The following is a 523,652-nucleotide window of genomic DNA, read 5'->3' as shown; positions in this document are numbered from 1 at the left end:
AATTTTCAATTTCACTCTTAGAGTAATTTTATCAAACAATTTGCATTCTTTGAACAAGAAATTTTCCTTGATTTTAGATAATGTATTTTGGACTAGCATGTCCCTTTCGGTGTATGTATGCATGGTGACAATGTGCAAATTTAGTATACACGTTGATATTGGTAATATAATAAAGAAAATATAACAAATCAGTATTGATAAAGAAATGACCATGATATCTTGAAACCATTTTTTTTGTTCCATGGTAGCCTATATAGGTTTATGTTGAGGTTTTGAGATGGAAACATTAGAATAGTTCATTTTTTTATATAGATGTTATTGGATTGAAGGTTGATTTAACCATTAACAATATCATAAGAGAAATCAAGACACATAATGATATTTTGAATATCATAATTCAATGTTTCTTTATTATTCTCCAAACTAATATGTTATTATAAAAAGGGAAATGCTAATTTGAGTACCTTATGGAAAATTGCCATTTTGGCAAATTTTCACAAAATCTATTTTTACCATTTTGGGTGATATTTTAAAACTATCCCAAAAATAATGAAATCTTTTGATTATTTAGAGTTCACTCGAGTGACATTGTTTGTCAACTAGCTAAGAAACTACATGGATAAAAAGAAAGATAACGAAAAAACAAAAACTTGAAAATTCCAAAAAAATTGATTTATTTTTTTAAGGCCTCATATGATGGAATTTGACCCCATAAATGTGTCAATATTTGGTACACTAGAATTATTTTTCAATTGACATATTTGTGAATTCTTGAAGACACATCCACCTTTAAAATTTTAGCCTAAACAAATACCTAAGTCAAAAGTCGTGATTGTCCAAAGTCCCTACATCATTCTCCTATGGGTGAAAACAATATAACTCGTACAAGTTTTTATCCTCAAATCATTTATGTTTGTATTGATCAAGCTTCTACAATCCCCACTTTACAATCCATGTCATATTTGTTGGTGCCAAAGTTTCCCATTATACCAAATATCTATTGTATTTTCCTTCGTGAATATTGACGATCTTCTTATCTAAACCTATGCAATCTTTTCCTTATTCTTTCTTGGAATTGCCTACTACCAATTCAATTCATCTTTATAATTAGTAACATGATCTTCAACAAGGAAAGTATACAATTTAGATATATTAAACACAACATAAATAACAAGACCAATGGGGAGATCAACCTCATAATCATTATCATTATTTTTCTTGAGAATTTTGGATGGACCAAGCTCTTTATATTTCAATTTTTGATATGTACCTATAAGAAACCTCTTCTTTCATAGGTGGACCATAACTAGATCACCTACACTACATAATTGATGTCTTTGACTAACATATGTTGAAGCTTTTTCTACCTCTCATAAGTAATAAGTAAATAAGTAAATATCATCAATAAGTAAATATCATGGAAATCAACTTACAACATAACAACATTTACACAATGGACACCAAGATTTTTAACATGGAAACCCTATAAAGGGAAAAACCACTTGGGACCGAAAACCCAAAAACTTTACATTTTTGAAGTGAGCTCTGGTAGGAGCCAACCTTGTTAAAGGTTTACTTACACATTGTTAATGTGACTTGGTTAGAGGATTTACACCAAAAGATCATCTAAACCTTATCACTCCCTAATTTTTTCTAAAGAGTGTCCTGTTATAAAGAACTTATAAACACTACTAATTGATGTTACCATATAGAATTTCACAGACTTGTTAGTTCCACTTGATTAAGATATTTTTCTACTAAAGTTATTAGAAAGTAATAGTTCAAATGATCTGTTAGGTTTAGTACTACTGTTCAAATCTCTATTCTACTCAGTCTCTTTTTGATCTCTTTCTTCTAGCCAATTCACTCCTTTTCTCTTTCATATTGCACTTAACTCTCCTTGGTTTTCCTTCTACTCTTCTTGGTTCACCTTGCTTCTTTCAGCTTCTACAACTTCACACTTTGATATTTTTTCTCCAATAATTTCACCAATGATCAACAACTTAATCAAAAACCAAAAACTTTCTCAATCACCTCCTTAAATAGTAATCTCTTTGCTTCTAGATTCTTCCATATTTTGTTTCTTAGCCACAATCGTCGATCTCAAATTCATTTCATATAGTCATTAATAAAATAGAACTTGGTACTGATCGTTATCCTTCTTCAATCTCCATCATTAGATCTCATTATATCATTTCAGCTATACATCTTTTTGTTGGAAACGTAATCTAGTCTAGGTGACTGAGAGGGGGAGGGGGTAAATCAAGAACCAATAAAAATTGTACTTTAAACCTTCACAATATAATCTAATATAATTGCATGCATGAAAGACTAAAAGCAATAAAACATTCATAACACTTAACACAATATTTGGTAACCCAAAAACCTTCCAAATATAAAGTAAAATTGTGTTGGGGATGATACCCACAAGCTTTATTACTACAATATAAAGTAAGCCTATTAAAGCTTACAATTGATCACTTCTGGTGATCTTTCATGTTAGGAGCAATAAGGATTATTAGGTCCACCTTGTGAAAAATTATGTCTCATTGTGAACCACACAAGGAAACTGTGCAATTGGAAAGATGGAATTGAACCACCTAGTGAATGTGGCTAGTCACTAGTCAACCCATCAAGGATTAACTCTTAAGAATATTCTATTCTATAAGAGTAAACCAAAAAAGCAAAAGAGATCCAATCTTAAGGACACCTTCGACCTTAAGGGATCAAAATTTTTGAAACTTGAGGGATCAAGAGATCCCAAAATATAAATACATGCTTTAAGGATTAGTTACTAATCCAAATAGGGAGAAAAGGTATCTTGAAAAATAATATATATGTATTGAAAAGTGTGTGTGTGCAATAAGTGAGCAGAATGTATGCCCCCACATTAAAGTCATTGCTAACACTTTAACATGAGCAATGACTTTAATTGAAACATAAACAACTCCACTGATTACATTTCCACTACGAGATGGCCCCAGAAAAAGACAAATCAAGGGAAATAGCACATACACATACATAGAACACATAAGAGATTTACCTATTGTGGGGTCAATATGATAATAAGATTATGTGTGTGTGTGTGTGTGTGTGTGTGAATAATAACACAGGTACGACATAACATGAAACGACATATGGAAGAATAGAGATACATATAAAGGAAGAGTACAACAGGTTCAATTCCTTTATCACCGTGTACTAACAAAGTAACAAGGATCATATAAAATAATCTAACAACTTTTAGCAAACACATTACAAGAGAAACACAATACAATAGACAAACAAAAAAAGGCTACATTGAAGGACTAGCCAATCAAGCACGCCACATACTCTCCCTATCTTGTTGTATATCATTTAGGAAAGGTGGATAACTCACAAGAGGGACAATATCCAACATAGTACAAATGATAGCCAGTTCCAAGAAAGGATCCTCTTGAGAATCACAATGTTTGATACTAGGTGTAAGTGTCAATTGTGAGGAAATCATATTAGGTAAATCAATGTCAATGTCAATAGTTTCATATTCATCATTAACATCATCAATATCATCAAGAGTATCTTCTTGATCCAGATTAATCAAAATAATATCTTAGATACAAATGGAATCCTCAGAATCATGCATCTTAACATCATTATTAGTAACAACTGCTTCTAATACATCACACATATTTGTATCCAAAGAAGGTAATTTTTTGGAAGAATAGAATTACGAGCTTTACCTTGGGCACACGTTTCTTACGACGTTCATTAGCAAATCGATTACGTTTTGTCTTGCTTGAAATGTGTTGAGAACTAGGAGGAATAATTACTGAATCCTTCATAGGTTCTATAGGAGAATTAATAGGATTATCAACAAACTAACAAGAAATAGGAGGAGCTTGATTAACATATGTAGAAGCCATAGATAAAGGAGGTATGGAAGGTGTAGGCAAAAGACCATGATTAAGATCCATAGGAAGTAAACTTAACTCAAGAATCTTATGACTTATAGGATTTATATAAATGGAAAAGATGATCAGGTAGAGAAGTGCATGAATTATGTAATGAAGGCCAAAAGAAGTCAATGGTAGCACAATCCATGGACCTAGAAGTGTGATATAAACTATGACTAACCATCTTCACTTCTTCATCATGAAAAAATTTAAGACATTTATGAATAGGTGAAGCAATAGCATGCATGCCATTTAACCATGGAAAACCAAGCTTAACTTGAAATTGATCAGAAGTAGGAACAACAACAAAGGTAGTGTTCACAATTTTTTGACAAAGTTGACAGGTGACTCAAGTGAACTCTAAGTAATAGGATTTTTAAAATTTTTTTCAGAGAGTTTAGAAATTATCAAAATGGAAAAAATAGATTTTGTGAAAAATATACCAAAATGGTAATTTTTGGATAGTAGTTAAATTGGTATTTTCTCTCTTTGTAGTAGCAAATCAATTTAGAGAAATGAAGAAGTGTTGAATTCTAATATTCAAAATTTTGTAGTGTATCCTATTTTCTCTTATGGTACTATTAATGGTTAAAATATAGTTGCCTCATTTATAAGAGCGGGAAGATCACTACAATAGGATGAGCAAGAGACATTACATATATGAATAGAGATATGCAAATACTCCAGAGGCAAGTATAAACTATTACAAAAATATTGGCAAATTAAGGAATAAGACAAAGAAAAGATAATTCAAATGATGAAGCAAGATAAGGAAAATGAGTTGAACAACATGCGAAAGTTGGAGAAGAGGAAGAACAATTAAACTAACTACCATTTGAGGAAAGAATTCTTAGGGTATTAGAAGGAAAAAATGATGACATCAAAGTTGAAGTATCAAATTATGTAATTAGTCTAAAATGAAAAGAGCTAATAAATGGGATTAAAAACATGGGGAAGTTCTTTGAATATAAGCACATGATAGAGGAAAAGAAAGTAAAATTTTCATACACAATGTTAAAAGAGCATGCAATGATCTAGTGGGATTTCTTAAATAAATAAAGAACACTAAAGAGGGAGGAGAAGACAAGAACTTGGGAAAAGATGGAGAAGAAGTTGAAAGAGGAATTTCTACCCATAGATTTTACACAAACCCTTTTTTTGGAAGGTTTCAAATTCTAAATAAAAATTTATCTATTGTTGAAGATTATATGATTGAGTTCTAAAAATATTACATTTATGTGCCCCCTAAAGAAACTAGTGAAAAGATGGCTGCAAGGTATGTTAATGCACTAAAGTTTTCTATCTAAGTTGAATTGATCATACATAGAGTTAATGGTATACTAGATTTCCTTAAAGGAAAAAAAAAATGCAAAATATATAGTATTGAAATAGAGGATATTAAAGGGTCACAATATCCTCATGATCACATTGTATTCTAATTATAGTCAGGGATGATCATCCTAGGGAATAGAGAAACAAGAAGATAACCCCCAAATTTTTAATCAAATTGACAAAGATGAAGGGGTTTTTGGTAATGTAGAGGTTTTGGTAGAGATAAAGGATAGTAGGATTGAATAAGACTTTTCACTTTCTTTAAGTGTGGTGAAGAAGGCCACAAAGAATTTGAGTGTTCAAATTTTAACATGCAAGATTGGAATAAAGAAGGACCATATAGGTTGAACCTAGCTCAAGATGAGAATGAAAGAGCATCACACAAGGTATCTCCAAATGTAAGAGAAAATATTAGGATGAGAATGATAATGGTAATTCTAATAAAGGATAAAATACAGAAAAAGAATCATGATGATTCATGACTCAGAACCAATATATTTTGTACAAGTAAGTGTCAACTCAGAACCAATATATTTTGTACAAGTAAGTGTCAACAAGTAAGTGTCAACTCAGAACCACCCACTCAGAACCAATATATTATAAACTATTTTTTAGTGTGAAAAGTATCCTTGTCCTTATCATATTGTATGGTTCATAAAGGGGAAAAAAGTTATAGTAGATAAGTTGTGTCTTATCAAAATTTCTAGAGAAAACATCTATATGAATGAGGCATGATGTGGTGTCATTCTCATGGACAAATGACATGTCTTATATCAAAAATTTATTCATGGTGGAGAGAAAAAAACATATACCTTTTGGAAGGATGGACCTAAAGTAATTATGTAACCTCTTAAGGATGATAAAAATGGTGAGAATAATAGAACTTGTTAAAAAAATCAAGATAACAAGGTATTTTTATACATCGATAGTGCAAAAAGGAGAAGAGGAAGACTTATAATACCATAAAAAGTAATTGAGGGATTGGAAGAGTTTTTTGATGTTATTCCAAAAAAAAATTTTGATGTTCTTCCTTTAAAGGGAGATGTTTAACATCATATTGATCTTATCCCAAGAGAAATTCTTCCCAATCAAGAAGACTATAGAATGAGTCCAACACAATATGTACAATTAAATTAAAAAGTGATGAAACTTATAAGGAAAGGTGTGGTGAGATAAAGAACGGGCCCTTATGGTGTATTGAAAATATTTACCCCAAAGAAGATGGTGCACAAAGAATGTGTATAGACAATAGAGTAATAAGTATAATTTCCATCATGTATCACTTTCTTATACCTCATTTTGATGACATGATGGATGTGATTTTAGAAGAAACATATTTAATCAAAAAAAAAAAAAAAATTGGCCATCACTGGATCTATACACAAGAAGGGGGTGAATGGAAAACAACTTTCAATACTAGAGATAACTTGTACGAGTGGGTGGTTAATCCATTTGGTTTATCAAATGCTCCTCATACCTATACAAGGCTAATAAATTCTATGATGCAAGCATACAATAATAATTTTTTAGTAGTGTGTTTTGATGATATATTGTTTTTTTAGTAAAGGAAAAAAGGAACATAGTGTTGTTAAGGACAAAGAAACTCTACACAAATTTGAAGAAGTTTAGGTTCATGCAAAAGAGTTTGTTTTTTTTGGGTTTTGTCATTTTTATAGATAGTATCAAAATTTATGTAGATAAAGTTAGATTTATTCTTAAATGGCATAGTCTACATAGCACAATAAAGGTGATAAGTTTCCATGGGTTGGCTACTTTCTATAGAAATTTACTCACAATTTTGGTAGCCTTGTAGCACCTACAATAGATTTCTTTGTGGACTAATGAAGATAATAAGGGTTTCCAATATTTGGATAAGAAGGTCAATAAAGATAGTAAATTGGCCATATCAAATTTGTATAAGTTGTTTGAGGTGGAGTGTGATGTTTTACATGTGGGTATTGAAATTGTACTTAGTTAAGAAGGTAAGCCCATTGCCTTCTTATATGTAAAGTTCAATGATGTGCAAAATAATTATTCAAATTACGATATAAAAAATAAAATGCTATAGTAAAAGAGTTAGACAATGGAAACATTACCTAGTTCCCAATGATTTTGTGTTGTTTTCATATCATATTGAGTTAAAATACCTAAAAAATAAAAATAAATTGAATAATAGACACGCACAGTGCTCTTTTATACTAGAATATACTTTTATTTTGAAGCATAATTAAGGAAATAGAACCAAGTTACAGATGCCTTAACCAAGCATATAGTATTTTTAACCACCATAGAAATTAAGGTAATTGTCTTTGATGCAATCTAAGATTTTAATAGATCTTGTAGTTATTTTTGGGAAATTGTGGATCAACTAAAAAATACAGGTTCTAAGAAAATAGAGAACATTCAACATGGATGCATTATGCATGCTAGTTATATATTCAAATAAAAATAATTATGCATTCTTATTGGCTCTATGGGAGATATTATTAGCAAAGAGTTTCAGAACACTAGATGGCTAGACATATTGGAAAGGATAAGACAATTGCTTTAGTAACAATTAAATACTATTGACAAAAGATGAAATGGAACATAATTAGGTATCTAGAGAGGTGTATGATTTGTCAAGTAACTAAGAAAACTCATAGAATATAGGATTGCACATACCATTATTAGCCCCAACTGATGGTGTAACTGAGAATTCTATTAATGTATGTGAAAGAGTCATATCAATTGTTATGTTTTCATTTATGTCAAGTCCTAGTTGATTAGAAATTATGCTAATTTAGTAGAGTACCATATCATTTTATTGATGAAGAGTATTTGAAGAAAGTATATTGATAAGAAAGTTGATAAGTATGGTATTCAATGAGAACTTGAATGAGGTGGAAAATGATAATGTAATATTGATTTGATTATTTTATAACCATATAATCTTGTAATGCACTAAGATATGCAAGCTACACTAAGTAACATGGTAAAAGAAGGAAGACGATGTTCACCAAGTGACTATAATTATCACTGAGCAGTTTACCAAGCAAGTTTAGTATTAATAGAGTGATGTATTACCCGAGTGAAAAGTTATGTTCACTAAGTAGCAACTAGAAAAGCATGTTTATAAAGATGGAATCTAAGCTGACTTTTGGTGAAAATAAAGAATGTTTGAGAAGTTCAAAGGTGCAAGTCAAATTTTTTTACACGATCTATGACTGGAAAGATACAATGAAGATTTGATGATGGAGATTGAGGAAGGATAAGAATGAGAACAAAGTTCTATGAACTTTCTATTTTATAAGTGACTAAATGCAATGAATATGAGATCGACGATTGTGGTTAAGCAAAAAAAAATGGAAGAATCTGGAAGCAAATATATTACTATTTAAGGAGCTGATTGAGAAAGTTTTTGGTTGCTGATTTAGTTGCTTATCATTGGTGGAATTTTTGGAGAAAGAAAATCAAAGTGAAAATTTATTGAAGCTGAAAGAAGTAAGGTGAACTCAGAAAAGTCGAAGGAAGATCAAGCAGAGTTAAGTGAAAAGTGAAAGAGAAAAGGAGTGAATCAGCCAGAAGAAAGAGATCAGAAATATGTTGGAAATAACAATGGGAAAGTAAAATTTGAGAGCGGGGGGTGGGGTGAATCAACACTTATAAAATTTAACCATAAAACATTCACCACACATCCATCTCATAATTTAGCATATAAACTGAATTAGCTAACTACACATGTTTATCCATAACATGAAACAAATTACACATGACACAATAAATTTGTTACCCAAAAACCCTCCAATGAGAAGGTAAAACTGGGGTGGGGATGACACCCACAAATCTTCACTATTGTAGTAGTAAAGTGTAGCCAATTATGGTTACGATGAGTTTGACTATAAACTATGATCTACCCTGTGAGGGGTTTGCCCTGTTAAAGTCTTACAAAGACTATTAGGTCTCACCCTATTAAAGGATTTCAACACCTTGTTAAAAGTGTGCCTTGTCAGAGGACTTAAAATTACAATAAAGCAAGCACTTGGTTAAGAGATTTACACAAGTCTATTAAGACTACTCTTTTACGAGATTTTCTCTACATCACCTGTTAAAATGATTAAGCAACATGATCCTTTGGTTAGCACTCTATTGCTAGATGTCAAATCTTCTCTTTACTGATAAATCCTTGATCCTTTTGATCAGATATGTCTCCTCTATCCTCTCTCTCCTTTCTTATGTTCTCTCTAACTGATTCTACAATTCAGAACATTGTCATAACCTCCATAGCCACCATGAATGCTCTCTCTACACTTAGCATTTGTCAGCTTTCACACATACAAACTCTTTAGGGTTTGTCTTGTTAAATAAACATAGGTGGAATAGGATATGTAAGAATCAAAAGTTGAGGTTGATCCATATTGCTAGTTAAAGCATCCCTTAATTTGATTGGTTGCATGTACTGCATTGGGATTCATAATATACCTTCATACTTATGTACTACATAGGAATTTTATGCTATAGTCTAGGCATTGAAGAAGTGGAGACACTATCTTCTTCCTAAGGAGTTTGTTTTGTTCACTAATCATCAAGCTTTGCAATATTTAAATTGTCAAGGAAAGTTGAACAAAAGGCATTTAAAATGGGTTGAGTTTTTGGAGAGTTATACCTTTTTTTGAAACACAGGAGTGGGAAGTCTAACAAAGTTGTAGATGCTCTTAGTAGAAGATAAGTTTTGCTAACATAAATGCAAATTAAGGTGGTTGGGTTCAAGGAACTCAAGAATTTATATCCAGATGATCCTAGTTGTGGTGAGGCTTGGAAAGCTTGTACATAACCTATTACACTTGATAGAAAAAAGTGGTTAGATTTCATAATCCAAGACCAAATGTAGTTCAAGGGAAGTTGGGTGTGTATTCCTAGAAGTTCTATGAGAGAGAATCTCATCAAGGAGAAGCATGGTGAAGGATTGGCTAGCCAGTTTAGTACAGATAAAATCATTTCTTTGATTGCTGAGAATTATTATTGGCCACATTCTTTTGATTCCATTAGCTTCACAAAAGATGTTAAACTCATTTGAAGTAAACTCTCCTCCTCTATCTAATCTTAAACATTTAAGCGTCATGCCTAATTCATTCTCAACTCTATTCTTGAATATCTTGAACTTATCAAATGCCTTAGATTTTTCTTTAAGAAATGCAATCCACATCATTCTAGAAAAGTCATCAACTAAAATCATGAAATACCTTTCACCACAGAATCCTTTAGTCTTCATAGGACCACTAGGATCTGTGTGTACAATCTCCAATTTCATTGTAGTAGCAAACTTCTTGCAGAGAAAAGAAGTTGTGTTATGCTTTGCTAAAACACACTCCTTGAAAATTGTGTTAGTAGGTTTTATAATCTTAGGCAAATCTCTAATTGCAAACATACTACTAGTCTTCACAGTCCTATCAAAGTTTATATGACAAAATCTCTTATGCCATAACCAACTGTCATCTACCTTTGCAACCAAACATGTCATTTTAGTAGGATTCAACTGAAATACATTACCTTTAGATCTAGTTCATGTTCCAATTATCTTTCCATCTTTGTCTCTGATAATGCATTTCTTTTCTATGAACTGCAATTGATAACCTTTATCCAGTAGTTTTCCAACACTTAGAAGATTATGCTTCAAACCATCAACAAAATATGCATCCTTAGTGTTAGTTTACCATCAAGAGTTATAGATCCAGTACCTTTAACATGGCATGCTACATTGTTTCCAACTTTGACAATGCCTCAATCCCAACTTTTGAAGTCAAAAAACTTGTTCACATCACCAGTCATATGATGTGAACAACCACTGTCAATCATCCAATCAAATTTCTTTTCAACTTGTGATACCAAAGCTACTTTCTCTGGACTTTCTTCTTTGATTGCTACAAATCCTATTTTATCATTACTAGCACTTACTGCTTGTTCATCATATTCATCTTCTTCATTTGCATACAAACACTCTCTATCTCTTCTAGGTTTGAAATTTCCTTTATATTTTCTCTCTCTTTTAGGGCACTTAGATGCATAATGACCAAATTCATTGCAAGTCCAACATTTGAAGATTTTCTTACCATCCTTTTCTCTTCTTACCAAAAGGGCTACTCCTTCTTCAATCTTTCTATTATCATCAAATCTGCTATTGCTAGCAAAGTCTCCTCAAGCACTTGTGCTCCTTGATAAACTAGGTGAAATATTCAAGGCACTAAAAGCTATTTTTGTTTTCGTCAATTCTTTGGACTGTCTAAGCTCATTCTCAACTGCTTCAAGTTTTCCAAGCAATGTCTCCTTTGTGAAATCTTTGGTACAAGATATCAACAGCTGTATCATTTGAACTACTGACTTAAATGGTGGTGTTAAGGTTTTTAATATCTTCCATATAACCTCATCATCTTCTTTGGTTCCTCCTTGAGATTTAATAACTACAGTGATTTCTGATATTCTGCCTACATATGTTCTAATAGATTCATCTTCCATCATTTTAGCATCTTGAAATGCACAAATCCAATTTTGTAGCCTCAATTTCTTAGAATGTTCATCACCTTCAAAATTGGTTTCTATAGCTTTCCAAATCAAATGTGAAGTAACAAGTGACTTTACCTAATTGTATTCAATTTCAGGAAGTGCAGTCAATAGTGCTTCTCTAGCTCTCACGTTGCACATAAAATGATCTCTTTCTTCCTTGGTACAAGTTTCCAAATTTTTTTCAGCAATGATTGTCTTTGATGTTTTTGTCAAGATCCAATATCCTAGACCCATGCATAGCAGATGTGTCTTCATCTTTTCCTTCCAGATGTTATATTTTGTTCCATCGAACTTTAGACTATCTTTCTTGAACATGTTTGCCATGGATCTCCCAAAGTTGTTAAACTTTATCTTCAAGGACTTGATGCTCCGATACCAATTGTTAGAAACAATAGTCCACCAAGATAAATGAGAGGTGGGGGGGAATTAGTTATCCAATAATTAAAACATTTATCAACCTTAAACAATCTTATCCATTCAACCAAAGTAAATAATAACCATAACAAGATGCACATAGACAATTACACCAGATATGTTAACTAGGAAAACCCTTGATCAAATGGAAAACCCTAGTGGGAATGATGCCCACAAGATGATGTACTAATATAAATATTCCTTATTAGAGGATGAACCCTGCCAGTAGTCTATTACAACATTTAGTACATATGAGTCCCTGTTAGGAGACTTTGAATCCTTGTTAGAAGATTCCAACCCTATTAGGAGTTGTGCCAACCCTGTTAGGAGTTGTAGAAGACAGAAGAACCCACTATCCAAACAACTTCTGGGGCAAGACCACTGAACTCACTGCCCAACTAATCTCTCAACTATTCCTTGCAGAATAATTCTGTGTACTATACTATAATTTCTTCCTCTTTCCTATCAACCAGACCAATCACTATCAGACCTTGTAGATGAGGTCACAAACCTTGGATCCAAGTATTCAACTTCGGATCACACAATAAAACCTCGGCAATGAAGTTTTCTTCACTTCTTCTCTACTTTGCTTATCTTCACACTCCACTCTTCAATCATTCACATTCATCCATACATACTTCATTCATGATAAAGAAAAATGTCCTTCCTTTATACCGAGTCCATGAAAAAATTCCTTGAATCAATTGTTGCGCCTTCTTAATTAATTATTATAGGACCACATTAAGAACACATTACACTTAGCAATAACATTAATCTTTCACCTTGCAACTTGAATAACTTTTCGTACACATAACATTATGATGAGCGAGCTTAGCTATGTCATCACCAACATGTCTTCTTCACATCTTTAACTTTGGCTTCTCATAATAATAACTCTGCTAAGAGATATAACAATTTTACCAAAACATGCCTTTGTAAAACTCTATCTCAGAACAGTCTTCACCGAAACTTGCATAACTTCTTCCAGACTTAATATCTTATGCTTTCGAGGTTAGCTATGTATACTAGACACATAGTATAATCTCCCTTTAACCTCACTACTGAAAGTACTCAACAATTTTTTCGTACCAACTTGATCTTTTCGCTTTTCTTCTGTCAGATACCATAGAAACCTACTATGTTGACATCAATGACAAACATAGTCATGAATGTAACATATCATCATGATAATGATCTAATCATGTTTCTACAATACTCCCCCATAGGAATACCATCAACATTCATGCTTCCAACAAGTTTTTTATCGAGATACCAAGTTTGTTGGGTATTTCTAGGGTACATTATGGAAGTAATTGAAGACATATTTGAAGTTCAATTCATACCATCATCCATAGACTAATGGACAAATAGAGATTATGACCCAGAGTTTATAGAAAATTTACTGAGATGCTTGGTTGGAGATAAGACAAAAGGTTAGGATTTGATTTTACCATAGGTAGAATTTGCATAAATAATTTTGTCAACAAGAGTATAGGTAAATTACCATTCTAGATTGTATATGGGAGAAGTACTAGAAATGTTTCTCAATTGAGGTAGTTGGATAAAGGAGAAATAAGTAGTTCTGAAGTAGAAGATTTTGATGAACATTTGAAGAACATCCATAAGGAGGTGAGGAAGCACATTATAAAGATGAATACACACTATAAGGCCAAGGATGATGTAAAAAGGAGGTGTAAGGAATTTTATATTGGTGATGAAGCCATGGTTCATTTGAGGGAGGAGAGATTTTGGGGTACATATAATAAACTAAAAATGAAGAAGTTTGGACCATGCAAGATAGTGAAAAAGAACGATTATGGAAACAATTATGAAGTAGAGTTTCCTGCTGAACTGAATATTTCACCACTGTTTAACATTTCAAATTTGATAGAATATTATAAGGGAGGAGATAGAGATGAAGTTACAGAAGCACACAAGAGTATTCTAGCATCTACTTCAACCACACATGAGATTGAGGAGATATTGGATAGTCATGAGGGAAGAAGCACAAGGAACATAATATATGAGGAGTATCTGGTCAAATGGAAAGGGATGCCAATGGAGGATTCATCATGGCTAGCATGGGAGGAGGTTGACCATCTTAGTTTTTCTCGAACTATCTGAGACGTGACAGGGTCACTTCTCAATTTACCTTGGGTGCCTAATGTAGTACATTGTGGAACACACAAGGAAACTGCACAACTAGAAAGATGGAATTGAACCACCTAGTGAATGTGGCTACTCACTAGTCAACCCATCAAGGATTCACTCTTAAGAATATTCTATTCTATAAGAGTAAAACCAAAAAGCAAAAGAGATCCAATCTTAAGGACACCCTTTGAACTTAAGGGATCAAAAATTTTAAAACTTGAGGGATCAAGAGATCCTAAAATAAAAATCCATGCTTTAAGGATTAGTCACTAATCCAAAAAGGGAGAAAAGGTATCTTGAAAAATAATATATATGTATTAAAAAGTGTGTGTGCACAGTAGGTGAGCAGAGCGTATGCCCCCACATTAAAGTCATTGCTAACACATTAACATGAGTAATGGCTTTAATAGAAACATAAACAACTCCACTGATTACGTTTCCACTATGAGATGGCCCCAAACAAAGACAAATCAAGGGAAATACCACATAAACATACATAGAACATAGAAGGGATTTACCTACTGTGGGGTCAATATGATCATAAGATTATATATATATATATATATATATATATATATATATATATATATATATATATATGATATTATTGCAAATGAATTGACATCATTTCCCAAAGAAAGTAGAGCTACAATCACAAAGGAGGAAAGATCACATAAGAAAGAAGAATCTTTTTGGACCATGACCTAGAGACCAAAAAGAATCAGTGCTACCAATTCACAGATCCAAGAAAATTACACAAGGAAACATGTGCAAACAATAACACAGGTACAACATAACATGAAACAACATATGGAACAATAGAGATACATATAGAGGAAGAGTACAATAGGTTTGATTTCTTTATCACCTTGTACTAACAAAGCAACAAGGATCGTATAAAAGAATCTAGCAACATTTAGCAAACACATTACGAGAGAAACACAATACAACAGACAAACACACAAAAGGCTACCATGAAGGACTAGCCAATCAAGCACGCCACCTACTCTCTCCATCTCATTGTATATCATTTAGGGAAGGTGGGTAACTCATAAGAGGGACTATATTCAACATAGTAGGAATGATAGCCAGTTCCAAGTAAGGATCCCCTTGAGAATCACAATGTTTGATACTAGGTGTAAGTGTCAATTGTGAGGAAAGCATATTAGGTAAATCAATGTCAATGTCAATAGTTTCATATTCATCATTAACATCATCAATATCATAAAGAGTATAATAAGATACGAATGGAGCCCACGATTAAGATCCATAGGAGGTAAACTTAACTCGAGAATCTTACGATGCTTATACGCTTTATATGAATGGAAACGATGATCAGGTAGAGAAGGACATGAATCATGTAATGAAGGCCAAAGAAGTTAATGGTAGCACAATTCCTGGGCCTAGAACTGTGATATAAACTATAATTAACCTTCTTCACTTCTTCGTCATGAACAAATTTAAGACATTTATGAATAGGTGAAGCAACAACATGCATGACATTTAACCATGACAAACCAAGCTTAACTTGAAACTGATCAGAAGTAGGAACAACAACAAAGGTAGTGTTTACAAATTTTCCTCAAAGTTCAACCTGTAATGGTTAGAGAAAAATTGCATCTAGAATTGAACTTTTCTTGACATTGAAAAAAAATTGCTTATAGAAATTGATTTTCCCCCTAAAACTAATGTTGGATTGGCCACAAATTTATATTATTTTCAAGGAGGGGTTTTCTTAAAGTTATCCCTGATTTACACCTAGCGAGATGGAGAATAAGACTTGACTACCTTATGCTAGTTGGTTGAGATTTTGATGTAGATTATTCTTTGTACAATTTTTGATATTGTTAAGGAAATGGCAGTCTTGAACCATGTTATAACTAATTGTGGAGTTCATTAGGATGTTCTTTCAAGGGACTTCAAATATTTGTGAGGTACCCTTACATGTTCTATTTGTTATCATAGTGATTCTACAAGGGATCAATACTTGGATATTTGTAGATTTAAATTTTGCAAGTAACATCAATGGTAAATGATCCACAGGGATCAATACTTGGATATTTGAAGATTTAAATTGTGCAAGTAACATCAGTGGTAAATGATCCACCACTAGCTATACTTTCAATATAGAATTCATTAGAACGTGGTTTAGGGGGACTTCAAATCTTTGTGAGGTACCCTTACATGTTCTATTTGTTATCATAGTGATTCTACAAGGGATCAATACTTAGTGGATATTTGTAGATTTAGATTGGACAAGTGATATCAATGGTAAACAATCCACGATTAGCTATATTTCCAATTTATTTTATGGTATTATTAGTTTAATGAACAATGATTAAGTTATGGTTGCTTTATTTACTTATAGATTGAGTACATGCAAACTACTCCTACCTATAAGGAAGTTATCTAGCTCAAAATACTTTGTTTAGATATAGGTTTAAGCTACAGAGGTTGTCATTGTTAGAGTGCCATATGTTTGACAAAGAAATTGACCTTTTATGCAAGAACATAGCACGTTGATGCATGATACCATTTTGTTATTGACATGGGAGAGGATGAAAGAATGAAGTTGGAAAAGGTTGATAATATGACACATATTGTAGATGCATTGATGGAACCCATGGTCACATAGGAGTTGAGGTGATGTAGTAAGCTACTAGGGCTGACAACCCTTAGCAATTAGTTGGTGATATTGATGTCACCTTTTTCTCTTGCAAGGTATAATATGACAAATGAGAGAATGTTTGCATAGGCATGTCATTCATCTTGTAATTTCAATGATCAAAACTAGTTATTTGATATTACATCTATTTGTTATGTGCAAGTCCACATAGAAAATGGCATCTTAGACTTAGTCATTGTGCCATATATTTGTCATGAATAATGGTAGAAAAGGACATCTCACTTATGACTTCGTCATGGTGCCATATATATGTCATTTATATTTGAGATGTTTGGATATCTTGGCAAAAAGCATGGTAATGTGGCATTGTAATTGATGATGTGGACTTGAAACCTTAGTTATAAGCACAAACTTGTTAAATAAGCTATAAAAAAATGGTAAAAATTTGAAATTTCTATGTAGAAGTTTGATAAGCGCAAAGTTAGGGTGCTAAAGTATGAATCCTCTCCCCTAGAATTAAACTATAAAAAAATATTTACCACAGCATCTTTGATAGTGTGGTAAGAAATACTTCAAAACATAAGATCACAAGGATAGGGGAGTTATATTGTTAACTAAAAATATTATGGTGTACTTTATTATCATAGAATATGTTTTGAAAAATCATAGAGTCAATATGTAACTTTATTGTATTTTTTTTTAATATAAAAAAAGGACTATTCATCAAAAAATCATGGAGTCAAAATTGAACACCCAATTTAATTATTAAAAAATTTATTGAACTAAACACTTATGCTCATTTATAGATAGTGTTTGGATTAGAGACAAAGGTGTTTGTATTAGTACAAAGCATGGGTTACATCATGATTTGAAGATACTATTATGGGATTTGAATTGCTCCAATATATAATTGTTTATGATTATTACTAGTGTACAAAATAAGAGTAGAAATTTTCAACTGAAATCTTGAAAGCAGTTCTACTGACGTTCATGAAACCAAACGAACTAAACGACCAAAATTCATAATTGTCTGGAATGGAACGAACTTCCTGTCATATATAATGTATTCCACGTTTGGAAGTTTTCGTTCACCATACAAAACCAGTGATAACTGTGAAAGGGGGGCTTAGAAATAATGGCGGTTTGTTAGACGTTGATTGCTGAAGTCGATTTCTTTACAGAGCATCATTATTGATCGAATATGAAGGGAGGGAAAACATTCCGTTATGATAGAAGCAAGAAAACGAGGTACAAATTAATTACGGCAGAAGCAAATGATTACAGCGGAACGAAGCTGTCTGGAGAGATGGAAAAGTTTGAAAAGTTTATGTCTCCGCTAGAAGGAGGGCTTGAACCTCCGACCTTGTGGTTAACAGCCACACGCTCTAACCAACTGAGCTATTCCAGCTGCACCGTTTCATTCCAACTAAAAGAATTTCAAACTATGATTTTTTAATATATTTTTGAATGCCCTTTTTGGTGTATTTCAATTAAGTAATCCAATTGTATAAATATCATTTTATATTTTAGTATATTACACTTCAAAGATTTAAAAACACTTTGACAAAACTGAAAATCATAATAATTTCTTCTCGTCAAAATCTTATTTCCGAAGCTTTCTATTTATCTATTTATAACTATTTCTTAAGAAGCTTAACGCACGTCAATATAATTTTCTCTAGTCTAAAATTTTGTTTAATTAGGTAAAAAATAAAAGAAATACAAAGTATATTTTACATGATTTCTTCAATAATGATATTTCAAATATGATATCTTTTATAAATATTTGTTGGAAAAAAATCATTCACAGTGTACTTGTATGTTCTAAATTTAATAATAACTATGAGCTTCTCTCCCTTAAATTGCATTGAAGGAGGACTTTGTTTTGCAATAGTGCTTATGAAATTAATCTCTATTTCTCATTATACTCTATCCTCAAATTATGTGTTGGGTTGCCTTGATTAATCATTATGAGACATTTTCATCTTTCATTATTCTATCAAATAATGGCTCTTGAGATAACCTTGTTTTTTAAAAAATGTTAATCCTCATCTTTCATATGACTCTATCTCCAAATTACAACTCTCTAGACAACTTCTTAGATCTACGACTACTCATTATTTATAAATATGATTTTGATGAAATTTTTGTTTCTTCGAGTCACCTTGTGGAAAACACCTTTACTATTTATCTCTTGTTAAACTACCTTTATTCTTATGACATGTCCTTATTTAATGAAACATTTTCCCTCCACAAAATAAAATAAGATAGAATGGGGATGACATTAATATAAAAACTATACAATTAAGGATAGTACATATCCTTCTTTAAGTATCATGACTACAAAAAGAAGATTTGTGGGTCCAAGAATGAAACCTCACAAAATGACTTCAAATAAGTTCCTTTAATTAGATTATTATACATAGAAAATTAATTCTTCAAGACAATCCATTAAAAATGAAGTTTGCATTATCCAAGTCATTTTTTGTATACACTTCTCATTAAATAAGTGGATGACCACTTACTACACACATTAACTTTCATTCAACAAATTTGGCCTCGTTCATTTTTTTAACAGCTTGTCATCCTTACCATTTTATCCAAATCTTATGATATAACCAATGACTAATATTAGAAATTTTAAGAATACATTTATGATATATGCATTAAAGAAATATTAAGATTAAATTAGGCATGAAAAATAATAAAGGAAAGACACATGGAGTGATTATAATTTTGAATGAAAGAATGTTTGATGTCCATTCTTGATGCACGAGCAAAAGAATCCAACAATTTTACAATAAATTTTCCTATCTTCTAGTTTTAATTGGTATTTGTAGAATAGGAAAAAGGTTGATGAATGGGGAATGGATAGTGCAACTCTTTTTTAATTGTACAATTAGAAGGAAGATGACTCAATAGGCTTAAGTACGATCTTGTTGGAAGAATAAGTCTAAACCTTGCAGTCATAGGTGACAACTATTTTTAGGTGGTATAAGACTTTGAACTCATTTTTGAAGGGGTCAAAACTCACTCAAGATAGCATTTTGTCATCTCTCTTATAGAATGCTTCAAGAAGATTTTTGAAAAGCGGTTATAATAGAAAATCAAGTACATGGTTCAAAAGTTACGGCCTTTGGAAGTTGGGCCACTTGAAATAGGAAATGTAGAAATGTGTCAAACATGTAAATAAGCTATAAAGGGGAGTTACATGATGCATGTATTGACACATCATCAATCATCTTATTTTGAGGATAAGATGAGAATTACCTTACTGGGTGGTTGTAACAACTGATTTTCTACTAACTAATTTCATCATTAAACTAATTGATTTATAAATCATATTCACATGACATAGAATTCTAAAATGATTTAAAAATTGTATTTAAGTCTACATTGTTTTTCTATTCATACAAGTTTTTCATTAACTATAAATTGATATATTCAGTTGAAAATAAATCTAAACTATTTATAGATTACTGAAATGAAAATGCAATTTAATATGCTCATGACCAACTAAGTAATTTTGAAAATAATATCTAACTTTTTAGTAAATGTAATTTAAAGCTTAAAAAGAAAAATACTAAGCTTACTGGTTAAATAGAACATACTGTTTCTAGTTGAGAGACTTTCTAATTGGTTGTCCAAGCTCTGACTTTGGTGAGAGGAGAAGCATTATCATAGGCTTAACCTCCCAACCGCGGTCCTTTTACTTATCCCCATAGGTTCTAAATTAATAGAACGACCCTCCCTACCCCGAGGTTGAGCATGGGACATTCATTGATCTAGCCATCAGAGTAATTAGGTGGGTTGAGGTCCCAACAACTATTCAGAAGAATAACTAAAGCATTAGGACAACAACACGATCAATTTGTTGTGGCAAGTCTATCTTTTACCACCTTGGCCAAGGATTTCAAAATGTGGGTTTATAACCTGATCTCCACCACTTCGCTTGACAACTAATTTCGAAAGTGGAATTTGCATGAGCTAATTTCATTAGATTTTATTTATATAAAAATGGTTACTGATTTCATTCACGTGTTTCTTTTTTAACAGGTTCATCTACACCTCCTCACCATAACAGGCCAACAGACCGGTGACTCTTTGGTGCCTGAACATTTATCTTTGTTAGAATAACTTGCACCTTCATCACCTCATCCAGGCATTAGCCGGGTGATATCCTTGGTGCTCTCAATATTGTTTATCAGATATTGTATCACATTTTTTAGAGATTATAAGTAAAGTTTTTGAATGAAGACTCTTCAGGCATTATTCATAAAGATTGGCTTACTTAATTATATTCTGTCTTTTCAAGACACTCGACTGAATAGTATTGCTTTGGACAAATGATTATACTTAACTAAGGTATTTTCTTGCTACAGTTCATGTGACTGAAAATTCAGACTTTTAATGAAAGTTACGAATGTTCTATATCATATTCAGGATGACATATTAAAACATAGTTTGGAAAACATGGAAATGATTCAATAAAAAGCCAACTCAGCTAAGCAAGGTAAAAGAAATGAAAAGAAATTATGAGATGCCATCTTACGTGACACAATCGTTCTATAGCTGTATTTTCTTTGATTGGTCTCAATGCTTCCTTCTCAGTTTTTCACAAGAGTGCAACAGATTTTGCAATGCAAAAATGATAATAAAATTTGGGTGTTGCTAGCACCAAATAGAGCAAGGAAAAATCAATGAAAGTTTGCAATGAAAAAGGAAGTCGACTGTCAGGGTGTGGTGTCGATACACGACAAGGCTAAAATATATATAAATTTGGAGTCGACCTCACGACTTCTTGCTGTTACTTGATTCATATTCGAATTCTTTAATTTAATTGATTTGAAAAGAAACGTAAAATAAAGAGGGAAAATAAAATGAAAAGGGAAAGAAAAGATGAAGAGTTTATGTATTAATATTATTTTATATTATCCTATTATAATGGTTAAGTTTATAGGTAAGTATTTGCAAGGTGACATTATTGAATTAATGATTCTAATGTAATGGTGCCACTTTGTATTTATTTATCTATGATCTTAATCAAGATAGTAAAATAATATTAAATGATATTTTTATTTGATAAATTTAATAAAGGTAAGATCTTTGTTTATTTTTAATTTTTATATTGTTTTAATTTTAGTTCATGTGGTTCCACAAATAAATTTATTGTCAAATTCTAACAACCTTGCCAGGGCGATTTTTAGGTCAAACTTGTCATTCCTGATGATTGAATCTTATGACCATCCCATTTCGATGACCTCATTTCGTAATGCTTCCCCTCTCTCTCCAGTCTTCATCCTATAAACATTTATAAACAACATTCTTGCCAAAACAATAATTCAAGATTCATAATTTGTTAAAGAAAATCATAAAGTGATCGTTAGGAAATTTCATTGTACAACAACTAAAATTAACTAATTCCATTTCACATGAACACAACGACTAGATTTAACTGACTAGTTTCATTTGATAATCAAATCGATGCAATGACTATAATTAACTGACTCAACATCACATGAACATGAAGAAATAAATAACAACTATAACTAACATGATATAACAACGACTATAATGAACTAACTCGATTTCACATGAACATGAAAAATTAATTTGGTTCAACGATTATAAACAGTTTAAAAATTTTAGGGCAAAAATTGGGATATAACATACCCACCCCCTTAGGTTTTTCATCGTCCATGATGAAATAATATCAAATTCTATTTAAGGTTTAAAAGAAAAAAAAATGAAATATTCAGTTTCTGGTTTCTGTAAATAGGTAGGGATATTTCTAAAAAAATCATGATAATCTTCCCATGCAGCATTATCTTCTGTATACTGGTCCCACTGGACCTTGCACTGAGTTACCTCTCAATTTCGTAAGCGCAGCTTACGTACCTCAAGTATTCTGAGCGGTTTTACCTTTAACACGCCTGGCTCTCGCACTTGCAACAATTTCCAATCAATCACGTGCTCATGATGACTAACAAACTTCTTAAGGTAAGACACATGGAAGACATTATGCATCCTGGGAAGGGCTGGAGGTAAAGCAATCCTGTAGGTCACTGGGTTAACAACCTCCAAAACTTCGAAAGGTCCTACATATTTGGGGGCCAATTTAGCATTCTTGCCAAACTTAATAGTACTCTTCTAAGGCTTAACTCTTAGTAACACCTTGTCCCCTATTGTAAATTCTCTGAGTACTCTTTTCGCATCAGCATAAATTTTTTGCCTATCATTTGCTTCCTTCAACCTCTAGCAGATCTAAACTACTTGTTCTTCCATCTCTTGAAGCATTTCCGGCCTAACAATGACCCTGTCCTCTAATCGATTCCAGCTTACTAGGGTTCTGCATTTACGACCATACAAGGCTTCAAAAGGAGCCATTTTAGTTGAAGATTGATATGAGTTATTATATGCAAATTCAACCAAAGGTAAGTATGTTTCCCATTAATAATGCCGATCCATGCAATACAACCTTAGGAGATCCTCTAATACTTGATTCACTTGCTTTGTCTAACCATCGGTTTTAGGATGATGAGTTGAACTTATATTTAGTTTAGTGCCCAAGGCTGAAAGCAGTGTTTGCCAAAATCTAGAAGTTATCCTTGTATCCTGATCTGAAATAATTTTCTCTAGAACCCCGTGTAATCTAAAAATTTATTTTATGAACTTATGGGCTATCTCAGGTGCCCCATCAGATAAATTCCCTGGAATAAAATGTGCAACCTTGGTCAATCTATCAACTATGACCAAAATAGTGTTATGTCAATTTCGGGTCATAGGCAACCCTTATATAAAGTCCATGGATATTACTTGCCATTTCCATTTTGGTACCTCATTTGGGTGCAACAGTCTTGCTGGGTATCAATGTCCTGCTTTCATTCTCTGACACTCTAAACAACTTGCTACAAACTCAATTATCTCTCTTTTCATTCCCTTCCAAAAGTACAAGGGTTTTATGTTGGATAACATTTTTGTTGCTCTCGAGTGTCCTGAATATGGGGCTGAATGATATTCACCTAGAATTAATCTTCGTAGCTCAGGATGATTGGGTACATAAATTTTGTGGCGATATCTCAACAATCCATCATCATCTTCTAGATTAAAATTTGAATACTTGGGATCTTGCAGATCTCTAATAAGTGCCATGCTGATTTTTGCATAAAATTCGTCATGCTCTAAATACTGTAAAATTTGATCCCTCAACTGAATTTTGACCTTAGTCATAGCTGAAATATGTCTTCTTCGACTTAGGGCATCAACCAACTTATTTTCTTTTCCCTTAATATAGTTGATGTCAAATTCATAATCTGCTAAAAATTCTAACCATCTTCTTTGTCTTGCATTTAGATTTTGCTGAGTGAAAATATATTTTAGGCTTTGATGATCGAATTGAAGCTCAAAAGGTTTTCCAATTAGATAATGCCTCCACATTTGTAAAGCATGAACTATGGCTGCTAATTCTAGGTCACGTGGTGCATAATTTTGCTCGTAATTCTTCAACTTCCTAGACTCATAGGCAATGACTTGTTCTTCTTGCATTAACACACCCCCTAATCCTTCACCTGAAGCATTAGTGACTACCACAAATGGTCTCTGTAGATTAGGTACCCTTAAAATAGGTGCAGTAGTCAGTTTTTCTTTCAGAAACTCAAAAGCTGATTGACATTTTTCTATCCAAACAAATTTCTTCCCCTTTCTCTGAAGTGATGTGATTGGATAAACTATTCTTGAGAAGTTCCTGACAAATTTCCTATAAAATCTAGCTAACCCCATGAAACTCCTGACTTCAGATACGTTTCTAGGTATGGGCCATTCCTTGATTGCTTTAATCTTAGATGGATCTACTGCTATGCCTTGTGCTGAAATTATATGCCCTAGGTACTGAATTTCTTTCTGATAAAAAGCACACTTTAATACTTTTCCATATAATTTATGTTCTCTAAGTTTTTGTAATACTATCTCTAAATGTCTTTGTATTCTTCTTCATTTTTAGAATATATAAGAATATCATCTATAAATGCCAACACAAATTTGTCTAAACAATTGTGAAATATACTGTTCATTAGGTTCATGAAGGCTGCAGGGGCATTAGTTAATCCAAACGGTAGCACCGTGAACTCATAATGTCCATACCTAGTTTTAAAAGCAGTTTTGTGTATGTCCTCTTCCTTAATTTGCAGTTGATGGTAACTTGATCTTGAGTCAATTTTTGAAAACACAGTCGCACCCTTCATTTGATTGAAGAGATCATCTATCCTGGGTAATGGGTATCGATTTTTGATGGTGAATTTATTAAGCATTATGTAGTTTATACATAGCCTCATGGTTCTATCCTTCTTTCTTACAAATAACACTGGGGCTCCCCATGGTGAGACACTTGATCGAATCATCTTCTTATCCAACATATCTTGCAATTGAATCTGCAGTTCCATTAGCTTTGTGGTGGTCATCCTGTATGGGGCTTTGGATACATGTTCTGCTCCTGGTATTAAGTCTATAGTAAAATCAAATTTCCAAGAAGGAGGTAAACTAGGGAGTTCCTCAGGAAACACATTTTGATAGTTCTTCAAATAAGGATATTTTTCTTCGAATGATTCTTTTAGTTTTTGCTTAATTTCTCCATCTTCATAGATATAATTATCCCCATAAGTGGTTTCTCTTGTATCTTCAACCTTTATTGCGAATATTTCATAGCCTTTCCTTCCGTATCTCTTAAGTTGCATTGGTGAAATTTGTTGGGCTCTAATTTCATGTTTGATCCTTGAAATACTTGTGGGTCTACCTCTATCATCCACACAATTGATAGTTTTGGCAAGGCAATCTACCTTAGCCTTATGTTCACTAAGCCAACTTATTCCAATAATAATGTCATGAGATCCCAATGGAGCTACATATAAATCCAGTTCTGTAGAGAAGTTCAAAAAATCAACTTGAGCTTCAAACAGACATTGCTCTACCTTGGCCCTTGACTGGTTTGCATATTCGACTATCCATGGTTTTGCCATTAAACTAGTTCTTTTTGGAAATCTACTTAACAGTCTAGGTGAAATAAAACATTCAGTTGCTCCAGTATCAATGAGTATAGTCATGAGGTTTCCATAAATCTTACCCGGTGTTTCGATGGGACCCATTTGTTGCTTTGCTTGTCTGTTATCCAAGGCTGTGTGAATTCTCTATTGAAAAACCTGTTGTTGTTGTGGCAAAGGTGTGCATTGTGGCTGATTGAAGTTAGGGCAATGTCTCTTATAGTGGTTCCCTTTGCAAATATAACAACCCCCCCGGTGGTCCTCTTCCTTCATTTTTCCTGTCACCTTTGTTCACATGAAAATTTCCTTGGATATTTCTGGTTCCATTGCTTTTGTTTTTAGGTTTGTTATTCTTAAAGTCCCTAAACTGTTTCCTTGGTGGTCTAGATTCAACACTTTTGAAATTCAAATTGGTCTTTCTCTTATTGTCCTGAATAGAATCATCCTTTTTAACCTTATGTTCTTGTCGAACAACTTTTTCCAAGGCTTCTTCCATGGTTCGTGGTGCAAGGACATCTACAGCTCCCCCTATCTAGTTATTTAGTCCCATGATAAACTTTCTTACTTTTAGGTTGCTATCTTGTTGGTAAGGTGGTACGTACTTGAGCAACCTAGTAAATTTCTCCTAGTATCTATGAACTGACAAATCCCCTTGTTTCAAGTTTTGAAATTCCATGAGTTTTTGATTGTAAAAAGTTTGAGGCAACCACTGTGTCTTAAATATGTCTACAAACTTTTCCCATGTAATGTCAGTTGATCTAATGTTCAGTTCCACCTTGGTGTTTCCCAACCAAGTTGCTGCTTCCCTGGTGAATTGGTATATGCCCCAAACTGCCTTTGACATCTCTGAAAAGTTTCGAATCTTGAAGTATTGTTCCATCTCTGTCAGCCATGCTTCGGCTTCTTCTTCGGACTCAGTACTAGAGAACTTAGGGGGTTTAATTTTCTTAATATCCACTAATAAGTTAGCCACGATTTCCTTTTTCTTTTGTTTATCAACTTGTTTTGGGGAGGGGGGTTTATTATGGCTTGAGACCTCTGTCTCGGCTTTGGGTATGTCTTGCATTTCCTCATGATGTTGCCCCATCTGGGTTGCCATCTTGCTCATTCTCCTCTCCATTATTTCTAGTTTTAGTTGTGTTTCTTGTAAAAGTTGAAGTAGAAGTTCATTAGAGGATTGATGGTTCTCACGAACTATCTCTCGATTTTTCGCATTCTCATTGTTATTCATGTTGTATTTTAGGTCTTTCACCTGCTAGTTTACACAGCTAAATTTAAAGTTTTAGTTTTTTCATTGCTCAAAAAGAAAATTTTCATTTCTATTGTTCAAAATTTCTCATTGTTTGCCAAAAAAAATAATTCCAATAACAAGTTTTATTTTCATTGCTCAACTAAGCAAAATTTCATTTCCATTGCTCGACAAAGCAATCTTTATTCAAAAAGTTAGATCCATTGCTTAACAAAGAAAAATTTCATTTCCATTGCTCAACAAAGCAAAATTTCATTTCCATTGCTCAACAAAGCAATCTTTATTTACAAAATTCCTCTATTGAGGTAGTTTTACATCTGTAGAATATCTTTATTCTTGTTTTACAACTTCTAGTTTTGCCTGGTACATGTCTTGTATCATCCATGATCTATGAAAATGGAGGAGAGGGTTGCTCTGTCGAGCGTTCCAGTCCTGAATTAGTTTATTCTTGTATGCTACCTTCTTGGCAGGAGTCCATCAGATTCTCTCCTTCTTCATTTGTTGAATAGCTTGGTTCGGTGTTTCATCATCTTGAGGCTCGAAATAACAAGAATAATCGCACTTAGTCATATTCTTGATGAGGTAAGGAAAAATAAGATGTCTTGTTTTCTTGTGAGGTGTTCAATGTACTAGCATTTTGTATCGATTTTTCAATTTTATTAGATTTTAGGAAGGTGATGTGCCCTAGGTTCAGTGTTGAACCTAGTGCTCTGATACCATATGTAACAGCTGATTTTCTATTAACTAATTTCATCATTAAACTAACTGATTTATAAATCATATTCACATGACATAGAATTCTAAAACGATTTAAAAACTATATTTAAGTCTACGTTGCTTTTCTATTCGTACAAGTTTTTCATTAACTATAAATTGATATATTTAGCTGAAAATAAATCTAAACTATTTCTAGATTATTGAAATGAAAATGCACTTTAATATGCTTATGAACAACTAAGTAATTCTGAAAATAATATATAACTTTTCAGTAAATGTAATTTAAAGCTTAAAAAGAAAAATACTAAGCTTACAGGTTAGATAGAACATACTATTTTTAGTTGAGAGACTTTCTAATTGGTTGTCCAAGCTCTCACTTTGGTGAGAAGAGAAGCATTATCATAGGCTTAACCTTCCAACCGCAGACCTTTTACTTATTTCCACAGGTTCTAAATTAATAGAACGACCCTCCCTACCTCGAGGTCAGGCATGAGACATTCATTGATCCAACCATCAGAGTAATCAGGTGAGTTGAGGTCCCAACAACTATTCGGAAGAATAACTAAAGCATCAGGACAACAACATGATCAATTTGTTGTGGCAAGTTTACCTTTTACCACCTTGGCCAAAGATTTCGAAATGTGGGTTTATAACTCGATCTCCACAACTCAACTTGACAACTAATTTCGAAAGTGGAATTTGCATGAGCTAATTTCATTAGATTTTATTTATATAAGAATGGTTACTGATTTCATTCATGTGTTTCTTTTTTAACAGGTTCATCTATACCTCCTCACCATAACAGGCCATCAAGCCGGTGACTCTTTGGTGCCTGAACATTTATCTTTGTTAGAATAGCTTGCACCTTCATCACCTCATCTAGGCATTAGTCGGGTGATATCCTTGGTGCTCTCAATATTGTTTATCAGATATTGTATCACATTTTTCAGAGATTATAAGTAAAGTTTTTGAATGAAGACTTTTCAAGCATTATTCATAAAGATTGGCTTACTTAATTGTATTCTATCTTTTCAAGACACTCGATTGAATAGTATTGCTTTGGACAAATGATTATACTTAACTAAGGTATTTGCTTGCTACAGTTCACGTGATTGAAAATTTAGACTTTTAATGAAAGTTACAGATGTTCTATATCATATTCAGGATGACATATAAAACATAGTTTGGAAAACATGGAAACGATTCAATAAAAGCCGACTCAGCTAAGCAAGGTAAAAGAAAAGGAAAGAAATTATGAGACACCATCTCACGTGACACAATCATTTTGTAGCTGTATTTTCTTTTACTGGTCTCAACGTCTCCTCAGATTTCCACGAGAGTGCAACAGATTTTGCAATGCAAAAACGATAATACAATTTGGGTGTTGTTGGCGACAAACAGAGCAAGGAAAACTCAACGAAATTTTGCAATGAAAAAGAAAGCCGACTGTTAGGGTGTGGTGCCGATACACGACAAGGCTATCATATATATAAATTTGGAGTCGACCTTATGGCTTCTTGCTGTTACTTGATTCATATTCAAATTCTTTAATTCGATTGGTTTGAAAAGAAACGTAAAAGAAAGAGGGAAAATAAAATGAAAAGGGCAAGAAAAGATGAAGAGTTCATGTATTAATATTATTTTATATTATCCTATTATCATGGTTAAGTTTATAGGTAAGTATTTGCAAGGTGGCATTATTGGATTAATGATTCTAATGTAATGGTGCCACTTTGTATTTATTTATCTATGATCTTAATCGAGATAGTAAAATAATATTAAATGATATTTTTATTTGATAAATTTAATAAAGGTAAGATCTTTGTTTAGTTTTAATTTTTATATTGTTTTAATTTTAACTCATGCGGTTCCACCAAAAAATTTATTGTCAAGTTCTAATAACCTTGCTAGGGTGATTTTTAAGTCAAACCTGTCATTCTTGATGACTGAATCTTATGACCATCCCATTTCGATGACCTTGTTTCGTAATGCTGCCCCTCTCTCTTTGATCTTCATTCTGTAAACATTTTTAATCAACATTCTTGCCAAAACATCAATTCAAGATTCATAATTTGTTAAACAAAATCATCAAGTGATCGTTAGGAAATTTCATTGTACAATGACAAAAATTAACTAATTCCATTTCACATGAACACAATGACTAGTTTAACTGACTAGTTTCATTTGATAATCAAATCGATGCAACAACTATAATTAATTGACTCAATATCACATGAACATGAAGAAATAAATAATGACTATAACTAACATGATATAACAACAACTATAATGAACTAACTTGATTTCACATGAACATGAAAAATTAATTTGGTTCAATGACTATAAACAATTAAAAAATTTTAGGGCAAAAATTGGGATGTAACAGTGGTTTTAACCCATGGTTTTATAATATTGTTTGATGATTTCTTAAGAGCATTGTATCTCTTATATAGTAGGTCTTTGATATGGAGGTTGTGTGTAAGAGTATTATAGCTTCCTAGATAGCTTTGGATCTCTGGTTGGTGATACTCTTGAGAAGCTTTCTCTAAAGGTATATTGTAATAAGTTATTGATTGCTAAATAATATTGGACTACTTTTGAAATGTGGGGTTTTTCTCCTGAAAGGGGTTTTTCCCACATAAATATTTGTGGTGTAGTATGAATTTCTTTATTGTTATGATTATTTTTGTTAAGCTTCTATAATTGTGAAAAATATTTGAGATTTTGTTTACATTATTCTCCCCATAGGGTTGTTGTAGGAAGTTGTTCAACTACTTGACTTCCTTACAAACCTAAGAGTTGAATGAGTTAAATATCCATCATTGATAATGAATTGAGAAAAGTTAGATATGAGGCAATGTGATTGACCAATGCATAATAGAAGGGTAAATAAGTGAAATTGAGAAATTCTAACATCTACAAAATAACAAAACTTAGGCAGACACTTGTAGTGACTTGATTTAGTAACCAAAAGGTAGATTTGACTTGTAGTTTAGTTTGAAGTAGATTTTAGAGGTATAGAATTACCAAATCATTATATACCTTGCAAATTGGCTTGAAACTTGCCTTTGCAATTTTTTATATTCAATACTTTTTGAATTCTAGACGACACATTTTCCTCTCATTCTTACACTAGAAAAATGAGAAATTATTGGGTTGTGTACTGTCTTAAAATGGAAGCACTTCATTTTGAGACCTTTTAGCCCTCCTTAGTGTGGTTTTACTCTCTCTCTCTCTCTCTCTCTCTCTCTCTCTCTCTCTCTCTCTCTCTCTCTCTCTCTCTCTCTCTCTCTCTCTCTCTCTCTCCCTGCGCCCCCCCACCCCCCAATGTTTCATAAATTTCTAAATCATCTCTCATCTTTTGACATGCCCCTTTACGTGCTATTTTACCCCTGTTTTGTTCACATCTTTTGATAGTTTTAGAATTACATGGATTTTTCTACACCTCTAAGGTCTCTGAGACCTCTTTTTTGGGACCCCTTGGGAAAAGGTCAACTTAGGTTGACCTATTCTAGAAGAGGATGACCCATGCCAACCTCTTCCCCAAGGGATTTGAACTGAGGGTTCAAAGTGTCTCAAGTTTCTAATTTGTTTATTTTTTCTCCCTTGTCGGCCTGCTTTGTTTTTGATCTCGAAAACTAGTAAATAAGGAGGCTCCAGCTTTTCATTTTCATCTATCAAGCTACACATGATCATCGTAAGAGAAACCAAGAATAATAATACATGCATACATGAGACTTCAAGAAAGCATCTTCAAGCATTCATCAAGATCAAACATTTCCTTCTTGCATCAAGCTTCTTCCTTCAAGGTGGTAGTGGAGTTTGGCTTCTAAGAAGGACACCTATCATCCAAATCATTCATGTTCTTCCATTCTTCATCAAAGCACAACACATACATTCCCATACATGAGGTTTTAAATTCTACGTTTTTCTTTTGGTTTCTTTGAGTCAAGGCTATTATATTTGCATATTCAATCATATCTCAAAATCAATTGCATCTACAAAGGTGATTGTATCTTTCTTTGATATATTCAGTTCTACTACATCTTAACTTTTTCTTTATGAGTGTTTTTCCATCTCAATCTCAAGGTTGTTTCCTCAATCTAGGGCTTGATCAAGGAAAACCCTCATCAAACAAAAATAAAAAGAAAGTTTTACTATGTGTAGGAGCAGGTTATTGATATTACAACCACAAATCTGAAAAGTACTTGTTGAGACCTTTTTGAAGAAGTAAGGTCAACTTTTCTCTAGTGTCATGAGAACATGGCCCATCTTCCTCTAAAGTGTCCAGACACTTTACCATCAAGTCATCCTATTCCTGGAGGTCTGAGAAAAATAACATTTTCTAGGTTTTCTATCATGATCGTAGATCTACAGTCAAAAGTTCAACCACGATTTTAGATCCATGATTTTCAAAACAAAAAGGTATAGTCCCTTCCAGATTTTCTAATCTAACTTGGGTTATATTTGGAAGCTTGTGTTTTTCTTGTATTGAATGTTAGTATGAAGTGGACGTCTTATATTTACACATCTTATTTAAGTGCTTTCATTCCCCCACCCCGCCCCCCACCCCAAACATTTTGGTGAGCCTAATGCATCTCCACTTTTTGACTCTAGAGTTAGATTGCATATGGATATTCTTTGTATGCTATTGTTTGCATTAGTGGTATTTAGATCTCCTTTTGCATTTACGTTGTATGCGTATAGATTTCATTTCATATATTTGCATTATGAAAATACAAAACAATTGCACCCTACATTCTTAGATTACCTTGAATTTAGTTTAAAATACAATAAAAACACAAAAAGATTTATTTCATAGTCATTGAATTTAATTTCAATGGAGTTTTTATCTTCATTTGCTATTTCAGTTTTAAGTTTTCTTCATGATCTTCAAGATGTTCCATTTCATGCATATGATAAGAACTTAGTTTTTCCTTTAAATTATTCTCATGGAAATATTTCTTCTCCAAAGGTAATATTTTCAAAGATGATGCTAATCAAGCTTTAGTGAGTCATGACGTTCCTAACATTGATGAACCCTTGGGTAAGGCCACAGATTACTCCCTTCAATTGGATGATAATGTGATTATTTCTCTTAAGGATCAATCACTTTCTATGCATTTCATTAACATTCCTTCTATAGATCAAGCCTTGATGAGTTATGTTTTCCCTTCTCCTAAGAATACCTTAGAAGTAGAGGATCACATCTTTGATACTTCTTCTTGTTTCTTTCAAGGCACATCTCAAACCAATCTAGGTTTTGTTGAAAACGATGATCATTATGACCTTATTTAGAAAAATTCAATCTTTGATCATGAGATCCTAATCACCTTGACCCTATGGGTGGCCTATCAAATCCTCAACATTGTGCAACCTTCCATTTTACACTAACATTCTACATAAAAACACACATCCTTGACTCTGAAACTCAAACACCTTTATTTAATGAGTGTATGCATATTGAATGTTTCTATTTACATTTCAATCTAACTTTTTCTATGCTTCCTCAAATTTCATAAGATTGGTCAATATCATTATTTGCTTCATAATAAATCCATTTCTTATAGTATGTTTCACATGAATTTAAATGATAAATGGTATCTTTTTCATGTTCATTCTACTTGATACATATACATCCACATTATGTTGTTCCTCACTATGTGATATTGCTAGCCTATCCTTTATGGGCTCATTGTCTGTCTTCTTGGGCAACATAATAGTCCTTTCCCTTGCCTCCTCACTTGGGGGGCAAGGGCCCTATTTCATTTTCCTATCTATATAGAAGGATCTATTTTCTCCATTTATTGACTTGTTTTCCTTTTATATTATGACATATTTTCTTACATTCATTTATTGTGTTATGAACGAATTATCCTAAGTCCAATCTTATGTTTGTTTGAAATCACATGTCTAGCATAAATTGAAACCACATAGGGTGACATGACATGCCCATCTTTTGTTTGATTCATCCAAATGAACTTGTATTCTTTTATCGTTTAACTTTCTCTCTTGCATGCATTTATTGTGTTACATAAGAGATTACCATCCTGAGTGCAATCTTATGCATGTAAGTGCATATTTGTTATGAACGAATCTCTCATTTAGGGCATATACTGGACATTCTTTTTCATTTTTCTTAAGGATCCATTATCTCTTTGTTGTTCCTCCTATGTTCACTAAAGTAGGCATAACATGATATCCTATTATCCCCCTCTCATCCCTCTTTGATTTCTCTTTTGATTTGCATTATTTATGGTACATTCTTATAAATGGGTATGCAATTCTTTCTTTCATGCAGGACATGATTGTTGTTGCGTAACAATGTCATTCCATGCCTTAAAATTTAATGTTTTTCATTTAACAATTATCTAAGTTTACTTCATATGTGATATCTTTTCTAGCATATTATTGTTTGAAATTGTCTATCCTATGATGTATCTTGCCTTTTTTTTCTTTATGGGGTTGCATTATTCTATAATACATTTTGTTAGTATAGGGTGTTTCGTTTATTATATGACATTCTTTTCCTATAAGGAATTATGTCTTGATCACAATTCTCTCTTATATACAAGAGGTGCACGTCTTTGATAATCATCTTTTCTTTATTGCCAAAACTATGTCCATTATAAACATTTTCCCTTTGCATCTTAAAGTTTGTCATCCTTCAACCAAGGATCCTTATTTTCTCCTACACACAGTGGGTTGAATAAGTGCATTCTTGTTCTTCTTCCCCTCTTTTGTCTTGAAGATGTTATCTTTATTCAGACACTCCTCTTCAAGGTAGATGCCTTACCAACAAGATATCTTCCTTTCAAGGGCCTCTTCTCGTAAGTGACATATCATTTCATAGTTATCTATTTTCTTAGCTTACAACAGTCAATGCTCATCGCTAAGTTTGTGGCATAAATTATCGTTTAAAAGATATCTCATGTCCTTACGATGTCTATGGCTACAGAGTCATCATAATGAGGGGTGCATGCATACTCCCTCCTTAAAGTATAGTTTACTTTTTATGCACTTTTACATTTACATTGCAACATGCCACTCCCTAATGGGTATTAGTGATACTTCTCCATCCCAAAGAAACACACACACACACACACGCACCAAACCCTTGCCCATCCACAAAGAGAGCATACATATTTACACACCATGGTGATACTGAAGAATTGATCCATGCGTGCATACACATGCATGTAAAAGTTGTCGACGAGCATGCATGATTAATTGCCAGGAACACAATCTTGCTAAACCATTTGATCATTTTTTATTTTGTTTTTGTTTTTTGTGATTCACAGTAAGGCACACAACCGCCCCCCTACTCTCCCTCCCCCCCTCCCCCCTCTCTCTCTCACTAGATAATGATAAGGGATATCGTCCTTTACAATTCTCTTGTCCTTGTTCTTTTGTTTAAGGTCACAAATCACCTTTAAAGACTAAATATTACTCATCAATATGGCTCATTTTGTTGCCTACGTGCATCGTGTTTCACCTCCTAATAATGCCTATGGATCTAGAGCTATTACTATTGTCACCCTCTTGGATGATGCATCTTCTATCATCTATTCTTGTTTGTGTTGAGGGCTCTAAAGATTATTTTTCACGTTAAGGACATTGACTCTACTACTATTAGCCTTTCCCTTCCTCTTGTGCTCTCCATTTTTGTGGGGATTTATAGCTCCTTTAGTGGCATGGTATACTCTTCTATGCACCAAACCATCCCCAATACTAGTTCGTGGTGTGATGATGGTTGACACTGAGAATTTCTACCAATATAGAGGTTTGGTTTACATATTCTCCACACTTTATTCTTGAGTCCTTATTGGCACAACCAGTGTTAGACTCTTGGAGGTCCATTCTAGGGAAGATTAACCTCTATCCTTGTGTTAAAGGTTTTTTCAATGCTTTGTTTATCTATTCTAAGGACATCAACTTGGTATTTGATCAACAATGGGCAACCTCATTAACCCCCATATCAAACCACTTAATGTGCATCTGGGATGGGTTAGATTCCTAATTGTTCCCCAAATTGTATTGGATCCTAATCTTTCATCAAATGAACTCCTCTCAAGCTAAGACAAGTCCTTGAGTTTACGTGGCCTTATTAGACCATACAAACCCTATTGTGGAACCTTTCTCTTCAACCTTATTTTCCAATAAGTTCCACTTAACTCTAGGTGCCTCTTATGGGGGATGGTCACCTCTTACCTTTTTCTATATGTGTTAATGGATCCTTTGTGTGGATTTTTCCTCTTGTCCCCCCTTTAATGTAGTTATCGATGATAGTATCACTTGGACTATTATGAGTAGATGGAGGAATAATATTTGCCTATCCTCTTCACAAACTCATTATAAGGTTATGGATGAAAGGTCAACTTGTTCTTAAAATGGGTATATCTATGTACATTAATGCCTTTCATATTTCAGCTACCTTTGTTTTGGGTAGGAACCTTGTTTTCTCCTACTTTCTTAAGAGTTAAGGTTCTTCTAAAATCCATGCTTAGCTTAATGGAAAACAACTAAACTAAACAAACAAAATTAACAAAAGAAACTATAAGATATAGATACATGGGCCTAAATTTCTCCCTACTTGATCATTTGTAATAATTATTTAATTCATTTTGTATAAATTAAAGGATTCTTATATTATTAAATAATAAAGGCATTACTATAATTGTCGTTGGGTTGACTCATTGCACCCAAGTTGTCTATAGCTCATTCAAGGGGGAGCATAGAAGAAACCAATGGAAGGAGTTCAAAATAAGATTCTCCAAAGAGTATAAAGATTCAAATTGATTCAATTCAAAATAAGAGTGGAACAAATGAACACATTAATTAAATGTTTCAATTGTATTTATACGAATTCATCAATGGAATAAGAATGGAATAAATGTACATATTAATTCAATGTTCCGATCGTACTTAAAAATTCATCAATGGCGCTAAAAAGCGATAAGAGTAAAACATCACAAATCTCACATGATTGTAAAATGGTCAAATATAAATATTGGACAACTCAAACCTTGATTTAAAACATATTATAATTTTCAAGACAATTATGAAACTACAATAGAACAGTGTTATAATAGTGTTGACAAATTTGATCTTAATAAACAATAAAATTTGATGCTATTAATGAATGTTAGTAAATTTAAACACAACTCCAAAATTTCTAGTGATTCTCCATTACAAACATTCTGACAAAGGCAAAAGCATTACTCATAACTAAATTGGTGGTCATTTAACATGCACTTGACTGATAAGGAGGAAAAACATAATGCAATTTGGGCTCCCTGTGGTTGCCATTATGCAATTTTATGCACTTAAAGAACAGAAAATTTCCTGCCAAGATGCAGAGATATGAGAGCAGAAATGCAGTGACTCGACTTAATCAACAAACTATAAAACCTTCCTAAATTGCTTATATAACACATGAGAACTGAAAATTATGTATGAAGAGATGATTGGAATAATTTGTGACAATTCTTAATAATATTTCATTTTCTTAGGAAAAAAGTTATGTTTTCTTCCTGTCCTATTGGTCCTCTAATAATTTCTTAAACTTATCCTTAGTTTACATTGAAAAATCTCTTTAAGTTTAAAGTTCTCCGAGTGATGTATTGTGCTCATTTCACCCGAAGCCAGCTATAAGTTCAAACTGATAGTAGAAGCAATCGAAGCGTAGATGATTGAAAATGCATCACGCAATGATTGTAGCCGTTACTAAGAGCTGATAAAAAAACTACAATTATCTGATTCTTAGAACATCTTTCCTACTCCATCTACTTGCAAGACAGAATCATCCACCTTAAATCTTTTCCATTTTCCAATAAGAGGCTGCAGCTGCTGCATCTTATCAAACATCCCAAGAAGACCTCCAGAGTGAATAAACAGGACTTTTCTTCCTTCCCACTTAGACGGATTCTCAACCATGTCCCTGAGCATTTGAAATGCTGCCTTCCCACTGTAAAGAAATTAAATCTTTAGTAAATGAGGTAAAAATAGGCCCTACGAGATGTAGAAGAAAGACAAGAGGATGGTAATTGATGCTCTGATTATAAGGCTGGGATATGCATCTCATATGAATCCTAAATAATTGCAGTTTATGCAAAAGACGTTGCAATCCAAATATTTTATATTCAAAAGCAAAATATACTAATTACAATATCTCTTGAATTTTAAATTAAAAAAAAATAGCTGGAAGAGACATATTTTATTTAATAGAGTCGCTGAATAGAATCCTGTGAAATCTGAAACCAAATAATTCCTAATCTGACAAGCACTAATGAATGGTTATAGATCAGGTTACTATATAGTATAATTCAGGAGGATTTCAGAGACAATGAGTCATTCATGAGAATGCATATAAAGTTAGCAACGGAAGTTTTACACACTTCTCTTTTTAGCCTTTCAGGATGAAGTTTGGAAGATACTTGACAGAAACAATAACATTGCAATGTACATGAAAGGCTATTTGCTGTTACATGGTCTGTTATAGTTTTTTGTTAAAATATATAAAGATTCGGATTGAAACAATATTTTGTTTGAATGATTTAATCACCGTTATAAAACAAACAATAGAGAACATGAACACATGTTTGGGAGATTAATTAATGGCAGTGATACCCAATTAATTCTGCATTGTTGATTATCTGCAAATAAAATGATCGAATTCTTCGTGACATACTTAGCCTCTTTGTGAAGAGAGAATTTTCTTGTATACAATCTGCATATGGATTGATATTTCTTAGTTACCAATTTGGGATATGAATCTAATTCGGGTACGTGAATTGGATTCATGGATTCGTGATTTTTTATTTTTCCCATTAGGATTTGTGAGTACACACACACATAGACATATATGCATTATATATAAATATATATATTTATTCCAAGTCTGGCCTATGGGTCCTTGGGGATTCACGAAGGATTTGTGACAGATTCGTGCAGTATCCTTGTTTTGGACTATGGATTCATCCGGATTCGCAGTCCATGGATCCAAATGGATCCACAGTCTACAACAAGGATCTTGCTTGAATTTGGACAAATCCTGGCATGAATCCGGATCCGGATTGGATCTGAATCTGGATCACAAATCCGGTAACTAAGATATTTTTGAATAAATCACATAATATCATTGTCGCATGGTTTGCTTTTTATTGGTAAACAGATTTTTCATTGTGAATGCTTTCCTCCAAATGACCCTCTTCACCCTATGCATAGTGACATCCGAGCCAACATTTGGATACTGTAATCTAATCAATATCAAATACAATCTTCCTATGCATTTGAGAGGGGCAGCTCCCTCGTATGATAGGGGTTTTTGATATTTTTGTGTACTTTTCACCTGAAAGTACCAAAAATATCCATAGCAAAACTAAAGGAAATAGATGAAAGAAATCCTAGCACTAGACATACAAATAGAATATGAGATTCCTAAAGGACAACAATTTACAAGGGGGGTTTTAGCACATAAGACGTTTGAATATACAACAATGAAATAAAGATAACAAATCTTGACATACAAGGGGACAAGCTCCTATCACATGTACCAGGGCATGAGTTGTACTTCATCAATGTAATGTCCCCATTTTTGAGTTGTGGCAGATTTGATGGATTCAGTCTATTATTGGGTCCTTGTAGGCTGATACTGGTGTTTAGCGGACCTATTTGTGGAGTTATTAGGCTCTCTAGTGGCTTATGGTGAGTTTTGGCTACGTTTTGAGGGATTTACTCTTTATAGTAAGTCAATGGTTGGTATTGATGAGCTCAAATGAGTTAGAGAAATTGAGAGATACTCTCAATTTTTATTTTTGGCTTTTGGTTTGGGCTCCAAGAATCTTAGAGGGAGCGTCTATTTTTAGTAAGTCACCTTGTCAAGTTCATTCACCATCTTTATTCATCAGGATCACTCCTATGTTGTCAGATTTTGATTCTGATGCTTCTTCAATCATTTTCGCGAGACAGGTGAATTATTATTATTATTCAACTAAATATGTTGAGGTTGCTATTTTTGTTGGGATTGTATATTGGGCCACCGGGTTGAAAAGTTTTAAATCTTGGGCACAAGAAACTACAGTTCCAAGAATCGCAGCAATTCACGCGATTCAATTAAAGCCAAATGATTTTTTGTGAATTGATGAATTGAATTGGTGATAAAGGGTTTATGAAATAAGTTACTCACTAAATTTCAAGGGTTTTTTAAATTTGCCGATTCGTGGCCGATTCTGGTCCGATTCCAATTCTTGTTACTTTGCAAGAAACAATGACCTTGTGTGTCACAATATCATGATATGGTTGGAAAGGTCGTTTTTGGAAGCCAAAGGAAATTAATAAATTATATTATGTGACTAAGTATAAAGCAAAAATACTTTTAAGTGAAAGGTGTGTAGTTGAAGCCAAGTTGCGTAATTGAGATTACAAATATGACTCCCATAATGAGAATTGATCATCCAATTGTCTATTTTGCTCTTATTGCCCGTGTGAGGGTTTTTGAGTTTGGTGATTTCAATTCCCTTGCTGAGGTATAAGGGTTTGAAGCTGAGGTATTGTGGATTGAATTTTGAGAATTCTTAATGCTTTCCTAAAGCTATGACTACTGAGGCTATAAGCATCTCTTTATTTGTTGATAGTGTCAAATTTGAAGAGCAATTTGAGTTGGCTACTGTAGATTGAAAAGTTAATTTGTGCAAAAAAGACTAGCTTCAACTCTGAGCTTCAATTGTGAAGAATTATTGGTTGTGGTAATACCATATACCGTGCAATTCCATATTGGGGTTAGAGATGAATGCAAGAAGGCTGCTGTACACAAGATTTGGGCAGTGTTTGGTGTTTATTGGAGGTCTATGTTTAAGGTTGCAGACCTGCAATCAAATTCAGGGCATGCGTTTGTTCTTATGAACCTGTGCTGAAGATATTAAGGCCCATGTTGCTGAATCTGGGCGTGTGAACTAGTTAGGACATACAACGTTTGATTGTGGCAGCCCCTGTTGACGATGGAGGGAATAATCAAGGCTAGAAAAAGCACTGTCAATTCAATAATTATATCTTGCCGTGGCAAGTCAGCATTGGCTGAAAAACTTCAAGTTTCTCTTTACATTAAAAATTCAATATTGTTCACCTAATGATGTGTTTTTTTTTCAGAATTGCAAATTGGTTATTATCTCAAGGTTATGGCATTATAGTAGCAATTATTGATTTACTCTCCAATGTTGTCTCATTTATGTACACATCAATTTCAAAAAATTCATTTACAATCTTTTCAAGAAATCATTATCAAACTGAAAATAAAGGACAACAGATGCATGCCAAGTGTTTGACGAAATGTCAAACAACTGAATTGTAAACAAATTTGGTGTTTATGGAATTGGACTAGGTGAGAGTCTTTATAGTGGTATGAGAGCAGTTCTTGCCACCCTTTGGGGTAGGGAATTCATTGTTATTTCAGATCCGCCGTTGTATCTTGAGTGACCAACACTCTAGCATTTTCCAACCATGGACAGACACAATGGAAGTAGTAGTTTTGGGAGCCGGCATAGTACTGTAGAAAACAGAGAGAAAATAAATTCTTTGAGGGAGAGTACAGAAAGGCTTAAACTATATCAGAAAAGGTTGAAGGCAAGACTATCTGATTTGGTGATAGTTGATAGGGCAACGAGGTACATGGTTTCCGCTTCTAGTAGACTGACAACAAGGATGCAAGGAAGAAGGCTTGAGTTCTCCCAAATAGGTGTTCAGAATTCCGTGGAGCCTATGCTTAGTATGACAACCACTGTCCTATCCAAAGTCATGACGAGGGATTTACTACACAAGGACATGTGGATGTATCAGCGTCGCCGATGGTATGAAATAATGAGCTTCAACAAGTTGAGGATTCTAGAGTTGTTGCGTACAGTGTAGAGGCTATTGAGGTAGTTGTTACCACTAATCGTTTAGACTCTCTTGAGAAGGGGATTGTTATTGGATTGTGCAAAGAGTGTGAGCATTGATGTCTATGATAGTTGTCACAGTGATGGTTTAGTGTAGGAGGCAGTGACTTCCTCAGGAGGGACCGATGCATGTATAGAGTCACCAAGCTGTGATGTTGGTGATCTGGGTGTTACAGCGGAGTTAGTGGATGTTGGTTCATGCTCTAATATTATTGATTCATAGCCCAACATTGAGCCATGTGTGTAGAGTCAAGTGACAATAGTTGAGACTGTTAGGAGATGTGGATGCGAATAGTATGGACACCTCTGATGATCTGTTTGAGGATGCTATGAACTGCAATAGGTGTGGTGCTCCTTGCCAGCTGTTTGGTGATGACTCCAAGGAGGTTTTGGATGAGTCCTAGGATCAATATTTTTAGGGACTTATTGTGGAGGGGGAAGTAGAGTCATGCGAGGAGTCCAATACAGTGGGGACTTCCACTTCTTTAGATGAGGTGTTGGTAGAGGTATTGAGTAGTTGTGCTATGGTTGCAGTTATGTGCGAGGATGGTAGCATGCATATAGTTAGTGATCTTGTGGTGAGCAGTTTGGATTTAGTTTCCTATCACAATGTACTTAGTGAGACAAAGAGCTTGCATAAGACTCAGGGGTTACAAAGGCATCATGTGACTAGTTAGTTAAAGGTGAGTGATAGTGACATCTCTTTAGCTCTTGAGCATTATGATGCTATTTGTCAAATGTTAGTCGCAAATGGTTGGGGTACTCCTATGTCAGATGAGTACAGTGATAGTAGTCTTTCCCTAGCAGAGGTCCATGCACTTCGAGAGGTCACTGGGATCTTCAAGCATAATTATTCACAGTTAGTTGTTGACAAGGATTACCTTCTAGAGTGGGTAGCACTTGTTATGAGACATTGTTAGTGAAAGAGGAGGTGGTTGAGCTCACCCACGAGCTTAAGGTGACTGTCGACTCAATACAATGTACCTAGTTGGCTTTCCAAAAGTCACAGTCATGGTTGGATGAGGTGACCGTGGAGTTGGAGCATGTTCGACCCACACCAGCCACATCCATTTCAGTTTAAGAGAGTGGTGGTTGGTGGTGAGTTTACTTTCAAAAGTAGGGAGGATGGATGTGGTGATGAGGCAATTACACATGTCTAGGATATGTGTGCAGTGGATACAGAGGAGATGAGAGCACTGGTGATGGGGAGCATGTTCGACCCACGCCAGCCACATCCATTTCAATTTAAGACAGTGGTGGTTGGCGGCGAGTTTACTTTCAAAAGTAGGGAGGATGGATGTGGTGAGGAGGCAATTACACATGTCTAGGATATGTGTGTAGTGGATACAAAGGAGATGAGAGCACTAGTGATGGACTACGGAGTGATTCCTGCTATGCCAGGTTCTCCTGTAGTTAGCATCGCATTGGTGGACTCTTCAGAAGGATGCGTGCTAGTTTTTGATACCACTTCCTCTTGTCCTCGGGACTTGGGTAGGGTATCTCTTGAGGTGGAGATGGGCTCTCATGGTGATTTGTTTCCTTCTGCCAGAAGCAAGTCTGTTATTTCATCTCCTACAACAAACAACAGTGAATAGCTGGCAGTGCCACAATTTTAGAGGGATCAGCTATGGATTGCAAGGGGAGCAAGTTGACGCTTCCACATTTAATTTCTACTATATTGAGTCGTTCATGGAGTATCTACTTGAGAGTTTAGATTTGCGAGAAGGTTTATATAGTGTCTGAGGGTACTCTCATCCGAGACTCTTGTGTTATACAACAATTGGTGGGAAAGACTACAGAGACCTTGGCTACAATGCTTCCCCATAGGGATTTCGTTGTTGGGTTTGTTGAGAGGGTTGCCCAAGATTCTGCTTGACCAGTAGTCTAGAGTCAGAGATTGGAGCCATCTCTTGATTCCTGGTTTGATGCTGATGAGCCCTTGAAGGAGATTGGAGCTTTTTACTTGCATTACACACTGTAGAGTGGTCATCATTTCACTTTTGACCCACAGGTTGAGGATTTGGTTTCACGCAGGTGTGGGTTAGCTCCAATTTCATACAATCCATTATGGGATAGGTTAGTACCATCTTTTGTAGATGGGTTCGACAGTTGCAAATTAGATCACTTGCAGTATCCACACACCCAAGACAACTTAACAAGGGCTGCAGTTGGTGGTAGCGTTTCAAGTACCTATGGTTGTTACCATCTCCACAATGCAGTTGGGTATGAGCGTCCGTTTGATGGGGACTCAGAATTGATACTATTGGTGTTTCAGTTAGGTTGAATTTTGATGAGTTGTTTTCTCCATTAGTGCCTATAGTTAGTTTTTAGATGATTTTGTCATTGATATCAGTTATTTGGGTGTTGGTGTTGCAAGAGTTGGTTGTGCACAATAGGGATATTACGCAGTTTTATCCTTGGGATCCAATGGATTGTGATGTTTGTTTTTGCTCCAGGATTGTTTGGAGACGAGCAATCTTAGGGAGGGTGATAGGTGTGACCCAGACACCTTATGCTCTATACCCTTATTTGATAACTTAAGGTTCCTCAAGATCTTGCTATATCTCTAGGACATCTCTAAATGCTCTTAAGAACTCACTTTCTCATCTACTCTAAGCCACCTACTAGTAGTGTTTTGCATTCTTCCTCCACAAGACTTACAAGAACATTAGAGGGGTGCGAAGGTCTTCAAATACACCTAATAAGCTTCCTTGAGGTTCAATTTGACCTTATCAAGAGGTCCTTTTCCTACCGATTTCACAAAACCCCTAATTAGGCCTAGTAGCCTTTTTGACCTTAATCGGGCCTCCAATTTAGGTTTCAGGGTTCCATTCCACAAGTCCTCAAAAGACCCTCCAAACAAAGTTAACTTTTGGATACCCTTTTGGATCCTTCACAAGATTTTTCTGGTCCCACTTTCCGACACTGTCCATACATTCTCTAACTGGAATGTGAGGGATCTTTAAGGGTTTCAAGGGTTTTACTGATAAACTAGTTTCATTTCATCCAAAAACTTAGCAAATGGATTTAAAGGCACTTAATTCTCAACATGTATCATCCTTAGACATTATCCTAACTTTGTCAATCAAGAAATCACACTTTTGATTCCACCCCTACAAGTATAGACCAATTCTCAATGATCAACACCTAAACGAGAAACTTGTCATCTTGCCTAGGGCATCACATCAAAAATAGAAAACTGCTTAGTTTGGCTTCCAATAAAAAATATGGTATAACATACTCCCCCTGCTTTCATTCCTCCAAGCGTCTTACAATTTCAATAGTGCGAAATGAAATGGGAGACCATTCTGCACAGATCACTTAGTTCAGGCTAGTAACTTAAAAACTTGAGAAATTTATTTGACACACCAAAACTTAAAAACTAAATACAACACTTTGTACAGAGATGGAAGATGATCTAATCAACTTATTTACAATAAGAAAAGATGCATTTCAATCCAATAGAACACAGATGCTTGAGTTGTAATTGGAAACTATTAAAACAATATGCTTGTTCATCCATTCAACTTTTGCATTCAATACATCGAACTGTACACAATGAACTCGGAGGGCTTAAAAACACCTATGCTCCCCACCCCAATGAATTATTGGGTGTTGGTAATTACTTGGGCAAGTTTTGCCATAACTTGCAAAAAGTTGTCAACCAATTGCCAAAAGTTGCGAACTTTTCAATTTTCAAGCTTCCTTGCAATTTGACGGTGCACAATGGTGTCTTAACCTACTCTAAGGTTATCTAGACCAAAAAAACTTGCCTACCACTTGGACACTCACTTTGACTATTAGGCCCAATTTGGGCACATTGACAAGATTTTGCCCTTACAAGCAACTTTTGACCAAACTTGGCATTGCCACAACTTTATTATCCTAAACACATCATAAACAACCTAACATGCACTTGGACCCCTCTATGAGCCCTTATTACATATTTGACTCAACCATGAGTCATCAAGCCAAAATTTGACTGGGGTTTCCTATTTAACATAAGGTGCTCCTACACCATTTTCCCCAGGAGAAAAAGTCAAGTGACTGCTGGAAGGTATAACTTGGGTCTATGCCCATCTTCTTGAACTTTGATTTAGGAACCCATGTAGCCTCTACTTCATCCATACCCTGCCACTTGACCAAGTAAACCATATAAGTCTTGTGCCTAGTCTTCTTTCCCACTTTGGAATTTAAGATCTTCTTAGCTTGTAGTGTTGGATTTTCTGGTTTGGGTAAACTTTTTGCTATCTCCCTGGGGTTTGGTTCTTCCTGATTGTTCGCTAGAACTGGAATAAGTCTGCTATGCTGAAGACAAGTGAAAGTCCTATGTCATTTGACAAATCCACCTTATAAGCATAGTTACCATACTTTGCTAATATTTGACAAGGTCCAATTCTTTTCATTTAGAGTCTAGTAAGAACCCCCTTCTGCAATCTAGCTTTATCCAGATGAACCATAACAAGGTCTCCTATTTGAAATTGCACATATTTCTCTCTTATCCACTTTGTAAGGAAACTTGCAGCCAATAATATTACCATTTCCACATAAGCTATAATAGATCTGAAATAAATGAACACTTAAAATTCACATGTAAGAAAATAGACGACATACAAAAATGTGACAGAAGATATACCCTGGGAAACTTTCATTAATAGAAAGAACCCAACCTCTAAAAGCATCCATCACCATGTATTATTCAGCAAAACACCATTGCAATACAACCATGGAAGTCTTCAAAGTCATAACCACAACCAAGCAATCTATGTGAGCAAACATGAATCCACATATCCCATGCCATGCTTCCAACCTTCACAAATACTCCCTTGGCCAACCTGTCAAGCCTTGTCATGTTTGATTTTCCTTTTTTTGCCTTTTGCCTTGCATCTACAACTACCTTTGTGGTTGCTTTTATGGTAGCAACCTCCCACAAACCACCAAGTGATATTACATAAATTGTGTGCTAAAACCATGTGCTACCAAACCCATCAACTCCACATTTAATTATTTTCTCCAATATTAAATAATTACATCAAATATTTTCACAATGTCAATACAACTCATCAAGGATATTCTATGGGGATCTCTACATGTTGCATGTCGATCTAGGCGCTCCTAGGTGCAACATTACATAATAAAATAAAATAATGCAATATAAACAATAATATGCAATGTGTGCAACACATAATCTCAACAATCTCCCACTTTTTGTATACATTGCTTAGGGTCAATCCGTAGCCACATAAGTGAATAAGGAAACAATCCCTCCTAGCTCATCCACCACATGGATCAAAGTACACCATGTGCTCCACCTTGGCACCCGCAACAAAATCAAAGTATCCAACTTAAACATGAATGATCCCACCTCCTATTATGTCACTGACATTGGACATACATAGAAGACAACCAAAGAGAAAGCCACCTAGCTTGTAACATAAGAATCATAAAATCCTGTACCAATTGAAATGCCAAATACAAACACCTGATCCAAAGGTAATCACATGTATCCGTAGCTGTCAAAATCGATAGCTGAAATAACACCCACAAGTGCCACCCCATCCAACTATCCATACCTTCAAAGGCGTACTAAGTAAATCTTAAATCATCAATATATCCAATTTGTAACCTGCAATTACAAGTCTCAAGAGCAATACTTGCCACATATAAACCAACTAGCTCCCACTGCAAAAGATGACGTCAAATCTATAACAAATCCACTAACAAAATCTCATATAAGTGAATCCATGTAGTATCAAGGACATCCACAACACATAAACCAACAACCTATAAGAACAATTCCCATAACAAGTCTCTCAACACTCTTCCAAGTTCTCCACAACCAACAAAGGAAAGAGATAAATGAACAACCATGTCATCTCTCATATGCTATACATGCAAACAACTCAGTGATCACAAGCTCCAACCAATCTCAAATCCAATATAAGTGAAACTGAACATCTAGGAAGATAACCAAGACCAAAGAGAAACCATGCAAATCATGACCTGTATCATCTCTTTCTACACACATCTCTAGATATAAACTATGCCAAGTAAGATCTCCTCCATAAAACCCCAACCAAAAAGCCACAACACCCAAACCATACCATATAACTAATCATAGATGTAAGCCTCACACAAGAAGATTAAACTCAAACCATTCCTGATCCATAGAATATGCTCAATATAAACCATCTCCAAAACTCAACCAACATAACAATATATGCACAAGGAGAAAACCAATGCTAAACCATCTCTCAAATGAACCCTCCAGAACTAACTCATGTATCGAGTTCACGATCCATATCAATGAAAGACAAACATAAACATAATGCACCTGAGAGAAATAATGTGCTATACCTCTTAAGTAGTAAACTGTAAAGTAGACCAAGAGTGGGGAATGAGAATGGTCATCAAGATATCCAAGTCTCCAACCAAGACTCATCTAAGAACAATCTCCTCTCAAGTTCATATTAGGTAAATGCCCCTCAGACTTCTTGCTGAAACCATCAAACATTCCAACAAATATATCTCTAATCCAAGAGAAATCAGCATCACCACCATCTCTAAGTATCAATGAGAACTTGTAACCGATCAACACATGCCAACTCCAAATGCAACATAGTAATATCATGAAGTATCTAACAAATGATCAATGTACACAATACAGAGAAACTAAACCAAGATCAATGTCAAAGTTCCAACCATAGCCTAAGGAGCATAAACATGATAGCATATCTAAATCATCTCAACCAAAGAGAGATATCATGCTTCAAGTGAACATGTCATTACATGTTAAAACTCTAAATGCATATCAAGATTATACCATGACATAATAATGAAACCATCCTAAATCAAGGATAACATGTCAAATGAAAGCATAAACCAAACCTTTACCAAGAACCCCATAAGTCCTTAAGATGCAACCATCTCTATGCATCACGAAGATAACCACCACTAACAAGTGCACTGCACAAATGTCAAAGATGCTTTTGTAGTAACAAGATCTAAGACATCCTCCAACATTTGCAAACAATCAATAAATATATCAATGTCAACAACTCCCACTTACCTGTGGTACTGAGTCACCCATGGCATGATAAAATTCATCTCCTGCATTAAGATCCTCTAAGTCTACACACACAACCAAAGTGTCAGTATCAAGTGAAAGCAAGATTTCCAAACCAAGCCAAGAACCAATCCTACACTGCCACCTCATCACTGTCACAAACTCCCACTAAACTGTGTATCCAAGCTATCCATGACATCATGATGAAAAACTATCCTCTAACCATGAGAATCAACCAAATAATTAAACCATCAAAGAACTCAAAGTGCAAATCATTAGCTCCTCACATGAAACCAAATAACCATGATCCTCAAACCAAGAAGATATACTGCCATGACCAAATTAGGAATCCAAACGAATGAACATTAAGGAAGTACTTGTATATCCAATCATTTTAGACCCAAATCTATGTCATCACAAACACATCCATGAACAAGCATCTAACTTTCAACGTGTCGACCCTGTTGATGTCAGTTTTGTACTACATAACATATAGCAATTGAACACTTGATATGGAATATCAAATCCTCAATTCCTCTCTCGAAAAGTTCATACTCATGAAGACATAAGCAAAACTCCAATGTTCCTTACACCTGTGGATACTAACTCAGTATATCGATGTGATTTGCTGGTAATCACATAGGTGGGCTTACGTTATTCATTCGCAGATAACTTGGCGGTACTTCGCTTGCTTGACTTGTTCTTTTCTCCTTGATCACTTTCACTTTCAACTACTCTTACCACTAAATGCTTATTGCTCTACTACTAATCCTATGGATGGAGAAATTAGGAAATGGACGGGGATCTAACCAAATGAAAGCTTGCCAGTGGCGCTACCTCCATTGGTGCAATGATTCTAAGGGATACTCTTAGGATTTTCACATTGACACCTATCATCCAACCCAACTTGAAGTACTAGCAGAAAGATGATATGCAAGTAGAACTTAGAAGTGATTGGACTAGATTACCACACAAGGCTTCCTAACAAGCCGCTAGGATGCTAGTGGCCTAGTATATAGGTCATTATCAAACATTCACTAACATCACCATACAATTAGCCATCTACTTCTACTCTAACAACATGAAATGAAGTCCTACTTTAATTTGAGAGATGAGAAGAACCATGCAATACACCAAAATGATCATGTATATCCACCATGCAAGCCACAACAATGAACAAAGAACAATTTTGATAGTATTTCGGCAAGAATAAACCAACATAACTCTCTCACAAATGAGAGTAAAATGGCCTTATATAGAGGCTCCAAATTACAATGAATGACCAAGATTAAGAGGCAAAATCAAGGGCCAAGATTATATCTTACAAGCCTTAATTAGGGTTACCATTATTCAACCAATTACATGAGAGCACCAACTTTGTGGGCCAATGAGAAAATTACAATAATTTGTCAACCAATGAGAACATAGGACACTTGGCATGATTTGATTGCATGCACATGAAAGTGCCACCTCATCAACCTTATCTTATAAATTTATTCAACCCTTGAGATAAGGTGAAGCCTTGGATGCTTGAGCTTGTTCTTAGAAACTTTCTCATCACCACTCAAACTTGCTCGTACTTGATGTCCTGACCTTGAAAGGATGAGGTTTTCATGCACTTGGGGTAATCTTGCCTCGACCTCGATGGCTTCCTTGGATGTGAACTTCTTTGGAACTTGAGAGCCTTGCTCTTGGCCATTACCTTGAAATCGAACTTAACCTCCCCCATTATCCTTGCCTTCCTTAACCTTCTTGGTCTTCCAACCAGGCTAGCTTGTAGGAATAGCCAAGCCTTGCCCAGCCTCAAATATTTTCTAATCTCTTCTACTAATCCGCTCTTTCTTGAAATTGCGGGGCTTCTTGAATCTCAATCTTCAATCAAATTCACCCTTCACCCGATTTCATTCTTCACCAAAGCTCGCACTTCAACCTTTGCTGACTTGGAATCAAATAGAAGGGCTAGGATCCCATGTAGAATTGCTTCTAGTTTTGCACTGCCCTAAGTTGTAATTCTAGATTTTCACTTATAATTCTAGCCCAATCAAATTTGCCCTTTATATTTGCAATTTCATCAATAAAGTAATACATCCAATTCTCGAATTGCATACCTTGTGAGATGCCCATGACTCAGTTGAGCAGCACAATGAGGTCGCCATACTCTGATTTGAAGTTTGATCGGGTGAACCTTGATGCCTTGGTGACTCCCTTCTTGCCTTCATGTACCCAGTTCTATTTTAGGAGAGTGAAGTAGGCATCTTGATTATCCTAGTGGAACTCGATAGCCTGATCCATCATTTGTCTCTCAACTATATTATGTTTATAGTGCCATTGTTGGTGTCACAGACTTGCTTCAATTTCGAGAAGAAGATGGTCTTTGACATCATGTCTTCCTTGTCTTTTTTTTGGTATACGTTTCTCTTGGGTTCTTGCTTGCACTAACGTTTACCATCCTAAACACTTATTTCTGCCCCTTCGTTCTAAGTGATATGGACCACTCTTATCGATCTCCTCCTTTCTATCAATGGATTCTAACTTATTTCTGCCTCGCCAAGTCCTATCACTACACTTATCATTCTCCAATCTTCAACCTAGGAGTGGGACTACTACTTATTTCTGCCTCTTCGTGCTTAGGATGGATTACACTTATGACTCTCTCTCCAATACCTAGAGTGGTCTAGCTTATTTCTGCCTCTTGAACTGACCTATCATCAAAACTACACTTATATCTCCCAACTCCAACCTATCAATGGGATGATGAAGTGGTGGATGAAAAGTACAAGCAAGAGAAGAACGAAACCAAGCAAGAACAAGAGAGAGACAACCTTGCCCTTAGAGCAGCCTCCAAATACAGAATGAAGTTCGTCCTTCTACCAACAAAGAACACCTTTGGAAATTTGTCCGGCATGTGAAAATTTAGTCCTCCAAGCAAGAATGTGAAGTCATGGCAAGTGAAATAAGACCTTGGAATTCTGTCCACCTTATGCAAATACTGAAAATGCTTATTAAAACTCCTTGTCTAGGGCACCAAAATGTGTGAAAATCTGTAATCAGACTTGATCAAATTCTGGAAATTGTCATTGAAATACTTGATCTAGGGCACAAAACAATGTCCTCAAATCTGCCTTTGATATCCTTCCAAAATGTTGTCAATAGTAGAAGATGTCAATGAAAATTGCTAGAGTTTGGTTATGACCTAGCTAGGGCATGGAGTGCTGCAATAAAACTTGTCAAATCAGGCCCTCAAATTTGTCATAAATGATATAAATCAGACCTCCAAAACACTATCCAAATTCTGTCCAAAAATTAGGCCTCCACAAAATTCGCCCAAGCAAGAAAAATATGAATTTGCCTCAAAATCGCCTAGGGCAGAAACTCGCCCAAGATGGAAGAAAAAAAAATGCCTCTAAGCAAAAAAAGTCTACTCCAAGAAGAAAATCGCCTAGGCTAGAGATTGCCTCTCCACAATTTTCGCCCAACACATGAGGAGGAGGAAGATGGAATGAGAAATGAAAGAGGGGGGAGACTCTCTTATACCAACATTTCACTAATCCTCCAAGCTGGCCGACTTGCCCTGGGAGAGACTAAAAATTAAATTAGGCCACCATTCATGGTCCAAATTTAAATGCATCATTAAAATTACCTCTTCCATAGTGAAATTAGCATATTTTAATTGCTGGTTAGGACCAAAATTACAAAATAAAATTAAGAAAGCCTTGGAAATGTTAAAATTTTTCATTTAATAACGTTTTGGTAGTTAAAATATCATTTAAAATTGAATTTAGCAAGCTAAAATCGATTTTCAACTTTAATTTACCAATTTTTTTATATTTTTAAAATCTTCAAGGCAATTTTAACCAATTCAATGCAAAATTTTGCAATTTAATCCATTTTCGACTTTGCAATGCAATTAATTTTTAAATTTTTTTTTACCAAAATAAATCATTTCTCTAGCATCCAAAATCGATTTTTTTCAATTCAATTTCACTATCACAAAATTTTCTTTTCACAAAAAAAATTAAAAATTTTCTGAAACAATTAAATCTAAAAAGATTTTTTATTTTGAAAAAATGCTCAAGATTATACAATTACATCCAATTTTCAAAATAAATCATCTAAGTCCAAAAATTTGTAAATTTATCTTGCCGAATATTGTTCTAACCATCAAAAAAATGCCGTCTTTGAAATTTGTTCGACCTAAGGATAAAATTGCCAGTTTCGAAAAATCGAGCTAAGACCAGGTGAAAAATAATTTTAACCTCCTCCCTCTTTGCCCGAAGGTGTCCAAAGTGTAAAATTTTCTAAAATCGGAAATTTTTGGACAAATTTAGAAAATTATTGCCAAAGCGATAAAAAAAGGGGGTCCTCAAAATTTTTGGGGTGATGATGTGAAAACTTCACAACAGAACCTATCTACATAAAATAGTCAACTGCAATCCTCCACCATGATTGTTCCTAGTAATAACATCTCATCCCCTCTACATGAAGACAAATCAAAAAATCATGTGACAAAGAACATAGATAACTCAAATCCAAGCCATAAATATGAATATGTATCAATAATGAAAGATCAATGGGCAAATACAATCCATATCCAAGTACTAAATGCAAATTGTAAGTATAGACCACTTAAAACACTGCACAATTTATAGACTCAACAAGTCATCATACATATCCAAACCAAACACTGATAATTATATCATCATGAGACCAATTTGAAATATAAGTTGAGTATACAATGACATCAAATCTTCAAAACATACAATGTCATTAACTCACAATGCTACCATAGACAATATAATTCATAAACAATTCAAATCAATATATCACCAAATAAACCATGTCAAACCTGCACCAAATCTGAACCAATGTATAGAGCTCTCCATGAGCTTTTTGTTAACTATTTTAAGTCCAAAATCCAACTCTGTATGCCCAAGTTGTACCCAAACCTGTGTTAAAAATAAACATCTAACTTTCGAGGTGATAAGACCTGACAAAATGTCAAAATCATAGAATCAAACTTACATCGAGTTGTGCTCTAAATTAACTTTCCAATGTCTATATGAATTCTGAAATCTAATATCCTGGGTTAAAGTTATGGTTGTTTACCAAGATAGTCTTTTTACCATTTTCAAAAGCGATTTTTTTTGTTTGAAGACGAAAATTCCGACAACATTAAATTTGATGGCTTTCACAGGCTGAAACTAAAAAAATTTTGCATTTTCTCGCACCATAGCCAAACTAGGGCATATTATTTATTAAAATTTATGGAAATGACAATTTGGATCCAGTGGTGAGGCCCATTTTTGTCAAGGAGGTCATTTCTGCAAGCTCCCCCTAAAATCCTCATTTAAATGAAACATCTAAAAAATCCTTTTAACCAAAATTTCACATGCCCAAAATTTGCCAATAACCCATCATAACAACAGATCTAAAACTCTCAGATCTACAATGAAAAACCTACAAAACCCATATATCTTGTCATTTGATTTATTCTTTCATGTATTCCCATAGATTTGATCTAGGGTTACAACAACAAAACTATAGCTTTGATACCATTTGTAAGGAAACTTGTGGCCAATACTATTACCATTTTCACATAACCCATAATAGATCTGAAATAAATAAATATTTAAAATCCACATGCAAGAGAATAGACAACATATCCACAAAAATATGATACAAGATATATTGTGGGAAACCCTTATTGAGGGAAAAAAACTCAGCCTCCTAAAGCATCTATTACTATGTATTATTCAACAAAATATCACTGCAATACAACCATGGAAGCCTTCAAAACCATAGCCACAACCAAACAATCTATGTGAGCAAGCATAAATCAACACATCCCGTGCCATGCTTCCAACCTTCACAAGTTCCCTCTTGGCTAATCTGTCAAGCCTTGTCTTATTCGACTTTCCTTTTTTTTGCCTTTTGCCTTGCATCTACAATTACCCTTGTGGTTGCTTTTATAGTAGCAAGCTCTCATGAAACCACCAAGTGGTATTACATAAGTCGTGTGATAAAACCATGTGCTACCAAACCCATTGACCCTACATTTAATATTGGACATTTAATTATTTTTTTCAATATTAAATAATTGCATCAAATATTATCACAATGTTACAATACAACTCATCAAGGATATTCCATGAGAATCTCTACATGTTGCACGTCCATCTAGGTGCCCGTAGGTGCAATATTACATGATAAAATAAAATCATACAATATAAACAATATTATGCGATATGTGCAACACGCATAATCTCAACACACTTTTTGCTTGAGCTTATTGTTATTGTCCATCAGAGCTTGCCTTACAAAGTCATGAATCTCCTTCATGGACTGAGCAAATTCCTCTCCATATCCACTCTTATTGGCTACTGTTCCAAGGTCCCTGAGTTCGCAAATGCCTCTTGGATGCATACCATTAACCACTTCAAAGGGGCTTTTTCCTATTGACTTATTCAAGGTGTCATTATAAGAATACTCAGCCCGTGGTATGACTTGATCCCATGTTTGACCATATTCTTTAGTGAGACACCTACGAAGATTGCCTAAGCTTCTATTGACAACCTCAGTCTGCCTATCTGTTTGGGGTTGATAAGTAGACCCACATGAGAGGTTAGTGCCAAATGTCTGCCATAAATTTTTCCAAATATGACTCATAAACTTCGAGTTCTTGTCTAAAACAATGCTCATGGGTAAAGCCATTAATCCTCACAAGTTCCTTGAAAAACAAATTAGCAATATTACAAGCATCAAGGGTAATTTTGCAAGGCAAAAAATGAGTCATCTTACTGAACCTATCCACAATCACATATATGCTATTAAATCACTTTTTGTTCTTTGGCAATCCAACCACAAAATCTATATTGATGCATTCCCAAGGCTATCTGGAATGGGAAGAGGTTGATACAAACTTGCATTTGTGGATGTTTCGTTAGCTTTTTGACAAGCAATACAAATTTCCACATAATTCTTGATGTCCTTATTCATTTTTGGCAAATAGTAGTATCTTTGAAAGAGTTCTATGGTCTTATTAACACCAAAGTGTCCACTAAGGGATCCATTATGCTTTTCTTGGATTAGGTTCTCTCTCATGGAACCTCTAGGCACACAAAGCTGCCCCACTTTGAACAACAAACCTTCTTGAAGAGTAAAATCAGATTACTCACTATGAAAATGATTTTGGAATTCTTTGAACACCTTGTATGCGGCTGAGAAATCTTCATCATCAAGGTAGAGGTCCTTGAAATTATCTATTCCAATGCTCCTTAATTGGATCTCCTTATCTGTCAAAAGCCTCTTGCTTAATACATCTACCACTTTGTTGACTTATCCCTTCGTGCTTGATGGTAAATCTATATACTTGAATACACTCCACCCACTTCATGTGTTTATGGCTAAGCTTGTCTTGGGAGTTGAGAAAACTTAGGGTTTGATTATCTGTGTATACCACAAATTCTTTTGGGAGGTAATAATGCCTACATTTCTTTAACCAGAGCATACAATTCCAAGTCATAGGAAGGGTACTTCTTCTTTGCATCACTAAGCTTCTCACTATGAAAGGCAAGTCGTTTGTCTTCCTGGGTAAGGACTGCACCTATTGCAACATTACTAGCATCACACTCAACAATGCATAAATTTTCAGAACTAGGTAGTATTAGGATAGATTGTGAGGCTATTTTTTGTTGCAAGGTCTCAAATCCCCTATTGGCTTGCTCATTCCATTTAAATTTTGCCTTCATCCTGTTGTCTTGGGTTCTGTCACCGCAAAATGGAGGTAACAGTACGAAACTTTTTCAAACTATTTTTGTATTTCTCTAAGTTGAATTTGTTATTCAATTGGTTAATGTCGATCGATCAATCAACTTCAATTCACGTAACAAATTCTTTTACTGAAAGCTTTCGTCAAGCCTTTTTCATTTTTCTGTTTGTCAAGCCTATACTTGATTTTTGAAGCCTTCAATGTCCTATTTTCCATTTTTGAGTGTGTTGGTTTTTAGTGCTTTAGTTTTACTTAAGTCATTGCTTTTGGTTTTCCCTTCGATTCGGTATATCTTAAGACTTAAACGGGATTAGCAATCAATAAATATGACCATTTTAGTGCCCAAAAAGTGGACTATCTAGGTGCAACTGCACAAATTAAAAATATCATGTTATATTTTTAAATTGACATATATAATGTAAATTCACTTTATGTTATGTTTTTAAGTTACTTTATCATTTTGATTTTTCACTTAAAGTAACTATAATGCAATTCATGTTATATTTTTAAGTTGAGCTATTTTTAAATTTTTCATGTAAGTGACTATATTAACTATGTAGTTTGATTTTATTTTTTATTTTTAAACCAAATGCTCTAGCAAATATTACTTTTAAAATGATATTTGCACATCATATTTTTTATATGATAGTGTAAATATTATTTATAGCCCATTTAAGTAATATTTCATCAAAAATTAAATTGCCATGTGCTTATTTAAGTCACGTAAGTTATGCATCTCATTCTCTAGACCCAATTGCATATTTTTAAAATATGCAAATGCATCTAGAGAGCGAGCTTTTGAATTAAAGGCATGTAAACGCCTTTTCTTCAAAATACGCAATGATCTCCCAAGAATAAGCTACACATAAAGCATATTTAAAAAAATATGCATATGCACTCCAAGAGAGCGTCCAATATGGGAAAGCACATATTGCATGTTTTAAAATATGCATATGCATCTTGAGAACCCGTTTTTGCTCAAGACGCATATTTTTAAAATGTGTATATGCACTTCAAGAGTGTGGTTACTTCTAATGCATGTAATGCTCTCTTGAGAACCCGTATTTGGCTCTTAGGGCAAAAACGTCCATGTCTTTGGCCTCCAAGAACACTTTTTATGTGATTTCTCTTGGATTCTTCTATGGAATGACTTGAAAATTTTCCCTGAAGAGGTGTTTTTGCATCCTCATGCATTTCCATGCATTTGGCATCCTCATTCATGTGAAATACGTTTCATTTTAACCTCATTTGGAGCCACGTATTGGACAAAAACACCAAGATTTGGGCCATTAAAATCCACGTTTTTGCTAAAGGAAGGGTCATTTTGGAATTTTGGTCATTATAGATGATATTGAGGGGCACATTTTTGCATTTTAAGATGAAAATCGTTCCATGCAATGCTCTCATGAAATCATGCATTTTGCCAAAAACGATTTGTGCTTTGGTTTTTGTTGACCCGGTTTTTGGGCATATACATGGAAAACGCCTCATCTCTTTCTCATTAATCATTGATCATTAAAAAGTTGAAGAAATCCAAGTTTGTTTGAAGATTTTCAACATTGGAGTTTCTTTCTCCTCCATTTTTGGCATACAATCATCAAGTAAGTGGACATTTTCCTTCTTGCTAATTAATTGATGCTTATTTTGCTGATTTTATGCATGTTTTAACTTGACGCTTCACAATTGTTGATATAGATGCCATGAAAAGTGCATTTTCCTTTTAAAAATGATGAAAAATTTCATTTTCATGTTTTTGGTTTTTTCCCAAATTCCAAAATGGCGTTTGCATATTGAAGTAGCTTGCTTGTTGACATGTTTGAGTCTTATGCCAAAGGTACGTTTTTCTTTTGTATTTGTTTTTGTATTTTGTTTTGTTGGCATTTCAGTTTTTCTTCATTTTGAAGAAGTTGTAAGTTCTTTCCCAAGAACTTGAGTATGTTTCATTTCACTTCACCTTACACTTCATGAGCAAAATACATGTCATTCCACTTCCCTTGTCATTACGCATTTCATATGCAGTTATATATAAGCTCATTCTCCATCCGCATTCGCATGCCATCTCACTTTCCATTCTTCATTACATGTTGCATATACATGTAATCCAATTTCTGTGCAATGACATCTTGAAAGCCCAAGTCACTTTTTAAAATCAAGAGTCTTCATTCACACGCATTCCCATGCATTCCACTTTCATGTTTCAAAGTATATCCATCTTTCCAAGTCTGACTTTGGCCCTTTCCATTCAAATATGTATGCTTTCCAGTTCATTTCCAGCCATCACATGTGTTCCATAAGTGTCTGTAATGTCCCCATCCTTTTAGCATCTCAGTGGAGTTCTTAGCCTTTACATTCTCCAAAGGCTAAGTGGAGAAATAAGGAGAAATTGATTAAATCAATTTCTTATAAAGTCATTAAATAAATTAAAATTAAAATGTGACTATATTTAATTACTTTAATTTTCTAAAAGCACAATTAATTATTGTATTGCAAGGGAGAAGCTTCTAGAGAGTGCATTTTCTAGAAATACAATTAATTATTGTATTGGAAAGGGGGAAGCTTCTAGAGAATGCAATTAAATAATATTTTATTTCCTTCTAAAAGGGTGAAGGAAAAGAATAAATAGAGGTGAGAGCTTCATTGTTAATCATCTGATCATTGTGAATTGCATTTGATATAAAATTGGGAGAAGAAATTAAGGTTTCTAATTTCAGTCAGCCATTGGAGAACGTCAACTCTTCAGTATTGCAACCATTTGAGGTGGTGAAATATCCACTGAATTTGGTATTCAAGGGAGCTTCAATTCAGGAGTTCTATTTGTGCTTAAATTGGAGCATACATTTATTGTTGGCTACTACAGTACGCAAGAATGATGCCGCGATACAGTACTTATGCTTGATTCATCTCCATCCTTGGACATCACTATTATCAAGTTCCTCTTGCAGCTATTAGTAGTTAACATTGTAATTTTTTTTAGGGCATACGATTTTGCCGTGATAATTTAGAATCAGATTTTGGCATTACTGTAGTCATTATTGTAAGCCATTTGTCTTGGCAAATTCATAGCAACATTGTACATGAGAATAAATTCAATAAAAGAGATACATGTTACATACCATTTGTTTGACGAAATATCCATCTAATAGCACATATGATCAGCATAATAGTTGTATGTCAATTGTTTGTCAAAATGTCAGTCGGTTGTAGGTATGCATTCCATATCTAATTTTCATGTATATGCATTGAAAATATCAAAAGAATTGCACTTGCATATTAGTTCATTGTAAGAGGCATTGTAATATCATTTGCGAACATTATAAATTTCTTAGCATTGAAAGGCAACAATACAAGCATTTGACAATATTCCTTGAGCTAAAATTAGTCAGTTTGGGCAATGGATATTACATTGGTATCAGAGCCTAGTTCCTGCCATGCTGAGGGTTTAGCAATCACATGCAGCCACCTAGGGTTGGCTCTCATAGATTTTCCGCTCGCAGGCAAGCTTTGTTTGACAGGGAACAAAATTTTGACAGGCAACCAGACACCATGGGTGACAGGCAAGAGCATAGCCCACCAAGAGACAATGGGAATGAGGATCACGAAATAAGGGAATTTTTCAGAGCAATGGTTATAGAACAAGAGCGGATGGCTCAGGTATTACAAGCACTCACTACTATGGTAGAAAGGTTGAACCCACCTGTTAGACAAAATGGGGAACATGGGGAATAGGGAGATAACAGGAGTGCTACAGGTAATCAGAGACCACAACAGACTCATTCTAGAACCGTTGATAGGCCTACACACCCTACATTTGTTCCGGAGGAGACAGAAGAAGCCCTAACAGAGGAGGCAGTAGGAGACCCCGTAATTGCAGATGCACTGATGGCTGCAGATGATGAATGAGAATTATAAGTTCCTCAAGTTCAGGAGAGTATGACCTTTGACCACTTTGTAAATCAGAGGAGAGAACATTGCAGATCACTCAGACAGGATAGGAGGCCTAGGGGTCAAAATAGTGAGCTGAAGAGGGCTACAAGCAAGCTACCATGCCTACATTTGACGGGAGTGGTAAGATGACAGCTTAAGCTTGGATTCATAAGCTTGACACATTCTTGGCATTGAGGCCAATGACAGAGATTGAAGCTATCAAACATGCCACTTTGCATTTGGAGGGAGTAGCACATGATTGGTGGTACTATGGTATGGTAACACTTCAACATAATCAGGTGATAGAGTTCTAGGACTTCATGGATAGGTTGGTTGAAAGATTTGACAAGAAAGATCCAGAGGTTTACTTCCAGGACCTAGCATAGCTGAAACAAACGGGCAACTTGGAGTATTTCATTGATGAATTTCAGCAGTTGGCAGTCATGGTGCCAAACATTTCAGAGTGTAGATTGATAGTTCTTTTCATTGAGGGCCTATCCAAACCACTAAGAGGTCAGATAAAGACATTTGATCCCATTTCCTTAAAGGAAGCTATGAAAAAGGCAAGTATGGAACATGCAGTCCCAACAAACAAATTTCAATCTAGAGGAGCATCTTCTAGTAGGGATAACAAACCATTTTATAAAAAATCAAAGAGGATTGATTTTATAAATGATTTTAAAGATAAAACTCTAGTACCTTTTGACAAGGAAACATTAAATGATTTGAGGAAGAAAAAATTATGTTTCTATGTTTCTAATAGAATTATGTGGGCATACTATGAGGAATCAGAATCAGATAGTTTAGACCAGCAGTTTGATATAGAGGAAATAAATGGTGAAAAAAAGGAAGACAAGCCTGAAAACTTGTCTAAAATGGAGTCCATGGATGGGGAAGGAGATGAGCAACTTAGGGAAGCTCGTCTCACTAGTATTAAGCAGGAAGGATCATTTCAAATGAGAGGAGTATTTGCTAGAGAAGTTATAACTTTGGTTGATACCAGTGCCACTCATAATTTCATTGATGCTAAGTTGGTGGAGAAGCGTGGCATACAAACAGAGGAGTTTGGGGGAAATTAGAGTGAGGATAGCTGATGGCTATGTCCTCAATTGTGATCGTAAGATCACTGGACTCCCTTTGGAAGTTAATAATTATGCCTTTAAGGCAGATTTCTATGTTGTGCCTATGAGAGATACATATATAGTCCTTGGGATGAGTTGGTTGCATGATATTGGTGAGTTCACTCTTAATTTCAAGAAGATGGAGATGAGGTTTAAAATGACTGGGAAGACATAGATTCTTAAGGCAATCAAGGACAATGATTTTAGAATGGTTTCTTTTCGAAGGATGGCTAGATTGATTTGACATGATAGGTAGAGTAGGAGGCAGAGTGCATGTTAATGCCATCACAGGAGGGACAACAGAAGACTGAATATCCTCCTGATACTCAAGAGCTTAGAGTTAAACACTCTATGGTGTTTAGTGACATTTCACCAAGTAGACCACCAGATATGGGCATTGAGCACATCATTGAGTTAGAGGAGGGGGCTAAGCCATCATGATTACACCTTACGGGCATCTGAAGAGGTTGAAGGATGAAATTGAAAAAACCATAAAGGAGTTACTCGCTATGGGCCACATTAGACCAAGTCTTCTTTCACCTCTTCAATGGTGTTGGTGAAGAAGGATGGGACATTGAGGATGTGCATTGATTACAGGGTGCTTAATAGGAAGACAATTTAAAAACAGGTACCCCATTCCCAGGATTGAGGAGTTGATAGATGAGCTCCATCGAGCTTGCTTCTTCTCAAAAATAGATTTGAGATCAGGTTATCACCAGATCAGAGTTAGAGAGCAGGACATCGAGAGGACAACCTTTAGATGTCATTGTGGGCATTTTGAGTTTGTAGTTATGCCATTTGGGATAACTAATGCACCTGCTACTTTTCAGGCAACAATGAATAGGGTTTTCCATCCTTAGTTGAAGAAATTTGCACCTGTCCTCTTCGATGATATCTTGGTATACAGTAGATCTTGGGAGGAGCACTTGGTTCACCTTGACATGGTGTTGGATATATTGGGCAGAGAGTCCTTGTATGCAAAGCAGTCGAAATGTGATTTGGGTATGACAGAGTTATTGTATTTGGGTCACATCATCAGTGCAAAAGGTGTATGCATGGATCCTGAAAAGATTCATGCCATTGTGGAGCGGCCTTCATCAGTAAACCTTACACAGTTAAGGGGCTTTCTGGGATTATGTGGTTTCTACAAGAGGTTTGTGGATGGATATTCCAGGCATGCAACACTCTTGACAGATTTGATGAGAAAGGGAGTTTTCTTGTGGACTCTTGAGGTAGAGGAGTGTTTTGAGAAATTTAAGGAGTTGATGACTACTTGTCCAGTGTTAGCGTTACCAAATTTCAGCAAACCTTTTGAGCTACATTATGATGCTTCCGGAGAGGGCATTGGAGCAATGCTTATGCAAGAGAAGCACCCTATTGCTTATGAGAGTAGGAAATTAAGAGGGCCGAGGCGGAGCTTCAGCATATATGATAAGGAGATGTTAGCCATTATGCATGCTTTGGCTAAATTTAGGCAATATTTGGTAGGTAGCAAAATTTGTATCAAAATTGACCATAATAACCTAATATACTTTTTGCGACAGTGAGATCTCAGTGATAGGCAACAAAAGTGGGTGAGCAAGTTACAGTCATATGATTTTGATATTACATATTTTAAGGGGACACAAAATATAGTTGTTGATGCTTTATCACATAGGCCCCATTTGAGCTTATTGACGGACATATCGGAGGATTGGAGACACTTGATTCTTGCAGAATATGCAAAGGATGTGCGGACGGCCGGATTTATAGATGGAACTATTCAGGATAGCAGATACACCTTTGTGAATGAGCTCATCATTTACAAAGGGCAAATATTTTTTGTCCCAGGCTCAACAGTGACGAGGATGATTCTAAAATCTTTTCATGATTCACCTATGGCAGGACATCCTGGTTTCTACAAGACATACTGACAGATTAGAGAGCGCTTTACATGGAAAGGGCTCAAAGCAGAAGTACTTCAATATGTTAGGGAGTGTCCCACCTACCAGAAGAATAAGTAGGAACACTCCTATCTAGCCGGTTTACTTCAGCCACTTCCGATTCCTAATAAGAAGTGGGAGTGTTTATCTATGGACTTCATCATAGGACCGCCTAGAGCCCAAGGCAGGGATTGCATATATGTGGTTGTGGATCGCCTTACGAAGTTCGTACACTTCTTTCCGATCACTGCTGCATACATTGCTACATAGTTGGCGGAGTTGTTCTTCAAGGAGATATTCAGATTACATGGCTTACCTCGGAGCATTGTGAGTGACAAAGAAAACAAGTTTATGAGTCACTTTTGGCAGGAGCTATTCAGGTTGTGTGCGACAGAGCTCACTTCGATAACTAGCTACCACCCTCAGAAAGATGGTCAGAAGGAGATAGTGAATAAATGGGTGGAGGGATATCTCGGAAATTATATAGTAGGGCAACAAAAGGCATGGGTAAAGTGGATTTATCTCTGTAAGTATTGCCATAATACCACTTATCACATGTCTATTCAGATGTCACCCTTTATGGCCCTATATGGGTATGAGGCACCCAATTTTATGGATCTACTTTTGAGTGATAGTAGAGTGCCTAGTGCAGGTGATTTGTTATAGGAGAGTCAAGACATTGTTAAAACTCTCAAGAATAATATAACCAAGGCATAGAATCAGTAGAAGTAGTATGCAGACTAGAAGATCACTGAGCGGACTTTTGAGGTTGGAGATACGGTGTATCTTATGTTGCAGCCTTACCGTCAATTCACTCTCAAGAAGAGTGGTACCAAGAAACTTAGGCCACGATACTATGGTCCATTCAGGATTATCAGGAAAGTGGGAGATGTGGCTTATGAGTTAGATTTGCCAGCAGAGAGCAAGGTGCACAACATTTTTCATGTGTTACGCCTCAAGAAGGAGCTAGGACATATTGTTCCTTCTACAGTGCTTCCAACCTTGGATGATGAGGAAAAATTGGTATTGGTGCCAGAGGCGATCATTGATTTCAGGGAAAGGAACTTGAGGCAGCATACTATAAGGGAGTATTTGGTGAAATGGAAAGACCTGCCAGTAGAGGATGCGATATGGGAGAATGAGGAGATTTTGCAGCATCCGGACTTGACGTTGCTTGAGGACAAGCAATTTCAGGAAGGGTGGACTGTAATGTCCCCATATTTTTAGCATCTCAATGGAGTTCTTAGCCTTTACATTCTCCGAAGGCTAAGTGGAGAAATAAGAAGAAATTGATTAAATCAATTTCTTATAAAGTCATTAAATAAATTAAAATTAAAAGGTGACTTTATATTTAATTAATTTAATTTTCTAAAAGCACAATTAATTATTGTATTGCAAGGAAGAAGCTTCTAGAGAGTGTATTTTCTAAAAATACAACTAATTATTGTATTGGAAAGGGGGAAGCTTCTAGAGAATGCAATTAAATAATATTTTATTTCCTTCTAGAAGGGTGAAGGAAAATAATAAATAGAGGTGAGAGCTTCATTGTTAATCATCTGATTATTGTGAATTGCATTTGATATAAAATTGGGATGAGAAACTAAGGTTTCTGATTTTAGTCAACCATTGGAGAATGTCAACTCTTCAATGTTGCAACCATTTGAGGTGGTGAAATATCCACTGAATTTGGTATTCAGGAGAGCTTCAATTTAGGAGTTCTATTTGTGCTTAAATTGGAGCATACATTTATTGTTGGCTGCTATAGTATGCAGGAATGATGCCGCGCTACAGTGCTTATGCTTGATTCATCTCCATCCTTGGACATCACTATTATCAGGTTCCTCTTGCAGCTATTAGTAGTTAACATTGTAATTTTTTTTAGGGCATATGATTTTGGTGTGATAATTCAGAATCAGATTTTGGCATTACTATAGTCATTATTGTAAGCCATTTGTCTTGGCAAACTCATAGCAACATTGTACATGAGAATGAATTCAATAAAGGAGATACATATTGCATACCATTTGTTTGACGAAATGTCCATCTAATAGCATATATGATCAACATAATAGTTGTATGTCAATTGTTTGTCAAAATGTCAGTTGGCTGTAGGTATACATTCCATATCTAGTTTTCATGTATATGCATTGAAAATATCAAAAGAACTACACTTGCATATTAGTTCGTTGTAAGAGGCATTGTAATATCATTTGTGAACATTCTAAATTTCTTAGCATTGAAGGGCAACAATACAAGTGTTTGACAATATTCCTTGAGCTAAAATCAGTCAGTTTGGGAAAGGGATATTACAGTGTCTAATCTGTCCTTTGAATACACACCCCTCATGGATTCGTCATTGTACCTCAAATTCCAAAGTTCTCAAGGATTCAATCTCATTGGAAGATGTTATAATCTTCATGTTGCGCTACACTCTTCAAGATATGTCAAAACTTTTTCAAAGAACAAAGATATCTTGTCAAGAAGGCATGTTTTGATTCTCAAGAAGTAGTAATTCATTTGATCTTCATTTTCCCAATGGTTGTCCGAGAACCTAAGTTTGTGTCGGAATGCACCAAGCACTTTACTTCAAAAAAAAAGAAATTAAAGGTGCTGATGGAAAGTTATTCCGAGTTTACATCTGCACACCGTCAAGAAGGTTTTTGAAGTATCAGAGATTCCAAAATTTGTCAATCTACAAAGAAGAATTCATGACAACTTGAACGAGAAAAAAACTTGATCACATCAAAATTTCAAATGACAACAGACAATTCATCAAAGAGAGTTAGAGGTTATCAAAAGACGTAACACTGTGATTATCAAGGTGAATGCAGTGACACGAAATACAAGAACTCCTGATCAAGTTATCATCTGGGATTGCATCGCCAAGTACAAGCCCCTTCAGAATAATCCCTATGATTGTTTCATTTCTCTTCCGTCTTTTTTCTTCTTATTTCATATTTGTAATTGAAGAGGATGTATTACATGAAAAGATGTAATTACATGTAATGCAAGTTGCATGTGTAGTTGCATGTAACCCAATAATCTCTCTTTTAGTTAGTCTAGGTCAAAGTTGGTTGAGTTGCTCCCTCTTTTTCTTCCATCTTTTTCTCAACTCCTTTGCTTATATAAAGGAGTGCTCTCTCATTGTAAAATCATCTTTTATTGTATGCAAGAGCTTTGGAGAAATTGTGTCAACAAAACTTTGATTGTGTAGCACTATTTTAAAAGAAAAGTGAATACAAAGGAGTAATTGAAACTAAACTTTGATTGAGTGCAATTGTTACTTATGTGAATTGCAAGCTTTGTCTATGATTTGCATATGTTATCTTTGGTTCATGTAATCTCGTGTTCTTGATAATTGAGTGTAAAACGAGTTAAGAAGCAATTAGATTCGAAGCTTTGACTAGAAGCAATTGTGATAGAGCAAATCAGAAGCTTTGACTATAATTTGTGCCTATTGTCATTGATTCATGCTATTATTGTGTGTTGAATAATAAAGCATAGTGATTTAAGAAGCAATCGGAGCCAAAGCTTTGACTATGAGTGGTTGTGGCAATACATAGACTAGGAGCTTTGACCGTAGCTTGTATTACCATCTCAAGTTCACGAAAAATAGTTAGAATTCCCTACCCCTAGAAGTCTTTGTGCCCCAATGGTAGAGGTTATTCTTATAGAATAGGTTAAAATAGGACTTAGAGCCAAAATGGTACGCTTTTAGCTAGCCTTTGAGTTAGTGTTGGTTTATCAGTATCACTGTTTACAACTTTAGATAGAAGTGTAGTTTGAGGTTTCATCTTGCCTATTACTCGCTCCATAGGTAAGTGGATTCTTTCTTGAAAGCTAAGAGGAAAGAATATTGGCAACACCCCTTACGAAATCTCTAAACTTCTTGCTTACCTTGAGTTGATCCAAGGAACGGTGAGAAGGGTGAGCCTTTCCTTTAAGGTAGGAGAGACTATCTCACACGCTATGGCTGGTCATCCTATTTTGCAACTGGATTTTTACCCAAAACTGTCGGTCGCAAAATATCTACCCAACACATCCCACCTTTTATGGCATCTAACATCGGTGCACATACTTCACTGAACTGTCTAATGAACTTCATATAGAACTGTGCTAAACCATGGAAACTCCTTACCTCTGTAGCAGACTATTGGTGAACAATTTTTCCCTCTCTAAATATTGGCTTGACTCTATATGCCAAAAGTTGTGAGGACACAAGTTATCACCAGCAGATTGGATTAGTGCAATCTGATGTCACTAATCCTTGAATTGAAGGGTACAACTCCCCTATGCGCAAGATATGAAATGAATTATGTCTTTAATAGATCAAAGGGTGGGGGTATGCTCTTAACTTGAGAGTAGAAGAAGAAATAACCAAGTAACCCATAACTATAGGATACTTAGTAGAATTTAGAACTAACTTTAAAGCTACTACTTACTCCTACATGCATCTAAATCTACCTAAATGCAAACACAGAGAGAATGCGGGTGCTTCCTAACCAGATAGCTCAAAGTCTATGTGAAAGTCACTGCAAAATGACTTCCTTGCCTGGTCACATCCACATTCCCAGATACAAGGTTAGCTTTAGCAAACAAGAGATCTTGGAGAGCATCACTATGACTATCAGTCATGAGACTTGTCCCTTGAACAACACCCAATCCCCTACATAATCTATCCCTCCATGCAAACTTTCGATTCTCACTCAGTACTCAAAGCTAAAGGGGCAAAACTTGCACAGTAAATAGCCGATGCTTTATTCAACTTTGAGAATTATATTTATAGGCCCTTAGTTCTTGGCTGTTACTTATTATCATTATTACATTTCAGAGCAAAAGAAGAAAATATAACTAAAAATAGTAGAAGAGCAGACTGAAGCCATTTCTTACACAATTATGTACTGGCAAGGTACAGAGGCATTTGAGATTCTTCTTTGATTGTTCGTGATGATACCATACCTCTGAAGTAATGGCTTGCCAACTCGGATTCTCTATCAATTTTCCATGCATTCATCTTCTTCTGCAACTCTTACATTTGGCCCTTTGCCATCATTAATGACTTCCTCTGGCTCAAAAACAACTTCTTAAGTTCTCCATCAAATTCATCCATTGAGTGGATTTGTCACTTATAGTACCGGCAGAAGGGAAATTATATTTTTCGATAGTTGTTGTTTCCTTATGGAGCGTCACACTTTTCACAAGATTTCAAAACCTTTTATCATACTTTTTTTTCAAGAAGGCCTTTCAATGCATTTCCAGCTTCTACTTTATGTTTCGTATTTACTTTTATATTTCGAGAGGCCGCGACTTAAAATTTCCATGCAAAGCCTTTGCTCTTTATTTCGGACATGTTTCCTTTGAGGTGCGACTGTGCCTTAACAGAAATCCTTATAATTGCCTCTATTTCGAAAGAGAGACTCTTTTTCAACTCTTCCAGGCCTTAAGTTTCGGGGTGGAGCACTTTAGATGACTCTTAGGGAGAATATATGCTATGAGTATGTGAAATGTGACCAAGTCCATAAGGGTTATCTTCGAAACACTTAAGTCCTTTGTAAGGTTAGGGGACTCAGACATTTTTTTTTGTTACTTGTTTTTCTCTGGGCTTCAAAAAGAATCGCCCACCATTGGATTAAATTAGTATCTCTTTTTCGGAAAAGAAAATAAAGATATGTGTTTGCGGAGCCAGGAGAAGCCGCGGAGTGTGTTTTCAAGATCCATATTTCTGCTAAGTATTTGGTCAATTCATCCCATTCCTTTCACTAGTCTTACTCAAAATCAATTGTCCTTCGTCTCTCTAGTTCAAATGGATGACTTGTTTCACTTAATTTTCCCAAAATGTGTGGATCTTTCCTCTGTCAGAAACTATAGTTCCAACCTACTTAAAGTAGTTGCAGAGGTGTTCTCCCGGCTTAGAAAAACTCTAAGTCGAGAATTCACTTTAGGTAAATCAAATTGCTTTAAATAGATAGCTAAATGTCACCCTTGGCTTGAAATGCTTCGAAGTTCTAATATTAGTGCATTATGATCTGATGAAGCTCTGTCTCCTGCAAGCTTGAGTGAAAATGAAACCCTAATGGAAAGCAAGGCTTTCTTCTCGTCAAGATAAACACTCAAGAACATCCCACCCATTCCTAGAATCACCTATTGATAGATATTGCATTCATCTCCCACATGGGTAGGCATAGCGAAGATGAGGAGAAAAGCCATACTAAAGGCAATCTAGACTGACTCAACTCCAAATTAGAAGCTTAAAAGGGGAAGACCTGAAATGTGCCAACACAAACTGAGGAGTAGGCTAGTTCACTATTGCCTCCACCTTGCTTGGATCCATTCTTAAGTTCCCTTGTGATATGACAAAGCCTAAGTAGATCAGCTCCTGCTTCATGAATTCACATTTCTCCAAGTTTATTGTTAGCTTCTCATCATGCAATCTTTATAAAACAATTTGCAAATGCTTAAGATGTTCAACCTAGGTTTTACTGAAAATTAAAATGTCATCAACGTAAACGACCACCAACTTACCTATAAAATCCTGCAATACCTCATTCATAAGTCTCATGAAAGTAGAGGGGGCATTGGTTAGACCAAATGGCATGACAAGCCACTGATACAAACCCTCAGTGGTTTTTGTCTTCCACTCATCTCCCTCCTTGATTATGATTTGGTGGTATTCACTTTTGAGGTCAATCTTTGTGAAATACCTTCCCCCTCTTAAGCAATCAATCAAGTCTTTTATCCTTGGTATGAGGAATCTATACCTTATAGTGATCTTATTAATGGCTCTAGAGTCAATACATGACCTCCATGTACCTCCCTTCTTTGGGGCTAAAATACTAGGAACTTCACAAGGGCTAAGACTTTTCCTAATCAACCATGGTCAAGAAGTTCTTGTACTCGCTTGGCAATCTCTTCATGTTGTTGTGGGGTCATCTTCTAAGCAGCTATGTTTGGTAGTGAAGCTCTTGGAATGAAGTCTATTTGATGAGTGATGGCTCTCTTAGGTGGCAATGTAGCAAGTTGTCCATCATTGATTATGTCTTTAAACTGGTCCAATAGTTCTTGCACCTCCATGGGTATGTTAGGATTCTTATATGCCTTCTCCTCTTTTAGTTTCACCATTATAGCATATCCTATTCCTTCTCCCTCTCTTAATGTGTCTATGAACTCCTTTTCACTCACCATTAGTACAATAGGTCCCATTGGTTGACCTTCCCCTTCATCTAACAAGGATTGAATCTTGAAGGTAACCCCATCTTTTAGGAAAGTATACGCATTCTTCTTTCCATCATGGATGGTTTCCCTATCAAACTACCATGGCCTTCCTAACAAAAGGTGATAGGCATCCATGGGTAGTACATCACGTAATACCCTATCCTTATACCTCCCCATGTTAAAATTCACCCAAGCTTGTTTATTAACCAGGACACGTTGACCTTTCTTAATCCATGTTACTTTGTAAGGATTATTGTGAGGCATCCTATGCAAATTCAACTTAGTAACTACTTCATCAGACACAATGTTATCAGTAGATACATAGTCTATGATAACTTTAGATACTGAGGATCTTGTATTTGATCCTGAACAGGGTCCCTTGGCTTGGTTCCTCCTTTATGGGTTCCTTAATCAATGATCTTCTAATCATCAAGTTATCTCCTACCTCAGAATCCAAAGGTACCTCACTTGGTTTGCTACTAGATGCTTCATCATGGGCATAGCTAACTCTTTTCTCGCCACCTTGTGATGATGAACCCTTCTATGGACACCTATATGCTGGATGCCCAAGTTGGTTACAAGTATAACACTTGATGGTAGAAAAATAGAAAGATCCCCTTCCTTGTCCACCATATTTGCTTCTAAAACTGTTGTTGGAACCCCTACCTCTATTAAAACCACCCCTCTGACTAGTTTCTCCACTTTTCTCAGTGAGTTTGGACTCTCCTTGTCTCCTTTTTATTCTACCTCCAAAAATCCCTCTATGACTCCTGTTGGGTGGATATTTTGTAATCGACAATTTTGGGTAAAATCCAGTCGCAAAATAGGATGACTAACCACAGCATGTGAAACAGAGTCTCTCCTACCTTAAAGGGAAGGCTCCCCCTTCTCACCGTTCCATGGATCAACTAAAGGTAAGCAAGAAGTTAAGAGATTTTGTAAAGGGGTGTTAACAATATTCTTCCCTCTTAACTTTCAGAAAAGAATCCATTTACTCATGGAGCAAGTAATGGGCAAGAATAAATCTCTTAACTACACTTCTATCTAGTAGCTAGAAAAGGTGATACTGATAAACCAACACCAACTCAAAGGCTAGTTGAAAGTGTACCGATTTGGCTCTAAGTTTGGTCGTAATTCTATACGAATAAGCTTTACTATTGGGGCACAAAGACTTTGAGAAGTAAAGATATCCTAATTATTTTGTGAATCAAGAAAGAGATATAAGCTACAGACAAAGCTTCTAGTCTATATATCTCTACAACCACTCCCAGTCAAAGCTTTGGCTCTGATTGCTTCCTAATTCTTTTATACTCAATTATCAAGAACGCAAAACATGTGAATCAAAGATAACAAATGCAAATCACAGTCAAAGCTTCTAACTTGCACAAGTAACAATCTCACTCAATCAAAGTTAAGTCTCAATTGATTCTTTGTATTTACTTTTCTTTCAAAATGGTGTTACACAATCAAAGTTATGCTTGCACAATTTCTTCAGAGCTCTCTTGCATACAGTAAAAGATGATTTTTATAATGAGGGGTGCACTCCTTATATAGGCAAAGGAGCTGACAAAAAGATGGAGGAAAAAAGGGAGCAACTCAACCAACTTTGACTTAGTCAAACTAACAAGAGCAATTACTAGATTACATGTCATTATGCATGTAAGTTGTATTACATGCAATTACACATTTTAATGTAATACAACCTCTTCAATTACAAACATGAAAGAAGAAGAAGAAAGACGGAAGAGAATTAAAACAATCCTAGGGATAATTCTAAGGGGCCTTGTACTTGGCGATGCAATCCCAGATTATAACATGATTGGGAGTTCCTGTATTTCATGCCACTGCATTCACCTTGATAATCATCATGTTACGTCTTTTGAATAGCCTCTGACTCTCTTTGATGAATTGTCTGATGTCATTTGAAATCTTCATGTGATCAAGTATTTTCTCGTTCAAGTTGTCGTGAATTCTCCATTGTAGATTGGCACATTCTGGAGTTTGCGACACTTTAAGAAAAATCTTGACAGTATCCGGATGTAAACTTGGAACAACTTTCCAACAAACATTTGCAACTTTTTTTTTTTTTTTTGAAACAAAGTGGTTGGTGCATTCCACACAAACTTAGGTTCATAGACAACCATTGGGAAAATGAAGATCAAATGAATTACTGCTTCTTGAGAATTAAAACATGCCTTCTTGATGGGATATCTCTGTTTTTTTGAAAAAGTTTTGACATATCTTGAAAAGTGTGCAGCAACATGAAGATGATAACATCTTCCAATGAGATTGAATCTTTGAGAACTTTAGGATTTGAGTTACAATGACGAATCCATGAGGGGTGTGTATTCGAAGTACGGATTAGACACTTATGGAACACATGATGGTTGGAAATGAACCGGAAAGCATATGTGTTTGGATGGAAAGGACGTAAGTCGGACTTGGAAATATGGATTGCATGTGGGCAATGATGGGCTTTCGTGGGTATGGCCAAGAATGCAAGTTGGGATGCATATGAATACGTGCAAATGATAACTTTTGACTTTATAAGTGTGACCTTTAGTAAAAAATGGGTTCTTTGGATGTCATTACACATAAAGTGGATTACATGTAAAATGAACATGCATTTGGGTTCGGAAGATGGAAATGTGTGTAAATGGGAACGAAGGATGAGATTGCATGTAAATGTGGATGGAGGGTGAGATTACATGTAATCGCATGTAGAGAATGAGATGTAGTGTGTCATGACATGGAAAGTGGAATTACATGTAATTGCTCTTGAAGTGTATTTGCATATGAACGAAATGAATGCAATGTGCCTTGACATGTAATGATGGTGGAAAGAAAATATGTACTTGCATTTGTTGATGGAAGATGAAGTGAAGAGAAATGCGATCAAGCTCTTGGGGAAGAACTTGCAACTTCTTCCAAATGAAGAAAAACGACAAAACAAGCAAGCAAACAAAAAAAACACACAAAAAAAACACGTACCTTCAAACATGTCAACAAGCAAGATATCTCAACATGCAAACTCGAATTTGGAATCTGAGAAAAAAACTAAAAGTACGAAAATGAGACTTTTTATCATTTTTAAAGAGAAAAGGCATTTTTCATGGCATCTATATCAATAAATGTGAAACATCAAGATAAAACATGCATCAAATCAACAAGATAAGCATGAATTAATTAGCAAAAAAGAAAATGTCCGCTTACTTGAAGATTAAAATGTCAAAAATGAAGGGAATGAAGTTCCAACTTTGACAAATTCTCAAACAAACTTGGACCTCTTCAATCTTTCAATGAGGAATTCGAAATGAGCATCCAATGAGGCATTTTTGGATGAGAAAGCCCAAATCGTGCCCTAGAATCTCTCCCAACTCCAAGGTTTTCAATGAATGCAACTTATTGGGACATTTTTGGTCAAAAAAGTGTTTCAAATCTGCCCCAAATGAATCGTTTTGGCAAATGGAGGGTGAAAATGTGTTTGCCAATAGCAAGATTATGCATAGAAATATCAAAACGCCTCTTCTTTGGACCAAATTATGATCTAAAAACCTCCAAATCTGGACATTTTTACAAAAACTGTTACAAACGTAAATGGCAGAATACTTACTTGATTAATCAAAGATCGAAACGATCAATATATACAAAAGGACGATAGAATAGAATAGAAACATTCTATCCTACACTACAACTAAATATTAGAAACATTCTAATATTTACAGTAAACTACAATAGTGAGCATTAAAGATTATTCTAATACCCCCCCATAATGCTCAATCTATTTACTACACCAATAGATCCCCTGAATTTAACAAACTTGTCAGGACCAAGGGGTTTTGTGAAAATATCTGCTGGTTGCTCTGAGGTAGGGACATAGAGTAACTGAATAGTTCCATCTTCTACTAATTGTCGAATATAATGGCAATGAAGCTCTATGTGCTTGGTTCGTTCATGAAACACTGGGTTTTTGGCGAGTTTGAGTACTGCCTGATTGTTTGAAAACAAAGAAGTTCGACCCGCTTGAGAAATATGCATATCTGCAAGCATCTGACGGAGCCAAACTGCTTCACAAGCTGCCTTGACAGCTCCTCTATATTCTGCTTCTGTAGAGGAGAGGGCATGTGCCTGTTGCTTCTTACTGGTCCAGGTAACTGCTGCAGATCCGATACTGAACACATAACCAGAAGTAGATTTCCTGTCATCAACTGAGCCGGCCCAATCAGAATCGGCGAATCCACGAAGCTAAGGAGTAGTACTCCTTGTATAACAAAGACCATAATCTGAAGTACCCTGTACATAGCGTAATACACGTTTTGCTGCAATCCAATGATCAGTCTTGGGGTTTGTCATGAACCGGGAGATGTAGCTGACTGCAAAACTGAGATCAGGTCTAGTAGTAGTAAGATAGATGAGACTACCTACTAGTTGCCTGAAGAGTGTTTCATCTACAGGAGGAGAATCAGATTGTGCGGACAATTTCAGACCAGTCTCCATAGGAGTGGAGGCAGGTTTGCAATCCTGCATTCAAAACCTGTCAAGCAAACTTCCGGCATACTTGGACTGAGACAAAAAAATACTGTTGTCAGTCTGCCAAACCTCAATACCTAAACAATAATGAAGCAATCCAAGATCGGTCATGTCAAAAGTTCTGCATAGATCCTGTTTGATATCTGAAATCAAATGTTCTGAACTCCCAGTAATGATCAGATCATCCACGTAGACAACAAGAAAAATAATTTCATTACCAGGGTGTTTAATATACAAATTACTATCTGACGGGCTGCGCTGAAATCCCTGAGTAACCAAGTACAGATCAATCTTTATGTACCAAGCCCTAGGAGCCTGTTTAAGACCATAGATGGCCTTCTTGAGTCTACATACTTTTGGTTCTGAACCGGCAACCTTAAAACCTGGGGGCTATGTCATGTAGACTTCTTCCCGTAATTCACCATTGAGAAAAGCACTCTTCACATCCATCTGATGAACTTTCCAACCATACTGAGCTACAATGGCAAAAAGAATACGAATAGTACTCATCTTAGCTGTTGGAGCAAATGTCTCCTCATAGTCAATGCCTTCACGTTGGGTGAATCCTCGAGCAACAAGTCTGGCTTTGTATTTGTCCAAGGTACCATCTGCATGGTACTTGACCTTATAGACCCATTTATAGCTAATGGGTTTCTTCCCAAGAGGAAGATCTGAAAGAACCCAGGTGTGGTTCTTCTGAAGACTTTGAAGCTCAGCATCCATTGCATGTTCCCATTCTGGAATTCCTTTGGCCTCTGCATATGTCTGGGGCTCAGGGATACTATGGATGTTTGCCATAAGAGCTATATTAACTGTGTTGTGCTGAATGCTCTTATTTCTGGAGGTTCTACCCTCAATGAGTTCATCAGGACGAAGATCACTAATCGTTTTAGCCCACCATTTTGGCCGAAGAGTCGAGGAGCCAATATCAAATGCTATCGGGATAGCTGTATTATCAAGAGGTGGCTGAAGTGGTGTATCAGTAGTAGCATCAGATGACTCATGTAAAATAAAAGAACCCAAGTCAGAGATTGCTGAAGACTGAATCTCAGAATGCAGTGGAGAGTCAGAGAGCGGAAATGGTCCAAGTTCCTCATCAAACACAACATCACGACTGAAGATTAAACGATCAGTATTTACATCAATCAACCGATAGGCCTTATGTGTGTAACTATATCCTGTAAACATAAGTTTTTGGCTTTTGGAATCCAACTTAGTGCGTTTGACATTAGGAATCCATACATATGCCAGAGAGCCAAAAACTTTCAAATGGTTGATCTTAGGTTTGCGACCAGACCAGGCTTCCTCAGGGGTTTTATGATTAACAGCAAGAGTGGGTGACCGGTTAAGAAGATAGACCGCTGTGGATACTGCTTCTGCCCAATATTTTCTGGGAACATTTCTATGTTCTAACATAGCCCTAGCCATTTCTGTGATGGTACGGTTACGACGCTCTACAACACCGTTTTGTTGAGGAGTGTGAGGTGTGGTGAGCTGACGTCTAATGCTGTGAGTAGTACAGAAGACAGAGAAAGCAGATGAACAAAATTCTCCCCCATTATCGGTCCTAAGAGTACGGATGGAGGAACCAGACTCTTTTTCTACTAGAGCTTTAAATTGCTGAAATACATGAAAAACATCTGATTTTTGCTTAAGAAAATATACCCACATTTTGCGACTAAAATCATCCACAAAGAGTAAGAAGTACCTGTTCCGGAAATAGGAGTATTCATAGGACCACATACATCAGCGTGGACCAACTGTAGCACTCTAGATGCCCGCCATGATTCGCCATTCGTAAATGGTGTCCTATGTTGCTTCCCTGCTTGGCAAGCTCCGCAAACGCGATGGTTCTGGGTCTGGATGTTAGGTAGGCCATGGACTAAATTATCCCAAGCAAGTTGTGCTAGATATTGCATGTTCAGATGACCATATCGCTGATGCCAGAGGCTACTGAGAGTGGATGATTCGGCGATGAAGGCATGCTCAAGAGAATCTCCTGAATCTATAAGTCTATAAATACCATGATCCTCAAGACCGATAGCAAGGATAGTGCGAGAAGCACGATCAATAATTGAACACTTATTTCCACTGAAGACGACATCCAACTGAGTAGAGTGCTTCATAATCTGACTAACAGACAAAAGATTATGTTTCATGCCAGGAACATAACATACATTGAGAAACATGAGTTTTCTTCCTCCAAACTGAATCTGAACATTGCCTTTTCCGACAATATTGTATTCTTCGCCGCCTCCAAAGATGACTGAATCAGAATAGGGAGTGAATTCGACAAACCAATCACGCCTGAGTGAAATGTCGAGAGGCACCAGAATCGATGTACCAGGCAGAAGATTTCGCATGATTTGTAGGTATGCTGGCCATAAAGGCATGATAGAGAGATTCTTTCTACTCTGAGTGCTGGGCAGCATTGGCTTGCTGTTGAATTGAGTTTGACTTCTGATGTTGTTGATACAGATGGTCATAATATGCAAATGTCTCAAATGGCACAAATTTCGAGGTGAGAAAATGAATGACCCAAAAAAAATGGAGAAGTATACGGACGAGAGCTTGAAAAACCCAGAAATAATACGCTGTCGGAATTCGGATCCGCTGGCTCAAAAATCGAGGCACAAAAATCGAGACACCCACAAAAATCTGATGAAGACCCATTAAAGATCTCGAAAAACCCACAAAGAATCTGCAAACAGAAAAATTTGTCTAGACCCACAAAGTAAGGTTTCGGGCAAAACCCTAGTCGTTGGCTTTGAAGGTCGATTTAGCAAAAAAAATGGTGGTTTTACAGTCGACCAGTGCTGGAAGGAGGTCACGACAGGATGGAGGAGGTCATACGAACACCGAAAATCAGAACACCGACGCTTGGAGGTCACACGAATGGGCAAAAATCACGACCATAAACCTGCGAACGTCGGACCTCCAATAAATCGCGAACTTGCAGAAATAAATGGTGGATTGACGTCTTTGCAACCAGAAGATACTTGTCTTGATTGATGTCAGTCGCAAGCATAGACCAAAGATCCGCCGTTTGTAACTGAGACGTAGATCACCAAGGAACAAGAAACGTGATTTTTAAAAAACCAGCGATTTTCAAATTTTCCAGAGCCGCGATTTTACCATAGAAAAATGTGATTTACAGTCATCCAAACCCTAGCTTGAACTAGGTATAACGAAGCAAAATTATTTCGGAAGAAATAATTTCGAAAGCCAGGTTCAGATAATTTCAATAAGAAATTATTATTTTCAAAGAAAATTTAACCTCGCTCTGATACCATGTTACAAACGTAAATGGCAGAATACTTACTTGATTAATCAGAGATCGAAACGATCAATATATACAAAAGGACGATAGAATAGAATAGAAACATTCTATCCTACACTACAACTAAATATTAGAAACATTCTAATATTTACAGTAAACTACAATAGTGAGCATTAAAGATTATTCTAATAAAAACATGGATCCAAAATGCTATGAAAATCAACGTTTTTTTCAAGGAGACCCAACGGTTTAACCATGGAAAGATATGGAAATGCCAAAACGCCTCTTCTTGAAGTGATTTCATGCCATGGAAGGATCAAATCTGAATAATTTTGGCAAAAATGTGTTCTTCAAGGGCATGTGCATGAAATTTTGTTTTCAATCTTCAAAAACGGGGTTTTGGGAGGCAAATGCATGCTTTTGCAAGAAAATCACACCTTTTAGATGCAATGACATATTTTAAAACTTGTAAAATTGACCTCCAAGGCAAAACGACACACCTTTTTGGTGTGATTACATGTTTTAAAATATGCATGCAAGGCAAAACACACCTTTTAGATGCAATTGCATGTTAGCAATGAGAGCAGAAGCAAAAATGAACCTTTTAGGTGCAACTACATATTTTGAAAAACACATGTAATATACATGTCTCACCTTTTGGGAATCATTGCACATTTTAAAACACATGTAATAACATGTTTTTTGTGTTTTTACATGGCATTTTCATTCAAAATTGCACCTTTTAGGTGCAATTGTATATTCTTTATGAAAATGTGCTTGTAGACATGTTATGCACAACAAGTGATGAATTAAGCACATGCCAATTTAATTTTTTAAGAAATATTACTCAAATGGGTCAAAAATAATATTCACACTATATAGATAAATATATAATGTGCAAATAACATTTAAAAAGTAATATTTACTAAGATATTTTGATTTAAAACTCAAAAATTAAATTAAACTATATAGTTAATATAGTCACTTATGTGAAAAATTAAAAAGCAACTCAACTTAAAAATATAACATAAAGTGCACTATAGTTACTTTAAGTGAAAATTAAAAGGAGAAAGTAGCTTAAAAACATAACATATAGTGAATTTATGTTATATTTTTCAAAAAGTGAATGTCAACTTAAAAATATAACATGGTATCTTTAATTCGTGTAGTTGCACCTAAAAGGTCCACTTTATGGGCACTAAAATGGTCATATCTTTTGATTGCCAACTCTGATTAAGTCCTAAGATATAACGAATCGAAGGGTAAATTGAAAGCAATAACTTGAGCAAAACCAAAGGACAAAAAGCCAACAAACTCACACTCAAAAACAAGGAAAAAGACGCTGAAGGTTTCAAAAATCAAGCATAGGCTCAACAAACAAAAAAACCAAAAAAGCCTTGATGAAAACCTTCAGTAAAAAGATTCATTATATCAATCATAACTGATTAGTTGATCAATAATAACCATTTAAATAATGAACTAAACTCAGAGAAATGTGAAACTAAGTTGAAAAAGTTTCGTATTGTTACCTACATTTTGTGGTGACAAAATGCAGGACATCTTCTACCGTCTTCTCCCGTCCCACTTCCTCTATTATTAATCTCAAGCTTCTCCTTGAGCTTTTCTTCTATCTTCAAAGCCAACTGGTAGCAATTTTGCACTGTGTTGGGGCTCCAAAGATTCACTTCTTGTATATTTCACCTTACGGCATTGATATACCTGGCTACTTTGGTACTCTCCTCTTTTGTTACATTTGACCTTAAGCAAAGTATTTGGAATTCCTCTGTGTATGAAGTCACATCTAGTTCTTTTTGTCCCCAATTCTGTCTTCTTCTATGTAGCCGCATTTCATAGTCTTCAGGAAGGTAGGTCTCCTTAATTTTAGCCACCATTCCTTTCCAAATGGCTATAAGGTTTTTCCCTTCTTTCTCTCTTTCAGTCTGCACAAACTTCCACCAATTTAATGCAGCTCCTCTCATCCTTTCTTTGTTAACTTTGGCTTTTTGGGCTTCACTCACATTCTCACACTCAAAGTGATTCTCTATTCCTTCAATCCATTCCTTGACATGTTCTGCTTCCATTGTGCCACTAAATAAGTGCACACCTTCAAGAGCTTTCACTCCCAAAGACATGATAGCCTTGAGGAAAGGCTCCTCATGCAATATTGGATGAGGTTTAGGTATCTCATCCTCTAAAGACATCTCCTTGAGCTTTTCTTGCTCCTCCTTAGTGACTTTGCTTGTGACTTACTCTGTCTTACTGGCCACCTCTCCAAGCTTTAACTCCAACTCTACAAGATTGTCCATCAACTACTAGTTCTCATCTTCCTGATCCCATACCATCTTAGCTACCTCTACATTTGTCACCATCATGGTTTCACTAGCAGATTAAAGATCACATACTCACCCTTTTGCCCAAATCTTTCTTGCTTCAATACCGAATTGATAGGTGTGATCTAGATACCCTTTATTTGATGATTTAAGGTTCCTCAAGATTTTTCTATATCTCTAGGACATCTCTAAATACTCTTAAAAAATGACTTTCTCATCTATTCTAGGCCACCTATCAATAGTGATTTGCATTCTTCCTCCACTATGCACAAAATTACTCAAAACCTTGTATAACATCCATGAGACTTAAATGAACATTGCAAGGGTGTGGAGGTCTTCAAAGACACCTCATAAGCTTCCTTGAGGTAAATCCCACAATGATTGAAATGAATCCCACAAGGATTTGTGTGAATCCTTGAGGATCCAACATGAATCCGCGAGGATCCATGGGAAGAGAATGTTTTAAGTAGGTCCAACATCATTTTGAATGATTTTTTGAATGTTTTTTTTCCCTCCTAACACTAAAACACCGCTTTTATTCAACCTCCAAATAAATTTACCTCACATTTGCTTGGATTTGTAGGAGATCGATTGTGGAACTGCAAATGCCTTGGAAGAAGTGATTATGTTATGCATTTCAACCATTTTTTTAATTCTTCCATAGATTGTTAACTTATTTCAATTTTTTCAAAACTCATAAATTCTTTTAAATTTTTTGTATGTGTTGAAGCATGATTTTCTTTCAGTGGGTGGCGAGGGATCACAAAAATTCAAAATTGATAAGGGGTCTCCTTTATGGAGACACAACAAGAATTGCACAATCTCCTGGGGGTGGGTCATACATATGGAAGTGTAATGATTTCCATGTACAATATAGAAGCTCCTATACCCAAGTGAAAGTACATTTTTTGGGTTTAGGGGATTAAGGAATTAACACGTGCGAGGGCGGCTAGATAAGAAGGGATTGCCAGTTGCACAAATAGCAGCTTTAGCAAAAAAGAAAGATGTAGATAGAGCACTTGGAAAAGGAAAGCATGGTGCTTATAGCAAACAAAAAAGTAAATCAACAACACAATCCAATAAAGAAAGCACTAAAGCACATTCTTTCTTACCTTCAGCTTTAGCAAAAAAGAAAGAAGATGTAGATAGAGCACTTGGAAAAGGAAATCATGGTGCTTATAGCAAACAAAAATGTAAATCAACAACACCATCCAATAAAGAAAGCACTAAAGCATATTCTTTCTTACCTCTACCATCTTCGGATGATGAAGTTGTAGAAGAAAGTGCACTCACCCGCAAGAGAGGCCCAATAGATAGGTTATTTCAAAATGAATTGATATATTTTGCTGATCATAAAGTTGGACGTTGTCTATTTACAAATAGTGTTCCATTCAATTTAGTTAGATCACCTTATTGGAGGGAGATGGTGTACACAATAAATACAACACCTTCTAGTTACCAAGGCCTTGGTTATGAAAAATTGTGCACCATCTTATTACATGTTGAGAGAAAAAATGTAAAAGCCCAACTTAAACCAATAAGAGATTCTTGGGCTCAAAATGGTGTGTCTAATATTTTAGATGGATGGAAAGATTGTAGAAATTGTCCATTAATCAGAGTTATTGTTGTATGCTCCAAGGGCGCAATGTTCTTGAAGGCGGTTAATTGTGAAGGGCAAGTCAAAGATGAAGAATTTATTTCCCGCATTCTCATTGATGCCATAGTCTCAGTAGGTGTTGATAATGTTGTCCAAGTGGTCACGACCAATGCAAGAGTATGCCGAGTTGCAGGGTTATTAATAGAGTCTAGATATGATCATATCTTTTGGTCATTATGCATTGTCCACTCTCTCAATTTGGTGATGAACACAATTGGCATCCAAATAGACAGGGTGAAACAAATATATGAGGAGGCTGAAGAGATTCAAATGTTTGTGACAAATCACCACATGTCACAAGCAATTTTTCAAGATTTTCGTGGGCTTCAAATTATTAAAGGCGATCTAATTTAAAATTTAATTTATCTATTATTTGGATTACATAATATTATTTTTTGTCTTGTTTACATTAACATATTTTAAATGTGTTACTAACTTATAAGTTTAACATGTTCTTAGGTGGCTGAAACTCGCTTTGCCTCTCACACAATCGTCTTGAGAGAACTTGTGAGGGTAAAGGATGCATTCGCATAGATGGTCATTAGCCTCCAATGGGGCATTTCGAAGACTTCCTCTACTATTGGGTGGATATTTTGTAACCGATAGTTTCATGAAAATCCAGTTGCAAAATAGGATGATCAGCAACAATGTATGAGACAGTCTCTCCTACCTTAAAGGGAAGGCTCCCCCTTCTCACCATTCCTTGAATCAACTCAAGGTAAACAAGAAGTTGAGAGATTCGTAAGGGGTGTTACCAATATTCTTTCCTCATAACTTTTAGGAAAGAATCCACCTACTTGTGGGGCGAGTAATGGGCAAGAGGAAATCTCTAACTACACTTCTATCTAGTAGCTAGAAATGATGATACCAATAAACCAACACCGACTCAAAGGCTGATTGAAAGCGTACCGGTTTGGCTCTAAGTTCTGTTTGTCTAATTTATAAGACCATTGAGGCGCAAAGACTTCCAGAAGCAGATGATCTCTGTTCTATAACTTATTTGCAATTTTAATCTATTCTATAAGAAAAACCTCTACCATTGGGGCATAAAGACTTCTAGAAGTAGGAAACTTCTAGCTACTTTCTGTGAATTTGAGATGGTAAAACAAGCTATAGTCAAAGCTTATAGTCTATATATTACCACAACTGCTCCTAACCAAAGCTTCGGCTCTGATTTCTTCTTAACTCACTACGCTCTATTATTGAACACACAATAATAACATGAATCAAAGGCAATAGGCACAAACTACAGTCAAAGATTCTAATTTGCTCTATCACAATTGCTTCCAGTCAAAGCTTCAAATTCAATTGCTTATTTTCTTCACTCTTCTCCCAAATTCATACTACACAATCAAAGTTATGCTTGCACAAGTTTGGCAGAGCTTTCTTGCGTACAACAAAAGATGATTTTTACAATGAGGGGACGCTTGTATATAGGCAAAGGAGTTCACAAAAAAGTGGGAGCAACTCAACCAACATTGACTCAGTCAAAGGTGAGAGAAATTATTGGATTACATGTCATAAGGATATGCAATCGAATTATATGTAATTACATATTTTCCTGCAATTCATTCTTTCCAACTACAAACATGAAAACTAAAGAAGGAAGAATACAAAAGAGAGTTGAAACAATCCTAGGGATTGTTTTCAAGGGCCTTGTACTTGGCGATGCTTGCGAGATCAAGGATTCTTGTATTCTCCACCACTGCATCCTGTTTGATGAGTTTTTAGTTGTCATTTGAAAACTTGATGCAATCAAGCTTTTTCTCGTTCGAGTTGTTATGAACTCTCTTTTGTAGATTGACACATTCTAGAGTCTCTGCCACTTTCAAAACCTTCTCGATGGCGTCTGAATGTAAACTCAGAACAACTTTCCACTAGCACCTTTAACTCTTTTTTTTCAAGCAAAGTTCTTAGGGCATTCCCACATGAACTCAGGTTCTCGGACAACCATTGGGAAAATGGAGACTAAATGAACTATTGCTTCTTGAGGATCAAATCATATGTCTTTGTTCTTTGAAGACGTTTTGACATATCTAGAAGAGTTGGCCACAACATGAAGATGAAAACATCTTCCAATGGGATTGCATCCATGGAAACTTTGGGATTTGAGTTAGAATGACAAATCTGAGGGATGAGTGTTCAAAGTATGGATTAGATACTTATGGAACACATATGATGGCTGAAAATGAAGTGGAAAGCATATGTATTTGGATAGGAAAGGCAAAAGTCAGATTCTTAAGGGTGGATTGCATGTGGGCAAAGATGGGTTTTTGTGGGTATGGCCAAGAATGCAAGTTGGTATGCATATGGATGTGTACAAATGGCGACTTTGGTATTTAAAAGTGTGACCTTTAACCAAAATCAAGTTCTCTGGAGGTAATTGCATGTAAGGTGATTTACATGTAATCATGTAATTAGGTTTGAAAGATGAGATTACATGTAAATGCATATGAAGGATGGAACTATATGTAATGGATGACGGAGAATGAGATTACATGTAATTGTTCTCAATATGTAATTGCATATGAAGGAAATGGATGCAATATGCACTTGACATGAATTGGTGGGATACAAAAAAATGTGATGCATTTGCATGGAAAGGTGGAAAGTGAAATGGATGCAATATGCACTTGAATTCTTGGGAAAATTCTTCAACTTTCTTCCAAAACAAGCAAGCAAACAAACAAGAAAAACATAAACATACCCCTTGCTTCGACTCAAACTCGACAAAATATAAAGTTGCTCTCCTACATGCAATTTCAAAATAGGAATTTGGGAAAATTCCAACCATTCAAAAATTGAAATTTTCATCTTATTTAAAGGAATTTTGCACAATACATGGCATGTCTTTGAACAAGTGAGCAATGATAAGCCAAAATATGCAACAAAATAGCGGAGGTTTGAAAACTTTTACTTGGTGATCAAAGAGCCAAAAGTGGAAGATTAATAAGGTTTGAAAGAAAGTTTCTCCTCCAATTTCAAATTTCCAAAAAACTCTTTGACCTATTCAATGCTTGCAAATGATGGCTTTGTGTGAGGTGTTTTTGTATGAAAATGCCCAAAAACGTGATCTCAAACCTTCAACATGTAAATGTTTTTGAAGAACACATGCATTTGGATGTCTTTTGAGCGGAAAATGTGGTCTCTAGTGTAGTCGGTAATTATTATGTAGCCGACATGTAGCCGATGAGTAGAATTAATTATATCCAAATGGGTGCGATGGTTGAGTCACCCCTTTGGGAAGGTATATGTACACCGTCCAAAATGGACTTTAATCATCATTGGAAGCACTATGTAATCTCTTCGGCATATATGCGAATAATAAAAGGAGTACTGTTGTGTTACACGTTCTTGTCTATTGTCTGTATGCATTATACTATTTACCCCATACGGTAAACATTTGGCGCCGTTGCCCTATGGACCTGGAATAAAGGTAGAGGAATGAAAGACTAATACCGAATTAGCTTAACAAAAATAAGAATAAGCTAAAGGAAAAAGATGAAATATGCACCGCACAAGGGAATTTAATTTTGGCACAACAGGCTGAGCGCAGATGGAGGTTTCAGCAGAATTCCAATAGACACCGAAGCACCGAGGAATTGTTGGAAGAGACTTGACAATGGTTGAATTTGGCGGAAGAAAAAAGAGAGGAATTTCTTAAACTGTATACACCGAGGGAAGAGAATCTAGATGGAAGGGAATTAACTCACACGGCTCGGAGTGTCAAGGTAGCACGAGCGTGGAGTGAACTCTTCATCCGCGATACACTTCCGGAACGGACAACTTTGCTTAACGAAGACCCTTTTTCACCAAATAACATGGTTGTGGGAAATAGGACGACTGTCCAAAACAGTGCGGGTGTGCAAAACAATGCGGGTGTGCAGAACAACGCGGGTGTGCAAAACAGCACGGGAGTGCAAAACAATGCGAGTATACAAGTACCTCAAACCCAAATAGTAATGGCTAGACCAAAGAAAAAAATTGCAAAAGTTTGATGGTGATGGAACAGTTGATCCAGTCAGACATTGTAAGACATGCGAAACAATTTGGACGGCAAATGGTGTAACTGACACAGATGAATGGGTCCGACAATTTCCAGCAACCCTAAGGGGTGTAGCAATTGATTGGTTTGCCGATGCGGATCCCCAAAAATTAACTTCTTGGGCAACAGTTAAAAAGGACTTTATCACCGAGTTTCAATTGCTGCAAGATGACAATGAGATCATAGCAAAAATCTACACCACAAAGCAAGGGAAAAATGAAACAGTTCGTGTATATGCTAGAAAACTAAAAAAATAAATAAATAAAATGGAAAGTAAGCCGGCAGATGGGCTGAAAAAGCGATGGTTCATTGAAGGACTACACCCGGAGTTAAGGAAGAAAATGAAGATTGTGCTGCCATCATCATACACCGAAGCGTACAATTGGGTGATGGACTTAGAGAGTGAACAAAAAACGAAAAAGAAGAAAAGTAGCTCATCTGACTCAGATGACTCGTCTTCGGAAGGAGATAGCAGTGGTGATGAAAAATATAGTAAGGTCTGAGCTCTCCAGAAGGATATGATCAGAATGATGAAAGAATTTAAGAATATGCAGAAAGAGACAAAGGGAAATAAGCTATAGTGTACAAAATGCAAGACAAAAGGTCACATGAAGGGATCCTACTCGAAAAACTAGTTCTGTGACATCTGCCAAATTATGAGACATTCCACAAAAGAATGCTCCTTCAATATGAAAACAAGAGGGCATCAACAAGTGCTCTTGACATAGGAGTCTTCCGCATCAGGAGGGAGTGGAAAGTTGGAAACACAAACAATAATAATAGAAGAGGGCAAAACAACAATACCAACAGCAATACCAACAGCAATATCAACAAAAATACCAACAATAATAATGGGGGCCGCAGCCGAATTTAGAACGATGCAAATGGCCGCCCGATGGTTCAATGCCGAGCATGCAATTTGTGGGGCCACTTTGCACGGTATTGTACATCAGCAAACACACCAAAGTTGTTATGTAGATGGTGCGGTCCTGGAGATCATGAAGATGCCCAGTGCCCGAAATCAAAATCCGGAATAAATTTGATCAGCATTGGGACGGATGAAGAGGAAGTTCTGGCAATCACACAGAAACAGGCAAAATTGTACCCAAACTTGACGGAGGAAAAGAAGAGACTGGAAGAAGCACACACAGAAATTGAGAGAGGGATGCAGGTAGAAAAAGCACAAATAAAGGATACTACGGGTACCTCTATGAGGAATTGCACAGAATAGAATATTATAAGACAGATATTACAAATTGAAATACCAATCAAGTTAAATGATTTGATCCTCACAATGCCTCAACTATGGACAACACTCACGAACATAGCCCCAACCGCTAAACTACTAGGAGAACATGGAAGGGAAAAGGAAAGCGGAGCAAGTGCAGCGGACCCAATGCTGCTAGCCCTCACATCCGGACGGCATTCGGTGGTTGTAGAGATGGGTATATTAGGAACAATCCTTTCAGACACAATTGTGGACGAGGGTTCTAGGATAAATGTCCTACTAGAAGATACTTGGAAGAAATTGGGACAGCCGATGTTGTGGCCACCTATGTTCCAATTACTAACGGCGGACCAACATGGCATTAAACCTCTCGGGATCCTAATGGCACAACTAGTGACTATTGGAACACAACCGTTCCTACTTGACTTCGTCGTCATCCTGCTAAAGAGGAGAGGATATGACGCTTTGGGCCGAGGATGGCTTGTATAAGCAAGGGTTAAGCATGACTAGAAGAAGAATACCCTATCAATGGAGCGCAAAGACAAAAGATTCATAATTTACCTGCACACACAAATGGTAGGTGAGGAGGCAGTTTTGTCGGATTTTAAAGGCGAAGGTGGAGGGGATGACGAGGGGAAGAAGAGAATGGAACTTGATGAAGAGGGAGTATTGAGATTGGAAGAAGGGTTGAATGAGGATGATCTAGATTTGGTGAACAAACTATTTCACTAGCAGATGGAGGATTACGAACTCTTCCCGAGCTGCAACATGTTGGGCGTCGAAGAAGAAAAAGGAAGAAACGAGTTCCCGGAGGAATATAATGAACTAAAAGAAGGAGAAGCGCAAGTGGATGAAACACCAGCCCATACGTTCAGTGAAGATAAGCCAATAAAATATGAAGAGGCCATAGTACAAACCATGAACCTTGGAGATGATATTGAACCAAAAAAATATTGGTGGGAGAAGAGAGAGCTTTGACCCATGCGGAGAAGAGAAGAATACATTGTACGGCTGAAAATTTGCAGGAAGAGACTTGAAGGTGCACCATATAGCAAGCATAGGGCAAGGGAAAAATACCATACAGAATGGAGGCTCTGTACGGACACTACCACTGTATGACCTTTTGGAAGTAGGCAAGGAAGTATTGTATGGCCTAAAAAAAGCAACCGTACGGATTCAGGAAAGGACCGTATAGACCAGCTAGGGTACCATATGGATAGGAGTACAACATCACCATATGGTACATGAACAAAACCGTACGATCACAGAGGGGGATATGCATTGCCAAACACTGTACAGTCAAACAAGGTAACCGTACAAACGACCAAAAGAGGCTACGATACAGACACACGTGCACTGTCTATGAAGGAGAGAGCATTGTACGGCATAAGATAAACATAGAGCAGTACAAACATATAAGAGCATTATTGGGAGGAAGAAAGTACCTTACGTCGTACGGAGGAGCAAATAAAACAATAGAAAGACATGGAAGCAGACATATGAAGATATTCCATATGACCGTACGACTCAAGGAAAGAAAACATCAAGCACCATACATTATCAACATACATGAAAGTGAAAAGTGAAAAAGCCGTACAACCAAGAAAGAGAAGTTTGGATCGTACGCCCAGGAGTTGAAAGAAGAAATGGCTGTATGGCCCTTGCAGGATTAGTGGGAGAATGAAGGAGGCATTGCCATACGATCAATTAGAGGGTTGCAAAAGACAAAACGGTCATTATTATAACGAGGGTAGAGGTGACTGATAAAAGGGGATAGGGAGTGTTCCGGAAAAAAAAAAAACGACAAATCAAAAATGTTTAGAATGAATAATGCATGATGCCCAAGGGAAGGGAAAGACATAAACAAGTAAAACATAAGCAGTTGCTAGAAAAAGTGTGGGATTGGAAGAAAATCACAAAAATGGTGTATTCCATGAAATTTTGTGTCTCTTTGAGAGTGCTAATTTGGTCGACCCCACCCTGGGGCGCTGCCCCTCGACCCCGCTGGGGGCGCTGCCCCCTAGACCCCCAGTCACTTCAATTATTAGTCGTGAGAAGTATGACCAGTTGATGAGACCTAGAGCTGCTGCTGCAGGCATGGAGTGTCTGTGTACCAGAGGTGGAGGGAACAACAAAGCAAGCCTTTCGAGAGGGGTGATACACTTTGAGGCACTCAGAGTAGGTGTTGGACATGAGGCTGTCTTGGTGGATGCATAGAGAGCTCGGGAGGAGCTGATCATCTGTTGAAGGTAGTACCGCAACACTTGGCTCAGTGTACTCAGGAGTTGAAAGTAGAGAAAGCAGCATGTGTGGCTATCAAGGTCAACTTGACTAAGGAAACAGTATTGTGTTAACAAAGGCTACAGATGCAATGTATTTTGGAGACCAATTTGATGCAGGCATGGAACGAGTGCGAAAGTGGTGTGACGGAAACATATCTATCTTGTTATAGTTAGTCAGTTAATGTATCCAATTTTGTTAATCTGTCTCAGATATTTTGTAAGTGTCGTCCGGAGACGATTTTACTTTTTTGGGGGGATGGTGTAGTTTGTAATTATTATGTAGCTGACATGTAGCCGACAAGTAGAATTAATTATATCCTAATGTGCGCGACGGTTGAGTCACCCCTTCGGGAAGGTATATGTACACCGTTCGAAATGGACTTTAAGCATCATTGGAAACACTATGTAATCTCTTCGGCATATATGCGAATAATAAAAGGAGTACTGCTATGTTACATGTTCTTGTCTATTGTCTGTATGCATTAAACTATTTATCCCATACGGTAAACATCTCGTAGTAGTAACATGAATTATTCTTTGCTAGGAAACATAAAAACGTGATTCACAAAGGCACTAGCAAGCATTAAATCTCGAAAATGCCCCCTATTGATCCAAACATATGGGCGTTTGGATACACCATTTTTTGGGTGTTTTTTACAAAAATGTGAACTTTTCATGCAAAAATATGGGTTATTTTTGCAAAAACATGGCTCACAAATGCACATATTTGGTTTTTGACTTGTGAATGCAAAAATGTCTTCCCTAAATGCAAATACATGGATCCAAATGCAAAAACATGAATAAAAAGCCAATTTTTTGGGTGTTTTTAGCAAAAATGTGCCCTAATAATGCATGTATTTGAGCCATTTTTGGCTTGGGAATGCAAAATTGTGGTCTCCAATAGTATTTGCATGTGTTGAAATGCCAAATCAGGATCTATGGATGCATTTACATGTTTAAAATGTATTCATATGATGATTGGAAGTACAAATTGCATTCTCAAGACCTCATTACATATTTAAAATATGTAATACATGCCATTTATTTGGACAGTTTTGGCTTTGGAGTGCAAAAATGGAGTCTTGGAGGGTGATTACATGACTTTTGAATGCAAAATTGGATTCTGCAAGACACATTACATATAAAATCCATTGGTTGGAAGTGCAACTTTTACAAAGTTGATCAAATGTAAAAGCAACTTGTGGATGGGGCTTGCTACCTATCTGAAATAGTTAGTGTTGGGCTTGGGATGAGTATTTAAGTCCATTCTCGACCTGATGAAGAGGTTGGAATTTTTTAGTTGATTTGAGTGTATGGACTGGACAACAAGAATATAGAAACAGTCACAGTTCATGTTTTTTGAGTATTTTGGCATTTTTATGTATTGAAATTGGATTTGCAGTGTTTGGAAAAGTTAGAGGAATTCATTTAAAGGTTCTGTATAGCATTAGTTTGTGATATTGTATGTTTCTAGTTGGTTGATAAAACTGTTTTGTTTCCTGCTTGCCTATTGTTTTGAATCAAACAATTGAGCAAAATGGGGTCATAGATCCTCTTCACACCGTGGAACTTGCATGGGTCTTTGGGATTAGGGAGATGACTCTATGTACATATTGTACAGTGAAGGAGGGGCCCTGGAAAGCAAGGATGGTGTTTTTAGGGTAATGTCCTAGGGGAGCCACAGTTGCATGGCTAGGGATCACAATGGATTGAAAAGGTGTTAGGAGGGATTGAAAGCATAGATAGCTTCAATCAAGCTTGGAGGAAGGTAGTAGCAGGAGAGGAGTAGTCCCAAACTCAATAGGAAGGAGTGGTGGAAGGTTTTAGGAGGTGGAAGTTAAGTTCTTGCTAGACAAGCTTAACAAGCCTTAAAACCTTGTTTCTAGGCACATTTATAGGCCATACTGTATGGACAAATTGGGGACCAAAGACCTTAGAAATCTTTTAGGTATCTGAAAAGGGTCTCTGGATCAAGACTTAGTTCCCCTTCTTGTTTAGGAAGTTTTCAAGTTATTTCAGGTTTTCATCAATAGTAGGGCTAATTGCTTGTAGCCCTGTTTTGCTGTTTGGGAAGCAAATAATGTATTTTTGTGAACTCGATTAGGGTTCCAATCTCCAAAGTGGTTTTAGATCTTGGAAGGGATTCAAATGACCTTCAAAAAGACCTATGCCTGTTATTGAGTGTCTATTGATCAAAAGGAGGCATGATGTGGAATTGATGTCGAGGAAGCATTGGCTAGAGCAAGCCTAGGAAGCAATGGTTGGAGTGGTAGTTCTTTCTAATTGATGTTCACTAATTGAAGGAGGTAGGATTTCATAGTAAAGATCCTAAGGAAGAAGAGGGTAGTGAGTAACCCTGTTAGGTTAGAAGAAAGACCTAGGGAGGCCCTAGTGTGGATTGGGGTAGAAGCAAGATTAGTATTACATCAATTACCTTAAGTGAGCAAGGGAAGACCGTGGCTCATTGAGCCGTAGGGATATTATATATATACATCGTGGCATGTGTAATGTTCATAATTTTGTCGGCATCTAAGTTTTACGGATAAGCCTATTATTGTGACCCTCGTAGGCTAATTATTGTGGATAGAGGGTCTTCTGTGGAAGAGGCTTGGCTTGGGAGAGTCTTATCTTCTCCACATTTCAGTAAGCTACAAGTTGGCCTTCATTTGGCTCAGATCGGACTTCGTTTGGGCTTAGTTTTGTGTCCTTATTATTTGTGGTAAGTTGGTGTTGATGAAGATGGACCCTTTTTATTTTTGGAAAGTGCATTTGGTCACATGGAGAAATAATAGGTATGACTGTTATTTCAGATGACATTTAAATGATGAGTATTTTGGGAGTTATTATATTTTTAGTGGCCAAATTATTATTAATTATTGAATGGCTTATTATAAAGTTATAATTTAACTTTATAATTTCACTTAAGTTGGGAGTTGAGTTATCATTGGAAAGTGTCATTTATTAACTAATTAAGCCAAGTGAGAGACTTAAGAGGAAGCTTCTAATTAATTCTGTGTGGTGAAGCTTCTTGAGTGAAGTTATATTTTGGCAACAAAAGGGAATTTGGAGGTTATATATACAAGCCCATTTGTTGAGAAAAGCATGCTTGAATATTTATTTGCTTTTGTTGCCTTTGTGGCTTTTTCAAAGGTACTAAATTTTGTTGCCCTTGTTGAGGTGTAAGGGAAGCTAAGAAGTGTTTTCGAATCACTGCTGAGGTAAAGTGATTCCATTTAATCTCCCTTACTGTTATTATCTGTGGCTGGGAGTATTGCATTTTTGGAGTTTGATTGGCATCTTCCATTACTGTACTTACTATGGCTTGGAAGATCTATGTTGACTGGAGGTTATCTATATTCTGCCATTGATTGAGAAGAGGGCTGATAAACTAAAGAAAATCTCATGCTTTGGTACACCTAGGGTTTGGAGTTTGGCATCATTTCTCAAAGTTTTTCTGTAAGTTCTCATTGGCTCTTCACAGGCCTAGATTTCTGGTTGCAGGCATTGGATTTCAGTGGTCTAAAAGTCCTGTCAAAGGCCACATTAATGTTTGCTGTTTGACATATTTATCTTTGCTATTTGGGTTGTTCAAATTGCATTCTAGAGCAGTATTATTTTTGAATCTGAATACCATAAAATCTCTATTCTGGGCATGTAACTCTCTGGATTTTAAATGACAATATTGTACAGCCGTGCATTATTTATTTCTGCACATCTGGGCTGTTGCAGATACATTTTCAGGGCTTGCAATTAATTAAAGGAAGCTATTTCCAGGTTCCTCACACTAGTCTCATTTTATATATTGTGCCAACATTAGCTTGAATTAATAAGATTTTGCTATTGCTTTCAGTATTGGCTATTGTTAAGAATTGTCAATTCGATATTCAGTATTTGGGAAATTGGTAAATCTTTAAGAATCCCAATCTCATTTCCAGTTGTGAAGCCATAATTTGAGAATTCTATACTTGCAAAATCTGATTACAATATTAGTAGAGGTTCTTGGAATTAGAGGAAATCGGCTCTAATTCTGTAATAATTAAGGGTGAAATTTCTTGGAAACAAAAGTTGTAGTTGTGAAGCATCTAGTTACGAACTTCCTTAGTTCTATTTGTGTAAGCTTGATTGGGGTTATTACAGCACGACTGATAGAAAAAGACCCCCTTCTTAATATATTTTTCTACATTCAGGCGTTGGCTTTTTTTTTTCTCATTTCGCACCCTTGTCATATCACAGCAAGAGTCTTTCCAAGCTGTGAGATTGGAGCATCAACTGAACTATCAAATAAACATCAACCAGGTAATGAATACTGAGTCCTTGCACCCGATAGTGCACTCTCTATCAATACATTGGATTTATATGATTATGTATTATGCACCAGTTATAGTGCTATATCAATGCTCTGTGGCAATTTGATTTTAATGCTATGAATTACGTCTATGCACCCGAAGATATGCTCTGTAACAATGTATCGGGTTTTATGATAACATATAAACATCACTATGTGTCTAAGTCAGTACACTTGTCTTTTCTAATTCTTGAGTTCTTTGAATGACTATTGTTTCAAATAAAGGCAGAGTTTTTAGATGTGTAAATGCTTGAGGTCTATGTTCTTCTCCGTCTTACATTTGTTGTGAATTCTGTTCTATAGTTCTGATATTGTAAGAACTGAATTTATCATTGCTCAAGATAGTACTCACATGGCTAGAAATCCAGGTGATCTAATCACAAACGGGAGTTATTTTCTTCAAGGACTCACCCCGGCTGGAGTAGCCAATGAAAGGGGGTGAAGAGTAAGAAAACCATGCAAGGGAAAGAAACAAAATCAGAACCTTAATATCTGAAATCAACATAAGTTTGATAACACATCTAAGTAAGCTCATGTTTGTCCATTTTGTACTCTGTTGTCAAGTCGAGGTGGTGGTGGTCGGGTGCTAGAAAGTAGTAGAAACCCATCTAAATCCTTGGCCAAGGTCATTTTAGAGGCATACTTGCCTATTGTTGATCACACGATGTTGGTGGTGCCAGTTAATCAGGCATGTCCGCCTATTAGTGAGCGGACATTCTAAACACCGGTATGCTCAAATGGCTTGACTAACGTGCCCCAAGCCCAACCCCGGGGAAGGGAGGGCCTTTCTTGATAAAAGAATGTGTGGGAATTAATAAGGTCCGTGGTTGGGAGGTTAAGCCTAAGTTAATGCTTTTCCTCTTACTAGAAAGCCGAGACTTGCACAACATCATCAGATGCCTCAACCAAATTTTGTATGTTTCCTTTTCCAATCTTTATCATGCAATTTCTTTCTCGTAATTAATAAATAATTCATGGTTTGAATGGAAATGATTTAGTATCTCTTGTATTGTTATAGAAATTAGTTAGTTAGTTATTTCAGTTTTTTAGTTATTTTCACATGAAATAGAATGTAAGGTGTAAAAGATGTTTACTTCGGTAATATGGTTGTGTATTACTTTCCTAACTACTTTTAATTTTAGAATTTAGTATTTGATTTCAGTCTAGAAATTTTTTATGTTACACCAACCCTCATTACATATTTTAAAAATATGCAACATGTAACATGCATTTGACAATTTTGACCTTGGAAGGCAAAAATGTGGACTCTAGATGCAATTACATGTAAAGTGGATTACATGTAAAGGAGGTTTTTTATGCAAAATGGACTCTAGGAAGTCCATTACATGCATTTTTAGTGCAAAATGCACTCTTGGAGGTACATGCATGTAAACATGTAAATGGGTTGAAAAACACATATATGCACAACTTAAGTGATAAATTAAGTACATGCCTAATTGATTTTTGAGAAAATATCACTTAATTGGGTCAAAAATATCATTTACACTATATAATTAATATATTATGTGCAAATATCATTTCAAAAAGTAATATATAACTTAGATGTTTTGAATAAAACATAAAGTAACACAAAAATAAATCAAACTATATAGTTAATAAAGTCACTTAAGTGAAAATTTTAAAAAGTAACTCAACATGAAAATATAACATAAAGTGCTCTATAGTCACTTAAGTGATAAATTTAAATGATATAGTAACTTAAAAATATAACATAAAGTCAATTTATGTTATATTTTTCAAAAAGTGAATGTCAACATTAAAATATAACATGAGATTTTAAAATATGCAATTGCATCTCGAGGTAACACTTCTTGGGCACCTAAATTGTCATATTTTTTGACTGCCAAATCCGATTAAGCCCTAAGATATACCAAATCGAAGGGAAAACCGAGAGAAACGGTTTGAACAAAGCTAAAAGACCAAAAGCATTAAAACATACACTCAAAAATGCGAAAAAGGACATTGAAGGCTTCATAAATCAAGCAAAAGCTTAATAAAATGAAAAACCAAAGAGACTTGACAAAAGCCTTCAGTAAAAGGGATCATTATATGAATTGGAGTTGATTGATTGATCAAGATTAGCCAATTAAATAATCAACTATCTCAGAGAAATGAGAAACTAAGTTGAAAAGTTTCGTACTGCTACCTACATTTTGTCACCACAAAATGTAGGATAACATAAACAACAAGGGCCACAAAAGTGAAAGCAATGGTACTAGATGATGATTGGTAGGGTCGTGTGGATTACGTGTTGGAATTCATCGATCCAATAATGGCAATGCTTCGCTTTGCAGACACTGATGAGCCATGCATCGGGGGTATTTATGATTCTGTGGACACCATGTTGGAAACGATTAAAATGGTAAGTGTAATAACCCTCAACACGTGATAGCTTAATTAAACATCAATTTTTCTTCACAAGATTAATGGTTTGACATTTCGTCAAACACTTTGCATGAAATCTCTACCTCGCTGTCTTTTATCTTTAGGTTACTTCCGCTTGCTTGTAATGGTTCAAATTTAGTTTAGACGCATGCAAATGGTTATTAGATGTCCAAACAAAGAAGCTGAAGTACAAATGTGATCTTTTTTTACCATTCAAATACATACATATGATTTCAGCCTATGAAATGTGCATCTATAGCCAATAGACATTTTTACAAACACTTTGCATGCAATCTAATGATTGAAACACATAACTACGACTCTCATGAAATTTGCAATTAAAGGAAGAATCTATAGGTGATTGATGTAGCTATCAGATTGCAGTAGATTTGTATAAGGAAAAATGTACAATAGTATGCTCCCTCCAACTTAAGGCAGATCGTAGTTAGCATGTAATAGACGCTTCCCCAATAAAGAAAACATCAAATTCCAAAAGAAACATAGGTCTGCAATTTATAATTTCTATCTTCAAACCCTTTCGAATCAAATAAATTCACTCACAAACATCAACTTCTCTTGCACAGTTAATATAGTTGAGAAGACAAATCAAAGTTCTATACTTCAGCAGCAATTTGCACTACCAATTTCAACTTCTTCCACCATACTTCAGCAGTGGATAACAAATCCTCAGAATAGACTCTTATACTTCAAACAAGGGCACAAACTTCAGAACCTCAAAAAAAGCCACAAAGGCATTAAAAGAAAAGAAAATATCCAAGCATGCTTTTCCCAATGAAATGAGCTCATATTTATAATGCCTTTGTTGACAAAAGTTTCCAAAAGAACTCAACTTCTGAAATTGTGAAAGTTTTCCAAAAAAACTCAATTCTTGAAACTTTCCAACTTAACTCTTTTGGCAACATTTAATACTTGACTTGGGTATAGTATTAATGAAATAAATGGCCCCTTCAAATGATGACTCACCCTCAACTTAAGTGATATTATAAAGTTAAATCATAACTTTATAATAATCAATTAATGATTTAATAATTATCTGGCTACTAAAAATATTATAACTCCCAAAATACTCATCATTAAAAAATGCCGTCTGAAATAGCAGTCACTCCTAATTTTTCTCCATGTGACCAAATGCACTTTCCAAAGATAGAAAGGGTCCATCTCAATCAACACCCAACTCACCACAAATAGTAAGTACACAAAACTAAGCCCAAATGAAGTCCGATCTAAGCCAAACAAAGACCAACTTGTAACTTACTGAGTTGTGGAGAAGATAAGACCATCCCAAGCCAAGCCACTGCCTCAAAAGACCCTCTATCCACAATAATAGGCTAATCTCTCAAACTCTAATAATGACAAAAATAGGGACATTACAGTAAGTTCTACATTCCTCTAACATTGTTTATTTGAGAGATATCTAGATTCTAAAATTTAAATTGACATAATCATTAATGATATTTATTCTTTATATCTCATATCTCAGGCCATATAGAAGATGGAGAATGATCCTCAAGACACCTTTTACAAAATGGTGGAAGAAACTATTCATTATCGATGGAACAAGATGACCATACCTTTGCACCTTCTCACATATGCTTTATCTCCCAGGTGTTGTAGTTCTTATCAAATGTTTGTGTTCTTGATATTTGAAAATGTTCAATTGTATTACATTGTCCCCTAGGTACTATAGTGCAAAAGTACTTTGCCTCTAGGTAGAGTGGTCACCATTTAGAGATGCAAAGGTTGCAAATGGGTATAAAAAGGCACTACCTAAAATCTTCTAAGATCCAGAAATTGGGGTGAATGTGAGGACTAAACTCGTTGCCTTCATCTCAGGAAAGTGATCACTTCCCTATTGCTATAGTAGGCCAAAGTAGGATGGATGTCATTAGATGGTGGTACCTTCATGGGCAAGACTATATGTACCTCCAATCACTTGCTATAAAGATCCTGTCACAATTAAGTTTGTAAAATTTAACATTAAAAGTTAATTTCTTAAAGTTAACACTTTTGATTCCTTGAGTTTATTTTGATTCTTGATTATTTTAATTTCTCTCTAGGTTGTGAGCTCTTTTGCAACCAAGAGGAATCAGAGTGCTTACTCCTTTTTCCACTCAATCAAATGTAATTGGTAAGCTGCAAAAAAAAAAAAAAAGACCTTGTGATCATTTACAACAACTTGCGCCTCGTGTCATGGAAAGATCCCAAGTACAAGAAGGGGCCTGAGAAGTTTTGGGATGTACAACCTAAGATTGTTGATCTAGATATGACCATCCAGGATCTTGCTAGAGCCACTTTGGCAGATGTGAATGATGAGGAGGATGATTATAAGTTCACAATCCCTTCTAGTATCAATTAAACCAATTTTGGTTCCTCTAATGATATAGATATGGCACTTGCAGCTCATTAGAACCCCTCTAATGCTGAGGTTTTCTTAAAAATCCATTAGATGATTGAGATTGAAAACTTTTGTCTTGACTCTTTTATGAGTGAATCATGTCACAAACTTTAAAGTCTAATGATCTATATTTTGAATTTTCATAATTTCATTTTGTAATTCAGTAATTCAATATGAATGAGTTGATTTTCTTTATAATCATGAAAATAGATCAATGATCAAGTATACTAGAATCATAGACCCGTACTATTAAATGGTTTAGTTTTAGAATTATGTATATTTATCTTTCTTTTGTATATATATATTTTAATAGATATGTGTGTGTGTGTGTATACACACAAATCCTTACAAATCATAATGGAAATTGTTTTTTTCACGAATGTAATAACCCCAACCAATTATAACTTTGTCAAACACCAAATTCTTTTATAATTCAGTTGTTTGACATTTCGTCAAACACTTTGCAAGCAAGCTTTGATACCATTGAAATAAACCATGTTGGCTCTCAAACAATCTGTGATGAAGAATTTATTTCTTTTTTTTGTTCTTGAAGTTTTGCAATTTTGATACAAGAATATAGCAACAAACTAGAAGATTTTGCAATAATAATTTCAACTCGAATATTTAGATATTACATAGGGAATATACAGCTGAAAAATTCCAGATTTCAATATCAACTTAGATATTGAGTATTTTCACAAAATACCAACAACCAAGTTGATAAAATATACTCTATTATCTAAATCAACAATACCCAAAAAAAGTTAGAAGTTACAATCGATGAACTTAACTTGCAGGTAAGACATGCCTTGGAAGCCTCTGAAATGAAGAGTAGCAACAACAAAGAATTCTTCGACAAACAAATGCAACTGCAGATTTGGAAAATGTTGCTCCCAAAGTGCAGATAGAAAATAACACCCAACAACAGATATAAATTGGCGCTCAACCATCTCCAAATTAACCAGCACACAATTTGATATAACAATTCCAGTGAATCCCTTCACAAATTCCAGAACAACCTCCAGCAACAAGAAAAATTAAACTTCTCCTTAGCAACAGTTAGATTGTAGGAGAAATGAGAAATTGTCTACCTCAGCACAATTTGCCAAGCAATCTCAGAATTGAATCTACAATACTTTAGTTGTAGATGCCAAACCCTTATACTTCAACAAGGGCACAAAAATCAGAACTTCAGAAGTGTCACAAAGACAACAAAGAAATATAACATAATCAAATAATTGGATGCTTTTCTCAACAAATGTCCTCATATTTATAATCTCCAAATGACACCGGTTTCCCAAAAGAAATCCATTTAAGAAGCTTACTCTACACAATATTAAAATATAATAAAGTGTCATTAATATAATTTATTAATTGCTTTTGGCTCCAAAAAAAATCTTTTTCACCATAATTTAAATTTTGACATGCAAGGCCACTGTTTCTTGTTCTCACGATTTAAAACTTTTCGTCCCGGTTCCAACAAGCTATGATACTGAGGTCCCAAGTAAGATTTGCAAACTAATCATGATTTAGAGTCACGTAATAACCTAGTATCATATGAAGTGGTTGAAAATTTGCATTTTTAGAAGATTCCTCATAGCAAACCTTACAGGGCAACATGGGTCAGCAATAAGCAAAATCTTTTAATCCAAGAACAAGCGTATGTTGAATTTACTATTGGGGGTTATCATGATAGGATTTTGTGTGACATAGTACCTATGACATGTAATATCATTTGGCAGTACCTAAGGAGAACTCTACATGATGCATATTCTAATTTTTATATTGTTCATAAACATGGTAAACAGTTTATGTTGACCCCTCTGCATGATGACAAGATGTATGATTCTAGCATTATTTGCTTTGGAGGGAAGGAAAATGTGTGTTTGCAACTTTGCAGGTTATTCAAGAAAAGGAGACACAAAGGTTGATCAGTGGCGTATAAAGAATAAACAATTTGATGAGGAAAACGGCAGGGGTAGCACTACAATACAAGATGGTATAGTATAGTGTGAAAGTTGGGACAATATACTGTCCTATTGGTATGCACGCAAAAGACAGAGATAGTCCTTCAAGGATGAATGACCTACAAGGTCAGTTGGGTCACAAAAATGCCAAGGAAATGCTGCAGCAGCAAAAAAGGAGTGACTGTCCAAAACAGGGCATTAAGACTAGGTTTTTGCATGATAATGTTGATTGTGAGTTTGATGCAGGTACGAGGTACAAATCGAACTCTTTGAATGAGTTTTTATTGCAACAGGTGTGTTATGGGAAGCCAAGAGATAGAGGACAATCTAGGAGGATAGGTGGCTTGAGGAGCAAAACCCTTTTACTCTTGGGAAAAGAGTCCTTCATAGGGCAAGAGTATGGTTTCGAAGCACCTGGTGATCCTTGGAGACCTAAGAAGGCAAAATGGGAAGGAATGTGTGTTCCAAGGTCCAGGGGACCTAAAATGATGTAAACAAGCCTTAAATGGCCTAAGGATGTAATAATTTTTATAGTTGAGTTAGAGAACTTGATGTCCAAAAGGTGTTAATCAACAAGTGTGACCAAATGATAAAATGTATACATGTTGGGTCTAGGGGTCCTTGATAGGGTGTCTTTAGTCATTTTGGTCAATGACAAGGCTTTTTGTTGCCTTGGAAGTCATTAAATTAGTTAAAATTGTGTTTGGTGGGAAATTATCAAAGTTGAATTTGAATATCAACAACTAGTTGGCCTAATTGAAGTTTTAATCATTTGTTAATGTGATGGGCAATTACACTTGGTTTAGATAGGTTAGAATAGGTATATAAGGTTCCATAAAAGAAGGAAAATGCAGAGGACTGGGAGGAAGTAAACATACTAGATTGTATGGACTGTATTCAGATTTCAATAAAACCAAGGTTTCTTTACTACTTATTCATGGTGTATTGTTGATCTATATAATATGCTACCTCATTGCTAATTAGTTCCTCATCCTTCCAGTGACAAACCTTCTTCCACAATCCTAAGATTTGGTATCAATAACAGTCTAGAATACTTTCTAGAATTTATTAAAGCACAAATATTCATGAGTTTACTGATTAATCAGATTCATGTAAAAATCCAAGCAACGTGCACATACATATTTAGTTTGTTTCCAAATACAATAAGTAGGGAATTAAAATGGAAAAGACAAATTGGTATAGTATGCGTTGTAGCAATGTGATTGACAAGAGTCTACAAAATGCCAAAATCACAAGGAAAACTGACCTTTTATAGTGGCCCAAAAAGTTTCTCGTTACACAAATACTGCAAGTGGACTACCAACAGGTATCAACTATAAATCTTGAGAAGGCTTACACTTCACTCAAGTGCATTTATCTCCTCCAAGACTCACACAAACTCCTCCCGAACCACTAGGAAGTCAATGTTGATGAACAAATACCCAGGCTTAGGATGACGCTCAAATGCCTGGTGACTGCTCGAGGCCCTACAAATTTCTCATAATCCTGTTGTTTACACAACACCGACTGGGTTGTTTTGATAGTCATTGAACTTTTCCTAAGACCACTCTATTCCAAACTAGACTAACATTTTTTCTATCATTAAGCTTGTCTACACTCATACTTGCCTACAAAGACTCACAACTTTCCTTAGCATTAGCTATGCCCTCTATAAGTCACGTTACCACATTTGGAAAACTCCTCCGATTAGTCTTTTCTTCCAACTCACTCACCCTCTTTCTGATATCAAAAAATGACCCAGCTCCACATCGCAGATCCTCAACATCTCTTTCCCGTTAAATACTTGCCAGTAGACTGGGGACTAACACCTACTTAGTGTTGGAGGTGTTCATTCTCATTACTAGCAGCATGTCAAGAATTCAATCTTTTTGGAACCCAATAGATGAGCACTCCTACACTTTAGGCAACGTCTGATTTAGATTGGTCAATATTTCATGCAAATAAAACTGACGCGATAGTTAATTTAGCTCCACCTTGAGCATATCTTTCAATGCTGAAGATGATTGATTCTTGACAGGTCCCTTTAATCACAGAGGACGAGCTTGCAACTCCTAGCAAACGCAGTCTGCAAAATTCTTGTTCTTTTCTCCCTCGTAACTAGTGTTTCTAGTTTCCTTAATGCTCAACCTTGGTAATACTTCAATCCCTTGGAATCCCCAAGACACGTGGCATCTGATGGACATCTTTTTTTAACTCCATACATGTGCTTATTAGGCTATTTTGCATCATTTTTGTAGTGACACATATATGCAAATATTTTGATTTATTAAATGCCAAAAAGAGTCAAAAAAAGCATTTAATAAATTTCCTTTTAGGTGTGCAATCAAGGGGGGGCATTACAATCTATTGCCTAAATTCTTAAGGATTCTACTATTTGCAAGTAAACAATGTTATTAGATGCCTTCTCATTAATTTAAGTTCTTTTTTCAATCTTTCAATCTATGGTGCTGACTAATTTAAGGAGCCGTAGGAAGAGCAACTTCATTTTGTGGATTTGAATGGAATAATGGCCATCCCACATTATGTCACCATTGTTTGTTGTGGGATGGGCTTGAATCAATGTAATATGACTATACTAACATGGTACAGAAAGAATAGGGGTTGAGTGGTGATCACCAAGTAAGCAGAGAAAATACTCAAGAAGGGTACATGGAAAGTGTGAGAAGTTATTACATTGGTCAATTTGTCCACAGTGCAAATAGAAGTACTGATTTAAGCTTGATCATGTTTTGTTATGTCGAGGACAAGGTGAGGGGTCCTTTGGTTGGGTTTGAAGGTGAGTGGAGGCTTAGTTTTGATGATGCCCTAGTTTCAGAAGCTTAATAGTGAGGGTTTGGAGTTAACTCATAAAAGGAGTTTGGTTGAGTATATCGATGGAAAAATTCGTGGTCTTGCAACAAATTGGGACATTGTGCAAAGTTTGAGAATTTTGTTGCAAGTTTAAAGGATACTTGCTTTGTAAAAGTACCTTGATTGGGGCTCTTGAAAGGGGTAGCAGGGTTTGGTTTGAGATGTTGCTCAAAAACAAGTGTAGGTGAATTTGACATATGAAGTATAACTTGTTAAAGGGTATTTGGAACCATAACTTGTTTGGAAGAATTTGAAACTACTTTGATGAAATATGTTTTGAAAGGCTACAAGGGAAAGGCCTAATATTTTTGTTTGGGTGTTTTATGTTTGAGACCCATTTGAGTACTTCTTGGAACCTTTTCAATAGGTTGGATATGATGTTTGAAGTCTTCTAAAAGTGTTCGTGAGGTTGGGGTGTTGAGAAATCAAATTGGGTGTGTTGCAATATGCCTAGTGAAGCAAGGCAAAGATGAGTTAGGACCTTAATTTGAAAGGTTGTTCTTTTGAGAATTGTTTGCATAAGTTAGAAGACTAAACTATCAGTATCAGTGTATTCTCCCACTCGATCTAAGTAGAGAGCATGAACACAATGATTCCTATCCTTCTCCACAAAACTCTTTACGGCGGGGAAAACCTTCTTCTTTATTTTGCAATCACTTTACCCACATTTTTTGGGCTTGATTATAAGCAAAAAGATGACAATACTTGAAACTATTGTGACTAGGTGCCATGGGTCTACACAGGTCGGTATGCAATAGATGCAAAGGTTGGCTTGTCTGATGCTCACTTGGATAAAAGGATGCTTGATGTTTTCCAGCAATACAATTGGAACATATAGTACTCAACTTCTCAAGTGAAAGAAGTACCTGTCCCTGTGTACCTATCCCTAAGACGTCCCTAGACTGGGTACTTGGAGTACCCAAGTACCCCTACCTCCACCATTCTGCCACCATGCCGCTGTTAGGATGGGTATTCGAATTTCTATTTGAATTTTGGTTTTTGAATGTTACTATTGGGTACTATGTTACTATGTCAAATGTTCCACGATTCAAGAATAATTCCACCTCGAAATCTTCTTCTTCATCGGGTACATTCGATCCACTAGTTCAAAAGTTGGCAAATGAACTTCTTGCTCTCAAGAAACAAATATATCAAGGTTCATATGCAGCACCATTTAAGGATATTCCAAGGCGACCTTATCCTAATGCTGCAAACAATTATGCGGCTAAGAATCAGAATAAGCTTCCTCCTCCACCGGAGAGGCTTGCGCTCGAAGCACCACCAAGTAACACAGCTACTGGTTACTTCGAAGCTGATCCATTGAATGAAAATCAAGATGAATATCCTTTCGAGGATATTGCTGCTCTGTATCATGAGGATCCTCAGGCAGTTGGCGACTCTACTATTGGTTATATGCAATACAGTGCTGAAGAAGATCATGAAATTGATTTTGCACAAGCTTATGCGGTGATGACACGTTCACAAACTAAGTTGGCTCAACAACAAGAAGAGGCTGAAAAGAAGCTGGATGCTCCTCAGATGCCTATTACCATTGAAAAAAGGGGAACACCATTGCGCAGTCTGCCTAATGATCCAGCTAAAAATCAAGTAAGTGCTGATCAAACTATTCCTGAATCTTCTGTTTTGAAGCCCAGTATGCCTAAATCTCAGGCTGAAAATTTTAATTCTTCTTTAGCAAATTCCTTTCAAGCTTTTGATATTATAGATCATGCTAAGAAGACCAAGATTCAAATGTCTGAGGTAGAATACCTACAAGCTTATCTAGACTAGATGGAAAGACTTGCCAAATTTGTGAAAGAATCCCACCCTACTCAAACCCACCTAGTTACTCTTGAAGTCAAGAATATGCCAAATAACTTAGTAACCATTCCATCCTCCATTCCAGGGAAAATTGAGCCTTTCTATCTTTCCCTTTTGATCAATGGTTTCAAGTTAAGTAACTGCAACATAGATTTAGATGCCTCTGATAATGTCATGCCTGCCAAGGTTGCAGATGCCTTAGGTTTGACCCTAACCAAATCTTTTGGTAGCTGTTATTCTATGGAGAAAAAACAAGTGCCTCTGAAAGGGAAAATCAAAGATGCTCAGTTTTCTTTTGCGTCTTTTCCAGACAAAAAGATCAAAATGACGGTATTAGTTGTTGATGTACCAGCCTCCTATGGTATGTTACTTGGTCACAATTTCTGTAAGGATGTAGGAGGAGAACTTAACATGGATATGACTGAAGCTAGAATACCTGTTAAGGGTGTGATACAAAAATTGTATCCTGAACAAGAAACTAAGTATGTGGTAGTCAAATCCAATGATCCACATGCCCAAATTCTTTTTGAATTAGCAGGAATGAGAAATTATTATCTACATATTGATGAAATATCTGAGTTTGCTAAAGATTGGACAGAGTCTGAAAGCTCTTTACTATTATCAGATACTGAGAAATTTGCTGATGCCATAGATGAAGATGTCATTCCTGATGACAAAAATATCCCTAAAGATGATCCTATGGATTATTTAAAGGATGAAGAGATGCATTATGAAAGTGATTCTACTGATTCCCTTGAAGGAAGAATTATTCTAAATAATTCTGGTGTAAGTACAAGCAGCTCTAATATTATTTGGGTTATGGAATTTGATGGAAGTTGTGCTTCTATGGGATCCGGTGCTGGAGTTGTTTTTATTTCACCTGATGGTGAATTCTTCCCATTTTCGTACAAGTTGCAGTTTCCTAACACCAATAACACGGCTGAATATGAAGCCTTGATATTGGGATCGAACATGCGCAGGCTAGAGGAATTTAGAACTTGCATGTTAAAGGTGATGCTGAATTGGTAGTGTATCAAATTAAGGGTCAATATCAAGCTAGAAATGACCGACTTAGACACTATCGTGATTTAGCTTGGGATTACATCCAGCTTTTTGATGCTTTCAACATTTCAGTCATTCCTAGCGAGTTGAATGATAGAGCTGATATGCTTGCAGTTTCAGCTACTCTTCTACTTCCACATCAGGATTTTGAAGATAACATCTATGAAATACAGTTGGTCTACCGACCAAGTATTCCTGATAATTGTGAACATTGGCAAGTGTTCAATGATGAGAATCAGATTATCAACTTTCTTGAGACAAAAGAAGGATTTGATGAAATGTATTTTGAAGGAGGTGAATGTGGTCCCAATGAAGTGCTCTCTGAAGTAGATCCAGAAACCGGTCATGAAGTCATTCAACTAAAAGGGAACAAGATTCTTAAAGGTTTGGTTTCTTTGGAAAAATTGTTTGATAAACATGATAGATATATCAAAGAACAACAAAAGGAAAGAACCAGGTCTATGGAACATTATGAGAAACACAACATTGGTACAAATGAAGACCCAAAGCTAGTGAACATTGGAAATTGGTGCACAGATGAAGAAAAGGAAAAGTTCATTGTTCTTCTTCGTAAATATAGAGATGTCCTAGCTTATTCATATGGAGATTTGAAATCTTTCCATCCTAAATAAGTTCAGCATGATATTCCTCTAAAGTTTGGTGCCACTCCTTTCCATCAAAAGTAGAGGCAATACAATCCTAAGATCTCAGGTACTATCCTAGCTGAAATTCATAAGATGCTTGAAGCAGGTATCATTTTTCCTATTCATCATTCATCTTGGGTAGCCAATATTGTTCCTGTCAGAAAAAAGAATGGTGAAATTCACATATGTGTGGATTTCCGTAATCTTAATCGACCATCACTCAAGGACAATTATCCATTGCCAGTCATGGATCAAGTTTTGCAAGCTATCACTAGTTCTGAGATGTTATCTATGCTTGATGGCTTTTTTGGGTATAATCAAATTGAGGTCTGTGAAGATGATCAATACAAGACAGCATTTACTACCCCATGGGGTACTTTTGCATATACACGGATGCCTTTTGGTTTGATTAATGCCGGAGTGACTTTTCAAAGAGCAATGGATCTTGCTTTTGATGGTTAAATCAATGAAAGTATCGTTGTATACTTAGATGACTTGACTGTTTATTCCAAAAATCGTCAAGATCATTTCTTTCATCTACGACAAGTTTTAGAAAGGTGTAGGCAACATGGTGTATCTTTAAATACCAAGAAGTCAGTTTTTGGTTTGATGGAAGGAAAGCTCTTGGGACATATTATGTCAAAAGAAGGTATCAAAATTGATCCTGAGAGGGTGATAGCGATTCAAAATTTATCTTTACCATCATGTAAGACAATAGTTCATTCTTTCTTCGGAAAGGTGAATTTTCTTAGAAGATTTGTGCCAGACTTTGCTGAACTTACTTGTCATATTGTTGAGATGATGAAAGGAAAGAATGCATTTCATTGGAATCAGGAAGGAAAGAAAGCATTTGCGGAAATCAAAGAGGCTATAGCACATGCTCCTGTGCTGGTATGTCCCGATTACACTAAAAGCTTTATTATGTATAGTTATGCTTCAGAGCATACCCTTTCTGCTATTCTGATGCAGAAAAATAATGAAGGTGTTGAATCACCTATTTTATTTATGAGTTGTCCTCTGAAAGCTCATGAATTGAAATACAGCCAAATGGAGAAACATGCTTATGCTGTTGTCAAGGCAGTAAAGCATTTTAGATTCTATATTTTAAATTCTCATATCATTGCTCTAGTTCCGGATACTATAGTCAAGACTATCCTGACTCAGCAGGATTTTGGTACAAAAAGAGGGAATTGGATTGCCAAGATTCAAGAGTATGATATGGAGTTACGCCCTGCCAAGTTAGTTCGTGGTAAGGGACTTTGTCAGCTTATGGCTGAAAATGAACCATTACAAGTAGAAGATGCAAACTCCTCTTGACTTCCTACTGTATTGTTTGTTAGTACAACAGATGATTGGTTCTCTGACATGGCTTATTATCTAAATTATGGCGAATGTCCTCCTCACTTGACACACAAAGAAAGAAGGACTCTCACGTTGAAAGCTTCTAGTTTTATTCTTTGGGAGAATGGTCTTTTCAAGTGAGCTTTGGATGAAACATTTTTAAGGTGTGTTGATAAAAGACAGCAAGTCCGACTTTTGGATTCTTTTCACAATCAAGCATGTGGTGGACATTTCTTGGCACCTATCACTACTCACAAGATTTTGAGAGCACAGTACTATTGGCCCACACTTTTTCAAGATGCACATCAATGGGTAAGGAAGTGTGAGTTATGTCAGCAATTTGTTGGTAGGCAGAAACTTGCTGCTCTTCCATTAAAACCAGTAGTAATTGATGAGCCATTTCAACAATGGGGAATTGATTTCATTGGTACAATTAATCCACCTTCCAGCAAAGGTCATACTTACATACTAGCAGCAACGAATTACTTCACCAAATGGGTTGAAGCAATTCCATTGAAAGGCTCTACCTCAGAGATTATTTGTGACTTCCTGAAACAGAACATCATCTCACGTTTTGGTGTTCCGAATAAGATTATCGCAGATAATGCAGCTGCTTTTTCTTCAAAGGAGGTTACTGAATTTTATTTCAATCATGGAGTTACCTTGGCACATGCGTCTAATTATTACCCTCAAGGTAATGGTCAAGCGGAATCAAGCAACAAAAATTTGGTGAATATCATGAAGAAGTTGACTGATTCAAATCAGCGAACTTGCCACAAGGCTTTGTTTGATGCTTTGTGGGTAGATCAGATCACTCCAAAGTGAGCAATTGGAATGTCTCATTTTCAATTGTTATATGGGGTTAATGCTGAAATTCCAGTAACTTTAGAGCTTCCTGCTCTCAAGTTGGTGCGTGCCATTGAAGATGAAACTTATTCAAATGCACTGGATAAGAGAATTATGTTTCTTTAGCAGTTGGAAGAACAAAGAAAAGAAGTGGTTGATACGTTTACTGCTCATCAGCAACAAGTCAAAGTTCTCTTTGATAAGAAGGCCAAATATCAAGAATTTAAAATTGGTGATCTTGTCGTACTCTGGGACACAAGGCGAGAACACAAAGGAATGCATGGAAAATTTGATTCTCTTTGGCGAGGTCCTTTCACAATTCATCAGATTGCGGGTGAAAACAGTTTTTGGCTTGCATACCGTGATGGAACATCAATGCCACTACCTTACAATGGACAACATCTGAAACATTACTTCCAGTAATTATCAGATAAGAACTCCTTGTACATAGTTTTGGTTTTTGAGTCTTTAGCTTAATTTTTGTTTTTCTTTTGTTGCCTGACTCTATTGCCCAATGGAGTGGATAAAGGCACTTAGAGAACTGGATACTATGTCACTCTTTGTTTCCAAGAACAAACGAGTAACATTCCCCAGACAGAGCCAGCTATTGTCCTGCATTTTGTCACCACAAAATGTTGGTAACAGCACGAAACTTTTTCAAGCTAGTTTCGTGTTTCTCTAAGTTTGAATTTGATATTCAATTGCTTAATGTTGATCGATTGATCCATTTCAATTCGAATATCAAGTTGTTTTACTGAAGGCCTTTGTCAAGTCGTTTTGTTTCGCTTTCTGTCGAGCCTTTGCTTGATTTTTGAAGCCTTCACAGTCCTTTCTTTGCTTTTGAGTTTGTGTTTGCTTGTTTTTGGTTCTTTGAATTTGCTCATGTTATGCCTTTTGATCTCTCCTTCGATTCGGTCTAACCTAGAGGTCAATCGGAGTTGTTAGTCAAGAGATATGGTCATTTTAGTGCCTCAAAAGTGGACATTTTAGGTGCAACAGCACGAATTTAAAAAAATGATGTTATATTTTCATTTTGACATTCACTTTTTGAAAATATAACATTTTATTCACATTTTATTATGTTTTAAAGTTACTTTTTATTTAAATTTATAACTTAAAGTGACTATAGTGCACTTTATGTTATAATTTTAAGTTGAGTTACTTTTTAATTTTTCACTTAAAGTGACTATAGAACTATATAGTTACTTTTTAAATTTTTTATTTTTAAATCAAATACTTATATAAATGTCACTTGAACTTAATAATGTTTATGACTCATATTGATTAATATAATGCATAAATATTATTTTTGACCCATATTGTTGACATTTTTATAAAAATAAGTGAAATGCATAACTTAAAAGCCTAAAAGTGGACATTTTATCTGCATATGCATGTAAAAAACCATGAAAAGTGCAAACTTTTCATGCTAATGCATATGAAAACTCATTTTGAGGACCTTTTTCAAGTCATTACATCAAAAGCTTGTAAATGTAGACCTTTTTGATGCAATGACATAAAAAGTTGAGTTTTCATGCTTGTGCATGAAAAAAGTGAGATATGTTTATAAAATATGTGACTCCAAAAAGTGAAATTTTGGAGACTTGCACATTTTAAAATATGTAATGAGTTTCAAAAAGTGAGATTATATCTCAAGACATATTTTAAAACATGCATTGGACTCAAAAAGGTCCTATTTTGCTTTCCTACATGTTTTAAAATATGTAATGAACATAAAAATGTCCTATTATGTGAAGAAAACATGTTTTTGTTCCAAAAACCTCCTATTTTGATCATAACTTTTGATTTTCTCCATGGATTTGAATGAAATCAGTTGCATTCATCATGTTTTGGAGAGGTGATCATTTTGCCCTCATCAAAAATCAAGTTATTGCACCCAAAAACGTGTTTGAAACTCTTAATCTAGGGCACATTTTTTGCATAAAACTCCATAAATCTGCCAAGTTTGATCACGTTTTTGCATGAGATCAAGTCGTTTTTACCTCATTAGGTGATTAGATTGGTTGAGGATCATTATTTTGGTGTTAAATCATCAAAACATTTTACTTTGAAGATCATGTTTTTTGCTTGTTTTGGCAAAAACGGCTCAAGAACATGCAATCTTTAAAACGTTGCAAGAAGGAGCTAATCTAGGGCACGTTTTGGCATTTTGCTAAATAATCTCCTTGTTTGCTGCCCTTCATCTTTCGGATTTTGGAGATTTGAAAAGTTCTCATCATTTTTTGAAGAAAAATTCAAACAAAGAGTATCTTTTCCTTCATTTTGGCACATATTCATCATGTAAGTGGACCTCTTCTTTCTTACATTTTAATTCATGCTTATCCTTGCTAATTTTATGCATGAAATCGTTGAATGGATGCCATTTGTGAAAATCTTTGCCTTAGAATATGCATTTTTCCTTTAAATATGAATTTCTTTTTCATTTTGATGTCTTTGGTTCTTCCCCAAGTTCCAAATTCGAATTTCATCTTTGGGAGTGCATTGCATCTTGACATGTTTTGAGTTGTTTTCAAAGATATGTTTTTCTTTTGTTTTGGTTTTGTGTGCTTGTTGCTAGTTTTTGTCCATTTTGGAGAAGTTGCAAGTTTTTTTCCAAAAACTTGTTTTTCCTTCACTACATGCGAAAGCATTATCATTTCATTTCACATTCCGTTTCCATGTCATTACATCTCACATTTCATCTGACAAATGCAATTATATGTTTTTCACTTCATTCGCCATCTGCACATGCATGTAATCCTATTTTCTGTTTCCATTTTCATCCCTCTCATTTTTCGCTTCCATTCACATGACACGATTACATGAAATGTCTTACGTGTAATTGCATCCAAAAGGTCCAATTTTGATCAAAAGTCATATTTTGAAAAGACAAAAAAGATGTTATTTTCACTTTTTGTGAATTTTGACTTCTTTCTTCCTCCAAAAGTGACTATATAATTCATTATCTCACCTCCATTGTTTCATTTTCATCTTCATATATGCATTCGCACTTATATGAATAAATACATGTTTCCACCTCATAACATATTTTACATGTTACCCTCCATTCGCATCCGCATATACATGTAAAGTATACACATTCGCACTTACACCTCATTTCATTTTTTTCACCTTCTATTACATATTGCATTTACATATATACATGCTTCATTCAATAAAGCTTTGAAAACATTTAAGTCACTTTTGAAATCAATAACTTTCACTTTGCATGCATTCCCATGCATTTCACCTTCGCGCATTTTCATTCCATTCCATTTTCCATATTCATACTTTTATTTCATTTCATTTCACATTCCGTTGCATATGCATACGCTTTCTCTTCGAAAGTCACTCATTTTCGAATCTTCACTGTTGCTCTGGAATCCACTTACATGGACATTCCTTCTGACGATGTATTTGTGTTTTGGAATTTTTGTGTTACAGTACGAGCACAAGAAATGTCCTCGCCTTCCAAATCCAAGGGCAAGATGAAATACCGATATGACAAAGAATTGGCTCATGCAGTTCCTTCTTCAGTTACGTCTGTTCTGGATAACATACTAGACACCAAGATTGGTCACGTAGATGTAGCCGATTTTCTACAAAGGATTGAAGCTCCAGCTATGCATGAGATGAAATGTATTAAAAGAAGCAACATCCATTTGGTTTCTACATTTCCCATGGCGGCCATAGAACCTGATTTTGTCTACGGATGTGCTTGGCGCTGCACTCCTAAGACAAGGAATATCAAAGATGCTGATGGCAAGGTTATTATTAGCCTTGACCTTGAAGTGATTGAACAAGTCTTCAAAGTTCCTCATAAATCAAAATATGTTGATTTGACCAAAGATTCCTCATTGGCTTGTTGGAATGTACAAAAAAGTAACTATTAGAAGTATGTCAACCTTTACTGGTTAGACAACAAAAGAAGTAATTTTTCCAGGTGGCCAAAGACTCTTCATCGGTCCAATTTTAAACAGGAATACAAGGATCTCATCATCCTTCTCAGCAGAATTTGTGGTCTTAAGGATTCTTCCGACTTTGAGCCATGGATGTACAAATTTATGTTTCAAATCATAGAGAATAAAGAACACATCTTTTGTAATAACCCCAATAGGTTATAACTTCTTCAAACACCAAACAATCTTTATACTTCAGTTGTTTGACATTTCGTCAAACACTTTGCAAGCAAGCTCTGATACCACTGTAATAACCCTCCTCAAATCTGCCCTCAAAAATGCTGATGAAAGCTCAAGGAATTTCATCAAACAATTCACATGCAAGGGACGTATGACTGATATAGTATTTCAGCTAGTTTCAAATGACTTTTTCTTCAATTTGCATCAATGAGAATCTTGTGCTAGAAGACTACAATGGACTACACAATGACCTAACATGAGTGTGCTACTAATTTTGACAATATTCAGTGTATACATATGAGCTAAGCATGAGAAATGAACACCTACAGCCAACTGACATTTTTACAAACAGTTGGTATGCGAACTAACTAGCTGATAAATAATGATATTAAATTTCTTAAATGACACCAACAACTATTATTTTCTTAATTGCAATGAAAAAATACAATGCTCATGAAATATGGCCAAGACTTTGGCATTTACATGGATTACAAAATGATAATGCTGGTATAATGCACACTTACAGCTGAAAGTTTATAACACCCTAAAAAACAATACTAACAAAAGAACCTGGTTGTAGATGGCTGTAATAATTTTCTTCAATGCTTCCCCTTCTGCTTTGCTTTTTATGAACTGCTTTTTCGGCCTGCTTTTTCAGCTTGCTTTTTCAGCCTGCTTTTTCGGACTGCTTTCTCGTACCCGCTTTTTCAGCCTGCTTTTTTGGTTCCGCTTTTTTCGGACTGCTTTTTCGGATCTGTTTTTTCGGTTCTGCTTTTTCGTATCCACTTTTTCAGCCTGCTTTTTCGGTTCTGCTTTTTCGGACTGCTACTATGTTGAATTTCAAGACCATATCTTTCAATGGCGTCAAGATTTCCAGCTTGAAGGGATTTCGTCCTCCAAACTATTGAGACATAACCTCCAGAAAATTTTCCAATTTTTTTGATATTTCCAAGCATACTAAAAAGAAGCTCTTCCCTTTCTTTTATAGTGTTCTCACAAGAGCTCAATCCTTCGTTTTCTCAATGTGGGATAAAACATAACTCCCTTTATGTAACTTATGTCTCCAATGTGTTATAAAATAAAGGGGATTCTTTTAATTTAAATATTTCCCACAAACTATAGTCTATGCATGAATAAAGTTAAATATTTAAACTTAACTTTATAAAATAGCTTTATCAATGCATAACAAATCTTATCAATGATAAACAAGTCTTCTTGTCAATTTTAAACAATTACCATCGACATACCGTTGCCACTGGATGTCAGACCATATCCAAGATGACTTACTATAAATAGTAAGTATGCCCAAAGTTGCCTTAAAACCCCTCAGAAAGACCTACAACTGAAACTGTTTAGGCCAAATGGCCTCTAACTCCCTTTAATGTCTTGGTTAACCTACGGGACCGTGGGGAAATAGGCTAACGACAACATCATGCTATGAATGCTAGGAAGGGGACATTACATCTTTTGGGGAGAGCTTATCAGTACTGCACTCTGTCAGCAGATATGCAATGTAGGAACATCAGTACCTTTTTACATGAATTCATATTTAGTTTACATTGCTGCTGCTATGGGGTCTTTTTCGGGTCTTTCCAACAAAGGTGATCATCTTCAAGTACCTGTTTGGGAATACTATGACCAAATTACTTTGGCTAACAGTAAATGTCATTACAGAAGAGTCCAAGATGCTTTCTTTGGACATTACAGGTGTCTGTTCAACAAACAATTGTGTATCAAAAGAGTATCTGATGCAACATGGGAAAAGGTAAACCAGTACGGCTGCATTTTTCTTCAATTTTCCACTTTCACATACTTGAGAGTTGGATATTTCAAAGGAGAGCCGCATACCTTACCTAGGTATGCTACAGATCGAATTATTCTAATGGAGTTAGCAAGACAACTCATGGACGTGCAGAATGATCAACATGCGTCACATAGGCCCGGATTTGGCATCACCTCAGCTAGGCCTTTATCTATTGGCAATTATTCAATTGTTTCTGTGCCTAAAGCAAAGAATATGGAAGCAGAGTTGCAATTGATTACATTGAAGAGGTTCAAGGCTAGATTTGACTTTGATTATCGAGAGATGAACTCTCAGATAAAGAGGGCTTATACTCATGTTCATCGCATTGAAGACATTTGGATTGACATGAGAACAGAGCTTGATATTATGAAGATGGATTATTGCAGGTTAACCTTGCAACAAATAATCGATCTTAATATGTTGGAAATCCCTCCAGATTTCCAAGTTGAAGATGATCGCGACATCCTTGATCCGGAATTTCATCAAGCCGGTTTTGATAAAATGTGTCCTTTTCCTATTCAATGGCAACAAAAAGAAGGTAAATCTATTATGGATAGGTTTCAATCCATCTTAGCAAACACTAACAAGTGGTTAAAAAGTAAAGGCCTAAAAAGAGTAAATCCTAAAATGGGTCTAGATTGTGGAAGCTTTGGTCCTCCTGGCAGGAAGTCACAACTGGAAATTACTAGGAAAGATGGTGCTTCATCTTCAAATGTCAAGAATACTCTCAAAATCAAACTAAAGGGCAGAAAAGGGACTAAATCATCCCAAGTTCCTGAACCAATTCAAGAATCAGTGACAGAATCAGAAGAAGAATTGGAAACAGAATTCGAGAAAGAAGATTCAGAGGAAGGAGAAATAAGAATCATATCTCCCCCCAAGCCTGCACAAGCTTGCACATCTTCTCTACATGAAGAGCCCTTTTTGCATGAGGTTGATGATGATGTAGATTCATTTTATACTGTTTTCACTCACTCTATTTCCGTCTCAGAAGTTAATACCATGGCTCTTCCGATTTCATCTGTTGCTCCTCGTGTTCCTGCACATGATCAATTTGAACACTTAGCAAATGTGTTTGAAGATTTTTTGACTCTTACTAGTGGTCAAGTTTCCCAACTTGATACATCTTTGACAGGATTTGAACTTTTCATGACAAAATCTTCACAACATGTTCCTATGCCTACAGCAGTGCAAACCGAATCTTGTTTAGTCACTACAGATATATGGTCTGGATCAATGCCAATGGTCTCCACTGTGCTTGCTTCTATAGATGAAAGTTTCAGCCTGTTTGCATGGTTGAGTAGAATAACAATGAAGAGAAGGAAGGTGGTTGTTCCTCCTAACAATCTTCCTGTGAAGAAGACTAAATCCAAATCTCTAAAGGACAAGATTGTTTCTAGAATTTTGGTTGATTCTGACAAAACCAAGTATGTTGAGGTTGCTGAGCCCTTAGTAGATAAACCTGTTGAAGAACTCACTAGCTCTGATTAAAAATTTACTAAGGTTGAAGTTGGAAAGCAATCTCGTTTGAGTTCTTTACAAGATGCTCATGATGCATTGGCAAATGTATCAAAAAGCAGTCATGAGCTTTGGGAAAAGAAGAATCAATTGAAACAGGAAATAGCTCGTTTCAATGAGGTCATCCAGAAGCAATCTTCTCAGAATGTTGTTGCATCACAAACATCTAAGGAAAGAAGGTTGATTGAAGAAGCTACTAAGTCTTGGATACAGGAAATCATTGTTGAAGGAGTTCAAGCTATCACAGAGACACTTGCAGTTCTAAAGCGTATCAAAGAGATGAACAAAATGGAACTAAGCTTAATTTCTTCTTTGACTCAGGAAGCAGATAACCTTAAGGAAATCCTTGAGGATTGGGATGAAATGATAAAATTTGATCTAAATGCTATGGTCTCATGTGACTTTCTTCCGTCATGTGAAATGTTCTTCAGATTTCAAGGACTCATTGGTTACAAGGAAGAGACCTTAATAAAGTTGATCACAAAATTGCAAGTGGCTCTTGAAGATTGTCAAGCAGTTGAAACAAGCCTTACTTGTGATTTGGAGCAATTGCGATGCCGTGCTACTGATAATCTTGGTAATCTTTTGGCAGCAGAGAGAGTGAATTCAGAATATACAATCAGAATCAATGCTGATGTAGATTCTGAAGAATTTGGTTCGCACACAATGAACAAGTTCGTTTTGTACAAATCCTTGACAAAACACTTGTTGGATAATACAACAGCAAATTCTAAAGTTGTTCAATCAGCATATGAGAATGCAATGAGGATCGAAGCCATATCAAAGACAATGGAGATTGCTGATCTTCGTACAGTGCGTGACATCATTGTGAAATTCAAAGCATTAAGAAGCAATCTTTAAGATTGTTATGTAATTTCTACTTCATAGTTGTTTAAGATGCATTACATGATAAAGTGTAATTGCATGTATGTAAAAGATGTAATGCGAGTTGCATGTGCAGTTGGATGTAATCCATTAGTTTCTGTAGTTAGACTTAGTCAAAGTTGGTTGAGTTGCTCCCACTTTTCCCTCCCCCTTTTTCTCAACTTCTTTGCCTATATAAAGGAGTGCCCCCCTCATTGTAAAATCATCATTATCTTTATGCAAGAGAGCTCTGGAGAAATTGTGCCAGCAGAACTTTGTTTGTGTAGCACTATTTTGAGAGGAAGTGAATACAAAGGAGCATTTGAGACTTAACTTTGATTAAGTGAGATTGTTATTTGTGTGAATTGTAAGCTTTGTCTATAATTCATTCAAGTTACCTTTGATTCGTACTATCTTTTGTCATTGATATTGTATCTTGTGATTGATAGAAAAGAGTTAAGAAACAATTGAATCCTGAGCTTTGACCAGGAACAATTGTGAAAATCCATAGCTAGAAGCTTTGTCTGTAGCTTGTATTTTCATCTTGATTCGCAAAATAGTTAGATTGTTGTTACTTTTAGGAGTCTTTGTGCCCTAATTGTAAACATTTTACCACATAGAAGTACAACAGGACTTAGAGCCAAACTGGTACGTTTTGGCTAGCCTTTGAGTTAGTTAAAATTTATCGGTATCACTATTTTCAGCTCGTGATAGAAGTGTAATTAGAGATTCACCTTGCCCATTATTCGCCTTACGAATAAGTGGATCCTTTCTTGAAAGTTAAGAAGAAAGGATAATAGTAACACCCAGTTTATAAATCTCTCAATTTCTTGCTTACCTTGAGTTGATCCAAGGAACAGTGAGAAGGGGGAGCCTTCCCCTTAAGGTAGGAGAGACTCTGTCTCACACGCTGTGGCTGGTCATCCTATTTTGCGACTGAATTTTTACCCAAAACTGTCGCTTGCAAAATATCCACCCAATACATTACAAATACAAAAAAGTAAGAGAAATATACAAAAGGGTTAAATCATTTCATAACATGATGCTTGATAATTCATCAAGCCAAATGCCAAAGATAAACATTAAAACACGATTCTGTCATTCTAATGAAAATCATTGCATTAAATTACTGGATTTAAATATAATTCAAGAAAATTTGAAAGTTGAAACATGATTCAAAGTTTAATGTTCATCAATATCAAAGTTTTGACCAATCATTAAATGGACTATCGAAAAATCATCTATAGAATTTTCATTTTCCACAGCTGCTAGTAGATCCTCATTATCACCCAAATGGGTTCCTCTGCCAGTAGATCTATCAAGTGTCATGTCATCATCGTCCACATCAAGCAGAGTGGCTCTAGGGAGAATCCTAAATGCTCATATCCAAGTCAGCGCCCACAACTTCTCCGCCCCTTTTTGTATTTCAAATCCTTGTATGCCACAAGATGCAAATTAGTGTGAGCAAACACCAAGTCTTCAATTTTTTGGCAGCCAACCAGTTACACTAGACTGAATGGATAAATAAGTAAGTACTCCAATTCCGCTCAACAGTAGAAGAGCTAGCAACCTGGAGAGAAAACTAACAAAATTCAAAATAAAAGATAAAAGATAAATTCAAGAATGTTAAGTGTTAAGTTTTGAAAAGCAAGTGACTAAAAAAAGAAAAAAAGTTAAAATTAAAAACTTACTTGCAAGAGAATCTTAATGGCAAGAGGTTGGAGGTACACATTACCCTGACCATGAAGGTACTACCATGCAATTGCATCTAACCTACTTTGGTCATTTATAGCAAGAGGGAGAAGATCTTTTCCTGAGATGAATAATTAAAATTCTCTCCCAATAGCTGCCCCCACCTCTGGATTACTAAAGAGCTTGCTAAGTGCCCTCTTGTACCCACTACCAACCTCAACATCTCTATATGGTGGTACTCTACCAAGAATAGTGAGTACCTTTCCACTACAACATTTAGGAGAGAGTATAGGCGAGGAGGTCCAGAAGTGTGGTCATTTGTTCCAGCGATGGAGAACAATCACTTTGACCTTTTTATAAAAGGTGTACTCAAGATCATTCTCTCTCCTCTATATCACTTGAGAAATCAAATGTTCATTTAAGTTATCTTGATGTAAGTTATGTCAATTAAAAATTTGGATATCTCTAAATAAAAAATGATGGAGGAATGTATTATAAATTAAAATAACTTACCACTTTTATCTTCTCCAACATGTTGTCCATTGCATTATAGACATCCCCGAGGCATGGTTCATCACTGTCAGCAAAGCGAAGCATAGACACGATTGGCTCGGTGAATTCCAATACATACTCCATAAGAACCCACCAATCATCATCCAATATCATTGCTTTTGATTTTTGGCCCTTACTATATTGGACTGCTTCGAAATTCCCCATTGGTTGCTAATGATGATTTGTGACAATGCCTCTTTTACCTTTAGATGTTGGCGCAAGACGATTGTGAGATGCAAAGAAGGTTTCAGCCACCTAAGAACATGTTAGTAGTTAGTAACACATTTAATAAATTTAAAGTTGTAAACAACACATTATTTCATTCAATTATGCAAAACATGTCATAAAATTATAAATAAAACTAGATAAATTAAATTTTAATAATTTACCTTCAATAGTTCCAATTTGGATAAAGTTCTGAAAATTGCTTTGACATATGATGATTTATCATAAACATTTGAATCTCCTCACCCTCGTAAATTTGTTTCACCCAATCTACTTGGGTGCCAATTGTTTGCATCATCAAATTAAGCGAATGTACGGTGCATAGTGTCCAAAAGATGTGATCATATCTAGTGTTTACGAAGCACATTGCGCCCCTGCAAACTTTTGCATTATACGTAATTACTTGGACAATGTTATCATGGCCCACCCTCTCTATGGAGTCGCAAAGAATTCTGGAAATGAACTTTGCATCTTTCACTACCCTCCATAGTCATTAGCCATCAAAAATATTGCCCCCTTTGAGAAAACTACAATAACATTGATCAAGGGGCGATTTTTGCAATCTTTCCATCCATCGGAGCCAATAGATATGCCTATTTGAACCCAAGAATCTCTAATTTGGTTTAATTGGGCCTCTACATTTTTCCTCTCTTTATGCAATAAGGTCGTGTACACCTTGGTAATCAGAAGGTACATTATTTATTGTTGTCACCATCTCCCTCCAATAGGGTGACCCTACTAAGTTGAATGGAAGACCATTTACATAGATTTTCATCAGCAATATATCTTGCCTCATTTTGAAATGCTTGATCTAGTGGGCCTCTCTTGGTGGTGGTGACTTGTGGTTCATCTACATCTTCATCCTCCCTAGAAGACATAGGCGAAAAGGGATGTCTAGAGGTTAGTTGAGTGGGGGATGGTGGTGTTTTTTTCCCTTGAACTATAACCAGTTTCTTTTCTTTTTGCAACTAATTTATCTGTATCTTCTTGCTCTTTAATGAATATTGTTATTTGTCCAATTGGCAGCCCTTCTTATCTCCCCTTGGTGGAACTTCACAAATATTAATCCCTTTACCCCCAAGACCCAAAAAATAAAGTTTTACTTGCTAGTAGGAGCTTCTATATTATGAGTTGCAAAAATTACATTTCCATAACTACCCCCCACCTCCAGACATTGAGAAATTCTTGTAATGTATTTCCATGAGGGAGGCCCTTTATCAATTTTAAATTCTTGAGACCCACCCATTGAGCTTTGACTACTAATTGTTGCAATCTATAACAAAAATGAAAAAAAAAAAAACAAGCTTCAAAACTTCTACAAATGCTTAAATGTTTTTTTAAACTTTTCAAAAACTTGAAACAATCTATCAAAAAACTATAGAATATGGTTGAAACGCATACCATTAACAATCTCCTTCAAATACAATCACCTCAATTCAAACTTGCAAGATGGAGAGAGAAAAATCAAAGAGCCAAATGAGAGAGTAAATGTGAAATGAAATGTGTTTGGAGTCTCCTTAATTGGGTTGTTTTAGGTTTTGGAGGGTAAAATAATAATAATAAATGTTACTTTAATACTTTTTGGGCCCATGTTTTCACTTTATAGCCATGAATCCCAAGTGATTTTTGTGGGATTGTGTGGTGTCTTCTTGAGTCCGCACTAGGTACCTTTGGTTTGCAGAGGGTCCGTGTTTGGAGTTGTGGGTTCACGGTGGTTCGGACTTTGACGAACCCATAGATTCAAAGGTGGACCCTACGAGGACCCAACATGAACTCAAATCTGGTTTGCATTTGGACCCGGTTTGAGGGCCCTGGGTGCAAACCCAATGATGTAGTTGATAAGACATACGTTTTTGTCCTTATTTGTATCAAATTTAGTCCTAAGGTTATGATCAAGAAAGTGATTAATAGTAAGAAGATTTTTGGTAAAACTTGGTAGACATATTTAATATTAGTAAGCCTACAAAGATGTGTAACAAATTATAATGAGATGTCATCAATACCTTGGATGTCGAAGGTAATATCATCACCAAGAGAGATTGTACCATGATGAGGTTTCAATGTGAGAAACCACTCCTATACAATCATGTGCTTTGTAGCACTTGAGCCCACATACCATATTGAGGTTGATGGTGAAACATCTTCTGAAGTGTGGGTGATCATGCATATTTCCCATCCGAAGAATCCTTTGCTTCAACAACATTGCTTTGTTGTTTTTATTTGTTCTCTTGCTCCAATCATGGATTGCTACTTTAAAATGACTTCTTTTGATGTGACTTGTTGGATGATCCTGTGGCCAAGGAGTTGCACCAACAATTCTTCACATTGTATCCAAATCTTTCACATATTGGACACTTCTTCTGAGGTCTAGTTGTTTTACTAGGTTTGGAAGGTCCATTGAATTGCTTCACAGGCTTCTTGCCTTTATTATGTGTGACCATTGCATGATCATCTTCACCATGATCTTAGCTGAAGGAGATTTACTAGCTTCTCAAAACTAGGAGATTGGTCTGCATTCAGTTTAATCACATACCTTGCATCTTGATGAAAGTGCTTCTAAAACGATAGTTTCCAGGATAACATCATCAATCGTTTCACCCAAGGCTTCTAAGGAATCTCTAAACTCAACAATTCTTTTGAGAAAGGATTCTAACTATTCTCTATTCTTCATCTTTAGGTTGTGTAGCCTACTCTGCAAGTTTAGGATCTAATTTTGGTTCTTTGCCTCATATACCATTTGTAGTTGTTGTCCTAGGCATCTTTGGTTGTAGATGAGTCTTGGACAAAAAGTTGAACTTCACCAGACACACAAAACATAATGATCAATTTTGCCTATCTATAAATGTATTTTGTTCATCAGCATCTATATTGTGGTGTGTTGTAGTACTAGTCACCACATCCCAAGCTTCTTAAAACTTAAGTCGAGTTTTAAGTTTGGTCCTCCATGTGCGATAATTATTTGTGCAGTTGCTAAGAATTTGGGAGAACAAATTTTGGAGAGAACTCCCTACCATTTTGGGAACCTAAGTCACAAGGTTCGAATTCGAATTCGAGTTCGATGACTATAAAATTCGAATGAAGTTCGACAAGAGAAAAAATTCGGAAAAAAATTCGAATTAAATTCGTCTTATATAATTTTAATTATTTCTTAAATATATTTAATATATCCCATATATTATCAAAATAATTAAAATTGCCTAATAGATTTAAAAACTTTATAAACACGATGACACATTTATAGAGTATAAAACATAGTATATATTAAGTATAAAATAAAAATTTCATTTCACATTAATTTAATAGATTGATTAAATACATTTCTAATGACCTATTTACTCAAACATTTTAAAATTTAAAGAATCAACTGTATTACTTCAAAAATAATATATTTTTAAAACATTTCATTTATACTTAACAAATTTAATAAAACAAAAATTAATTTGAAATGAATAAATATAATATATGCATTATTACATTATAACGAAATAAACCTAAGATTAGTGAATATTATTTCATTTGTACTTAATAAATTTAATAAAACAAACAATACATTTATACATTACAATGAAATCAACCTAATAAATACTTTATTACATAACATTGTTAAATAAATTTAACCAAGACTTTTACATTAAAATAAATTTAACAAAGACTTACTTTATATTATTACATGAAATAAACTTGACTATATAATTACATGAAATAAATTTAAGAAGACATTCGAGGAATTTGCAGACGTGGGAGCCGGAAAATTGCAGGCAAAAAGAAAATTGTTGTCGTCTGCAGGAGCCTATGCACAATCGTCTACAAGAGCTGGAAATTTCGCATGTGCACACTCCATCCCTACATGACTGTACAAACCATTGTTAAAACCTTTGTTGAATCCTTTGTTTTCAGAATTCTGTGCGTTTTAGGGCTTAAAAAAATGGTTCCAAAACCCTAAAATATGTTGCCAAATGCCTAGAATAGTAGTTTTTAAATGTTTATAACAATTAAAAAAAAATCCCAATTTTTGTCCGCGAACACTGACGATTTTCATCGAATATTTTGGGAAAAATTAATATTCGGCAAAATCCGAATCTCATGCTTGGGATTCACCGAATCCTGTGACTTAGTTGGGAACTAGATGCTATTTTTCCTATTTCTTCTCACAAAACGCCTTTAGAAAATGACTTCCAAAGAAAATTTACAACTTCACATGATCTAACTCTCCTGGCCTAGGTTTGAATCTACTTGGTAATATTAAAATATTACCTCATGGCATTAATTAATGACAAAAATAAGAGAGAAATTTACCAAAATGACTATTGTTTGATTCACATCACAACTGCTAATTGACAGACGAGTATGCAAAAAATCAAATGCAATGTTCACTTGACAAAACCTAAATACATGCTTCAGTGGAAAACAACCTCACTGTAAATTACTAGATCTTTGAGGACGCAGCGTTCTTCTTAGACTATCCTAATATGAACTTCCACATTTGAATAAACATCTTTGGTGGCACTTCTTTAGAGTGCCTGAATGCCCTTACCTTTTGTATCTTGATTACCTCATTGAAAGGGAGTTTTATGCCATCATTGATCACTACTTTGTACCTCACTACCAGATTCTTGTGGTTCCTAGTGATGGATTCAGGCTTTCAGCAATAGTATGTGCCATTTTGAGAAGCTGCACAAGTGGAACAACACAACTCAGTACACCCAATTTCTCTGCAAGTTGGGCATCTAAAGGCATAGCAGTGAGGAAAACTTTCCTGGCATAATCAACATTGATGGGACAAGGGAGCTTCTGAGAAAGGCCCCAAAATGTCAATAAACTTAGCATCTGTATTGGCAATCAAAACATCACAAGCAAGAGTGAGTTCAAACATTGCAGTGATAACATATCCATAGCAACACCTATGATTTGCTAGAATTGGTCGCTAGTTGACAACAGATATTTCTATGTCACTCTTTTGATATTGTGGAATTGCCTTCTATTCCAATGCTTTCTCATAGCATTCTCGAATGACCTTCTCATGCAGAAGGTAGCAATTTAGGCAGTAAATTAGCTTTTGCCACAATCTTCTGTAAATCTGTCTTTCTTTGACCTTTTAGAAGCTATACACCTATCAAATGATGCATCAAAATGCCACATAGGCACAAGAATGATTCATTTTTTAGGTGCAGGAATATTCTTGCTCACTATGGAGATTCCTGCCTCATCAAACTTTGCTTCTATTTCAAAGAGTAATCAATGAACTTCACCAAAATTGTCGCTACTTCAATGTTTCTACACCCCATTGTGCTTGATCTATCTTTACGTCTATGCTTTGTTACCATATCAAATTTGTGGAGTAATTGAGTACATTGCTTTGCATTATGAGATATATTTATAAATGAAAGAAATGAGTAACCGTGTATTCATGTTTTCAACCAGGAGCTTAAAAAAGCTAGCAAACAATAACAAACCAGAACCAAATAATAACTAGCACAAACTAACAAACACAGAGATAATGTCAGAATATGCCAACATTAGTGAGTTTGGGCTTTCTATTGAAATCCTTCAATTTCTTTAGCAATTATTCTCGAATGCCTTCATCGCTCTCCTTGTTCTCCTAGTTGGCAGGATCTTCTTTTGTTGCTTCATGACTGCTTGGACTATTGTGTCTTATCCTTGTTAAGCTGCAAGAGAATTAATTATTGAAGGTATATCTCCTTCTGATGTCATGTTCCTCGTCTTCCTGCCTATTCCTCTCCTTGTACCATTGCAGTATTTGTTGTATTAACTTGTCTTGATCCATTTTGACTCAAAGGTCTTGCAAGATGATGTAATGGTGTGCAATAAGCCTTGGTAGTCTGTGCAACTGATGACCAGCCTTTTCATTGACAGTTAGAGATTCTCCCACTCTTGAGAGCTTCCCTCGTGATCCCTTAACGAGATATTGCAGTACAACTTCATGAAGATTGTAACATTACATTGCCATGGTTCCCATCTATGAGTTACGCTTTGCCAAAGTTCATTACAACACGAAATGTTTGCTCAACATTTCTACTTGACTAATTACAAAGAGTAAACAATGTGACAGAGCAACATAATATTTCAATTTCTTGCAACAATGTTCCAGAAAGATGTATTTATATTCAATCATTTATAGGATGTGCACTAGACACAAGAAAATTCATTTTATGCTATCCCCCTCTATTTGTATGATAACAGAAATGCCAATGTTCATTGAGAATGCCCATTGTTGGTACCTATCAATTGACAATTGTCTGGAACTAATTCCTTAATTACAAAAGAACTCATTTTATTTTGACAAACTGCAAATTCCACCAACAATAGATAAAATTTTTAAATGACTAAGAATGGTGAAAGTACAGTAGTTAAAACCTCTAAAATACTAGAACAAACTGCTGGAATACTTGGTGGCTGGGTGGTAGGGTTTCAATAGGACTTAAGACCTGACAAGGCTGGAAAAGGTCTAAGCAGTAGTAAATCGTATCTGTCCTTCTAATGCTGGTAAACCTGCAAGGATGGCTGGCTACAAATATGCTGATTGCCACAAACAAAATGCAAAGAAAGTTGTACACTGTGCCAACATTTGCTCCAAATTTGTAATGGACCTTCAGTATGATGGTGTCTCAATAATATGCAATAGATGATAGGTAAAAAAACAACAAAAGAAGTATGAAATCTTGCAAAAAAATGATGGATGATGTTGGCAACTCCTCTGCAATGTGGACTTGAGTTTTAGCCATCAATGGTGTGAACAACAAAACCTGAACTCTGGAAACCAGTGATGTCAAGGATTTGCTTGCAAATACCAATCGCCTCAAACCTGAAACTCGAATACAAATACCAATTTCTAGCTCAAAAGCAATTCACAGATGGAATTGTTCAAGTTGGAGATGAGACAGTCATTCTAAAATTTGATAGTAGAAATACAAGGGAGTTTTTATCTTCCAAGATCTATGAACAAACAAGGACTTTTGAAGATAGAACACAAAGTTCAATTCCGGAAAGTTTTACAAAATGTCACTGATAAATGAGGATTTGAAATAATCCTTGACTTTTAATTTATAAGTGATTTAGATCAGATCCTCTATATTTTATTTTATTTTTATTTCTTTTGTTTTTACATCTAATTGTTTAAAAATACATTTAAATTACATGCATATGCCCCCTTTCTAATTATGGTTTGAATAATGTAAAAACTAAAATGCATTTTTTTAATATTACACAGAAACAAAAATAATATAGAAGTTGCTAGTTTGGAAATAACATGATCAGGCCCACTTTGATCGTTATTGTTTTATTTCCCTTTCTCTATCCTTCACCCTACAGGAAATGGGTATAAGCCAAAGGTTGTCTCCATGGATCTCATCAATAAAAGGAAACAGGTAGGAGAGAAAAAATATATTATGTTTTATATGACAAAGTAGTCAAGCAACAAAATGTAGGGAATATGTTGAACATATGGTCAAGTGGCAAAATAACAGCACAAGGAACATTTTTGGATGATCAACATAAGTGCAATATCAAAGGTTTCAATCAAAGTGCTCATGGTTTTAAATTTTAATTACCCTAACTGTTTGTTATAGAAGCTTGTGTTATGTATTACCCAGTGTATTTTGACATGAACAGCCTTAGGTGAAACACCAAACTTGCATCACCCAAAAAGAATGGTGAGTTTCAAGCACAAGCATCGGAAAAGGTTGTAGAACCAACTGTAAGAAATATAGTTTTGTGAAAATGATTATTGTTGTAGAAATTCATTATGTGGAAGCCTTTCACTTGCCATGGAGAATGCCTACAAAAGTCCTATAGCTGCTACACCAGACATAACTACAATTGCACAACTCCAACAAAAAGACACCTGCAATTGCTACACTGCTGCTACAAAAAGATGTCAATGGCCATCACCTGGGACTGGAAACAGGCACAGAAATTTGGCGGTGATATCACCAAAGAACTATTCAAAGATAAATAACCCTGTTTTATTAGTTTCCATTAGCTGATTGAGCAGAACTTGAACTCTTTAGAGAAGGGAGCATCCTGAGGATATTGTGGACATGGTAATGCTTATATAAAAAAAAGTCAAAGAAGCTGAAACATGTAGTCAGACTGCTACATTCCAGAACTGATGGAGGAAGATGAGAGTTATATATCCAACAGTAGATTGGTTTCTGGGATCATTTTGTAGAGGGCAGAGGAAATAGTTCATAAAAAAAAAGGATAAAAAATGAAAGGGAGACTAATCAAGATGGCTGAAGAGCTAATAAGAGAGACATTTACATGCATTTCACTGGCTACTGGTTGTATTCTGTAGCTGTGATAGGGTCTGTGATAGTTGCAACAGCTAGCTGATGAAGGATGTGTGTTATATAATTCTTTTCAGCAGCAATCATTATGTGCCTATAACCATTTCAGTTGACTGCAGCAATCAATATGTACCTATAAAAAATTCCATTAACAGCAATACTAAAAGCAGTGCACGGTGTTGTTTCCCAACAATTTTTGGTTTAAATAACACGTGACTGACAGGTTTTGAGACGTAGCTACAAGGATGGGCTGTCATTAGATTGATTTCTATTCTTGTCTGCATCAGATAAGTATATGTTTTGTGGCTAGAATACAAGAAAATAACACTGCAACCTCAGAAGATACCATACACAGCTAATATTAGAAAGTGCAACTCCAGGAATACTTGGCACAGCTCACCAAAGTCAGAAAGCATGATTGTAGTAGTACTTTAGGTAAAAATCCACAAAAATGAAGATTAGCTACATACAAATTTATCTACAAAAATACACTGAATGCCTACTTTTCAAACAGATTAAACAGTAATCATTGCAAATTATAATTGATGAATTTGTAAAAACCTGTAAACAGGGTCAAGGACCACGCCTGTTGCTTCAGCAATTTGGCATACACATTTCAGCTCCTCAACTTTGCTCATTGCATAACCAATTCCCTTAGCCTGATTTTTAACAATGAATCAAATTAATTAACTGTCAAACAAACAGTTTCGATGAAATAGATATATCTTCCAGAGATAGATAGATAGATACAAGACCTAGTAATATTAAGAATACATGAACACATGTAGAACAGTAGAACAGTACAACATCTTAAATCTTTGACTACAAAATTGCAGATCCAGTTCAAGAAACCCACCCCCTGTGTGATGGATCAATTGATCTCGATCTTTGATGTAGATGAAATGTAACCTTTTGAGAATAGTTACAAGACTTGCCCAGACTCTGCAAGTCCCTAGGCAAACCATGACAAACAAGTCCTAGAGACTCAAGACTAGGGTCCTAAGAAAATCCTTCAGACTTGCCAAGTCTTCTAGATTCCCAAGCCCGGGCCAAAATATAAATGCTTATAATAACTGATCTGATTTGTTTAATTCATTAGATTATTAATAGCAAATAGCCAAATACCAAATACATAACTATGAATTTTTTTTTTTTTACTTCACCCCAAACTGAAATAAATATGCCATTCACAAAATTAGGATATTATGGCATTCAGATAGTACATTATAATCAAGCAAAGAACCAAAACTCGGAATCAGCTATGAGCACCCATGAATTGGCTATGAATCGGCAAAGTGAAAAATCATTGAAATTTAGCAATTTTAACGATTTGAAACTTATTTCATGCACCTGTTGATGCGAGTTTTGTATCACTTACATAACATATTAGGATTTGAATATTTGATATGGGATATCAAACATGCAACTCCTCTCTTGAAAAGTTAATGCTCATGAGACATGAGTATAACTCCAATGTTCCTTACACCGTTGGATACTCGCTCAGTTTTATCGATGTGATTTGCTGGTAATCACGTAGGCAGCCTTAAGAAAATTGTTGAGGATGACTTGGACTTTGGTGGGATGAAGGTGATGGTGGCTTGGTTTGTGAAACATGCGGAGGCAGATAATGTTGATGGTGGCAATGGTGGAGGATGTGTCTGCCAATGTTGATGTTGATGGAAAGCGGTGGTGGTGGAAGGTGAATGGATGTGTTCTGATATTTGACCTACTCTAACTTCCTTCTCTCTAAACTTCGACTATCCAACTACTCACTATTCTACTCCTACGAATGGAAGGTTAGCAAATGGACAGGGATCAAACCTAATGAGAGCTGACCAGCGGCCTCACTTCCACAGGTGCAATGATTCGAAGGAATAATAAACTAGTTTACCACACAAAGCTTCCCAACCAGCCGCTAGGATGCTAGTGGCCTAGTATTGATCCCTATCAAACATTTACCAATGCTACCATAAAACTATCCATCTACTTTAACTTCACTTAAACAATTTCAAATGCAACCAACTTTGACAACTTGAAAGGAAATCTAACTAAGTGGAAGTAGAAAACATGCAATAACACCCAATGTTCTTAATCAACATGCCAATCGCAACAATGAAAAAGAGAGCAATTTTGGTATTATCTTCGCAACAATTTCTCCAACACTTTACAAATGAGAGCAAATGGCCTTTTATAAGGGCCAAAAATACAACGGACGATGGAGATCAAAACAAGATCAACGATCTAGATTGGATCCTCAAAACCCTAATTAGGGTTGCCACCCCATCGGCCAATGAGAAGACGCCACCTCATCAATGGACCAATGAGAAAAGTGCAAAAAGTGGCAACCAATGAGAAGGCACCAAAATGGTGGCTAATTAGAAATAGACACTTGTCCTATTCTAGAAGAAAGGGGAAATTTGCCACTTGGGCTTACATCAAATGATCTAATATAAATCTTCCCTTTTCTTTCATCTTCTTAGCTAAGGCAATGAACTTAGCTAGCCTTTCGTTAACTTCTTCCATAGGAGGACAAGGTGTGTGCTTCGCCCTGAGTTCCACTGACTTCGCCACGCTGTTTGCTACTTGTAGTATCTTTTCGTGATCTTTCTCATATTCCTTTGCAAATCCAATAAAAGCGCTGAGAGAGGAAAGGGTACCCAAATGTTTTTTCTTAATAGCAACCTTTCCTAACTCATCCAGTCTTGATCCAAAATTTGTCTCATTGATATCTTCTTCTCCAATATCCTGAAAATCAAGTGCCACCCAACGTCGCTCATCATGGTTGAAATAGAAGTGTCGATGCTTGGACTGTGTCGTGCAATCTCATTATGTATCTCCTCAAGTGTTCTAAATCTGGTAGTCAATGCAACAAACCAAGATTCAACTATACTCAATCCTCTCTCATCAACCAATCTGGCCCTTTGCAAATATGCCTCTGGTAGCCCAATGAATGCTTGTAGCCTAGGAATAGCCAAATCTCTGATGGGAAGGAAAGCTTTCCACTCCTCTTCGAATAACTTGAACTTGTCTCTAATGGCCACTAATGACTGGAATGTCGAGATGAAGGCAAGAAATTTCGCCCATCTTGGATTGTATCATGGATCCAATCCCTGACTTCATGTAGCTGAGCTGATATCTCTCCTGAATTGCTCCCGCTGTCTTGAGGAAGGGCTGCCTTGTGCAACTGTTGGATGGGTTGGCTATCTCTCCAATATTCGTTCTCGGCCTCCAACTTTACTATCCTTTCATTTGCCTTCCTTAACCTTTCTCTGATTGATGCTATACCTTCCTGGACCTCCTCACACTCCATATCATCTGTATTCCTTCCCAAGTTATGTTCTACTATCTCATATTCTTGGGCCACAATCTCATTCACTGCCTTGTTGACTATTGGAATAACAATCTAAACCTTTCGGTGATCATCACTGTCGCTCCTGATTACCCTTGCCACCGTTCTTGCCATTTGTTTTTGGTTCTCGCTATCACCCTTTTCCATTAACCCTTGGATGTCCTCAGCTGTATGGGCCGTTACCACCACGCCTCTTGGCATAAGCATTTGTCTTAACCATAGTGGTGCAGTGCATCTCCCCAAATCTGGATTTGGTTCGACTAACAAAGCATCACCAATGGCCTTGGGTTCCTGACTTATTGCCTCGATGTTGATTGGTCCATCTTCTTCTCTACTAGTTTCTTCCATATCATTTCCTTGCTGGTTCTCCGAGAGAAGGGAGTACTCGGTGCTTTCACTATAGCCACTTGATTCCGAATCAGAGCTCACCTCCACCGCGGCCCCTTTATCATTTGAATTGACCTCTTGGCTTCTAGCCTCAATTATACTCTCTTGATGGTGCTGCATGCTGTCTCTTGGCTGGAGGCGCTAGATGTTCTTTGCCCTTCTCTACCTCCAAAACTTTCTTCTTGTTATTTCTAATCATTTCCTGTTGCCAGCTATTTCCTTCATTCCTTTGTCCAACTGATTCTGCTTGTCTCGCTTTTGGTTTCATCATCTCATAGGTAAGGGGAATCCTTTGTCTTTGTAGCTTCCTTAGTCCTTCATTATACCACGACTCGGTATGTAAATCCACTACCCTTGTGACTGCTTCCAAGGAAGGATCCTGATGGTCATCCCAATCCATTGGATTCAATTATGTTCCTTCTACTGTATCATAGTCTTCTCTCAACGCATTTCCATCATCCTCCAGTTGATCCGGAATATCGAGGCCTCTCCATCTAATAGCCCTCATCATGTTCACTGTCAGCCTTGAGAAAGCTAGCTTTCTCACGTGAAAGTCATCCTTGGCGTTGGCCCAAAAGTCTTCTATGGTGGGAACATGCTCAAATTCGTTTCCATGAGATGCCTTGATAAGACCATTAGGGTCAAACCCTTGCCTTGCTCTGTACCATCCTAGATGATACCATTCCAATTCCTTCTCTGTGGCTTCAAAGGAGGCCCGATTTGGGCAACTATCATTGCCAATTATGATTGAGAATGAAATGCCTGTTTTCTCTTTGTTTCTCATTATTCTATCATAGTGCTCAAGTTGCCTAGCCAATTCTAACAAAACTACCTTGTTGGGTGGGTACCTTGGAAGCCTCTTGGGACAAACTGTACTTCCTGCCACTCTAATGTATGTAAACTGCGGAAATTGGATGAACCAACTTCCAAACTTCTTAATTCTTGCTTCTGCTTCCGATGAAAGTCTCTTAGCAGGTGTCTCTTGTAATACCCTTACTGTCTTCATGGCGAAGGCATCGTAAAATATCTTGTAATCCTTGTTATTGTGCAAATGGAGCTGCAGATAGCATTCATGTACCAAATATTGTCCCGGTCCGCTACCAACTTCTCCTAAGGCCTAAGTCTCGGACTCTTGTACAATCTAGCAATTAGGTAGAATCGATAGGAGACCATGTAGAATTGCCTTTGGTTTTGCACGGTTCAAAGTTGCAATTCTAAGTTCTCGCTTATGATCTTGGCCCAATCAAACCTTCTTTTCCCTTTCTCAATCTCATCAATGAAGAAGTACATCCAGTTTTCAAATTTCATCCCTTGAGCTAGGCCCATGATCCGACTGAGCAGAACAACAAGATCACCATATTCTGGTTTGATATCTGCCATTGTGAGCCTCGATGATCTGTGAGCCTCGATGATCTGTTAACTCCTTTCCTTCCCTCGCGTATCCAATTCTGCTTTAGATGCGTGTAATAGGCCTCTTGGTTATCTTGAAATGATTTAGTTGCTTGGTCCATCATCACAATCGTCATGCCCTTGTACTGGAGAATGTTGAATGTTTCTTCGATTGCTTGTTCGCCAATGCTGGCCAACACTCTCTTCCCTTCATCAAAAATGATGGAATTACTATTTAGATCAAATTTGGATGCACGTTCCATAAACAATTCTGGACAGGGCAATCTGAGAGGAAAAGCCATTGTGTGTACAATTCCGCTCTTGTATATCCTTTTTGCCAAGGGGGGATTGTCCTTCCTTTAGTTTGTCCCTCATCCATATCATGTCCACTGTACCGATATTGGTGTCGATTATTCTCTTCATTTTCGAGAAGAAGAAAGTTTTGGGCATCACATCCTCTTTGTCTTTCTTAGTGTTCACCCGCTTGGGATTCTTACTTGCACTACCATTCTCCATGCTCGTCGCCCTATTACGAGATGGTAGAGTGGTGGACCAGAAGGCAAGAAGAACCAAGCGGAGCAATCCTTAGACTATAACGAAAGATGGATGTCAGCTCAAGCACCCCTTGCAACTCTAGATGATGAGAATTCACCTTAACCAATAATCTTATAGCAACTTTTCGGAACCTAGGATATGACTTTCAAGAATTTCAAATCCCTTTGCAAATTAGAAATTTAAACTTCTAAAACTATCCAACACTTGCTCAACAAACAAAATTCAAACTTCCATATGCATCCCTTGTCTCAACAAAATCACCAAGTCTGATATAAAAAAAAATACAGTCCTAAATAGGGAAAAAAATCAGACCTTCACCATTTATTGCCCATGTCACCAAATCAGATCTACCTCAAGAAAATGTCAAGAGTGAAAGTTTTGCCCTTGCCTTAATTCGCCCAAGCATGGAAGTCTTCAATTTGCCCAAAAAATATTACATAGGGCACAAATCGCAGCACTTAGAAGGAGAACAAATCACCAAAAATCTGCAAGAATCTACCCATAAGAAAAATTGCCAAGGCCTGAAATCTGCTCCCCAAGAGAAATTCGCTCAACAATGGAGAGAAATCTGCCTTCCACAAACTCGCCAAGTCTAGAAAAAATCTGCTCCTCAATGAAATTCGCCCATGCATGGAGAGGAAGAAGTGAATTATGGAAAAGAAATGGGAGAGAGGTCTCCTTTATACCCAATCTCCTTCTCCTCAAAGCTGGCCAACCTGGTCTTGGAGGAGAACAAAAAAAAACCAAAATTAACTCCAAGTCAAGGCCCACAATTAAATACTTAGCTCAAAAAAATTAATTTTGCCAAAAGAAAATTGCACTTTTAAATTTGCCAATTAGCTCCAAATTGCAAAACGAAATTAAATGGCCTTGAGGGTGTTAAATATTTCCATTTAATGAGGGTTTAGTAATTAATACGTCATTAAATTTGGATTTTGGCTAACCAAAAGCCATTTTTTCAATATTAAATTACCAAATTCATTAAAAACTAAAAGCTTTCAATTAATCCAATTAAAGCCAATTTTTTGCAATTTTCTACCAAATTGATTTTGCCAAGCTAAAAATAAAATAAAATAAAATTGCATCTAGAACCAAAAATCGATTTTTTGCAATTTAGCCTTATTTCAACAAAATTAAAATTTTCACCAAAGAAAAATTTGAGATTTTTTAAAAAACTTAAGTCTAATTAAAATTTCCCTTTTGAAAATCATCCAAATTTACACAATTAAAACCAAATTTTCAAAAGAAAACGTCTAAGTACAAAATTCACAATTTGATCCTACCAAGTTGGAATTAACTTAGAAAATTATTTGGCAAAGGGATAAAATTGATAGCTCTGGAAAATCAAGTTGAAACCGGGTGAAAATAAGCTAAGCCTCCCCATAATTGTTCTAAAGGTGCCAAGGCATGAAATTTTCAAAACTAAAAAATTTTGGGCAATCAAAAAATTTGCCGAGGCAATAAAAAAAAAGGGGGGGTCCCCAAGATTTGGGGCGATGTGTGAAAACCTCACAACAACACCCTTTATTGAATATAACTTAGACACACTATAACATCATCAAATAGAAGCTAACATACATAGACAAGGAACTTTAATGATAAATCCATCACATACGTAAAATGTAAATTGTGGTTACAGGAAATAGAAAACATAATCATTTGACATAGATATATAGAATATAGATGTTGTCAAATCATAACTGTATGTAAAATCCTAGAAAGTTTGAAACCAATGACATTAAATGTTCCATGAAACATGTATATGTAACAGTAAAGTGTAAAATTGTAAATAGTAGCACTATAACTTTGAATCAGAGTAGGTTGATACCTTTACTTCTAATCTTTGGAAATTTTTAATTCTTTGGATTTTGTTAATGCATTGAATTATCTTTCCATTGGTTTTGATCTCACGTTAAGTGGCTTTGTATTTGAGGAGAGATGACGAGTCATAGTGCAAGAATTCATTGAAAATTAATGACTGTATTTTTTATTGCTTTGATAATATGATATATGATATATCTAATCTAATCTAATGAAAGGTTTTAAATGTTGCATATGATTGAAAGAGGTTTAGGATCTAATTAATCTTCTAAGAATGTTGGAGTTCATGAAATGTTCAGTCAAGGAAGGTATTCTTGAAGTTATTTGTAACTATATATCTTAAGTGTTTCAAAAACACCAATATTAGCTGGTCGAACAATAAAAAATTTAAATAATCATAAATCATTATTGAGATGCAACCAAAAAAAACCAACAAAAAAAAAATTGAAAAAAAGGAAAAAACTTTTTTTTTTTGTCGTGTCATGAGGCACATAACTCGGCAATTTGGGCAAAAATCGCCTAACTTGGCAATTCATGGCAATTTCTGGAAAACAATCGCTGAGTTGATTTAGCAAGTCAGAAAAAATTAGACAGCTCAAGCCAAATTGCCGAATTGCTGAATCGCCTGAATCGGACGAATTGAGGCAATTCTGGTTTCTTTGTAATCAAGTATGATCTTGACAATAAAATCAAAACACGAGTACCTTCAAAATTGTGAGTCTTATTACTACTACAAGTCTGAAACGCCACCCAAATTGCCATCAACTGCTAATCCAAAGGTTACCATAGGTCTTCCATAACATTTGAGTCATATACTGATTGTCATTCAACCAAGAAAAGCTTCTCCCTCACTCAGAAATCCACTCAAGCAAACTGGCATAAGGCAAGCATAGGGCCAATTCACACAAATTATGTTAGTCACCTTTTTATGACTTAAGTTGTTGGTTCAAGTTCGGGTTCGAAATTTGTCCAATTTTTTTTCGGATTGGGTTTGGATTTAGTTTGCATTCGTCTATACAAGAATACACACACACACACAAATATATATATATATATATCTGTGTGTGTGTGTGTGTGTATGTATGTATGTATGTACACACACACACATATATATATACACACATACATACATACATTGTAATGCCTACCCCTAGTTTACCTTTCATGTCTTATTGCCAAATTCTTTTAAGCCAGCTTATGGTTATGTTTTATGATTAGTGGTACTTGGTTATCGGGTTTGATTGGATATTATTTCATACTCAGTTTATTTATTTGATGAGCTACTTGATACTCAGTTATTTCTTGTGTTCTTGATTATACTTCCAATGATGATACATGTATGTTCATTTAGTGATTTTAGTTATTTCATGATGATAGTTAGAGGAATCATTTATATGTAATTTCTATGGTTACTTACCCCATACTTGCATGTGTATGGTGTACTTGTATGTTTTACTTTATGTCTGATGTTTCTGATGTGATAGAGGGAGGGAGTCGTAGTCACCTGCTAGTCAGGATCTACATGATGCACCACTCCCTGCCATTGCCTATTTAGTTTAGATTCATATGTATATGCACATGCTTGGCTTTTATGTAGATTGTAGGTACTGGGCATTGACTTCCCTGAATTGCCAGGATGAGAGTGCCCTATCACAGTATCTCAATGGTAAAAGAGGGGAGATAATTCTTGAGTCCAAATCTAAACCTAAGCCAATTGTCCTAGAAAGTAGGACAAGTATCTGAGTTATTTACCCTTCCGAATTCTCAAGCGACGTGAATTCGAGATTTTGACCCCTAAGTTTGATTTAGTACTTTGTCTTTCAGATTGGGTTTTCTTATTTGGATTTGTGAGTCTGTTGTGATTTTCAGTTATAATTAAATCAAATAAAAGATTATTAAATAATTTAATTTAACGAAATTTTTATAAAGAAAAATCAATTTTTAATTATATTTAATTAATTGAGAAATTAATTAAATAAAAGAATTAAATTTAAAAGATTTAATTGAAGTTCTAATTTTGGCGTAATTATATTTATTTAATTTAATAATAATTTACTTAGGAGTTTCATTTTAATGAATAACTCTAAATAATATTATTAGTTAAATTAATAAATATATTATTAAAGATATCTTGTGATTTAATAAAAGAGACAATAAATTTAATAAAGTTTATTTTAATTAAAATACAAAAAGTTTGGACATGAAATTAAAATAAAATAATAAAGAAAAGGGGTTCGCGTGATTGTAAAACGGAAAACCTAAAGGGAGAAAGCTCTTTATTAAGAAATTAGAGCTCATTTCTCCACACACAAGTTTGGAGGAGCAAATTTCGAGAAAGAGGGTTTTCGAGAAGACGAGAATTTCTTACGAGCTCCAAGCACTCATCTGGTTAGCATCAGATCGAGATAGGATCTTGTTGAGATTTACACAGTAATTTTTTAAAAAAAATTCTCTGTTTCTTCGTGTTTGTATGGATTTGTTTTCAGAATTTATTCGGGTTGAAAACCTTGTGTTAAAATTTATTGTTCTTCAAAAAAGTCTATGGACGAGATTAACTTGGAAACCCTTGTTTGAGAAATTCGGTGATTCATAATGGGATTGATTAAAACCGGGATCGGGGTTTAGAAAAGAAAATTAAATTTAAATTATTAAATTTTATTGTTTCTATTTCGTTGCCCTATTAGATCTATATTGGAAAATTATCAAATATATATATATATACAATTACCACAGTAATTGGTAATTACTCTAATAATTATAAAATATATATAATAAAAAAATTGAATTTGTTTATTGGTGGGGGGGGCAATAAATTTGGTTTGGATTTTTTTTTAAATATATATTTTAATAATTTTGGAAGGCGAGCCACCACCCCCCACCTCCCCCTCCTTTCCTACGCCGGCGGCCCTTTGCAAAGGCTGCGCACAACAGACTTGCTACAACAGTAGTAGGTATTGCCAACGCAGTACCCTGCTACTACGTCAATAAGGCTGCCGTGGCAGCAGGGATGACCCACGAGCTTTAAAAAGAATGGTAGGTATGTTTTAATTTAAGTTTTTTCTTATTAGTATTCTTTTTTAATATATAAAATTTTAAATATGTTTTCTTTTAATAATATTTAAATATTAATTATTATTGTTATTTATCTAAGTTGTCGGTTCGGATTCTGGTTCAAATGTGGGTTCGACATTCGATCAAAACAAATTTGGGCTGGGTTCGGGTTCGTTTTGGGTTCGTCCGTACAAGAATTTAAAAAAATAAAAAAATAAAAATAAAATGTAAAAGTATGTTGCAGCAGACCAATTCATACACCACTATGCTAATCTAAAGCAATTTAGCAAATTCAACCACCACATATATTAATGATTTGTTCGATTGGCATGACAAAATGTCAAAATATACCACCATAATACCATATGAATGTTTCAGTTCAAAACTTTAGTCTTTAAAACAACAACGTCAACATTACTAATCACTGAATCAGTAATCAGTAATAAGTCATAGACTCATATGTGATCAAATGACAAATATCAATGTATCATCAAAAATCATCAAAGAATTCATCATCATTAGGCAGTTGCTGATTAGAAGCACAATTAGTGCCACTAGCATCAGCAGTCTTAACTGTAGTCTCAGCGGTAGCCTCAAGATCGGCTCCATCACTATTATGTATCTTAGGAGCACCATCTTCAATCGCAAGTGCATCAAAGTGGACTTCCAACTCCGCGGCCTCTAGTTCGACATCCCATTGTTTTGCCTCCCCCTTTTGGTACATATTCTCTTTGTGAGTTGTGAGCCTCAAGTTTGAATGCACAAACACCAAGTTATTTGGTTTCTTGGAGTTTAGTCGGTTGCGTTTTATCAAGTGGATGAAGGAGTACGTGCTCCAATTCCTCTCAGATGATGATGAACTAGCAACCTATCGAGATTTCCAAATTTACCAACAAAAAACTAGAAATTAGAGTTTTGAATATTTACCAACAAGAAACTAGTAATTAGAATGTTTAATATTAAAAAATTAACCTGTGATAAAATTTTGATGGCAATGGGGTGCAAGTGTTGGTATTTTTGACCATGGAAGTACCACCATTTATAAGCATCAGCATTGTTCTTGTCTTCAAGAGCCTCAATACCGCAATCATTGGTGCTCGCAAAACTCATAAATTCAAACTTCACTGCAAGTCATAGGTGCTCAGGAAAGAGTCTTCGAAGGGCTGCCTTGTACCCTCGAGCAACTTTAGGATCTTTGTATGGGGGAACTCTAGTGGTACTCCTCTTGAGGACCAATTGTCTATAGAACCTGGGGCTCAATGCAAAGGCAAGTAGATGCAAAGGGGTAGTCATTTTGTTCCATCTCTCTATCATGATTAACTGTAGCTCCTTGAAGAACTTTTCATCAGAATCTTGCTCTTTCTCATTTAGGATATTTCTAATGTCCTCAATCATGGAATCAATACCATCATATACCTCACCCAAGCAAGGCCTATCCATGTCAGTGTATCGGATCATGCTCAATATAGGCTCGGTGATCTTTAGCAGGTTCTTAGCATGATCCCACCAAGATTCATTTAGTATCAATCCCCTTATGGCAGTTGCTTTATCACTATTAGATTGCTTCCATACAGTCCAATTAGCACAAGTTACCATTCTAGTCAATGCATCTTTAACCTTGATAAGGCGCATCAAAACAATGGTGTTGGAGGCAAAGCAGGTCTCAACAACCTATTTTAAAATCAAAACAGTAATAGATTAAAAATTTGAAAACATAGAAAACTTACTAAAGTGGCTAGATTTCTAAAACATGTTTAAATTTTAAACAATTCAACTTACCTTCAAGAGCTCCAATTTCGAGAATTGTCTGAATATGGCTTGCGTCATATGGTGGTTCATGACAAACATTTGGATCTCTTGTGCCTCTTCATACATTTTTTTATCTACTCAACCTTAGTGCCAATTTTTTCAGCATTAGGTTGAGTGAGTGTGCCGCACAAGGTGTCCAAAAAATGTGCTCATACCGCTCCTCAACCAATAAGCCGATAGCCCTACAATTCTTTGCATTATTGGTTATTACTTGAACAACATTCTGAGGGCCAACTTGCTTGATAGCTTGGATGAGAATGTTTGCAATGAAAGGACCATCCTTTACCTCTCCTTCACAATCCACTGCTTTTAGAAACATTGCACCTCTTGTAGACACTGCAAGAACATTCACCAAAGGGCGGTTCCTTGCATCTTTTTATCCATCTAATACTATTGTCAATCCTATTTCGACCCATGCATCCTTGATGGGCAACATGGCATTCTCTACATGGGCCACCTCATCATCTAATAAAGTGGTGCGTACCTTCTCATAACGAGGGCTCTTGAACCCGCTTGGAGCCACATTAATTGCCCTCACCATGTATTGCCAATACGGTGAGCGAACAACATTAAATGACAATCCATTTGCATAAACACATCTGGCTATGGCTTGATCAGCAATGTCTCTAGCTTCATTTTGGAAGGATGATTCCAAGGGTCCCACCACTCTATTACTTACAATCTGTTGTTGAGGAGGACGCAAGAATGGATGGCCCTCTATAGGTGGCTCATTAGGAGTGGTAGTTGAAGACATACATGATGTTTTCCCTTTATTTAGAGGCCTACAACTTTCCAAGGGATGTGAAGCATTTGCCCTCCCAACAGCTTCCTCTACTTGCTTCTGCTCTTGAATATATTTGTTTACGATGTGATTTGAAAGAAAGGTTTTAGGTAGCAGTTCGTTTACTCTTGGCATCCCGGTGCAAAATTTGATGCCTTTTTGAGTAATAAAGCACAAATGTGCTTTTACTCTATTGTAAGAGCTGCTAAATTCCTTTTCACAGTGGCTACAAATCCACACATAACCTCCTCCACTCGTCGATGGTCGAATCATTTGAACACGTTTCCAAAGTGGGGAACATTTGTCGACTTTGAACTCGGGGTTATTGGCTACAGTCTGCTGGAAATGAAACAACAATCAAATATCAAGTTGGTGGAATTTCATCAAACACTTATAGTGTACCCAAAGTCTTCAAACAAACACAATGCAATAACAAGATCTTTTACTGAATCTTAATCTAATACCAAGAATGTTTACTATAGCATTAACAGTGATGATTCCACAATTTGGAATTAGAAGAAATAATATCACACTTCAATTAGGGCCCGTTTAGTTGCAGGCATAGGAATAGAGAATTAGAATGGAAATTTTGAATAGGAATAGAAATGAAGAATGGGAATGGAAAAGACCAATCCCATTCTTGTTTGGAAAAGACCTAGCAAGTCCATCTGAACCCAATTTCAGCACTAATTCCATTTCGTCCATGTCATCTGAGAGATTCAAGAGATCCAGTTGCGGTGCTTTACCTGTTCAAAGTGTCTTGCTGAAATGCTTTCTTGGCTGCAAGGCATTTACATCCTCTCTGCGTCAATTTCATTGAAGCCGTTGTAGCCGAACTCAGCGTTGTCTTTGATCTATGCAAATAATCTTACAACCGGAAATCATTAACAAAAAAACAAAAGCTATTGACCAGTAGTAGCGGGAAATCATTACTGAGTAGCAGAGAAATGGCGGACTGAGACCCTGGACCCGACAGAATCATAAAATTTGATTAAGTGAGAATGAGAATATGAAGGGGCATTCCAATTACAAGTATTTTTGGAATTTGATAAAAGCTCATTTTGGGCTATAATGGGAATACGTAATCCTATTCTCCATTCCAATTCTACCAACCAAACAAAGAATTAAAAACGTATTCTAATTTTCAAAATCTATTCCTGTGATATTCTAGCAACCAAACGGGCCCTTAATGGACTATAACCAGATTCAGAATTAATAGCTCTTCAACTACAGTTCGGAAGAATGCAATACGATTTAACATAACATCAGATATATGCAAATATGCTGAGATAAGAATGCAGATAGATATAGACCGCACCCCTGTTGTATGCCAAAAAGTTTACTGTTGCTGCAAGAACTCGTGTCACCTATTCTTCAGCGTCTTCCAGTTAGTCGACTTCCCTTCTATTCATTTATACTTCCTATGAACTGGGGAATATTTGCCTGATGATGGAGAACGACATCTCATTGCATTACGGCCCACTACTGAAGACGTGAGACCACTATACGACCCATTATATGGGAATAGCTATGCGTGAAACACAAACTGTCGTGTCTACAAAATGCTATGCGTGAACCACAAACTGCCGCCGTCTACCACACTGAAAAGAAAAACCATAAATGTGAAAGCAAAACATTGTCTTATACGTGATTTTAGGTTTTATATTTCAATGTTTCATAATGTCAAAGGTCAAAATGATGACGTGGCTCATAAATTCGTCCACATTCGCTACGCATTCGTCCCAGGCTCCGTCAATGTCAGAGACATTCGCTCCAAATTCCAACGCATTCGCCTAGGGTTTGAAAAAGTGAATTCACAGGGAATTTCAACAACATCAGACAAATTCGCATCGAATTTGAACTGACTTCGAATCTAAGCGAATTGAATGTCGAATTCCTAGGTTTCTGAGCAAATTTGGTAACTTATTTATAAAAAAGTAATAATTGTTATTATAAATAAATAAATGAATATTGTTTACTAGTAATTTAACAATTATTATTAATAATAATTTAATAAATAGTATTAGATTTTAATAAATGTTTAATTAAAGATTTGTATAAAGGGATTTACTTTTAAAATATATATGTATATATGTATATATGTTATACTGATAATTATAATTCAATTGGGAAATTGATGGCTTTTAATTAAACTTGGATTTTGCTTAGACGGGTCAATTTTAAATGAAAATGATTTCTAATACTAGGAAAATTTTATTACTTTTGACAATTCAAAAACCTTAGTAATTTTGACACTCTGGAAATGGAAAACTAGAACCCTGTTTGTGAACCGGACATGTATGTTTTCAAAATAAATGATTTATGAAATTACTTTTTGATGTAATGTATGTTTTACCTTGTGTTGGGTTTGGGTTTGACTTAGTATGTAGACCAGTCAGAATGTTTACCAGAGGCTTGGGTAGTTTTGTTCTATGATGATGCTATGTATATTTTGGTCACGATCTTTTATCTCCGACCATTGTGATGTATCCATGTATTGTTATGTTGAGTTTCGATCAATTGCTTGTAAATGTTTTCCAGTTGCTTGTGTAGAACTGAGGTGAAGGGTGTGATTTTCTTGCTGTAACCTATGAGTTTTTGATCAGTTACCTTTTGATGCTTTCGAGTTGCTTGTATAGAATTGAGATGATTATTGTGTCTTTTTTGTTGTAACCTATGAGTTTTCAATCAGTTATCTTTTGGTGCTTTCTAGTTGCTTGTATAGGATTGAGGTGAATATTGTGACTTGTCTTTAGGTGCTTTCCAATAGCTTGTATAGGATTGAGGTGAAAATTGTGATTTTATGAGTTGTGCTTTTCATGAGCTTAGGGTAGGTAATCTATGTGTATGTTGGGAAGTGGCTTGAAATGGAGGCCGGAGCCCTAAAGAGGCTGCCTAGGTAACCCATTGTAAGTTGTTTTTTATAAGTGATGACATTTCATTAAATGGGTTTAAAATGAATTAATAAGAGTCAATATTTTTCCTCGCCCATGCCTTGAGTGTTAGTACAAGCTAGGATGGGAGTAGAGAGGATACTTGGTTGCGACCTTGTTTCATTAGTATGCCTTGTCTATACAAAAGGATACTGATGGTGCATAGAGACACTAAGGGGCCGAAGTCTAGAGGGGCTACCAGGGTAACCTTTGAGTTGGCTCATGCGATGACACTTGCTCGCTTACATAATAAATTTCCTACATGTCTTTGTTGCCTCTGGATTTAGATGTTACTTGTGTCTTAGTACCTTTGAGATAGATTGCTATAAGGATTTCCTTGACCTAGATGTTGGTTATAACTTGTGGATTGTTATCTATTTGGGACTTGAGAGTATCTCCTCAGTATAATGGGAGTGGGCCATTTAGGTTGCATGAGGTCGGGTGGTAGTGTTTCTTATACCATTGAGCTCTGACAGCTGGATGTTATTGCTGGATGTACTTGTGTAGTTGTTCCTTTCGTTTTGATCTTGTGTTCTGATGGATAGTTATATTCTGTTGTATCGTACATGATTATCAGATATCTTGTGAGATGATGTATTTTATTCATAATGTATATTCTTTGAGCTTTTCATACCCTATGACTTATACAACAGATGATTATGCATTTTGGTTATGCCAAATGGTATCTTATGTAATTGTATATTATTGGATTCGTACTTGTGATTATTCTATGATGTGGATTTGATTATGTTTCAAATTTAGTATTAATAAAACTTATATATGTGATTCAACGTCATGGAACCCTTGACAGAAGTAATCTATTTATGGATTATTTTTATGTATGTGAGTTATTGCTTCTACTATGTTATGTCTTGTATTTTTAATCTTTCAAAAAAAATGTTTGGAAAGCTTAGTGAAACTTTAGGTTAATTTTTGGGTTCCCTGGTGGGGCGTTAGATACATGTATGTAGTTATATGTTCATATTTGCTACCACATATATAAACCGAACTTCTTTGTGAAATACACAAACCCAATCTATGTAATATTTACTACTTGCAATATATTCATATTTTAGATTATTGTAATCACAATCAAAATATATTATAAAATTATTCTATACACATCTATATATTTCTTAAGTTAATATTTCTATTAAATTTAAAGAATCATGCACAAAAATTTGTTGCTATAATTTTATTTTTCCAAGAACATATTAACTTCATTTGCCCTTTCGAAAGCACCAATTTTTATAAATTCATGCAACTTTCAAAAATTATCACTCATTAAAAAATACATAAAATTAAACAAAATAGAATTTTAAATAATGGTACTCTTAATATAGAGATTTACAAATACCTTCTCCCAAGATGGCGGGAAGCCTCTAATATGCTCCCCTCTTCACAAATCACTAACCATGATGCTTCCACTTCTACTCTCTTCCATTTGATATCATATACGAAAATACTATCGAAAGGTGATAGAGGCCGATGGGAAGCTTCTGTGAAGATCCCCATCCATACCCATTTTGCTTCACTCAATTTAGAAACCTTGTTTATGGTAATATGTAGCAGGGTCGAGTTTTTGAATACGTATATGTCAAGATAACTATTACTTATAATTAAACATAGAAGAATGGCATTACAATTAGCATTGGCGGAACTCTCTGGACTCCTCAAATCTAAGTTGCTATCTGACTCACTTTCATAGTCAAGAATAGAGACATCTAGAAATTGTCCAGCAAGCCTACATCACACATTGCCCTCATGGATATCATCACTTCTCTGAGAGTTGTTCCAAATTCCTGCATTGTGTAACAACCACTTTTCCCAGGTCTTAATTAACAACTAACATACTCATAGAAATATAGTTATTACTTCAATTTCATAGGAAGACAGTTATATCAATCATGTTCATGTAAATGAGACTTACCGTTAAAATTAGTTATACAAAATTTCTTAACTAAGAACTTAAAACACCATCAATGAACTTACTATAGAAATTAAAATCCACATACCATGAAATTTGAACCGATAAATCATTGTAAGAATGCTTTTGCAATCACCCAGATTAGTCCACAAATGCCACTATAACAAAATCATATAACGACTACCATTCAATACCGCTATATCAAAATCAAATGACGATTACTATTAAATACCACTATATAAAATTAGGGCATCACAAACCACTGTATCAATTAGAGCATCAATTACCATTGGATCATTTAGGGCTTCAGATACCACTGTATCACTTAGGGCTTCAGTTTCACTGGATCATTTAGGGCATCAGATACCATTGTATCAATCCGGGCTTCAAATACCACTATATCATTTTGGGCTTCAGATACTACTGAATCAATTAGGGCTCCAGATACCACTGTATCATTCATTTCCTTCCGATTTCTTAATTGTGGCAATAACTTAAGATTAGAGGATATGCTCATATTCAATATTCATATAAATGAAAGATTGAAATAACAATCCATCAAATAAATCTATCTCTCGCAACTAAGTGTAAAATAATTGTAATGATGATAAAACTCAATTAATCTTACCTTAGTCTCGCATATTCATCATAAAAGTAAAATTCTTGTTTTCTGGTAACCAATTGAATGTATAGCTTATCTTTGTTTGTTGTACATTTGACATCTTGGGGAGAGCTGAAACATTCTTAGGGGCTTAACCACCCAACCTCGGACCATAACTTATTGCCCACACAAATTCTAATGAGAAAGACCCTCCCTACCTTGAATTGGACTTGGAACATCTGTCATCTACTGAGCATCCTGGTATTTTAAACACACCATTCAACTTGACAACAGGAGGATACAATTAACAAGATCATGCATGAGCTAATAAGTATTTCTTTATTTAAGTTATTCATGTCTGATTTCTTTTATGTATCCTTGCAGGTTCATTCCACCTCTTCATTATATGTGGCTTCATAGCCAGTGACTTCCCATGAGCTTTCTGCCCTTTTATTTACACCTCTTCACCATTTCATGGCTACATTTCCGGTGAATCCCAAGTGTTAGAAAATTTATGAGCATTCTACTCTTTATATTTTTATCATCGATTAAGACTGCATAATTATTGCTATTGATATCCATAATTTTTATGATGGTTCATACAACATTATAAGACTCCTACAGTTACCACTCAACTTCTTAATGGTGGTTCAAGATACAATGATATTATATAAAGAACAAAAAAAGAAAACTCTGAGAAATTCACAGGAGGCCATCAACAAAGCTACATGTGATAATCTCAGTCTCAATATTGGATTTCTATGCCTAGCCGGCTACAGGGGAAATTGAAAATAAAACATTGAAAAACAAAATCTGCAATGATAACTCATCTAATAAGAATTCAAAGCTTATCTGAGAACTTTGCAAATTGATTTAAAATCAATTTCTCTCCAATTGCTTGATGACATCTCCACAACAAAATTACTTGTACGACAGAGTATATGAAAAGGGCTGCTTGGTCAAAGCTTAAAGCAAAAGATATTGCAGGAAATCATCACAAGAATAGATAAGAAAACGGGTGTATGTAAGAGTGGAAGAAAAGATATTGGAAGATATATATGTTGTAGTAGACAGGAAGTCGGTTGTGAATATATAATTTGCCTACTACACGGCATAAATAAGAAGAATGGTCATGACTTCTTGGCTCCCTCCATTTTTCAAAGATTATAAGCCATTCGAATTCCCAAGTGTTTAATTCGATTAAAACAAAAAGAGGGAAAAATAAATACAAGGTTGGAAGATAAAGTTGGAAAGATTATTGTCAATTCGAATTTCCAAGTATTAAATCGATTTATTATGCCAAGTGCTAATTGGTTAAAAGCAAGAATATTAAAATGGAAAGAATAGAGTTGGAAGATTATTATTCAAATATTATAAGAATTTGAATGTTATTATTATAATCTTATATTTATATATGTACATGTAAATATTAATGGGGTGACATCACTTTATTAAATGATTATAATATAATGGTGCCATCTCATTTTTATATCTATATGTACATATATAGATATATCTATTATAATAATAAGGTGAAAGATCATATTAAATCCTTGGAGGTACGTTTTATATTTTAACCCAATTATTTATGTTTCTCAAATTATTTATTTAAATAGCTCATGCGGGTCCCACAGATGTATCCTATTTCAAGTCACTAGGTCCTCAACCCATCTGTCAAGTGATAGTGATGTTCCTGTGCCTAATTCTTTTCTGACAATGCTTCCACCCCTTCGACGTGTTTCCTGCAAAGAAATTCTCCGTAATTAAATTATATTATCATAATAAATTATTTAATCATAAATAATCATAACGGTTAACTATCTTCTCAATTCCATGAATTCGTGATAAATGATCAACTAACTTGTTATCCTCACTTGAAATTATAACGACTAACCATCTTACCATTTCGCAAGATTATAACAAATTAAACTACCAACTGACTTCATGTGAACCTCAATGGCTATATTTTAAATTAGGTCAAAAATTGGAATGTAACACATTGAAATTGGATGTCTTCATAATTTGCCCAAAATTCCACTTGGATCCTCCTACAAGACTATCAAACGAATTTTAGGCTTTGAGGTAGAAATTTAGGCAAATGTGAATTAGACAAGACTTTTGGGCAAATAGACTCCTGAATTCCACATGCCAAGAGTGAATGTGGTAACTTAGCCTTCATCCACATATCTGATTTTGACTTTTTCCACGTATGTATAAAAGCCTTAGACATCTCAAAAGAGGATGAATATACAAACCAAAGAGGGAAACACACCTCTTCTAGCTCCCACATGCCAAAGACCCAAAATGGACGCAACCATCTTTGGGTGAATTTACTTATAAGCTAAACATCAGAGAAGGCAAGTGACCTATGAAATGATGTTGCCCAATTGCTAGAAGTTCAAGGAACCAATATTCAAAGCAAAAACCTAAGTTACCGAATTCGTTCAAAACCCTAGGAATTTGACATTCGATTCGCTTAGATTCAAAGTCAATTCGAATTCGATGCAAATTCGTTTGCTGGCGTTGAAATTCCCTATGAATTCGCTTTTTCGAACCCTGAGCGAATGCATTGGAATTTGAGGCAAATGTCTTTGACATCAACGGAACTCGAGACGAATGCGTAGCGAATGTGGACAAATTTTATTAGCCACGTCATCTTTTTTGACTTTTACATTATGAAACATTGAAACATAAAACCTAAAATCATGGGTTTTTCTTTTCGGTGTGGTAGATGGCGACAATTTGTGGTTCACGGCACATGCATACCATTTTGTAGATGCAACAGTTTGTTTCACAATTTCTACGCATAGCAGTTCTGAGTTTGTGTTTCACGCGGCAGTCTGTGTCTCACGTCTTCAGCAGTGGTCTCACATCTTTAGCACACGTCTTCAGCAATGGTCTCACGTCTTTAGGAGTGGTTTCAAACTTTCACACGACAGTAATATAGTGGAGTGGTCTCACGTCTTCAGCAGTGAGATATCGTTCTAACTTCTCCATCATCAAGCAAGTGTTCCCCAGTTCGTAGGAAGTATAAATGAATAGAAGGGAAGTCGATTGACTAGAAGACGCTGAAGAATAGGTGACACGAGTTCCTGCAGCAACAGTGAACTTTTTGGCATACACTAGGGGTACAGTCTCTATCTATCCGCATTCTTATCTCAGCATATTTGCATATATGAAATATCTAATGTTATGTTAAACCGTATTGCATTCCTCCAGACTGTAGTTCAAGAGCTATTAATTCTAAATCTGGTTATAGTCCATTAATTGAAGTCTGATATTATTTCTTCTAATTCCGAATTGTGGAATCATCACTGTTAATGCTATAGTAAACATTCTTGGTATTAGATTAAGATTCAGTAAAAGATCTTGTTATTGCATTGTGTTTGTTTGAAGACTTTGGTTACACTGTAAGTGTTTGACGAAATTCCACTACCCTGATATTCGATTATTGTTTCATTTCTAGCAAAGATTATTACATCTTCTCATTGTTGTAACTTGTTTTAATTATTTGTAGATTCTATTATGGTTGCAAGTGCACCTATAGCCAATAACCCCGAGTTCAAAGTTGATAGATGTTCTGCACTTTGGAAACGTGTTCAAATGATTCAACCATTGGCAGGTGGAGGAGGATATGTGTGGATTTGTAGCCACTGCAAAGAGGAATTTAGCAGCTCTTACAGTAGAGTAAAAACACATTTGTGCTTTATTCCTCAAAAAGGCATCAAATTTTGCACCGAGAAGCCAAGAGTAAACGGACTGCTACCTAAAACCTTTCTTCCAAATCACATCGTAAACATATATATTCAAGAGCAGAAGCAAGCAGAGGAAGCTGCTGGGAGAGCAAATGCTCACATCCGTTGGAAAGTGGTAGGCCTCTAAAGAAAGGAAAAACATTATCTATGTCTTCAACTACCACTCCTAATGAGCCACCTACAGAGGGCCATCCATTCTTGCGTCCTCCTCAACAGCAGATTGTAAGTAATAGAGTGGTGGGACCCTTGGAATCATCCTTCCAAAATGAAGCTAGAGACATTGTTGATCAAGCCATAGCCAGATGTGTTTATGCAAATGGATTGTCATTTAATGTTGTTCACTCACCGTATTGGCAATACATGGTGAGGGCAATTAATGTGGCTCCAAGTGGGTTCAAGGGCCCTAGGTATGAGAAGGTACGCACCACTTTATTGGATGATGAGGTGGCCCATGTAGAGAATGCCATGCTGCCCATCAAGGATGCATGGGTCAAACAAGATTGACAATAGTATCAGATGGATGGAAAGATGCAAGGAACCGTCCTTTGGTGAATGTTCTTGCAGTGTCTACAAGAGGTGCAATGTTTCTAAAAGTAGTGGATTGTGAAGGAGAGGTAAAGGATGGTCCTTTCATTGCAAACATTCTCATCCAAGGTATCGAGCAAGTTGGTCCTCAGAATGTTGTTCATGTAATAACCAACAATGCAAAGAATTGTAGGGCTGCCGGCTTATTGGTTGAGGAGCGGTATGAACACATTTTTTGGACACCTTGTGCAGTGCACTCACTCAACCTAATGCTGAAAAAAATTGGCAATAAGGTTGAGTGGATAAAAAAAATGTATGAAGAGGCACAAGAGATCCAAATGTTTGTCACGAACCACCATATGATGCAAGCCATATTCAGACAATTCTCGAAATTGGAGCTCTTGAAGGTAAGTTGAATTGTTTAAAATTTAAACATGTTTTAGAAATCTAGCCACTCTAGTAAGTTTTCTATGTTTTCAAATTTTTAATCTATTACTGTTTTGATTTTAAAATAGGTTGCTAAGACCCACTTTGCCTCCAACACTATTTTTTTGATGCGCCTTATCAAGGTTAAAGACGCATTGACTAGAATGGTAACTAGTGCTAATTGGACCGTATGGAGGCAATCTAATAGTGAAAAAGCAACTGCCATAAGGGGATTGATACTAAATGAATCTTGGTGGGATCGTGCTGAGTACCTTCTGAAGATGGCCGAGCCCATATTGAGCATGATCCGATACATTGACATGGATAGGCCTTGCTTGGGTGAGGTATATGATGGTATTGATTCCATGATTGAGGACATCAGAAATATCATAAATGAGAAAGAGCAAGATCCTGATGAAAAGTTCTTCAAGGAGCTACAGTTAATCATGATAGAGAGATGCAACAAAATGACTAACCTTTTGCATCTACTTGCCTTTGCATTGAGCCCCAGGTTCTATAGCCAATCGGTCCTCAAGGGGAGTACCACTAGAGTTCACCCATACAAAGATCCTGAAGTTGCTCAAGTGTACAAGGCAGCCCTTTGAAGACTCTTTCCTGAGCACCTACGACCTGCAATGAGGTCTGAATTTATGAGTTTTGCGAGCACCGATGATTGTGGTATTGAGGCTCTTGAAGACAAGAACAATGCTGATGCTCATAAATAGTGGTACTTCCATGGTAAAAAATATCAACACTTGCAGCCCATTGCCATCAAAATTTTATTAGAGGATAGTTTTCTAATATTAAACATTCTAATTACTAATTTCTTGTTGGTAAATATTCAAAACTCTAATTTCTAGTTTCTTGTTGGTAAATTTGCAAATCTTGATAGGTTGCTAGTTCATCATCATTTGAGAGGAATTGGAGCACATACTCCATCCACTCGATAAAACGCAACCGACTAAACTCTAAGAAAGCAGATAACTTGGTGTTTGTGCATTCAAACTTGAGGCTCACAACTCACAAACAGAATACGTACAAAAAAGGGGAGGCAAAACAATGGGATGTCGAACTAGAGGCCGCGGATTTGGAAGTCCACTTTGATGCACTTGCGATTGAAGATGGTGCTCCTAAGATACATAGTAGTGATGGAGCCGATTTTGAGGCTACAGCTAAGACTACAGCTGAGACTGCTGATGCTGGTGGCACTAATTGTGCTTCTAATCAACAACTACCTAATGATGATGAATTCTTTGATGATTTTTGATGATGCATTGATATTTGTCATTGGATCATATATGAGTCTATGACTGAATACTGATTACTGATTCAGTGATTAGTAATGTTGACATTGTTGTTTTAAAGACTAAAGTTTTGAATTGAAGCATTCATATGGTATTATGGTGGTATATCTTGACATTTTGTCATGCCAATCGAACAAATCATTAATATATGTGGTGGTTGAATTTGCTAAATTGCTTTGGATTAGCATAGTGGTGTATGAACTGGTCTGCTGCAGCATATTTTTACATATATATATATATATATATATTTTAAATTTTTTTTTAAATTCTTGTACGGACGAACCCAAACCCAACCCAAATTTTTTTTGACCGAATGTTGAACCCGAATGTCGAACCCACATCCGAACCAGAATCCGAACCAGCAACTTAGGCAAAAACTGATTTTTTCTTGAGATGTGTTCCAAAAGATGATTTTGTAAGTAGCTAACAGTACAACCAGCACTGGAAAATAAGCGAAAGCGTAGAAAATCTCAAAAATTAAAAATGAAAAGGATTAAACACACCAAAGTATTGAAAACACAATCAGAAAACTTCATATATCTTCATTTTGCAACACACCCTTCTTGCCACAATCAACCAAATAACTAAAAACAACCAGCTAGGGTTGGTATTGCACCATTGTATCTAGATCAGCCGTAGAATGGTTTTGACATTTTTCCTTAACAATCTCCAGAAGATCTCTCTAGGTTCATTTGAACAACATCTGTATATGTGTGCCGAATCAGAATGGAAGAATGAGAGCCAAAACTCTAATTACTAGAGTTGGACAGAAAATAAGGGCTATTCAAATTTTAAGTTTTTTATACCCTCAAAAGACCCTCAAAACATCTTCTAAAAACACCTTGCCTAGTGTTGGAGACACACATTATTAAATATTTATCACGTAACTTATAAAATAAAGTTTCTTTTCAAACACTAAAGTGAGAAATATAAACCACTGTTGCCATCACCTTTATATCTTCACCAAAGCACTGAATCTTAAAGCACCACACTTAAACAAATAGGAAACTGAAAACAAGACCAAGAGTCCAAAATAGAACGTACTAAAATTGAATATGACAAAAATATAAATGTTGTCAATATATTGAAACTGCAAGCTTGAACTATCTACAAAATTGTGAAACCCAAGAGTAGGTTAGCGACATGCACCACTTACTAGACATGAGGAGGGGACATTACAATTCTCTCTCCCCAATATCGCTTGTCATTGATCAATTTCAGGTATAGAAGATGTAAATTCTGCTCACTCTCCCATGTTACATCTAGTAAGTTTTTCTACTTCATCAAATACTCTATGGTAGTCGTCTTCTGAATGTATGCTCCGTGAAATCAATCACTACCCTTGGAATGAATATCGATTTGCCTTCCTAATCCAAAGGAAGTAGCTCTGGAAATCACACTATGCCTAGGCCCTAGGCACCTTTTTGAGGTTTGATCCATGGAAAACACTATACACCCTCCTACTATCAAGCAGCTCAAGTTCATAAGCCACCTCCCTAATCCTCCTAGTGACTTGAAAAAGCTCGTAGAAATGAGACTCCAATTTATGTGACAACGATTCATGAAAGTGGACTATCTATGAGGCAGCAATCTCAATTGGACCATGTCTCCTACCTCAAATGCACGCTCGATACGTCGCTGATCAGCATACAGATGCTGATTTAAGCATGTTGGATCATATCTCTCAGAGATGTCATGATAACCTTGTTAGCATGAATGCTGATGATATTCCTATGGGGGAGTATCCTAGCATTGCTGGAGTATTTGAGAGATGGTTAGTATGATTGTGTATTGCATTCATGATTGTGTTTGTCATTGATGTCAACATATCAAAGATTCTTCGAAGACTGATAGAGCAATAGATAGAGATTGACATCGTGAGGATTGAGTATTAAAAATGAGGATAAGCGTTGTTGAGGAAATATTCTACACAGTGTCATGATGACATGGCCAAGAGCACATGAGAAAATATGAAGACAGTTGATAGTTATTCGCGATTTATTGAAGACACAGTTTTAGCAGAGTTCCTAAGAAGCGGTTTCTACTAATTGGATTATATCTCTTAACATAGATAAAATTTGATTAAGCGCAATTAGAGAGAGGAAGAAGACATGACAATGATGGCGTGGTTGATAGCACTATGTCCGAGGTTGGACATGTGAAGAATTATGAAGACTGTGAGCCGACAGTGTGATTAATTATGACAAGATGTAATGTAATGTGTATTGTATTATCTTAGTGTGGTCCTATTGTAATTGTAATTGTATTATCAAGGGTTTTCCTAGTTAACAAATCTGATGTTATTGTGTATGGTTATCTTCTTGTGGTTATTGCACTCGCTGATTACATATTTTAGAATTAGTAAGGTTGATAAGAGTTGTTTTAATTCAATAACTGATTCACCCCCACCCCTCTTAGTTATCTTGGTGGACTTTACTTCCCAACAACTCTGACTCTCCTATAATAGATCTTTGGCTTTAGGTACTTTGCTATCTCCAAAGAGTAAAGCAATGAAGCTAAGATTATACCCAAACAATGCTATGAAAGTAGACATCCTAATGGTCATATGGTAGGTGAAGTTATAGCAATACTCTGCTAAGAACAACCTTTTAACCCATGCCTCCTATTGTCCTGAAACATAGTTGGGTAGGTATCCTTCCACCCATTTTTTGACAATCTCAATTTGTCTATCTCTATGGGGATGGTAGGTAGTGCTAGGAGTCAATCTTGTTCTCTATAACTTAAACAAATCCTCTAGAACAAGCTCATAAATTTGTCGCCTTCACAAATAATGTTATTTCATGTCCCACAAAGCCTAAAAACCTCTCTACAAAACAAATTTACAACCTAGTATTGTAAATCTGTTTAAATGAGTTCACTAACAAATAAATAAAATCCTTTCCTTGCACCTTGCAAACTCTTCTAATAAAATCCATTGAATTTCTTTTCCAATTTTTAGTAGGAATAGGTACAGGCTGCAATAAACTAGGAGGTTGAATATGTTCATTTTTGTTTTTAAGGTTATACTTGGTACTCATGAACATAATTGAATGTTTTATTTCAGCCCTTTCCATGAGAACCTCTCACAGATTTGTGTGTCTGTCTTATAAAACCCAAGGTGGCCAGCCATGTAGGTGTCATAAAATGGTATTTAGAACCTTGAATTTAAGCTTCCTTGTAAAATATGAGATCATTTATTACCTTGTACCTATCATCATGCAAGGAACCATCCAAAAGATATTGGCAATGGTGATCTTGGCACATTCAACATGAATTTTCTCTTTCCAATCTGCTGATATATTTTTAAGTGAGTACAAATGTAGCATTCTTGAAAAAGCATTAACAACTACAATCTTTTCCCTATGACATATTCAATGTCAAAATATAGGCTTGGAGATTATTATCCCATTTTTGTTACCATTCATTAAGATCCTTCTAATTAAGAAAGTACTTAGACTATTATGATCAATTTTTGCTATGAATTTCCCTCCAACAAGTTAGTGCTTGAATTTAGCCAATGCATGCATAATGGTTAATATCTCCTCATCATAAATGGAGGAGCTCCTCTCACCTCCTCTTAGTTCCATGCTCTCATATGCAATACAGTGTTTATTTTGCACAAGGGCAGCACAATACCATCCCTTGAAGCATCACATTCCAGCTCAAAGGGCTTAGAAGAATCCAAAATATCCAAAACAAGGCATGTGCTCATCAAGTGCTTGAATTGATCAATGATTTCTGTGTTGAATCAGACCAAGTAAAGGCTCCTTTTCGTCAAATCTATGAATTGAGCAGCCAACAGTAAAAACCCATTGACAAACCTCCTGTGTAAACCACACAAACCGAAAAATGCCAATCAAATATTAGTTTGATAATTTTAGAGTCCACACCAACTCCCTTAGAACCGATCATGTGCCCAAGATACACCAACTCTATCATCCCAAACTCACATTTTTACTCCTAAGCAGATCATGATTCACCTTCAAGGTGCCTAAAAGCTCATCCGAGTGCCTCAAATAGTCTTCCAATAAGCTGCTGAAATTAGTATGTAACCAAAGAATATCAACACAAACTTGAATAACAGCTGACTGAATATCTTATTCATACATGACTGAAAGGTGGCAAGTGCATTTGTCATACCAAAAGGCATGACAAGAAACTTAAAGTATCCAAAGTCTCATCTATGTCCTCATCTCTAACCTGAATTTGATTATACCTATACCTCAATTCTACTTTAAAAACAAACAGCTCCATCGATACTTGTTCTTAATAGTTTTCTTGTTCAAGGCCCTCCAATTGATCTGCATATGCGTGGTTCCATCCTTTACAAAAACAATTGAAGAAGCAAATGGACTCAATCTACTCTTACTCTATCTAACGTTTGTATGGTGTAGTAATAACAGACTTTGCCCCCTCCTCCAGCTCAATCACATGCTTGATGCCCATAGCTAGAGGAACGCCATTGAAGACCTTGCATTTCTTAGATAGAAACACAATCTCTTATCCTCTGTTGTAACTTTAGGCATGCCTATGCAATCTGCTGCTAACTTTACCTGATAATGCCTAAGAGTCTCTCCATGCACGTAAATAACTTGTGGCTCTCCATATGACATCTTTCTTGAAACAAAATTCTTCCCCTCTAATTTGAATGCCAGCTCCATGGTCTCAAAATTATGTGCAATATCTCCAAAGCAACATAACCAATGATATCGATATGGGTGCCTTGGGAGATTAGTATTAATGGATGTGTTTTTTCATTCCACCTACTCAAAGATGCAGAGACAACAATGGTTTATTCAACAGTCTTAGCACTTGATCAATATTGAACCAATGAGATGAGTGTTTCCCATGAAATGCTAGACACCCGATAGCCTTAAGCAAGGAATCACTCTTTCTCTCCCAAATATTGTTTCTTTGACTCGCCAGATATCAATGAATATGATCTCTATAACTGACTAGAAGATTTGATCCCAATCTGAATTTGAGAACGGGCTTGGTAAAATATCTCAGATATCAACCACATATAGCATTGTAAACTGAATTGATATTATGATTGACACATATTCTTCCCCAGTCGAGCAGTACTTCCATTTTTATGCTCAATACATTAAAGTTCGACGACAATTAAAAATTAATAGATTTGTATATCGCATAACAATATAGGTAATTCCCGAGTTATGTTCCAACGCTCTACGTCCACCACTTTTTTTATTCTGCTCCCAAACTTCTTCCTTTTATACAAATAACAGGGTTGCAAAACTTTTAGAAGATGGACATGCCTTTTCAGCCCTAATTGTTGCCATCTGTTAATAGCACATATCTTAAATGGCGCATCCACTGATTACTATGATTGAACTAGAAACTATGATTGAACTAGAAGACTCAATACTTTATTATGTTTCCTGATAATGTGCTCGACTCCATCATTAGCTTATCTCTAGTATTCATTGTTTGACGTCTGGGTAGTGCTATTCGTAAGATATTGATCACTTTATTATACTGGTTTGTATTTGTGGAGACTCTAATCATACCAATCATCGATATTATCTGTTCTCTGGATGTATTGTCCATCCATTCGGTTATTTATAGCAACCCCAATTAAACATTTAGTTTGTGTGCTTTATATCAATATATATGTAGCTTCTTCATACGGTGGTTGACTTCCTCTTTCACAATGCATATACTTTAATTATTTGATATCAATCATCTTATCCATTTGTATTGTAATTGATTAATTTATTATTTATTTATTTATTGTTTGTTTATTTATTTTTCTATTTAATAGTAGATTCTCTCAAGTTATGATATTTTCTTCTTTATTGAAACAAATAGAGTTTCCATATCTTATATATAATTTGTAAATATACTATATATTATTAATTTATTTAATTATATATTTTAATATTATCAGCTCTCAGCCATCCACTCCTCCATCCTGCGTGTATCCAACTTCATGGACATCCTTTCACCCTCAATAAATTCAGTAGCCCATTAGTTTGGTTGATTTGCCTTCCAATTTTTTTTGTCATTTGTCTAGAAGATGACTCCTAATTTTTTTATTATTGGAGGATAGGGGAGCATTATAGCACACAAATAATCATATTAGTTCTATTGTAAGCAGCAAAAATTAGTTTTTGACAGTTGACAATTGTCAATGGTTGGTAGTTCTAATTTCTACACTACTGTTTTCCATCCTATATATACTTTTGTGGGACTGCAGTTATGGAATTCCTAAAATATTATAATATCTCCTAAATGAAAAAAAGAATTGAATGATCTCTCTAAAATTAGTGTTGTTAGTCAGTATTGGTTTCTGCTTTATCATGCTGTTACTCTTTCATAATCATTCCAGTGGCATGGGGTAGTAAGCATTGGTCAAGAACTTTATAACCCGTTTCTTTCTCTTTCAAAGAAACAAAAAAGGTCAACTTGGTCTTTTGCTCTTTGTGATTTGACACAAGAACCATGAGACTTCATCTTGAACTCCTTTGAACTTTTGATTGCTATAGCTCATTTTTACAATGCAAGAACTTAAAAGAATTCCATCATAAAAGTGTTATTTGTTCTTCACTTTTCCACTGGTCTAAGCAGAAAAAGTGCTAATCTGAAAAGTTGCATATAAAGATGCCGTGGTCCAAAATATTGCAATGCCATAAGACACGTAATTTATAGAAATCAAATGGTCTCTTCTGTACTCACATTTACAATACTGATTAAGTCATGAGAGTTGAGGCCAGCATTAAGGCCATCCAAAAGGCCTTGTACGTAATCATAGAAGTAGTCGGGATCATCGCAAACAGAAAATGCATGTACCTGTTGCATCAACATCTTTGAGCTTTGCCTAAATAATTAAGTTTCATCAAGATGTGAAAAATATATACAAATTCCAAAATAAGAGATCTTACTTTAGCCTTCAAGCTACTTAAATGTGATGCAAGTGACAAGCCTGCTGTAGTTCCTCCACTGAAAATTGCACATTAGAACAATTAATTAGTTTTATGATCAAGAAATGAAAAAAGCATAACATTACTAAATAGTCAGCTGAGTGCATGAATCCTAGGTTAAAAATAGAAGTAGATAATTTTATAACTATGTTCCACGGAGACGTGTCCCTTGGCATATTTTCCCTGCATCCATCCCAAAGACAAATACAAGTAGGCGGGAATCCATTCCATTTTTAGAAATCAAGGAAAAGAGAAACGCTTCCGAAACATTTTTTCAAGCATAATAAGGGAGTCAGGGACAGAATTCCACCCCGAGGATGGCCTAACTGTCCCCTGATTGTCCCCGGGAAGGAATGTCATTCCTTGATTCTTGGAAAGTAAAAATGCCCGCCGATTATAAAAGATGAGTTTTTTGTTGTTTTCTAATTTGCTGTGGGGGGAGGGGTAAGTGGGTAAAAAGGGCAATTAAAAACTATGAAACCCTATTTGGAGACTAAAAAGGTAAAGTCTTCTTCATTTCTTCATTTCAACCATTCTTGGTAAAAAGAAAAACAAAGAGCAGCAGCAAGAAGTTTTCATTTTTCAGTTGCAAGAGGAGGGCTTGGCATAAAATCTTCTTCATTCCGAACATGTGTTTCATCTTCCATTTGCTTATGGCAATTTTTTTTTCATTTTACATTTGTTTTTCATTGTGTAACATATAAAAGGGCATTTTGGTTTTATATTTGATAATCATGAGCAGCAGCAGTAATGGTGAGAGGAATGGTAGTAGTGGTAGCTTGATGTCAATTTTTAAGAAATTGTAATGCCCCTTGTTGGGACTTTACTTCATTTATCAACTTGCAGCAGTGGTTTATATTTGATAATCATGAGCAGCAGATGTAAGAGTGAGAGGAGTGATAGTGGTGATAGCATTGATGTCAAAATTTAAGAAACTGTAATGTCTCTTGCTGGACTTTACTGAATTTATCTAAATTTCTCAATTAGGTTTTGGTTGCAATATTCCTCGATAGGATTAGTTATTTATCTTATTAGATTTAAGCTATTTTAAACAATCATATCCAAATTATTAACATTTCAACTCAAGTATGAAAAGTGTAAGTGTTATCTAAGTTGCGTAGAAACCAACAATGGATTCCATCTGTTTACCGCATAAGTTAATTAAGAAACGCACACAATGAATACGAACATGAACAGCAACCAGCAGAACCACATAATGAATACGAACATGAACAGCAACCAGCAGAACTCTTATTATTATTCGCATATGCCCACAGTACATTATGCTTCCATGGTAAGATCTATGATGATTACAATGCTTCCCGAAGGGGTTATAAATACTTTCCGAAGAACTTTCCCGAAGGAGTCCATCGGCCAGATACATTATGCCCGCTACAAACTATTTACCCGTCGGCTACATAACAAGACTTTTTCCGAAGGGACCCGTCGGCCGATGCAGAATTTCTTTTCCGAAGGGACCCATCGGTCGATACACAATTTCTACCGACGACATCATCCCCCCCAAAAAGAAAAGTCGTCTCCTGACGACTAGCAAAATTAGAAGACAACCCACAATCAAGAAAAAGAAATACTAGAGAGAAGAAGGAGGTGTTCCAGAAGAGTGCTGTTGACGACGTAACTCATACACCTGGTCAGTCCGGATGCGCAGATCTGTCTGAATTTGTGAATTAACCTCTACGGCCTCCTTCAGTAGAAGCGCAGCATCCATAGCCTATCTCTTGGCCAACTGCAACTCATGCTCTGCCGCATCTTTATCTTGGATAGCCGCATCCTTCTCCTGTACCACTGCTGCCATGTCCTTCAATAGTTTTGCCTGCTTTGCTACCCATGCTTCCTGCTTGTCGACCAAATTAGTGGCTAACTTTTCTCTTGCCTCTCTTTCAACTGCTAGAGATCTCTGAGCTGCAACACTGTCTGCTGCCCTATCCACCTCCGCGCGCTGCCGCGCATAGTAAACCTCTTTGTATAGTCCCACGATCTCATGTGCCAACTTCATCATCGGAGTGTCACTCAGTCTCAACTCTAGCTCAGTGGCCCAATCTGCCAACATCTTTGGTGTCTCAACTGCCGGCCAACCTCTATCCACAAAACAAGTTTGAAATTGCTTAGGACAAATCCCACGAATATACGCTCAGATCAAATGCCACTCCCTTCACCAAGTGAGAGCCTGAATCGCCACATCATGCCCCTTCTTCAATGCAGACTTCATAGTCCTGAGGTAGTCCCTGCACCTGTCCTCATCCGACCTGTAATCCTCCTTGGCGAAGTCCTCGAATGACCATTCGGCATCACTATTGTCCTCCTCATCAGCGGGAGCCATGCCCACATCCGGTGCCGCCTCCTCTGCTGTCGGCACAATCACGGCATGTGGCATTCCCTCCTCCTCAGACTGAGGCTCTGGTACAGGTGCTACTTCGGAATAGCTGGGGGACCGAATGGATGAGCCATGCCGGTCAGGGACGAGTCGGAACTGCTGCCTCAGAAAAACACTGGCTCTATCCATGACCTCTGGTTGTTCAAGCTGCGCTGGGTCCGTACGCTCCTGTACTCCTCCGTCTGGTATGTTCTCTACTGGAAGTGCCTGAGCTTCTGCTGACTGTGCTACGGTAACAACTGCTGTTGGATGACTTAAGGTAGGCGCTACGGGTGCTGCTACTGGAAGTGCTTCAGGGGCTGAAGAAGTCTCTCGGTTGACGGGTGCTATCAAGTGGGCAAAGCCGACCGCAAATCCTGCCCCCGACCGGATAGTAGAAGGCCGTACCCCGTGTTGCCATGGTGTGGCTAGTGTGACTGCATGGTGGGATTCTCCAGTCATCAATATCGGTCGCCGAGTTTGTCCAAACCTTGGAATGTGAGCCATGTGTAGACCTCGGGGTAACAACTCGGAAGTCATAGGAACTATAGTACGCAGAAATAGCAAGGGGGTTGCCATGAAAATCTAAACCTCTTCATCGTCCTCACCCTCCCCTTCTTCTTCCTCCACACTGTCCTGCTCAGAAGATGTCTCTTGTCGGCCGCTGTCAGTATCATCTGCCATGTCCATCCGGGGCCTCTTTTGACCTGCTGAACCCTTCTGCCCAGAGATTATGTCCAAGTGTTTCCATTGCATGATAGGAGGTTCTCCTGGAGCCAGTGGTCCAGGCTTTGCCTCTAACTCCTTCGTTGGAATCATCCGTGCTACGGCATCAAGGAATAGACCAATGGCGTAATGGGGCATATAGAAGGTCTTGTGCTGAAGAGTCATGAATTCATGCATCCGTTCAGCCAGCACAGACGCCCAATCATACACTTTCCCAGTCATTATGCCGTTCATCATGGACACTTGCGGAAATGTGATATCCGATGCCCTAGAGGATCCCGTGAGCTTGCTTTTGACCAAGTCAATCAGACACCGCCATGGCCCTTCCAGAATGTCGATTTTCTTTAAACCCCTTCCCTTCGATGTCTCGGCTAATGCCGCCTGTTCTGCTTCAGTCAAATCTCCACATACTAATTTGATTAGAAATAGCTTTCCATCCTTTGGAATTTTCTTCGGCTGAATCTTTCTGCCCTGCTGCCCTGGAATGCCAAAAACCCGTGTGAAATCTGCTGCTTTGAATGATACCACCAAGTTCCGTCCCAACTACTAAAATGTGCTCCTGCGAGAAGCTTTGCCATATGTCTCAATCATGGTACGCAGATACCTTTCATAATCTCGAATGCAAAAAATCGGCATCTGAATGGCCCATTCAACCTGCGCTCTTTTGATGCTTGCTTTAATTGGATGGTCATCAGGGGTTTCATGCCACCATTTCCGGCAATCCGTTCCATTTAATCCCTCAAATTGGATAGTCTGTGGTGTGACTTCAGCTGCTGCAGGTGCTGTAGTCTTACGCTTCTCCTTGCTACTGCTCGAGCCTTCATTCCGGTTACCTGTACCTGCCATGCTCCTTCCCACAACTTTAGACTGTGCTAATTGTTTTTTCCATTGCTGTTTACCTGCAAACTCCATTAATTATATCTTTGTCTTTCCCTAACGGTCTCCCCAATCCGTACAGTGAAGAATTCTTTCAAATACGTACGGTGAATTGCAACCTTTGGAATGAGAAATCCGTACACAGGAAAAGTTGGAAGGAAAATCAAATTTCACAAAAAAAACTGTACCATCAGAAGATCACAATACCGTACCACAGTGTGCTTCCCCAAATTCGTACGGTAGTATTTTCAATGCATCATGGTATACCGCCTTGCTTACTGGTGAACTCCGTACCTTAACCTGGAAGACCTTGCATTCAATAATCCGTACCCTACTCTTCAGAAGGAAACCGTACGCTTGAAATGCTAGAAGCCTTCTGTTGATGTTTTAACAAGCCGTACAGTGCCCTGCAATATCCCACCTAGTCTTGAAAATCCGTACAATGGAAATTACAACTTTTGGCTCCAGAAACCGTACGTTAATCTTCTGAGGCTATAAAAATCCGTACGGTGGTCTCAGTGTTAGAAAATGCAATTTTAAAAAAAAAACCGTACAGTGCAAGGACAAGCTGTACCACAGGAGAACCGTACGGAAACTTTCAAGGTGGAAACCGTACAGTACCTTAAAACCGTACTTCAAATTTTAAACCCATACCTTCTCTTAAAAAACCGTACTACAAAAAACCATACACCCTACGTCAAATATGGGAACCCGTACGGTGCTTCTCCTGCAATTATGGGACCGTACGGTACTTTCCAAAAACCGTACGGTACTTTACTTCTTTTTTTTTTATAAAAATTTTTAATTTTTTTTTTTTTTTGAACACAGAAAAGCAAAGTCAGTTTACCCTTTGACCGTCGTCACTGACGGTCTGCAATGACGAAGGGGTCTCCCGAAGGCCACTTTCTGACGCAGAAGTCTTCTGCTCGTGATATATCTTCAACTTCGACCCATTCACCGCCTAAGGCACTTCGTGTCCATCCAAAGTCCATAATTTGATTGCTCCATTGTCCCCTACTTCCCGAATTTGATACGGCCCGACCCACTTAACCTTGAACTTGCCCGGTTTGATCTCATTCCGGCTGTCGTACTTCAATACCCACTGTCCGGGCTGAAACCTGTTTAGCTTCAGGTGCTTATTGTGCCATGCCTTCCGCCTATTCTGTGTTACTTCAGTTGCCCACTGTGCTAATAATCGCTTTTCCTCCAACCTGTTCAGTTTATACAGCTGCTCCCTTAAGCTTTCCATGTCGCCCAATTTGCTTTCTAGTGCTATCCGCAAGCTTGGTATCATAAATTTCGCTGGTACTACGGCCTCCTGTCCAAACATCAGTTGAAACGGCGTGTGTCCTGTTGTGACTTTGTATGCCGTGCGGTAAGCCCACAGAGCAGAAGGTAATTTCTCCTTCCAATCCTCCCCTTCGACTGCGCAAGATTTGTATATAATTGATACGAGGATTTTGTTGGTAGCTTCGGCCTGTCCGTTTGCCCTTGGGTAGTACGGACTTGATAGCGAATGATAAATTTTGAACTCCATGGTAAGCAGTCGGATCACATGATTTACAAAATGTCCGCCTCTATCACTTGTTAATTGTAACGAAATGCCATATCTAGTAATTATTTGTTCATAAATAAACTTTGTTGTACTTACCGCTGAATTGTCCGGTAGTGCACGCGCCTCCACCCATTTAGTCAAATATTCTGTTGCAACAACAATGTAACGGCACCTTCTGATTCTGCTTGTCTTCAGCGGTCCTATGAAGTCCAAACCCCACCGTTCAAAGAGCTCCTGAGCATGAGAAGGATTCAGAGGCATGAAATCTCTTTTCAAAGGTTTTCCAGCTCGTTGACATGTATCGCAAGCAACAACCCATTCCCTGGCATCATTGTATACTGTTGGCCACCATAATCCTGCTAGAAGTATTTTTCGTGCAGTTGTGTCCGGCCCCATGTGTCCTCCTGCCGGTCCTTCGTGCGTTTCCTTCCGTACCCGTGGAATTTCTTCCTTCAGGACACAACGCCTCAGGATCTGATCGGGTCCTATTTTATACAACAATCCATTAATCAGCTGGAATGTTCCACTCCATATCACCAACTTCCGTTTTTCATTCGGTGGCATTGTATTTGGAAACTGTCCTATTGACAAGTATTCGCCGATGCTTGTATACCATTCTGGTAGTGCAGCAATCTGAAACAACTGTGCGTCAGGAAAGTCATCATTTACACCGTCTGCCGGTTCTCCTGTTCTGATACTTGATAAATGATCCACGCTTACATGTTTCTTTCCTAGCCGTACAATAATCTTGAAAGTAAACTCCTACAATAGAAGTAACCATCGGCTGATTCTTCCTTGAATGACTGGTTTGTTGATCATATACAACAGGGCCTGATGATCAACGTAGAATACAAATGGAGTGGCCAACAAGTAATGTCGGAATTTCTGTACAGCATAGACCATCCCCAATGCCTCCTATTCGGTGGTACTATAATTTTGTTCAGCTTTTGATAGCAACCGGCTGGCGAAATAGATCGGATGATCCAACCCATGACTTCCCGTCTGCGCTAGAGTTGCTCCGATTGCATAGTTTGATGCATCCACATGCACATGAAACTCCTTCCAATCCGAGTATGCCAAAATAGGTGCTGTAGCCAGTCATACCTTGAGTCCTTCAAATGCTTCATCCTGTTCCTTATCCCATCGGAACGATTCTGTCTTGGAAGTTAACCTATCCAACGGATATGCTATCTTGGCAAAATTTTTGATGAAACGCCTATAATACCCTATATGCCCAAGGAAAGATTTTACCTCCGTTACATTGGTGGACGGCTGCATCTCTAATATGACCCGTACTTTGTCCGGATCTGTCTTTAGTCCCTCCTTATAGAATATGTGTTCGAGCAACCTTCCGTGTGGGACCATAAATCTGCACTTCTTCGGGTTCAGGGCCAACCGCGCACGGCGACACCTTTCCATACACTCGCCTAAGGCTGCCAGATGTTTGTCCTCCACACTGAACACTGACCAATCATCCAAAAATGCCTTGAAGTTTCCAACGGACATCTTGTCAAAAATGTGTAGTATGATCCGTTGAAATGTCGCAGGTGCATTGCACAGACCGAACGGCATCCGATTATAGGCATAGACCCCATCTTCTACGACAAATGTTGTCTTCAGTTTATCCTCCTCTGCGATTGAGATCTGATTGTAGCCGAAAAAACCATCCATAAATGAGTAGATCTTGTGTCCCGCTACCTCCTCCAGGATGCTGTCCGTGAATGGGATCAGGAACGGATCTTTGATGGTGACGGCATTCAGGCATCGGAAATCAACACATATTCGGATCTGAATGGAGTCCTTCAGGGATATTACCATTGGGGATACCCATTCACTAGTCTGCACCTTGAAAATAATTCCGGCTTCTAGCATCCGATTGATTTCCTCCGTAACCCGGGCCGCATAATTTTTGTTCATTCTGTAGGCCCTCTTCCGTACGGGTATTGCTCCTTTGATCAATGGAATGCGATGCACACACAATTCAGGTGGTATGCCCTTCAGGTCCTTGTATGTCCATGCAAAGACATCCTTATACTCTAAAAATATCCTGAATGCTGTTGTCTTCAGTACTGGGTCCCAATTGTCTCCTACCAGTATGTTCCGTGGTTCTGCTTTGTCTCCCAAATTCATGGTCTGCAACGCAACTTCATTGTATTTGATGGGTTTTCCTTTAGTGAACTGATGTGCCGAGGTCACATCGAGTGACGCATCCCCTTCCTTTATTTCAGTGAATTCCTTTGGAAAGGCATCAGTATTGTTTTCTTCTATTGTCAGTACGTTGCAGGTTGGAAACAATTCATAATCCTCTATCTGCCAATGGTAAAGACCATTTACTGAATCCAAATCGTCATCTCCTTCCAGTCGTAAAACTCCCTCCTGATCCGGTTCCATAGTTTGCCCCTTTTCATCCTCTTCTCCCTCAGAATCTGACGATAGGGCTTCTTCCTCGACCATCTGAGTGTGTAGATCGATGACATACTTCCGGCCTTTGCTTTCGAGTGATAAAGTATTTTTCTTCCAATCGTGCTTTGGTTTTGCTTGTATCAGCCACCCCCTACCCAAAATAGCATCATACCCCTTCCGCCTGAGAGGAATCACAACGAAGTCCAACAGGAATGGTTGTGTTCCGATTGTTACTGGTTGCGCTGTGAGTATTCCTAATGGCTTGATTCCATGTTGATCGGCCGTTAGTAGCTGGAAGGTAGGTGGCCATACTGTCGGTCGTCCCAACTTTTTCCAAGTATCCTCTAGTAGCACATTGACACCGGATCCTCCGTCGACGATCGTGTCCGTTAGCACAGTCCCGAGAATGCCCATTTCAACAACCATCGGATAGCGTCCAAAGGAAAGAGCTAACAACATCGAATCTTCTGCACTTGTACCCCCCTGTTTCTTGTTGTCTTGTTGTACGGGTTGCTTAGCACTTGGGACTATATTTGTGAGGGCCGTACGGAGTTGAGGCATAATGAGCAACAGATCATTTATCCTGACGGGTAGCTCAGCTTGCAATATTTGCCGTACAATGTTCTGTTCTGCACAGTTCCGGACTGAGGTACTTGGCGGGTCCTTCAGGTGTGCCGTTTCTGCCTGTGTTGCTTTCTGGATCTCTGCCCTTGCTTCCTCCAGTCTCTTTTTTTCTTCCGGTGGGTCAGGGTATAGGTTCGCCTGCTTCCGAGTGATTGCCAGAACTTCTTCTTCGTCTGTCCCTACGGTAATCAAGTTTACTCCGGACTTCGGGCACTTAGTATCATCATGATCTCCAAGTCCACAACATCGGCATAGCAACTTCGGTGTGTTCGTCGTTGTGCACTCACGGGCGAAGTGACCCCACAGATTGCATGAGCGGCATTGAACAATTGGCCGACCATTCGCATCGTACTGAATTCGACTCCTTCCTCCATTGTTGTTATTGCTGTTGTTGTTTGGACCGCGTCGGTTGTTTTTGTATCCGCCTAATGTGGCACCTTCCGTACTGGTGTTCCCGTTCCCTCCTGACGGGGATGCCTCCTGTGACAGGAACACTTGCTGCGGTGTCCTTGTTTTTAAATTGAAAGGACAATCTTTTAACGAGTGTCCGAGGATCTAGCAGATTTCACAAAATTGATCTTTCGGGCAAGATCCCTTCGTATGGCCTTCTTTCTTACACTCCGTGCACCATAGGTCATTACCCTTAGTCTCCTTGTTCATGTTTTTGGATTCCTTCATCATCCGCATCATGTCCTTCTGGAGGGCACAGACCTTCTTGTTGCTTCCCTCATCATCATCGCTGCTACCTTCCCCTGAAGGGTCATCGTCATCTGAATCAGACGAGTTGTTCTTCTTCTTCTTCTTTGTCTTCTGATCACTTTCAAGGTTCATTGCCCGATTGTACGCTTCAATGTATGTCAATGGTGGCACGATCTTCATCTTTTTCCGCAGCTTTGGGTGAAGGCCTTCAATGAACCATCTTTTCTGGAGCCCATTTGTCGGCTTATTCTCCATTTTACTGATTAAGTCCTTCAACCTCCTGGTGAAGACCCGTACTGTTTCATTCTTCTTTTGCTTGGTATTGAATACCTCGGCTACAATTTCATTATCATCACACAAAAGTTGAAATTCTGTGATGAACTCCTTAATGTTATCCCAACTATTTAATTTTTGTGGATTAGCATCAGTAAACCATCAATCGCAACACCCCGTAGGGTAGCGGGAAATTGTCGGATCCATTCGTTTGTATTCGTTATGCCATTAGCTCTCCAAATTGTTTCACAGGTTTTACAATGTCGAATGGGATCAGCTGCTTCATCACCATCAAATTTAGGCAATTTTTCTTTCGGACCTGCTATTACCACTATATGTCGGGGGTTTTGTTGTGTACCTGCACTATTTTGCACTCCTGCGCTATTTTGAGCACCCGCGCTGTTCTGAGCTCCCGTGCTATTTTGAAACCCGCGCTGTTCTGCACGCCCGCGGTGTTCTGCACCCGCACTGTTTTCAATACCCGCGTTGTTTTCTGCTTCCGCGCTGTTTTCAACACCCGTGCTGTTTGGTGAAGAAGAGGGTTCGTCAACCGAAGCTGTTCGTTCCGGAAGTATATCTCGAACGAAGAGGTCACTCCACGCTCATGCTCCGTCGACACTCCGAGCAGTGCGAGTCGATCTCCTTCTGTCAGGATTCTCTTCCCGTGGCATATGCAGGTTCAAAAACTCCTCCCTCGCTTCTTCCACCAAATCAAGCCGTTGTCGAGTCTCCTTCAACAATCTTTCTACGCTCTTGTTTCCGTCGGCAATTTTTTGAAATCTCCTTCGACGCTGTCTGCTGAGCCAGAATTAAATTTTCCTGTGCAACACGTATGTCATCTTTTTCTTTCAGCTTATTCTTATCTTTGTTCAACTGATTCGGCATTTAATTCATATCCGCCTGCCTGCGTACCAGGTCCATCGGGCAACGACGCCAAATGTTTACCGCATAAGTTAATTAAGAAACGCACACAATGAATACGAACATGAATAGCAACCAGCAGAACCACATAATGAATACGAACATGAACAGCAACCAACAGAACTCTTATTATTATTCGCATATGCCCACAGTACATTATGCTTCCATGGTAAGATCTATGATGATTACAATGCTTCTCGAAGGGGTTATAAATACTTTCCGAAGAACTTTCCCGAAGGAGTCCGTCGGCTAGATACATTATGCCCACTACAAACTATTTACCCGTCGGCTACATAACAAGACTTTTTCCGAAGGGACCCATCGGCCGATGCAGAATTTCTTTTCCAAAGGGACCCATCAATCGATACACAATTTCTACCGACGACACCATCAAAGTTTGCAGGTCCAAGTCTGTATCACAAAGACTTATGGAATGTTGACCCCTACCCTCTCTTGGGATAAGATCCATTTGCTTGAATTTATACGAGCCCATCCTTGGTAACATCACATACTTCCCTTCTATTAATCAAATAGTAATAGGATTGAAATATAATTTTTGTATACAAAAATTTATGTTTGATTTACATATCTTGAATATATATATTCTTGTTAATGGATATATATATATATATATATGTGGATAAATAAGGATTTCTTATCCTAATAGGATGCAGATATAATATTCTACAATTCATCATTGATTTATAGATAAATTACAACATATTATTATGCTGTCATTTGATACTTGCCAGCCAAATAATATAATGTCAATTCTCTTTGAAGTCATCGTTGGTATTCCTGCCTTGTAGGAATGTTTGTCATTTTCCTATCATTGTCATGGGCATTATTGTTCCTTATTAGTGCACCTTAATGTTGGCTGAGTTTCGCCTCCCCAACTTACTTTCTCCTACTGCTGACTGTATATTTTTATTCATTGCACATAGATATCTTATTTGTTTTTAATATCCATCCATCGTATATTATTGCATATCTCCCTTCATGATCTATTCTTATTCTTCCCTGTTGTAATGCCTTTTGCCCACTCCATATATATAAACCAAGAACATGACATATCCCATCATCTCAATTAACATCGTTTCTTAACATGGATCCTTTTATTGTAGTATTATGTCTTAATAATATAGTTGTATGCAGCAGACGACTATTGTCTTAATTGGCATTGATGATTTGTCATAATTCTTTTGGACTTCTTACTCAACAAATGGAATTGCCAATATAATAATTATTTTCTATTCCTTACATCTACTGGCTCTATCATGTAAATCAAATCAAATCTTTGAGGCAGAATTGATGACAGATATATATGTAACAATTAATAACATTATTATTAATATTATTGACTAATAGAATATTCATTATATATCTAATTGATATTTAGTAATCTTGATTAATTTTACTAATAACATTCATCACTTATTTATTTATATTTCAATAAAGGGGGATATTACAAAAACTCAAACTAAAAGAAAAGAACGTAGTACTATGGCAGCCACAGGAGGTTTTCAACTTCCAACTATTGTGAATGTAGGAGGGCTAGCATCCTCTAACCCACTTGACTACCCTTCTGAAGCCCTAAAAAAGCATGCAAAAGGTCCATTCAATCCTAAGAAACCTCTGCTTCAATTTTCCAAAAGAGTAGACAAAAATAAGAAAAACGTTATGGGGCTAGTAGTGAATGGGAGTGTCATTTGTGCATATTTTTAAATTATGGTAGCTATACTAGAGTTTATTGCCATCCTTTGTGGATAGGTGGTCAAGGGGTCAAAGGTTGCAAAGCTACACAAGTAGAAAAACTTGAAGCAGGTAGATTGCACATAGAGGGGGAGGCATTAAGATTAGGGGCTTCAATAGAGGATGTGCAAGCTTTGAGTCAACCTTCTAATAGGGAAGAAAGTGCCACACCTACTCCCACTTCTATTGGGAAAGGGAAGAAGCTTCTAATAGGAAAGAAGAGTAAAATAGAAAGCAATGTTGCTGATTTATTTAACTTACAAGCAAAAGAGGTGACTGAAGCAACTATTGGTAGGTTTCTTTATGCTAATTGTAAAAAAAATGCAAAGATGTCTATGTTGTTGGTCCCTCATTTGTAACACCTAGAGAGACAAATATGCACCAAGGTTCTTAATAAAGAGTAGTCAAAAGTGAGCATTTTGATGGAGGATATGAGACAAACACGATTGAGTGAAGGATGCTCCATCATCATGGATGGGTGAACCACTATCAAACATCGCCCACTCAACAATCTTATTGGCACTAGCATAATAGGCTCTTATTTTCTTAAAACTATAGATTGTTTAGGGAAAAGGAAGGCTGCAACCTTCCAATTTCAGATTTTGAAAGATGTTGTAGAAGAGGTTGAACCTGCACATGTTGTACAAGTAGTCACCGATTCAGCCTAGGTGTGTAGGTTGGTTAAATTGATGGTAGAAGATGCTTATAAGCACATTTTTTGGACCCCATGTTGTGTACATGCATTGAACAACACCTTGAAGGTCACTAGGAAAATTGATTGGATAAAGGCTATAGTTTTTCAAGCTAGAGAAGCCCAAATGTCTATTTGCAATCATTACACATCTCTTGCATTATTTAGGACATTTTTCAAGAAATAGTTCCTCAATCACGTGGAGACTAGATATGTTGGCTACTTTATTTTGTTGGAGAGGATTCTTAAGATCCAAGAGGCCCTACAATTCATGGTGGTCAATGCAAAGTGGAGTAGATGACATGAATCAAGAACATCGGATGAAAGAATCCTTGATAATTGGTGTTCCACAATGAGGTAAGAAACTTAGAAAAATGTTATTGCTAATTTAATAAAATTATTTATGATTCTAGCACTTGTAAATTTTATTGTTTAAGAATCAAGAATTTTAAAATTTAAGAGGTTTCTAACTTGTAACTTGCATTTGCTCCTTCATTGAGCCTATTGTATAGGTCATTAGATATGTTGATATCGACTCTTCTCGCCTTGGAGAAATTTATGAGACCTTTGATAGCATGCTTGTGTAGATCAAGCATGTTATTTGCAGCAGGGACCCTACTTTATGATTTTATGAGGAGCATCTTAGGCCCGTTGTAACGCAACAGTGAAACATTATGAACACCTCTCTCCATATGGCAGCCTATATTGTCAATATTACATGGTATGTACCAAGACTTGCACGAGTGGCTCCATCTATGGATGAGGAGGCGAGTGTCAAATCTGAAATCTCAAGTTTTCAATTTGAATGTTTAAAGGCAAGATAAAAAGTAGATCTCTTATGAAGTTATGATTGTCTCTTCAATCTTCAATGTTCATTAGTCATTATTTATTAATTTAATATATTTTTGATTTGTTCAACGAATGTGAAGGAGCGCTTCTTCAAGGCCCTTGCAAAAATAAACAATGAAGATGGTGCTGGTAAACTTTGGGAACAGTGGTTTGACTTTGTCAATCTTTATGGTCCAACCTTTAGCAGACAAGGGGTGAAGAGGAATAGAGCTACATTAGCTCAGAGGGACCCTATTGGATAGTGGAGATGGAATTTTAGAGATACACTTGAGCTTATAACTCTTTCCACTCATATTCTTTCATAGGTTGTGAGTTCCTCAATTGCAGAGAGGAATCAATCCACATATAGCTTCATCCAAGCGGTCAAGAGGAACAAACTTACCTCTAGACGATAGAAAAAGTTAGTGGTTGTTCATAGTGCATTGTAGCTATAGGATTGGCCTAGTGTTTAATATTGTCAAACTCTAGCATAACATTGGGATGTTAATCCCAAGGATGCTATGCAGGTTGAGGAGGATGACACACCTCTAGGATTGCTTGGGATTCCATTCGATGAGGACCCTCATCCTACCAGTACCCATGACTCAAAGGATGACTCTAAATTTTATGTTGATTTGTAGAGGACAGACATATATTATTTGCAGATACATTATTGATTTTCACTATTATGGACATCTGATTAAGAAGTTCAACTTCTTTGTTACTATTTACTATTTAGTATTTTAGTTGGACTTTTCTTTGTCATTTCATGCATGAAAATTGGAGCCTTTGGGCATTTTTGCTATAGAATGCCATATTTTTACTAGGATGTTAGTTAGGGTTCGGGTTGGAGTCCAAGTCTGGGTTCGAAGAACTAGTTCGTTGGTATGACAAATTTTTTAACACAGATTTGGGCTAATTTGGGTTTGTTATTACAATAACATGTAAAAATTATATGTATATATATGAAGCCTAGAACCATGAGTTAAGATTAGAATGTCACATAGTATCATAAAAACATTTAAACAACAAAAACACCATGAACTTGTAATCATAGCATCATGAATCATGATCATACCATCTTAGCATCATATACTTTAAGTTCAACATCAAAGATTCAAAACGTTAAAAAAAGTGATAAATAATAACATCAAGTTCAAGTATCATTGTTTCAAGTTCAACTAATGGGTAATTTTTTTTATTAATATTCTTCTTCTTCTTCATCATCTACTTCTTCTTCATCACCTTCTTCTTTATCATCCTTCTTGTACATTGGCATTAGTTGACTCACAAGTAGAGCTAAGGCCAATGGGATCAGCTGCAGTAGTAACATTATTGGTGTCAAAATCTTCAAATTCATCAATTGCAAGTTGAGAAGTGGAAGCATCCAAGTCTCCAAGCTCTTCATTTATATCCCACCTCTTTGTCTCTCCTTCTTTGTAATCTTTAATCTTGTGTGAGACGAGACACAAGTTGTAATGCATAAATACCAAGTTATTTGCTCTTTTTGATTGCAAACTATTGCACTTTACTAATTGGATGAAAAAAATTGTGCAAAAATTCCATTCTGATGCAAATGAACTAGCAACCTATGAAGAGAAGACAAAGAAAACAATTAAAATAAAATTATTAATCTTATAAAACAAAAATTGCTAGCAATTTATGAAGACAAAGTAAACTAAAAAATTTAAATAACATTTACTTGTGATATAATTTTGATTGCAATGGGCTGCAACATTTGAAATCTTTGGTCATGGAGGTACCACCAACTATGAACATCCTTCCTAAACCGATGATAAAGAGCATCATTACTTTAATCTCTTGCATTCACAAACTCTATAAACTCATCCCTAATCAAATCTTACATATCATCATCAGGAAAGAGTCATTCAAATGATTCCTTGTACCCATCTAACACTTCTAAATCTCTACGTCGTGGAATCCTTCCTAGTAGATCTGTATATTGCATGCTATAACATTAGGGCACCAATGAATACATAACACTATGTAGAGGAGTAGTCATTGTATTCCATCATTCTACAACAATTTCTCGCAATTGTTTGAATGTCTCCTCAAGATCTTGCTCTTTTTTCATTTACAAATTGTCATTGTACTATAGCATGCTCATAATGGGCTTGATGAACTTAACGAGATACTCCACACATTCCCAATCTTTTGTAGCATAAGATTGCATGAATGGACTGCATAAGGTGTCCAAAAGATATGCTGATACCACTCTTTAACAAAGTTACCGGAAACGCCAACCCCCCAAACCCCAAACATGTGTATTGTCGTATTTGATATGGATACGGCTACGAAATGACACAACTACAGAGGGCAAATCGTTTCCACCCATTTTTGGAGAGTTGCCTTTTTTAGATCCATGCCAGAAACAGTGACTGCAGATTACTTAAAAATTGGAGCCAAATTTAGAAAAATATCTCCAGTCTTTGGAAAAACACCAGTTAACTATAGTTTTAAATGGAAATAACTTTACCTAGCCTATCTATTTCAAAGAGAATTAAAAAAGACTGCCATTTTTGCAATGAGATGAAACGGTGAATACAGAGTCTGAAATAGCAAAATCTTTAGTTAACTTTATATTTAATGGGAAAAATCAAAAAATAAATTGTTATAAATAAATCCTTCAAGCGATTGAATAATACAATTTTTGATTGGCATTCCTGTTTTGCATCAATTTGGCAATCTGTGGGGATTTCTTTTGGGGTTTTTGGTTAGAGCTAGACATTTTAAACAATTCTACAATTGTTGCAATGAGTTCTCTCATGTGATCTACATCCAATTTCTCTGGTGTTTGCTTGTTCGTCCATTGTTTTTTGTCGCAGCGCACTAGTAAAGTAAATTTATTTGCTTTGATTTTTCATTTTAATTTTCAGCATTGTTTGTCTAAGCTTTATCTTTCACTTTTTAAAAAAAATATGATTCCATTTTCATATAGTTTAAATTTAAATTTAATTTTTAATCTTATGAATATTGATAAATAAATCTAGTTTAATTTTTAATCTTATACAGTTTAGAAAAGTAAATAAATATAAATATAATAGTTCAATTTTAAGATTATTTAGTTTTTTAAATAAGTTCTATTTAAAATTAAAATTAAAATTTTATAATTACTAAAATTTAAATTATGTTTTTATCCTGCAGTCCCATAGACCTTTCCTTAGTCTTTTGTTGGACATTAATATCATTATCTTATCTAACTTATCTTATCTTTATATTTTTATTTAGTTTTTTTTAAAATTTAAACTTTATTAAAATTATTAAAAAGCATAATTAAATATAAAGCCTGATAATTGTTTTAGTTACCATTAGAATATTAAATATATATTTTGACAAAATTAATTAATATTATAAGTATATTTAATTTATTATAAAATTAATATATTATTTAGATTTAAGTTTTAAAGTTATATTCTTGTAAAATTAAATTTAAAATAAGAATTATTTAACATATATTTAACTTTATAATTTTATAATTTTCAAATTTGTGCTTTATAAACTCAATGTAAATTTCTTTTTATATCATATTTTTACCAAAAAAAATAAAAATTCAGGAACCTAATTATGGCGTCATCGTCAGCAAATGTTAGAGCATTAGAAAATGACAAGTGGATCAAACCAAATGTTAAAAATCCATTATGGAAACATGTAACCATCATCGAAAAATTTCAAGGTGGTGGAGGTATTAAATGGAGGTGTCATGAGTGTCTAATTGATTATAATGGTTCTTATACTAGGGTTTGTGGACACCTTTGTCACATAAAAGGTACAGGATGTAAAGTGTGCCCTACTCCAAAGGTTGATGGTCAACTAGGGAAGGAATTGTCACGTGAGAAGATTGCAAAGTATCAAAAAGAAGTGGACGAAGCTAATAGTCAAGTTCAAAAGTCAACACAAAGGTCAAGTCTTAATAGACCACCTTTGCATCCAACTTTAGGAACATCTACTAGTGACAAGAGGCGCAATTTAGGACCTCCTAAAAAGGCATTTAATTTGCAAAGTCATAAAGGTACGGATCAGAGTATTGCATGTTGTCTATATGCGAATGGAATTTCATTTAATGTGGTTCGTTCCCCATATTGGCAAGTGATGGTTAGGTCTATTTGAAGCTCCAAAAGGATACAAAACCCCGGGGTACGAGAAGGTTCGTACTACTTTTTGATTAAAGAAAAAGACATTATTGATAGATAGTTGCGAGTGATTCGAGATTCATGGAAAATTTCATGGGTTTCCATCATTTTTGATGGATGGAAGGATGCTAGAAATAGACCACTAATCAATGTGGTTGCAATGAACCCAAAGGGGGCAACGTTTTTGAGAGAAGTGGAATGAAAGGCAGAAGAGAAAGATACACAGTTTATCGCCAACATTCTAATTAAAGAAATTGAATCTGTGGGGCCAGAAAGCATTGTTCAAGTGATCACAGACAATGCAAAAGTTTGTAGAGCAGTTGGGTTGGTTGTGGAAGCAAGATATCCAAAAATTTGGTGGACTTCTTGTGTAGTTCATTCTTTGAATTTGATACTACAAAAAATTGAAAAAAAAAGAGTTATGAAGAAGCCAAAGGAATTCAAATGTTTATTTGTAATCATCACATGTCACAGGCCATACATAGACAATTCGCCAAGTTGGAGTTATTAAAGGTAAATTTTGTGTTTTGAAAATATTCAAATGTTTTTTAATTGAAATGTATTTAAGATTTATATGTTTTTAAAAATTATTATAATTTGATTGAAGGCGGTTGAGACATGCTTTGCCACGCACTACATTGTTCTCAAAAGGCTTGTTGATGTCAAACAAGCTTTGACAAGTATGGTGATTAGTGACAGTTGGGTAGTATGGAGACAATCACAAACAGATAGAGCAAATAATGTAAGGACATTAATTCTTCATGAGGATTGGTGGGCTCAAATAGATTATTTACTATCTTTCAGTGAGCCAATATACACCCTCATTCATCAGTGTGATACTGATAAGCCAATATTAGGTGACATCTATGATTGCATAGATACAATGGTGGAGCAAGTTAGAGATATTATTATAGCAAAAGAGCAAGATCCCTCTAAAAAAATTTATACGCAAATATATGAGGTAATAAAAAAAGAGATGGCATAAAATGACAACTTTGCAACTTTTGGCATATGCTTTAAACCCTAAGTGCTACCATGCTCATATGTTAGCATTGCCAAATAGGACAGCACCAAATAGGGATGTTAAGATTGTTGAAGGATATAAAAAAGCTTTCAAGAAAATATTTACAGATCCTAGAGTTGCTGCAGATATTCAAGATGAGTTTGGGGCATTTGCTTCTTCTAAGGGAACTTATGCAGATGTTGATGCAATGGCAGATAAAAAAGAAATGGATCCTATAAAGTGGTGGAACTCCCATGGTGCCATGAATACACATTTGCAAAAGCTAGCCATCAAACTTCTATCACAGGTCTGATTTTATATTAATTATTCTAACAAGAATTATTTCTTATTTCAATTTTATTTGATTGTTTGTGTCTTCATAACTTTAAACACTTTTATTGCAGGTTTCTAGTTCTTCTACATCTAAGAGGAATTCGAGTACATATGGCTTTATCCATTCTGTGAGCAAAATAGGTTGGCAGCCAGCAAAGCAGAGGACCATGTCTACGTGCATTCCAATCTTCGTCTATTATCCTATTCCTCCACAGACTACATCAAAGGACCTAATAGACTTTGGGATGTACAACCAAAGATAAGTGACATTGATGTATCCATTAATGCATCGACACGTCTCAACCTCAATGTTGAGAATTCTAACACGGTCGAAGGCTCCTTAGGTGAATCGTCAATGGGTTCTAAGAGTCTAGGTGGTGGTTGCACTCAATCCAACTATCCTAATTCTTTAGAGAATCTTGATGATCTAGATCTCAAGTTTCAAGAGAACAGTGATGATATTTTTTATAGCATGTGATTCTGCCAAACTATTTATCTATTTGAATTTCGTTTTAATAATAAAACTATATCTAACTATAGTATTTTGGAATATGTCACAATTATGTATTCATATTGCTTTCATTATAATGAAAATCTTCTTTAATGACTCAAAAAAATTGTTTATATATATAAAAGTGTTTAGCGAATGCTGTATCCTGCCTTTCCCAAATGAGAGATCCCAAACAATGGTCATACCCATACCCAAGACCACACTCATATCCAATATCGTACTCGTGTCCATGCAACCTTGCTCTTCAACTAACAAACCAGCAGTTTTTAAATTTTTCGTTGTTCGTTATGACTTGGACCACATTTCTAGCTCCCATTTGTTCAACAGAAGAGATGAGAATATCAATAATAAATGGCCTATCTTTTACTTGCCCTACACAATCCACGAATTTCAAAAAATTGCCCCTTTAGGGGACATCGCTATTACATTGACCAAGGGACGATTTCTTGCATCTTTCCACCCATCTAAAACAATTGATACCCCTATCTCAACCCATGAATCCCTTGATGGGCTTCAATGAATCATCAATCTGCTTGACCTCTCTATCCAACAAAGCGGCATAGACTCTCATAACTAAGGCCCATATATCCTCTTCGAGCTTTATTGGCACTTTTCAACATCTTCTTCCAAAATGGAGAGCGAACAACACTAAAAGGCAGCCCATTTGCATGTAAGCATCTTGCTAAATCAATTTTGACTTCCCAACTCCCATTTTGAACTGCAATTTCTAATGCTCTATTTCCTTTTGTAAATGGTGCTTTGGTTTCAGTACCAAGGCCAGCTGAAGTAGAACAAAAGGGGTGATGTTTTATCACATTATTTCTAGATGGAGGTTACTGTCAAAGAATGTATTTTGTCTACATGCATCTTGTTTTCCCTATAGGGTGTAGTTTAATGCATATGACAACATAAAGAAAATGTAACAAAGCATAGCAATGCCAGAGTACTCACATATGCTTCTTCATTAAATCCATCAAATGCTTACAATGTATGACACTACTCAACATCAACTCGACAGTGCCAACATAATCACGATCTCTCAGATGTAAGTACATGACATATGTAAAGGTCTAAGGGGTGTGACCGCCAAGCATCTCAAGTGTTCCCAACTATCTACCCTTCGACAAAACTAACAAGTATTAACAACATTTAATTTACAAGACAACATCATCACCCCCTTAAAGAATGTCGTCTCTAAACGACACACAACAAAATGGGGATAAACATAACTGTAGATAATAAAATCAAGACGTAGATGGAGGATGAGAGAGTGTCCTTATAAGGAGGGTGTCAACACTAGTGTAGATGTTGCGAGTCATGCTAGCAACTCATATACCTACTCTATCCTTAGTTTTAGGTTGCATTTAGCCAACATCTATCGCTCCATAGCAGTTTTCACCATTAAAGTTGCCTCCAAAACCTCCTTATTGATCTTGTCGATCACCTCCATAGCACTAGCCAGACGAATCTCTACCATGGCTCTCTCTATCCATTCCTCCTCCAACTCTGCTACCATACTGCCTTCTCTATTTCCCATGCAACTTTCTCCTGAGCCAACTCACCTTTGTGGTGTGCCTCAACCTCTTAGAGTCAAGTGGACAACTCCTCTCGTGCTATCACTACTTCCAACCGTTGGGCCTCAACCCCCGATGCCACATGTTGAGTCCTCCTCAACTCATAGTATCCTTGACATAAAGCTCTCTCCATCCTCCACAATAAGAACTAGACCCAACTTTCCCCTTACACTTTGGGAGACCCCAATCCTCCAACATCTACAAGGTCTCCATGGTAGGCTACCCATATGACTCAAAGCAGCAACTATACTCCTCAGTACAAATTATGCTTACAAATGCCAACAATCGGTCTGCCTACTAATTCACCATATCATCTACCTACAATTGTGTTGAGGCTAGTATCCTTCCACCTCTTGCAGCCATATTTGCGATATATTGCTTTTGGTCAACCAACTCCATTTGAGGCTTTAGTATGTTGATATCATGTTGAGGAGTCATCGCCAACTCTTTGGCTAGTGAACTCTCTCTCTCCATCTCTTTGATGATGGGTGAACTCTCACCCTCCAAATCCACTATCCTAGATGGTATATGTTGCCATAGTGAAATGATGGAAGTTGCTACACAGGTCATAGGTGTAAACGAGAAGTGGTTGAGCCAAGCACACATGTCTACTTGTGATGGAGTACTACCCACCAACATTTGTACCTCTGTCCCTAGTAGCTGCTCTACCAACTCTATCCCTATCGCCTCTGTCTCCACCACCTCGATCACCTCATTGGTAAAACCTGTTGTACCAATTCTGTTGTGACCCCAACTATCTCGATTCTTAGCTATTATTAGTTGCTCAACTGCACTTATGGTGGAGTTAGCCACTATGGGCCCTAGATTTGGCACTGGGAATGGGGTTACCACTACCATATCCACACTCAGAGGTGTTGTTGGGACTCGAAAATCTGCATGGATTTTGAATGCCATATTTGAAAACTTTGCAAAAGCAAAAACTATAAATGCTTTTCATGGTTATGTATCAGGTTATCATTTTGAGGCCTATGATGTGTTTCAGGCGTTCCACGCATTTCATTTAACATATGCATGTATCTCAGGTTGTTAGATTGCAGCTCCGAATCATTTCATGATATGTTGTGAACATTTGTCAAAACTGCACATTTGCCTATGGCAAACAGTGTTCGGAAGCCTACTTTGCATTTGAATATCTTGCACCCGGTAAAGTTTATTATGGATGTCAAAGAGCCTATGTTTCAGATTTCGAGTCATTTCAATAAGTCTCGATAGGATTTTGAGTTCCCCAAAGTTGGTTGTTTACTACTATTATATAATTTCCACTTTCACATTAATCAGAAAAGTCCTATTTGACAATGATTATTTTATGACCCATTGAGTGTTTTGAAGAAATGGTCATGTCATTGCATTGTAGTCATAAATGACATCCACCATGTACAATTTGAAGTCCCAATGAATCCATTTGATCAATTTCCCAAGCCAATTCCATTTGTGAAAACTTGAAATTGCCTAGTTGTCATTTGTGATGGTTAATCAGTAACCCTGTTTGACCAATTATAACTTTGACCCAATTTACCATACTGAAGAAATTCTTCATCATTGTATTCTAGGTGTCAAAGGCATTGTTGTCAATCAGGATAGCGCCTATAGCAAGATGCAAAATCTAGCCATCCTATTGAAACATGGAAACTCTCTCAGATGGTGGGTTGTCTTAAAGCGAGAGATGAATCTTCGGAAGCTAGGGCAGTTCCTAAATAGTGATCACCTAAAACCTAAATTATATGCGAGATAAGGGATGAGAAATGAATGACAAATAATGAATACTAAACTAAATGAGGTGATACATCGATGATTTTGTAACTTTAATCTAATCAACACGAATTATGTAAGATATAAATGATTCACAATACTCAGAGAAACACACAACTACAAAAGTGATTCTATGCAATGACCCAAAATCTTCTGCTTCGAAAGGAGAACCTAGGTTTTATCAATTTTTTGCAAAAAAAACAATGGGCACAAACAAAGACTTGTAATCACACGTATCAAGATTCAAATCTACAATAAGGAATGTAACTTAAATGAAGAACGAACACAACATAAAAGTAAAAGAAATCCACAATATTGCACGAGAATCAATGAGAAGGAACCGCTGAATCTATATAACCAATGCTTAAAAACCTTTGCTACAAATTGCTCTTACAATCAACTCAAAATTTGCAATGTGCAAAAATTTGAATCCGAAAGAAGATCCTCTCATGATGAGATGAATGTACAATAAATAGAGCTCATAACCCTAATTCGGATTTCAAGAACATGCATAGAAAAAATAAGTCCAAATTGTTCCAAATAATGAAGAAGCCCCTGAAAACTACTCTCAACCACCTGTCCAACTGGTAGATAACTGGAAAACTAACTCTAACTCCTCAAAATCATGCATAAAACCCTAACTCGGATTTCAAAATCAACCCAAAAATATAGCATGTAATACTCTTCAAAAATATGAAAAATATGCATAAAATAGGTTCCCATAGCAAACTGCATGCAAAATTGGCCTTAACTGCTCCATAAATTGCCAAAAATAGCACTAGAGTGCTCCATCACTGCATGGAAAACTCAAACTGCCCCTAGCCGCCAAAAATAGCTCCATGTTTGACTCCACGATCTAGAGTTCGACTTGTGAGTTTGAAAATAGCCACTGAACTTCATACCCTTGTATTTAGGCATTTAAAAAAATTTAAACTCACCTTAACTCCCTTTTTAAATTATTATTATTGCATTTAACTTAACATTAACAAACTGATTTATAAATATCAACTTATTAACATTAATTACATGATTGATGCAAATAATAATAATTATTTTATTTTTGTTCAAAGTATAAACTATTATTAACTAATTGATAAATCAATTAATATAATAATATTTCCTATTTCTATTTTTTGAACAAAAATAAAACTAAAAACTATTTACTAACATAAATATTACATCCTCTTCTAAGGGCGGACCCGAAAATACATTAAATGAGGCTTAATTCGACCAAAGGCAAAACAGCACAAAACTTGTTTGGTTTTATTCATTTGGTGATTCACGCAAATGAGGAGAAAGAAGGGTTTTAAACCCTAGCTGCCATGAGAGCGGAATGATTGTATTTTTCTTGCTTCATGTATTGGAACGCCATGATCCTGCTATTTAAGTTTTTGTTGGATGGATGCCAATTTCTTCCTTGAGGATTTCTATTGTTTTCTTCTTGTTGTATGGACGTCTAGCATTCATTCACAGGTTCAAACGTTTTTTAATGGCTCTATTGTTGATTTCTTGTTTGGACACCATGAATCCTTCTTGCTTTGGTTGCGGATTTATTGAGGTTTGGATGTCATGACTCAATTTCTGATATTCACAAGTTTTATTTGCAAAATAAAACTTGGCATGAATTCCATTCTTGATATGGTTTCGTGGGTTTTCTTGCTGATTTATGGGTCTACCTGTTGTTGATGGACGTGAACCTCCTTTATGGCTGGATGTCATGATTTTGTCTCCTCATGCTTCTGGACGCCATATCTGTTGGATTTCACGTTTCTCTCTTCGTCTCATGATTCTACTGACTTACGGGTTTATGGCTTGCTTTCTCCTCTTGATGGCACGAGTTCCATATTGCATAAAATTCTGCAATTTTCTTGGTGCTGGAGTTACAATTTGGGTTCTATAATGTTGTAGCTGTGACTTCATTTCTTCATAAGGTTTCCTGGTTTATGCATTCAAACTGTAGTAATATCATTGCTGGTGTGAATTTTCTAGGTAGCTGTAAGTTGTTTATTTGATAAACATGAAGCTCTCTTTTGCAGTTTATTGGTTTTTTTTAACTTTGAATCATGGATTTGATCTCTATTTTTTAGAAATTTGGAGATATTTTACAACATTTTGGCATTTAAATTGTCTTTCGTCCTTGTTTTACTCATTTGTATTATCTGAATTTGCATTTTTAACCCATAAAACCTTTGTAGCTGCGAATTTCTTTTATTCAGGTATTTGATTTCTGCTAGCAAATTTCATAGATCTTTGAATTTGTACTCTTCTAGTCATGCACACACATGTTCCCCTAAAAAATATATAAATGAACTGTTCCTTCTTTGTTGATTTCGTGGGTCTCCAAAACCCGTGAATGGTAGATGCTTCTTTGTTGTAGCTTAAGCCTTTTCATAGCATGAATATTTACATCTTGCCTGTTATATTGGATGTGGTTGCTCTATGATGGAAATCTCTATTTTCTGTAGCATCTTCTCCATTTTTTTTGCTGTTATATATGCCATGAGAGTTGTATTTTGTCTTCAATCAACATGATAGCAGCGTCCCTGTCCTTGAGTAATTGCAAGTAATTTAATTTAATCTTTTATCAGATTTGTCATTAGTATATGGGATGGTACTATAGTAAGAATCCTCTTTTCTCCCTTTGAAGTGCCTTTGATATGTTTTGCTTCTGAATATTGTATTGAAAATATTCTTGTTTCTACCATGAAAGCTGCAATTTATTTCCTTGAATTCTGTCTCATTCACATGTATGCTCATGCACTGAATATCCGATTTTGAATGACCGCAAACATCTTTCTGTTTACGCTGTAGCTTGCTTGAAAACTTTATCCTTGGCTATATACTTGTAAAGATCCAATTCCTTCAACTCGTAGACTAAGAATTTCATGTCTTCCATGATTTGACTGAAAGGTTTCATACCTATAACATATGTATGTCCCTTTGACAATCTCCTCGTGTCTTCAACCTTCTGCTATGGTTCAACTAGAAGGTCCCATACTTGTAATTTACGTATGCCCCCTCAAAAGTTTCCCCATGTCATTAGTCTTCGCCCCTACATGATTTGACCATAAGGTTTTACGCTTGTAATTTATGAGTGTCCCTTCGATATCTCCTCAGTCCTTCAGTCTTGGCCTCTACATGATTTAGTTGAAAGGCTTCATGCATGTAATTTATGTAAGATCCTTCAACAACCTCAAACTTCATACATGTATCTGCACATGAAACAAACTTGTTAGCATAAAACCTATTTTGCTTTCAGATATCTCTCTTGCCTTCACATCTTTTAATGTAATTATCTGAATAACCATGTTGGAACACTAAGTAGTGTAGAGATAATTCAAATAGTTTCCATTGCTGAGTTCGTACGAACTGACCCTCCTCTTTTTTTTCATTTTCTTACAGGTATATTCCAAGATGGAGATGTGGGCTCAAACCTTCAACATTCAGAACAACGATCTTTCCATTCAGGCAATGGAGGCCTTTCCCTTTATCTTATCAGTACTTTTTTGTTTATACAGTGTGTTTATTCAGATATTATGTTAGGAGCTGAGAATGCTTGTGTGGTATTTGAATGCATTTTATTAAGTACTATTTAAAATTTGAACACTTTGTACCTTATCAAAACTGTTTTGAATATTTCAATAAAATGTACTATTTTGGTACTTGTATCTCGAATAAAAATGATCAATTTTTTCTTGTCTACTGATTTTTGTACTTTACTTTCTGCATCCATTTCATTTTGTAATATGTATGCTCAACAACTTAAAACAAGTAGCTTAGTATAAAGGCAAGCATAACATAGCAATTTAAGAGGTATGTTAAATTGGTAACAAGCATGTCATGTTTCAAATTTGAGCTTATGACGAATCCGTTTGATCAGTTTTCAAACGTGATTCTATTTTCTATTTCTAACATTTTGAAGTAGATCAGTTGTGCAAAATGATTGGTAACCCTGTCCGTGCTGTTATAACTTGGAATTGGTGATAGATGAGCCCAAACTGATTTCACCCATAGATTCTACACTGAAATTACTTCTAGTATGTTCACCAATCTGTTTCGGTATAGTTTTTCTTGTTGAGCAATAGATGGATCTATTGTTATCTTTGTGAGTTTTCAATCCTTGAGTTTTCTTGTCATTGTAATGAGAAATAACAATATCTTCAATGAAAATATATTCTGATTTGGATCTATCCAATGTGTAAATCATTTGGGAATGAAATGAAGCAAAGTTTTCTTTCTCTCATTGTCTTGTTGTGAGATACCCATTTATCTTTCATGCTTCAATCTAATGGATTGATTAATCTGCTTGTTGGGAATTGGGGATTTGCTGGTACTACATAGGGATTTTGATAAGTAGGCTGAATTAGATTGATTGTTGTGATGTGTTGCAAGGCTTCATCTCACAGATTTGAAGTTATTTCATAAGTGCATAATGCAATGTTTTGGTTTCTCATGACTCCATGCTCTCATGGATAAAACACTGATCATAGCTGCAGGGTCTACATTTTCTTGTTGTTTGGTTCATGATTCTTGTTGAGATCTTTTATCAAAATGACTATTTCCCTTTCTATTAAGGAGCTGAAAGGAAGACCCCCACTTAACTTGTAAGTTAGTAGATTGTGTGATTAGTTGTTGCACATCTATGTTGCATAAGTGTAGAAGATTCAAGGGTCATATCTTCTTTGTTTGATTCTAGAACATGTTTTAGCACTGGTTTCGTTTATGAGAATCCAAGGTCTACCAACCTAGATTTTGCAGAGCCTAAAGTGTAGGAGGAATTGTTGCCTTGTTAGTTGGAGCCAATAGGTGTCATGGTAATTGAGGCCTTAAGCTGCCCAAAGCCTGACATAGGAACTTCTGCCACCACCACACTATATGAATTAGGTGGAATCGAGGCAACTCTAGATAGAAGTGGTGGGTTAAACAAGACTCAAGATGGTCCACCACCTGAAAGTGTGAGTGTATCCCTAGGTGTGGCTCCAACTCCCATCTCTGAGTCCAAGTCATATCCCTCGATTGTGTGCTCCCCTCCTATGCTCACCATCTAGAAGCTACCTCTGTTGGCCCATGATGTGTCACTTGATTCCTCCCAACCATTGTCCTTGTCCTCCTCCTCAAACTCAAACTCTAATTCCACCACCCAATGCTTCCTCTGACTGCGCACTACCCGTGTCCAAGTGTTTGCGGTATTGAAATGGTGGTTGTGTAGGCTCCATACGACCTTGAGGCTTCAACTCCAGTTTGTTCACAAGTATCTGTGTGCAGGTGGCCTCAAGAAAGAAACAGAGGGCACAATTCAGCATGTAAAATGTCTTGTGCTGTAGTGTCATGAATTTGTCAATTTTGTTAGCAAGTACAGATGCCCAATCGTACACAATGCCACTTTTTATGCCATTCATCATACCAATCTCTAGTAATACAATGTCCAAGGCCCAACTAGAGCGTGTGAGTCAACTTTTGACAATGCCCATCAAACATCTCCACTTGCTAGCTACAACAAAGGACTTCTTTATCCTTTGGCTTTTGGAGGTGTTAGCTATCAAGTCTATTTCTACTTGTGTCAAGTTTATGGAGACCAATTTCGATAGTCTTTATTTCTCTTCCTTAGTCATCTTTTTTGTCATTTTGTCAGTTTTTTCCATGTGTTCCCTGGAATGCCAAATACCCTAGTAAACTCATCCATTGTGAGAGTAATGGTGATGTAATGCCCGAGATACTAAAAAATGCACTTGCGGTTGTGTATGTCATAAGTCTATCATCGTCCACAATATGCCTTCAAAATATCTGATACAAAACACTCGCATCTTTAATATCCAATGCACATGTGAATGCCTTAGACTATCCTAAATAAGATCATTCTTTGGAGTTTTTTGTCATCATGTCCTACTCTTGATGCCATCTAAACCTTCAATGTAACATTTTGTCATGTTACTTCATTTTTTTGAGTTAGCATTTGCACCATTGGCTTACCTTCTTTTTACATGTATCTATATCTATCTTTCATGCAACCTTTACTCCTAATGGCAACACTTTTTTGTCTTTATCCATCGTAAAACTATTGTGTGATGGTAATGGCGATGGCAATACCTACAACTATTTTCTGTAACTTTGTGTTTTTGTTCCCATTCTTGTATCCATCAATAACAACTTTATCATTGGTGCAATTCAAAATGATAAGAATTTTGTTAGGGCAATTTGTAGTTTAGTCCTCCCTGTATACAATTTTACTTCACCCTTCAATGTGTATGTGTGACATAGATAATGTGCATGTGTACAGTTGCATATACTAGTGTCATCGGCAACTGTTCTCGCTGGTTTTATGGCCTCCAGTCCCATTTTTTCCCTTGACACCTACGGTCTTCTTTCCACCAACCCAATTTTCCTTTGCGTCCTATAACACTGTTGACCTTTTTGTTTATCACCTCTCCATTTGCCTATCCCCTATTCAATAGGAAGAGATTTCCTACTATGTTTCGGAATTAATTTGACATCACTAAAGATATGCATCCACAATTACACATGAGAATTCAAGCACAAAAGCCAAGAATCTATGTAGCCAACGATCACACGGGAAGCATTTTTCAAACTTTAAAGCATCTAATTCCAACTCGAACCATAGGCTCTTATTGTTTGTCTCTTGATCCATTCACTTTTTCCTCGTATGGTGATTTCCTCATGTCATACTGTGAATGACACTCTTCCTCTTTGAAATGTTGAAAACTTGTCTCATAAGGTGCTCTTTCGAACCTGGGCCTTTTGTTTCCCTATAGGCTCTCGTCTTGTTCCTCTTGTCATGTGGCTAAATATATTTTTCTCCTTCGCACTCTTTGATGGAATATAAATGCAACTTTATTTGCCCTTGTGTTGTGCAAGCCTTTAAATTCTCATCGAAGGCACCTTGTATGCACTCCTTATCTTTGTCATAATCACTATGTTTTGGCTTCTAATGTCATCCTACAGTCTTCATTAGCACCATCAGACTTTTTCTTTATGGTCACCAACATTGGGTCCACCGAAGGGACAACTAGAACCTACATTTTCCCTATTGTACGATTAGGTATTGGTATAGTGCTTAGTATGACTGCTCTCAATTGCGGTATTATTTCCAAAAGATCTAATTGAACTGGCACTTTTGTTTGCAACACTTGCCTCATAATGTTGTGTTCAACTTTTGTACATGTACAAGATGAAGTACCCACCATGTCACGAATCTCTCTTCTTTCTACCATCATCTCTCGTTCAAAGTATGCCTTTGTTTCCCATACCCTCTCTTTCTTCATTCGAGGGCCTGGGTACGTAGAGTTTAGTTTAATGAATATATAGAAAATATAATAAAACACAACAATTTCAAAGAACTCACAGGTGCTTCTTCATTAATTCCAACAAATGATTACAATGTATAACCCCAACTCCACAATGCCAACATAATCACAATATCTCTTAGATGTGAGTACATGACATATATAAAAGTCGAATGGGTGTGAGCACCAACCCTTGCGACCATTCCCAACTGCATATCCTTCGACCAAAGTAAAAAGTGTTATCAACACTTACTTTACCCGACAACACTTCTCTCTCTTTTGATGTTTCATGCTCTTCAATATAAATTAATATTTCATTTGGTATAGATGCATTTCTTCCCCAAGGAGTTTCATGACTCCTCTTTGAAGGATGCTACACAAATGACCTACATTCCCTTTCTATGTCACAACCCTGATATTTCTAATGAAATGCAATACCTCCTAGAAGGGCTCTTACAATATCAACATACTTCCACAAAGGAGATTAGTATAGGGTACTTCTGCCTATGAAAGAAGAGGCAAATGCCATTGTAGTTCATTTTCCTTGGAAATAATTTTTTTATATATTCAATATAAAAACAAGAGAATGAAAAATTCTTTAGAAAAAGGTAGATCTTATGGACAATGTAAGAGATAAAGATAAAAAAAACAATTCAAACAAAATCAAAAGAAAATGGAAATGGAAAAAGAACTGACCTTTTTGACTTGTTATTAGCTTGCAAAGGTGTAGGAATGAGGCACAATGTAATGTCCCCGTCATAAAATAAATATATTTAATTAAACTTTGTTAATGGGCCAATTGATTTAATATATCTCAAACCCATTTTTAATTTAATTATTTCCGTTGGTAAGTATGGTCGTCGGCTATCTTTGTACACCCTCGGAAGTTTTCCCGATGGGTATTTAAGCATGACATATAGGTAGTCGTAGGTATGCGCTTTGGATTATTTCTTATGTACTACAAATTTCTGTTGGAGTTCTCTGTTGTTCGCCATTTTTGAAGTGAAAGATTTTCCCTACTTGGCTCTCGTGGTTTCAGTGGGATTCAACCCTCACCTTATTCTGTCTCTGTAACATTCACTCGGATCTAGCAAATCAGAGCATTATTTCTATTTTAAAGTAGTATTCTGGAATATCGTTGTGTTTGGATTTCATCTAGATCTATCTTTGTTTGTGTATTAATAAGATTGCATTCACAATTGGTGGTTGATCGTTTCCAGCTCCAGCACCCATCCATGTGGCTCGCAAAACATTCCTGCGCTGCTTGCCCCCTTACCGTACAACCTGCTATACATATCGTACGACCAAGCTGGTGACACATCTTCATCACCATATGAACTGTCTTCTTGTCCACCGTACACCACTACCTCCACTACCGTACTCACCGTACATACATCCTTTCCATCCAGCCTCATACCGTACGGCTATCTCTCCTCAGCATACATTCTCCTCTTCAACCGTACAACACTTTACCCAGGTCGTACTACTTCTCTAGATCACCATACACCATTGTTTCATCAGTTGTTTCACACAGAGGGGGAAAACGAAAAATTACAGTGGTATCAGAGCTTTTGATTCTACCCGCCTGTGGAAGTGAATGCAAGTTTATACTCAAAGGAGAAGGTGAAATAACCTTATTGGTAGAATGGCAAATCATCACAATCCTATGACAAAACTTATGAATCTTTTAAGAGAGCTGAACATAAATTAATGCCAAATCTGCTTAATAAAGATCGAAATAAGGTCAAGTGAAAAGATGGAATCCGTGCTGCGTAGGAAAATTTAATTCTGGCACAGCAAGCCGAACGCCGAAGGTGATTCCAACAGATTACCGACGAAAACCAGAGCACGGAAGAATTGTTGGAGGAAACTCGACAGCGGGTGGAATTGGTAGAAGAAGCACAAGAGGAGTTTTTGAATTTCTATTTGTCGAGGGAAGAGAATCCAGACGGAAGAGCATTGACTCGCACGGCTCAAAGTGCCGAGGGAGCACGAGCATGGAGTGAACTCTTCGTCCGGGATACGCTTCCTCAGGGGCCAACTTCAAAAGATCCTTCTTCTTCACCAAGCTTCGCAGTTGTTGAGTCCGTTGATGTGGGATTGCAGACTGCCGGTGTAGGAGTACAGACTGCCGCTATCGGAGAACAGTCTGCTGGTGTGGGAGTACAGACCGCCGGTGTGGGAGAACAGTCCGCCGGTGTGGGAGACCAGTCTGTCGGTGCGGGAGTGCAGACCGCCAGTGTGGGAGTGCAAAGCCACAGTGTGGGAGTGAACAGTGCTAGTGTTCCAAGATTGAGCAACGCCTGTTTACAAAAACCAATTGTGATGGTGGGACCAAAAGAGAAACTGCTGAAGTTCGATGGCGATGGTACCGCCGATCCCATTCGACACAGCAAAACATGTGAAATGATCTGGAGGGCAAATGGGATAACTGATGAAGACGACTGGATGAGGCAATTTCTGGCCACCCTACGGGGCGTGGCAATTGACTGGTTTACTAGTACGAATCCGCAGAAGCTAAACAGTTGGAATAACATTAAAAAGGAGTTTATGGCCGAATTTCAACTGTTGCGTGATGATAATGAAATTGTAGCAGAGATCTTCAATACTAAGCAAGGGAAGAACGAAACTGTGTGCGTCTACGCTAGGAAATTAAAAGATTTGATAAACAAAATGGAAAATAAGCCAACGGACGGACTTTAGAAAAGGTGGTTCATGGAAGGCCTACGCCCAAAGCTGCAGAAGAAAATGAAAATTGTGCTACCGTCATCATACACAGAAGCCTATAATAGAACATTGAACCTCGAAAGTGAGCAGAAGACAAAGAAGAAGAAGAAGACTAGCTCATCTAATTTTGATGATGATGAGCCTTCCGGAGAAGATAGCAGTGACGATGAAGGCAGTAGCAAGAAGGTCCGCGCCCTACAAAAAGACATGATCCACATGATAAAGGAGTTTAAAAATATGCAGAAGGAGACGAAGGGAACTCAGCTGTGGTGCACGGAGTGTAAGACCGATGGTCATACTAAAGGATCCTGTCCAAAGAACCAATTTTGCGACATTTGTCAGATCATGGGCCATTCGACCAAGGAATGTCCCTTTAACATGAAGACCAGAGGATCTCCACAGGTACTTCTTACACAGGAGGCGTCCCTGTCAGGCAGTAGTGGAAATACCAATAATGCCAGTGCTACGTTGGGAGGACACAGAAATAATAGATGCGGGCAGAATAATAATAACAATGCAAACAATAACACTAACAATACCAGTAGAAGCTGAATCTAGTATGATGCGAACGGACGATCGATCGTACAATGCCACGCATGTAACTTGTGGGGGCACTTTGCCTGGGAATGTCCAATTGCAAATACACCCCAACTATTATGCAGATGGTGTGGACCTGGCGACCATGACGATGCCAAATGTCCAAAATCTGGAGTCAACTTGATCACTGTCAGGATGGCTAAAGAAGAGGTGTTGGCAATCACACGAAGACAAGCAAAAGAGTACCCGGATCCTGGCAGAGGAAAAGAGGAAATTTGGAGAAGCATGGGTGGAGATTGCAAAGGCATCCCAGGCGGAAACATCTCAGTTGAAGGACACCATCGACACTTTGGCAAGAAACTTCGTGGAGCAAAACATCGTACAGCAGATTTTACAAACAGAGGTACGGGTCAAGATAAATGATTTGCTTCTTACAATGCCCCAGCTCCGATCCGCTCTCACTAATATTGCATCAGCTCCAAGGATACCAGGAGAACAGGTAGAGGGAAGGAAACTGATGCAGGCGGAGAAGACCAAATGTTGCTAGCCCTCACATCTAGCCGACATCCCGCGGTTGTCGAGATGGGGATCCTTGAACATGTTCTCACAGACACAATAGTCGACGGAGGGTCCGGCATAAATGTCTTACCCAAGGAGACTTGGAAGAAGTTGGGGTAGCCGACATTATGGCCCCCTACATTTTAGTTCCTCACAGCGGACCAGCACGACATTAAACCTCTGGGCATCCTCATGGCATAGCCAGTAACAATTGGCACTCAGCCATTCCTGTTGGATTTTGTGGTGATTCCGTTGAAGAGAAAAGAATACGATGCTATCCTGGGCCGCAGATGGCTTATTGAAGCCAAAGTCCGACACGATTGGAAGAACACCTTATCACTGGAAAGTAAAGGCCGGCGATTTGTCATTGATCTGCACACCCAAATGGTCGGGGAAGAGGCCCTGTCATCAAATTCCGAAGAAGAGGAGGATGAAGGCAGACAACGTATGGAACCGGATCAGGAGGGAGTCCTGCGGTTCGAGGGAGGATCAACAGATGACAATTTGGATTCAGTCAATGGTCTCTACCACTGGCAAATAGAGGACTACGAACTATTCCAGAACTACAATGTACTGACAATTGAGGAAGGTACGAGCAGGAATGAATTTCCAAAGGAGTTTACCGAGGTAAAAGAGGGGGAGGCACCATTGGATGTTACACCTACTCATACATTCAGTGAGGGGGAGACAATTAAGTATAATGAAGCCACACTACAAACAATAAATTTGGGAGATGAGACCGATGAGTCAACTTTGAAAAAAGTGGAGCTCTAGCAGAATGAATCAAAAAAGGAGATCGAGGTTACTGTGACAACAGTGACAAAGCAAGAGCTCTTGGAGAAAATGGAGATCAATGAAATGGTGGAGAAAAAAATTGAGAATGAAGAAATCAAGGGCAAGCGTAAGAAGAGTAAGAAAAGAAAGTGAGCGAACAAATTAAAAGGAGAAGTGAAGAAAATCACAGAGGAAGATAGAGAAGGGAAGAAAATACCAGTGGAAGTAAAGAAGAAAACCACAGTAGAAGGACATACGAAGAAAATCATAGAGGAAGAGGGAGAAGTAAAGAAAATCACACAAGGAGGACAGCTGAAGACAACGAAGGTTGATGGAAAAGTAGGGAAGAAACTAGATGATGATCGAAGAGTGAGCAGAGTCTGCCTGGATAGGGATCCCACGGACTGTTCTGTGGACACCTTTTTTGTGGGTTGTGTCTCGGCGAGAAGTCTTTTGTTCCCCGCGGCCTGCCTTTATCTCCCGCGGACTTTTGTTGTGCGAATGGCTTTCTATTCTCCGTGGATTGCATCTTGGTGTTCGCGGGCTCATCTTGTTCATTTGGCGGCTTCACTTTTTCAACCACGACGTAGTGCGGCTTTTTCCTGTCTTCCGCGGATTCTTCTGCAGGGTGCATTGTGATTGCGGGTTGTCTTCATTCTTCCTCAGTGGCATCTTCTTCCACCCCTGGTGGTGTTCTTTCTTCCGCAGTTTCCTTTATTTCTTGCACACTTCTCTATTCGCGGATGGCTCCCTAGTTCATCGAGTGGCATTGATATGTATCTTTCGACTCCCTCATCGTCGTGTAATGGCCAAGTGTGGAGGGAAAATTGAGTTGTATTTTTTAAATTTTGAAAAAAAAAGAAGATATTTAAATTTTAAATAAAAAAAAACTAAAAAAAAAGGGTGACGAAGTCTTGTCCGCGGACTCACCCCGTGGGCTGGGTGTCCCGCAGGCAGTGTTGTTGTGGGCCCGCAGACTTCGGTGATCTTGCGCATGAAAAAAAAACCTCCCACGGAGCTCCATCTTCATTCTCACGGATTTCTTGCTTCCACATTCGAGTAATAAGGCCAAAGGAACACTATTCTGGTCATCGGAGGTTGTGAGCCTGGTAGGGATACATCGACGGCTTTGAAGTGAGTTGTGTCTATTCGTGGACCATTTAACTCCAGTAGCATTTTATTAGCTTCCGTGGACATCAAAAGAAGTTTTTTTTTCCGCGCAGCATACTCTTCTCTTCCACAGAGTCGTTGGTATTGTTTTCTGCGGGCGTGCAGTTTCAGTTGGCAATCTATGACAGTGTATTGTTTCTTTTACTGTTGTGAATGGGGACTTCCATTTTTGAGCAGGCGTAGGGGAATTCATAAATAAGTTGCAGACAATCAAGACACCGAAGAAGGGTGACAGGTGGTTTGCTAAAATAAAAAAAAAAAACGACAACAGATTCAAGCAATTTGGAATGAGTAATGCACAATGTCAAAGGGAAGGGGAAGTATCAGTGGTTGTCAGAAAGAGTGGAATCGGAAGAAAATCACAAAAATGGTGTCCCAGGACCCCACCGAGGGCGTTGCCCCCTGGACCCCCAATCGTTGCGGATATCAATCATGGGAAGTGTGACTAGTTGATGAGACCTAGAGCTGTTGCAGGCCTGGAGTGTCTAGGTACTAGAGGCACTTGGAGTAGGTGTTGGACGTAAGGTTGTCGTGGTGGATGCATAGTGAGCTCGGGAGGAGCTGATCATCCAGTTGGAGGCAGTTTAGTGACACTTGGCTCAAGGTACCCACAGTCGTTGCAAATATCAATCGTGGGAAGTGTGACCAGTTGATGAGACCTGGAGCTGCTGCAGGCATGGAGTGTCTGGGTACCAAAGGCACTTGGAGTAGGTGTTGGACGTGAGGCTGTCGTGGTGGATGCATAGAGAGCTCGGGAGGAGCTAATCATCCAGTTGGAGTCAGTTCAATGACACTTGGCTCAGGGTACCTAGGAGTTGAAAACAGAGAAAGCAGTACGGGTGGCTATCAAGGTCAACTTGATTAACAAGATAGTATTGTGTTAGCAAAGGCTACAGAGGCAACGTGGGTTGGAGACTAGTTTGGTGCAGGCACGGAATGAATGAGAAAGTGATATGATAGATCTATTTTGTTGTAGTTAGTCACTTAATGTATTTTGGTTGTTAATTTGTCTTAGATATTTTGTTAGTCATCAGGAGACAACTTTTCTTTTTGGGGGGGATGATGTCAGCCGACTTGGTTGTCGTCGGTGATTTTGTACTTTGTAGCCGACGTCATCGGTAACCAATTTGTAGCGGACAAATTTTGTAGCCGACGAGTAGATTGGTATTGTTTTGTAGCTGACGGACTCCTTCGGAAAGGTTCGGCAGAAAATATTTATACCCCGTTTGGGATCATTGTAATTCATCAATCATCATAAGCATAATGTAACGTTCTGGCATATGCGAATAATAAAAGGAGTTCTGCTGTTCATGTTTCCATTTCCTGTATGCATTGATTTACTTTACTCGTACGATAAACAAACCAAATGCAAATCAACAAAACCCAAAGGCTTATGCAGGAAACTTTACAAAAAATTGGCTGAGGGAAAGACAACAAGAGAACAAAATGGGCATAGTGACGATTCTATTTCGGGAAGGACAAACTTTCAAACCTCTTGCTCTTGACGCTCAATACCCATCTTCCTTCCAAGGATAGAAGCACCATGCAAAGAAATAAAGCCCACTTTTGAGGAAATGCAAGAAAAACTTCGCGAAGATTGGAGGAATGCGAATATGGAAGATGATATATCTTACAAAGACTGTTGATTTAAGAATAAGATATTCTAGCAGAGAAAATCATGGTTATTTTAATGATGATCTTAGGAGAAAGATCGGAACGGTAAACTTATCATCATTTGATGGATCTGGAACCATCACTGCACAGGCATGGGTTCTAAATGCAGACACCTATTTCCAACTCAAACGCTGCCCGAAGCAGAAGCAATCAAGTTCGTAGCACTCCATCTAGAAGGAGTGGCGCAAGAATGGTGGCACCGTGGATTGGTTACTCTTGGCCACGACCAAGTAACATCTTATGTTGAGTTCACAGAGAGATTCATTGATTGTTTCAATGGGAAGGATCTTGAACTAAACTTCAAAGATCTAGCTCACCTAGAGAAAATAGGTACGGTAGACAATTACATAAGTGATTTCCAAAGGTTGTCAATATTAGTCACAGACATCTCTGAAAGACGTCGAATCATGTTATTCATGGATGGGCTGAGAGAGTCTTTGAGAGGTTAGATCAAATGGTTCGACCCGTGCGCACTCAATGAAGCTATTAAGAAGGTGTGTGACATTGTCGCATCCTACTCCAAGGCTCGCGCAACTACACCAACACCATCCCCACAAGAAGAGGAGTCAATTTAGAAAAAACCTCAGTTTGACGAAGATTCTCGGTAAGAGCTCCGGAGGGAAAAGTTTTGTTTCACGTGCAAAGAACCATGGGTGCCTGGTCATCACTGCCTTGGGAAGGGAAAGATTCATTACATTGAGGTGATTCGTGATGACGACTAAGGACAAATACCTGCAAGGATTGATGAAGAAATTACCCAGCAAGAGAGAATAAATGACTTGGTACAAAAAGCAGGTTCCATTGCTACCCTCGCAACAACAATTGAAAGTGGCATCTTCAGGGTTTGTGGCACACTTCATAGGAAACAAGTCCCAATCATGATTAAAAGTGGCACCACACTCAATTTCATCAATTCATCTTTGGTCACTAGTAAAGGCTTGCACGCAATTGAGCATGAAGGATTTGAGGTTAAGGTTGCAGGAGGAACCTTGTTACCTTGCACTCATGTGATCCCCCGGCTACAAATTTCTATGGGAAACTATACCATGGTAGACGATTTCTTTGTCATAGATTTGGTTGATACTAATATCATTTTGGACATCCAGTGCTTGGAAACTCTTGACCATTACACCCAAAGTTTCAAAAGGATGGACTTTTCATTCGAAACGGATGGCAAGAAGGTGTTGCTAAGAGAAATGTCAAATAAAGGATTGAGGGAAGTCACCATCAAGACGATGGAGGCCATTTTAAAACATGATTTGATTCTAGACACTGCAAGTAAAAACAGGACAGTCAACACCTTACCCCATTCCTTGGATAATTGGCGAGCCCATCTATTGGTTGAGTACTCCAAGAACACTTTTGAATGTGAGTTGATGGATGGCCATGTAGGCGATGAAAGATACAAAGTTATTGATGACATCATTTACTTCTGCGGGAAGATCTACTTAGTACCTGACACGGAACTGAAGAAGTTGATTATGGAAGTTTTGCTAGACCCGGATTTGCATTTTCTTGAGAAGCAAATTTTGGGATAGGAGGACTGTAATGTCCTTGTCATAAAATAAATATATTTATTTCTCCTTCTCTTCTCTTGCATGCATCGTGATGATGGATCATGAAGTGTGATCCAAAATGTTGATGTAAAAAAAAATTCGCACAATCAAAGCCAAAAAACATAACACAACACTGATGGATTGTAGAAATCTAATAGCTCTTATAAATATATTTAATTAAACTTTGTTAATGAGTCGATTGATTTAATATATATCAGACCCATTTTTAATTTAATTGTTTCCGTAGGTAAGTATGGTCATTGGCTATCTTTGTACACCCTCGAAAGTTTTCTCGACGAGTATTTAAGCACAGCATGTAGGTAGTCGTAGGTATGCAATTTGGATTATTTCTTATGTACTGCGAATTCCTGTTAGAGTTCTCTATTGTTCGCCATTTTGGAAGTGAAAGATCTTCCTTACTTGGCTCTCACGGTTTTGGTGGGATTCAACCCTCACCCTATTTTGTCTCTGTAACATTCACTCAAATCTGGCAAATCAGAGCAATATTTCTATTTTTAAGTATTATTTTGGAATATCATTGTGCTTGGATTTCATCTAGATCTATCTTTGTTTGTGTATTAACAAGATTGCATTCACAGTCGGTGGTTGATCGTTTCTAGCTCCAGCACCTATCCGTGGCTCGCAAAACATTCTCGCGCTACCTCCCCCTTACCATATGACCTACTATCTATACCGTACAGCCAAGCTAGTGACACATCTTCATCACCGTACGGACTATCTTCCTATCCACTGTATGGCTACAGGCCTCTCCATATGGCCAAGTCCTGTCCATTGTACACCACTGCCTCCACTATTGTATGGCCCTCTATGGCTCACCATACGGACATTGTTTCCATCTAGCTTCATACTGTACGGTCTGCACCGTACAGCCATCTCTCCTCAGCATACATTCTCCTCTTCAACCATACAACACTTTAACCAAGCCGTACTGCTTCTCCAAATCATCATACACCATTGTTTCATCAGTTGTTTCACACGAAGGGGGAAACGGGAACATTACACACAAACACTTATAGAAGATCCACAAATCAATCTTCCAACTACTTGGACAACCAAACTGTTGCTCAACTACCTATTTACTCTAGCTCAAGAGAAAATAACCCATTTACACATCGCAAATGAAAGTTAGAAGCTAAAAATAGCCTTTATAATCCTCTTTTTTAGGGTTGTAGATGTAAAAAAATAATTGAATTTGCAACACAAATCAAATTGGACGCTAACTTTGATAGTCTATGGGACCAAGTTCGTCGGTGGTTTGTTGTTTTGCAGATATATCCGCTTGTGTCCGAATTGGGCATGGTCTATTTCAAACCACCTGCCTATGGGCCAAACCCTATCGAGACCCACAAGAAAACCAAACCAGAACCATAGACCAGTTTGAATTGTTAAGGATCTAGGGCCCTTACGGGCGAACTAGATATCCTAGTATTTTTACAATGAAAATACTTGAGTTTTGTTAATTTGCTAAATTGTTATGTATTGAGCTTTTAAATGTTTATGGTGAATGGTTTATCAATGTTATGATATGCATATTGGAATTCTCTCTGTAATATGTATATATATAAATTCTCCTTTTTATATTAGCTGTCCCCTATCGTCCCCTCCAAATTGTCTCTGAACCATACTTGTACCGGAAACATGTCCCCGTCCCTAAAACTTTGTGGAGCATAGTTTAATAGTCAAATCCAAACTGAAATAGGCAACTAAATTGATTGTATATTACTAAGTTTATCTATAAGCAACTAAATCACCTGTTGGCACCTACAATCACTATTCCATATGTTGCAGATTTGATTCAAATGAATATACTGATGGCTGCACCATACACACTGCCTAACCTTCAAAATATCGCTGCTGGAAAATAGAAATGTTTTCATAAACATGAATGAATTTTTTATTTAGTTATCCATCAATTCATAAATAGACTAAAAAATTGAAACATAGCCCATAAAACAGCAACTGATACGGATTTACAGGCATAGAACTCTCACTACAATAAAATTGCACTTTTGAAAATATAACTCTTTCTATAACAATGAAAAAAACTCCCAATGCCCCAAGAATGACTCTTCAATGGTTCTTCACATTTCTTGCGCTCTCAAAATAGCTTGACAGACCAGCACAAATAGGTAGAAAAAGTGTTGTCCCTGCAATAGCCAAATTAACCTTTTGGACTACCCCCTCTAACATTTTGACCCAAGCCCATGAGAACAGGACTCACATTCTAGACCCTCACACTCAATGTGGCTGGGAACTAGTCCTATCCAAATAAGCATTATTTTTCACAATCTTTGCAATAATGGTTGAAAAATCTTACAAGTAATCGTGAGCCTATCAGGTGCCTGAGCAACTCATGGTATTACTTGCTGCTATGTAACAAAAAAAAATCACTTACAAGCTTTTCTCAGAAATTGTCAAAATCGCAGGAAAACCCTCCAAAAACAAGTGAATTTATTGAACTGTAGTCTTCTACTTTATTCAATTTCCTTGCTATAGACAGCTATATCTTTACCCAAGCTTAATATATTTTAATTAAGGTATTCACAGCCCACATTCTAGTGTAGAATCTATGGATATTTCAGACTCCAACACTCCTACAAATTAGTTGTGTCAATAACAATTTTATCAAGAAACAATTTGAATCAGCATCGGTTAACTAAAAATAACATATGCAGAGTTAACCAAGTTGCTATGATATGCCTTTTCAAGAGATTTAGAAAACTGTAAGAGTAAAACTAATTATGTATTATTCCTTCCTATGGAATAACTAAACTTTTCATGTGAAAGAACAATCACCTTCCACAAGCAACCACAATATCATCAAACTTGTCAATACCATCAACCTTTCCTTCTTGCAGTTGTTGCTCCATCTCTCTTACTGCTTCTATGTAGCCCCTAAAAAGCATTAAAAAGAAAAATTAGACAAACTAGAAAATCATAAAACATAGGATTGTGCCTAATAGAAACAACCAAGAAAACAAAAGGTTGTTAACCCTCCCAAAAAATGAATAGCTTCAACTTGGATTAACATCAAAACAATTCCGAACCAGATATGAAATAAAAACACCATAACAAATAGAAGCATTCCAAAGAATCATCTAGAGAATCAATTGAGGTTCAGTGCTAGAATATAAATAGCTGTAGACTGTATATTTCAAGGTTTTTATAACATCAAAACCTTCCAAACGTGCTTGAATTATGATCTACTAGACTACTGGTATAAAAATGATTAAATACAAACTTTGATGTTTAGTTTACTTTATTAAATGAGCCAGTGCATTTATATGCATTATACAGTAGATTTAACTAAGTTTATGAAATAAATAAAAATTTAAGAGCACTTAATCTTTAATATAGTCTTAGCCTTTAGGTTCATTTAAATTTAATAAAATAACCTTTGTTTTGCAGATTTCAACAAAATCCAACAATTTTTCAAGCACCTATTTCAAATTATATACTTTTTAAGTAAAAAATTCTTCTAAAATGCACAATCATATACTGATGGATATTGACAAAGCGATTGTGGTAATGATTGGCCCACTTCATTCTCATGCTGGAGACCAAGGTGCGAATCTCCCCAAGTGACATACCAACATCGGTAGTTGCATTTAAGTGGTACTCTCACTTCCATTAATTGGTAGATAGAAATAGACCCACATGTGGCAAGCATTCAAACCAGAGAAGCATACTAGAGGTGATGACTTAAAGCTCAAGGAGAATGAATTGAGGTGTACTGCTCAAATAAGGATGATGGAACGTACAGCATTTAAGTTGGGTGACCACGAACTGAGGTACTCAAGTGCAAGTTAATCACTAGTTGTCGCCACTCACAGAAGAAAGCCAGGGCATTAAATAATTGTTGAAGACCCTCCGGGAAGGATGCCAAATGAACCAGACCATTTGCGAAAAGCAAAATGGAGATCAAGGTTTGATGCAAGAGGCAACCATCATCCTGGAGCAAGGGCTCTCAAGCGAAAGCCTCTAACTCCTCAATATACATGCCAAATAAGGTAGGGGAGAGGGAACAACCCTGCTTCACCCCAATGGTGCTTTGTATGGGATCAAATAAGCCTTGTTGAGTCCTGAATCTGCCTACCACGCTCTCATACGCCCTCATGATGGTTATCAAAAGAATCTCTAGAACCCCTATATCCCAAATCTCTGAAACAAGGTTACTTGAGAAACAATATCAAACGTTTTTTGGACATCCACAAAGCAGTAGTAGACTTTCATAGAACAGTGCCTAGCCTCCTCAATGATAGCCCATAGAGTTAAAATGTGGTCCATAGTCTAAAAGTCTTACTTGAAACCACCTCACACCCTCGTCCTAAGATGGAGCTAATCCAACTCCCTGGAAAGAATAGTGTGCAACACTTTGGCATATAGCTTGGAGAATGTAAGTCCAACCATAATGGTCCTATAGTTGGGGTCTAAGGCTGGCCCTGCCTTGTGAATCGGATGACTGATATGTCGCGACCAAGAAGGAGGCATACCAGAACACACCACCCTATTGAAGAATGTAGAGAGGAAGGGGTGCAAAAATTGTAATACCAAGCTCAAAAAGCTCTTCCTCCTCGTCTATAGCTCTGTTGTTGTTCATAAATATGACAACCTCACTGATGTTGGAAATGGTGGAAAGATGGCAATGTGGTGGGAGGGTGAGGAGGAAGACAAGTTGTTCGGGAAGGTCGTAAAGGGTGGATGTGTTCGCAACCAAGGACCTAGGGTCCAGTGTGGAAGGGGGGATGACAGAGAAAAGGGTGCACCAAAAGGACTAGGGGGACTACAAAAGCAAGGTGCAAAGGAATCTATAGTGCAAGGCAATGAACAACCTCTTTTCACAATGAAAGAAGCAACGGTAGGAGGGATTCAACAAGGTGAACTTGACAGCACCTGTGGAAGAGGTAGCACAACTGAGTGGTGGAAGGACTTGCAATCCTAGTCACACCACTAGTTTATGGGGCAAAAACTCTGAGAGGTTGAGCGATGCAAGAAGGAGAGGAGGGTGGACCCCCAAAGCATTGTACCAAGGTGATCAAACAAAATGGAGGTGCACCCAATGGCAAAGGAGAGATTGAGGAGGACGAGTCATCTGAGGTAGAGGGTGAAGAGGTCTTGGCCCCTGTCATCAAAGGAAATGGAAGTGCGGGTGGAAGGCACCTTTGAGAAGCAGGGGGGCAAGGGAAACCATAAGGGTAAGGCTAAGGAGGGTATGGTTAGCCAAAGGAATGTGGGAGATGGCAAAATGGTTGATGGAGGGAATGAGAGAGACACAGGAGAGGACATAATCCACGACATTTGCACCACCGCACTGAGACCAACAAGTGAAATGCCAAAGCCAGGAAGAGGGAAGAGACCATTAAGGATCGCAAAGCCTAATGACTTGCATAGCTGGAGTAGATCACGATCGTATCTCATAAGGGGTCCGTCACTATCCTCTGAAGAATGGTGCTTGCCCAAGGTGGACAAGCTTGACTCAGAGATACAAACCGAATCTGTTGCCCAATCACGGATGGGGGGTCTGGTGGTCTTTGGTATGTGCATTAAAGTCCCCCACAATGATGATGTCTCCCATGGACAAAGAACAAGTGATGCAATGACACAAATCCCCAAAAGGATCCCCATCCTGATGACCCTACATAGCATAAGATGAGGACGGTAGGAAACAGCTAAAAAGAATGAAAATGTCCCTAATATCTATAGTCGAGTACCTAATCTAGATCCACATAAATCTAGCTAAGTTGTCATAATACACCACAAAGTCATACTCAACAAGCAACCATTAACCAAAGAGGTGACCCCACCAAAGCCTCTATCCCAAACCACCCACCTAACCTCATCCCTAAAAGTCGATACCCACTAAAAGTTGGTAACCGCCAAGAGAGGATGAGCAGGGCCCTCATGCCTCTCTGTAACCAAGAGAATGTCAACAAAATCCATAGCATCATGGAGAAGACTTGAGATGGGCCATAAATAACCATTGTTGTTCCAAAAGTTGACATGGAGGGAGCAACCCAAAGACTTCCTCATGCCCAAGTGCCTCTCCAATCATCATTTGGCCTTGGTGTCCAACCTCAATTTCCATCCCAAACGTAAAGAATCTCAAATAACTGTCCTCAAGTTCCTAATGATGGCCCACTTCCCACTGTGCTTAGCTTCAACCACAAGGCCCCGGCAATGTTTCAATTCCCCAACCTATGGTTTTGTGAGATCCTCATCAAGGTCAATCTTAGTGGGAAGAGGGAAGAGCTTCCTCCTCTCCCTAAGGACCCGAAGGCAATTAGCCAATGAAAGGAGTCGGAGAAAGAGGGTGTTGTCATGTCCAATCCAAGCCATGTCAAGTATGGTGTCTGTGATGTCGAGTTGATTGCTAAGAAAGGAGTAACCGGCAATAAGTGGTTCGAAGGGAGGGAAGGCCTCAGACCCTCAATTTGACCTCCCAAGCCAAACTGACCAGTTCATCCCCTATCTTGGCTTGAACTAGCTCTTCCACCCCGGAGAGGCGAGTTGGGTTGGTCTTGCTACAAATTAAAGCCCAAGACTTCAATTATTGCTCAGTTTCCAATTTAAGAGAGCATTGCTTATTATCAAGCTTGGGATGTTTCTCCTTCAGTTCATGAATTTCTTGCAGATGTGTTTTGTTATAGTTAGCTTGGGTTCTGAGATCAACAATATTATTGAGGGCAGTATTCAATTTAGTAGAAGTCTCCAAGCCATGCTAGGCATTAGAGTCCAATTATTTTCTCAACCCTATCATCATCTCGGAAAGGGAATGCATTGCCTTGTAGGTAGAGATTTTCAAACTCCAGTTTTGTGATCCTTGTTGGGACTCAAATTTGCGCCCCCAATTTGAGTACCATTTAAAGCTTTTGAGCCCTTATAAGCACATTAAATGAACGTATACACGACTATCCTTTTGAAGATATATTCAGTATATTCATGTGTCTTGTGAAGATAAATTGTCATTCTAAGTCATTCTGTGAAGTTCCGTTTTGAGCAATGTTCAAATCTGCATTTTTGCTCGAGTGTCAAACAGCGACAGGTAACTTAATTTGCATTTAAATATCTCGCACCCAGTAATGTTTCATGACTCGCTGCTTTAAGAGTGTTTAGTATGCATATCAAAGAACCTATGTTTCAATTTTCAAGTCGTTTCAACATGTTTTGACTAGATTTTGAATCCCTCAAAGTCGGTTGTTTACTGTTGTCATGCTGATGCAAATTGTTCAGAATTCTGGAAGGCCTTGCTTGACCTGTTATAACTTTGAGCCTGTTGACCAAAATGAGAAAATTCCTTTTGCATTACATTTTAGAGGTCAGAGACTTATTATGTTTCAGATTTGAACTTATGAAAAATCCGTTAGATCAATTTTTGAACATGATTCCAAATGCAATTTCTAAAATTTTACTGGTGTCAAGAAGTGTTGATTGATTAGCACCCCTATTCGGGATATCATAACTTCGAATCCGTGATAGGTGAAATCAAATGGATTGTACCATTGTGTTTGTTATGAGGTTTTCACACCATCGCCCCAAAATTTTGGGGACCCCCCTTTTTTTGATTGCCTTGGAAAATTTTTGTATTGTCCAACAATTTTTCGATTTTTCATGAGTTTTTGAGCCTTGGACACCTTCAGGCCAGTGGGAAAGACTCAGCTTATTTCCACCCGGTTTCGCTTGATTTTCCAAAGCAACCAATTTCATCTTTAGGCCGGACAAAATTTCAACATGCAATACTTGGCAGGATAAAATTGTAGATTTGTACTTGGATGATTTCTTTTGAAAATCCAGATATAACTGTGTAAATTTGAATAATCTTTCAAAAGGGAAATTTTGTCAGACTTGAGTTTTGGAAAATCTTAAATTTTTCTTTGGTGAAAATTTTAATTTTGTAGAAATGAGGCTAAATTGCAAAATCGATTTTTGACTCTAGAGGCAATTTTATTTTTGTCATAAAAATCTAAATGGCATAGCAAAATCGATTTGGACAGAAATTGCAAAAAATTGTTTAAATAGATTAAAATTGCCTTGAAAACTTTTTTGCCTTCAATGAAATTGGTAATTTAATATTGAAAAATGGCTTTTGGAAATATTTAACACCCCAAGGCACCATTTAATTTCTTTTTGCAATTTAGAACAAATTGGCAATTTTAAAGGGCAATTTTCAGTTGGCAAAGTTAATTCTTAGCGAAGTATTTAATTGTGGGCCATAATTTTGAATTAATTTTTGTTTTTTCTCCCCTCCAGGTCCAAGTCGGTCAGCTGGCAAGACATGTGGAGTTGGGTATAAGAGGCGATCATTCCCCCTTTCTCCCTCATTCCTCATTCATTCTTTTCCATGCTTGAGCGAGTTTTCTTGTGAAGAGCAGATTTGGTGTGTGGCAAATTTGCTTCGAGGCAGATTTTCTCCTTATTGGGCCACTTTGCAAGGGCAGTTCAGATTTCTCCATTGGGCAATTTTCCTTCCAAGGCAGTTTTCCTCCATTTTTTGGCGATTTTGGTCTTGAGGGCAGATTTCCCTTCAATTGGCAATTTTTCTTAAGGGCAGATTTGGCCTTTGTCTTTAGCAATTTTTGGTGAGAAGACAGCTTAGTTGCCGGATTCGTCCCCTGCTGCCCAGATTCGGGTTCAGGTCCGTACTGGTCCGGATTCGTCCCTGGGTTCAATTCGGGTCTGGGCAGGGTCCTTAGTTTTGACTGTGGATTCGTCCGGGTCCTTGCTGAAGCGAACCCAGATGAACCCACAGCGAACCCAAGGCTAAAACAACATTAAAGAGTGTGTTTTTTTAATTGTTTTCTTATGCAACTCTCAAAGGAACTTAATAAAAAACATTTCACTCATCTAATCCCTTATGTCAAGGAGGAGGACGATGATATAGCAGCATATGGGACTAGTGGAACCAGTTTGGGTTCCAATGATGAAGATCTAGATATAGTTGCAGTTGGGGATGAAGCCATTGATCCCTCATTTTGTGATGATCCATTTGACCCTTGAAGGGCATTTGATACTATGATTATTGATAAACTACTAAAAACTTGTCATCTATCATCATGTTTCAATCTTTATTACTTGATGAACTAGTCTTTCTTTTGCAGTTTAGTAATTCAATGTATTATTTGATGAACTAGTCTATGTTTTGCAATTTAGTAATTCAATGTATAATTTTCTTTACAATCATGAAGATAGATTAATGAGCGAGCATTTAATGCTTTTAGATTCAGGTAAAAACAAGTTTTGAAGGGACCCGAAACCCTTTGGCATTTGGCATTGATCAATGATCAAGCAACAATTGTTCATATTGTGAAATGACTTTGTTTTGCAACTATGCATGTTTCTCTTGTGTGTGTGTGTATGTATATATATATATATATATACACACACACTCACGAACCCAAATGGGGAAATAAAAAATTGCCCGAATCTACGAACTGAACTCCGAACCCGAACCCGTCCCCAAACCCGAATCGGCAACTTAGGAAGACAGATTTTTCATGGTGTTGGCAATTTTTTGCAAATTCTGATTTTTGCAAGGAGCTGCAATTTTTATTTTTATTTTGCCCTAGGTTGGGCAATTTTATTTGGAGGTGAATTACATGGTAAAATTTTGATTTGGAAGGGATTTGAAGTTCTTGAGGTCTGATCCTAAATTCTGAAAAGTCACTGTTTGGCTGTTGGTTAAAATAAATTTTCCTCATTTAGAGTTGAAAGGGGTCCTTAAGTTGACATCCTTCTTTCGTTCTAGTCTAAGGATTGCTTCCCTTGGTTCTACTAGCCTTCTAGTCCACCACTCTACCATCCCGTAATAGGGCGATGAGCTAAAGGATATTAGTGCAAGTAAGAATCCCATGCAGACAAACACTAAGAAAGACAGAGGATATGATGCCCAAAACACCTTTCTTCTCGAAAATGAAGCGAATAACTGACACCAATATCAGTATAGTGGACATGATACCGATGAAGGACAGACTAAAGGAAGGACAATCCCCCTTGGCAAAGAAGATATACAAAAGCAGAATTGTACAGCAGCAACTTTTCCTCCTACATTGCCGTGTCTTGAATTGATTATGGAATGTGCATCCAGATTTGATCTAAACAGTAAATCGATCATTTTTGATGAAGGGAAGAGAGTGTTGGCCAAGATTGGTGAACAAGCAATCGAAGAAACATTCAACATTCCTCGGTACAAAAGCATGACAGTTGTGATGATGGATCAGGCAACCAAATCATTTCAAGATAGGCCTATTTCATGCATCTAAAGTAGAATTGGATTCACGAGGGAAAGAAAGGAGTTAACAGATCATCGAGGTTCACAATGGCAGATTTCAAACCAGAATATGGCGATCTTGTTGTTCTTCTCAACCGAATCATGGGCCTAGCTCAAGGTATGCAATTCGAAAACCGGATGTACGTCTTCATTGATGAAATTGAAAAGGGAAAAGGAAGATTTGATTGGGCTAGGATCATAAGCGAGAAATTAGAATTGCAACTTAGAACCGTACAAAACCAAAGGCAATTCTACATGGGATCCTATCTGTTTTACTTAATTGCTAGATTGTACAAGAGTCTGGGACTTAGGGCCTTAGGAGAAATTGGTAGTGGGCTGGGGCAATATTTGGGGCATGAATGCTATCCTTAGCTCCATCTACACAACAACAAGGATTACAAGATATTTTGTGATGCCTTTGCCATGAAGATGGTAAGGGTATTACAAGGGACACTTGTTAAGAGACTTTCACCAGAAGCAGAAGCAAGAATTAGGAAGTATGGGAGTTGGTTCATCCAATTTCGCAATTTACATACATCAGAGTGGTAGGAAGCACAATTTGTCCCAACAGACTTCCAAGGTACCCACCCGACAAGGTAGTTTTAATGGAATTGGCTAGGCAGCTTGAGCACTATGATAGAATAATGAGAAATGAAGGAAAAACAGGCGTTACCTTCTCAATCATAATTGGCAATGATAGTTGCCCAAATTGGGCCTCCTTTGCAATTGCGGAGAAGGAATTGGAATGGTATCATCTAGGATGGTACAGAGCAAGGCAAGGATTTGATCCTAATGGTCTTATCAAGGCATCTCATGGAAACGAATTTAAACATGTTCCCACCATAGAGGACTTTTGGGCCAATGCTAAGGATGATTTTCATGTGAGAAAGCTAGTTTTCTCAAGATTGTCGGTGAACATGATGAGAGATATCAGATGGAGAGGCCTTGATATTCCCGATCAACTAGAGGATGACGGAAATGTGCTGAGAGAAGATTATGATACAGTAGAAGGAACAAAATTGAATTCATTGGATTGGTATGACCATCAGGATCCTTCCTTGGAGGTAGTCACAAGGGTAGTAGATTTACATACTGAGTCGTGGTATAATGAAAGACTAAGGAAGCTACAAAGACAAAGGATTCCCCTTACCTATGAGATGATGAAGCCAAAAGAGAGACAAACAGAATCAGTCGGACAGAGGAATGAAGGAAGTAGCCGACAACGAGAAACGGTTAGAAACGGCAAGAAGAAAGCTTTGGAGGTTGAAAAAAGTAAAGAACATCAGGAACCTCCAACCAAGAGACAACACGCAACGCCGTCAAGAGAAAGTATAATTGAGGCGAGAAGCCAAGAGGTCATTTGAAGTGATAAAGGGACCGCAGTAGAGGTGAGCTCTAATTCAGAATCAAGTGGTTACAGTGAAAGTACCGAGTACTCCCCTCTCTCGGAGAACCAACAAGGAGATGGTATGGCAGTTACTAGTGGAGAAGAGGATGGATCGATTGATATTGAAGAGATAAGTCAAGCGCCCGAGGCCATTGGTGATGCTTTGTTAGTCCAACCGAATCTAGATTTGGGGAGATGCACTGCACCACTATGGTTAAGGCAAATGCTAATGCCAACAGGCGAGGTGGTAGTTGCCCATACAGTTGAAGACATCCAAGGATTAATAGAAAAGGGTGATAGTGAGAACCAAAAGCAAATGACAAAGACAGTGGCAAAGGTAATTAGAAGCGACAATGATGGTCACCGAAAGGTTCAGATTGCTATACCAACAGTCGATAAGGCAGTGGGTGAAATTGCGGCCTAGGAATATGAGATAGTAGAACACAACTTGGGAATAAATACGGATGATATGGAATGTGAGGAGATCCAGGAAGGTATAGCATCAATCAGAGAAAGGTTGAGGAAGGCAAATGAAAGAATAGTAAAGTTGGAGGCCGAGAACAAATATTGGAGAGATTGCCAGCCCATCCAATAGTTGCACCAGACAGCCCTTCCTCAAGACAGTGGGAGCAATTCAGAAGAGATATCAGCTTAGCTACATTAAGTCAGGGATTGGATCCACGATACAATCCAAGATGGGCGAAATTTCTTGCCTTCTTTCATCTTGACATTCCAGTCATTAGTGACTGTTAGAGACAAGTTCAGATTATTCGAAGAGGAGTGGAAAGGTTTCCTTCCTATCAAAGATTTGGCTATTCCTAGGCTACAGGCGTTCATTGGGCTACCAGAAGCATATTTGGAGAGGGCCAAGTTGGTTGATGAGAGAGGATTGAGTACAGTAGAATCTTGGTTTGTTGCATTGACTACCAGATTTAGAACACTTGAAAAAATACATGACGAGATTGCACGGCACAGCCCAAGCGTCAACACTTCCATTTCAACCATGATGAGCGATGTTGGGATGACACTTGATTTTGAGGATATCAGAGAAGAGGATATCAATGAGACAGATTTTGGATCGAGGTTGGATGAGTTAGGAAAGGTTGCTATCAAGAAAAAGCATTTGGGCACCCTTTCCTCTCTCAATGTTTTTATTGGATTTGTGAAAGAATAAGATCATGAAAAGATACTACAAGTAGCAAGCGACACGGTGAAGTCAACGGAACTTAGAGCGAAGCAGACACCTTGTCCTCCTATGGAAGAAGTTAACAAAAGGCTAGCTAAGTTCATTGCCTTAGCTAAGAAAATGAAAGAAAAGGGAAGAGTTATATTAGAAGATCATTTGATGTAAGCCCAAGTGGCAATTTTTCTTTCTTCTAGAATAGGACAACTGTCTATTTCTGATTGGCCGGCATTTTGGTGCCTTCTCATTGGTTGCCACTTTTAGACTTTTTTCATTGGTCCATTGAAGAGGTGGCGACTTCTCATTCGCCGATGGGGTGGCAACCCTAATTAGGGTTTTTAGGTCCAATCTGGATCGTTGATCTTGTTTTGATCTCCACCGTCCATTGTATTTTTGGCCCCTATATAAGGCCATTTGCTCTCATTTGTAAAGTGTTGCTAAGATAATGCCAAAATTCGCTATTTCTTTCTCATTGTTGTGACTTGCATGGTGATTAAGAGCCGTTGGTGTTATTGCATGTTTTCTACTTCCAAATAGTTAGAGTTAAATTTCTTTTCAAGTTGTTAAAGTTGGTTGCATTTCAAGTTATTTAAGCAAGAGTAAAGTAGATGGATAGCTGTATGGTAGCATTAGTAGATGTTTGACAAGGATCAATACTAGACTACTAGCATCCTAGTGGCTGGTTGGGAAACCTTGTGTGGTAAACTAGTTCATTTTCCTTTGAATCATTGCATCTGTGGAGGTGGGGCCGCTGGTTAGCCTTCATTAGATTCAATCCCCATCCATTTGCCAACCTTCCATTCATAGGAGTAGGAGTAGAATAGTGAGTAGCTAGGTAGTTTAAGTTTAGAGAAGGAAGTTAGAGAAGTAAGTCAAGTATCAGAACACACCCATTCACCCCCACCACCATCACTTTCCCATCAACATCATCATTGGCAGACACATTCTCCATCATCATCACCATCAACATTATCTGCCACCCGCATATTTCACAAACCAAACCACCATCTCCATCATCCCACCAAAGTCCAAGTCATCCTCAACAATTTGCATAAGGCCGCCTACGTGATTACTAGCAAATCACATTGATAAAACTGAGCGAGTATCCACAAGTGTGAGGAACATTGGAGTTACTCTCATATCCCATAAGCAATAACTTTTCAAGAGAGGAATTGTATGTTTGATACTCCATATCGAATATTCAATTACTAATATGTTATGTAAGTAATACAAGACTCGCATCAATAGTGTTCTACTTTGAAAATTCTTTAAGTGTGTCAATTTGCAAGTCTTGACGAATCTGTCTACACACTTTTCCAAGACCATTCAGTATGCCAAAATCAATATTCTGTGAGTGTTTCCAGTTCTATAAATCCAAGTAGCCCACTTTGATCATTCGCCAAATGCACCAGTTATTCATCATGAGCCCTAATCACAGATTTATACTCTCCTCGTGACAGTGAACCAATGCCCTAGTTTTAGCGCCCCCAAGTTTCAGTTTGACCCGTTTTCGAAGCCAAAACCAAACGCGATTTATTGTTTTCTAACATATTTGTTTGCAAGCAGTTCTAAGAAGGCAACTTTCACAGTCAATATCTTTTGACTAAGTGATCGTCATGACACAAAATCTAACAAGGCAAGAGAATGCGGAACAAAGAATCAATATGCCCGATTTCAAAGTTTAGTCAGGTGTTTCAGTCAATTTTAAAGCCAGTCAGAGGACACCTTGGCACAAAATTAGCCATTTGCAAAAGGTGATAAATTAAGTTCTAAATGATCAATTGATGGCAAATCTTGATCCAGTTTGAATTCAATCATTTCAGAGGATTAATTGACCAATTCGAAATGTTAGGTGTTTTAGTTCGAAATTTTTTTAGCCAAAACTGCTTTGGGGCCCCACTAATTTCAGACTATTGTGATTCTGATTGGGAAATAGAAGATGCTCAAGTAATGTTGTAATATTCTTAAACACCACTTCATTTTAAGATGTGTGCAAAGCAATGCAAATCAAATAGGTATATGACAAATATACATAGTGAATGATAAAGAGGATGAATATATGAGGGAGGATCCACTATGTAAAATTATTTTGGACCCATGTAGGTGTCAGGTTGTTATAACTCACACCCTATGGGAGGATTTTATAACGCATTACACTTGAGAACTTGTTGCATAACCAATGGGTAATTTTTATTTTTTAAAAATTCATATCCCCTTTGAGGTGTGGCTTTGTGCATACTTGAGTAAAATGAAATTGTGATCTTGACAATCACCATGTGTATTTCTGACACCAAATCAAAAGGGGGATATTGGTGTTTTATAACTATTGATGATAAAAGAGGTTGTGCTGGAATGATTAAGAATAGGTACCAAGAGCTAGGGATAGTAGCCAAGTGAGGGATGCGTGGTGGCACCCACCCACCGAAAATCAGGAAAGTTGTGCATAAAGAGGAAGACAGAGTGCCTCTTACATCATAAGTGTTTATGATGTGAAACATGAGTTTTGCTTAAGTAGAAACAGGTTTAAAAGGACCCGAAACCTTTTACAAAAAGTCTAGAGAAGAACAAAGAAGAAATCTACAGAGAAAGCTAACTGAAGCAAACATGAAATAGACCTCCAAAAAATCCATCCAAGAGGTCACTCAAAGGACTGCTGAAAAGGACAGCAAAAGAAACAACAAAAGGCCAGCTAAGAAGACTTGATCAGGTCAAGTGACTGGTCTGCAAGGATGTGCATATTTTCAGCCATGGCCTTGACCTCATCAGTTTTGCTCGTGTCCTCAATCTTCTTAGAGTGAGCCCTGGTACGCTTGCTGGGACCCTGAATCTCAACAACCTTAGGGGAGTCCTGACCTTTCTCATTCTCCACTTTCTTCAGCAAAGTGCTCACATTCTCAGCAATTTGTTTAAACAGCTTTTCCAAGTTGCTCAACTTGACTTCCAGTTTTGAAATCTTCCACTGGTTGGCATTAAACTCTTTGTTCATCACCCTATTCTTTGCCTCTAGCTGCAGGATCTTCTACATGAGGTTTTTGACTTGTTCTGCTTTCCCGATCACCTCCGATAGTCAATATGTTGTCCAAGTGTGCGTTCACCATGAGCCGCTTTGCTAGTTTGCTCTACCTCTTTCGAAAGTGTTTGCATATCCCTTCCAAACACTTGCATTTTTTTTTTCATAGCCCCAATCTCCTTCAGTATTATAACAGGGTTACGTACAACCCTTTAGTAGACCCTGTCAAACCTTCAGACCTATCAACCAAATCAGGATGTAGCCCCTGTTCATCAGACTCCTCATTATCCACCTCCCCATTATGCCTAAATTTCTTCTCCTGACGTCTTGAGGGATATCTCTTCCTCTCCATCCTACAGGCCAAGGGTTCATCATCCTGCATGTGAAACATGAGTTACAGTTGACAGTGGAAGTCTTTTTCCCTCTCCCTTTCTACACCAACATCAAGATGCATTATGGAGGGAGAGTGGTTTTATGAAATGGAGAGAGCAGTTTTATGGTTAGGAGAATCGCGTGTAAAGGAAGCAGGAGGACTTGGAATGCAACAGATGAGGGTGCTATGGGATCCATCTACAGCAGTCATCTTGGGGGCTGCAAGAAGGAGACAGTAATTGCTAGTAATGCTTGATCTCCAGTAATTCGGGAGGCACAAGGGTGAAGTGGCGAGGTTGTCATCCGCACACTATAGTCAAGGAGGCGTTATGGCATTTAAGGAAGGAACAAGGATGAACTCACTACACCAAAGTTTGAGGTGAAGTCGTGAGACTCAGCTCAAGCTCTGGTGTTTTGGACTCCAAATGAAGGGGGAACACGTGTGGTCTTGTTGTTTTGAGCGTCTGTGGAAAGATGCAAAGGCTCCATCCACCTTGTATGAAGTAGATCCGCCTTTTCAATGTATTTCAAAAACTTTGCAGATCACCTTTACACTCATAAATAATGGCAGCGGGGAGACGGTTGACAAAACAGGAGCCACCGAAGAATCACGCAAGAAGAGGACCAGGCAGAGGAAGTTGAGTTGAAGAGAGTTCAAAGAGGATCAAAGGAAATATAGGAACAACTTGCTAATGCAGGGGGGCTCGTAGTTTTTCTCTAGGAACTACATTTTATTCTTGTTAATAAAATAGTAACAAGACTGACCGCCAAACATAAAATTCAGAATTTTAAGCCACCATATGAGTTGAGATTTTCATTTGTGAGAAAAGGGAAGCAGTCCACAGCATTGAGAAGGAGAGAGCAGATTGGAGGCATTCGAACCAGGGGTGGAGGCTCACATTTATGCCACTCTGGAGGACATGATGGTTGTAGATTGCAACATCTTTGTAGAGGTTTTAGTGAGAACATCTGTGTTTCTAAGCCAACCGGGGGAGCAAAACAGGGTTATGAAGCGCCTTTGTTGTATTCCCGTCTAGCGGTTTCCATGTATTTTGAAAGGAAAGGATAAGAATGATTATGAACCAAGACCAAGCGCAGAGAAGCAAAAGATCTGAGGAGGCACAATGACAACAGAAGCCCAAGAGTTGCCAAAGGAAAGCGTAGGAAACATAAAAGAAGCTTTTAGTCCCACATTGGGTGGGCTAAGGTAATTTCTAATGTTTTAATGCCCAAGTGCACACTTAGGAAGTGTCTTTCAGACACAGACTTTTATAAGCCACAAGGCAAGCTCATGAGGGGCCCACTTCGCCGGTTGGAGGATGTAATGAAATCTTGAACCAACATACAACTAGCTGGATAATGACGTGGCATACACATGGCACCAAACAACTGATCAATCGCAAGGCGACATTGGCACGAAGTTCGACATCAAAGATGATGGGGTAGCTTTTAGTTCGACTCTTAGGATGCCGCCATGTGGCAAGATCCGACGGTAGGCACTTTCCCGCATTGTGAAGATGTGCAGGAGTTAGAGAAAGCGAGGAAGTGCCTTGTCGCCATGTGGCAGTAGGCCCGGGTCGACGATGACATGGCAAGGCCAATTTCCCAATGAATCAGGAGGTGCCATGTGGTGGTGACATGGCGAGGGGCCAGTAAGTGATGACATGGCACAATGACTGTGTAAGGGGGTCCAGTAGGAGATTATCATGTAGCAGACCAATGGACCAATCAGAGAGTGCCACGTGGCACCCAGTGGCAGGTGACGGAGCAGATGATTGACCAATCACAGGCTGAAATGTGTCAGGCTCGATCAAACTTGAGTTGACCCAAATGGAAAATAAGAGGGAAAATTCAAAAGGTGCAAAAATATTTTTAAAAAAGCTTTTTTCTCAAAAGTACGTACAGGCATTTTAAATCAAAAAGGATTATATTCTAAAGTTTTGACTTTAGAAAATATTTAAATTTTTGCAAAAAGGAATTGCAGACCTGAAATCTAGTCCAGGGACTTGTTTTTCAAATTGATCTTCTAAGCATCTCCGATGCGCCAACATAGCATTATCATATACCGTTGGAATTGGGAGAGAATGAACTTTCCCGTTTTGAAGTTTGTTCTCGCACAGGAAGCCATATGTTCAAGTTATTCACGATTTTGTACCAGATGCTCATTTTTCAACCACATTTAGTTATGGTAGTTTAGATTTGATGTCTGATGAAATGGTGAACTGGGTGAATGCTAGAGGCAGTAGGGATGCAGTTAGGAACGGATTTTCCCATCTCCAAGTCAATTTAATGAAGGTTTAATCAGCATTTCAAATGCATATCTGATGTTTTTGTGAGGATAAGGGTTTTTCATTATTAAGAAGAGATATTTCAAAGTTTGTTACAAATAATGATGAGATTCCTTTCAGATTTTGGTTGTAGAGAGAAGAGAGATGCTTTGCAACAGCAAGGAATGAAGATTCAAGTGGACACATGTCACTTTCAGATCAGATACGGGATTTCATTCCTTTCCTATATCTTTCGCTTTCCCCTCTCATTGTAAGGGTTCCAGTCTTGAAGAAATTATCTCATTGTTGTGATACCATGTCAATTGCAGTCTGTCTGTGATACCACAAGGTTGGATCCAGAGCTGTATTTCCACAATTTTCTTCAGCATTCTCTCTTGTATGAACAGCAGTAAATGAAGCTAACATAGTTCTGGTCTATTTAATTGTTCTATGGGTCATTTACATGCAGCTTGAATGTATAGTTTCAAAAAAATGAATACAATGAACAACAAACTTCTTAGTTTCATTCTGATTCTCGTCTCCTATCTCTATAATTTGCAATATTTTGTGGTTTAGGGACAAAGAACTTAGACCTGTTTGCATCCCCTTAAGGTTGTATATCATGTATGTTTTGCTGCTGGAACAAAAAGTCAAGTAAGTGCTTGATATATTTGACAGGGTTGTTGGTTATTTAAGAAGGATATTTCATGAGAATGAGGTCTTTATGAACACCGATGCCTGATTCACAAAGTGATAGGATAGATCGGATATCTTAGTGGATGGAATATGTCATTGGTATCGTAGATGTATGTGTGTGATTTATGGAACTGCCCAATAGATAAGGCATTGATTAGCTGCAGGATCAATTTGTTCTTACTATTGCATATTTGGGGATTAGCTGAAATCAAATTTATAATCATCCATCTCCCTTTCCGTTCAAGAGCTGAAAGGACGTCTTCACTTAGCTTGTGGATTTCATAGGATTTGCAATTTGCTACTGTTTTATCTATGTCATTGCATGAGTATAGGAGAAATAAGGGTTTTATCTGCTTTGTTAGATTCAAGTGTATGCTTTTGAACAACCGGTACCATATAAATGAATCTAAGGTACACCCGCCTAGGTTTTGCAGAGCCTGAAGTAGAAGAAGGGTCTAGCCTTATAGTTGACCCAGTGTCTAAAAGGATATGTTGTAGATGGGAAGTAGCTGCCCCTAGATGTATTCTATTCTCATTGGGATAATTTGATGCATTACGTTTTAAAACACCAACAATCCTACCCACCATTCGTTGATAGTTCATTAAAGCAAATGGTAGTCGTGATGCATTGGGGCCAAAGTCCAACCCAAAACATTCATCCAGCAATTTGGCCATTACAACAGTTGTTTGTATCATGTAAACTGAAGGCCAACCAACAAGCCAACACCCAAGCATGTAATATCCCTGTAAGCTTCTAAGAATATCTTTTAGTTATTAATAGTTAAGATGGGCTATCACTTATTAATGAAAATTATCAATTTTGATAAATGTGCCAAAGTCTTGTTTCTATTAAAGTCTAAGTCTAATTCTATGAGTAATTCTTCTTAAATGTAGCAAGTATTCCCTAATTTATTCAGCTATAGAAAAGGCAGCTCAGGAGTCAAAGAGAGCAGCCTGGGAATCTAAGAGGACAGCATTTTTGGCTCAGCAAAGTCAGCTACAGCAGGTGGCAGCGGAGAAGGAGACGAAACTTGGAAAGATTGTTGGGATGATGCAAACAGCTTTGGAGATTCAAATGGAGGCTGAAGCAGATTTGAAGGTACGGACTGGACAAGTGCATAAGGTACAAGCAGAGTTGGACGAGCTTAGAGCACGAACGTCTACCACACCAGGGATGCATCCCTTTTCCAAGTTGTCTAAATCTTGATGTAATTAGTGTTTTGAGTTATGTTGAATTTTGATTTTGTCGTCCGGAGATGACTTTACTTTTTGGGGGGGAAGTTGTCGGTAAAAAGTATTATAGCCAACAGGTAGAGTTGTACCCGAAAGGGCATGTGATGATTGAGTCACCTATTCGGGAAAGTATATGTACATCTCTGAATGGACTATTGGAGCATCATTACAATTTAATCGTTGTAATTGGAAATGCATACTGCTTATATGAATAAAGTATCTTGTTTTGCATTACATTCTAATACCTTAATGCGATAAGTATCTGTTTACCCTATACGGTAAACACATGCTCTAATACCACTATAATGTCCCTGTAAGCTTATAAGAATACTTTTTTTTATTAATAGTTAGGATGGGCTATCATTTATTAATGAAAATGGTCAATTCTGATAAATGTGCCAAAGTCTTGTTGCTATCAAAAACTAAGTCTGATTCTATGAGTAATTCTTCTTAAATGTAGCAAGTATTTCCTAATTTGTATATGAGTAGCATCTGATATCTCCGAACTGAATAAGGATTATTAAATCCCTGTATTATTACAATTGCATTCAAGTATTATATCAAACTAATTGAGTTTCTATGCTGAAAAACGTATTAACTTAAGAGGTTTAAATCTTCACTTTATCCTTGCACAGATCTGACTGCTTATTCCAAATACTATCCTTATAATCTGAATAGTCACGTGCCTGAATTATTATCTCTTGAATTAACATGACCAAACATTACCCTTAATACAGTTCCATGTATAACAATGGCAGTAATACATATAGTTTATGTCTCCTTATCATGAGTCCTGATTGTTCAGTCCACTAGCAATTCCAATATGTAAAGTCTGAACTGAATCGATTCAAGAAATGGCCAATGAAATCTCTGATTGATAGATTATGTTCTTGTTGTAGATCTACTAAGAAGATATAAAATAGATAAATGAAGAATTCTACACGGTGTTGCTGATTGTGCTTGTTGACTGCTCACCATTACTCCCGTTTTGTGCAGATCGTATATCTCTATTTCCCTAATTTGAATATATATCTTTTTTGGAACAATATGGGTGTCATCTCTGGTAGATAATTAGATATCTGCCACTGGCTTGGACAATATGGCCTGTACTCAATCAGAAATGATCCTTTATATCATACACTGTTGTTTGAATGTGGTCAAAGGACTGACTCTGTATTTCAGATGATTCGATGCCCTCTTGCCATTTTCGCTGACCCAATTATGGTGCTGCTAGTGAATGCTAGAGATTCCTCACGCTGTGTTCGGTTGTGACTGCTATTCTTCTCTGCTCCTATAAAATCTTCTGATTTTTTACCTTACCATTCTCGATAATCATCTATCACTTCTATACACTTGAATCTATCCTAAGATGAATCATCCCCGATACCAACATGGCAACGGTGACAAGGATATTATGTATCGATGGCTCTCAATATGCAAATAGACTCGTTGACCATCTGACTCAACAAAGAAGTATTATTTATAATCTTGCAAAGTATTAGATGACCAATCTTCAAATCCTTTTATGTTGTTTTTATTCAGATACGTTTCGATATGTTCCTCTATATATGCTGACTGCAACATATAAAGCATTGAATCTTATTAGTTTTTTCCAGTAGATAATTTTCCAATCTATTTCTCCATTGTCTCTGTCCATTCACTATCCCCCTTTCTATGTTATCTGATGCCTGATCAATATCTAGATAGATGAAGATTTCTCCAGGATTGTGACTATTCTCTATGGTAACTTTATTATAATTCTTTAATATATTATTATATGTAATGATTATATAATATTATATGATAAAATAATTAACATTATGTTAATATTTCATATATAAATATTATCTATTCTATATAATATTTAAGTATTTATTAATATTATGTGTAAAATGCAATCATTTGTCTTTGTATTTTAATATTATTGTAATATAATAATATTAAATTAATATTATTATTCTTATATATTTATATATTAGTACAATTATACTTTTCCATTTTATAATTAATAAACAATATTATACTTCATTAATATTTTAATTTACTAAATGATTATTTATTATTATTAGATTCTCTTTGATTATTAGTCTCTTTTGTTTAATTGTAAAATAACTCTATTATTATTAAAATTAATTTTGGAAATGGGGACATTACAGTAATAATATTAAATTAATATTATTATTCTTATATATTTATATATTAGTACAATTATACTTTTCCATTATATAATTAATAAACAATATTATACTTCATTAATATTTTAATTTACTAAATGATTATTTTTTATTATTAGATTCTCTTTTATTATTAGTCTCTTTTGTTTAGTCGTAAAATAAGTCTATTATTATTAAAATTAATTTTCGAAATGGGGACATTACAAAGCAATAGAAAGGAGACCATCGCGAAGTGAAAGGAGCCCAAGACCAAGCATAGGAAGAAGCGAAAGGCAAAAATGATTGGGTAGACGACAAAGGAGCCCAGGATCAAACGGTAGCAGCAAAAACAAAGGTTGACAGGGGGGCGAGAACCAACAAGCGCAGAGGGAGCAGGGCCCAGAAAGGAAGCACACGTTTGTCGACTACTAAGAGCAAGGCCACACGACAAGGGGAAAACGACCACAACAAAGAAGATAAATCAAAAACAATTCATGTCCTTGGGCAAAGTCATTGGATCACAAAGATTGTCTACTGATAAAAGGTGGAGTTGGGTCTTGAAAAAAGTCAATGTTCTAAGTCTACAAAATAAGCACAGCAGAAGACCAACGTTGACAGCACTAAGGATTCACCATAAAAATCAGTAAAGATGGTAAACATATTGCTACTGATTTCAGATTGCTATCTCCTAAGTCACAAGGTTTGAATCAAATTGAGTTCGGATAATATAAAATTTGAATGATGTTTGGGAAGAGTAAAAATTCAGAAAAAAAAAATTTGAATTAAATCTGCCTTATATAATTTTAATTATTTTTAAATGTATGCAATATATCCCATAAATTCTCAAAATAGTTAAAATTGCTAAATAGATTTGACAACTTTATAAACATGATGACACATTTATAAAGTATAAAACATTAGAAACATGTGAAATCACAATTGCAAAGATGTGTTTTTATTGCTAAGGTACAATCAAAAGCCAAGACTTCATAACTTCAAAAAAGCTCTAAGTCATTAAGAGAACTTGCCTCAAATGGTGTAGCATCATCAGCAGTATCACTACCCAATTCCTCATCAAAAAAGTTAGGCTCATATGCGTCTGGTATTGTTATGTCTTCTAAAGTTCGTTGTTGTGAAGAAGATGACTCGTTTGCTGATTTTCTCGAGAACAATTTTAAATTGTTGTGAACATAGACAAGATCTCTCAACTTTCCAGACAACAATTTGTTCCTCTTTTTGGAATGTATGTGGTCAAAGCAACTAAAATTTCTCTCAGAAGTTAATGAACTTGCTCCTTGGCTCAAAATTTGAATGACAAATCGCTGAAGTTCAGGAGTTTCTACCCCATAGCTCATCCACCATCTATATCCAGGTACCTCATCTCGTGCCATATCATATTTGGCTGCTCCTATTCCAAACATCCATTCTGCCTTCCTATATTTCCAACATTGTTCTTTAATTAGAAATGCAATTGTTGGATCTGGTTCAAATCTACTAACGGCTTCATAAAACCCTACCATAATTTCAGCATCACCTTGTCTATCAATTTGAAATAGTTTAGGCTCTAAATAGCAAGTTGTAGCATGTAAATGGGGTGCATTATTTTCCATCTTGAATCAACAGTCTCCCATATCTAGATGTACTCTACTTCCAAATTATTTAGTTCTAAATAGCTTCCTTGCAATAGTCCATGCTCTCATAAAGCATTCAAAAGGCAAGGAATGTCACCATTGAACATACGGAGCACATCAACAATTGGCTTGCATATATTCAAGACCTTTGCCCTACTTTCCCAAAAGTTACTATTTAAAACAATTTGCTCTATGATCTTCCCCTTACACTTTTAGAGAGTGTTGAATTTTCCCACTCACTAGAACAAATTACAAATCTCAAAGCTACTTTCTCTTCAACCATTCTTTTCAAAGTGATATAAAATGAAGCAAATTGTGTATCACAAGGCCTCAACAACTCCCTAGATGCATGTTGCCTATAAAGGTTCAATGTGAAATGATGATTTCATATGAAAATCACAATTGTTCTTCCTCTATGAATTGCTTCGTGTATCTAGGGGAATTTAGCCAAATCATGAAGCAAAAAATCCAAACAATGAGCTGCACATGGACTCCAACAAATTAGTGGGTACTTCTCTACAATCATATTCCTAGCTCCCACACAATTCGCTGCACTATCTATAACCACTTGAACCATGTTTGCCACCCTTACATCAAGAATAGCTTCCTCTAACATCTAAAATATATTTTGGAATTATTTTTTATTCATAGTGTCAATACCTTCAAGAACATAACACCTTCAGGACAAGCCACTAAAACATTGATCAATGGCCTTTGACATATATTTGGCCATCCATCACTAAATATAGTGCAATTTGTTGCCTTCCAAGAGGCTTTGACCTTAGTTAATTGCCCAGTCACTCTATCTTTTTCCCTCTCTAAGAGAGTTGTTCTAAAATCGTCAAAAGAGGGAGGTATGTACCTTTTACCAAACTCTGTAACCTTTTGAATACAATACAAAAAAGTGGATTTCTAGATACATTGAATGGAATAGCACTTGTATAGAATAAATCAGCTAGTAAATCCTCCAATTGTTGTCTCTCACCTGGTTTCCAAAAGTTTTTCAATGTTCCACTTCCTTTTGCTGCCTTTATGGCCTAAGGTAGACAAGGAGAGGAAGATCTAGTAGATGGAATCTAGAGGCATCATCTTCAATTCTCTGTTTGATTTGTGTTTTCTTCATTTTTTCAGCAATAGACAATGAATTTTCTTTCTCTAAAACAACTCTGATCTCTTGGGTCACACCTGGACATGCAGTAACACCTCCACCTTTACCCCCCGTAATACCAAGCAAGTGATCCATGACCCTTGTTAAACTTCCAGTAATAACTTTTGGACACAAGTTACAATGAGCTTTATTAACACCATGAGAAGTCACATGTTTCCATGCCTTCAAAGTTGATTTGTTGGGAGCCATGTGACAATCTATACAACTAAACAAAATAATATTTAGTATCTAAAATATTAACTATATTCTTTTGTAAAAACTAATAAAATATTTTTTTTTTTTAACTTTAAAACAAAATAAGTTTAAAACTTCATCTAAATATTTGACCATGTTAATTTTAATTTTAAAATAAAATAATGTAATGTATTTCAATATTATTATAATTAACCTAGACATGTTAAAGTTTAGCAAATAGCATTTTTATAATTGAATTATATATTTATAGAATATAATATAATATAATGTATTTTTATTTATTAACTTTTAGTAAGAATTTATAAAAAGTAAGAGAAAATAATATTTAGATAATGATAACAACGATTTAATTTTTTAACAATTAAATATAATCAAAACTAAAATTTAAATTAGTACTTTTAAAATTATATTATTTAACATTTTAAAAAAAATTTATTTTAATAGAATTTAATTTTAAACTATTTAATAAAATAGTTTTTAAAAAAATCTAATTAACTATTAGTCTATTACTCTAAAATTTTGAAATGTAAATAGCCATATTATTAAAACATTAATATATCAACATTTTTAAAATGGTATTACTCAAATTTCAAAATGTAAATAATCATATTATTAAAACATTAATATACCAATATCTTAAATTTCTACACTATTTCATTTATGATTTAAAACACAATTTAAAGAACAATTTTACTTAAAACAATATATCAATATTTTAAAATATTTCAAAATACTTAAATAATTTAATAAAATTCAATATTAATTTACAATTAATAAATTTAATACATAACCATTATAACATATAGTAACACTAACTATTGAAATTATTAAAAATAATAAACAATGTTAAAAATTGAGAACTTAAGCAAACACTTAAGAAGTAATCCATATTATCATGGACGCACAGGCTAGTTGCAGAGGACATGGCAAGAGCTAGAGAAGGCAAGGCAGCAATTCTCAACAATTAGCTAAAAAATGCCGCTTTAGAACTGAAAAATTTTGCAATTGTTTTTCAGAAATCTCTCAAATGCAAGATCATTCTGTGCATTTGAGAGCCAAGGATTCTACTATTAGAAATAGATAGTACTGGGGGGGGGGTGAATTAGTATTCTACAAACTTTTGCCCACAATTGAATATTGTTACTTACTTTATAACATGCATATGAAAGTAAACCAACAATGTTGAATAGTAAATATAACCATACACAAAGAACTCATAACACCATTATTTGTTAACTAGGGAAACCCTGGCCAAGGGAAAACTTCGGTGAGGATGATACTCACAAGATGATTCACTAAACAAAAGGATCTTGTTAAGGATATTGACCCTATTAGAAGTCTATGAAGTACATATAGTGTCCGAGTCCTTGTTAGAGGATGAGGCCTTGTTAGAAGCCTCAACCCTGTTAGAAGTTGCTTAAACCCTGTTAGGAGCTGGTAGAGCAATTACAATGTATGCAAGAAGAGCCCACTACTCTAACATGCATTTATACAATAAAGTTCTTCACAAGAATAGATATACATACAATACTCTCACTGTTGTAATTCGCATTTACTCTGATCATACATCAGATCTTGCATCACATAAGGCTTATATAACTTTCAAGATGTCCAAACAATAGTTCGCATATCATACAATTTCCACATCTAGCACATATGTCGCACAAGTTATCTGTGCAAGATAAGATCTTTACTTATACTTCACAAATTAGTAATTCTCTACTTAGTCGGCCTTCATGTGTTTACAAGCTTGATATAATATAAAATAACTTATGAATAATATCCACAAAGTTGGCTCATCATGACTTAGTAATTATTTTGTTAACAAAATAATTCCTTAAGTCGTATAACTCAATTCTCTGCTATGCTTTGTTCTTCTCTGTCAAATACTCGTACTGGTATTTTAATTACAACTTGCGTCATATTGTCCGTACACACCTGCACACATTACCACATCATCATGACATTGTCACAAAGCTTTCCTCAACTACGCATAAGCTAACTCGAAGTGTGTCCTCAGTACACGTCTCATCTGTCTCTGTGTTGTTGCAAACTGTCTAACACTTAGAAAATTTTCTAACTCTAAATGCATAAATGAAATGCAAAATACATGTTGCCATAAATGATAACTCTCAAGACATCTATCTGACCATATTGCCAACAATGTCCCCCTTTGGCATTGATGGCAACATTTGGGAATACTGGCTAAGTCCCAAAATGATGTCATACATAACAAAAACAAATAAAGGTAACTACACCAAATTGCCTTCAAAACATAACAATTCTATTCATGTTTTGATGGATCATTACATTCCTTATCACTCCTTTACATTTATACAAAGGTATACTCCCCCTTACATATACATATACAATTCCTTACATATATTACTTCTTCCCTTTAGTACTTACAAACATACAATTTTTTGTTACGTATCACTCCCCCTTTGACATTAATGGAAAAGGTGTCAAAAACTATATACAAAAATTGGGTGGCCTGCTACTGATCAACTTGATATCCTGGAGAAACAATCTGTATATACAAGTTCTAGTCTTTCCACTTCCTTCTTCTAGTTCTTCTTGACTGTCTCAAAAATACTAATAAGTGCGCATAGTGCATAGGATGCCACTTCAACTGCGCTCAAGTCAGTATAGGAAAATTTATCATAGGATGTCTTAGTTGCAAGACACTCCTCCAATTTCCTCTGCAAAATGACAACTTTGGGTGATAAGTATTCTCTGAGGACAAAGAATCTCCTTAATACCTTTTCCTTGTCAAACTCAATGCTTCTGATAGCATTGTGGATTTTCTGCATCTCTATTTCAAAATCTTCAATTCTGGCCTCTGGTTGTTGTAATCTTGTAGTGAGTATATGAAGCTCACTCATTTGGCCTTTGATCTTATTATCAAAATCTGATAGTGACTGTATGACATTGAGCACTGTCCATACAACTTCTTACCTTCATCTGTGCTCTTCCTCAATTATTTAATGCACACATCTAAAGTTTTTAGATCAATTCTGGCATTTGTGCATTCTATATCAAACAATGATGTATCATGCTTGGCCTGTGCTTGCGCTGAAGTTACCTCAGCTAAGGTTGTGAATTCCTCATCAAAGGTCTTCACCAATTCCTTTGCTTTTGACTGCAAGTCTGAATTAGCTACAGTTGTAGTAACTGTCTTCTGCATTCTATCCAAGACTTTAGTTAGAGTCTTCTCCAAAGATTTTACAAATTTGTTCTTTTGGAGCAACTTGCTCAAAGAACTCATTAGGCCCTTCTGATCATCATCGTCATCCGATGGTACTGCTACTGTTGTTGTTACTGCTACTAGAGTTACAACTGGAACGGGTGTAACTGCAATCTTCTTCTCTTCTTCAGCCTCCTTTTTTTCTTCCAATTTCTCAGTTGCTTCTATTGCTTTATTCCTTTGCTCTTCATCTTCTTTCTTCTTCCTTTCATCTTCCTCTTTCTTCTTTCTTTCTTCTTCTTGCTTTCTTTTATTGTCTTCTTCTGTCCTCTTTTCTTCCTCTAACTTCTCTGTTTAATTCTTCTTTTCTTCTTCTTCATCATCTTCAAAGCTTGAATAAGTTGTAATATTGCCAACAATGGATTAGCCAAAAGTTGCAAAAGGATTCTCCTATGCATCCACAATTATGTGTATACTGTCCACTTGCATGGATTCAATACCCATAACAATATGCAGTGGTGAGAATGCCTGATGTGTCTCTTCTGCTTCTTCCTCATCACTAGAAGGTGTACTAGCTTGTACATACACTAGGTTCTCAGGCTTGGATTGCACACTCACCTCTGCTGCTGTAGGCACTGAGATCATGTATTTCACAATGGCCTCTTTTGTTTCCTTCCTCACATCCTCATAGTTGCCTCCCATCAGAAGAATTGCTCTTCTTTTGATCCTTAGCAAGGGCTCGATATGCTTCAAAATTTTGTTTGAGTCCTCTTTGGAGTTAGTTTCACACAACTTGTTGATCATTGTTATTCTCAAATTGGTGTCTTCTTCTAACACTTTTCTTTCTGTTCAACAACCTCTTAAATAGGTCTTCTGGAATCTTATTTTGTATATTATCAAATCTTTTATTCCGTAGTATCATGTTCCTTATTATGGCATTCTCTAACTGCCTTCTATCCAAGTTATTGTACAAACTCTAATACTTATTTAATTACACAAAATTGTCATCATCAATGATTTGCATGTTAAGGTTTTCTACCTTAGGCTTCCATGCTTCTTGACTCTGAGTGTCCTTTCTTGCATGGCTTGCTCTACTGGTCTATCTTTAGTTTCATTCTCAGATTCTTCAGAATCACTAACTTGCATTGTTTTCCTTCTCTTTCCTAGTCCACTGGTGGTCTACTTGACCCTTTTCCTAGTGGATGGTGTTAGTTCTTGCTTGACTTTTACTTGTCTTTCTAACTTCCTCTGTGCAATGGGTGCTTCCACCTCTGGCTGCCTCCTAGGCTGATCACTTTGTGTCCTTTCTGGTTGCACTTGCGCAATTGTTGCATATGGTGCAATAGGGGCTTGCGCACATGGTTGTGCAATGGTTACACCTTCTAAAGGTCCTGCAACAGCAATTGCGGTTGCTGCTGTCACTTTGGATTGCCCACTTGCCTTCATCTCTAGACATTTCCTTTTACCTCATTGAATTCTTCATGGGTCATACCTGATTCCTTAAGGATGGAATCAATTACTTTTTCTACTTTCTTCTTGCTTTCCTTGCTGTTTAGTTCAGAATGAACTACTCTCATTTTCTACTCATAGGTTCCCCATTTAGGGCACTTAGTGTCCTTCTCAGATTGAAGTATGATCTGCACATATCCTTCAATAAGTTTTTCTCTCATCTCATATCCTATGGGTTTTATGAACTTTACCCTTGGTTCCATAGCTTTCATGCAGGTGTTATCAGATTCCACCATGAAGCATATATCATCCTTATACTTCTCTACCATGAGGGAGGTATTTTGTACCTCTATTTCATCTCAATCTAGAAGTTCATCATTCTATCAATGTCACTGTCTCTGACACTTTCCAGCCTTGACCTGTAGCATTGAGTTACCAACTTCATTGTGCACTCATTGCTCTCCCAATTAGTCATACCTAAGATCTTCCTTGTTGCATAGAAAAACAAATGAGTTAGTAGGGACTCAAATCTGAAGAATGCGCTCTTGGTCTTCTTCAATTTGGCAATGTTGTCTAACAACTGTAAGCTGATTATTTCACACTAATTCACTTTTCTTCCTTGAACTGCCATTACATATGCAACATGCAAGAAATCGGCTGGTCCTAAGTTAACCCTTGAGCCACAGTTAAACATGTACCGTAATATCTTACTCAAAACTTTAACTCCTCTGTCTTGAATCATGTCTACTTCCATGTTCCTTCCATCAAATTTCGTAAACAAGTTTGTCTCAACAGTTTTCCTCACATTCTTGTCATTAATAGGATTACATCCCTCATTGCTTAAACCTATGACCTTATGAATTAGGTCATTGTCAATTGCTACCAGCACATCACCTAACCAAAACATATCATGATGGACTCTACTTAGAATGATTCGGGTCCAATCATGGTTGTCAAACTCATTATAGAACATATACTTCACAAGATTCAAACCATCTAGGTGCACATACTCGGACTTCAAGGTTAGGTCATTATTACACATGACTCCTAAGTCCTTGTGTTTATCATCACCACCTATACTCACTATCTTGCAATGGATGTAGCTTCTGATATCTTCAACATGAAGCACATTCTCTGGAACTTGCGAAAATGTGCCTAACGGGTCATCCATAAGCGAAACAAACAGGTGTTTGTTGAATACATATCTCGGCCTTTCACTCACATCATAAACGGTCTAACTAGCCATTTTAACTATGGCTGTATGCATAGTTGGAAAACTTGCCGAGTTTCCTAGCTCGGCGAGTTTTTCACCAGTTAACTCGCCGATTCAAAAACTCGGCAGACTGGTAAAAACTCGCCGAATACTTGGCGAGTAATCGCGAAAAACTCGGCGAGTTTTTCAAAAAAACTCGCGATTTACTGGTGAGATTTTCGCCCGCGGCCTGTGACAGATTAAAGCAGCAGTGAATGTGTTTTTTTCTCATTTTTTCTTGTATTTGGATTGTTTAGAGCCTTGAGGAGTGAAGAGAAGAAGGTTTGGAGGCATTCTTGGCAGATTGCAAGTGATTCAAGGCGGATTTGAGTGGATTGTAGAGGATTCTAACCGATTTTAGAAGACAAATTTCTTTCTAGGTATGTTCATCTTATCATAGTTTGAAAACTTTTTATAGTTTTATAACAAATGTTCTTTTGTTTTTGTTGTTGTTAACTTGTTTGTAAATGTTTTCAAATCATTTAAAATCATTTTGAATCATTTTGATTTGAAACCCTAGCTTCTAAGGATATGGTTGAAGTTTGTTGTTTGCTAAGGATATGGTTGAAGTTTGAAGTTTGAAACTTTCAATCATTTGAAACCCTAGCTTCTAAGTTCTAACTTTGTTTATTCATTTTTCTATATATTTATGTGTAGGGCAGCGGTCAACCATTAAAAAAATGACAAACCCGCAAGAAGAGTGGCCACAAACACCATGCCCATTTGGATATATAGGCACTCGGCCTAAAAATGCAAGAGATAAGGCATGGCGGTATGCCTATGAAGCTCCAAATCCAAATGATATTGGGAAGGTGATATGCATTCCCTGTGAGAGAATTATTTCTAGAGGCATAAACCGCCTCAAATACCACCTTGCAAGCATAGAGAAACATGACTCAAATCCTTGTCTCAAGGTAACTGATGAAGAAAAAAGATTCATCCATGCCCTACTTGCAGCTGCTGAAGAGAAAAAATTGAATAGGGAGAGGGCAAAATTAGCTATGAGAGCAGCCATAGCTGAATCAGAAGGAGCTCCTTTTGATATGCAAGAGGAAGAAGAAGCACTTGAGAACATACCAAGATCTCTTCGTGGCCCACGGATCCGCAAACAAAATTTCTCATTTACCGGTTCCACTTCTTCTACATCTCCTACGTCTTCATCATCACCATCCGGATCCCCATCAGGGATAGGTGGTTATTTTGTGCCCAGGAACACACCTAGAGCACAGCCATCATTAGAGGGCACTGCATGGTTTAAGGAGGTGCATGAGCAAACTGATATTGCAGCAGCTGATTTTTGGTTTTTCAACAATATCTCAATGAATGCCGCCGATAGTCCCTATTGGGTCAATATGGTGAATGCAATGACAATATCAGGCAAAGGGTACAAGCCGCCTAATCGCAAGGATATGAGTGGAAGGTTAGTATTTTACTATTTAGTAATTGTAAATAATTGTGATTCACTTTAGTTCATTGTTATATTTTAAATCTTAATTGTTATAACTTATTTCCTAATTTTTTTGCTAACACTTACATTTTATTTAATATTACACCTAAATTTTGTAGGTTGCTTGACAAAGCGGTTGGTAGGGCAACATTGTTGATAGAAGACCAAAAGAAAGAGTGGAAGAAGTATGGCTGCACCATTTTATCTGATGGGTGGACAGATGGAAGAAGTAGAACCATTATTAACTTCTTGATTGCTTGCAAAGATGATGTGGTGTTTTGGAAATTTGTCGATGCCTCCAACAAAGTGAAAAATGTAGCCACATTGGCTTTAATGTTGGAGAATGTTGTCATGGAGGTGGGAATAGAGAATGTGGTGCAAATAATCACAGATAATGCAACAGCATATGTGGCAGCAGGTAGATTTAATTTTTTATATTTGAATCAATATGAATCATGAATGTAATGCTATGGATAATGGTATTATTCAATTTAGATTTGATGTAATTTGTAAATACTAAATATGGAAAGTTTGTTATTGATTATTGATTTTTTGCTAATCTTTTAGGTAGAATCCTCCAAGAGAGGCATCCCACACTTTTTTGGTCACCTTGTGCAGCACACGTCCTTGACCTTCTTTTGGAGGACATAGGAAAACTTGATTGGGTGAGTCCAATTGTGGAAGATGCTAGGCGAGTCACGAAATATATCTATAATCACCCAAGGGTTCTCAGTTTGATGAGAAAAGCCACTAAAGGCAAAGATTTGATGAGACCTACTATGACAAGGTTTGCAACGGTCTTCTTGACGTTGCAAAGTATTCTTGACCACATATTGGCTTTGAAGCAAATGTTTGTGTGTGCTGATTGGGTTGCTTCACCTTACTCAAAGAAGCCCGAAGGAGAGGCTATGGCACGAATAGTGTTTGATGATAGCTTTTTTGCAAAGGCTAAGGAGATTGTGGAGGTAACTTCATTATATTTTTAGTGTATTCAAGTTTCATTATCAATTCATAACTTACTATGTTATTAACTAATTTGTATTTTTCAAATTTCAAATGTAGATGTCTCTGCCCTTGGTTCTAGTCTTGCGCACATGTGATGGGCAGCAATCCCCAATGGGAGGTCTTTATGAGGCCATGGATAGGGCGAAAGAGGCTGTTAGAAGTTACTATCACGGGGATAGTCTCAAATTTGACCCCATTTGGGAAATAATTGATAGGAGGTGGAACAATATGCTCCACCAACCTATTCATGCAGCAGGCTACTTCCTCAATCCCAAATTCAGGTACTATGATAATTGATTGTCCTTGAAGTTGGGATTTTAATAAGTCTTTATTTTACTTTACTTTTTAAGGTTGTGTAGTAAGACTTGATATCATTTTCTATTTGTTTTAGGGCTGATGATTCCTACTCAGATCCTAATGGAGAGGTCATGGAAGGTCTCTCTAAATGCATTGAGAGAATGATATCAAGTGAAGAGGAGAGAGACCTTATTGTGACCGAACAACAAATCTATGTGGAATCAAGGGGTCCTTTGTTCTCTTCTATGCTAGCAAAGAGAGCAAGATCTACTCAAGCACCAGGTAAAGCGTCAAACTTTAAAATTTTTGCTAATTGATAAGTTGTGCTTCTGATTTTTTTTTTATTGCTTTATAACTTTTTTAATTTTGTTTTGCAGATGCTTGGTGGGCAAGTTGGGGTGGCAATACCCCCAATTTAAGGAAATTTGCTCTCAGAGTCCTATCCCAACCGTGTAGCTCATCCCATTGTGAGCGTAATTGGAGCTTATTTGAGTCCATCCATACAAAGAAAAGAAACAGATTGACTCAAAAATGGCTTAATGACCTTGTTTATGTGCACTATAATCTTAAGTTGTGCATAAATAAGGCACAGCTCTTAGAACTACCTGGTCCGCTTGATCTAGATGAGATAGATCCTTATTCTGATTGGATAGCACAAGAGCCAAGTCCATTGTTTACACCAGATGAGATCGCTGATTTGGAGAGGCAGGCCATGGAGGGGGAGGCTAACGCTGATTTTCTGTTCACTATGGATGACATTGAGGATGAGGACGAGGATGATGATGATTCAGGCGAGGATTAGGCATTACCATTAGGAGGAGATGCATCCTCTTCTAGGACGCCGAGCCAGTCAGTAGAGACGTCGAGCAAGGGGGCACAGCTACAAAGTTCACAGTCACGCAGCTCACGCCCTATCCCAATGCGGGGCACTTCTTCTAGGACTAGACCCCCTCGCTTTCTTGCTAGTGCAAGTGGAAAGAGGAAGATGTGATTGACATTGTCAAATTGTATTGATGTATTTAGACTTTTAGTATTTACTTCTAGTTTGACAGATTGAAACTATTTAGTAATTTACTATTTTGCTTTCTACCATGAGCATTCTGCATGAGAATGCAATTTTGTACGCATTATACATTTATATATATTTAAACTTCGTTTCTTTCTTTTGTATTGTCTTTAATTAACTTATTAGATGCATCTTCTCATTAAATTTTGCAAAATAAATGTATTTTTAATTAAATTTCAGCAGTTTTTTAGGTTCCTGAGTTTACCCCGAGTTTTTTTTTTAAACCTCCCGATTAAACTTTTGGGGGGCTTGGCGAGTTTTTGCATTTGGCGAGTTTTCCAACTATGGCTGTATGCACTGAAAAAATGAATTCAAACTCCACAAAATACCTTAACAATCATGTTTTAGGGTTTCTGCAACTTTGCGCTTCAAGAACTTTTTGCACTCCAAATTTCTGTCAAATCGCTCTTCAATTCTCTCAAGACACTTCGCATGAACAAATGGTACACACAATCTTGTTCGCAATCCTTAAATCATTTCAAATCATACTACACATTAAATTCGTATCTACCACAAATTCAAATACTATCTTTGTTTACCAGTAAACTTGTTTTCTGAATTCCCGCTTACTGTGATCATATCCAAGCTTGCGCACTCGACCACTTCCTTTCTGACTTTTACCTCTTGTTAACTGCGCAACTTCTAATCCTTTCTCTATCATTAGTTCTTACCAACTGATGCTCTATCTCTACTACAGCTGCTTAATTCAGATAGGATGATTCACAAACAATTGCTGACTTCAATGTCTCATCAGGTGCATCGAAATATTGTACCTCCAATATTGTATAAGAACTTTCTGGATCCTTAGCTTTCACAAATGCTTCCTTGAATTCATCGACATGTCCTTTGGTTGCTTCCTTCTGACTGTTATCATTCTCATTTCCATTCCTTCTGTCATTTTTGTTGTTGTTCCTTCTATAGTTAGGATTCCTACTGAAGTCTCTTCTGTCCATTTTGCAATATCTCGTTGTGTCCAAAGTTATTACATAACAAACATACAGGTGCATTCCTTCTCTGATTAGTTCCATTCTAACTTTCAAGTGCTCTGCAATTTCTTGTAACATGTCCAAGATTATTACACTTGTAACACACGAACTATTTCTTTTCACCATTAGGTCTCTCTCCATCATTGGATCTGCTCTATGATCTCCCTCTTTCATTACCTACAGGGTTAGTATTTCTAAACATTCTACTATTTGCATTATTACCATCAAACTTAGGTTTCTTACAATCTACTACTTTATGTCCATAACCATGACAATTATAACAATAGAAATTAGTAATAGGTTTGAAAGACTTACTTGTGCAATCTCTTTCCATATGACCAACTTCGTTGCATATGAAACATCTACCTTTGAACTTATGTCTCACTTGCTTGGGTGGTTCATCTTGCTTAGGTTTATCAACTTGCTTTGTTTTCTTAGGTTCTTCATGTTTTGTTGACAAATCAACTAATTCAATATCTTTAGATACCTCAGTAGTTGTGCTTGATTCAACTTTACTTAGATTAGATTCTTTAGGGGATTCAATAGCTCTCTTCTAATTTCAACTTTCTTGGCTGATTTCTCACCAATAAGATATCCAAGTCTTGTCTTATCATAAGGTCTCTAGTGAAATATTTGCTCATCAATCTTCTCACTACTGGAATAAAGTTTCTCTAACTATTGCTTGGCTTGTGTCAATTCTCCTTTCACAATGATATTGTACCTTTCTAATTCTACATGCTCGATCTTAATAGAATCTAATTCAGATGTTATTTGACTCAACTGAGATCTAAAGTCTACATTCTCAGATTTCAGATCAGGTTCATTCTTACTACCATCTTTCTTAAGATTCAACTTAAGTTCCACAATTTTCAGTCCATGTTTCAAGATCTCATTTTCTTTCTTGAGATTTCCTACTTCATCATTGTCATTAGTATGCACAATTGATTCCTTGCTAGATTTCAGATCATCAATCTTGTCTTTTAGTTTGTCAATATAAACTTTTGCATCTTCATACCTATCTTCCAGGTTATCTCTTTCTCTTGTAAGAAGGTCAATCTGTTCAAGAGCTTCTTCAAGGTTTTTCTTTAACTGTTCCATATCCATAGGGACCTTACTCAAACTATTAAACTTTTTCAAAGTAATTGGGCTTTGATACCAATTGTTTGAAATAGATAATACTAAGAGGGGGGTGAATTAATATTCTACAAACTTTTGCCCACAATTGAATATTGTTACTTACTTTATAACATGCATATGAAAGTAAACCAATAATGTTGAATAATAAATATAACCATACACATAGAGAACTCATAACACCATTATTTGTTAACTAGGGAAACCCTAGCTAAGGGAAAACCCCGATGGGGATGATACCCACAAGATGATTCACTAAACAAAAGGATCCGGTTAAGGATATTGACCCTATTAGGAGTCTATGAAGTACATATAGTGTGTCCTTGCTAGAGAACTAAGCTTTGTTAGAAGCCTCAACCCTATTAGGAGTTGGTAGAACAATTACAATGTATGCAAGAAGAGCACACTGCCATAACATGCATTTATACAATAAAGTTCTTCACAAGAATAGATATACATACAGTACTCTCTCACTGCTGTAATTTGCACTTGCTTTGATCATATTTATCAAATCTTGCATCACATAAGGCTCATATAACTTTCAAGTTGTCTGTACAATAGTTCGCATATCACACAATTTCCACATCTAGCACATATGTTGCACAACTTATCTGCGCAAGATAAAATCTTTACTTATACTTTGCAAATTAGTAATTCTTTGCTCAGTCGGGCCTTCATGTGTTCACATGCTTGATATAATATAAAATAACTTATGGAATAATATCCACAAAGTCAGCTCATCAATACTTAGTAATTTCTTAAGTCATACAACTCAATTCTCTGCTATGCTCTATTCTGCTCTGTCAAATACCCGTACTGGTATTTTAATTATAGCTCGCATTGTACTGTCCGTACACATCTACGCACTTTACCACGTTATCATGATATTGTCGTAAAGCTTTTCTCAATTGTACATAAGCTAACTCAAAGTGTGTCATCCATACACATCTCATCTGTCTCTGTGCTGCTGCAAATTGTCTAACACTTAGACAATTTTCTAACTCTAAATGCATAAATGAAATGCTGAATACATGTTTCCATAAATGACAACTCTCAAGACATCTATCTGACCATATTGCCAACATCTATTTTATATTAGAAACCCTACAAATGAATGCCAAAGTCGAATATGGCAATTTCCACAACAGTAAAAAAGTCATTCCTGATTTTAGGGGGCAAATGCAGCAAATTTCTAAGTCTCTACAGCAAGAAAAAAGAAATCCAAATTTTAGTGGTCAAACAATAGCAGATAATAGCAAACATTTAAGGAAACTATAATATTCGGAAATCTGAATCCCATGCATTATATGCGCCGAATCTTGTAACTTAGGTTGTCTATAATAAAAGGTTTTAGAACATTTGAGTTTGCAAAATAATGAAGTTGTTGCTTCAGCTGAAAAATTGGTACTTCAAGGAGGGTCAATGCTCTCTGTGAGTTGGTCCTCACTATCAAATTTTTGATTAAAAAATTTGCCAATTTTTTTGAAACCACATCGACCTGCTCTAATACCATGAAATTGTTGAGAACTGAATGAATAGAATAAACGGATTGGATATTGCATTGCCAATGAACTTTAAATAGAGTTTACGGACGCTAATTATAGCATGAACAAAAAGCAAGATTGTCTTAATACAAATAGTGTGAAAATTTTACCTGAAGGGTTTTCGATGTGAAAGTTGGTGCTCACCTTGTTGGTGTTTGCTCTCTTTGTTCTATCTCTCTTTTTATGTGCTTTCATGCATTCAAAATTTCAAAAATACCAATTAAACCCCGCCCTCCAATATCTTATGTGTCCTTTTCATGGTGACCATTCCAAGACCCACCACAGCTGTAACATGTGCACTTGCAGGAAGATTTGCAATATTTCTCATTGGAGCAATTTCAAGGCTAGGCCATTGGAATAAATCTCAGAGATTTTCTGTTATGTATAGAAGTTCGTAATGCCAGATTTAGTGTATTTATTCAAATCCTATTTGTGCAAAATGTTTGTAATATGGTTTATCTAGTGTTAGTTTACCAAGTTGGAATATGATTGTCTATCTAAGAGGAATACAAGCGAAAACATATCAGACATTCATCGTTAGATATTTCAAATGGGACTCTTGAGATTAATTTGCATATGAACTGTTTGATAAAATACCTATATACTGAATAGTGAAAAGTAAAAAAAATTGGCATCAAAATTTGACACAGCTCATTATAGACAGTCTGTTAACATTTTGACTCTTGATAACTTTTTCAAGCAACATGCACAAAGAACATTGTAATAGCCCTCAAACCTAAACTTGACTTGTAGCAATATCCATGAAATCAGAAAAACTATGCAATCCATTACTTTTCAAGAAACTAGTGCATCCTATTGAAACACTCAAAGTCCTAATTTGAAGCACTTAAACCATGTTGTCCTCAATTTTGATATCACAAAGTTGAGGCGACCCTATGCAATTTTTTTCATCAATTTGTAGGTGTTCCCTCTGAGTTTCGGTGTTCCAAAAGATGAGTCAAGAAGGCAATTCGATTTCCATTGAATTGACCTAAGTTTCATGTCTACTGAACATCATTTTGAAAAGGTTTCCGTCAAGTTAATTACCATATTGCTTGTCGGAATGATTTTTTCTTCTTTGGCTGCAGGCCTTTTATTTTTGGTAACCTTAAAGTCTTTTATTTCAGTTTTTTTGGTTTTGTGTTTAGTGTACAGTTCTGTTCTTGCCCTAGAATTATGGCGTTTTTAATTACACTCATTTGGAGATATTATAGGCCTCAAACGGAGTTGTCTAGCAAAAGTTATTAAGTGTTTTGTAGGTGGGGTTCTTCAGTCTGGCTGTATATCCTTGTACTTTATTTTCTCATTAGTGGGTGTTTTATTGGCATTTACATGATATAAGAAGTGTCATTTACGTGCACGGTGGATTTAAAAATTTTACAAGATTTTGATGACATTTAAATATAGTTTTTAGTGAATTTCTAATATAGAGGTGGATGGTTTAAGTCTCATTATATATCTTTGTATTAAAACTAGAAATTACATGTAAATTTAAACACGTGTGGAGTTTTTAATTGACATCGCAAAAAAATATGTTTTATTTCACATATGTAAGTTAACTCTAAAACTCCACCATTAATGTTTTCAACTTATAAGCCCTTGGTGGCTATTTTTGCAAGCATTACTTATGTGCTTTTAAAACAATGTTAAAAATATGCATTTGGCTTCAAACAGCCCATCCAAGCCTTAGTGGCAATTTTTAAGTCATTAGCATACCTTTTAAAACATTACAATACATGTGTTTGCCATCTAAAAACCCATCTGAACTCATCTCTAGTGTTAGGTGGCAATTTTGGGAAGACTTGTATATATTTTAAGTTCCAAACATATGTAATGGCTATTAAAGACACGTATTGAAAGTCTTTATACTTGTGTTATATAGCAAATGCAAGAGGTGGTGATTTTTATTGCCTTTACATGTTATCGTACACCTGTGTTTTCCTTCAAGCAGCCCATCTAGGGCATTCTTTTGTCAAAAACCGCTTTTGGGAAGGTAAATACAAATCATTCATGCATGTATTTTTAAGTTGAAAGCCCATCTAGGGCATAAAACAACTTTTCTAGCTTGTATTGTGATGGAGCCCTATTTTAGGGCCTCCATTAGTGCACTTGATGTATTCACTATAAGCAAGGTACTTGATAGATCAACATTTGCATCATCGTTGATGTTTCATTAAAATGAAGAAGCAAGACACGGGACAAAATTGTCATGTTGAACTGACCAATATTTCTAACTGGTTGAATTCATATGAGGCTGAAAATTGAATCCCAATGATTTGGGGAATAGAGGGAATATTAATATGTGGGTGGCATCAGCAACTATCCTTTGTATCTATTCATTGTTGGATTGTGCTTACCATTCTTTGCTACCAATGAAGAAACGACTTCTTGTAGCTTTTTTGCTGAAGTTATTGGGAGTTGCTACTATACTAGGAGCAGAAACCTCCTCCAAAATGGAACTTGTAAGAAGACTAGGGTTTTCAACTGGAAGAAGCTTCCCTTGGTGACTTCTTGATTCCATCTTTATCATACTCAAATGACTCTTTGTATGATGTACACCTTGTACAATGCATACTGGAGCATTTTCTGATGCAGTAATAGAGTCATCGAGCTAGTCCAAAAAAATTAAATCCACCATATGAGAGATCTTCTGAAAATATAGAACTCACTGAAGGCAAAATACCATCTTTTGCGATTCATAATTCCATATTGAGTGTTACAAAATTTATTGATGATACCTAGCAGAAATTGCTCGTGATGCACCTACCTCTGTCAGAGTTTATCAATCTTGTTGAATCTATATCTAGTTTTGCAAAACCTGTTCATGATGATTTGTACAAAGTCATTGACATTTACCTTCAAGAGCATTCTGGATTCACTAAAAGTGAGAGAGGGGATATGTCGACTCCTAGATATCAGGAACTATTAACAGAAGCTTGCTTGCATGCTGCTCAAAATTATCGCTTACCACTGGGGTTATTGTACAAGCCCTATACTATGAGCGACGATGTGTGTACAACTGTAAAAAGCCCCAACTGATTATAGCCAACATCAATTTCTCTTTACTAAACCATTGCTTGACGTTTCGACACACACTTGCATGTGAGTCTCAATACCACACACTAGATATTAGAATTTAGCAGGAATCTCCTCAAACCAAATAAACCAATGAACGATAAGGTATTCAGATTCCTTGCGCAAACAAAAGAATTCACAATTTACTTTATTTAAAATAATAAGTGTGGGGACAATGGGGACTTAGTTTCCCTTAGAATAAATCGTAGCTTCCATAATTGTAATGCCATACCTTCCTTACATTGATGTGGCCCCCAAATGTCAAACGAAATCCTTTATTCAGTGCTCACAAGTCGTTATTTGGTGATCACAGCCGCTTATTTGGTCATTTCAGACTTTAGTATGATGATCGCAGGCCTCTACAAGAATGGATATAGGCCCAAACAATAAATTACAGGCCTCAAGAGGAGGGTAATCGCAGGTCTGATATACCAATCTCCACAACAAATTACTAGGGCATCCAAACTGGTATTGACGCCCAGATTTCCAAAGTGCCAATGACCTAAACAGCCCTATAATCCACATCCAACACAATAGAAAATCACCCAAGAGTGCAGAAGGAAAATGGCGACCATGTACAGGCAAACCCAACATTGTAGAAGATTAATCCAATGCCCCACCAGGTACAATTGCAACTAATATAAATGGCCCTCAGTTGCAATTACAAACACCATCAAATTCAACAATCCACCAGTCTTTCAACCACAATTATCACAACTTATGAAGACCATCAAAAATCAAGCCAACTCTTGCAAAACCCATCTTCTCAATGACAGTTGGCATGGTAAAGAAGCAACCCTCAATTCGCTTTACCTCAGTAGAAAATTGTAAGACAAACTCAAAAGTAAACCCTTATACCTCAGCAAGAGCACAAAACTTAGATAATGTCACAAAGACAACCAAGCAAAATAATTAATCAAATATTTGAATGCTTTTTTCCAATGAAATGAGCTCATATTTATAGTCCCTTGTTGGCAGAAGTTTCCCAAAAGAACTCAACTCTAGAAATTGCAAGAGTTTCCCAAAAGAACTCCACTCTAGAAATTGCAAAAGTTTCCCAAAATAACTCAACTCCAGAAACTTTCCAACACAACTCTTTTTAGTATTATCTCCTAAGGACATTATAATAATAAAATATCATTATTATTATAATAATGCAACTTTAACAAATTAATTAATAAATATAAGCTTACACAATAAATAACCACATCCATTGCAAGAGACAACCAACTGCCAATGCTGCCTACTGCACTGCCAAAAATGGCAACTACCAAAAATTTAACTTACTAAAAATAGTAACTTCACAATCAAGAGCCCCAAATCATCCTGCCAGCTGACAAGGGTCGCAATAATGAACTAACTCAATCATCTGTTGAAGCTTGCCAAAAATGGGGACATTGACAATCCAACAACACAACCAATTCCAACCGCCACCTGGATCCTAAATTAAGAAGCACGTGACATCCCTATCATCACTGAACCAATTGTATGCCAATATCATCCAGACCATCAACATAACCTAAAATATAACACCCAAAACCTGTGCTATTGATATAGATAACAAAGTGTCACGTGTAGTCAAATCCACAGAAGGTCTCAGTATGTCCTATGCACTAACCCAATCATTTCACCAATCATCTAACTTAGGTACAAACAATCTCGACAACCCATATGAATCCTGCACCGATGTGAAGTAGTACAAACTCCCCATAAGATATACCTCGCTAGAATCTTGATCATCTCTAGTAACCCTTGCAAAAGATGAAGCCAAGACAACCAAGTGTAGTAAGTGGTTCGTTGTTGCTCTCAACAAATGCACCCACCTCCACTATATCCACAAAACCCACATCCTCATCAGAATCGGCAGATACAGAAATATCACAAACTACCACTATAGAAAACTGAATTGTGTCTACAAATGATGTAAATTGAGCCCAACTCCACCCAGTTGAGTGATCATTGTCAACCTCAATAACATGTGTACTATCAACAACACACCCTAAACATCTAAGGTATTGGTGCTAACTACCTCACTAGATGGCTCATATATTACAAAAGTAGCTGTAGATATGACAATATCATCGCACACGCTTACCTCCATTGCCACTGCATCGCCATCAAATGCACAATCCTGGGAACTCGTGTCAATAACTGTATCATCTAACTCAACCTGACATGAATTCCCATCACCCAACAACTCTATTGTGTCTAACTCCTAAACACTCTCATGCGGTTACTCAAGAGGAATGTCCTATACATCAATTGCTACCAATGTATCATCACATTTCTCTCTTCGAAAAACTGATATCATGCTCTGCTCAAATCTTGCATTTGAAATCAATTGGATCATTTGTTTGTGATTTTGGTTCAACTCATTCACTAGCACATCCAGCTGTTTCGTAATGCCCCATATATCAAATTCTCCATCCTAAGTGGAGAAGTACACCCTCTATGATTATAATATCTACCCGGAATGAATCTCCTATCACCATCCATGACATTGAAAACCAAATCTCAATAATGAAGCACTAACCAAACTGAGCCCAATTCCTGCAGGCTGGCAGGAAACTGCTCTAATACCACTATACAAAACTCCAACCGGTTATAGCCAACATCAATTTTTATTCACTAAACTATTGCTTGACATTTCGTCAAACACTTGCAGGCAAGTCTCAATACCACACACTAGATATTAGAATTTAGCTGGAATTTCCTCAAACCAAATAAACCAATTAATGAGAAGGTATTCAAATTTCTTGCGCAAACAAAAGAATTAACAGTTTGCTTTATTTAAAGTAACAAGTGTGGGAACAATGGTGGCTTAGCTTCCCTTAGAATAAATTGCAGCTTCCATAATTTTAATGCCAGACCTTCCTTTCAGTAATGTGGCCCCCAAATGTCAAACGCAGGCCTTTATTTGGTGGTCACAAGTCCTTATTTGGTGTTCGCAGCCCCTTATTTGGTTATTCCAGACTTTAGTATGATGATAGCAATCCTCTATAGGAATGGACATAGGCCCAAACAATAAATTACAGACCTCGAGAAGGTAATAGCAGGCCTGATATATCAATCTCCACAGCAGATTACTAAGGTGTCCAAACTAGTATTGACACCCAGATTTCCAGAATGCCAATGACCCAAAGACCCCAACAATCCACGTCGAACACAATAGAAAATCACCTAGGAGTGCAGAAGGAAAATGGCAACCATGTACAAGCAAACCCAACATTGTAGAAGATTAATTCAATGCCCCCACAAGTGCAATTGCAACTAATATAAATGGCCCTCAATTGCAATTACAAACACTATTAGATTGAACAATCCACCAATCTTTCAACCACAGTTATCACAGCTTATGAAGACCCTCAAAACTCAAGCCAACTCTTGCACAAACCAACTTTTCAATGACAGTAGGCACACTAGAGAAGCAACCTCAATTTGCTTTACCTCAGTCGCAAATTGTAAGACAAACTTAGAAGTAAACCTTTATACCTCAACAAGGGAACAAAACTTAGATAATGTCACCAAGACAACCAAGCAAAGTAATCAATCAAATATTCGAATGCCCTTTTCCAATGAAATGAGCTCATATTTATAATCCCTTGTTGGCAAAGGTTTCCCAAAAGAATTCAACTCTAGAAACTGCAAGAGTTTCCCGAAACAACTCAACTCTAGAAACTTTCCAACACAATTCCTTTTAATATTATCTCTTGATGATATTATTATAATTAAATCTTACTATTATTATAAGAATGCAACTTTAATAATTAATTAATAAATATAAGCTCCCACAATAAATAACCAAATCCACTACAGGAGATGACCAACTGTCAATGCCGCCTACTATAGTACCAAAAATGGCAACTGCTAGAAATTAACTTACTAAAAGATAGTAAGTTCGCATCCAAAAACCCCAAATCATCTTGTCAACTCACGAGGGTCGCAATAATGAACTGACTCGGTCATCTATAGAAGATTGCCAAAAATGGGAACAAATCTGCAATGAAAAAAAAGAACTATTGTGGATCAAAGTTGGACATAGCATCGATAAAATTTAAAACGATGCCTATAAAACAATAATATATCAAACATGCGTGCGAGGTCCAACTTGGATGAACACATACACCATTAGGAGTAACCCAGGTGAATGAAGCATACTAACATCTGGAGTTGGTTCATCCTTATCTACTGGGTCACAATGCTCTGTATGCATCATGAACACCATAGTCATCAATGATGAAAATTCAATCAACCTATAGAACTATACAATGTGAAATTTGAAGGAGAATACCATATGCTTTCAAACATATAAGACAACATGCTTAAGAGACATGAAGCAAATGTAAAGAGTATGGAACTAGTCAAACCAAAAACAGTGAAAGTTTTTTGGAAGCCTACAATTCTTACGAATGTGAAGGGGCAGAGAATGACCTTGTCTGTGGTTTCCTATACAACAAACGTGAACAGGGTTGTTGGGGAGATTGCCAAATGCCAAGTAGTTATGAACCCCGAGAATACATTCTTTTCGTAAAGAGATTTATTGGGCGGAAAATGAACCAGCTGGAGGAAGAGTCAAAGAAAGTCTCTTACAGGGTTGTTCATGATGAGAATGGAGATGTTAGGATGGAATTATCGTCACTCACACAAGCAAACATTAGTTTACCATTTATAACAGCAACATAATAATACAAAGGTTTTACTTAGTTTAATTATAAACTCTTGGTTAATTCATCAAAGAGAGATAAGACTCTTCATATTGAAAGGTATGACCTTTCGATAATGAAGGTATAAATTAGGATAAAATGGATGAAATAAAACAATAGAAAATTATAAAGGAGTATTCAGATTTTGTAAGGAACATTGTAGAATCAGAAGGCATGGCTTGTACATAAACTGATATACTATATTTTAATGATAAATATTAGATCTCTATTTGTGTGCATTTAAGGCAAAGAGAATTAGATGCAATTTGGATTTTTGGTTTGTGATTAATAAGGTGATTATTGAATTATTTCTGACAGTGCTTGTATATTAGATTTGTCATAGCATTCTTTGTTTGAAAATCAGGGATAGTGTGAAAAAATATGTGTTTCCTCATCCATGTCTAATTGGGCTTCCCACCAAAGAAGTAAGAATCCTTTTGGATTAGCATCGAATTGCATAAGTGATTTAACTTCTACATTTGAAGCATAGGAATAATTGATGATATTTTAAAATATATTGTCTCATAAATTTGTACATAAGAATCTTCATTGTGGTAGACTCTAATGCCAGAATAAACAAGTCACTGGTCTTTGGAATCATTGAAATATAGTCATTGGAATTATAAGTCAGCAATTCTTTTCTCTATTTCCTTCTTGCAAGCATCAACCCAATTATTGAAAAACCTTATATAAAACATTCAATCATTTGAAGCATTCACATAACTTTTATTTTCCAAAGATTTTGGCAACTTATAACTCCCAAAGATTTAAATTTGGTATTGAAAAGCTTTGAACTAAGTCATAAGGGTTTAAGGAAAGTTTACACACCTAGGTTTAGCAAAGCCTAAAGTCTTGGGGTATTAAATTAGGAGGTTATTCCCAATCATTGGCCAAAACTGATTGTGTAATCCTATTGGAGAATTGGCAAAGCACTTGGATTTCCAATCTATGCTGTCGGTAAAGTTATAAAATAGCCGATGGGTAGATTAGCATGGAGTCAGTAATTATTATGTAGCCGATAAGTAGAATTAATTATATCCAAATGGGCGCGACGATTGAGTCACCCCTTCGAGAAGGTATATATACAACTTTGGATCATGGTTGTAATCATCATTGGAAGCACTGTGTAATCTCTTCGGCATATATGTGAATAATAAAAGGAGTACTGTTGTGTTACATGTTCTTGTCTATTGTCTATATGCATTAAACTATTTACCCCATACGGTAAACATTTGGCAAAAACAAATCTATCCTGTTGTAGTCAGTCAGTTAATCTATCTCAGATATTTAGTAATTGTCGTCCGGAGACGACTTTTCTTTTTGGGGGGAATGATGTTGTCGGTAAAGTTATAAAATAGCTGACGAGGAGATTAGCATTCGGTAATTATTATGTAGCCGACAAGTAGAATTAATTATATCTGAATGGGCGCGACGATTGAGTCACCCCTTCGGGAAGGTATATGTACAACTTTGAATCATGGTTGTAATCATCATTGGAAGCACTATGTAATCTCTTCGGCATATATACAAATAATAAAAGGAGTACTGTTGTGTTACATGTTGTTGTCTATTGTCTGTATGCATTAAACTATTTACCACATACGGTAAACAATCTGTGGTTTGGAAACCAACAGATTGGCGACTCTACTGGGGAGAGTTGCTCAAAATATATATTGTTAAGTTACCCAGAATTTCAGATTTCGCAGATTAGAATCAAAAAGCAGTTATATCAATTTAATTGGAAGCATACTCTGTTTAAGCAAGAACCTGGAAGATCAACAAATCAATACATTCCTCAAAAGAGGTGACGACTTTATTCAATAAGATTTCAATTGGTAATTCTATTGAGGGAAAAGACTCAAAAGGAAATGGTAGATAGTTTTATTGCAAATGTATCAATCATTTGAAAGAAAACCTTTTATTCCAGATGGCATCGAGTCGTTGGATCCCAGAAGATTTGATTGTAAACCTAACAAGTTGTTCCCAAAGCTTTCACAACTTGTACCGAAGTTCAATGGAGAATGGGACGAATGAGCACTTCAACATTTGGATGTGTTTTATACATTCGTAGAAAATTATGAGATTTGTCTATAAGATCAAGCGGCAAAGCTATTTATCAGGAAATTAAAAGACAATGAAAGATAAGCATATGATTCACTACTTACACACAGTATCTCATCTTCGAAAGAATTTGAACAATGGTTCCTATATGAATTTCATGATGAAGTAACAAAGATGACATGTATTACAAACAAGAGGACATGTGTGAAGACCAAAGCTACAACATGAAAGATGATCCTAACATGTCTCTACTTGATGCCTTTTTCAATTTGGAAACATTCGAAGGGGAATCTTCAACACATTTGTTCATAAGGATGACAAGTATTTATCATGAGATACCATCAAACATCATGCCTCCATGTAAGGAATTTATTAAAAAAAAATTGAGTTGGAAATCTTGCCAGATGACCCTGACTTGAAACTTCTTTTTTAGTTATTAGAAGATGATGAAGACGAGGAAATATATACCGAAGTGAGACAAAAATATAATGATGTTTCAGGTTTGAGTGGAGAATAAATTTTTGGGCAGTTTGAAGAATCCACCCATGATGATACTCATGACAACAAATATCAGAGAATGCAAAAAAAAGGAAGAGGATTTTCTTGGCATAGAAGAAATTTCAGATTTGTTGGACATGGAATATCAAAAACATGTTGAGAAAAATGATCCAAAATTTATCTCAATCCACCACGATAAACAAGTTAATGAGTTAATAGATCAGTGCATATTTAGGGGGTACTAGATGAAAGAGATGATTATTCCCCGGAATAAAGTGGTAAAGATGAAATAGAACTGCATACGGTATATGAGCAGGAGGAAGTTTCAAGAGATAATGTTAATGACGATATCAGTCTTGTTGATCAGGCAGATGATGATTCTCAAAAGGATGAATTTAGTATACAATTTGTTGATATCAACCTTGTGTAATGGAACACCTGATGATCCAGATAAAAGCTCCATGAAGATAAGCCTGAATTCTCTATGTTCTTGAATCCATTGTTTGAAGAGGAAGCAGAACAAGGTATGCTCGAGTTCTCTATGTTCTTGAATCCATTATTTGAAGAGGATTTTCGATGCAATCAAGTCCATCAGTAATAGAATCAAGATAGTAGGCTTAGTGATAATTTTGTCGATGATGAAACTCAAGATATGTGTGTTCAGAAAGTTAGACTTGCATCAATTTATGCTATGAGCAGGAATATTATCAAACATGTGAAGATGAGACAAAATCAGGCAGGCACAATAAGGAGAATGTGTTGAAGAACAGTTCTGAAAAATATCCAAGTGTCCCATATGATCAAATTCTTGATAAAAGAGAAGTAATATTTCCTAAATACAAGTCATCTTTAAAACCTTTTTGTGAGGAGAAACAATATTTGGAGTATGGAGCAAATTGTGTGCAAGAAGACATCCAAGCAGAGAAGATTAATCTAGAGGCTTGTATGACTGATCAAACACATGACTTTAGGGACTTTCCATTCAGCAAAGACCACAGTGTACCTATTGATTTCTCAAAAGAAAAATCTAAGTCAAATACCAAAGAATGCATTGATGAAGCAGAACCAATTAGTATTGTCAATAAGGATGATGTATCTAATACAGCAAGGGATCAGAGGTTGGGGCTAAAAGATCATGAAATTTGTTTCTTTTCAAATATTCTTGTTGATAAGGAAAGGGCAAATTATGATCTTAGGCAGGTGATGAAGGGAAAGCATACCATGATCAGAAGGAAGGCGTCTTTGCATGATCAAAATTGGGTGTTTGATAGAGGAAAGGATCAGTGTTCACTTTTTGGGGACCTTGGGCTACCCAATTTCTATTTGCATCAATTATGGTTTGCTTCTCCCACAGATAAATGGAATCTCATTATGCCCATAAGTAACATATGTCCCCAACAAGAGCCACTGATGGAGCCCTAATTTTAGGGCCTCCATTAGTGGACCTGATGTATTCACTATAAGCAAGGTACTTGATAGATCAACATTTGTATCATCATTGTTGTTTCATTCTAATAAAGAAGCAGGACTCAAAACAAAATTTTCATTTTGAATTGACCAATATTTCTAACTGGTTGAAATCATATGAGGCTGAAAATTCAATCCATTTGATTTGCGGAACAAAAAAATATTAATATGCGGGGACGAGAGTAACTATCCTTTGTATCTATTCATTGTTGGATTGTGCTTACAATTCTTTTCTACCTGTGAAGGAACGACTTCCTGTAGCCTTTTGCTGAAGTTATTGAAAGCTTCTACTATACTGGGAGCAAAAACCACCTCCATTTGTTGGCCAAAACTGATCGAGTAATCTTGTTGGAAAATTGGCAAAGCTCTTGGATTTCCAATATGTGGTTTTGGGAACCAACAAATTGATCATTAAAAGTTGTGTTTTTCTGTTACATCCCAATATTTGACCTAATTTGAAATATAGCCATTGAGGTTCACATGAAGTCAATTGATAGTTAAATTGGTTAAAATCTTGTCAAATGATAAGATGGTTAGTTGTTATAATTTCATGTGAAGATAACATGCTAGTTGATTATTTATCACGAATTCATGGAATTGAAAAGGCAACTAGCCATTATGATTATTTATAACTTGTTATGATAATATGATTTAATTACGAAAAAATCTCTTGCAGGAGACACGTCGAAGGGGTGGAAGCATTGTCAGAAAAGAGTTAGGCACAGGAGCATCACCATTATTGGGCAAATTGGTTGAGGACCTAGCAACTTGAAACATGATACATTCATGGGACCCGCATGAGCTATTTAAATAAATAATTTGAGAAACATAAAATAATTGAGTTAAAATATAAATCGTACCTCGGATTTTAATTGATCTTTCACCTTATTATTATAATAGATATATCTATATACGTATATAAAAATGAAATGGCATAATTATATTATAATAATTTATAATAAAGTGATGTCAGCTCATTAATATATTTACATGTACATATATAAATATAAGATTATAATAATATTCGAATTATTATAATATTTGAATTATAATCTTCCCACTCTATTCTTTCCATTTTAATATTCTTGCTTTTAACCAATTAACACTTGGCATGATAAATCGATTTAATACTTGGTAAATTAATTGACATATGTTATATAAGTAGCGGAAGCCAAGACTTCTGTTATATGGATTGAGAACGAAGTCTACAACTTCCAGACTTCGTTCTCAATCCAACTAGACGCCTAATGCATACCTTGGCTTATGCTTTCCCTGAACAATCCTCTACACTAGATTTACCAGACACTAAGCTCCTTCCTGCTATGGCTCTCCCTGTGCATATCATCTACCGTACGCAATTATGCCTTTTCTGCCGTACAACATGTTTGTTTAAGAAACTCTAACACCGTACGCTGAATTAGTTCCTAGAGAACCATACGGTAGGGGTGTCCAGTCAAGCCGTATGATGCCAAAATAGCCTATCTCCAAGCCGTATGGTGTAATCAGGTTTGATTCCTCCAAATGAATGCTCTCTGTCAATCTAAATGCCTTAGAACGAATGTAGGATACTTCTAGACTTGACTTGTATATCCTCCTTATATTGCTTACGCTGGCCCAATGTCCGTACGGTGATATTGCTGATTGGTCTCAAGCCGTGCGGTGTGCAACTTCTGAAGGAGTGTGGTTTTTTCCTTGCAAACGTCGTACGATTGATACTTATAAACTGTCGTAATTATCCATTTCCTGTCCATTACACTATACAGTGTTTTACCTAGGGATGTCGTATGGTATTCTTTGTGCAACCAAAGATTTGTAAAGTTTCACGTACGGTGATATACTTATATCGTACGGTGATCAACTTAGTCAATACTGGCCGTACGGTGGGTGCAACTTTGATGCTGTATGGTGATGAACCATGACACTGTACGGTGATCACTGCTTATTCACCATGTCGTACGGTCACTTGACCGTACAGTGTTTTTCTTTTCTCTCTCTCTTTTTTCTTTCAAATTTCTTTTTTTTATCTTTTTTTTCTTTTTTTTCTTTTTTTCTTTTTTTTCTCTTTTTTTTTTCTTTTTTTTAACGTTAACTCTGTCTTTTAGCTATCTTACATATGTGCAGTATTTACATATATACAATATTGACAGTCGTTCTTTTCTCAGTTGTTCATCCACGGAGGTGCATTATTCCTTCCATGGTAGACTTCTACCGCATCAGCTACTTCCTTTCCGTCAAGCGTCCATAATGTTATTGCTCTGTTATCGCCTACTTCCCAAATCTTATATGGCCCGACCCACTTAACCTTAAACTTTCCTGGTTTGATCTTATTCTAGTTGTCGTACTTCAATGCCCCTCTGTCTAAGTTGAAACCTATTCAGTTTCAAGTGCTTATTGCGCCATGCTTTGCACCTATTCTATGTCACCTCCATCACCCACTGCGCCAATAATCGCTTCCCCTCGAGCTTGTTCAATTTATACAACCACTCCCTTAAGCTTTCCATGTCGCCCAGTTTATTCTCGAAGCTCGGTACCATGGACTCCATTGGCATCCCCTTCTTGCCGTCAATAACACCTCCACTCTGTACTGCTGCAATTTTTATTAAACCCTTCCTCTTTGTTTTCTGTGCAGACCGTATGATGTGTTTTCCTTGCTGTCGGCACCTTTTTGCTATATCTGTGATTCGATGTAACATTTTCTTTCTGCGCAGTCGTACGGTGGGATCTTTCCTTCTTCTGGGTTCGTACTATGTGTTCTTCCCTTCAGCTTCAGTCATAATCGTCTTTCCCTCTTCTGCTTCTCTGTATTCCTTCAGACATTCATTTCCTTCTTCTTTCTTACCTTCGTCGACCCTTAACATATTACCGCTCGGAAAGAGCTCATAATCCTTCATCTGCCAGTGAAAAAGGTTGTTAAACGCGTCTAGATCATCCTCACTCGACCCTCCTTCCAGTCTCAATACTCCCTCTTTATCAGGTTCCATTCTCTTCTTCCCCTCGTCATCCCCTCCACCTTCGCCTTCGGAATCCAACGACGCTACCTCCTCACCTATCATTTGTGTGTGCAGGTCAATGACATATTTCCGCCCTTTGCTTTCAAGTGATAGAGTATTTTTCTTCCAATCATGTTTCGCCTTGGCTTGTATCAGCCACCCCTGGCCCAGAATGGCATCGTATCCTTTTCGCTTCAGTGGGATCACAACGAAGTCCAACAAGAACGGTTGTGTTCCAATCGTCACTGGTTGGGCTGTTAGGATTCCCAATGGCTTGATTCCATGTTGGTCGACTGTTAGTAGCTAGAAGGTAGGCGGCCACAATGTCGGTTGTCCCAACTTTTTCCAAGTACCCTCTGGTAGCACATTGACACCGAACCCTCCGTCCACGATCGTGTCTGTCAGCATAGTTCCGAGAATGCCCATTTCGACAACCGCCGGATAGCATCCAAATGAAAGAGCTAACATCATCGGGTCTTCCGCAATTGCGCCCCCTTGTTTCTCCTTTTCGTGCTCTATTTGTTGCTTAGCAATCAAAACTATATTCATGAGTGTCGTACGAAGTTGAGGCATAGTGAGCAACAGATCATTTATCCTAACGGGTACCTCGGCTTGCAATATTTGCTGTACAATGTTCCGTTCTGCGCAGTTCCGTACGAAGCTACCAGGCGTGTCCTTCAGATGTGCCATTTTTGCCTGCGTTGCTCTCTGAATCTCTGCCCATGCTTCCTCCAGTCTCTTCTTTCCCTCCGTCGGATCGGGGTATAGCTTCGCCTACTTCCAAGTGATTGCCAGAACTTCTTCCTCGTCCGTCCCGACGATAATCAAGTTTACTCTAGACTTCGGGTATTTAGCATCGTCATGATCGCCAGGTCCACACCATCTGCATAACAACTTCGATGTGTTCACCGTTGTGCACTCATGGGTGAAGTGACCCTACAGATTGCATGCGCGGCATTGAACTATTGGCCGGCCATTCGCATCATACTGGATTCGACTCCTCCTGCCATTATTGTTGTTGTCGCTATTGTTGTTGTTGTTTTGACCGCACCGATTATTTCTGTATCCTCCCGACGTGGCACCCTCCGTACTATTGTTCCCGCTCCCTCCAGACACAAACGCTTCTTGTGTCAGGAACACTTATTGCAGTGTTCTTATTTTCAAGTTGAAAGGGCATTCCTTTATCAAATGTCTCATATTCTGGCAAATCTCACAAAATTGATCTTTTGGGCAAGATCCCTACGTATGGCCTTCTTTCTTGCACTCCATGCACCATAGCTCACTGCCCTTAGTCTCCTTATTCATGTTCTTGAATTCCTTCATCATTTGAATCATGTCCTTCTAAAGGGCACGGACCTTCTTGCTGCTGCCCTCATCATCGCTGCTATCTTCTCCTAAAGACACGTCGTCATTTGAATCGGATGAACTATTCTTCTTCTTCTTCTTTGTCTTCTGCTCACTTTCGAGGTTCATTGCCCGATTGTATGCTTTAGTGTATGTCGATGGTGGCACGATCTTCATCTTCTTTCGCAGCTTCAGGTGAAGGCCTTCAATGAACCATCTTTTTTGTAACTCTTATTCTCCATCTTATTGATCAAGTCCTTCAACTTCCTCGCGAAGACTCGGATTGTTTCATTCTTCCCCTGCTTAGTATTGAATATCTCCGCTACAATTTCATTATTGTCGCGCAAGAGTTGAAATTTTGCGATGAACTCCTTTTTAATGTTATCCCAACTGTTTAACTTTTGTGGATTGGTATCAGTAAACCAATCAATTGCAACACCCCGTAGGGTTGCTGGAAATTGCCTCATCCATTTGTTTGTATCCATTATGCCATTGGCCCTCCAAATCGTTGCACAGGTTTTACAATGTCGGATGGGATCAGCTGCTCCATCATCATCAAATTTAGGTAACTTCTCCTTTGGTCCCGCCATCTCCACGCTCACGCTTGGTATCCCGACGCTCACACTTGGTATCTTGGCAGCTGTGTTGTTTGGTGAAGAAAAGTCTCCATTAAGTAAATTTGTTCCTTTTGCAAGTGGATCTCGGACGAAGAGTACACTCCACGCTCTTGCTCCTTTGGCACTCCGAGCCGTGCGAGTTGATTCTCTTCCGTCTGGATTGTCTTCCCTCAGCGAACACCAATTCAAAAACTCCTCCCTTGCCTCTTCCACAACTCTACCCGCTGTCAAGTCTCCTCCAACAATGCTTCCACGCTCTACGTCTGTCGACAGCAATCTTCTGGAACCTCCTTCTGCATTCGGCTTGCTACACCAAAATTAGATCTTTATGTGCTGTGTATTTCGTCCTTTTCCTTCAGCTTGTTCTTATTCTTGTTCATCTAATTCGGCATTACTCTTCATTCGCCTGCCGTTCCAGGTCCATTGGGCAACGGCACCAAATGTTTACCATACTGGGTAAAGAAAATAATGCATACAGACAATGGCACAGAATAGCAGATAAGAATAGCAGAACTATATTCGCATACGACAAGATATTACATTATGCTTCTGATGCTATTAGATCAGATAAGATGATTACAATGATCTTGAAGGGGGATATAAATACTATCCGAGGAACCTTCCCGAAGGTATCTATTGGCCACATACAACATGTCGGCTACAATAGTAGAACCTTCCCGATACACACCCTATCGGCCTGATGGCATACATCTCGATACACTAACGGGATGCACCCGATACACTAATAGGATGCATCCTGATACACTAACGGGATGCACCCCATACACTATTTCCTGACGATAATCTTCCCTTTGTCATGCAAGTAATCCGGCTAAGAGTCGAAGACTGTATGCAATGAAGGTAACGTCTCAAACAATTGGAGGGAGCCAATCATATTCCAAGATCATCAAAGCATTATCGAATTCTTATCAGGTCGTGAGTTACCATTCCAATCTATTTAATTTCTACAGCAACCAGCTAGGCATGGAAATCTCTTATCTTTTTCTTGTGATCATGCTATTTCCTTTATTAGCTAAGTAATCCCTGTAAATTATGATGAACTTTCTTATTAACTCTCATGGTTTCTAGAATCATAATAAAGAGTGATTAAATAATATCTCTTAAAGAAGGGTTTCCTAAGTGTAATAAAACTTGAATGAAATATAATTTTTGGAAATCAGAATTCGTTAATATTTTCAACTAATTTCAAGAACATATTCTTCTAAGTCATAGCTTGCAATAAGATTTACTAATCAATAAATCCTTTTAGAACTTATGCAAAGAGCAGATTGCTCAAAATTTCCAAACACCTAGAATTCACTGACTGTATAGTCGTGTAAGGTGAAGAGGTGGAATGAATCTGCAAGAACGCAGAAGAGAAATCAGATATGATTAAATTAATTAATTAAACAATAAATTCTGCAATTTTTAAGAATATCCTTTTCAAATCACAAATTGTGATAAGCTAGAACATGTGTTATTCATGAATTTGTTAAGAATCAACAGACAGAGCCGATTGCTCTGAGATCCGAACACCTAGGATTCACTGATTGTATAGCCATGAAAAAGGGTGAAGAGGTGAGATGGAGTTTGCAATGACATAGAAAATAAAAGTCAGATATGATATAGAATAATATCATTTAATAGCTCATGCATAATCCTATTATTGTAACTCATGTTGTCAAGTCTAGTGGTGTGGTTAGATACCAGGATGCTCAATAGATGACAGATGTTCCAAGTCCAATTCTGGTTAGAGAGGGTCTTTCTTGTTGGAGATTGTGTTGGGAATAAGTTAAGGTCTGAGGTTGGGTGGTTAAGCCCCTGACAATGTTTCAACTCTTCCCAAGTTGTCAGACGTACCACAGACAAAGATAAGATTTACATTCAATCGTTTGTTGGAAGCAGGGATTTTTACTTTTATGATGTATAAGCAAGAAGGTAAGATTAATTGAGTTATTTCATCGTTACAATTATTTTACACTTAGATGGGAAAGATAGATTTATGGATTGTCTTTCATTTATATGAATATCGAATATGAGCATATCTTCTAATCTTATGTTATTACCGGAAACACTTAAGCAATTGAAAGGAAATGAATGATACAGTGGTAGCTGGAGCCCTAACTGATTCAGTGGTATCTGAAGCCCTAAATGATACAGTGGTATCTGATGCCCTAAATGATCCAGTGGTAATTGAAGCCCTAAGTGATACAGTGGTATCTGAAGCCCTAAATAATCCAATGGTAATCAATGCCCTAATTGATACAGTGGTATGTGATGCCCTAATTTATATAGTGGTATTTAATGGTAATCGTCATTTAATTTCAATATAGCGGTATTGGATGGTAGTTGTTGTTTGATATTGTTATAGTTGTATATGTGGACTAACCTGGGTGGTTGCAGAAGCATCCCTACAATGATTTCTTGGTTCAAGTTCCATGGTATGTGGATTTTAATTTCTATAGTAAATTCATTGATGGTGTTTTAAGTTCTTAGTTAAGAAATTTTATTTAACTATTTTTAACAGTAAATCTCTTTCACGTGAACATGACTGTTATAACTATTTTCCTATGAAATTGAAGTAATAACTGTATTCTTTAAATATGTTAGTTGTTAATTAAGACTCAGGAAAACTGGTTGTTACATTTTCTGTCTAGGGCATCATTTTTAGGTGTGTTTGCATCTTCATTTCAAGCACAAGCATTTGCAGGTTTGAAACTTTCAATAGTGTTGCTATATTTATACATTTTGTTTTTTTTTCATCTACCTTTGTCAGGCATTCAATCTTGACTTGAATGTGCATTCATTTCTCAACAAGATTGTGTAAAAAAAATCCTATATAACGTCGTTTTGGGAATCTTTCTCTACATGCTAAAAATCATTTGGATTTATTTTCAGATTTTCTCAAAGATTTTGGAAAGAACTTTTCTCTTGTTTTCCCAAAAGAGGTTTTCTTGTACAAGTTTAGGGTCTTTTTTCAAAGTGTACATTTTTTTCCATTTACATAAATGAAAATCTTTCATTTTTTTCTCAGATTTGCATGCTTTTTAATTTTGTTGTTGATCCTTCTACTTATGTCTAGATTCTCCAAGGCGCATATGCAAGAGCTTCATCTTGTTTATGCAATTAGATTAAAAAACCCATTCTAGGATTATGATGTATTCCAAGGACACAAGTCACTTTCTCACCATGCAAATGCAAGCTGAAAGCCCACTTTCAAGCATATTGCATAACTTTCCACGCTTTTCTCAAGGTTGCAAATGCACTTAAAATTCACATTTCTAGTTTCTATATGCTTGCTGGTTGACTTGTGATGGGATATTAAAAAACATGTACGAGCAAAATGCCTTACCACATGTATATGTATCCTTTCTTGCTTCACTTTCTTACCTAAACCTTCTTGTCTGTATATGCAGTACTCCCAGGAAAATCCGTTTTTGGTTTTTCTCTCCATCTAAACAACTCATTTCATCCAAAATCAATTGCCTTTCACTGCCCCAAAGCTTTCCATCCATATTCCTCACTTGCATGCTCCCAAATCTACACATTTTTGCATTTAATAGCTTTCCATGGATCCATCGCATGAGGATGTACTCACTTTTTGGGATTTTCATGTAATAGTTTCCAATACTCACAAGCTTGCCATGTCAAGAGAAGCCATCCCGTCAAAAGGCTAAATGAAGAAAAAGATGAAGTACCAATATCATCGATGTCATAACTACAATCCTCCTTCACAAGTTATCTCATACTGTGAAAAAGTTCAAGATACAGAGCTTGCTCATTTAAATATGGAGGATTTCTTAAGGTTGAAAGTTGAAACAGTTGCAACTAATAGTGTGGTTTGTATCAAACAAAGTTACATTCACATGGTTTTGACTTTCCCTCTTGCTTCCTTGGAACCAGTATTCGTGTTAGCATGTGCCAAGAGTTTCGATTATGGTTTCAGAACGATCAAAGATGAAGATTGGAACACCATCATAAGTCTTGATCCTGACACCATGGTCAAGGTTTTTAGAGTTCCAATTGTTACCATTATAATGGACATCTCAAAGGAAGAGGCCTTGAAAAGATGGGAAGAAGATAAACATTACTACATCAAGTCTGTCAATGATCACTGGCTTAACAAACGACCTAGTTTATCTAGATGGCCTAAGGGAGGTGTGTCGCACTCAAAGTTTAAAGAGGAGATCAACAATCCCATTACATTGCTCACCAAGATTGCCAGACTCAAGGAATCAAACACCTTTGAGCCTTGGATGTATAAGTACATCTCTCTAATTATCAAGTTTAGGCAAAAGAAAATATTTTGGGGAGAGATGATTAGTGATATCTTGTACAAGTAATTGTCTCAAATTTCCTCCACTTGTACATTCTATATGAATTCGTATTTGGTATACATTGTTGCCTTTGGATCATTTTTTGGCCTTTCGACTAAGGGAGATAAGTCACTTGTGCCTATATGGGGTATTATGATCAATTGCCTCTGAGATCCAATCAATTGCATTATAGGAGGGTGTACGATACATTCTTTAGGCATTACATGTGCTTGTTCAATAAACAAATTTACAAGAAGCATGTTTCAGATGAGGCATGGAAAAGGGTAAACGAGTATGGTTGTCTTTTCCTACAGTTCTCCAACTTCACATTCCTATGAGTTAGATATTTCCACGGCGAACCATATACCTTACCATGGTATCCTACTGTAAAATCAAACTAATGGAGTTGGAAAGGATATGCCTGGCAATGCTAGCATACTAGTCTACATTACACAAGCCAGCAGTGGGGATTTCTTCACAAAATTCACTCAAGATTGGTGGGTACTACTGAACCAACTGCCAACATTCCCCTTTGGGATTTGCGACGTAGCTGAACCGCCTCCTATATTCTATAAGTTATGTGATTGTATCGGGTGTTAACAAGCCAATTTTTTAGCGCAACAAAAAACATGATGGCTAACAAGTGGTATCAGAGCTTGGACATAGATTTGAATCTCCTTGGGTAACGTTGAGGGGGAATTGTTGGACTAACCACCAACATTTCCCTTCAAAATTCGCGACGTGGCTTAACCGCCTCCTATGTTCTATAAGTTGTGTGGTTGCATCAGACATCAACAGGTCAATCTTTTAGCACAACGGCTAACAGGTACTCCTTGGATATAGTTACGAAGGCAAAGAGCATGTAGTTTGAACTTCAACAAATCACTCTCAAGAAATTGATGTCAAGGAAATATTTTGACTGGAGGGCAATAAATGATAAAATAAGGAAACAAATTGTGTGCAAGCATAATCTTGAGGATTTGAGGATTGAATTGTACACTGAGGTAGATATCAAGAAGTTAGACTACTATAAATTAACCATCAAGTAGTTGATAGAATTCAACCTCACAAAGATTCTTGATGGGGTAGAATATGATGGAGACATACTTGATCTTGATTACGTCAAGCATCATGTGGAGTCTTTGCTTATGGTCATTGAAGGAAAAAAGTGTCCATTTGGGACAGGTTTCAGTCGATCTTGGCAAACACCAATATCTAGTTGAAAAGAAGGGGCCTTAAGAGTTAAGACTATCAACAGCAAACTAGTAAAAGGTTTCGACCCTATCAGCCCAATTGAGTTGAGATCTAAGATCAAAGGAAAGGGTAAGGATGGCACCTCTACTTCAGCATTAGAGCCCCATGTCCCAACAATTCTGAAACTAACCATCAAAGGGGCAAGGTCACGGGCAAGGCTTTTGAAATCAAGGTTGCAGAGCCTCAAAGGATTTACATTGGGTCCAATGATGATGAGATGCCTAAAGAAATTATTCTTGAGGAACCTAATCCCAAGGTCCGTCATGCCATAGATACATTAGTCATGGCATCACTTCTGGATTCCACACTAGAGTCAAATGAGTCTCCTCACTCTCCGCTAGATACAAACGTGGATTCTTTCTCCACGGTGCATGTTCCCCCACTGCACCCTATTGAGATTACACCTGCTCTACCTATATTCTCAGTTGCTCTTGCAATTACTTCAAAGGACCAATATGGCGGTTTTGAGAATGTGTTTAATACATATTCTACTTTCTCCTATGTGTCTATTCCACCCTTGACACTACCACTGCTTAGTTTAGCAATTCATGGCTAAAGTTACATATAGTTGTCTGACTCCAGTGACGATTTAGACAAAGACTCCCCCTATTGTAACTACAGTTGCCCAGGCAAAGACTGTTACCACATAGGCAATCACATCAGCAATTGGTTCATCTTCTTTCTCCTTTACCCCATGGTTGAGCTCTATAACACATAAGAGGAAGAAGGAAGAGATTCCACCTAAGGACTTTGATTTCTACAAGTCATAGAGATCTAAGGCCCCAAAGAACAAAAAAGCAAAGACATTTTTCGAGATTGTAGTTAATGACAATGAGGTCAAATATGTTGAAGTAGCTAAGACTTGGTCAATAAACCCACTAAGGAGATGCAATCCACTAATTACAAGTGCACCAGGGTCGAACTTAGAAAGAAAATAGGTCTAAGATTTCAATAGGATACACAAGATGCAGTTGCTTTGCTCACGCAGAGAAATAATTTGTGGGAGAAAAAGAATCGGCTGAAAGAAGACAATGCACGCCTTCATGAGACCATTGAGAAGATGAACAAATCTTCTCAAAGAGTTGATCCTATTTCTACATCTTTTCCTAAGCACACTGAGCGAATAGATGAAAACCCAAGGCTATTGATGATTGGTGCAGCTGCATAGAATCACAAGGTGTGCAAGTGATTTGAAGTTCTTACAATACATACCCTTCTTGGAGTCAGCCTCAAAAATATTTTGCCAAGCTATATATATATATAATACCAAAAATATATATATCATCAAAATTACCAAATCAATTTTGCCAAGCTAAAAATTAAAAAATTAAAATTGCATTTAGAACCAAAAATCGATTTTTTGCATTTTCCTCATTTCAACAAAATTAAAAAAAATTCACCAAAGAAAAATTTGAGATTTTCCAAAAACTTAAGTCTAATTAAAATTTCTCTTTTGAGAATTATCCAAATTTAATGGAGTTAAGACCAAATTTTCAAAAGAAAATGCCTAAGTACAAAATTCACAACTTTATCCTGCCAAGTTGAAGTTAACTTAGAAAATTATTCGGCCTAGGGATAAAATTGATAGCTCTGGAAAATCAAGTTAAGAAAACCGGGTGAAAATAAGCTAAGCCTCCCCATATCTATCCTGAAGGTGCCAAGGCGTGAAATTTTTCAAAACTTAAAATTGTTGGACAATCCAAAAATTTGCCAAGGCGATTAGAAAAAAGGGGGTCCCCAAAAATTTTGGGGCGATGGTGTGAAAACCTCACAACAACATTCATGATGCAGATACTTTTAGAGCTGATCATTGTATGTTTGATCTTTTAGACATGACTTTGGCTTCATATCTTTCACATCAATGACAACTTTGTACAATCACCTAAATATTTTTGAAATCAATGGTAATATTTCATCAATCTCTCCCTTCATCATTGATGGCAATAACAAATCTTTCAAATCTCTTTCTTCAATTCTCTCTCCCCCTTTGACATCAATGGCAAAGAGATCACTATCAAATCTAGTCATCAAATGCTCCCCCTATGAAAATTCTCTTGTACTCCACCTAAGAAGAATTCTTCAATGTTCCTACATGCTCTAGCACCACAATTACTATAACTATTTCTTTGAAGTTTGCTCAACATTTTGACATCAATGCAATTAACTTTACATCTTGTGAATATAATCTTCAAAGCATCAACTTATTCTGAAACATCTCATTCTTTTCTCCAAGGGTTCAATAAATACTTCATATATATCTCCCCCTAAATTCATGCTTCCCCTTTTAACTAGGTGGTGTATGAAACACAAGTTGCACTTGCACTAGTTTTTCCATCTCCTTTGGTTATTTTCCTCCTCCAAACTATTGTGTTTCTTCGCTTTTGATTACTTGCCCAGAGGTCCATAAGAGTTCATTATCTTGTTTGTTTTTGTCAAGTTTCGTTCTCCATACCAAGTCAAATCCTTCTTGTTTGTTCTTTGTATGCCTTCTTTTATATGATTCCATGGACTCATATCTGCAATGCCACACTAAGTTCTCATCATGATTTCTTTGACTCCATCCATGAAGGCTTCCATTTTGTGTTTTGCATTCTCTCACTTTGTCACCAAAATAATTGCATGTATAACAATGCCCATAGAAGCTAGGTTTGTATCCCTGTTTTCTGTAATCTTTCTTAAGTTCAACTCCTTTAAATTTTGTGGATGATTCATCATTTCTACTTCCTTCCTTGAAAAAGCCTTTGAATGTATTATCTTGTTTGTTTTCCTCTCCTTCATAACCTACTCCCGTCTTTCTCATGGATGGTCTTTGACTATCAATTATATCTGTCAGAATTTCAGAATTCTTTTCAAATTTAAGATTAGTATTCAATTTTTTGGCGGTTTTCTCCAAATCACTTTTCAATATGACTTCTTCTTCCTTTAATTTGGCATAGTCTTCTTCTTTTGCATCTAGCTTCCTTATCATCTCAGCCTGAACTCATTTAACTTCTTCAAGTTGTTCTCTTAAATATTCAATTTCTTTGCTCGACTCTTTTTGGGCTTTATATAATTCTTGGATTTGTGATTTCTGTTTTGCATTCTTTTTCTTAAGTTTTCCATTCTGTTTGTAAGCATAGTGAAGTTCCTGCAAGATATCAACATCCTCTTCCTTGCTGTATGCCTCTTCTTCAGAATCTGATTCATTGCTTCCATTATCTTCTTTGTATGTAACAGATCCATCTTTTTGCTTTCCATCATCCGAGACTTCTTTTTAATTTTCTCCTTTTATTATCTCTATTTCATCATTCACAAGGTCATCTTGATTCGTCACATCATCATTTTCTATTGCCATGTGTATTCCAAATTCCATCTCATCACATATGTCAGCTTCCATATTATTATAAGTATTTTCTGCAATCATCACTATATATAGAGTTATCTCCTTTTTCAAAGAATACATTGTTGATCATTTCAGCTCTAGCAGTCAGTGCATTATTATTAATATTCTTCTTCGTATTTCCTTTTCTCTTATTTCCTTTCCTTTTTCTCATGTGTGCTCAATAGATCTACCTTCAAGCGGTTAGGCTTTATAGAAGGAACCGGCTTTGATACCAATTGAAGAGCACACGATTATACTGAGAGGGTGGGGTGAATCAGTATAATAATATTTTTGTCAATTTAAAACTTTTATCCAATTAATTATTTAATTACTGAAATCAACAATTATGCACTTGAACACAATGACACAAGATATACGTGGACACCCAATGTGGGAGAAAACCATGACAATAAATGCTTTTATACAAACTTGTTCTTTTACAAATTGGTTTGTAGGCTCCAACCTACTAGAGGCTACGACCTCTATGTTTATGAGGACCAACTGACTGGAAGCTCCGACTCCCACACTTCACAGGCTTTGACCTGCTAGAAGCTCCAACTCCTCTGCTTGTCTTCGTGAGCACTGACCCACTGCACAAACTGTTCTTCCACTCTGACAATGTTGCTTACTTCAACTAATGATGGAAACTTTATTTGCTCCAATTTCTTTCTTCAAATTGATACTTATGAACTCTTTAATCTTCCCTTATACATACTCTATTCTTTTACTTGAAGTAAATACATAACCTTGTTGGAGTCAGCCTCAAAAATATTTTCATTTTAATCAACTAATATATCCAGATAAATATATATAAAGCAGATGATATATATATATATATATATATATATATAAGAGAGGGAATAAATAGAGAGTGTGTGTGTGTGTCTGTGTGTGTGTCTGTGTAATTACTTTCCTCCTTTTCTTCACTTACATCTGTTTTTCCTTCACATATATTCTTCTATGTACATTTCACTGACTTGTTCTCTCTTTATTATTATTTCATTTTCTTTCACACCCTCATCTCGGCTGACTTCTGTCCTTGTGTTTCATCAATTCTGCTCTTATGCTCCTTTCACTTCTTTTCTTACTTCTGACATATTTTCCCCATCTTTATATCTTTAATTACGAAGGGGTATGATAGTTCAAAGTGAAACATTGTTTCTCTTTTGTTATGAGTTTATTTATAATACTTCCAAATCACACCTGTTCAAGAATATATCATGATTATTTAATATTTTAATGAATATCGGGTTCTAAAATAAATTAGAGCTGATACTGCTTCTCTCTTTAATAGATGAACACTTCAAATTGAAGCTAGCGATATGCTTAACTTTGTATTTATAATCTGTATCTTATTGTAGACTGAGACTTTCTGATTTTTTTGACCTGTTCATTGCTGCCTACTGAATCAATAGTCCACTTCTCGGTACCATCGTTTATAGCATTTTCAATCGCATCTTAGATTGATGGGATAACAGATGTTCTTTATGCCATTCAATAACAAAGGTTTCTCATCCCGTGAAACACCAAAGGTTTGATGAATGATGCCGTCCCATAAGCATTTCTTATGTTTATCGGGCCCTTAATGTTTTGCCGTTCAATACTCTTTACCATCTATTTTTGTTGTGACCAAGTTCGCTGCCACTAATGATGTTGCTATCCATGTTCGAAGACATCATTCCATCGTAAAAGCCGTTCATTTTGTCTTCATCGAATTCCACTAATTTCCATTGCCATCGACTATGTATTTCTTAGTGGGGAAAGGGTGGACGTTTTCTTACCATTGACCATGGTCTTCTATATCATTGCATATACCTATATGTTGTCATATAGTATTTAATTTCTGGGCACTTGTTTTAAACTATCATAAGAACTCTGGAAATTTGCAATTTATAAACTTTATTGGATACTGCTTTGAAGCTCCCGAACTTTCTCTCTGTCTGGGTATTTATTGTTCCTATTTTATTTGTTTATTTGCTCCCTTCAGAGATTTTTATCGGCATCATTCCATGTTTAATGCTTGCCTCTTCCTACATACCAATGCCGTATAAATATATTTGTAGTTGCTTCTATGTAGATAGACATCTGTATAAATTGTTCCACCATTTTGTCAGCCTGCACCTATTTTGGTATATGAATTTACCATAGTTCTTTATCTTGTGAAAGCTTCGTTCATCTTCCTGAGATGTTTGCATATTTTGGTAAATTATTATCCACCAATCTGTCATAATTCTGCTCCTTAAGTTTCCTTACCCATGCATGGTTTCTTTCTTATTTAACATTCACCGAATATGTTAACTTACCAACTCCTGTATATGTTTATTCTATCGCGGCTGTATAATTAATTTATTTCTTGACTTTATCTTATCATTACTTTATTTTTATTTGCAAGTCAATCTTCATACTACCATAGGTCACTGACTGTACATACCGACTTTCCATTTCATCTTTTCTATTTGTTTAAGCTCATGAGCTCCTTTCATAAACACCATCTTCCATATTTTATCACAATCTATGTACAGATTTTATGAACCGCTTTCATCTGATGAAGAGGTCTTTTATATTGCTAAAGTGCTATGAAGACATTCTCTTGTATTAGTTCCTATTTGGTATAGGGGTTGTAATGTCTTTATGTATTCCTCGTGATATTCTCTTTTTGACTTCTATATAAAAATAGTTTTATTTTTGTCTTCATTTTGACATTCATGATGCAGATAGTTTTGGAACTGATCATTGTATGTTTGATCTTTTGGACATGACTTTGACTTCATATCTTTCACATCAATGACAACTTCGAACAATCACCCGAATATTTTTGGCATCAATGACAACATTTCATCATGTACAAAGTCCTTATTTGCTGTCCACAATCATATCCATTTTCTTGTTCATGTCCATAGCACAGTATCTACAGTGCATACTATGTGACCATTGTATTTGAATTGAATGCACGTATAAAACACTGCCAAGGCACTCCCTCATTTAAGAGCTGATCAACAAGATAATTAAGCTCTGAAAGGCAAATTGATTCCCCCTCCAAAAGGTTACTTAAGCTAAATTTTATTGGGGTTTCCATGGTCAATCTTATCTTAGTAGAAGCTACTTATTTGTTCAAGGATGTGACTGGGACTTCCCTTAGACAAGGTGCCTTCTTGTCCAGAAGCACTAACAATTAAGTGGAACCAGTGGCACACGTTGAAGGGCTTGAAAGTTGAAGACTTTGAATACCAAATTCCTGGTGATAGGAGATTCAATGTTGGTTACTAAAGGGATTATCAAAGACAATAACCCCAATTGGAAATTGGAGCCTCCTTAAAGAGGCAAGCATGATCTCTCTCAGTTGGGTTTAAAGATATTTCATTTTTGCACAGTTTTAGAAACGATAAATGATTGGTAGACTTTATTGCCAATGCAGGTGTAAATCAACTGCCTTTTGTGGTTCTTATTATAAGAATATTGTAATTTTTTTTAATGGTCACCTTAATCAGTCTTTCTTTATTAGGCAAGTAGTTTCTATTTTCATCTTAAATTCACGATTGTTTCATAATAGAAACACCATTTTTGTAAATCTACATAAGGAGTGTTCATATCCTTTGTTTAATACAACATTGATTTCCGATAACATGGTATCAAAGCGGGTTGTGATGGGATTTCATAAAATTTGGCAAATGTTTTAAGAAATATTTGAGTCTCTTCTAATCTGGAATTTTTCCTAGGAATTTTTTAATTTTTTTTGAATAAAAATTGTCAGAAGTATTTTTATAAAAAAATTGTTGTCTATCTTCGAGGATTTTGGTGAAAATCACAAGCTTGGTCGAGGGGTTTGATCGCGCAATTTCCTAGTTTGAGCTAAAGATTCTAACTTTCGAGGGTTGCATGTACTTGCATGTGCTTTTTTCTATTTGTTTGGTTTTTTGATTTTATCCTCAAGAAACATTTTTGAATCTTGTAAATCAAAATCACATGGGATTCCCTTGTGGGTTCTTATCATTTTTCTGGAAAAAAACGATAATTTGTAAACTTCGTTTTGGCAATTGTTTCCTCAAAAATTGTGACATTTTGTATTCTCTTCTCAGGTGTCATGCTCTTATGCAAAAAATTGGAGGGTTTGCCAATTTCCTTAAAATTGTGGCTAATGTTCTCAAGTGTGTGACTTTGGCTACAAGGAGAGACAGATCCATTATCCAACATCAGGGTTGTGATTTGTGATGATTTTTAGTGAGGAGTTTTGTATATTTTGGGAGGGTTAGTGGCATACTCATCTCAATGTCAGGCTCTTATCTCTTGTTGCAGAGCATTCTTAAATGGGGGGCAACCTTCTCTCTCTTTTTTTTAAACAGATCTTGGCTACCTTGATTATCAATGTTCTACAGATCCAAGAAGGGTCTCAGCAGTACTATAGAATGTTCTGAAGAATTTATGACCACAAAACATGCATACTCTTCTGCAGGGTAGCTAGACGATGATCATTAATGGAGGGTATTAGATTATGGTAATGATTTTTTCATAATCATCTTAATTAGCCTTTAGTTCATTAGGTAGATTCTATTTTCATCTTCAATTCACAACTGTTTCATAATAGAAACATTGTCTTTGTAACTCTGTATAAGGTTTCATGTCCTCTATTTAATTTAACATCGATTTACCGTAACAGTTTTTGCAGCTGAATTGGGTTATTGGAAGAATTACTGATAGCATTGATAAAGGATTGCCCAAAGAGCAATTTCTAATTTCATATTTTAGGCTTATGTCCTTAAGAAGATAAATTTTGATATTTGAATTTCTTTCAAAACAATGTTTTGAACATTTTGAGATGGTTTGATTACTCAATTGACAGATGGCCCAACTTCATCTCAAGTGACAAGGATTTCTTTAAAACCAATTAACGTAAGTTAAGTATTCCAGGTATGATATGCTGTCCCATTCATTATAAGGAATGTTAGCATGTCAATGCTTGAAGTTAAATGCTAGTGAATGCTTGGGGAATCACATTCAGACAAGTTGTTGGTATAGAGAGAGAAATGACAATAGAGAAGAGAAAGGTGAAGACTTGTGGAATATACCTTCTAGTGGAGGAATGTTGGACAACATCTCACAAACACCTTGCTATCCTATGTTTGGAGACCGCAAATCAAAAATAGTTCTCAGAACTATAGGAATAGGAAATACAAGAGTGGAAAGCACCAAGACATCCATTGCTTGAATTTTTCAGGAAACATTCACTGAGCTAGTTCAAGACAAAGTAATTAATGAGCAAATACTAAATACTACTCTATCAGCATCTAGAAAGGTACATTCTGTTAAGAAAATGTAATGTTCTCGTTCCCTGCGTAAGGATTTGCCCTATTCGTTTGACCAAATTACCAATTGATGGAGATGAATTGTAGTGCTTGTACAATGCAGGAAGATGCCGTATGGTTCAGAACATGTATCACATCGAACTGAAGGGGAAAACAGAGGTCGTACAATATAGTCGATGTCCGTACGATATGGAGGAAATAGGGGCCGTACAATATAGTTGTTGTCCATATGGTATGGCAAGTCTGTAATAGGGGGGCATACAGTGTCTAAGTGGCCATATCGTAGGTTAGGAAAAGGCTATACAGTATGGGAGAAGTAGACCGTACAGTGAGGGAAAGCAAAGCCGTACAAATGGAGAAACAAGGTCGTACGGATGGAGAGATAGGGACGTAAGAGGGGTAAGGCTGTGATACAGAAAGATGTGCTTTGTGCTGTGGGGAGTGGATGGTGTATGGATGGAAATGCTCAGTCATGCAACCAAAAACTTACAGACCCAAACTCATGAAATAAAGCCAAACAAGAATAAAGATTGAACACATATAATCCTTCAATTAATATTTGTCACAAGATGGTGCTCCGATTTGCCAAATCCGAGCAAAGTATTACAAGGGACGGAATAGGGTGAGGGTTGAATCCCACCAAAACTAGAATAGCCAAGTAGGGAAGATCTTTCACTTCCGAAATGGCGAACGACAAAGAATCCCAACAAGAATTCGCAGTACAAAGAAATCATCCAAATCACATAACAACTACCTACAAGCCGTGCCTAAATACCCGTCAGGGAAACCTTCCCGAGGGTGTACAAAGATAGCCGATGGCAACACCTACCTACGAAAACAAAACTAAAAATGGGTCCTAGATATACTAAATCAATTGACCCATTAACAATGTTTGATTAATAATTTATTTTATGAGGGGAACATTACAGTCCTCCCATCCCAAATTTAGCTTATCCTCAACCAAATGCAATGCCAAATGCTGTAGAATGTGCTCGCCTTCCCACGTCGCGTCGTCCAACGGCAGGTGTCTCCAGTGTACCAAGTATTCCTTCACCATACGATTCCGTAGGGTCTTCTCACATACTTCAATGATCTCGATTGGTTCCAATATGAGCTTCCCTTCTTCATTGAGCAATGGAAGGTCTGCAACTACCATGATGTTCTGCCCCACAACTTTCTTAAGGCAGGAGACATGAAAAAAATGTTATGAATACGGCTCCCCTCTGGAAGTTCCAGCTCATAGGTGACTTCACCGATGCGGCAAACTACACGATAAGGGCCATAAAATCGTGGCTTCGTGTTTTTCTTTCCCCTTTTCCTTCAATGAGGACTGCTAGTATGGCTGAAGTCTGAGATAGACCAAGTCGCCCACTTCGAAACTTCTCTCGATTCAATGTCTGTCAACATACATCTTTTGTTGATTCTGTGTTCATTGTAAGTTTTCCTTCAAACATCTCAGAATGTTCTGTCCCTCTTGAAGCCAATCCCTTGCCCTTGGTGCGCGACTATCACCTAGGATTGTGTCGATGAATGAAAGGGGTTCATACCCGTATAGTGCTTTAAGGGTGCCATTCCAATGGACATGTGGTAGGTGGTATTGTAATAGTATTCCCCGAGGTGCATCCATTTGACCCACGCCCGTTGTTGTGTCGAAACATAGTTCCGACGGTAGCCTTCTAACCACTTGTTCACAATCTTTGTATGTTCGTCTATCTAAGGGTGGTAACTAGTAGTGGCAACAATTTTGTTCCCGCCAACCGAAACAATTCTGTCCAGAAGATACTGATAAATCGTGCATCCCGATCACTAACAATGTTTCGGGGTAACCTATGTAGACAAACGGCTACTTGTGCGGCCTAAAAATCTAAGGGGATGGCGAAGAAATGTGCATACTTCATCAGTCTGTCAACTACCACGAAGATACAATCCTTCCCATTCACCTTAGGGAGTCCAGTAATGAAGTCCATCGAGATACTTTCCCACTTCTATTCTTGTATAGGTAGAGGTTGCAATAACCCGACAGGTAGAGTATGTTCAGATTTGTTTTGCTGGCAAATCGCACACTCTTACATACTGCAATATGTCTCCTTTAAGACCTTTCCATGAAAACCTCTCCCTGAGTTGTTTGTAAGTTTTGTGGAAACTTGGGTGCCCAGCCAAGGGTGAGTCGTGTACTTCCTTCAAGATTTTCTGCTTCAATTTGGATTCAGGCACTAAGTATATCTGATTTTTATAGTAAATGATGTCATTCACCACTTTGTACCGATCATCCTGAGTGTTGTCATCCATTAGCTCATAGGCAAATGTGTTTTTGGAATATTCTACCAACAAATGTGCTTTCTAGTTGGCTGAAATCTGAGTCAATAAGCAGATAGTGGGTTTCCTAAACAAAGCATCTGCAACCACATTGTTCTTTCCCTTTACAAATCCAATGTCAAAACCAAAAGCCTGAACCTTGCTTACCCATATTTGTTGCCTTTCGTTCAAGTCCTGTTGCTCCAAAAAATTCTCAAGCTATTATGATCAGTACGGACGATAAACTTGGCACTCACCAGATACTGTTGGAACTTGGTTAGTGCATGAACGATGGCCAACATCTCTGTCATAAATGGAATATAGACGCTCTGCTTGTGTAATTTTCTGACTCTCGTAGGCTATGGGGTGTCGATCTTGCATCAATACCATGTCAATGCCTTCTTCGGATGCGTCACACTCCAGAAAGAATGGTCGAGTGAAGTCGAGTAAGGCGAGTATTGGACAAGTGCTCATTACTTCTTTCAACTTATCAAAAGTGTGTTGCGCCTTTCATTCCACTGGAAGGAACCCTTTTTTGTCAGATCTGTTAATGGTGCGCTGAGCTAAGAGAATCCTTTTACAAACCTCTGATAACAACTACACAATCCAAAAAACCCTCGCAATTTCCAGAGCAATTTGGGGGGGGGGGGGGGGTGCAATCAAGGATAGCTTGAATCTTCTCCTAATGAACCTGTACTCCATATTGACTAACAACAATGCACCAGATACAATATTTCTGTCATATCGAATTCACACTTGAATCGCTTGGCGAACAAAGGTTGAGCCTTCATGGTCTCTAGGACTTCATTCCGATGCTTCAAGTGCTCTTCCCATGTCTTGCTATAAATAAAGATATCATCGAAGAATACCAATAAATACTTACACAATTGTTTATTGAAGATGTGATTCATGCATGACTGGAATGTAGCAGGTGCATTCCTTAATCTGAATTGCATGACCAAGAACTCATAATGCCCGTAGTGACAACGAAAAGTCGTCTTCTTCCCTCATGCGGATCTAATGGTATCCGAAGCGGAGATCTATTTTTGAAAAATAAACCGCACCATGTAATTCATCCAACAATTCATCAATCCTGGGAATAGGATATCTATTTTTTATTGTCTTTTTGTTCAACACACTATAGTCCACACACATTCGCATTGTCCCATCCTTCTTTTTAACCAATACTACTGATGATGCAAAAGGGCTAGATCTAGGACGGATCCATCCTTTCTCAAGTAGTTCCTGAATCGTCTTTTCGATTTCATCTTTGAATTTCTTGGGATGGCGATAAGATGTGGTTATGACTGGCTTGGCGCCTACTTCCAACTCGATAGTATGTTCAAACCCATGATGGGGAGGTATGCCAGGAGGGATGTCCATAAAAACTTCATCATGAGCACTCAGTATATTTTAAAGATCATCATCTTGGTGAGGTGTTCGTCGTCCATTTATGGGTTCTGCCAAAATTAAACGTGCAACCCAAGCAATGTCATCATGCCGAAAGATTGCCTCCATCCGATGTGCTGAAACTTCCTTCGGTCCCTCATTGGCTATTCCGCGAAGAACAACCTTCTTCCCATTCACAACAAAAGTGAAGTCCATCCATTTGAAGCTCTGAGTGTATTCATCAAGTGTCTCCATCCACTGTATGCCCAAAATAACCTCCATATCATCTAGGTCCACTATGAAGAAATCCTTTGTCACCATGTGGTTAGCCATGGTGATAGTTGGGGAACAAGGTGTGTACAGGGCAGAAGGGTCTCTCCGGCGACCTTGACCTAGAATCATGCATGCATCTCAGTAGGTAGACCTCTTCGTTTCACCAAAGATGAGTTTATGAAGTTTAGAGTGGCTCCGCTATTGAGCATCACCATGACCCTTTGTCCTTGAAGGGTTCCCCGTCCACGAAACACTGTGCACATTGAACTCCCAGATAAGGCAATAGTTCCTCCGTGCCGTAGCAATGTTGCAATTCTCTCCATATGGTTCAAACTACCCATTTTGGTGTCCTCGTGGGGATGGTTGTCTTCAGAGGGTAGATCTTCCTATTCGTCCTCATCATCGGGCATGACTACAATGTAGTGAATTTTTCCTTTCCCGAGGCATCTGTGCCCAGGTTCCCATGGTCCCTTGCAATTGAAACATAGTTTCTTCCTTCAGAGCTCCTATCTGGTAGCTTCGTCCAATGACGGCTTCTTCGGCAAAAGTATATTATCTTTGTCCCTCGAAAACATCACCGGTTTGGAATGTGAGTACCCTTGAGAGGATGACGTCGATGATAAAGCCATACTGTGAGCCTTCTTGATGGCCTCTGACAAGGTGACAGGATTGAACCCTTTAGTGGTTCTATCAGTCCATCCATGAAAAGCACTATCAATCTTTCAAAAATGTCCGTGACCAAAATAGAGTTTCTGAAATTCCATCATGTATTGGTCAACCGATCCAGTTTGTTTCAGTTGTGCCAATTCTTTGAAATTAAGTTTTGGATCTTTACCATCAAATCGATCTATCAATCTCTCAGTGAATTCTACATAGGTATTTATTTGGTCATGCCTCAGTGTGATAGTGTCGTGATGCCACCATTCATGTGCTACTCCCTCCAAGTGTAATGCTGCAAATTTAATTGCTTTTTTTGGCATAGGATTACGCTGGAAGTAAGTATCGGCCTTCATTACCCACACTTGCGCAAATATGGATCCAGATCTGTCAATGGAGACAAATTTACTTTACTCAACTTCCTTCTGAGATCATCATTAAAATATCCTCGATTTCTGCCTCCCGAATATCTCATTCTCAGATCTGTGTAATTTGTGTAGGATATGTCTTCCTCAAAATTCACATTCTTCCACTCTTCTCTCAACTATTCTTGAGCTTCCTCAAAGGTTGGTTTCTTCCCTCTGTGAGGTGCCTTTGTCCATGGGGGAAAAGACGGTATGGAAGGTCGTGAGCGTGCTAGATGAGGGTTTGCTTTACCCGACATTGAGTCCACGCTATGACCATTTTGTTCACCAGATATTTTATTGTTTGCCAATTTCTTGAGAGTTTCTTCCATGAGTCGTTGAGTATCATTGATCTGTGCCTGATTCCTCGCAAGTTCTCTTAGTAGCGCCATGAGTTCGGTAGCTGCGGGCTTTGCCGCCATTCTATCAACCAAATGGGATCTTCTCTTCTGGCTATAAACTCTCATTCACTGTCCACAGGCTGGCAGGATTGAAGCTTTGATACCACTGTAATATTCTTGTTCCCTACGTAAGGACTTGTCCCATTCATTTGACCAAATTACCAACTAATGGAGACGAATCGTAGTGCTCGTACAATGCAGGAAGATGTTGTACAGTTCAAAACATGTATCACACCGAATTGGGAGGGGGTAAACAAAGGTCATACGGTATAGTTGATGTCCGTACAATATGGAGGAAACAAGGGTCATATAGTATAGTTGTCTATATGATATGGCAAGTCTGTAACAGAGGGTCGTACGGTATCTGCGTGGACGTACGGAAGGTTAGGAAAAGGTTGTACAGTATGGGAGAAGCAGGTCATATGGTGAGGGAAAGCGAAGCTGTACAAATAGAGAAACAAGGTTGTACAGATGGAGAGACAGGGTCATACAAGGGGGTAAGGTTGTGATACAGAAAGATGCGCTTCGTGCTGGGGGGAGTAGATGGTGTATGGATGGAAATGCTTAGTCATGCAACCAAAAACTTACAGACCCGAATTCATGAAATAAAGCCAAACAATAATGGAGATTGAACACATATAATCCTTCAAGATGCTCCAATTTGTCAAATCCGAGCGAAGTATTACAAGTGACAGAATAGGGTGAGAGTTGAATCCCACCAAAACCGGAATAGCCAAGTAGGGAAGATCTTTCACTTCCGAAATGGCGAACAACAGAGAATCCCAACGGGAATTCGCAGTACAAAGAAATCATCCAAATCACATACCAACAACTAACTACAAGCCGTGCTTAAATACCCGATGGAGAAACCTTCTTGAGGGTGTACAAAGATAGCCGACGGCAACACCTACCTACGGAAACAAAATAAAAATGGGGCCGAGATAATACTAAATCAATCGGCCCATTAACAATGTTTGATTAATAATTTATTTTATGACGGGAACATTACAAAATATGAATGAGCAAGAAATGTGAATAAGAAGTGCCTGATGGAAAATGTTGTTGCTGTGCAACAGGAAATCCAACTGGTCTATAGTCAGGAAGAGTTGGTATTTATTTTTAGGATTTCACAAAATATATCCATAATCTCAAGATGATGAATAAAACAGGAAAACTTATGTTGCCAATTCTTTTAACCTACCAGAAATGACTGATTAAGGACTAAATGCCCTTTGTAGAACTTCGAGTCTCTGTTTCAATAGAAAGGTGGTATCTTCTATTAGAAGGAAGATGTGAATGCCAGTGTAGTTGTTGATTCTCTAGGTACTACATGAGGAGAGGGACCGTCTCTGCACACCTTTAATAAGCTTGGACTGTTGTACCCATATGCAGCAGGTAAGTATTTTCTTGAAATTGACTGAATTCCAGCAGCTATGGGGGTTTCTGCTTGGCCGTCTATAAATTCCATTAGCTTTTATTTAGGCTGGACAAAGTTTGACCTAAAACTGTGTTGTATGCCTCTATTGTTTCTGTGGCAGCCTTTGTTGGTCTATCCTTGTTTTGTGTTGGGACGGAGCTTTTTACTAGCTCTGCAATTATCTTCTTGGTGCCCTGGTGGATGTGTAGTTGATCTCCAGCTTGTTCCAGTTTTGTAAATCTAAACAGATTTTAATCGTTTGTCACAGAGAGCACCCTATACTAATCATGGACCTAATACTCAGATGGCAATGAACCTACAGTAATATATTTTCTTATGAAAAAGAAAGAAAAGAATTTTTCTTTTTTAAAAAATTAAAATAAATAAAAATGAGTGTTTGACTCTACCATGTTCCCAATGAGTTTGAACCACCAACTGGAATGACATATGGTTTTCTCCCGTCCTTTTCTAATCTCTCTTTCAGAAGATCACAAAGAGTCTGCATCAAAGTGATGAAACTTAAGAGAGTATTAAGTCTGATAGGAAAGAATGCATATCATAAACAAGCAGAGGAAAGAAACGCTGATAAGATAAAAAGATGGATATAGCCTTGTTAATATCATTTCTGAGACTTATCTTTATAGAATTCATATCAAACGAAATGTTGAACCAGATTCCCTTGAGAAACCATACAGCAGTTGTTTTACTCAAACATTTTACATCAACTTCTACTTGCTTCTATTCTTTTGCAATTTGTGCTTTATCATAACAACATTCAAGCCATTGATCAAAAAAATCATTGTGAACGATCCATAATCAGTGATCCCAAATCTTAAAGAAATTCAAACATTCACTCCACATTTGTTTCCATAAGCATGTGTCATAATATTTTAAAAGGAAAAAGTGAATGGAATAGCACTTTCTAGATTATCAAATTCCCCATGGGAAAAAAGAGTATTGGAATGACTTCTTGTTACAAGTAATATGATCCAGGTTGTTCTACATCCATTTTATTGAGCACAATAATAGGAGCTGAATTAATGATATAATTTGGTACAAGATGGATATATAACATTGTATACACCTAAATTTGATTAATTACATTAATTGAACTTAGTTAGCCTTGTTATGTTTATTAATTAATTAATTACATATTATTTAATTAATTAGTATTATCCCTAAGCTAAATTGATCTAATCAATTAAGCTATACCTATATTAATTAATTAATGGCTAACCATAACCCGTTCAATTAATTCATTCACCTAATTCCTTGATTAATTAAAGCAAATTTATTTTAATTGTTTAATCTAATTCACTTTGTCTTTTTTCTCTTTGCTCCAAAAATGAATTAATTTAAACAATTAGTTCATTTTTGTCATGTCTCCTAACTTTAACCCCCCTTTAACCATACTCTCCAACCTAGCCCACTAATTTGCTCAAGATTTACCAACCTTATCCTAACCTCCCCATCATTGTGCACCTTCCTATTTTAGCTAAGTAGGAAAATAGCCTCCAATTTTGGTGGCATCTCTCCAAATTGGACACCTAGTCTCCCCTTCATGATGACAAGTGTTGCATTTTGGAGACCCCTCACCTTGCACTCAAATCCTATTTAAACCCCTCCATCTCCTTCAAAATTCATCCACTCTCATGCCTAGAAACTACATAATGCCAAATGTCTACTCCTTTTAGCATCCATAGTTCATCATTTTGCATCCATTTTAACCTAGCACCCATCTTCTATCATCAAATCCCCATGTTCACCATCATTTGCAACCATCATTCATATCGTTGCATTATCGTGGAGCTTAATTTGGGCACTCTTGGAACCACAAAGTGAGCATATGTATCAAATCGGAGCATCAAAAGGAGATCTTCGTCAAAAGGGGCTCTAGATTGTTTTGCTTATTGCTTACAAATTTGTTTTAATTAGCTTCGTCTTAGCTCCTTGATCTTGAGTGTTTGCATTTAATTGTATAGTTTGGTTCCTAGCTTAGATTTTTAATTATTGTATCTTGCTCACATTTTATTGCACACAAACATAAGCAATAACGATTTCTTCCTATAATTTGAGATTCACTAAAGATAATGTTACACTATTATATTTTTTTTTTCTCATTTACTGTTATCTATTTTTTTATGAAATCGAACTAATATACTTTCAAACAACCATTATACACATTAACTCTCAATGTACAAAGAATAGAATAGACAGAAAAATGCAAAACTTGTCCTATAAAGATTGAATTAAAAAGGATAGAAATTGTAGCTTCAGAAATTTGCCAGTCTCCTAATAGTTCAAATTGAGAGCAATGATCACATCAGGGAGGCTATATTGCCAGCCAAGTGCAATGTAAATAAGAGTTGAAGAAATCAAATTTTTCATTCCTAGATTCATCTTCAAGCTGCTTTGTGTCTCAATCTCACAAGTAAACCTACAAAAATGACTTTATTGATTTTGAAATACATCTCTATTATTTAAATCAATTTGAACAGTGCAAGAATGCAACACAGTAATTTTTCCCTGTGCCTTTCAATGGAAATTTGTTTGCAGACTGCAATCCTTTTGCAGCATGCCAATTGTTCTACAATTTATCCACCAAGAATAATATTCTAAGTAGCCAATTCTGGTTCTGCTTCAGATTCGGATTCTGATTTGGGTTTGGGGATTTGGCAAAAAAAAATTGCGTTGGATCCCGGCTTCACAGGTATACATATATAGACATTTCACAAAATATGTATGTATGTATATCCATAGATTCCATACATGTAGCATGTTAATGCTCATTCATCATAAGTTCAAACTTCAAAGTTCAGACATATAATGATAATAATAAGAAGTTAGAAGCGTGATTCTCATAAAATGATAAATCCATAATTGTGAACATATGGTTATAAATTTATGTCATATTCATACTTTGCCATAGTCTCAAAATGTCAGTACATACGGAAAATTTAAATCACAAGCCATATTTCAATGTTTCATATTTAAAACATATATATACAAAGTGGGGCCCCTTTTTCCTTGCCCAAACATCCAGATTCTTGCAGATCCTCCCAAACTCCACCCAAATCCTAGCAGGATTCAGGAATCTACAAAGAGTGCAGATTCCAGTCCGGAATTCTGCCAGGATCCAAGTGGAATCAGGAAGGGATTCGGATCCAGATCACACCAGAACCAGGATCTGAGGCTTTTCAGAGGGATCTGGTATCTCAAACAATATTTGATCCGAATCAGATGGGGAATCTGGTTGGTGCAGAATTAAAACTCAATGGAAGCAAAAACAAAAGGAACCAGCACCAAAAAGAGATAGATAATAATATTCTTCTAATTAATTCATCATCTGAACAGTATATACACTTGCTCTCCTATAGATTTCTTCTCCCCATAATTTCATATCCAAAAACTTGACCTAAACCTAAACCTAAAAACTCTATTTATACTTGTTAGGACGGTCTACAGAATATTCTAGATTATTACAAAATAGGAAAGCCGACCTAAAGAGACTTCCTGCCAAAACGGCTTACAGAAAACTCTAGATCAATATAGAATAGGTAAGAATGACACCACAATGATCTGAACGAATCCCAAGAAAAGATCTTATCCTAATGACGAAATCGGGAAAAATTCTTCGTGCAAAAATCATGTCCAAAATATTTTATGTGGGTGCTCCTACACCATACTCTTGGGGGCAATCGAATCCAAGTCCCTTGGATTGGCCTTCCTCTTTCGTGCCTTCCAATTCTTTGGTATTTTCTATTGGTACTCTTGACCAGTATCCAAATCAACTGTCATATGTGCATAAAATTTTGCCATATTCAGATAGAACTCCTACAAATCTACAATGACTGGATTAGATGGAACCTCATTAAATATGACTTTACCAATTGGGGTTACTGTAGGAACTGCTGCATCCTTTGTTGTGATGTCTTTATGCTGCAATATCTCCATGCTTGGAGATAAATTCATCACTATTGGAGCCTCTTCTTGTAAAGATTCTGCTAATTCTTTGCACTTTGTATCAGACTTTGAGTTCAGTTTGAATGGCTGAGAATGGTTTTCTTCTTTCTATAAATATTCAGATTGTTTGATGAAGTTATAATTATCTTGAATGCAGATCCAATGCTCTATTATCAATCTGATAATATAGAATATTTCAGACTCATTATTCGCTGGAAGTAGGATGCTTATAGAATCAGACTGTTTTGTGTTGTGTGTTCCATAAACTGCAGTCCACAACCAAATATATATCCTTTGTAGAGGGTATGTCCCTCAAGGGACATAACCCTTAACTTGTCAATAGTTATGACCTTTCCTAAGTCGGCGATTTAAGGAGACTTAGATTAGTAATTACTAACTAAGTGTTAGATTAGTAAACCAACAAACAAAGACATCTCTTGAAATCACCGGCACCTATAGGAGAAGCATATATAAATTATTAAATGCCAATCATAGGATATATTATCCATAAGAGAGGGTACAGTTTGTACTGTCAGACCTGTAGGATTAACATGGTTAGAAATTTAACACTTCTATCCTCTTAGCTTCATCACAAGTCTTCTTCCTTGCTGCTAGTATCCTTTTGATAGGCCAGACCACCTTCTTTCTTAACTTCAAATGTCATGTCTTGGTTGCATTAAGGACCATCACATCCAACTCTTTATGAACCGTTTCATCACAATGCTCATCAACCATTTCAACCTCTTTTCTATCTTCAAGAACTTTTGTATCATAAGTTTCATCAAAAACATGTTGTTGCTCACCTTGTATATCTGCATCACTGTGTTCATTTGGTATCTGTTCATCTAGTATATCAGCATCAATGTGATCAGGTTGTTCTTTCAATAGACAACTCTTCTCTTCCAATATCTTAGTACAGGTTTCTGTAATCTGAATTGGTTGATGCTCCAAATCTGTATTTCCTTTTTCCATATTTTTCTAAAATTCCTCTTTTAGTCGCACTGAATTTTCTTCGTGCTTTCTCAATTCTTGCATTAGGAATTCCATTCCTTCTTTTATCTCTTGATCTATTCTGGCTTCCTCTTCTCTCTTCTTCCATTTCTCTTCCACTCTTTTCCTTGCTTCTTCCTTCTTTTTGTTCTGAAAATCCCAATATGAAACCCATGCATCGAATAGTATCTTTTGATCATGAGATAAATCTCCTCTTGTGACCATTGTCTCCTATACGCTCAACCTAGTCTTTTGGCCACATTTACAGGTTCTTTCCTCAACCTATCACAAAATCCAATTCGCCTTAGAAGCTGAAAGCTTTCTCCAAGCTTTTCCCAAACTTTTCCCAAGCGCCTTAGGAGCTTTCCCCAAGCTCTAATACCAAAAATGATGCAGAATTAAAACTCAACGGAAGCAAAAACAAAAGGAACCAGCACCAGAAAGAGAGAGATAATAATATTCTTTTAATTAATTCATCATCTGAACAATATATACACTTGCTCTCCTATAGATTTCTTCTCCCCGTAATTTCATATCCAAAAACTTAACCTAAACCTAAACCTAAAAACTCTATTTATACTTGCTAGGACGGTCTACGAAATATTCTAGATTATTACAAAATAGAAAAGCTGACCCAAAGAGACTTCCTGCAAAAACGGCTTACAAAAAACTCTAGATTAATGTAGAATAGGGAAGAATGACCCCACAATGATCTGAACGAATCCCAAGAAAAGATCTTATCCTAATGATGAAATCGGGATAAATTCTTCGTGTAGAAATCATGTCCAAAATATTTTGTGGGTGCTCCTGCACCACTAGTGAGCAATGCACTAAATTAAGTTATTTTTTTAGTAGAAGCAATCAACTACAAATTTACAATAATCATTAACATAAAGACAATTGCATGATTGTAGCTATTTGACCCACTGATAGAGAGCAATAATTACATACAAAAAGAAAATTATGGCTATCTGCAAGAAAAGATGTAAGTTATTCCCCCCATGTTATCACAAAAGGAAAGAAGCAATCTCTGAGAAGTGAGGAGAGGGTGCAATCCTTTTTCCCCTGCTATACTTGACATGTCACAAGCATGTCAAAATCTCTGGAAAGACAAGTTTTTCTATGAGACTACTCTATCTATATGTCTCTTTTGGGTGAGATATTGTACTACATATAGTCAAGTGCTTCAGGATATAATAGTCCAGGGGAAATGCAAAGCATTTCATCTTGATATAATTAATAGTTTTATTGAATATAATTATATTATATCAAACTAAGAAGAAATATTGGCTACCTACCTGCATTGATAGCGCGTACCCCGGCCAGTAATGGCGTCATCCTCACCTGGGGATAGGCAAGGCGAGCGGTATTTTCCTTCATCGACGGTTGTCATCAACCATTCTCTGCCTTTGGCTAACACTGGTGCGGCTCCTATACCCTCAGTTGCGGAAATCTCGGTGGGAAAAACTTCGGCTGATGGAACACAAACGTGCAGAGAGGCTAGGAATGGCGAAGGAGGACTAAGGGCTTCCTTCAAACAGGTCCTACAAGGACTACCATCTGTCCATGCTAATGCCAAATTTGTTAGAGAATCGTCACATGCCGCAGAACCCCCTCGTCGAGCATGGAGGTAAGAACATTCCTCCTTGTTATAATCTTAAACCTAATTCCCTTATGAGCCAGGAGATAGAGAAAGAGCTTAACAAGTTGAGAAATACTGCTTTTTTTTTTGCTACATTAGACCCTACCAATGTTCCTTCCAAGAATTTCTTGAATGAATGGTTTCATCGTGTTTGGGGCGTCAAAATGGGTATGCATTTCTCGTTTTGTCGCGTGATTCAAAAGGGCTTGTTTATTATTATATTTAGTAACCCTAATTCGCAGCAAACCATTGTTAAGAAGCAATTTTGGAGAGTTGGTAATGCAGAGTTTAGAGCTCTTCCTTGGTCGCTAGAGTCGGTGAATGATGAAATCTTGGCTCTAGCTAGCCCTAGGTGGATTACAGTGAGTAATTTGCCACCATATCTCTGGAGTTTCGTCCCACAAATCCTTGAACCCTTCGGTAAAGTTCTGAAAATGGATAAATCCAATGCCCTAATTCCTAGTTCAGACATTCGCCTTCTTTTTTCCTTTCTTTCGGGTGTGGAAGCCCCTGAGCAGATTTCTTTGGAGCTTGGCATTTCTTTTGTGGTTTGTCCTATTTCGTACATGGGGGGTCTAAATGCCTATTTTTTGTGTAAAAGGGAAGGTCATAGAAGGAAACATTGCCCTTTGTTTGCAAGTAGAGTTGGGCATAAGCCATTGCATGAGGATCCACCTCCTCCTCCTCCGCCTCTAGCTCCGCCTAAATTGAAGTCCATTGTTTCTCCTGTACCAAATTCTTTCCCTCAAATCTCGTTGGATCCTGAGGCTTCTCATTGGCTTCAAGACTCGGACTCTATTCTCAAATCCCTAGATAGTTTGAAGGATAAATTATCCCTGCCATTGCCTAATAATGTTTCTCCCCCTCCTGGTTCTTCTATTTTGGAGATGTGTGGTCAACCTATAGATCTGGAACTTTGTTTGGATCTTGACTTTGGTACACCAAAGAAATGCAATAAACCTCTCAATGCTCGGCAACTTGCTCTCCATTCCTTGAAGGAGAAGGCCGAAAAGGCCCCTCCCTCCAAACCCTTGCATACTATTAAACTCTTCTCGCTTTAGACTTTAGGCTGTGACAAGGTGGGTAGCTCTGATGGTTCCTCTGACCCTAGTTGTATTAAGATGCCGGATTCCTTGCCAAATGACACCTCTGAGGCCTATGAGGAGGGCTATCTGGATGAAAATGATAGACTTCACAATTTCTCTCTGATTGTTATTCTAGCTAATGTTGATGAACCTTCCAAAGCTAGGAGTTTTTCTTTGGTTGATAATCTGGTCTGTGATGGCAATGACCAGTGTGAGTTTCAGATGGATATGAACTGTAGTAATAAGGAGGATCAGCCTTGTGGTGGCCCTGAGCCTAGAGCAGGAGAGGTTAGCAGTAAGGAGTGTTCTTGGGAGGGGGAGCCATTTGTATTTAAAGCTGAGAATTTGAATTGTACCAAAGGATTGAGCCCTACTGGTCCTGGTGGGTTTACCAAGAGGAAGAGAGGTAGGCCTCCCCTGTCTAGTGGCAACCCTAAAGCCTTCAAAAAAGCTAGAAAAAGGATGCTTAATTGTTTCAAGGGGTTCCAATCCCCAATGGATACTGACAATCAATGATGATTATGGATTTGATTAAGATTGCTTCCTGGAATGTGAGGGGTCTGGAATCTACGAACAGAAAATATGTTAAGCGGTTTTTAAGGATGGTAAAAGGCATTGATATTTTGTTACTCCAAGAGGTTAAGGTTGTTGACTTCTCATTGGATATTGCTCTTAAGTGCATTTAGAAGGATGCTAAGGCCATGGCCACCAATCACCCTAAGGGTAGAGGTGGTGCTGCTATTCTCATTGGGCCTAAGTCGACGAAAAGGATCTGTAGCAAGGGAAATTCCCTTTGTAACAGGGCCTCCTAGGTTGCCTTTAAATTTGAAGAGTTTGAATTTGGAATTTGTTCTATTTAAGCTCCTAATGAAGTTCAGGAGAGAGTGAGTTTGTGGCAGTGGTTGGCTAACATCCTAGACATCCCCTAGATTGTAGCTAGTGACTTCAATATGATTGAAAGGGCTCAAGATAAAGTTGGAGGCAATAAGTTTGAGTGGAAAAAAGAGGAATATTTTCATTGGTCAAGGATGGTGCACAAATTGAACCCTGTTGACCCCTTAGCTGGTCTTCGGCTCCAATCCCTTGGTGTCTGGTTTACCTAGTCCAATTCCAAGAAAGGTGCCAAGAGGATTCATTCAAGGCTAGATAGATTGTACTACAATAAGGATTTCTTTAGCTATGTTAATCCCAATAATGATAATCCTATTCAAGTCTTTCCCTACTCTCTTTCGAATCATTACCCTATTGTTTCTGTTATTCAAAGGATTAGGTCCTCTCTTCCTAAGTCTTCTTCCCCGCCTGCTTTTGCTCTTAATTCTTCACTCCTCAGTGATCAGGACCTCCTTGCAATATCTAAAATTGTGTATTGGTAAAATTCCTCTATCTATAATCATGCTAATCCTATTGACCAATGGAACCAGAGTGTTGTCAATTGGCAAAAGTTGTTTAAAACTGTAGGAAAAAAGAAAGCTAAAGATGCTAAGGGCCATGAACTTTCTCTTGTTAACTCTCTCCATTCTGATGAGGTGACTTTGCAAAGTCAACAGACTAATCCACAGTTTTGTAAAGATGTTGTTGTTGTTAAACATGAATTGATAAAGCTGCAAACTAGGAAGATTCAAGGTGCTAGGATTAGGTCTAGATCGAAATGGATGAACCTGGGAGACAGAGGTTCTAAGTTTTTTTTCAAAGCCTTAAAAGTCAAGGAGGCTAAGGGCAAAATTACCAATATTTGTGATGAGGGGACATGAGTCGCTGATCTTGAAGGTATACTGGATGCCTTTTCTCAGTTTTACAAAATGCTATTTACCTCTGAGGATTGTGGGGATGAAATGAAGGTGGCTAGGGAAAGAATCAGAGCTATTATTCCAAACAAAGTGGAGGCTGCTGACTCTTTAAGGCTGGAGGCTCCTATTTCTCTATGTGAGATTAAAGGGGCTATTTCTGCAATGGGCAAAGAAAAGGCCCCTGGCCCTGATGGTATTACGGTTGAATTCTTCAAAGTCAATGCTGAATGGATTAGTCCCCTACTCCTTGACCTCTACCACTATGCGTTGATGAATGGTAACCTGGGCTCTAGTATCAATTCTGGACTTATAAGTTGTTGTACAAGGGAGGTGATAAAACCCTGGTCAAAAACTAGAGACCAATCACCTTACTGAATGTCTCTTATAAAATTTTGGCAAAAATCCTAGCTTTCAGGTTGTCTTCTATCCTACCAAAAATTATTAGCCCCACTCAGACTGGATTTGTGAAAGGTAGGTATATTCTGGAAAATTTGATCACCTACTAGGAAACTATGGAGTGGGCAAGATCTTCTGTCAAGATGTTGGGATGTTTTTGATTGATTATGAGAAGGCTTATGACAGGATTGAATGGGAATTTATTTACATGATGTTGGATGCTATGGGGTTTCCAGGTCCTTTCCTATCTATGGTTAAAGTTTTAATGAAGGATGCTAATGCTGCTGTGGATGTTAATGGGCACAGGTCTCATTGCTTCAAGCTCTCCAGGTCCATCAAGCAAGGTTGTCCCCTAGCCCCTGCTCTCTTTGTTATTGCAGTTGAAGCCCTCCACTACCTTCTCTGTGAAAATTCCTTAGCTCATAGAATCCGCGGGCCTTTCCTTCCCAATGGGCAAGAAATTTCTAACATCCAGTTTGCAGATGATACTACTATTTTATTCATTTTGGAGGAGGATAACATGAGTTGGCTAATGGTCAAATTGGAAATCTCCTGCAAAGAACCTGGTAGCAAAATTTCAGTGTCTAAATCTGTTCTTCTGGGCTGGGATCCCTCTCCTCCTAGCTGGTGTGGTAAGTTTGGCATCAGCTAAGGAGGCCCTGACCATGTAGTGAGGTACCTTGGTATTCCTTTTTCTGTTAATCCTAATATCAATGACATGTGGAGTTGGCTGAAAGACAGAATCAGGGTGAAACTTTGTCAGTGGAATAATATGTATTTATCCATGGCAGGGAGGGTTCAGGTCTGTCAAAAGATCTTGTCCTCATATACCACTTATTTTTCTTCAGCCTGGCTGTTTAATGTTAATCAGTTTGCTTATATTCAGAAAATTATTAGAGATTTCTTGTGGTCTGATGGGAAAGGGGTTCATAAAACCCATGTTGTCCGCTAGGAGTGGTGTATTAAGGAGAAGGCTAGGGGAGGGCTTGGGCTGAAGGATCTGAGGATTCAAGGCATTGCTTTGGCAACTCAGTGGATTGCTAAAGCCACTGTTGGGGAGGAACCATGGAAAGTGCTCATTAGGCATAACTTGTGTAGTGGCTATCCATGTGGTGCCAAATCTTGGAGTAGCTGGAACATCTTGGATTTCCTTGCTCTAGACTGTAAAACAAATGTTCTTGGGTCTAATGTCTTGAAAGCTTTGTGGAAATGTTGGAAGTATATTAGGCCACTGCTGGGGGAAGTCTTGAGAAAGGAGAAGAGTAATATTTGGTGTGGGAAATGTTCCATCTGGTGGAACCTTAGATGTAATAATAAACCCTTGGCTCTTCTTCAAGGGTGTTCGGCTAAGAGGTGGGCAGCTCTGGGTGTTAGAACTCTCAGTGATATTCTGGTCAATGGCAAGCTTGCTGAGTGGACTGTGTTGAAACACCGGTTCTCATTGGAGGACTCTCAGAAGAGAACCTATTCTGTTATATCTAAAGCATTGAACAGGGCTGGATTGGGTGAGAAGTGCTGCTCTGATGTTTGTACTTTCAATATCTGCTGGCCGGACTCCTCTCCCTTGCATTTGGTAAAAGCTAAATATATTTATTCCCTGCTCACCGCTGACTCTTCTATCCTTGATCATCTTAACTGCTGTCGAAATCTCAACCTTCCCTATGTAGAGTGGACAAAAATTCTTACCAATTTGTGGAGAGGACCTATTGAACCCGAAATTACATGCTTCCTTTGGAGATTCCTGTTGAACAAGCTTCCTTTTTCCAAACCTGGTGGAGATCCTAATAAGTGCTCTGTGTGCAGCCAAACTGAGTCTGTCATGCATGTTTTCTTTGATTGTCCCTTTTCTGTTAGAAATTGGAATATGTTTGGGTTCTTTTTTGGTGTCAATTTCACTATTGGTAATGTCTTTTATGGTAAACTTTGTGGTAGCAACAAATTTCTCAATCTGTTCTGGTCTATCCTATCGTCGTGTATTTTCTAGCAAATTTGGAAATTTAGAAATAGTTGTATATTTCAAGGAGCCGGAACCGTTCTTACTGGGTCTCGATTGAGACTCACCCTTGTGGATGTTATCATGCAGGTTACAGCCATATTCAAGCTTAAGGAAAAGCAGTTCAACAAATTCCTCAAAGATGGACAGGGTACCTTCACCACGAAGGATCTTCATTATGGGTTTACGACCGTGAGTGGCAAAGAACTTGATCAGCAAGAGGATATCTTCAATGTTCCTTTATCTCGGTTGCAGAAAAGGGAACGTGAGGAAGGACGTTGGGTCCCGCAGCATGAAAGGCAGTCCTTCAGCTCCATGCCTGCACCCGTGAGATGTACCACCTCAGATTCCAGCGATGAAGAAAGTTAATCATGGTCTTATAAATCTCTTTTTTGGCTAAGTCAACTAGTTATGAATCATATGTAATCAATTGTATTTTTGGTTGGGCTCTACCGGTATCTTGTTACTCTTGACTGCTTCGGTTCAGCTGTAATGGCTGTATTTTGATACTCTCGATGTATTTGGATTCCTTGTTTTCTTGATATGCAATACAAAAAGAAAAAAAAAGCATTTCATCTTGGGAGTCCAAGAAGTCATCTCTTATGCATGGATGAGGACAAACAGGAATGGTGGATATGAAGAAACCCAATTGGTAATTACATCTGAAATCAGGCCAGAATTTTATTTTTCCATTTTGGGACATTCTGGACTCAGTTTGAAAATTCAAACTTCGCCAGATCAAGCATCATTTCCTTCTGATATACATGTTGTCACCTTTACAATGTTTCTGAATTTTCCAATAGGTCCATTTCAAGCTACAGATGCAATGTCATGGCCCCAGAAAGTTAACCTACTTTTTCAATATTCTGTCAAAAGATTGCCCTGAAAGGCCACCTCAAACAAGGATTGCATTGTTCTGATTGTTCATTTTTCTTCAATTTTCTTACATGCATGTTAAATAAATAATTTAATCCAATCCTAATTTACCATATCTTGTGCCTGTTCAAAAGTTGTAACCTCATTGCATTGAATTTTAAAATAATAATCTTGGATGAATATTGAATTACCTTACTGAGCCCTAAATTACCATATCATGTGCCCATTAAAAAACTTGTAACTTTCTGATGCTAAATTTCTTTTCTTGGTAGAGTAAATGGACAGATTGGACTTAAAAAATTTAGCCAATGATACACCCAAAGCTACCATGAATAACAAAATCAAACATGTTTATAAAAGCTGTCTTTCACTTATCATTAATCCTCAAAAACCTTCAGAAATTAACACTCTAACAAAACATTGAAATTCATATCAGAGCAGGAGAAAAACTTACAACACTTCCAATTCGTGCATACTCCTCCTTGGAGATAAGTTCTATATTTGCACCAACCATTCTTTCAACAAGAAGATTTCCAATCAAACCAGGATCTTCATCCACTTCAGCCTGAAATTACTTAGACAACACCAGACAATATGATTTTACTTTTTATGCATAAAAAATTGGCATACATTGACACAAAGTTTTAGGTGCAGCAGATTGTTTTCAGTGATTCCAGAAAAGTAAATAATAATGTATGTAACTATAGTGGGATGAAAACTTAAAGAAATCAGTGGCTATAGAAAAGGAGTTAGCATACAAACCCTGGTAGTTCGCAATATGAGATAGCAGTCAAGGTTCAAGTATCGAGCTGCCACTGCAGTAGCTCGGCAGTGATTACTCTGAATGCCTCCTATTGTAACAATGCAATCTGCACCATTCGCCTTTGCATCTGCCATCAAAAATTCAAGCTTCCGCACCTTATTCCCACTAAGTTGCATGCCTGATAAGTCATCCCGCTGCAGTACCCAAAATAATATTCTTTTTTCAAGTATACAAGTGTACGTGCAAATGAGAGCAGAAATCTTAAATATGCAAAACTCCTTATGAATAAATACCCAAGAAAATGTACAAGGATGGAAAATTTTAAGAAGGAAACAATAGGTATCAAAGAAAAAGAATGAGAAAATTTGCAGGTTTCAACTTTCAATCTCTATTATTACCTTTATCCAGACTTCAGTATTTGTTGGTAAATCTGGAAGATCCCATCGATGAATTGGTGTGGGGAGCTGTTGAAATTTAAAAACTACATCATTATAATACCCATAGCAATATATGCCAAATTTATACACTGCTACACAATCTGCATTCCCATGACAAAATTACAAAAAAATAACCTTATGATGGATACAAATACTCAAATAGAAATGTGACTCTTAAAGCAATCCAGTTAGCTTATGTAGTCTTCTCAGATAAAAAAATTATTATATAATATTCAATACATACAATCAAAGGCATGTACACATGGATTAGCGATAGCACATAAGGTGTACAGTGAAAATGCTCATTTTCCTCAGAATTCAATAAGGTCCATTTCTATTAGTAAATAGAAGATAATGCCATGCCCAAACTTTCTGTCAAGTCCTGCTGATTGGTTTTGTGAACGTGTAATGTCCCCATTTTACATTATTGTTTCATGAGCTTTTGGCCAATTACCAAATATAAGCTTCATGGTGTTTGGCGACTGGGAGAACTTTAAATTTCTAAAAGGATGCAGGTTCGTTAACTCTGGGTTTTGTGTGTGGAATTGAGATCAGTTGGCATTGTGGCTTGAGATGACACTTTCAAAATTGTTTTTGAACTCCTGTGATATTGTCCAGACTTCTTGAAAAGAATGTTGAATTTTAGTAACCCAATTAGCTCCAATCATCATCCTGCATCTTCAACATCATCCTACTGTGATCGAAGTTTGATTCCAATTTAGCTTCAGTGTTTTCTCAAACTTGGGTGAGTTATTGAATAATTAATTAATATTTAACTAATGTCGGGGAATAATAAAAGGACAACTTATTATAATAGCTCATCGGAAAAGGAATAAAATGTTTTAAAAGTTGGACGCCTAGTGAAGGGACCTTTGCACATGAAATGTTATTGGGCTGGTGTCGATAGGGGCAGAGCAGATAGACGTTATTATGTTGAAAAGGTCATTTTTGAGAGAGAAGAAATTATTATAATTCTAAATTACAAATCCCTTCTGAAAAGCTGAAAAGGGAGGTTGAGAGGGCTCATTTGCATATGTTGATGAATGATATTGTTAAATTGTTGGATTGAGCCTATTGTTCTTCCACGATCTTTTAAGGACAAAAAGCCTACCAAGATTTCTAGTTTCAAATTTGAAAGATAGTTAGAGTGGTGTGGAGCTCACAATTGTGCTTTAGATTGGAGTTGCAGATTTAGTTTCCAGAGTTGGAGATTTTTTTATGACTTCTAGTTGCAAATTTTTTATGGATTGTTTTCTATTTGCTAATATTTCTTGAAGTGTGTGGTGGACGTGATTAGAGAGGAATTAATGCTTGCCGTGCCATCTCATTTTCAGGTTATGCAGCTGGTGCAAGTATAAGGAGATGATATGATAATATTTATAAAACAATTATGCTATTATATGTCTTGCAGACCATACAAAATAAAGGAGCCATAAGTGAGAGATTGCTACCATCCTGGTACAGATGGTAACAAATCTAGCTAGGCATGCAAGTACTTTGTCAAAGTGCTGCAATTTTAGGAGTTGTTTCATACTGAAAAGAGGCCATGCAGGTTATAGGAAAAGAGGGCAAGTAAGTTCCAGGAATAGAAGAGGTTGTAGTTGGTCTCTGCCAACCAGTGGTTGGTACAAGTTAAACTTTAAGGGCCTCCAAAGGAAACTGTGGTCCATTGGGTGCTAGATGCATTATCCACACTAGCAACAAAGAGATTATAGCAAGATTAGCACTTCCTCAAGCTGAGAATACCAATAATATGGCGAAATTCTATTTTTATTCTTGCATTCTCTCATCCTGATGATTGATCACGGAGTATGATCCAAAAAATTGATGCTAAAGAAACTTACACAATTGAAACCAGAAATAAAACTCACACATTATCCCAATGCTTAGAGTTGAAGCTTTTGAAACTAGAAATTGAAGGGGACTCGAGACTGTGATAAATGCAGTAAGGTCCAAACTACCCCAAATTGGAGATTGCACTCTTTGTTGGAAGAAGTGTTATCATTGATTAACAAATTTGTGCAGGTTACAATTAACCACATCTACAAAGAAGGGAAAAGTTTAGCAGATGGTTTAGCCAAGATGGGTGCGGAGGGCAATCATCTCAAATAAACATTTGGAGGAAGGAAGGTAGAAGTTTTGAAAGTTTAACAAGATCAGGTTGATCAAAAGAACACACCACCTCATTATTCTCTATGGAAAAAAGGGGGGAGGGTTTAGTCAAGAGAATTCAGGCTGGGTTAGAGGAGAATGAAGTAGAAGTCGAAATAGTGGAGGAAGAAGCAGAGGTAGAGGAAAACAGCGAACAGGAAGTGGAAGAGGTGGATAGAAAGAAGGAAATAGCAGAGCCCGAGGAGGAAACATAATACAAGTCAAGGGATGTAGAGGAAGCAGAGGCAGTACAGGAAGACTCCCAGGTACTCAACCCTCAGCAGTACGAGCTGGAAAAAGGATCTTCAACTTCCTCAGACTAAGGAGTTACAGATAAAAATCTTTATACTCAGTTTGGTCAAGTTTTTATGTAAAAGTGTTCTTGTAGCTTCTAATGTTTGATATCTCAGTAGATCAAGTTCAGGTTATAGGTTAGGGGAGTCGATTTGTTTCTTAGGCTGCTCATTCTCAGTTTGAGTATGTTTCCCTTTTATCTATTTTCTTAGTTTTCTTCCAGTAGCCACGTGGCTTTAATCTATCTTGTTTTTCATCATATTTTAAATACAAAAAATTTGGCTTCAGCCCCTTATTCATCAAAAACAACAACAAAAAAGAGGGCCAAGATAGTTTGAAGGCATTCTGGTTATTTCTGAGCTCAACTTCTGTAAGTATCATGATTACAGGAAGCCATGTATTATACTTTATGTTTCTAATTTGTATATATTCAGAATGTTTTAGATGGGATTCAGATTATAAGAGATACAACACAAATTTTAGTTTTGGATGAACTTATTAGTTTTCAAACTTAGGCAAATTTCAACAATCAACATTTTTTAGTGTTCTCTCGGTGTGTAGTTTGTTATGACCATTTTACAGGTTTTTGGAGTGTGTTGATGAAGTTTCAAGTGATATTTAAGCCCATACTCATGTTCGGTGTGTTGGATGAGTTGGTGAGTTTTCTAGGGTGTGTGTTTGCTATTCAGACCTGTAGCAGCATGACATCAAGATATTTTTCAGACCTGTTCAAGTGGTCTGGACCACTCATACAAGGTATCACATTGTTTTATCAATTTTGGGGTTGTTAGGTATTGGCGGCTCGGTGTTCCTTGGGGTTTTATTGACCTGCAACTTCTGTACTGTAGACTCACAACAACTTCACTAGTCATATCAAACCTGCTGCGGGACATTCTCCAGCTAATTTGGAGATTTATTGACCTGTCCATGATCATACCAGATACAGTCTCAAGGTAAACTAGTTGATTTGCATGTGGGTGTTGGGTTATGTATTTGGAGTTTAGAAATAAATTTGTAAGCGCCATTTTGTATCAGCACTAGAATCATACAGTTTATTTGTAACAGCACTTTATGAAAGTAGAGATATCAATGTTGAGCATAAATATTCATTCTTTCATTTTATCAATTCTAGGGAGGTTTTTACAAAACAGTTGTCATTTTACAGGTACAGAGAACTTTTCCCTTACTGGAGACAGGAATTAGATGTAAATAAGACTTTTTAGGTACTATGTCTGCACGCCTGCATACCACATGGAAACTGGAACATCTGTCCATAAGGTTAGTGCACAATGGATCATTTTTGGTACAAGAAGCCCAATAAAAATACTTTAAAAAATTAGGGTGAAAATTGGAGTATAACCATTATAAAATCTATCACAGATATCCACAATATGTGGCATTTGATGTTTGTCATTAAAATCCTTGTGGCTATCTGATTCACCAATATAAAGCCTTCAATCTGCTTTGCCTTATCCATCCAACCCAGTATGGCACCACATTTCATTGCTGCTTGCATCTTCATGCTGCATTTAAGGACTAAGTAGTCCATCACCTTAGTGTGAAATAACTCAAAAATACCATGAAAGAGGCTATAGAGAAAACTCAAATAGTCAACATAAACCCATCATTTGATAGGTTGAAACTCATACGATCCAGTAAATGCCTTGTGCATCACAATATAGCCACTCATCCTAGGCTTGCAAAACTAATTATCAGAGAAACAAATCTGATACATCATTTAACCAGATTTAATATGTGGTCGATAATTTCATTCTGATTGTCTGCTTCTACACTGTATAAAGCTTTTAGTATTTATCTATCATGGGCAGATATTCTATCAGATTCTTGACCTGTCATAGCTCCAGCCTGAATGGTAATAGAAATGATGTATAGACCTTACTGTCCTGTTATATATATTTCGAAACAGATGGTCAAATTTTTGAGCTAGTATATGTTTCTCCATTTCTTGTTTGAATAGATGAAGTTTGGTACATATTCCAGACAAATTTCTGATACATTTTACCTGTAATGAAGAATCCTAACTAAGATATTCCTTCCATCCTAGATTCTCATGATCATAAAGCTTGACCATATTTGGCCATTATTTTTGCAATTATGTCGTAAGAAAAAGAACTCACATGGACATATAACAAAACAATTTTCAAGTTATTAATAAAGAAGACAAGATACACTGACTGGAGATGATGAATTTTCCCCAAGGGAGTGAGACGTTTATGGCCTTAAATCATTTAGATTAAAACAACACAATTCTGACACGAAAAATCCAAGAATTCAAAAGAAGAATTCAAAGAAACTAAAATCCAAGAATGCATAAGGAAATACCGGAAGAGTTCCTGTTTGAGGGTAATGTTACAAATGTAAATGGCGGAATACTTGAATGAATTAATCAGAGATCAAACTGATCTATATATACAAAGAGGAGAGTCGAATAAAATAGAAACATTCTATTCTACAGTACACCTAAATATTAGAAACATTCTAATATTTACAGAGATATAATAAGATACAATAGTGAGCATTAAAAAGAAAAATGAAGGTTATTTTAATACCCCCCCTTAATGCTCAATCTATTTACTACACCAATAGATCCCCTGAATTTAACAAACTTGTCAGGACCAAGGGGTTTTGTGAAAATATCTGTTGATTGCTCTGAGGTAGGAACATAGTGTAACTGAATAGATCCATCTTCTACTAATTGTCGGATGTAATGGCAATGAAGCTCTATGTGCTCGGTTCGTTCATGAAACACTGGGTTCTTGGCAAGTTTGAGTACGCCCTGATTGTCTGAAAACAAAGAAGTCGGACTTGCTTGAGGAATATGCATATCTGCAAGCATCTGCCGGAGCCAAACTGCTTCACAAGCTGCCTTGACAGCTCCTCTATATTCTGCTTCTGTAGAGGAGAGTGCATGTGCCTGTTGCTTCTTACTAGTCCAAGTAACTGCTGCAGATCCAATACTAAACACATAGCCAGAAGTCGATTTCCTATCATCAACTGAGCCAGCCCAATTGGAATCGGTGAATCCACTAAGCTGAGGAGTAGTACTCCTTGTGTAAAGAAGACCATAATTTGAAGTACCATGTACATAGTGTAACACACATTTCGCTGCAATCCAATAATCAGTCTTGGGGTTTGTCATGAACTGTGAGATGTAGCTGACTGCAAAACTGAGATCAGGTCTAGTAGTAGTAAGGTAGATGAGACTACCTACTAGCTACCTGAAGAGTGTTTCATCTACAGGAGGAGAAACAAATTGTGCGGACAATTTCAGACTAGTCTCCATAGGAGTGGAGGCAGATTTGCAATCCTGCATTCGAAACCTATCAAGCAAACTTCTGGCATACTTGGATTGAGACAAAAAAATATTGTTGTCAATCTACCAAACCTCAATACCTAAACAATAATGAAGCAATCCGAGATCTGTCATATCAAAAGTTCTGCATAGATCTTGTTTGATTTCTAAAATCAAATGTTTTGAATTTTCAGTAATGATCAAATCATCCACATAGACAACAAGAAAAAGAATATCATTACCAGAGTGTTTAATATACAGATTACAATCTGACAAACTACGCTGAAATCCTTGAGCAACCAAGTAATGATCAATCTTTATGTACCAAGCCCTAGGGGCCTGTTTAAGACCATAGAGGCCTTCTGGAGTCTACATACTTTGTGTTCTGAACCGGCAACCTTAAAACCTGGGGGTTGCGTCATGTAGACTTCTTCCTATAATTCACCATTGAGAAAGGCGCTCTTCACATCCATCTGATGAACTTTCCAACCATACTGAGCTGCAATTGCAAGAAGAATGTGAATAGTGCTCACCTTGGCTGTCGGTGCAAATGTCTCCTCATAATCAATGCCTTCGCGCTGGGTGAATCCTCGAGTAACAAGTCTGGCTTTGTATTTGTCCAAGGTACCATCTGCATGGTACTTGACCTTATAGACCCATTTACAGCTAATGGGTTTCTTCCCAGGAGGGAGATCTAAAAGAACCCAGGTGTGGTTCTTTTGAAGACTCTGAAGCTTAGCATCCATTGCTTGTTCCCATTTTGGAATTCCTTTGGCCTCTGCATATATCTGGGGCTCAAGGATACTGTGGATGTTGGCCATAAGAGCTATATTAACTGTGTTGTGCTGAAGGCTCTTATTTCTGGAGGTTCTACCCTCAATGAGTTCATCAGGACGAAGATCACTAATCGTTTGAGCCCACCATTTTGGCCGAAGAGTCGAGGAGCCAATATCAGATGCTGTCGAAATAGTTGGATGAGAAGCAGGAGCAGGAGTTGTATTATCTGGAAGTGACTGAGGTGGTGTATCAGTAGCATTAGATGACTCATATAAAATAGAACCCAAGTCAGAGATTGCTGAAGACTGAATCTCGGAATGTGGTGGGGAGTTAGAGAGCGGAAATGGTCCAAATTCCTCATCAAACACAACATCACGACTAAAGATTAAACGATCAGTATTTACATCAATCAGCCTGTAGGCCTTATGTGTGTGACTGTATCCTGTAAACATTAGTTTCTGGCTTTTGGAATCCAACTTAGTACGTTTGGCATCAGGAATCCATACATATGCCAGAGAGCCAAAAACTTTCAAATGGTTGATCCTAGGTTTGCGACTAGCCCAGGCTTCCTCAGGAGTCTTATGATTAACTGCAAGGGTGGGTGATCGGTTAAGAAGGAAGAGAGTTGTGGATACTGCTTCTGCCCAATATTTTCTTGGAAAATTTCTATGTTCTAGCATAGCCCTAGCCATTTCTGTGATGGTACAGTTTCGACGCTCTACAACACCATTTTGCTAAGGGGTGTGAGGTGTGGTGAATTGACATCTAATGCCATGAGTAGTACAGAAGGCAGAGAAAGCAGAAGAACAGAATTCCCCCCCATTATCAGTCCTAAGAGTACGGATGGAGGAACCAGACTCTTTTTCTACTAGAGCTTTAAACTGCTGAAATACAAGAAAGGCATTTGATTTTTGCTTAAGAAAATATACCCACATTTTGCGACTGAAATCATCCACAAAGAGTAAAAAATACTTGTTCCCAGTAATTGAAGGAGTATTCATAGGACCACATACATTAGCATGGACTAGCTGGAGTACTCTGTATGCCCGCCATGATTCACCATTCTTAAATGGTGTCCTATGTTGCTTCCCTGCTTGGCAAGCTCTGCAAACGCGATGGTTCTGGGTCTAAATATTAGGTAGACCATGGACTAAATTATCCCGAGCGAATTGTGCTAGATATTGAATGTTCAGATGATCGTATCGTTGATGCCAGAGACTGCTGAGAGCGGATGATTCAATGATGAAGGCATGCTCAAGGGAATCGCTTGAATCTACAAGCCTATAAATTTCATGATCCTCAAGACCGAAAGCAAGGGTAGTGCGAGAAGCATGATAAATAATTGAACACTTATTTCCACTGAAAACGGCATCCAACTGAGGAGAGTGCTTCATAATCTAACTAACAGACAGAAGATTATGTTTCATGCCAGGAACATAACATACATTGAGAAACATTAGTTTTCTTCCTCCAGACTGAACCTGAACATTGCCCTTGCCGACAATATTGTATTCTTCGCCACCTCCAAAGATTACTGAGTCAGAATAGGGAGTGAATTCAAAAAACCAATCACGCCTATGAGTGAAATGTCGGGAGGCACCAGAATCGATGTACCAGGCAGAAGATTTCACATGATTTGCAAGTATGCTGGCCATAAAGGCATGGTAGATAGATTCTTTCTGCTCTGAGTGTTGGGCAACATTGGCTTGTTGTTTAATTGAGTTTGACTTCTGATGCTGCTGATACAGATACTTATAATATGTGAATATTTCAAATGGCACAAACTTTGAGGTGAGAAAATGAAAGACCCAAAAAAATTGGAGTACTCAGAAAAGAGCTCAAAAAACCCAAAAATAAAATGTTGTCGAAATCTGGATCCGCTGGCTCGAAAATCAAGGCACAAAAAACGAGGGACCCACAAAAATATGATGAAGACCCATTTGAGATTTCAAAAAACCCACCAAGAATATGTGATCAGAAAAATTTTCCGAAGTCAAAAACTAGGGTTTCGAGCAGAATAATAGTCGGCAGCCAAAGAGGTCAAAAAGGCAGAAAAATGATGTTTGCAGGTAAAAAAACAATAAAACCCAGCAGCTGAAATGCGAGTAGAATATCCAATAGGGATAGACAAACCCGTTTTTGGAAAAAAAACCAATAAATCCCACTTTTTGAGATCTAGGTGTGAACAGATTTGAAAAAACGACCTCCAGATTTGAAAAAACGACCTCCAGATTTGAAAAAACAACCTTCAGATTTGTGATTTACAGACTAAGACACGGGTTTCCAAAAAAAAAAATTGGCAGAAAACAAATCCACGATTTTCCAAGAATGCCAGTAGCTGAAGACACAATTTTTCAGTCAATTTGCACAGAGGGTTTAAACCCTAGCTCTGATACCATGTTACAAATGTAAATGGCAAAATACTTGAATGAATTAATCAGAGATCAAACTGATCTATATATACAAAGAGGAGAGTCGAATAAAATAGAAACATTCTATTCTAGACTACACCTAAATATTAGAAACATTCTAATATTTACAGAGATATGATAAGATACAATAGTGAGCATTAAAAAGAAACATGAAGGTTATTTTAACAGGTAATCCGCTGGAGATTGTGAAAGAGTACAAATACTTGGGTATAGATTTTCCAAACAAACTCAATTGCGATACATGCAGATCAAAAAGGATTCAAGGAGGTTGGAAGGCATTATATTCTCTACAAAACAGGTGTAGGAACATAGAATTATGTGATTGGGTGACCATGAAAACTCTTTTTGGTCTGCTGGTCACTCTGGTGATTCTATACGGGTGCGAAGTTTGGGGCAGCAGTATGTCCGAACAGAAATGGCGACAGGTAGAAAGAATTCAAAAACACTTCATTACATGCAATCTCAAAGTCAAAATTACGGAGCCCTATGAGATCTTATTGGCTGAGGTGGGTTCTTTCTCGTTAGGAGCCATTGCATTGGTCTGGATGCTAAGCTATTTGAAGAAAACCCAAGGTTCAGAAAAACATCGTTGGCCCAAGCTAGTCATAGATTAAAAACTTGTTAGGCGAAAAGGCACATGGATGAAGCAAAATGACAAGTGGATGCAAAAATGGGATGTTAACATCCATACTTGTCCGGATAGTAATAAGGAAATAAAGAAGTATGTCATGGAAAAATTTTGCAATATCATCTAGACAAGACACAAGGGGTGGAAAAAATCTTACTACACTAAAGAATTTAATCTCACTTCTAGTCATGATGAAAAGGCCTATATAAGGGCACCTATTAATTGGAGAGCAAAAATGTTGATAGCGCAAATCAGAACTAGTTCACACCAGCTGAGATGTGAAATAGGTAGATGGCGGGTTCCAAAAGAAGAGTGGACGGACAGAATTTGTTTATTCTGTAATATGGGGGTGGTAGAGACGGAGCACCACTTTGTCAAGGAATGTCCGTCATACAGTGACATCAGATCGGGGTATGCAGAGCTATTAGAGAATAGAGACTTGAACTACTTATTTGAGGAGAATCAAGTGAAGAGAACAACAGCTTTGATTATCAAAATTCAACTACGAAGAGACAAGTTAGCCAAAAGTCTATAGCTAGATTTGTTTCTCCCCTACCCTGGGGGGTTTCTCATGTGGGTCCCATAGGCTACACTAGCCTCGTGGACGTTATTAAAATCTTTCTTTTCAAATGAACACTATACCACATAAAAGGGTGTGCCAAAAAAAATCTAATAACACAGCATGACCGAGTGAAAGTGCAAAAAAATGAGCATTTGAGTTTTGTTATTTTCTTAAACTTTCTGCATCAGCACAGCCACATACATTTGCAACATATATTAATACCCATCAATTCTAGCCAGTTCATAGTGTAACCCTAACTCTCTCCATGGAATGCCATATGGCAAGAAAGGGGTTTGGGGGATTAATGTCATAATTAACATAAAAAGTCCAATGTGGTGGTTAGAAAATTTATGGCATCAGCAAAACTAATGCAGAAAACTCTCGTCTATATTTCATTCAAAATTCTCTCATCAAGATTAATTGGAGAGCAAAAATGTTGATAGCGCAAATCAGAACTAGTTCACACCAGCTGAGATGTGAAATAGGTAGATGGCGGGTTCCAAAAGAAGAGTGGAAGGACAGAATTTGTTTATTCTGTAATATGGGGGTGGTAGAGACGGAGCACCACTTTGTCAAGGAATGTCCGTCATACAGTGACATCAGATCGGGGTATGCAGAGCTATTAGAGAATAGAGACTTGAACTACTTATTTGAGGAGAATCAAGTGAAGAGAACAACAGCTTTGATTATCAAAATTCAACTACGAAGAGACAAGTTAGCCAAAAGTCTATAGCTAGATTTGTTTCTCCCCTACCCTGGGGGGTTTCTCATGTGGGTCCCATAGGCTACATTAGCCTCGTGGACGTTATTAAAATCTTTCATTTCAAATGAACACTATACCACATAAAAGGGTGTGCCAAAAAAAATCTAATAACACAGCATGACCGAGTGAAAGTGCAAAAACATGAGCATTTGAGTTTTGTTATTTTCTTAAACTTCCTGCATCAGCACAGCCACATACATTTGCAACATATATTAATACCCATCAATTCTAGCCAGTTCATAGTGTAACCCTAACTCTCTCCATGGAATGCCATATGGCAAGAAAGGGGTTTGGGGGATTAATGTCATAATTAACATAAAAAGTCCAATGTGGTGGTTAGAAAATTTATGGCATCAGCAAAACTAATGCAGAAAACTCTCGTCTATATTTCATTCAAAATTCTCTCATCAAGATTAATTGGAGAGCAAAAATGTTGATAGCGCAAATCAGAACTAGTTCACACCAGCTGAGATGTGAAATAGGTAGATGGCGGGTTCCAAAAGAAGAGTGGACGGACAGAATTTGTTTATTCTGTAATATGGGGGTGGTAGAGACGGAGCACCACTTTGTCAAGGAATGTCCGTCATACAGTGACATCAGATCGGGGTATGCAGAGCTATTAGAGAATAGAGACTTGAACTACTTATTTGAGGAGAATCAAGTGAAGAGAACAACAGCTTTGATTATCAAAATTCAACTACGAAGAGACAAGTTAGCCAAAAGTCTATAGCTAGATTTGTTTCTCCCCTACCCTGGGGGGTTTCTCATGTGGGTCCCATAGGCTACACTAGCCTCGTGGACGTTATTAAAATCTTTCTTTTCAAATGAACACTATACCACATAAAAGGGTGTGCCAAAAAAAATCTAATAACACAGCATGACCGAGTGAAAGTGCAAAAAAATGAGCATTTGAGTTTTGTTATTTTCTTAAACTTTCTGCATCAGCACAGCCACATACATTTGCAACATATATTAATACCCATCAATTCTAGCCAGTTCATAGTGTAACCCTAACTCTCTCCATGGAATGCCATATGGCAAGAAAGGGGTTTGGGGGATTAATGTCATAATTAACATAAAAAGTCCAATGTGGTGGTTAGAAAATTTATGGCATCAGCAAAACTAATGCAGAAAACTCTCGTCTATATTTCATTCAAAATTCTCTCATCAAGATTAATTGGAGAGCAAAAATGTTGATAGCGCAAATCAGAACTAGTTCACACCAGCTGAGATGTGAAATAGGTAGATGGCGGGTTCCAAAAGAAGAGTGGAAGGACAGAATTTGTTTATTCTGTAATATGGGGGTGGTACAGACGGAGCACCACTTTGTCAAGGAATGTCCGTCATACAGTGACATCAGATCGGGGTATGCAGAGCTATTAGAGAATAGAGACTTGAACTACTTATTTGAGGAGAATCAAGTGAAGAGAACAACAGCTTTGATTATCAAAATTCAACTACGAAGAGACAAGTTAGCCAAAAGTCTATAGCTAGATTTGTTTCTCCCCTACCCTGGGGGGTTTCTCATGTGGGTCCCATAGGCTACATTAGCCTCGTGGACGTTATTAAAATCTTTCTTTTCAAATGAACACTATACCACATAAAAGGGTGTGCCAAAAAAAATCTAATAACACAGCATGACCGAGTGAAAGTGCAAAAAAATGAGCATTTGAGTTTTGTTATTTTCTTAAACTTTCTGCATCAGCACAGCCACATACATTTGCAACATATATTAATACCCATCAATTCTAGCCAGTTCATAGTGTAACCCTAACTCTCTCCATGGAATGCCATATGGCAAGAAAGGGGTTTGGGGGATTAATGTCATAATTAACATAAAAAGTCCAATGTGGTGGTTAGAAAATTTATGGCATCAGCAAAACTAATGCAGAAAACTCTCGTCTATATTTCATTCAAAATTCTCTCATCAAGATTAATTGGAGAGCAAAAATGTTGATAGCGCAAATCAGAACTAGTTCACACCAGCTGAGATGTGAAATAGGTAGATGGCGGGTTCCAAAAGAAGAGTGGACAGACAGAATTTCTTTATTCTGTAATATGGGGGTGGTAGAGACGGAGCACCACTTTGTCAAGGAATGTCCGTCATACAGTGACATCAGATCTGGGTATGCAGAGCTATTAGAGAATAGAGACTTGAACTACTTATTTGAGGAGAATCAAGTGAAGAGAACAACAGCTTTGATTATCAAAATTCAACTACGAAGAGACAAGTTAGCCAAAAGTCTATAGCTAGATTTGTTTCTCCCCTACCCTGGGGGGTTTCTCATGTGGGTCCCATAGGCTACATTAGCCTCGTGGACGTTATTAAAATCTTTCTTTTCAAATGAACACTATACCACATAAAAGGGTGTGCCAAAAAAAATCTAATAACACAGCATGACCGAGTGAAAGTGCAAAAAAATGAGCATTTGAGTTTTGTTATTTTCTTAAACTTTCTGCATCAGCACAGCCACATACATTTGCAACATATATTAATACCCATCAATTCTAGCCAGTTTATAGTGTAACCCTAACTCTCTCCATGGAATGCCATATGGCAAGAAAGGGGTTTGGGGGATTAATGTCATAATTAACATAAAAAGTCCAATGTGGTGGTTAGAAAATTTATGGCATCAGCAAAACTAATGCAGAAAACTCTCGTCTATATTTCATTCAAAATTCTCTCATCAAGATTAATTGGAGAGCAAAAATGTTGATAGCGCAAATCAGAACTAGTTCACACCAGCTGAGATGTGAAATAGGTAGATGGCGGGTTCCAAAAGAAGAGTGGAAGGACAGAATTTGTTTATTCTGTAATATGGGGGTGGTAGAGACGGAGCACCACTTTGTCAAGGAATGTCCATCATACAGTGACATCAGATCGGGGTATGCAGAGCTATTAGAGAATAGAGACTTGAACTACTTATTTGAGGAGAATCAAGTGAAGAGAACAACAGCTTTGATTATCAAAATTCAACTACGAAGAGACAAGTTAGCCAAAAGTCTATAGCTAGATTTGTTTCTCCCCTACCCTGGGGGGTTTCTCATGTGGGTCCCATAGGCTACATTAGCCTCGTGGATGTTATTAAAATCTTTCTTTTCAAATGAACACTATACCACATAAAAGAGTGTGCCAAAAAAAATCTAATAACACAGCATGACCGAGTGAAAGTGCAAAAAAATGAGCATTTGAGTTTTGTTATTTTCTTAAACTTTCTGCATCAGCACAGCCACATACATTTGCAACATATATTAATACCCATCAATTCTAGCCAGTTCATAGTGTAACCCTAACTCTCTCCATGGAATGCCATATGGCAAGAAAGGGATTTGAGGGATTAATGTCATAATTAACATAAAAAGTCCAATGTGGTGGTTAGAAAATTTATGGCATCAGCAAAACTAATGCAGAAAACTCTCGTCTATATTTCATTCAAAATTCTCTCATCAAGATTAATTGGAGAGCAAAAATGTTGATAGCGCAAATCAGAACTAGTTCACACCAGCTGAGATGTGAAATAGGTAGATGGCGGGTTCCAAAAGAAGAGTGGACGGACAAAATTTGTTTATTCTGTAATATGGGGGTGGTAGAGACAGAGCACCACTTTGTCAAGGAATGTCCGTCATACAGTGACATCAGATCGGGGTATGCAGAGCTATTAGAGAATAGAGACTTGAACTACTTATTTGAGGAGAATCAAGTGAAGAGAACAACAGCTTTGATTATCAAAATTCAACTACGAAGAGACAAGTTAGCCAAAAGTCTATAGCTAGATTTGTTTCTCCCCTACCCTGGGGGGTTTCTCATGTGGGTCCCATAGGCTACATTAGCCTCGTGGACGTTATTAAAATCTTTCATTTCAAATGAACACTATACCACATAAAAGGGTGTGCCAAAAAAAATCTAATAACACAGCATGACCGAGTGAAAGTGCAAAAAAATGAGCATTTGAGTTTTGTTATTTTCTTAAACTTTCTGCATCAGCATAGCCACATACATTTGCAACATATATTAATACCCATCAATTCTAGCCAGTTCATAGTGTAACCCTAACTCTCTCCATGGAATGCCATATGGCAAGAAAGGGGTTTGGGGGATTAATGTCATAATTAACATAAAAAGTCCAATGTGGTGGTTAGAAAATTTATGGCATCAGCAAAACTAATGCAAAAAACTCTCGTCTATATTTCATTCAAAATTCTCTCATCAAGATTAATTGGAGAGCAAAAATGTTGATAGCGCAAATCAGAACTAGTTCACACCAGCTGAGATGTGAAATAGGTAGATGGCGGGTTCCAAAAGAAGAGTGGACGGACAAAATTTGTTTATTCTGTAATATGGGGGTGGTAGAGACGGAGCACCACTTTGTCAAGGAATGTCCGTCATACAGTGACATCAGATTGGGGTATGCAGAGCTATTAGAGAATAGAGACTTGAACTACTTATTTGAGGAGAATCAAGTGAAGAGAACAACAGCTTTGATTATCAAAATTCAACTACGAAGAGACAAGTTAGCCAAAAGTCTATAGCTAGATTTGTTTCTCCCCTACCCTGGGGGGTTTCTCATGTGGGTCCCATAGGCTACATTAGCCTCGTGGACGTTATTAAAATCTTTCTTTTCAAATGAACACTATACCACATAAAAGGGTGTGCCAAAAAAAATCTAATAACACAGCATGACCGAGTGAAAGTGCAAAAAAATGAGCATTTGAGTTTTGTTATTTTCTTAAACTTTCTGCATCAGCACAGCCACATACATTTGCAACATATATTAATACCCATCAATTCTAGCCAGTTCATAGTGTAACCCTAACTCTCTCCATGGAATGCCATATGGCAAGAAAGGGGTTTGGGGGATTAATGTCATATTTAACATAAAAAGTCCAATGTGGTGGTTAGAAAATTTATGGCATCAGCAAAACTAATGCAGAAAACTCTCGTCTATATTTCATTCAAAATTCTCTCATCAAGATTAATTGGAGAGCAAAAATGTTGATAGTGCAAATCAGAACTAGTTCACACCAGCTAAGATGTGAAATAGGTAGATGGCGGGTTCCAAAAGAAGAGTGGAAGGACAGAATTTGTTTATTCTGTAATATGGGGGTGGTAGAGACGGAGCACCACTTTGTCAAGGAATGTCCGTCATACAGTGACATCAGATCGGGGTATGCAGAGCTATTAGAGAATAGAGACTTGAACTACTTATTTGAGGAGAATCAAGTGAAGAGAACAACAGCTTTGATTATCAAAATTCAACTACGAAGAGACAAGTTAGCCAAAGGTCTATAGCTAGATTTGTTTCTCCCCTACCCTGGGGGGTTTCTCATGTGGGTCCCATAGGCTACATTAGCCTCGTGGACGTTATTAAAATCTTTCTTTTCAAATGAACACTATACCACATAAAAGGGTGTGCCAAAAAAAATCTAATAACACAGCATGACCGAGTGAAAGTGCAAAAAAATGAGCATTTGAGTTTTGTTATTTTCTTAAACTTTCTGCATCAGCACAGCCACATACATTTGCAACATATATTAATACCCATCAATTCTAGCCAGTTCATAGTGTAACCCTAACTCTCTCCATGGAATGCCATATGGCAAGAAAGGGGTTTGGGGGATTAATGTCATAATTAACATAAAAAGTCCAATGTGGTGGTTAGAAAATTTATGGCATCAGCAAAACTAATGCAGAAAACTCTCGTCTATATTTCATTCAAAATTCTCTCATCAAGATTAATTGGAGAGCAAAAATGTTGATAGCGCAAATCAGAACTAGTTCACACTAGCTGAGATGTGAAATAGGTAGATGGCGGGTTCCAAAAGAAGAGTGGACGGACAGAATTTGTTTATTCTGTAATATGGGGGTGGTAGAGACGGAGCACCACTTTGTCAAGGAATGTCCGTCATACAGTGACATCAGATCGGGGTATGCAGAGCTATTAGAGAATAGAGACTTGAACTACTTATTTGAGGAGAATCAAGTGAAGAGAACAACAGCTTTGATTATCAAAATTCAACTACGAAGAGACAAGTTAGCCAAAAGTCTATAGCTAGATTTGTTTCTCCCCTACCCTGGGGGGTTTCTCATGTGGGTCCCATAGGCTACATTAGCCTCGTGGACGTTATTAAAATCTTTCTTTTCAAATGAACACTATACCACATAAAAGGGTGTGCCAAAAAAAATCTAATAACACAGCATGACCGAGTGAAAGTGCAAAAAAATGAGCATTTGAGTTTTGTTATTTTCTTAAACTTTCTGCATCAGCACAGCCACATACATTTGCAACATATATTAATACCCATCAATTCTAGCCAGTTCATAGTGTAACCCTAACTCTCTCCATGGAATGCCATATGGCAAGAAAGGGGTTTGGGGGATTAATGTCATAATTAACACAAAAAGTCCAATGTGGTGGTTAGAAAATTTATGGCATCAGCAAAACTAATGCAGAAAACTCTCGTCTATATTTCATTCAAAATTCTCTCATCAAGATTAATTGGAGAGCAAAAATGTTGATAGCGCAAATCAGAACTAGTTCACACCAGCTAAGATGTGAAACAAGTAGATGGCGGGTTGCAAAAGAAGAGTGGACGGACAAAATTTGTTTATTCTGTAATATGGGGGTGGTAGAGACGGAGCACCACTTTGTCAAGGAATGTCCGGCATACAGTGACATCAGATCGGGGTATGCAGAGCTATTAGAGAATAGAGACTTAAACTACTTATTTGAGGAGAATCAAGTGAAGAGAACAGCAGCTTTGATTATCAAAATTTAACTACGAAGAGACAAGTTAGCCAAAAGTCTATAGCTAGATTTGTTTCTCCCCTACCCTGGGGGGTTTCTCATGTGGGTCCCATAGGCTACATTAGCCTCATGGACGTTATTAAAATCTTTCATTTCAAATGAACACTATACCACATAAAAGGGTGTGCCAAAAAAAATCTGATAACACAGCATGACCAAGTGAAAGTGCAAAAAAATGAGCATTTGAGTTTTGTTATTTTCTTCGAACTTTCTGCATCAGCACAGCCACATACATTTGCAACATATATTAATACCCATCAATTCTAGCCAGTTCATAGTGTAACCCTAACTCTCTCCATGGAATGCCATATGGCAAGAAAGGGGTTTGGGGGATTAATGTCATAATTAACATAAAAAGTCCAATGTGGTGGTTAGAAAAATTATGGCATCAGCAAAACTAATGCAGAAAACTCCCGTCTATATTTCATTCAAAATTCTCTCATCTAGATTCTCTGGGAAGAAGCAGCTTGGTTTGGCAATTTAGGACAGCAAGTTCTTCTAGCATCAGCATATGGTATCAGCATAAATTCAACATCCTGAGAAGTGAATTAAAATACATGGAATTCTGTAAATACAGATTCCATCTTATGATTTGTTGAATTTCATTCTAACAAGAGAGAATGGGTTCATCATTATTGTCTGCGTCTTATGTTCTGCCGTTATAGAAAGCAACCTATTTATTGCTACAGCAGTCTTGTTGGTTTCTGAGCTGAATTTATAGCTAGAATTCATATTCTCTATCACCTTCAATTGTCAGCGTATACTTTCAGCAACAGCTTTTTGACCAGCCTCCACGCACATTGTTGATTTCTACGTCTGAGTTACACGAATATGAATTCTGCTGATGTGCATACACTCACACACCTCCAAGTCAGCCTGCACTTACCTAGAGTATAAGAGCAGAAAATCAAACTACATGTGTTTAGCGCTACCAAAAGAAGTCATCTACCTGCAGGCAAGAACTATCTTTGGTCTTAATGGTACCAAAATATTTAAATAACTCATCTATCTCTACTGCTGTCAGTAAGGCTTCAAAATGAAGCTTCAATATTAACACTAAGGAGGCCAGAGATGAACCACTAAGCTTAAATAACCCAATAAGAAACATCACATCGAAGTAGTAATAATGAGTTTATGAACCATCAGAAGGTCAACTTTAAGGTCTGAAAAGTAAAAAAGGTTACACATCTAAAAAAGCTTGATCCAAAGGTTTGTCATTTCGAACTTTTGAATGGCTGCAGCATGGGTGCCTGTAAGAAAACAAAACTCTTTTTGGTATGGTCTATAAGAGTGGAGAGGAGGAGCGGATATCCAAACCATAGGCAGGAATAACTTGATTGACGTTGTAATGTCCCTTCTTCCATCTTTTGTATTTGATGCTTAAAACCTGTAACAAATGTTAGTAGATGGAAAAGACAACATAAACATATATGAGAATAAAACAATTATTAGAAATTAACAAGATGAATATTATTAAATCATCTAAGTACTAATTCCCATACTAAACCCATCTAATCCTTTGAAGGAGGCTCTACTCAGATTTACCTAACCCTCTATGAGAATAACTCTCATAGGAAACCATCATGTTAAGAGCACGTTCTAAGGCCTCTAGGATCTCTATTAATGAGTGAACTCATTAACAATACATACTTGGTAGAGATCCCACCTCTAACCAAGCCTCTTGTCTCTAACATATGTATATGATTAACCACTAAAATATATATTGTCTCTAAGAGATTCTCTACAAATCTCCCTTTGGGTTCCAATTCGGAATCCCAAAATTCAATCAGGAATACCCTCTAATCTTTGAGTTTTCTTAAAAGAAACTCGACATTCTAATGAATGCCCTCTACCAAGTTCTTACTTGATCTCTATGAGAACTATAGAGTTCTCGTCTCAATCCTTGATCTTGATAATTTTATCTACCAAATGATTCATATTTATTAACATTATAAAAATATCAAATGAACACACCTCTGGTTTCCTTTAGTTTTTCATTTTATAATCCTCCATAGAATATATATTACTTCAATTCCCAAAATTCAAGATATATTAGTTTAGTTTCTTTACTTTCTCTACTCTAATGGTTTTGTAGTTCAACTCTCTTAGGTATAATTGTTTCTTAATCCTCCCATATTTTATTTATCATCCATGTTCTTTTCAAAGAGTTGCAAACCTTCATAATCACAATCCTTTTGAAAAGTCACAACCCTTCATAATCAAAATCCTATGGAAAAAGTCATAACACTTCATAATCCTTTGAAAAGTCACAATACTTCATAATCACAATACTACCAAAAAGTCGCAACACTTCATAATCACAATACCGTAAAAAAGTCACAACCTTTCATAATCAAAATCCTTTTGAAAAGTCACAACTCCTCATAGTTAAAATATTTTTGAAGAGTCGCAACCATTCATAGACACAACCCTTTCAAAGAGTCGCATCCTTTCATCATTGAAAATATTTGAAAGAGTCACTTGTTTTCTTCTCATTCCTCTTCTAATAATCCTTCTTTAACTCTTTTTTTCTTTCTTACTCTTTAAAATTAACTCTCCTCCCTTTTATACCTTAATTTTAAAGAGTCGCATCCTTTTATTACGTCCCTTGACTTTTTATTGGATTTAGTTAATTTATATGATATTATTTCTTACTTATCTATTTTGTATTTATTATCATTTTTTATTATATGTTATTTAGAAAAAATGAACTCTCCTCCCTTTTATACCTTAATTTTAAAGAGTCACATCTTTTTATTACATCTCTTGACTTTTTATTAGATTTAGTTAATTTATATTATATTGTTTCTTACTTATCTATTTTGTATTTATTATCATTTATTATTAAATCTTATTTAGAAAGATAACATACTTTATACAATATTTTTTTCTATTTAATTTTTTTATTTATGTATTCATATTAAATTTATTAATCTTTATACTAAATATAATTTTATTGATAATAAATTAAATATGTAATTTTAATTTCTTATTTCTATACTTGAATATGATTTTCTGATTATTATTATAATTATATTTTAAAATGGGAACATGACAGATGTAAATGAATAAGCACCACTCAAAGACAAAAGACAGATGGAAAGGAGGAAAACCAAGATAGAAGAAAAGATTCAAACAAACTTGCTTATGACTTGGATGGTAATTTCAGTAAGACTATGCAGGGGATGGTCGAATTCTTGACTGGAACTTTGACTCCATAAGCTGAAAATATGAAGTGATGCATCAATCTGCGAGAAGGTGAATCAGCAAGAGGATGGAATGGAAGAAGAAGAATAAACATTTCAGATGTGATTGTAGCTCATAAAGTTGCACAATTTGGAGCCACTACAAGGGATGACCATTGAATGGAAGAGAAACCAGACTACAATGGATCAGAAACTCAAGGAGTTGGCAAGTTTTTTGGCACATTACTTGTAAATTTCTTGGCCTTTATATAGGTTCAGCAAATTAAGAACTTCCAACTTGTGTTTACAAATTTAATAGAAGAAACATTTATAATCTATGGTTTCAATTTACTAAAGAGATACATAGGATCTTTTGTAAGCTGAGAAACAGCTTCTTTTTATGGTGCATAAAAATTCTTTGGTACCTATCCTCACTCAAATTCTACTGTCCAAACATCCAAAAAGGAAAAACAATGGTTATTAGTTATTACTGTAACATTTACAATGCAACATTAGGCATTGCAATGAAAAAAAAGGCATTCACAATAGCATGACCCAGGTTCAAATCTCCATTACTGCAATAAGATGACACATAACTAACTCTAGGGAGTATATCATGTGGTTGTGGTGTACTTCAAGCCTGCCATGTTTACAAGTCTTCAGAATGTGGTACCCATCCAAACTTAAAAAACCTCAAGTATAACAGATATCCATGACATCAAGTGACATCATCAATCTCATTGGCCCAGAAACTCTTACAGACAAGTGACAACCATTAGATGCTATTAGAATCAGGGGCTGCAACTGTATTTCAGTGTAACATGTGAGTTAGTAACATAAAAAAATATTGGGTGTTCCTACGAAGTATTTTTGAAAATCTTCCCTTGTGGCATTTGGGTGAGACATATATTTGGGTCTTCCTATAACACACAAGTATAAAACACTTTACATGCCTCTATATTTTAACTATGAAGTAAGAGCAAGTTAACTATGAAGTAAGAGCACAAGGACCACAAAGTCAACAGACCCAAAGTGTTAGCACAAAAGATCATAAACTGAGTAAAATCCTTAGAACAAAGAGCTATTTTGCACTGCTCTTGAACAGAAAATCCAAATGATTAGTTACAACAACAATTCCAAGGACAGCAATGGAGAGAATGAGCACTTAAACAGCAGCATGATGATCCCTCTAGTTCAGGGTGCCTTAAAAAGATATAAGAGATCAATACCAAAGAGGGGCATTTCAAACACTTTTCCAGCTAATCTGTGGTATGATGAAGAATGCAAGGCTGCGAAGAGAGCTCTTAAAGGGAGAAAAGAAAGGAAAGAAAATATAAAAGAATGCAAGCAATTGATAAAATCTAGAAATGATAACTATGTGATTGCTCAAAGGAAAGAGCACATCTCATTAGGGAAAAATAATTCTAAGGGCTTTTAGAGAGAGTTATAGCAGTTAAGAAAACAAATAAAAAACAATATTACAGATGCTCAATGGTTGGAGTGTACAAAGCTCTTATGTGAGAGGCCAAAAATGGCCAAATGAGGAGGCTTCCCCTCCTATAACTAACACTTACGCTGAGTTATTAACTTATTTTCTATTGAAGACATAAATGTGGGTATAAAGAGGCTGGCATGTGGCAACGCTAGTGCAGGGGCACCCCTCAAAGACTGGAATATTCTCTACCCGAATAAATCAGATATTGAGTACTTTGACTGGGGGAAATTTTATCAAACAGTTGTCATGCAATCAAATACTTAAGCAAAGATAAATACTGGACTATCACTTACTGTTTATTGATACTACTGCTTTGAATTTGATATGTCAACCAATGATACCAAAACTTCAAGCAAGTCGGGATTAGAAAACTGAACTCAGAAATTAGTGATAATGTTTTATATTCAAGACATTGAATCAACATATATTATGCAATATGCTGATGACAGAGTTACAGCTCCTTACAAAGATTAACAAGTGTGCAATAACTAATATGCAGAATGGGTAAATGATGAATAGACCCATTTAAATGATAAATGCTGTTAAGGGAAATTGATTGTGCGGTAAGAACTCAACCCATCACCACTTCCAAACACTTAGCCAACCTGCTGTCTACCACTAAGAACCTGCTTTGCCCACCCATGCTGTGAAAGGAAATGAACTCATGCTGTGGAGGAAGTTAATACCAATGCTACTGTCAAATGAAAATGTCGTTAGACACCCCAGATATTCTCCCGTGATCACTTCCAGCCAATGCACTGTGGTCTCACCTTTTCCAACTGACAATACATCTCATGTTCTGTAGTCACCCATAATGCCGCTGCTGCTCCTGTTAACTGCTCATGTCTATCAATCCTGAGATGATGGTATTCACGTGCAGGATGTTCACCGTGGGGAGAGTTAATATTCTGGCTTGTCTACGTCCCACTATCCCGTGAACTCTACTATATGGAAAGAATGTTGGCAATGTATAAACCTGAAACACTAGAGATTATACTCACACAAGGACTCCACTAATATATTCGACCATGGAATGACTGTTGTCCAGCATCAACTAGTGATCTATAAGTGCTAACACCATACACCAACCTGTTCTTCTTCCTATTGTTTAGTTACTCCAGCTTCCTACCTATTCTCCGAAGTATCAAACCGAACTTAAATCTGATAGTGCAATGTGAGATACTAGGTTTGCGTCTAGTCTCACTCTTTTCCTCAAGAGGTTTCTTCCTTGGGAAATATCTAGTCATTTTTAAGCAACTCTTAGGATTTTAGAAGATAACATATATCCGTTGTGTCAATCCCAATGTAGCTCCACACTTTTATAACCTAGGGAAGACACAAACAACTAGGCAATGTGGGATTAAAAGCCAATTTCGTCTTTTAGTCACTTAAGTAACTTTATAACTTTGTAACATTAAAATATTTAAATAAATCACTTAAGTCACTTGAACTTTAATATCTCTTGAAATACTTGTCTAACTGTCATGTCGTCTGAAATATGAACCTCTCCTCATAATTCCCAATGTTGTTTATCATACAGGGTAAATGGTTTATTAATGCATTCAGACAATAGACAATTAACACAGAAGTATTCTTTTTATTATTCGCATGTATATAGAAGAGACTACAATATTCGATATGATTCCTTACAATGATGATTACAATTCTCATTATCATCCAAAGTCCATTTCGGACGGTGTACATATACCTTCTCGAAGGGGTGACTCAACCATCACGCGCCCATTCGGATACAATTCTACCCGTCGGCTACAATATAGATTTTCTCGACAACATCATCCCCCCCAAAAGAAAAGTTATCTCCGGACGACAATTAACAAATCAAAATACATTAACTGACTAACTATAGATCTGTTTCCATCACACCACTTTCACATTCGTCCCGTGCCTGCACCAAACTGGTCTCCAAAACACGTTGCATCTGTAGCCTCTGCTAACATAATACTATCTCCTTAGTCAAGTTGACCTTGATAGCCACTCGTGTCGCCTTCTCTGCTTCCAACTCCTGGGTACACTGAGCCAAGTGTCGTTCTACTGCCTTCAACTGGATGATTAGCTCCTCCTAAGTTCTCTATGCATCCACCAAAACAACCTCACGTCCAACACCTACTCCAAGTGCCTCAAAGCGTAACACCCCTCTCAAAAGGCTCGCTCCAGTGCTCTCTCCACTTCTGGAAGACAAACACTCCATGCCTGCAACAGCTCCAGATCTCATCAATTGGTCACCATTTTTGTGATTTTCTTCCAATCTCACACTCTTTCCACCAACCGCTCATGTTTTCTTCATTACCTGCTTATGTTTGTCCCTTCGATACCATACGTTTTCCCTTCTCAACTGTTTTGATTTGTCGTCCTTTTTTTTTTTTTTTTTACACTTCCTATCCCCTTCTATCAATCACCTCTACCCCCGTTTTAATAATGGTCGTTCTGTCTTTTGCAACCCTCTGACAGAACATACGGAAATGCTTCCTTCATTCTCCCACCAATCTTGCAAGGGTCGTACAACTACTTCTTCTTTCAACTCCTAGGCGTACAGTCCAACTTTGCTCTTTCAATTATTCAGGCCATACAGGGCTCTTATAGGCTTCTTCCTCCAATCTCCTAGCCGTACGCACTGGATGGGTGTACAGTATTCTCTTTTTTCCTTAAGCCATGTGATCATGTCCGTACAGTTCAATAACCTCCTTCCCTTTGTTGTCGTACAGTCCGTATGGTGTTGCTACACCCGGTGATCTCCTGTTGACCGTACGCTATGTCTTCTTTCTTGCTTTCTGTACCTTCTCCCTTCCAATTTGCCTATACAGTCCTACGGTATCTTCCCAATGTTTACTGCTCTTTGTTTTGGCCATACCTTTTCCTCTACTTCTAGTGGTCGTACGGCTCTCTGTTTGGCTGTACAGTGCTTTGCATGGGCTGTATGGTGCTCTCCAAGGTTCTCCTATGCCATATGGTCTATTGCCTTCTACTACCCTTTGAGTTTCGTACAGTGATGGCTTCCTTCAATATTTTCGTATGGCCTTTCCCAATGCAAACTTTCAGCCGTACAGTTCGAGCTCTCCCTTTGTTGTGTGTTCGTACGATCTTCTCTCATCATACAAAATGTCATACGATCATGTTGTTTTAGCCTTTTTATGAATAGTGCCTCTCTCCCTTTGTCTGTACAGTCGTATGGTTAAGCCTCCTCTTTACACATGTCCATACGATGAGCTATATGCCTTCGATGTTTTAAATGTTCTCAAGACCATACACTTTGAGTCCATATTTCCTCATTACACATTAATATTTATCTCTTTTCTTCAACTTACTTCTAAAAAAAATATAATATTCTATTTTACACTTTATTTTACATATATACACCAATATTTATTATTTTTAGACTATCTCTCAATTGCTCGTCCATGGAGGTGCGTTATTTCTTTCATTATAGACTTTCAGCTTCGACCTATTCACTACATCAGCTACTTCCTTCCCGTCGAGCGTCCATAATTCTATTGCTCTGTTATCGCCCAATTCGCGGATTTTATGTGGCCCGACCCACTTTATTTTAAATTTGTCTGGTTTGATCTCGTTGCGCCCATTATACTTCAGCACTAGTTGTCCCAATTGAAATTTGTTCAACTTCAAGTGCTTGTCATGCCATGCCTTATGCCTATTCTATATAACCTTCGTGGCCCATTGTGCCTGCAGTCGTCGCTCATCAAGTTTATTCAGGTTGTACAATCTCTCCCTTAGGCTTCCCATGTCACCCAACTTGTTCTCAATTGCTATCCTTAAACTCGGTACCATGAACTCCATCGGCTGCCACTCCTTGTCGTCAATAACTGTATTCTTGATTTTAGAACCTTCACTCCATGCTGCTAAAGCTTTTATTAAGCCCTTCCTCTTTGTTTCTTGTGCGGACTGTATAATGTGTTTTCCTTGCCGCCGGTACCTTTCTACTAAATCTGTGGTGTGGCGTAACATTTTCTTTCTACGCAATTTGTTCACCATGTACCGTATGGTGGAATCTTTCCTTTTTCTCAGTTCGTACGGTATGTTTTTCCCTTCAACTTCCACCGTAACTGCCTTTCCTTCTTCTGCTTCTCTCTATTCCTTCAAACATTCATTTTCCTCTCCTTTCTCACCTTCGACCCTTAACATATTACAGCTTGGAAAAGCTCGTAATCCTCCATCTGCCAATGGAATAGACCGTTACCGAATCCAGATCGTCATCCTTCGATCTACCTTCCAACCGCAAGACTCCTTCCTCATTCAGTTCCATTTGCTTCTTACCTTTGTCCTCTCCTTCTGAATCGGACAATCCGGCTTCTTCTCCCACCATTTGTGTGTATAAATCAATAATGAATCTCCATCTTCTGCTCTCCATTGATAATGTATTCTTCTTCCAGTCATGTTTAACTTTTGTTTGTATGAGCCATCCTCGTCCAAGAATGGCGTCATATCCCCTTCTTTTTAGCGGGATGACTACAAAATCGAGCAAGAACAGTTGTGTTCCAATCGTTACTGGTTGTGCCATCAGGATCCCTAGAGGCTAAATGCCATGTTGGTCTGCAGTTAGCAATTGGAATGTGGGTGGCCACAACATCGGCTATCCCAACTTCTTCTAGGTATCCTTTGGTAGGATAGTTACCCCTAAACCTCCGTCCACTATTGTCTCTGAGAGAATCGTTCCCAATATACCCATTTCTACGACCGTTGGATGCCTTCCTGATGTGAGGGCTAGCAGCATTGGGTCTACTGCACTTGTTCCACTTTCCTTCTCCTTACTAGGTTCTTCTAGTAGTTTAGCAGTCGGAGCCATGTTTGTGAGTGTCGTTCGTAGTTGGGGCATTGTGAGGATCAGATCATTTAATTTTACTGGTACTTCAATTGGTAATATCAGGCTTATGATATTTTGTTTTGCGTAGTTCCTCATTGGGGCACCTGTAGTGTCCTCCTTCTCTGTTTGTGATTTCTCTGTCTGCATCCCTTTCTCAATTTCTGCCCATGCTTCTTCCAGTCTCTTTTTTTCTTCCGTCGGATCTGGGTACAGCTTTGCCTATTTACGCATAATTGTACACAACCTCATCATGAACGAGGTTGTGTACAATCTCACCAAGAGTCTTCCAAGACTGCTCGCACAAAGGCTAGTAGAGGTTGAGGAACAAAGAGAAGCCATCCAAAGGGAACAAAGGAGACCACTAGTTCTACAACGATTTTACCAAAGGACTCATATAGAGGAAGAACCTAGAGACATAAGCAACTATGGAATGAATCTTTGGTGGAGGGGCTGAGACACACAAGGAACAACAAAAGGAATGTTTAGTTCAACAATTAATTCCCCTCCTTCCCAATAAAGACGGGAGACTTCAGAAGGAAACACGCACAGAGGATAGTGAGGAGGTTGCAAGGTGTTCCTTGCTAGTACACCAATAGGAGGGAAGGCGAAAAAGGTTGAAAAATCTTGCTCAAGAATATCAACAAAATTAAATCACCTGTAACTAGTATCAACAGGAGAGTGCCAGGTGGAAGTACCATCAAGAAGGAACCAATAACTAGCATGACTCCCACAATACAAATAAAGAAGAAGCTTAGAAGGAGACATAGCGGTTGTATGAGAACACAGTGCAGAGAATAAGAGGATTGGCTATCTCTGATGAGGTAATCGCAGGTCAAACAGAGCCGAAGACCCCAAGTAGGAGGGAGTACCGATTCCACCCTACATCAGAAGGCAATAGAGGATGAGAAATCTGACAACCCAATAATACTGGCACAAGTGGGCCTGGCAGGCAAGGAGAAGGGAATATTCGAGAAGTAAACTACCTAAACAAGAATACGAGAGGGAGAATGATGAGTACACCAGACAAACAAAAACTTCCAAAATTCAAAAGAGGAGACCCAACACGACATTGTAAAACATGTATAACTATCTGGGAGGTCTCAAGGCAAGACAATGAGGATTATTGGCTAAAAGCCCTTCCAGCCACATTGCAAGGTATAGAAATCAATTGGCACACAGATTTTCCAGCCACACATAAAACATGGGTAGATTTAAAGAAAGTTTTTGAGGCAAAATTTGAATTGCTAAGGGAAGATGATGAAGTGGTAGCAGAAATATATAACACATGCCAAGGGAAGAACGAGAGTGTCTGAGTCTATCAAAAGAAATTGAAAGAACAAATCGGGAAATTGGAGAACAAGTCGGCAGATGAATTAATGAAAAGGTGGTTCATAGAAGGGCTAAAAGGAAGATGAAGGTGGTACCTCCATCCACATATAAGGATGCTTGTGATCAAGCCATGGACATCGAGAGTGAAGATAAAACTACAAGGGATAAAAAGAAGCTAAATGATGTAAGCAGTGGGGAAGAAAGTGAAGGAGAATCAAGGACAATTCAAGCACTTCGTAAAGACATGATGCAGATGATGAAGGAAATAAAAGGAGAAAAGAAATTAAAGATAGTAGAGAAATGTGGTGGCCAAAAGGAAAGGCATACAAAGAATAATTGTCCAAAATATTATTTTTGTGACATTTGTCAGGTTGTTGGACAAGCTCTCAAAGAATGCACATGCAATCAAAAGGTAAGAAGTGTGCAAGCACTTATGACAGTAGAACAAGGCACACCACCCACCTCTCCTCCAAGAAATATGAACTTTGATGCCTCCACTAGAGGCTATTGGAATAATAGACGAGGAGGCAATAACAACACACCACGAAGTCGCATTCAATACGAAGCAAAAGGTCGTCCGATGATACAATGCAAAAGATGCAAGGAGTGGGGGCATTTTGTGCATGAATGCCAGAATCAACAAAGTGGCGGGAATAAGTTATGTTGGTGGTGTGGGCCAGAGAATCATGAGGATGTCGACTATTCCAAGGGAAAGGCGGTGAGCATGCTAGAAGTAACAGAGCCTAAAGAAGAAGAATTGCAGTAATAAGAATGCAAGCAAAGAAGGCTCTATACCTAGATCCTGGAATTGAGAAAGAAAGACTGAAGGAAGCACGGATGGCATTGGAGAAAGAATAAGAATGTGAGAAGGAAATAGCAAGGACTCCAGCATGATCGGCATCCAAAACAATATAATAAAACAAATGTTGCAAGCCACTATTCTAGTAAGGGCGGATGACTTACTAGATACACTACCTCAACCAAGGGAAACATCACACAATTGCTAAGCTCAGCTGATATCATCAATTTCGCATCTATACAATACATACAAAGTGCGCATATAGCAATCATATCATTACAATAAAATTAGCAACTTCACTAAACAAAAGGATATTCCTTTATACCATAATCTTTAAACTTTTGGCCTTAACTCTTTTCCACACACAACAAAACATTATATTAATTTCTGCCATGTAAGAGTTAACCTCTAATATGTCATCCCAACATTGTCAAGCAATTATTTTGACAAGTCAAAATTATTCCTTAACCAAAAGCTCAATATTCTAACTATTACTCTATTTTGTGTTGTTCACCCTATTACTATAAAACTTCCCAAAACATAGTCATATCATAGCATAAACTTTAGTGGCCTGGCACACATCATCTATGATGTCTATACTACCTTCTGTTAAGCCCGCATAACATAATGTGCCTTCTGTGAAGCTTGCCGAATGAAACTGTAAGACTGTTGCCTGTTAACCAGTATTATACTTACACAATTTTCTAAGTATGCTTACTCCAAACTTAACTCTAACTTCTGCCATCTCAAAATCAGTGTTATGTTGCCATTAATGACAACCCTAACAACTATCCTTTGCTAAATTGCCAACAATCTCCCCCTTTGGCATTGATGGCAACATAAGGGAAACACTGGCTAAATACAACAAAATTTGCAAAATTGTGGCCATGTGAAAATTTTCAAAACTGTGGATCATCTTATATTCATCCCATCATCATATATACTGTAGTCCCCCTTTGATCATACTCCTATATTTATCTTACTGCTAAGATCCCCCTTACAATATGCATAATAAACTGAACATAATACTCTTAAAGTTTTTTTGTTTCTCTCCCCCTTAGATATCAATGACAAAGGTGAGTCAAAACTTATTTACATGTCAAAATTTGGTGTCTTCTTCTACTTCCTTAGGCTGGATGAGTGCCCAGAAGTGCCATACAATCAGAAAAATCTGTGTTCAAATTTGCAAATTCTTCATCCCGTGAAGTCTTGACAGCTTCTGCAATGTTGATACCTCCACACAACCCATAAGTTGCTAACTTAGCTACATTGAGATCAGTGTAGGCAAATTGTGCATAAGAGGTCATGGCTTCTAAAAGTGTATCCAATTTCCTTTGCACCAAGTCCATCTTAGGAATCAAGTGATCTCTTAACAGATCAAACCTCTTCAAGGTTCTTTCTTTGTCATGCTCCAGCATCCTTAATTCATCATTTGCCTTTCCAGTCCTTTGATATATCTCAATGATTTTGACTTCATTTTTCTTCATCTCTTCAACCATCTTCTCAAGTTCATCTTCCTTATCCTTAATTGCTTGGGTGATGGCTAGGGTGTGTTTGTGTGCCTTAGCACATTCAACATATAATTCTTTACCCTCTAGATACATTTTCTCATATCTTTGATGCAAATATCAAGTACTATCAGATCACTTTTGATGTTGTCACATGCATGACTGAATAGTTTGGCATCATGTTCGGTTTGGACTTTGATCTTGGCTGTCTCCTTAAATGATTATCAATTTATTCTATTACATTTTCTTCCTTCTTCTCTATATCCTGCTCTGCAAATTGAACTGAAAATGGGAGTGCACTTTTTAGCTTTTCTACAGTTAGTTCTAAAACTTTCTATGGATTCTTGCTCAATTTACCAGAGATTTCTCTGCTATTTTAGTGATTCAAAAAGCTGATTACTGAATGTGTCTATACTGGCAATTAGAGCTTCAAATGGAGATTTTGAAGTGCTCACAGTGTCCTTACAAGTCTCTATTGCCTTGGTAGGTGTTTGCAAGATTTCAATTTGGGTCTCTTGACTAGGTTGTCCTATTCTTTGCTTTGTTCCCCGCCTCTGCTCTGTGGCTTCTTCTTCCTTCTGCTCTACATGCATCTGTGCTTCCTCTGTCTTTTGCTCTTCCTCAGCCTGTGGTGGATGCTCTATTTCTACTGTTAATACCTTCTGATCTGATTCTGGCCTCTATTATGTAATTGTAACTGATATAACTTTTTGCTCTCTTTCTTCCTTCTGGTCTGCCTTATCTGGTTTTGAGCTCTCAAAACTAGGTGGTAAAGTGAATATACTTGGTTGTGACTATGTTAATAAGGAGCATTCTAGGTGTTCGCTTACCCAATGGAATGTCTTGGTCCTGATGACCATCTTTGTCTTGCTCCTTTTCCTCTATCACTTATTCGTCCATGTGGTCTTGCTCTTCGCTGCTGTAGTCTTCAACATTATCTCTGACCAAATTGCCAACATCATAAGATGATTGATCTTTGAATGGATCATCTGATGTGTCAATAGTTATTGAAATCCCAGCTATCAATGTCCTCACTAGTCAAAATAGTAAGACCCTCACTTTGTGTTCCTTCTACTGTAGACTGCAAACTATCACCTTCACTAAGTACCTTGCGAATTGCTTCTTCTATCTCTGCCTTGACTTCCTCATATTGTCCACCCATGATCTGAATTGGTCTCATTTTCTTTCTCAAAAGTGTCTCTATCCTCTTTAGAATTTTCTCAATTGTTCTACACTTTCAACTGCGCATGATTTATGTACTGTTATCTCTCTTAATTTCTTGTCTTCCTCAACTGCTCTTTTCCTTTTAGTTTCTAACTTATTGAAGAGCTCCTCTAGTAAGCTTCTATGAAGATTAATAAGGTATTGTTTGAATTTTAACATATACTTAGTGATTACAATTTCTAACTGACTTTGTTGATTAGGATCATAATTGTCATAGTATTTGTTCAGTTGATCAAGCTTACAATCATCTCTGATCATGTTGTTCATCCTTCCTAATTCTGGTTTCAACCCTTTCCTCTTCTTTCCAGAAATTGTCCCAGGTTTATCTTGTGGTGTGGCTAGTTGCCCTCTCATCTTCATCTTCTCTACTGATACATCTTTAGTCTCTGTTTGGTTCAATATCTGATTTGTCCTTGTAGTTCCACTTCACAAATCATCACACAACTGCCCTGCTCAGCTGATATCATCAATTTCACATCTATACAATACATAAAAAGTACACATACAGCAATCACATCATTATAATACAATTGGCAACTTTGTCAAACAAAAAGATCGTCATTTATACCATAATCTTTGAACTGTCAGCCTTAACTCTTTCCCACACACTACACAACATTATATTGATTTCTGTCATGTAAGAGTTAACCTCTAATATGTCGGCCCATCATTGCAAAGCAATTATTTTGACAAGTCAAAATAATTCCTTAACCAAAAACTCAGTATTCTGACTATTACATTGTTCTATGTTGTTCACCCTATTACTAAAAACTTCCTAAACATAGTCAAATCATAACATAAACTTTAGCGGCCTTACACACATCATCTATGATGTTTGTACTACCTTTTATTCAGCCCGCATAACATAATGTGTCTTCTGTGAAGCTCGCCTAACAAAACTGTAAGACTGTTGCCTGTTAACCAGTATTATACTTAGACAATTTTCTAAGTATACTTACTCCAAAATTAACTCTGACTTCTGCCATCTCAAAATCAATGTTAAGTTGCCATTAATGACAACCCTAACAACTATCCTTAGCCAAACTGCCAACACAAACTACCGGTGGCGGAACCAGCACTATGCACGGTGAGAATAGGGAGGACACCCGCAATTGTGGAGATAGAAATCTTGGGACACAAACATACAAATACCATTGTTGATGGTGGATTGAGAGTCAACGTGCCCCCTAAGGAGACATGGCGAGCCCTGGGCAAACCCACACTGCGGCCTCCCACATTCTACTTGGTAGAAGCGGCCCAACACGGCATAAAACTATTTGGCGCCCTCATGAGCCAGAAAATGATTGTGGGGACATAGTTCCTTTTGGACATTGTGGTCATTTCTTGGGAGAAAAAAGGGTATGATGCCTTACTTGGCAGAGAATGACTAGTGCTAGCCAAAGCCAACCATAACTGGAAAAAGAACACCGTCATTTATTGTCATGAGAGATGGATTCGTTTAACAATCACTACTCATGAAACATGAGTCAATGAGTTTGACTCAAAAAACTACACAGTTAAATCCTGATAGCAATATCACAATTTGACTTGTGGAAAAATATCTCCTACTTATCAACTGATGAGCTTAAGGGGCTTTCTAATGAATGGTTGATAAGGCACACAACACTTGGTTAAGGTTTTGCAAATGGGGTTGCAAGTACAGTGGGTTTAACCATGGAGGAAACTCCTTAATTAAGCATGCTCGAGCTGGAGTAGTACTGGGATGGGTGAACTTCCGAGAAGTCCCGGTGCTTCACCTCTGTGAGCATCACCTAGATCCTATGAGTGCTAAGTGTTCCATTTATTGTCATGAGAGATGGATTCGTGTGAATCACTACTCATGAAACATGAGTCAATGAGTTTGACTCAAAAAAACTACACAGTTAAAATCCTGGTAGCAATAGCACAAAAAGCTTACCAAATTAAGAACCAGATCACATAAACTACATGATGCAACAACTAAATGGACCTTCCAAAGACAACTTGTCACAATGAATTTCTAGTAGGATATATAAAATGAGTAAAGTAGAAAGACAAAGTACATTTCGTGTAACATGCATGTCATATAGTGACATCGGGCACTATGACACAAATATCTGCAATCATTAACTGGTTCATGAAATCTAAACAAGACAGGCAAACAAGGTTTGGAGAAATTAGTCTAAAACTGAATAGTCGTAGACACAATCTTCTAAAAAGTAAACACAATTCAATAGTAATACTTGGCCTAAGCAAAATTCATCTCATTTTCTAAACGTGACTGGATCTTTATAATTATAATATAATTGCACAGCTGTTTCTTCCTGAAATCCTCTAGTACGTATGATGAAATTGTGTTATTATTGTACCTAAATCTAACAAAGAACACGCAGCATCCTCTGATATAAGTATGTCACTCAAATAGGAACTCGTAGCCAACACCTACTTTTGGTTGATTAATCGGGAGCTGAAACTGTAGCCGCTGTAGCCTTCTGGTCATTCAAATTTCAAAAATTATTGGATCTTCCTTCGAAACTGTCTTTGAATTCAATATTTATTGTTCTTCATCATTAAGGCCGCGTAGACATGTTCCAAAGTAGCTTACAAAAGCCCATTGCAACATTTGCGTCACGCCGATACAGTTAGGCTTTCACGTAAACCGTTTGATTTTTTTTCAACTAGCGCCCCGTCATAGCATTTGGATGACAAAAGCATATTTGGGTTTTCATACAAGCTGTCTTTTAATTGAGACAGAATTACGAATAGAACATAATTGGTTTTCTCCATGAAACTGTGTAATGAGATAAGTGAACATAAGAACTTTCACAACTATTCCCTCTTTGGATACAGAAAACAACTTACATGTCCAAGAGCATAGTAATGAGAGGGAATAGGACCAAGTTGGTTTGCCCAAGAAGGTGGTGTATATTGACATAAACTCAGAAAGGATCCTCTGCATTCTGGTAGTCCGCCCATTTTGCATGAACTTGTTTTCACCCTGCTCCAGGTTTGGATTTTGACCTCCAATTTTTTACGACTTAGAGCTGGTATGCCAGAACCGAACTTTCTGGGAAATAGATTGAGCGAGCCAGTAACCCAAATCTTATTGGAAATGGTACCCATATGCCTTCCCTGTCATCAGAGACGAAAGCAAAATCCTATGGGGTACAAGTGTAGAACGGATTTTTTTGTCATATGTTAGTTATAAAAAGAGGCACGTTGGTATCTAAAGCTGGAAGTGTTAAAAACAAATGAAATGAAATGGAAGTTTTTAATGACGTCTATGAGACCCATGGTCTATGTGTGCTTTCTCTAGGCTGTTTATTTTATTGAATGAATAAATGATTTTAATACGTTCATGAGGTTGCAAGCCAAAAATAAACATTAGGCCTTTTGGAGTTGCTTCTCTAAGTCTGCCCTTCAACAATGAATATTGACTAGTAAATTTGTTGTATTGTCCAACTGCTCTTCCTCAAAAAGAGTATCTAACTTGCCATTTATTGGAATATTTCGATAGTTGTAGCGGATGTTATTGTATGCTAGGCATTCCATGAGGAAGTGTCGCTCGGTCTCAACCTCTCCTGTGTTACAAAATAGACATATTATCTCTTCCCATTCTTCCTTCGATATCGTCCATCTGCCTGTTTCACATCTCAAATGATGGGAGCCCATCCTAAGTTGTGCAATGAGCATCTTAGCTCTCCATTGCTATTTGCTCCTATGTATGCTTTCTCCTCATGGGCCCTTGTTTAGTTAAATTCTTTAATATAGTAGTCTTTTTTGCACCTGTTTTGCTTTGACCATATGCAACTCCTAAATTTTTCCTTTACAAATTTCTTTATCTCGGCGTTGTTATTCTAACATTCATGTATGTTGATATTATATTTTTCCATCCATTTAACATTTTGTTTCATCCATGTGTTCTTTCTTCTATCAAATCTCTCTTCCATGATCGGCTTAGACCAACGATGGCTTTCCATATTTTGAGCTTTTTGTAAATAGCATAATAATTGAATCATTGTTGATGCTTCTAATGGGAAGATGTTTGTTAAGCCAATAGGATCTCATAGGAAACCGTGGTTTTAATTTTGAGACTACTAATGATTAAATGCTTTTGGATTTTGTCTACTTGTCTCCATTTCGAGTTTGACATGTTGCTACCCCAAATCTCGCAACCATAGAGGATCACTGGGGTAACTAACAAACCAAAAAGCATTTGTTTGGTTTTCCAATCCCATAATTCTGCATTCCTACATCTATTATGTAAGGACTATAGCGCTCTTCATCCTCCTTATATTATTTTTGCTCTACAAGTTTCCCAACTAAGCTTCTTGTTGAAATCAACCCCAAAGTACTTCTACTCATCCACCATCTCTAATGGGCTACCATTTAAAAGAAAAGTGTTTTGTTGCCTCTTGTTTCTATTCAAAGAGAAAATCATCACCTTGGTTTTGCTAGTGTTCACCTCAATCCCAACCATCTAACAAAAGGCCTCAAGCACTTTCAAGTGTTCCCTCAGACCGTCCATAGTTTTAGCAATCAAAATGAGATGATCCACATAAAGAAGCAACTTAATCACATACTTAGCCAATTGGACCCCATCACCATTGTTCTTGTCTAGATATTCTTCTAAATTATCAATATATAACCCAAACAAGGTAGGTGAAAGGGGGTATCCCTATTTGACCTCTATATTGTTGCCAAAGCTATCTGACATCCCTTCCATAGTTATGATTTTAGCAATGACCTACTCATATAATATATGTGTCACAGCTCTAAGTTCAGTGAAAATTTTCAGCTCTTGCATTCTAAGCCAGATTTTGTATCGTGGCACTGTGTCAAAAGCCTTTTTAAAGTCGACAAAGCAGCAAAAGGCCTCTTTGCCCGGTGTGTTCCAAATCTTTTCAACCAAGAATCTTAGCATTACCCCATGATCAAAAGTGGAGTGTTTTGGTCTGAAACTTGCTTGTCCCTTAGCTCTGTTACCTATTGATTCCACCCACTTGTTGATCTTGCCTTCTACCATGCTACTAAAGAGCTTACCCAAGAGGGGGTTAATCATAATAGTTTGATAGTTTGATGGATTATTTAAGTCCCCACTTTTATGGAGAGGGATAACCATGCTAGTAGTCCAATTTTCAGGAAACCCCTTCTTAATGACATCATTAAAGATGTGGTAATTATGAGGGACCAAGATATCGATGCCCCATTTTAGATGTTCAACTTGCAGCCTATCAATGTCTTAGGCCTTTCCTCCTGCTAGTTTCTTTATGCCTTGAAAGATGTCCTCCATAGTAAGAAGCTCATTTGTAGCCTTTAGTATTACAAGCTTATGCTTGTCTTTTTTGCACTCATATAACATCCTTGTGTATTCAAGTCATTGGTTCCCTCTAATATTGTTAACTATATGTTTTCTATTTTGTTGCAATTCCTTCCAGAATTTCTTGGGGTTATGTTTGCCTAAGATGATCAGCTCCAATTTTCTCATTCTCACACAAGCCTTTTTTTGCCTCTTAACAACTCTTTGTATTTCTTTTTGTTCTTTTTATTCGTGCTCTTTCTCAACTTTCTCTTAGCCAACTTGCGATCTTCATCAAACCACAAATTTGTTGGGAAAGTATTTTTTGGCTCTTTCTTGGGCTTGGTTCTTTTACACTTCTCTAATTCCTTCAGAATTATGGGAACTAAGGCATCTGTGCTAACCTTTTGTTGATCCATACTCGTATCTCCTCTTTTGAGGCTCCAAATCATGCCTCTAAGGGCATCATTAAATAATTTTATATTTTTTTCATTCATTAATTTTTTCCCTGTGAGAACCCTTTCTTTTGCTTAAATTCTTTTTCTTCTCTTTGTTGCTCCTCCAAAAAAGCCAATTTTATGAAAATTGGATTGTGGTCCGACCTTAGCTCTCTCTTATTTCTATCACTTTGACTCTTTTGGTGTGAGCTTGAGAGAAAATAACATAGTCCACAATGCTTTTCCCATTATAAGTTTTGCATGTGATGCCTTTTGAGTTTGGCCACCCTTATTGCATATTACCAAATTACATAGGTTGCATAAGCTCAATAGTTCTGCCCCATAATGATTAACTTTGCCCTCGCTGTCCCCTAAGGCTCTTTTCCAAAGTTGATCATGTTCCTCTTCTAACCATAGAGGGTCACTTCCTTCCTTGTCACTACCTTTTAGATTTAGGGATTGATTATTTGTTGTCCTAGCATTGTTCAGTCTCTAATAATTAGGACTTCCCCAAGATTGTTGAAAATGGAGATATCCTTTTTCAGTGATGTGTATGGATCACCTCGATCTAGGTTCGTCTTCTTGTATGTTTTTTACACCTTCTATGCAAAGTAGCAAGTTGTCACCCTCATCTCAATCTGCCTCTCTATAATTTTCAGCCATATGTATTGTTTGTGTAGGTCTTCTTTCTTTATACTAATACATATGTCCCAAGCCTCTTTAAACAAAATGGTAATACCACCGTGCCCTTTTGCCACTATTGGTTCTTTTGTTCCAAGCTGACTTTTTTTTTCTAACCTTTGAACTCTTAACACTCTACACCCCTCATGTTCACGAGTTTCCATGAGCAAGATAGTGTCTTTACCTCCAGCTATGGGCCCTAAACTAGGTCCTCTTCTCCATGGGTAACCTTTAGAGTTCCAACTAATTATATCTAGGTAATCCTAGGGGGGGTTGAGTTCCAACTTCTTATGTTCTATTCTTTCACTAATTTGGGCTTTACCATTTTTCAACCATGCCCACTTTCCATCTTCCCTTGTTGTCTTTACCTTTTTCCACTCTTGTCTTCTTTCTTCTTGTTGAAAAATGGTAAGATCTTCAACAATATATATACATGTGCCTTTGAGGAGGCCCTTATTCCTTAGTATCATGTTCTTTTCTTCTGTGCTCTTCAAAAATACCCTTACATGTTTATTCCTACTATCTTTTGTCCATTTCCTGATTCTTTGTGCTTGTTGGATTATTCCACACTGCTCTAAATAATCCATAAGGAAATCCCTTATCTAATCTTTTGTGTTCTCCTTTTCCCCGTAGTCTTTTAACCCTTTAATGATGATATTTGTTGATTTATCGCTTCTATCATTCTCCTCTCGAATCTACCTCTTTACTTTCTTTTCAATGAGGTCAATTGGTGGATTTGATGGTCTTGTCACTACTTGGGTCCACGATTTGACCTCTGTTATCTATTCCCTAAGTTGGTTTTCCTTTAACTCCATGTTTTCCATTGCATATTGTATTTCTTTAATTTGTGGGTCATCTCTTCCACCCTCCATTACTTGGCACCCTCATGTTGCTTTCATTTCCTCCATTGCTCGTCTTAATAAAATTAATTCGTATTCCCCTTTTTCCATGTTGAACTTCAGTTTTTGAATATGTTCTGTGAGTGATTTGTTTTCACATGTTAACTTCATATTGTCCTCGGTGATTGCCTTTATCTTACTATCCTCTACTTGACTTCTTATTTCTAAAGTCTGGATCCTTTCTCATGAACATCAGTGAATTAACAAACAGATCTGGACACCATGTTAGGGGTGTAGAAGTTGGATTGTATGTGCTTGTGTTACTATTTTCACCCATTTCAAATGTGTTTGTTGCATGAGGTTTCACCCCAATATCCATGGAGAGGGATTCAATATTTTTAATTTCCTCTCCCCTACTTTGATTCTGCTTGTCATGCTCAACCATTTCTAAAACTTTCAACATAGTCCTTGGATGCATCATTGTTAGTTTCCCCCCTCTTTACATACTTATCTTGACAAATCTTCCTATGCCTTAGGATTTGTTTGTATTATTTTGCATTGACATAAACACATTTCTCACTTGATATCAATTTATTGTCCTAAATTTTGCCTTGCTTTCCAAGCCACTGCATATTTGTATCCTCAGTCTGAACATTGTAACTTGGTTTCTACACTACAATCTAAGCTACTACCGAGAGCATCCCAAAAAAATTGAAAGGGATTAGAAAACGATTTTCAATTAACATCCCAAACATAGGTCTATGTTCTGATTTATTCTTTTGATACCCATTGAAATTTTGAACCCTACTCATAATAATACTCCTTGACTCTATCCCCTTCTTCACTTCAACAATTTTTGTTTGCTTCATTGCACCTATCCCATCATCCTGATAAATTTTCTATGCTCTCATGTTGTTGGCATAATTACTAGGGTATGATAGTTCTTGTTCCCCAGTCTCACTCAAATCTTCTAACTGTGCTTTGTCTAGAGTATTAAAATGTGTTTTGTTGTTTTCCATGGTTTTGTCTAGAGTAATGAAAGGTGTTTTTTTGTTTTCCAAGTTTTTGATTGTGAATGAAGATATATGAAGGATTTGAGGTTTTTGTCGTAGAGACAACATTGGAGAATAGAAGATTTCAATAGTTTACAGAATCATAGGTTGCCAAAGTGTGAGATATGTTTGAATATTTATCTCTCCTTGCAACCTATGTTGGAAATTTCATAGTCAAGATTTAATATGTTTATGAAAATGTGAAATAGGGGAAGATATTTAGTGGTTAAAGCTAATTTTGTCTTTTCAATTGAGATACCAAACAATGTGAAAATTATTTGATTTTTTTCGATTGTGCTTGTCTGTGACTTAATTGTTTAAAGGTAAGGTTCTAGGTTCTCACTAATAGCAATCCACTCTATAGAATTCATTGTGGTATAGGTCAAAAAGTGGTCAAAAAAATGTGCCACTCAATACTAGACTCTAGGAAATCCAATAATGTTTCAATTAATACAGAGTAGTAAGTAATGGTTTCTATAGAGTGGATTGCTATTGGTGAGAAGTTCAAACATTAGCTTTAGGCAATTAAGTTGTATATGAGAACAACTCAATATAATCAATTTTTTTTACATTATTTGGTACCTCATTCAATGTGTGAAGTTAGCTATAGCCACTACTAGGTATCCCCTATGCAATATTGAACATGTATTGGAGGTCTAATTATTTTTTGGGGTTAATTTTATGTATGCAAGGTTATTTATTATTGGGGGCTCAATGTAGCAAAAAGTGAATGGTTAATAGACCATGATTTACTATTGGGTATCTTCCCCTAGTTATTAAAATGTGTTAATAAAAAAAGAGAAGTCTTAATTATGTTCACAATTTAATTAGTTATAATTGATAAATTTTTTATTTTAAAAATATATATTAAACTAAAAAAATAAAATAATTGTTTTATAGGGGAAGTATAGGTATTGATGTAATAAAAAATTTACATTACATCTTTTGTAGTTCCCTAACCAACAAAATGGAGAGATGTAGACTTTCTGACTTTTGTATATACTAGTTCCATATTTCAAAATGGGATGATATAGTCTTAGTTGAAATCCCCACCATGATTTTGTCATTCTATTATTCCACTCAATGAATCTCTTTTTGCTAGCATCTACCCAAGATCTTGTGTTAACAATTACAATTTCTACCTTACCCAAAATGGAGGCTAGTGAAAAACTCTATTCTTGAAATATCATTTTTTTCCCCTTGTTTATCCCAAATCATCATGCTTAAGAAACAAGCACTCAAGTTTAGAAGTGATAAATCCTTAAAGACGCTTATCATTCAAGAGGCTTTGATCTAGCAAAACTTATCACAACCATTTCCGCCATTTTTGTGCAAACAAGTAACCTAACAATAAATGGTTCACATCCTCTAAATCTATTAAGCCCATTATACACCTAGAAAGACTCTGCTAACCAAGTTTTATGAATGTATCTATTATTAAAATCTTGTCATAATTTTGTCATTGCGTGACGCTTGTCACAAACCTCACAAAAGTTCAAGATCCACTAAGTGGGATGCCTACTTCCATTTGAGGAAAAAATAATCCATGTTGCATTCTCAATAGGATGAAAAGTCAACATGCCACCTCCCCCTAGATGACAAAATAACATGCACACACAAAATTGTTTAGTAGGCTAGTAAAAAGTAAATTGAATATCAAATTAATAAATCCATATATCAATGTTAGGAATTGCAAAGGTTGAGACTCCTTAATCCCAGCATTCTCCCACATGTCAAATATCTTTCAAGAACTTATCAACCAACAAAAATAGGTCAAGAGGCAATCCAAACTGGAACGCCATCACTCTTTTGTGATCATTGGATTTGTCAACACATCTACAGTATTTTTTAAAGTGTCAACCTTCTCTAATTCGGTCTTTCCATCCTCTAACATATCTTAATCAAAATGAAACTCAATATCTATAAGCTTTGTTCTTACATGAAAAGATTATTTATTTTTCAAGTAAATGGTACTTTGAATTACAACATATAATAATGTTTCTCTCATTTTAGTCTAGTCTTATGCTCAAGTAATGAAATACAAAGTTGAAGTTTAGATTGAGATTTGAGCCAAGTTATTTCTCATTGGGTTTTTGCATTTTCCCTTTTGCCCTTACATTTTTTATCATATTGTGTAGGTTTAGTTGAAAGTTAGTGCGCACAAGCCACATTGGGTAGTTCATACGTCTAGATGGGAAAGTAAGCTATTAGAGACACCCCTAATGAAAAACAAAGTTTAAGTTAAAAGTATATCACTTCATGGTTTAGGATCTCATACTTTCCTAATCCAAGCTACTACTTCGATTGGAAAGGTGGTAGAGTAGCTTCACCCCCATGGATGAGCACAAGCATAATTGTTGCGGTGAAGTAAGTTGATGCATGAGAATATTCTTGCAAAGATTCCCCAAGTGCATTCTAGAGTTTGAAAAAGTAACAAAGTGGGTGTGCTTTTGCAAGTAAAAAATAAAGTAAATACCATGGGAAGTTAAGTGTGGGAAAGTGAATATGCCTCTGGAGATTCTCTAATGAAGCTTCTTAGAGAAGTACCCCTCCTATGACACCATAAAGAAGGAAAAAGTGAGGAAATCTAAAGCTTGTAGAAAGATAGGAAAATAGCCTCTCCAAGATTAACACCTCATTTAAAAGGCATTAAAAGCACAAGTTTAAATTTTGCCATGACTAAGGGAGATCATTAATTTATCCCATAAAGCTAAGGGTCAAAAAAGAGAGAAAGTTGCTACTCCAAATTGAAAAAGGAAAGTAAAGGGGAAATTTGATTTTTTGAGATATGAAATGAAGCAATGTGACATGCTGATGTCATTTTCCAATCGTTAACCACTAGGCATTAAATTTAAATTTGATCATTAACACAAAAGGGTCACTTCTAAATTAATGTAATGCTCCTCATTTGTGTGGTGAGAAGGTCTAGATCCTCAAATCACATAGAAAATCCATAAAAGTAGATCTCCCAAGGGTTTCCTTCATCATAGTTTTTCGATGGATATCTTTGATTTCTGCAACTAAATAGAGTTGTGTTTCTCAATATAAGTAGTTCACAATTGCGATAAAGTTTGTAGGCTATGATAATATGAATGTAATTAATAACGAGTGGAAAGGGTTGAGTCATGCCCAACTCAAGTTTTATGATTTGGGAGACCTATATAGGAGGCTGAGGTCCAAGCCCATCCACCTAATTACATGGAAGTTGAAAGCAAGTGGCCTTGTGGAAATCATAGGGTTCCTAATGGCAATCCAAGCTCTTGAGTTGATCTTAGAGTGCATATCTCATTATGAACCATCCACGCATATTATCAAGATGCCTAATGATGAGGTTTTATTCACAATTAATAGGAACACCATGTAGAACTATTTTTGGGTGTCTGCCCACAAAGTGTTTAAAGAAATGGATTCCTAGAATTTTGTGGCCAACTACAATGAGAAGAAGTTAGTGAGGAAAGGAGACATGTTAGTGACATGGTTTCAGACACCCAAGAGAAGTAAGAGAAAGTTGTCAAAGACTTTCTAAGGTACTAAGTTGAAAAGGGAAATGGCAAACATCTTGGTACTACTCCATCGGTTGAATGGGAATGAATATGCCTTAGACTTTGTTTAATAATAATACTACTTGGTGCAAGTAATGTGTACAAAAGGAGAACATGTAGATTGGGCTCAAATCATGAGTGAACAATTAGTCACATGGTTGCAAACTACCAAGGTCTAGAGGAAGTTCTTTGTGTTATCATTCTTGATTTATGCACTAGCCATAATTCAATTATGGCTTAGGCTCCCATATGTAGAAGAGTTTAATGATGACATCTAGTTTTATGACTTCTACACCTACCTCCAATTATAGAACAACTATGTAGAATTGACAAAAGTGAATGAAACTTTTACCATGAAGTTGTCATGAAGTACAAGGGTGCTTGGAGAGAAGGCTATCCCTTAAAGCCATCTACATCATTACCTGATTTGACAGCTACTTTATCGAATTCCCCTCTTTCACCTACATCGAGATTGTCATGTTTGATGAGTTCCCATGTAAACTATCATGGTACTCTAATGAAAGGATTAGCTTGATTGAGATTTTCCACCAAATAATATAGGTGAATACCATCTATGCAGATGCATGAAAGGTGGGATTCCCATCCAATTATAGTAGGAGTTTACTTATGTGCATTGTTCTATAACATGAAAAATATGCTAAAGGCATTTGGTGTCAAGTATAAGATGGATTCCTATGAAGTGTTGAGATTGGAGTTTGATCCCATAACCTATATCAGAAATAAATTGTAGTTGGGTTCAATTTTCAGACATGTCCCCATATTGGACAATTATTGGGCAGATTGTGTGGATGAATTGGTGAATAGGGAGAGGATCTACTCAAGGCTAATTGTCTAAAAAATAATATTATATGGTGTGAACATGGTGCAAGAGCACCTAAAGTATAAGAACATGAGAAGGTTAAGATTCCTTATATGAGATATTTAAATCCATTTGAGTCATTTATGTCATATTTGGGTCAAGATGTAAAGGCTATGAAGCCATTTTGTCATAAATTGTAAAAGTTGTCAATTTGCCCTAGTTGTCCTAGTAAGATCAAGAGGTCAAAATGTGTTTGTAAACCCAAGGAAAGGTAAAAGTATTGTAAATGGTGATTAATATTCCATTATGACATGTTTTTAAGGTTGGAATAAAGTTGTGAGGTTGATGTTTCTAAAATGTAAAAGTTGCTTAAATGTTGCAATTTTAAAGACTTTTAAAAAAGTGCAAAAAAGGGTCAAAAAATGTAAGTTGGTTGAGAAGTTATCAACTATCCAAAATCCTATAAAATAATTTTAATTCTCATTACAAATCAATTGATGAAAATAAGGAGAATAAAGAATCATTTTGGAGCAATTTTGGTGTTTTCTACTATTGTTATTTTGATTGGTTTTTTTGGATTTGTGTTGGTTCCAGGCCTTATACAACCTGGACACCCTATATAATCTGTATATTTTGATATTTTTATGAATTATCTTTCTTTTCTCTTTGGTTTGGAGTAATTTCAGTTAGTTTTGAGGAAGTTATGATCATTTTGGTGAAAGTTACTATTTTCATATTTGAGAACTCTTGCAAATAGTCATGTTGTAGCATTTGGTATGGATGCATATGAATGGTTAAAGAAATCTTAATGGATTCATTAGAAACATATGTGAATTACCTTTCATTCACTTTTTCTTTGCGATGTTTTTGTACAAATTTGTGAAAGTTATGAAGATTTGAGTGAAAATCAGTTTTTAAATGCCTTTAATGGTGTTGTAGGCATATATTTGTGTGTATATAGTGATTTATGTATTAAAAAAATTAATGGGTTATAGATTTGGAAACTAGACTCACAAATGGATAATGTGGAATTGGTTTGGTGTCATTTTAATTTGTTTTGTGAAATATACTGGATGCCCTAGGTAGGGTTACATGTTTTACTTCTGGTTTATGACAAAGAAAATGGGTCTTAGTGTAGATAACATAATTTGTAATTGGTGTATTGGATTGTACTCAGATTTGGATATGTTTTAATAGGTCTAATTTGGAACAATTCCACCAGATTTTTTGCAAGAAGATATTTAGAATAGAAGTTATGAATAATGGAATCAAATATATAAATCAAGATATGCAAATGGAGAAGGGTTGATGTTTTTGTGTTAAAAAATGTTGTGTTTTATCTCATAAGATGCCTCTATATAATGAAATTATTTAATTGATGATGAAAGGATTAGAAAGGATCCTATTTTTTGTTTGGTTTTGTTGCCCCACTTTTCATCATGTACCATTTTTTGCAAAAGTGGAGATTAACTTGTATTGTGTTTAGTCTGGTCGAGTTAGTTGGTCCTTTCTTCCTCAAGTGATAAGTATCTCCATCGGGTTTTCATCTTTTCCCTTCTCCCGCATTGTATGGCTAGGTGGGTTTTCTTTATCATCACGAGTCTTTTGGGTAGTTTAGGACCTTGCTTGATGGATATTCTTGAATTATGTTATTCCAGATGAACTACTTGTAGCTCATTTTGTTTCGGACATGAAGAAAGTTGAAATGGCAAAAAATCTAGTTTCGTCTTCTCCTTGGCGGGTTTTCACACCCCAAAGGTGAAACTCTGCTAAGATTCACAAATGTGGTTTGCAAGTTTAAATGAAGAGAGACAAATTATGTTATGGATAGATCATTCAAGTATTGCCATGTTTTCAATGTGGGAATCATTCAAAACTCAATAAGATGATTAAAAAAAGCATCGGCGAAAAACTCAGAAACAGCTTCTCCTCGGCGGGTTTCGAACCAAGAAGCTAGTTTTCTAAAAAGGCATTTGTGAAAAGGTAAAGTGAGTCAGCAGGTCCTATCTTTCACTTGCGAAGCCAGTTTTATATTTTTTGAAGGCTTAAAGTAAAGTGATTAGGGTGGAGAAGGTAAAATGAGGGCACAAGCAAAAAAGTGGAAATCATCTTCTCCTCCACAGGCTTTCTACCCTCGATAGAAATTTTTTGCAAGTAATAGAAAATCATTCCTACAAGCATAGTAATTGAAAAAATTGATCATGGGATTTTTTGGAAAAAATATTTGAAGCAAATCAGTTGAGTTTGTGAAGGTATTTTAAACAGAATCTAGTCAGGCGGATTTCTTCCCACGAAGTACTCCATTTCTATTTCTCCAAAACAAGGTAAAAATGGGAAAGTAAGTCTATAATTAAAGAAAGTTACATTGGGCCAATAGGAACAGTGAAAAGATAGGGAAAAATTTGTTAGAACCCTCACATTTACTAATTCAATGGATTTATCCTTAAATTTTGTAGTGTGGTGCAGATCATGAAAATCAATGGACAGATGAAGGGTTCTTATATAAAGATAAGCATAACAGATTTTCAAATTACCACTTTCTCTATTAAACTATTATGCCATTGTATTGAATAGTGCTCTCAAAAAATTTCAGAGTTATAGGGTTTACTCTTGGCACTATTCGCAATTGTTGAGTTTTATTAGACAAGATGGCCACAAGATTTGTTGGTTTTGATGGGTTGGGTGGAGTTAAGTCAATATGGCAGAATATTACAGACACTTCACTCTGTTTCTTTGACATGAAAGACTTCCAAAGGAGACTAAGGATGGAGCCAATTCACCCCATAATGGAGAAACTTCAAGGAAGTGGATTAGTAGAGGCAACTAGATTTCCAGTAGTAGTACAAGCTCCAAAGTTGATTATTGAAGGCATCAATCATTACAATCCAGATACAAAGCAAATCTTATTGCTAGATCAAACGATGCTAATCTCAATTGATAGGCAAGCGGTAGTGAACTTCTTGCGGATTCCAAAATGAGAGGAGTTCTCTGAATTAACAATTGGAGGAGTTATGTCTGAATTCTCTTCGAAGAAGATGGTGTGGTGAAAAGAGATCACGAGTTCTTGGTTCCAAAAGCCAAGGGGAGCTAAGAGTAAGGTCCCTAAAACCCTTTTTGGCATTGATCTCAAGCTTGAGATTGTGGACATTCTAGTCCTCTTACATCGACTTAAAGGTGAGGTAAAAGCCCTTAATTTTGTAGAACAATACTTCTTTTTGGTGCAAATTATTTGCTTAGATACACAGTATGTTGACTAGGCATATGAGGTAAGTGAACATCTGTCTAGGGCTCTCAATGTGGCTAAGTTCTACAATTCATTTTATATGTCTTCTTTCTTGATATATATGTTGGCTTCCCTACAATTGTGGTCAAGACTCCCCAGAATAAAGAATTTTTCTGATGATGTGAAAAGCTATGAATTTTATCCATGCCTGTAGTTGTAGAATAGTTATGCGGAGTATATCTAGGTAAATGATGCATTCACAATGAGAATATGCAGGGAACTCCAAGGATGTCCAGAGTGGAGATTCAATCCAGAAGCAATGGCGATCATCAGTCAATTTGGCAGTTATTTCATTCAATTCTCATCTTTTTCTTATTTGCGTCTTGCAGCATTTGATGGATTTCCTTTGAAGCTGCCTAGATACCCAAATGACATGATTGTACTCATTAAGATCATGAGGCAAACAATTCAGGTGAATGTGTTGAGCGCCAATTTAAGGAAGAAGGGTTATAAATTCCCCATGAAAGTTGGGGCCTACAGTTGTGAGTCTCGATCCGATGCTAAGAACATGCTCAAGGCATTCGAGAACAAATATAGACTTGAAGAATATGAAGTGGTAAGGCCCATGTTTGATCCTAATGGATATGCCAGAGATGTGCTTCAAATTGGAAGCATAATCAAGCATGTAACTACCATAGAAGATTACTGGGTGGATTGTAAAGATGAGTTGGAGAGCCGAGATCAGGCTTTTGTTAGATTGACAATGGAACAAATAAAGACATATGGCATTAACTTAGATGTGGAAGGGCTAGAAGATGATGGGCAAAATATGTATAGCAATACATATTTGACTAAACTAAGGAATACTCCTATCAATTCTGTACATTATGTGGATATAGAAGAAGATTTTGATGTTATGATGGCTTAGATCATCAAGAGGACTGGGAAATGGATTGAGTGGACAACAAAAAAGTGGCAGAGTAAGAGTAAGACTAGTCAAGCTTCTCCAACTGCTGCTACTCCTACTTCTTCTCAAGGTGCCACACCCAGTGTTACAACTACAGCTGCTCAAGGACCTGCTCAATCTGCAAGAGGAGGTGATCAACCCCCAAAGAAAAACATTTCAATAGCTCCAACTTTCGAGGGCGGTCCTCTACCAGTTATTGGAGCCCAAGCTAGCACTGTAGAAAAGAGGACTAAAGAGCCAAAAGATGGTGTTACTACTCTATTCTCACCTCCTCATGCTACTCCAATCTCACCTTCTCACATTACTCCAACTCCATCTCCTCATCATAGCCCTGGTCCATCTGCAAGTGCTCCTTCTTTGAAGCCAACTGGTTCCCCCATTCAAATAGTAGAGATCAGGGATGAAAAGAGCAGTAGCAGCGAGCCCACTGAATCTGATGAAGATGCGGAGGAAACTAAAGAGAAAGAGAAAGCCCCGAGTTCATCTAGGCTTCTTTTTCAGGATCCAAAGAATCCTTTTTGTACAACTACAATAGTAATGACTCCAGGAAAGAAGAAAATGTTTAGCATAGAGTCACTTGGGACTACTTCTAAAGTGATTAGTACAGAGTCCTGGCTAGAAGACACCTTAGAAAGGAAGAGAAAGAGAAAAGAGGAGAGTATCCCTGCAAAAGATACTGTGTCTCAAGCAGTTCACTCGGAGTCTGCAATAGTGAAAGCTAAGAAGCAGAAGACTCTATCAATACTTGGGCATGATCCAGAGATAGGACACTTAACCATGGAGATAGCGAAGCCAAACAAAGTAGGGAGAATTGAAGACATGGCACCTGATGATTTCACTCTGCATTCAATTGATCTTGGAGAGGCTATACATGATACAAAGGTGGGCCTATAGAGATCAAGTAATGAGGTAATAGAAGAACAATTGGAGAGCTTAAAATTGTCAAAAATCAAGATGAAGGCTGAGATAGAAGAATTGAAACGATTTATCAGGAAGTTAGTTGTTCCATTGGCAACCATTACTAGTGTACCTGCTACTGAGAACCCTATAGCAAAAGAAGTGCAAGCTTTCATCTCATAGCTTCAAAAAGATAGGCATTTTGGCTAGATTGGAAAAGAATGGATTGAGAAACTCAATATAGATGGAGTTGCTTTGATCAATCAAATTGGAAATGTTATCCTTTGATTGGAAATTGAGAAGGATAATATCATATCTAATCACAACACTTTGGCTGTGGAGAAGGAAAGATGTGATGAGTGCATTTTCCTCCTAAAAATGATCATCCAGATGAAGGCAAAGGAGGCAGTTGAAGCAAAAATTTTGAAGAAAGGAACTGAGCCTCTGTTCAAATGGCTTCAAAGCATGCAATTTAAGCTAGAAATGATTTAAGAAGCTGAAGAGGGACTCAAAGAAACAAGGGAAAAAGTGAGGAAAACTCAAGACAAAGCATTCGAACTCATGCAAGGATTACACACTGATCCACAAATTAGCGGTAAAGGGAAAGCTCTTATTGGAGTGGAAGTAATGAAGAACAACTTCTCCATGTATTTAAGTAACCTTTCAAGAATGGCTTCAAGCAGTCAAAACAGAGTGACAGAGCTATAGACGCTTGGTGGATACGTACACGTGGTTGCTAAAGAACTGACCAGTTAGCTAAATGCAGTGAAGGAGCTAGCTCGAGAGCATTCAAAGTGGCTCTTAAGATTCACTAATGTGCATGTACCTAATCATGAAGAATTGATTCCAATTATAGTTGCTGCTAAAGCATATAGAGCAAAAATTGAAAAAGGAAAGAAGTCCAAGTGATTCAGTTGATGCCCCCTTTTCATTTTCTGTTGTAAACTTTGAAAATTTTGTAAATTTTTTAATACAACAAACTGGCATCTTGCCATTTGTCATCCTCAAAAGATGAACCAATTAAAATTCTTATTGTAATGGTCATCTCTCAAAATCTATATGTATGAAGTTGAATGATTAATGGAAGGTTGGCAAATTTTGGTGTAGGATACTTGATGTTGCTGAGTCAATTGAAGAGTATTTTATGTCAATTATTTTTTGTTCCAAGAAATTGATAGTTGTTAATTAGCTGATTCTTTCTCTTAAACTAAGTTACAGTAGGAAGGAAAGGATGTTTCATTCCTTTGTTTCGAGGTTGTGAATAAACCCAGTAGGATGTGCTATGGAATATTCAGAGGACTCATTAGATTCTTAATTTTTTTTTTCATTTCTATCTATGTTAATAGTTGTTGTAGATTAGTAAGCATTGAGTGTATGAATTCATAGGATGTGTGAGTTCTATCATTTGGTTCATAGGCTAGAAAATTCCCCCTGCTTGGATTAAGTTCTACTTAGGATTAATTCGGTTTGCCTCTTTTGCTCTTAGGTTAAGAGCATACCCTGTGTTAGTTTTAGGATCAAAACATAATTCGTTGCATATCATTCCATAAGGGAGCTGTACCTACCAATTCAGAGAAAAGACAATAATCAGAGAACAACTTTTCAACTGTTGTAACTAGATATTGTTCACGATTTGGGCACTAAGAGTCATATTCCTAAGAAACATGAAAGGAAAAATCTATTTACCAATAGGTTTATAGGATTCTCTACATCAAATTGATATCAGTGCTTGAAGATCTTGAGTGTGTGGATAGAGTGTCGAGGGAGGCAATCCACACCAGAACCTTTGAGATTTGGTATTTGTTATGTTGATGAGTTTTTTTTTGTAGGTACCTATCCACTAAGATGCAAGTAGGTAGGCATGAAGGTCTATTAAGAGGCCATAGGAGATGGTCTAGGAACAATGATTGGTCCTATTTATTGCCAAAAGACTAGGGTGAGAGGCAAAGAAGATAACTCTTAGGTGGGGCACATGGAGAGTTGGTTTTGGTGAATTTGAAGAAACATGGTAAAGGTGGATCTCTAACTCATAAGGCACCGTGGAAGTTGCAGACATTAATGCTCCACTGATAAGAGCATTTGAGAAGGTAAGTTTTAGGGCAATCTTGTATCCTTAAAGGAAGATATGATGGTGATAGAGGTATGAAGAGGAAAATAAGTTGAGTTGAGAAAAAGGTGAAGCTTTTTGGTCTTATTTTTTTTGCAGGTTATTGGTTCCATGTTTCCAAGAGACTTGGAAACTTTTCAAGGTTGGGAGTATGGTGTAGGAGCACCTAAAGTACAAGAAAATGACAAGGTTAATATTCCTTATATAAGATATTTAAATATATTTGAGACATTTATGTTGTATTTGGGTCAAGATGTAAAGGATATGAAGCCATTTTGTCATAAATTGTAAAAGTTGTTAATTTGCCCTAGTTGTCCTAATAAGGTCTAGAGGTCAAAATGTGTTTGTAAATGCAAGAAACGGTAAAATTATTGTAGATGGTGATTAATATTCCATTATGAAATGTTTGTAAGGCTGGAACAAAGTTATGAGGTCAAAATTTCTAAATTGTAAAAGTTACTTAAATGTTGCAACTTTAAAAACTTTGCAAAAAGTGCAAAAAAAGGTTTAAAAATGTAATAAGTTGGTTCAAAAGTTGGTTGAGAATTTCTCAACTATAAAAAATACTATAAAATGATTTTAATTCTTATTATAAATCAATTTGTGAGCATAAGGAAAAGAAATAATCATTTTGGAGCAATTCTGGTGTTTTCTACTATTGTTATTTTGGATTTGTGTTGGTTTCAGGCCTTCTATGACCATGTACAACCTAGAAACCCTATATAATATGTATATTTTGATATTTTCATGAATTATATTTCTTCTCTCTTTTTTTTGGAGCAATTTCATTCAGTTTTGAGGAAGTTATGATTATTTTGGTGAAAGTTGTTGTTTTCAGATTTGAGAACTCTTGCAAATAGTCATGTTGCAGCATTTGGTATGGATGCATATGGAAGGTTAAATAACTCTAAATGGATTCATTGGAAACATATGTGAATTAAATTTCATTAAAAAAAAATTTGAGACGTTTTTGTGCAGATTTGTGAAAGTTATGAAGATTTGAGTAAAAATTGGTTTTTAAATGCCTTCAACGATGTTGCAAGAAAATATTTGTGCTTATATAATGATTCATGTATTAAAAAATCATTGGATTATATATTTTGAAACTATACTTACAAATGGATAATTTGGAATTAGTTTGGTGTCATTTGAATTTGTTTTTTGAAATATATTGGATGCCCTAGGCAGGGTTACATGTTTTACTTCTGGTTTATGATAGAGAAAATGGGTGTCGGTGAGGTCTAATTTGGAACAATTCCACTAGAGGGTTTTTCAAGAAGACATTTAGAACATAAGTTATGAATAATGGAATCGGATATAGAAATTAGGATATGCAAATGGAGAAGGGTTGATGTTTTTGTGTTAAAACATGTTGTGTTTTACCTTGTAAGATGCCTCTATATAATGAAATTGTTGAATTAAATATGAAAGGATCATAAATGATCCTATTGTTTGTTTGGTTTATAGGATGCTCTATATCAGAACAACAATATTTATGGGATTAAGAATGATATACAACATATGAAACCATCCACTTATCTAAAGGAGACAAGGGAACTCATTGATTTCACCCCACCTCTGGGGCCTACAACTCAGACCTTAGATGAGTTGATGTTTGGCATCATCGAGAGAATATATTAATGGGTAGAGTGGAACAAGGAAATATGGAAGAGAATAGGTGGTTCACATGCCGCCTTTGATCCCATGTAGGCCTCCCCTACCACTACTACTAATTCCCTAGCTACCTTGTCCCTTGCATTGGGTCCTGCACAAAACAATGGTGGAGGAGACCAACCCCCAAGAAACACATCCCTATTTAGCCAAGCTATAGAGGCAATACTTCTCCAAATGTTGGAATAATAGAGGAAGCATAAAAAGACAAGGAAGGGGATGAGGGGAAAAAATAGGAGCCAAAGAAATGTCCAACCATACAAGTGATTACTTTGGATAGCTTTGATGCCAACCAACCATATGATAGAGTTGATAGTAGTTTGTAACAGAAATAAATGTTGCAAATCCATGGAGATCAAGGAAGTGTTCTCAGTGTTAGCACTTCTACTAAAATTGTTGTTTTCTATTTCTCTTCCAAATAGAAGAAAAATCCACTAATGACAAGGGAGTTGTTTTATGTGGACTCCCTCTAGTCCTCACTCAATATCTTGGTTGTCAAATCATGGCTATAAAATACCTTAGAAAATAAAAAGAGAAGGGTAGAAGAGGGTGACCCCTCCAAGCATCTAATTGCTTAGGATAAAAATCCTCCACCCCTAGCTCAGGAAGGTGAAAAATTCTTACACCATGGTGTCTTTAAGAAAAGGTAATACTACAGGGGATGTTGTTGTGTAGATATTCCAAGCCCAAGAGGAAGAAGAATTATCATCCCTCACTCCCAGAGACTTCAATATCCAAATGCACAACATGGGCCCTCTATGGCATGACACTATGGTGGGAATGTGGAAGTTCACCAATCAGCAAGTGGAAGAGAAGTTGGAAGAATTGAAGCTATCCAAAGCTTGCTAAAAAGGATCTAATAAGGAGCTCTTTGAGTACATTAGCTAGTTTCTTCCATCACTCATGATCATGCTAGGAGAGTCTTCTACTTCTAGGTCCTTTGATCCATCAATAGAAGAGAGTAAATTCATATTGTAGGAGGAAAGATACTTTGAGTAGATTGGGTGAGGTTGGCTCAAGGACATGAAGGTGAGGGGATTATCGATAATCAAAAAGTTGGGTAGTCTTTTTAAGGAAGTTTTGAGGCTAGGAGAGATTATCTTTATTAACCTTGAGGCATTGAAAATGAATGCCAATAAATACAAGGAATTTATGTATTTGTTGTAGGAGGTCATGAAGAAGGAGGAGGAAAAAATCTACAAATACCTCAGTGGTCTACATAAAAATATCGGGTGACATTCTAATGGAATGTTCTAAAGTCCTCTAACAAGGCTCACTCCTAACATGGTGATTGAAATCCTTTAATCAAGGTCATATTTTAAAATGCATATTGTAATCTTTAATAGGGTTGGCTCCTCACAGGGTTCACTTTAGAAGAGTGAAAATTGGTAGCATGTTACTAGTGGTTTTTCCCAAATTGGGTTTCCACATTAAATCCTTGTGTTAAACTGTGTGAATGATCTTGCTATGTTTTACGTTTACATTACTGCAAAGTTATTTTGACCTAGGATAGTGACCTACTAAGTTATGGAGTTATTGGATGATCTAATCAATGCATGTATTTATATATTTGGTGAGTATTGAAAAGTTTTATTTGTGCATTTAGACCTTGGATAACTGATTCACACCCCCCCTCAGTTATTCTAAATATTCCAACAAGTACAACTCACTTTTCATGTTTAGATCTTTGTTCAGTTCTCAATATTGATTCACTATCTAGCCTTCATTGTCATCTCTAATCTCATATTTTCTTAGCAACCATTCAAGAAAATACTCTTCACTTCTTCTCAATTAAGCATTCTACTTAGATTCACTAATCAATAACATCAGTAACATATCCAACTCTTTGTAACTCCTTCACATGCACATACAATATAACACACTTCACTCTACATAGCTGCAATTTCACATCTGTACCTCTTTAAATAGGCAATTATGATCTTTTGCCTCTTAATCAACACCATAGATCTTAGGGTTCATAATTTGATCCATTAGATACAATGTATCTAATCACCATTCTATTTCTTTTCTTCTTTTCTAGAAACTTCTCCTTGAATTTATCTCTTAGGTCACTTACTTAATTCTCTCCTAGAATTAAATGATCCAACTCATCATTCCTTATCTTCAACACATTTTCCATATCCCAAGAAATCAAATTAGTCGACTAGAAATCATAATTTCTTGCAAACAATTAAAACGATTTTCCTTGGCCTACACTAAGTTCTGAAACTTGGTCATCAATGAGTTTCTTAGTCACTATAGAAGTTCTTTCTCAGCATCAACACTGCCACTCAGTCGATACTAAAGCTCATTAAACACTGAATTTTCTTGACACATACTATGGATCAGTTTACACTAGCATCACTCGACATATACATCAAAATTCCTTGGTCTTTTAATCTGTTACTTGGCCAAGCCTACATAAGTGATCTATCTCTGCTTATACTGTCAAGATTTGAACATTACTATCTTCTCCTCTATCAACATGATTTAAACAATCACTTTGTCTTATCAAAATCTAGTTAATCAAATGTCTATTTGTAATTTCCTCTTCATAACTCAACCTTTCCTCTAGATGTTTTTGTTATGAACAAATTTACAAATACTCTTCATCAATCAAATAGATATGACATTTAGATCAGATAGTAAATTGTCTCATCTATAGATTTGACATCAATGACAACAAAACAATTGTTCCAATTGTAGTTTCCAAAAATTGATGACAACACCTCAACACCTCAACAAAATATTTGTAGAAATAATTTAGGTTACCATACAATCCAAGATTTGTATAAACTTCAAGTAACACACTCAATGTATCAAATCTTTTGATTAATATCCTTAGTTTCATTTTGAACTCCCTCTAAGTAATCACTTCCTTCTTTCTTGAATGATCTCCCGCTTTGAAGATAATCCCTCCTTTATGGAATTTCACAATCTCTCCCTCTACAATCTTTATTTTTCATACCTATAATATTGAAATGTTTTTCTCTAGGATTTCAATCTCTCTCCCTCTTTGACAACAATTCCAAAGACACTATCTCTTTGCTTCATTTGCTTCATACATATTAATTATGTAGATAATTGCATGTTAAGTTTGAATTGTTTATTTGTCACCTTGATATGACTGATATGTTGTTTTGTTCTTCATCTTCTCTACTAAGTTAGGCAACTCCTAAAGTAGAATTGTCTACATCAATGTGTAACATAGTCTTATTAGGACATTTGATGCAATGCTTCTCTATAGTTTAAGTAGCTTTTCTTAGGGGAATCACCCCTAGTTTACTTGTAAGATATTCACGAGCATCCTTGGGTAAATCTTTAGTGAATATGTCATAAATTTTCTCCTTTTTGTTCACATATTCCAATTTTACTTTTGTCTTGAACTAGCTCTCTCAAGTAATGATACTTGATAGCAATGTGCTTTGTCTTTGTGTGTATAACAGGGTTCTCTTGATATGTTAATAGTACCTGTGTTATCACAATAGATAACAATTGGATCAGTAATTTCTTCATTCATACCTTTCAATATTTGTTTGATCCAAATGATATTTGAACAATTTACTGCTACTACCACATACTCAACTTCAATTGTTGATTGGGAAATGTGGTTTTGCATCTTGCTTGTCCATGAAACTAGTCTTTTTCCTAGAAAGAATTCACCACCACTTGTGCTCTTTCTGTCATCAACATTTTCTGCTCAATCAAAATGAGAAAATACCTTCAATTAAAACCTATCATTCTTCTTGTAATACAATCCATTGTCTTTTTTTCCTTTCAAATATCTCAATATTATTTTTACTGCCATCATATGATTGTCCTTAGGACTTTCTGAAAATCTAGTAATTATCCCAATAACTAATGGAAGATTTGGTCTACTATGAACAACATATTGTAGTTTACCAATTATTGATTTGTATTGTGTCTAAAATTATCATTCTTAGATAATTTGTGTCTAGTAACCATAGTTGTACCTACTAATTTGGAAAATTCCATCCCAAATTTTTTCAGTATCTCCTTGATATATTTGGACTGAGTAATGAAGATACCTTGCTTCATTTGATATACTTGTAAACCAACAAAGAATTTGATCTCACCAAACATTGACATTTTAAATTCCTTCTTCATTTAATTAGCAAAAGTTTTTCATAATGCTTCCTTTCCTCTAAATATAATGTCATCAACAAAAATTTTAGATAACAATACCTCATTTTTCTTTCCAATGTTCAAAAATAAGTTGATGTTTTCAGTTGTCCTTGCAAAACTAATATTCACCAAATAATTATGTAGTCTTTCATACTTGCTCTAAGGGCTTGTTTCTATAAAGCTTTGTGAAATTATCATACCATTTTCTTCTTGTCAGGATCCAAAAATCCTTCAAGCTATTCTATGTATACTTCTTCTTCCAACATCCCATTTAGAAATGTAGATTTGATATTAATTTGATATACCTTGAATCCTTTATAACCTAAATATGCAAGCCATGTTCTTACTCCTAATCTTGCTACAAGGGAAAATGTTTCCCCATAGTCAACATCTTCCTCTTGTGCATATCCTTTGCATACTAATTTAGCTATATCCCTTGTGACTTCACCTTTCTCATTTAGCTTGTTTTTGAATACCCACTTTGTTCTAATTACATTTTTTTCTTTAGGTCTGGGTACTAGAAACCATGTTTTGTTCTTTTCAATATGTTAAATTTCTTCATTCATAGCTTGTATCCAATCTTCATTCTCTAAAGCATCTTTCACAGATTTGGGCTTAAACTCACAAAGTAAGCATGTATCACTTTTGAGTCTTTTTCTCGTCATAACACCAAACTCTTTATCTCCAATGATTTGTTCAGTGCATGATGCCTTCTTACAAATTTTGTTAATTTAGGCTCTTTCCTTCTTTTTTCTTCAACAATTTAATCTTGAAAAATAATTTCAAGCTCATCATTTCTTCCTTATTCAGGTTTAGGTTTTGGTTCTTCATGCTTGGCATTGTCTTCTTGTTGTTTGGTTTCCTCTATCTATGACTCGACATCATCTATCTGTTGCTCGACACCAACAATTTGTTGCTTGATAACTAGCTATTATAACTCAACATTCCCAATTTTTTGAGGATCTACAACTTTGATTTCTTGTTCATGTGGAGTGCATGGAGCACTATCATTCACATATATGAACGAGTTGTAATCTCCATGTTCTATCTTACTTTCAACCTCATTTATCTTTGTGTATTCATCAAATTTCACATTTGCACTTTCCACAACTATGATAGTGTTAGATTTTAAACACTTACAAGCTTTATTATTGGTCTGATTTCTAGATTAAATTGTGTTTAATTTTTACCGTCAACGTTTCAAATCATACTACATGATTCATCAACATGATGAGAGAGAAGGAGATGCAAAACCAAGTTGAATCTCCTACTCTCTCATCTTGATGATGAATCATGTAGTATGATTTGAAACATTGATGGTAAAAATTGAACATAATCTAATCCAAAAATTAGACCAATAATTTCAATGGATTGTGGAAATCTAATATCTCTTACTTACAAGCTTTACTATTGGTGGAATATCCTAAGAATATACCTTCATCACTTTTAGCATCAAGTTTTTCATCCCTATTGTCTTTATGTATGCAACATTTGCTTCCAAAACTTTGAAATATTTTATATTAGGTGCATAACCATACCATAATTCAAAAGGTGTAGTATTTGTACCTTTCTTGACTTGCACTCTATTTAGAGTATAAACAATTATACTTACAGCTTCTCTCTAGTATTTTTGTGACACATTCTTCTCCACCATCATTGTTCTTGCACAATACATAAGTGATCTATTTCTTTTTTTAGCTATTCCATTATGAGAAGGGGTCCTAGGTGCATACCTCTACTTTTTGATTCCTCTATCATTGCAGAATATTTTGAACTCATTGGAAAAGAATTCACCACCTCTATTAGATCTCAAACGCTTTAGACTCTTCCATGTCTCCTTTTCAACTCTAACCAAGTACCACTTAAACAACCAAAAAGCATCACATTTTTCTTTAAGAAACATCACAATCATCATTCTAGGGTAGTTATCAACAAATATAATGAAATATTTGTCACCACAGTAGATTTAAAATCCAATAGGTCCACATAATTTAGTATGAACCAATTCCAAATATTCATTAGATGAATATTTTTTGCTCTTGAAACTAAACTTTCTCATTTTACTAATGTTAACCAAATTGTCCAAGTTTAAATGACATAACCTTTTGTGTCATAACCAAGTATCTTCATATTATGAAAAGAAGCATGTCTCATTAGATAAATCTAAGTAGAACAAGTTACCTCTTTTTTTAATCACCACTTCTAATCAACATCAAATATTTTGGCCTTTCTATGATGGAATTCAACTCTGTAACTTGATTTGTTTAATTGTGAAACACTCAAAAATTATAGTTAAGTCTTTCCACCCAATAAACTGTAAGTTTACTTGCAATAAAATATATAATTATTTCTATATAGCCCATAATATATCTGAAATATAAATATGCAATTGAAATCCACATGCAAGAGAATGGACAACATACCCACAAAATTGTGACACAAGATATACCTTGAGAAACCCTCATTGAGGGAAAAACCCAACCTCCAAAAGCATCCATTTCCATGTATTATTCAACAAAACACCATTGCAATACAACCATGGAAACCTTCAAAGCCATAGCCACAACCAAGCAATCCATGTGAACAAGCATGAATCCACACATCCCATGTCATCCTTCCAACCTTCACAAATGCCCCCTTGGCTAACCTTTCAAGCCTTGTCTTGCTCAACTCTTGCATTTTTTCTTTTTGTCTCTTGTCTTTACAACTATCCTTGTGGGTTCTTATATAGTAGCAAGTCCCACAAAACCACCAAGTGGTATTACATAAACCATGTCCTAAAATCATGTGCTACCTAACCCGTTCACCCCATTTAATATTGGACATTTAATTCTTGTCTCCAATATTAAATAATTAAATCAAATATTATCACAATGTTACAATACAACTCATCAAGAATATTTCATGAGAATCTCTCCATGTTGCACATCCATCTAGGTGCTCCTAGGTGCAACCTTATAGAATAAAATAAAATAATAAAATATCACAATATTATGCAATGTGTGCAACACCCATAATCTCAACATAAACATTGTCACATTTAATTTTATCAATTAGTTGAATTGTCCCTTTCCCTTTCACAAGACATGGAACATCATTACCAAATTTAACATAGCCACCCTTGTATGGTTCAATTGTTAGGAATAAGGTGTCTCAACCTTGGATAATTCATATTCTTATTATTTGTTTTGTAAATGTATTTTTTGCAAATACTGTAATTAAGTGTGAGTTACATGTCTAGTTGGCATGTTGATGTGTCACTCCACTTGCATGTGTTAGCATCTTGAACTATGATGGATTCTTATGACGTGTAAGAGCTATCTTTGGAATATTTAATTGTTTGTAAGGAGATCATAACTAAAAATGGTTATGATAGATTCCTATGGCGTGTAAGAACTATCTTTGGAAGATTTAATTGTGTGTAAGGAAATCATGACTGAAATGGTTATGACTGATTCCTATGATGCGTAAGAACTATCTTTGGAAGATGTCCTAAAAATGGAAAGCGTATTATATAAGCACTTTGAGGGCTATAGATAGTAAGAGAGTGTGTGAGTAGTGTATTGTTGGAAGCTATTGGATAAGTCTTATGTGTCCTAAAAGAGCTTACACTACAACCTTTGTGTTGAAGATAATACACTGTGCAGGTTTTGGAGGGGTGGGGTTGTTTTACCGAAAGGTTTTTCCCCACTGGCATATCTCTATGTTTGTGTTTTCTTTCTCTATTTTTTTTTGTATTCATGATTTTTTGTAATATTGTTGTTTAAATAATATTGAATCTACAATTTTGAGGATTTTAAAAGAATTTGCACAATACTTTCCTTAAGAGATTAGTGCAGGAATTTGTTTTTGTACCTAAGTTTCCTTACAAGTGGTATCAGAGCTTGATCAACTTTTGATTCTAGTTGTTAGGTAGAGGGAATAGATTATGGTGAAATATTCTCTCCTGTTATAGAGTTGACATCTATTAGATTTCTATTATCTCTTGCTACATCATATGATTTAGAGATAGAACAGATGGATGTGAAGACAACTTTCCTTCATGGTGATTTGGAGGAAGAGATTTATATGTCACAGCCTGAGCACTACATTGTTAAAGGTAAAGAATCTTTGGTTTGTAGATTAAAGAAGTCTCTATGTGGTTTGAAACAATCTCCTAGGATATGACACCTTAAGTTTGATGCCTTTGTGTTGTCAATTGGATTTGTAAGATCGAAATTAGATCATTGTGTTTACTTCAGAGTTGAAAATGATTTCCTTCTTATTGTTGCATTATATGTTAATGATATGTTGCTATTTGGGAAGGGTAAGTGTATGATTTCTGATTTTAAATCTTAGTTGTTAGCACAGTTTGAGATGAAAGATCTTGGGGCATAAAGGTACATCTTGGGTATGGAAATCAGTAGAGATAGGTCTAGCAGAAAACTTTGGTTGAGTCAGAGTAAGTATGTGAAGTCTGTGTTGGATAGGTTTAGCATGGCAAATTGTAGACCATTGTGCGTTCCTATTTCTATGGGAATAAAGTTATTTGTAGATGATTGTCCAAAATCTCCAAGTGAGGTGGAGGACATGAGTAGAGTACCTTATGCTAGTGTAGTTGGTAGTCTTATGTATGCTATGGTTTGTACTAGATTAGACATTACCCAAGCAATGGGAGTTTTGAGCTAGTTTATGGCTAATCTTGGATGGGTACATTGGGATGCAGTTAAGTGAGTATTTAGATATTTGAGGGGTACATCAGATTACTCCATTTGTTATCATGATAACTCTTCTGGAGATCCACATTCAGTTTTTATTTGTGGATTCAGATTGATCCACCAGTGCTTATGTGTTCACTATGTTTGGTGGTGCCATTAGTTGGATGAGTAAGAGACAACCCGAGGTTGCTTTGTACACTATAGAAGCTGAGTACATGGCTGCTACTCATTCTTGTAAGGAAGCCATTTGGCTTAGGAGATTGTGTTTTGATATTGGTGTTGATGTAGGATAGATTACTATTTGTTGCGATAGTTAGAGTGCTATTTGCCTTGCAAAGAATCCAACTTTCCATGCCAGAATGAAGCACATTGATGTGCAATTTCACTTTGTGAGAGATATGGTGGAAGATGGAAAGGAAAATTTGGAGAAGGCATATACTATTAAGAATTTTGTAGATGCATTGATGAAACTAGTGGGCACAAAGAAGTACAGGTGGTGTTTAGAGTCTATGGACCTTTTGGCTTATAGCGGTTAGTTCTTGTTATGTTCCTATTGCTCTTACAAGGTGTTCGACAATTGGGAGAATGTTAGGAATAAGGTGTCTCAACCTTGGATAATTCCTATTCTTATTATTTGTTTTTTAAATGCATTTTTTGCAAATAATGTAATTAAGTGTGAGTGTACATGTCTAGTTGGCATGTTAATGTGTCACTCCACTTGCACTTGTCATCATCTTGAACTATGATGGATTCCTATGACGTGTAAGAGCTATCTTTGGAATATTTAATTGTGTGTAAGGAGATCATGACTAAAAATGGTTATGACAGATTCCTATGATGTGTAAGAACTATCTTTGGAATATTTAATTGTGTGTAAGGAAATCATGACTGAAATGGTTATGACAGATTCCTATGACACGTAAGAACTATCTTTGGAAGATGCCCTAAAAATGGAAAGCACATTATATAAACACTTTGAGGGCTATAGATAGTAAGAGAGTGTGTAAGTAGTGTATTGTTGGAAGCTATTGGATAAGTCTTCCATGTCTTGAAAGAGCTTGTACTACTAGTGTGTTGTAACCTTTGTGTTGAAGATAATACATTGTGCAGGTTTTGGAGGGGTGGGGTTGTTTTACAAAAAAAAAAAATTCCTCACTGGCATATCTCTATGTTTGCATTTTCTTTCTATATGTATTTTTTGTATTCATGATTGGCTGCAATATTGTTGTTTACATAATATTGAATCTGTAGTTGTAAGGATTTCAAAAGAATTTGCACAATACTTTCCTTAAGAGATTAGTGTAGGAAGTTGTTTCCGCACCTAAGTTTCCTTACACCAATGTCCTCAAATTTACTTCTCTCTCTAGTCATGTGATTTGAGAAACCATTATCAATTATCTAGCTATAAATTTTTTTCACGTAAGAGATTAAAGTTATTTTCTCATCTTCATCATAATCTTCTTTCATAGCAACATAAACTCTCTCTTTGTCATTACTTTTAGATTCAGTATTAATTTCTTCTTCAGCAATATAATAGGATTTCTTACCTATGTCTATGTTGTCCTTTTTCTTCTTGAAGTCTTGGTCATCTCCCCTTCCTTTGTACTTTCTTTCTTTCCTTCCATCCTTGTCTTCTTTGTTAGGAGACCTTGCAACAATATGACCAACTTTGTTGCATGATAGACATATTATAGGAATTTCTTATATAGTAGAAACTCTAATAACATTAATAGGAAGTAGAGTTCTCACTATCTAATTGATTATTGTTTCATCTTCAATATTTCCATTAGCTCCTGTAATAGCATTGATAACTTCTTTGATTCTTGTACACTAATGTACTATGTTCTCATCTTCTCTCATTTTCATTTCATAAAACTTACCTCTCAGACTCTCTAATTTGGCTCTCAAGACATTATCATGACCTCCATAGATTATCTTTAGTTTATCCCACATTTTCTTTGAGTTCTTGCATTCCTTTAGGTCATCAAACTCAACATAACTTAGGGATGAAGCAATCTCTAACATTGACTGATTATGTTCTTTCTTTTCTTCTAGTTGTTGAGCGGTCAAAGGGACTGTAGTGATGTCCATATGTGTATTGTCCAGAAACTCCAATGCAACATCTCCAATACTAGCGATATGTAACCTCATCAACTTCTGCCATGCAGTAAAGTTGTCTTTGTTTAACTTTAGTACCTCTCTCTTGTGCACCATGATCTTTAGCTTTGAGTACTTTCAAACTCCTCTTTACAAGCACCAATGCTCTCATACCAATTGTTAGAATATTTAGAATAATCAAGGGGCAGGGGGTCAAATCAGTTATCCAAGGTCCAAATGTACCAAGTGAACATATAAACACTTAAACAATTTCATATCTTATCTTTCCATTGCTTGACCTCTACTGTAAACTATTAGTATCATTAACTATTTGTCCATTGTTCTATAAATAACATACTTGTAGAATGTAAACTTAAATTAATAAAGCATCACATTAACATTCACACAAGTTTGACACTAGGATTTTATGTGGAACCCAATTTTTGAAAAAACACCAACAACATGTCACCAATTTTCGCTCTTTTGAAGTGAGCCCTATTAGGAGCCAACCTGGTTAAAGGTTACAATACACAGTATTAAATGTGAACTTTTTAAAGGATTTAATCACCTTGTTAAGAGTGGCCTTGTTAGAGGACTTTAGAACATTCCATTAGAATGTCATGTAGATAAAGAATTTACATAGACTATTAGGTCCTTATGACTGTTAGGTCAACCTTGATTAAAGGATCTCAAATATTGTTCATAATGGTTAGAAAGTAACAATAGGTTTGATATGTTTAGTACAACTCACTTTTCATGTTTAGATATCTATTTAGTTCTCAATACTAATTCACTACATGACCTCCATTGTCATCTTCAATCTCAAATTCACTTGGAAACCCTTCAAGAAATTATCCTTCACTTCTTCTCAATTAAGCCTTCTTCTCAAAATCTCTAATCAAAAACATCAACAATAGCTCCAACTCTCTAGAACTCCTTCACATGCACATACAACACAACATGCTTCACTCTACATGGCTTCAAGTTTTCCTCTGTACCTCTTTAAATAGGTAGTTTTGATATTTTTCTACTTAATCAACATTGTAGATCTTAGGGTTCATGATTCAATCCATCAGATATAATATATCTAATTTGCATTATGTTTCACTTCTTCTTTTCTAGAAACTTCTCCTTGAATTTATCTCTTAGGTTGTTTACCTAATTCTCTCTCAGAATTTAAATTATCCAACTCATCGATTCTTATCTTCAACACATTTTTATATACCAAGAAATCAACTTAGTCAGATGGAAATTATGATTTCTCTCAAACAATTAAAATGTTTTTCATTGGACAACATTGAGTTTTGACACTCGGTCATCATTGAGTTTCTCAGTTGCTATAGAACTTCTTTCTTGGCATCAACATTGTCACTTGGTTGATACTGATGGTTGGTCAACACTAAATTTTTTTGACTCATACTATGGCTCGATTGACACTAGCATCACTCAACATATACATCAAAATTCCTTGGTCTTTTTCTCTATTATTGGGCCAAGACTACATAAATGATCTATCTATGCTTATACTATCAAGAGTTGAACATTACTATCTTCTCCTCTATCAACATGATTTAAACAATTAGTTTGTCTTGTCAAAGTCTAAGTAATCAAATGTCCATTTGTAGTTTCCTCTTCATAACTCAACCTTTCCTCTAGATGCTTTTGATATGAAAAACTTCTCAAACCCTCTTGATCAATCAAATAGATATGATATTTAGATCAAATAGCAAACTATCTCATTAATAGATTTGACATCAATGAAAACACAATAGTTGTTCCAATTGTAGTTTCCAATACTTTAGCTTCTCTCCAATATTTCTATGATACATTCTTCTACATCATAAATTTTCTAGCACAATCCATGACTGATCTATTTATCCTTTCAACTATTCCATTTTGGGGAGGGATCCTGGGTGATAACATCTTCCTTTTGATTCCTCTATCATAGCTAAATATATTAAATTCATTAGAGATGAATTGTCCACCTCTATAAGATCTCAAGCACTTTAGACTCTTACATTTTTCCTTTTCAGCTATGGTCAAATACCATGTAAACAACTGAAAAGCATCAAATTTTTCTTTAGGAAACATCATAGTCATCATTCTAGAATAGTCATTAATAAATATAATAAAATATTTGTCCCAACAATAACTTTGCACTCCAATAGGCCCACAAAGGTCAATATGAACCAATTCCAAAATATCTGGTGTAGGGGCACCTAGGTGGGCTAAGGAAGACCTAGGGTTACCTTAGAGTTTTTTTCTTGTAGTGGTTCTAGCCACACCACTAGGTTAATAGTAGAGTCAGTCTAGTCCTTAAGTGAGCTTGTTTAGGCTAGGTTACTCATAGTTGCTCAACTTGCTCAATATGGCTATATAGAGAATTTTTGGGTTTTGGAGGCTAAAATGGTCAAATAAGTGTTTGAAGGACCTTATTAGGTGTTTTTTAACCATTTAAGGTTTTTGGAATGGTTTGACATCATTTAGACCAAGTTTGAGGGCCAAATGCTCAAAATTTCAAAAATTGCTCAAAGTTGTCAATGTTGTCATTGACAACATTTTGACAACATTTCTTGCATTTCAAGAAATTTTTTCAAGAAGGTATTTTAACTATCTAAAATAGTTAGGAGCATGGGTGGTAAGCATATATAAGGCCATTCTCAACCTATTCAAGTGGTTGAAGAAGTGTGTTTTTGCATTATATGACCTGAACAACAAGATATGAACAACAATTTTGTATTTTTGAGTTCTCTTGGCATGTACACAGATTAGACCTAGGATTTTTAGTGTTGGAAGTGTTAGCTTATATTTTTTTGATATTCTATACGTAGCTGGTTTTTTACTTGTATGGTTTTGTGTGCTTAACTTAAATATTTTGGTTTTCACCAATTTGTTGTCCTGAGACAGACTATTTGCACAAATGGAGTTGTAAGGCCATTTCCCACCATAGGTATAGTATGGTTTTTTTGGATTTAGAACATGAATCCACATACATTTTTTAAAGTGGAGATGGGGCCTTGGAAGGCTAAAGAGCTACTATTGCAGTGATGCCCTAGGCAAGTCCTAGCAACTTGGTTAGGCATCACAGGTTGTTGCAAAGCAGATAGGTGTGGTTGAATGTATGGATACTTCAACCTAGGCATGGAATGTGTTTAAGGAAGGAGTGGTGTGGCCCCAATCCAAATGTGTATTTTTGATGGATGCCTTAATGTGTGAAAATCAAGTTTTTCCATTAGACATCATACAAACCCTTGAAACCCTTGATCATTGGCTAAAATTATGCCCATACAATACAAAAAATTTGGAAACCCTAGACCTCTAGTATCCTTAAGGTCTCTAAAAATGGTATCTATAATGGTGGTTTTTTTAACCCTTTTTAAAGGAGTTTTCTAAGATATTTTGGTTTTAGGGCATTTGGAGGGCTAACTCTAGTAGCCTTTTTATAAGCTTTTGAGTGCATTTTAACTTGTGGATTAGAACTTGATTAGGGTTTCAACATTGGATTTGATTTGGAATCTAGAGGGGAGTCCATATATTTTCCAAGGTGATCATCCATCCATTTGGAATTCAAATGAGCACTTGGGGTTATTTGTGTTGATGACGATTAGCAAGCAAGTTGTTCTACCTTATTGATGTGTGCCAATTGAATGGTTAGGATCTATTGTATAGAGTCCTAAGGAGTATAGGGTGAATAGAAGCTTTATTTGGTCAAGTGAAAGACCTAAGGAGACCCTAGGAGAGCTTGGAAATGAATCAAGATTGGTTGTCACATCAGAGTGGTATTAGAGCAAGTTAAAGATTTGAGAGAAAGTGGTGTATGTTTGTAGCTACTGGTGAGTCAGTGGGTGAGTCCAACATGGTGACTAATACAAAGTTAGCCAATGAAGTTGATGAGTAGAAGGAGAAGAACAAGCTCCTTGAAGTATCCTTGGAAGAGGTGAAGACAAAATTAGAGGAAGTTGCTAATGCATCTAAAAGGAAAGAAGAAGAAGATAATGAGAAGGGTAAAGAGGTAGCTGAAGAGGATTTGGTACCTAAACCTAACCCTATCTTAAATGAAGAGCCCTTTTTGAAAGCTAACAATTCCCTACGAGGGAAATATTTGGAAGATTTTCCACTATTCAGTAGATAATTGGATATTGATGCAACGATAGATTGGATAGATGGAATGGAGAACCATTTTGAGTGTAAAGGGGTGTCAGAGGCACAAAAGGTCAAAGTGGCTAAGTCAAGGCTTAGATGATCATCATTGAAATGGTGAAAATATGTCCAAGATGAGAGGACCATCATGGGCAAGAAGGATATAGCCAATTAGAATGCCATGGTTACTAAGTTTAGGGAGAATTTCTTACCAGAAGACTATAAGATTCAGCTCCATAGAAGGAGACAAGGGCTGAATCAAAAGGACCTAGACATGGCCTCTTACATAGAGGAGTTTTAGAGATTGTGTCTCAGATCCAAGAAATAAGAAGATGAGCCAATAAAGGTGGCTAGGTACTTAGGAGGCTTGAAGTAGAATATCCAAAAAGAGCACAGTTTATGGGCACCTACCACTATTTAGAGATGCCATCAACTAGCTCTAAAGGTGGAGGAAAAGAACAAGAATAGAGGGGATTCCAACTTCAAAGATAGAGGTAAGGGAATAAATCAAAGAGGACAAAGAAGAGGTTACCAAGGTAGAGGAAATGAATAGAAGAGTCAAGGTCAGAACAAACTTACTAAGAAGACCAATGAAGGAACTTCTAGAGAAGGTTATGGTAGAGTTAGGAGTAACCAAGGAGGCTCAAGTAGATGAAGGGGATCAGGAAAGAGTAGTTCCTATTTTGCCACTATTAAATGCTATAACTATGGACAATTAGGCCATCCAAAATATAGATGCCTTGATAAGTCTTCTTCTAATCTTGACAAGAGGATAACATATGTTCAAGAGGACAGCTATAGCAAGGATTCTGGAGTGGATCATATTCATCAATTAGAAAAGGGAGAGAATCTAATGTTTAGGAGAATGTTGATAAAATAGCCTGCTCTTGATGAGCCTAAGCATATAAGAGCTATATTTAGGATCAAGTGTAAGATCCTAGGGAAAGTAGACAAAGTAGTGGTGGTTTCTAGATCTACTACAAATTTCATACCAGAGAAGGTAGTCAATAAGCTCAAGTTGACTAAGATACCTCATGTCAATCCTTATAAAGTGACTTGGCTCAATAAGGGTTAGAGCATACTAGTGAATGAGCATACATGGGTGGATTTTTCTATATCAGGGTATAAGGATAGGTTTTTGTGTGATATCCTACCCATGGATGCTTGCCATCTATTGTTAGGCAGACCTTAGCAATATGATAGGGAAGTAGTGTATGATGGGAAGACAAACTTCATCTCATTTAAGAATGGAGGCAAAAAATTCAATCCAATCTTTATTGGAGGGGGAAGAACCAAAAACCAAGGTACCTAGTGTATTGTTATGTATTGGTAAAGAGTTTGTTAAAGATATCAAAGATGAGGAGAGTTATAGTTATGTTGTAGTGCTGAAGTCTAAAGGAGAAGAAGATGTAGTCAAAGAATCACTACCTAAAGAAGTACATGAGTTGCTTGAGAAATAAAAAGACATAGTGAGTGATGGGGCTCTTGCTACACTACCTCCTAGAAGGGTTATAAGTCACCAAATTGACTTTGTTCCAGGTGCATCCCTACCTAACAAAGCAACATAGAAAATCACTCTAGATCAGAACTTGGAAGTGGCAAGGAAAGTATAAGAATGAATGGACCAAGGTCTGATACAAAAGAGCATAAGCCCATGTGTAGTCCCTATTGTGTTGACATCTAAGAAAGGGAAAATGGAGATTGTGTACAGACTCAAGAGCCATAAATAGGATCACAATGAGGTATAAGTTTCCTATATCTAGGATTGAGAATCTCATGGATTGTCTTGGAGGAGCTAAGTACTTCACTAGGTTGGATTTGAAGAGTAGATACCCACAAATCAGGATTAAAGAGGGAGATGAATGGAAGAAAGAATTTAAGAGTATAGATGGACTATATGAGTGGCTAGTGATGCCATTCGGTATAATGAGGCTCATGAATGAAGTGCTTAAAGACTTCACAGGAAGGTTTATAGTTGTGTATCTAGATGATATACTCATCTTCAACAAGACTAAAGAGGAACACATCAAGCATGTGGAGGTAGTATTGTAGAGGTTGCATGAAGGGAAGCTTGCAATCAATCTTGAGAAGTGTGACTTCTTTAAGAAAGAACTTGTGTACCTAGGCTTTGTGGTGTCCCAAGGAACATTGATGATGGATAAAGAGAAGGTTGTTGCAATCCTCAACTGACCACCACCTACTGCTTCAACTGAGGTAAGGACTTCTCATGGTCTTGCTCAATTCTATAAGAAGTTTATTAGAAACTTTAGTGACATAGGTGCACCTTTGTTAGAGACCATAAAGGGTGGGGTCAAGTCCAAGTTTAGGTGGACTTTGGAAGCCAAAAAATCATTTGAAATTCTTAAGAAGCAAGTAGCTACTCAACCTATTTTGCAACCACCTAGCTTAAAGAAACTCTTCACCCTAGAATGTGATGCTAGTGGCCTAGTAGTAGGGAGAGTGTTGAGCCAAGAGGTAGGCCAATAGCTTTCTTTAGTGAAAAACTTAATGATGCCAAAAAGAAATATTCTTCTTATGACCTTGAACTCTATGCCTTAGTTCAATCCTTTAAGAAGTGGAGACATTACTTGTTGCTTCAAGAATTTGTTATGTTCACTGATAATCATGCCTTAAGCTACGTCAACACTTAAGAAAAGTGTGTATGTGGATGGAGTACTTGTAGACATTCACTTTCATAGTCAATCATAAGAAAGGACAAATGAAAAAAGTGGTGGATGCATTAGGAAGGAGGGTGTTGACAATACAAGAGGTACAATTGCACATCATTGGAATAGAGAGTTTTAAGATTCTCTACAAGGAAGATGAAGACTTTGGAGAAGCATAAAAGGTATGTTCAAATTTTGAGAACTACTTTCATAGCATATTTGTAGAGTTTACCTTCTAGAATGGATTTATTTTTAAAGGTAACTAGTTATGTGTACCAAGGGGATCCATAAGAGAGAACCTTATACAAGAGAAACAAAATGAAAGTCTAAGTGGACATTTTGGAGTCAACAAGACATTAGAACTAGTCCAAAGGTTTTATTATTGGCCTACACTAGTCAGAGATGTGATTAAGTATGTGAAATAGTGCATGGTGTGTATGAAAGCTAAAGGAGGGATGAGTAATGTAGGTCTTTATTAGCCCTTACCAAACCCTAATAGGCCATGGGAATGTGTGAGCATGGATTTTGTAGTAGGATTGCCCAAAAAAAAAAAAAATATTATGATAGTATCTATGTGGTTGTTGACATGTTCAACAAAATGGGGCATTTCATTGCATTTAAAACAATCAATGATGCAAGCCACATTGCCCATGTGTTCTTCAAAGAAGTGGTAAGGATTCATGGCCTTCCATTAAGCATAGTGTCAGACAAAGATGTGAAATTCACGAGTCAATTTTGAAAGACTTTATGGGGCAGACTTGGTACAAATTTGTCATTTGGATCAGCATACCATTGTCAAACTGATGGTCAGACTGAGGTGGTCAATAGAGTGCTAGGTAATCTCTTAAGATGCCTAACTAAGGAATATGAGAAAACTTGGGATGTCATCATTCCTCAAGTAGAATATGCCTATAATGATAGTAGGAATAGAACATGATGTAAAAGCCCCTTTAAAATTTTCCATGGCATACATCCTAGAGGTGTGTGGGAGTTGAGGGATCTTAGAGGAATGGAACATAGAAATGGCCATGCTAAAGATTTTTCCCACACCATGAAAGAGATACAAGACTAAGTCAAAAGTATTATACAAGACAATACACAAAAACTTAAAGCCAAGATAGATGAAAGGAGAAAGGATGTTCAGTTCTCTATTGGGGATTATGTAATGGTGCATTTAAACAAGGCCAAGTTGCAGAAGGGTATCCCTACTAAGTTGTAGACGAAGAGAGTAAGACCTTGCAAGATCATTGCAAAATATGGGGAAAATGCATACAAAGTTGATTTGCCATTAGATTTGGGCATATCTTCAATATTTAATGTGTAAGATTTGATGCAGTTTAAAGGAGCATTGCCTACTGATGCTACTAGTAGTCAAGGAGTTGAGAATGACCTGGATCCTGTAGTGGTTCCTTCCACTACCAAGTTAGAAGTTTATAAGGTGCTAGACTCTAGAGTGAAGAAAACTAATAGAAATAGAGTATACATGGAGCACCTTCTCAAGTGGAAGACTAGACCAAAATTAGAAGCTGCATGAATTTTTGAGGAAGACTTCAAGAAACTAAGCATCAGTGAAGACATACTATGCATAAGAGTGACATGATTTTTCTCTCTGGGGGAGTATGGTACAGGGGCATCTAGGTGGGCTAAGGAAGACCTAGGGTTACCTTATATTTTTTTATCTTGTAGTGGTGCTAGCCATGCCACTAAGTGAATAATAGAGTTAGTTTAGTCCTTAAGTGAGGTTGTTTAGGCTAGATTGCTCTTAGTTGCTCAATGTTGCTCAATATGGCTATATAGAGAATTTTTGTGTTTTGGAGGCTAAAAAGGTCAAATAAGTGTTTGAAGGACCTTATTAGGTGTTTTGTAACCATTTAAGGCCTTTGGAATGGTTTGACATCATTTAGACCAAGTTTGAGGGTCAGATGCTCAAAATTACAAAAATTGCTCAAAGTTGTCAATGTTGTCATTGTCAACATTTTGACAACTTTTCTTGCATTTTGAGAAACTTTGTCAAAAAAGGTATTTTAACTATCCAAAATAGTTAGAAGAATGGATGGTGGTCCTATATCAGGCCATTCTTTATTGGAATTTACAAGTGGGAAGAATACTTCTGAGAGGGGGGGGGGGGGGGGGGGGGGTGAATTAGAAGTACCAAACTTTTAAGCTATACAACTTTTAACTAAAATTAATACATGCATGAACATATCTAATTAACATGAAAGTAAATGCATGCATGAAAATAAATAGCACAATATTTGATCACCTAGAAACCCTCCAAAATGAGAAGGTAAAATTGGGGTGGGGATGACACCCACAACTTATCACTACATCAATATGTAACTTGTCAAGGTTACAAAGTTTGACCATCATCAATGTTTTTCCTTGTGAAAGGCCTACCCTATTAAAGGCTCTAACACTCTATTAAAATTGAACTATCTAAAGGATTAACAAACATTCACTTGAAATGTCACCCTGTTAAAGGATTTACAATATGGTTGTTAAACCAACCTATCTTCATAGGATTTTCATTCTCCTAATACAATGGCTAGAAAGTATAGTAGAATGTGTTGACTTGATAACTTACAATCTTCAATTGATGATTTCAAATTCTTATTCTATCCAATCTAATCTGATCCTTCTTGATCTGATATGACTCTATTCAAAGTGTTGATACTTTGTTCTTGTTAACTAAAGCTGCAATTTTCTAAGTCTTTTCACCCCTTTCACTTCCCTTTAAAATTCCCTAGCATTCTCTCATGCATTCCATACAATAATGAATTATGGGGTTTCAATCTCCTTAAAAAAATTTTCAATACTTAGGGTTAGGTATGAATCTATGACTAAGATTCATCCATCTTTCCCACTCAAATCTTTCCATTTTTCTGATTGGTTGCATGTTGATTTCATAGGGAATTAAAAAGATTTGATCTTATCTTTTAGATCCTTCGAGATTCATCTTTTGTTGGCTCTAAAACAATTTACATTTGAGTTTGTGAGGGCACAAACTCTTATGCTGATTATGTGTTACTTGGCACTTATTGATTACCGATGCTTGACACACATAGGAATTCTATTTTGCTTGGCACCTATAGAAATTCTATCTTGCTTGACACCTATAGTTCACTCGACATCTATATTGGCTCAACATCAATTAGTCACTCAGCTTCTGAATGACTTGGCACTGTCTATTTGCTCAACATCTATTATAACTCAGCACTTGATGAATTTCTAGCTCGACACATACTGTAGCTTGGCATCTATACTATACTCGGCATCAACTAAGAAAATTTCTTATGAGTGTTGACACTCAATTGTCAAAACCAATCTGAGACCAACAATCTTCCCCTTTGACATGAGTGTCAAAAACACTTAACTATACATGATGAATCTAATCTCTTCAAGTATAATATACATTCTATTTAGCATATATACAAAACTTTCAAAAATTGTTCAAAATTTTGTGAACATAACTCAAAATTGTAACTCCCCCTCAGTTGATGTGCCTTTACTGCAACCAAAATTTCTCATGCTAGATTTGTCTCATGTTAATTCTAATCTATCTGCACTATTATATTTGCCTTGCCCTAGTTTTTCTCCCCCTTTCACACTTCTTCCCTTGTAGTTATAATTTCCTTTTGGCTTATCAAAATTTAACTTCTTATCTCCCCCTTTTTATTATAACTTTATCTCTCCCTTTTTTGATACTTATGTCAAAGGGTTCTATACATTAACTAAATACTTAGCCAAAAAGGATTTATTTACCTCCATAACTATCCTTTGAGCAACATCCCAATTGTTTAGTGCAATTTCTAGTGATTTGAGCTGGATGGCTGTCTCTGCTACAAGGTGAACTAGGCTTTCATATGTAGAAAGATTGGGGTCTTTCTTAATTACATTTTCATCATAGGCCAATTCTTTCTGCAAAATTTCCATGCGTGGGGTGATGGCAGATTGAATCTGTATTAGCTTGGCCTTTGTATTTGCCTCATTTGCTATTAGTATAGCTAGTTTCTTCTGAGTATGAAGCGTAGTTTGAAAATGCTTCTCACTTTGAGCTAGATCCTTGGGTAGTTGCATGCTGGATATCTTAAGGTTCCTCTCCAAGTTCATTATTCACTGGTTGGTCTCTTGTGTGAAAATGGATCGATCACACAATTTTGAGTACAGTGAAAATATATTCTCAAGTACTGCCTTTACCTTTTCAATCTTCTTTGCTAGCTCAACTTGTGAAAGTGCTATCTCACTTGATATTCTTTCATTCACCTTCATTTGAAACTTCTTTTTAGATGATTTTAACAATTTTGCATTAGTATCAAGGTCTTCATTCTATACCTGGTCTTCTATACTAGATAGTTGTTCCATAATAGGCTTGGTTTCATTAGGTACCTGCAAGTTGAAGGCATCTAGAAAGATGTCCTTTATTTTAATCAAAGCTTGCCTTTGTTTATACTCATTTTTGAGTATCTCTTGCTTTTTCTTCCTCTCAAGTGCCTGTTGCACTTCATTTATCTAATCAATATTCATATTTTCATAGTCATATTTAGGAATGACTATGTCCTCATCTAGTGTAGGGTCTCCATAGTGAAGTACCCTTGTGACTCTTGTAGAGCTCGAGCCTGGTGTAGATATTTGCAGTGGCATGGCAATAGTGCCTGGCTTCTGAGGCATTGTTTGAGTCCCTATTGTAGGCAAATTGACTAATGTTTGTATTGCCTCTTGCTCCTTCTCCTTTGGGGTCTCCTCCTTTGTTCTTCCTTGATCAATCACTATGATCTTTGGAACTACACCTTGTACTTGTGCTATAGGGATAGATGTATCTATCTATCTTGTTGGCTCCATTGTAGGCTCTGTCTCCTTTGTCTCTTGTATCTTTTGTTCAATCATCAAGACTTGAACTATGGAATCAACCTTTGCAAATGTGTTTATTGTATCTTGCTCTTGGGGTTGTCCACTTGTAGCTGTTGGGATATGAGAAGGTGATTCTTGTGGATTCACCTTATCCCTTGTGATATTAGCTATAGCCTTTTGCAATTCTTCCACACTCACCAAGATTGGATTAGTACACAATTGTGCTTGCAGGGTAGCTTGGTGATGAATTTTTTTAAGATCCTCTTAGTTAGTGGATTATGTCCTAACCAAAATTGTCAAGAACATCTTGAATAGTTATTGTATTTGTAGGTGTGGGAGTTACATGTGGAGGACTTAGTGGTGGCATTTTTGTGTCTTGCACACCTTATTCTTTTTGCTGCTCCTCAATAGTTACCATATCAACCTTTTGTGTTTCCTTCTCCACATTAACATTTTCCTTTTCTTTTTCTCCTTCTTCTTCCTTATCATTTTCCTTTTCTTCTTCATCATTATTTCTTTCCTCAAAGGGGTCTACTTCTCCTTCTTTCACAATTGTTAGCCCATAAATCAATTTCCACATTTGTGTGGACTTTTAACAACATCCTCAATTTTATTCTACAGTATACTAAAGGCTCTATACTTGGGTGCAAATTTTCTCCCATGCTTCTTATTTTCTTTTCTTATTTTCCCTTTAGTAAGTTCAAGCATTACTCAAGCCAGTGTTGACTCCCTTATTTCTTTTTCCATATTGAGGCAATAATGCCATTTATTTTCTATAATGGAATATAACTCCTTAGGCATTGTATTGTCAAGTTCAAGTGGAGTGTTCTTGAACTTTGCCATCATGGTGTAGACTAACTCTTCAACCATGTTCTTTTGTTCTCTATTCAACTTATTAAAATCAATGCTTTTTAAAATAGACAAGTCTGCATTATCCCTAATGTTGTCACATATGTTTTCCAAATCAGACTTAGGGGTGTGACTTACCACTCTGAATTGTCCATTATCATCAGACTCTATTCTTTCTTTGTTTGATTCAAGAGGTGCCACATATTTTCTTCTATGCTTCTTCTAGGTTGGTCCTTCCTATTCAGTGGCCTTCTTCTTTTCCTACTCCTTTGCCTTCTTTGATGTGGCTCTTGTATTGGCCCTTGTGGTAGGCCTTTCTGGGCTAGGCTTAGCAACTTTCTTGGCCTTGGAAGCTGGTTTGGAAGTGGATTTTCTTTTCTTTGCCTCTAGCTGTGCTTCCTTGGTTTCCTCTTCCTCCTTGGCACCTTCTTTCTCTTCTACATCTTCTCCCATGCCTTGGTCAATGCAAGTGGCCCTTGATCCTGCTCTTCTTCATCTTCGCCTTCCTCTTCATCATCCTCCTTACCTTCTAAAGTGCCTTCACCAAATCTTGCCTTAGGCTTCTTCACCAATTTGTGCTTTTTCTTCAAGGTTGAAGCAATTTTCAATTCCATATCCACCTTGGATCTTACAACATCAAAAGTGCCAAAAGGTTGAGCACTTTTGTCAATGTTTTCTGCTAGCAATGTTGTGATTATTGTAGATGCCTCATCAATATTGATTTCATATCCAAGTGGCCTCAACCATCTCACCCTTGGTATTGCTTCTTGGATGTATGTGAAATCAATGTCCACTAAGAAACATATATCATTAATTTATTTTTCAACAAGAGAGACAAGTATCCTTAGTCTTTGTTTTATTGACTTCTTGAAGTCTTCAAAGTAGTTGGTCATAATAGTTTCAAAATTTGCCCCCATCTATTCTATGTATTCATTCACCTATACTATTATTGATCTGTTTGTTTTCTAGCTTACTTTTCCAAAAGACCTTGGACCTTCTTATGGCTCCCAAATTCTCCATAATTTGTTTTAATTACAGTTCAGCTAGATCATAAGTATGATCTTTCTTGACAATTTTGTATCCCACATCAACTGCTATACAAGGTACACTATTGAGTCAGTTAGACTGGTAGAATTTATGAGATATGACCCTAACAACAAATTACAAGAGGATCCTTGATGGTGTCAATTGTCATCCCACTCTCGTTCCACTTTGCACTAGTGTTCTTCTTTATGGCCTCTTTGGAATCACTCCTTAGGGTTTTTGGCCATTCTAGGGTTGGGTACTCCGTTACTCTATGTATAATTCTTTTGGATAGTTTAATGGGTCCATCTTCTAACCATAGACATCCATCATGGATTCTACTCAGTACAATTCTTACCCATTCAGTCTTAAAGATAGTATGGAACTCTAGGGCACAAGTTAAGCCCTTCCTGTCAACAATTTGAAATTCTTCTTTCAATACCCCATTTTCACACAGTTTTTTGTATGCTTCCCTAATCTCCATATCACCAATAACACCTATCTTGCAGTTATAATGTCTCCTAACATCTTACACCATTACAACTTTGGGTGGAATCATGGATAAAGCTCCAACAGGATTGTTCTTATAAGCAACTTCAGGGATTGGTCTAAAATCTGGCTGTTTGACTTCATTACTAACCAATCGAACCTCAAATGACTCCTTTTCTTGGGGTTTCCTAGAGCTAGATGCAATTTCTTCAAACTAGGGTTTCAAAACATAAAAATGGCTTGACGATGTAGCTTGGCACTAGTGTAAATACCTTGAATCGATGAAAAGATGTTGAATCTTGGCTTGAAATCTTTGCAAAAGCTTCAATCTCTACTTGGAAACTATTTTTGCACTCTTCTTGCTCTTGCTCTGTGTTCGTGATGATGAAAAATGATTGAAAAATTGACCTTATACCCTTTATTTCATAGCATTTAATGCTTAGTGCATATACAACTGTCCACTCAACTCATGCAATTCTATTTCACTCAACTTCCATCAATTTTCAAATACTTGGCATACACTAGAGTTTCCCTTACTCGGCTTCAACTAGAATTTCCCTTCACTCGACATCCACTACTAAGTCAGCTTCTACTAACTTTTGCAGACAACTCGACAATTGAAGGCAACTTTCCTCACTCGACAACAAATTTTTTTAATTTTAAATTTAATCTTTGCATCTTTATTCATGCTGATCTATCCTTTTTAGTACTAATTTAGTCTTGGAACTAATGTATGATAAATCATTCAAATATCAGTCCCACATGGCTTCTTTTTCTTAGTTGGATGAAGTGTGACCACTTGACCCTTTAGGTGAAGTGATCACTCTATTTAATGTGTTGCATCCATCTTTTCTTTTCCATGTTCTATTCATTTCTCCTCTGATAGGCTCAACATCAACTTTCTCTTTTCCTTTGTTGAACTTTGAGTTGGGTGTCTTTGACCTTGTTGGGACATTTCTACTGATGTGTCTAGTCTTCAAACAACTGAAACATGTACTTTGGCTCAACCACCTACTATAGCTTCTACTAAAATGTATTCTTATGCAATTTTCAGGGATGTGTCCATACTCTTGACATTAGTGTTGTAGTCCCAATTGTAGTGACGTCCATGACTATTTGACTTTGCTGGCTGGTTTGGTGTCCACATAGGCTTAGATATGCATTCAAAAGATCTATGTCCATACTTCTTGCAATTGTAGTAGTGATTGGTGTTTTGGTGGTTCTAGTCTTGTAGTCATGTGCCTAATGTCCCTACTTGTTGCACTTGTGACAGTGGCCCATGTTTTTAGGTTTGTTATGTAGGTTGGAATTATTGCTTCTACACACATTAGAGGTATGTCCCTTTTTACCACAAAACTGACAAGTGGGTTTAGTGTTCTTACCTTTTTTATTTCTTTCTTCTGCAGTCTTAGATGACTCTCCTTTTTTAGTGTTAATGTATCCTAGTCTTGAAGTGTCATTGTTGGATCTTGGTGATTTCAATAGCTATTTAAAGTACTTAATAGCTTCATTAGTTTTTTTGAATCTCTTTGCAATTTCCTTCTCTCTTCTCAAGTCATTTTGTAGTTGGTCATTTTGCATCTTCAATGTGGAGATCTCAATGTCCTTGACATTCAGTTCATGATTGGCATTCATCATCTGGCTTAGGGTGTCTAGCTCCATGTTAGAAATTCTTGCAAGCTCAATTGACTTTTCCTCCAATCTGTTGGCTAGGTTTCTCTTATCATCTTCTATAATAGCTTTTTCTTGAATAGCTCTCTTCTTTTGTCTAGTCACTTCACAAAGCATCATGGCTTGTGATTCTTGCTCAATCTTGAGAGTTTTGATCTCTTCTGCTTGAGCTGTATTTTTCTCCATCAGATCTACAATTGCTGTATCAAACTCCTTAGAATCTCCATTGGCAAACAATTTTGAGGTGTCAATCTCCTTATACTATTTATCATTTTCAGCTATGGCAATTTCTTTTCTTCTCTTTAGGGATTTCCTCAATTCTTCCCTAGCTTCTTCCAGAGAATGTAGAATGGGATGTACCTCAATCTCTTGGTTTTCTATAATCTTCCCAAGCTTGTAGACCTCCATTTCTATATTTTTTCTTCAAGCTATAAGAATTCTCCTTGTAAGAACTTGGCTATGATACCAATTGTTGGAATTTACAAGTGGGAAGAATACTTTTGAGAGGTGGGGTTGAATCAAAAGTACCAAACTTTTAAGCTATAAATTTTTTAATTGAAATTAATACATGCATGAAACATATCTAATTAACATGAAAGTAAAGGCATGCATGAAAATAGTCAACACAATATTTGATCACCCAGAAACCCTCCAAAATGAGAAGGTAAAATTGGGGTGGGGATGACACCCACAACTTATCACTATAACAATATGTAACTTGTCAAGGTTACAAAGTTTGACCATCATCAATGGTCTGCCCTATAAAAGGCTCTAACACCCTGTTAAAAGTGACCTCTCTAAAGGATTTACAAGCATTCACTTGAAATGTCACCCTATTAAAGGATTTACAATATGGCTGTTAAACTAACCTATCTTCATAGTGTACACTAGAAAAGGTGCACTTCTCTAAACCATTCTATCCGAGGTTCTCCATATATTGGAAAACTCGAATGCTGACTTAGAGCTCCCTAGTCATGGAGTGCAAGGGACATACAAATGAGCATATAAGAGCTCTTAGTTGAGCCTTAGAAATGCAACCCTTGCTACTGAACCACAAAATGGGAGATTCTTTAGACAAGAGAAAGAGTGCTAGTGTCAAAGAACTCTTGGATCATGCAATGCAAAAATGAAACTATATTAGGATGAGATGTGCAATGAAAGCTATGCTAAAATGAGATGGGAATGTTACAAATCCAATTACTAAGTTATGTGATCTAACTATTTGCAAAGAAACTACACTAACATGCAATATGATCTTAAGACTAATATGAAGTGGATGAAAGAATGAGAAGTTCTCCAAAAGCTCCAAGAAACCTGTTAGAAAACTTGTAGCATAACAATATTCAAAAGATGGATGCTTTGAGGGGGAAATCTCTCTCCCTTTTAAAGTCATATGGACGATGGAGATCAAGATGAAGATGGTGAAAGATCAACAGTGGAATTTAAAAATAGGAGTGATCCATGTGCACACACAAATTAACCAATAGAATATAATTTGACTTGTCATATAAGACAAAAGTCATAAATCCTTTTCTTTTAATTGCAAAATAGAAAAAAGACTTTATGTGGGCACTTTAAGTGGGTTAGAAGAATGGGTTCTTTTATTTAATTAAAAGGGGACATGTTCTTTTAATCAAATAATGAACTTAGGATAGCATAGTCAAACTATAGGTTATAATCAAATAAATTGATTATTAGTAATTTGGTCTAAGTAAATGATCAAATTAATTTAGCCAAAATGTTGAGAAGGGGGCTAATAGTCTAGATGACCATTTTTAGGTGATTACATTTGCCCCTCTTTGACTAATGTATGATTGATCTGGGAACACATTATGTCAAAGAAAATAGAAAGCCAAGTAGGTGGTGATAGATATAGATATCTGATTTTGAAGAACAAAATGTAGAAAAAGATAGCAAGTCCTGAATGTACAGCTTGATAGTGGTAGTACTGAACACTAGGAAAAGATGATGTCAAAATTCAAGAAGAATGCTAACACTTAGCAAAGTAGATAGATTGAGAACAAGTGAGAAGATCAAACAAATGCTCCTAAGAAATAGATACCTCTAGCAATCAGTGATAGAGTATTTCTGCCTCCTCGAGATCGAAATTGAAATGAGGTAAGGGGATGTAGAAACAAGCTAGATATGAGAAAATAAGAATATAGCAATGTCCAAGTTGATAGATAGATGATTAGAACCCAAGAATGACTATAAGAAACTAATAAAATGCCCTAGTTTGACTAGAGTTGACCTTGAAGGATATAGCATAAAAATTAGGTCAAAATGAGTAGAAAGGTGATTTTAGACATAAAATGGTGAATTGAAGTAGATATGAAGTATGGAAATGATGAAGACATGAAGATGTCCTAGTGATGATTTAGAGATTAGACCTCAAAAGGTCAACTAACTGCTTAGAAGAAAGTAGAATTTGAAAAGATAATTTTGACCATCAAGATGAACTCAAATTTGGATTTCGATCCTGAAAATGAATTCAGGACATCAAAATTATTTAAGAGGTCAAAACTTTATATACTGTGATGATAAGATAGAAAAGAGATGAAGAGAAAGATTAAGAAGGTGAAAAGACATGAAAAAGAAGAAAGTAAAGAAATATATGAAAGGAGTTAGCCGATATGTCTACAAAAAGATGAAGAGAGAGCTGTCCCCATATGCAAGAATGCAAGACTAAGCTAGAAAATGAACCTAAAATGCAAGCTAATATGAAAAGTGGTTTACCAATCAGAAGTGTAAAACATTTAGACTCTTAATTTCATCATTGAGCATTTATTAGGGACATCATGAGATCATACAACCATCACTAGTATAACTATGAGGATATGAATATGATCGATATTAGATAGGTATGTCGAAATCCAATCTAAGCATCAGAGACATGTAAGTCAAGATAACTATGCAATTAGATTCCTTAAGTTTGATTTAGCAAGATTACACCTATATCAAGGCATAAGCGCCAAGATAACCCCTGAGTGTGGTCTTGCGAAATAGTCAAGGATGATACATTTATAAGTCAAAGTGTCAAATAGGATAAGCATGAATGCTTAAAACACTATAGACAAATGAAGTATACCCACAAGAAGAAATCAACAAAATATGTCCCATGCCCCTAGTGTTCTAGTTAATGAAATACTCAAAAGACTATTAGGGAGGGAGAACATAGTAAAGAAATCGTCACAGATAGCACACAAAGTACATAAAGATCAGCATAGCTCAGTCATTTAAGTGTTAAAGTGCCTGTGTGTAAGTCACTTGGCCATTTCTTCAAGACTTGATTCTGATAGTGAGAAATATCATGACATCGGAGACCATAGGTAAACTATCTGAAAAGTGTTGAAAAACACTTGATGTCAAGGTGGGGGAAGTGTTGAGAAACACTATTATGTGAGTTTTCAAAGAAACCCTAATGCACAAGAACACCTCAATAGGCTAAGTAGCTATGCCCCCGAGATGAGAACAAGAAACAATTCCAAACTAGGAAATGTGTAATGAAATGGATGATTGAGACTGATAGACATAGCTACAAGGGTTTCAAGTAGTGCCTATTTCTAGGTTTTCACCACTTGACAGATTTTTATTTTTTTTAGGACTTTTTTCAATTTTTTTTGTATTTTTGTATTTTTGTATTTTTTTGGTGATACATCAAAGTGCCTATTGCTAGGTTTTCACTAAGATGATCCTTTTTCAGGACATTTTTTGATTTTTAAGATTTTTTCAGCATCATATATGATTTTTTGGATTTTTTAGAATAGTTTAGAGATCACTAGTTCTCAAGCAAGATCACATCATTTTCTCCCAATGTCTAGCAAGGTATAGGACATGATGGAGAAACAAGCCAATGGATAAGTAGAGATGGATAAGAAAGGAGTATGAAGCAAGTAAAAGTGATCCTCAAGGACTGACTCCTCAAGAGTACCCAAGTCAGGGAAAGAGGTGAAATAGTCATATGAAGCATGTTTTGGATAAGCAATGGAAGTAATGAGCAAGATAACATGTAGAATAAGCAGTGAAGCCAACAAGTGAGATATCATGAAGCATGTAGTCCAAAAGAGTAGACATGTCAAGAAACCTAAGAACCATTTTTATTTATTGTGATCAAGACTCAAGGGTCAACTAGATAGGATAGTAATGGGATAGAACAATAAGAATAAAGCTCAAGATAGAGGCTATGAGTGAATGGGAGAGCACAATAGAAAATCTCATGGATAAGATAGCCACTATGCAAAGATAGCTCAACATTGTCAAGATCAAAGAGAGAAGAGGGGATAGATGGATGATGGAAGAATTACGCATGATACTTTTTTGCCAGGTTTTCATCATGGTACTTATCCAAGGTGCCACAAGAAGTAGTTTTCACCATAGGATGAATTTATTTCTCTTTACTTTTGCTACCAAGGTGCCACAAGAAGTGGTTTTCACCAAGGCACATTTTCTTTTCTTTTTTTTTTTTTTTTTCATTTTTTAAATTTTTAGAAAGAGCTCAAGCTTTTTGAATGTAGATAGTGCTCCTATAGGAAAGATAAGTCATGTTAAGACAAGACCATAGAAAGGTATGCTCAAAGATGTTGATAGGGTGATGTAGGAGAAATGGTAGTAGGAAGAGTATATGGAGGATAATAGTTCATGTATAGAAAGTAAGTGTAAGCTTTAGAGGATTTCATGAGGGTAGCTAAAATATTGGACAAGATCAACATTGACATACACCTTGAAGGGTATTGGAATGATGAAGGAATCATGGATGAAGTAGCTTGAGGTTTAGATGTGTAGATGGTAGAAGTGATTTGGAAAAAAGTGGAGTGGAAGGCTTTGGAATAATTTTAGGAAGATTTTTGGAAGAAGATGGAATGGAAGCCTTTGGAAGCTTGAATGTCAACTTTGAAGTATTTTCAATATTCAAGTCTTTTAAAAGAGACTTGGGAATCCACATAGCTTTAGATTTTCCTTGTTCTTTGGGTGCTTGAGAGTGCATTTCTTCAATGATGGATTTAGGAACCCACATTTTCTTTGATTTAGCTCTCTTAATAGTGGACCTTTGTAGTCTCTTTTGTGCATTTTACTTCTTAGCATTCACATGTTGATTAGATGGGACATAGTGATCTTTTTTTTTCAATGGATTCTTATGTTTATTCTCACTTTCAAAGGACTTGGGATTTGTGGATGAATAAGGATGATATCACTGGTTTAGATGGATATATGGGTGAAAAGTTATCAAGGACGAGTGTCTTTGTTGATCTTGAGGTATTATGGGAGAACTAGGGAATGAGCTAGGAGTGAATGTAGGAGATCGAGGAACATAAGGCCCCAATATGGATGGAAGGTTTGAATGCTTTAGCTAAAATGGGTAAGGACCAAGGATAGATTTAGAAGATGCAAAGGGATAGTGGGAAGGGATATCAACATCTTTAGAGTGAGCAACATGGTCAAAGCCATCAACAGACTCATGAGTACCTTTGATAGGAACAACATTTTTAATAGAAGCACTTGAAGCTTGAGCACAATTTTGAAATGGATGTGGAGAAGTAGAACATGAGGGGATGCTTTGATCTTGACAAGTAGCTTTGGATAGCATATGAAGAGAACTTTTCTCATAATTTTCAGTAAGCTCAAGGGAGATAATGGAAGTGGTATCTTCATCATACTTAGGAGTTGGACAAGATATAGGATATGGAGGGGAAAAATCTTGAAAGAGCTGAAAAGGGTGCTTGATCTTGATCTTTCTAGACATTTATAGCTTTTTCATTTTGAGAGTCCTCTTGACATGGAGCAACTTCTAAGGACAAGGAAGAATGAAAAGTGAATGGAGTAGTTCTTGGATTAGGCATAGTAGTGCATGAAGGTTGAGGATTTTTAGGATTAGTAGGATGGAAAAGGTTTGCAGCCAAGTGAAGGTTAGCTTGAGTTTCTTTTAGAGGTAGCCCTTGAGGATAGGAATAGTGTACGTGAAAAAATTAGGTTCTTTATTTGATAGAGGCATGATGGAAAGATTTGAAGTGTTGGGAGATGCACGAGTGTTGGAAGAAGTGGAAGATGTAATAGAGCCGCTACTAGACATAGGTTCATTAATGTAATCTTGCTCAAGAAATGTATCCTCATCGCATGAATCATTATAGGTACCAATAATTCCATTATCAATAAGATCTTGGATTTTATGCTTTAGCTCAATGCAATCTAAAGTACTATGCTCATTATGTTGATGATAAGCACAATAGATATCCAAGAATTGGTTTCCATATGAGCTAGACTTTGGTAACATGATGATCTTATTGCTAAGAAGTTTTTGCAAAGTGTCATCATAAGAATCTTCCAAGGGAGCAAAAGTTCTATTAGAAGTATGTCTAGAGTCCTTTTGTTGTTTCTCAAGTGAATGGTATGCATCCATGTCTTCATCATTATCTTGGTCAAAGATAGGTCCATCATGAAATTTTGGCATAGGCTCAAAGGAGGTATCACTTGCTTGTACTCTAAAGAGGTCTTTAGATCTAGAAGATGAAGACATTTGATGTCTTGAAGTAGAGAATGTAGACCTAAAAGAAGAGGATGACCTCAAAGAAGGTGACTCACATGCATGTAAAGACCTTAAGGAAGATTCATGTAATGATACAATCTTCCCCTCTAAACTTTTCTCTAGTTTAGACTTCATTTTTGTCATGCGCTTAGAGAGATGAAGGTAAGAAAGATCATTTTTCTCTTCTAGTTCTTTGTATTGTGCATATAGATCTTGAAACTCTTTAGTGACATGCAGGATATCATGATCATCTAGATTTAGTTGAAGTTTGGTAGCGCAAGGTTTAGATCCGATAGTTTTAGATGCAAAGCCAAGCATAAAAGAACCTAGAAGATAACTTGATGTTGAAACTATAGGAGGTAGAGTGTTCACTTGCTAAGATAGTAGAGAGAGATTAAAGTGACTTGTCAAACAATATGTGCAAGAAACTTACGACATGAATGACTCAAATCAATAGCTAGGAAAGATGCCCAAATAGCCAAATAGATAGAGAAAGCGGGGTGACAGGTGAACAACTCTCTAACCCAAGAGTGTAGTCAAGAAATCAAGGCAACCATTTCAGCAAAAAGATAACTAGCAAGTGGACATAGACCATGAAGATAGAAAGACCAAGAGCACCAAGAATGAAGAGCCACTTTAAGCATGTTCAAGAACTAGAGACATAGAAGATAAAAATAAAATGATGAGACTCCCCTTAGCAAGCAACACAAGAAAAATGTTAAGACTTGATGTTTTGACTTGGTTAACAAAGTTTGAAAATAGTTGATAGCATAGCAAGTTTGATGTTCAAAAATAATTTATTTCCAAGCAAGATAGTGACACATGGAGTAGTCTTCAAACAATCAAAAAAGGGACAAAGCAACCTTGAATGATACAAGCATATGTGAGGTCTTAAAATAAATCCATAGAACTATCATCATGTGTATAGTCAAAATATTTTCATAGGTCTAGCACATTCGAGAACACATCAAGCAATATCTACCTAGAAGTCATGGTTCATTACTCAACAACTTGACCAACACTTGATGCTCCTTTGCCTCACACCAAGTGGTTTCCCACAACAGATATTGGCTTTGTCATGGAAGTGCCATAAGCACAACCAAGGGAACATATATGGTGAGTGTAAAATCTTGGAGTGATCTGGGTAGTCCACTAGGATCGATCCTTGCACCAAGAAGTTAAGCAGTTTTAAAGGGTAGTTAGTAACTTAGGGTGTTTAGATAGGGCTTTCGTTCATAGTGTTCCTCTTGCTCCCAATTACAGGACACCTCACCTTGCGATGAGTAACCGATCTCGCGACCACAAGAGTACCTTAAGCATTCTTGCCTAGTGATCTCCCTATGGTCAAAATTCCATAAGCGATCACACTAGGCAAAGAAAAATACTACATCTACCAAAGTTTTGTGTTCTTGATAGCCTTGAGTTTATAGTGGGTTAGAAGAGCCAGGTAATTTCCTTGTCCCCACTTGGGTCGTTCCTCTTAGGTTGTCTGAGAGCAGGCCCTCTAAAGGATTCTAAACTACACAAAGAGTGGATCAACTTTTGGAAGTCAAAATTTTTGATTCACCACAAGGGTGAAGAGCATACTATCCTATTTCAATAATGTTCTCCCAAACATGCCAAGAAGATTCAGTTGTCTCTTACTCTTGAAACCAAATGGTAAGTCAAGATTTCTGATTCACCACAAGGGTGAAGAGCATACTCTCCTCTCACCAAAAGCTTCCAATTGTAAGTTTTAATGTGCCTAAAAATAAAAAACTAGTATATGCCACACATGTAAAAGTAAAGAACAAGAAAAATTGAGTTTTTATGCGTTGGGCAGCCCTACAAACAATCGTTAGTAGCCCTTGTGCATTTGAAGCTTTGGCATGCGTTCTTTTTATGCAATGTTTCAATTTTTTTCACAAGAATGGAAACCTACAATCACAACTTGTTAGCACCACAAGTTAGTGTGAAATAACATTAAAAAAAAATTGCAATAAAAATTGGTTAGTTGCCTCAAATATCCAAGTTATCTTCCAATCAAGTGTATGCAAAGAAAGTGCAAGTTAATCACAAATGCTCTCATTTTTACTCTTTGATTTTGACCTAGTCAACAAGATTGGACTTGTTTGCTATGATTTCGGATCCAAAAAGAGAACTTCAAAGAATAGACCCCTACTAAAAGCTAGAGAGATTTTCAAAAATGAAATAAATTCAAAAACATCTCCTCATTTGTGCCCTAGAGACCCATTTTGTCAAAATAGGCTAAATTTATCAAAACGAGTTTTTGATCTTTAATACGGCCTCAAAATTCAAAACACAAAAAAAGAACCCCCATTAGAATTTAAAAAAATTTCTAGAAATGTAAGTTTTTCTGAAATAGATGCTGATTTGTGACCAAAAATGACTTTTTATGAAAAATAAAGAAAATATCATAAATTCCACAAATCACGTCAAAATGCTCTGAAAATTGGACTAAGACATGTTGGACACATAATCAACCCATAAAATATTTTTTAGAACCAAACTCAAATCGGTTTAAAAGATATGATCAAATCGTTAAATCAACTAGATTTTTGGCCTTCAAACTAATCTACTTATGGGTTGGCCTTAAAACCAAAGTGATAATTCTACAAAAGCACTTGATTAGATCCAATATTCTGCTGTAAAAAACTAGAGATAAGAAATGAAATTAAATGAAGCTAGAAACTTGATTCAAGCCCCACGGTGGGCGCCAAAAATGTACACTAGAAAGATGCACTTCTCTAAACCATTCTATTCGAGGTTCTCCATAGATTGGAAAACTTAAATGCTGACTTAGAGCTCCCTAGTCATGGAGTGCAAGGGGAATACAAATGAGCATATAAGAGCTCTTAGTTGAGTCTTAGAAACACAACCCTTGCTAGTAAACCACAAAATGGGAGATTCTTTAAACAAGAGCAAGAGTGCTAGTGTCAAAGAACTCTTGGATCATGCAATGCAAAAATGAAACTATATTAGGATGAGATGCGCAATGCAAGCTATGCTAAAATGAGATGGGAATGTTACAAATCCAATTACTAAGCTATGTGATCTAACGATTTGCAAAGAAACTACACTAACATGCAATATGATCTTAAGGCTAATATGAAGTGGATGAAAGAATGAGACAATAAATGAGAAGTTCTTCAAAAGCTCCAAGAAACCTGTTAGAAAACTTGTAGCATAACAATATTCAAAAGATGGATTCTTTGAGGGGGAAAGCTCTCTTCCTTTTAAAGTCATACAGATGGTGGAGATCAAGATGAAGATGGTGGATGATCAACGGTGGAATTTGAAAAGAGGAGTGATCCATGTGCACACACAAATTAACCAATAGAATATAAGTTGACTTGTCATATAAGACAAAAGTCATAAAGCCTTTTCTTTTAATTGCAAAATAGAAAAAGGACTTTATGTGTGCACTTTAAGTGGGTTAGAAGAATGAGGTTTTTTATTTAATTAAAAGGGGACATGTTCTTTTAATCAAATAATGAACTTAGGATAGTATAGTAAAACTATAGGTTATAATCAAATAAATTGATTATTAGTAATTTGGTCTAAGTAAATGATTAAATTAATTTAGCCAAAATGTTGAGAAGGGGGCTAATAGTCTAGATGACCATTTTTAGGTGATTACACATAGAATTTTCATTCTCCTAATACAATGGTTAGAAAGTATAGTAGAATATGTTGACATGATCACTTACAATCTTCAATTGCCAATTTTAGATTCTTGTTCTGTCCAATCTGATCTAATCCTTCTTGATCTGATATGACTTTGTTCAGAGTGCTAATACTTTGTTCTTGTTAACTGAAGCTGCAATGCTATCCTTCCTCTAAGTATTTTCACCCCTTTCCATTCCCTTTAAAATTCTCTAGTATTCTCTCATGCATTCCATACAATAATGAATTATGGGTTTTTGACCTCCTTAAAAAAGGTTTCAAGACTTAGGGTTAGGTATGAATCTATGATTGAGATTCATCCATCTTTCCTGCTCAATTCTTTCCATTTTTTTGATTGGTTGCATGTTGATTTCATAGGGAATTAAAAAGATTTGATCTTATCTTTTAGATCCTTCAAGATTAATCTTTTGTTGGCTCTAAAATGGTTTACATTTGAGTTTGTGAGGGCACAAACTCTTATGTTGATTCTATGTTACTTAGCACTTACTAATTACTAATTCTCAACACACATAGGAATTATGTTTTTCTTGGAACCTATAGAAATTTATTCTTGCTTGGCACCTATAGTTCACTCGGCCTCTATACTAGCTTAGCATCAATTAGTCACTCAGCTTCTAAATGACTCGACACTATCTATCTGCTCAACATCTATTGTAACTTGACACTTGATGAATTTTTGGCTCGACACATACTGTAGCTCGACATCTATACTATACTTGACATCAAATAAGAAAATTTCTTAAGGGTGTTGACATTCAACTATCAAAACCAATCTGAGACCAATATTCTCAACCTATTCAAGGGGTTGGAGAAGTGTGTTTTTGCATTGTACGACCTGAACAAAAGGATATGAACAATAATTTTGTGTTTTTGAGTGTTCTTGGCATGTAGATGGATTAGACCTAGGATTTTTAGTGTTGGAAGTGTTAGCTTATATTTTTTTGAGATTTTATACATAGCTAGGTTTTTACTTGTATGGTTTTGTGTGCTTCAATTAAATATTTTGGTTTTCACCAGTCCGTTGTCCTGAGACAGACTATTTGCACAAGTGGAGTCATAGGACCATTTCCCATCATAGGTATAGTACAATATTTTGGGATTTGGAACATGACTCCATGTATATTCTGTATGGTGGGGATGGAGCCATGGAAGGCTAAAGAGTTACTATTGCAGTGATGCCCTAGGAAAGTCCTAACAACTTGGTTTGGCATCATAGGTTATTGCAGAGCATATAAGTGTGGTTGAATGTATGGATAATTCAACCTAGGCATGGAATGTGTAGAAGGAAGGAGTGGTGTGACCCCAATCCAAATGCAGAGTTTTGGTGGATGCCTTAAGGTGTGAAATTCAAGTTTTTCCATTGGACAACATATAAACCCTTGAAACCCTTGATCTTACACTAAAATTGTGCCCATACAGTACAAACAACTTGGAAACCCTAGACCTCAAAAATCCTTAAGGTCTTTCAAAAGGGTATCTAGAATGTTGGTTTGTTTAACCCTTTGTTAAGAAGTTTTCCAAGATATTTTGGTTTTAGTGCATTTGGAGGGCTAATTCTAGGAGCATTTTTATAAGATTTTGAGTGCATTTTCACTATTGGATTATTATTTGATTAGGGTTTCAGTGTTGGACTTGATTTTGAATCTAGAGGGGAGTTCATAGATGTTCCAAGGTGACCATCCATCCATTTGGAAGTTAAATGAGCACTTGGAGTTATTTGTGTTGATGAGGATTAGCAAGCAAGTTATTCTACCTTATTGATGTGTGCTAATTGAATGGTTAGGATCTATTGTATAGAGTCCTAAGGAGTATAGGGTGAATAAAAACCCTATTTGGTCAAGTGCAAGAACTAAGGAGACCCTGAGAGATCTTGGAGAAGAAGCAAGATTGGTTTTCATATCAATACCATTAGATGAATATATCTTGCTCTTAAAACTAGACTTTGTCCTTTTCCCAATTGACATTATTTACACATAGTATTATCAAATTTATTCAATTTTGGAAAACCTCTTACTCTTTTCATCTTACTAATGCTTACCAAATTGTCAAAGTTCACATGACAAAACCTCTTATGCCATAACCATATATCTTCATAATGTGCAAACAAACATGCCTCTTTAGATAAATCCAGATAGAACAAATTACCTCTTGTTTGATCACATCTAATCAATTCACCACCACCCTCAAATGTCTTAGCCTTCTTGTGATGGAATTCAACCCTGTATCCTAATTTGTTCAACTCTAAAACACTCAACAAGTTATAGTTATGATGAAGGGTGCTTCCCTTAATACCATAAACACATAACATAAACAATGAAACAACAACAATTTGTGAGAAAAAAATATTGGCTTCTTATTATCGCTGCAAATGTAGAATTACATAATTAATAAATACAATATGCTAACCCACATGGGAAACTTCATTATAGTAATCTACAATATACAAAGTTGTGAACTAGATCACCCAAAGCTATCCTAGAAAATGTTTGAGCATTTCTTAAATAGGCAATTTTATGCTGCCTAGGAAGTTCTAGACACTCAAACTTAGTACCTAGGGCCAATAGACCCAAACAATACATATAAAGTCAGCCAAATACACCTTTGACATTTATTTTGGATGTTTTGGTCGGCCCAACTTTATAAGTGTTGGAAGCATGAATGCTAATGATATTCTTATGCGGGAGTATTGTAGAAACATGATTAGATCATTATCACGATGATATGTTACATTCATGACTATGTTTGTCATTGATGTCAACATAGCAGTTTTATGTGGTATCTGATAGGAGAACAACGATAAAGATTAAGTTGGTATGAAAAAATCATTATGTATTTTCACTTGCGAGGTTAATAGGAGATACCACTTAGTATCTAGTATATAAAACTAACTTCGAGTAAAAAAATATCAAGTCTGAAAGAAGTTATGCAAGTTTTAGTGAAGATTATTCAGAGATAGAGTTTACAAAAGCATGTTCTGGTAAACATGTTATATCTCTTAGCAGAGTTTTTATTTTGAGAAGCAAGGTTAAAGACATGTAGATGACATGCTAGAGATGATGTGGCTAAGCTTGCTCGTCATTATATTACATGTACATAAAGTTATTCAAGTTATAAGGTGACAAATTGATGTTATCGCTAAATAAAATGTGTTCTTAATGAGGTCTTATAATAATTAATTAAGAAGATGTAATAGCCAACTCAACAGAATTGTTTTATGGACTCAATATAAAGGAAGGACTTTTTCCTTTGATATGCAAAAAAGTGAGAAGAGTGAAAAGAGGAGAAAAGATATGAACATTGATTAATCAAGTTGATATGCAAAGATAAGCAGAGTAGAGAAAAATTCATTACCGAGGTTTTTGTTGTCACTTAGGTTTGCACCCTTGTCCAAGGCCTATGTGAAAGGACAACCTAGTGAAACATAGAAACAACCTCCAAGCTGTGGGACTTGAACTGCAAGGTTGAGTCTCTGGAGAAGGCCAGCTTCCTCTTACTATCAGGGCGCACCTAACTACTCTCGGAAGGAAAAGGGGAAGAAGGAGATGCAAAAAAAAACTCTACCCTACCTAAACTACGAAGGTGATGCACCAAAATAGAGTGTTCAGACCATTTCTGCCCATATATGCACTATTGAACCAGAATGAAACTAAGGATATATACATACAGGCTTTTTTTGATCTAATAACCTCATGCAGATCAAGAAACCAAACTGAATAACACAAGGAAAGAGGAATCTCACTCATATATTATCCAGTAGGCAAGAAACAAATACAGTATGCAGGTTATAGATCTTGACAATACACCAATGAGAGGAAAAAAGGGATGCACATACACATCAACGACTGAAAGAGATAAAATAGAGAATCATTCGGTTCAAAGGCACAAGGAATGTTACACTGAGAGTTGCAGAGCAATATTAGAGAAATCAGAAAGAGTCGACCCTTGGAAAAGATTACAAAATTGACTTTATAGTTCGGGCATAACTGAGGGAAATGATTCTGTATTAACTGCTTCAACTACTGCCATTGAACCCCAAAATATCTGATCAAAGATCACACTTGAGCATGGTTCTCAAGTACAAAATTAGATTTTTGACTGAAGGAATGCCTCGAGTAGACAGAAGCGGCGCCAATGAATGATCCTGACACAGTAGATGGATCGGCTGAGATGGTGGAGTGTTTCCCTATGCCTTGCATTCATTTTAGGTAGGTCAGAATTGATCGCGAAGATCAGATCGTAAGATAATCTTGATCACCTTTGCTTCCTGGTTCATGAATCAACAGGGTTGAAGCAAGTCAAACAGGCTATACGAGCCAGCTAGGTCATGCGGGCCAATTACCTTTCTTTGTTCCACCACCTGGGGAAGTCTTCGTGGTTGACCTTTCGTCATCAGACTAACTGTGCCACCCTTGCAGATATTCATATTAACTGTGATGATTACATTAATCGCCAGCCATCGACCGTCCTTTCTGACCGGACCAGCGAGACATGCGTCAACAAGGCGCTGTGTCACCAACATAAACCTCGAGCCACTTACCCATAGCGAGGTGGCGACAACCATTGATCGGCCTAGATCCGATGATCATGAAGACTCATCATACTCCATACTGTCCTTACCTCGGGCCCATCATAATTGGTGCCACCTCTGCAACCTTTTCGTATCCAACCGACACCTGGCAATACCTCAGTGACCACACCCTGGCAAGACTTGGCCCCATTGACATGTGGCGACCTGTCGCTATGTCGCTATGGTAAAGATCACACATCTTCACCATGACGATATGGTGACAGTCGTTGATCTTCTCTAATCTAACAGCCACAAAGACCCACCTTCTTGCAACCTTCCTCCCTCGTAATTCGCTGGGCCTGTGGTACATGTGGCACTTTCCGGTTGGTCTGTTGGTCATTTGATCCCTACTGCACTGGCAGGATGAAATACGATCCCACCAGGACACGTGGCACCCTGTCACTATGTCATCGATGTCATCTCCTAAGCAGTTTCTGATGGCGAGATAGTGCCAGTCGTAGATCTCTGCAGATCTGACGATCGTAAAGATTCGCCTCTTGACTGTGCTGGCTGAACTAAAGATCTGGCGCACATGGCTCCCTGTGATTTGCCGCCGTGACACCAAACTCTGCCAACTGGGCAGATGAAGTGCCTGATGTAACCCAACTGCTTGCCTAAAACCTCGCTGTTATCTTCTCTGGCCCGCCAAACCTTGCCGTCGAACATGCTAAGTCACCGTCGTCGGCACATCTTTTCTGACGGGTGCTATGTCGCCATGGAAATTTTTGGGCCAACGTGTGATAGCGACATAGCGCCTACGGTGCCGCAGAACATTTTTGACCCGTACCATCCTCTGCCTTGCAAGTTGGACCCATCGAACATGTGGCGCCCTGTCACTACATTGCCATAGTAAAGGTCACACATCTTCACCATGGCGATATGGCGACGACCATTGATCGGCCCTGATCTGACGGCGGAGAACTTGCGAGGCGTAAAAATGTCATAAGGTTTGGAACTTAGGTAATTTTGATATCTTCATGGGTATTAAAATATTAGTAGTTGGGGAGGTGACCGTTGGGCTGGGTAACATTCAAATTTTGAAACTTGGCGGGGCAAAAAAAATGTGGTAACATTCTGGTGACTCACAGGGGGCATGAGCCTACTCGATGTATAAGACCAGTGCATGTAAACAATCCTATTGAAGATTTAAAGTCTACTGGTGTCAAAGAAGGAAGAATTTTAGAGATTAATGCTAAAGAGGTAGTGCTGGCTTCAGTATTCAAGCCTTCGAGAGGTTGGTCCTTCAAAGTACTTGGCGACTCTGAACATCAACAAACCTGGTTCCAGGCCAAAGTTGCAGTGATTCATGCCCAGAGCTGAAACAAGGGCATCTTCTAGTGGTAAATTTCAATATCAAGAGCTTTCCCTTTCAAATCCTAGAAGAAGGAGGACTAGAATTTCATTATCACCAGTTAGGGGTGAAAAAATAGTTAATATACCTGTAAGGTCTATCTCTACTCCTCCTACTGCTCGAACTTAGCCTAGATTGCCATCAATGCTCATTAATAGAATACTTGTTTATATGGCACAACCAAGAGTTCATGCTTTTGCCACCTTTAATGGTGGAAGTCCTCTGTTGTTAGCCCAAAGACATGATATACCAGTATCTGCACTAAAAAGCATACCTGATTTTACTGGTGAGACTTCTATCTCCCCTTTAGAGCATATCCAAGAAGTAGCAAATGTCTATAATATTCATGGAATTACAGAGGATGATGTTGCTGTCAGACTTCTAGCCTCATCTTTAAAAGGAAAAGCATTACAGTAGTATAGAGGCTAGCTCATGGTTCTATAACTAATTGGGATGAACTAGGAGCAGGATTATGCAAACATTTTGAGGATAACAGTGACCATTTGTCACTATTAGAGCAGCTGACTACAATAAAAAGAGCCCCCTATGAGTGTATGACCGATTTTAATTATAGATTCCAAAAGACATGGGATAGAATACCTACTGCAGTGAAACCTACCCTTGGTAATGCCTTCTTGCATTACCTTAGAGCTTTTGACAGTGATATTGCCACTACAATCCAAACTATGGGAGGGGATACCTTGCCTAATGCTTATGAGATAGCCATAAAAGCTGAGAACATCCTAATACAAGGAGGAAAATTGGCTCCAAGGCCCCCTATACCTTTCTTTCCTAATGTTCCTAATCACCAACCAGCAATGGCCCCTCTTCTTACAACTTCTACATCACAAACCCTTACTCTAGTCCCTCAAGCTTCTACATCCTCAAATGGGATAGATGAGCTCAAAGAAATGCCCCAAGGTCTAGTGCTGAATACAGATAAAAGAGAGAAGACCCTGGATAAAAAATTGCAAGAGCAGGGGAGGGAGTTGAAGGATCAGGGGAAGAGATTAGAGGATAGTCTCTCTATGATACAAAAGATGAGTAACTAGGTGGTGGCCTTAGAAAGGCAGCAAGCTCAAAGTGGCAAGCCTCCCCAACTGCAATATCAAGCTCTAAGTGGTGGTAGGCTTCCTAATCAGTGGAATAGCTCCCTTGATCAGGGTAGGCAAAATAGTCATGCTTCTGCTTCAAGCTCAAATCAGAATAGAGCTATAGTCCCTCAAAATAAATTTGCCCAAGATCAAGAGCCTGTAGCAAAGAAATCATACGAGGATGATCATCCTAGGGAGGCATCATATATTCAAGGACGTGATGATTTCTCTTTCATGAATCATCAGGATGGGGAGCATTATAATGTAAAACAGGATTCTATTGCTCATAACACAAGAAGCAGGAAGAGAGCTATGGAACATGCTGCCCCCCTTTCTCCTAAGCAGGCCTCAACTTCGAGTGCTACACCTCATATACAAGCAGCAAATGAACAAGCAAGTACTTCACAATAGCAAGAGCAAGATCCAAGAAAGAAAGATGCAGGTGGCCCTTATGTTGCCCCACCTCAACCTATTATAAGTGTAGCTCCCAAAGTTTCTACCAAAGTTCCTAATGCACCCTTCAGTGTGGTAGAGCAAATGAAGAAAAACAATGTGAATATCTCTATGTGGGATGCTGTTGCTACCATACCAATGCAGAAGAGGATGCTGCAACAAGAATTAGAGAAGATTGAACTCAAGGATCAACCATCTATCATGGAGAATGCCACAAGTCTAGTACAACCAGCAAGGAATGAGGAGACAAATAAAAGGGTTAGACCTCCCCCATTTTATGTTTCCCTGATTATAGGAGGCAAATTAGTCCACAATTGCATGATAGATTCAGGGGCTAGTAGCTCAGTAATGCCTAGGTGTGTTGCTGATGCTTTAGGGATGAAATATGAGCCCATTGTTAGGGATGTGTTACAACTAGATGGTAGTACTGTCAAAACCATAGGTATCCTTAGGAATGTAGAGATGGCCCTACATGCATGCCCCAGTTGCACTGTGATTCAAGATATATCTGTTGCTGAAGTCAAGCCCTATTTTTCCATCTATCTTTCAAGAGACTTCACTGCTCAGATTGGTGGATTCATATCTGCTGATTGGTCATATATGTCATTTAAGACCAGATATGGAGCCAATGCCTCAATTAGAGCAGAACCTCAAGCCCTTCATCACACTGAATCTTACACCCCCAAATTCATCAATATGAATTGCCCTATTCTAGAAATGGATGAAAATGACATAGTAAATGAGCCTGTCACTTCCATAGCAGGGATTCTTGATTTCTTCTTGGATGAGTGGGCAAATGCATATCAGTTTGAGCCTATGTTGGAAATTCTTGAGACAAGCCTTAGTACATATTGCATAATAGAGAAAGAGGCTCAAGCTCCTGATCTTGTTGGGACTAATGATGATATAAACAGAATATGGAGTATGTACTTTGATGGCTCAAGGAATAGATATGGATTAGGGGCTGGTGTTATGTTGGTCTCTCCTACTCAAATAAGATACTACTTCTCCTTCAGGCTCCAATTCAGTTGCACCAATAATGTGGCCGAGTACGAATCCTTGATTCAAGGTCTCTTACTTGCCCAAAAGAGGGGAATCCAAGCCTTGAAAGTGTATGGAGACAGTGACTTGGTAGTGAATTAGGTGAGAGGCCAGAATATCACCAAAAATGGCCTACTCAAGTCTTACAAACACAGAGTCTGGGATTTGCTTGAGGGTTTCAATGCATTTAATATTCAAAGCATTCCTAGGAAAGAAAATAAACATGCTGATAGACTTGCAGTGGTGGGTGCAGCTTATGATGTACCAGGGAATCTTGAGGAGGAGAAGAAGCAACAAATTAGGGTGGTAGTGAGGCCTGCCATCCCTGACAACAACACTCATTGGCAAGTGTTTGACTCTGATGAGAAAATTGTGAGTTTCTTGCAGAATGAGGCAGAATTCTCAGATAGAAACTAGTCAAGGCTGCAAGATCAGTATGGTAATTAGATCATTCACCTTAGTTCTAACAAATTTCCCAAGGGTCTCATTACTTTGGAGAGTGTTTTTAATCCTGATGATCAAACAAGAGGAAAAGGAATAAATCTAGCTGCAGAAAAGGATGATTATGCCCCAGTTACAATTGCTGATGGAAAATCTCTAAATATGGGGAAGGTATGTTATGAAACTGAGCAAGAAAACTTCATTCATTTATGTCAAGAATTTAATGATGTATTTTCTTGGACATATGATGACTTAAAAGGGTTTGACCCTAGTTTGTTTTAGCATACTATAGATCTAGTTGATAAGGCCAAACCAGTAAGGCAAAAATAGAGACCAATGAATCCTAAGATTGAGCCCCTAATGAGAAAAGAATTATCCAAGTTGATAGAGGCCAATATAATATTTCTTGTCAAACACTCATCATGGGTAGCTAACCTTGTCCCTGTAAGGAAGAAGAATGGGGAAATCAGATTGTGTGTGGACTTTAGGGATCTTAATCAGGCTTCTCTTAAAGATCACCATCCTCTCCCTTCAATGGAGCAAATTCTATCCAAGGTCAGTGGGTCAAGGAGATTCTCTTTTCTTGATGGATTCTCTAGTTACAACCAAGTGCTGGTTAAAGAATCTGATAGACATAAAACAACATTTACTACTAAATAGGGCACCTATGCTTACTACAAGATGCCATTTGGACTAACAAATGCAGGCGCCACATTTCAGAAGGCAATGGAGATGGCCTTCAAAAAATTAATTGATAAGTTTGTCTTAGTATACCTTGATGATATAACTGTATATTCTAAAGATGTAGAAGATCATTTTGATCATCTAAGGCGGGTATTTCTAAGATGTAGAGAGTTTGGGGTTTCCCTCAACCCAGCCAAGTGTGTCTTTGCTACAAGCCAAGGAAAATTATTGGGACACATTGTATCTGAGGATGGTCTGACCATTGATCCAAAAAGAACAAAGGCAATACTTTCCCTTCCTCTTCCTAAACACAAGAAGGGGTTGCAAAGTTTCCTTAGTAGAATAAACTTTGTGAGGAGGTTTATCCCTAATCTCGCTACCATGGTGAAACCTCTTACATCAATGCTTAAGAAAGACATGGTTTTCTTATGGACCAAGGAGGGGAAGGAGAGTTTTGAAGAGATCAAGATAGCCATAGCCTCAGCCCCTACTCTCATGAACCCAAATTTTGAGAAATATTTCATCCTCTACACTTTAGGTGGTGACTCGAGTATCTCTGCTGTCTTGACTCAAACAAATGGCAAGGATGAGGAGCAGCCCATAGCTTTGTTTAGTGAAGGGCTCAAAGAATATGAAGATAAGTATAGCTTTGTTGAGAAGCAAGCCCTTGCAGTCATCAGAGCCTTGAAGAAATTCAAGCACCTCTTATCCCACAATAGGATCCATTTGTTGGTGCCCCAGGCCAGTGTAAAATATTTTCTATTAAGCAAGGATATCAGTGAAAAGAGAGCTGGATGGATCACTAGGGTAATGGAATATGATGTTGATATTCAGATAGGGAGAGGATTATGCAAAGAAATGTTATCAGGTCAGGATTCTGATGAAGAGGCCACTATGGTATTAACAGAGCAGGAGGAGGAAGGAAATGTTAATGGCCCAAAGAGCTGGATAAATAATATGAAGAGCTTCTTATCAAGGGATGGATACCCTCAGGGATTGGACAGAGCTAAAAGGAGAAAATATAGATTGCAGTCCATTCCCTACGTTGTGATTGATAGTATCTTATTCAGGAGGGATTTTAATGGGACCCTATTGAGATGCATTGAAGAGGATCAAGCTGAGAGGATGATTAAAGAACTTCATGATGGCCTTGATGGTGGCTACTTCTCTGCAAGAACAACTACCATGAAGATCATGAGGGCTGGTTATTATTGGCCATCTCTATTCCATGATTGTTATAGGTATGTGAGGAAATGTGAGAAATGTGCTTTCTTTTCAGGCAAACAAAGGCTTGCAGCTCTCCCCCTTCATCCTATTCAGGTGGATCAGCCCTTTACCCAGTGGGGGTTGGATTTTATAGGTCCTATTAATCCTCCATCTAGTGCAGGTCATAAATGGATTTTGGTTGCTATTGATTATTTCACTAGATGGACAGAGGCAGTTGCCTTGAAGGATGCCACAAAACCATCAGTGGTTGAGTTCCTTGAGGGGATTGTATCTAGGTTTGGTGCTCCTTCTTCTATCATCTCAGATAATGCTAAATCTTTTGTTGGAACCCAGATTTGTGCATGGGCAATGAATCACAATATCTACCTAAGCACATTGTCAAATTATTATCCCCAGGGCAATGGTTTGGCTGAGTCTTCCAACAAGAATTTGATCAGAATCATGAAGAGGACAATAGAAGACAATCAGAGGGTCTAGCATAAGAAATTAAGAACTACTCTATGGGCTGATAGGATAACGCCCAAGAGATCTATCGAGAATTCACCTTTTGTGCTGGTATATGGTAGGGAGGCTAGACTCCCAATTTCATTGGAATTCCCTTCCTTGGAGTTGGCTCATTATCTGGAATTGATTGAATATAGTGCCATGTCAGTAAGAATGGCAGAGCTGATGGAGCTAGAAGAAAAAAGGGATAAAGCTATGAAGACCTTGGAGTTGCATCAGCAACAGGTGAAAAGGAATTTCGACAGGAGGGCCAGGGACAGGACTTTCAAAGAGGGGGATCTAGTTCTGAAATGGGATGCTGACAGAGTGAAACCAGGAAGACATTCTAAGTTTGATGCATTGTGGAGTGACCCTTACCTAATTTCCAGTTGCAAACAGGCTAATGCATTCCAACTGAGCAGACCCAACGGTAAAGTTTTTCCCATCCCAGTCAATGGGATTTATCTTAAAGCTTTCTTCTGATGAAGATTGTGAATCCATGTACATAGTTAGTCTAGTTCCTTTTTTGTTATTTCCTGCCTTTCAAGAAGTACATGTGCATAGGGTTCTCCTTTTGAGTTGCCAGCTTCCAAAGTTTTGACAGTCTTAGGTTGTAGAGGAAGTTTTGTTTTGCTTCAGTTACAAAGGAAAATCTAGGGTTTTTAATGTTTTGATTTCCTTGCAAAAAAAGGGTTAAGGTTTTGCAGTTCTCAGATTTGTACCTTTCAGACCCATTTTTGACTCCATAGCCCAATGGATTGTTTACAGGCACTAGTCTTATGCATCGAGCAGGCTCATGCCCCCTGTGAGTCGCCAGAATGTTACCACATTTTGTTTACCTCGCCAAGTTTCAAAATTTGAATGTTACCCCGCCCAACGGTCACCTCCCCAACTACTAATATTTTAATACCTATGAAGATATCAAAATTACCTAAGTTCCGAACCTTATGACATTTTTACGCCTTGCAAGTTCTCCGCCGTCAGATTAGGGCTGATCAATGGTTGTTGCCATATCGCCATGGTGAAGATGTGTGACCTTTACTATGGCGACATAGCGACAGGGCGCCACGTGTTCGGTGGGTCCAGCTTGCAGGCAGAGGATGGCACAGGTCAGAAATGTTCTGCGACGTCGTAGGTGCTATGTCGCTATTACGCGTTGGCCCAAAAATTTCCATGGCAACATAGTGCCCGTCGAAAAAGATGTGCCGACGACGGTGAGTCAGCATGTTTGACGACAAGGTTTGGCGGGCCGGAGAAGATAACGGTGAGGTTTCAGGCAAGCGGTTGGGTTATGTCAGGTACTTCATCTGCCCAGTTGGCAGAGTCTAGTGTCACGGCAGTGAATCACAGGGAGCCACGTGTGCCAGATCTTCAGTTCAGCCAGCACAGTCAAGAGGCGAGTCTTTACGATCGTCAGATCTGCAGAGACAGGGCACCATCAGAAACTGCTCAGGAGATGACATCGACGACGTAGCGACAGGGCACCATGTGTCCTGGTGGGATCATATTTCATCCCGCTAGTGCAGTAGGGATAAAATGACCGACAGACCAACAGGAAAGTGCCACATGTACCACGAGCCCAGCAAATTACGAGGGAGGAAGGTTGCAGGAAGGTGGGTCTTCGTGGCTGTTAGATTAGAGAAGATCAACGACTGTCACCATATTGCCATGGTGAAGATGTGCGATCTTTACCATAGCGACGTAGCGATAGGTCGCCACGTGTCAGTGGGGCTAGGTCTCGCTAGGGTGCGGTCACTGAGGTATTGCCAGGTGTCGGTTGGATACGACAAGGTTGCAAAGGTGGCACCAATTATGATGGGCCCAGGGTAAGGACAGTATGGAGTATGATGAGTCTTCATGATCATCAGATCTAGGCCGATCAATGGTCGTTGCCACCTCGCTATGGGTAAGTCGCTCGAGGTTTATGTTGGTGATGCAGCGCCTTGTTGACGCGTGTCTTGCTAGTCCGGTCAGAAAGGACAGTCGGTGGCTGGTGGTTAATGTAATCATCACAGTTAATATGAATATCTGCAAGGGTGGCGCAGTTAGTCCGATGACGAAAGGTCAACCACGAAGACTTCCCCAGGTGGCAGAACAAAGAAAGGTAATTGGCCCGCATGACCCAGCTGGCTCGTATAGCCTGTTTGACTTGCTTCAACCCTATTGATTCACGAACTAGGAAGCAAAGGTGATCAAGGTTATCTTACGATCTGATCTTCACGATCAATTTTGACCTACCTAAAATGAATGCAAGGCATAGGGAAACACTCCACCATCTCAGCCGATCCATCTACTATGTCAGGATCATTCATTGGCGTCGCTTTTGTCTACTCGAGGCGTTCCTTCAGTCAAAAATTTGATTTTGTACTTGAGAACCATACTCGAGTGTGATCTTTGATCAGATATTTTGGGGTTCAATGGCAGTAGTTGAAGCAGTTAATACATAATCATTTCCCTCATTTATGCTCGAACTATAAAGGCAATTTTGTAATCTTTTCCAAGGGTCAACTCTTTCTGATTTCTCTGATATTGCTCTGCAACTCTCAGTGTAACATTCCCTGTGCCTTTGAACTGAATGATTCTCTGTTTTATCTCTTTCAGCCATTGATGTGTATGTGCATCCCTTTTTGCCTCTCATTGGTGTATTGTCGAGATCTGTAACCTGCATACTGTATCTGTTTCTTGCCTACTGGATAATATATAAGTGAGATTCCTCTTTCCTTTTTTTATTCAGTTGTGCTTCTTGATCTACATGAGGTTATTAGATCAAAACAAGCCTGTATGTATATATCCTTAGTTTCATTCTGGTTCAATAGTGCATATATGGGCAGAAATGGTCTGAACACTCTATTTTGGTGCATCACCTCTGTAGTTTAGGTAGGGTAGAGTTGTTTTCTACATCTCCTTCTTCCCCTTTTCCTTTCGAGAGTAGTTAGGTACACCGTAATAGTAAGAGGAAGCCGGCCTTCTCTGAAGACTCAACCTCGCAGTTCAAGTCCCACAGCTTGGAGGTTGTTTCTATGTTTCACTAGGTTGTCCTCGCAAATCGGCCTTGGACAAGGGTGCAAACCTAAGTGACAACAATTTTATTTTGAGATCTGAGGTTTGATATTTAGATCCAAGGTTTGTGACTTGGTCTACAAGGTTTGAAAATTATTGGTTTGGTTGACAAGATAGAAGAAAGAGGATAAAGCACAATACGAACAATTATGCTACAAGGAATAGTTGAGAGATCAATTGGATAGTGAAGTTTAGTGATCTTTCTGTAGAATCTATTTGGATAGTGAGTCCTTCTACCTTCTACAACTCCTAATAGGGCTAGCACAACTCCTAACAGGGTTGATACAACTCCTTACAAGGTTGGAATCTTCTAACAAGGATTGAAAGTCTCCTAATAGGGACTCTTATGTACTGAATGTGTTCATAGACTCCTAACAAGGTCTATCCTCTAAAACTATATATATATATATATATATATATATCTTTGTGGGCATCATTCCCACTAGGGTTTCCCTCTGATCAAGGGTTTCTCTAGTTAACAAATATGGTGTAATTGTGTATGTGCATCTTGTTATGGTTGTTGTTTACCTTGGTTGAGATTAATTAATGTTGATAAATTTTTTAGGTGGATAATGAATTCACCCCTCCTCTCAGTTATCTTGGTGAACTATTATTTCTAATAAGAAGGCCATAAATCTTGAACCATTGGTTTGATTGGGTATTACAACCACTTTTAGGAAACCTCAGCTCTTGATCTTTAGGCTCAGATCTGTGCAAGCGCCCATCCATCCAATTTTCAATTCTCATCTAGGCACATTTAGGCCTTCAACGGTGACCCTAAAGTTTATATATCAAAATTGTAAACCAAACATGTGCAATAAATTCATGAATTCACATGATATGGCACTGAGCCTCAATTGGTAGACTGTTATATCCAAGATGAATATCCACCTTTGAAGTTAGGATATTCTAAGCTCATATGGCTAAATTAATAAGTAGCAAGCCTCCATGAGTAGAAACTCTACATTAAGACAACCCTTTCAAACAAATGAGATGAAATATTTTTGGTTGATGAAAGATTGCTCTTACACCTAGGATGCTCTTGCATTTGACACCTAGGGTTATTTGAGAAGTGACCCCATCATGTCTCAGGTGTTTAGAGGAAAATGAATATGGTTAAGCTCTTCCCTTTCTAGCCATGATGAATATTCTACTAGCCTCCCTTTCTATTTGACCGGATATTCTTCATAAGTTATGTTCCTTGTACTTTAGCCAACATGACTATCCAATATCTCTTCACTACCCTTTGAAGCCGAATATACTCCACTATGCTTCTGCAAACTCTTCTCCATTACCTCCTTCATAATATTCAGTCAATAAAAAATGTTAAATACTAGTGAAATATTTGATTCAGGAGGCAACTTCACTTCATAGGCATTTTTAGAATCATGCCTTTTCACTATCTTGCACAGCCCAAACACTACTACATTTGGGCCCAAATTATGACAGTAGGCTATCACACTTGCGATGGCCACCTATCACCCAAGTGAAAATACCACAAATTGGTCCCATTAGATGAGCATTGAACTTTTGCTGTAAAAAATTGTGACAACAAGGTAATCCTTCACAATTGTGATGGACACAATTGTGGCAACTTGGAAGAAGGAAGGGGTAAGAGTTCATGTTGACGTTGTCAAAATTATGATGTCCATGCATCAAATGTGTTGTGGATGCAATGTTGATTTTTTGGTTCTATCCATCATACTTGCGATGGTTGTGCAATAGCTATGCTATGCAAGCAATGACTAGCCATCAAACCATATCATCGCAATTGCGATGGCTAGCCAAATTTAAAAAAAAATACTAAATTCATGTTATACCCCTTAATTTGATTACATGTATCCATTTTAATGCTTGATTAAATTTATCCATTTCAAAATAGGAACCCATAACACTATCAAATCTTTAAAGACAAATAAAGATACCCACGCAGGAGTCTAGTTGGTGATCTTGGGATGATGAAATTGTTGAAAGGTCACTTAGTCTACTTTGTCCAAATACAAACTTATCAGCCTGATCAAGTGTAGTAGACATACATTAATGTTCCTTTCAATGTCCAAATATTATTCTTAACTATTATGTTTACAATATTTAAAATTGTAGAAATTTCATATTGACCAAAAACTGTGGCATATGAATTGAGATTGCATATTGAACTATTGCCTCCTTCTTCATTGCCTGAAACCAAAAGATTCACATAGTTAGTTGTCATGCAATCATAGATAAATGTTGAGCTTCAATTGGTTTCAAGAATAGTTTAATATTCTCTACTAATTAGGGCCTACCATGTGAAGGTGGAAGCTCATTTGCTCCTCCCCCCTCGCAACATCTAAATTCCTCGTTAACATCTAAAATATTGAAGAAAGGATCAATCTTTAAAGTACCAAAAAAGGTTCGAGACCTACAAAAGTGACATCATTTTCCCATCTTTTGGTAGATGTCATTTTTCTATTGCATCCAAAACAAGATTTTGTCACTCTGAATCGAGAATGCACGTGCAGTTGCATTCTATATGCATGGACAATAGGTGGAGCTAAAATATGTAGCATGATTACATTTATTTAATAGTTCTATTAAGTTTTTAAATTAATAGGTCTATTAAGTTGTTAAAATTATAGACCATTATGAACATTAGAACTCTAGCTGCTATGGCCAAGAGAATGTCCTTAGCAAGCCAACACATAGAAAGTCTTGATTTTCGCGCATGTTGACAAATTAGCCTTCCCTATAAGATTCAAATTTACAATGTTCATGATGTTCTATAACTTAAAATACCTAATTAAAGACCTCTAACAAAAATGCACACCCATTGAATTTTTCAGCTCCACCTAATGTCATATGCATATGAATTGAGATTTCATATTGAACTATAGCCTCCTTTTGCATTGCCCGAAACCAAGAGATTCACAAAGTTAGTTGTCATGCAATCATAGGTCAATGTTAAGCTTCACTTGATTTCAAGAATAGTTTAATATTCTCTACTAATCAGGGCCAACCACGTGAAGGTGGAAGTTTATTTGGCCACATCCCCCTCCCAACATCTAAAATATTTAAGAAAGGATCAATATTTAAAGTTCCTAGAAGTTGGGCTACTCTCAGGGGAAGTCCATCTTCATTACTCATGAGAAATTCATCACATTTCTTTAGTGATTACTATACATCTAATAGAGGTACATCTAGGAATGTCCTCATCACCTCCTACATAAAATGAATCCAATATATCAAAATGCCCCATAAGAAATAATAGTTCAAGTGAAATAAACACATGAAAAATGAGAGAGACAAAGAGGAATCTACTTACCAATAGGTGCATTCATCACATTTGTGGCCATACTACATGTTGAGTGAGTTTTATTGTTTTTTTGTTGTGCTAAGATCTCTCTACTTATATTCATACATACATAGGCACACACATATGTGTGCATATGTATGTATATATACACATAAATACACACACACACATATATTTATATATGTATATATATGTATATGTATATACATACACATACACATATACATATGTATATGTAATATACACATAAATATACACACACACATATATATATATATATATGTATATATGTATATGTATATACATATGTATATACATACACATACACATATACATATGTATATGTATATACATATACATATACATACATACATACATATATAAAGATCACAAGGGCATCACAACAAAATCCTAGATCTCCACCAACCTTGACCAACATTCAAAGCTCCCCACCCTCGTTCGGAGCATGTAGCTCTCCACAATCAATTAAACAAATGGGGAATGATTAATCTTGTTTTTTTTTGTTTTGTTTATAATCCATAATCCACAATCCACAAGATCTCTTTGTATATATACATACATACATAGACACACACACACATGTGTGTATGTATGTATATATACACACATATATACATGTACATATGTATATATATGTGCATACATACATACACACACACACATATATACATACATACATATACACATACATATATACATACATACATATATACATACATATATGCACACACACATATATACATACATACATACATATACACATATATACATACATACATGCATGCATACATATATACATACATACACACACACACACGCACACACACACACATACACACACACACACACACACACACACACACACACACACACACACACACACACACACACACATACATACATACATCTACATATGCAATTTTATCACCTTGAAAAATTGCATTTGATCTTGCTAGATGGGAACAACTGATTGTTCATTTTATTATACCTAATATGATGACAGTTCTACAAGAATTTGTAATCAACTTAGGTAATCAACAATAACACCAATTTAACTGAGTTATGACTTGTTTCTTTCTAAAAATATCTGTTATGATATGTTTTTGTAAATTTCTATCGAATTTTGCCCATTTTTCCTAGTCTGCATTATTTTTGTGTAGGATTTTGAGGTAAGTCACTTAGCATAGGTTGAGTGAGTTTTATTATTTTATTATTTGGATTTTGGAATATGTATGCAAGTGGATCATCTCTCTATATATATACATACATAGGCGCACACACATGTGTGTGTATGTATACACACACATATATATACACACATATATATACATATACATAGGTATATATATATATATATATATACATAAATACATACATACATACATACATACATAAATATATAAATACTAGTAACATATCTATTACATCTGCATTTTCTTTGTCATTGCTTATAAGAGTGTTTCAAGGTTGGGAACCACTTCAACATCCTATGCATGGTTTAGATGTAATGTCATTGTGGCAAAGGCTTCTACAAGGGAATGAGCCTCATGATTATGGCATTTACATAGAAGCAGAACTTGCTTCTTCAACTCCTTACACTTAGCTCTTCACTAAAGTTATTCTTCCAACAATGAGAATAGCTCTGCTACAAATTCCTAGGAGGCAAGGGACCTTGAACCTATGCTACATTTTATGGATACATGGGATAAGTTACTACCAGCTTTAGTACTTCATAAAATTCTAGATCATATAGTGATGCCCAAATTGACAACAACAATAGATACTTGGGATCCTTGTAGGGAGATTGTGCCAATACATGCATGGTTACATCTTTGGCTTCCATTGTTGGGCTAGTGTATGGATGCTTTATATCCAACCATTCATTATAAAGTGGGGAATATGCTTCATGCTTGACATGCAAGTGATGCATCTGCATATGCAATTTTATCATCTTGCAAAACTGTATTTGATTTGCTAGCTAGGAACAATTGATTGTTTGTTTTATTGTACCTAATTTGGTGATAGTTCTATAGGAATTTGTAATCAACCCAACTAATCAACAACTAGATCAATTTAATTGGGTTATGGCTTGTTTCTTTCTAAAAATATTTGCTATGATATGCTTTTGTAAAATTTCTATCAAACTCTATACATTTTTCTTGGTCTGCATTATTTTTGTGCAGGACTACCCATATGACATGTAGGCACATTAAACTTGGATTGTGTAAGGAGAGAAAGTTGTTGTTACAAGGAAGAAACAATTTGAGCAATACTAAAGATAGTGGAATCAATAGAGGAAATAGGTGGCAATGACACATTTGACACACTAGGAAGAGTGTAAAAATTAGCTGGAAGAGAAGGTATTACATGTGGGACATTAGGAACCATGGTAGGAGGATTAGGATAAGTTTAAGGAACACTATTGTATGAAGGTTGTGAGATAGGAAATGAAGCAGGTGGAATGCTCATAGGTAGAGAAGGAATAGTAAGACCACTAATAGGATGATTAAATGGTTGAATATATGTAGTCACAATAGGAGAAACATAAGAAGGAATGCTAGAGATAGGTTTGGAAAGAGACAGTGTAGCTTGAAAACAAGTGATATGTGAAGCCATTCCTATTTTAGATGTGGCTTGAGATGAAGGCTTAATGTGATTATGGACAAGGTGAGTAAGACCATGCAAAAGATCCATGTCCATCATTAGAGATTACTTTCTTAAGAGCATCAAATGAAGCCATAGTATCGATATTGTGATTCTCTTGAAGAAGTCAATCATGCATTTTATCAATCTTAGTAGAAATCTTATTAACTTGTTTAGAAGGAATCCTTAAAGCCTCATCCTCATCATGAGATGAATGAGAAGAGTCATGCTCTATAAAAGGATTAGGGTCATGAGAAACCATAAGATCACTAAGGTTCTTAAAGAGAGGAGAAGAGGAATCTTGATCAAAGTGAGCCATGAGTCTATGACTTCTCCTAAGGGGATACTATAAGTAGGCTTAAGGTAATATAGCCCAAGGATAAACCTACATTAGACACCCAAGGTTTCAAAAATAAGATGTTCCATAAGGAATTATTAACATCTAAAGAAATTCAAAACATAAATCCCATGCACATTCTTAATCCACAAATCCTCTTCATCAATCATCCTAGAAGATTGTCCAAACTTACTACTACAACCAACTGTATCATCATAACTATCAGCTCTTCTCTTGCTACTACAACTACTAGGATCAAATGAATCATACTTGTTGCAAGCCTTCATCTGATTAGAAAATTTATTTGTTCTTCCTCTACTCTTAATCACAAGATCAAATAATTGTCTTTCAATAGTAGGAACTTCAACCACAAGTTTTTCTATCTACAAACTGAAAGTCTTACAAAAACTTAAGTTCTCATTACAACATTTGGGGTTAAATTATGACAACAATTTGTGATGGTAGGGTAATTTGTGAATTTTCCTTCTTTTTTTTTGTAATTGTCCTTGATGTGGTCGCAATACTGACATTTATGTTGCAATTGTGATGCCCGCGTGAGTATAAACAAAAAAAGAAGAAAAAATAACATAAATCGTTCCCCATTTTTTTGGATCTCTCTACCCGCTTTCATGCACAACTCTCCACAATCAATCAAAACAAATGGGTACTATTCATTTTATTGTACATAATATACATACATACATCATACATACATCATACATACATACATACATACATATATATAGACATACATACATATATACATACATATATACATACATATACACATACATAAATACATGCATAAACACATTTACATACATACATACATATACACATTTACACATACATACATACATACATACATACATACATTTGCATATGCAATTTATCACCTTGAAAAACTTTATTTGATCTTGCTAGCTGGGGACAGTTGATTGTTCATTTTATTATACCTAATTTGAAGAAGATTCTACAGGAATTTTTAATCAACCCAGCTAATCAACAACTAGACCAATTTAATTGGGTTATGGCTTGTTTCTTTCTAAAAATATCTACTATGATATGTTTTTGTAAAATTTCTTGCAAACTCTACCCATTTTTCCTAGTCTACATTATTTTTGTGCAGGATCTTGAGGTAAGTCAATTAGCATGAGTTGAGTGAGTTTTATTGTTTTATTATTTGAATTTTGGAATATTTATGCAACTGGATCAATTTTTCTATTGTGCCAAGATCTCTTTGTATATATACATACATACATAGACACACACACATATGTGTGTATGTATGTATATATACACATATATACATACATAGACATACACATATGTGTGTATGTATGTATATACACATATATACATACATAGACACACATATATGTGTATGTATGTATATATACACATATATACATACATATACATATACACATACATACATACGTATATTTATACATACATATATACATACATACATACATATACACATATACATACATACATACATACATACATACATACATACATACATACATACATACATACATACATCTGCATATGCAATTTTATCACCTTGGAAGATTGTATTTGATTCTGCTAGCTGGGAATAGTTGATTGTTCTTTTTGTTTTACCTAATGTGATGACAGTTCTACAGGAATTTGTAATCAACCTCGCTAATCGGTAATTAGACCAATTTAACTAGGTTATGAGTTATTTCTTTCTAAAAATATCTGCTATTATATGTTTTTTTAAGATTTCTTGTAAACTCTGCCCATTTTTCCTAGTCTGCATTATTTTTGAGTAGGATCTTGAGGTAAGTCACTGAGCATAGGTTGAGTGAGTTTTATTATTTTATTATTTGGATTCTGGAATATGTATTCAGCTGGATAATTTTTTTTGTTGTGCCAAGATCTCTCTCTATATATGTATATACATACATACATACATACATACATACATATACATAAATAATAGTAATATATGTATTGCATATGCATTTGCTTTTCCATTGCTTATAAGAGTGTTTCAAAGTTGGGAACTACTTCAACATCCTTTGCATGGTTTAGAGGTAATGTCATTGTGGTAGAGGATTCTACAAGGGAATGAGCTTCATGATTATGGCATTTACATAGAAGTAAGAACATGGTTTTGAAATAGTATAGAAAGTGCTTGACATGAGAGGTTCGTAAGTGAGGGTGTTGACTAATCTTGAAAAATTGAATGTTGAAATGAAAGTTGTTGAGGATCAAACACCTATGCTAGAGTTATGACACAATGTGAAGTTAATTTTAGATATGGTAGAGACATATTTTTAGAAGTTTGATCAAAATTAAGGCACGAGAGAGAGAGAGAGAGAGAGAGAGAGAGAGAGAGAGAGAGAGAGAGAGAGAGAGAGAGAGAGAGAGAGAGAGAGAGAGAGAGTCTGTGGCAATATACCAGAAGGAGAAGGAGCGACTTTAGAAAGAGACCACACAACAAAAACAACACCTAGGCAACATAGAGGATATTATAGGAGCATTGGATACAATTTATTGTGGTAGGTACTATGACATTGGAATCACTTCCAAGTGTCTTTGATAATTTGCAGATCAAATATAGGGAGGACTGCAAGTTGTGCAATTTGTCATGTATTACATCTGCATTTGCTTTTTTTTTACTTATAAGAGTGTTCAAGGTTGGGAACCACTTCAACATTCTTTGCATGGTTTAGAGGTAATGTCATTGTGGAAAAAGCTTCTGCAAGAGAATTAGCCTCATGATTATGACATTTACACAGAAGCAGAACTTGCTTCTTCAACTCCTTACACTCAAATCTTCACTAAAGTTATTCTTCCAATAGTGAGAATAGCTGCTACAAATTCTTGGGAGCCAAGGGACCCTAAACTTATGCTAAATTTTCTAGAGACATGGGAGAAGTTGCTACTAGCTTCAATACTTCATAACATTCTGGATCATATAGTGATTCCAAAATGAATAGCAACAACATATAATTGGGATCCTCGCAGTGAGACTGTGCCATTACATGTGTGGTTACATCCTTGGCTTTCATTATTGGGATAATGTATGTTATGTAGGAGCATAAGGACATGAAAGGATCCCTAAAGAAGACAAAATATGGATTAGAGGCAAGGAGGAATTTAAACGGATCAATCGGCATGTGTTGAATCCAATCATGGCCTTAGAAGGCTTTAAATATGATAAAAATGTAATGAATCTTAAAGGGCCTATTAAGGGCCTTAGGATCTTTGATAGTGAGATATGGGAATAATGGCACATTGGAGTTAGTTAGGTCCTTAGGATACTTAGAAAGATTTAGGATTGGTTAAATTGGTCTTGAGGACCTAATAGGAAAGTTTGGTGGGTTAATTAGCTATTTTATTCAATAAATTGTAAGTTGGAAAATTTAAATATTTGAATCCCAACGATTAGTTCCATTTTGTGGAGATATTAGATTTAATGAATTTTAGGAATAAATAGGCATTGAAACTGATCCAAATTAGTTGGGATATTTGTAAGGGATGCTATTAAGTCAAGTTTGATGCATTGTATGAAGAGAGAGCAGTATTGGGATCGATTAATTGTACATACAGTGTAAAGAGAGCCAATAAAAACTTCATTTTTCAAGAATTTAGTACATGGTGGCTTGAATATCATTGATTTCTTGTAGTCTTATGATCTCATAAGCCTTCTTTCATATTGTTTGATCAATTCCTAATGTACTGAGATTTGTGAAGTTTCTTTCTTTCAAGTTTGTTGTCCCTGCTTTAAGGCTTTCATTGTTTTCATTAACAAGTTTGAGTTTCTACTTGAAATGTTGATCATTCCATGAATGTAGGAGCTAATTATCATGGCATGATCTTTTAACAGTATGTACAAATTATATCTAATAATATTTTTACAAGAAGTTCTAAGGATTGGTGATCACCATTGGAGTTTGTGAAGTAAAGGGCACTAAATTCTTGGCTATGGAGAAACAACATGAGTTCTAGCCATTAGAGGTCAGTGTGTAATGATTATAATTTCTTTGGTATATTGGAGACAAGATGAAACAACCTTCAATTGAGTGTGAGGGTGTTTGGAAGGTAGAGATTTAGAAAACCCTACCTTTGAGGGTTTATATGAGATTGATTTGGGGCTTTTGGGTTATAGAAGTTTTGGGACTAATTCCTTTTGGATTTGGAACATTTATAACACAAGGAGAGATTGTCCAAAGTTTGGGGTCTTGTGAAAACAAGAAACTTGTAGTTTCTTTATTAAATTTTCATCTTTTCATGTATTTTTGGGCCACAATATGGTAATAAAAGGATATAGTCCAAAGGAACACATGAAACCCTTCTAATATATTTTAGTATGGCTTAATTGGTATCTAAATCTACCATTTTTTTGGGGAGTGTTTTTGAAAGTTTGAGAGGAAAGTTCACTTTTGTGTCGTTGTAGGGCTACTGGGAAATCAAATAGGCCTCTAGGATAGTTTGAGGGATTTGGGTGTTGGATGTTATTGAGGATCAAAAAATTGGTTGAAACCATTTGAATCCACCTTGGTTTGGCCTAAGAAACCCATCCTAATCATTAGGGAAGTATTGGAGTTATTTGTGTACTTTTTGCTTTGTAGAGGGTCTAGGGAACCTTGTACTTCCCTTACAAGTTTAAGTGTGATTAACTTGGTTTTTAATCCCACCACCCTTACCTTTACATCAGTATGGAGCCTTCATATCCAACCATTCATTATAAGTCAGGGAATGTGCTTCATGTTTGGCATGCACATGATGCATCTGCATATGCAATTTTATCACCTTGAAAAATTGTATTTGATCCTGCTAGTTGGGAATGGTTGATTTTTCATTTTATTGTACCTAATGTGATGATAGTCAACCCAACTAATCAACAACCAGACCCATTTAACTCGTTTATGGCTTGTTTCTTTCTAAAAATATCTGCTATGATATGTATTTGTAAAATTTCTTGTGAACTCTACCCATTTTTCCTAGTTTGCATTATTTGTGTGCAAGATTTTGAGGTAAGTCACTTAGCATGGGTTGAGTGGGTTTTATTGTACTATTATTTGGACTCTAGAATATGTATTCAGTTGGATCAACTTTTTTGTTGTACTAAGATGTAATAAGCACCTTAAAAAAGATCTCTCTCTTTCTCTCTCTCTCTATATATACATACATACATAGACACACACATATGTGTGTGTACGTATGCATATATACACATACATATACATAAAGAGAAGCTTATCTACACATAAATACATACATACATAGACACACACATGTGTGTGTATGTATGTATATATACACATACATACATAGACACACACATGTGTGTGTATGTATGTATATATACACATACATATAGATAAAGAGAAGCTTCTCTATTCACCTGCTGGGGGAAATATAAAGAGATACACATTTTTAAGGGAAGAAAAGAACATTTATATAGGTACCTCTTCTCCCCTTGAAGAAAATCACAAAGAAAGGGCAAAGAGATCATAAGGGCACAACAAGACAATGAAATTCAGTGATCACAAGGGAACGACAACAAAATCCTAGATTTCCACTTATCTCCACCAATGTTAAGAGATTTCCACCCTTGTTCAAAACACTCCACCCTCTTTCATGCACAACTCTCCACAATTGATCAAAACAAATGGGGAATGATTAATGTTGTGTTTTCTTTTATTTTTGTTTATAATCTATAATCCACAATCCACAATCCATAAGATCTCTTTGTATATATACATACATACATACATAGACACACAAATATGCGTGTGTATGTATATATATATATATATATATATATATATATATATATATATAAACATATATATATATATATATATATAAACATATATATATATATATATAAACATATATATATATATATAAACATATATATATATATATATGTATATATATACATATACATATACATATACATATATGTAGAGATATACATATACATATACATATATATGTATGTATATATATAGATACATATACATATACATATACATATACATATACATATACATATACATATACATATACATATATATGTATGTATATATATAGATATATATACATATACAAATATATGTATATATACATATGTACATACATACATATATACATACATATATACATACGTACTTACATACATATATACATACATACATATATACAAACATACATGAAAACAATAATGCACTTTCTAAGAGTTTACAATTGTTCAACAAAATTAATGTTTTCCAAGAAAATGCACCTGAAAAACTATTATGAGAGGTCCACAAGTGAGGGTGTTGACCAATCTTGAAAAATTGAATGCTGAAATGAAAGATATTGATGATCAAACACCTATGCTAGAGTTACAACACAATGTGAAGTTGATTTTAGATATGGTAGAGGCATATATTTAGAAGTTTGATAATCAAAATTTAAGGCATGAGAGAGAAGGAGAAGGAGCGGCTTTAGAAAGATAAGGAGAAGGAGCCACTTTAGAAAGAGACTACATGATAGAAGCAACAACTAGACAACATAGAGGATAATATGGGAGCCACTAGATAGAATCTAGGAAAGTGTTGCAATATGTACTATGACATTGGAATCAATTGCAAGTGCCTTTGAGAATTTATAGTCCAAATATCAGGAGGACTACAAGTTGTGCAATTTGTCATGTATTGCATTTGCATTATTTTATAAGAGTATTTCAAGTATTGGTAGAGTCCTCCTGTGATGATCCCAAGTATCCATTGCTTATAAGAGTCTTTCAAGGTTGGGAACCACTTCAACATCCTTTGCATGGTTTAGAGTTAATGTCATTGTGGTAGAGGCTTCTGCAAGGGAATGAGCCTCATGATTATGACATTTACATAGAAGTAGAACTTGCTTCTTTAACTTCTTACACTCAACTTTTCACTGAAGTTATTCTTCTAGAAGTGAGAATATCTGCTATAAATTCCTGGGAGCCAAGGGACCCTAAACCTATACTATATTTTTTGGAGACATGGGATAAGTTACTACTGGCTTTAGTACTTCATAACATTCCAGATCATATAGTGATAGCCATATTAACAAACACAGTAGATACTTGGGATCCTTGCAGGGAGAGTGTGCCAATACATGTACATGTATGGTTACATCCTTGGCTTCCATTTTTAGGTCAACATATGTAGCCTTTATATCCAACCATTCATTTTAAATTGGGGAACATGCTTCATGCTTGACATGCAAGTGATGCATCTGCATATGCAATTTTATCATGTTGAAAAACTGTATTTGACCTTGCTAGCTGGGAACAATTGATTGTTCATTTTATTGTACCTAATTTGATGAAAATTCAACAAGAATTTGTAATCAATCCAACTAATCAACAACTAGACCCATTTAACTAGGTTATGGCTAGTTTCTTTCTAAAAATATCTGCTATGATATGTTTTTGCAAATTTTCTTAAGAACTCTGCCCATTTTTCATGGTCTGCATTATTTTTCCGCAGGATCTTGAGGTAAGTCACTTAGCAAAGGTTGAGTGAGTTTTATTTTTTTATTATTTGGATTCTCAAATATGTATGTAGCTAGATCAATTTTTTTATTGTGCTAAGATGTAATAAGCACCTTTAAAAAGATCTCTAAGATATACATGTTTAGAAGCAAATATATAGAGATACATATTTAGAAGGAAAAGAAAAGATATACTAGGCAAAGTAATATAGGCTATATATTTACTGTTAGTGGGGTAGCTATGAGCTGGGTTTCTAGGTTACAAAAGGTTAATGTTTTATCCACTACAGAGGCAGAGTATGTTGCTACTACAGAGGCAGCCAAGGAGATGATATGGATTTAGTTCTCCTTGGAAGAATTGGGACACCCTCAGAAGGATAATTATTTGTTTACAGATAGTCAAAATGCCATTCATCTTGCAAAGAATTTCACTCTGCATTCAAAGGCCAAACACATATAGTTGTGGTACCATTTCATTCAGTCAGTTTTGGATGATGGACAGTTAAAGTTGGACAAGATACATATAGATGACAATCTAGCATATATGTTTACAAAGGTAGTAACCAAGGAGAAGTTGAATTCCTCTTCAGCTTTAGTTGGTCTTCTAGACTAAACATGAATAAAAGAACAATAGAGTCCAATGTGGTTTGATCTAGTGGGAGCCTCATGGAGTAGCAACATAGCTTTAGGATTAGTCTCCAAGTGAGAGATTGTTGTTAAGTGTGGAGCCTAATTAGTCCTCAAGTGGGAGATTGTTAGATTGTGGTGACTAATTAGGAAAGTATTGTACATACTCCATAATTCTTCGACAGAGTTTGGGGCTGGGCTAGGCCCCGAACAGGGGTTTAGGGGCAACAACCTCTATTCAGGGGTTTAGGGGTGGAGCCCCTAAAATTTTTTTTGGGCCCTATTTTATTGAGTTTTTGGGCCAACATGCAATTATTAATTATAACCCTAAAGTAGTAAAAATATTTGTATAAAAGGGCTTAGGGTTATGGATTATTTCATTGTTGTGATGCAAAATTGGTTCTTGTAGTGGTATTGAGCTGTAAGGGATTATAGATTGCGATCAGGTTGTAATTATTGGATTGTAATAATATCAGACTTGCTATTTGGTGGACATAGCCTAGGGATTGGGTGAACCACATTAAATCTTGGTGTCTTGTGTGCTTTTTTGTATGATCTATTATTTTTTGATATTTTTTATATTTGCATGTAATTAATATTTTTGTCCATGGTTTAATCCTAACACATCTAAATTCCCTGTTAACATTTAAAATTCATGAGTGCTAAGTGTTCCATTTATTCTCATGAGAGATGGATTCATGTTGAATCACTACTCATGAAACATGAGTCAATGAGTTTGACTCAAAATAAAATAGTTAAATCCTGATAGCAATATCACAATTTGACTTGCTGTGGAAATTATCTCCCACTTATCATTTAAAATTCATTCATTCATTAATTAAATTAATTCATTCCATTAATAAATTTCTTGTTAACATCATACCATTGATTTGATAAACTTGTGAATGCCACTCGAAATCAAGAATACATGTGTAATTGTGTTCTATATGCATGGACAATAGGCAGAGTTGGAAAAACCCAGCATGTTTACATTTATTCAATAGATCTATGGAAACCTCTAAGAAAAATGCAAACATGTTGGGGTTTTTTTAGCTCCACCTAATGTCATATGCATATGAATTGAGATTGCATATTGAACTATAGCATTCTTCTTCATTGCCTGAAACCAAGAGATTCACACAGTTAGTTGTCATGCAATCATAGGTTAATGTTGAGCTTCACTTGGTTTTAAGAATAATTTAATATTTTCTACTAATTAGGGCCAACCACATGAAGGTGGAAACTCATTTGGTCCCACTCTCCCCCTCCCCCCAACATCTAAATTTCCATTAACATCTAAAATATTTAAGAAAGGATCAATCTTTAAAGTACAAAAAGGTTTGAGACTTGCAAAAGTGACACATTTTCTCATCTTCTGGTGCATGCCATTTTTCTATCGCATCCAAAATAAGATTCTACTACTTTGAATCAAGAATACATGTGAAGTTGTGTTCTATATGCATGGACAATAGGTGGAGCTAAAAAAATGCATCACGATTACATTTATTTAATAGATCTATTAAGCTTTTAAAATTATAGAACATCATGAACAATGTTCATGATGACCTATAACTTAAAATACCTAATTAAAGACCTCAAAAAAAATGCAAACTTGTTGCATTTTTCAACTCCACCTGATGTTATATGCATATGAATTGAGATTGCATGTTGAACTATGGCATCCTTCTACATTGATTCAAACCAAGAGATTCACACAGTTAGTTTTTATGCAATCATAGGTTAATGTTGAGCTTTACTTGGTTTCAATAATAGTTTAATATTCTCTACTAATCAGGGACAACCATGTGAAGCTGGAAGCTCATTTGGCTTCAACCCCCTAACATCTAAATTTCCTATTAACATCTAAAATCTTTAGGAAAGGATCAATCTTTAAAGTACTTGGAATGTCCTCATCACCTCCTACTACTCTCAGGGGAAGTTCGTCTTCATTACTCATGAGGAAATCATCAAAATTCTTTAGTGATTCTTGTACATCTAACATAGGTACATCCAAGAATGTCCTCATCGCATCCTGCATAAAATGTATCCAATATTACAAAATGTACCCTAAGAAATAATCGTTTAAGTGAAATAAAAACATGAAAAATGAGAAAGAAAAAGAGGAATCTACTTACCAATAGGCATTGCCATCGCATCTATGGCCAAGCTACCCGTTGAGCGAGTTTTATTGTTTTTATGTTTCGTCAAGATCTCTTTATTTATATACGTACACACATATATTGAGATCATAAGGGCACGACAATGATATGCAAAGATCACAAGGGTACAACAAAAAAATTGTAGATCTCCACTAATCTCCACAATCCACAAGATCTCTCTGTATCAATTTTTCTTATTGTGCCAATCTCTCTGTATATATACATACATAGGCACACACATATGTGTGTATATATGTATATATACACATATATATACATATACATATACATATGTATATATACATACATACATACATACATATGCATAAATAATAGTAATATACATAGTTCTATTATTTGGATTCTGATATCTATATGTAGTTGGATCAATTTTTCTATTGTGCCAAGATCTCTGTATAAATACATGCATAGGAAGACACATATGTGTGTATGTACACTCACACATATATACATATTTATATATGTATCAATATACATACATACATATACATAAATAATAATAATATATGTATTGCATTTGCATTTGCTTTACCATTACTTATAAGAGTGTTTCAAGGTTGGGAACCACTTCAACATCCATTTCATGGTTTAGAGGTAATGTCATTGTGCTAGAGGCTTCTACAAGGGAGTGAGCCTCATGATTATGGCATTTCCAAAGAAGCAAATTTTGCCTCTTCAACTCCTTACACTCAACTGTTCACTAAAGTTATTCTTCCAAAAGTGAGAATAGCTGCTACAAATTCCTAGGAGCCAAGGAACCCTAAACCTATGCTACATTTTCTGGAGACATGGAGAAGTTACTACCAGATTTAGTACATCATAACATTTTGGATCATATAGTGATGCCCAAATTAATAACAACAATATATATTTGGGATCCTCACAAGGAGACTATGCCTAGTTATATCCTTGGCTTCCATTGTTGGGAAAATTTATGGAGCTTTTATATCCAACCATTCATTATAAGTTGGGGAATGTGCTTCATGCATGGCATGCAAGTGATACATCTGCATATGCAATTTTTTCACCTTGGAAAATTGCATTTGATCTTGCTAGCTAGGAACAACTGATTGTTCATTTTATTATACCTAATTTGATGACAGTTCTACATGAATTTGTAAGCAAACCATATAATCAAAAAGTAGACCCATTTAATTGGGTTATGGCTTGTTTCTTTCTAAAAATATCTACTATGATATGTTTTTGTAAAATTTCTTGTGAACTCTTCCCATTTTCCCTGGTCTACATTATTATTGTGTAGGATTTTGAGTTAAGTCACTTAGCATGGGTTGAGTGAGTTTTATTGTTTTCTTATTTGGATTTTTGAATATGTATGGAGATGGATCAATTCTTTTGTTGTGCTAAGATGTAATAACCATCTTAAAAAAGATCTCTCTATACACACACATGCATGCATACATACATCTACATATGCAAATTTATTACCTTGGAAAACTGTATTTGATCCTATTAGTTGGGAACAATTGATTGTTCATTTCATTATACCTAATTTGATGACAATTCTACAAGAATTTGTAATCAACCTAGCTAATCAACAACTAGACCTATTTAACTGGGTTATGGCTTGTTTCTTTCGAAAAATATCTACTATGATATATTTTTGTAAAATTTCTTGTGAACTCTGCCCATTTCTCCCAGTTTGCTTTATTTTTGTGCAAGATTTTGAGGTAATACACTTAGCATAGGTTGAGTAAGTTTTATTGTTTTCTTATTTGGATTGTGGAATATGTATGCAACTGGATCAATTTCCTGTTGTGCTAAGATGTAATAATCATGTTTAAAAAGTTCTCTTTGTATACATACATACATAAATACATATATGTGTGTATGTATGTATATATACACATACATATGCATAAAGAGAAGCTTCTCTATATACATACATACATACATACATAGACATACACATAAAGTTTATTCTTTTTTGGTTTGAGATGGTGGTCTTGTATTGACTCTGGCCAAGTCAGGATGGTGAATAAGTTAGGAGTTGTTAGGAAAGGTGTGTGTTGTTTAGTGTGGATCTTGATCAGTCCCCAAGTGGGAGATTGTTAGTTTGTGGTGACTGATTAGGAAAGTACTATACATACTTCATAAATTCTTTGGGGCTCGAGGCATCACCCCAAAATTTTTTTTGGGCCCTATTTTATTGGGATTTTGGGCTGACATGTAATTATTGATTATAACCCTAAAGTGGTAAAAATACTTGTATAAAAGAGCTTAGGGTTAGGGATTTTTTTATAAGGTGATGCAAAAATTGATTCTTGCATTGGTATTGAGTTGTAAGGGATTACAAATTGTAATTAGGTTGTAATCACTAGATCGTAAAAATATTGGACTTGCTATTTGGTGGACATAGCTGAGGGATTGGTTGAACCACATTAAATCTTAGTGTCTTGTGTACTTTTGTGTGTGATCTATTATTTTCTAATATTGGTTATATTTGCATGTAATTGTTGTTTCTGTCTATGGTTTAATCCTAAGAAGTGGTATCAGAGCGAGGTTTTTTTAGTTATCCTCTATAGGAAAGTTTCATGATTGAGTGGGAGTCTCATGGTTGAGTGGGAGTGATAGAAGATGAGGGTAAGCTGAGGGTTGATAGGTTTAATGGGTAGAACTTTAAGTTATGGAAGATGCAAATGGAAGACTATCTATATCAGAAGGATTTATGGAAGCCATTGGAAGGCAAAACCAAGAATCAGGGATCTATGTCAAATGACAAATTCGATCTTTTAGAAAAAAAGGTGCTTGGAAGCATTCAATTATTCCTGGCACCATCAATGACATTTAATATTACAAAAGTGAAGATGATAGAAGAATTGATGAAAACCCTAGCAAAATTGTATGAAAAGCCCTACGCTTCAAACAAGGTATATCTCATGAATGGTTTATTTAATATGAAAATGGAAGAAGGTGGATCTATTGTAGATCATTTAAATGAGTTTAATACTATTACTAGTCAGTTATCTTCTATGGGTATCAATTTTGGTGAAGAAATTATGGCTCTCTTGATTTTGTGTTCTTTTCCTGAAGGTTGGAATGGTGTGGTAATGGCTATGAGTGATTCCATTTTGGGATCTAGTACCCTAAAATATAATGATGTGATTGGTGTTGTTTTGAGTGAGGAAACTCATAGGAAAACCTTAGGTGGATCTACATTAGGAAGTACTTTGAACAAATAAGGTAGAGGTAGAATGACTAAGAGATGAAGTAATTTTGGAAATCGTGGGAAATCAAGAGGAAAGTCAAAGGGGAGGAGGTCTCAATCAGGAGGACCAAATGACTACTGGTACTATGGGAAATCGAGGCATAAAAAGAAATATTGTTGGAATTGAAAGAAAAATGAAAGAGATAAACCGGATGGAGACAAGGAGGCAAATGTGGTAAGTAAATTTTTTTGAAGAGGATGCTTTGCTTCTATCTTTAGATAGTGTTGATGATTCCTGAGTTTTAGATTTTGGTGCTTCATTTCATACTACACCTCATAGAGGTTATTTCATTGATTATGTCCAAGGGGATTTTGGACTTGTTTATTTGGGGGATAATGAACCCTGTCAAATTGTTGGAAAGGGAAAAATTAAGATTAAGTTGCAGAATGGGAATCATTGGCTACTACATGTGGTAAGACATGTTCCAAGGCTAAGTAGGAATTTAATTTCAGTAGGGCAACTCGGTGATGAGGGTTGTGTAGATACTTTTAATGATAAAAATTGAAAGGTTTAAAAAGGTTCCATTGTAGTAGCAAAAGGTGTGAAAGTAGGCACTTTATATCTTTGTGCAGGTCATATTGTTCCTTCTACTTTAATTATTTCAGAGAAAAATGAATGTTCAGAAACAATTGCTATAATTGAGCAGGGAGAACAAATAGCTATTGTAAATTTCGATACAACATTGTGGAAAAACATACTTGGGCACATGAGTGAGAAAGGTATGAAATTACTTCATTCAAAGAAAGTTTTACCAGGTCTAAAATGTGTTAATATGGATTTTTAGTGAAAGTTGTGCATATGGAAAATAAAAGAGAGTGAGTTTTGTGAAGACTAGGAAGGAAAATAAAAAGGAGAAATTAGAGCTTGTGCATATAGATGTATGGGGATCAGCTCAAGTATCTTCCCTTGGTGGCTCTCATTACTATGTTACATTAATTGATGACACAACAAGAGAACTATGGGTTTATTTCCTTAGATAGAAATTTGATGTATTTCAAACTTTTAAGAAATGGAAATGCTTGGTTGAAAATGAGACTGGTAAGAAATTAAAATGTCTTAGATCTAATAATGGTGGTGAGTATTGCAGTTATGAATTTGAAGATTATTGCTCCATTAATGTTATTTGTAGACTAGAAAATTGTTTTGAGGACTCTAAAAGAAAATGGAGTGGCAAAATCCATGAACATGACTATAATGGAGCATGTAAGGAGCATGAGGTTGCATGCTGGGTTACCCTTACACATGTGGGTGGAGGTTGTCAATACTACTATATATTTGATTAATAGAGGTCCCTCTACTACTTTGGGCTATGGTATTCTAGAGGAAGCATGGACTGGTAAGAAGGTGAATTATTCTTTTCTCAAGACCTTCGGTTGTGAAGCTTTTGCTCATATGTATTCTAAAAATAGAACCAAGCTGGAAGCTAAGTCAAAGAAATGTGTATTTTTTTGATATGGCATTAATGAATTTGGTTATAGGTTTTGGGATTTTGAAAATCATAAAATTGTAAGAAGCAGGGATGTCATATTCAATGAGAAAGTGTTGTACAAAGATCTATTGCAGCAACATGAGAAGAAAGAAGATGATTATGTAGTGTTGGATGATACTCCAGAAGATGATGTTCTATGCATTCCTCATGATGTGTAAAAAATACAACAAAAAATACCACATAAACTGGTGAATATTAGATGATCAACAAGGAAAATTAGACCTCCAGAAAGATTTTCTCCCTCTTTGTATTCTATTTTATTAATAGATGCTGGTGAACCTAAATGTTATGATGAAGCTTTGCAGGTGGATACTAAGATTCAATGGGAGTTTGCAATGAAAGACGAAATGGACTCTTTGCTAAAGAATAAGACATGGGATTTATGCAAGTTGCCTGCAGGTAAAAGAGCTTTACAAAATAAGTGGGTTTATAGGTTAAAAGAAAAGGATGGAGGTAAGAAAATATTTAAAGCTAGGTTAGTTGTAAAAGGATTTGCATGGAAAAAAGGAATCAATTTTGATGAGATATTTTCTCCTGTTGTTAATATGACTTCTATCTGTACTATTTTAAGTCTTGGGGCTACTGAAGATTTGCATTTGGAGCAGCTTGATGTTGAAACAACATTCCTTCATGGTGATTTGGATGAAGAGATATATATGGCTTAGCCATAGGGATTTGTGGCCAATTGTAAGGAGAACTTAGTGTGCAAATTGAAGAAAAGTTTATATGGCTTGTAGCAAGCACCTCAGCAATGGTATTTGAAATTTCATAGTTTTATGCATGAGCATGGATATAATAGGTGTCATTTAGATCATTGTGTTTATTTTAAGAGGTTGGATGATGACAACTACATTATTTTATGTTTATATGTTGATGATATGCTTGTAGCTGGCTCTAACATGGATCATATTAAGGGGCTGAAATGCTAGTTAGCACATGCATTTTCTATAAAGGATTTGGGGGAAGCAAAACAAATATTTGGTATGAATATTTGTAGAGATATGAAGAACAAAAAATTGATACTATCTTAGGTTGTTTATGTTGAGAAGGTGTTGCAACATTTCTCTATGGAGAATGCTAAAGCTGTCAGCACACCTTTACTTGGCCAGTTGAAGTTGACTAAGGAAATGTGTCCCAAGACACAAGAAGAGGAGGATAAGATGTCTAAGGTACCCTATGCTTCAGTTGTAGGAAGCTTGATGTATGCTATGGTATGTAAAAGGCTAGATATTGCACATGTAGTGGGAGTTATTAGCAGGTATATGAGTCATCCAAGAATTGAGCATTGGAATGTAGGTAAATGTATTCTTAGATATCTGAGAGGAACATCCAATAAGTGTTTACACTTTGGGGGCTCTAATACAAATTTATAGGGCTATGTTGACTCAAATTTGGTAGGAGATATTGATACCAGGTGGAGTACTATAGGTTATGTCTTTACTATTAGTGGGGTAGCCGTGAGCTGGGTTTCTAGGTTACAAAAGGTTAATGCTTTATACACTACTGAGGTAGAGTATGTAGCTGCTACAGAGGCAACCAAGGAGATGATATGGCTTCAATTCTTCTTGGAAGAATTGGAAAATCCTTAGAAGGATAATTATTTGTTTATAGATATTCAGAGTGCCATTCATCTTGCAAAGAATTTAGCTTTGCATTCCAAGACAAAACATATACAATTGTGGTACCATTTCATTCAGTCAATTTTGGAGGATGGACAATTAAAGCTGGACAATAAACATACTGATGATAATCCAACAGATATGTTTACAAATGTAGTAACAAGGGAGAAGCTAATCTCCTCTTTAGCTTCAGTTGGTATTCTAGATTGAACATGAATAAAAGAGCAGCAGAGTCCAGGGTGTTTTGATCCAGTGGGAGCCTCATGGAGTAGTGACATAGCTATAGGATCAATCTCCAAGTGGAATATTTTTTTATAGTGTGGAGGCTGATTAGTCCCTAAGTGGAAGATTGTTAGTTTGTGGTGATTGATCAATTTTGGGCCCTATTTTATCGAGATTTTGGGTTGACATGTAATTAATTGTAACCCTAAAGTGGTAAAAATACTTGTATAAAAGGGATTAGGGTTAGGGATTGTTTCATAAGGTGATGCAAAAATTGGTTCTTGCAGTGGTATTGAACTGTAAGGGATTACAGATTGTAATTAGGTTGTAATCATTGGACTGATCATAAAAATATTGGACTTGCTATTTGGTGGACATAGCCTTGGGATTGGGTGAACCACATTAAATCTTGGTGTTAGAATTCTTTAGAATAACTGAGAGGGGGGGGGGGGGGGGGGTGAATTAGTTATCCAAGGTCCAAATGCCCTAATAATACTTTTTCACTACTTTTAATGAATCCATACACTTTTCATCCATCCAAACTTAGATCAACCATATTAGCAAGTTACAGTAAATCAACATGCAAAGATAAAACATGCAAGATCAACATATGACATAGTGATTTACGTGGAAACCCAATTTGGAAAAAACCACCAGTAATATGCTACTTGATTTTCACTCTTCTAAAGTGATGCCCTGTTAAAAGCCTGCCCTATTAAAGGCTTACAACATACTGTTAAATGTGACCTTGTTAGAGGATTTCACCATACTGTTAGGAATGGGCCTAATCAAAGGACTTTAAAACACTCACTTGGAATGTTACCCTGTTAAAGGATTTACAACATGGCTATTAAACCAACCTAAGTCCATAGGATTTAAACTATTTGTTATAATTGCTAGAGAGTAACAATAATGGATTGTTGATCTGATACAACTTACAACATACTTTGTAGATTTTAGATCACTCTTCAGTTCAGTCCTTTTGCTTGGCTTTTAATCACTTTAGTTCTTATAGCTCTTCATCTCAAGCTTCATCTCCTTGAGTCTTCTTACTCATCATACCAATGCATCCATATCTGTGGTCATTTGTTGAAGCAGAGTAAATGTGCTTTCTTTCTCTTTAGCACCTCCTTCAACAATTATGCTTTCATGCTTGACCAACTTCTCCTCTCTTTGCTTCATGACCTTATGAATCCTTAAATAGAAATCTGATTTTCCTTTGCCACTCAATTCTCCCTTTCCAACTTTAGGGTTTCAAATGGATTAGATAGGATACAATGTATCTACCCTATATCTTGCTCTTATCTAGAAACTTTGTCTAGACTCCAGTTGTAATCTCCAAAAATGTTCTACATGGCATTTTGTGCCACCAGCTCATCATTCTTATCTTCTATTTAATTCACAGACTTCTAGATAACAATCTTGTCGGCTTAGATCTAGCGAATCTTCGATTTTCAAAATAATGCAGCAACTCAGCATTATTGGTTTACTGATGCTCAACATCTCTATGTTACTCAACACTATTGGTTTTCTAATGCTCAACATCTATTTCTACTCGGCACTTGATTTTACTCGACATCTGAAGTTCACTAGGCATCTGAAGTTCACTCGACATCTGAAGTTCACTTGGCACTTGAAGTTGAACTTGCTTGGCTTCAACTAGGAATCTGTTCGGCACCTACTAGCTTGCTTGGCTCCCTCTCTCTAATGAATTGTAGTTAGGCTTTACAAATGTCTTAGCTAAAACCTTACATCTTTGATATGTTTCAGTGTACCCATTCTCTATGTCTTAGAGTATATCATCAATACACTTTTTCATCAATGGCTTAGCTGATCCTTCTACTTCATTCCAACATCGTAACTTCAACCTTTCTCTAGGTGTTCTCATTACATCTTATTGATTGCCTCCTCAATTTCAATCAACCACTTGATAGTATTTGGATCACTAAAGCAATTGTCATTCCTGCAAGTAGCAAGTTTGACATCAATGACAAAACAATGATTGAGAACATTCTTTACCAGTTCCATATGATCATTCCAACAATTTTTCCTCATGATCTTTTCAATCATTTCCAACACTTGGTTCCTTGTGTTCTTTTCTATGTGATCTATTATTTTCTAATATTGGTTATATTTTCATGTAATTGTTTTTTTTGTCTGTGGTTTAATCCTAATATTGTGTGGACTATTTCTAGGTTTTGGTTTGTGGCTTACAAAGGCATAGTTCTAAGACCTTGAGAAGTGTGCATCTATAATGGGCTTTCAAGTTTATTTTCTATTTTTATATGGATAAGGAGTCATAAGATGTCATGGAGGAGTTAGGAAGTGGAAAAAGGTAAAATATATCAAGTTGTGCACCATGCTATGAAAGTTATCAAACAAGCACCATAGCTCAAAAACATGCATATTGGTGTTGTAGGGTCAAATTCATGTTTTTAAAAGAATTCTTGACTCAATCCATATGATTCAAGTGTTCCCAATAGGATGAGAAGTAAAGTTGCTCATAAAATCAAAAAGTTGTCAAGATATGCAACTTTTTGCAAAAATTGCTTGACAACTTTTTGAGCAAAAGTTGCAAAGTGCAATTTTGCACTTGGTGGTTATGCCAACCACCTAAAACCTCCCTGAAAGACTATATATGAACCATTAAACATGTTCAAATGGTTGGGGATTGTAATAAGCAAGCCTACGTAATTTAATGCATGTTCTTGTGAGATAGTTTTACATTTTGATATATGGTCCTATATGGGCAAATGGATTGAATATAAGAATATGATTTTGGATTTTTGTTCCTCTTTTTTGTACAATGATATTCTATTCAAGTTGTTAGGTTGTAAATATTCATTTGAGTAGATTTTGAAAATCTTTTTAAAGTAGGCAGTGTGTGGTTCCAATTTTGAGTGTTTTGGCCATAATGGCTCTCTCATGACTTGCTGCCATGAGTTCTTCATGGTTTTAAGGAAAATGGTAGTAGATCCCATGTACATAATGTATTATAGTGGTAGGGCCCTAAGAATCTTGGCAATAAATTTAAAGGTGATGCCCTAGGCAAGTCTACACACTTGGTTAGGAGATCAAAGAGCAAGAAGAGGAGTGCTGGGGTTTGAAAGTGGTTAGATACTTCAAATGAGTTAGTATAGAAGGAGGAGGTATGAGTAAGGTTTAATCCTAATAAAGGAAAAGTTTCCAAGATCAGCTTTGGTGGGTGAAAGACCATACCCTAGCTAAGATAGTCTACATTGTTTTGAAACCCTTGAAAGTAGGCTTAAATTGTTCCTTTGGGAGTATGAATGCTTAAGGGAACAAAGACCCCAAAAATATTTAAGGTTTCCAAAAAGGGTATCTAAATGTCAAGTTATTTTCCCCCCTCCTTTGAAACAAATTGGAGATAAAGTACAAAAACTCAGTTTGGAGGGCTAATTGTAGCAGCCATGGTTTGAGCAATTTTGACTTGTAGGTAAGGAAGTTGGTTCCAACTTGCAAGAATGGTGTCCAGAATGCCAAGGAGAGTCCAAGACCATGGAAGAAACTCATCATGCTACCTGGATGAGAGGTTTGGACAAGATACCATAATAGCAAGATCAACATTGAGGTATGAAGGAGCATTTGTGTGTGGAAACAAACCTAACTATTGGTGTACCTAGGTTGTAGTGGGAATGGAGGATAGAGTAAAGATCCTCTAGGGATTGGGGAAATTGAGAAGCCCTAATAGGCTAGTGATAAGCCCAAGTGAATCCTTGATAAGGAAAGGATTTGGGTAGTAGTAAACCTTGTGTTACATTAGCCTCCTTAAGAGGTTTTTGGTGTCTAACTTCCAAAAGTCCCAAACAAACCTTAAATTTTTAAAGGATTCTAGCTACCCTTTTTAGAGTTATATCCTATCCCAAAGCACCAGGACTTAGTTCCACTCCAAAAATCCCTTTCCTTCACTATGCAATGTAGTCCTAATTGGCCTAATTAAGATTGGTTTACAAAGAAACTATGGGAAAGTGGGGTCATGGAAACACACCCAACATTTAGGAATATCTATTCAGCTTCCTCCAACTTCCTTCCAAACACTCATCTCTCCAACATGTCTCCTTCTTGTGTTATACTCCAAACAACACATTCACAAGGTCAAATCCTCATAGGAACTTGACCTAGGGTTGGTTAGGAAAAATAGAAAAACACATTGCCTAGTCCCAAAACCATGGAATTATTGAGATAAATTATCTAACTATAATTCCCTAAGAGACCATTAAAAACCAACAGTGTGAGTCATGACTGTGGGCCCATCTTTGAAGCTTGCACAAAATTGTTGTCTTACAAACCTTCGTGTACAAAAAATGGAATAACTTGAACAAAAATCCACACAAAATGATTAAACCAAGAGAAATGGAAAGGTAAGACAAAAATATTCTTCAAACAATCATCTGATCATGCCTACTAATCCATACACTACAAACAAAGTACAAGAAACCAATATAATTGCTTAAGAACTAAGAAAACTCTTACAATCCATACAATCCACACTTTGTGACCTCAAAAATGAGGTATATATCCTTCCTACATCCATCCCAATGGTTATAATTGTTGTTTGAATAATTACAACTCCTTTTCAACTAAGTTGTATTTTTGAGAAACTTTTACAATTTTGCAAATTAGCAATTTTGTACCAAAAGTGCAACTTTTGGCAATTTTCACAATTTTTCAATTCTACGACTTGGAAAGGTTCTAAGTTATTCAAAAAAAACTAAAAACACCTAATTCTAGGGTATCTTAACCAAAAACTCAAAAAGACTCAAATTTTCCCACCTAGCAACTTTGGCTTATAACTTGCCCAAAGTGACTTAGGTATACATGAAGATGTCTTTTCATTACAACCATGGATTTTTCATCCAAGACTTATTTATCTTAGCTTGATTAGGTGAGAAACCATATCATTAAACCAAAATCCACAATAGTTCCTTGGCGCTCTGCATCACCACTCATGACATGATTGTTGATATAAACAATTTTTAACCTTATACTAAGTAGTTTTGTTAATGCTTAACCAACCATGATTTATATTAAGTCGTTGATCTATATAAACATAAATGGATCATCTGCTCAATCCTATTATGACTTAATGTGAATGCATCTGATCATTACCTAGATGATATTATGCACAAAATCTTTACTCAATCACCAAAAGATAATATAATCTGTAAGTATAGATTTCTTCATACTATGTTTGGTATGAATAGTTTCAATTGAATGTAAGAATAATTGCTTGTGTGAATTCAAGATATACACAATATATTTGTGTATTCATGAAACTTTAATGTGGAGTGCAAATAAAATGACAATGAACTAGACTAAACCCAAGAAATCATTGTCAAAATGTAAACTCTACGAACATCCCATGTTTCCCTAACTAAAACCACTGAGAATGCTCTTAGACTAGCATTTTAGTGACAGTTGTAAAATGAGAGTATGCTTAAAATGTAGATCTATTAGTACATATACAAGATCTAAGATGAAAATGTAGATTATATGTGAGTAACAACTCTTAGAATACTATCAAAATGGACATGCAATGAGCTAAACATGTGTTAAAATAATACTAAATAACATGAAAAAAAAGTTAAAATTCTATGAACTTGGTAAAATGATAATGCTAAAATGATAACTCAGAATGTGCCTATAGTTTAGATTTCTAAAACTTGGGTCCTTTGGCTCTTGGATTTCCATCCTATGTATAAGATTTCAGAAGAGGTTGCTGGTAAGAATTAGGGTTTTTTCTACCTTTGATTGGTGGATAGAAGTGAAACTAAAAATATTTGATAAGAGACCACAAGGAAGAGTCCAACAGACTTGGCTTTGAGAATAAATGAGGATTTTTCTAATTCTTTTAAATGAAAAAGGGAGATTTTCATTTTTGTGAGGATAAATGACTTTATTGATTTAATAAATGTCTTATTTATTTTCAAGACCTTGTCTTTTTCTTCCTCCCTTTTCAAATTTCATTTTATGAATTTGAATTGTTTTCCTCCTCTTTTAAAGTTGATCTAGGTCTTGTTGATTTGATAGGTAATTAATGACCTTATGGGATTTTGATTTGAAAGTCTGTCGTGTTCTTCTAATTTCCTCCTTCATTTGCATTGATTGATTGGAATTATGTAATTCAGGTCTTTGCCAATTTTTGGGTGTCTACAAATTCCCTTGTTTGAGCTAATATGTGAAGCATATTAGTTCAAAGACTATCTTGATTCTCTGATTTTAGGTCAAATTCTAATGATTGAATGTTTGATTGGTGATGTTTTTGATGTTTTGAGGATGGCATGATGTATGATTGTCAGTACTTGATGCCTGATCGTCGATGATTTGATGTCTGATTGTTGGCAATTTGATGGTTGATTCAATGTTGATGTTTTAAAATCCTTCATTTAGGATAACTTGATTGGATGCCCTAGTTTGATTTGATGTTAAAATTTTAGTTGGGGTGGCACATTTTTTATATTTGAAATTTTTTGATGCCCGAGTTTGATATGGATATGCTACCCCCTTAGAAAAGAAATTGGAAAAAAGGATGTTAAAAAAAAGGGATATTCTAATTTTATTTATGAAAATATTGACGAGAAAAAATGATGGTACAATGGGGTAGAATCAATCAGCTGATATTAGGTAGATAAAAAAAGTGTCCCCCTTCAAGATACAGAGTAGGGAAAACTAACAGGTCTATCTCAAGATACAGAGTAGGACAAATAACTGGTTCAACAATATATTTCAACAAAGTGATGTGTAAAATCAATTAGGTGATTTTGGATAGGTAGAAAACAATGCCCCCCTTAGGATTCAAAGTAGGGAGAACAAATATGTCCATCTCACAATACGTAGTAGACAAACAACAAGTTTAAGATAGAACCAATAGCTAAATAGCTAGATGTTGATTTTTGATTGATGTAGGATGATCACTTGTGATGAAAAAATGATGTCGTTATTTAGTGTTTGATTTTTGAAGATGGGATGAGTGTCCCGAATGAGTAGGGATCTTCAGATTAGATACAAAAAGATGATGTAGGTGGTGCAACACAGGGTTGATTTGTGGAGCTGTTGTGTTTAGTTTATTGGCTTATCATGTATGTCATCTAAGATGAGAACCCTTTTATGTTGATGATGATGAAATTTTGATGTTGATGTTGATGATTTTTTATGTGGATGATTTGATCTTTTTGATTTATGAGATATTGAATCATTGAGATAGTCGAGCTTTTTGTTTGATGTTCAAATTTGTGCACTTGTTATATCATGGACTCATGTATGCATGCAATACCATGATTTGATTGCTATGATAGTTGTAGATGTTGATGTATTGTGGATTATTGTAGTAGCTAGAATAGCATGATATGTGGATAATGACTGGAGTAGTTGAATGACATGTATGTGTTAATGAGATGAAATGCATGAATTGAATGAAAGGTGAGGGACGCAAATGTAATATAATGTCACGAATGTAATGAAATAGGGGAAATGAAATATAAAAAAATGAAATGAACTATGGCATGTAATGAAATGAAATTGGATTTAATGAAATGTGATGTAGTGAATTGTGATGAATGAAAGAAAAGGGGATGAAATGCATTTTTTTTGAGATTGGAAAGCCACATAATGTAGTAGATGATTGATAAAAAGAAATAATGACTAGAATTGTTTGAGATTCAAAAGCCACATAATGAAATAGGTGGAATAAAAATATGAGAAAATGAAGTGTAACACATGGTGGCAATGTTGTGAGGAGAAAAAGTCCACAATAGTGGAGCGATAACCATGCACGATTATGTTGGTTTGTGACTTGTTGTTGGATAACCTCACTTGTTTTGTTTAGCCTTTTTGTTGATCATTGTTGATGAGACTTGTTGTATGTTTTCCTAATATATGTGCCAACCATGTGTTCACAAGAGACCCAAGATAAAAATCTAAACTAAGTGAATGCAACTATCTATCACTTTTATTGTAAAGAGATGCAAATTAACTGTCATCATAGAGCATTTAATACAAAGTGACCAAGTACAACCACCACTAACTTACCTATGTGATATGAATACTGTATCACACCAAGAAGTGCCACCAAACATGGACAATGTACATGAAAAGTATGACAACCATTGTAACACAAATGTTATAGCTGTAGTAAAGAAAATAGGCATGCAAATAGTCATAAGTCAGACAAAAGACCTCACCTAAGATATCATACAAAATTGGTTGAGGTACACATGGCCTTCCAAATGAGAGGAGGAACTTACACGTGGACACCAATAATGCATGAAATTAAAGGATCACTAGAGTTGAATAGTGAAAAACCAAAGGAAAATAAAATATCATGACTTCATCTTGGTACCTCTAGTCAAGTACAACATCGAGGTACTAGAAGTTCATAACAGTAGAAAAACCCATTATTTGTGAACCAGGCATGCTGACAGTTGTGTGTAATAGTGTCAAGTTTATTCAATTCTTCTTGGAAGTGATTGTTAGGTAGGTCAGATAACAAAGTGTGAGATGTGCTAGTGGTGATTTAGTAGTAGATTCTATCTGGTGATGTGCATCAGTGGGAATTAGGGTGTCTGAGTGATAGAGCTAAGGGTCAAGAGTACCTAGTACTAGTGCAGTAGGATGTAGAGAATGTATATGTGGTAAGACTAGTAAAGAATGAGTCTCGAGTGAGCAATGACTATAAATAGGTAGATATCATGGGGATGAAACAAAGCAAGGTGAAGAGTAGATTGTGGCTATCCAGTTTATTGAGAAGTTTGAGGAAGTGTGGAAGTGAAAGCATGTTAGGCTCACTAGATCCATCATAGTAGGAGGGTGATGCTAGCCAGGGAAGGTGGATTAGGTAAGGGTGAAGAGAAAAGTTCATTCAATGAACCTCTAAGGAGATGGTGTATAAGCCCAAACTTCAAGTGGTAGTTTTGAAGCAAGGTGAATCAAGTCATATAGGATGAGGGTCATCATAACTTGAAGATGTAGGGATCAAGGCAGAAGAAATTCCCTTGTTAGCATTAATGATGTTGTCAGGGACTACATCACAATAGGCATTGCAAGTGGTATTGGAAGACGATGAACTAATGATGTAGGTAGAGAAGAGTCCACCTAAGATGACGAAGAGTATGTCAGGAGTAGAGGAGGAGGTAGGGGAGATAAAATCTTGTGAAAAGTCTATAGGATAAGTTCCAAGAGGTGTGGCAGACATTAGTGTGGGTGAGGTGATGAGTGGATAACATCAGTTGCTTAGCCTTGAGATTCTAGAACAAGGGTCAATAGAAGGGGAAGCGAGTGGTGTAAATGTGGAGGAGCCATGACTAGAGGCGGGGGGTGGAGATCAAGAATCAAGTGATGTGGAATAATTATGAAGAATGTAGAACAAGAAGTCATGCTTTTGCCAAGATTGATGGAGAAGTGATGCAGGAGCATCCTGGGTTTCTTTGTAATCCTGCACATTAGTTCATTTTGGCTAGTTCCAATTGAGCCGACTTTGCTCACATTTAGTTTTGGTATAGTTAATTATATTTGATGAGGGCTGACTTGTGGTTTCTCTATGTTCTAGAATTATCCGTAAACCATTTTTGCAAGTATAAGTAGGGTGTTTAGGTTTAGGGTTAGGGCAGATTTTATGGGAGAGTTCAAAAGAAAAGAGATATGTGGATTTAAAAAGCTGATTTGGAGATTTGGAAGTTGTACATTTGTAATTGGCCATAACCCAGAAGGCCTTACAGCTGGGCATGTATGCTAAATATTTGATGAATCAATAAATATATCCTTGTTCTCTCTCTCCTTGATGTTGTTCCTCATGTTTGCTTCTATTGTGTTAACTCTTGCAGGGTGGTTTGGATAGTTGGGCGTGCCTTTGGCCCTAGTTATTCATCCCTTGCCTACATCAAGAAGGCACGAGAAGATTGAGCACAAACTAAGGAAAGACAACTCTAACCGGTGGTGGATATAGAATGGGCAGGTGCAATCACTAGAAGAAAAATTGCATGTGAAGCAATTACGAGTGGAGGAAAATAATGTGGGGATGTAGGAAGAGTGATCATAGTCTCAAAGGTTACAAGAATTTCTAAAGATGACATAATTAGGTTTAGAGAGTGTGCAAAATGAGCTGGTGTTGCTGCAATCATAGTTTGAGTCATTTAGGGAAGCTATTGAAAAATTAAACTCCCTATCATTGAAACTATAGGAGTGCTTAGCATTGAGTGAGGTGAAGGTGAGACAATTGTAGCAATTGTTGGGTGAGGCAAAAGCAGACATGGAGAATTGGTGAATCATGACTGATCAAATGCAGAAAGAGCAAGATGTGGCCCAATGAGTGATCACTGCACTAGGAGGAAACAAGCTGGTGGAGAATGTGTTTGTGGAAATGAACTGGATGATGAAGGTACATAGAGAAGCTACTTATTATATGGGACATTATTCTCAAACATTCCCAAATGAGGACCTGTGAGAGACAAAATTCATGGATAGGGAATTTACACAATTTTTGAATGCATAGTATGTGGTGGGAGGTTTCCAATTCCCATGAATGTGGTGTGGGTACGTAGATGAATGACACTAGGAGCTTTCTCTTTTGGAGCTAGGTTAGAAGAAACACCATTGGTTGGACACCCTATGTTGCCACCTCCCCTAGGGAGGCTAGAATAAATAAATTGCTATATGTCGTTCGAATGTAATATTGTCGTTGCCATCGTAATAGAATAAAAGTTTGTGTTTGTTGTCGTGGCGAGAAAAGGGACAATTGATGTTGATTGTAATGTATTGTCATGCTTTTTTTTTGGTATTTTTGGAATATAATTAGATATTTTTAGTGTTTTCAAGAATATGTGAATGTTTTTAGGATTTTTGATACATATTTGAATGTTTTTGTGATTTTTGACAAATGTTGGAAAGGTTTCAATCTCTATAAAAATGGGAACAATATGATCTGTAGAGTAAGGAAAACCTTTACTTGTATGTAGGGAACTGAATGTCCATGTGGGCTCATAATGAAAGATGAGTACATATTTGCATAAAATTTTGAGAGTTGTGACATTTAAGGCATAATTTTGCATATATTAATAGCCTTTACTGATAATTATAAGACCAAAGTTGGGATTGTTCTCTAGGTGTGTGTCAAGACAAACATTCATGAGGCCTATAAAAGGTCATTTGGGGGCCCAAAAGGACACTTGGGCTTTGAAAAAGGTGAAATAGGACCTTGAAAAGTTGCTTTAGCCTCAAAAGGCATTTTGGAGGCCCAAACAAGTGCTACAGGGCCTAAAAAAAGACGTTTGGGCCTAAAAAGGAATTTGAGGGGCTTGAAAAAGGTGTTTGGGCATAAAAAGTTGCTGAAGGGGCCTAAAAAAAAGCTTTTGGGCCTAAAAAGGTGCTTGAGGGGGGTAGCGAGATCTCACACTTACACTTTCTTATTTGTTGCCCCCTGTTAGGTGATGATGAAAGAGTCCGATGGATATCTGGGCTTCCAAGATAGCATTGATATATTTATTAAAGGAGTTTAGATCAATCATGGCCATTGCAACATTAATAAGACTAATAATCTATTGGGAATTTTTGCTCTTGACAAGAGGAAGGAAAAGGGGACTCTATCAACACCTCTTGCATTATTCACATTGTGCCAGATTTTCCAAAGCCCAGCAAAATATTTCAGGACATAACTACGTTGCTTCTTGATACTATTGAGGCACTTTGTATTGTTTTTCCAAAGGTAATGGAGCTATATAACATGTTAGAAAATATTTAAATATTTTTCAATATAGTGGGCCTCACCAATGATTTCATATAAAACTAGTCGAGGTATGCAAACCTATCCTAAAGAAGCAACAATTATAGACGAACACTAGTTTGACATGGAATCAATGGATCATGGTTTGAAAAGTATATCAATAATTTATTCATAGTTAAATAGCCTATTTGAATTGAAGTGATCCACGTTTGATGAGAATTTTGGGGTGTTGTAAATTTTTTGGAATTTTGCAGCTATGTTTGGCAATTATTACCCCCTTTTGAATGTTTTTGGCAATTTTTGACAATTTTGGAACCTTTTTGATAATTTTTGACAATTTTTGGATTGTTTTGACAATTTTTGATAATTTTTGAAAATTTTGATAATTTTTGACAATTTTTGATAATTTTTTGACAAATTTTGAATTTTTTTGATAATTTTTGAATGGGTGGGAGTAGAATGAGGATGTGAGTGAGATTTGTTGGAATATGGGGAAAACCAGGACCATGTGGAGGCACCTAAAGAATCATGGAGACCAAAAGTGGGCCAAAAGGCAACAAGTGGGCTTGGATAGCTAAATTTAAGACATAAAAGGAAAAAGGAAATTAGGGACATCAAATGGGTTTGAATGAGGGATAAGATGGTCATTGGGGATCATTGGTCATGGTAGATAGCTGAAATGTGCATTGATTTTCTTGCAATTCATGTCTATGGTATCTCAATGCATAATTTGACTCCATGTTTTTCCTGATTTGTTTTTCTCCCCTTTGTTGTTGTGCTATTGACTATCTTTATTGTTGTGAACTACACTAGATGCTAAGGGATCATTGAACTGTAACCCATAAGTGTTTCTTAATTGGGTATGTGTGAAATTAACTCAACTATGCTAGATAAGCCTTAAACAAGAAAAAATTGTCATAGAGGCAGTTGCTTGGGTACTGTCTTGATTATTTTTTAGCATTGAAGGACTTGTGTTGTTAAGGGAAGTCCAAAGGTGCTATCTCTCACTCTTTTTCAAACCAAAAGGTAGCATTTCTCACTTCTTTTGTACCCCCATTTTTTTTTTGGTATTTCTAGTAATGAGGTGTGTCTCAAAGGTCTAGACATAAAGCCTTTTGAGATGGATGCTATTGATGGGCTCTACTAGGTCTGCACCATCACAATTTGAAAGTCTCTAAGTATCACTCCCAAAAGACTCTGTGATAATGTAAGGGCCAATCTAATTGGCCTCCCACTTTCCTTTCTTTTCCCTAATAGCTTGGTTCTTAGGGTTTTCTCAGAGCACTAGGTCACCAACTTGAAAAACATGGGGTTTGACCTTTTTGTTGTAATGTCTTGATAACCTATTTTGATATAATTTGAGGTGTTTATGTGTTGCACACTGATGTTCTTCTAATAATTCTAGCTACTCTAGATGGGCCACTCTATAGTCCTCATTGGATAAGATGTCACGAAGGGTAACTCTTAAGGATGGGATCTCAACTTCTAGAGGAAGAATAGCTTCACAACCATAAACTAGGGAGAAGGGTGTTGTGCCTCTAGGTGTCCTAATACTCATCCTATAGGCCCAAAGGGTTGGGTTCAACTATAAATGCCAATCTCTACCAATATCATTGACGATTCTTTTGAGAATGTTGATATTGCTTTTGTTGGTAGCCCCTACTTGGCCATTGCCTTGGGGATAATAAATTGACAAGGAGCACTGTATGATGTGAATTTTTTCACATAATTCATCAATTATTTAGTCTTTAAAGTACAAGGCATTATCCATGAGAATGACATGCAGTATGTCAAACCAACAAATGATATGGTTTAGAATAAAGGAAGATATTTGTTTTCCTATAGAGTTGGCAAGTGGCATCATTTCGACGCACTTGGTGAAATATTTTGTGGCATTGATAATCCATTTATGTCCACCAAAGGAAGGTGGATTGATGAATCCAATCAAATCAAAGCCCCACTGATAAAAAGGCCATGGTGTGGCCAAAGGGTTGAGTTCTTGGGCTGGCGCATGAACAAGGTTACCATGGATTTGACATTTTTTGCAAGTTTTGACATAGTCAATAGAATCCTTTTCCATGGTTGGCCAAAATAACCCATCCTAAGAATCTTCTTTGCTAGTGTAAACCCACTGAAGTGTAACCCAAAAATCCTTGCATGGACTTCCTATAGAGTGACTCTAGACTTGTCCTTTTTAAGACATCTAAATAAAGTACCATCAAGACCTTTCCTATACAACGTATCAGCCACCAAAATTTAGTGGGAGGTTTGTCAAAGGAAATTACATTTTTGGTTGTGTGAGAGGTTAGAAGGAATGGTGTTATCATGGAGGTAAGTGATGATGGGGTTGTACCAGAGGGAATTAGGAATGTCCAAGTAGCAAATGATAAGGGAATTAGGTTGAGTAAACATAGGTTGAACCACCTCTTCTACTAAGAACTCATACCACTCGTGTTGCTCCAGTAACTAAAGTAAGGAGGCCAAGGTGGCCATGGCATGTACTACTCTGTTCTTATCTCTGGGAATTTGTTCAAAATTAATATGAAAAAACATGCCTTAAGTGTGTCAACCATATGTTTGTAAGGCAATAACTTCTCATCTTTGGTTTGATATGTGTCAGTGACTTGATTGATGATCAACTAGGAATCTCCATAAACCTATAACATTATTAATTTCCATTCTAAAGCTAGTTTGAGACCCAATACCAAAGCTTCATATTCTACCATGTTTTTGGTGTAGGGGAAGAGTAGTTTGTAAGACTTGGGGATGGTAACACCTAGCAGTGTGATGAACAAAATACCAGTGCCAAATTCATGGTATGTATAAGAACCATCAAAGTAGAATTTCCAAGTTATTGGTTCTGTTTGAAGAATATGCATATTGTGGAAATTAGCTAAGATAGAGTTTGAGCTCTTTAAAGGAACATCTATGAATTGATCAGTAATGACTTGTCCTTTTATTTCTTTCCTATCAACATACTCAATGTCAAACTCACTTAGGATCATTACCCACTTGGCTAATCTACCTGTTAATGTTGTTTTGTTGAGAAGATATTTGAGGGAATCAATCTTGGAGATGAGCTTGACCTTATGTGTCAGAAGGTAATGAAATAGATTTTGGGAAGCAAAAACTACAACTAAATAGGCCTTTTCAATAAAAGAGTAATCAAGCTCATAATTGACTAGGGTATGACTGCTGTAATACATGGCCCTTTCTTTTCTGTGGTCATTTTTTTGAGCTCAGAGGGCTTTAATTGATTTATCTGTTAAAGAAATGTATAACAACAATGTTTTGTGTGATACTAGAGGTACCAACATGGGTAGATTCATCAAGTAGGTTTTGAGTAAGTTAAAAGCCTTTTAGCACTAATCATCCCATTTAAAAATTATATCCTTATGTAGTAGGTGGGTGAAAGGTACACACTTTTTTGGTAACTGGGAAATGAATTGATGGACTAATTGAAGTTTACCTTGAAGAGAGAGTAACTAACTCAGGTTCTTTGGAGGTTGCATACTAACTATGGATTGCAACTTTTCAGGATCAACTTCTATCCCTAAAAGCTTGCCCGATTTGATGCCAAAAGTGCATTTCTTTGGATTGAGCCTAACCTTTAATGCCTCTAGGCAGGTGAATATCTTGTCTAATATGGGAAGATGTTCTTCGCAAGTATGGAATTTAGCAAGGATATCATCCATATAATCTTCTATGAAAATGTGCATTATATGATGAAAGATAGTGGTCATGTGCTGCTATAAGTGGCCCTCGTATTCTTTAGCCTAAAGGGCATCACATTCCAAGAAAAAATGACCCATGCACAAGTAAAGGCTATTTTCTATTGATCCTTTGGTGCTATTTTGATTTGATTATACCCCAAAAATCCATCCATGAGGGAAAACATGGAATGTCCTCTTGTTAGATCTACAATAGTGTTAATGTTGGGAAGGGGAAAATCATCTTTAGGACATGCTTTGTTCACATCCCAGAAATCAATGTAGATACATATGCTTCCATTTTTCTTTGATATGGGAACAATGTTGGATATCCATGATGCATATGCCAAGGGCTGAATGAAGTTGGTGCGGATCAGTTTATCTAGTTCTACTTTGACTAGTAGAGCAATATGGGGATGCATTTTTCTAAGCTTTTGCTTGATTGGCTTGACCTCTGGAGAAATGTTGAGGTGATGGAGGATTAAAGTTGGATCTAATCCTAGCATGTCTACATAAGACCATGCAAAATTTATTTTCTTCTCTTCAAAAAAGTGAATGAATGTGCTTCTTTCTTCTATGCTTAAGGATTGTGTCAAAGAGATGATCCTTGGTTCCTACTCTATATCAATGTTGATTAGTTCTATAGGCTCAATCAAGATGGATTATTTTTCCTCAAAGTGTTTGGGTAAGGTATCAATCACCTCATCCATTGGTGCCATAGTTGTGTTTTCACCTTAGGATGCATCACTTCTATTTGTTTATATTTTTTTTCTTAAGATCAGCTACAACTTGGTAGTGATTGTTCTAGTGTAACTAAGATGATTTATATCAAACTTGGATTGTCATGACTATAAAAGGCTTGGCCTATTCTAGTGTGATTGAGATGATTTATATCAAACTTGGTAGTGATCATCATGGCTATGAAAGGCTTGGACTATTCTAGTGAGACTCAGATGTGTGCCTATCAAACTCGCATGTGTGCCTCTCTTCCATTCTTTGTGGATGAGATGGTTAAATCACATTAAGCTAGATGAAGACATCGTGGTTAGTGTCAAAATGGGGAATATGGCAAGGTTTGATTGTATCCCAGCTAATGAGTTTGGGATGGACTAGGGAGAGTGATTCATAATATGGAAAGGGTTTAGCGGGGTTTAAAGACATGATCTCATTAGATGGCTCATATGTTGTATTAATTAGATCTATGACATGTTATTTCGAGTGACTTTTAATAGTCATCTTCGAAATCTATTGGAAAGAAGTTAGAAAATAGGGTCTAAAACTAAATCCCTTCAATATGTTCATCATTCTCTAAGCTGCTCTATTGTGCCTTGACATTTGGTGAAGTAAAATCTGGATGAGAGGTTGATCCTTGTGTAGTGAAACTATCAGATGCAAGCATGTGAACAATATCACATTCTTTGTCATGAAGAGACTCCTTAGATAGTGATTTGAATTCCCACTTGGTGGAATCATCACCATCTTCATTATTAGAGGTGTCTATGGGTGGCTTCCTTGTGTGATGTGAACCTAAGAGGGATAAATTTACATTTATTATGTCTGTTATTTTCTGGCTATCACCATCCCTTTTATAGGTACCTAGGAATCAATATGCTTGGAATGAAATTCAAAAGAGTTTTGTGTCTTGTTCAGTTTGTCATACCCCACCCCTATTTTGGATCTATTAGACTTGAATTGTGTTGTTAGAGGTTTGACGATACCTGTCCCTTTCCTTAAGGGACCATCTCTCATATATCCCATCTTTTTCATTAAATCAAAGCCTTTACCATGTAGGTGAGGGGAGATATCAATGTTTTGTTGACTGATTTCTTCTACTGAGCTCAAATTCATTCCACTTGCTTTAACAAAATGTGCATGATGAGGTTTAGTGGTTGATGATGGTTTTCCATGAGATTTCAAAGAAAGTGGGGGATCAAATAATGAAACTGAGTACTTGCCTATGCCTTTGCATTGCAATTTACACTTTCTATCAAATTTTTTTATCAATCCATCCATTTCTTCATAGTGTGACTATTTAGGGTCTTTAGATGATGATGGTGAAGGAAGGGAAGAAATTGAACAACCAACTTTCTCTTTTCCCTTAGTCGATGTTGATGAGTGGTTGCCATCTTGGCTGGTGGTGCATGAGGCATTAGTGGATGTCGATTGGTTGAAGTCATTTGTCAGGGTGCTAGTTTCTTTCCTGTTACGTGGAACAAGGGAGTTACAATATTGAGCAAAGTGTTAATCCCGAGGTATGGTCACCTCTTGACCCATGTAAAAAAATTTAATACATTGATGGTAAGTGGAGGGAATGGCCTGCATGTCATGAATCCATAGTCTTCCTAACAATATGTTATAAGTTAATTACAAGTCTAAGACCTGACAAATGATTTCTTTCACAACTAGACCTACCTTGATTGCTAGAATAACTATGCCTTTGGAGGATCATAAGCTTTGATGGTGATTTTCTTCCTTGGGTCAACAACATCCTCTGTATATCCTAGGGCCTTCACTAAATTTAGTGTGCAAATGTTGAGACCTACGCCATTGTCAAACAATGCTCTCTTGATTCGATTTCTATGGATAAATACTTTAATATGCAAGGGAGAGTTTTGTGGATGGATGACAGACATGTCATCTTGGGCTGAAAAGGATACATAGTGAGGAGTAACTAGGTTGCTGACCATGTTTTGAGATTTACTCAAATCTAGGTCATTTGGCACTAAGGCTTAAGTGAGTATTTCTTTGTGCTCTAGGAAAATTTGCAATCATTTAAAAATGGAGATATGGGCCAAAGTCTTAAGTAATTGGTTGACCAAGTTGTACCTGGGCAAGGAAGAACTCATAGTTGTATGATGAGGATTTAATGTGGGTCCTGGTAAAATAATGTTAGAGGCCTGACCTTGGGTAATGGTGTTTGATGATTGTTTTTTTAAAAAAAATCTTTAATTATGATGACATTTATAGTGTTATCAAAGCCAAAGATCATATTGATGGTGTTGTCGAAATGATGCATGTAATTAACCTTAGTATGAGGAGGTGCATTCTAATTGAATCTAAAGGATTCACCTTTTTCATGACTCATGAAATGGTTCTTAAAGGTCATATGGTTTTCATTATTGCTAAGGTTATTCACTTTGATGGGTCCATTATTGATTAATTTTTGAATGGCCCCCTTAAGGGAAAATAAGTTATTTGTTAAATGCCCCTTATTGCGGTGGTAGGCACAAATGTGCTTGTCATTCCACCACTTTGGTTTTACTCGGCCAAGAGGGTTTGCAAAGCACTCTCATAAGACATGCCTATGGGTGTATACTCTTTAGGTATATCAGAAGATTAATATTTGTGTGTAGGAGGAGCTTGGTTGTAAGCCACTTATTGATTTGATGTTGATGGAGTTTTCGCATTATGTCTATAGAAAGGACAAACATTATCTTGCCAAGTTGTGTTTGAATTGGTGTTGTTGACGTTAGGGTATGAATGATTTGGATGGGGTTGGATTTGTGGTTTAATGTGGTTAGTTTCAACCATCCCATCATTGATGGTGTTTTTATTGTTGTTTCTCCACCATGATTTTTTATTATCAGTGACCCGATTGGAGTAATTATGAGTCCGTGTGGAATTGTTTAAAAAACCTTACCATATTTTGATAATTTAATAATGTCAATATTTAGTAGGGCATCCTCTACCTTAGTAGTGTTCTCTAAGTTAGTTTTGAAATCTTTAGGCCCTTGAAGTTGGAGCTAGTAATTCATCAGTTTGGAGAGACTATTGACAAAGATGTTGGTCTTCTCTTTATTTGGTATATCTCTATGATACTTGGTGAATGTGTGTCCTTACAGTTGGAAGAAGATCTTGAATAGCTCATTAGGAAGTTGTTTTCTATTACACAAATAGATCATTGTAACTTCCCTCTCAATGTTATAGGAATATTCAATAATGAACATGAATGCCAATTGGTCAAAGGTTTTGATGTTGGAGGTTAGTTTGGAGAACCACTCCATGGCTTGCCCTCCAAGGCTCCTAGGAAATAGATGCATCAGGTAAGTTGTGTCATGTAAAATATCTATACTTAGGGTATAGAATTGTCTAAGGTGATCTTGTGGATCTATTGTGCCAAAATATTTATCATATTTTGGTATTTGTACATTTTGAGGGAAAGGTGTGAAGGTAATGCTCTTATGAAAAGGAAGAGGACACACCTTTTTGAGACTAAATTTTGTGGGTTGTATCTTTCTTCACTTCATTCGCTCCATTTCCAATTATAGGTCTTGTAGTTTTTGTGTCACTACATCTAGGGGTAACTCTTCTTCGTCTCATTTCAAATTGGTTACATCAAAATCAAATGGCAATTTTGCACCTTGTTGTGCTAATGCTAGTATGTATCATTCTTTGTGTTTCTTGAGTATCTTGTCCATGTTGTCCATGATGTCAACAAGTTTAGGATTTTGTTGAAAATATTCAATTTTGGTTTCAATGCTCCTATCATCCCATATGTTAGATGAGCCCATTTTGGCAAAGGATTCTGAATTTCGATGGAACAAGGGTGACTCGTGGGTAACTACATTTGGTGTGCAATCTATTGGTGTGATAGGTTCAATAATATTCAATGGTTTTGTGTGTTTGATGGTCCTGCTAGCTATTCTAGCACTCACTCATAAAGGTGATCGCTTTAGCTTTGTGGTTGTACTAGTTTTACATGGTGGCATGAAATGTAAGTAGGATTCCTCTAGTTCTTATGCATTTTTTCAATATGAGAGTTTTTGTTGACCGTGATTCATTTGGAACAACAAAGCTAGGTTGGAAAAGGTGTTGGGCAATGTTGATAGGGTGAGTTACTTTTGTGAAGTCAGGTAGGAAATGGATGTGTGTCTCTGAATGTATCTGGCTTGATGTGCAAAAGGAAGCAATGATGACTATTGGATTAATAATGTCATTTAAAGCTTTGCTCGTTTCAAAAATGGTTTCAATCAATTTTGGGATCTCTTAGTCATGGAAAATACTAGTGAGAAAGGGTATCCAAATCTATTGTTGGTTTGCAATTGTTGTGTATGTTGATAGCCTTTGTTTTATATTTTTCCTTAGATGCATCACAGGAATGGTCAAATGCACTATTTCATTGCTTATATGTGCTATTTAAATCTTCATATGTATTTTTTTATTTTCCATATTTGTTATTTTAGGTGTAGATGCATTTCTATACAGGGAAAATGCACTATTTAAAGGTTTAGATGCACTATTTTGCATTCATATGCATTATAACAGAGTACAAATGCATCACAGGATAAGACAAATACACTATTTCATGTAGTATATGTGTTATTTCAGAGTCTTTTAGCAATGTTCTTTTTGGAACTTGGTTTCTCATATCAATTTATAGTTGTGTCTTTTGGAAGGACTACAATTAGCATTGATGTTTGTTATTAATTTTTAAAACACATCCAAGCACAATAGTAATAGAAATCAAGAATGAACTATAAAACTACACACACTTAGAAAATGGAAGAAAAGGGACTCCCTAACAAGGTTATCTAAAGCCGATGACTAAAGGGTTTTAGTTTTCAACCAAATATGTTTGGATTTACCTCTCTTGTGACAAAGAGCTTCCCACTAGTGCTAAGGAGGTTTGGTGCAATCCCTCATGGGACTACTAGAGGAATGTGATATTCTAAACATGGGTGGCTTGCATTCAATTTGGAATACAAGATTGGGAGGTGTTCCCTCTCATCGACCCTACTAAGGAAAATCAGGAGGTAGCCTTTCTATGGCTAGATAATCCTATGTAGTGGAAAGCAAAAAAATGGAAATCAAAAACAAGTTTGGGAATTTGATCACTCGAGAAGAGTGAGAGCATATCCCTACTATCTTGACTTCCAAAAATAAAACAAACACAAATGTTTAATTAGCAACCCTTATACTACTAAAGATAATGGGGCTCCTAGTTAAACTATGTGTGGGTTCTTTCCTTGTTTGATTGTAACTGATCTTCGCAAAAGGTCAGGCATGCATAGGCCTACTTTCATTTAGATTAGCAAGATCAAACACTTTTATTGAACTAGGTTTGGAACTTAGAACTGTCGCACTTTGAATTAAAAAGGGTCGAGGTCCACTTACATCATTTGGAGCTAGCAAAGGCTAAGCATATTATGAGGTTCTTCATTCCTGCCACATGCTATCTATAATCTAGGAGTTTTTGTTAGCTTGGAAGAGACCTATAAACAACTGATATTCAATTTTGGAAGTTGAATTCAAAAAATTATAACTCTCATTAGATGCACAACAGGAATGCACATATGCATTATAGAATAAATCATACGCGCTATTTAAATTGGTAAATGCACTATAAGAAATAGAAAATGTGTTGTAAGAAACTTTATATGCATTGCAGAAATGATTGAATGCATTACATAACTATTTAAAAGTGCTACAGAAAGTTTTGAATGCATTGCAAAACTCTTAAAAGCATTACAGGAAGTTTTAAATGCATTAAAATAGAGTTTAGAAGTATTAGAAGATTGCTTGGAAGCATTAAAATAGAGCTCAAAAGCATCAAAAAATTTATGTTCGACCCTTGTGTGTTTGAAGAAGACTTTCAGAGTGTATTGTTGCCATTACAAAACCTCCAAAATGCTATAGAACCTGTAACTAATCAGATCTACACAAGAAACTAGCAAAAAACATAGAACCATGCTAAAATGAAAGATTGGATTGAAAGATTGAAAAATACAGAGGATTTGAGTTCAACCCCCACGGTGGGTGCCAATTTGTACATGGTATAATTGCATATTAATGAGACTTTAATGTGGAGTGCAAATAAAATGACAATGAACTAGACTAAACCCCTAAAATCATTGTCAAAATGTAAACTCTATGAATGTCCCATGTTTCCCTTACTACAACCACTAAGAATGCTCTTAGACCAGCATCTCAGTGATAGTTCTAGAATGAGAGTATGCTTATAATGCAAATCTACTACTATGTATACAAGATCTAAAATGAAAATGCATATTATATGCAAGTAATAACTCTTAGAATACTATCAAAATGGACATGCAATGAGCTAAACATATGTTAAAATAATACTAAATAGCATGAAAACAAATCTAAAATTCTATGAACTTGCTAGAATGATACTATTAAAATGATAACTTAGAATGTGCCTATAATGCAAATGTCTAAAACTTAGGTCCTTTGGCTCTTGGATTTCCCTCCTATTTATAGGATTTTGGAAGGGGTTGGGGTAAGAATCAAGGTTTTTTAACCTTTGACTGGTGGATAGAAGTGAAACTAAAAATATCTCATAAGAGACCAGGAGGAAGAGTCCAACATACTTGGTTTTGAGGATAAATGAGAATTTTTCTAATTCTTTTAAATGAAAAAGGGAGATTTTCATTTTTGTGAGGATAAATGACTTTATTGATTTAATAAATGTCTTATTTATTTTCAACACTTTGTCTTTTTCTTCCTCCCTTTTTGAATTTCATTTTATGAATTTGAATTATTTTTCTCCTCTTTTAAAGTTGATTTACGTCTTGTTGATTTGATAGGTAATTAATTACCTAATGTGATTTTTGATTTGAAAGTCTATCATATTCTTCTAATTTCCTCCTTAATTTGCATTGATTGATTGGAATTGCGTAATTCAGGTCTTAACCAATTTTTGGGTGTCTACAAAAGACATGAATGATTCATTTAATTTAGCACAAGTACTGTGAAAGTGTGTATGTATGCATGTAAAACAATTCACATAATAAAATGATATACATACATACATGCACATATGCATACAATCATCATAATTAGTTATCCCTAAATCTAACCAAAGCTATTATATATCAACAAGAGATACATTTTTAGAAGGTAAAAAAAGAACATTTAATAGGTACCTCTTCTCCCCTTGAAGAAAATTATAGAGCAAGGGCACGAAGATCACAAGGGCATGACACAACAACAAAATACAACAATCACAAGGGAATGACAAAAAAATCCTAGATCTCCACTAATCTCCACCAACGTTCAAAGCTCTTCACCTTTATTTGGAGCTCTCCACCCTCTTTCATGTGCAACTCTCCACAATCAATCAAAACAAATGGGGAATGATTAATGTCATGTTTTATGTTTTATTTGTTTATAACCCATAATCTACAATCTAGAAGATCTCTTTGTATTCATACATACATACATAGACACATAGATATGTGTTTATGTATGTATATATACACATATCATATATATATATAATTTTTTTTTTTCTAGATTCAAGGTTAGTGTTTGTATTTTATATATTTTAGGATTTAGGCACATACTCTCCCCCACAATAGAAAGAAGACATATAGAACCTCTTTTCATCCTTTTCTCCATCAGTTGATCCATTTCTGTATTGAACACCTTCTTGTGCTTAATCAATTTGGATAATTCCTTTTGGAAATTAGGGTTGAGAAGAGGGTTTCTATTTTCTTTCTATTCACAAAAGGAAAATGGATAAAAGAAAAATACTAACCTTAAATCTGGAAAATGTTGTTTTCCGATATTTGTATGTAGTTTCTAGAAAATCTGCAACTTGTTTCAGACTACACTATAAATATTTTGTCTTTTTGAAGGGAGGTTGACCTTGACCCTATTAGCAGGGCACAATCTTACCCAAGACACAATTGTACCTCAAAAAGTTGACCTTGTTCTACATTTCTTTGATGAAATTTCTGTTCACAAATCTTGAAAGTTTGACAAAAAGGGTATCCAAATCTTCTCTCCAATTTAGTATTCCACACTTTTATCTACAAGAAAAATGGTTTATTTGTTGGAATTCCGAGGGGGGGGGGGGGGGGGGGGGGGGGGGTTGCCTCAGTCAAAACCCAATTTGGAATTAACCTTAAAATATAATTGAAATTGTAATTTGCATAAACAAAGTAAATGGAACTATTCACTTTGCTTATGTGGAAATCCTTATGGAGGACTCGAATCCTTGAACCCATAAGTACATATGCTCCAAATGTGCATAGAAATGTATGTAAGATATTTCAAATCAATCTCATTAGATCTTCAACACCAATCTTGAATGGATCTTTTCATAGAATAAGGCTTGAATGAATGTAGATCAAGAAATCTTCAACAAGGGGGCCTTATAGAGTTCGAATCTTTCAATGGCTAACAATTAACCTCCTTGATGAATTGGATGCTTGAACACTTGAATGGTTGAATTCTTGGTGGATAATATATTTTCACTTCATGTATGTGAATGCATTCATAATAATCAAATAGCTTGTGCATAAAATGTAGATGTCAAAATGAAGGAAGAAGGCTTCCTTATATAGAGATCTAGGACACAAACGCCTAGAGAAGGATGACATAGGAGTATTAAATCCCATTTAACCTTAAACCCTAGGAATAGAACTAGATTAAATGTAATGTAAGAGTCTACCATTCTAAAAATAAAAAAATCGACCCATAAGAAAGAAATAAAGCTTTCTAAAGCTCGAGATCTTGTAACTCCTAGAAATTAAAAATGGGACTTTGGGTCAGGAACAAGGTCAAACCTGCCCTAGGTTAGGATCAAGGTCATCCTTGACCTAGGTCAAGGTCAAGGTCAACCTTGAACTAGAAGGTCATCCTTGACCTAGACGCCAAATTCCTTAGTTTTATAGAGTAGTTTGTCAAAAACAGGCTGGAAATAGAGAGAAAAGTAAAATAGGGGAAAATAGCCAGATCCATGCAAAGACCCATATAAGGAACTTGACATGATCCTAGATCACTTACTCAGAGGGCTAAACACTCTTAAAATGAAAGCACTTCCATTTTAAGATGATACATTAAGCGCCCACTTTAGCAAGAGTATGGACTCCATGCAAACTCTTGGTAGAGTAGATCATAACAAAAAGATAATCTTATTAAAATCATAGGGACAAAGAAATCCTCAAGCCCCCAGAGACTCAAGTCTTCATCAACTCCAAGATCATAATAAGAGAGAGATCTCTAGAAAAAAGAGGAAAGGAAAAAGAGTTTGATTATCTTTCCCAATAAGAACTTATGTCCCATTGTGAACCACACAAGAAAAATGCACAACTAGAAAGATGTAATTGAATTGGCTATTGAATGTGGTTACTCACTAGTCAACCCATCAAGGATTCACCCTCAAAAATATTCTATTCTATAAGAGTAAGACCAAAAGAGATCCAATCTTAAGGACACCTTCGACCTTAAGGGATTGACAATATTTGAAATTGGAGGTATCAAGAGATCCTAAAATGTAAATCCATTCTTTAAGGATTAGTCACTAATCCAAAAAGGGAGAAAAGTTATCTTGAAAAATAATATATGTATCTAAAAGTGTGTGTTTGCAATAAGTGAGCAGAGTGTATGCCTTCATGTGAAATTCATTGCTAACACTTTAATAGGTGCAATGGTTTTGACAGAAACAAAAACATCTCCACTAATTACATTTCCACTATGAGATGCCCCAAATGAAGACAAATAAAGGGAAATACCATATAAACATATGGATAATACAAAAGGGATCTACCTATTGTGGGGTTCCTATAATCATAAGATTATATATATATATATATATATATATATATATATATATATACATAATACTATTGCAAATGAATTAACATCATTCCCCAAAGAAAGTAGAACTACAATCACAAAGGAGGAAAGATCACATAAGAAATACAAAGAAGAATCTTTTCAGACCATGACTTGGAGACCAAAAGGAATCAATCCTACCAAGTCATTAATCTAAGCAGATTACACAAGGAAACATGTATAGACAATAGCACAAGTACAACATATCATGAAAAAACATATGGAGGAATAGAGATACATATAGAGGAATAATACAACAAGTTTGATTCTTTGATCAACTTGCACCAATGAAGAAACAAAGATCGTATAAAAGAATCTAATAACATTTAGCAAATATATTATGGGAGAAGCACAATACAACAAAAAAACACACAAAAGAGACTACCATGAAGGACTAGCCAATCAAGCACACCACCTACTCTCCCCATATCACTTTTGATCATTTAGGGAAGGTAGGTAACTCACAAGAGGGACTATATCCAATACAATAAGAATGATAGCCAGTTCCAAACAAGGATCCTCTTAAGAATCACAATGTTCAATACTAGGTATAAGTATTAATTGTGAGGAAAACATTTTAGATAAATCAACATCAATTTCAATAGTTTCATATTCATCATTAACATCATCAGTATCATCAAGAGTATCTTCTTCATCTAGATTAATCAAAATAAGATCTAAGATATGAATAGAATCATTAAAATTAGGTAACTTAACATCATTATTAGTAACAAATTCTAACACATCATGCATAGTTGTATCCAAACAAGATAAATATTTTTGAATAATAGAATTACGAGCTTTAGCTTGAGCATGACACTTCTTACAATGTTCAATAGCATATTGGTTGCTTTTTCTTTACTTGAAATGTGTTTAGAACTAGGAGGAACAATTATAAGATCCTTCATAGGTTATATAGGAGGATTAATAGGATTACAAGTAGATTGAAAAGCAATAAGAGGAGCTTGATTAATAGATGTAGAAGCCGTAGATAAAGGAGGTATGGAAGGTGTAGACAAAAGACCAAATTTAAGATCCCTATGAGGTAAACTTAAGAATCTTACAATTCTTATAGACTTGATATGAACGAAAAAGATAATCAGGTTGAGCAGGACATGAATTAGATAATGAAGGCCAAAAGAAGTCAATAGTGGCAGCATCCATAGGCCTAGAAGTATGGTATAAACTATGATTAACCATCTACACTTCATCATCATAAAAAAACTTAAGACATTTATGAATAGGTAAAGCAACAACATGCATGCCTAAAACTACGGTAAACCAAGATTAACTTGAAATTGATCAGAAGTAGGAACAAAAACAAAGGTGACATTCATAATCTTTCCACAAAGTTCAACTGGTAAATTGATATAGCCAAATGATGGATAGAGAAAACCATTACAAGTTTGAATCCATACATTTGATTTATCATAAAAATCATGTTGCAAAATTTTCATAAAATGATTTTCTTTTGTAATAAAATTGACTAAAGAGGTAGGATCAACAAGATAGCCATGAGTAGATATCTCAACCACCTTAGCATAAATATAAAGGGGACTATTAGGATCTTTAATAGTCTCAGAATCATCAAAGGTAATCAAAAGTTCTTGAGGTCATTTTTTCTTAGGTTGTTGTCAAGATTTAGGTTGAGGCTTCAATTTTGGCTTAGGTTTCAATTGTAGTAGAGCTAAAATTTGAGATTGAAGTAGAGGTTGAGACTAAGGTGGAGATATATATTGAACCACATGCTCCACTTAATTAGCCACATGATCAAGATCATTAATCTTTGAATCATACACAATATCCATAGAAGATGGTTGAGCAATAGTATTAGTATCGTGTATAGGTAAATGATTCATATAGATTTGAAAATTTTTATTAGGAGGAGAAATATATTTATTCCCACTAAAATCAAAATTATCAACAAATAAAGCATTAGAATCAGTTAAGTCCTGAACCTTATGTTTTAATGAATAACATTTCTTAGTATCATGACCATTCTGGCGATGATATTGACAAAAAACTTTGGGATCAAAAGATTTAGCCACCATTGAAGCAAGTAAAAGAAGATGAATAGGAGGTAAAGTAATCATATTAGTAGTTAAAAAACTATTAATAATACAATTTAGAGATTTAGAGAGAGGAGTAAACCTACAATTCAATCAAAAAGTAATGGATGCAGAAGTGCCATTGTGAGATGCAACAACAACTTGATTAGAAATTGCATTTGCTTGTTTATTTATCTTGACATAGTTGTTGAATTTTTGAACTTTATTATTATTAGGATTAGCATCACTTTTATCAATAGGAACAAGAGAAATTGGAGTGGTGCTCTCAAATTGACTCACTTGTAATTGATAATGATGAAGCGCTACACAAAGTTGTTGAAAAGAAGTAAATTCAGTTGGCAAAATCTTATTCTAATATCCTTTTGAAAATTTTAAATAAACATACATTGAATATCAATATCAAGAACATGATAGGAAATATGAGCATGCAAATGCTTAAATCTACCAATAAATTCGGTCAATTGTTTCTTATAATTTTGTTTACAATGCATCAAATTAGTCAAAGACAATTGTGGGCCAATGTTATTTTGAAATTGTTGAATAAAAGCATTAGAAAGTTGAGGAAATGAATTAATAGAATAAGGAGTCAAAGAAAAAAACCATTGAAAGGCCTTGTCATGAAAATTTTGAGCAAATAACTTAGCTAAAATCCTATGATCATGAGCATTATTACTACAAAGGATTTGAAATATTTTAACATGATGACTAGAGTCTCCCTTACCATTATAATTCCCAAGATGAGGCATATCAACTTGTTAAGGAATAGGAGTACAAATAATATCCTAAGACAAAGAACTTCCCATGTCACATGTAGGGATACTAAACTTGTTTTGAGTCAAGGATGCAAGTTGTTGTTGTAAAGATGACAGGGTTTGAGCCAAACTGATAATTCTTGAATCATAAGAAGAAATAGGAGAACTAGCAACATTAGAAACACTAGGTAAAGTGTACGAAGCTACAAAAATAGAATGCACAATTGGAGGAACACTAGGAACTATAGTTGGCATAGGAGCAGAATAAGGAAAAGGAACATTATGAGAAATGTTGGATATAATTGAATAATTGTGTATTTTCTTTGATGTTAAACAAATGTCATATCATTATTAGTCAGTGCATGTTGAGTAGACTCAAATAGTAAAGAAAATTTTCTATGTCTACCGAGCATTCCCATATTTGCCTAGTATAGAAGGTAGTGTCTACCAAGTTCACTCAGGTGCCAAAGGAAAGTTTATAGAAGATAAGTGTTAACTGAGCTCACTCAGTTAATGAAGGAAAATTTGGATGGAACCAATGTTAATTGAGCTCACTCAATTACCAAAGGAACTTTGAGAATATGCAGTGTTAGCTGAGTTCACTTGGATAACACAAAAAAATAATTATTATGTTAGTTTCTATTGAGCAGGGTTAGCTAAAAAAGGATTTTTTTATTTTGAAATATTGAGTTTAATTGATTTATCTATTGGTTCTAGCTGACTGAGGTGATGAATATTAGTTATCCTAAGTTGTATATGAGCTAACTTGACAATATGAATGATATAAGGTCAAGTTGAGGATTTGAAAGTAAGTGTGTGAATGCACGGAAGATTTTGAAGATCTAATGATGCAGTGAGGAAATGAATCAGACGAATAAGCATAATATCCTTGTGGAGTTGAAAAGATATATTCAATTAGGAATGATCAAGTACAAGCTAGAATAGAGATCTATAATAAAAAATTTAGTTGCATTAGAAATCATGTCATCTCATTGTTACTCTCTAACCATTGTAGTAGTGATCTAAATCTCTTAACAGAGTTGGCTTAACAACTATCTATAAAACCTCTAATAAGGTGGTAGTTCTATTGAATTTCCTAAAGACCTCTAACAAGGCCACTCCTAATAGGGTGATTAAATCCTTTAATAGGGTCACACCTAATAGTTTTTTTTGTAACCTTTAATGGGGTTGGCTCCTAATAGGGCTCAATTCAGAAGAGCAAAAACAATAACTAGTTGCAATTGTTGGTTTTTCCCAAATTGGGTTTCCACATTAAATCTTGGTGTCAAATGTGTTCATGTTGTTTTCTTTAATGTGTTTGAAACTAAATTAAAAGTAATGGTAATCATAGATAATATTTAAAGATTTTCATGTTAATTACTTATCAAGCATATTCAATTACTCCTCTTATATTTCCAATAGATAAGAAGGTTGTGAAGTAAGAAGAGACATATGAGGAACACTCATAGTAATAGAGGGAACTATCATGGTCACCAAAGAAGGAGTATAGGTAGGAACATTAGGGAAAGGAACATAAGAAGGTTCTACACTAGTGATAGGAGTAAATAACCCTAAATCTTGAGCTTCTTGAGCTAAAGGTTTAACATTGGAATGCACAAGGTGAATAATACCATGCAAGAGATTAACACCTTGGTCACTATCATGAAGAACTTTGTTAAGGGCCTCTATAGCTTGGATAGAATATTGATTATGGTTTTCTTGAAGAAGCCAATTACCCATTTTATCTAATTCATTTGAAAGTTTTTGGACTTTTTTAGGAGGAAATATCAAGGCATCATCCTCATCATGAGATGAGTGAGAAGATTTTTCTCCATAAGAGGATTAGAATCAGGAAGAATTAAAGTTTCATTCAGAATCCTAACGAAAGGAGAAGAAGACTCAGGTTCTAAGGTACCCATACATTTATGAATGCATCTAACCATAAGAATAGAAGTAGGACTAGAAGTAATAAATCTCATAAACCAATGCAAGAAAAATAAACTAAACTAAGAAAACATAAAACAACATTTTTTTTGTATTTTGAAAGAAATTTTGTATTTTTTTTTTTGTATTTTTGAATTTAAAATACAATAGCATAAACTAAATCTAATCTTCATGCAAGAAAAGACCTAATGAAATAAAAGGAGATATAACACCACAAAGCACAATAGGGCATCTAATTCCACACACACAAGATAATATGAAAGGAAATTCAATGCAAGATTTAAATCTAACACAAAAAAGAAAGAGTTGTCTATCGTGAGTTCACCAAAATGAATAGAAAGGTGAACACAAAAGATAATATAAAGGGAAATCAGAAACACAATAGGGCATCTAATTCCACAAAAGAGAGGGGGTAAGTGTGGCAGGTTCACCAAAATGAATAGAAATAAAATGAAAACCTCTTCTCAACCCTAATTTTCAAAAGGAACGATCCAAATTGATTAAGCACAATAAGGTGTTCAATGCAAAAATAGATCAAGATATGGAGAAAAGGATGAAAAGAGGTTCAATAAGTCTTCTTTATATTGTGGGGGGGGGGAGTATGTGGTTAAATCCCAAAATAGATAAAAGACAAATACTAACCTTGAATCTGGAAAATGCTTCTTTTTGATGTCTATCTATAGTTTTTTGAAAATCTGCAACCTATTTTGGACTGGAAATGTTGAGACAGAAATTTTTTGGAAATATTACCTTATTGAAGTGAGGTCAACCCTGACCCTATTGGTGGGGAACAATCTTAACTTGGGCCATAATTGTACCCCAAAAAGTTGACCTTGACTTGCACTACTCCAAAAAAATTTATGTTCACAGATCTTGCAAGTTCGATGAAAAGGGTATCCAAATCTAACTAAGCCTAGATTAAATGTAATTTAAGAATCTATCATTCCAAAACTTGAAAAAACCAACTCGAAAGCAAGAAAAGAAACTTTCGAAAGCCTAAAATCCTGAAACTCCCAGAAATTAAAAATGGGACATGGCGTTAGGGATGAGATCAACCCTGCTCTAGGTTAGTGTTAAGGTTGACCCTACCATAGATTAGTGTTGAGGTCATCCTTGACCTAGGTCAGGGTCGAGGTTGACCTTGACCCAAAAGGTCATCCTTGACCTAGAGGCCAAAGTCATCAGTTTTATAAAGCTATTTGTTAGAAATAGGCTAGAAATAGAGAGAGAAAAGCAAAACATGGGGAAAATAGCCAGATCCATACAAAGACCCATTTAAGGTGCTTGACATGACCCCAAACCACTTACTTGAATGTTTAAGCACTATTAACATGAAAGTGCTTCCATTTTAAGATTACACACACACACACACACACACACACACACAAACACACACATGTACATATGTATATATATATAAGTATACACACACACACACATATATATACATACATAAATATATACATACATACATTTATATATACATACATACATATATACATACATACATGAAAACAACCATGAAATTCTAAGAGTTTATAATTGTTCAACAAAATTAATGTTTTACAAGAAAATGTACCTCAAGAACTATTAGCTCAAAAGAAAGAACATGGCGTCGAAACAATACAAAAAGTGCTTGACATGAGAGGTTCGCAAGTGAGGTTGTTGACCAATCTTGAAAACTTGAATGCTGAAATGAAAGATATTAGTGATCAAATACCTATGCTAGAGTTATAATACAATATGAAGTTGATTTTAGAAATGGTAGAGTTAGATATTTATAAGTTTGATAATCAAAATTTAAGGCATGAAAGAGAATGAGAAGGAGTGTCTTTAGAAAGAGAAGGAGAAGGAGTGACTTTAGATAGACATTGCATGATAGAAACAACAACTAGACAACATAGAGGATATTATGGGAGCCACTAGATAGAATCTAGGAAAGTTTTGTGGTAGGTACTATGTAATTGGAATCACTTACAAGTGTCTTTGAGAATTTGTAGTCCAAATATCAGGAGGACTACAAGTTGTGCAATTTGTCACATATTGCATCTACATTTTCTTATAAGAGTGTTTCAAGTGTTGGCACAGTCTACTTGCGATGATCACAAGAATCAATTGCTTATAAGAGTGTTTCAAGGTTAGGAACCACTTCAACATCCTTTTCATGGTTTAGAGGTAATGTAATTTTGGTAGAGGCTTTTGCAAGGAAATGAACCTCATGATTATGATATTTACACAAAAGAAAAACTTTCTTCTTCAACTCCTTAAACTCAACTCTTCAATAAAGTTAGTCTTCTTGTAGTGAGAATAGCTGCTACAAATTTTTGGGAGCCAAGGGACCCTGACCCTATGCAACATTTTTTGGAGACATGGGATAACTCACCATAAACTTTAGTACTTCATTATATTATGGATCATATAGTGATGCCCAATTAATAGTAATAGTAGATACTTGGGATCCTTGCAAGGAGAGTCTTCCAATACATGCATGGTTACATCCTTGGCTTCCATTGTTGGGACAACATATGGAGCCTTTATATCCAACCATTCATTATAAATGGGGGAATGTGGTTCATGCCTAGCATACAAGTGATGCATCTACATATGCAATCTTATCACATTGCAAAACTATATTTGATCCTGCTAGATGGGAATAAGTGATTATTCATTTTCTTGTATCTAATCTGATGATAGTTCTACAAGAATTTGTAATCAAACCAGCTAATTAACAACTAGACCCATTTAACTAGGTTATGGCTAGTTTCTTTCTAAAAATATATGTTGTGATATGTTTCTATAAAATTTCATGCAAAATCTTCCTATTTTTCCTAGTCTACATTATTTTTGTGTAGGATATTGAGGTAAGTCACTTAGTACAGGTTGAGTGAATTTTATTGTTTTATTATTTGGATTCTAGAATATGTATACAACAGGATCAATTTTTATGTTGTGCTAAGATGTAATAAGAACCTTAAAAAAGATCTCTAAGAAATACATGTTTAGAAGGAAATATAAAGAGATACCTATTTAGAAGTAAAAGAAAAAAACATTTACATAGCCCTTGAAGAAAATCATAGAGCAAGGGCATAACACAAAAATTGCAGAGCAAGGGAATAGAACAAAAATGAAATCATAGAGCAAGGGCATAAAAATCATAAGGGAATGTCATAGCAATGAAATTACAGAGAAAGGGAATGCGAATGAAATTGTAGAGTAGGGGCATGACAACAAAATTGTAGAACATGGGTTGAGTGAGTTTTATTGTTTTATTATTGGATTCTAGAATATGTATGCTACTAGATCAATTTTTTAGTTGTGAGATAATATGTAATAAGTACATATAAAGACATAAATGTTTAGAAGGAAAAGAAAAGAACATTTGCATAGGTACCTCTTCTCACCCTTGAGAAAATCGTAGGGTAAGGACACAAAGATCACAAGGGCATGACATAGTAAAAAAATCACAGAGCAAGGGCATGCCAATGAAATGCAGAGATCACAAGGGCATGACAACATTTAGAGCTCTCCACCCTCATTTGGAGCTCTCCACCTCTTTCATGCACAACTCTCCATAATCAAAACAAATGAGGAATGATTTATGTCATGTTTTTTTTGTTTTTGTTTATACTCATGTGAGCATTGGAATTATGACACCGGCATCTATATTATGATAAAGTCAAGGTAAATTGCAAATAAAAAACATGAAAATCCCACAAATTATACTACCATCACAAATTGTCATCACAATTTGACTCCAAATGTTGTAGTGTCAATAAGAAAAGAAAAGAATTCAATGTGTAAGTTTGCATCCCTCATTATTTGTATTTTATTTTATATCCAAAAGTATTTTTATGGTATTGGTGATATTGTATGGGAATAAGACAAACTAGTGACAAGGCATGTAAATGAGTACATTACTTAATTAGGAGACAATTTTGCAAATTTAATGAATACTTACTTTGATAATTTTATGCAAAGGATGAAAATAAGAATGAGGATTCCTAAAGAATTGATCACAAAATATTACAGTGACATATGTTTTCTTGTTTATATAGACAATAGTTTTGTATAGGCAGTTAAGTTGAGGAAGGCTTGGTTACAAAGTTCTGAATATGAGATAAATAGTGATGTAGTGAGTGCAAACATTGATGCACTATTGAAAGAAGAGACATATGCTAAGGCTGAAGCTTTGGGTAGATATGAGGAAGCCAAAGAAAGAATAACTATGAATATCAAGATAGCTTCCAAGGAGAAGAAAATGAACAAAGTGATTGAAGACCTAGAAGCTTAGTTGGGCACCCTAGGCAAAGGAAAAGAACCATTACAATTGACACAAGGTATTGGAGAAGATGAAGAAAAAGACAATGGTGATGAGGAAGAGGAAGAAGAAACTGACAAGGGAAAACCCCTTGTTTTTTCATGCCACTAAGCAAGAAGGCTCGAGGAACAAAGAAGAAGTTTACAATGACACCTCCACCACCAAAAAAGCCAAGGACTAAGGTAGTTTCTAGTGCCAAGCAGAATGCAAAGTAGAAAGTGGCAAAGTATATGGAGCCTAGAACTAAAAGAAGGAGATCAGTCAAAGGAACCCAAAGTCTATTGATGAGATATGTGCAAACATAAGTAGTTCTCTAAGTTTATCTAGTTTTGGTTTTGTCAAATATCATACACTAAATAATAATGATAGAAATAAAATTGAGGAGGTTGTTGTAGAAATGATCTCAAATTTCAAACTATTATTGTCTCGAGCACTGATACACAAGCAAGACCAAGTGGTGACACCCCTTCACCAACTCTCAAGGTAGTGCTAAACAACAACACTCTTTCACCTAGTAGAAAGAGGAAAGCAATAAAAGATGTTTCACCATATATTGAGGTTAGTCTGGATGAAATTATTGAGATGCCATAATTAGACCTAGAAATTCTCACCTTGGAGAAAACTATTTTTCTACAAAAAGTTTTAGCAAAGAAGAAGAGACAAGATGAACTAAGAAGATAGCTAAAAAAAAAATAGGTACTATATGATGTAAAGCATATTTTTTTTATTCTTTTGACATTCAAAATTTTGAAGAAGATGCATAAATCATAAACTAGCTTGTAAATATAGTTTCTCAAGTGAATGCTAGAAGTATGGAATCAAATGAGAAGCTAATTTATTGGTCAACTAGAAAGTTTGAAACTAAGGTTATTGACAAAGTCTCCATAACCATTGTTGAGTAGAAAGTGCAACTACAAGAGAAAGTATAGGTTATGATTGAGTTAATTCAAAAGGTACACCATTTGTACACAATTTTGTGAGATGTGCTAAGGTTTACTAATAATAATCATGCACAAATAAATAAAATTTAGGATAAGATGAAGAGATCCAACAACATTATTTTTAGAATCAGTAGGATCAAGTATTGATCATTACAATAATCTACTAAATGATCAAGTACATTGGTCAAGCTTTGAGTAGCTAACAACAACATGATATCCAAATTGATCTCTATTCAAGCAATGATGATACTTTATTTGGAGGTCATGCAGAGAGAACTGAAAACAACCTAGGATCTTATCATAGAATATCATAATCTTTCAGTGGATGGTAGTTTAATTAATTTGGCTGCAAGACTTTAGTTGCAAAATAATATTTTGGAAGCAGAAAGAACCACATGGGATCATAGAATAACCATGATTAACATAGTTCACAAAGAATTCATTGAAAAATATGGATTACTTCCACCCATTCAACCCTAGCAACAATGATATTTAGTGTTCAAAAACAAGGGGGAAAAGAGTTTTGAAGGGGAAAGAGTATTGAATTGTGAACAAGATGTCAAATAAAGGTAAAGGGAGAAGTAAAAATTTAAATAAAGGTGAAATGGATTTATTTTCCATTTTTACATTGTTTATTCATTATTCAATAAGTCATAAGATTTGGGGGAGAGCTCATTTATTAGATTGTATTGTAATGATGTAAATATGACAAAGTGTTTTTTCCACTAATTTCAAAGAGGGAGATTGTTGGTAACTCTAACAATTGTTGTCTATTAGTGTCAACCACTTTTTCATTTACAAGGAAGAGTCAAATAGTTATCACTTTGACCAAGCTACTTTATATAGGCCAAGCTAAGTACATAAGAAAGTACATACAAGCTCTATAGGAGCCGAGTAATTTTTTTGGTCACAAAGTATGAGATGAGCTCATCAGTGACTAAGCAAGTCAAGAGTGATTGAGAAAGTCTTGAGCATACAAGTGCTAAGTTACATAGTGTGTGTCAAGCAAAATATATATTGAACATCAAAAAGGTAGTATAGACCTAGAAATACAAATGTTGAGCATCAGGTAATAGTAAAGGCCAAGCAATGCAAAGTTTACATAAAAGTAAAAAATGGAATATAGATTTTGAGGTAAAATGATTATTAGGCCGACTTGGAAGGAACATTTAAATTTTGAAGAGGTTGTTATAGAACATTTAGTAATTACAGAGGTTGTTACAGAATATTTTAAAAATGTGGATCACAAATCCCTATGTTGTGTGTTAAATGATTAAGATAATGAGGGAAAACATGGAATCATCTAGAAAACTCTTTAAATAATGATGATCTTAACCTAGATCGTGTATGAACAAACAAGGATATGAGAATAGCATATGTGTGAACATGAAGCATTATACAATGAAGGATTGAGAACATATCAAAAGTCAGTGAAGGGTTTTGTTATCATCTAACACAACAAGTGACCTATTCATAGTAGTGAAGTGAAAGGGAAAGACAAGTGATATCATATTAGAGGAGAGGACCAGTTAGCAAGGAGAAGACTTGAAATCAACTTATAGAGAAAATTGAGAGTCAGGTACTAAATCAATTTTAATCAACTTGAATTAGTGTAAATCTCTTAACAAAGTGGTCTTAACATATCTTTATAAATCTACCAATACAATCCTTACTTTTTTGTAAGTGTCAAATAATCTAACAAGGTGAGACCTAGCAGTCTCTTAAGCCTTTAATAGTGTAGACCCCTCACAGGGTAGATCATATCTTATGATCAAACATTGTAACCATCATAGATCACTTTATTACTATATTAGTGAAGATTTGTGGGTATCATCCCCACCCTAGTTTTACCTTCACCTTGGAGGGTTTCTAGGTAACAAATATTGTGTTATGTGTTTTATTTTCATACATGTGATTGATTAGATTTATATGTTACAACATATTTAGATTACTAGTTTTACATGCACAAGTTATTGATAGATGTGAATGAATTGGTGAAAATTTTAAAGTGTTTAATATTCTGATTCACCACCTCCTTTTAGTATCTTATTTATCCTATTTATTACTCCATCAATCAAAGCACAAATACTTCTAAAACCTCTTATGAACTTTCTATAAAAACTAGCCAGTCCATGAAAAGATCTTACATCTATAGCATGCCTTAGAGTAGGCCATTCAAGGATAGCCTTCACTTTTTTTGGATCTATTTTTAGACCTTTTGCTGAGACTACAAATCTTAGGTACACCAACTCCTTCACAAAACTGCACTTCTTCAAGTTTATTAGCAACTTCTCTTCTCTTCACTTATCAAAAACCTTTTGAATATGCATCAAATGCCACTCCAATGTCATATTAAAGATCAATATATCATCTAGGTAAGCAATGACAAACTTATGTAGAAACTCCTTCAGGACATCATTCATGAGCCTCATGAAAGTACTCAATGTATTGATTAGCCCAAAAGACATGACTAACCACTTATCTCCTTCTCTGATTCAAATCTAGTGTTATCCACTCTTCAAGTCTATCTTTGTGAAATATACATATCCACTCAAAAAGTGCATAATATCATCCATCCTTGGCAATGGAAATCTATATGTGATTGTGATATTGTTGATACTATAAGAATTTGTGCACATCCTCCATTATCCATTCTTCTTTGGTGCTAATACTACTAGTACACCACATGGACTTAGATTCTCTCGAATCAACCCTTTCTACAACTAATAAACTTGTCTGTTCAACTCTTCACTCTCTGTTGGTTTCATTTAGTGCACTACCTTGTTTGGAAAGCTAACTCCTAGAATCAAACACATTTGGTGACTAATCTTTCCCATTGGGGGTAATCCATCACATACATTATCTAACACAATATTAGGAAACTCTCCCAAGAAACCTATAGCTTTTGCAAGTACCTCCTTTGCTTCTTCTTTACCATCTTTTGGGATTACAACAAAACACATATGCTCATGCTTCATACCTTGGAAAAACTCCTTTCCATCAACAAAAAATATTTTGGCAGCACTACACACCTTTTCTTCTTTCTCCTTTAATGTCTTTAACTTATGCTTCACTCCATCCTTCATCAGAGTGTAGGTATTTTCTCACCCATCATGTACAACATGCCTATCAAACTACCACAACCTACCCAACAACATATAGCATACGTCCATAGGTATGATATCACATAGCACCTTATCTTGGTAGCTTCCAATCTTGAACTTCACTAAGTATTTCTCACTAACCATTATCTTGTGGTCATCTTGCACCTAGGCAACGTAGTATGGACATGGGTGTTTTTTCCTCTTTAGCTTGTTAGAAACAATAATCCACCAATATAACTTGGGGGGGGGGTGTAATTAGTTATATGAGAATTTAAACATTTAACATCTTAAATAATCTTGACCATTCAAAGTAAAAAACAACCATAAAGAGATGCACATCAACAATTACACCAAATATGTACTAGGGAAACCCTTGATCAAAGGGAAAACCCTAGTGGGAATTATGCCTACAAAATGATGTACTAATATGAATGTTCCTTGTTAGAGGATGGACCTTGTTAGGAGTCTATTACAACACTTAGTACAAGAGTCCTTGTTAGGAGACTTTGAATCATGGTTAGGAGATTCCAACCCTGTTAGGAGTTGTGGAAGGCAGTTGAACCCACTATCCAAATAGCTTTAGGATCAGATCAAAAAACCCACTATCCAATCAACCTTGATACTATTCCTTTCAGAATAATAGATGTGTAATAGGCTTTTACTTCTGCCTCTATCTAGTACATCAGATTCCTTCACCTTTAGAGCATCCAATCAAATCTAGAACTTTGTGATCAGTAACAGTAACCCTTAAGGTCACTTACACACATTAGTAAATTACTCTACTCTGCTACTTAGTAATTTGCAAGTCTTTGCTTCTTTACCATGTTTGTAAAAAATAGAAACATCTTTCCTTTATACCATGATCAATTATAAATCCTTGAATTGGCTTTACACTTTGTTATCATACATTAATTAAATGAAATACCCATTTAATCAATGCTATTAGCTCATAGTTGTACACAAAATTTCACATGTGTGACTTCCATGCATGCACAATTTCTAATGTCATCAATGGTTAGTAAACTATCTCCAGTTCACTATGAAACCCTTCACTACAATTGTATTGAACTGAAGCAATCATGTAATAGGAACTACTTTTTTGATACTTTGTAACAAATACACAATGTAGTATACTCAAGTAACTATACATCATCAAATAAGTGATATAATGTTCTCAATACAAAAATCACGGTCTTCTACTCTATCATTCTTTTACAGAATTTTTACTATGTTGTCATCAATGACAAATATAGTTATCATAACAATTTTTTTCAATGCTCCCCCATAGCATCAACATTCATGCTAAAAATCTCCCCCTTTGGCATTGATGGCAGCATAGATGAAAAACATCTAGTTCCAAGAATACCAACAAGTCTTTTCAAATCCTCTTCATCAATCAAATCTTGCTTCATGCAAATCCTTTATTACAATACTTCTCCCCCATAGTACAATATTTTTCATGCCATAATTCTCCCCCATTGACATCAATGTCAAAGATAATATACAAATGGTTCAATTTTCTTGAACATCCAATAATTTATCAACACGACCGCAAGCTAGTTTGTTGCTTTACAACTCTACATATAAGTCCATAAAAAAATCAAGTGTCTAAAGACACTGTTGTATACCATTTACCAATTACCAATTAACAAGAGTCCTTTTCTGACTTTGTTCATCATAGATACTCCCCCATACATGAAGCATCAACATTCATTCTAGTCTATCAATAGTGCTATATTCCTTGGACTGATGCACTTTTGCATCTTTTATTTTGAAATAGGTAGGGACATAACCCCAAGCATACTTCTTAGGAACTCAAATGTATCCTTTGGTAAGGCCTTTGTGAAGATGTTTGCAATCTGTTATTTAGTGTTAATGTACTCCAATCTAATTTATTTTTCTACAACTTTCTCTTTCAACACATGATACTTTATAGAAATGTGCTTAGTCTTAGAATGCAAAACAAGATTCTTAGAAATGTTAACATGTAATTGTGTTATCATAGTAAATGATAATAGGTTCTTTGAATGTAATTCCAATATCCTTCACCATCTACTTCATCCATATGACTTGATCATAGTTGTTCACTGCTGCAACATATTCTACCTCTGTAGTGCTTTGTGAGGTGCAATCTTGCCTATTGTTAGGCCAAGAAAGAAATCTTCCACCAAGAAAGAATGTTCCTCCACTGGTGCTTTTTCTATCATCCCCATCTCTAGCCTAGTCAACATCAGAATAAGTGCTAAGAGTAAAGTCATTACTTCTGTCATACAAAATGCCATAATCAGATGTCCCTTTCAGATATCTAAATATCCTTTTTACTATTGTGTAGTGATATTCTTTATGATCAAATTGAAATCTTTCCACAATTCCAACTACATTTTCTATATCAGGTCTACTATGAGTTAGATACTACAATCCTCTAATCATAGATGTGTACTTCTTTTTTTCAATAGTAGGTGTCTCATCCTTGCTTGATAACTTGTGACTAGTTACCATAGGGGTTCCAACAGGTTTACAATTTTCTAGATCAAATCTTTTAAATACTTTGTCTAAGAAATAAAGATTCATTTTTTTCTTTGAACAATTTGCAATTCTAAGAAAAATTTCATTTCCCCTATCATGCTCATCTCAAACTCATTCTTCATATCTTCTGTGAACTTGTTATTAGCTTCATCATTTCCTCCAAAAATGATATCATCAAAAAATACAATTATTATCAACAAACCATCTTCTATTTATTTCAAGTACAAGTTGCTATCCGTTGTTCCTTTAGCAAACCCAAGCTTTGCTAAGTATTTATCTAACCTTGCATACCAAGTTTTGGTGCTTTCTTTAATCATACATGGCTTTCTTTAATCTGCAAACCATATTGTTCTCTTTTGTCAAAGGAAGATGTTCTGGTTGCTCAATGTAAACTTCTTCTTCAAGTTCTCCATTCAAGAATGTTGACTTAACATCCATCTAATATAACTTGAAATTTTTATTTGCTTCATATGCCAAGAACATTCTAACTGCTTCCATTCTTGCTATAGGTGCATATGTTTCCTCATAGTCAATTCTTTCTTGTTGAGAGTAGCCTTTACATACTAGTCTTGCTTTGTTTCTTATTACTTCTACTTGTTCATTCATTTTATTTTTGAATACCCATTTTTTACCAATCACATTTTTGACCTTGGGTCTAGGAACCAATTCCCATGTGTTATTTTTTACTATCTATTGAAGTTCTTCCTTCATTGGTTTTATCCAATAATCATCCTTGATTGTTTCATCTACACTTTTTGGTTCTACTTGAGATATTATGCATAGTTCTTCATTGATTCTACTTCTTGTCATTACTTCTTTTTCTTTACTTCCTATTATCTTATCAATAGGATGATTTCTCATTACATTCTTATTTAGGGTAGGAGTTGCTGCTTCAACTCTTATTTTAGGTATTGTGCTTTTCTCTTCTCTTACTTCTTCAGTTTGTATATTATTCTGCAAGTCATTGTTAGTCTTGAGAAATAATTCATTACATCTGTTGGTCATCCCAGAGTAGTCATCTCCATCAGAGTGCCAAAATTTTCATCTATTTTCACATTTACACACTCTACTATAGTTTTTGTTCTATAGTTGAAACATCTATAAGCTTTATTCTTTAATGAATAGCCAAGAAACATACCTTCATTTCTCCTTGGATCAAACTTATCAATATCATTGTCTCTTTTGATGTAGCATTTGCTTCCAAATATCCTAAAATATTTGCCGATGGTGAGTGACCAAATGATAACTCATAAGGTGTTTTCTCCATACCTTTTCTAATTTGTACTCTATTCAGTGTATATACTACTATGTTGACTACGTCTCTCTAAAAGGTTTTTGGTACACCATTCTTGAATAACATAGCTCTTGCTACTTCAACAATTGATCTATTTCTTCTTTTAGCAATCCCATTTTGCTCAGCTGTAAGGGTTGAAGATAGTTGTCTCTTGATTCCATTCTCTTCACAATAGATATTGAATTCTCTAGAAGTGTATTCTCCTCCTCTATCTAATCTTAAGATTTTGATTTTAACTCTAGATTGATTCTCTACGTTGTTCTTGAATATCTTGAATTTTTCAAATGCTTCTAATATTTCTTTAAGAAAAGCTACCCACATCATTCTAGTAAAATCATCAATAAAAATCATGAAATACCTTTCTCCATAGAATCCTCTTATTCTTGCAAGACCACTCAAATCTGTATGAACCAATTCCAGCTTTTGTGTAGTAGCAACAATCTCAGATATTCTACCAATATAGGTTCTCACAGATTCATCCTCCATCATCTTAGCATCTTGAAATATGAAATATAGATTTTTTAATCTAACTCTTTTTTCATGTGTATCGCCCTCATAATTATCTTCTAAGGTTTTCCAAATTTCATGAGATGTTTTGAGTTGTTTTACCTAGCTATACTCACTTTTAGGTAGAGCAAACATTATTGCTTCTCTTACCCTTATGTTGTACTTAAATACTTCTATTTGTTCCTCAATATAGCTTTCATGATTGTCTTCTTCTGCAATGTTTTTAGGTGCTTTAGTTACAAGCCAATATCCTAGAACCATGCACAAGAAATTAGTCTTCATTTTATCCTTCCAGCTATCATAACTTGTGCCATCAAATCTCAAAATTTCCTTTCTCAAAAAATTCCTCATGGATCTCCCAAAGTTGTTAAATTTTTTTTCAAGGACCTAAGGCTCTCATACCAATTGTTAGAAACAATAGTCCACCAAAATAACTAAGGGGTGAGGGGATGAATAAGTTATATGAGAATTTAAACATTTAACCTCTTGAACAATCTTGACCATTCAAAGTAAACAACAACCATAAAGAGATGCACACAGAGAATTACACCAGATATGTTGACTAGGGAAACCCATGATCAGAGGGAAAACCCAGGTGGGAATGATGCCCAAAAAATAATGTACTAATATGAATGTTCCTTGTTAGAAGATGGACTTTGTTAGGAATCTATTACAACACTTAGTACAAGAGTCCCTATTAGGAGACTTTGAATCCTTGTTAGGAGATTCCAACCCTATTAGGAGTTGTGGAAGGTAGCTAAACCCACTACCCAAAAAACTTCAGGATCAGATCAACAAACCCACTATCCAATTGACCTCGATACTATTCCTTTTAGAATAATAGATGTGTAATAGGCTTTTACTTCTTCCTCTATCCAATACGTTGGACTGCTTCAGCTTTAGATCATGCAATCAGAACTAGAACTCTATGATTAGTAATAGTAACCCTTAAGGTCACTTACACACATTAGTAAATTACTTTGCTTTGTTGCTTAGTAATTCACAAGTCTTCACTTCTTCACCATGTTTGTAAAACATAAAAACATCTTTCCTTTATACCATGATCAAATATAAATCCTTGAGTCGACTTCACACTTTGTTATCATACATTAATTAAATGAAATACCCATTTAATCAATGTTGTTAGCTCACAATTGTACAAAAACTTTCACATGTGTGACTTCCATACATGCACACTTTCTGACATCATCAACAGTTAGTAAACTATCTCTAGTTCACTACACAACCCTTCACTATAATTGTAAAAAACTGTAACAATCATGCAATAGGAACTACTTTTTCTAATACTCTGTTTCTATATGATTTTATGTAAATCAATCATATGTTCTGTACACTATTGATTTAGGTTCTGCGCACTTGCCCATGTAACAAATGCATAATGAAATATACTTAGATAACTGTGCATCATTAGATAGATATAATGTTCTCATTATAGAAATTAGAGTTTTCTAATTTGTCAATCTTTTACGGACTTATTACTATGTTGTCATCAATGAAAAATACAATTATCATAACAAATATTATGCAATGCTCCCCCATAGCATCAACATTCATGCTAACAAAGCTTCAACTTTGTGACCAACTTTTTTGAAACTAAATTGTTAGTACTTCCACCATCAATGATCATATCACAACACTTATTTTCACATTTTCTCCTTTTTCAAAACAAGCTCCTTCTTTGATCAGGTCATTCTCACCACTCAACAAGATTCTTCTATTAACTAGGACTTCTCCTCTTTTAGCATCTTCATCAAAATGTACAATTATGGCCTAGCCTTATGTTCTTTGATCTATCCTTCCTTGGCACTAAGAACATTCAAGTGCTCTATGCCCTTCTTCTCTATTGTTCTGATCATGGAAATGATTGGAATTATTTCCCCTCTAGTTTTGACTACTACTTCCGACCTCATCCTTGTAATTTTGATCATCATTTTGGCCTCGATAAGATTGTTTGCTAGACCTTCTACTATGACCTCTTCCATTATTGTTGTTTTCAAACTTTTGAAATGTCCCTTTTCTGATTTTTTATGATATTTCCAACCTCTAATTAGATCTTTAAGATCAAACAACTAATATCACAAAGATCCACCAAATTTCTCAAGAAACCCCAAATCGGGTACGCTGAAAATAGTGCCAAAAGCTTCACAACTTCACAAATTATTAATAAATATGAAAGTGGACATTTTTACAAAAATTTCAGCAGCATAATAGTCTACAAAATAACATTTCCAAATCCGTATAGCCTTTACACAATAGTTCTCAAATGTAGGACAAAAACTATGCTCATCAGGCTCCCGAAATTAACACAAAAATGCCCGAAAACACCACAAAAACACTAATAATCTATCTTAGAAGTTTAGTCACATCCCAATACATATATTCAGCTCTATTTTAACACCTTAAAGTCTGAAATACAGCAGCAACCCAAACTGATATGAAATACTCAACTTAAAACACCAAACTCATACAAAAAACACACCCAAAAACCCACAAATCTGCACTGTTCAGCACAAAGGCAAACTCTATATGAGCATGCACATGGAATGGCTTCAAACTCCCATCCTTAGCCTTCCTAAAAACCTACAAAATCTCATTCTTAGGTCTCCCTGGAAACTTGCAAACTCCTGTTTTTGGGTCTCCTTCTCCACAGGTTTGGCAGCCTCTAAAGAATAACAAAGAATGAGCAAAAATCAAGTTCTCGAGTCTGCCCAAAATGCCTCCAAACCCCTTAAAAGAGGGAATAACCATAACTCACGTCCAAGAGAGGTTAATGAAACATATTTTAATAATAATTTTCATTTATTAGTCCAACGGTTTCCAAAGATTAACCCCCTTTTTCCGAAACTTCACTTTCTTGAGCCTGCCTGCCTTAGCAAAGATTATTATTTTTTAATTATTTGAAAAGGGGACATGACAACTTTTTTCTCAACTTCTCAACTCTTAGGAAAAACTGGTATCCCTCCCCAACAGTAGTCATTCAAAATATACTTAGCTCATCCTAAATTCTTGGCCTTAATCCATTAAGATAATGGGAAACTTTCTCCTTGTTAGCTTCAACATGGTCAGTTTTGGTGAGAACTCAGTAGAACTCCTCGATATATTCCTGAACTAATCATCCCAACTGCTTCAACCCTTGCATTTTCTTCAGAAAATCAATCTCATAGTCCATGAGAATAAAATATCACTTCATTTTAGCTATCATTTGATCTCATATATTGATTTTTTCCTCCCACTTCTATTTCACTCCAACTAGATCTCTTGCCAGCAGATCTTTGTGTGACCCTTTAGTTTGACCTTTGCAAACTTAACCCTATCTAGATCTTCAATATCTTCATATTCAAAGTGCTCTTCTAATTCATTGATCCAATTGATCAATTCCTCTAGGTTAAGATTTCCCAAAAATGTGGTAACATCAAACTTAGGTCTTTTTCCAATCCTAGGGATGGCTTTAAAAAGATTATCCTCCTCTGGGTTCAAAACTTCATCTTCTACAACTTAATCAATGTTTCCTTCTTGTCTCTCATCTTCACTTTTGTCATTTTGTATAACCAGATTCATTCCTCTATGTATTTTTTCTTGCAATGCTTGCATTTTCCTCTGGAGGGCTCTAATACCCTCAAGTATAACACCTACAACTCTTTCACCATTCTCTCTTTGTGGAGGCATCTTTGTGCTTCCACTGAAACCCTAGTGCAAATTGCCTCACAATTGGTGATCTGTCTACATGCTCAATCCAAAAAATGCTCCTAGTGTAAATTGCCTCATAGTTGGTGACCTATCCACACACTTAGGAACCTAGCTTTGATACCACTTGATGAAGGGTGCTCCTCTTAATACCATAAACATATAATAGAAATAATGAAACAACAATAATTTGTGAGAACAAAATATGGGCTTCTTATTATCGCTGCAAATGTAGAATTACATAATTCAGAATTATAATATGTTAACCCACATAAGCACCTTAATTACAGTAATCTATAAGAAAAAGCTGTGAACTATCACCTAGAGCTATCCTAGACAATGTTTAGGCATTTCTTAAATAGGCAATTTTATGGCTCCCAGGAAGGTTCTAGACACTCAAATTTAATACCTAGGGTAGAGAAAGCCTAACAATATATATAGAGTTGGCCGAATACATCTTTGGCATTTATTTTGGACATTTTGATCAGCCCAACTTTGGAAGACCATAAATCTCAAACTGTTGTTTTGATTAGCTATTATAACCACTTTTAAAAAACCTTAGCTCTTGATCTTCAAGCTTGAATGTGTGGAAGTACCCATCTGTAGAGTTTTTAGGCCTCATCTAGGAAAATTTAAGAATTCAACAGTGATCTTGAAGTTTATATATCAAAATTGTCAACCAAAAATCTGCAATAAATTTATGAATACACATGATATGACACTGAGGCTCAACTAATAGATTGATATATCCAAGATGAATATCCACCTCTAAAATTAGGAAATTCCAAGCTTGTATGCCTAACTTACTAACTAGCAAGCCTCCATAGAAAAAAACTTTGTATTAAGACAACCCTTATTCAAATAACTGAAATGAAATATTATTATTGATGCAAGATTTCTCTTACACCTAGGATGCTCTTGCATCAAGTTAAGTTTTTCAACCCAATAAACATTGTCACACTTGATCTTATCAGTCAATTATATTGATCCTTTACCTTTCACAAGACATGTTGCATCATTACCAAACTTAACACAACTGCCCTTTTATGGTTCCATGGTTTCAAATTTACTTTTATCAGGAATCATGTGATGTGAACAACCATTATCAATTATCCACCTATCATCTTTACTGACATATGAGATTAATACAGTTTTCTCATCTTTATTAGAATCTTCTTTCATAGAAACATAAAAAACTTTGTCATCATTACTTTTAGATTCATTATCATTTTCTTCTTCAATAATGTAACAAAGTTTCTTACCTTTATCTTTGTAGTCTATGTTTCTCCTATTGTCTCGGTCATCTCTTCTTCCTTTGTACTTGCTTTCCCTTTTTTCATCCTTATCTTCTCTACTAGAACATCTTGTAGCAATATGACCAACTTTGTTACATGAAAAATAGATTATAAGAAGTTTACCTTTGTATTTTCCTCTACCTCTTGGAAGTCTTCTAGCCATCAGTACTTCAAGCTCATCAAGTCCATGATAAAAAACATCACTGTCACTTTTCACACATTTTCCTTTTCCTTTCTTACTAAGAACTAAATGTTATTCTAAAGTAGATTCAATAGAATTAGGAGTGAAATTATCAAAATTTAACATCTCAAAAGTAGTAAGCCTACCAATTACACCTTCTAAAGTTAGGTTATTGCCAAGAGTACATCTCAATTCTTGTATTGCAGGAACCCTAATAGCATAAATAAGAAGTAGAGTTCTCAATACCTTGTTGATCATAGTCTCATCACCAATCTTTCCATTTTCTCCTCTTATACCAATAACAACCTCTTTGACTCTTCCATAATACTGTACAATATTCTCACCTTCTACCATTCTCATTTCATCAAACTTACCCCTCAAGCTCTCTAATTTTTTCGTCAAAACTTTTTTGTCTCCTCCATAGATAGTATACAATATATCTCACAATTCCTTGGTAGTTTTACAGTCTTTTATGTCATCAAAATTGGTATAGCCTAGGGATGATGAATCTCCAACATATATTTTTTGTGTTCTTTCTTCTCTTTCAACTATTGAGCCATCAAAGGAAGAATTTTTATCTCCAAAGATGCATTATCCATAAAATATATTGCACTATCCCCAACATAGCTATGTTCACCACTTAATTCATCTCATGTCTAGATCATGCATAACATAGATTCAAATTTGAAATGCTAGAATAAATCTAACTATGTATCATATCCATCAACTTGAAAATGTAAGCACATAACACAAGATATTTTGGTTATTTAGAAATCCTCCAAGGTGGAGGTAAAACTAGGGTTGGGATGACACCCATAAATCTTCACTATAGTAGTAACAAAGTTTGACTATTAGGGATACAAATGTGACCACTTCTGATGATCTACCCTTTGAGGGGTCTTCCTTGTTAAGAGCTTTATAAGACTATTAGGTCTACCTTGATTGAAGGATTTAAAACTTACAATGAAGTAAGAACTCTATTAAGAGATTTACTTAGGCCTATTAGGACCACTTTTTAAAGAGATTTTCCTTGATTTACTTGCCAAAATGATTCAGTATTTGATCCTTTGGTCTACACTTACAATGTTGATTATAGATCTTCTTTTTCCACTCTTTGATATGATCTCCTATCCGATATATCTTTATTATGCTCTTCATTGCTTCACTCAGTTTCTATACTCTGTTACTTCATAACTTTTCTTGTAGCCTTGAAAACCTAACTCCTTTGCATAAGAATTCTCAAAACTTCACATACCATATTAAATAGGGTTTAGATTTGCCCTTAAATAGAAATATTAGAGTCTTCTAGAGTTAAATCAATTATTTCAGTGTTTCCCTTTTTGCCTCTTAATATGATTGGTTATCTTTCCTTCATAGGGATCAATGAACCATGTCAAAATGCATAAAAACTTTGTAAAAAACTCTATGATCATTAAATGTTATTTACATGTCATCTTAAAATGGTTTACCTTGAAGTTTGTGATATTTCATACATTCTTGTTCAAATTGTGTTACTTGACACATATTGTCTCTGATACTTAGTTAGAACTCTTCCTCCTACTAAAAGTCAACCTCAACTAGCTCGATACCTTCTGTATGACTCAAAATCAACTTACTCTGCTTTACTTGGCATTCACTGAACTCAGTTTTCTCGATAATCATAGGCTTGATTAACTCCTATAGAGCTTAATATATACAAGATTATTTACAAGTATTAAAACTAGATGACTTGGCGTATATGTTGTGGTTTTCAATGTATGCCCCTTTCACCTAGAAATGGGGACCTCCTACTTTTTTTTTCCAACTTTCCAGATCCCTAATCTAGGGTTCGAGTCTTTTTAGGGTTTCAAATCTATGTTTTTTGACCCAATCTAAGTTTTGATTTGAAAATTAGATTCCAAAAATCATCTAAGAGGACTAAGTTAGTTTTGCAAAGAAAAAAAGCACACTAGCGCACCTCCCCAGGTGCACTAGTGTGCTAAAGCACTTAGAAAAAGCATCACCCTTGGTGATGTGCAGTTGCACAACACCAAGGATGAGCTAGGTCCTTGGATCTATAAATCCTAGGACCCCTCCCTCCCTCCATACTTATCATTTTTCTTGCCAAGTTTTTTGTGTTAGAGCTCCACACCTCAACAAGTGCACTTATTTGCTCCACTATCTCCTTCACTCCTTGCCATCACCTAATCCATAAAAAACATAAAAAACATGAAAAGGTGCACATTAGCATACCTATCTAGGTGCACTATTGTGTAATTTATTTATATCAACTCAAAATACTTAAAAAACATAAATATACACCCAATTAAGGTGCATAGTACAACACCTAATTAGGTGCAATGCTGCACAACCTTAAATATTGATCAAACACATTTTTGTGCAAAATATATAGGGTGCACATCAACATACCCCTTGAGGTGCACTGCTTCATAGCCCATATTAAATGGATTTTCAAGGTCAAAGGCACATCAAGCACACCTCTGAGGTGCACTAGGTGCACCCTTTTTTGCACAAAAGGGTTACAAATCAAAATTTTAAGTGTTTTCAAGCAATTGCGATGTTTGGGTTTTGTTTGTGTCAGCATGAGGGTTTGAAATAATCAATATTTCTTCAACTTTGGACTAATACACATTCTTTTTGTGCAAATTCAATAGCCTCTTCATCATCTTTTCTTGTAGTAAAGATGGTTCCAAAGCCCATGGTGTTCTAGTTTCAAGGTGTTCCGACCAAGTCACACTTTCAAGATGACTATTCAAAGATCCTAAACATCAAACTAGGTCACATAGATTTGGGTACATTCCTAGCATTGTGTAACAAACTAATAGAAAGATCTCCAGTGATATCTTCTTTGATCCAATCAGGACTTGTCAATGCAGCATCATATCCAGTATTAGTGCAATCTTCAAAATTGATTATGACACTCGCAAAAAACCATGTTCTTGAAGAAAGGGTCATAAAGAGTATAACTGGAGAGATCATCCTAGATCTCCAACCCAATAACATAGAGAAGGTGTTCCATCTTCTGAGGGTAGATCAATTCATTAGATTGACCTATCATCAGGTAGAGAGATGGTATAGGGAACATGTAGATGAAGCTTTTGAGATCATACAGTCTTCATATCTCATTCAAAAGACTCCTCTAGGATCGAAATTAGGAAAAGTGGATATGACAAGAGGTTATATGAAGGAAGATATTGGATATTCAAGCATACTCTTGAGTAGAGTCATGGGTTTGCTAGCATTGAGAAATTTGAACATTTGGATAGTACATTTTTTTAGGCAATCAAAATAGCGGAGATGCCAATTGATTGGTCTTCTATTCTTAGCAAAAAATTGGATGAGTAACTAGTGGCAGTTAAGAATAACCATAAGTTCTATATGACATCATATTTGGTATACTTGTTAGCTACAAGGGCAATGAATTATCTAGAGCTTTATAAAAGGAGTAGTATGCAAGATGCAAATGCATGGCCATATGTAGTATATCCTTAGCTAGTTAAGAAAAGGCTTCAAGAGCATAACAAGGAATACAAGATCATAAATGATGCATTTATAATTACAATAATCTGGTTCATCAAAGGAGATTATGTGAAGAGGATGTTAGAGGAGGCATCAACTAAGATTTCAGAGGTTGCAGCCTACTATATCTAGTATCAAACATTCACCTATTTGAGGGTAGTGGGTACAACCATCAACCCCAAGAATATCCTTGGGTATCCAAGTGATAGACTTATACTATTGGAGATAGCTCAACAACTCTTGACTATATATGACAGAGTTAGAAATTAGCATGGAATAACTTGGGTGTGGCCTATTACTATAGGACCATTTAGTGTGGATCGGAGATAGGATATTCCATCTTTTGAATATAAGTGGCATCAATACCCTTTGGATGAATATAATTCTCCTCAACCCTTTTTTGATAATATTAGAAGGGTGTAGTATCTAGTTGGTAAGACATTTTAGCATGAAGATATAATTGAGGATCCTTGGATGAGTGTGATGGATGACTATGATATCCGAATAAGGGATTATTGTAGGATGACTCTCTATCTAGAAACCAATGCTTTGAAGATTAAGGTTCCTTTGAAGATAGTGCAACAAGATATTGAAGATGTCCTTGGTCCATTGTTCAATTGGGAAAAAATTGGTGATTGACCTATCATGAATACTGAGGTTGATAAGGAAGAAAACTTAGACATTAATCATAGGGAAAAGAATGTTATCAAACTAACAAATTATTGGATTAAAAGGCCTTTCAAGTTGGATCCAATTCCTTAAGTTATAGTTTTCCATGCTCAAGCCAACCCAACAAAAGGTCAAGGAGCTAAGGTCACAACACCCACATTTACAACTCAGTCCCCCATGAGGCCAAAAATAATACACCAACTTGAAAAATAAGTTGGCTATTATAGGGCTCAAAAAGGTAAAGATAAAGGTAGGAGGAAGAGAACTTCTTCTCAACAAGCTAAGTTAGAAGAGGGAGCAACTCAAGCACCTCCATAGATAGGAGAAGAAAATGTACAAGGGTCAGAGAATGTGGAAGCCACACAAGCCCAAGATAATCTTCAAGTGCCACCAGCTGAACAAGGCCAAGGAGAAGCATAAACATAAGTAGAAGATGTGTCTCTACCTCAACAAGAAGTAAAAGCTTCCCCATCTACTCCTAAGAGATGAAAGATTAAGACTCTGGTGAAGAGGAGACAAAAAGTCATTAAGAGAGTTATTCCCTTCCCACCAATTTTGGAAGTTATCCTAGAAGAAGGAGAGGAGGAAGAGGATGATGAGGATGAAGAGGATAGCCATCCTTTGAATTGGAGGACTCAACTCACAAGAGCCATGAAATTGGAACAAAGAATAAACTCCACAATCACACTACCATCCATTCTTGAGTAGCCCATTTAGTCTACAACATCTAACGATGAAATGTAGCAATGGATAGATGAACATGATGTTGATGGGACTAATGTCTTCAAGATGTTAGATTTTGATTTTATGTTGATTGGCACTAAATTGGTGGGAGACAAAATCAAAGATACTCCAATGAATCAACCTCAATAGGAGGATTGGAGTTAGTTTCCACTTGAGCCACAAGGGTTTGAAGTAATACCACCATTTCCCATTCAAGTTATATTTTGTGTAGATAAAGGATTGGCTACTCCTCTCCCTCCAAATAATGAAGAAGGAAAAATCCAAGCAGAACACAAGGAAGAGCCATACCAAGTATATACCAATGAAGTGTTAGAAGAAGGACAAATAAGTGAGTATCCTCAAAAAATTCCCAAGAAATAGTGGTGAGAACTGTGGACTCCATGGATATAGAGACTCTTGGTATGGATCTCTCACAAAAGGAGAAAACTCTAGATAGGAGTGATAAGGGGAAGAGTATAGCTAAGAAAACTCCTTCATCCTCAAAAGGTAAATCCCTAATAGAGTATTTTCTAAGATGGCTGAGAAAAGAAGTGATAAGAAACAAGAGGCAACAATTCACTACTGAGGAAGAGGATAGGATGGAATCGATTGAATTTATAAAGAAGCCTGAGTCACCAAAAAAGGATGCACAAACATTAGCCTTCATTATGAGTGATCAGAACCAGGACTTATTTGCTCATGTGGCTATCCCACCTCTGAATGTAAATGTCAAAGAATTAACTCCAAGAGATTATCAAATCACAGAGGTCATGCTTGGAAAACCTACATTGGATATGGCTAAGTTGATGGAAATAATGGGAACGAAAGAAGTCTTTAAACACTTAGAATAGGATGGGCCAAAATTAATAACACTTTGAGGATGAAATGAGAACCTAAAAGGATATATGAGTGGAGTTGTTGGTCCCCTAGATCTTGAACATCCTGAGGAAACTTTGAATGCAACACTAGGTAGAAGGGAGAAGGGGAAAATGTAGTTAGATCCATTTTTGAGAGCTTGTCAACAATGGAGAGAAATTTTTGAAGAGAAAGGTATATAGATTGTACAAGGAAATCTAAAGTTTCTACACCATATCCAGGATAGTGCGGATAAGCTAGTGGCCATTTTGAATCAAGATTTTGGTTTGATGGATGAAGTACATACCCAGGGTAAAGATTTGTAGGCACTACAGTTGATCAAAGGACAAAGGTATTAGATGTTGATGGAGGTATATATAGTGGAAGAATTAGGAAAAATGATAATTGGATAGCAAACATTGCGGATGGCAATAAAGTAACAGAAGCATTATATGTGGAGATTCACAAGCTTAAGGATCAAGCCCAAGAGAAAAATTTGGAGGTAGAGAAACATTATAGTGATGCGTGTTTAGATATTTTTAAAGATAATTCAAGGGATAAATTGATAGCTATAGAAGTAGTTGTTGGACAGCTCTGAAAAACTTTTGAAGAAGCTTCTAATAATGATGAAATCAGGAAAACATTCAGAATGGAAGAAGCATTATTAGATTTAGATGTAAAACTCAAAGATTTTGCAAAGACTCACATCGAGATGGGCAACTACAGGCAGAAAGTGAAGGAAAAATATGAAGCCTTAGATTTTCTAGATGCAGCTCAAGTCCTTAAGATAATCAAGAAATTCAAGGGAAAATACCTAGACATAACTTTGGTATAAAGGGGAACAAAACCTAGAAGCCAAAATTTCAGTTGTGACAATTGGTAAAATTTTGTATTTTTTGAACTTGCTTCCTGTGTAGGTGTGCTAGGTGTGTAGGTGTGTAAAATTGTGTAGGTGTGTAAATTTTCTAGAAGTTTTGAGCAAGTTAGAGGTGCGCTAAAAGTTAGCTACTAGTTCTAAATTTAGAGCTTTCCATGCATTGGAAATGCATTCTGACAATAGTTTAACTCCCATAGACACCTAGTAAAGATCGAGATTCTATTTTTGTCGCTTCAAGACACTTCTACATCAATTAATGGCTTTCTTCTTCTTATTTTCTCATGCTTTCTTTGTTTTAAGACACATAAAGGCTCATACATCTAATTAATTATTTAAATATGGATGGAGTCCTACTAAGAACCAATTAGATAGTTAGTTTGTACATAATTAGATTTTTTTAATTAGTTTAGAAGCATATGATTGCATAAATATATCTCCCACTCTCAACACAAATTGAGGAGAAGATTTCTTACAAATTTAGGAATGTAACATGTATTCCAGGCCACCATTATTTTGATGCAATAATATATGCTTTTGGTGCTCACATTTGGAGTATAGTGATTCTTCCCTAAGTGTGTTATATTTTGTGAATGTATGTTCATGGAATGTAATTGAGCCAATAATTTTATTGTGTTATTGTAGTTTTGCAATATTTTAATTCTAATGTTTTCTATGGGTTTACAAATTCTACTAATGTACTTAGTTCAAGAAGAGATAATCATATTGTTCCTGCATAGTTTTTTGTCTCACATGAGCACACTCTTTATGGCCTTGCAATTTGATGAAAAGTGAAATATCTTATGGGTACTAAATTCCCATTGATGATTGCATCAGTGGAATTAAGAAAGCACTACTCCTATTTTCATTGGTTATCCACCGATCTTTTCAAAGGCTTAACTCACAAACATGTTGTTTTTGTGGCTTATGTCCATTAGGATTTTTTTTTTCATGTTATTTTCTCAGATTTATTGTTTTCCTATCTTCATTATTTGCTTTACTAACCCCTTGGTTAAATTAGGAATTCATATAGTTTCATTGTTAGATTGCATTCTTAATAAAACAAAAAAATACAAAAGTATATTCCTTTTGTGTGTTTCATTCTTTTGAAATAGCAAGTAGATTCAAAACCTTATCCAAATTGTTTAAGAACCAACAAAGGCCTCCTCATGAAAATTCACATTTATCTTCAACTAAGCAGATTCTAGTAGGTTGCAAGATCACCCAAAACCTTGGAGTTGATCCCAAATTAAATTTTCAAGAGAGACATTTGAAAGGATTCCTATAGCTCAACACTATATAGAGTGAATCGATCACAGTGTGACTAAGTGTTTGACACTAATAAACAACAAAAACTAGAGATATCAATAATCTCCCCTTTTGACATTATTGGCAAAAATACTTTGTCATGATTACATCATCAAAGTATAATTCAAAAATGATAGTACTCCCCTATGCCAATGACTTGGTTCATATAGGACTACAAATTTTTTACATTATTCTCATATATACAATACATATATTACATGACTTGAATAGTTTGATGTAACTTTTTCATATCTTTGATCTGTTTTCTATTATCCATGAATTATCTAAATGTTATCATTTTTTTGTTCCATCTTTTAAATCTTCTTCTACCCCCTTGATTTGGTCACTCATGTTTGTTGATGGGTTGGGAGGATGGAATCAAACCATATTTGTTAATGAATGGATTATGAGTTTGGATGATCATGTCAAGAGCATGATCCCATGTGGTTCTTACTAATTCCAAGACTTGAATCTTGATCTCCAAATTTGCAACCAAGTCAATTAAGCTATAAACAATAGAAAGATTATGATCTAATTGCATTATATCCTTAGCTAAAGCTAACTCATGTTGCATTACCTCCATATGAGGTATTAACATGGATTGCATAGAGAAAATTTTATCCCTCATTTGGATATTTGTTATTTTTAGCTTAGCTAGCATCCCTTGTGCAAACAAAAGTGTATTGTAATGCATTGAACTTGATCCATCTGATTGAGAGATAAAATTCCCTAAAGATTTCAAATCAGCCTCAATATTTTGACCACTAGATTGAAATTCATTAGTGAATATGGGCACATCACAAAGAATATTGTACAAATATTGTATTTTCTTCACAAGTTCTTCTAGATTCTCTACAATTTCCAATAGTTCAAGTTTTCTCAATTTGATTATAGTAAAAACCTTTTCAAGTACCTTTTCTCAAACTTCTTCTTTGACCATGCCATTAATTTCTCATTTTTTTCTATAACCTCACTGTTGACTTTTTCAATAATTTGCACTAAGAGATAATAGGGGCTTGCTCATCAATGTGGTGAATGTAAAATGAATCAAAAAATATGTCTTTAATATCATGCAACACTTTCTTTTGTTTTTGTTCTCTTTACATTTATTCTTGTCTCTTCTTTCTTTCCAATATGTCTTGCAAGATTATTGTTTGCTCAAATGTGAGATTCTTCAAATCTCAATTTGGCAACTCAATGACTTTGTCCAAGGTAATAGATTTGCTTGGAGAGCTTATCTTGTTCTTCTTCTTTGCTTTGCCTCTTTTAGGAGTGTTACTACTCAACACAACTAAGGCTAGAGTGGGTGAAGGGGTTTCACCACTCGGTGTATCTTGTGCATTAGTACTAGAGGCATCAATATTCACACTTGTAATGATTTGTACTATAGGGACTTGCACTTGTGAAACATTTATTTTAACTTCTTCCTTCTCTTTTTCTTTTGACTTTGTCTCCTTGTTTCCCTCTAATAGAGGTCTTGATACTTGTGGCCCTTACTAAACTATAGTAGATTGATCTACTTTTGATTATTTATCTTGCTCTATCTTCTCATTTGAAGCCTTAGTTGTTTCTTTGTCCTTTGTTGGCTCCTCAGAACCTGTTTGAATCTGAGTAATAGGGTTAACAATTGGAGCTTTTTTTCTCCTATCTTGGGATAACCCCTTATTTTCTATATCATAGGAGTGTTAGTTGTGCTTGAATGAATAGGGGCCACATTACCCTATTCTTGTGGGCTTGGCACACTTGTGTCTTCTTCATCACTATGTACATCTTCTATAATTGCAATATTTTTTACACTCTCCTATACCTTTTGTCTAATAGCTTCTTCCATTGTGTCAAGATAATTATATACATCTTTCTTAGAGACCTATTAAACTTCCTTTCCTATATCATTTTTGTTAGTGTGTTTTGCAATTATCAATCAAAAAATGCTCTTCCATAATAGTTCACTCTTTTTTACAAAATCTTCAATTTTATGTTGCAACACCATAAATGTTCTATACTTAGAAACAAATATATTCCTATAATTCTCCAAAAAAATTATAATTTTCTTATTTGTTAGCTCAGGCATGATATTTTCTAATGTTCCTTCTCTAATCTGCCTCTCAGAATTTATTGCATGTTTCCATTTGGCATCAATTCTATTATACAATTCATTAGGAATATTATTTCCTATCTCTATAGATGTTGTCTTAAAATTTTCCATCATGTCTAACATCACTTCTTCTAGCTTAGACTTGTCAGTTGCACTTAGAGTTCCATACTTTATAATTTAAAGCTTGATAAGCCTACAAAGTTTCTAATGTTGTCACATACCTTGTCAATTGATTTTGGCTTTGTATGTACGTGTGCTTGGCAGTGACTTGGTTCATCAGAATCTATTTTCTCTCCATCTTCCTCATCATCATCCTTTTGTGTGATCAAGTTTCTTCTCCTTGCTTGAATTTTGGTGGATGAAAATTTTCTCTTTGTTGCACTTGTGCCGCTAGAACCTTCACTTGGTTTGGTAATCCTTGCAACACCCTTTCTCAATGGTGGATTGACACTAGCTGCTATAGTTGCCTTTGTTCTTGGTCTGAGTGGTGCGAGATGAGAGAGGGTCTTGGATATTACTTTCTTTACAACCTTCTTTACCTTATGCTCTACTATAGTGACTTTATTAGCCTTCTTTTCTTGTGGGGGGACAAGAGATGGGGCTTTACCCTTCTTTTCTACACTTTCTTCCTCTTCCTTTACATCATTCTAATCACTCTCTTGATCTTCTACAAGACCTTGAGCAATCATTAAATGTCCTTCACCTTCAACTTGTGTGCCTAGTTTTTCCTCTAGGTCTTTAATTATCTTCTTTCTTTTCTTGTTAGATTAAGAAATTTTGATATCTATTGTTATTATTGCTTTTTATTCCTCATATTTGCCAAAGGGCTTGACCTTTGCATCTATCTCTTCAGTAAGCAATGTAGTGATTGTTGCACTTACATCATCAATATGATTAATTTCATACCCAAATGGTTTAAACTAAGAAAACCTAGGCTTAATTACCTAAACATATGTGTAATTAGTATCAACTAGGAAACACATATCATTATAGAAATTTTCCACTAAAGGTGTAGGAATCCTTCTTCTTCTCCTCATTTTCTATTTGAATTCATCAAAATATCCATCTAATACATTCTCAAAATTGTCTCCCATATTTTCAATATACCCACTTATCTACCTAGTAGCAAGTTTTCCTTTGTTCCCATACAACATTATCAATAGTAGGAAAGTAGCTTTGAATATAAAAGAAGATGCACATTATCAATGAACCAAACTTACACATTTAATCCTTTTTCTTTCTAATTGATAGAATATTCTCTACATATTGCAACCATTGAAGCTCAAAAAGATTATATTCATGGTCTTTCATCTCAATTTTATAAGCTTGATTCCACTAACATACATGGCACTCTATTCAGTCAGTTTGACTGGTAAAATTTATGTGCAATCACTCTCACAACAAAGCCTATCGATGGAATAGTGATGTTTGAAATTGACATGCCACGTCCATTCCACTCAGCCTTGGTGTTTTCTTAGCTACTGCATCTTTTCTTTGGAATCTCATGGTTTTATTCTTTTTAAATGTTGGATACCCTATTACAACATGTATAATTTTCTTCATGATTTTCACCAGCCCATTCGTTAGCCATAACTCCATATCATGAATTTAGGTTAGCATGACTTTAAACCATTTAATCTTGAAATTTATCAAAAACTCTAGGGCTTGTGTCAACCTTTTTCTCTGTATAATCTCAAACTCATCTTTCAATACTCCATTACATAGTTTTTGATATGCCAATCAAATTTCATAGTCTCCCATTTCACTAATCTCACACATGTAACAACTTCATACATTGTACCGCATGATAATCCTAGGTGGTATTTTTGATAGCACACCCATTGAATCTCCTTTCATGTTAATTTTAGAAATAACTCAGTATTTAGGTGGAGGACACATGTCACTCTTCACCAATTGAACATTTCTAGCCTCTTCACCTTGATTCCTCATTGTTGATAATGATCTAGATGCCATTATCACTTTTAGGGTTTGAAATTTACTTCTTGAGTAACTCAACACAACTGACAATCAATGCTCAGTCATGCTTCAACAATAAATTTTCTCGCTATTTCCTTTAAAATCACTTCACAAATTGCTCAAATTAGTTGAGCTCTCAAAATTTGAATTCAAGATGTGTAAAATAATTTCAAATATTCACTATATACCTTCATTCATTCAAATTAGGTCACTCATAAATATTGTGTACTTTATTAGGTGGAATACAACTATCTCAGTTGTCATTACACCTTTGTTAACTCGATCTCCACAATACAACTTGATCAATACCATTTAGCTTGGTCATTTTAGGCATTTTATCCATATTTTAATGCTTGGTCAATAAAGATAGTATTACCAATGCTTGACACTAAATAGTGTATTTAATTCCATTGCTCAATTCTTTCAGTAAATCTTTTCTAATGCATCTTATCTTATACCATCTTATCTTATGCAAATTTGAACTTTAGCACACTTTAGGAACTAATGTATGATATTTCATATGATTTCAAAGTTCCTTACATACCTTTCTTGATCAGTTTGAGGAAGTGTGATCACCTTCTCCATTAGATTAAGTGATGACTTCAATTGTTCCATTGCTTCCAACTTCTACCTTTATCTTGCAGGATTGATTCATCTCCTTTTTTTTTACATCCATCTTCCCTTTTCCCTTGATGTGATCATTGCCTTTGAAATGTGTTCTTATGCAATTTTCTAGAATGTGACCATATTCTTCATAATAATGATAATTGTACCATGTGTTATAGCCCCAATTGTGAGAATTACCTTGCTTAGGTGCATTTACTTGTCTTGTGGGTGTCCAGTTAAATTTTACCTTAAATTTGCATTCATGTGCTCTATGTCCATACTTTTGATAGTTATATCAATATCCATCAAATCTAGTAGGTGTATTGCTAACCTTTAATCTACAGTCATGTGTTTGATGACCTTGTTTTTCGCAATTAAAATAGTTACCAATAAACTTAGGTTTAGAATTTTTCTTACCAATTTTTCTTCTGAAGATGTTTTCTATATGTCCATGTTTTCCATAGTCATGATATGTAGGTTTTCCTTTTGGTTTTGCATTCCTTTTCTCTCCACTCTTAGATGATTCTACTTCTTCAGTAGATGAGTAGTGCTTGACATGTCTTAATACATAGATGCCAATGGATAACCTTGGTGATATCATCAGTTCTTCAAAGTATCATATAGATTCACTAGGTTTGTTCATCCTCTCGAAGATTTATTTCTTAGATCTTATCTCATTCCTCAATTGATCACTTTGTGATCTCAGATTTGTAATCTCCATGTCCTTTTTGTTTAGTTCTTGATTTGTAAGTAACAATTGATTCATCATGTCTAGTTGAGTGTTTGTAAGATTTTTCACATCAGATGACCTTTCTTCAAGTCTAATAACCATTTGTCTTTTGTCTTCTTTTGTCATAACTTTTTCTTCTTCATCTTTCTTTTTTTGTTTGGTCACCTCACATAGCCTTAGTGATTGGATTTCGTGTTCTATTTTCAATCCTTTGACTTCTTCATTCAAAATATTTTTCTTTTCTAATAGATCTTCTATAGTTGCATCACTTTCACTTGAATTTCCATTGTCAAACAATCCTTTGGTGTCAATTTCTTGATAAAGTGTGAAATTCTACTAGATATCCATTTATCTTCTTTTCTTTAAGGACTTTCTCAATTCTTCTCTTGTTGCTTCTGTAGACACCTAAAAACCTTTAGAAAATAAAGTATTTTTATTTTCTGAAAAAGTCCTGATGACATCATCATTTATTAATTAATTAATTAATTAATTAATTAATTAATTTTTATGCCATTAAATCCCTTTATCTTAATTAAAAATATTTAATTAAGTAATCCCTCCCAAAAATGTTTAAATCTTATTTAAACATTATTTCCTTATTTATTAATTATTTAATTAATAAATTGACCAAAAATCCTAAAATAAATAAAAAATTTATTTTTTGCCCAAAACTTGGCCAATTTCCTTATGACCAATAACCTCTTCCAAAATCTTCTAATCCTTGTTTAATTTGGATTAAAGGCTAATCCCATCATTTCCTACCCCTAATCCCAACTCAAAATATTTAATTAAGATTAAATATTAATCCTCATGTTTATTAAAAAAGTTTTAATAAATATCTCCTCAACCCAAACCCTTGAAATAAATAAAACTTTATTTATTTCCTAAAAATCTAATTTATCCTCATCCTAAGAAGTTCTAGACTCTTCTAGAAAGTCTTCATCCTCATCCTAAGAAATTCTAGACTATTCTAGAAAGTCTTTATCCTCATCCAAAGTCTAGACTCTTCTAGAAGATGTCTTTAAACCTAATCTTAATCCCCTCCTAACCTTGTCACATTCCCTAAACATGGGTTAAAACTTACTAACCCAAGCCAAAGTTAACAAATATCTCCTCCTTCACCCACCCTCATTAAATGCCATCCACTTGCCTATCCCTAAGCTAATCCTAAACCATCCTAATCCATCCTCTAATCATTTGCACAAGCCTAAACAAACTTAAAACCTTCCTAATCAAGTCCAAGTTGAAATTGCTCTCATCACCCTCAAAATATCTCAACCATAAAACTTTATGAAGTCCACTAGGTCATAAATGACTCTTACAAGCCCTTTTATTGCTCTTACAAGTCATTATGAGGGTCTTTATGAAGATTTTATCCCTTGAGCCTCCTTTGTTGACTCATCCTTCCCCTTTCCTCCATCCTCTCACCATGTGACATGTGTCACTCCTTGATTGGCTATAAGGAAGCACAATCCATGTGCTCTCTTCTCATGCAATCTGAGCCCTCCATGAGCTTTTTCCCATCCTTGCATCTTAGCTCTCAATCCCTCAAGCCTCTTGCCTATAAATTGGATCCTTCCCCTTTGCAAAATAACACAATCCATGAAGTAAAGTTATAATGCTATTTTGAGAACCAAATCCATACTAAAGCCATCTATCCACACCAAAAATCCACAATCATCCATTGAAGCCTATTTTGAAGCATAAAGCTTGAGCATACATCCTATCTATTTAGACAAAGCTACTCAACAAGAGAGCTTCTCATTGAGAGAGTCCATTAATGGCTCATATTCTCAATTGAGAGCTCATCTTAGTCTATCTTGAAGTTTATGAATTTTGTTTAGTTTGTAGAAGCTTTATTTAAATTTGGTTTCTATTAGCATACTAACATTGCTCATATACATTTTGGCACGCCCGGTGGGACCCCGCATGGGTCATCTTCATTAGCTTTTTTAGTCAAGTTTTGTATGTTATTTGCTAATTTTGGCTAATTTTGCTTATTTTTTTGATTGGTAGGATTGTATAAATTGGTTTTGTAGGTCCACATGAGCATGAAGAAGACAAAGGAACTCATAGTCTATCTCATAGTATTTGCAGATTTTTCAAGCTTCTAGGTGGACAAAGCACTTGGAATTCTTCTTCCTCTTCTTGTCTATATTCTTCTTATTCCATCTACTTCTTCTTCTTCTTCTTGTGGGAGATCTTGGCCATTTTTTTTTTAAGGAAGCAAAATCATACACACTTCTTTTTAGTGCTTAAAATGAACCCCCAAATCATACTTAAATCCATTAAAAAATTAAAAATTTGCAAAAAAGAAAAAATCTTTTAACAAGTGAAACTAAACCAATCTAATCATTTGCATCCTTGCAACATCAAGGTTTTAGATGCATTCATGCAAAGTTAGGAACACTTCATTTTTGAGAATTTAAAAAGAACTTCAAGTTTCCATTTCAAAAGGTTCAAAATCAACACTAAGTGCACACTAAAATCTAAATCAAACTCAAAGCATCAATCAAGGATAAAATGAACCTCATTTGCAAATATGTTAAAGTTCTTTTAAAAATCTCATGAAAACTAAGAGTCCTAAATGGTTGCCAAAATTGTCCTAAAAAGCTTTGTTATTTGTTCCAAACAAATGTCTTGTTGCAAAATCTTGAATGTTTCTTAGGTTTTTTATGCATCAAAACAATCTAGGAATATCATTTTTGGGCTTAAAACATGCAAATTAGAACACAAAATCTTGAATGAAAAGCAAAGTCCAAAGAGTCATTTTCACTTTTGAGTCCAAAACAATCTTGAATGATCTAAGGTTAAAACAAAGCACTTCAAAGTTCTTAAAACAACACACAAAATCTCAATCTTGAATGCTCAAAGGAAAAAACTTGAATGTTTAATCACTTGTCTTTGAATGCATGTTGCTAAACACACTCTTGAATGCCATGGATTAAAATCAAATTTTCCTTGAATGCATGATTAAAACAACAAATCCAATCTTGAATGCCAAAGATCAATTAACCATTGCAATATCAAACACTTCATTTGGAGCTTCTAAAATTGAACAAAACAAATCTCTTTTCCACATGCAATTTAGGTAAAGTTTGATTTTTGGATATTTAAGGGACTTTGTTAAGTTAAATACAAATTTGCAAAAATCAATTTGAGTAGTTCCTTGGACTTACCTCTTTTCTAATCACCCATCAAATATTAACCATTGGTTGCAATCTCAGTGCCATTTATGGGGATGGGTCTACTTGAAAAAGGTGTTAAATGTTCCACAATCTAACTCACTCACTTGGTCTTTGAATGTTTGCTTTAACTTTATCAAAATTCTTAAATGATCAAAACTCTAGATTAAATCGATCACACTTCAAGTTTGGGCACTAAAATTGAACAACAACTGACGTGGAGAGCCTCCGGGCGTGCGCTTGAAATCGAATCTCACACACTTTTGTTTTGGGCTTAAAACAAACTCACACTCAATCTTAAATGCCTTAAAGAAAATTAATCGATACTTGACGTGGAGGGCCTCCGAGCGCATGGGTTTACCTTCTTGTTGACCCTAACTCTTCTTCTTGTTCGCATTCTTCGATCAATTTTATTTTTGTCGACGCTTCAAAGTTGGAATAAACATTGTATCTTAAACATGAGTGCTTGCAAAGTCTAGATCAGAAAACTTAAGCGTCAGTTGGTAAAAGAACAAGCGTGTTTTTTAGCCCAAGATCATGCAAGTCTTCTCTCCCCTTGTTGTCTTTCGAGGCCATCTTGGGTGCATAAGATTAGGATCCAAAATCTTGTCTTAGCTTTTTAGGAGGCCTGCTTGGGGATTTCATCACCCCTTGGGACGACCTCAACTCCAGTATTCTGGTGGAGTATAAAGATCAAGAGGTGAATCCAAAGACACCTCTCTTGGGATCAAGATTTTGTCACTCGGGCTAAGCCTCAAGGAACTTTATACCCTTGAGAAGTGAAAGAGGAGAAGTGGGTTACCGCTCCTCTTGGCTGTGTGACATCTTTTTGGTTTCATCTATGGATTTGGGCCTCACGTACCTTGCGTATATCGAGGACTCCCTAGCTATAACAAATTTCATCCTTGTAGAAAGCTTCCTAGGATGTTGGTGTGTTTATTGTACTTGCTCCAAAATTTTGTCTGCTTGTTTGTTCATAGCTTTTGAATGAATATTTTCCAACTTTGGTCAAAATCTCAGAAAAGCAAAAATCTCCCAACTCAAGGCATACTTAGCGTAGTCACTACCTTATCAAAAAATCATCCAAGCTTCCCCGATGCAACCGAATCTATCTAGTTCTTTGCCTTAGAACAATCCCAAATCCAAAGTCCATCCAAATCATCCCCCCATTCAGCTAGCAACCCAATCCAAAATCACCCAAGCCTTTAAAGAGTTGTTGTCACTTTGCTAGATTTTTCTATCCAATCAATCCTACCAATCAACCAATCTCACCAAGGTTATCCCTTTGACAGAGCATTGTCTAGGGTAATCTAGCTTTGTCACTTGTATCCCTCATCACCTTGAGCTAAAGGTTGGGATGCACAAGTGCTCAATCTCGTGTCATGCCATAGGATCACTAGTCTATCCTTAAGTTGACACAATCACCACGAATCTTGCACATAGGAAAGAAAAAATCTCACCTTTTGACAACATGCCCTTGAAGTCTTCCATCCACAAGAAAGCCAAAAATATTCAGCCAATCCTCCTTAGGTCTGTCATGCAGCTTTGACTCTCCCTAGGAAATCTTTCATCAGCCAATCCAAAATCTGTGCTTAATCCAAATCCAACCATGAGCTTCCATGTTCATCCATATACAAGACCCCATCCCCATCAAACTCACCATCAAAGCATGAAGTACCAATCCTATGATGATGTGTTTGGTCGCATTGTCCTTGCTCCTGCCACCTCCTATTCCAATGATGATGAAAATCGTGTTGACTATGACGGGTATATTGAAAGCCTTAGAAACATTCCCCCAAGCATCCCCCAAAATCCAAGAGTTATTCCAAACTATCTAGTTATGCCATCTGATATTCCAGCTTCCCCTCCATCACCCCATCAACCAAGCTTCCAATCTTCCACCCTCATCACACTAGCTATTCCTGTCAATCCACCTCCACCTTCGACACACGAGTCTCCAAGGAATCTCCTAAAGGAAATACAAGAAGAGTCACCTCCAACAGTCGATAAGCCATGTCATCTAATCCAACCATGTGAAGTAGTCAGTGATGAAGCTTCCCCATCTATAATATCACCTCCATCTCCCATAGCTATCATCCCCATACCATCCATCAAATTGCTTAAAATCCTTCCACTTCTCGCAAGCATCAAAATCCCACCACCTATCAAATCCCTCCAAATCCTATCCACATTGCCTCCAAGCATTTCCCAAATCTCTCGTAATGACCCTTATGCATCCATCTTCTACTCACCCATCTCCACTACTGAATCTCCCATCTATCCATCCGCTGCCTTTGAAGAATCCATCCCTTCACCTCCTATCGCACCATCCACTCCAAACCAATCCTATCAAGATCCTACCCATAAGCATGTTGACATCCCCCAAAGCATAAATGAAGATATCATCGTACCATGTCTTCCATCCATAGTGCAGTCACCATCTCCTCCATCTCCAAAACCTCAAGCCATATCTCCTCCACTACAAGATATCTTGTCATCCCACCAGCTACATCAAGATCCTATCCTTCCATATCCCCCGCTCCATGCTTCCATCTTACCACCTATCCAAGCTATTCCACCATCTATAATATACCCTCTTGGTTCACTTACATTCATCCACGGTGGCCCTCTCTCAGTAGAAGAATTAAGAACAGTATCTCCCCATTGCAATACATGTAATAAATCACTTCTACCATTTTCTGCAAGCAAAAAGTTGCCTCAGCTTGTTCAAATGCTCAATCGATGGCATTATCAAGGTCAAGGTTTAGGACCACAAGAGCAAGGAATCAGAGAGCCTATTATTGCACAAGAAAATCTAGGATTTCATGGTCTTGGATATGTATCCAAAGGCTCACCATCTAAAGGTGTTGGTAAACCACACCCCCAAACCAAGCCTATCTCCAAGCCCACCATGCCAGCCTCCCATCACTCCTTCAAGAAATCTTATGTCATCCCCCCTCCACCATCTTTGCAACCCAAAACAACCTACCATATCCCCCCTTCATCCGCTAAATCCATTTTGGGTCCCTATGTCCCAAAATCTACCATCCTCCATCCTCCTATTAGCTATCATAAAAATCCTATTCCATCCATTTCTATGCAAGATCAACAAAGGCACATATCAGGGTACATCATCCATCATCATCCCCCTACATGCTCTTTCATATCCTCTCCATCTCACAAAGCTTCTCCTAACCATCTTCCCAAAGATTACCATAGCAATGTGAATGCCAACTTCAAAATGCATAAAGCTAAAAATCCACATCCTAGGCAATCATATGTCTATTCTAAAAGACATACTCCAAAAAGGAAAAATCCAATCAAAGAATGCAAAACAATGCAAAAGCCTATGAAAAGAAAATCCAAAACCATGTGGATCCCCAAGAAAAAAGTTGAAACCCAATGCATAATGGCATCCACCATTGCTAATCCCCCATCTAGTGACTCATGTCCCCCATCTCCTAACTCCATCTTGGGTGCCTATATCCCCAAGCACGCTTCCACAAATCCTCCATCACACCTGCATCTACCATCTATCCCCCATATGCTCTTTTCACACCCGTTCCAACATGTGCCAATGCTGCTCTTGCAAGCATCCCCATCTCATGCTCCTTTCCAGCATTTTCATCCCTCCATCTCCTACCATCAATCCCATCTAATCTGATCTATTGCATAAATCACACATCCGGTGTACCAATAGCTAGCAACAAAATTGAACATTCCAATAGCCAGTGAAAAATCCCAAAATAGCCAAAATAGCTGAAGAAAGCCAAAATCATTCTAGCTAAGTCCAAAGTCAAAAAGTCAAAAAAGAAAAGAAAAATAAAGCGTCCACTGGTGAAAACTTGGCAATTCAAGCACCTTGGACAAGTACCATGATGAAAACTTGGCAAACAAGCGTCATGTGTAATACTGCCATCCCCAACTTAGCCTATCACCGTCATGCTTTTGGTCATCTCTTGACATCCACCTCCATCTTCCAATCTATCCACCTATCCTCCATCCTCCAGCTTCCATCTCAGACCATCCACTAATCTTATGCAGCTTCAGCCAATCATCTCAGCTATCATCCATCTCCCTAGCCCCTTCAGCTTTTTCCATCCTAGCTTCAATCCTATCACATCCATCATAAGACCTCCTTCCGCATGTTATCTTCTAATTGGGGGCACTATATTCCTTGGAGATCTTGTCTTGTCCATCCTCCCTTGTCATTGGTATCTAGCTCTAGGCTATCCTCATGCAAACCCAATGTCATCTCTTTATATCCATCATAATCCTAGCTATCTACCATCCTATCCAGCCATCTCATCCTGCTCCTCTAGCTATCCTTGGTCACAAAATCTCTCATCATCATTGGATGCATCTTGCCAAATCCATATCTTTCGCTATCACCCCACCCTTAGCTATCACATCTTGCACAACATCGAACCATCCCGCTATCCTATCATCCTGAGCTTTTGCCTGCTTGTAACTATCTTGGTCCGTTAGCTTGTACCATATCTTGATTAGCTTCACCTTGTAAATATCTTGGTCCATCAGCTTGTACATCCTCTTTAGCTTAGTACCATTGTATCTATCCAGCGTTCATGTCAGTTCATCCTTGATCAGCATCTTGCACCCATCGCACATCTTGGTTAGCTATTCCAATGCATCCTTTAGCTAGATTTCCTGTCACCAAAGTGTTATCTTTCTTAGTTCAGCTTGCCAGACGCATCACTCATCCAAATCCACCAGCTTCGGTGCTCTCCGATAGGTCCTTGTAGGATATAGCTTTCCTCATATCTGATCTTGGTCCGTTAGTACCTTGTCCTACCCATCTTGTTGGCAAACGGCTCTCTTTTGGATTTTCACTTTCTTTTGATTTGGGATCTTCCCTTTTGGGTCTTGAAGTATCTTTTCCAAGAAATCTCCTTGTTCCCTCCTCAAGGTTGCCACGATCTTCCATATCATGGTATGCTGCGAATGGGGAAATTAGAGCGTAAGGTCTTGATCAGGTCTTTCATTTATTTTTCTTTTCTGCTTGTGGGTTCTCCAGTGTTGTTTCCATGCTGCTTCCTCTAGGATTCATGTGTGATGCTAGGGCAATCCTTGCGTGTTTGTTTTGAGTCAGTTTGTCAGTCCTCTGGATAGTTGGTGAAAAGGCCTTGATGTTCTTGGTAACCTAGGCAATTAACCAACAGTCCTATAGAAAATCTAGTGCTCAACTACATGGTGGTACTTCTCTTTGAAGTATCCCCCCGCTCAAAAAGCTTTAATGGTTTTCCTTCATCTCCATTATCCCCCACCCATATCCAGCATCCATATCTAGCATCCGTCTCTCCTACCCCAGCTTATGCATCGGTATCTCTTTGAATCACTCATCACTCTTAGCTTTAGGGATCCACAATCCTAGTCTTAGGGATCCACCAATCCAAATCAATCCACCAAGCCTCATCTTTCGAGATCCACAATCCTAGTCCTAGGGATCTCCGAAACCCATCTTCCACCAATCTGACTCTTTGAAATCCTATTGCATCAGCTTTATAATCCCCTCATCCATCTCCCTATCCTGGATTCCTTTTTATAGCGCTCTGCTCCTTCATCCTCCACCTTCCCTAAAGTCTTAAGCTTGCTTCCTCTTCTGCATCTGATTCTCCTTTATCATTCTCCCATAGTGAGAGTTTGAGCTAATTCAGCCCCTTCTCTTTGCCAATCTGAGTTTCCTTGTTCATCCGAGATTATTATACTTTTCAAGAAGCCATCGAGCCTCGCTTTCTCTCCCCGCCGCCTTCTTGAGGGGGCAACTCACAGTCCATTCTCTCCTCTTCTGCTCTAGCCTTGGGCATCTTATTTTCTTATCTTTGATGCCATGCCACTTGCGGCATCACATCAAAGAGGGGCAAAATGTAGACACTTAAAAACCTTTAGAAAATAAAGTATTTTTATTTTCTGAAAAAGTCCTGATGACATCATCATTTATTAATTAATTATTTAATTAATTAATTAATTAATTTTTATGCCATTAAATCCCTTTATCTTAATTAAAAATATTTAATTAAGGAATCCCTCCCAAAAATGTTTAAATCTTATTTAAACATTATTTCCTTATTTATTAATTATTTAATTAATAAATTGACCAAAAATCCTAAAATAAATAAAAAAATTATTTTTTGCCCAAAACTTGGCCAATTTCCTTATGACCAATAACCTCTTCCAAAATCTTCTAATCCTTCTTTAATTTCGATTAAAGGCTAATCCCATCATTTCCTACCCCTAATCCCAACTCAAAATATTTAATTAAGATTAAATATTAATCCTCATGTTACTACATAGCACATAATGGGTGGGCTATCCTGGGCTTGAACTAGAGACCTCGCCTGTGAAGTAAATAATCGCACCTATGATTCGAGGAGAATAAGTTCTCTCTTCATTCAGGAGTGACTCATCCTTCCCGAACACAGCATACAATTTTCCGCTGTACTGCGCTCTCCAAGTGTACTTGCTCTCCTTCCTTTTTCTTCACCAAAAAGAAGTCAAAATTTGGATGAGAAGAGAAAAGGAGGTATTAATAAGATCCTCCTAACCCAATCCCAGACACTCCAAGATCCTTTTTCGATCCTGCTTTTCTCATCGTTTATTAGGAGACGAATAACGATTTCCTAATCTACTGATCCGGAAATTTGCATCCGAGTTTTTTACTATATTTAAGCTTTTTAAAGAATCATTAAACAAAATGATTTGCAAAAAATTAGAAGTAGATAGAATAATAAAAGATTGATCTTTTTTTTTCTCATTAGGTACTGAACGAATAGTTCCCTTACTAAGTAATTTACTTTGATCATTCGAAAAAAAAGAATTAGTGTGACCTAATTTTTTATGAAACAAAAATGGAGAACTTGCCATATTAAAAGAAGGGTATTTCAGCAAGCTAATTTGAATCATATTGATAATGATCTTATTTGTTCTTACTGAAATGAGAGAAATATAAGCCTTTTTTATTTTTAATCTGGGCCTTCCATCTAATTGATTTTCAAGAAAATTCCTTTCTTTTTCAATTGAATAACCCCCGTTCTCATATTTTATCATTTTTGAACGAGGGTCATTCAAAAAAGCAAAAATATTGTTATTTTCATTTTTATAGAAAATAGATTCTATAGGCATTCTAACAATTAAATGAGGACAAGGGATTCTTCGCTTCCCCGATTGTTTATCACACCATAATGGTACGATGAGTTCATTTTTTACCCTCATATTGTTGGTATTTTCAAAAAGAATGGTGCAATCAATAGAGTCTTGATGTTCGTTAGCTATGGTTCGATCAGTTTCGAGATAATTGAATATTTTTTTCCCTCTTTCAAAACAGTTTGAGTCAACTGATTCGTGTTTCACCTGATCCACTGAATAATTCGAAAGTGATTTATGTTTGTAAAGGAGAAGCTCTGTAATATCCACTTGATCTTGATCTTTATGAAAAGCGGATTCATATATCCCTCCCGATAATACCCATAAATGAGTTGTCTTTTCTATTAAATTAGACAGCATAGGGATATTCCAGTGCATTTCTCCTGTCAGGCCAGAATATATAGATTTCTTTACTTTCTCTTTAAAAGGGGGTTTTTTTGCACGTATCTCAGCAATTATTTGTTTCGATTCCACGAGTTGATTATTCTGAATGAATAGCAAGCTTTCTGGTGGAATCGTTAAGTTTTGTACTTCATATTGATTATCGATAGTCACATCTAAACTATTATGGCATATATAAGCAGGGTGCCCATGACGGGTGCGGGTAGGAAAAACGAAATTTTCGTTGAATTCCATTTTTTCGGTGAACGGGGCTCATATATGTTCTGCAATATCACCCGTAAATACCCCACCAATATGAAAAGTCCTTAATGTTAGTTGAGTTCCCAGCTCTCCAATTGATTGGCCTGCAATAATGCCAACTGCTTCTCCTAATTCGATTAAGTTACTATGAGTAGTATTCCGACCATAACATAATTGACAAATCCAAGATATACTTTTGCAAGTAAAAGGGGTTCGTATATATATTGGTTGTATTTGGAAATAATAGAATTGATTGGCAAGTTTAATTCCAATATCTTCATTGCGCGTGGCAATACATCTTCCCTTTATATATACATCATCTGCTAATACGCGCCCAATGAGTGTTTGTAGAGCAAATTGATTTTTGATTGTTTCTTGATCTTGAATAAGATTTACAAAAAGACCTTGTATAGTACCGCAATCTACTTTATGTACAATGAGGTGTTGTACTACTTCAACAAGTCTACGTGTGAGATATCCAGCATCTGTTGTTCGTATAGAAGTATCTACAACTCCTTTACGAGCACCATAACAGGAAATAATATATTCTGTTAAGGAAAGTCCTTCACATAAATTTTCTTGAATGGGTAGATCGACAATTTTTCCTTGAGGATCTGACATTAATCCTCTCATACCTACTAATTGGTGAACTTGAGATATACTTCCTCTAGCTCCTAAAAAGGACATCATATGTACTGGATTAAGAGGATCAGTCATCTTAAAATTTGGATTCATTTCTCATTTCAAATATTCACTGGTAGCATGCCATATCTCAATCAATTGACGTAATTTTTCCACTGCATGTACATTTCCATAATCATGATGTCTTTCCGAAGCAAACCCTTGTTGCTGCACATCTTGGATAAGCCATAGTTTAGCTGGTGTTGTTAAAAGATCATCAATTCCTAATGAAATAGCTGCATCGGTAGCTTGCTGGAAACCTAAAATCTTCAGTTGATCTAATACATGTGATGTATATGTCATTCCAAATTGATTTATGAATCTTTTAATAAGGTGCTTCATAACAAATTTATCCATCCCTTTATTAAAAAAGGGCACTTCAAAAGGAAAGGGTACTTTTAATTTAGGTTGTATCATAAAAAGAAGGTATTTTCAATTTAGGTTGTATCAATAAAATATTTCCATTTTGGATAAAATCTCCCCATTTTGGGTTGGGGAGTAGGAATCAGCAATGGGTTTAAGCTCCAAAGCTCCTTTAATCTTTATCTCTGCATCAATGAAAGGATCATAAGATTAATAACATTAAATTCTGAATAGTGACAGTTCTTGTCGGATATCATAAGTCCACAAGCCTTTTATAGCTTCTTCTATTTCTCGATTAAAATGAATACGACCAACGGTCGTTCGAATGTATTTATTAAGTATTTCCCCCACTCTACATTTTCTTATTCGAAAATGATCATAGATTTCGTAGAAGGTACCAAAAGATTCATATTGAACTTCGATAGGAAGTTCTCGATTTACTAAATTAATAATAGAGGTATCTATATCTCTCCTCCATCGGAGCCATAAAGGACTGTCTAAATCAATTTGTTTTTGTTCATAAGCTTTAAGTGCATCATCATAGCTATAAAACAAAGGTGAGACGATCTTCTTTTTTGAATTATTCGGGTGGTATCTATTTTCATAAATGCCCTGGTTTTTTTGAATAGTTGATCTATAAAGTCCTAGAAGCATATCTTGAGTCGGTACACAAATAGGGTCTCCTATAGTTGGAGAGATAAGATTGAGATGAGAAAACATAAGTAAACGAGCTTCTACTTGAGCTTCCATAGATAAAGGTACGTGAACAGCCATCTGATCTCCATCAAAGTCTGCATTAAACCCTACGCAAACCAATGGGTGTAAACAAATGGCACGTTCTTTTATTAAAATGGGTAGAAATGCTTGTATTCCTAATCTGTGTAAGGTGGGTGCTCGATTTAACAATATCGGATGTCTTTGGATAGTCTGTTTAAGTACGTTCCATATAATAGGTTTCCTATCTCGAATTAAAAATTTAGTAGTTCTTAGATTGGGAGCAATCTGTCGTTCAACTAGATCACGAATTAAAAATGCTTGAAAAAGTTCTATTGCGATTTCTTGGGGTAATCCACATTGGTACAATGAGAGATGGGGACCTACCACAATAACAGAACGACCTAAATAATCAACCCATTTTCCAAGTAAATTTTCATGAAATCTTCCTTCTTTCCCTTGGAGGAAATCTGAGAATGATTTATAAGGTCTATCCTTACTATCTTTCACCAGTTGCGCGCCTATACTGTTATCAAGAAGTGCATCTACAGCTTTTTGGACTAATTTCTTTTTATCAAACAATAAATTTGGTATTAGAAATGCACGAGTCCATTCTATGGATGCTAAAAGATTATTATTTCGACGGATAACTTTTAGATAAAGTTCATTGAGATCCGAAGTAATCACTCCACCTTCATTTAATTTATACATTGGCCTCAGGTCGGGAGGAAGAACTGGTAATAGGCATAAAACCATCCATTGTGGTTCTACATTTGTTTGAATAAAATATTGAGCAAATTTCATCCGCCGAACCAGGCGATCCTTTCTTCTTTGAAGTGAAATAAGTTTTTTCTTGATACTATAATATAGTTTTTTCAAAGGAGAGTCCAAAAATTGGGGTTGTATCCCCAACTCCAATAATATAGATATTTTCGTATCTATTTCCTTCCATTCTATATATGAATGATCTATAATCATTTGCAGATTTAGACCAGCTAATTGTTCTTTGATAGCTTTTCCTCCAGTGGCAATTTCTCGCTCTTGAAATAGCACAAAATCCCAAGAGAGATAAGACGCAATATCTTTTGCCCAAGATTTAGACTCATATTCACGAAGTTTTCCCTGAAATCGCAATAAAGTTGGCTTGTTAACTATGGGCCTAGTAATAAAAACATTTGGATAGGTTTTACAATCTTTTTTCCCCCCCTCAAAATCGGACATGAAAGTTTCCTCTCATCCGGCTCAAGTAAATATACCCAAATGGAAAGTGATTATGTATCATTATGCAAAAAATGTTTTTTGCTCTCTGATACAGACAATGTTTCCTGACGGTTTTCGTCCCCAAGTGATAAAACTAAATAGTTACTCTTTGCTCAAGTGCCAAGTGAATTCGATTATTGGTTTACAATTCGTATTATGACATAAATATGTAATTAATGAGCAGTCTTCTCCCTTTTGAACGATACATTTCTTTGTGAAAGATCTTTAATTTATTGTGAAATTCATATGGGATTTACTTGTCTCTATCTCTTTATTAATTGATCTTGTAGGTTTCTGTTTTACTTCGATGGTTACAATACTATTTGAAGCATATGTGCGATGAATAGACTCCTATAACCATATTTTCTCTTTGGTCTAGAATAAAAAGAAAAATTAAACAGATTTTTGATTCCATTTTGTTTCTGTTTCTGATAAAGGAAGTATTTTTACGAAGTCCAATTAGTAATTTAAATTAATATATTACTCAATATATTAACCCTAGATTCATTCCTCTTTATCAACATGGTTCTAATTCTGAGCTTCATGTCCCTCTTGCCGAGGGACGTGTCAGAGCTAAGGGCATCCCAATTAGATTGAATAGGATGACAGTTCCTATGGATCTGTATAATCGGAGCTTGTGATCAAGTCACACATCGTAGTATACTAGGCCTTCTAATTCTTTATGAGTCTTATTTAATAGATTCGTGATATAACTGGGACGTCATTTGAAATACCAAATATGAACAACTGGACATGCCAGTTTAATGTATCCCATTTGATATCTTCGAATTCGAGGATCAATAACAAGTTCAACTCCACATTGAGTACAAAAATTGGAGTCGTAGTTTTCCTTCTCATTTTCTATCATTGGAGGTTTTACACAAGCACAAACTCCCCTTTTCCTAGGTCCAAATATCCTTTCACAAAGTAATCCACCTCTTATTGGTTCATAAGTTCTATAATCTAAAATCTGTTCTGTAGTCACTTGTCTGACTCTTTCTCCATTAGGTAATATTCTTTCAGACCAAGCGAGAATCTGCTCGAGAGAAACTAATCCAATTTGGAGTTGTTTGTGTTTATTCTGGTCATTCATAATAAATAAATTTTGATTCATTTTGATCAAACTTCCTTCTTATCTATCTGAAAGTCTATCTCAGATAGAGTAGTATGATTCAATTCTAGAGCTAAAGATCGTAGTTCTCGACTGAGAAATTGGAAAGATTCTGTAAAAGTGGTAGGTTTAGGCATTGGTTCTCCGTTGAAAATGGCACCAAATATTTTTTCACGAGTGTCCATATGATCAAATTTTAAAGTAAGTATCTAGTGTAAAATATAAGCAACACCAAAACCTTCTAGAGCCCAAACTTCCATTTCTCCTACTCGTTGTCCTCCTCTGGAGGATTTTCCTTTTAGAGGTTGTTGTGTAACCAACGCATAAGGCCCACGGGAATGTGCATGAATTTTGTCGTCAACTTGATGGCACAATTTCGATATATAAGCTATTCCTATTGTAACAGGTTGTTCAAAAACCTTTCCTGTTCTTCCATCAATTAATCTATGTTTTCCAGGATTATCAGTTTCAAATACCCATGGATTAGCTATTTGCTCGCTAGCTTTATAAAGCTCAGAAAACACTAGTTTTCTAGAAGCTTCTCGCTCATACCTTTCGTCAAAAGGTGGAAGTCTATAATGTTTGTTCATTAGTTTTCCTGCTAAACCAAGCAAACATTCAAAGATCTGTCCTACATTCATTCGTGAAGGTACCCCTAATGGATTTAATACCATGTCCACTGGTGTTCCATTTTGTAAATAAGGCATATCTTGCCTGGGCAAATTTTTTGAAATAATACCTTTATTACCATGCCTTCCCGCTACTTTATCACCCACTTGTATTTTACGTTTTTGTAAAATATATACATGAACTTTTTCTATAATATCGCCGAGATAATCGTCTTCCTCCTCCTCGAACTCCTAAAAGCATCTCACATCGATAACTCGACCTTTTACACCTTTAGGGACTCTGAAACAATTTTCTTTTCCAGTAGGTGCCTTAATATCAAATAAAGCTTGTAATAATTTTCCTTCTGGAGTATTTATTAGTGAGTCTTCTTCTGCTTCCAGTATTAATTTACCTACTAATATATCACCTGTTTCTATCCAAGATCCTATCATTACAATGTCATTTTTGTCCAGATGATGGAGTAAGTAAGCATTTAAATGAGGTATTTCTCTAGTTATTACTTCAGGGCCCTGGTCCGTAAAATAAACTCCAATTTTGTATCTTACGATCTGAAAAGAAGTAAAAATGTCTTCATATACCAGACGTTCACTAATAAGTATTGCATCTTCAAAATTGTATCCTTCCCATGGCATATAGGCCACTAAAATGTTTTTTCCCAAAGAAAGTTCTCCCCCTGCTGTAGCTGCACTGTTTGCTATAATTTGTCCCCTCTTTACATATTCCCCTTGGCGAACTCGAGGTTTTTCATGCATACAAGTATCACTATTAGAACGTTGATATAGAATCAATTCTGTTTCTATATTGTCTCGAGCAACAGATGAAGTTATGATTATATTTTCACCATCAATATACTTTATTTTTCCCCCTTGCTTGGCTATAGCTACACTTCCTGAATCTAGAGCTACTTGACCCTCCAATCCAGTTCCAACAATACACTTCTCAGGTTGAACAAGTGGAAGTGCTTGACGCTGCATATTAGAACCCATTAAAGCACGATTCGCATCATTATGTTCGATAAAAGGAATAAGACAAACTCCAACGGAAAAATATTGGGAAGGGAAAATACTTCTGAAATGAATTTGGTCCCATGCAAAAAATAAAAATTCTTGCTGAAATCGAGCTGCAGTCAATTGTTCCTCTGGAACCCCTTGATTTAATGCCAGAGAATTTCCTATAGCTATCCGATAGTATTCATCTTCTCCCGGTAATAGATAAACCATATGGTCTTTGTTCGATCTCTCAGATAGCCTATAGAATGGACTTTTTAAAGAGCCGTAATGACCAAGCGTTGCATAAATAGATAACGATCCAATAAGCCCAACATTTATTCCTTCGGATGTCGTAATCGGACAAATACGTCCATAATGACTAGGATGAATATCCCGTGTACGAAAAGTAGACGTTCGACTTGTCAATCCTCCAGGGCCCAAAGAGCTCACTTTTCGACTATGAACTATTTCTGCCAACGGATTAGTTTGATCTTTCATTTCTTTTTTATCTATCTCTATATTGTTCTATGTAAACATAAACGAGTTGATGAAATAACTAAATTTTAACAATCTATAAAAAATATTATTTAGGGAACGATATTGAAATAGGATGATGTTATAAACATCAATGTTGATAAAGAGCACAACTTCAATATAACATTCTAGTTTTCTATTGTTAGAATTTTCATTATTTATATTATGAAAATAAATAAATATATCAATATACAAAATATAGAAAAGAATATATAGGAAGATATACATCCCCCCCCTAAGCATCTGATTTCCTCTCCTACAAAAAGGCCTAAAAAACCTATTCCATTTGTGAATCCATCAATTGCCCATTGATCAAATGAATTACTTGTTTCAGCTAATCCTCGTATACCTTTAATGAAGATTATGTCATAATATATGTCTATATAAGCTTGATAAAAAGACCAATTATAGATAATATTAATCGATTGGTCCATAATAATCTTCATATTAGGATTTGTTTTATGATATACATCCTTTGATAAGAAGTAAATAGGTATATAGAAAATAAAGGCAATCAATATACCGAAAAATGCTATACCAATTGAGGGGATTGCGTCTAGTAAAAATTTGGGCCAATTTTCTGGATGTTTCTTATCAAAAGGGGTCATCGATGAAGTAAACCATTCAGATAATATGTCATAACTCATTCCGCTTCGAAAAAAAGGAACTCCTATCAATCCAATAAACAGAGTAAATATCCCCAATATAACTAAAGGAAATAGCATTGTCTTGCCCGATTCTTTGGGATATGCAAAAGATCCCTTATGGAAGAAGAAAGGATAAGTGATAACCAAACCTCTGTTCTTTTTGTACAATCCTTCCATCTCATTGGAAATTTGAAATGCTTCTTTGGAAAAGGAATTATTACTTCCTATAATTTGATTCGACATAGAATCTGCTCTCGTTCTATTTGATATCCCAGATTCCTCCTCTCCCCACATAGAAGTCGAATATAGTGCAATATGGTTGTTATATGGATTAACTAAATTTACGCGGAAGTCCCCTTCAAAAGTAAGTAAATGCATACAAAATATGTAAAAGGTAGTTAATCCTGCTGTGAACCAAGTTATTCCCCCAAAAATGGGAGAATATAACTTATTATCACTAAGAATTTGGTCTTTAGACCAAAAACAAGCAAAAGGTGGAATACCAGAAAGAGAAAGTGTTCCTAAAAGAAATGTGATTCCCGTAATTGGCATATATTTCCTCAAACCACCCATAAGAGCCATATTCTGACTTTTTTTCTTTCTAAACCTAAAATAGTGGATAGTTAAATACTTGCTCGGTCTTTGACTCATTCAATTACTATGAACAATTTCTGGATCAGTAGATTAGGAAATCGTTATTCGTCTCCTAATAAACGATGAGAAAAGCAGGATCGAAAAAGGATCTTGGAGTGTCTGGGATTGGGTTAGGAGGATCTTATTAATACCTCCTTTTCTCTTCTCATCCAAATTTTGACTTCTTTTTGGTGAAGAAAAAGGAAGGAGAGCAAGTACACTTGGAGAGCGCAGTACAGCGAAAAATTGTATGCTGTGTTCGGGAAGGATGAGTCGCTCCTGAATGAAGAGAGAACTTATTCTCCTCGAATCATAGGTGCGATTATTTACTTCACGGGCGAGGTCTCTGGTTCAAGCCCAGGATAGCCCACCCATTATGTGCTATGTAGTAGGATTGTTATCTGCTTCATTTGATATCTCCTCAACCCAAACCCTTGAAATAAATAAAACTTTATTTATTTTCTAAAAATCTAATTTATCCTCATCCTAAGAAGTTCTAGACTCTTCTAGAAAGTCTTCATCCTCATCCTAGGAAATTCTAGACTATTCTAAAAAGTCTTTATCCTCATCCAAAGTCTAGACTCTTCTAGAAGATGTCTTTAAACCTAATCCTAATCCCCTCCTAACCTTGTCACATTCCCTAAACATGGGTTAAAACTTACTAACCCAAGCCAAAGTTAACAAATATCTCCTCCTTCACCCACCCTCATTAAATGCCATCCACTTGCCTATCCCTAAGCTAATCCTAAACCATCCTAATCCATCCTCTAATCATTTGCACAAGCCTAAACAAACTTAAAAACTTCCTAATCAAGTCCAAGTCGAAATTTCTCTCATCACCCTCAAAATATCTCAACCATAAAACTTTATGAAGTCCACTAGGTCATAAATGACTCTTACAAGCCCTTTTATTGCTCTTACAAGTCATTATGAGGGTCTTTATGAAGATTTTATCCCTTGAGCCTCTTTTGTTGACTCATCCTTCCCCTTTCCTCCATCCTCTCACCATGTGACATGTGTCACTCCTTGATTGGCTATAAGGAAGCACAATCCATGTGCTCTCTTCTCATGCAATCTGAGCCCTCCATGAGCTTTTTCCCATTCTTGCATCTTAGCCCTCAATCCCTCAAGCCTCTTGCCTATAAATTGGATCCTTCCCCTTTGCAAAATAACACAATCCATGAAGTAAAGTTATAATGCTATTTTGAGAGCCAAATCCATACTAAAGCCATCTATCCACACCAAAAATCCACAATCATCCATTGAAGCCTTTTTGAAGCATAAAGCTTGAGCATACATCCTATCTATTTAGACAAAGCTACTCAACAAGAGAGCTTCTCATTGAGAGAGTCCATTAATGGCTCATATTCTCAATTGAGAGCTCATCTTAGTCTATCTTAAAGTTTATGAATTTTGTCTAGTTTGTAGAAGCTTTATTTAAATTTGGTTTCTATTAGCATACTAACATTGCTCATATACAGCTTCAAGTTGTTGCAGTATGATTTTGATATCAATCATTTGATTTTCAGTAGTCTTTCCCAATTTGTAATCCTCCATCTCCAAGATTTCAACTCTCAAGTGGTTAAACTCCTTCTAAGATAACAAAGCTTTGATACCAATTGTTGGAAGTTTATTGGGAAGGTGTGATACTAGGGGTGGGGGGGTGAATTGGGATTAGTAAAACTTGTATCCTGAAAAAAACTTAATCACATTCACCACTTAATCCATCTCATATCTAGATCACCATAGCTTTAAATTTGAAATTCTGAAATAAATCCATGTATCACATCCATCAACATGAAAATGTATACAAATAACACTTGAGATTTTGGTTACCCATAAACCATCCAAGGTGAAGGTAAACCTGGGGTGGGGATGACACCCGCATATATTCACTATTTTAATAACAAAGTTTTCCTATTAGGGATACAAATATGATCACTTTTGATGATCTACCCTATGAGGGTTCTGCCCTATTAAGATATTTATAAGAATGTTAGGTCTACAATGATTAAAGGATTTAAAAGTACAATGAAGTAAGCACATAGTCAAGAGAATTACTTAAGTATGCTAAGACCACTTTGTTAAGAGAATTACCCTTATTCACTTGCCAAAATGATTCAATACCTGATCCTTTAGTTTACACTTACAATCTATATTATAGATCTTCTCTTTCCACTCTCTGAAATGATCTCCTATCTTATATATCTTTACTATGCTCTTAGTAGCTTCACTTAGTCACTATACTCTATTATTTCAAAACTTCACTTGCAACCACCAAAACCTAACCCCTTTACACAAACATTCTCAACACTTTTCATACCTTATGAAATAGGGTTTAGATCTTCCCTTGAATAGACATATGTAGAGTCTTCTAGACTAAAAAATGATCTGGATGTTTTCCTTTTAACCTCTTAATCCAATTGGTTATGTTTCCTTCATAGGGATTGATAATCCACATCAAAATGTATAACAAAGTTTGTAACAAACTCTACGATCATTAAGTGATATTTATATATTTTCTTAAAACAGTTTAGCTCAAAGTCTGTGTCATTTCATACATTCTTGTTCAAACTATGTTACTTGGCACATAATATCTCTAATGCTCAGTCACAACTATTCTTCCTACTAACACTCAACCTCAACTAGATTGACACCTTTTGTATGACTTAGCATAAACTTACTCTACTTTACTTGACATTCACTAAACTCAACTTAGATAGGAATACTCGATGACCATGGACTTGCTCGACTCCTATAGAGCCCAACATATACAAGATTATTTACAAGTCCTATTAAATACATGACTCAGGCTATATAGAGTGACTCTATCACAGTGATGAGTGAACAAATCTTCCTTCTATATGACTAAGTGTTTAACACTAATAGACAAAAAAACTTGAGAGATCAACACTCCAATTCTCGCCTAATGTAGCCTCATCAAACTTTTCCATGTAGAGAAATTCTCTTTGATGGGGACACAACCCAAGCACAGAATGGACACAATAGAAAAAGGGAAATTGTATTAACTGTGAAAATAAGCTAGTACATTCAATACAGAGAAAATAGACTTCAAAACATGCCCTAAGGGCTTACCATAGCACATAACTGGAGATAATTTCTCCCTTTGGTACCCCTCTCTCAATTTCCACTCTGAACTACCTTTTACAATGCCAGAAATGTCCTTAAATAGACCTCAGAGGGTTAAGGACTAGGAATACATTCTAGAAAGTGCTAGTAGGCATCGACCAACCAAATAGAAGGCTCTAGAAGCCATGTTAGAAGTTGGTGCAAAATTAGAAGAATCCAAAAATGGTAACTGAACTTCCAGGAGCCATAACTTTTGAACTGTAGCTCCGATTGACGAACTGTTTATATTTTTGGAAAGCTCTCAAAGCGCTCTATAACATTATGGACTAGATTTGCTCGTCCCATATTTTTTGGACCTTTTCAAGGTCATTTAAGGCCCCTAACTTGACTTTGAAGCATTCTTAGGAGGTCTCCAAAACTCAAAAAACTGTAATAACTTTCAAACTATGGGGCCTTTTGACCTGATTCTTTTTCTGGAATTCTCTAAATTAAAATTACATTCATCTGGACAATTTACACCTCCTAGTTCACCAAAATGATGGCTCAATTACATACTCTTATTTTTTTTTACATTTACACATATCCCAAGGTGTTCAAATACTCTATCCTAGAACACTGATAGTGGAATTGTGAAAGTTCGAACCTTTATTTGACCCAAATGGGTATCCAAAAATGAAAACACATGAAATAGAAACTAAGTATAAGTACATTTTTTTGGGTGACACAAATTTGCCCTTATACCTCTGGATGCTCCTGCATCAGACACCCAGGGTAGATTGAAAAGTGACCCTGTCACTTTATGAATGGTAGAAGAAATCCCAAATGGGATACCTCAGCTGTTGAAATCCAAGTCGAGTCCTCGATCAGCCATCCTTTCCACTTCACCAAGTACTCTTCATACTGCCTGTTTCTGGTACTTCTACCCACACGATGACCTAGAATGTTTTCTATCTCCTCCTTCTTAGAAGCAGGAATTGGACATTGCTCTAACACCAGCTCCTCATCTGCACCATCATCATGATACTTTGTTAAGTCTGCAATGTTGAAAATAGGAGAAATATGAACACCATCTGGTAGGTCCACCTCATATGCATTTCCTGAGTCATGTTTCTTCAGAATTTTGCAGGGGCCAAATTTCTTCATTTTTAGCTTGTTGTAAGTACCGGCTGGAAATCTTTCTTTTCATAAGTTCACCATGACTAGATCCCCTACTTGGAATTCCTTATGTCTTCTCCTTTGATCAGCCCTAGCTTTATACTCTTGATTCATCTTGGTAATGTGTGCTTGAACCTCCTCATGTAGATGCTTGATATGTTCAAAAAATTCTTCAGCTTTAGCACTTGTCCTTTCCCCTTACTCTATCTTCCTCAATTCTGGTGCAGTCCTTGGGCTACTTCCATATGCAATTTGGAATGGTGATTTTCTAGTACTCCTATTTATAGAGTTATTGTAAGAAAACTCTACTTGTGGTAGAATCAAATCCAATCCCTTGGGCTTATCCCCAACTAAACATCTTAGCAAATTGCCCAAACTTCTGTTTACCACTTCTGTTTGGCCATCAGTCTGTGGGTGATGCGTGGAATTGAATTCAAATCTATTCTAAACTTCTTCCACAATGTCCTCCAGAAATACCCCACAAATTTAGTATCTCTATCAGAAACTATACTCCTTGGAAGACCATGTAGTCTTACCACCTCTCTGAAAAATGAGTCTGCAATATAGACAACATCATGAGTCTTGTGGCATGTAATGAAAAGTGCCATATTGGAGAACCTATCAACCACCACAAATACTAAGTCATTACCCCTTTGTGTCCTTGGCAATCCAAGAACAAAATCCATTCTTATGTCCTCCCATGGCCTTGATGGAACAGGTAATGGCTGATATAGTCCAGTATTGTGACTAAACCCCTTGGCAACTTGACAAACCTAGCAACTCTGTACAAACTTCTTCACATCCTGTGAAATCTGAGGCCAAAAATAATGTTCTCTAAGAATGGTAATGGTCTTATCTCGACCAAAATGTCCTGCCATCCCTCTACTATGTTTCTCCTTAATTAGATTTTCCCTCATGGAACTCCTTGGAATGGACAATTGACTACCCTTGAACAACATGCCATCTTGAATCAAATAGTCTAACCACTTGGTTCTATCTACAACAACAGGCTCTTTACAATCTTTCCATGCTTCAGCAAAATCAGGATCCTCAGGGTACAAATTCTTGAGTTCATCAAACCCAACTACTTCAACTTGCATTACTTTAAGCAAACAATTGTCTCCTACTTAGTGCATCTGCAACCCTGTTAGATTTTTCACTTCTATGTTTCAACACAAATGTATAGCTCTGCAAGAACTCTACCCACTTCATATGCCTCTGATTCAATTTACCTTTGCTATTTAGGTACTGTAATGCCTGATGATCAGTATACAAAACAAATTCCTTTGGCAACAAATAATGCCTCCATTTCTTTAAGGCCTGAACTATTGCATAGAACTCTTGATCATAAACAAAATACTTCTTCTTTGCATCATTCTATTTTTCACTAAAATATGCAATAGGCTTACCTTCTTGGCTTAATATAGCCCCAATAGCACTGCCACTAGCATCACAATCCACCTGGAACACCTTTCTAAAATCTAAAAGTTCTAACACAGGTTGTTCTCTCACCTTCTTTTTCAGCAATTCAAAACTTCTCGCAGCTGCTGTAGTCCATTTGAACTCTTTTCTATCCCCTCTTATTGTGTCAGTTAGGGGTGCACATATGCCACTAAAATTCTTAATAAACTTCTTGTAAAAACTAACCAGACCATGAAATGATCTTACCTCAGTAGCAGACCTTGGAGTAGGCCATTCCAAGATGGCTTTTACCTTCTCTGGATCCATTTTGAGACCTTCAGGTGATATAACAAACCCCAAATAGACTAACTCCCTTTTTGCAAAGATACACTTCTTCAAATTAATTAAGAGTTTCTCTTCTCTTAACCTTTCAAGGACACTATGAATATGCAATAAATGTTCTTCCAAAGTCTTGCTGAAAATTAAAATATCATCCAAATAGACAATAACAAATTTTCCCAAGAACTTCTTAAGTACCTCATTCATAAGCAGCATGGAGGTGCTTGGGGCGTTTGTCAATCCAAAGGGCATGACTAACCACTCATAAAGACCCTCCTTGGTCTTGAAGGCTATTTTCCACTCATCTCCTTCTCGAATCCATATATGGTGATAACCACTCTTGAGATCTATCTTTGTGAAGTACTGAGCTCCACTCAAGTAGTCCATAAGATCATCCATTCTTGGCAAAGGAAACCGGTACTTGATGGTTATCCTATTTATAGCTTGAGAATCTGTACACATCCTCCACTCTCCATCCTTCTTTGGTGTGAGTACTGCTGGTACTGCACATAGACTTAGGCTCTCTCGAATCAAGCCCTTCCTTAATAGCTCCTAAACCTGTCTGTTTAGCTCCTCTGTTTCAGTAGGAGTCATCCTGTGAGCAGCCTTGTTAGGCAAACTTGCTCCTGAAATTAGATCTATTTGATGACTAATTTTCTTTACCGGTGGCAATCCTTCTGGAATATTATCAGAGATAATATCTCCAAATTCACCTAGTAAATCTAAAACTTCAAGTGGTATTTCACTACTACCTTCTTTATCTTTCCTAGGAATCAAATCATAGCACATACGCTGATGTTTCATTCCATCTAAAAAGTTTCTTCCATCAACAAGACAAATCTTAGCACTGCTACATATCTTTTCACCTTCCCTTTTCATGGGCTTCAGTTTGTGGCGAACTCCATCCTTTGTTAGAGAGTATGTGTTTGCATGACCATCATGTATTGCATGTCTATCAAACTACCATGGTCTACCCAACAATAGATGGCAAACATCCATTGGAATAACATCACAGAGAACTTCATCATGGTAACTCCCAATTTTGAATTTCATGAGACATTGTTCACTTACTAGGACCTTATGATCATCTTTTACCCAAGCAATCTGATAGTGCTGGGGATGTCTCTCCCTCTTGAGCTTCAGCTTAGAGACCATCTCTTCTGATACCAAGTTATCAGTGCTACCACCATTAATGATCATGTCACAACATTTATCCTCACACTTGCATCTGGTATGGAACAAACTCCTCCTTTGTCCTGGTTCAATCTCACCACTTAGTAGGACCCTTTCATTCACCAAGGTTTCTCCTCTTTTTGCATCCTCTAAATGTGATGATTGTGCATCCTCATCCACATGAGCAACCCTCGCTTGGCCCTCAGCTCTCCTATATGTCCTTCCTTGTCATTGAGGGCATTCAAAGGCATGATGACCTTCTTCATTGCAATGGAAATAGGTACCACAAAAGCCTCCTCTTCCTTTTCCATGTCCTCTACCTCTTCCTCTCTAATTTCGAAAGTCATGATCATGAGAGCGGTTGAAACCCTCATTCCTCTGGTTCCTGCTAGTACCCACATCTTCATTTTTCTTTTGGGTTTCATTTTGACCTCCAGATGACCTACTGCTTCCTCTTCCTCCTTGACCATGCCCTCTTTGTCTTCCTTTAAACCTCTTATTCAACTTCTCTTCAACTTGTAGGGCAAACTGGTATGCCTCTTCAACGCTGGTCATTCTTATCAGACTTAATTCCTCCTGGATGCTAGGTCGCAACCCACTGATATAACGAGTATCCTTCTCCTTATTTTCTTCTGCATGCCCTGCTCTAATCAAAAGTCGATAAAACTCCTCTATATATTCTTGGATTGATCTTCTTGCTTGCTTTAGCCCATGCATCTTCTTAAACAAATCAAGCTTGTAGTCCACAGGAATGAACTGCTTCTTTAATTTGTCCACCATGTGATCCCACCTTGTGATCTTCTCCTTTCCTCTTTTGTTTATTTCCAATTGAACCTCTTGCCACCAGATTTTGGCATGGCCTTTCAGTTTGACCTTTGCAAACATAACCCTATCTGGGTCCTTGATATCCTCATACTCAAAGTATTCTTCTAGTTCATTGATCCAGTCGATCAACTCATCTAGTTTCAGATTTCCTAAAAATACACCCACATAAATTGTAGGTCTTTTCCCAAATTTAGTAATGGCCCTAAAAAGCCTTTCCTCTACCTAATTTAGAACTTCCTTGTCAAATTCCTCTTCTAGTCCAATTTCTTCTTCTTCATCATTGTCATCCTCATTGTCGTCACCTGCGGCAACATTTGTTCCTCTACGAAGCTCCTCCTGCAATGCTTGTACCTACCTTTGGAGGGCTCTAACCTCCTCAGGATTAATAGCTCTAGCCCTTCCAACATGCTCTCTTTGTGGAGGCATCTTCTTAACTCAAACCCACAACCACACAGTCCTAGTGCAAACTGCTTCATAGTCGGCGCTCTATCTACACACTCAGGAAAACCAGCTCTGATACCACTTGATGGGGACACAACCCAAGCATAGAATGGACACAATAGAAAAAGGGAAATTGTATTAACTATGAAAATAAGCTAGTACATTTAGTACAGAGAAAATAGACTTCAAAACATGCCCTAAGGGCTTACCATAGCACAAAACTGGAGATAATTTCTCCCTTTGGTACCCCTCTCTCAATTTCCACTCCGAACTGCCTTTTACAATGCTAGAAATGTCCTTAAATAGACCCCAAAGGGTTAAGGACTAGGAATACATTCTAGAAAGTGTTAGTAGGTATCCACCGACCAAATAGAAGGCTCCAGAAGTCACGTTAGAAGTTGGTGCAAATTTAGAAGAATCCAAAAATGGTAACCAAACTTCCGGGAGGCATAACTTTTGAACTATAGCTCCGATTGACGAATCGTTTACATTTTCGAAAAGCTCTCGAAGTGCTCTATAGCCCTATGGATAGCTTCACTCATCTCCCATTTTTTGAACCTTTTTGAGGTAATTTAATGCCCCTAACCTAACTTTGAAGCATTCTTAGCAGGTCTCCAAAACCCGAAAAACTATGATAACTTTCAAACTGTGGGGCCTTTTGACCTGATTCTTTTTTTGGAATGCTCTAAATTACAATTACATTCATCTAGCCAATTTACACCTCCTAGTTCACCAAAATGATGGCTCAATTACATACTCCTATTTTTTTGGCATTTACACGTATCCCAAGGTGTCCAAATACTCTATCCTAGATCACTGATAGTGGAACTGTGAGAGTTGGAACCTTTAGTTGACCCAAATGGGTATCCAGAAATGAAAACACATGAAACAAAAACTAAGTCTAAGTACATTTTTTTGGGTGACACAAGATTTCCCTTATACCTTTGGATGCTCCTGCATCAGACACCCAGGGGAGAATTAAAAGTGACCCTGTCACTTTACGATTGGTAGAGGAAATACCAAATGGGAAACCTCAGCTACTAAAATCCAAGTTGAGTCCTTGATCGACCATCCTTTCCACTTCACCAAGTACTCTTCATACTACTTATTTTTGGTACTTCTACCCACACGATGATCTAGAATGTCTTCTATCTCCTCCTTCTTAGAAGCAGGAATTGGACATTGCTCTAACACCAGCTCCTCATCTGCACCATCATCATGATACTCTATTAAGTCTGCAATGTTGAAAATAGGAGAAATGTGAACACCATCTGGCAGCTCCACCTCATATGCATTTCCTGAGTCATGTTGCTTCAGAATTTTGCAGGGGCCAAATTTCTTCATTTTTAGCTTGTTGTAAGTACCGGCTGGAAATCTTTCTTTTCGTAAGTGCACCATGACTAGATCCCCTACTTGGAATTCCTTATGTCTTCTCCTTTGATCAGCCCTAGCTTTATACTCTTGATTCATCTTGCTAATGTGTGCTTGAACCTCCTCATTTAGACGCTTGATATGTTCAACAAATTCTTCAGCTTCAACACTTGTCCTTTCCTCTTGCTTTATCTTCCTCAATTCTGGTGTAGTCCTTGGGCTACTCCCATATACAATTTAGAATGGTGATTTTCTAGTACTCCTATTTATAGAGTTATTGTAAGCAAACTCTACTTGTGGTAGAATCAAATCCCATCCCTTGGGCTTATCCCTAACTAAACATCTCAGCAAATTGCCTAGACTTCTGTTTACCACTTCTATTTGGCCGTCAGTCTGTGGGTGATGCGTGGAACTGAATTTCAAGTCTGTTCTCAACTTCTTCCACAATGTCCTCCAGAAATACCCCACAAATTTAGTATCTCTGTCAGAAACTATACTCCTTGGAAGACCATGTAGTCTTACCACCTCTCTGAAAAACGAGTCTGCAATATAGACAACATCATGAGTCTTGTGGCATGTAATGAAAAGTGCCATATTGGAGAACCTATCAACCATTACAAATACTAAGTCATTAACCCTTTGTGTCCTTGGCAATCCAAGAACAAAATCCATTCTTATGTCCTCCCATGGCCTTGATGGAACAGGTAATGGCTGATATAGTCCAGTATTGTGACTAAACCCCTTGGCAACTTGACAAACCTAGCAACTCTGTACAAACTTCTTCACATCCTGTGAAATATGAGGCCAAAAATAATGTTCTCTAAGAATGGTAATGGTCTTATCTCGACCAAAATGTCCTGCCATCCATCCGCTGTGTTTCTCCTTAATTAGATTTTCCCTCATGGAACTCCTTGGAATGCACAATTGACTACCCTTGAACAACATGCCATCCTGAATCAAATAGTCTAACCACTTGGTTCTATCTACAGCAACAGGCTCTTTACAAGCTTTCCATGCTTCAGCAAAATCAGGATCCTCAGGGTACAAATTCTTGAGTTCATCAAACCCAACTACTTCAACCTGCATTACTGTAAGAAACAACTGTCTCCTACTTAGTGCATCTGCAACCCTGTTAGGTTTTCCACTTCTATGTTTCAACACAAATGTATAGCTCTGCAAGAACTCTACCCACTTCATATGCCTCTGATTCAATTTACCTTCACTATTTAGGTACTGTAATGCCTGATGATTAGTATACAAAACAAATTCCTTTGGCAACAAATAATGCCTCCATTTCTTTAAGGCCTCAACTATTGCATAGAACTCTTGATCATAAACATAATACTTCTTCTTTGCATCATTCAATTTTTCACTAAAATATGCAATAGGCTTACCTTCTTGGCTTAATACAACCCCAATAGCACTACCATCACAATCCACCTGGAACACCTTTCTAAAATCTGGAAGTGCCAAGATAGGTTGTTCTGTCACCTTCTTTTTTAGCAATTCAAAACTTCTCGTAGCTACTGCAGTCCATTTGAACTCTTTTCTATCCCCTCTTATTGTTTCAGTTAGGGGTGCACATATGCCACTAAAATTCTTAATAAACTTCCTGTAAAAACTAACCAGACCATGAAATGATCTTACCTCAGTAGCAGACCTTGGAGTAGGCCATTCCAAGATGGCTTTTACCTTCTTTGGATCCATTTTGAGACCTTCAGGTGATATAACAAAGCCCAAATAGACTAACTCCCTTTTTGCAAAGATGCACTTCTTCAAATTAATTAACAGTTTCTCTTCCCTTAACCTTTCAGGGACACTACGAATATGCAATAAATGTTCTTCCAAAGTCTTTCTAAAAATTAAAATATCATCCAAATAGACAATAACAAATTTTCCCAAGAACTTCTTAAGTACCTCATTCATAAGCCACATGAAGGTGCTTGGGCGTTTGTCAATCCAAAGGGCATGACTAACCACTCATAAAGACCCTCCTTGGTCTTGAAGGCCATTTTCCACTCATCTCCTTCTTGAACCCGTATTTGGTGATAACCACTCTGGAGATCTATCTTTGTGAAGTACTGAGCTCCACTCAAGCAGACCATAAGATCATCCATTCTTGGCAAAGGAAACCGATAGTTGATGGTTATCCTATTTATAGCTCAAGAATCTGTACACATCCTCCACTCTCCATCCTTCTTTGGTGTGAGTACTACTGGTACTGCACATGGACTTAGGCTCTCCTCAATAAGGCCCTTAACAACTCCTAAACCTATCTTTTTAGCTCCTTTGTTTCAGTAGGAGTCATCCTGTGAGCAACCTTGTTAGGCAAACTTGCTCCTGGAATTAGATCTATCTGATGATTGATTTGCCTTACTGGTGGCAATCCTTCTGGAAAATTATTAGAGATAATATCTCCAAATTCACCTAGTAAATCTGAAACTTCAAGTGGTATTTCACTACTACCTTCTTTATCCTTCCTAGGAATCAAAGCATAGCACATACGTTGATGTTTCATTCCATCTAAAAACTTTCTTCCATCAACAAGACAAATCCTAGCACTGCTACATACCTTTTCACCTTCTCTTTTCATCGGCTTCTACAGAGCTCCTCCTGCAATGCTTGTACCTGCCTTTGGAGGGCTCTAACCTCCTCAAGATTAACAGCTCTGACCCTTCTACCATGCTATCTTTATGGAGGCATCTTCTTAACTCAAACCCACAACCACACAGTCCTGGTGCAAACTGCCTCACATTCGGCGCTCTGTCTACACACTCAAGAAAACCAGCTCTGACACCACTTGATGGGGACACAACCCAAGCACAGAATGGACACAACAGAAAAAGGGAAATTTTATTAACTGTGAAAATAAGCTAGTAAATTCAGTACAGAGAAAATAGACTTCAAAACATGCCCTAAGGGCTTACCATAGAACAAAATTGGAGATAATTTCTCCCTTTGGTACCCCTCTCTCAATTTCCACTCTGAACTGCCTTTTACAATGCCATAAATGTCCTTAAATGGACCCCAGAGGGTTAAGGACTAGGAATACATTCTAAAAAGTGCTAGTAGGCATCCACCAACCAAATAGAAGGCTCTAGAAGCCGCGTTAGAAGTTGGTGCAAATCTAGAAGAATCCAAAAACGGTAACCGAACTTTCGGGAGGCATAACTTTTGAAACGTAGCTCCGATTGACGAACTATTTACATTTTCGAAAAGCTCTCAAAGCGCTCTATAGCCCTATGGACCAGCTTCACTCGTCCCCCATTTTTTGGACCTTTTCAAAGTCATTTAATACCACTAACCTGACTTTGAAGCATTCTTAAGAGGTCTCCAAAACTCAAAAAATTGCGATAACTTTCAAATTGTGGGGCCTTTTGACCTGATTCTTTTTCTGGAATGCTCTAAATTAAAATTACATTCATCTGGCCAATTTACACCTCCTAGTTCACCAAAATGATGGCTCAATTACATACTTCTATTTTTTTGGCATTTACACGTATCCCAAGGTGTCCAAATACCCTATCCTAGATCACTGATAGTGGAACTATGAGAGTTGGAACCTTTATTTGACCCAAATGGGTATCCAAAAATGAAAACACATGAAACAAAAACTAAGTCTAAGTACATTTTTTTGGGTGACACAAGATTGCCCTTATACCTCTGGATGCTCCTGCATCACTCTTTATTACACCTTGGAACCTCCTTTTTGTACATCTTGATCTTTAGCTTCAAGTACCTTCAATTTTTTCTCTACAAGCACCAGAGCTCTGATGCCAATTGTTAGAATGATTAGAATAATTAAGAGGGGGGTGAATCATTTATCCAAGGTTGAGATGTACCAATTGGATAATTAACCACTTGAACTACTTCAAATATAAGCATCCATTAGCTTAGCCTCTATAGAAGATTATCAATAATATCAACTAGCATTCTAGTGCCTAATAATAAAAAACTTGCAGAATGTAAAACATTAACAATAAATCATCACAAATAACATCCTCACAAGTTGACACTAGGATTTGATGTGGAAATCCAATTTGGGAAAAACCACAAGTAACATGTCACAGATCTTTCACTCTTGTGGAGTGGGCTCTATTAGGAGCCAACTTAGTTAAAGGTTACAAAAAACATTGTTAAATGTGACCTTTTTAAAGGGTTTAATCACCATGTTAGGAGTGGCCTTGTTAAAAGAATTTAGAACATTCCATTAGAATGCTTGATTAAAGGATTTATATATGACTATTAGGTCAACCTTGATTAAAGGATTACAATACAGATACAATGGTTAGAAATTAACAATAGATTTTTACCTGACTAATACAACTCACTTGCAAATACAAATCAAAATTTGGTCACATATTGATCCACTGACTAACCTTCATTGTAAGCCCTATCTCTAATCTTTTTGGCAATCCTTCAAGCAATCATATTTTGAATCTTCACAAAAATTTAGACTGCTACTCAAGTTCACCAATCAATAGCATCAAAAAATACTCCAATATTTTTTAGGTTATTCTGTGTACCTCCTTAAATAGGTAATTCTGATCTTTTTTCACTTAAATACCACCATAGATCTTAGGGTTTGGCTAGCTTCGTCGAATCCTTCCAACATTTCATCTCCTCTTTTCTCTTCTTTGAAAATTTTCCTTGAATCCTTGCATAAAAACACACAAAAATGGTTTCCCTTGAGTTTAATGATCCAACTCATCATTCCTTATCTTCAACACGCTTTACATATTCTAAGAAATCAACTGTATCAGCTAGAAATCATGATTTTCTCATAACTTATTAAATGTTGTCCCTCGACTAACACTATGTTCTGATGCTTGATCATTACTAGATTACTTGGTTGCTACTAATATTTATTTTTGGCACATATACCGATGCTCGATTAACACTACTTTTTCTTGGTACATATTGGTGCTTGATTGACACTAGCATCACTCGACATACACTTCAACTTCCTTAATCTTCTACTCTTCTTCTCAGTCAAACCTATGTACTTGGTCAGTCTTTGATCACTTCTTTAAGGCTTTCATACAACCATCTTCTTCACTTGTAGTATGATTTAAATAATCACTTTATCTTATCAAAGTCTAAATAATCGAGTGTCCATTGTAGTTTCCTCTCATAACTCAACCTTTCCTCTAGGTTCTCTTGTTATGACCAACTTCTCAAATCCTCTTCATCAATCATCTAGATATGACACTCAAATCAAATAGGAAACCATCTTAGTAATAAGGTTTAACATCAATGACAACATAACAATTATTTCAATTATAGTTTCCAACACCTAGTTATGGGAAAATATTTCATTTCAAATTGGGCTAACACCTAAGACTATATTGTCCAATTTTGGTCATTATATTATTCCACTCACTGAATCTCTTTTTTGTAATATTTATCCAAGATCTAGTGTTAATCACCCCAATAATTATCATTTTCACCTTATCATAAAGGAGAATAGAGGGAAACTCTTTTCTTGAAGTATCCTTTAATGTTTATTTCCTCCATAGCTCCCAAATAATTATTGATGAGCTTATAATCCATATTCTTAAGAAATAAGTGTCCAAGATTAGAAGTAGACAAACCTTAAAGAGACTTAGGATATCATTTGAGAAGGCCCTGATCTAGCAAAAAATATTACACAATTATTTCTAACGTTTTAGTATAAATTAGTAACCTAACAAAAATGGTTTTATTGTAAACCTACTAGGAAAATTGTACGACTAGAAATACTTTATTAACCCAATTTTGTGAATCAATTTATCAATAAAATATTTTTCTTGATTTTTTTCATTAAATGACACTTGATGCCTATCTCATAATATTCCAAGTTCCTCTAAGTGGGATTCCTACCTTCATGTGAAGTAAAAGTAGTCCATGTCACATTCCTAGTAGGATGAAAAGTTAACATGAAAAGGCCCATTACATGAGGAAATAACATGTGTAATATTATTTGGAAAGATAGTAAACAATAAACCAAATATTAGACAAATAAATCCAAACACAAATATTGGGACTTACATAGGTTGAGACACCTAAATACTAGAATTCTCTTACTTGTTAAAGACCTTTCAAGAGCCTTTCAATCAATAAAAAGGGGTAATGAAGCCCTTCAATCTTGAACACCATCCACACTTTTCTATTCTTACTAGATTCGTTAATGTATCTTCAATATTTTTCATAGCATCAATCTTCTCCAATTTCACCTTCCCATCCTATATTGTATCTAAATCAAAATGGAACTCAACATCTCTATGATTTGTTCTTGCATGAAAATACATAATTTTTCTATAATGTCCCTACTTGCAAGAGCTTATAATATTGTCCTATTTTTTTTTCCAAATAATCAATTTAAAGGTTATTATTGTATTATTAATGATTCTTTTTATATGTATATATTCCTACCCAATCTATTACATTGTATGTATAGGCTAGGTCACCTAGGGATTGGACAAGGAGACCACATTAAAGGCTTGACAAGACCTTGGTCCTTGCCTTTCAAATGAGTGCTTTCCATCCCTCACCATACCTAGATGCTATACCATACCTTAGTCCTCAAACATTGTGGTGGGGTCCCATAGCTCGATAAACTAAGCCCAAGAGTTGGTATATTCCCCTCTTGCCTTAGGACTCAGCCCTACCCTCTTATCCACATGGTTCTTATAGATTAATGTAATTCCTAAGATTGTTTTCAAGTCATTATCATCTCTTAATCAATAACATCAATTAGATGTTTATTTCTTTTATTTAATTATGTCAAATGAAAGAAAATGTTCATTCTTATTATCTTGGTATTTCTATATAATTATGTTACCTCATTATTATCATAATTAATATTAGACAACATTTAAAATAATAAATGTTTACCTTATTACCATTTTTCTTTTCCAAGAGTCGTAACCTTTCATAATACAAATCTTTTGAAAAGTCACAACCCTTCATAGTTATAATCCTTTCAAAAAGTCACAACACTTCATAACTAAAATCCTTGGAAAAATCCCAATACTTTATAATCACAATATTTTTGAAGAGTCGCAACCATTCATAATTATGACTCTTTCAAAGGTTCACATCCTTTCAATATCATTCATACCTTTTCAAAAAGTCACTTCCTTATTTTCTTCATGATATTACTTTCCTCTTCCATTTTTCCTTTTTGAACTCCTCTCTTCTCCTCTTCCTTTTTTTTTTCTCCTCTCTAAAATAAACTCTCCTCCCTTTTATATCTAAATTTTAAATAGTCATATCTATTTGTTAAATCTCTCTTGACTTTTCATTAGTTTTAGTTAATTTATATTATTCTATGTGATACTATTTATTTACTTACTTGTGTTTATTATTATTTATTATGAAATTATATTTAAAAATTTAATATACATTCTACAATATTGTCTCTTGTATTTAATTTTATTTATTTCATTACTCATTGAAATATTATTATTATTTTTAATTATTTAAAATATCATACTAAATATTATTTTATTAATAATATAGATTAAATAATTATTATTTTCTTATTTTATATTTTATTATTAGTCTTAATATAACTTTATTATTTATTTAATAACATTGTATTATCTAATAATTATTAAAATTCTATCTTAAAATGGGGATATGACAATCCACCCTTCCTCAAATTGCTTGTCCTCAAGCAATTAGATAATATCTTTTGTTGAGTTGAAATATATATTTCTTTTAGTCCAAATTATTAGGTTGCTATCATGGATATGTTCGAATCCTTTCTAACAGTAATTAACTTTCCACATTAGTCTTTAATATAAATTATTTTTCTAGATCCTCTTTAACCCTACAAGATGGCAAGATCATACTCTGATACCACTATAGTGTCCCTACTTGCAAGAGCTTATAACATTGTCCTATTTTTTTTTCCAAATAATCAATTTAAAGGTTATTGTTGTATTATTAATGATTCTTTTTATATTTATATATTCCTACTCAATCTATTACATTGTATGTATAGGCTAGGTCACTCGGGGATTGGACAAGGAGATCGCATTAAAGGCTTGACAGGACCTTGGTCCTTGCCTTTCAAATGAGTTCTTTGCATCCCTCACCATGCCTAGATGTTATACCATAACTCAGTCCTTAAACATTGTGGTGGGGTCCCATAGCTCGATAAACCTAAGCCCAAGAGCCAGTATATTCCCCTCTTGCCTTAGGAATCACCCTACCCTCTTATCCACCTAGTTCTTACTGATTAATGTAATTTTTGGGATTTTTTTTAGGCCATTATCATCTCTTAATCAATAACTTTGGTTAGATGTTTATTTCTTTTATTTAATTATGTCAATGAAAGAAAATGTTCATTCTTATTACCTTGGTATTTATGTATAATTATGTTACCTCATTATTATCATAATTAATATTAAACAAAATTTAAAATAATAAATGTTTACCTTATTACCATTTCTCTTTTCCAAGAGTCACGACCTTTCATAATACCAATTCTTTGAAAAGTCACAACCCTTCATAGTTATAATCCTTTGGAAAATTCACAACACTTCATAACTAAAATCCTTGAAAAAATCCCAATACTTTATAATCACAATATTTTTGAAGAGTCACAACCATTCATAATTATGACCCTTTCAAAGGTTCACATCCTTTCAATATCATTCATACCTTTTCAAAAAGTCACTTCCTTATTTTCTTCATGATATTACTTTCCTCTTCCATTTTTCCTTTTTGAACTCCTCTCTTCTCCTCTTCCTTTTTTTTTCTCCTCTCTAAAATAAACTCTCCTCCCTATTATATCTAAATTTTAAGGAGCCATGTCTATTTGTTAAATCTCTCTCGACTTTTCATTAGATTTAGTTAATTTATATTATTCTATGTTATATTATTTATTTAATTACTTACTTGTGTTTATTATTATTTATTATGAAATTATATTTAGAAATTTAATATAATTTCTACAATATTGTCTCTTGTATTTAATTTTATTTATTTCATTACTCATTGAAATATTATTATTTAAAATATCATACTAAATATTATTTTATTAATATAGATTAAATGATTATTATTTTCTTGTTTTATATTTTACTATTAATCTTAATATAACTTTATTATTTATTTAATAATACTGTATTATCTAATAATTATTAAAATCCTATCTTAAAATGGGGATATGACAGCTCATCTTGCATACATTTTGTATTTGTATTACAATTCCTAATAGGGTTGAGGCTTCTAACAAGGCCTAGTCCTCTAACAAGGACTAAGACATTATATAGATGTAATAGACTCCTAATAGGGTTAATATCTTTAACCATATACTTTTGATTAGTGGATCACTTTGTGGGTACCATCCCCACCGGGGCTTTCCCTTGGCCAAGGTTTCCCTAGTTAACAAAATATGGTGTTTTGAGTTCTCTTATTGCATGGTTATGTTTACTATTCAACACAGTTAGTTTACTTTCATTTGCCAGTTATAAGATTTAAAAAATATAAATCTTGATACTTATCCCTCGCTTCCCCTTTAAAATTATAAACTCTTGATTGCACTTCTACAAAATCATCCAATTTTGAATCTATCTCTTTCAATGTCTCCTCATCTTTAAATATATGTCAAACATCATCCTCAGAGGACATTGCTTTAAAAGATTCTCAAAATAATTGTACAACTATTTCCATCAAGAATAAGTGTTTTCTAGAGTCATCATTGAAAATCCCTAGACGAGCCACACTATAATACTTATATGCTTCAAAAACTTAGGCCTGAGTCCTACCCTACTAGTGTAGGAGCGCACCTAGGCTACCTCATTGTTTGAAAGATTTTTGTCTTATACTTGACTCTAGCCAATTCAAGAACTTAGAATATTTTTTTTTTAGACCTTAGAAGGTCATTTGCATTGTTGGCTAGACAAGTTAGTCATTAGGACTAAGGTCACACAAATGGCCATTGTTAGTTGTTATTTACATTACCTAGTGTGTAGTGGAAATAGTGAGTTGGAGTATTTAAATGTGTCCTAACACATAGAATAGCTGGGAAATATGCTTTAATGTCATTTATGTTGCTTATGCATTGACCTAGAGGGGTTAGAGGTCCTAGAAACAAGGGTAATGGAATAAGTGCAAAGATGTCAAATGTTGTCAAAAAGTTGTCATGCAACATTTGCAATTTATTACAAATGTTGCATGCAACTCAGTTACCTTGGATCCCCTAAATATGAGGAGTGGGTAATCCACTAATATAGCTTAAAAACTAGGGAAAAGGAATCTACTACTTATTGAAGGCACAATCTTGAGTTGGGAGGTTGGATTGTAATAAGTTTTTATGAATACAATAGTGACTGTGACTATGATTAGTGTGCAAACCAAGCATTTTTATGTTGTGTGGTGTAATATGGATTGAAATAATCAATATGATGATTGTATAGTTTTCCTAGGTTAGTGTAGAGACTTTTTCATTCAGTAAGCAAGTTTATTTGAGTTAATCTTATAGCTGGAGGAAAATTAGTTTAGTTTTGATAGTGTGCTAGTTATTAGAAGACAAACTTAAGATTTTACTCTTGAAACTTTGAAAATGTGGATGAATATTAGAGTGGAACCATTTTACATTTTGTATGGCAAGGTATGATTCCAAGGAATTCATGCTACTATTTTAAAACTCAAGCCCTAGGCGAGCTAGGAAGACCCAATTAGAGGTTTGATAGTGCTAAATCCAATGGTTAAGTGCAGGGGATAGAAGTGTTGTACAAAAAATATATAGTTCTAGGAAGGGGTTATTTTTATCTTGATATTTCTTGGTCATTGAGGTCATATAAATCCCTTTGAGTGGGTTTCCAAACAATTTTGTAGTCTAGTCCTAGGTAATAGGCCTTTTAGTCCTATTAGACCTATATAATAGGAATCACCTATATGGACAACTTAGGGGTCTAAGACCCATAGAACCCTTTAGGAAATCCAAAAGGGTGTTCAAATATGAATTTTATTTACCAATATTTTTGGATATTTTTTGCAAGAAAGAGGAATTAGTCAATTCCAAGGGCTAATTGGAACTAGGCCTGATTAGGCTTCCTAGAGACAAAACTTTGAAATTGATAAGGAAGAATTCTTAAGACCTTTCTAAATGGGCTCAAACACAAGAAAATGGAGTAATATCATTTCTATGGATTACCCTACAATGAAGGATGAATTTTGTGAGCAAGTTTCACTTAGAGCTCTCTAAGTGTGTGTGGAGAAGAGTACTAAACTAGTGTGTTAGTCTTCAAAGGGCAAGCACAAAGGATCAAACTCTTGGAGAAGAGTTTGGATTGGTGTTATTTAATCACCTAAGAAAATCAAGGACCTAGGTAGACTAGGTTCCTAGAAGAGACAAGCTAAGTCTCTTGAGGAGCAATGCAAGCACCCATTGGAACACTCACATCATCTACATCTCCTGAATAGCTCATATAGAGATAACGTGACCTTACTTCTGACCTATATCTTCTCAATCCAATCATTGATCTTGTCTAATTATTCTCCTATATAAACAACTATTAGAATTTTTTACCTCTTCCCCTTTATTATCTGTAATGCCTCTAAATTACAGGTCCAAGTGGATACTTCATCCATCAAACTAAAATCATGATTAATCATTGTCACTAGCTTCTTTGTATTCTTCTATATACTATGCAATAGATGCATATTTTACTCCTTTCAATTCAAAAATAAGATGTCATATCTTACAAGTGTCCAAAAATTTGTCATCTAGTGTGGGGGTCATTCTCATTTCTTGAGGGTAGTCATTTGAGTAATCTTAGGGTGAGCTAGGTCAATGGGACCCACTACCTCTTTAATGAATTCCTATAAAATATCATTCTACCTCCTCAAAATTTTAAGTATATCTTCACCTTGTTCTAAATGATGAAATACATGCTTAAGACCCATGGTTGTCAAAGATTTGAATGTATCCTTGTTGGGCCACCAAATCATATATCTTATTCTTTATGATGAAATCCAACTGGTTTAGATCCTCTCTAAAAGACACTTTCGGCTTCACCGCCTTTGTCAAAATTACCATCCCCTCCTCAGTAGTCTTTACATACCTCCTATATCAGGTTTACAGTTCTCGTTTAAGCCATGTTGGAGTAGTACCCATTGAAGACATTTACTGACTAGATAAAGAAGGTAAGTTTTAGATGTTAGTCCTCTTCTTTTGTCCTCCCTTTCCATCATCTTCTCTACTCTTGACCATTCTACGATTAGTGTGGCCATTATGGTTCTAGGAAGGGAGGCAAATGTTTGTGTTGTAGGAGGAGTTTGTATTATTATCACAACTACTTGTTCTTCCTCAATATATTCCTTAGATGATGTAATACATATCCCATATCCTCTGTTGGTTGGCTCTATTATTCTAAAATTGGAGGAGGAAAGGGCATGACATCCTACTTTGGTTTCCTAGAGGTAGATGAGGTATCTTAACTAGACCATGTGGAAGTGGAGGTAGTGTATTCCAATCATTGCCCAAAAAATCCTAGCACATTGTATCCATTATTTCCCCTTCCTCCAAATGGGTACCTATGTAATGAAGTCAAAGTTGTAAAGTTCAAATCAATCTAATCCCTTCCCTAGTGTGGAATCTGTCCATTTTTCATGCTCTTGACCCATAGATTCTTCAATTTGGATCAGTTGTTCTTAGGTTAATGGGGGTTTTTGTGTTGAACTTCTCCTTCTTTCCTCTTTAGTGGTCTGGGATGAATGTGTTCTCCTATTTAAAGGGAGATTTTGAATCTCATCCTCTTGTTATTCTTCCTCTGTACCCTCCAAGTTGGTCTCAAGGATCTATAGTGAAGGAGTCATTCTTTTCTTTAATTTTTTCTCTCTTTACTCCAACTACCACTATCTTCATCCTACTTATCTTAGGGACTAGTGGGGAATATTTTGATTGAGTGAGAGGTCCTTTGGGTTGTGCTTTGTATTCCTCTATAGACTTATGCTTGTTCTTTCTATTAGACTTCTTTTCCTTGCAGATATACTATACATCCCTCTCACAATTGTGCACCATATCATGCCTAACTAGGGACTTCTCCTTCTAAGTGGTGATGGTGACTTTAGTCCCTTTCCCTTCTTTTTCCTTTATAGTTCCTTCAATGTAGAAATATGTGGCACACCATCAAAATGGAAAGGCTTTCATACACATTCCCTTGTCAAATTAACAATATGCTAGGCTTGGTGTTGAATATCATCATTCTCTTCCTGATTGACCTAGACATTCATGATGAGACATTAAACTATCTTATCCTTATTGGAGGTGGGATATAGGATATTAGGACTATCCTTATCCCACACCTTAAGTAGTATCTGTAGGATTTGAGCAAATAATCCAATCAAATCCACAAAGCCTTCGAATCCCTACATGCAAAAACCTGTCACAGAAGAAAAAGATGAGAAGAGGCAAGGGTTTTGCTAAAAAATGGAGATAGAGGAAAAGTTGCTCTCAAATGAAAAATGCATAAGAGATAATGAAAAAAGTACAAGGATCAACCTTATAAAGGTGAGATAGAAACCTTAAACTAAAAAACTAGGTTGCACATTATTAATTATTAATTAATTAATAATGTACCTAAATGAAGCTTAAGTAACTAGAGTAATAGAAACTTATATAATTAAATCAATATTATTTAATTAATAAGCATAAATGAAAAATACTCTAATACCCCCCCTTAAGCTGAAAGCAGGGAGTAAGCTTACCTAGCAAAGCTATGAAAGAAAAAAAAAAACAAATGAGTCCCGGAAACAAGGCCTGATCAGGTACCTGGTACAAGGAAATCTCTATAAACTGGAGTAAAGGAGAAAACCCAGTGGGAAAAACCCCTCTCCAAAAAGAGATGTAATGACTTCAAGAGACTCTCTCAAAGCCATAAGTAAAAGCATGTCTTCAACCCCCCCCCCATGAGAGAGGGTTGAGGCTCTAAAGCCCCCCAGAATGAAAGAACCCCTAGATCAATGAACAAACCACTGTGACTCCAATGCAGAGGAGTGAAAATCAGTGGACACTATAGAGGGAACCTCAAAAGCTGAGGTGTCATTGGAAGGCTGAGCTGATGCTCAAAGGAGTAAACATGAGGATCCTAGAAGGGAATCCCCAATGTAAGTGGTATGATAGGTTTGTGAACATTGTCATCAAAGAGGAGATGAATGTCCTCTATAGAATCCTCAACAACTACACCTGGTGGCTCGATGAATGGAGCTAGAGGATCAGGCAGTGCTGAAGAAAAACTCTATTGAACAAAAATGAGCTCAAGAGGAGGTGGTAAGATAGTCACAATAGTAGTCTCAGGAACCACACAGAGGTTCAAAAAACCTGATTGTACCACATGATGCTCTCTCAAAGGAGGAGATTCATGCTCTAGGAAAGGTGGACCAAAGTGTGAAAAGGAGTAGAGATGGGTGGAAAGATCAACTGTCCCTATAGAAACAATACCTCCTATCATACTATCCTAGATGAAAACTAAATCTGGAGTGAACTCAATTGCCTTCCCAAACCCACTATGAGAAATCTAATAAATTGAGAGAAGGTTTGTAGA

At 36.2% G+C, this 523,652-nt stretch overlaps 2 protein-coding genes, 1 non-coding gene and 1 pseudogene across 4 annotated transcripts; 1 reads left to right on the top strand and 3 right to left on the bottom strand.

The window, feature by feature from the left end:
• Positions 1-18,332: 18,332 nt before the first annotated feature.
• Positions 18,333-18,406, bottom strand: TRNAN-GUU (transfer RNA asparagine (anticodon GUU)). The gene has a single exon. It is a non-coding gene; the product is annotated as a tRNA-Asn (tRNA).
• A 19,039-nt stretch (positions 18,407-37,445) lies between these two features.
• D-CDES (D-cysteine desulfhydrase) lies at positions 37,446-326,050 on the bottom strand. 2 transcript variants are annotated; one of them, XM_089796697.1, is made up of 10 exons: positions 325,675-326,050; positions 290,692-290,757; positions 290,293-290,487; positions 289,985-290,095; positions 277,206-277,297; positions 202,847-202,945; positions 160,630-160,687; positions 160,424-160,537; positions 129,673-129,770; positions 37,446-37,963 (listed from the first exon to the last, which is right to left on the bottom strand). In XM_089796697.1, exons 1-10 carry the CDS (start codon positions 325,933-325,935, stop codon positions 37,759-37,761), a joined length of 1,299 nt encoding a protein of 432 aa, XP_089652823.1. In that variant the 5' UTR covers positions 325,936-326,050; the 3' UTR covers positions 37,446-37,758. The 2 variants fall into 2 exon arrangements, with proteins under 2 accessions (XP_089652823.1, XP_089652824.1); XM_089796698.1 differs by having other exon boundaries at positions 129,698-129,770; positions 325,675-326,027.
• Positions 125,232-129,527, bottom strand: LOC149541439 (putative enoyl-CoA hydratase 1, peroxisomal; annotated as a pseudogene).
• Positions 232,686-235,427, top strand: LOC149541438 (uncharacterized). The gene is made up of 6 exons (XM_089796068.1): positions 232,686-232,917; positions 233,064-233,362; positions 233,512-233,909; positions 234,007-234,230; positions 234,341-234,528; positions 234,624-235,427. The coding sequence occupies exons 1-6, from the start codon at positions 232,817-232,819 to the stop codon at positions 235,046-235,048; spliced, it is 1,635 nt and encodes a 544-aa protein (XP_089652194.1). The 5' UTR covers positions 232,686-232,816; the 3' UTR covers positions 235,049-235,427.
• Positions 326,051-523,652: the final 197,602 nt, after the last annotated feature.

Source organism: Cupressus sempervirens, chromosome 8, assembly GCF_028749045.1.
Source record: "Cupressus sempervirens isolate cs-2001-9-10 chromosome 8, ASM2874904v1, whole genome shotgun sequence".
NCBI lineage: Eukaryota > Viridiplantae > Streptophyta > Pinopsida > Cupressales > Cupressaceae > Cupressus > Cupressus sempervirens.
Note: the sequence above shows the minus strand (reverse complement) of the source record. Positions and strands in the feature narration are given on the sequence as shown.

Coding starts and splice junctions, on each gene's coding strand:
- LOC149541438 (XM_089796068.1), top strand. CDS start 232,817: ATGAATGCCGCCGATAGTCCCTATTGGGTCAATATGGTGAATGCAATG. Junction 232,918..233,063: donor CGCAAGGATATGAGTGGAAG/GTTAGTATTTTA, acceptor TAAATTTTGTAG/GTTGCTTGACAAAGCGGTTG. Junction 233,363..233,511: donor AACAGCATATGTGGCAGCAG/GTAGATTTAATT, acceptor CTAATCTTTTAG/GTAGAATCCTCCAAGAGAGG.
- D-CDES (XM_089796697.1), bottom strand. CDS start 325,935: ATGGGTACCATTTCCAATAAGATTTGGGTTACTGGCTCGCTCAATCTA. Junction 129,771..160,423: donor ACTTAATCAGTATTGTAAAT/GTGAGTACAGAA, acceptor GTTAAAAATCAG/GCTAAGGGAATTGGTTATGC. Junction 37,964..129,672: donor GTCCTTGACCCTGTTTACAG/GTTTTTACAAAT, acceptor ATTTCTTTACAG/TGGGAAGGCAGCATTTCAAA.